General features: G+C 46.3%; 1 protein-coding gene and 1 long non-coding RNA gene across 4 annotated transcripts in view; one reads left to right on the top strand and one right to left on the bottom strand.

Moving 5' to 3' along the window:
* Positions 1–105,799: 105,799 nt before the first annotated feature.
* On the bottom strand, positions 105,800–106,388 carry LOC147111039 (uncharacterized). The gene is made up of 2 exons (XR_015080112.1): positions 106,291–106,388; positions 105,800–106,018 (listed from the first exon to the last, which is right to left on the bottom strand). It is a non-coding gene; the product is annotated as an uncharacterized LOC147111039 (long non-coding RNA).
* Positions 106,389–570,546: 464,158 nt separating this feature from the next.
* Positions 570,547–576,716, top strand: part of slc25a26 (solute carrier family 25 member 26) — a 321,325-nt gene continuing 315,155 nt past the window's right edge. Inside the window, exon 1 of one of the 3 annotated variants that reach the window (XM_086001483.1) lies at positions 570,547–570,846. In XM_086001483.1, the coding sequence (XP_085857609.1) occupies positions 570,811–570,846 (36 nt within the window). In that variant the 5' untranslated portion in view covers positions 570,547–570,810. The remainder of the gene's footprint in view (positions 570,847–576,716) is intronic. The other 2 variants (XM_086001482.1, XM_086001481.1) reach the window with 2 other exon arrangements.

Raw genomic sequence — 576,716 nt, 5'->3', positions numbered from 1 at the left:
TTTATATGTCCTCTCCTTGGATCTTATGCTATCCCTAATTTCCCTTGTTAGCCACGGTTGAGTCACCTTTTTTGTTTTATTTTTATGCCAAACTGGGATGAACAAATTCTGTAGTTCATCCATATGGTCTTTGAATGTTTGCCATTGCCTATCCACCGTCAACCCTTTGAGTGACATTCCCCAATCAATCCTACCCAACTCGCGCCTCAGACCATCATAGTTTCCTTTATTTAAATTCAGGACCCTAGTCTCTGAGTCAACGACTTCATTCTCCATCTTAATGAAGAATTCGATCATATTATGATCACTCTGACCCAAGGGGCCTCGTACAACAAGATTGCTAATTAATCCTTTCTCCTTACATACTACCCAGTCTAAGATGGCCTGATCTCTGGTTGGTTCCTCAACATATTGGTCCAGGAAACCATCCCGTAAACACTCCAGGAATTCCTCCTCCACAGTATTGTTACTAATTTGGTTAGCCCAATCTATATGTAGATTAAAGTCACCCATGATGACTGCTGTGCCCTTATTGCACGCTTCTCTAATTTCCCTTTTAATGCCATCCCCAACCTCCGCATTACTGTTTGGAGGTCTATATACCACTCCCACCAACGTTTTCTGCCCCTTGGTATTTCTCAGTTCTACCCACACAGATTCCACATCATCAGAGCTAATATCCTTCCTTACAATTGTGTTAATCCCTTCTTTAAGCAGCAATGCTACCCCACCTCCCTTTCCTTTTTGCCTCTCTTTCCTGAATATTGAATACCCCTGGATGTTGAGTTCCCAGCCTTGGCCACACCTGGAGCCATGTTTCCGTAATCCCAATCAAATCACATTCATTTACCTCTATTTGCGCAGCTAATTCATCCACCTTATTACGAATGCTCCTCGCATTAAGACACAAAGCCTTCAGGCTTGTTTTTTTAATGCTCTTAGACCTATTAGAATTGTTATTTACTGTGGCCATGTTTGATTTAAACCGTTAATTTCTTTGACTGCCACTTTTGTTTTTCTCCTTCCTATCTTTTGCTTTTATCCTTGTTTCCCTTTCCTCTGTCCCCCTGCTCAGGTTCCCAATCCCCTGCCGTTTTAGTTTAAACCCAAATTGATGGATTGTGAAATTAACAGTGCAGATAATGAGATGGATGTGCAAATTAGAGTGGGTGAATTCAACGTCAAATCAGGTATAAAAAGAGAAACAAAGAGAGAGAAAGAAAGATTGGATTAAGAGTGAGAAAAAAGAGAAAGGAAAAGTGGGATGCATCCTCCTTAAATGCTGCTTGACTTTCTTAGCTCCATCTTGTGCTGCTCCTCTCATCCTCCATGATAATGGAATACGTGGGTAAGCCAATAGAAAATACCCTACCTGCCCCTGAGAAGACCGCACTGCAGGTGGGGTCAGGGGGTGGGGCTGAAAATCTATCGGTGGTCTGACCTTGCCATAAGCAGGTCCAGGTGTGACAGCAGAAATTGGGGGGAATAAATCACTGCAAAAATTGTTTCTCAGCTGTAGAAATCATTGGTCAAACTCTCCAGACTGTTCCATGTCAGAAATACCTCATTTCCACTTGTCTCAACTGATCAGGGCATTAGCTGCACCCTATTGTCTAAGTTACCCTGAGGGCATTGTAAATGTAAAGCAGGAAACTCACACCTGCAATACCATTGGTCCGAATGACCATATATTTAAATGAGGGCACTTGGGACTGAGTGGGTGGATAACGGGAAGGGCCAAAAAGCATGAGACAACTTGGGGAAGCGATTTAATTGTGGAAAACGGCTTCAACCCCAGTTGTTCCATAAGCTCAGTTGGTAAATGAGCTGTGGAACTGAACCATACTGACCAGGAAAATCTCAGCTTGCGCCAGTTTAGCTTGTCTTAGCTGAAGCACTGCAACAGACCTCAGAAACCATAGGTTATGGAAGGGAAGAATCACACACCAAACTACAAAAGAACAGTAAACACAAACTGGATCCAAAGAGTGAAATACAACCCTCTGAAAATTGCACGGGAAGAAACAAGGATGTGCAAATTCTTTAGCAAAATACTGCAGATGCTGGAAATCTTTCTGTTCTTTAGAAAGGAAAGCAATGACATATGGACCGGATACATTGCATTTCAACTGGCAAATTTTGGACAGGAAGATTAAAATTTGAGCTCAAGCATTCCCGATCCCTCAAATTGGTAATGGCAATGTCTAGCATAACACTAAGCCATACAGTGCAGAACTTGCTGAGTTTAATTCTGTGTTGAGTTAGCTGACCTCAGCTGGGGAAGTAGTTGGGGTCCTACAATTAGCCTCAGAGCTCCGGGGTAGAGAGTGGAAAATATCCACCAGAGTTCCGTCTCCTGATGGTTATCCAGTGGCTCATTTTAGAAATATATTTGGATGCTGAGTGAGGACAGGATTGGGCTTGGCTATGATGCTCTCCTAAGATAAATAACTAGCCTAAGCTCGCAGATCAGTATAACTAAAAGTGTTGTTTCTTCTGCATATCCCAGTCAAAAGCAGCATATCTGGAAGTATTACCCTTCAGGGCATTACTACTGAGATTGTTACAGCTCTGCAGGACAAAAATGATGATTGGCACAATACGGATTTATCTGTTCAGTCACCAATCAAATATCCAATTGACTGAATGTAAATTAATCAAAAGCAGCTAGTTTCAGTCAACATGTACTAATGAGGAATGAGCAGAAAACTGACGAGTTAAATCATTCCATTTTTTTCACAGCTATCAATGCCAAACTGGCAATCAAATCTCAAAAATAATTTAGCAAAGTTGGTTGGAACCACCATCTTTAATTTTTCATCTATCTGAAAATTCGCTGGTAAAAGTAGCTTTCATAACTTAAGAAACCCATAAAAAATGAAATAAAAGAAAGAATTGCATTTATATAGCGCCTTTCACGACCACCGGATGTCTCAAAGCGCTTTACAGCCAATGAAATATTTTTGAAGTGTAGTCGCTGTTGCAATGTGGGAAACGTGGCAGCCAATTTGCGCACAGCAAGCTCCCACAAACAGCAATGTGATAATGACCAGATAAACTGCTTCTGTTATGTTGATTGAGGGATAAATATTGGCCAGGACACCGGGGATAACTCCCCTACTCTTCTAAGAAATAGTGCTGTGGGATCTTTTACGCCCACCTGAGAGAGCAGACGGGGCCTCGGTTTAACGTCTCATCTGAAAGACGGCACCTCCGACAGTGCAGCGCTCCCTCAGCACTGTACTGAAGCATCAGCCTAGATTTTTGTGCTCAAGTCCCTGGAGTGGGACTTGAACCCACAACCTTCTAACTCAGAGGCGAGTGTGCTACCAACTGAGCCACAGCAAAATAATTCAGAATAAAATGTTTATTCTCATTCGGAATTGACTATATAATATTGTAAATCTTTGGGAAGCGTTTTCTCAGAGAGGCCAACTCTTATGTCAGGAGCCTGGCTGGATTAGAGCTACAGTTATTGGGTTGAGCTTTGTCCCCCATTTTTTTTAGGCAAATGCCTTGGACTCCTCCTGCTCGGAGAGGGCATTAGGGGAGATAGGACAGAGACTCAGAGACTGAAGAAAGATATAGGCTCAGGGCTAGGAGCAGGTGGGGAGAACTGGGGAGTGGGGGGAAGTTTTGGGGGGCGGAGTTAGTGAGCAAGAGGAAAGGGGGAAGCAGCAGAAGCAGCTGAATGGATGGTCTCAATCTGAGTGACAAAGAAGTCTATGAGCTCCTCACACTTGTTGGAGGTGAAGTTGGAGGGGGCAGGAGAGAGGGGTTTAAGGAGATGGTTGGTAGCGGAGAAAAGAAGCTGGGGTTATCTTTACTCTCCAGGATGATCCTGCAATAGTGTGTGATTTTAGCAGAGGAGAGGAGGCCCGATAGTGCTTGATGTGGTTCAGCGAGACCTGGTGATGCATGACTGAACCATTTGTGCATCAGATATGTTCAAGTCTCCACCCCTTGGACCTGTGGAAGCAAAATTGGGGACAATACCAGGGGATCAACAGGGATGGGAGAGAGTAAAGGGCATCAAAGCAGAATGTGAGGAAGTGGCCTTGTTTGCTCGTAAAGAGACATTCTGTAGGGAAATATGGAGAGGGCCAGTAATTGATGGTCCAGCGACAGAGTTCAATATGGCAGTGGTGGGTGGGACAGGAAGGAGATTGGTGAGGTTAGCCCCTAGAAAGTACACTGTGTGGGAAAGTCAGCAAAAAAGGAGGATAGGAGTGTTGGGGTTGCTGCTCGTAAGAAGGTAATGACTGGTGCCTCGATGGGCCCGTCAAAGAATACAGCAAAAGGCACACAGCATTGCTGTGAGCTTAGCCAAGGGAAAATCAAGCCTGAATGGCCGCAGGAGAGTTAGAAGGGAGAGGGAATTCAGAAGAAACTTCTTTACCCAGAGAGCGGTGAGAATGTGGAACTTGCTACCACAGGGAGTGGTTGAGGCGAATAGTATAGAAGGGAAAGCTAGATAAGCAAACAAAGGAGAATGGAATTGAGGCTTATGCTGATAGAGTTAGATGAGGAAGAATGGGAGGAGGCTCGAGTGGAGCATAAATGCTGTCAAGGACTGGTGGGCTGAATGGTCTGTTTCTGTAATGATACATTATACATCTGCCATTATAACATAACATTAAAAAAAACTTGTACTTATATCAATAATAACAATGAGCACTTTGGTGAAATACAGGATGGTTACCAAGAACTACAGAATGTGTTTGAACTTCAAATTCCTCTTTGGGTCTTCATTACATTTGATTGTTTCATAAATCTATATTTGTCCCATTGATAAATTGTCATTTTCAAAAAATACCAAATGTTTGTGAACATTGATGTAATAAATCTCTGCATTCAGAGAATTTGAGGTTGAATTCGCTGATATATAGTTACAGTAGATTTTTTAGTGGTCAATAGATGGCAGCACTCTAGCATTCTTGTTTCTATGGTAAATGTTTTTTGAAGGCTAGCAAATTCTGGTGGTTTGATGCAGGAAGTTGAAATACAATTTAACTGCTGCGTGTTAATCTTAGTACTGTAGTATTTCTTCCATCCGACGTATTCCATCAAGGCGTATTTTAATGAAAACTCGGAAAGAAATATAATACTGGAAAGATGCTACAACAGAACACTGCCTGGAGCCTGAATTTTCCATACACTGTTGCTTTGGCTGCTACATGGTCCCGACTGGAAAACAGATGAAACCAAAATTGACAGTGGTTTCTCAACAGTATCAGCGCGAGATGACATCAAGGTCTGATTTGCACCAAACTTTGTCAGTTAGTATGTTGGGGGATTTATAATGATGTATCTGACTCAGACTAATTATTTTTTTTCCTTGAGACGTCCTTGGGACATTTTACTGCACTAAAGGCACTATATAAATACAAGTTGTTGTTGTTGTTGATATTTGCTGCTTGGTTCGGAAAAACACAGCTTCACGTTTTTCAAAAGACAATGTGCAGCAAATTAACCTGAAGCCACGCTGAAGAAAACTTTGAAAAGAAATCGGTCACCAAAAAATTCAGTTGTAATTGTACTTACCCAACAGTGCTCATCCCAGTGTCAACAGCACTGGTTAGTACCAAAACTACTGTGGAAAAAAAGAGAGAACATGTCACAGCTCTTTTGTTTGATCAATTTTCTCCCGTTTTTCGGTCCTGCCGGTGTCAACATAAGCTGGGGCATGGCTCCACTGTCCTTTGGTACCTTACCCAAGTTGGCTCTCGTCATGGATGAGCAGGATGTAATGTGGGTTGGTGGGCTTTTTGGAAAAAGGGATTTCAGATTCAAGCCGAATGCAGCCCTCGCCCAATGTCCAACACATGCATTTTCGACAGCAGGAATCCAGGCCAATTTTCCCTTTCCTGATCCAGGGCACTGAGGCCAATTGTAGTATCCTAGTGCCACCCTGGCAAACATTAGATAGTTGTAATCTTCTGACTCACCTGCTCACTGCCTTCACCAACTGAGTCACTGGGGAACTCAACCACCTTCATTTTTATTTGTCCCATTCCTTTAGAGTTAATCGATTATTTTGAAAAAGTGAGCACAAACAGTGATTTTCTCTACTATGCAAGTTTTATTATGGTTAATAAAATCAGCCAGTGAATAGAAGACATTTAACCAAATGTAATTTAATGCTCCCTCGATGTTAGCCTGGCATTGTGTCTAAACCTAGATTTCCAAATAGTGCTCTTACTGGACCATGGTGAACTTTTCCTTTGATTTCAGACTACATCCATGGTCCTATGTACAAAAAGTCATCAGCTACTTTAACACAGGTATGAGAGGGTACTTATGTTGTAAATATATTTTTACTGATTGTGTCTTAATGGTGAGGAATGGCAGTGCAGGAGTTGGAGCACATTTCCACTTCAACACCAGTGCCAGCTTCAAGCGTTCCCAGATGCAGCATAGCAGGAGTCAGATGCAGAGTAAAGCTCCTTCTGCTCTGTTTCATTTATTCTGCTTAACCTGAATGTGAGGAAAGCACTCCCCGTGGTACCAATCTGAATTTTTCCACTTCTCCCACCAACCATCCTTATGGCTTCTCTGTGGGTGATTGTCAATTAGTGCTGAATTACAAACAGGTTTGTGGTGCACACCCATCTCTGAGAAAGTGGGTTGAGACAACCCAAACTCATTTTACATATATATTTTACAGCCACAAGAGAGCAGAGGCTAGCTCCTAACACATTGGTTTTACACTGCAAAAAGTTTTGCTAACTTGGTCTTCCTGACAGCCAATCTTACTTTGGGCTTCGCGAAGTATGCACAAGACCCCATCAATCAGGAACAATGACATAAGTACCCTCTAATGCCTGTGAAAACGCAGCTAATGACTTAACCGAGGATACCCCTCCACCATGGTTGACAGGGCCTTCGTCCGTTCCATTTCCCACATGTCTGCTCTCACCCCTTCCCCTCCCTCCCAGAACCATGATAGGGTTCCCCTTGTCCTCATCTTCCACCCCACCAGCCTCCACATTCAACAGATCATCCTCCGTCATTTCCACCACATCCAGCATGATATCATCACCAAAAACTTCTTGCCTTCCCCTCCCCTTTCAGCATTCCAAAGGGACTGTTCCCTCTGAAACACCCTGGTCCACTTTTCAATAACTCCCAACACCCCCTCCCCTTCCCACAGCACCTTCCTGTGCAAGCACAGGAGATGCAACTCCTGCCCTTTTACCTCCTCCCTTCCCACCGCCCAGGGCCCCAACACTCCTTCCAGGTGAAACAGCGATTCATTTGTACTTCTTTCAATTTAGTATACTGTATTCGCTGCTCACGATGCGGTCTCCTCTACACTGGGGAGACCAAGCGTAGATTGGGTGATCACTTTGTGGAACACCTCCATTTATTCCGCAAGCATGACCCTGAGCTTCCGGTCGCCTGTCATTTTAATTCTCCGCTCCACTCCCACTCTGACCTCTCTGCCCTTGGCCTCCAACACTGTTTTAATGAAGCTCAACGGAAGCTCGAGGAACAGCACCTCATATTTTAAATAGGCACTTTACAGCCTTCCAAACTCAACACTATGTTCAACAATTTCAGATCATAACCACCGCTCTCATTTTTACTGACAGCAGCTGTTGGTAATGATTGTGTTATTGCCATTTATACCTCTTCTAGGCACATCTTTTGTGGGTGGGACCCGGGAAAATCCAGCCCATTAACTTTGCTTCTCTCTCCACTGATGCTGCCTGACCTGTTGACTGAGTATTGCCAGCATTTTCTGTTTTAATTATAGCTAATGACTTTATGTATATAAGGCTATGGATGTAGTCTGGAATAAAAGGAAAAGCTCATCATGGTCCAATAAGAGCACTCTTTGGAAGTCTGGCTTTAGACAGAATGCCAGGCTAACATCGAGGGAGCACCCAATTTCATTTGGTTCAATGTCTTTCTAATCACTGACTGATTAATTCCAGCAAAGAAGTCCAAAGTCACGTTTTATTAACCAGTTACTTGCACAGGATACCACATGGATTGTGGTGCAGCACCAAGTTTATACTGGATACACTCCCCACTTCAGTCATTAAAAATGTATTCCCAGGCTGTGAGCTATGTTTAAATCTTTCATTCCATTATCATTGCTCAGTTCATATTGCTGCTTATTAACACCTGAAGAGTAATTCTTAGTGTAACTGGTTAGCACCTCAGCCGTAGAAATGTTATGCCAGGATTGGAGAACCATCATCAGCAAGAGACTGGTGGCATTGGCATGGGGCACATGTAATTTAAAAGCAGCTTACCGAAACTTATTTCACATAGGTTCTTTACAGCCAGGAGACTTTCACTCCATCAGACAGGGCTGCTTTAAAACCTAAGAATGATGATGCGTTGGCCCACTGCATCAGTCCCATTAACACTGAACTGAAATTCCACTTACTGTACTAGCCCATGACTAAAGAAAATTGATTTGCAGCTTCAGAAATTCCCACAGATGTAAATTTACTGTAAAAGTGGCCCAACAGATTGGCAAATGCAGATTCAGTTTAGCATGTGGTCACAAAGACTGCTTTCTAAGTTTAAGGAACCAGTCCTGTTGATTTTAATGGCACCTTTCAGCACATGTAGATTATTTAATATAAAAGCAAAATACTGCAAATGCTGGAAATCTGAAATAAAAACTGAAAGTGCTGGAAACACTCATCAGGTCCAGCAACATCTTTGGAGAAAGAAGCAAAGTTGATGTTTCAGGTCGATGACCTATCATCAGAACTGGAGAAAATGAGAGATGTAACAGGTTTTAAGCAAGTATAGAGGCAGGGAAAGCGGGGAGGTTACTTAATATACCAGGAGCCAGTGACAAAGTTCTAGAGGTTAGTTATTTATCTAGTTAGCTTTCTGATTGGTTCAGTGTAGGTTAATGTCCCAGTTTACTGACATTCCCCTGCAATGGCTTCTCTTCCCGCTCCTGCATCATTACCTCTGGTGTCCTCCAAGGATCTATCCTTGGCTCCCTCCTATTTCTCATTTACATGCTGCTCTTCGGCGACATTATCTAAAAACAGTGTAAGTTTCCACATGTCCGTTGACGACACCCAGCTCTACCTCACCACCACTTCTCTCGACCCCTCCACGGTCTCTAAATTGTCAGACTGCTTGTCCGACATCCAGTACTGGATGAGCAGAAATTTTCTCCATTTAAATATTGGGAAGCCATTGTTTTCGGTCCCCGCCACAAACTCCATTCCCTAGCCATCGGCTCCATCACTCTCCCTAACATCTGTCTGAGGCTGAATCACACTGTTCGCAAATTGGTGTCATATTTGACCCTGAAATGAGCTTCCGACCACATATCTGCAGTATAACTAAGAATGCCTATTTCCACCTCCGTAACATCGTCTGTTTCTGTCCCTGACTCAGCTCATCTGCTGCTGAAACCCTCATCCATGCCTTTGTTACCTCTAGACTTGACTATTCCAATGCACTCCTGGCTGGCCTCCCACATTCTACCCTACGTAAACTTGAGGTCATGCAAAATTTGGCTGCCTGTGTCCTACATAGAAACATAGAAGATAGGAGCAGGAGTAGGCCATTCGGCAGCTCGAGCCTGCTCCGCCATTTAATGAGATCATGGCTGATCATCCAAATTCAGTACCCTGTCCCTGCTTTCTCCCCATATCCCTTGATCCCTTTAGCCTTAAGAAATATATCCAATTTCTTTTTGAATATATTTAATGAATTGGCCTCAACTGCCTTTTGTGGTAGAGAATTCCACAGGTTCACCACTCTCTGGGTGAAGAAATTCCTCCTCATCTCTGTCCTAAATGGCTTACCCCTTATCTTTAGACTGTGACCCCTGGTTCTTGACTCCCCTGCCATCAGGAACATCCTTCCTGCATCTAGTCTGTCTAGTCCTGTTAGAATTTTATAAGTTTCAATGAGATCCCCTCTCATTCTTCTAAACTCCAGCAAATATAAGCCCAATCGACCCAATCTTTCCTCATACGTCATTCCTGACATCCCAGGTATCAGTCTGGTGAATCTTCGCTGCACTCCCTCCATGGCAAGAACATCCTTCCTCAGATAAGGCGACCAAAACTGCACACAATACTCAAGGTGTGGTCTCACCAAGGCCCTGTACAACTGCAGCAAGACATCTTTGTTCCTGTACTCGAATCCTCTCGCTATGAAGGCCAACATACCATTTGCCTTCTTAACCGCCTGCTGCACCTGCATGCTTACCTTCAGCGACTGGTGCACAAGGACACCCAGGTCTCGTTGCACTTCCCCTTCTCCCAATCTATTGCCATTCAGATAATAATCTGCCTTCCTGTTTTTGCCACCAAAGTGGATAACCTCACATTTATCCACATTATACTGCATCTGCCAAATCACCCAATCGGGCCAAATCATACTGGAGTTTCTCAGCATCTTCCTCACAGCACACACGCCCACCCAGCTTTGTGTTGTCTGAAAACTTGGAGATATTACATCTAGTTCCCTCGTCTAGATCATTAATATATATTGTGAATAGCTGGGGACTTGCACCGATCCCTGCAGTACCCCATTAGTTACTGTCTGCCACTCGGAAAAAGACCCGTTTATCCAAACTCTTTGCTTCCTGTCTGCCAAACAGTTCTCTATCCAATCAGTACCTTACCCCGAATCCCATGTGCTTTAACTTTACACGCTAATCTCTTATGCGGGACCTTATCAAAAGCCTTCTGAAAGTCCAAATACACCACATCCACCGGTTCGCCCTTATCTATTCTACCAGTTACATCCTCAAAAAATTCCAGTAGATTAGTCAAGCACGATTTACCTTTTGTAAATCCATGTTGACTTTGTCTGAAATAACAACAGAAAATGCTGGAAAAACTCAGCAAGTCAGGCAACATCCGTGGAGAGAAATTTGAGTTGACGACTTTGTCCGATCCTGTCACTGTTTTCCAAGTGCTTTGCTATTACATCTTTTAAAAATGGACTCTAGCATTTTCCCCACTACCGATGTCAGGCTTACCGGTCTGTAATTCCCCGTTTTCTCTCTACCACCTTTTTTTGAATAGTGGGGTTATATTAGCTACCCTCCAATCCATGGGAACTGTTCCAGAGTCTATAGAATTTTGGAAGATGACTAGCAAAGCATCTACTATTTCTAGGGCCACTTCCTTAAGTAACTTAGGATAACTTGCACCAAGTCCCGTTCTTCATCACCCCTGTGCACGCTGACCTACATTGGCTCGCGGTTAAGCAATGCCTCAATTTTAAAATTCTCATCCTTGTTTTGAAATCCCTCCATGGCCTCGCCTCTCCCTATCTCTGTAATCTCCTGCAGCCCCACAACCACCCCCCCACCCCGAGATGTCTGCGCTCCTCTAATTCTGCCCTCTTGAACATCCCTGATTATAATCGCACAATCAATGGTGGCCGTGCCTTCTGTTGCCTAGGCCCTAAGCTGTGGATTCCCTCCCTAAACCTCTCCGCCTCACTAACTCTCTTTCCTCCTTTAAGACCAAGCTTTCGGTCATCTGCCCTAATTTCTCCTTATGTGGCTCGGTGTCAATTTTTTTTGTCTTATAACACTCCTGTGAAGCGCCTTCGGACGTTTCACTACGTTAAAGGTGCTATGTAAATACAAGTTGTTGTTGGTTGTTCTTCACAGCAGAAATACTGAACCAATCAGATAATAATAGGATAAATGGTGAGCTCCTCCTTCTGATCAGTTGTTTTTAAGAACATGGGAACATAAGAATTAGAAGCAGGAGTAGGCCATATGCCCCCTTGAGCCTGCTCTGCCATTCAATAAGATCATTGCTGATCTTCGACCTCAACTCCACTTTCCTGCCCTATCCTCATATGTCTTGATTCCTCTGGAGTCCAAAAATCTACCTTTCTCAGCCTTGCATATACTCAACGACTGAGCATCCACAGCCCTCTGGGGCAGAGAATTCCAAAGATTCACAACCCTCTGAGTGAAGAAATTCCTCCTCATCTCAGTCTTAAATGGCCGACCCCTTATCCTGAGACTATGTCCCCTAGTTCTAGTCACTCCAGCCAGGGGAAACAATCTCTCAGCATCTACCCTGTTAATCCCCTTCAGAATCTTGTATGTTTCAATGAGATCACCTCTCATTATTCTAAACTCCAGAGAGTATAGGCTCATTCTACACAACCTTTCACCATAGGACAGCCCTCTCATCCCAGGAATCAATCTCGTGAACCTTCGTTGCACCACCTCCAAGGCAAGTATATCCTTCCTTAGATAAGGAGACCAAAACTGTGCACAGTACTCCAGGTGTGGTCTCAACAGAGCCCTGTATAATTTTAGCAAGACTTCCTTACCCTTGTACTCCAACCCTCTAGCAATAAATTCCAACATGCCATTTGCCTTCCTAATTGCTTGCTGTACCTGCATGTTAACTAGAATCATAGAATGGTTACAGCATAGAAGGAGGCCACTCAGCCCGTCGAGCCCGTGCCGGCTCTCTGCAAGAGCACTTCAGCTAGTTCCACTCCCCTGCCCTTTCCCCGTAGTCCTGCAGTTTTTTTCCTTCAGGTACTTATCCAATTCCCTTTTGAAAGCCACGATTGAGTCTGCCTCTACCATCGTTTCTGGCAGTGTATTCCAGATCCTAACCACTCGCTGCGTAAAAATGTTTTTCCTCATGTCGCCTGTGGTTCTTTTGCCAATCACCTTTAATCTGTGTCCTCTGGTTCTCGACCCTTCCGCCAACGGGAACAGCTTCCCTCTATCTACTCTGTCTAGACCCATCATGATTTTGAATACCTCTATCAAATCTCCTCTCAACGTTCTCTGCTCTCCAAGGAGAACAACCCCAGCTTCCTAGTCTATCCACATAACTGAAGTCCCTCATCCCTGAAAACATTCTCGTAAATCTTTTCTATATCCTCTCGAAGGTCTTTACATCCTTCCTAAAGTGAGGTGCCCAGAATTGGACACAATACTCCAGTTGAGGACGAACCAGTATTTTGTAAAGATTCATCATAATTTCCTTGCTTTTTTTCTGTAGGGGTGCGAGCTGGGAGTGGGTCAGCTGACTTGTGGGTTCTGATCCCACCCCCAACAACGCCCGATGCACAGATGCTATTTTGCGACAACTGGCCTTGTTAAGCCCGCCCTGCAGGCTTGCCGGCCAATTAAGAGAAAACCGGTGTCAGGTGACGTCAGTTGATGACGCATCATCTGCCGGTTTTCTTAAAGGGGACATGCTCATTTTTTTTTGACAGATGATATTTCAGTGTTTGACAGCATTGAGGTGCTGCAAACACTGCCAATCACTGGAGAGCCTGGATGCAAGGGCTCACCTTTGTACAGTGACTCCCTCTTTAGGATAAAACAGATGGCAGCTGCAGGTGAGGTTGCAGAAGCGATCTGTCACTGGTGAGAGAGGTTCTCCCAATGAGGTGGGACTACATAAACATTACAAGCCTTATTACCTACAGAAAAGTCTAAATACATTAAAAATGATTTTCCTAACATTTCTTACCTCTGAAACTCACCAGTGCACCATTGGATCCTTCACACCACTTCTGCGAGTGAGGCAGGTATGGGGATCCAGGAGGTAGTATTGCAGGAGCCTCAGTCCCTGCACTGTCCAATAGATTTGAGGTTCTTGTAACCCTTGTGGACCAGTACAGGGACTGCGGGGAAGACAAGCAAACTGACCACGGCACCGTGGTGCAGGAAGCCGTTCAAGTGGGGGGAGTAAAAAGGAAGGTGGTTGTAGTAGGTGACAGTATAGTTAGGGGGATAGACACTGTTCTCAGCAGCCAGGAGCATGAGTCCAGAAGGCTATGTTGCCTACACGGTGCCAGGGTAAAGGACATCTCCTCCAGGCTGGAGAAGAACTTGGAGTGGGAGGGGGAGGATCTAGTTGTCGTGGTCCACGTAGGTACCAACGACATAGGTTGGACAAAGAAAGAGGTTCTGCTGAGAGAGTTTGAGCAGCTAGGGACTAAATTAAAAAGCAGAACCACAGAGGTCATAATCTCTGGATTATTATCAGAGCCACGAGCAAATTGGCATAGAGTCAATAGGATCAAGGAGAAGAATGCATGGCTCAAAGATTGGTGTGGGAGAAGTGGGTTTCGATTCGTGGGGCACTAACACCAGTACTGGGGAAAGAGAGAGCTGTTCCATTGGGACAGACTACACCTGAACCATGCTGGGACCAGAGTTCTAGCGAATCGCATAACTAAGGATGTAGATAGGGCTTTAAACTAAATAAGTGGGGTGGGGGTCCTGGTGGAGAGAAAGCTAGAATGCTAAAGAGAAAAGACAAGGAAGCAGTGCAGGAAAGTGATTGGGGTAAGGATAACCAGATTGTGTCAGGAAGGGACAGAGCGTACAAACAAAAGAGTGCACGAACAAATAGGGTCCAGGTAAGAAAAAATGGTAATAAGACAAATAGGGCCATAGTACCAAAAAATGTTAAGATGTCTAAAAATGTTAAAAAGACAAATCTAAAGGCACTGTATCTGAATGCATGAAGCATTCGTAATAAGGTAGATGAATTAACAGCATAAATAGATGTAAATGGATACAATATAATTGCGATTACGGAGGCATGGCTGCAGGGTGACCAAGGCTGGGAGCCGAATATCCAAGGATATTTGATATTTAGGAAGGACAGGTGAAAAGGAAAAGGAGGTGGGATGGCCTTGTTTGTAAAGGATGAAGTCAGAGCAATAGTGAGAAAGGATATTGGCTCAGAAAATCAAGATGTAGAATTAATCTGGGTGGAGCTAAGAAGCACCAAGGGGCAGAAAACATTGGTGGGAGTTGTCTATAGGTCTCCAAACAGTAGTGGTAATGTAGGGGATGGCATCAAACAGGAAATTAGAGATGTAACAAGGGTACTACAGTAATCATGGGTTACTTTAATCTACATATAGACTGGCCAAACCAAATTAGCAATATTAATGTGGAGGATGAATTCCTGAAGTGTGTATGATTTGTTTTTTTTAGATCAGTACGTTGAGGAGCCAACTAGGGAACAGGCTATCCTAGATTGGGTATTAAACAATGAGAAGGGGTTAATTAATAATCTAGATGTGCGGGGTCCTTTAGGGAAGAGTGACCATAACATGATATAAATTCTTTATTAAAATGGAAAGTGAAGAAGTCCAATCCGAAATTAGGGTCCTAAATCTAAACAAAGGAAACTACAAAGGTATGAGGAGTGAGTTGGCTATGATAGATTGGGGAGCTTCATTTAAAGGCATGATGGTGGATAGGCAATGGCTATCATTTAAGGAATGAATGCATGAATTGCAACAGTTATACATTCATTTCTGGTGCAAAAACACAAAAGGAAAAGCGGCCCAACCATGGCTAACAAAAGAAATTAAGGATAGTATTAGATCCAAAGAGGAGTCATATAAAGTTGCCAGAAAAAGTAGCAAGTCTGAGGATTGGGAGCAGTTTAGAGTTCAGCAAAAAAGGACCAAGAGATTGATTAAGAGGGGAAAAACAGAGTATGACAGTAAACTTGCAAGGAACATAAAAGCAGATTGTAAAAGCTTCTACCACTACATAAAAAGAAAAAGATTAGTGAAGACAAATGTAGGTCCCTTACAGTCAGAAATGGGAGAATGTATAATGGGGAACAAGGAAATGGCTGAGCAATTAAACAAATACTTTGGTTCTGTCTTCACGAAAGAGGACACAAATAACTTCCCAGAAATGCTAGGGAACGAAGGGTCCAGTGAGAAGGAGGAATTAAAGGAAATTAGTATTCGTAGAAAAATAGTGCTGGAGAAATTAATGGGACTGAAAGCTGATAAATGCCCAGGGCCTGATAATCTGCATCCCAGAGTACTAAAAGAGGTAACCATGGAAATAATGGATGCATTGGTTCTCATCTTCCAAAATTCTATAGATTATGGAACAGTTCCTGCAGATTGGAGGGTGGCAAATGTAACCCCACTATTTATAAAAGGAGGGAGTGAGCAAACAGGGAATACGGACTGGCTAGCCTAACATCAGTAGTAGGGAAAATGCTAGGGTCTATTATAAAAGATATGAGAACAGGACACTTAGGAAATATCAACGGGATTAGACAAAGTCAACTTAAGGGGTAAGCCATTTAGGACTGAGATGAGGAGGAATTTCTTCACCCAGAGAGTGTTGAACCTGTGGAATTCTCTACCACAGAAGGCCGTTGAGGCCAATTCATTAAATATATTCAAGAAGGAGTTAGATACATTTCTTAAGGCTAAAGGGATCAATGGATATAGGGAGAAAGCAGGGACAGGGTACTGAATTTGGATGATCAGCCATGATCTCATTGAATGGCGGAGCAGGCTCGAGGGGCCGAATGGCCTACTCCTGCTCCTATCTTCTATGAAACATGGATTTATGAAAGGTAAATCGTGTTTGACAAACCTACTGGAGATTTTTGAGGATGTAACTGGTAGAATAGATAAGGGAGAACCAGTGGATGTGTTGTATTTGGATTTTCAGAAGGCCTTTGATAAAGTCCCACATAAGAGGTTAGTGTGCAAAATTAAACCACATGGGATTGGGGGAATATACTGGCATGGATTGAAAATTGGTTAACAGACAGGAAACAGAGAGTAGGAATAAATGGGTCTTTTTCGGGGTGGCAGGCGGTGACTGGTGGGGTACCGCAGGGATCAGTGCTTGGGCTCTAGCTATTCATAATATATATCAATGATTTGGATGAGGGAACCAAATGTAATACTTTCAAGTTTGCTGATGACACAAAACTAGGTGGGATTGTGAGTTGTGAGGAGGATACAAAGAGGCTTCAAGGCAATTTAGACAAGTTGAGTGAGTGGGCAAATACATAGCAGATGCAGTATAACGTGGATAAATGTGAAGTTATCCACTTCGGTAGGAAAAACAGAAAGGTAGAGTATTATTTATATGGTGCTAGATTGGGAAATGTTGATGTACAAAGGGACCTGGGTGCCCTTGTACACCAGTCACTGAAAGCAAACATGCAGGTGCAGCAAGCAATTAGGAAGGCAAATGGTATATTGGCCTTCATTGCAAGAGGATTTGAGTACAGGAGCAAGGATGTCTTACTACAGTTGTATAGGGCCTTGGTGAGACCACACCTGGAGTATTGTGTGCAGTTTTGGTCTCCTTACCTAAGAAAGGATATACTTGCCATAGAGGGAGTGCAGCGAAGATTCACCAGACTGATTCCTGGGAGGGCAGGACTGTCGTGTAAGGAGAAATCGGATCAACTAGGCCTATATTCACTAGCGTTTAGAAGAATGAGAGGGGATCTCATTGAAATGTATAAAATTCTAACAGGGCTAAACAGACTGGATGCAGGGAAGATGTTTCCCCTGGCTGGGGGGTCTAGAACGAGGGGTCACAGTCTCAGGATACGGGGTAGGACATTTAGGACGGAGAGGAGGAGAAATTTCTTCACCTCAGAGGGTTGTGAACCTGTGGAATTCTCTACCATAGACAGCTGTGGAGGCCAAGTCACTGAATATATTTAAGAAGGAGCTAGATAGAGTTCTAGACACAAAAGGCGTCAAAGGTTATGGGGTGAGAACGGGAATATGGTATTGAGATAGAAGATCGGCCATGATCATATTGAATGGCGGAGCAGGCTTGAAGGGCCAAATGGCCTACTGCTGCTCCTATTTTTCTATGTTTCTATGATTCTGCAGCTGTCATCAATGAAGAAACATTACAGTAGACCCACAGCACACCACACTTACCCTGGCGTGGTGTCTGGACGTCGGGAAGCCCACAGTCGACCTGGCAAAATTGAAAAAAGCCTCTTAACTGCCTATTAACTACCTGTTAACAGGCAGTTAAGTGCTTATAATCCTCTTCCCGCCGCTAGGTGTCGGGTCCCTGCGCAAATCAGGGACCTGACACTTGGGAAGATTGTATGGAGGCGGGTTGACAGCAGGTTCGGGACCCACTGTTAATCTTTGCAATTTTGCAAGGAGTTCCGCCTCCAAACCCACCCCCTGAGCGCTGGCAAAATTCCTCTCTGTGCCTCTATTTATGAAGCTCAGGATCCTGTATGCTTTTTTAACTGCTTTCTCAACCTGCACTGCCACCTTCAATGATTTGTGCACATATACCCCCAGGTCTCTCTGTTCATGCACCACCTTTAGAATTGTACCCTTTAGTTTATATTGCCTCTTCTCATTCTTCCTACCAAAGTGTATCACTTCGCACTTTTCTGCGTTAAATTTCATCTGTGTTTCTTGTATTAGGATACCTAAATCTCTCTGAACACCAACATTTAATAGTTTGTCACCATTTAAAAAATATTCTGTTTTTCTATTCTTACACCTCACATTTCCCCACATTATACTCCATCTGCCACCTTATTGCCCACTCACTTAACCTGTCTATATCCCTTTGCAGACTCTTTGCGTCCCCCTCACATCTTACTTTTCTACCTAGTTTTGTAGCATCAACAAACTTGGATACATTGTACTCGGTCCCTTCATATAAGTCAATGAGCCGTATTTTCCGACCCCCATGGGTGCGTACGAGGTGTGTACGCACCCATAGGGGCTGCACAAGTGCCGGTTTCAGGCATGCGAAGTGCATGCACTAAAACCCGGCACTTGCGAACTATCAAGAATCCTCTTGGCAGATCGCACGCATGCCCGGGAGAAGGGCCTCTGCGGGTGGAGTGTTCCGCTTTCTGCACAACATCCGCCCTGCTTTTACCAGCTTAAGAGTTTAAAAAAATGTAAAAATAGAATTTTTTCACTCATTTATAATTTAAAAATACTTTTAAAAAAGGTAAATTTATTTTTAGCCCCGTAAAAAACTTCAATAATTTTTTTCAAAACATTACATTTTTGTTTAAAAAAATTATGTTAATGTAATTTTAACTAATTTTAAATATGTGATTTTAAAAAGATTATTTAATGTTTAACTGTTTTTTAAGTGATCCCCATTCATACTTTTGACTGATCTGGGTGGAGAGACCTGTCAAAAGTGTGCAGGGGGTTTCCCTTCTTTGATTGGTTCCCCATGGCCCACATGATCCCAGGGACGCTTGCGAACTGTATGCGCCCCTGGGATACCTGGGCCTCTGCACATTTCGTAGAGCAGAGGCCCAGGATCGCAAGTCTCAGGACCTACGAAGCCAGCAGGTCAGTGCGTAGATTTTTCCCGATCGGAGGCATCCGCCTGCAGGAAGCCTCCAATCGGAAATTCAGGCCCATTAATATAAATTGTAAATAGCTGAGGCCCCAGCACTGATCCTTGCGGCACCCCACTAGTTACAGGCTGCCAGTCTGAAAAGGACCCGTTTATTCCTACTCTCTGTTTTCTCTCTGTTAACCAATCCTTTATCCATGATAATACACATTACCCCCAGCCCCATGTGCCCTTATCTTGCATAACAACCTTTTATGTGGCACCTTATCAAATGCATTTTGGAAATCCAAATATGTTACATCCACTGGTTCCCCTTTATCGACCTTGCTAGTTACATCCTCAGAAAGCTCTAATAATTTTGTCAAACATGATTTACCTTTCATAAAACCATGTTGACTCTGCCTAATCATATTATGATTTTCTAAGTGCCCTGTTACCACTTCTTCAATAATGGATTCCAGCATTTTCCCGCCAACTGATGTCAGGCTAACTGGCCTGTAGTTCACTGTTTTCTCTCTCCCTCCTTTCTTGAATTGCTACCTTCCAATCCACTGGGACTGTTCCTGAATATAGGGAATTTTGGAAGATGACAACCAAAGCATCCTCTATCTCTGCAGCCACCTCTTTTAGAACCCTAGAATGTAGGCCATCAGGTCCAGGGGATTTGTCGGCTTTTAGTCCCATTAGTTTCTCAAGTACTTTTTCTCTACTGATATTAATTAATTTAAGTTCCTCGCTCTCATTATCCCCTTGGTTCCCCGCTGTTTTTGGTATACTTTTTGTGTCTTCTACTGTGAAGACAGATACAGAGGACAATTCAAAATCTAGGGAAAAAATTTACCTCTATTTCTGATGTTATTATAGTTCACTGCTGAAATCTGGACAGTCAAACATAGAAAGATAAAGAGGCGAGTCAGAACTTAACTCGATAACAACTGCCCGCACATCTCCAACACATGAGTACCAGCATCTTTTGCTGCTCCCTCTCCAGGCATCTTTCACTTTCCTTACCGCTTGCTTCCTTGGCACACCCATCTCACGGGCCTTGTCCTTTGGCTGCAGAAAATACACTAATATATAATTTCCTTCTTACAGTGGATAACGATACCCTTTACAAAGCATTTTGCTTCTCTTCTTTGGATATTATGGGGGAGAAATTCGTGTTCACCAGGAAAGTTGCCGGTGGAGTTAACAGCCGCTGAAAATGGCTGCAACGCTAACAGGGCTAAATTCATCTGGGGGGCTGGAGGCTGGTGGCGCAGCGCTTACCTTCTATGCAATGCTGCCCTGGTGGCGTTAGTGGAGGCATCCGACCCGAAGTTCCTGTCCAGGTGCAGCTTTTGAACTTTGCACAAGGAATTGTGGACAATGAAAAGGGCTGTGAATTAAAGGGGCCATGCACTCAGAACTAATACAAAATAAAATGCAGTGAAACAGTGCAGTTTTCAGCCCTTTCTGCCTTTCAAGAAAAAATGTAACATTAAAAAAAGTGCCAAAAGTGAATATTCAGCTCTTAAAGCTGAATTCCCTTCCTAACCTCAAAAAATGGGAAATGGCTCAGCAAGCCAGTGAAGGGGGACCCAGGGTCTCGCATGCAGCACTCCAGCTTTGTGTAAGAGGTCAACACTGCAAGACAGGCACTCTACCCACAGGGGCCAGGAGGCCCTCCAGAAAGAAGGATGTGGGACCACATCACTGAGGCCATCACTGCCAGCAGTGTCACCACACTACCTGGCTCCAGTGCCCAAAGAAGCTTCATGACCTCAGACCACTGGTCAATGTCAGTGAATGCATCTTCAAAAGCCATCTCCTACCAACTGCACCACTAGTTAGATCCATCCATCCATCCTTTCTTTCCCAGTCAGTGGGTGACCAAGAAGAGGGAGAGGAGAGTGAAGAAGAACAAGAAGAAGATAATTGATTTCATACTCATTCGGCAATTGACGTCATCACGCCGCCATTTTTTCCAGCATGGCGCTGACAGTTACCAGCAGCGCAAATAAGGACCAAAATGGCAGCTGTCGCTGGAACCACCACCAGCTGGCGAAAGAGTGGCGGCCGGCGTTTTAGCGCCATTTCATAGTGCTATGGAGTGGCACTGAGGGGAGCAATTTCTAGCCCATAATTGTATTTTTACTTCCTCTAATGACTACCCTGCACTTCCCTAACACATACAACCATTTTGCCAGCCCATGAGAGGATTCTTGTCACACGTACCAGCTATAGGGCCTTTCAAGGAACCAATATTGCTGCCTGGTCCTTTAGTCCAACCAAGAGAAATCCTTTATCTGGCCTCGTACAGTCATTTAGAATCAGCAAAGTCAAAACTATCAGGATTTCTATGGGTGCTCAAAAGTGTTTCATAAAATTAAACATGCAAAAATCAACAATGTAAGTATTTCATTCTTATCATTAAAAGCATCCGGATGGAACTTAATTAACTTTAATTCTTGCCTCGTTGCAACACGACTGAGTCAGACTCGATGGTCTTTTTCTGTCCGTCTTTTTTGCATGTTAACATGATCTTAAATAGATAAGTGCAGGATTTGATAAACTGTAATAAAAACAAAAATGCATTCCTCTCCAGGGTGTAGTACAGTGCTGATAAGCTATCATCTAGTCTGGTGAGGCAAATGATTTGAGGTGCCGATTACAGTCTGTGAAATACTTAAGTTCTGACTTAAGTTGCATTGCAACCTCTGAGGCTTCTAATGACTGGCGCTCACTCGTTCTTGTGCTTGTCCTTTTCTGGGCAAAACCCGAATGGGCTTTGCTTCAGGTTTCATGGATTGTGTGACAGTCTGTTAGTAACATGTCAAAGTATTGTCATCTTTTATCAGCAAGCATATGACCATGCAAGTGGCTTAGTAAAAACAGATGTAGAAGCTGACTGTGACCCACAAGAAACCAGTTAGAGACTTTGTTATGAGCTGTTTTTCTTTGCAACCATAACACTGTGAAAGGATATAAATATTGTTCTGAAAATAGCTTTGTTTAGTGTGTCACTAGAAAATCCAACACAAACTTCCAACGGTAACAAACTTCACATACTTGAGGGTAAAGTTGTGGTGCTTAGATGTTTTCAACAATGAAAAAAATGTGATTTTTCAAATAGAAGCCTATCACTGGTGAAATGCTGGTCCATGGAATAAGATAATTTTTTTAAAGATGGGATGCAATTGCATGAAAAGTATTAATGGTAGGAAGTTGGGGTGGGGGGCAGGAGGGAGAGAGAGATGCCTCTTAACTTTCCAGCAGGATCTCTGGCTATCCTTCCTCTACACAGAAGGTATAATGCTGACTGGATTGAACTTACCACAAGATGATTTTGAAATTTATTTGCATACATTAGAAGAAATGAATATTACATTTGATTTTGCATCACAAATGCACTCATGATGCATCCTGCATCCTCGTTCAAAATACTATTGTTTTTTTTATCAACAACAACAACAACTTGTATTTATATAGCGCCTTTACCGTAGTAAAACGTCCCAAGGCGCTTCACAGGAGCGTTATCAAACAAAATTTGACACCGAGCCACATAAGAAGATATTAGGGCAGCTGACCAAACACTTGGTCAAAGAGGTAGGTTTTAAGGAGCGTCTTAAAGAAGGAAAGAGAGGTAGAGAGGCGGAGAGATTTAGGGAGCGAGTTCCAGAACTTAGGGCCTTGGCAGCTGAAGGCACGGCCGCCAATAGTGGAGCGATTAAAATCGGGGATGCTCAACAGGACTTAAATCTGCCATTCTTTATTTTGAAAAAATTGCTATATTTTGTTAAACATTTTGTAAATAAATGACCTCAGATGGTCTGCAGGGACAATACATGAAAGATACAGTACAGGAGTACTAGTTAAGGCTGAAGTCATTCTGTGACCATCAGTGAAACAAATTCTGATCAGCAATAGCTGTTAGACATCGACCATTGAAGAACAAAGGCAGTAGATACCATAGGAAAAGCAACTCTTCCGGGGAAGACCATGATGCCACCCCAGGACACACGAAACACCCAAAAGCTAGGAATATGACAGTTTAGGCTCGGTGTCAATTTCCCCAATGTGTTTTAAAAGATTCCCCAAATTTAAGTAACTGGCATCTTTGACTGAAATGATTTGATCTAAGTGTTGATAAAGTCTCATTCGAATCCATCATGACCAACAAAAGCTTACTGTTTTAATTCTGGTAAATTAGGTCATCCTAACTATTTAATTACTGGATGTCCTTTTTAACTATAAAAGATAAAGATATATTAATTCAAATGGGTCACTGGATAAATGCACTGCATGTTGTGACACTGAGCTACACAAACTAAGAAGGTCTTGGGTTTGACCTGAGTCTATGCTCAATTTCTGATTTCAGCCACAGAGACAGCAGGGTGCTGCAGTAGATCTGGAATAGGGAGAAGAAAAACAAACCACTATTCCTGCTCCTGATGTCTGTTGCAAAGTGTGCACAAGTGGACAGTGGATGAGGAGATCAGGTTTCGCTGTGATGCCCCATTTACAAGTACACTACTGACATGAAGGCCTGGATTCTCCTCCCATTGGTAGGTTTGCAACAGGGTGGTCCAAGCACTTGCTAAGGTGAAACCACTGCTAACTCATTGCTATTTCCTCCCAGAACTGTCTTTAGCCATGCAGTGGGGTTAGGAGGCCAGAAATCTGCCCATCGTTGGCTTACTGCCTCAGAGAGGGAGGGAAATCGAGTTCTGGTGCAGCCCTTAGAAGGCTGCAGCCAGTTAAAGGGAACCCTTGCATTTGTAGCTTCAGACACTAAGATGGATAAGGGAGATGCAGCAACAAAGCCTCCAAGATTTTCAGAGTGTCTGTGGAGGTGGTGCTGGCAGAAGTGAGGGCAAGGAGGGACTGTCTCAGGAAGTCCCATAAGAGAGTAGTACAGGCTATCTAGAGGGAGATGGCAGAGGCAATCAATGCAATCTCCACTACGCCAAGAACCGCATAGTGCTGAAAAACGTTTAATGGCCTCACAAGGGTGGCTAAAGTAAGTCAACCATGAATGGCAACACCCATCCTCTAACTTTCAAACTCCTTGGCCTAGAAATTCAGTATCGCCACGTTTGGGGCGATACAGCCGGGCGTTCGCTAAACTTAGCGCCCGGCGCAACTTAGCGCCACCTTCGCCGAAATTGAGTTGCATCGCCCCAAGAGGTTGCTGCTGCGCTAAAGCAGGCGATGCACGACTATCATAAGGCGCTAAGACGGCGAGCCGAGGCGCTAACACCGAGGGCGGGTGCAGCGCAGGTGCGGCGAGTTGCTGATTGAAGGCAGACACGCTGGTGCCAGTCAGTTCTTAAAGGGGGAGGGTGGACTTGTTTGGCTGCCACGCCCTGCACACTGCAGCCCTGAAGCAAGGCCTGACCATTGCTGGATCATCATTTCTACGCCCAGGACCATGCAGAAGGCTAGGGAGCAAGCGGAGCACTTCAGCGAGGGTGCCCTGAGGCTACTGGTTGGCGCAGTAGAGCGCAGGCGACCTGTCCTCTTCCCTGACAGTGGGAGGAGGCCGCTTCCCAGCGAATACCGAAAAGCCTGGAGGGAGGTGGCAAACAGGGTGACCACCAACAGCATGGTTGCCAGGACTCCACTTCAATGCAGGAAAAAGTTCAACGACCTCACTCGGGTTGTCAGGGTGAGTACCCTTTCCACTATCCTGTTCATCCCTGCATGTGCACCTCAGTTTCTGGCCAAAGGGACCTGAAAGCCCCAATGCCCAGCCCTCATCCAAGAGTTATAGGACTCTCATGAAAACCACTTGCACATTCAGCACTTTACACACTGTCAGGGCTATTCCACCATGGGAGGCAGTGCAGACAAGATGAGGGCTTGACACTGTCAGGGCTATTTCACCATGGGAGGCAGTGCAGGCAAGATGAGGGCTTGACACTGTCAGGGCTATTCCACCATGGGAGGCAGTGCAGGCAAGATGAGGGCTTGACACTGTCAGGGCTATTCCACCATGGGAGGCAGTGCAGGCAAGATGAGGGCTTGACACTGTCAGGGCTATTGCACCATGGGAGGCAGTGCAGGCAAGATGAGGGCTTGACACTGTACTTAGAGGCCGTCCTTTCTCTTGCAGGGCAAGCTGGCCCACAATCGCAGGCAACAGCGATGGACCGGGGGAGGCCGTCCTGACCTCAAAGAGCTCAGCGACCTGGAGCAGCGTGTGGAGCGCATTATGGCAGGCCGGCTGATTGGCCCTGTCGCCAGTGGAGATGCCGACCCTGTTCTGGACAGCAATGGTAAGGTCATCACCTTTTTGACCTCTCTCTTTCCACTTGTGCCTCACACCAGCATCCTTTGCCACTATCGAACCAATGCAGTGCACAGCAGCACTCATGCCTCCCTCGCTGCCGCCCTGTCGTCACTCTAAAGCAAATCTTGTGCCTCCCTGCTTTCAGATGCCGATTTGCCAGGTGAGGAGGCGGGTCCTCAAGCTGCCACTGTCAGTGATTCTGAATTCGAGGAGGAGGAAGAGGAAGCTGGCCCATCAGTGTCACCCTCAGCCGAGGCAGCCCATGGCCATGATGGGGACATGTCTTCCCTGGAGGGGAGCAGGGGGGAAGGGTCTGAGGAGAGTGAAGCTCCAGGGCCCAGCGGGCTGCAGCAATGCGGGAGGGGTGGGGAAGCTCGGCGGCCTTCGCCCTGGAGGGTGAGTGCGGCCTCCAGTCCTGCTACGGCGAGCGCAGACGAGGTGCGGCTCCTTGGTGAAATGGGCACCCAGGCTGAGCGCAGGCACACTGAGCTCATGGCTGCAGTGGCAAGGATGCCTGACTCCATAGAGTCACTGGCAAGGAGTGCTCAGGAATTCAGGGCAGCACAGGCCAGGAGTCTGCAAGAATTCAGTGCAGCACAGGCAAGGAGTCTGCAGGACTTCGCGGCAGCACAGGCGACTTCCAGCCAAGTGTTCAGTCATGCCGTGCATTCACTGGCTGGTCTGATGCAGACACAGATCAGGGCCACACGGGCACTAACTACTGCCACCCTTGCTGGATCGGCCAGGCATCGCCGGAGCCCTCGCCGCGCCGCAGCAGCCCAGCAGTCTGTGCTTCAGCAGATTGCTGCGCATGCTGCAGTGCTGGCCCGTGCGAGTGCCAGTGTATCAGCCGACCAGGGAGTGCCTGTGCTCTGTCAGGTTGGCAGCATTCCTGCAGCCAACACTGTCAGTCCACCACTGCAGCTGCCACCACCTGTAGGACAGACTGCTGCCGCCCAAGCAGAGTTGGAGCAGTCAGCAGCCGGGCCCTCCAGGCCCAGAGCTGGTCCAGGCCATCCCCCAAGGGCATCTGACGTCTCACCATCTGACCCTCAGCAGCCTTCCCCCAGCCTTGCTGCAGCCACTGGGGTCCCATTGAGGAGGAGCTGCAGGGCGGGAAGGGGCCATTCATGGAAGCGAGGCGGATCACCCTCACAGGGGATAAAGTAGAAGGTGTGGCCAAATGTTGTGTTTATATATGAAGGCCGAGAATGTTTTTTTTATATATGAAGGCCGAGACTGTTGTGTTTGTTTTTTATATGAAGGCCGAGGATCATGGTCATTTTTGTTTAACTGTTTTTTTCATTTTCTGAAGGTTGTGAGAGCCAGTTATGTCTCTGACTGTTTTTTGGGGGTTTATCTGAATTAGTTTGTCATGCGGGCAGGGTACAGAGTTTGCACAGTAAAAATTTTTCTTTAATCACGTTGTCCATGTTTACACTTGGAACTATTTGTTGCCTTGACCGGCTGAGGGCTTGCGGAGCGGCTCCATTCATGTTCTTTCATTGGCACAAGCCATTCCCCGAGAGGGGGCCTAGAACCGAGTTGCAATAAGCCGCCGACGGACGGCCCTTGCACTTTGTGCCTCCCTCCCATCTTGGTGCTCCCCCTCCTCCTCCTCCTCCTCTGGTGGTCCTCCAATGTCTGCTGGCAGTGGCTGAGTCCTGAGGATAGCCAGGTTGTGCAGCATGCAGCACACGACAACGAAATGCGAGACTCGCTCAGGCGAGTACTGTAGGGCTCCTCTGGAACGGTCCAGACAGCAGAACCGTTGCTTGAGTACGCCAATTGTGTGCTCAATGATGTTCCTGGTAGCTTGATGGCTGTCATTGTGTCACTCTTCAGCAGGGGTGCTGGGCGCACGGAGCGGGGTCATCAGCCAGGTGCACAAAGGATAGCCTTTGTCCCCGAGAAGCCATCCTCGTGGGTGAGCCTGGGCTTCGAAAATGTCTGCCACAGAAGTCTGGCGCAGGATGAGGCATCGTGGCTGCTGCCTGGAAAGCGGGCATTGACAGCTAGTATGAGCTGCCTGTGGTCACCCACCAACTGGATGTTGAGTGAATGGTAGCCCTTCCGGTTGCGGTAATTCTCGGCATTCTCTAGAGGTGCCCGGAAAGCCACATGCGTGCAGTCAATGGCGCCTGGACCATGGGGAAGCCCGATATTCCTGCAAATCCCATTGCACGCTCTTGCTGCTTGTCGAGGGTCATGGGGAAGGAGATGTACTGATGTCTCCTTCTGAAAAGGGCATTGGTCACCTGGCGGATGCAGCAATGTACCGCGAACTGGGAGATGTTGGCAATGTCCCCAGTAGCGGATTGGAAGGAGCCAGTGGCACAGCAGTTGAGAGCCACCGTCACCTTCACTGCCACCGACAGAGACGTCCTGCTCCTCAGCTGTGGCTGCAGATCTCTGCGAAGCAGGTGGCAGATCTCAGTGACCACCTCCCTCTGAATCGCAGCCTCCAAACACACTGCTCCTCAGGCATGTTCAGATATGAGAACTGCTGGCGGTATATCCTGGGTGGGTAAGGCCTCCTGTGCCGACGCCTGTTGACCCTTCTCCGTCTGGCCATGTATGTTAATGTATTACAAGCCAAATGTATGTTGAATGTTTAAATGTCTTAATCTAAATGTACACTCTCGGGAGCCGCAAGCCTACATTTCGTTGTACTGCACTTGTGCACTAACAATGACAATAAAAGTTGATTTGATTTGATTTGATTTGATTTGACTGGCACTCTCACGGCATCTCTGAGCCCTTTGAATGCAATGCAGTAAGCCAACATTTCCACCCATTGCAGCCCCCATTATATGTGGTGACTCAAGGCGATGGCACTGAAAGTTAAATCCAAGTGCAAAGCTCTGGCCTGAAGCCAGAAGTACCTGTGCGAGCGCTGAGTCAAAGCAGATAGCTCTCTCCCTTTGTCTCTCTCCAAATATCCGTCTCTCACACAGAAGGATTGCCACAAAATGGCTGCCACTTATAATGCAGGAGGAGTCCCCTTTAAATAGCATCCCCCGCGCCTCTACCAGTCGCTGGGGGTGCCAGGCGCACAGAAGGGCGGCGCCACTGAAGTTCCGGTTCGGGGCGCACCAAGGGCGTTGCACCATGAAATGACGTCAGGATCTGCGCGCGCAGCTGAGCGGGCGCTGCGGTTTTGCGCCGCCGTTAAATCTTGAGTGAAGTTCGCGAGAGGCGCAGATTGCGCCGTGCCCGGGTGCTAGCCGCTTAGCGCCCCACTTCTCCTCCTCCTAAGGCGCTTGCGGCTGGCGCTAACAACTGAATTTCTAGGCCCGTCTCTTTCAGCACGTGGGTATGAGGGGAACTCACTAATACAAAGAGCAACTTCTACAAAAACTCAACCAACTTCTACACTTCCCAGCCACTCTCTTGACTCACTTTTCTTGTTACAAGGCTGCTGCTAACAAGCAGTATTTAAGGATGCTTTATTTAAAGGGAAAATGCACCTCCAATTCTCATCACCATGGGAGCATGCAGTCATACAGAAGAAAGTGTCTATAAACATGCACAGAGCTGTAACATTGCCTTCTCCTCTGGATAGGAGAAGCTGGCCTATAACCAGCACCAGGGAAATACCACTGGACGATGGAAGATCCTGAGTTTGCAGGAAAAGAAAGCTCTTTAAATTCTAGGCAATTGCTCAGGAGAGGCTCTAGAACAGAGCAACATTGGAGGCAAGTTGGCAGCAGAAGGTTGGTGTAGCTATGCAAAGCTCAGAATTCCTCTCAGTGGTTTCATGAGGTTCCATGTGCTTTCTCAAAGTATTGCTATGTTTTTAACTCAGCAACCTATTCTTTAAGGAGAAATGTCACTGCACAGCTAAACAAGCTTCTCTGTCTTTCAATTCTTAGGTGGTGCCATTCAGCAATAGGCCAGCCACTCTGATGACTACCCAAGCACTTCCAGAGATGCAGCTGCTGTCACTCCCAGATCGGTCATTCTTGTCACTTCCTTAACAACTCCTAACATCTTACCTGCACAAGCACCAGCACAGAGACACCCACTCACAAGGAATTACTTTGTGAGTCAGAAGGGTTGGCACCGGGTGAAGCACTGAGCATTAGTGAGAACGAGGGTCAGGCAGTGCAAGAAAGGAAGAGCGCTGTTCTACCACAGAAAGGGAAAGAGAAGACCGTCCTTGGCTAAGGAGTCAGGGGAGTCAGATCTTCAAAAGGTCAATGAATAGACTGGTGGAGACAGTTCCCACACACATGGTTAAGATGATGTATAAGTGGGAGGAGTCTACTACCCACATCTGCAACACATTGCGGGAAGTGTCTCATGACCTAAAGAAAACCCTGCAGATAATGAGAGAATGATAGCCTGAGACATTGTTGTAACATCAAGGGCTCGATTTTACCAGGCCCGAGGAGGCGGGTTTGGAGGCGTGTGAGTTGTAAAAATAGCAACAAATGGCGGGCGGATCCGATCTCACCTCCAGCCCATCTGAGCAATTTTCCCACATTCGGGGTTTCAGACCCCGTTTCCATCCCGCCTCCAAGAGGCGGGATAGGTCCTTAAGGCCCTTAACAACCAGTCAATTGCCTCTATAATCCCATTTTGAGAGGCCTTTCTGAATTTAACACATTTCCCCCGTGCTGCACGTCTCCTCTGGAGCACGTCAGTTAATCCTGACGGCCTCACAAGTGGATTGCTTAGTAACAACTGCAACTCCACCACTAAAAAGGAGTTTTCACCAATGATCATTTGCAGGTGGCAGAACTTTGTTGTCTCAGGTCTGGGGAAGCTTTTAGCAGGCATACCCATTGTTGTGGAAGTTTGGAGCCTGACACCCATCTCCAGTGTGACCTCCTGGGAAACCCCTCTCCCCACCTTGACTGAGCGCTTCCTCAACTGAGGTATATACCAGAAGCATGAGAACCATTTATTTCTTTTCCTCCTGGACATCAGATTCGGATGAAGACCAGACATGCCAGCAACAGAACCCTGAACAACAGCAGCACCAACAGCAGGAGCAACAACAGGAGCGCCAAGCTGTTGCTCACCCACCTGAAACTGCACAGGCCAGAAGGCACCAGAGCATGGAAGCACGTCGGCGCAGGAGATACTCCCAAAACAGGGTCTACAGACAGAGGATGAGCTACCTCAACATGACTGAGCAGCAGTGCCAAAGGAGGCTCAGACTTTTGCGAGAGGTAGTGGGTGACATCTGCGCCATGTTGCAGCAAGAGCTGGAGCCCAGAGGAGCAGGTGGACACCCCTTACCAGTGGCCGTCAAAGTCACCACCGCACTCAATTTTTTGCTTCAGGCTCATTCCATGGATCAGCAGCAGACATCAGCGGTGTCTCCCAGGCGGCCGCATACACTTGCATCACGCAGGTAACCGATGCCCTCTTTGCTATCGCGCACAATTACATCAACTTCTCCAAGGATCAAGCAAGTGTAACAGCGCGTGCCATTGGGTTTGCTAATCTGGCAGGCTTTCCGAGGGTGCAGGGTGTCGTTGACTGCACACATGTGGCCCTTAAGGCACCCCATCACAATCCAGGTATTTTTGTCAACCGCAAGGGCTTCCACTCCCTCAACGTACAGCTGGTGCGTGACCACAAGAAGGAAATTTTGCATGTTTGCGCCATGTACCCTGGCAGTTGCCATGATTCCTTCAGCCTGCGCCAGTCTACTGTGCCTCCGCTCTTCAGTCTGTCAGACCAACTTTTCGGATGGCTACTTGGAGACAAGGGCTATCCCCTGAAGACGTGGCTAATGATGCCATTGAGGAGATTATCCAACGAAGCTGAGGAGCGCTACAACTCCAGCCACATTTCCACCAGATCCATAATCGAGCAAACCATCAGCTTGCTGAAGATGCGATTCAGATGCTTTGATAGATCAGGTGGAGCCCTGAAGTAGTCAGTAGCCAGCGTCTCCAGAATCGTCATGGTCTGCTGTGCACTTCACAACATGGCACAGCATCGTGGCTTGCAGCTGCCTGAGGTACAAGTGACTGATTGCATAGCCTCCTCAGATGATGATGATGATGATAATGATGACGATGATGACAATGAGGAGGAGACCGACAACGAACAGGTTGCGGAGGTGCATCAACCAACGGCACCAGCACGCGAGCACATTGCTGGCTGGGAGGGAAGGCACGCACTCATCTTGGGCAGATTTGCTTAGCCTGCACAATCAAACACTTTTGCCTCGCACCTTCCTACCAGAGCATTGACAATGTACAATATCACTCTGACCACCATACTGACAATTATAAATTGCCCTAAGCCCTCAATGTGGAAGTCCCATTTGCGAAATGACACAGGCCACAACTTCAACGGTTTGCCATCAAATTTGTTTATCATCACAATTCACGGATGGCTTTTCAAAAATAAACACAACAGAACACTCAAGTGACTACCCTTGTGACTACTTGTGTTTTATCTTCCTCTTACGTGTGCTCCTACGTGGTGCTTCCCCTGTGGCTTCAGCTGATGTGGAGGCCCCTTGCTCACTTTCTTGCTGCTCTTGTCTCAACACCTTTGGCAGGCGTCCTCTGGGGTTGCGAGCCTGTGAGGGCTTGGCAACAGTCTGCTGCTCCTGTGGCTGTGCAGGGGCTGAGACGCCCATCTCAGTTGGGTGAGGACTCTGGTGGGGCTCTGACCAAGGGCTTTGCAGTGGCATGGTCGTGTGAGCGCTTGGAGAGGAGCCCCCACTTCCTTGTTGTCTGCCACCAACATCCCTCTCATGGGTCAGCCCCACTTCAGAGCTAGCAAGTGGCTTGACAGCACCTTGCTGCACTTCAGGGGGGCCATGAAGACCCGTTTCTGCACTGGAAGTCCTACTCCAGAGGACTTCCATGAAGGTCTGGTTTCTATGCTCAATAGTTGACCATCACTCCTCAAGAGATGTCATTCTATTCTGAGCAATTACCATGTTTTCAATACCCTGGCGACTAAGCTCCTCCATGGCCGTAGCCATCCTCTCCTCTACGGGAGCCAGCCTTACCACAGAGGTAGCCATCCTTTCCATGGAGCTTGCCATCCTTTCCGTGGTGATGCGTTCTTGCGCCAATGCCTCCACAAAGGCTCTGCTCATGTTCGCGATGGACTCCTCCATTCGCTCCACATTCGCAGCGACCCTGGAGACAAAACCTGCCAGAGACTCCTGCACCTGTTCCTGGAGGTCTAGCACCGCTCTCCTTCGGGATGGACCCGGCGGCACAGGGTCGACATGCAGCTGAGCCGAGCTGGCAGAGTCCTGCGCCCTCCGACGAGGACTCTCCACTGCTGTCCCTGTCTCTACCATCTGCTGATGCTCACTTGTGATCTGTGATACACCAGGTGACAACACTACTCTATCTCGCGAAGGTCCCACCGAGGTGTGAGTTTCTGCACTGGTGCTGGGAGCGCTGAATTCTGCTGACGCTGCACCCTCAGGGGTTGCAGCTTCCTCTGAGGAGTCTTCAGGCTCAGGCTGTTCCTCCTGGACAGTGGGGACGGGGGCTCTTGATGGTCCTGTGGGGGAGGAAAGGAAAGAGTTAGAGATGTGAGGCCAAGGTTACATGCACATTGAATTGTGCAGATGATCATAAGTCAATCTGTTGGAGCATCAGAATCATTATCAGTCACTCATGCAATGTCAATGAGAGAGATGCAAAACTATTCTGTCACCAGCTTGCTGTGATACGCCCGTCTGTCCGTCCCCCACTTACGCATCCTTCTCCACTCCCACGATCTTCAGGTCCGCCTCCTCTGCAGTGGTGAGCTGGGCTATTGAGGGTGGCCCTCCTCCTGTCCTCGCTCTTTCCCTCTTATTGTGGGCTCTCTTTTGCTGCAATGAGGGGCACAAGTGGAGTTTGAGTGAGAATGAAGGAGTGAGTGTAGAGAATCCATAGCATAGATGCTTAGAAGGAGACAAAGATGGAGTGAGGTGCCAAGACCAAGGGCCCTCCCTGTGTGTTGTAAGTTGTTGTCATTGCATCACAGTGATCGGGAGTGTGAGGGCTGCATAGTTGAATAGTTCAGTGAATGTGAACATAGAGAGAGAGGGAATGGGTAATGGTGCAGGGATGTAAGGGTGAAGTGGAATGTGCAGGAGGAGCTTGACAAAGCAGAGTGCTGGTGATGAGAGGCAATGGGGATCAGATTAAGGGTGAAGGGAATGTAATATTCATTTTTCCTGTGCAGAGAAGGTCATGAAACCTCTTTCTGCACTGCAACCAGGTTCTGCTGCACATAAAAATAGCATTGACCTCCAGTGCCACTTGTAGCCACACAGCTTTAGTCTGTTGTGGAGGCTTTTTCCTCCTTGAGGAAGGGAAGAGCATCTCCTTATTTTCTCTTGCTCCCTCTGTAGTGTCCGCGCCTTAATAATACACGGACTGTAGGAGAACAATAAAACAGGTATTTACTGAACGGAGGGTACTCTTTTATTTGGACCCAAAAAAAACCCAATTGGACTGTAAATAAACAAAAGTTCAACTAAAACTTAACAAATCAAATTAAAATTTGGTTTTCCGGGTTGATAATGCACTCCAGTCCCCGCGGCGCCCACCGGTCGCGGAAATACTCAAGCGCGCCGGCGGACACCGCGTGCTCCATCTCCAGGGCCACCTGGGCGCGAACATGGCCGCGGAAGAGAGGCAGGCAATCTGGCTGGACGACCCCCTCGACCGCCCGCTGCCTGGACCAATTGATGGCTCGTTTAGCCAGGCCCAGGAGCAGGCCCACAAGGAGGTCCTCCAACCTGTCCGCTCCCCTCCGCACCGGGTGACCGTAGATCAAGAGCGTGGGACTGAAGTGCAACCAAAAATCGAGGAGCAGCCCCTTCAAGTAGTGAAAGAGGGGCTGCAACCTCTCACACTCCATATAAACGTGAAACACGGTCTCCTCCAGGCCTGAACAGAAGGTAACTTAAGACTGACGTACAGAAGCCTGCTATGGCTTTATATACAGGGGTGGTCACTGCCGGTACTGCAGTATAGAATCAGTTCTTCTCTTAAAGGTACATACACAACAATTCCTCCCCTTTTAGATAAACAGTACATAACATTCATTTAATAGCTAAATAATAACTAATTACAATTACAATTTTCTCTGTACTATATACATCAACTGAAATAATCATTTATAAGTTCAGTCTTTGAGGAGGCTTCCTGATCCTGACTGGATAACGCCTTTCTCGAGTATCCTGTTCTTGCGGCGGAGTTGATTCTGGCTCATTGTCATTGGTTGGTTCGTCAGCTTCCAATACCACTGCTTCTGAGGTAGACGCAATCTGTACTTCGGGTTGATTACCAGGTGCACCTGCTCATGGTATGGGTTTGGCTTGTTCCTGTGACTCTAGAATCTGGTCAGCATGGCGTCTCACGATGCTCTCTCCAACGTCCACTGTGTACATTAGTGGTCCCTGCTGTGTGCATATCGTTCCTGGCTGCCATTTTTCTGTTCGGTAGTCGCGGGCCAAGACTGGTTGCCCTATCTTGAAGCTCCTGGTTGGCTTCTCATTTATGTGCTGGAATTGCTTATCCTCAACATCTCGTCTTATGTTTGGTTTGAGCAAATCCAGGCGACATCTTAGCCTTCGGTTGAAGAACATTATGGCTGGAGTTTGGTTGGTGACTGCATGTGTCGCATTCCGGTAAGCAAACAAGAAATTATCCACCTTGTGTTGTAGTGGTATGTCGTCATTATGCATTGCCTTTATTGCCTTTTTAAAGGTCTGAACAAACCTCTCAGCCAATCCATTTGTGGCTGGATGATATGGGGCCGATGTGTAATGTTTCACCCCATTATTCCTCAGAAACCTCCGGAAATCCTCGGACACAAACTGTGGCCCATTGTCGAAGCAAATCTGTTCTGGCAAGCCATTCCTGGCGAAGATGGTCCGTAGGACTGCAATAGTTTCTCCGTGGTGGTGGAGGACATTTTGATGAACTCTGGCCATTTTGAATGGGCGTCCACAGCGATTAGGAACATTGAGTCCATAAATGGACCAGCAAAATCAATGTGTACATGTTGCCATGGAGATGAGGGCCACTCCCATGGATGTAGCGGGGCCTGTGGTAGAGCGTTTTGGACCTTCTGGCATCCTGTGCATCTCTTGGTCATATCCTCGATTTCTTTATCGGTTCCCGGCCACCACACAAACGCCCTGGCTAGGCTTTTCATTTTTACCCCTCCCAGATGACCCTCATGAAGTTCATTGGGCACTCTATCTCTCAACTTGGGTGGAATTACCACTCGGGATCCACACATCAAGGTCCCCCGGCACACTGACAGCTGTTCTCTCCTTGGCGAGAATGCTGGCAACAGTGAGTCGCCATGTGCTGGCCATCCCTTCACCGTCAAATCATAGACCCGAGAGAGTGTTGGGTCATTTCGGGTTTCCTTCTCTATACTTGAGTTTGTAACAGGTAGACATTCGACTATGGTCGCATGGAATATCTCAACAGGGTCCACTGCAGGTGCTTCCTCTACTGTAGGCAACGGTAGGCGCGACAGCCCATCAGCGTTTCCATGCTGTTTCGTACCCTTGTACTCTATGTCGTACTGATGTGCCCCTGGAAAAAGTGACCATCTTTGCAGCCGTTGCGCCGTCATCACCGGAACACCCTTCTTTGGGTTAAAAATGGAGACCAGGGGCTGATGATCAGTCAGTAGGGTGAATTTCTGCCCGTGCAAATAGTGATTGAACTTCTTCACCCCCCCACACCAGGCTGAGGGCCTCCCTGTCAATCTGGGCGTAGTTATGCTCGGCTGAGGTTAACGAGCACGACGCAAAGGCTATTGGCCTCTCTGAACCGTCAAGGAATTTGTGTGACAGCACCGCTCCGATGCCGTAGGGAGACGCATCACATGCTAACCAAATCGGTAGTGTTGGATTGTAGTGGGCCAATACTTCTTTTGAAGTGATTAGGCATTTACATTTCTGAAAGGCACGCTTACACTCATCACTCCATTTCCATGTTACTCCAGTTTGCAGTAGGGCGTTCAGTGGGTGCAGAATTGTAGATAAATTCGGCAAGAACTTATGGTAGTAGTTCACCAACCCGAGGAACGACCTCAGTTGCGACACATTTTCTGGTGCTGGAGCCTTGGCTACAGCCTCAATCTTGTCCGGCGACTTATGCAACCCTTCCTCATCAATCATGTGGCCACAATATGAGATTTGTCTCCTGAAGAACTCGCATTTGGGGCGGTTGGCTCGTAGCCCATATTCCTGTAATCTCGTGAGCACCTGCTCCAGGTTGGCAAGGTGTTCACTGTCATTTTCGCCCGTAACCAGGATGTCGACCAAATAACACTGGGTCCCCGGGATCCCTTGCAGGACATGTTCCATCGCCCTCTGCCAAATAGCCGGGGCTGATGCTACCCTGAATACCAGTCGATTGTACTGGTAAAGGCCTTTGTGAGTGTTTATCGTGAGGTATTTCCTAGATGCTTCTTCCACCTCCATTTGTAGATACGCTTGGGCCAGATCAATCTTTGTAAAGCGTTTCCCTCCAGATAGTGAGGCGAAAATATCTTCTCTCCGTGGAAGTGGATATTGTACTGTGTGCAGGACTGGGTTCACAGTTACCTTGAAGTCCCCACAGATGCGAACCTTCTTCGGCTCCCCAGGCGTGCTGCTCAATGATTTCTTCATTACAGGAACGATGGGTGTGGCCCACTCGCTCCAGTCCACCTTGGACAGCACACCCGAATGCTCCAGACTCTCCAGCCCTGCTTCAATGGCTGGGCAGACCGCGTAAGGTACCGGTCTGGCCTCAAAAAATTTTGGGTTTGCGTTATCTTCGATTTTTATCGTTGCCGTTACTCCTTTTAGAGTCCCAAGTCCTTGTTGGAACACCTCTTTCACGTCAGTTAGAAGTTTTGACAATCGTCCAGGTGTGACGTCATCATCCTTTTTATCAGTCACAGTTAGTGCCTGAATGGAATGCCAATCCAATTGTATTTTTCGGATCCATTCACGTCCCAATAGTGGTGGTCCTCCATCCGGTAGTATATATAGATACAGTTTCTGTGTTTCCTTGCTGTTGTATTCAACTGGCACCCTTATTTTTCCTCTGGGGTAGACTTTTTGCCCCGTGTATGTCTTCAATACAATGGACGTGTCCTTCAAGGGTATGTGTGAGAATAGCCGCTCATAGTCTCGTCGATTCATGACAGTTACGGCTGATCCTGTGTCCAATTCCATCTTTACTGGGGACCCTGCTATCATGAGGGTGACCCAAATGGTTCAGTGATCCTCCTTTGCGATCACGTTGTGTAACTTTAGACAACTTAGTCTCCAGCTCCCGGAGTCTTTATCACTCTCCTGATCTTCCGAACTACTGTCTGTCAATTTCTTTTCTTTCTTGTACTTGTCCTTAGTAGTTCTTGTAGTGTTGGTTTTCTTTCCCGACCTGCAGACTCTTGCTATGTGTCCCATTTTCCCACATTGCCTGCATACTTTGTCCTTAAACCAGCAGTCCTTCTGATCATGGGTTGTTCTGCCGCAGCGATAGCACTTTTCTGCTCCATACGCCATTTCGTTAGCGCTGTATTCCTGTGGTTTCTGTTGTATTTCCGCAGCTCCCCGTGCTGCTGCTTCGTAGGATACTGCCACGCTGAAAGCCTGTTCTAGCGTCAGGTCCTTTTCCGAAAGTAGTCGTTTCTGGGTTCCTTCACTCTGGAGCCCGCAGACAAACTTATCCCGTAAGGTGTCTGCCAGTCCTGCTCCGAACTGGCAGTGCTTCAATAACTTGCGTAGTTCCGTAAGATAGTCAGCATTGCTCTCATCTTTGTGCTGGTTTCTTTTATGGAACTTGAATCTTTCTGCAATCAGCAGCGGTGTAGGGTTTAGGTGTTCCTGTAAGGTATTAACAATCTCTTCAAAACTTTTCTCCATTGGTTTAGCTGGGGTAACTAAATTCCGCAATAGGCCGTACGTTCTCGCGTCCATCAAATTTAATAATACCGACGCCTTCTTTCCATTGGCCACCTCATTTGCCTTGCAGTACACTTCAATTCTTTCCACATACGTGGTCCAGTCTTCTACCTTGTTGTCGAAAGCAGTGATACTGCCACTTTTCGGCATCTTGGGTGATTTAAAATGGTGCCTCCCGCGCTTTTTCTTCTTCACCAATGGATTAAAATGGCGCCTCCCGCGCTTTTCCTTCTTCCCCAATGGAATAAAATGGCGCCTCCCACGCTTTTCCTTCTTCCCCTTGCTGCCACGCTGCTCCTAGCGTTCTGCAGGGTAATGGCGGCGACCCGCGGCTTCGGCGCGTCTCACTTTTCCTTCCCCTTGTTTTATTTTCGCTACGCTGCCTGGCTCTTGAGCACCGACCGCGCCCTGTGCGCTCCACCCTCTCTCTCTCTCTTTTCCTCCTGACGACGCTGCGCGGCCCCTTTGCAGAGCCGTTCGATCGAGCTCGAGCCCGCCGCAGTCCGGAAGGGTCAGGGCACTACCTGCTACCAGCACGATTTGCTGGAACACCTTGACTGGGGAGCCAAGCCCAGCTCTCTACAGCCTCTCCTGCAACTCTCCGAACTCCGATGGATCCTTGGGCAGTTGCCCGCGGTCGACGCCTGTTATTCTGACTTCGACCTCCAAAAGCTTCTTCTCAGGGAAAGATCCCCGTTAGGTGATGCAGTACTGCAGGTGAGTTCGAACCTGCTCGTCGCCACTGTAGTGTCCGTGCCTTAATAATACACGGACTACAGGAGAACAATAAAACAGGTATTTACTGAACGGAGTGTAACTTAAGACTGAAGTACAGAAGCCTGCTATGGCTTTATATACAGGGGTGGTCACTGCCGGTACTGCAGTATAGAATCAGTTCTTCTCTTAAAGGTACATACACAACACCCTCCACCAGAGCTTGGAGGGAGGCCTCATCAAATCTAGGTGCACACTTTGGTCTAGAGCTGGACATATTTGCAGAAGGAATCATTCAGAACAATGGTCACAAAGTTGAAAAGCTGAAAAAGAAGCAAGGCTGCTTGCAGGCCTTAAATCCAGCTGCATAGATGACATCATCGGAGGCGAGCTTCTGTATGAAAAGACTCATTGGGCCAGGGGTTCCCACACGCTGGAAATCAATTGCCCAATTAAGGCAAAAATCGCACTTTTGTCCCGCCTCACATTGGAGGTGGGGTCCTGACACATCGACCACCTGACACGCCCCCAGCCCGCCCCCAATAACAAAATCCAGCCCCAAGATTCCACAAAGAGCTTCCAAGAACTTTGGTGGCTTTTGGCGTGGCAGGTACAATGGTTTCCATAGATACTTGCTGCAGGATAATTTCAAAGGACTTGAAAGAGCTGATTGGGACCATTCGGTCTGTATTGACAGCACCTCTGAGCCTGCGCCCTGCATTGGTCTGCAAGGAGTGGGAGCAAATGTCTCTGTCTCTCACGAGTGCAGCACTAAGCCTGCTTCCTTAAGGTCCCCTCCAATGCCTTCACATAAGGGAGATCCAGACATTGCCCTGGCACCTTGCTATAGTGATATAGCTCCTAAATGAATTATTTTGGCTAATGCAGAACTGAATGAAGATGAAATATTGGCACGTTAAAAATGCCTATTTATAGTCCCACCTGAGGGTATGGAATATGTCAGAATTATATTATCTTTGAACTCATTGCAGAATTGATCCTGTGGCTAAGTGTTAAAGTTTTAAACTGACACAGATTACATCTGAAGAAAAAATAAATAACCCAGTATCATAAATAAAACATACTCAGCCATTCAATATGTATCTCCAGTGGTTCAAATTACGATATCACTGAAAGTGAGCCATTTACATTTGTGTTCTTAAGTGGTTTAGAACAATGAGCAAGTCTGAAGGAGATACATTTGTTGGTACATTGCACATCCTTGGAGACGAACAAGGTTGATTCCAACAAATTACAAAAAAGGAAAAGGGTGTTACTATGCCTTTCAATTTCTAGTCCTTAACGATAAATCAATTTTTATCTTTATTGGATGAATATAAATCACATAAAATCAATTTTAAAAATGACATTCTGAAACTGAAATAGATATTGTAGTGCAGTTCACTGCAGAGATTTACGCAGTACTAGGATAATATGAACCAGGTTCTAGTGTCATGAGCCACTGGACCAGATTGAAAATGAATAGACAAATGTAAAAGTCAAGAGAAAGAGTGGTTGTCATAGGAAAGAGAATCAAATATTGGGAGGATCTGTTTCAGTTCAATCATAAGACCCATTGTGCAAGTAAATCAGTTTGAATAGGTCTGCTCTCATCTGAATCCAACCAAGGAATCGATATTTTAAGTTGAATGTAATTTTTTGTGAGAATGCTGTCTTTTCACCTCAGTATTAGGGTGAACTATATGGGTAGATTCACTAAACAGTAAAGTACTGTACATAGGTTAATGCCTATGTACAAAAATATTGATAGCTTATTAAGTATTCAAATGTGAACTTTGCCAATCAAAAGATTTACCCTATGATGTCCTCCACAGTTGAGCGGCCTGTCAATACTCACTGCCTTCATTCATGCAAAAAAAACAACCACTTGGGCAATATGCGAGAGGGATGGTATCACCCATGGATTAGTAGCTCCAAGCGAGATGGGAAATGAAACTGATGTTAAAATGATTAAAAAATGTCTGAAGACGTAATAGATTTACCCAGGGAGTTATTTCAAATATATGTCAATTGAGTTACAGTGATATCTCATAGAGGAGAAATCATTTCAAGTTGAATTGTGGGCTAGACAATACAGTCCAAGGTACAGAAAATACTTCTATTATGCTCTGCTGTACTAGCGAGCGGTAAAACTTTTTGCGACTAGAGTCTTTTTTTGGCAATTTAATTAACGCAGTCTTCATTAGCTTAAAGCAGTTGGAGAATAGGGTCCCTTTGACAGTTAGTTTTTCTATCTTTCTGCAGCGCTACCATTCCAGGGAGGACAGAATCCTAAGCTCCATACAAATCTGTGGGAAATTTCACAATTCGCAGGGAACTTTTATGAATTCTTATGGCTTTAGGGCAATCAAAACAATTAAGATGATTGGCAGACATAACAAAACTTTAGTTTCGCTCTCCAATGTTTGAAAATTCTAAGATGATAATTTTGACTTATTTCCTTTAACTTCTACTCCATTTTTTTCAAGTTCTTTTTTTTCTCCCATCTTAGTCTAACCAGTGCGCCAAATGCCACTCCCTGACTGAAACATAGAAATATAGAAGATAGGAGCAGGAGTAGGCCATTCGGCCCCTCGAGCCTGCTCCGCCATTCAATGAGATCATGGCTGATCATCCAAATTCAGTACCCTGTCCCTGCCTTCTCCCCATATCCCTTGATCCCTTTAGCCTTAAGAAATATATCCAACTCCTTCTTGAATATATTTAATGAACTGGCCTCCACCGCCCTCTGTGGCAGAGAATTCCACAGGTTCACCACTCTCTGGGTGAAGAAATTCCTCCTCATCTCAGTCCTAAATGGCTTACCCCTTATCCTTAGACTATGACCCCTAGTTCTGGACCCCCCGGCCATTGGGAACATCCTTCCTGCATCTAGTCTGTCCAGGCCTGACAGAATTTTATAGGTTTCGATGAGATCCCCTCTCAATCTTCTAAACTCCAGTGAGTACAAGCCCAATCGACACAATCTCTCCTCATACGTCATTCCTGCCATCCCAGGTATCAGCCTGGTGAATCTTCGCTGCACTCCTTCCATGGCAAGAACATCCTTCTTCAGAGAAGGCGACCAAAACTGCACACAATACTCAAGGTGCGGTCTCACCAAGGCCCTGTACAACTGCAGCAAGACATCCTTGTTCCTGTACTCGAACCTTCTTGCTACGAAGGCCAACATACCATTTGCCTTCTTAACCGCCTGCTGCACCTGCATGCTTACATTCAGCGACTGGTGCACAAGAACACCCAGGGCTCTTTGCACTTCCCCTTCTCCCAATCTATTGCCATTCAAATAATAATCTACCTTCCTGTTTTTGCCACCAAAGTGAATAACCTCACATTTAACCCCATTATAGTGCATTTGCCATGTTTCTGCCCAATCACCCAACCTGTCCAAATAGTACTGGAGTTTCACGACATCCTCCTCACAGCATACCCTCCCACCCAGCTTTGTGTCGTCTGCAAATTTGGAGATACTACATCCAATTCCCTCGTCCAGATCATTAATATATATTGTGAACAGCTGGAGGTAGGCACATGACTATTTCTCTGGCCACAATCATTTGCAATCTGTAGACAGCTATCAGCAGCTGCAGTGGCAGCAGCCCGAGTGACTTCTCTGACTTAGATATGATGTATCCTGGTATTGGCATCCTTCTTTCTGTTATGTACATATGGGGTTAAAAACCAGGTTCACTTACAGAAAATGACCCAGCTTCTTTGATACATAATAGCCCCATAACAGGTATTGGCCAGAATTTAGCTTTGCGATCCCACCGAAAATTGGCTGGCATTGCGCTGGAGAATGATGGAAAATGCAAATGGTGAGGCCTTCATCGCCCTGACTGGAATTTACATCCCTCTATGCTGGGATCAATGGTGGCCACTCCTCCCCCACCTGGCACATGTAACTGGCAGTGGGAATACAGGGCCCAGGCCCCCAGCATATTTCCCTTCTTTCCACACCAATTACAGCCTGTAGTTCCCTTTACCTTGCCTCCTCTTTCCCTGTTTTCAGAAATCTCCTCAAAAATCTTCTCTGAGGCCATCATGGGGGAGGCGATGGTAGGTTCCAGGAAGTTGCAGTAATGACCCTGGGTTCTTCAATGGAAAAAGCGAGACTTGTAGCAACCTCTTCTGCCTCCATACTACCCTCACTGATCTTCTTGGTCGAGGTTCTGGCAGTGACAGAGGGATGGGTGGAAATCCCGACCTACCCTGCCAGAGCACTGCCACTGGGAGGACAATCCCAGCCATTATGTCTGTTCCAGTTATCCAAGGGAGAGGCATTGAATTCAAATACAAGCATTTTATGCATTTTTTGACGATATGTTTCATTGGCAGCATTTTTCGGCTCTGTGATACCTATATGGGACACATATTTAAATTTCCACGTTTGAGTCAAATTTTTTAAAGTATTTCTCAATTTGTCTTGGTTCACTCGAGCAGTCATTCTGAAGCCATCAGAGACAGATAGATAGATGGATGAACGGACGGACTGACAGACAGACTCCATAGACAGTCAGTAAGAAACCAACATGAAACATTAATATTCATGTTTACTTTGCACTTTAGTGCATCAGATGCATCTGTTTGTTATTTTCTATCTTCTGAAGAAGGAAAATTAAGCCTGTAACTACTGCGAATCTACAGAGTACCTTTGTTACTAGTCACATATCCATTTACGGTTTAATGAATCTGTTTGGCAGTTTATAGTCTTAAGTCACAGTATTTTACTGTCTTCTGACGTCAAGGAAGAGCATGAGGGCACATGATTGAAACAGTAAGTTGAAATAAAGTGATGAGCGTTTTTGTTCCATCACAGCAGTTCACCTGAGAGCTCACCGATGGGAATGGTCTGAGCTGCTAAACTCAAGAAAATTATCTAGACTAAAAAATGTGAAGGAATAAGCCATCGAACCTATTCAGAAAAATACACTATCTTGTGAAAGAATTCTAGCTTTATTAAAACATGACAAACTGGGTTTGGAAATTTAGAAACCTAACTATGTAATCGCTGTGAAAGTATTCTGGCTATTGAGATAAGACAGTTGTTGACCCTGAATAAATAACCTTATTGAAACAGAGGGTGCATGGCTCCGACAGGCTGACCTTTTGGGAACAAAACAACGGTTCACCCTGGATAAGGTGTTCTAATTTAAACTTTGTAAAGATGGCACATAAGATAAGGAACATCTGCCCTCGTAAAGATGACATAAAATAAGGAACACCTGCCCGTCACACCGTTTTTATATGGTGATCCTAGAACACCTGGAGATGAGACAAGATTCTGGCTGATGTAGCAGTAAGAATTGCAGAGATCGGCAGAAAAATGACTAGGGATAATTAACTTGCATCAGCAGAAAACCTTAAAGGAAATAGCACTGGAAAAGGATTAAATATTGAACTCTCAAATGGGATATCAGACTTGCTTTAATTGGGCAAAGCGATTCTCGGTTTCAGAGGCGGCTCTGTAGTCTACCACTCTTTGTACCTCGGGGATCAAAGGTATTTGATATTGATAGATATCCTGTTTAAAAAACCTTTAAGAACTGTAATACCGTAGCGAAGTTAAGATTTAAAAGTAAGATTCTCTGTTAAAAAGATTGCATGTTTTCTCATTTTAGAACAGTTAAAGTTGCGATTGACTGATTCACCAATTGTAAATTGCAAGTCGTTCTTTAATAAATCTCTATACAGGAAACTCTCTTTTTACCGGCACCTAAATAACCGGAAATCTCTCTTAACCAGCAAAATTCAGGAGTAGTTTCAGGTAAGTTTTATTTCATATTAGTGGCCGTGTAACCGGGGTTCCAGGATCTGTGGCCATGTAACCGGGGTTCCTGCACCTGTTGCCATGCAACAGGGACTCCTGGATCTGTGGTCGTGTAACCGGGGTTCCTGCACCTGTTGCCATGCAACAGGGACTCCTGGATCTGTGGTCGTGTACAGGGCTCTCGTACCTTAGTAAGTATACCTCTCTGTAATCCGGACTTTTTGATCAACCAGCACCACGCCGGTCCCGTCAGTGCCGGATAAAAAAGAGTTTCCTGTATATTTTTAGAATTGTCTCACATAAGACTTCTGTATCAAAAACTCGCGAACTCAATCTCTGTACACTCTTTGGTGGAGAGTTACAGAATTCTGAGGGAGTTTTCCGGACCCTCATAATATCCGGGACGTTACAGTCCAGCTAAACTTATTAAAAGCGCGATCTGGAGGACGGTAACATTCTCGGGTTGTTCCTTTCCTTTAGAGAGAGATAGCCCAGACCTTTAGACCCAATTAAGGATTCGGCTACCTCAAACTTTAGTTGAAAGTGAACGTCTGAGAAATACACCTGATCCGGGGTAGCCCTAAAGAGGCTGGGACTCGTAAATACCCCTTCAAAAAGACCCAAAAAGGTATCACCAGATTCCTATTGCCGTTGGGCACAGCATATCAGTGCACTGATGTACTGTATCACTGAGCCATCATGTGCTTGAAATGTGTTTATTACTTGGGACCAGGGAAATTCCACTGAGAGAACTGCAATAATCAATTTTCATGGGATTCTGTTGACCCTGCAGACCATAGCCCTCTAATTCGCTCCTCAATATTGGTTTAATCATTTTGAAAGTCCTTATTCAAGGTTTCAATTATATTTATTAGCAGACGGATTAATTAAATCAAGCAACCAAATTGGTATGCTTGATTTAAGCATTAATGTGCTTTAAAAGCCTGCATTCCTTAAACAGCCTTCAGCTGCTGTGTGACACCACCTCCATTACACACAACTGCAGTGATTGCAGTTACTGCCCAGATACCTCATTGGACAATCAACAGAGAATACTGTAATATCTCGAGGCAGTCGTTTACAAAAGTATTCTTTCCTAGTAGCTTCAATGATTCTCAAGCTTTAAACATTCCTCAGCTCCCTGTGCCAGTGTAATCTTATTGAAATGTTCATTATTTTCACGCTATAACAAAATTGAGTCCAGCATAAGATTCTGATTCGCTGGCCAGCAGGCATTAATTTCACAGGAAGACATTTGGATTGCAGAACCAATTCTTAAATTCTAAACGGAGAGCAGAACAAAAATGTTACATCCTAGGAATAAATTCTAAATTCCTAACTGTCATCTGAAAGAAACATAACAAAAAAATAACAGTTTAAATTTAAACTCAAAATTCATAACTGTCAACAGAGGAAAAAATGTAGTAGAAAAATGTGTACCCAATATAGTTATAAAATAGTTGTCACTGGCCTTGTGTTAGTGGCTGGAGTCAAATTTCCACTGGATTCTCTCACTCATCCACCGAAACTTTGACAGAGGAGCTGCAAAAACCCCAGGATAATGGCATCAATGGTGCTTGTGCTGTTTTACTGGGGTTTCTGCAGCTCTGACACCAAAGTTACGGCAGATGAGCAGGAGGACCCCAGCAGAAATGAGATAGTATTACATAGAATCTACAGCACAGAAACAGGCCATTTGGCCCAACTGGTCTATGCTGGTGTTTATGCTCCACGTAAGCCTCCTCCCACTCTCCTTTATCCAACCCTATCAACATATCTTTATATTCCTTTCTCCCTCATGTACTTATCCAGCTTGCCTAACAAGTAAATGGTATGATAGCTTTTGTATTGGCGAGGGAACTTCAAATAAATTGAAATACACAGCAATTATTCTTTACTTTAAAATGTTCTCTGCCCTTTGTACCAACATAATATGGTTGGATTATTATTACTATTCATTACTACTAGTTCATTGTACATGATAAGTTGGAGAATGTGGTCACTGCCTTACCCGTTTCTACTGTCTTCTTGTTGCTGTTTCTCTCTGTGTCTCTACTTTTCTGCTTCTGTCTCTCTTTCTCTTCTGCTTAACTCTCCTCAACTCTTTTTGCTGCACTGGCTGTCTTTTTCTACTTTTCTGCCTTTCTTCTTTCCATTCAGTTGGGAAGTGGTGGTGTGGCAAGGAAATGGCTGCAGTTCCATTTGGTGTGGGGTTGCAGGGAAATGCATATTACTACATCACAAGGAGAGATACAGCAATTAATAAATTGGTTGCTCAAATAATCATTTAAATATAGGCAGATAAGCGTTCCTCTCCACTTGTCCTGGTGGAGTAGGCTCTGAAAGGTTTTGAGGCTACAGATTTTAGATTTCAGTTTTCAAAACTAGAATGCACACCACAGTAAATTTACAAGAATTGGAACTGATTTATTGGTTACCAGAGTATTGAAAAGACAACAGAAAGTAAATAATTGCTGTTATTTATTTTATTTCCTGAGTGTTTTCCATCTACATTTTACTATACATGCACCAGAGTAGAAATACACAAACAAAAGCATTGGCATAGTGAATTTTTAAACTACTTCGATATTTGCTAAGGATATAGCATTCATAACTTAATATTCTGTTTCTCAAAAAGAAAAATGGGGCCTTTCTAAATACCGACACAGAGCACAGAGATTTTTGAGACATAGAATAGTGACAGATAACACATAGAAGATACCCAAAAGGTTAATCTATCTTTTCTATTTACAGATACCAATGGACCTGCTGTGTATTTCCAGCATTTGCAGTATTCCTCTTTTTACTTATAGAGTTTAAATATCATCAGTCAATCAAGCTACGATATAACTTCAGCAATCATGCTATTTTTAGAGTTCTGCAGAGATGCAGAATGGTAGAGTTTCCAATCAGGCAAAAGCCCAGTTGGAACTGGGCCAGTGTGGAAATCACACCCAACTTATACGTACTGCGCCGAGGCCAGCCTCATTTTAATACAGTGGTGGAGGTACAGGCGGGCAAAATGTCTTTGATTTAGAGCTTAACTGATGAGCAGGGACTTATGTGCTGCTGTAGAATTAAATTCAAATTTGGAAGATCACCAGTTTGTAAACAAAAATCAGGCCTGAAGGACTGCAAGAAGGCAGAAAGCATCCCATTTCTATGATGGGGACATAATAATTGTGCTGGAGGAAGTGAGGCAGTCCAAGATGAATGGAAGCAGCTGAATGCTGTCTCCAATGTCCTTGAAAAAATGCAACATCCCTACCGACACCTGGGAATCTCTGGCCCAAGACCGCACAAAGTGGAGGAAAAGCATCCGGGAAGGCGCCGAACACCGTGAGTCTCCTCGCCGGGAGCAAGTGGAAGCCAAGCGCAAACAGCGGAAAGAGCGCACGTCAACCCAAGCACCCCACGCACCCACCCCTTCAACCACCGTCTGCCCCACCTGTGACGGAGACTGTGGGCTGGATTTTCTCAATGGAGATGAGTTGGAGGCGGGACTGCTGTTTGTAGTGTCAATGTCCCACCTCCATCCTCGTCTGACCAACCAGAGGGATTTCCCCGATTGACCTTGTTAAGCCCGCCCTGCGGGCTCAACAAGCCAATTAGGGAGGAAATCACTGACAGAGCACGTCAAGGTCAGACGTGCTATCTGTCAAGACTTCTTGAAAGAAGAAATGTCAGCGTTTGACAACTCTGTGAAGCTATCAAACACTGACATTCTCTGTAGTTTGATGAGCCCTTGTGTTCAGGATTCATCAAACCTTTCAACTTTGTCTATTTCAGATGGCTGTTGGTTCGGAGGATCCAACAGCCAGTCTGTGAAATCAACAATGAGGATGTTGGGTCTCCCGATCCAGAGAGGATGAAGGCTGTAGGAAGAAAACAAGATAAGTGAACATTTTTTTACACTTATCACTCACCTTACATACTTACTACTCCACACTTGCACCCATCACTCACCTCTACAACTTACTTCCAGGTGCCTCCGACCACTGCAGACCTCCTTCACGTCTCCTCCAACCCGGCGGGGTTCTCCAAGGTTGGGAAGCCTTCACCTGTGAAGGTAAAATGGCACTAATCCTTTTCTCTGCCTGTTAACTACCTGTTAACAGGCAGTTAAAAGTATTTAATGCCTTTCCCGCCTCCAGGAGACGGGACCCGAAGCAGCACATCTTCCCGCCTCCTGGAAAAAGGGCACGGAGACGGGATGGGGGAGGGTTTGCCATCCGCCCCCACTTTCTTCTACTTTACCAGCAGTCCTGCCTCCGTGCCCGCCTCCTCGGGGCTTGGAAAATCCAGCCCTGTAGGTCCCACATTGGACTCATCAGTCACCTGAGAACACATTTTTAGTGTGGAAGCAAGTCATCCTCAGTTCCGAGGGACTGCCCAAGAAGAAGATGAAGAGAAGGTAAAGCACCTGGAAGTAGAGCCAGAAGAGCTTTAATAACCTTGTAATAACCTTAACCTTCCTTTGATTTTGCTCTGTTGTTACCCCAGCTACACCCCAAAACAGGTAGCCAACTGAAGGAAAATCCAGACCCAGCTCTTAGCTATGCCACCTCCAGAGAGGTTGGGATGGACAAAATCTTAGCTGGGGACGAAAAAGTTTGTATGTGTTTTGAAGATTATAATGAGAAGGAGTGCATGCTAGAGGACATCTGAAACCAGGCTGTGAGCTTGTTTGACATGGCGGGGGAGTTCAATTGTGAATGAGACGTAGAGTGCAAATGATCTTGTGCTGCCTATATCAAAGATATGAATATGCTAATAAAAATTTCATTAAAATGAATTGCATCTAATAGAAAGCAGTTTACTGTTGTATCTATGCTTTAATGTGTTCAATCAAGCATGTAGATACGTCGAATTAAATCAGAGTCAGGCAGACAGGCTTATAACTGTGATCTTTACTTTATTGGTAAAATGGCTGACTGCTGCTTTCCCGGGTAATTCCCATAATGCAATGCACATTACATTACCGTATTAACTGGTGTCAAACTCGCACATTACATTACCGTATTGACTGGTGTCAAACTCGCAATTAATACACGACATCCCCCTTTTCCTTGGAAACAAACTTGCAATTTACAAACAGTTGCTTACAATAACACTGCATAACCGATTTGGTTTATAAACTTTTACAAACTTGTGTCTTACCACACAACTAAATAATTCCCAGGTTTAAACATTTAACATCACCCATGCAGTTCTCGCACAGTTTATGTTGTGACATAATCAGACAGTCTTTGGGGTTTTCTTTGAACCCTTTGCAGTCTGGCTGTATTGGGTATGTCTGACATGTTGGTGTCAGTGGGTATTGCCTGTGTCACAGTGGTATGTGTGTCAGGGTCTACTATACTGTCCTCAGTCCCTTGTGTTTCCTCCTGCTCATGGAGTGTCTCCTTTGGTCCATTGGTTCTGTATTTCTTCACAAACGTAGTGTTTCTCGAGTAGCGTGCTCCGTCTGGAGATTCTACAACTACTTAGCTCCCTGTTTTACTCAAAACTTTGTGGGGTGTGGCATTAAAAGGAGTGGTGAACTTGTCCACTTTGCCCTGCCGTACCAGCACCGTGTCGCCAACTTCCACCTCTGAGTATTGTGTTCTCCGCTGTTCATCTGCGTACAGTTTGGACTTGCCTTTTTGTTCTGCGTCCCGATCACATACTTCCATGTCTGCGCACGACTCTGTGATGTCTGGCAGCTTTCCTCTCATTTTTCGTCTAAAGAGCAGCTCTGCCGGGCTCTTTACGGTCGTGGCATGGTCAATGCTCCTGTACACAGTCACATATTTTCTAAGTTCACGTTTCCAATCTAGTCCTTCTGACTGAGCAATTCTGATTCTCTTCATCAGCGATGCATTCTGGTGCTCGACTTCTCCGTTAGCCTGAGCCCATTTTGCTGTCGGTTTCAGGTGTTTGATCCCATTGTTTTCACAGTATTCTTTGAATAATTCAGATCTGAATTGGGGACCATTATCAGATTTGCAGGTGATTGGCAAACCATGACGGCTGAAGATTGACTCTAAACTATCAATAACCTTCTCCGTTGTTGTGGAGGTCATGATGTCGTATTCATAGTAGCAACTATAATAATCAACTACCACAAGAATGGAGTGGTTGGATGGCAAGGGTCCCAGTAAGTCTATAGCTACATCCTGCCAGGGGCCCTCCGGTAATGGTGTTGGTCTCAACGGTTCGGGTGGGTCGGGTCTGGCTACTGAAACTATCTGACAGCCGTGGCACGCTTTACAGTGTTTTTCAGCTGCCTTGTCCATGCCAGGCCACCAAATCTTGGTTCTGAGATGTTGCTTTGTTCCAACTATTCCCGAGTGTCCTTCATGTGCTAACACCAGGGCTCGTGCGTGTAACACTGTGGGTAGCACGATGCGTGTTCCCCGAAGAACTAGGTACCCCACTACGCACAGCTCATTTGCAATTGCTGCATAAGCTTTACAGTTCTCAAAATGTCCGTTTGTGATTGCCTTCCGTACCTCAATCAGCTCTGGGTCGGTAGCAGAGGCTTCCTCCACCTCTCTAGTAGTGAGTGCTTTTGGTGTCGCACTCACAGCTACAAATCTCACATATTCATCTGAGCCATGAGAATGTCTCTCCTGTTTTGCTGTCTCCCCCAGCAATCATGACAGTGAGTCTGCAATGTTTTGCTTGCCTGGAATGTGCATCACCTTAAAATCGTACGGCTGTAATCTAAGTACCCATCTCTCTATATGGGCACAGGGTTTAGAGTGTGGGCCGTATATCACTTGTAATGACTTGTAATGGTCAGTTACCAAGTTAAATTTTCGGCCATACACATATGGATGCAGCCTCTCACAAGCCCATACAAGAGCTAAGGCCTCTCTCTCTGATTGAGAGTATTTCCTCTCACAGTCTGTTAAACTACGACTTACATAGCATATTGGCACCTCTTGTCCCTGTTGGTCCTGAACTAGTACTGCGCCTAAACCTACAGGACTGGCATCTGCTATCACCTTGGTTGGTGCGTCCTTATCAAAATATGCTAAAGTGCCGGCTCTGGCCAACTCTTCCTTGAGTGCACTGAATGACTGTCTCTGTTGTGATCCAAATTTAAATGGTGTGTCTTTTCTCGTCAGGCGTCGCAGTGGCTCTGATAGCGTTGCAAACTGCGGGATGAATCTGCTACTGTACCCGAGTCCCAAGAAACTCCTCACCTCTGTAGCATTCTCTGGTTCCCAAGCTTCTGCCACCGCTCGCACTCTCTCTGCTGTTGGTCCGATGCCCTTTTCAGACAACAGGATTCCCATGAAAATCAATCGGTCCATGTTGAATTGGCACTTTTCTGATTTTAGCGTCAGTCCACTTTCCATTAGTCTGGTCATGACAGCGTGCAGGCGTCTGTAATGCGTTTCCTGGTCGTGTGCATGCACGATAATGTCGTCTGAGATGTTTTCAACACCCTCTATTCCAGCTAAGGCATTAGCTATCTCGTGCTGATATTGCTCACTAGCTGAAGATACACCGAATATCAGCCTCTTGTACCTGTATACTCCGTTATGTACTGCAAACGTTGTGATTTCTCATGACTCAGGGGTCAGTTCTAGCTGGTGATAACCCCATTTCAGGTCTAGCTTACTAAACACTGTCGAGCCGTTCGTACCTTGGAGTATCTCATCAACGGTGGGGATTGGATATCGTTCCCTCACTATTGCCTGGTTTGCTTGTCTCATATCTAGGCATAACCTTACACCCTTATCCGCTTTTGGTACAATAACCACAGGATTTACCCATGGGGTGGGACCAGTTACTGGTTCGATAATATCCATGTCCCTCAATTGTTTTATTTTGGCTTCTACTGCCCCCTTAAGTTGAATGGTATACGCCTGAATGGCTGGGCCACAGGCTTCACTTGTGGGTCGATATACAAACTGATCTGTTTTTTGTTCAGCCTTCCTACTCCCTGGAACACCTTTGGATACCGCTGTTCTAGTAGCTGTCTTACATCTACGACAGCTGAGACATCTGCACCTATTTTTAAAACTCCCAGTTTCATGGCTGTCTCCCCAGCAACGGCACTCCATGGCCTTTAACCACAATGAACTCCGCCTGCTCAGTTCTCTTACCTATTGTAATCCCACATGTGAATACACCTTTAACTGACAGTGGTCGGCTAGAAGCAGAAGAGAATAACTTTCTCTCTGTCTTAGGGACATGTGACTGACACTTAATGTGTTCTGGCTTTAATCCTTCCCATGTATTCTCATCTATCACATTATTAGTTGCACCCGAATCAATTAACATTCTCAGGTTTACTCCCCTGACACAAAAGGTAAGTCTCTCTGTTACGTTATTTCCAGTAACAGCAAATGCACAGTTATTTTGTTCCTCTACATTGTTCACACTGTGTTTCTTTGTACCCTTTGTGTGGCATACTTTGGAGAAATGATCCTTTCCCTTGCACTTATGACACATTTGTCCGTGTGCTGGGCATTTCGGATCTCTGCCCATGTGGTCTGTGTGTCCACATCTGTAACATTTCCTTTCGTTCCTATCGCCATTTCCCTTTGGTTTCTCTGTCGAGCTTTTCGCAAAATACCCTCTTTTCTGTGTAACACGATGAACAGTATCTGTTTCCGCCTTCTCTGTACATGACATGGCTGACATCTACTCCTCGACGTTTTCACATTGTGAGGCCAATTGTAACGTGCGGGCGAGCGTTAGATCATGCCCTTCCTCTAGCAATTTCCTCCGCACATAGGCTGACGTGCACCTACTCAGGATAGCGTCTCTTATTTGATTATCCGCATCTCCCCCAAAAGCACAGTCTTTAGCAGTCTGCCGCAAGCGAGTAGCAAATTGTTGCACAGTCTCACCTGCCTTCTGGGACAACTTATGAAAAGTCTGTCTAGCAAATGCTGCGTTGACCTGGGGCACGAAGTAATGATTCAAAGCACTAACCGCCGCCATGTAGTCTGCTGGCTCTCCTGTGTCCGGTAGAGTCGAAAAGATATCCTGGACATCTGGTCCTGCTAGGTGCAGAAGTAGAGCTCTTCTCCTCTGCTTTGTGGCAGCTGTAGAGGTATCATCGATAATGAATCCTTTGCCGTCGGCATAAAGCTCAAAAGACATTAACCACCTTGTCCATCTTGGACCCAACGTGGCTGGCTCGGCGAAGCATGCAAAATTTTGAATGCCGGTCTTCTCCATCCTAGCTAACTAAAACTTGGGCAACTACCTTTTTAAAAAGATTCTGTCCGTTATCCTCATCGCCAATGTTGTATCTATGCTTTAATGCATTCAATCAAGCATGTAGATACGTCGAATTAAATCAGAGTTAGGCAGACAGGCTTAGAACTGTGATCTTTACTTTATTGGTAAAATGGCTGACTGCTGCTTTCCCGGGTAATTCCCATAATGCAATGCACATTACATTACCGTATTGACTGGTGTCAAACTCGCACATTACATTACCGTATTGACTGGTGTCAAACTCGCACATTACATTACCGTATTGACTGGTGTCAAACTCGCACATTACATTACCGTATTGACTGGTGTCAAACTCGCACGTTACATTACCGTATTGACTGGTGTCAAACTCGCACATTACATTACCGTATTGACTGGTGTCAAACTCGCACATTACATTACCGTATTGACTGGTGTCAAACTCGCACATTACATTACCGTATTGACTGGTGTCAAACTCGCAATCAATACACGACATTCACCAGTTTGTACTTTTATGACAAAACATACAGGATACTCAACAAAACATTCTTGGGAAGCAGCCAAATAGTACTTTATTAGGAGATATGTACTGCGTAAAGTTACATTTATAAATTTACTGCTTATCTCTGCATCTCCCAATTTGCTTGTTCCAGGCTAAATTTGTGCACTTTATTACTCCTTGTTTGTAATTATATGAGGCTGCATTCTGAAATAGTGCTTAAACAGCAAAGTTATGGCAATTTCTACTGAATCTTAAACCCTTAACCATCTCCTATTGCTCCTAAACTAGTATGCTCTGTTAAGTAGTGATGTATATTGGTAACATTGTAATAATATGACTCAGAAACAACTATTATATTGTTTACTTAGTTGCCACTATATTGTACTTAAAACAGTTCCTTAATGGTATAACAACAGAAAATGCTGGAAACACTCAGCAGGCCAGGCAGCATCCATGGAGAGAGAAACAGAGTTAACGTTTCAGGTGTTGTGTCCGTGTATAATAAGACACAGACTGCAGGAGAACGGTACAACAGGTGTTTACTCAACGTGGCTCAGACTGCAACTGATCTGTACAGATTACTACTCAGTGCTATATACAGGTGTGGTCACTGCCGGTACTGCAGTATACATGAGCTGTAAAAGATAGTTCCCCCCTTAAAGGTACATACATTACAATTCCTCCCCTTTTAGATTAACAGTACCATAACACTCATTTAACAATTAAATATCAAACTAATTACAATTAACACTTTTAACATGCAACATTAGCTGAAAATAGTCTATTTATATATTCAGTCTTTGGGGAGGCTTCCTGATCCTTTCTGGATAGCGCCTTTCCCGAGTGTCTTGCTCTTGGTGCGGTGGCGATTCTGGCCCCCTGTCGTCGGTTGGTTCATCAGCTTCCGATGCTACTGTTTCTGGGGTAGATGCTACCTGTACGTTGGGTTCATCACTAGGTATGTATGGGTGAGGCATGGGGTTGACTTGTTCCTGTGACTCTAGGATCTGGTCAGCATGGCGTCTCACGATGCTCTCCCCAACGTCCACTGTGTACATTAGTGGGCCCTGCCGTGTACATATCGTTGCTGGCTGCCATTTTTCTGTTCGGTAGTCGCGGGCCAAGACTGGTTGCCCTACATTGAAGCTCCTTGTTGGCTTCTCATGGGTGTGCTGGAATTGCTTACTCTCAACATCTCTTCGTACGTTTGGTCTGAGCAAATCCAGGCGAGATCTTAACCTTCGGTTAAAGAACATCATGGCTGGGGCCTGGTTGGTGACTGCATGTGTTGCATTCCGGTAGGCGAACAGGAAATTGTCCACCTTGTGCTGCAGCGGAATGTTGTCATTGTACATAGCCTTTATTGCCTTCTTAAAGGTTTGTACGAACCTCTCAGCCAATCCATTTGTGTCTGGATGATACGGGGCGGATGTGTAATGCCTTACCCCATTCTTTTTCAAGAACCTCCGGAATTCTTCGGACACAAACTGTGGTCCGTTGTCGGAGCAAATCTGTTGTGGCAAGCCATTCCTGGCAAAAATGGTCCGTAGGACTGCAATAGTTTTCTCCGTGGTGGTGGAGGACATTTTGATGGCCTCAGGCCATTTCGAGTGCGCATCCACGGCTATTAAAAACATTGAGTCCATGAATGGACCAGCAAAATCAATATGCACCCGTTGCCATGGAGATGAGGGCCACTCCCATGGGTGTAGAGGGGCCTGTGGTGGTGCACTTTGGACTTTCTGGCATCCTGAGCAGCTCTTGGTCAGGTCCTCGATTTGTTTATCGATTCCCGGCCACCACACAAGCCCTGGCTAGGCTTTTCATTTTTACCCCTCCCAGATGACCCTCATGAAGCTCATTGAGCACTCTATCCCTTAACTTGGGTGGAATTACCACTCTGGATCCACACATCAAGGTCCCCCGGCACACTGACAGCTCTTCGCTCCTTGTCGAGAATGCTGGCAACAGTGAGTCGCCATGTGCTGGCCATCCCTTCACCGTCAATTCATATACCCGAGACAGTGTCGGGTCATTTCGGGTTTCCTTTTCGATACAAGCGTTAGTTACCAGTAGGTATTCAACTATAGTCGAATGGAATATTTCGACAGGATCCACTGCTGGTGCTTCCTCCGCAGTAGGCAGTGCAGGCGTGATAGCCCATCAGCATTTCCATGGTGTTTCATGCCCTTATATTTAATCTCATAGTGGTGCGCCCCTAGAAAAAGTGACCATCTTTGTAGTCGTTGCGCAGTCATCACCGGAACGCCCTTCTTCGGATTAAAAATGGAGACAAGAGGCTGGTGATCAGTCAGCAAGGTGAATTTCTGCCCGTGCAGATAGTGATTGAACTTTTTCACTCCCCACACTAGGCTGAGGGCCTCCCTGTCAATCTGGGCGTAGTTACGCTCGGCTGAGGTTAGTGATCATGACGCAAAGGCTATTGGCCTCTCTGAGCCATCCGAGAATTTGTGCGACAGCACCGCTCCAATGCCGTAGGGTGACGCATCACATGCCAACCGAATTGGTAATGCTGGGTTCTAATGGGCCAATACCTCTTTCGATGTGATTAGTGTTTTGCTCTTCTGGAAAGCTCGTCTACATTCGTCACTGCACTTCCATGGCACCCCAGTTTGCAGTAGCGTGTTCAGTGGGTGTAGTATTGTAGACAAATTTGGCAAGAACTTATGGTAGTAGTTTACCAGCCCGAGGAACGAACTCAGTTGTGACACATTTTCTGGTGCTGGAGCCTTGACTACTGCCTCAATCTTCTCTGGGGACTTATGTAACCCCTCTTTTTCGATAACGTGGCCACAATACGAGATCTGTTTTCTAATAAACTCGCATTTGGGGCGGTTAGCTCGGAGCCCATATTCCTGCAATCTCGTGAGCACCTGCTCCAGGTTGGCAAGGTGATCACTGTCATTTTCGCCTGTGACCAGGATGTCGTCCAAATAGCACTGGGTCCCTGGGACCCCTTGCAAGACTTGTTCCATTGCCCTCTGCCAAATAGCCGGAGCTGATGCTACCCCGAATACCAGCTGGTTGTATTGGTAGAGACCTTTATGGGTGTTGATTGTGAGGTATTTTTTTGATGCTTCTTCTACTTCCATTTGCAGATACGCCTGGGCCAGATCAATCTTAGTGAAGCGTTTCCGTCCAGATAGCGAGGCGAAAATATCTTCAATCCGCGGAAGTGGATATTGTACGATGTGAAGGACCAGGTTCACTGTTACCTTAAAGTCCCCACAGATGCAAACTTTCCTTGGTTCCTCAGGCATCTGATGACTTTTTCATCACAGGGACGATGGGTGTAGCCCACTCACTCCAGTCTACCTTGGACAGTACACCTGAACATTCCAGCTCTGCTTCGACGGCTGGGCGGATCGCAGAAGGTACCGGTCTGGCCTTAAAAAATGTTGGGCTTGCGTTTTCTTCAATTTTAATCGTCGCTGTCATGCCTTTTAGTGTTCCGAGTCCTTGCTGGAACACTTCTTTCGCGTCAGTTAGGATCTTTGACAGTCGCCCAGGTGTGACGTCGTCATCCTTTTTGTCAGCCACAGTCAGTGCCTGTATGGAATGCCAATCCAGTTGTATTTTCCGGATCCATTCACGTCCCAGTAATGGTGGTCCTCCATCTTGCAATACATACAGGTCTAGTTTTGGTATTTCCTTACCGTTATATATAACGGTCACCCTTATTTTTCCTTTGGGGCAGACTTTTTGCCCCGTGTACGTCTTCAAAATAATTTTTGTGTCTCTCAAGGGTATGTGTGAGAATAGCCGCTCATAGTCCCGTCGGTTTATGACTGTTAGGGCTGATCCTGTGTCCAATTCCATCTTTACCTGGACTCCTGCTATCTTGAGAGTGACCCAAATGGTTCGGTGATCCTCCATTGTGATCACATTATGTAGTTTCAGACAACTCAGTTCCCTGCTTTCAGAGTCGTTATCACTCTTTTGTTCGTCTGAACTATTCTCCGTCATCTTATGTACCTTCTTGTACTTTTCTTTGGTAGGTTTCTTATTGCTGGTTTTCTTTCCCGACCTGCAGACTCGTGCTATGTGTCCTACTTTTCCACACTGTCTGCACACTTTGTCTTTGAACCAGCAATCATTCTGGTCATGTGTTGTTCTGCCGCAGCGATAGCACTTCTCTGTTCCATATGACATTTTGTTTGTGCCATATTCTTGCGGTCTCTGTTGTATCTCTGCAGCGCCCCGTGCTGCTGCTTCATATGATACCGCAATGCTGAAAGCCTTTTCCAGCGTAAGGTCCTTTTCAGATAAAAGCCGTTTCTGGGTTCCTTCACTTTGAAGCCCACACACAAACTTGTCCGTTAAGGTATCTGCCAGTCCCGCTCCAAACTGGCAGTGTTTCGATAGTTTGCGCAGTTCTGTTAAATAATCAGCATTGCTTTCATCCTTATGCTGGTTCCGTTTGTGAAACTTGAATCTTTCTACTATCAGCAGCGGTGTGGGGTTTAAATGTTCCTGTAGTATCGTTACTATGTCTTCAAAACTCTTTTCCATTGGTTTCGTTGGGGTTACTAGATTTCATAATAAACCATACGTCTTTGCACCCATTAAATTTAACAATACCGACGCTTTCTTGTCATGTGACACCTCATTTGCCTTGCAGTATACCTCTATTCGTTCGACATATGTAGTCCAATCTTCGACTTCATTGTCAAATGCGGTGATACTGCCACTCTTCGGCATTTTGGGTGTGGTTTAAAATGGCGTCTCCCAATGGCTTAAAATGGCATCTCCCGTGCTTTCCTTCCTCCCCCGCTGCTGCCAACGCCGCTCCCGGCGGTTCTCGTGGCAATGGCGGTGCCCTGTAGGTTTCGCGCGCTTCTCCTGCGCTGCTGCCAACGCCGCTCTCGGTGGTCCTCGTGGCAATGGCGGCACCTCGCAGGTTTGTGTGCGTCTCTCTCTCCCTCTCTTCAATGCTGCTCGGCCCCTGAACACCGGCTGCGCCCTGTGCGCTCTGCCCTCTCTCTCTCTCCCCCGTCGACGCTGCTCGGCCCTTTGCTGTGCCACTCGGTCGGGCTCTAGCCCGCCGCTGTCCGGGAAGGGTCTGCACACTACCTGTTGCCAGACCGTTTCGCTGGACCACCTTGACTGGAAAGCCAAGCCTGGCTCTCGACAGCCTCCCCCGCAATTCTCGAGTCTCTGCTGGATGACTGGGCGGTTGCCCGTGGTCGACGCCTGAGTCTCTGGCCTTGACCTCCAATCCACTGATCTCCAGGAACGAATCCCCGGGAGGTGATGCAGAGTTGCAGGTAGGTTCGAACTTGCCTTGTCGCCAATGTTGTGTCCGTGTATAATAAGACACAGACTGCAGGAGAACGGTACAACAGGTGTGTACTCAACGTGGCTCACACTGGAACTGATCTGTACAGATTACTACTCAGTGCCATATACAGGTGTGGTCACTGCCGGTACTGCGGTATACATGAGCTGTAAAAGATAGTTCCCCCCTTAAAGGTATATACATTACATCAGGTCTGGGGCCCTTCATCAGAACTGGAAAAAGCTGGAGATGTAACAGATATTAAGCAGGTGTAGAGACAGGGAGGGGGGGTGGGGGGGCAGGCGTGGGAGGGGAGGAAGGAATTGAAGGAATATACTGTGCTAAGGTAAGAGGCAGGAAAGAGAAAATGTTGCAAATGGGGATGGCAAAATCATACAGCATGAAAAATGGGAGCAGGGGTATCGTTTGAAATTGTTGAACTCTATGTTGAGTCTGGCAGGCTGTAAAGTGCCTAATCGAAAGATGAGGTGCTGTTCCTCGAGTTTACATTGAGCTTCATTGGAACAATGTAAGAGGCCGAGGACAGAGAGGTGAGAGTGGGAGTGGGGCGGAGAATTAAAGTGACAGGTGACCGGAAGCTCAGGGTCACCCTTACGGACTGAACGGAGGTGTTCCGCAAAGCGGTCGCCTAATCTACGTTTGGTCTCCCCAATGTAGAGGAGACCGCATCGTGAGCAGCAAATACAGTATACTAAATTGCAAGAAGTACAAGTAAATCGCTGTTTCACCTGGAAGTTCCTTAATGGTCTTTGTCTTAGCAAATCTGGTAAGTTTACTCTATGGTTGCCACCAGCTGTTTAAAGCCTATGTTTTCAGGAGTCGGCAGCCCGAGGATTCCATTAAAGTCAATATACAAACAGCTTAAGATTTCTTTCCTAGCGCTGCTGCTGAAGATAGACCCAAAAATTGTGGGCACTGAACATGAAGGGGAAATGGAAAATGGAGAGCATTAGGCTGAGAAACTGAAGGAACCTTGAAGACAAGAGTTTTGAGGAGATTTCTGAAAACAAGTAAGGAAGTAAAAGGAACTACAGGGAAAATTTCAAGGGGTAGGGGCATAGCCAGTAAATGAGCAGCCAAAAATGATGGAGTGGAGGGCGAGGGGACAACAAAAAAGCCCAATGTTGCAGAAGTGGAAGGTGTGCATGGAGTGTAAGGCAGGAGATCACTAAAGTAGAGTGGGGAAAGACCACTTTGCAAGGGAAGATGAGAATTTGGAAATCAATTTGCTGAGGCATGGGGAGTCAGTGGAGCTTAGAGCTGATGGGAGTGTGGAACTTAGTGTGAGTGTGAAGATGAGCTACAACTTGCCAAGGGTTAAGGTCGGCTCGGAAAATGTTAGAGAAATTGAGCCTTGAGGTGATGAAGGCATGCACTCATTGGATGGATCCAGGCAATGTTGCAGAGGTGAAAGGTAGTTGTCTTGGTAATATAGCAGATGAGTGAGGGGACAAATTTGAGCTTTGGGTTGAGCAGAACACCAATGTTCCACAGCTCCTGACTGAGTTTGAGATAGCAGCTGGGAGTTTGACAGAGCCAAGACAAGACACATTGGTGCTGGTCAGATCCAAAGAGGTTGGTTTGATTTTACTGACATTAAACTTAAAGAAATTGTGGCTTATTCAGGATTGGCAGTTGGAGGGTATAACAACAGACTTGGGATTGATGAGAAAGTAAGAGTTGGGTGTCATTAGATTAGATGTGGTACTGACCCGATTCTTTTGGAAAGACAAAATAGAAAATGGCAAAACAAACAAAACTAACAAAAAGAAAATCAAAATTGTTTATGAATTAAATTATTCTCTCTTTCATATATGGTCAATCACTTCAATTGCTGCAGAGAGGTTGAGTAGATCAATAAGGCATAAAGCACCACAACCACAGTCACAAAGGATGTTCAGGATTTTGGTGACGACCCTTTCAATACTGTGAGAAATGTTGAAGCCAGATTGGAGGGGTTTGGAATTATGGGATAGATGGGCATCGAGGTGGTGACATGTTCAAGGATCTTAGAGAAGAATGGAAGTTTGGAGATGGCCAGTAGTTGGTGATGACAGAAGATTTGAGTTTCTTTTTGAGGAGCGGGTGCTGACAGCTGTTCTGAAGGGAATAGGGGAAGTGCGTGAGCAGAGGGGACCATTGAAAATGTCAGCTAGCATTGGAGCCAGGAAGCGAAGCTGAGTTGTCAGTTAAGTAGGAAGAGGATTGAACAGGAGGTGGGTCTCACAAATGAGATTAGCTTGGAGAGGGCAAGGAGGGAAAGGGGCAGAAGCTGCAGACAGATGGAGGATCAGGGCTAGACTGGGTGGGGAAACTGGAGGGGGCTGAAGGCAAGGCAAAGGGAGGACACAACAGAGGCAGCTGCACAGATGCCTTTGATCTTAATGATAAAAGAAATCCATGAGCACTTCACACCTAAATAGTAACTGTGTTTGTCTCAGAAGTGTCATGCTGACATCATATGCAAGTGGGGCAATGATATTTACTTTTACATGAAACCTAATAACAAATAATGAAAGAAGCAATAATGTTGTTAGGCTACTGATGGGCATTAGACTGAATGTACCTTTTAATCTCAAACAAAAAACAAAATAATGTGGAACTTTCAACAAAGGGTTCTGTTTTACCAGACAGTTGTACTACACAGACATGAGTACAGTATCATTTTATCTACTGTCAATCTTTCTTCAGTAGTAGAGTTCATTGACTGTAGCACCCCCCCCCCGCCCCCCCGATACTATATGAATGTTCCAACATCTCATCAAAGCCACTTAGGAACTGAGACCCTGAAATTGCAAGGTCCCTGCTCCAACACTGGAAGTGCATCACAGCAGGTCTCCAGACTGCTGGCAGCCAATGCTGTGGACTGAATCCCAAATCCTGGGGACAGTGTTATTTAAATAGTTGGGAGGGCAGCCTGTGCCTGTAAAGTGTCCGCCCCACTGACATGAGGAAAATTAAAACAGTACCCTGCCACTCCATTGGGTGATGGCAGACGACCTTGATGGGCCGAAGATAATTGAAAACATTTTGTAGCATTTCCCCAAAGGGACATGGCAGTCTTCAGTCTAAGGCAATCAATTCCCTTTGGGATAGATTACCTTTGCCATTGGCCCTTTGCAGGCCTTTGGAAGGACAAGTGTGTGACCTATATCAGTTCCCAGCTGGGATAGATCCTGCTGTGCCTAGGAACAGTGTAATGGGTAGAATTCCTGGGGTAACCCAGGACCTCCTCCAGATATTCCTTTAGACAGAGGAGGGGTAGGCAGGAGACTTGTATATCCTCATCTCCCACCTCCCCACCCCCATCTGAAATTGGGCTGGATCTTACATGGGGTGAAAAGCAAGCAGCTCTGGGTTTTCTCCCCAGAAATCCACCCGCTCCCCCGCCACCCCCCAAAATGGGCAATTTGCTTCACTTCCACTCTCCTACCCCAATGGAAATTAAGGTCCCAAATGTTTCTCCACCTGAAGAGTAAAATGATTGTGCAGGTTACTAATGCTCCCTTATTGAAATAAATTTTCAAGATAAACCCTTTTTTCTGGAATTAGTAAACCAAACTGCAGGATTCCCTGCAATCAATTGAGTTCCCAGTTGGATTGTTGATCTGGGAACGGTAGCATAGTGGTTATGTTACTGGGCTAATAATCCCGAGGCCAGGACTAATGATCTGAAAATGTGAGTTCAAATCCCACCACGACAGCTGGGGAATTTAAATTCAGTTAATTAAATAAATGTGGAATTAAAAAAAAAAGCTGGTATCAGTAATGAAACTATCGGATCATTGTAATAAACCCATCTGGTTCACTAATGTCCTCTCGGGAAGTAAATCTACCATCCTTACCTGGTCTGGTCTATATGTGACTCCAGACCCAAAGCAATGTGGTTGACTCTTAACTGCCTCTGAAACTCAGTTGTAAAAAACTGCTATGAAAAACAATAAGAATAAAACTGGACGGACCACCTGGCATCGACCTTGGCACCGGCTATGGAAATGATAATGGCACACCCAGTGCAGTCGATCCTGCAAAGTCCTCCTCACCAACATCTTGTGCCAAAATAGTCATACTCACAGAATCATACCTTTCAGCCAATGTCCCAAACTCCTCCATCACCATTCCTGGGTATGTCCTGTCCCACCGGCAGGACAGACCTGTTGGATCCGTGGTTCAGTGGATATGCTATTATTAAATAATCACACGGATGCTGTACATTAACAAATAACAGGTCTTTACTGGAGGAGGGTAGTCTGTAGACTGGGGGTACAGAGGCATGCGCAAAGCTTATATACCGATGTGGTCACTGCCGGTACTACAATATACAGGAGCTGTAAAAGTAGTTCTGACTTAAAGGCACATACACTACAATTCCTCCCCTTTTAGATTAGTAATACCCCCAATATTCAAATAACAATTAACATTTCAACATGTACATTAAACAACAAAAGTCCATTTATAGATTCAGTCTTTGGGGCGGCTTCCTGACCCTTTCGGGATAGCGCCTTTCCAGAGGTTCTTGTTCTTGGTGCAGAGGCGATTCTGACCCCTTCTCATCGGGTAGTTCATCGGGTTCCACTGCTACTGGGTCTGAAGTAGATGCTACCGGTATGTCGGGTTCATCCCCAGGTACTCAAGACATGGGGTTGACGCGTTCCTGTGACGCTAAGATCTGATCGACGTGGCATCTCACAATGTTCTCCCCAACATCCACTGTGTACACTAATGGCCCCTGCCTTGTACATATCATTCCAGGTTGTCACTTCTCTGTTCGATAGTCACGGGCCAAGACTGGTTGCCCTACATTGAAGCTCCTTGTCGGCTTCTCATTGATGTGCTGGAATTGTTTGTCCTCAACATTTCTTCGCACATTTGGTCTGAGCAAGTCCAGACGAGTACTCAACCTTCGGTTAAAGAACATCATGGCCGGGGTCTGGTTGGTAACTGCATGTGTCGCGTTTCGGTAAGCTAATAAGAAATTGTCCATCTTATGCTGTAGTGGAATTTCCTCGTCGCACATGGCCTTTATCGCCTTCTTAAAGGTTTGTACGAACCTCTCAGCCAATCCATTTGTGGCTGGATGATACGGGGCGGATGTGTAATGCCTTACCCCATTCCTTTTCATAAATTTTTGGAACTCGTCGGACACAAACTATGGTCCATTATCAGAGCAAATTTGCTCTGGCAAACCATTTCTGGCAAATATGGTCCGTAGGACTGCAATCGTTTTCTCTGTAGTGGTTGAAGACATTTTTATCACCTCAGGCCACTTTGAATGAGCATCCACTGCTATTTAGAACATTGAGCCCATGAATGACCAGCGAAATCAATATGCACCCATTGCCATGGAGAGGAGGGCCACTCCCATGGGTGTCGAGGGGCATGTAATGGTGCATTTTGGACCTTCTGGTATCCTAAGCAGCTCTTAGTTAGGTCTTCGATTTGTTGATCGATTCCCGGCCACCACATATAAGCCCGAGCAAGGCTTTTCATTTTCACTCCCCCCAGATGACCTTCATGTAGCTCATTTAGCACTCTCTCCCTTAACTTGGGTGGAATCACCACTCTGGATCCACACATCACTGTCCCCTGGCATACTGACAGCTGTTCTCTTCTGGATGAGAATGCTGGCAACAGTGAGTCGCCATGTGTTGGCCATCCCCTCACCGTCAATTCATATACTCGCGACAGCGTCGGATCATTTCGGGTGTCCTTCTCTATATCCGCGTTTGTTACTGGCAACCGTTCAATTATTGACGAATAAAATATCTCGATAGGGTCCACTGCTGGTGCTTCCTCCATAGTAGGCAGTGGCAGGCACGATAGCCCATCAGCGTTCCCATGCTGTTTCGTGCCTTTATATTCTATTTCATATTGATTCGCCCCTAGAAACAGGGACCATTTTTGTAACCGCTGTGCAGTCATCACTGGAACGCCCTTCTTAGGATTAAAGATGGAGACAAGTGGTTGGTGGTCAGTCAGCAAGGTGAACTTCTGCCCATGCAGATAGTGGTTGAATTTTTTTACTCCCCATACTAGGCTGAGGGCCTCCCTGTCAATCTGGGCGTAGTTGCGCTCGGCTCAGGTTAGTGACCGAGACGCAAAGTCTACTGGCCTCTCCAACCCGTCTGGGAATTTGTGCGACAGCACCGCTCCAATACCACAGGGTGATGCATCACATGCCAAACGAATTGGTAGTGCTGGGTTGAAATGGGCCAACACCTCTTTTGATGTGATCAATTCTTTACACTTCTGGAAAGCTCGTCTACGTTCGTCATCCCACTTCCATGGTAACCCTGTTTGCAGTAGGGTGTTCAGCGGGTGTAATACCGTAGAAAAATTTGGTAAGAGCTTGTGGTAGTAGTTTACCAGCCCGAGGAACGACCTCAGTTGTGACACATTTTCCGGTGCTGGAGCCTTGACTGCTGCCTCAATCTTGTCAGTGGACTTATGTAACCCCTCTTCATCGATGACGCGGCCACAATACGAGATCTGTTTCTGGAAAAACTCGCACTTGTGGCGATTAGCTCGTAGCCCATACTCCTTTAATCTGGTGAGCACCTTCTCCAAGTTGGCGAGGTGATCACCGTCATTTTCGCCCATGACCAAGGTGTCGTCCAAATAACACTGGGTCCCTGGAATCCCTTGCAGGACCTGATCCATCGCCCTTTGCCAGATAGCCAGAGCCGAGGCTACTCCAAACACCAGCCGGTTGTATTGATAGAGACCTTTTATGAGTGTTGATCGTAAGGTAATGTTTCAAAGCTTCTTCTACCTCCATTTGCAAGTACGCCTGGGCTAGATCAATTTTGGTGAAGCGTTTACCTCCAGATAGCGAGGCGAAAATATCCTCAATTCGTGGAAGCGGATATTGCACCGTGTGAAGGACTGGGTTCACTGTCACCTTAAAATCCCCACAGATGCGGACCTTCTTTGGTTCCCCAGGCGTATTACCCAACGACCTCTTCATTACAGGAACGATGGGTGTAGCCCACTCGCTCCAGTCCACTTTGGACAGTACTCCTGAATGTTCCAACCCTTCCAGCTCTGCTTCAACAGCTGGTCTGATCGCATAAGGCACTGGTCTGGCCTTCAGAAACTTTGGGCTTGCATTTTCCTGTATTTTAATTGTTGCTGTTATTCCTTTTAGTGTTCCTAGTCCCTCCTGGAACACTTCTTTTGCGTCAGTTAGCATTTTTTACAGTCGTCCAGGTGTGACGTCGTCATCCTTTTTGGCCTCAACCTTCAGTGCCTGTATGGAATGCCAATCTAATTGTATCTTCCGGATCCATTCACATCCTAGCAGTGGTGGTCCTCCATTTGGCAATACATATATATCCATTTTAGGTATTTCCTGGCCTTTATATGTCACTTTCACCCTTATTTTTCCTTTGGGGTAGACTTTTTGCCCCGTATACGTCTTCAAGACAATCTCTGTAGCTTTCAAGGGTATGTGTGAAAATAGCCACTTGTAGTCTCTTTGATTTATGACTGTTAGAGCTGACCCTGTGTCCAATTCCATTTTCACTTGGACTCCGTCTATCTTGAGTGTAACCCAGATAGTCTGGTGATCCTCAATTTCTGTTCCGTTATGTAGTTTCAGACAACCCAGCTCCTTGCTTCCGGAGTCTGTGTCACTTTTCTGTTCGTCTGAACCACTGTCCATCACCTGGTGTACCTTTTTGTACTTCTCCTGTGGAGATTTCTTACTGTTGGTTTTCTTCCCAGACCTGCAGACTCTTGCTATGTGTCCTGCTTTCCCACACTGTCTGCACACTTGGTCCTTGAACCAACAATCTTTCTGGTCATGTGTTGTTCTGCCGCAGCGATAGCACTTCCCTGTTCCATAGGACATTTCATTGGTGCCATATTCTTACGGTCTCCGTTGTATCTCTGCAGCGCCCCTTGCGGCTGCTTCGTGTGATACTGCCGTACTGAAAGCTTTGTCCAGCGTAAGGTCCTTTTCTGATAGAAGCCGTTTCTGGGTTCCTTCACTTTGTAGCCTACACACAAACTTGTCCCTTAACGTATCTGCTAGTCCCGTTCCAAACTGGCAGTGTTTCGATAGCTTGCGCAGTTCCGTTAGGTACTCAGCATTGCTTTCGTCTTTGTGTTGGTTCCTTTTATGGAACTTAAATCGTTCTGCTATCAGCAATGGTGTGGGGTTTAAGTGGTCCTGTAGGATTTCTACTATGCTTTCAAAGTTCTTGTTTACCGGCTTCTCTGGGGTTATTAGATTTCACAGAACCCCATAAGTTTTTGCACCCATGGAATTTAACAGAACCAGTGCTTTATTAGCATCTGGCACTTCATGCGCCCTGCAGTACACCTCAATACGTTCCACATATGTCGCCCAATCTTCGACTTCATTGTCGAACGTAGAGATACTGCCACTCTTCGGCATCCTTGGGAGTGAGTTAACTGTCACAAATGGTGCCTCCCGCGCTTCCCCTTCTTCTCCGCTGGCACAAAATGGCATCGCCCGCGCTTTCCTTCCTTCCCGCGCTCGCCCTTCTTCTCCGCTGCTGCTTCTAAAAATGGCGCCTCCCGCGCTCTTCCTTCTTCTCCGCGGCTCAATGGCGTCTCCCCTTTCTTCACCCCGCGGACCCTGTTCAGCCCGTGAGCCCTGGCTGTGCTCTGCGCGTTCTACTTTTTATATTTTTCGATGCCACTCAGTCTAGAACCCGGCTGTTTCTTTACCCTCTCTCTCTCCGGTTTGTTTTCTTTTTCTCGACGCTGCTCGGTGTTCAACCCCCGGCTGCGCCCTGCGCTCTTCACCCTCTGTCTTACCCCGTCGACGCTGCTCGGCTTTCTCTCCGCCGTTGGTCAGCTCCAGCCACCGCTGCTCGGGAAGGGTCTGCGCTGGACCTGTCGTCGGTCTATTACTGCTCGTCATGGCTGGGCAACCAAGCCCGGCTCTCCACAGCCTCCCCAGCGAAGTTGAATCTCTGCCTGACTGCTGGGCGGTTGCTCGTGGTCGACGCCCATGTTCCTGGCCTCGACAATTTTAATTTTTTTTATATGTTGCAGGTAGATTCAAATCGACACTCGTCGCCACTGTTGGATCCGTGGTTCAGTGGATATGCTATTATTAAATAATCACACGGATGCTGTACATTAACAAATAACAGGTCTTTACTGGAGGAGGGTAGTCTCTAGACTGGGGGTACAGAGGCATGCGCAAAGCTTATATACCGGTGTGGTCACTGCCGTTACTACAGTATACAGGAGCTGTAAAAGTAGTTCTGACTTAAAGGCACATACACTACAAGACCCACCAGGGGTGGCGGCACAGTGGTATACAGTCAGGACCCTATGAAGTCTCTCGGCTTCAGGTCAAGCATGGGCAAGGAAACTTCCTGCTGATTACCACCTACCGCCCTCCCTCAGCTGATGAATCAGTACTGCATGTTGAACACCACTTGGAAGAAGCACTGAGAGTAGCAAGGGCACAGAATGTACTGTGGGTGGGGCACTTCAATGTCCATTACCAAGAGTGGTTTGGTAGCACCACTACTGACTGAGCTGGCCGCGTCCTGAAGAACATAACTGCCAGACTGGGCCTGCGACAGGTGGCGAGAGAACCAACATGAGGGAAAAACCTACTTGACCTCATCCTCACCAATCTACCTGTTGCTGATGCATCTGTCCATGACAGCATTGGTAGCAGTGACCACCACACAGTCATTGTGGAGACGAAGTCCTGTCTTCACACTGAGGACACCCTCCATCATGTTGTGTGGCACTACCACTGTGCTAAATGGGATAGATTCAGAACAGATCTAGCAGCTCAAAACTGGGCATCCATGAGGCGCTGTGGGCTATCAGCAGCAGCAGAATTGTATTCCACCACAATCTGTAACCTCATGGCCCGGCATATCCCTCACTCTACCATTACCATCAAGCCAGGGGACCAACCCTGGTTCAATAAGGAGTGTAGAAGAGCATGCCAGGAGCAGCACCAGGTGTACCTAAAAATGAGGTGCCAACCTGGGGAAGCTGCAACACAGGACTACATGCATGCTAAACAGCGGAAGCAGCATGCTATAGACAGAGGTAAGCGATCCCACAATCAATGGATCAGGTCAAAGTTCTGCAGTCCTGCCACATCCAGTCGTGAATGGTGGGGGACCATTAAACAACTAACGGGAGGTTGAGGCTCCATGAATATCCCCATCCTCAATGATGGTGGAGCCCAGCACACGAGTGCAAAGGACAAAGCTGAAGCGTTTGCAACCATCTTCAGCCAGAAGTGCCGAGTGGATGATTCATATCAGCCTTCTTCTAAGGTCCCCACCACCACAGAAACCAGTCTTCAGCCAATTCGATTCACTCCACATGATATCAGGAAATGACTGAGCGCACTGGATACAGCAAAGGCTGGGTCAAAATCCTGGAACTCCCTCCCTAACAGCACTGTGGGAGTACCTTCACCACACGGACTGCAGCAGTTCAAGATGGCGGCTCAGCACCACCTTCTCAAGGGCAACTAGGGATGGCCAATAAATGCTGGCCTTGCCAGTGACGCCCACATCCCATGAATGAATAAAAAAAATCCAGGATGAATATTCCAAACCCACATAATATTTGCAGGCATGTTAATTATTTGTAAGCTTTTCTCATATCAGCTGTGACTTTGTGGGTAGCACTCTCGCTTCTGAGCCAGAAGGTTGTGGGTTCAAATCCCACTCCAGGGACTTGAGCACAAAAATCTAGGCTGACACTCCACTGCAGTGCTGAGGGAGTGCTGCACCGTCGGAGGTGCTGTCTTTTGGATGAGACATTAAACCAAGGTCCCATCTGCTCTCTCAGGTGGCTGTAGTAGATCCCATGACACTATTTCAAAGTGTGTCCTGGCCAATATTTATCCCTCAACCAACATAACAAAAACAGTTTATCAGGTCATCATCACATTGCTGTTTGTGGGACCTTGCTGTACACAAATTGGCTGCTGCGTTTCCCACATTACAACAGTGACTACTCTTCATAAGTATTTCATTGGCTGTAAAGCACTTTGAGACGTCCGGTGGTCATGAAAGGTACTATATAAATGCAAGTCTTTATTTCTTTTCTTTTTCATCTATACTACAAGATGTTTCTATTGTTAAAGTATCCTTTAGTCCTTATTATTGTGGCTGTCTCTCAGCATAGAAGTGAGGCCTACTCACAGAGGACATAGATTGACCAGGCAGTCATGAAACGAAGGCCACCTCAGTCTCAAGAGGCTTTTGTTCCAATTGAGCAGCCAACCACTTATCACAACACTGGCCCTCAGGTGACGGTAGGTCATAGGATAGCACATCTAGGCACCTAGGGGAACCACAAAGATAATAAGTAGGGCATTGTATTGAAGTACAACTGTATATTAGAATAATAAATCAGAAGTTGCTATTTGAATCAGCTCTGTTATTCAATGAGCTCATTCGGTCTCAGGAGGTTTGGTTGGGATGCAGTAGTATATTTGTTTAGGAAGTCGCAAAGCCATCTGTGTTGTCATAGAAGAATTGGAGTAGACATGAAGGCTAGGGAGACGAAGTGATGGAAGTTTAGTCAGGGAATGTGTTAATCCGAAAAGAATGTATTACTAATAATCTTTCTACAAATTTCCTTGGCAGATGGGGCAGCAGCCTTCTTTGAGTCAGGATCCTCATGATGTTGAGTTCCAAGTTCCTCAGCCTCCACAACAGTGGAGCCATCCTCCCCCATAGATTCCATTTCCATTTCTTTCTCATTCATGCTGGCCTCATCCATGCTCAATGCTGCCTCACTCTCTTTTTTTTGTTCTCCACACCTTTCGCCATTTAGATTATAAACTGAGAAATCCCCATAGTGAGAACCCATGCTGCTGCTGCAAACCCTTTACTGTGGGTGGGGGCTGGAAACTCTCAGGTGAGCAAATTTGTGCAGGACACAGCAAGCAACCTCAATGCGAGAGACCTGTTCTGGAGCACACTGCAATGCCCCAACCTGATCTATTAAGGCAGCAAATCCTTCCTCTCAGAATCTTAATCGTCTTCTCAATGACCACTCTAGTTGGTGAATGTGTTTCACTATACTAATGTTAGCTGGTGAAGATGGCACTTGAAGTGGCGTAATGAGCCATGGATGCAAGGGGTATGCTTTGTCACTCAGTAGCCATCCTGACACTTCTCTGAATAGATCTGGGAGGCTAAACTGTTTCTAATCAGGAAATTAAATGGGTTCACATGGTGCAATGTGGGTGCCATTGATTGCTCTATGAACTTTGGGGAAGCCAGTAACATGACAGAACTGAATGGCTCTATTGTGCTGCTGCTTTGGAGCCACCCAAAGGTTGATGCATTCTCCAGCTCTTGTAACGATAGCATTGATGACCTGGCAAATGTAGGACCAGATGGCAACCTTACAGAAGTGCCTATTGCAGCCTGGAAAGATCCAGTGACATAGAAGTTTAGAGGAGTACTGGCTTTAACAGAAGCTGGCCAAGCTGGTTAGCAGTTGTTCTGGGCTTCAAGTCGATGTGTGGAAGCTGGAACAAGTCATTCAGGACTTCCTTTGTGAATCAAAGTTTGCAAAGACTCACTCAATCCCTCGTAAGATATCCTGGCCCTATCGAAGCACAGTTGAAGTGGTTCTGGGCTGACCCCATCCATGCTCAATGCTGTCACACTCTCCTTTGCTCTTTGTTGTTTCAACCTGAAACATTAACTGTTTCTTTCTCTACAGATGCTGCCTGACCTGCTGAGTATTTCCAGCATCTTCTGTTTTTAGTTCAGAAATTATGGGAATTTGGATGTATGATATCATCCCACTATTTCCATAAGATTTGCCAGCTGTGGCTCACTGGTAGCACTCTCACCTCTGAATCAGAAGGCTGTGGGTTCAAGCTCCACTCCAGGACTTGAGCACATTATCTCGGCTGACATTCCAGCACCGTGCTAAGGGAATGCTACACAGTTGGAGGTGTAATCTTTCAGATAGAAACATAGAAGATAGGAGCAGGAGTAGGCCATTTGGCCCCTCGAGCCTGTTCCGCCATTTAATGAGATCATGGCTGATCATCCAAATTCAGTACCCTGTCCCTGTTTTCTCCCCATATCACTTGATCCCTTTAGCCTTAAGAAATATATCTAACTCCTTCTTGAATATATTTAATGAATTGGCCTCAACTGCCTTCTGTGATAAAGAATTTCACAAGTTCACCACTCTCTGGGTGAAGAAATTCATCCTCATCTCTGTCCTAAATGGCTTACCCCTTATCCTTAGACTGTGACCCCTGGTTCTGGACTCCCCCACCATCGGGAACATCCTTCCTGCATCTAGTCTGTCTAGTTCTGTTAGAATTTTATAAGTTTCAATGAGATCCCCTCTCATTCTTCTAAACTCTAGCGAATACAAGCCCAATCGACCCAATTTCTCTTCATATGTCATTCCTGCCATCCCAGGTATCAGTCTGGTGAATCTTTGCTGCCCTCCCTCCATGGCAAGAACATCCTTCCTCAGATAAGGCGACCAAAACTGCACACAATACTCAAGGTGTGGTCTCACCAAGGCCCTGTACAACTGCAGCAAGACATCCTTGCTCCTGTACTCGAATCCTCTCGCTATGAAGGCCAACGTACCATTTGTCTTCTTAACCGCCTGCTGCACCTGCATGCTTACCTTCAGCGACTGGTGCACAAGGAAACCCAAGTCTCGTTGCACTTCCCCTTTTCCCAATCTATTGCCGTTCAGATAATAATCTGCCTTCCTATTTTTGCCACCAAAGTGGATAACCTCACATTTATTCACATTATACTGCATCTGCCATGCGTCTGCCCAATCACCCAACCTGTCCAAATCATACTGGAGTTTCTCTGCATCTTCCTCACAGCACACATGTCCACCCAGCTTTGTGTCGTCTGCAAACTTGGAGATATTACATCTAGTCCCCTCATCTAGATCATTTATATATATTGTGAATAACTGGGATCTTAGCACCGATCCCTGTGGTACCCCACTAGTCACTGCTTGCCACTCAGAAAAAGACCCGTTTATTCCAACTCTTTGCTTCCTGTCTGCCAACCAGTTCTCTATCCAAGTCAGTACCTTACCCCCAATCGCAAGTGCTTTAACTTTGCACGCTAATTTCTTATGCGGGACCTTATCGAAAGCCTTCTGAACGTCCAAATACACCACATCCACTGGTTCTCCCTTATCTATTCTACCAGTTACATCCTCAAAAAATTCCAGTAGATTAGTCAAGCATGATTTACCTTTTGTAAATCCATGTTGACTTTGTCCGATCCTGTCACTGTTTTCCAAGTGCTGTGCTATGACATCTTTTATAATGGACTCCAGCATTTTCCCCACTACCGATGTCAGACTTTCCGGTCTATAATTCCCCATTTTCTCTCTACCACTTTTTTTAAATAGTGGGGTTACGTTAGCTACCCTCCAATCCATGGGAACTGTTCCAGAGTCTATAGAATTTTGGAAGATGACCAGCAATGCATCTACTATTTCTCAGGCCACTTCCTTACGTACGCTAGGATATAGATTATCAGGCCCTGGGGATTTATCGGCCTGCAATCCCGTCAATTTCCCTACCACCATTACCCAACAAATACTGATTTCATTCAGTTCCTCCCTCTCATTAGATCCTATGTTCCCCAACATCTCTGGGAGGTTATTTGTGTCCTCCGTTGTGAAGACAGAACCAAAGTATATATTTAATTGGTCTGCCATTTCTTTGTTCCCCATTATAAATTCCCCTGATTCTGACTGCAAGGGACCTATCCTTGACTTCACCAATCTTTTTCTCTTCACATATCTATAGAAGCTTTTACAGTCAGTTTTTATGTTCCTCGCAAGCTTACTCTCATACTCTATTTCTCCCCTCTTAATTAATCCCCTTGTCCTCCTTTGCTGAATCCTAAACCGCTCCCAATCCTCAGGTTTGCTGCTTTTTCTGGCCAATTTATATGTCCTCTCTGCATTACTGTTTAGGGGTCTGTATACAACTCCCACTAACGTTTTTCTGTCCCTTGGTATTTCTCAGCTCTACCCATACAGATTCCACATCATCAGAGCTAATATCCTTCCTTACTATTGTGTTAATCTCCTCTTTAAACAACAATGCTACCCCACCTCCTTTTCCTTTTTGCCTGTCTTTCCTGAATATTGAATACCCCTGGATGTTGAATTCCAAGCCTTGGTCACCCTGGAGCCATGTCTCCGTAAGACCAATTATATCATATCTGTTTACATCTATTTGCACAGCTAATTCATCCACCTTATTACGAATGCTCCTCGCATTAAGACACAAAGCCTTCAGGCTTGTTTTTTTAACACTCTTAGACCTTTTAGAATTATTATTTACTGTGGCCATGTTTGATTTACACCCTTGATTTCTCTGACTGCCACTTTTGCTTTTCTCCTTCCTGTCTTTTGCTTCTATCCTTGCTTCCCTTTCCTCTCTCTCCCTGCACAGGTTCCCAACCCCTTGCCATTTTAGTTTAAACCCTCCCCAACAGCACTAGCAAACACTCCCCCTAGGACATTGGCCCCAGTCCTGCTCAGGTGCAAACCATCCAGTTTGTACTGGTCCCACCTCCCCCAGAACCGGTTCCAATGTCCCAGGAATTTGAATCCCTCCCCCTTGCACCATTCCTCTAGCCATGTATTCATCTGAAATATCCTTCTATTTCTACTCTGACTAGCATGTGGCACTTGTAGCAATCCTGAGATTACTACCTTTGAGGTCCTATTTTTTAATTTACCTCCTAACACCCTATATTCAGCTTTTATGACCTCATCCCAGTTTTGACCTATATCGTTGGTACCTATATGCACCACGACAACTGGCTGTTCACCCTCCCCCTCCAGAATGCCCTGCAGCTGCTCCGAAACATCCTTGACCCTTGCACCAGGGAGGCAACATACCATCCTGGAGTCTCGTTTGCGGCCGCAGAAACACCTATCTATTCCCCTTACAATAGAATCCCCTATCACTATAGCTCTCCCGCTCTTTTTCCTCCCGTCCTGTGCAGCAGGACCACCGATGGTGCCAGGAATTTGGCTGCTGCTGCTTTCCCCCGATAAGCCATCTCCCTCAACAATATCCAAAGCGGTATATCTGTTTGAGAGGGGGATGGCCATGGGGGACCCCTACACTACCTGCCTGCACTTACTACTCTGCCTGGCGGTCACCCATTCCCTTCCTGCCTGTGCAGCCTTTACCTGCGGTGTGACCAACTGATCAATCGTGCTATCCACGACGTCCTCAGCATCATGAATGTGCCAGTATGTATCCATGCACAGCTCCAGTGCCACAATGCGGTCTGCCAGTAGCTGCAGCTGGATACACTTCCTGCACAGATGGTCGTCAGAGACATAGGAAGTGTCCCTGATTTCCCACATAGTGCAGGAGGAGCATGCCACAGGGCCAAGCTGTGCTGCCATAACTTACCCTTTAATTAATTTAAATTAAATTAAATCAACTCAAAGCCACTAATTACACTACAATTAAATGATACACTCAAGGGCCCTTGTTTACTAGCACTCCTCACTACACAACAGAGACCTTTGAAGGTATAACCACAAAAATTAAGACCTTCTAAACTTTATAAACTATTAACCTTAAAAGTCAAACTATAGAGTAGTATAAATGCTCACCTGGCCGTACTCACCCAATCAGCTGCTTCCTCTTGCCCGCGTCACTTTGAATCCTGATGTGGCTCTGGAACACCGCCGCCAGTCTGTGAGACTGGTAAGCCTCTGAAAAAACCCGCAAAAGTGAGTTTAAATACTCACTGTACACTCCTGCTGCTCCCGACACTGGCCTCTTCCTACAGGGTCAAAAGTTAGGAAAAACAAAGTGGAAGCAAGGGAGCTCCTCCTTCCACTCCTCACCTAAGTCCGACTCACCCAACTCGCAGCACTCTGTTGAAACCGCACTTCAAAGCCTGTTTTATAGGCCCTGAAACAAAGGAGATTTGCTGAGCCCAGCTACCGGAGAACCAACTTAATCTATTTTCCCTAATTAACTGCCTTCAGCTGCTCTGAATTGTAGGCCTTGTATATCCCTTTATAACCCTGCCTAAAGCTGGGAAATTTAGATTTTAAACAGTAGATAGTGATGTAAGAAAACTACTAAGCACTTGGTTTGAGTATAAAACAAGGCTTTAATCAACTATTTCACAACCATGAGCTCTAGTTGCAAAAACATCCTGAGCAAGCTGGGCCCACGCCTGAGTATTGATACTTTCCTTGGATGGCGCCACCAGCTGGCTGCCCAGTGTTATCTCATGAGTCATTTCAACATGAATGGTAAGATTCATGACCTTCTTCCCACCTGAAAGATTTGGAAGTCCGACGACTTCCTTCTAGCGGATATAACGGACCACGAAGAGCCACAGTCGTTTCCATTTCTGTTTGTGGCCGGAAGGCACGACTCCTCGGACCGTGTCTTGGTCCCTGGGTCGCTTGGTTTGTACAGGTAGGTTGACAGGGCCTGTGTCGCCTTGATCGACCTGAGGGGGACTGGGGAGATCATGACTCCGGGTCCCCACAGGCACAGAGCTGGCTTCATCTTGCTTGGTAGCTGGTGATTGTCCGGCGTCCTGGCTTCGGGTGGCCATCCCGTGGGGAGCGCTCTGCTCCCTGAGTTGATTCGGCGGAGTAGCCGGCAGATCCCTTGATGTCCCGGGTAGGGCGTCATCCTCAAAGGAGCACAGAGTATGGATCCCTCTATCGGTGGGGTCCGTGGAACTGATTGGACAGGGAGCCAGATCTCGGAGTGAAACGGTGGACTCCCGGCCATCAGGGTACCGCACGTGTGCATATGTGGGATTAATGTCTGTTAGTTCCAGCTCGTCGACGAGGGGATAATTCTTGGAAGATCGAACGAATCTTCGGAGCAGCACGGGGCCGGGAGCTGCCAACCATGGGATGTCCCATGAGTGGAGCGACGCTGGAACCCGAAGAATCGTTCGTGAGGAGTAACGTTGCTGGACATAGAAATAAGAGACCTGATGGAATGCAACACGTCAGGTAGCACAGTTTCCCACTGCTGGTCTGGTAGGGCGTGACCTCAGCGCAAGATGACCAGCGTTCCAAATGATAGTGTTGTATCTCTCAACCTGTCTGCTACCGATGGGATGATACGGTGTTGTTTTACTTGTGGCGATTCCCCGTTGGGAAAGATAACTTTTGAGTTCGCTTGACATGAAGGAGGGACCCCGATCAGAGTGGATGAAATTGGCTGTACCGCAAAGGGAAAAGACCTGATCGAGGCATTTGATCACTGTGGAAGTAAGCATATTGGGACAGGGGAAAGCAAAGGAAAAGCGTGAATAATCGTCCACCATAGTAAGCAAGTAGCTGTTTCACGTTGATGAAGGCAATGGCCCTTAAAATCAATGCTGAGTGGCTGCATAGGCTGTATAGCATGCATGAGCGAGCCATCTGACAGACGGAAGAATTGCAGTTTTAATTCCGCACAAATTCTATAAGTGGAGCATGTTCTTTTCACGTCTTCCGTAGAAAATGGGAGATTTTTAGATTGCACAAAGTGCAACATACGGGTAACGCCAGGATGGCATAAGTCAGTATGAAGATCCGCAAGAGTCGAAGTTGACATAGAAGAGCAGAATGCACACGTGAGGGCATCCGGGGCCACATTCTCTTTGCCGGGTCGATAATGTATGGTGAAGCCAAAGGCGGCCAAGTCCATCCTCCAGAGCTGTATTTTGTTATTCTTGATCTTAGTGCATTTCCAGTTATCCAGCATAAAGGCCACGGAGCGCTGATAAGCGTGAAATGGCGACGAGCGAGAAAATGACTCCATATACGTACTGCTGCGATGATAGCCGTAGCTTCCTTCTTGACAGGAGGATAATGGACCGCGCCACCCTGCAAAGTTCTGGACAGAAATGCAACGGGTTGACCACCTTGATTCAAGGTAGCCGAGATTGCCACCTCCGATACATGCACTCGACCACGAAAGGGAGATTTTCATCGATGGAACGAAGCGTGGCTTTTTCCAGTTGTCGCTTGAGGAGGTTGAAAGCTGAAATAGACGTTGCCTCCAACGGAAATGACTTTGCGTGAAGCAGGGGCTGGATCTTGTCGGAGAAGTGGGGTATCCACTTCGCATAATAGGCGAACATGCCGAGTGCCCGACGAAGAGAGCCGAGATTCGTAGCGGGAGGGAGCTCCTGAACAGACGAAGTCGCTCAGGATCCGGTTTGATGACACCATTGCCCACCCAGTAGCCAAAGATGTTGACTGATGGTACTGATTTCACAGATTTGGACTCATTTAAGGCTAAGTTGCAACGATGGAGAACGTCAAAAAATTTCTGGAGGTTGGCATCATGCTCCTTCTGGTCATGACCAGCAATGGTGATATTATCCAGATATGGAAAAATGTCCGTTACGTTCTCCTGTTTGACTAGGCTATCCATTGCCCGTTGAAAGACGGCCGCCCCATTGGTGACCCCAAACGGAAGGCGACAAAACTGGTAAAGCCGACCATTGGCCTCAAAGGCCATATACTTTTTGTCAGAGTCTGTTAACGGTACTTGATGGTGTAAAGTCTGTGGGTTGTTTAGTTAATTAATGCACAGACTCCAAGAGTAACTTAAAACAGGACTTTACTATTCGAAGGTCAGGGCGAATCTGCCCAATAACTCCTGACACAGCACTTATATACCGGTGTGGTCACCGTCGGTATTACAGTATACAGAAGCCAACAAAGTAGTGCAACACCTAAAGTAGTTCTCTTAAAGGTGGACGGTTACATACAATAGTTCTCTTAAAGGTAGACGGGTACATACACTACAGATGGTATGCGCTCTTTAAGTCAAAAGTTGAAAATACCTTGTAGTTGGCAAGGTTATTGACCATGTCATCGATGCGTGGTAGTGGGTAGGCATCCAGGTCGATATACTGGTTAATAGTTTGCGAGTAATCGATGCAAAGACATTTCTTGTGTTGCTTCAGAGGATTTTTAACAATGACGACTTGAGCCTGCCAGGGAGATGATCATGGCTCAATGATACCATCAGCTAGAAAGCGAGAGATCTCTGCCTCAATAAAGGATAGATCATCTCGGCTGAAACGTTGTGATTTAGTGACTATGGACATACATCGGGGGGAAAGATTGGCAAACAAGGAGGGCTCATCGAGTGAAGCCGCCGAAAGCGCACAAAACGGTACTTTGGAAATAGTAAGCTCCGGCTTTGACCCTCCAAACTCGAAAGTGAGTCTTTTGTGTTGTTTCTGGAAATCCTGTCACAGGAGCACATCACTGCATAAGTTTTTGAGCACCCTGAGCCGGGTGGAGAAATAAGTGCGGCCAGTGAGAATAAGGTCGACAAGACAAAAGCTGGAAGAGTTGGTGGTCAGTGTCGTCAGAGCCATTGCAATTTCCCTGTCCGAGGGGTAAATATGCAGTTTAAACTTACTGACAGCCCGCTCACTAATGAAGTTGTCAGAGCTGCATGAGTCGATTAGTGCACTCAAAATGTGTCCATTTACCGAAACCTTCGTGGCTGCATGGGACAGACTTTGGGGGAAAACAGCTGTGATGGGAGGAGGAGCAGTTTTACCCTTGACAGCTGTAACCTTAGTAGTGGCTCTTGGGGGAGGAGCAGTTTTATAGATAGTAGCTGCAAAACTAACAGGGGCTCTCGACCGGTATACCTTAGAAAAGTGGCCTTTCTTACTAACAGGGGCTCTTGACTGGCATACCTTAGAAAAGTGACCTTTCTTACTGCAATGATTGCAGGTTGCGTTACGAGCAGGACAAAATTTCCTATAGTGGGATGCACCTCTACAGAAGAAACACTTTCTTCCAGATTGCCAAGATGCCGCTAGGGCAGGGTCATCATCAGTGAAGGCTTCTAGGGTAGGGTTGTCATCAGCTAGGTTAGAGTCGTCATCATCAGTGAGGGCTTCCGCCCGAGGCCTATCGAAGGAGTCACTAAAAGTGATAGCAGCAGCCCGTGCACGTGGTAAAAGATAGGTATCTGCATTCCTCTTTGCTAAGTCCAGAGAACATGCCTGGTCATAGGCAGCCTGTAGCTCGAGGGTTTTATTCTCCAACAGGCGCTGAGGTATGAAGGGAGACATAATCCCATTAATAAAGGAATCACGAATTAACTCCTCCTGGTACTGCTCAGCTGTGACAGCTTTAAAATTACAATCCTTGCTGAGCCTGCGAAGCTTTTGAAGGAATTTGTCAAGTGATTCCCCAGGTTGTTGTTGAGTTGTGGCCAGTAGATGCCGAGCAAAAATTTTGTTTGGGGCCTTAACATATAGTCGCTGTAATATTAGGATAGCGGAGTCATAGTCTACACAGTCTTCGATATAGTCAAACACATGAGGAGATACATAATTGGCAAGTATCTCTAATTTATCAGGAACATTTTCACCACTCCCCCTGAGGAAGTTGCTGAAGGTACGATACCAGTGTTTCCATACCTTAGCAGTTGTAGGTGAATTCGGGTCCAGGTCAAGACGGGCGTGTCTGAGTAGTTTGTCCATGATGGATTGATTACTACGTCAGAGTTCCCTTCTACAGTTGAAGTCGCAGCTGGCTGTTCCCGAAATCACTCAGAGCGTGGAGCCGATACACAGTTGATTAAATTGACGTAAGAAAACTACTAAGCACTTGGTTTGAGTATAAACCAAAGCTTTAATCAACTGTTTCACAACCATGAGTTCTAATTACATTACTAGTTCCTGGTTGCAAAAACATCCTGAGCAAGCTGGGCCCACACCCGAGTACTTATACTTTCCTTGGACGGTGCCACCAGCTGGCCACCCAGTGTTATCTCATGAGTCATTTCTACATGAATGGTAAGATTCATGACAGACAGTAACAGTAAATGTGAAACAAACAAAAGTTTGATTTTAGGAACCAGTTAAGCCTCCCTGACTCACCCAACTCGCAGCACTCTGAGATGTTAAAATTGACATCCTGTCTGCCCTCTTAGGTAGATGTAAAAGATTGTATCGCACGATTTGAAGAAGAGCGGGGGAGTTGTCCAGGCCAACATTTATCCATCAAGCAACAGCGCTGAAACAGTTTAATTAGTTATTTATCTCATTGCTGTTTGTGGGACCGTGATTTGTGGAAATATCTCCTTACATTAAACAGTGACTATATTTCAAAAAGTACTTCATTGGCTGTTAAGCGCTGTGGGACATCCTGAGGTCATGAAAGATGCTAAATAAATGCAAGTTCTTTCTTCTTTTCAGTCTGACAATGGGGTAGAAATCCGGTGGAAACAGGTTCCGCTCCAATTTGTGCCATGTTTGTGAGTTCCCTGCTGCCAGTAAGCCCCAATTATGCCAGAAAACCCAAATATATTCCAGGGCAATACATTTTTAATGATGTTGAATATTACGTGTAATAATAAAGTGACTAAAAATCACACATCCTAACTGTGTGTTTGATTCTTTTCCTATTGCCATAGTTACCTCGGATCTTGGAGTTATCTTTGAAGGCTATTTGAGGTCTGACTCAAAATAAAAATACCAGCGACAGTCAATACGGCTTCATGCCAAAGAAAGCATTGACTACAGCAAAAATCACTTACGCTGCACTGTTGTGACTCGTAAATGATTGCCAAAGCTTTGTGGGCCTATTATTGAATTTAAATTACCCTTTGAAATAGCAGAATGCGACACAAAATATATTTACTACTTAATCGCCAAAGGAAACTGCTTGGGTTTTTGAAAGCATCATTTACTATAAAATGCTTCAAGTTATCTCCTTCACACAATTTCATTAGAATGCTTTTTGGGTAAATTAATTGACTATCCATTCAGACAGGATAAGTATATCCTCATTTGTACCTCAACTGCAAATTTGGGAATTTTGAAAATTTGTTGTTGTCTTTCAGTTTATTATTTCTAGTGTAAATGCTACATTTATTTACATTGACCTTACTTCAGATGTAAATCTGCTCCATGCCATCATCATGGGATATACAGCAGGCAGGTATAAATACCTGATGTAATCTTCTGTTGCCTCCTGCACAGAAAGGCAATGCATATATTTACTAATACTTTAACACTATCTGATGGATGATGTGAATCAGCAGGGATCTTCTTCTTCTTAGGCAGTCTCTCGGAACCAAGGATGACTTGCTTCCACATTAAAAAATCAGTTTGTAGGTGACTAATTAGTCCAATGCGGGACCTATAGTCTCTGTCACAGGTGGGGCAGACGGTGGTTGAAGGGACGGGTGGGTGGGGTGCTTGGGTTGACGTGCGCTTCTTGCGCTGCCTGCGCTTGGCTTCCGCTTGCTCCCGGCGAAGAGACTCGAAGTGTTCGGCGCCTTCTCGGATGCTTCTCCACCACTTTGTGCGGTCTTGCGCCAGGGATTCCCAGGTGTCGGTGAGGATGTTACACTTTTTCAAGGAGGCTTTGAGGGTGTCCTTGAAGCGTTTCCTCTGCCCACCTGGGGCTCTCTTGCCGTGCCGGAGCTCCGAGTAGAGTGCTTGTTTTGGGAGTCTCGTATCGAGCATGCGGACAATGTGACCCATCCATCGGAGCTGATTGAGCGTGGTCAAAGCTTCGATGCTGTGGATGTTGGCCTGAGCAAGAACACTAACATTGGTGCGCCTATCCTACCAATGGATTTGCAGGATCTTGCGGAGGCAGCACTGGTGGTACCTCTCCAGTGCTTTGAGGTGCCTGCTGTACATGGTCCATGTCTCTGAGGCATACAGCAGGGCGGGTATCACTGCTGCCTTGTAGACCATGAGCTTAGTGCCGGGTTTGAGGTCCTGGTCTTCAAACACTCTCTTCCTCAGGCGACCGAAGGCTGCACTGGCACACTGAAGGCAGTGTTGGACTTTGTCGTCAACATCTGCCCTTGTTGACAGTAGGCTCCCGAGGTATGGAAAGTGGTCCACGTTGTCCAAGGCCTTGTCGTGGATTTTGATAATCGGGGGGCAGCACTGTGTGGCGGGGGCAGGTTGGTAGAGGGCCTTTGTCTTACGGATGTTTAGTGTAAGGCCCATGCTCTCGTACGCTTCGGTGAAGGTGTTGACAATGGTTTGGAGTTCGACCTCCGAGTGAGTGCAGATGCAAGCATCGTCTGCATATTGTAATTTGACGACAGAGGATGGGACAACCTTGGATTTGGACTGGAGGCAACGGAGGTTGAACAGTTTCCCATTTGTTCTGTAAATTAGCTCCACTCCAGTGGGGAGCTTACTGAGGGTGAGATGGAGCATTGCAGCAAGGAAGATTGAGAAAATCGTTGGTGCGATGACACAGCCTTGCTTGACCCTGGTTCGTATGTGAATTGGGTCTGTGGTGGAACCGTTGGTCAGGATCACGGCTTGCATGTCGTCGTGAAGCAGGCGGAGGATAGTGACAAACTTTTGAGGGCAGCCGAATTTGAGGAGGACACTCCATAATCCCTCATAGTTGACAGTGTCGAAGGCCTTTGTGAGATCAAAGAAGGCCATGTACAGTGATTGGTGCTGTTCCCTGCATTTCTCTTATAATTGACGTGCGGTGACGATCATGTCCATTGTGCCCCTTAGTGGGCGGAATCCGCATTGCGACTCTGGGAGGAGCTCTTCGGCCAGTGGGAGAAGGCGATTGAGGAGGATTCTTGCGATGACTTTCCCTGTGGCAGACAGCAGGGAAACTCCTCTGTAATTACCGCAATCGGACTTGTCACCTTTCTTGAAGATGGTCACAATTACGGCATCTCTGAGATCCCCTGGCGAGCTCTCCTCCTTCCAGATAAGAGAAATGAGTTCATGAATTCACGCCAGTAGTGCTTCTCCGTCACGCTTTAGTGCCTCGGCGGGGATTCCATCTGCTCCTGAGGCCTTGTTGTTCTTCAGTTGTCGGATGGCCTTTTCAACCTCATGCCGGGCTGGGGTTGTGCTGAGATGGTGGCGGGTAGCATGCTGTGGGATGGAGTTGAGGACACTCGTGTCGAAGACAGAGTCGTGGTTAAGGAGATCTTCGAAGTGCTCCTTCCAGCGGGCACTGATTGCTTCCCTGTCCTTGATGAGTACCTCTCCGTTCTTGGCCCGCAGTGGGGAAGGGCCTTGGGTGCTTGGGCCATAGATGGTCTTAACTGCACTAAAGAATCCACGCTCGTCGTGGTTGTCGGCTAGCTGCTGGATCTCCTGCGCTTTCTCCACCCACCATCTGTTCTTTAGGTCGCGAGTTTTTTGTTGGACCTCGGCCTTCAGGCTTCTGTAGAGCTGCTTTCTTGCACTCGAGTTCTGTTGCTGTTTCCAGATCAGAAATGCCTTGCACTTGCGACTTATTAGCTCCTGGATCTCCTGGTCATTCTCGTCGAACCAGTCTTGGTGTTTCCTGTTCGAGTGACCGAGCGTCTCTTCACAGGTGCTGATTATGGAGGCCTTGAGTGCAGACCAGACGCAATGGGCACTCTGTGTCTCTGCAACACTGGAAGTCGTCAGGTTGTTTGTGAGGCACAGGCTGAATAGGGCTTTCTTAGTGGGGTCTTCGAGTGCTCCAGTGTTAATTTTCCTGCGGCATTGTTTCTGTTGCCGCCGCTGTTTTGGGGCTACATTGATGGAGATGACAGAGCAGATTAGGCGGTGGTCTGTCCAGCAGTCATCAGCTCCTGTCATGGCGCGGGTGATGCGGACATCCTTGCGGTCCCTCGCTCGGACGATGACGTAGTCCAGCAGATGCCACTGCTTGGAACGAGGGTGCTGCCATGAAGCCTTGTACTTGTCTCTCTGACGGAACAAGATGTTGGTTATGGCCATGTTCTAAGCATTTCGACAGGAGGAGGGTACCGTTGGAGTTGGCTTTCCCTACCCCCTCTCTGCCGTTCACACCTCTCCAGAGGTCTGTGTCCTTTCCAACTCTGGCGTTGAAGTCGCCAAGGAGGATCAGCTTGTCGCCCGTTGGGACTCGGGATAGGGATTGTTTGAGGCTGGAGTAGAATGCCTCTTTGGTCTCGTCTGTGGCTTCCAGTGTTGGGGCGTATGCACTGATGACCGTAGCGCACTGGTTCCGGGCTAGGATGAGTCGAATAGTCATGAGGCGCTCATTTACACCGCTAGGGGAATCTCTGAGATGCCCGACCAGTTCATTTTTTATGGCGAAGCCTACCCCATGGAGGCGGCGTTCTTCTTCAAGTTTGCCTTTCCAGAAGAAGGTGTAACCACCGCCTTGCTCCTTGAGCTGGCCTTCCCCTGCCCGTCGGGTCTCACTTAGGGCAGCGATGTCTATGTCGAAACGTCTGAGCTCCCGGGCAACAATAACAGTACGGCGTTCCGGTCTGTCGCTGTTGGGGTTGTCCATGAGAGTCCTGATTTTCCAGGTCCCGAACTTCACTTTAAAGGGTGGAAGATGCCTGTGCGTGAATTCTTTTAACGTGGGGTGGCCGTTGCACACCAGCTACCACATGGGCTTGACAGAGCAAGGTCTTGGTCCAATGGCAAGGGGATCCAAGACGATTGGAGACCAGGCTCTGCTACAATGGCCTAGCACACACACACAAACATACTGCTACTGTCCTCCTCCCTCCTTCCTGCAGGTCCTCTCTGCTTGGGTTTCGTAGGATGCATTGTGGTCCTCCTGACCTCGCTGTTGGCCTGTGCCGCACCTTCCCTGGGCCCCAACCCCGCTGCTGGTCCACGCTGCGCCACTCCTGGGCCTTGACCTCGCTGCTGGGCTCATCCTCGTTCCTGGGTCCCGGTCTCGGACATGAATGATGTTGTCTCTCACAGGATCAAATTAGCACTGATATTCTCGCAATCCCTGGTCGCGAGCTCCACTCGCGATCCACTAGTCACTAGATCACTAGTCTAGTGGAGAAGCATAGTCTTGACGGCGGAGAGGTCTGGGAATTTGGGAGCTACATTTAAGTGAAGAGCCAGTGCTCACTGAGAACAAAGAACAGGCATGGTTGGGGGATGGGCAGTTGGCTCAGGTAACTTTAACCTTGCAGCTTGAACTTGCAGTTAGGGATAAAAATGCACCCACTATTAGAGCCAGGGGAACTTAAACAGCAGAAGAGAGGAGACTGGGGGGAAAGAGAGCAAAGGATGGCAATAGATTGTCAAGGATGGCAAAGTATTTACTAATATTTTAACACTACCTGATGGATGACGTGAATCAGCAGGGGTGTATGACCTGAGAGTGGCCAGTCTGATCTCAACTGAAAGAATACAATCCTATGTGGAAATAAAGCTGTTTACAATTTTGCTATTAAGGTCGGTTTAAGGAGTAGTGGAACAAAATGAATCCCCTGCTCCCTAGTTCATCTTCATGTAATTTCTGTGTGGCAAATCTCTTTATTTTTCCCCCAGTCCCTCAGTACAATGTTGGGTGGGAATGTAAGTGGTGAGGAGGATGCAAGAAGGCTTCAAGGGGATATAGACAGGCTAAGCGAGTGGGCAAAAACATGGCAAATGGAATATAATGTGGAAAAATGTGAATTTATCCACTTTTTAAATGGTGAGAGATTGGGAAATGTTGGTGTTCAGAGGGACCTGGGTGTCCTTGTACATGAATCACTGAAAGTTAACATGCAGGTACAGCAAGCAATTAGGAAAGCAAATGGTATGTTGGCCTTTATTACAAGAGGATTTGAGTACAGGTTGAGCATCCCAAATCCGGAGTTCCAGAATCCAGAATGTTCTGGAATCCAGACTCCGGGACAATTGGTGGCAGGGGCCCGGAATCCATAAAATGTTCCGGAATCCGGACACCCTGAGGGAGGCTTACCAAAAACCGGAACCTGGGCCCAGGCATTTCCGGACTCGGCACATGTTTCTGATGTCCGAAGTCCGGAAATATCGCAACCTGAGCTCCGGCGTTTACGGACTTCGGACATCAGAAACACGTTCCTAAGTCTGGAAAAACTCGTAAACCGGCTCGGCCTCGGTCCTGAGGTTGCCAGATTCGGGACGTTCTACCTGTATAAGAGTAAAGACAATTTACTGCAATTTTATATAGTGCCCTGGTGAGACCACGCCTGGAGTATTGTGTACAGTTTTGGTCTCCTTACCTAAGGAAGGATATACAGTACTTGCCATAGAGAGAGTGCAACAAAGGTTCACCAGACTGATTCCTGGGATGGGGGATTGCCCTATGAGGAGAGATTGAGTAGATTAGGCCTATATTCTCTAGAGTTTAGAAGAATGAGAGGTGATCTCATTGAAACATACAAAATTCTTACAGGGCTTGACAGGGTAGAAGCAGGGAGGATGTTTCCCCTGACTGGGGAGTCTAGAACCAGGGGCACAGTCTCAGAATAAGGGGTTGGCCATTTAGGACTGAGATGAAGAGAAATTTCTTCACTCAGAGGGAGGTGAATCTTTGGAATTTTCTACCCCAGAGGCTCAGTTGTTGAGTATATTCAAGACAGAGATCGATAGATTTTTGAATATTAAGGGAATCAAGGGATATGGAGATAGTGCAGGAAAGTGGAGATGAGGTAGAAGAGAAGCCATGCTCTTGTTGAATGGCAGAGCAGGCTCGAAGGGCCAAATGGCCTACTCCGGCTCCTATTTCTTATGTTCCCTAGAACATTACATTGTCTGAGGATAGGAGAACTGAGGCATGTAAGGAAATCCCAGTTGAGCCTTTATTTTACTGTTACTCTAAAACAGTAGAATTGTGCTGTAGGATTCATATGTATCTTGTTTAACATATAATATAGTTATATGTGTGTTAATTTGTAAAATGTTGCTTGTGATATGTCTTAATTATAAATTATACTCAACACTTACACCCACAGTTACATTTGGTTACTTCATACATGACAGGGCATAACAGGATCTTAAGTACAATAGCAAGAATGTAGGATTGTTAGACTGTCTGGAAGCAAAAGATTTCAGTTATGAGCAACTACTATAAATTGAATTCATCAGAAATTGTGTCACTCCCATGGGAAGTTGTGTCAGCCCCATGGGAAGTTGTGTCAGCCCCATGGGATAAAAATCCAATGTAAACTTTTCAACTCTGGAACTTCTTACCTTCCTCAGTCTTGGCTTTTAAAATCAAAACTTGATTTATCTTCTCTTTTCCTCTATTCTTTCCAACCTTGATGGTGTTCAACATTATGGTCTTGGATCTTCACCTTGGTTTCTCAATAAAAAAAAAAAATTCCTAAACCATGTAATTTGTACATGAGTGCATGGAGGAGCATTTAAAGGATATATAACTCTGACCCTGGTAGCATGTGGTTACATTCCAAATCTGTCATTGCATGCTTATTTCACAGTGCTTCCAGACACCCAACTCCAACATTCATAATCTGTCCGTTCATTTAGCAAGGAGAAAATTCAGATGCCGGTGGGGGGGAAGGGAAATTAGACCAATTCATCTTGCCAATAATAAGAAGCTCTGCAATACTCCAAAAAAACAGATATGACAAAAATACACACATAGACATGCCTATATGGGCATTTTATGCATATATGTGATTCTTATATATGTTTCGTATTTGTCAAATGGTGCAATGATATTGCAGAATTGCTTCAGAATGGTTCAGTAGGGCTGACTCGTGCTCTGGCTTCTGTCGGACCTGCTTCATGAATATGTAGCACTGGATCCACACATAGTTTGCCTGCAGAGTTGTTTTGAGATCACGGATTGCAGCTTTTTGCTGGGGCCTGTTACCTTCATCATTGGCTAGAGAAGCTTCATGCAGGCTTGAGCGAGTGAAACTTCTGCCCTGGCCTAGATGTGCTTAAATGCTCCAATCGCTCACTGCACTCAGCCAAAAAACATGGCTGCCTTCACCGGCAAACATGCATGTTGTTTTCAAATGTGGCACTGATGTTGGAGGTGTGGGCCAACAGCACCTCCATTATAGTGGGCATCACCTCCAATGTCAGAGACACCAACTCATTTGCTATGGGGTTGCCGTCTGCAGCAAAGTGGCAATGTAAACAAGTGATAAGTGTTTGGATTTCTCCAAAGAGATGGTGGGATAATATATAGAGCAGCACAAGTCAATTCCCTGCGCTATAAACAGAAAGTGCTAGAAATACGCAGCAGCAATGTTCTCCCCAAGGCGAGCGGCCCTCACCAGCTGCTGCCGCTGGAAGATATCGCGCTGCAAATTTAAAGGGACTGCGCACAAAAAAATTAGAGGGAACATTGCTCAGCAGGTCAGGCAGCATCTGTGGAGAAAGAATGGCAACAGCTTCTCTAGACCCATCTAATGTTTCTTTACTTGTCCTATTACCATCCCTTTTGTCATTTAAATCACTCCTGCCTTCCACCCTATCACAGACCTTCCCTCTTGTTCCTTCCTTCCCTCCCCCCACTTTCCCTGGTCTTTGCTTGCTTAAACCTCTTATATCTGTAACATTTTCCAATTCTGACGAAAGGTCACAGATCTGAAATGTTAACTCTCTTTCTCTTTCCGTAGACACTGCCTGATCTGCTGAGTAGTTCCAGCATTTTCTGTTTATATTTCATATTTCCAGCATTCTCAGTATTTTGCCTTTTGTACTATTTCCTGTGTTACTACCTCGAATGCTTTAGGACATACGAACATAAGAAATAGGAGCAGGAGTCGGCCATTTGGCCCCTCGAGCCTGCTCCGCCATTCAATAAGATCATGGCTGATCTTCGACCTCATCTCCACTTTCCTGCACTATCCCCATATCCCTTGATTCGCTTAATATCCAAAAATCTATCGATCTCTGTCTTGAATATACTCAACGACTGAGCCTCCACAGCTCTCTGGGGTAGAGAATTCCAAAGATTCACCACTCTCTGAGTGAAGAAATTTCTCCTCATCTCAGTCCTAAATGGCCGACCCCTTATTCTGAGACTGTGACCCCAGGTTCTAGACTCCCCAGCCAGGGGAAACATCCTAACATCCTCCCTTGCATCTACCATGTCAAGCCCTGTAAGAATTTAGTAATGAGTTTCTTCTGAATATTTGGAGGTAATGTATTTAGAAAATATACAAGAAGGGCTCAAAATTAGCTCCACCTGCTTCATGGTTGCCATCAGCCGCCCCCGCACCCCCCCCCCCGCCCCCGGCCACACACACACAGCTTTCCTTCAGTCAGCGTAACATTTTTCTACATTGGAACCCTGGACAGCCCTCCATTATTCAAGCTACAGCATAGCTTTGGTCATGTAATTTATCACCGAGGAAAGAGCACCTATTTTTAAAAGGCAGTATTTTCTCGGGCTGTAGCATTATTGCTGGTGAACAAAAGCAGTCTTTGCTGACAAGTCCGAATGGCTACTTACCACATATAGTGATTGATGCAGAACATATCAGTTTCTCATTGGAAAGAAATGATGCCATAAAATCAATCAATGCAATAAATGCTGTCTATATGCTTGCGATTACATGGGATGAAACTACGAGCTCAATCAGCCTCTTCTAATATACTTTTGTCACAGAAAGGATCAGTGAAGTTGTGGAGACAAATTAAGCAATTCAGTCTGAGCTCGAACTGTCAATAAATTATTTAACTAACAGAGGTAAAACACTGCTTTAAAATGTACATAAATGAATTTAATGCCATACCAACCTACAGTGTTGATGAGATTCTTGTCTTTTTTTTCTAGAATAAAACAGAATCATCTAATTCATCTGAATTTCTTAACAGCAATGAGCCTCCAAGAATCTAATCCTTCAAGAGACTCTGCCACCAGTTGACAGTAGAGTCACTGGACACTTTTACTGCAAAGTGAACTCAACAGAATTCTTACAGTTACTAGAAGCACACAACAAAGGGTAGACATACCGTTTTAAGTCAGAAATCCACCTTTATATTATTTGGCTGTATGTACTTTATTTATTACCTCTAGAAATGTAGCCCAGTTGGCCATTCAGACATTGCAATCTATTCAACCTTGTAGGGGCTCGAGGACAAAGCCTAATCATATCCTTGCCTGAGGACCACACATTCAGCATACATGAAGTTTCCAGCTAAAGCACTGATCAGGAACAGGAACCCTGGCTGATCATTTTCTCCTCCCTGGGTCAGTGACACTGAGGTTAATTGCAATAGTCCTGCTAATTCAGTAAAGACCAGGGACTGAACTTGGTATTTACCTGGAATATGTGGCTCAGCTACTCACTGGATAAACTTGCTGAACCATTGCAGGAGCAGACATAGTTGAAGGAAAATCAATAACAGCCAAAACATGTGTCGGGCAATAATTCTCCAATCTCTGCCATTCTGTAACTGAATTATGTTCAGCACTGATGGGTTCAGTGGCATGGGGTAAGTGTTTTATTGTTATATACTACCATCAATATCTTGAACTTAGAGCAATACACTTATGAAACATGAAATATCCCCAAGTATGGAGGTAATCTTTGAATAACCATGTACAATGATGAGATTGATAAATCAAGAGTCAGGGAGCCAACTTAGGCACAATTTTTTTCATTAGCTCAGAGGAATTCTAAACCAACTCCAAATCTGTCAAATACAATAACTGCAGCCAAGATCATTTTTGCTTCATAGCCTCCGTCACTCAGCAGCCTCATTCCGATTTTTCTAATACTTCGCTCCTTCATTACGAGTCAAATAAAAACGACAGAAGCATGGTAATTGATAGTGAAAATATTCAATTCTAAGTTGCATCAATCAAAATCTGGATCTTCATTCAGTGCAGGAAAAGGTCAGCCATCCCACAGCAAAATACTTTACAGCTTAACAGTAAATGCTGAATAATTCATTTTGTAGTCAAAGTTGGTGAAAACTTCTGTCTTCTCATAAAAATTGCTATGGCAAATCAGACTCGTGGCGCAGTCATGCATTCATTTGCTGCACGGCCCGTGGGGTGGTCGCTTTTGTAATGTATATACCTTTAAGGGGGGGAACTACTTTTTACAGCTCATGTATACTGTAGTACTGGCAGTGACCACACCTGTATATAGCACTGAGTAGTAATCTGTACAGTTCAGTTCCAGAGTGAGCCACGTTGAGTAAACACCTGTTGTACCGTTCTCCTGCAGTCTGTGTCTTACTACTGATGGACACAACATTGGCGACGAGACAAATTCGATCCTACCTGCAACTCTGCATCACCTCCCAGGGATTCATTTCTGGAGACCAGTAGATTGGAGGTCAAGGCCAGAGACACGGGCGTCGACCACGGACAACCACCCAGTCATCCAGCAGAGACTCGAGAATTGCAGGGGAGGCTGTTGAGAGCCAGGCTTGGCTTTCCAGTCGCGGTGGTCCAGCGAAACGGGCTGGCAACAGGTAGTGCGCAGACCCTTCCCGGACAGCGGCGGGCTAGAGCCCGACCGAGCGGCACAGCAAAGGGCCGAGCAGCATCGACGGGAGAGAGAGAGAGAGGGCAGAGCGCACAGGGCGCAGCCGGTGTTCAGGGGCCGAGCAGCGTCGAGGAGAGGGAGAGAAACGCGCAGAAACCCGCGAGGCACTGCCATTGCCACGAGGACCGCCGAGAGCGGCGGTGGCAGCAGCACAGGAGAAGCGCGCGAAACCTACAGGGTGCCGCCATTGCCACGAGGACCGCCGAGAGCGGCGTTGGCAGCAGCGGGGGAGGAAGGAAAGCGCAGGAGATGCCATTTTAAGCCATTTTTAATCACACCCAAAATGCCGAAGAGTGGCAGTATCACTGCATTTGACAATGAAGTCGAAGATTGGATGACATATGTCGAATGAATAGAGGTATACTGCAAGGCAAATGAGGTGTCAGATGACAAGAAAGCGCCGGAATTGTTAAATTTAATGGGTGCAAAGACATATGGCTTATTACGAAATCTAGTAACCCCAGCAAAGCCAGTGGAAAAGAGTTTTGGAGACATAGTGACGATACTACAGGAACATTTAAACCCCACACAGCTGCTGAAAGCAGAAAGATTCAAGTTTCACAAACGGAACCAGCAATGCTGAATATTTAACAGAACTGCGCAAACTATCAAAACACTGCCAGTTTGGAACGGGACTGGCAGATACCTTAAGGGACAAGTTTGTGTGTGGGCTGCAAAGTGAAGGAACCCAGAAACGGCTTTTATCTGAAAAGGACCTTACGCTGGACAAGGCTTTCAGCATTGCGATATCATATGACGCAGCAGCACGGGGCGCTGCAGAGATACAACAGAGACCACAAGAATATGGCACAAACGAAATGTCATACAGAACAGAGAAGTGCTATCGCTGTGGCAGAACAACACACGACCACAATGATTGCTGGTTCAAAGACAAAGTGTGCAGACAGTGTGGAAAAGTAGGACACATAGCATGAGTCTGCAGGTCGGGAAAGAAAACCAGCAATAAGAAATCTCCAAAAGAAAAGTACAAGAAGGTACATAAGGTGACGGAGAATAGTTCAGACGAACAAAAGAGTGATTCCGACTCCGAAAGCAGGGAGCTGAGTTGTCTGAAACTACATAATGTGATCAAAACGGAGGATCACCAAACCATTTGGGTCACCCTCAAGATAGCAGGAGTCCAGGTAAAAATGGAATTGGACACAGGATCAGCCCTAACAGTCATAAACCGACGGGACTATGAGCGGCTATTCTCACACATACCGTTGAGAGACACAAAAATTATTTTGAAGACGTACACGGGGCAAAAAGTCTACCCCAAAGGAAGAATAAGGGTGACCGTTATATATAACGGTAAGGAAACACCAAAACTAGACCTGTATGTATTGCAAGATGGAGGACCACCATTACTGGGACATGAATGGATCCGGAAAATACAGCTGGATTGGCATTCCATACAAGCACTGACTGTAGATGCCAAAAAGGATGACGACGTCACACCTGGGCGACTGTCAAAGATCCTAACCGACGCGCAAGAAGTGTTCCAGCAAGGACTCGGAACACTAAAAGGCATGACAGCAACAATTAAAATTGAAGAAAACGCAAGCCCAAAATTTTTTAAGGCCAGACCGGTACCTTATGCGATCCGCCCAGCCATTGAAGCAGAGCTGGAGAGTTTGGAATGTTCAGGAGTACTGTCCAAGGTAGACTGGAGCGAGTGGGCTACACCCATCGTCCCTGTGATGAAAAAGTCGTTGAGCAGCACGCCTGGGGAACCAAGGAAGGTTCGCATCTGTGGGGACTTTAAGGTAACAGTGAACCCAGTCCTTCACACTGTGCAATATCCACTTCCGCGGATTGAAGATATTTTCGCCTCGCTATCTGGAGGGAAACGCTTCACTAAGATTGATCTGGCCCAGGCGTATCTGCAAATGGAGGTAGAAGAAGCATCAAAAAAATACCTCACAATCAACACCCATAAAGGTCTCTACCAATACAACTGACTGGTATTCGGGGTAGCATCAGCTCCGGCTATTGGCAAAGGGCAATGGAACAAGTCCTGCAAGGGATCCCAGGGACCCAGTGTTATTTGGACGACATCCTGGGCACGGGCGAAAATGACAGTGATCACCTCGCCAACCTGGAGCAGGTGCTCACTAGATTGAAGGAATATGGGCTCCAAGCTAACTGCCCCAAATGCGAGTTTTTTAAAAAACAGATCGCGTATTGTGGCCACGTTATCGATAAAGAGGGGTTACATAAGTCCCCAGAGAAGATTGAGGCAGTAGTCAAGGCTCCAGCACCGGAAAACGTGTCACAACTGAGGTCGTTCCTCGGGCTGGTAAACTACTATCATAAGTTCTTGCCGAATTTGTCTACAGTACTACACCCACTGAACATCCTACAGCAAACTGGAGTGCCATGGAAGTGGAGTGATGAATGTAAACGAGCTTTCCAGAAGAGCAATACACTCATCACATCGAAAGAGGTATTGGCCCATTTCAACCCAGCACTACCAATTCGGTTGGCGTGTGATGCGTCACCCTACGGCATTGGAGCGGTGCTGTCGCACAAATTCTCGGACGGCTCAGAGAGGCCAATAGCCTTTGCGTCACGATCACTAACCTCAGCCGAGTGTAACTATGCCCAGATTGACAGGGAGGCCCTCAGCCTAGTGTGGGGAGTGAAAAAGTTCAATCACTATCTGCACGGGCAGAAATTCACCTTGCTGACTGACCACCAGCCTCTTGTCTCCATTTTTAATCCAAAGAAGGGCGTTCCGGTGATGACTGCGCAACGACTACAAAGATGGTCACTCTTTCTAGGGGCGCACCATGAGATTGAATATAAGGGCACGAAACAGCATGGAAATGCTGATGGGCTATCACGCCTGCCACTGCCTATTGCGGAGGAAGCACCAGCAGTGGATCCTGTTGAAATATTTCATTCGACTATAGTTGAATACCTACCGGTAACTAACACTCGTATAGAAAAGGAGACCCGAAATGACCCGACACTGTCTCGGGTATATGATTTGACGGTGAAGGGATGGCCAGCACATGGCGACTCACTGTTGCCAGCATTCTCGACAAGAAGAGAACAGCTGTCAGTGTGCCGGGGGACCTTGATGTGTGGATCCCGAGTGGTAATTCCACCCAAGTTAAGGGATAGAGTGCTCAATGAGCTTCATGAGGGTCATCTGGGAGGGGTAAAAATGAAAAGCGTTGCCAGGGCTTATGTGTGGTGGCCGGGAATTGATAAACAAATCAAGGACCTGACCAAGAGCTGCTCAGGATGCCAGAAAGTCCAAAATGCACCACCACATGCCCCTCTACACCCATGTGAGTGGCCCTCATCTCCATGGCAATGGGTGCATATTGATTTTGCTGGTCCATTCATGGGCTCAATGTTTTTAATAGCCATGGATGCACACTCGAAATGGCCCGAGGTGATCAAAATGTCCTCCACCACCACGGAGAAAACTATTGCAGTCCTACGGACCATTTTTGCCAGGAACAGCTTGCCAGAACAGTTTTGCTCCAATAACGGACCACAGTTTGTGTCCGAAGAATTCCGGAGGTTTATGAAGAAGAATGGGGTAAGGCATTACACATCCGCCCCGTATCATCCAGCCACAAATGGATTGGCTGAGAGGTTCGTACAAACCTTTAAGAAGGCAATAAAGGCTATGTACAATGACAACATACTGCTGCAGCATAAGGTGGACAATTTCCTGTTCGCCTACCGGAATGCGACACATGCAGTCACCAACCAGGCCCCGGCCATGATGTTCTTTAACCGAAGGTTAAGATCTCACCTGGATTTGCTCAGACCAAACGTACAAAGAGATGTTGAGAGTAAGCAATTCCAGCACATCCATGAGAAGCCAACAAGGAGCTTCAATGTAGGGCAACCAGTCTTGGACCGCGACAACCGAACAGAAAAATGGCAGCCAGGAACGATATGCACACGGCAGGGGCCACTAATGTACACAGTGGACGTTGGGGAGAACATCGTGAGACGCTATGCTGACCAGATCCTAGAGTCACAGGAACAAGTCAACCCCATGCCTCGCCCATACGTACCTGATGAGGAACCCGACGTACAGGTCGCATCTACGCCAGAAACAGTAGCATCGGAAGCTGATGACCCAACCGACGACAGGGTGCCAGAATCGCCTCCGCACCAAGAGCGAGACACTCGGGAAAGGCACTATCCAGAAAGGATCAGGAAGCCTCCCCAAAGACTGAATATATAAATGGTCTATTTTCAGCTAGCGTTGTATGTTAAAAGTGTTAATTGTAATTAGTTTGATATTTAATTGTTAAATGAGTGTTATGGTACTGTTAATCTAAAAGGGGAGGAATTGTAATGTATATACCTTTAAGGGGGGAACTACTTTTTACAGCTCATGTATACTGTAGTACCGGCAGTGACCACACCTGTATATAGCACTGAGTAGTAATCTGTACAGTTCAGTTCCAGAGTGAGCCACGTTGAGTAAACACCTGTTGTACCGTTCTCCTGCAGTCTGTGTCTTACTACTGACGGACACAACAGCTTTGGCTGCCTGCCTCTCTTCCGCGGTCTTCTCTGCACCCAGGTGGCCCGAGGGAAGGAGTACGCTTGAGGCCTTCTGCGACCGGTGAGCACTGCAGGGATTGGAGGGCATTGTGGATATTGGCAACAAGATTATTATTTAATTTTACAAGTTTCCTTGGTTTCATGGTTTAGTTCCTTATTAGTTGTGTTCCTCTAAAATGGGGGCATTTTTGTTTGATGACACTGGGCTCCTTATAGGTTCATTTGAAAAGGCATCTATTTGATGCCGATGAAGTGCATGCTGGGGGCAGAGCTTGTCCCAGTCATGAAATATGCCCGTGATTACCACTGTGGCCGGGCTCTGCACCAGAGGCAGGGCCGCATCAAATCGGCCAAATCGACTGGCTTCAAATATGCCCTAACCTGCAAAAATGAAATCATTTCAAATACGTCATAACAAAAGTGCTGCCAATACAGTGAGAAAACAGTTTCTTTATTGAATTAGGGTGTCCTCCATGTTGTTAGTACAAGAACTGGTGTACGGCAAACCGTGCAACCTTCATGCCAACAGTGACTTTTTCTTATTGATCATCTCCGTGGCAGCAAGACCACATCTCCCCGTTATTACAGAGTGCACCGTCAGTCGGTTGGTGTAACATCAAATTGGAACTAGAAAGGATGTATGTTAATGTGCCACATAATTGAGACACACCTGCAACTGTCATGAATCTTCAGTGAGCCGTATAAAAGATAAAATGAAGCAGAGACAAGAAGCTGCATTTATATTAAATTGTTGCTGGTAGCAACCCTGATTTTGATGGCAGTTTTTATAATATAAATCAGGTGCTGCAAGTGTCTCTGGCTGTGGAATACCTCAAGAGATTCCCCTCCCCCGCCCCCTGTGCGAGCAAAGGCACAGCACTGACAGCAGTCAATATGAACAGTTGCCTTTAGCAATACTAAACATCACACCCTGCCTCTTTTCCCCGGCTATGGCTGATCCTGCCTGCACATAATCTGCATTATTGAATCCTTAAAAGTTTCATTCTACAAAAGAACTTTCATTGCCTAAACGACCACATAAACTATCACGTTTCATAAACTGGTTGATCTTCTGCAGTTTTGTTCATGATTAGTCTGGCGGGGCTTGTAACGGGCGCCCGATTCTTTAGATTGCTCGAATTGCACTCTTTAGCTGTGGAGAGGTGGGCTAAATAGGTCCTGAGATCAATTTAAGGCTAATTCTTGTTTTTGTTGGAAGTTTCTCTGAATTGGTACCAGCTTAGAATCTATGCTCGGGAAAAGGCTACACTATTGCAGTCAGGAAAAAAACAGCAGGGAATGATTGAGTTTCCTTCTGTTTTGAATACTTTCTTTTAAAGGTTGTTCAGTTGAAACGTGCTAGTGTTTTATATAAAATGTGATGGCCGGCGAGTGATGGACGTTTTCAAGACACCCCAAAGCACTTTACAATTTATGGAAAAGCAAAATACTGTGGATGCTGGAAATCTGAAATAAAAACAGAAAATGCTGGAAATACTCAGCAGGTCAGGCAACATCTGTGGAGAGAGAAACAGAGTTAACGTTTCAGGTTAACTCTGTTTCTCTCTCTACAGGTGCTGCCTGACCTGCTGAGTATTTCCAGCATTTTCTGTTTTTATTACAATTTATGGACTCCTTTAGAAGTGCAGTCACTGTTGTTGTGGAGACAAAGATTTAACCATCTATCGCTGTAATTTATATTTTTTAACGAGCTAATTATCCAGCTTTTTTGCTGATTTTCTTCTTCCTCAATTCCCAAAGGAGCTGACTTCTGATGGGATAGAGCTCCACAGATTCCAGGCACCCTCTAGCACCTCACCCATGTCGCTAATCTTCATGTATGAGCTTTAACATTGAGTGTTGGCAGACTACTTAACTGTAGGGAGGAACATCACTGCTGACCCCAATCATGTCTTCATCCAACATCCACATGAGTGCATCTTTCACCATGGACCACTGGAGAGCAATCAGGCAACACAAAAGCAAAGTACTGCGGAAGCTGGAAATCTGAAATGAAAACAGAAAATGCTGGAAATACTCAGCAGGTCAGGCACCATCTGTGGAGAGAGAAACAGAGTTAACGTTTCAGGTTGATGATCTTTCATCAGAGAGCAATCAAAATTTGATCTGGAACAAGGTCCCAGGACCTTCACTGATTTTCTATCCCATAGCTCAACTGTAAGGGCAATATCCAAGTCCAATTTTGTTCATCCATGTCATCTAAACATGTGCACTTTAGACAAAAACTTGCATTTATATCGTATCTTCAATGTACAAAAACTTCCCAAGACGCTTCACAGAGGCGTAATCATAGAAAATGGACACGAGCCAACAGAGTTATTAGGAAGGGTGAGATAGAATGTCCACTCAGCCACAATACAGTCAATCATCAGATTTCTAAAATGCCAAGCTCTCTCTAAACATGCAATAATTCAGAACATCTGTTGCCTTATTTAGAACTGAACTCTTTATATTTACACCATTCAGTGGGCAGTATCTATGACAATCCTCTTGATAGGCAGCAATATTGAGGAGCATGTGCTTTGGAGCTGAGCTGTCCAATCAGGGCGAGGCAAATTGTGCAGATGAGATTGACAACAACTGCCATCCCAGAGAGAGGTCTGTAGCGGGGGCGGCCAAACCCGCCCATTGGCATTGCCCCGAACTGGTACAGTGACAACAGTGGCAAGTGACATAAGTTTGATTGGGCTTTAAATTAAAAGGTCAAAATCAGGATCATATTCTTAATATTTTAAGATTTAAAAATTTTCACTGCTGTGCGCTGAGCCCTTCAGGTGGCCTAAAAGCTCTGAGATGGCTGAGGTGCTGCCCTAAGTAACACACAAGAAGCCCAGAACCAGGCAATTGATAAACATAGAACACTGTAGATACTGGAACCCTGAAACAAAGACAGAAAATGCGAGGAACATTCAGCAAGTTAGGCAGCAGTTGTAAAGAAAGGGAACTGTTGATGTTTTAGGCATGGCCACATCAATCTGTTTCCAGCATTTTCTATTTTCGCAACCACAATTATCTCATTCTGCCCCTCTCCTCATTAGTTGCCTTTCCTACTGCCTGTAATTATAGCAAGGAGTGTTTTTATATTCGATTTTCACAGAACAAGAAAATAAAAAGAATTGGCCATCATCACCACTCTCCTCAAAAAACCTTGCAAACAACCGCCCCATCTCCAATCTCCCTTTCCTCTCAAGTTCTTGCACATGCTGTCACCTCCCAAATCCATGCCCATCTTTCCTGGCACTCCATGTTTGAATCCCTCCAATCAGATTTCCGCCCCTACCATAGTACTGAAACAACCCTTATCAAAATCACAAATGACATCCTTTGTGACTGTGGCCATAGTAAACTATCCCTCTTCGTCCTTCTCAACCTGTTTGCAGTCTTTGACATGGTTGACCACACCATTCTCCACCAACACCTTTCCTCCATTGTCCGGCTGGGTGGGATTGCCCTCACCTGATGGCATTAATATCTATCCAGTCGTCGCCAGAGAATCACCTGCAAGGGCTTCTCTTCCCACTCCTGCACCATTACCTCTGGTATCCCCCAAGGATCTATCCTTGGCTCCCTCCTATTTCTCATCTACATGCTGCCCCTCTGCAACATCATCCAAAGACACAACATCAGGTTCCACTGTACGCTGACAACACGTGACTCTACCTCACCACCATCTATCTCGATCACACCACTGTCTCTAATTTGTCACACTGCTTATCCGACATCCAGTACTGGATGAGCAGAAATTTCCTCCAGCTAAATACTGGGAAGAACAAAGACATTGGCTGGAATTTTGCCGGCACTCAGGGGGCAGGTTTGGAGGTGGGACATCCAGCAAAATCGCAAAGATTGACAGCAGGTCGGAAACCCGCTGTCAACCTGCCTCCAATCAATCTTCCCAAGTGTCGGGTCCCCGATTTGCGCATGGACCCAACACCTAGCAGCGGGAAAAGGATTATAGCCACTTAACTGCCTGTTAAAGGTTGTTAACAGGCAGTTAACAGGCTCTTTTGCAATTTTGACACTTCTACTTCGGGCTTCCCGATGTCTGGACACCACGCCAGGTAAGTGTGGTGTGTTGTGAGTCTGCTGTAATGTTTCTGCATTGATGACAGCTGCAGAAGTGGTGTGAAGGATCCAATGGTGCACTGGTGAGTTCCAGAGGTAAGGAAATGTTGGGAAATTCATTTTTAATGCATTTAGACTTTTCTGTAGGTAACAAATTTTGAATTGTATGTGTAGTCCCACCTCATTGGGAGAACCTCTCTCACCAGTGACAGATCGCTTCTGTAACCTCATCTGCAGCTGCCATTTGTTCTAGCCTAAGGAGGGAGTCACTGGAGAGCCTGGGTGCAAGAATTCACATGTGAACAGTCATTGTCAGTGTTTGCAGCACCTCAATGCTGTCAAACACTGAGAAATGTACTGTCAAAGAAAAAATGTGCGTGATCCCTTTAAGAAAACTGGCAGAGGACGTGTCATCAAATGACGTCATCTGACCGGCTTCTTCTTAATTGGCCAGCAAGCCCGGAGGGCGGGCGTAACAAGGCCAATTGACGTAAAATCAGGTCCGTGGAACGGATGAAGTTGGGGGTGGGACTGGAAACCTGGAAACCAGCTGACCCGCTCCCAAGTCACATCGATCGATAAAATCGTGGCCATTGTCTTTGGTCCCCGCCACAAACTCCATTCCCTCGCCACTGACTCCATCCCTCTCCCTGGCAACTGTCTGAGGCTGAACCAGACTATTTGCAATCTTGGTGTCACATTTGACCCCAAGACGAGCTTCCGACCACATATCTACTCCAACACCAAGACCGCCTACTTCCATCTCCATAACATTGCCCGACTCCGCCCCTGCCTCAGCTCATCTGCTGCTGAAACCCTCATCCATGCCTTTGTTACCTCTAGACTTGACTATTTCAATCTCCTCCTAGCCTGCCTCCCACGTTCTACCCTCCGTAAACTTCTCCTGATCCAAAACTCTGCTGCCTGTATCCCAAATTGCACCTTCACCTTCATCCCTGTGCTCGCTGACCTACATTGGATCCCAGTCCGGCAACACCTCAGTTTTAAAATTCTCATCATTGTTTTCAAATTCATCCAATTCCTCACTCTTCCCTATCTCTGAGATCTCTGCGCCCCTCCAATTCTGGCTTCTTGTGTATCCCTGATTTTAATCGCTTCACAATTGGGGGCCATGCCTTCAGCTGCCTAGGCCCCAAGCTCTGGAATTCCCTGCCTAAAACTATCCACCTCTCTACCTCTCTCTCCTCCTTTAAGATGCTCCTTAATACCTACCTCTTTGACCAAGCTTTTGATCATCTGTCCTAATATTTCCTTATGTGGCTCGGTGTCAAATGTTGTTTGACGCTCCTGTGAAGCACCTTGGGACATTTTACTCTGTTAAAGGTGCTATATAAATGCAAGTTGTTGTTGTGTTGGTAAACACGAGACAGTTCCTTGATGAGGAGTTAAGGTAAAGCGTTAAGAATTCATCTGGAGCCCTGAATCAATGCTTTTTCAGGGTATTGATCCCAATTTCTTTACAACCCTAAAGCGTGCAGTTCCCAGTTTACTCTTAATTGTGCCAACAACTTCAACATGCCATTGTATTTTCCTGACAATCTTGTGTAACAAAACTGCACGATGATTTTACAAGATCTTTTGAATTAATAAAAAATATTTTGAAAGTTCGATGTTTTGGCACCCCAAGATCTCTCTGTATAGTCTTCCCATTTAGGTTTCCTTTCACTGTTCTTCTTCCTGAAATGTGCTACTGCACATTTCTCTGCTTTGAACTATATCTGTCACATATCTACCCATTATGCTAACCTGCCTGTGATTTTATCAACACTGAATTTTTTTTAATCATTGTCTTGGGTCAGTGGAAACATCCAAAGGTCTCTTTTAATCTATATGTTTTCATGGACTAAAAAGCAGAACTGGCTGATCCAAAAGCTACAAAGGGATAGTAAATGAGCCCCGAGACGTGTGAGCAGATTTGGAATATTTCCCAGTCAAGTTGCAAATGAAACTCAAACACGGAGGCTTCATAAATAAGTATTCTCTAAAGAAAAAGAAATGTGTAGCTGCCAGTACCACCTGTAAATCCATGCGCTGAAACCTGCATTTTGTTTTCCAGTTAATGGTGACTGTTCGTGTTGACTGCGATCTTTCCTCAAATCGCGATAACAGATGAGAAACAAACTGAATTGCCTCCCATTACATGTAATTGTGTTTATTTCTCAGCAGTGTGAAAGATATGTTTCCATCTGCTTTTCAAGAGTAATCTTTACCCAAGGGAACACTATGTGTAGTAATTATGCAAACGGTTACCGCTTCTCCTCAGGAATACCACAAAGCAAAACTACCCTTGGGCTAGAGTGGTTCCTAGGTGAGTAGCACCAGGCATGTGGCCTCAGTTCTATTCTCTGAGGTGTGCAGTGCTTGCTATATTAGCAACGGATTTTTATCGCACAAAATAACAATTTTTCAAGCTGAATGTTATTCTGGAATATTTTGTTCAAGCAGATATCCTTCATGGACAAGGGAAGAGGAATGGGAAGAGGTGTGCGGGAGGGGGCAGGGGAAAAAGGAGAGGATGAGGAGAGGAGGGGATGGGGAGGGGAGAGAGGAGGGAAAAGGAGAGGGAGAGAGGCGAGGGTGGAGAGAGGAGAAGAAGAACAGTAGGGCAGGCACAAAAGAGTAAGAAGGGGGAGCAGAAGGGAGAGGATATCGGGGAGAGGAAGAGGAGTAGGGCAGACACAGGAGTAGGAAGGGGAGAGAGGAAAAGAGAGATGAGGTGAGGGAGAAAGTGTAGAAATGGGGGAAGATTAGAAAGGGGGAGAGGGGAGGGGAGGATGCTGCCATGGAAACTGTCAGCAGAGGCTCTATCATGGTGAGTGCCACTGTGTTGTTGATGGAGCTGACAACTCGTTCCATGTAGGACAGAAGCGTCTCCATGCTCTGCGTGAAGCCTTGAGACAAGTTGGAGCTAGACTCTTCCATGCTCCGCGATGCTGTGCATAAGCATGCTGGCAGGCTGCCTAGTGCATCTAGCATTTCCTGGTATATGCAAACCAGCTTTCTTGGGTAACCTGGGCCCTTGAAGTTAGCATGAGTCCTCTGCAGCAGAACTAGTAAACAACCTCGTTCTCTGGTTAGCTGGCAGGTGTGGCCTTCTATCTCACTGCCCTAGCTCCTGCACACTTGTGCCTGGTGAGTCACCACGTGTAGACATTTTCTCTAACCTAGCCTTTAAAGTACACGTAGTGTCAGTATCTGAGCTGGTGCTTGCTCGAGTGATGGTGCATCTTCAGGAAGGTCGCCTCCTCTTCCTCCACTGGCACTGGGGCTTTCAAATTTTCAACACCTGGTTTAAGGGGATAGCAGAGAGAGCGAAGTGGTGGTGAAAACATCTGCAGCTTGTCATCCAGAGTGTGTGGGGTGAGATAGAAGTCAGAAGGGACAAAGAGGAGTAGGTATTAAGAAACCTTGCGCGGTGTCTCCCCCAGTGTTGCCAGTTGACACAGCTTCGACTCTGTCCATGATGGCCAGCATGCTTTCTTTGAGGGAGAAGATGATGTGCTGCTGGATGGATGAACCCCACATCCTGGGAGTACCGGGATGAGTGAATTAATTTCCAATGCTAGTTTAGTTAAAAAATGATAATGTGACAGCATTAGTGTGACAAGTTGGGAGGTAATAGGCCCTAATTCAAATCTGACTTAAATGGGCCATAATTACCATCAGCAAAAATAGACTAATTCCAGTCTTACCTATTAAAATAATTTTTACTTGAATTAATATTTTGGAATGGCAGTCTTCAGTTGAAGTGATATTTAATATTCATTTGTGGAGTGACAGTAGTGATATTTTGCCACCAGTAGTAATGAACCCCAATCAGCATTAATAGGCAATAGTTTTACTGCATGTAAGACAATCCAGGTCAATAGGTCTTCAGCATTTTTACTCTGATAGCTTAAAAATCATACAGAATGAAAGGGAGGGGAATATCATTACTACCTTCGCGTTGTGTTAAAATGAACTTTAAATATAGTGCAAATCCCAAAATATTTTATCACATTAATCTATTATTATATGGCTTACATTGGTAAAAGCAATATTATAACAGCAAGAAAATCCACAACATTTTTAAGTCAGTACCATTCCTGCAGCTCAATTTGGGAGTGCAATGTTTTATTATTTACAGCTTTGTTATGAGGCATGTGACTAATGGCTTCATCCACCGAGAATGCCTGGTTGCTTCAACATCCAGCCAGTAAACAAGGTCATATTTCCTTTGCAAATGTCTCCACACTTCAATCATTGCAGTGATCCCAGTGACATTCACATCCATTATTCCGAGAGCTAAATCAAATGAAAATGTTCACACGTGGTAGTGGAGTGACTATTACAGACCAGCACAACTAATTAAACTATCAATAGGTTACTGATGACAGGGGTTGAACAATAAATATCTTCAGCCAGCTCTCAAAGTTACCCTTGACAGCATATTTGGGAGAAATAATTTGTGTTCGCTAGCAAAGTTGCCGGTCGTTAACGGCCGCTGGAAATGGCCGCAACGCTAAGCGAGTGAAATTGGCCTGGGGGGGCATGGAGCTAGGTGGCGCAGCGCTCACCTTCTGTGCAACGCTGTCCTGGTGGCGTTGCTGAAGGGATCTGTGTCGAAGTTTCGGTCCAGGTCCAGTGTTGCAGCTTCCCACAGCCTCTGTGAGCAAAGCTGTGATGCTCGCAAGGAATTGTGGGTAATGAAGTGATCTGAGATTTAAAGGGGCCACGCACACTGAAGCAATGCAAAATAAAATGCAGTGGCCTAGAAATTCAGTCGCGCCACTTTTGGGGCGCTAAAGTCGGGCGGTCGCTAAAGTTAGTGCCCGCCGGAAAGTGTAGGCCACTTCGCCGAAATTCAGTAGATTTGGCCAAGGAGTTTGGGCGAGCGCTGAAACTGGCGTTGCACTCCTATCTTTAGGCGCTAAGCCAGCGGTGCGGACTGATAACGCCGAGGCCGGGCGCAGCGCAGGTGCGGTCATGTTTTGATTGACAGCAGACACCCTGACGCCGGCCAGCTCTTAAAGGGGGAAGGGTCGACTTTGCCTGCTGCCACGCCCTGGATAGTGGAGCCCTGCAGCTAGGCCTCAACACTGCTGGTGGACCCAAATAGCGCCTGAAGCCATGCAGAAGGCCCGTGAACGAGCGCAGCGCTTCTCAGAGCCTGCTTTGTGGGTGCTGCTTAAGGGTTTGGAAAAGAGAAGAGAGATCTTGTGCCCGGACAGTGGCAAGAAGGCTCCCAGGAGGCAGTTCAGGAGAGCCTGGAGGGAAATCGCCCACAGGGTGTCAGCCACCAGCGATGTCCCCAGGACTGGTGACCAATGCCGCAAGAAGTACAACGACCTCACTCGGTTGGTCAAGGTGAGTAGCCTTTCCAGTGTCCTCCTCATCCTTGCATGTGCACCTCACATTATGGGCAAAGGGACCTCAAAGGCCTAATGGCCATCCCTCCTCCCGCAGCTATGGCACTGGCATGATCATCAATAGCACTTTCTGCACTTTACACACTGGCCAAGCTATTCGACCATGGGAGGCAGTGCACACAACAACAGGGCACCACACTGGCCAAGCTATTCCACCATGGGAGGCAGTGCACACAACAACAGGGCACCACACTGTACTTAAAGGCCGTCCTTTCTCTTGCAGGCCAAGCTGGCCCAGAATATGAAGAGCCGGAATGTCACCGGGGAAGGCCGTGCCCAGTTCCAGGAGCTCAGTGAGCTGGAGGAGCGCGTGGCTCGACTCATGCGTGGCCGGGTGGTTGGCCCCATTGCTATTGGTGATGCGGACCCTGTGCTGGGCCCCAATGGTAAGGACATGACCGTTTGGACCTCTCTCGTTCCCCTTGCGCTTCAGATCTACATCCTTTGCCACTGTCCGACCAATGCGCATAATGCCACCACTCATGCCTCCCTCGCTGACGCCCTGTCCTCACTCTAAAGCTACTCTTGTGCCTTCCTGCTTTCAGCTGGTGAGGAGGAGGTCCATGAAGCTGAGAGTGCCAGTCCCTCGGAAGAGGAGGATGACGAGGACCAAGAGGAAGGCGGCACATCGGGGGAACCCTCATCCGCGCCAGGGGATGGCAATGGAGGGGAGACGTCTTGCCTGGAGGAGAGCCAGGGGGAAGTGTTGCAGGGGGGTGTAGCTCCTGGGCCCAGTGGCGTCCAGGCACGCGGGAAGGGTCGGGCAGCACGGCTGGCTTCTCCCCAGAGTGGGGAAGTGTTGCAGGGGAGGGCAGTTGCTGGGCCCAGTGGCGTCCAGGCACGCGGGAAGGGTTGGGCAGCACGGCTGCCTTCTCCCCAGAGGGGGGAAGTGTTGCAGGGGAGGGCAGTTGCTGGGCCCAGTGGCGTCCAGGCACGCGGGAAGGGTCGGGCAGCTCGGCGGCCTTCTCCCCAGAGGGAGAGTCTGCCCTCCAGTCCGGAGACGGTCCTCGCCCAGGAGGTGCGCCTCCTTGATGAAATGTCCGCGGCCTCGGAGCGGCGCCACAACGAGTTCATGGGGGTTGTGGGACAGATGCCTCAGGCCATTGAGTCCCTGGCTCATAGTGTGGCCGCTTTCGGGGACTCACAGGCCAGGGGTGTCGACCAACTCGCGGCAGCACAGGCCAGGGGTGTCGACCAACTCGCGGCAGCACAGGACGCGAGTCGCGAGTTCATGAGTGGTGCCGTGCAGACACTGGCTGATCTGATGCGGGCACAGACCAGGGCAGTTCGGGCACTCACTTCTGCCACACTCGCGGTGTCACGGAAGCATCGCCAGGGCACCCGCCGCCCTGCTGCAGCACAGCGGTCTGGCCTCCACCAGATTGCTGCGCTTGCTGCAGTGCCAGCCCGGCCGAGTGCCAGTGTCTCTGGCGACCAGCGAGCGCCTGGCATCAGCCAGCTTGCCCCCATTGCTGCAGCCGCCACTGCCACTCCCCCAGCCAAGGTGCGACGAGCTGATGCAGAGACTGATGCTGCCCAGCCACAGCTGCAACAGTCAGCAGCCGGCCCCTCCAGGGCCGGACCTCGTCTAGGCCGACCCCCAAGGGCATCTGCCGTCACACAGTGTGCCCCTCAGGAGCCTTCCCCCAGCCTTGCCACACCCACAGGGCCCAGGTTGAGGCGGAGCAACAGGTCGGGCAGGGGCCGGAGAAGCCTGCACAAGGACTCGCCCTCTCGGCACACCAAGTAGAGTGTGTTGCCAACTGTTTTTTTAATATGGGGGTGTTTGTGTTCTGGGGGGGGGGAGCTTATTTTGGGAAGGCCGAAGATGAAGGCAAATGTTTTTTTATATGGGGGTGGTTGTGTTCTGGAGGGGGGGGGGGGGCTTATTTTGGGAAGGCTGAGGATGAAGGCAAATGTTATTGACAAGTTTTGTTATTCCTCCCCAGGTTGTGGGAGTGAGATATGTTTTTGACTGTTTTTTGGGGGTCTTGTCTGTTTCTCTGTTTCATGTGGGAAGGGCCCTGAGTTTGTTAAATAAAGCTTTTTATTTATTCAGCTTGTCCAGGTGTCATGTTTCAAGTGGTTGTTGCGTTAACCGGCTGAGGGCTTGCGGAGCGGCTGCATTCAGGTGCGTTCATTGCCACAAGCCATTCCCTGACAGGGGGCCTAGAAGTGCCGTTCAATAAGCTGCCGGCGGACGGCCCTTGGACCTTGTGGCTCCCTCCTGGGCTGGTACTCCTCCTCCTCCTCCTCATGGTCCTCCTGCTCGTCCTCCTGAGGTGGTGGTCCAACGTGAGGTGGCAGTGCCTGAGTCCTGCGGATAGCCAGGTTGTGCAGCATGCAGCAAACGACGACGAACTGGGAGACTCTATCCGGCGAATACTGTAGAGATCCGCCGGAACGATCCAGGCAGCGGAACCGTTGCTTGAGGACGCCAATCGTTTGCTCTCTGATGTTCCTTGTGGCTTGATGGCTTTCGTTGTATGCCTCCTCCGCAGGGGTCCTGGGCGCGCGGAGCGGGGTCATGAGCCATGTACACAAAGGGTAGCCCTTGTCCCCAATAAGCCATCCCCTTGGTGGAGGCTGTGCCTCGAACATGTCAGCCACAGTAGTCTGGCGCAGGATAAATGCATCGTGGCTGCTTCCTGGAAAGCGGGCATTGACAGCTAGGATGCGCTGCCTGTGGTCACACACCAGCTATACATTGAGGGAATGGTAGCCCTTCCGGTTGCGGTAATCCTCGGCATTGTCGATAGGTGCCCGCATAGCCACATGCGTGCAGTCAATGGCGCCCTGCACCATGGGGAAGTCGGCGATCCTGGCAAATCCGACTGCACGCTGCTCCTGCCTCTCTAGGGTCATGGGGAAGGAGATGAATTGGTGTCTCCTTGCGAAAAGGGCATCGGTGACCTGCCGGATGCAGCGATGCACGGCGAACTGGGAAATGTTCGTTATGTCCCCAGCAGCGGCTTGGAATGATCCGCTTGCATAAAAGTTCAGAGCCACCGTGACCTTCACTTCCACCGACAGAGACGTCCTGCACATCAGCTGTGGACGCAGATCTCTGTGAAGCAGCTGGCAGATCTCTGCAACCACCTCCCTTCTGAAGCGCAGCCTCTTAACACAATGCGCGGCAGTCATGGTGAGATAGGACACCTGCTGCCGGTATTCCCTGAGTGGGTAAGGCCTACGTTGCCGACGCCTGATGGCCCCTCTGCGTCTAGGCATGGCTGGCCCTCTCATACAGCGTCTGCGAGCCCTTCGCACATAATGCTGGAACTGAGGGTTGGAACCCCATGCAGCCCCCATAATAAACTTGCAAACAGTGAAATCACAATGAGTGAAAGTCCCAAGCTCTGGCCAGAAGCCAAAAATACCTCTCCTATGTTGTCCCAAATCAGGAAGGTCTGTTCCTTGGTCTCTGTCCAGAAATCCAAAGCACTAAAGTCATTGCAGAAAAATGGCTGGCCTTTATAGTTCAGTGTAAGTGCCCTTTAATTAGCGCTCCCCGAGGCCCGCAGGGCCTCTGCTGCATTCCACTTCACAGTTCTTAACAGCGCCACGCCCACATTGGGCGGGCGCCACTGAATTTCCGGTTTGGGGCGCACAAACAGCGTTGCACGACGAAATGACGTCATAAGCTGCGCGCGCAGCTGAGCGGGCGCAAACACTTTGCGCCGGCGCTAAATGTCAACTGAAGTTGGGCGTAGGCGCAGATCGGCCTGCGCCCGGGCGCTAAGTGCCTAGCGCTGGAAATCTACCCCTCTTATGGCGCTAACGGCTGGCAGACGCAACTGAATTTCTAGGCCAGTGAATCAATACATTTTTCAGCTCTTTCAGCCTTTTAAAAAATATTCAACATTTAAAAGAAGTTCCAAATGTGAATATTCAGCTGTTAAAGCTGAATTACCTTCTTAACCTCAACAAATGGGAAAACTGCCTCAGCACGAACACAAATGGCTCAGCAATCCAGAGAAGGGGCACCGAGGGTCTCACACGCAGCACTGCAACTTTGTGCAGGGGGTCAACACTGCAAGAGAGGCCCTCTACCCACAGGGGCCAGGAGGCCCTCCAGAAAGAACAACGTGAGAGTACATCACTAAGGTCGTCACTGCCAGCAGTGTCGCCCCCACCATCTGGCTCCAGTGCCCAAAGAAGCTTCATGTCCACAGACCACTGGTCAAGGTCAGTAAGTGCTTCTTCAAAAGAAATCTCCTACCAACTGCACTACTAACCTCACACACTGCTCAATGCACGACCCCCAATCACTCACCTACCAACAATCTGCACCAATGACAAGGCACATCTCCCATTCCTAGCCTCACCTCACTCCCTTGGAGGAGACGGTGGAGGCCATTCTTGGCAGGGCCATGGTTGAGCCCTTGGCCAGCAGCGGGGTTGAAAGGATACAAATGTAGGTATCCTCGTACGTTATCCTCCTTCTGGCATGCACCTCTTCTTTTCCCGCCCTCCCGTCAGCACAACTCCACCCTTGTGCCTTCCTCATTTCACACACCCAAGAAATTCAGCCTGCCCAGCCTGTGGGTCAACAAGAAGAGGCAGCCTGCCCAGCCAGTGGGACCACAGGTGGATGATTCCATCCCGGGTATCCTGGCCACAAAGGGACTGTCAAGGATGCATCCTTCCATCTGATTCTGCTTCTTCGGCTTCCTCCTCTTCTGCGTCTTCCCCATCCCTCTGCAAGTGGATGTTGTAAATGTGAAATGACAGCATAAATGCTGAAAATACTCAGTTGGTCAGGCAGCATGTCGACCTGAGACGTGAACTCTGTTTTTCTCTCCATGGATGTTGCGTGACCTGCTGAATATTCTCAGCATGTTTTGTCTGCGCAAAGGCCTTCATTTACCATCTGAGCCCTTGCAAGCATCCAGCAACACTCCCTACACACTTAAAAAACTTTTTACATCAATTGCAGCAAGCCACCACTTCAATAAAATCAAAAAAAAAGTCCAAACCCTTAAATTCAAACTTACCTGAATGATGTGTGTGTCCCTTTAAGAACTGCAGACATCGCCACTGTCAGCCTGCTTGCACAATCTGGCATGCTTAGGACCCAGCGCTGAATTCAGCACTAGGGTCAAAGTTGGCATTGGTGACTTTAAGTTGGCGTTGCATTCCGATTGATGTCACCACGCCGGCATTTTTTTTGCAGGGTGCTGCCAGTTATTGTCAGCGCAAAGGGGAAGAGGAATATGGCGGCCGCCACAGGACCCACCACCAGCTGGTGAAAAAGCGGCGGCCACCGTTTTATCGTCATTTCATGGCGCTACGGAGTGGCGGTGAGTACATGACTTTCTAGCCCTTGGTGTTTAAAAATACAATTTTAGGAGACAAATTAAAAACCAGGAGCAAATGCATATGGACTGTTGTAGATGAATAGGCATGTAACAGCTTTTGGCCAATCTGAAAATTTTAAATCTACTCTTAAATAAAATGATAACACAGTTGAGGCCTTTTCATACAGTTCTCCACTGTGTCAAAAAGCAGTTCTCTATTGTGTCAAAAAGCAGAGTTATAGTGCTGCAGGAAACACGTTGAGCTGAAGGGCCACTTATTAAAGCAGCTTGCCATTGTCAATAACTGGCATACCAAACCTATGATTTTTTTCAGCCCAGTCATTCAATCCAGCATTGTAAAAAGTATCTATCATTCAGCATCGTCATCTGTCGTCCAAACAAGAATGTCAAGAACAACAGATAGTTCTTGGAAGTTTAAGCTCAAGGCCAATTCAAACTTGATACAGAGATAGCTGCTAATTTTCACTTTTGAAAAATCACTGTTGATTAGTGGCAAGGATTGGTACCTGTCCCCGGATTGCTCGGCCTTTATCTCTATATACAGATGAATGTTCCTGTAAAATACAGAAATCCCTATCAATAAAGAAGGTATGCATGGTGCTGAGCACTTTACATCCAAGACATGACATAATAGTAATATCTAATATACTAAAACATAGTGGAATCCCATCTGTTGCATATTTTAAATCCTACATAGTTGGTATTGCTTTTTTAAATATTTGTTCTTAAGATATGGACGATGCTGGGAGGCTGCATTTATCGGCCATCCCTAGCTGCCATGAGAAGGTTGTGATGGGGCATCCCCTTGCACCAGCACAGTCCTTGTGGTGATGGTGCTTTCACAATGATGTTAGGTAGGGAATTCCAATATATTGACCCAGTAGCAATGAAAGAAGGGAGCTCTATGTCTAAGTCATAGGAGGAGAACTTGGAGGAAATGGTGTTCCCACGACATTGCTGTTCTCGTCCTCAGGTGTAGAAGTCACAGGGGGAAAGAGGCGCTGTCAAAATAACCTTGGTGGGTTGCTGCAGTGCATCCTGTAGATCATACATACCACAGTCACAGTGTGCCAGTGATGGACAGAATTGATATTGAGTCTGGTGACAACTGGTTACAAAGATGATTTGGGAAGTGTAAATCACTTGGTTATAGCTTCTGGTCACCAAGGTTGTTCTGTTGTTATTCCCCTGGAAGTAATCAACACTTTAAGTAAGGTTGGTTTACAGAAATACACATTTCAAATGAACGTGATATAAAAGTAAGGTAGTACAAGTGAGAAGAGCAGGGTTATGAAAATCACATTATACAGGCATTGATGAAAAAGAACGTACTGCAGGAAGGAATTTCCTTGGGCCAAATCACCCTGGCTCAATCTCTACTGCTCTTATATTTAACACCAAATTCCATGGATGCAGCATTCCTTATGTTCAGGAAGACGTCTGTGAGCAGTTTACAATAAGGAGGAAAGGGATACAATGGACACTGGATATTGGAAAAAGGGTGGGGATGAAAGGGCTATAAACAAACAAACAGTTAACTGAGAGGGAATACAAAATGTTACACGGCCAGAGACAATTGTTACCTTTCAAAGAGAGTGAACTAATTACGTTAATTCAGAATGGTGTGTTTGGTCTGGTATTTGGTACCAAAAGCCAATCTAATGAGTGCTGATGGTGGTTTTCTTGTGTAAAAAATAAACTAGCACAGATTTCTCATATGACAGGCTGTGCAGATCAAGTGGTATGCAGTACACGAATCATATAATCTATGATTTACACAGTATGTTGTATTAATATGTTCTAACATACTAATCGTGCATAATTATATAATAATGCATGTGATAGCAAAACAGTGTCTAAGTGGATAGGTGTGCTTATGTACTCAGTATTGATAATGTCCCACAGAGTAAGGAAAAATGATTTCCAAGACGCACATGAAGAGTGCCACTGATTAGTGTATCAACCTTCATCACTCACCTTTGATTCAGATAACAGCACAGATACATACAGTCGGGAAGATCTTATTAAAATTGAGAAGAAAAAGCACAAATTGGTTGTAATGTTTTCCTGGATAACAACAGTGGCTAAGCTTCAAAACTACTTAATTGGCTGTACAGTGTTTTGGGACATCCTGAAAAAATGAAAGACGTTATATAAATGCAAGTTCTTTCATTCTTTGAAATAACATCCTTTTTTGCATGCTGTGATAATATATGTGCTGTCAAATCCTACACAAATTCTGATGGGTGGAAAAACTGGTGGAGACCTAGTTTAACTGAGTTCTGCCCCTGTCCATACAGTGTCTGATGTTTTTATGTTGACATCAGCACAGAAATTCAGCCCCATGTAATCCTCTACAAAAAATAAATGGTTAAGTAAAAAGTTATCGTGCCCAAGAGAGCTCAATGATAAATCCTGAGCAATGAGTCCCTCATATGCCTGTTGGCTGTGGTGCACTATTATCATACTGCTTTTACAAGGCTTGCAGCTGCTTATCATCCAAGTCCATAGTCCATGTCACTCGCTGTATTTGATCTCTGCTGTACTACAGGGTTATGCAGAGATGTCAGCAGTCAAGGCTGCAGTACACAGCCCATATCTCCTAGAAGCCATCTATCCTTCCTTCCTTCTCATTCCAAGAGCTACAGTACACTTGATTGTCTCAGAAAGTGCAGCTTAGTCAGCCTGAGGCTATTTTTGTACTGCTTCTCTGTCAGGCCCAGGTAGCTTACTTATCCAACTAAAATTAGTCAGGAGAGGCTATTTTCATTCAGCACTTCAACTCTCTTAATGAAGATAATTTTTTTTTGTCAACGAGCAAACTAGCAGCCTTCTTCATCAGCAATGGTGTCGGTGCAGGCTCGATGGGCCGAAATGGCCTCTATCTGCACTGTGGGGTTTCTGTGATTCTGTGAATGGCAGTATTTCAGTTATTTTAATGTGACAGTTAAGCTATTGAATTTCTAACTGGTACATGGGAAACTACCATACTCCCAGGAGCTGGTAGAATGATACGTGATATTTAGCTATTTTGCCACTTGCTGTTTTGTTTCATTTTTAGTTTTTGAAATCCTTGCTCTGACACTGCTGTGCTTAGAATCATGTCTGAGGAGGTGGTCTTTGAAGTAAAATGCAAAATCCCTGTGTAATGACGTGTGATGCAACACATTAGTCAATCCCTGTCACATTAAATTATGAGACTTCAGATTTTATCAGTCACTCACTGAATATATTTTCAGGTTAATAAACTACTATTGGCCAACCTGAAAATTCTCATAATCTCCCAACTTCTAGAACAAAATATAATACTGTGATAAAAACAGACAATGCTGGAGAAACTCAGCAGGTCAGGCAGCATCTGTGAAGAGAGAAACAGAGTTAATGTTTCAGGTCGATGACCTTTTGTCAGAAGCTGAAGTTCTGATGAAGTGTGATAAAGGGCAGTTAGAAAGATTACCTGTAATCATCTGGCAGTTTTCTCTGACTATATATACTGTGCCTGTATGCTTCTCTTCACTTCACCTGACGAAGGAGCAGCGCTCCGAAAGCTTGTGATTTCAAATAAAGCTGTTGGACTATAACCTGGTGTTGTGTGACTTCCTACATCTCTTTTCACAGATGCTGTCTGACCTGCTGAGTTTCTCCAGCATTTTCTGTTTTTATTTCAGATTTCCAGCATCTGCAGTATTTTCTTTTTGTATATAATACTGTGAGCTGCTATAAGGGAAACAATATCTGGTGTTCACGTCCATCTTCATCAATGCATCTGTAACCTCAGAAATCAGATTTATAAAGACGTCATGTACCATTATAAATGGCCTGGTGGCATGTGAGAGTGAAAAGAATTCTCCATTGTTGCGTGAGCTGTAAATGATATTACTGCTCTCATTATAAATAATGAAACAATGCAGAGCTACTCACTATTTTTTTTGGCAAAGGGCACGACCACAATGTATTTCTGTTTCCCTTTTTTTTCTCTCTTCTGTCACCTGGCTGTAAATCGAATTGAAGAGACACCTGTATCAGCAGTCTGATGAGGGCATTGGGGAGAGGGCCCGGGGGTGTGGGGCAGGTGGGGTACTTTGCAAGGAGGCCATTTTAAGTCATTGATCAGGCCATTTATAATGATTTGTAAAACTCAAAACAAAGGCAGACACAGTCATCTTCTGCTGCATGAGGTGAGACTTTTTTCACCATATCCTGAAACAATAAGAGCAGATTAGTCTCATTACCTGCTTAGTGTTGTCAGTGTGAACTGAATCTAAAACAGTAACTTGCACTTATGAGCCATAGAGGTGAGATTGTCACGGAGATTAAAGGATCGAACATTTCAAAAGCCGTAGACAGATAAACAAGGATACGAATATCCAAGTTTTTAAATTATTCAGCTTTTTCATCCCTTTGCACATGGCCATTTGTTGAAATTTATCTAAACTGTTTTATTACACTTCTTTACAACTGTGTTCTACATCAACGCTTGTACATGACTGTGGTATGTGTGATATTTAAATTCTCAACTTGGTGTTGATTAAACTGGCTTCACCACTGTTACAGCATGTGACATCATACATCTGCCATAATGGTACTTAATTGAACTTCCCCACTTATCAGTGTATTGAGGGGATTGTGAAATATTCAGCTGTGGTTCAGGATCTTTAAAATTTTGGCAATACTGTGAAATACACTGATGCCAAATATGTCACTGTCTGTCAGGTACCCAATTCCTATTTGTTTTTTATGCTTCATTACAGCAACAGCAATTAAGAATTATACAGCAGGAGAATATCTCAAGGCACAATGTGGGAGGTGGAGGGGAGAAATTGAACACTCAGCAGCAATTGGGAGAAGAGTTAAGGAAGGTGACTGAAGGAGAAGGTTTTGAGAATCTTTTAAAGGTGGGGAAGGGATGAAGTATGGTGAAGGGTTTAGGAAGGGAATTCAAGAGAGCAGGCTGTAATGTTTCAAGGGTTCACCACTACTAATGGTGGAGCAGAAGGGAGAGTGGTTGCACATTAATCTAAATGCAGTTTAAAACTGGGATATGGGGTGGAGAAGGTTGCAGTGGTAAGGTGGAGGGAAGCATGGAGCAATTTGGAAATTAGAATGAGGATTTTGAATTCAATCTGTTGGGTGATGTGCAGCTAGTGGAGCTCAGCAAAGACAGGAGTAATAGATGAGCATCATAAAACACAAGCGGCAGCGTTCTAGATGAGTTGGAGTTTTTTTTTATTCGCTTATGGGATGTGGTCATCATTGGCAAGGCCAGCATTTATTGCCCATCTCTAATTGCCCTTGGGAAGGTGGTGGTGAGCCGCCTTCTTGAACCGCTGCAGTCCGTGTGGTGAAGGTACTCCCACAGTGCTGGTCCAGTTAAGTCTCTGGTCAATGGTGACCCCCCCAGGATGTTGATGGTGAGGGATTCAGCGATGGTAATGCCATTGAGTGTCAAGGGGCGATGGTTAGACTCTCGCTTATTGGAGATAGTCATTGCCTGGCACTTCGGTGGCGCGAATGTTACCTGCCACTTATCAGCCCAAGCCTAAACGTCGTCCAGGTCTTGTTGCATGCGGGCATGGACTGCTTCATTATCTGAGGAGTTGTGAATGGAACTGAACACGATGCAGTCATCAGCAAACATCCCCATTTCTGACCTTATGTTGGAGGGAAGGTCATTGATGAAGCAGCTGAAGATGGTTGGGCCTGGGACACTGCCCTGAGGAACTCCTGCAGCAATGTCCTGGGGCTGTGATGATTGACCTTCAAACACCACAACTACCTTCCTTTGTGCTGGGTATGACTCCAGCCAGAGGAGAGTTTTCCCCACGATTCCCATTGACTTCAGTTTTACTAGGGCTCCTTGATGCCACACTCGGTCAAATGCTGCCTTGATGTCAAGGGCAGTCACTGTCACCTCACCTCTGGAATTCAGCTCCTTCGTCCATGTTTGGACCAAGGCTGTAATGAGGTCGGGAGCCGAGTGTTCTTGGCGGAACCCAAACTGGGCATCAGTGAGCAGGTTATTGGTGAGGAAGTGCTGCTTGATAGCACTGTCAATGACACCTTCCATCACTTTGCTGATGATTGAGAGTAGACTGCTGGGGTGGTAATTGGCTGGATTGGATTTGTCCTGCTTTTTGTGGACAGGACATATCTGAGCAGTTTTCCACATTGTCGGATAGCTGCCAGTGTTGTAGCTGTACTGGACCAGCTTGGCTAGAGGCGTGGCTAGTTCTGGAGCACAAGTCTTCAGCACGACAGCCGGGATGTTGTCAGGGCCCATAGCCTTTGCTGTATCCAGTGTGCTCAGCCGTTTCTTGATATCACGTGGAGTGAATCGAATTGGCTGAAGACTGGCTTCTGTGATGGTGGGTACCTCAGGAGTAGGCCAATATGGATCATCCACTCAGCACTTCTGGTTGAAGATGGTTACAAACACTTCAGCCTTGTCTTTTGTACTCACGTGCTGGGCTCCACTATCATTGAGGATGGGGATATTCATGGAGCCTCCTCCTCCCATTAGTTGTTTAATGGTTCACCACCATTCATGACTGGATGTGGCAGGACTGCAGAGCTTTGATCTGATCCGTTGATTGTGGGATCACTATGCCCTGTCTATAGCATGCTGCTTCTGCTTTTTAGCATGCACGTAGTCCTATGTTGCAACTTCCCCAGGTTGGCAACTACTGGCATGCTCTTTTACACTCCTTATTGAACCAGGGTTGGTCCCCTGGCTTGATGGTAATGGTAGAGTGAGGGATATGCCAGGCCATGAGGTTACAGATTGTGGTGGAATACAATTCTGCTGCTGCTGATGGCTCACAGTTTTGAGCTGCTAGTTCTGTTCTGAATCTATCCCATTTAGCATGGTGGTAGTGCCACACAACACGGTGGGTGTCCTCAGTGTGAAGACGGGACTTCGTCTCCACAATGACTGTGCGGTGGTCACTGCTACCAATACTGTCATGGACAGATGTATCTGCGACAGGTAGATTGGTGAGGACGAGGACAATTAGGTTTTTCCCTCATGTTGGTTCTCTCACCACCTGCCGCAGGCCCAGACTGACAGCTATGTCCTTCAGGACTCGGCTTGCTCGGTCAGTAGTGGTGTCTTGCCCATGCTTGACCTGAAGCCATGAGACTTCATGGGGTCCGGAGTCAATGGCCCAGGGCCAATCCTTCCCGACTGTATACCACTGTGTCGCCACCCCTGGTGGGTCTGTCCTGCCGGTGGGACAGGACATACCCAGGGATGGTGATGGAGGAGTTTGGGGCATTGACTGTAAGGTATGATTCTGTGAGTATGACTATGTCAGGCTGTTGCTTGACTAGTCTGTGGGACAACTCTCCCAATTTTGTCACAAGTCCCCAGATGTTGGTGAGGAGGACTTTGCAAGGTCGAGTGGGCTGGGTGTGCCTTTGCCGTGTCCGTAGCCGGTGCCGAGTTCGATGCCGGGTGGTCCATCCGGTTTCGTTCTTATTATTGTGTATCATAGCAGTTTGTTACAACTGAGTGGCTTACGAGGCCATTTCAGAGGGCAGTTAAGAGTGAACCACATTGCTGTGGGTCTGGTGTCATATATAGGCCAGACCAGGTAAGGACGGCAGATTTCCGTCCCTAAAGGACATTAGTGAACCAGATGGGTTTTTACGGCAATCTGATATTTGTGTAGGGTGGTACTTGGGAAGTTGGCAAAAAAGCACAGGCAACATTAAGCCTGTTGGTGACACAAGTATCAGTGAGCGTTTCAGCAACATTGGGGATGAGATAGGGGCAGATGTGGACAATATTACAAAAATGGAACTAAGTGGTCATAGTAATGGACTTGGTCTTGGTTTCAAAGCCCAACTTTGGGCAGGATATTAAAGCTGTGTACTTTTGTGTAGTTAGCCTGAGTGAGCCTCCAGGGAAGGAGATGTAATCAGGAGCTACGGTGCAACGTTTTTGGCAAGAACAAAATAGGATGGCTTCAGTGACTATAATTACTTGGAAAAAGCTCTAGGTTGTCTACAATTTGAACAGGCGGTTCAAGAAAGAAAATTCTAGAGAAGTTAGATTTGCTCCCTGGTCTGTGCTAAGTTATCTGATCTCAGATGGAATGGCAGGAGGTGAGTTACAGTTGACTTTAGCACCTCTGAGTTTTGGAGGAGTAAAGTCAGCTGGGGTTCCTGCTCTCGATTGCTTTCCAGTAAATTCTGCTGGGAAGTGTGTAGATGTTGGGTGAGGAGGACAAGATCTATCATGGGTGTAATACCCTCAAGTAGCCTACTGATAATCAATATCTAAGTTGAAGAATGGCCACTTGGGCAAGGTTCTCGAAGCTGACAGCATGGAACAACACCATAGCAAGCGTCTACCTTCAGGAGACATGGGGAGAAAAACTGGGAGACAAAATAGAAAACAACATGTATTTCTCAGCAATAAAAATTCTTCTTCTGTCTTCAATTGCACCTCAGAGTTAAAGAGTTAAAAACAGAAAATGCTGGAAACACTCAGCAGGTCAGGCAGCGTCTGTGAAGAGAGAAACAGAGTTAACGTTTCAGGTCGATGAGCTTTCATCAGAACTTTTGTATTAGAGTTAGAGTTGGAGGTGTCACCGGCAACTGCAGTTAACGGCCACTGGAAATGGCCGCAACGCTAAGCGAGTGAAATTCGTCTGGGGGGCATGGAGATAGGTGGTGCAGCACTCACTTTCTGTGCAACGCTGTCCTGGTGGCATTGCTGGAGGGATCCGGGACGAAGTTTCTGTCCAGGTCCAGTGTTGCAGCTTCCCACAGCCTCTGAGTGAAGCTGTGGAGCTCGCAAGGAATTGTGGGTAATGAAGAGATCTGAGATTTAAAGGGGCCATGCACACTGAAGCAACATAAAATAAAATGCAGTGAATCAATACATTTTTCAGCTCTTCCTGCCTTTTAAAAAATATTCAACATTTAAAAGAAGTTCCAAATTTGAATATTCAGCTGTTAAAGCTGGATTGTCTACCTAACCTCGACAAATTAACACAAATGACTCAGCAATCCAGAGAAGGGGCACCAAGGGTCTCACACACAACACTCCAGCTTTGTGCAGGAGGTTAACACTGCATGAGAGGTCCTCTACCCACAGGGGCCAGGAGGCCCTCCAGATAGAACAATGTGGGAGCACATCACTAAGGCCATCACTGCCAGCAGTGTGGCCCCCACCACCTGGCTCCAGTGCACAAAGAAGCTTCATGAGCACAGACCATTGGTCAAGGTCAGTGAATGCATCTTCAAAAGTCATCTCCTACCAACTGCACCACTAGCGTCACATGCTGCTCAATGCACGACCCCCAATCACTCACCTACCAACAATCTGCACCAATGATGAGGCACATCTCCCATTCTTAGACTCACCTCACCCCCTTGGAGGAGACGGTGGAGGCCATTCTTGGCAGGGCCATGGTTGAGCACTTGGCTGTATTGATTTCTTTGTGGGTTCAATGATGAGACATTTATGAAAGAGAATGAGTTTTAATCTAAAGTCTGTTCAACTCTTTATACAGCATTCAGGAGACACCATTATGCTAGTGATGCATCTAGAACGAAACTGAAACTAAACTCAACTGCCTTGCTTGTCTCGGTCACATGACCTCTGCTGGTCAGGCACAAGCAATCAATACCTGCAATCATGCTGCTAAGGCATCATAATCGAACAGGCAAATACCATCTCTATTTGCTGATATCATTACATCTCCTTTCCTTAAAACAAAAGTATTTTACTTTTAACTAACAACATGTTTTCTTTGTATTAATCTGCATTTTAACTGTAACACTTAATGAACTTACATTATCATTATCATGATCAAGGTTTTTTAACCTTGCTTTGTGTGTTCACATGAAATATGTCAATACACTAGAACTTGAAGAAAGAATAAGATAACATTACTTCCTTCTATAACAATAGTCCTTAAATTTGCTCAATGAGTCTCTCAGGAGGCTTCACGTGTCTTGAGGATTTTCTGATTGATTGTCCTTGAATCTGAGTTGTTGCCTCAGATGATTGGTTCTCAGCTGTGTGATCAGGTTGTTCAACAGTATCAGTCTCTTGACCTGCTGTGGCTGGTCCCATGAGAAGATCTCGACGATTTCTTCTCAGAACAGCACCCTCATCTGTCTGAATGGTGTATGATCTTGGTTGAACTTCACTCAGGACAGTTCCCTTCTGAGTCCATGTGTTTGTTTTGTCTTTCAACCTTACTTGGTCACCAGTGTGGAGTTCAGGTAGGTTTTGTGTTCCTCTGTCATAGTAATACTTTTGCTTTTCTTTCTGTTGTTCTTTGAACTTCCTCACTTTCTCCCCCTCTTTTGTTTTCAGGAGGTTCTCCAGGATGGGTAGGTTTGACCTTAGCCGACGTCCCATCAGGAGTTGGGCTGGTGACATACCACACTCGAGCGGCGTTGTGCGGTATACAAGCATGCTCTGGTAGAAGTCAGTTCCACTGTCTTTTGCCTTGTACTTCAGTCTTTTCACTGTGTTTGTGAGCTCTCCTGGGTCAACAGCTCTGGACAACGTGTCTGCTGTATACATCAGCTTACCCGGTGTGTACGCAACATTCAGTTCATCATAGACTGTCTCTCCTTCGCTTTCCACAACGAGGACTCTCTTTATCAGGTTCAGTCTCTCACAGGCTTTTAAACCTAGTATGGCTTGCACATCCTTTGGCACCACGATTAATGCTAGCGTGTGCTCTCTGTCCTTGTGTGTTACTTTGACAATGCATCTTCCTTTCACTGGTATATCAGTACCTGTGTATCCTGTCACTTTCACTTTTATTCCATGTATCTTTGGTCTGGGTCTAATTTTCTTAAAATCAGCCTCTGATATCACATTAACTTGTGCTCCAGTATCCAATTTAAATGGAATGTGTATGTCATTCACTTTTAGTGTCAACATCCAGTCTCTTTCTTCTTCTTTGTTTTCAGACACAACATCTACATTGAACTCCTCTATGTCGCTTTCATCTACTGCATGGACCTTGCTTTGTTGCGCTTGGTTCTTGCAGCAACGGGCATAATGGTTGTTTTTGTTGCAACTATTGCATTTTTTACCATATGCTGGACACTTTTTTGGTGTATGCTGTGTACCGCATCGACTACATGACTTTCGATTGTCCCTTTCATTTTCGTTCGCTGGCCATGCCTCTTTTTTCACATTGGCGCTCTTTTTGTTAAACGGTTTGTGTCCATTCTTACTCACTGCATCCACGTTGCAGCTATTGTCACTGAACAGCTCCTTTGCCTGCAACTTCACAGTCTCTGTAGCCCTACACAGTGCTATGGCTTTTCCCAGGTCTAGATTTTGCTCTCTTAGCAGTCTTTCCCTTAGACCATTATCTGGAATACCACACACCAGTCTGTCTTTTATCAGCGAGTCTGTCAGTCCCCCAAATTCACACGATTTGCTTCTGTTTCTCAGTTCAGTCACATACTGATCAATAGTCTCACCCGTTTTCTGAACACATGTGAAAAACCTGTGCCTCTCAAACATCACGTTACATTTAGGTATGCAGTAGGCCTCAAACTGTTCCATTATTTTATCTAGTTTCATTTTGCCTCCATTAGCAACGAATGTGAAGTTATTATACACCTCCAGCGCTTCATCACCCACGACATGTAAGAACAGTGGCGCTTTTATTTTATCACCTTTCTCGTCAGCTCCGATTGCTGATAAATACAACTCTAAACGTTGTTTGAATCTCCTCCAATTTTCAGCCACATTACCTGTCATCTGAAGCATCGCCGGTGGGTGTAAACCTTCCATTTTTTCACTTCGTTAGCTATTCTCCAATGGTAAGCAACGATGTTCTCTTTTGGCTTGCTAATTTGTGGAGAGCTGAATTAACTTCAGATTTTTTCTCTTCATTTCTTTCAGCCACTTCTGACACCATGTATTGATTTCTTTGTGGGTTCAATGATGAGACATTTATGAAAGAGAATGAGTTTTAATCTAAAGTCTGTTCAACTCTTTATACAGCATTCAGGAGACACCATTATGCTAGTGATGCATCTAGAACAAAACTGAAACTAAACTCAACTGCCTTGCTTGTCTTGGTCACATGACCTCTGCTGGTCAGGCACAAGCAATCAATACCTGCAATCATGCTGCTAAGGCATCATAATCGAACAGGCAAATACCATCTCTATTTGCTGATATCATTACATTGGCCAGCGGCAGGGCTGAAAGGATACAGGATGCAGGTATCCTCGTACGTTATCCTCCTTCTGGCATGCACCTCTTGCTTTCCCGCCCTCCCGTCAGCACAACTCCACCCTTGTGCCTTCCTCATTTCACACACCCAAGAAATGCAGCTGGCCCAGCCAGTGGGTCAACAAGAAGAGGCAGCCTGCCTAGCCAGTGGGACCGCAGGTGGATGATTCCATCCCAGGGATCCCGGCCACAAAGGAGTTGTCAGGGATGCATCCTTCCATCTGATTGCTCCTCTTCGGCTTCCTCCTCTTTTGCGTCTTCCTCTCCCCTCTGCAAGTGGATGCTGTAAATGTGAAATGACAGCATAAATGCTGGAAATACTCAGTTGGTCAGGCAGCATGTCAATCTGAGAAGTGAACTCTGTTTTCCTCTCCACAAATGTTGCGTGACCTGCTGAATATTCGCAGCATGTTCTTTCTTCTCAAAGGCCTTCATTTACCATCTGAGCCCTTGCAAGCATCCAGCAACACTCCCTACACACTTAAAAAACTTCTCCCATCTATTGCAGCAAGCCACCACTTCAATAAAATCAACAAAACCCATGTCCAAACCCATAAATTCAAACTTACCTGAATGATGGGTGCGTCCCTTTAAGAGCTGCAGACATCGCCACTGTTAGCCTGCTTGCATGACCTGGCATGCTTAAGACTGGGCGCTGAGGGTTGAAGTTTGCATTGGTGATGTTAAGCCGGCATTGCAGGCCGATTGGTGTCACCACGCCGCCATTTTTTTTGCAGGGCGCTGCCAGGTATCGTCAGCGCAAAGGGGAAGAGGAATATGGCGACCGCTGCGTGAACCACCACCAGCTGGCAAAAGAGCGGCGGCCGCCATTTTATCGCCTTTTCATGGCGGTACAGAGTGGCGGTGATTACATCAATTTCTAGCCCAAAGAGTTTCTGAGTTCATAGAATCATAGAATGGTTACAGCATAGATGTAGGCCATTCGGCCCTCTGCAAGAGCACCTCAGGTAGTCCTACTCCCCTGGCCTTTCCCCTCAGTTGAGAAAAAGTACAGTTTTGAGATGTTCCAGTGGAGATGTATATGTTATTTCTCATTTATTCGCCTCTAAGGAGACCAAGCAAGAGCAACCCCAAGCAGAACTGCAGTGTCTGATATCTTATTTTCACAGCTATTAAAATCAATATGTTAGCATCTCTGGTTCACTCTGGGGTGATGGAAGGTACTGTAATTGCTCACACTACCTCCTGAATATAGTTTTAATCAACCTATTTTGAGACATAGAAACATAGAAACATAGAAGATAGGAGCAGGAGTAGGCCATTCGGCCCTTCGAGCCTGCTCCGCCATTCAATGAGATCATGGCTGATCATCCAAATTCAGTATCCTGTCCCTGCCTTCTCCCCATATCCCTTGATCCCTTTAGCCTTAAGAAATATATCCAACTCCTTCTTGAATATATTTAATGAACTGGCCTCCACCGCCCTCTGTGGTAGAGAATTCCACAGGTTCACCACTCTCTGGGTGAAGAAATTCCTCCTCATTTCAGTCCTAAATGGCTTACCCCTTATCCTTAGACTATGACCCCTGGTTCTGGACTCCCCAGCCATCGGAAACATCCTTCCTGCATCTAGTCTGTCCAGGCCTGACAGAATTTTATAGGTTTCGATGAGATCCCCTCTCAATCTTCTAAACTCCAGTGAGTATAAGTCCAATCGACCCAATCTCTCCTCATACGTCATTCCTGCCATCCCAGGTATCAGCCTGATGAATCTTCGCTGCACTCCTTCCATGGCAAGAACATCCTTCCTCAGACAAGGCGACCAAAACTGCACACAATACTCAAGGTGCGGTCTCACCAAGGCCCTGTACAACTGCAGCAAGACATCCTTGTTCCTGTACTCGAACCCTCTTGCTACGAAGGCCAACATACCATTTGCCTTCTTAACCACCTGCTGCACCTGCATGCTTACCTTCAGCAACTGGTGCACAAGAACACCCAGGTCTCTTTGCACTTCCCCTTCTCCCAATCTGTTGCCATTCAAATAATAATCTGCCTTCCTGTTTTTGCCACCAAAGTGGATAACCTCACATTTATCCATATTATACAGGAAACTTTAGTTTAAATGGAGGTTAAATCTCCGGAATGCTCTATCCACCGGCAAAATTCAGGAGTCGGTTCAGATAACTTTTTTTACTTTTGGTTGCTTTTTTTCTCCATTCCTGGCTCTGCAAGCATCTAGCTGAAGCTGTTGCTTAGCTACAGAGACGCTTGCAAGCTGCGCCGACTGTTTTGAAGCTGTTGCTAAGCAATAGGGTTTGTTGCTAGATACGGAGCTCAGAAGCTCCGTATGTTTTAACATTAGCGCTGGTTTCTCCGGCAGTGTTGATCGACCGGCACCAGCTCGGTCCCGTCAGTGCCGGATACCAGAAAGTTTCCTGTACTGCATTTGCCATGTTTCTGCCCAATCACCCAACCTGTCCAAATCGTACTGGAGTTTCACGACATCCTCCTCACAGCATACCCTCCCACCCAGCTTTGTGTCGTCTGCAAATTTGGAGATAAGCTGAGACAATAAGGACTCCTGAAAGAAACTCCTCGTCATTGACACCAGAGCACCATCATGCTGAGAATTAAAGCATTGCACCTCCATGAAACTCCATTAAATGGTAATGCTGAACTGATTATTGTTTCTGAGAGATGAGAGACGTTTTGTGAAGAGTTTTGTGTAATTTGTATACAAAACGCAACTAGAAAAAATTAAGATATCAAAGGGCTAACCAAAATGTAACCTGATATTCCTAAAGTTCATTAGGAAAAAGTTGACTCATGCCTAAACTATTCAGACCAAAGTTCTAGTGATTTCACAGTGTCTGGATTTATAATTCTGTACATAGCACACAGGAAGAACCTAGATGTATGGTCATTTGTGGCAGCTCACTATAAAAGTGTGCATGGCAACTCACGACGTAAGTATACATACCAACCTAAAAATGAGCAAAAGGTGACCAACAACCTGAAAAGAACCTGATTCAGCCCCAAGAAAGCTGAAAGCTGAAAATCCATCCTAAATAGAAAATCAGGAGAAACTCGAACCACTGAAGCTCCACCAATGGCGATGCAATTTCATGAGCCATGTCGAAATTACCTAGTAATGGATTTAGACATTTCTGAGGGGTGATGCAAGTATGACATTGTTTAGAAAAAAATGCTGCAAATTCTGGAAATCTGGGGGGAAAAAACCCCACAGAAAATGCTGGAAACAGGGGAGTCTGCAAAGAGAGGAAAATATTAATGTTTCAAACAGAACCCTTCATCAGAATCTGAAGATATTACAGACACACAGCTTATCAGAAGGAACAGAGCGACAAAGAGGGGGAAGAGAAAAATAACATGAAAGGAGAAAGAATGAACTGTAAAGTGGGTGGGTGGAGAACAGGAGATGGTTAACTGACAGAAGTGATAATAGCGCGAGACAAAAGGAGGCACAATGAGAGAAATTCAGGAAATAAAAGATATGTAAATAAAACAAAAGATCCAGAGAATGTATGAATAGTTAAAACAGATTAGCTAATTGGAGGAACGAGCATGAACTGCTGGGCTCTAATGGCCCAGGAGTCTAGTGGAAGAAAAACAAAGTGATTATCTGCACCAACATTTTTGTGTCCTTCTGCACATGCGCGTGGTCAATCCCGCCCCTTTTTGCCCTGTCTGGTCCAAGTGAGCTCTGATCTGTCTGGAGTTGGCTTGAATTACACTTTGCAAAGTCACTGATTACGTAGACAGGTAGGGTCTAATTACACATTCCAGAGAAACTGCTGGGTATCTGATCCTCCAAGGGGACCAATCAGCAATCAGGACTTGTCATCAAGGGGGCCCAATCAGAGCTTTAGGTGTTGCAAATTAACACGTTCAATAAGCCAAGTTAACACCAGGGGTGCAGACCACCTCACCGGTGGTGTACCGATGGGCGGTCCCCATCCCAAGCACCTGGGCAGTGTGTATAGTGGGCGGCTGATTCACAGGCCATTGATTCATGACCGCCTCTTTTATGCCCTCCGATGAAGTTGAATTTCATCCCTAATGAGTGCAATCTGTTCCTACTATCTTGGAGATTTATTAGCTTCCTGCATCCCCAAGCCTGTTTTGCAACTTCTTGAAGGATGCAGTAGGGTTTGGCTGAGATTTTTAACACTGCTGCTGATTATTACTATGTTTATACAGAGATTCTTTTTTCTAATTCCATGATGATTTGCAGGCAAATTCCTTTGCAGAGCACTCCAAAGGCTGAGGTCTCCGGTTCTCTATGAGTTGTCATTGAATCACTGGTGAAGGAATCTTGTCATAAGTAGAACTCAATTTTGGAAACACTGGTAGTGAATTTTAACTTCAGCAGGTTGAAGTCAATAGAAAGGAAATTTGGGTGGTGTGTATTTTGGGTGGCCAATTCGCATCTTGTGCCCCCCAGAAGTTAAACATTATCTCCACTATCCCACCTGCCGTTTGTCCCCTAATTCAATGGTTCACAAACTTTGAAGGACCCCTTTTCAAATCGATTAGTAATCAGGAGCCCCTCATGTAAATTATAATACTATATAATTTGCATAATATGTAGGTGGGGCCCCCTCCCTTGTTATAAAAGTTTCACAGACCCCCTGTAATACAACACAAGTATTTTTTCTGTATAAAAATTAGTTATACAATTAAACATATTGTAGGAACGGAGGTTCCTATCTGAATAAGGTATTCGACTCGATGAATCAAATCAACAGGTTTTAATGAACAATGAAGTTAACAGGGAAACTACAGGAGAAACGGTACACAGGTCTAATCAGCTTGCTGGGCACTCGACGACTACTGGAAGATTCTGGAAGCTGACGTCATGATGTCATCGCGTTCTTCGCGCCACTGGTGGCCACGCGATCGGCGTCATGACGTCATCACGTGGAGTGCAGGAAAACACAATACAGTACAGTTAACAGGCAGTTTAAAGGTGCAGTCCGCGGCTGCACTACACTGTAGTTAAAGGGATTATTACTAATTGTTCTGAGACCCTTGGTGGCTCCGCCACAGGCGCCCCCCCCAGAATCCACTTTAACAGACATTGTCAACCGAGTAGGAGGTTTAATGGTCCTGGCCGAACGGCGACGAAACTCAGGCAGCGGAAACGGGGCGTTAGTAGACGAACCAGTGCCGAATTGCGGCAGAAGCGGCGTCTCGGGCGAGGCAGAAATGGTAGTCAGAGGTGCAGGCGCGTCTGAGGCCGAATCGGGCTGTTCGACGGTGGGCTGGTGCACGGCTGGTCTGGCGGCCAATGGTGGTCGGCCGCGGCGAGGCGGTTGGGCGGCCACGACAGGCTCACTCCGATCTAGGTGGGCTGGTTTGAGCCGGTCGATAGAGATGGTATCGGACTTTCCACCGACTTCGACTGTGAAAAACTTTTCACCTGATGAGATGACACGAAAAGGTCCGGTATACGGCGGCTTGAGCGGGTCTCTGTGACTGTCCTGTCTAATAAAGACATAGTCTGAACTCATGAGCTCTGGCGGGACGTGAGGCCTCTGCGGGTCATGCTGCGAGGTTGGGATGGGCAGGAAATTCCTAGCCGCCTCCTGATGTAGCAGGAGCTGTTGAGCTGCAGACCATGGTTCGGTGTGTGGAGGGAGAAAGTCACCTGGCACTCTGAGTGTCTGGCCATAAACCAGCTCAGCCGATGAAGACTGAAGATCCTCCTTTGGGGCTGTCCGGAGGCCCAGCATCACCCATGGGAGCCTGTCCACCCAGTTGGGTCCCCTCAAGCTGGCACGGAGGGACGCTTTGAGAGACCGATGGAACCTTTCGCACAGACCATTCGCCTGCGGATGGTACGCGGTGGTATGGTGCAGCTTGGTACCCAGGCCTTGTGCCACTGCGTTCCACAGCTCTGATGTGAATTGCGGACCGCGGTCCGAGGAGATGTCCGATGGCACCCCGAACTGAGCCACCCACGACGAAAGAAACGCCCTGGCGACGTCTGCTGCGGTGGGAGCGGCCAAGGGAATCGCCTCTGGCCACCTGGTGGTCCGGTCTACCACCGTCAGGAGGTGTGTGAATCCACGTGACCCGGGAAGGGGACCTACTAAATCCATGTGAACGTGGTCGAAACGGCGCTCAGGCACCGGGAAGTTGGCCACCGGAGCCTTGACGCGACGGTGAACTTTGGATTTTTGACAATCGACGCAATTGTTTGTCCAGTCCCGGGCGTCCAAATGCATGCCTTTCCAAACAAATTTGCGGGACATTAGCCGTTGAGAAGCCCGCATCCCCGGGTGAGATAACCCGTGGATTGCCTGGAATACTTTCTTGCGCCATTCGACCGGCACAATGGGCCGGGGCACCCCCATGGATGTGTCGCACAAGAGCATGGTTCCTGCCGCTTGAAACGGCATGTCTGCCACCTGCCAACTGGAAGGCGTGATCCTAAACGCTTGTACCTCTGGGTCTGCCAGTTGATCCTCTGCCAGTCCGACGAAATCGATGCCCAGGTGGACTGCCTGGACTGGAACCCGGGAAAGGCAATCTGCCACGAGATTATCCTTGCCTGACACGTGCCGCAAATCCGTTGTGAATTCGGATATAAACGTGAGGTGGCGCTGCTGCCGAGCTGACCAAGGTTCCGCCGTTTTGGCCATGGCGAAGGTGAGCGACTTGTGGTCCACGAATGCAGAGAATGGACGGCCTTCTAGAAGGAAACGGAAATGCCGGATGGCCAAAAACAGGGCCAGCAACTCTCTGTCAAACGTGCTATACTTTCGCTCATTCTTGCGCAGTTGGCGGCTGAAAAAGGCTAACGGCTGCCAACCCCCGTCGACCCACTGCTCTTGAACTGCTCTGATGGCGTAGTCGGAGGCATCCGTAGTGAGGGCAACAGTCGCGCCCGGGAGTGGGTGTGCGAGCATAGTTGCATCCGCCAACGCTGCCTTGGTATCGCGGAATGCCTGGTCCATTTGCGGTGTCCAAGTGAGAACATCCTTGCCCGACTTTCCTTTTAGTGCTTTGTACAGAGGTTGCATTAACCGGGTCGCCTTGGGGACGAAATGATGATAAAAATTTACCATCCCCAAGAACTCTTGCAGGGGTTTGACTGTGTGAGGCCGCGGGAATGCGGTAACTGCCTCTACCTTGGTGGCTAGCGGGACGGCGCCTTCTGGGGTAATCCTGTGTCCCAGGAAATCAATACTGGATACTCCAAACGTGCATTTGGCCGGATTGACAATAAGGCCGTGTTGGCTGAGCCGGGCGAAAAGTGTACGTAAATGGGCCATGTGAGCTGTCGTATCCTTGCTGGCTATTAGGATGTCGTCCAAATATACAAAAATGAAGGGCAGGTCCCGTAAGACAGAGTCCATCAACCGCTGGAATGCTTGAGCTGCGTTTTTCAGACCGAATGGCATGCGGAGGAACTCAAAAAGGCCGAACGGAGTGATGACTGCCGTTTTGGGGACGTCTGGAGGGTGCACCGGAACTTGGTGATATCCACGAACGAGATCCACTTTAGAAAATATAGAGTTGCCAGCCAGATGTGCCAAAAAATCTTGGATGTAGGGAATAGGATACCTGTCCGGTGTCGTGGCGTCGTTTAAGCGTCTGTAATCCCCGCAAGGTCGCCATCCGCCGCCTGGTTTGGGTACTATATGCAGTGGGGAGGACCAAGGGCTGTCCGAACGCCGGATGATCCCGAGGCACTCCATGGTCTGGAACTCAGCCTTTACGGCTGCCAGCTTGCCGGCTTCTAATCGCCGCGCCCGAGCGTAAACGGGTGCTCCGGTCATGGAGATATGGTGCTCCACCCCGTGCCGTGTGCCTGCAGCCGAAAAAGTAGGCCTGGTGAGCTCTGGGAATTCACCGAGCAGGCGCGTAAACCCGTCTTGCGACGGAACCGCACAGGCCACCGACTAGGACACGGCGGTGCTGCGGTGGCAGGGCACTGCGTGGAAAGTGGACGCATTAATGAGTCGGCAGTGTTGGACGTCGACCAGCAGACCGTTGGCACAGAAAAAATCAGCCCCCAGGATGGCCTGTGAGGCCTTAGCTGTAATAAAGTCGCAGACAAAACGCTGACCAGCGAAGGTTAAGTTTACCGTCCGTTTACCGAACGTACGCATGGCCGCGCCGTTTATTGCCACGAGGGAAGGCCCCTGGCCGCCGGATAGTAGGTCCAGCTTTGAAGCTGGCAGGATGCTGCACTGTGAACCAGTGTCGCACAGGAATCGTCGGCCCGTAACGGAATCCGTAACATAAATGAGTTTGCCCGCAGAGCCCGCCGCCATAGCTAACTTGCTGTGCTTTTCAGACCTTGTCGTCCGTCCGGGAGGACGCGGGCTTGTTGAAGTTTTTTTTTCTTGAGGGAAACTGCAAGGAGGCCGGCAGCATCGAGCTTTGGCGCCAAAACGGGCGTGGTACGCGTACCATCCTGCTGGGGGAGGGCTGGGCTTCGCTCGCGTGGGGGAAAGGCGCCTCGTGGCTGCACAACATTGCTGAGTAACAGTAAATATCTTGTCTGCCTCTGCAGCGAGTTCAGCACCATCTGTGATGGCAGTGTTGGCCAAGGCTGCCTGAACCGGTTCGGGTAGCTGGCAGAGGAAAAGCTCACGGAATAAAAAACATTGGGGTTCCGCGCCCAACAGTGTGAGCATTTGACTCATCAGCTCTGACGGTTTTGAGTCCCTGAGGCCGGGCATGGAAATAAGCTTGCGTGCCCGCTCCGACTTATTAAGATCAAATACCTATAGCAAACGGGCTTTAAGCGCTTCGTACTTGCCCTCCTCCGGTGGGCTGCCAAGGATGCTGACGACCCGCGAGGCCGTGGCACTGTCGAGAGCGGCAACCACATAATAATAACGGGTCGCATCCGCTGTGATCTCCCGGAGAGCGAACTGTGCTTCTGCCTGGAAAAACCATGTTGCTGGCTGCTGTTCCCAGAACTGCGGCAGTTTAAGGGCGACGGCGTTCGTGTTCATCCTCGACGAAAGTTGTCCGACGAGATCGGGGTCACCAATGTAGGAACGGAGGTTCCTATCTGAATAAGGTATTCGACTTGATGAATCAAATCAACAGGTTTTAATGAACAATGAAGTTAACAGGGAAACTACAGGAGAAACAGTACACAGGTCTAATCAGCTTGCTGGGCACTCAACGACTACTGGAAGATTCTGGAAGCTGACGTCATGACGTCATGGCGATCTTCGCGCCACTGGTGGCCACGTGATTGGCGTCATGACATCATCACGTGGAGTGCAGGAAAACACAATACAGTACAGTTAACAGGCAGTTTAAAGGTGCAGTCCACGGCTGCACTACACTGTAGTTAAAGGGATTATTACTAATTGTTCTGAGACCCTTGGTGGCTCCGCCACAATATATTTATTATTATATTTTTTTCACTTACACCCCGGACCATCCCCTGTATTATGACCCGGTTCAGTACATTCCCCGGAATCATAGAATCATTGAAATTTACAGCACAGAAGGAGGCCATCGTGTCTGTACCGGCTGAAAAAGAGCTATCCAGACTAATCCCACTTTCGAGCTCTTGGTTCGTAGCCTTGTAGGTTACGGCACTTCAAGTGCATATCCAAGTACTTTTTAAGTGTGATGAGGGTTTGTGCCTCTACCACCCTTTCAGGCAGTGAGTTCCAGACACCCACCACCCTCTGGGTTTTAAAAAATTTGTTTATGGGATGTGGGCGTCGCTGGCAAGGCCAGCATATATTGTGCATCGCTAATTGCCCTTGAGAAGGTAGTGGTGAGCCGCGTTCTTGAACTGCTGCAGTATGTGTGGTGAAGGTACTCCCACAGTGCTGTTAGGGAGGGAGTTCCAGGATTTTGACCCAGCAACGATGAAGGATCAGCGATATACTTCTAAGTCAGGATGGTGTGTGACTTGGAGGGGAACTTGGAGGTGACGGTGTTCCCATGCGTCTGCTGCTCTTGTCCTTCTAGGTGGAAGAGGTCGTGGGTTTGGGAGGTGCTGCCGAAGAAGCCTTGGCGAGTTGCTGTGGTGCATCTTGTAGATGGTACACACTGCAGCCACAGTGCGCCGGTGGTGGAGGGAGTGAATGTTTAAGGTGGTGGATGGGGTGCCAATCAAGCAGGCTGCTTTGCCCTGGATGGTGTTGAGCTTCTTGAGTGTTGTTGGAGCTGCACTCCTCCAGGCAAGTGGAGAGTATTCCATTACACTCCTTACTTGTGTCTTGTAGATGGGTGAAAAAGTTCTCCTCAGCTCCCCTCTAATCCTTCTGCCAATTACTTTAAATCTATGTCACCTGGTTATTGACCTCTCTGCTGAAGGAAATAGGTCCTTCCTATCCAATCTATCTAGGCCCCTCATAATTTTATACACCTCAATTGAGTCTCTCCTCAGCCTCCTCTGTTCCAAACAAAACAACCCCAGCCTATCCAATCTTTCCTCATAGCTAATTCTCCAATCCTGGCAACATCCTCGTAAATCTCCTCTGTGCCCACTCTAGTACAATCACCTTTCCTGTAACGTGGTGACCAGACTGTACGCAGTACAGTATTCTAGCTGTGGCCTAACTAGTGTTTTATACAGTTCAAGCATAACCTCCTTGCTCTTATATTCTATGCCTCAGCTAATAAAAGAAAGTATCTCGTATGCCTTCTTAACCATCTTATCTACTCGTCCTACTACCTTCAGGGATCTGTGGACATGCAGTCCAAGGTCATTCTGTTCTTCTGTGCTTCTCAGTGTACTACCATTTATTGTGTATTCCTTTGCCTTGTTTGCCCTCCCCAAATGCATTACCTCACACTTCTCCGGATTGAATTCTATTTGCCACTTTTCTGCCCACCTGACCAGTCCATTGTTATCTTGCTGCAGTCTACAGCTTTCTTCCTCACTATCAACCATACAACCCATTTTTGTATCACCTGCAAACTTCTTAATCATGCATCCTACATTGAAGTCTAAATCATTGATGTATACCACAAAAAGCAAAGGACCTAGTACTGAGCCCTGTGGAACCCCACTGGAAACAGCCTTCCAGTCACAAAAACACCCATCAACCATTACCATTTTCTTCTTGCCGCAGAGTCAATTTTGGATCCAACTTGCCACTTTCCCTTGGATCCCATGGGCTTTTACTTTTCTGACCAGTCTTCCATGTGGAAGCCTTGTCAAAAGCCTTGGTAAAATCCATGTAGACTACATCAAACGTGCTACCCTCATCGATCCTCCTTGTTACCTCCTCAAAAAATTCAATCAAGTTAGTCAGACACGACCTTCCATGCTGACTGTCCTTGATTAATCCATGCCTTTCTAAATGAAAATTAATACTGTCCCTCAGAATTTTTTCCAATAATTTGCCCACCACCAAGGTTAGGCAGACTGGCCTGTAATTACTTGGTCTATCCCTTTCTCCCTTTTTAAACTGTACTGGCCGCGCTAGACGTGCTCCTATCTAGTTATCCAGCAAGTTAAACACTTATTCAAAAATAATTCTTCTGAAGCCGGTTGCTGTTTTGAAGCTTTACTTGAACAAATTTGTGAAACTGTAAACAAAGACAAAGTATGTTTTGTACATAACTGAGTACTATACATTCGATATTACATAAGATATAAGCATATTTACAACAGTAGAATAGACTAATTGTATAACTAACTAACATTTGGACTAACTTCTATAACTATCAAATATTAACCTTTTATAAACATAGTATTATCAAAATATTACTCTGACAACGTTGCTATTATGCTAAGGAACAAAGATACTCACAGATATTGCGCTTGGCCTAACATATGAAATCAGATTACATTGGATTGTGAATGGAACCACTCATGGCAGATTCTCCATTACTCAAGTCAGGTTCTTCCTAGCAAAACTGCTTCCTGGGGTCAACAGGAAGAAAGGTAGGAAGGTCAAATGGCCTCTCACAGGAAGAAAGGAACAAAGGTCAAATGACCTCACACAGGAAGAAAGATCAGATGACCTTTCCAGCATACAAACTGTTAACACAATAACCACCACCAGAGGGTGCTATCTGCACACATAAAATGTTCATTGGTCCAGAACATAAACAATGGTACACCATTAGCAGTCCTGCAGTCTTCTAGCACCACACCTGTAGCCAGAGAGGATTGGAAAATGATGGTCAGAGCCTGTGCTATTTCCTCCCTTGCTTCTCTTAAGAGCCTGGGATATATTTCACCCACGCCTGGCGATTTATCTACTTTCAAAGATGCGAAACCCATCAATACTTCCTCTCCCACTATGTTTATCTCATCTATTATTTCACACTCCTCCTCCTTAACTACAATGTCTGCATCGTCCCTCCCTTTTGTGAAGACAGTCGCAAAGTATTCATTTAGAACCATACCCACGTCTTCTGCCTCCACACAGAGGTCACCTTTTTGGTCTGCAATAGGCCTTACCCTTTCCTTAGTTATCCTAAGGGGATCTGATGCTGACAGTAATCTGCCCTCCATGTTTCTATCGATCCCGGTTTAATAAACTAAACGGCCTGCTGTGAAAATGAAAGTATTTGATTGTAGGGCCTGGAACAGGAGCACAGATGGTAAAATAGGGCTGGTCAGGCAGCATCTGTAGAGAGAGAAACAGAGTTAACATTTCAGGTTGATGTCCCTGCATCAGTTCTGACTAAGGGTCATCGACCTGAAACGTTAACTCTGTTTCTCTCTCTACAGATGCTGCCTGACTTGCTGAGTATTTCCAGCATTTTCTGTTTTTATTTCAGATTTCCAGCATCCACAGTATTTTGCTTTTGTAAAATAGGGCTGATGAGTGAACATTAAATGGACAGACTGCTGTAATCTCTGCCCTGCTGAGTTACAAACCATTACTATTGCTTTAAAGTCACTTCCTGTTAGATATAAAATATTAGAGCTGAACACCACGCTGTCAGAGCTGTGTCCTGAGTAGAGCAGAGTTCACTCAGTAACAGAGCGCGACCCCTGTAACCCGGGGAACGATCCTGTTTCTTACCGTCACTCACAGATGGGCCCGCGCCGCCTGTCACAAGAGGCAAACTGACCCGCCACTTGGAATCTCCGGGTTAACGGCAGGGAGCAACACTGCTGTGCGTGCTTTCATCTAAGATTTATTTCGGCGGACCCCCGGTTGAGAACCCGTGATTGGAAGGAACCTGAACATGAACACGCTGGTCCTGCCTCCTCCCCGATCCTCACTGGCTCATTTTTACAGTCAGCAACTTTTCAGAGACCTCCCAGGGCGCCTAAAAAAAATGGGAACTGCAATTTTGGCAGTGGGACTAATAGACTGTCCCACTGCTAAATTGATATGCTTTGCAGCTCATAGACACCCCAAAATCGGGCGCAACGCATACAAATTTCTATCTCTGTACTGTGATATGTGGGCATCTAGGCAACACGTTGATTCAGTTTGAGCGGCCTATATTCCGGTGTGCATTAACGCCTTAGAAGTAACGGCCACACATTCACAATGAGCACATTTACACTCAGTATCTTCTTCTTCTTCTTCTTAGGCAGTCCCTCGGAACCGAGGATGACTTGCTTCCACATTAAAAATGAATTTGCAGGTGACTGATGAGTCCAATGCGGGACCTACGGTCTCTGTCACAGGTGGGGCAGACGGTGGTTGAAGGGGCGGGTGGGTGGGGTGCTTGGGTTGACGTGCGCTCCTTGCGCTGCCTGCGCTTGGCTTCCGCTTGCTCCTGGCGAAGAGACTCGAGGTGTTCGGCGCCTTCCCGGATGCTTCTCCTCCACTTTGTGCGGTCTTGGGCCAGGGATTCCCAGGTGTCGGTGGGGATGTTACACTTTTTCAAGGAGGTTTTGAGGGTGTCCTTGAAGCGTTTCCTCTGCCCACCTGGGGCTCTCTTGCCTTGCCGGAGCTCTGAATAGAGCACTTGTTTTGGGAGTCTCATATCGGGCATGCGGACAATGTGACCCATCCACCAGAGCTGATTGAGCGTGGTCAGAGCTTCGATGCTGGAGATGTTGGTCTGAGCAAGAACACTGACGTTGGTGCGCCTATCCTGCCAATGGATTTGCAGGATCTTGCGGAGGTAGCGTTGGTGGTACCTCTCCAGTGCTTTGAGGTGCCTGCTGTACATGGTCCATGTCTCTGAGGCATACAGCAGGGCAGGTATCACTGCTGCCCTGTAGACCATGAGCTTAGTGCCGGGTTTGAGGTCCTGGTCTTCACACACTCTCTTCCTCAGGCGACCGAAGGCTGCACTGGCACACTGAAGGCGGTGTTGGACTTCGTCGTCGACGTCTGCCCTTGTTGACAGTATAAGCTGTCATCAGTACATGGGGGCCAGCGCACTGACCCAATTTATGCAAATACTATTCATGCAGAAATGTGTGACATAGAGGAGACAGCTTGCAGTATGGAATCTCCACAATAGCAAATAATAAGGACTATAGTGATCTGGGTTGTTATGGTTGGGGTTGTCCACCAGGTGGTGCTGTAGCCAATGCTGCTGCTAAGGTCAGGGGTTTTACTTCCTGTTAAGGTCAGCAAAGGTCGAATGCCAGGATGCAGGCCTGATGTATGTGTTTCCCAGTTGTTAATAAAGTACTCGTGTTAATTCTACGATATCGCCTCTTTGAGTCCTTGTTCCACTTAATGGATTTATCACATTTGGCGACGAGGTAACTAAAGGACCCTGAATAACGAAGATAAGTCTGCCGGGACATTTAAACAACAAAATTACAAGCTACGGTTAGCTACCAGTTGGAAGAGAGCATGGCTGCCACGGTAGGAACGGTCTCCGCTTTTGATATTCAAGCACAAACTTGGGAGGAATACTGTGAAGTGTTGGGTTATTTTTTCAAAGCAAATGAAATAAATGATGCCGGAAAAAGGAAAGCCATTCTGCTTAGTTCAGTGGGAAGCCAAACCTACAGTTTGATGAAGAATCTGCTCAGTCCTGAAAAGCCTGGAGACAAATCATTTGTTGAATTAGTGGCCTTGCTAAAAGAACATTTCAACCCTAAGCCTAGTGAGATTGTACAGCGGTTCAAGTTTAATTCAAGGAACAGGAAAGAGGAAGAGAATGTAATGGACTATGTAGCGGTGTTGCATAAATTAGCACAAGATTGCAATTATGGGAACAACCTGAAGGAAATGCTGTGGGATAAGCTAGTTTGCGGAATTATGGATGACCGAATGCAGCGTAGATTATTATCCGAGACTGGGCTTACTTATGAAAAAGCATTGGAACTTGCTCAAGCCATAGAGACAGCGAACCGAGATGTAAAAGAAATACAGGGTTCAGACAGGGCTAATGCTATGCAAGTTGTAGGTCAGGTTGTTGTGCACAAGTTGGACATGCGTCAGAAACCACAACGTAAGCATGTGAAGGCATGTTATAGATGCAAGGGCGATCACCTGGCGAGTGAATGCCGGTTTCTGGAGGAAAAGTGCTACAAGTGTGGGAAACAAGGACACATAAAATGAGCTTGCAGGGCAAAATCACCTGTGGAGGAATCCAAAACCAAAAGGGTGAGGACAGCAAAACCAAGGGAGAGAAGTGAAAAAACATGGAGCACACCACATCAGCGGGGAAGCTGAGGAAGAAGAAGACATGTTCATAATGTATAGAATGTTAGAGAACATTCCAAAAGTGGCTCCTATCACATTGCAACTGACAGTAAATGACTCTAAGGTGAACAGGGTGCGGCGTGACCATAATGAACAGGACAGAGTACTCAAAATTGTGGAACCGTGCAAAAGTTCCAGAGTTAAAGCCTTGCTCCCTGCATCTTAAAACATATACAGGTGAACGAGTAGCAATATTAGGTACAGCTAAGGTAACTGTGCAACACAGGGACACAGTGGAACAGCTACCTGTAGTTATAGTATCAGGTACCGGACCAAACCTGTTAGGTCGGGGCTGGATAAAAGTACTTAAATTAGACTGGGGAGCAGTACATCAAATAGCTGCGGGCAAACAGTTCACTTTGCAAGAAGTGTTGAGTGAACATGAGAATGTGTTCAAGGAGGAACTTGGCACATTTAATGGCCCCCAAGCTAAGATTTATGTAGACAAGGAGGCCCCGCCAAGGTTTTTTAAACAACGACCTGTGCCTTATGCCATGAAGCCAAAGGTAGAGGCTGAGCTTGACCGTCTATTGAGAGAGAACATACTGGAGCCAGTGAAATGTTCGGAATGGGCAGCTCCCATAGTACCTGTTTTAAAACCAGACAATTTGGTAAGATTCTGTGGAGACTATAAATTGACTGTCAATCGGGTGTCCAAACTAGAGCAGTATCCTATTCCCAAAACAGAGGATTTCTTTGCAAACCTGGCTGGAGGAAAGAAATTCACAAAGTTGGATATGAGTCATGCCTACTTGCAGATTACACTGGATGACGAATCAAAGAAGTATGTCACCATAAATACACACAAGGGCTTGTTTACATATAATCGCTTACCGTTTGGTGTCTCATCTAGTCCAGCTATCTTCCAGAGGACAATCGAAGGTGTACTGCAAGGGATTCCACATGTTTCCATCTATCTGGATGATATTCTGGTGACGGGAAGAACCGACCAGGAGCATCTGAGTACTCTGAGAGATGTACTACAGAGATTGGAGAGGGCAGGGTTCTGGCTCAAGAGGAGTAAGTGCACTTTCCTGGGGAATGAGGCAGTGTTCCTGGGACACAGAGTGGACGCCACCGGGCTCCATCCACTCAAGGAGAAGGTACAAGCACTGCAGGACGCCCCTGCTCCTACAAATGTGGCTGAGTTAAAAGCTTACCTGGGACTGCTGAACTATTAGAACAGGTTTTTACCAAACTTGTCAACTGTGTTAGCACCTCTTCACAAACTACTGCGCAAGGAGACACAGTGGCAGTGGGGAGAGGAGCAGGGGGTTTCATTTGAACAGTCCAAGAAACTGATGCTGTCGTCGGATGTGCTGGTTCACTACAATGCAGAGAAAGACACCATTCTCTCTTGTGACGCTTCACCTTACGGGGTGGGGGCAGTTCTTTCACACTGCATGGAAGATGGAACTGAAAGACCAATAGGGTTTATGTCCCGAACTCTAACACCAGCGGAAAAAAACTATACCCAGTTAGACAAAGAGGGGTTAGCAGTAATGTTTGGGTTACAGAGGTTCCACAAGTACATATATGGCAGGAAGTTCACCATATGTACCGATCATAAACCTCTTCTCTCTCTTTTCAATGCAATGAAAGCAGTTCCACAGATGGTGTCACCCCGGATCCAGAGGTGGGCCGTGACGTTGAGGGCATATGAGTATGTCATCATCTACAAGGCGGGCGAGTACCATGGGAACGCAGATGCCTTGAGCCGTCTTCCACTGCCAGGCACACCTATCCGTGCAGCTCCAGAGGACAGAGTGTTGATGTTGGAGGACACTGACACGGCACTTGTGACTGTAGAGCAAGTAAGAACATGGACAGGTAAAGATCCAGTACTGTCTAGAGTTCACGAATATGTGGTGAGGGGATGGCCACAGCATCCGGAAGCGGCTGACTTCACACCCTACAGTGTCAGGAAAACAGAGCTGAGTGTGCAGGATGGTTGCTTGTTGTGGGGAGCACGAGTGATTATTCCACAGCCAGCACGACCGTCTATCCTAGGGCAACTACTTCAGTGTCATCCTGGGGTCTCGCGAATGAAAGCCTTGGCTAGGAGTTACTTGTGGTGGCCAAAGCTAGATGAGGAGATAGAAAATCTGGTCAAGACATGCAGCACTTGTCAGGAACACCGGAAGGCACCAGCAGCGGCTCTTCTCCACCCCTGGGAGTGGCCGGATAAACCATGGAGAAGATTGCACTTAGATTATGCGGGTCCATTCATGGGGAAGATGTTCCTCATAATCATTGATGCACATTCCAAATGGATGGATGTTTATCCTGTAAATTCTGCTTCCGCCACTACTACTATAGACTGCCTGCATTGGAGCTTCAGTAATCAAGGGCTACCGGAGATCGTGGTAAGTGACAATGCCACTTGTTTTGTGAGTACAGAAACAAAAGAGTTCTTGAGGAAAAATGGCATAGTGCAGGTGACCTCAGCTCCATATCATCCGTCCTCAAATGGACTTGCGGAGAGAGCCATACAAACATTTAAAGAGATGATGAAAAAAAGTGCAGAAGGGAGTTTAGCAGCCAAAGTGTCACGGGTTCTGTTCAGCTACAGAATAACACCTCAATCCACCACAGGACTCTCTCCTGCTGAGATGTTATTAGGTTGTAGACTACACTCCACTCTTGACCTTGTCCACCCAGACCTAAAAAGGAAAATGGAAAACAGACAAAACAAACAAAAAGAGAACCATGACAAAAGAACAAAGAGCCGAAGTTTTTGAGAAGGAGATGCGGTCCTGACCAAGAATTTCAGTTATGGACCGAAGTGGATTCCTGACTTCATAGATTCAATGATAGGTCCAGTATCATACAAGGTCATGTTGGGAGATGGTAGGGTAGTGCGCAGACATGTAGATCAGATACTTCCCAGACAAGGGGAAATTGAAATGAAGGTTCCAGATGCAATGACTGAAGACAGGGTTGCCCCCAGTTATCCAAGTGCATCTGTGGTGCCACCCCCAGGGACAGAGACAATTCCACAGGAACCTATTCGTCAAGAGGAAACCATCATTGCAGAGTCAGCAAAGGTCGAATGCCAGGATGCAGGCCTGATGTATGTGTTTCCCAGTTGTTAATAAAGTACTTGTGTTAATTCTACGATATCGCCTCTTTGAGTCCTTGTTCCACTTAATGGATTTATCACAAGGACCATACGGTATAGCATTATATCAAACATTGACCCTGTCTTTGGTCAATGTACGTTTATGAGTTGAAGTTATGAGAGGGTGGATTGACGGGTTGGCTAGAAAATCTTGGAGTGAGGCACATTGGCCCAGATATTCCAATCCCTACGGGTGGGTACGCGCTGTGTACCCACCTGTAGGGACATCGGAAATGCCAGTTTCAGGCATGCACAGCGCATGCGCTGGAAACCGGCATTTCCGATCTGTCAAGAATGGTCTTGACAGATCCTCCAGCTGCCCTGAAGAAGGGTTTCTGTGGGCGGATAGTTCCGCGTTTTGGAGACCCTCCGCCCGCAGAAAACCCTTATAATTCTTATGCCTGGTAAAAGCAGGAGTAAGGCCTGCTTTTACCAGGATAGGAGTTGAAAAAAAGTTTTTTAAAAAATTCACTGATTTATCATTTAAAAATACTTTAAAAAAAGGTAAGTTTATTTTTAGCCCTGTAAAAAACTTTAATTATTTTTTTCAAAAAATTAAATTTTTATTTAAAATATTAAATTTATTGTAATTTTAAGTCATTTTAAAAATGTGATTAAAAAAAAAAATTATTTAAAGTTTTACTATGTTTTTGGGGGTGATCTCCATTCATATATTTGACAGGTCTTCCTGTCAAGTGTATGAAGGGAGATTCCCTTCTTTGATTGGCTCCCCATGGCCCACGTGATCCCAGGGACGCTGCGAACTGCCTGCGCCCCTGGGATATGTGGGCCCTGCGTACTTGGAGTTTGGAGAGGCCCAGGATCGGAAGTGTGTGCGTCCCGGGAGCCCTCGGGTAAGAGTGTAGATTTTTTCTAGATCGCAGGCCTCCACACGCGGGAGGCCTGCAATCGGAAAATACGGGCCATTATGCTTGGTGTCGATGTGTCTGGCATAGAAAGATGTCTGCAGGGGTCATAGATTTTTCACTGTCTTTGAAGCCATAGGCAAGGCTAGGCTGAAATGCCTGTGGTAACAAAAGGTCTACAATAGTCAACTATCAGCATGTATCTGGTTAGTCTCACAGTCACAATGGTCATGAATATTCAGTTGCAGCACAGCTTCTTAACAAACTTTCATGATTTAGAGCCAGTTTTTTCTAAACCTACAGAAAATGCAGGAAACTCACAGCAGAACTGAGGAGTTTGCACTTGAAACGATACTTATTGGTTCTGCCCAGAAATGCCGTCTGGCCTGCTGTGTGTTTCCAGCATTTTCTATCTTTGCTTCAGATTTCCAACATCTGAATTATTTTGCTTTTTACAATCATTTTGAAAAATTGTAAGAGCGAATCATATGATACCTGCCTCCAAAAACATTCTTACCATATTCCTGATGTCATTGGAACATAGATCAAGAACACTGAATCAATATCTGTGTCCATGTCACACTAGGTCTAGCATATGTTATGATTCTTTGTGAGTACAGCGCAATTTAAGTTATCATCTCATTAATAAAACAACATCCCGATGAGCAATTAGATTAGAGGAAACAAATATATTGCATTTATATTTAGTGGATGTGAAATGCTGTGCCATGCGTCTTTCCCATTTGAGGGAACAAGTTGAGGTTTATTCCCAGGATTCAATTGATGTTACACTACAAGCTGCCAGTAGAATGTGTATGTGAATAACATAGGATGACCAGCCCTTCAATTTTTCATCTCATGCTTTCAGGGAATTGACTGGGCTTCATTTGAAATGTCTCAAAGAAAAGCTAAGATCGGAGAAGTTACCATGTGGGGAATCAGACTCCAACACAACCTCTCAAAAAGTGTATGTAAAAAAACAGCACAGGTGCCATCTAGTGGCTGTAGCCTGCTTGCTGTTTAATTTTCTGTATTGCGATGTCACACTTGATGGATTGATAAATCAGTTTGAACTGATGCATAGAGACATAGAGATGCTAGGTCTGGATTTACACATTCATGTTACTGATGGGGCTTTTGCTTTGCCCTATACACATTGCTATTGAATATTCAACAACATGATTGTGAAGAATGTGCACTTGGGTGAGATACCAGCACCCATGAAACCCTGTCCCAGCAAAATCAGCACCTTCACTAAAGCAGGTAAAGATTGGAAGAAAAAACAATTAATGCTGAGGTACATCTCTGGCCTTTAACACAGTTAGCACCATGACACTGGAAATAAGTCTTGTTCAAGGTGGTGTGGGTTGAATGCAACCTTTCAGTGTAACAATTGTAGGGTGAGGAAAAGCCACGTAGAGATCTGTAGACAAGGACAAGGTGTTTCCACTTGTGGGGGAGACCAGAATTAGGGGCCATAAATATAAGATAGTCACTAATAAATCCAATAGGGAATTCAGGAGAAACTTCTTCACTCAGAGAGTGATGAGAATGTGGAACTCACTGTCACATGGAATAGTTGAGGCAAATACCATAGATGCATTTAAGGGAAGCTAGCTAAGTGCATGAGGGAGAAAGGAATAGAAGGTTATGCTGATCGGATGAGATGAAGAGGGGTGGGAGGAGGCTTGTGTGGAGCATAAACACCGCCATAGACCAGTTGGGCTCAATGGACTGTTTCTGTGCTGTACATTCTATATAATTCTATATAACATCTCCAACCGTCAGTTCAACTTTGCTAACTCCCCATTCTGTCATCATGTCATGCATGTCATGCATATGTGCTTACATCTGCTCAGCAATCTGATGACAACCAACCAGAGTGTGATATTTTTACAAGATATTACACTACCGTAAAGATAGATTTCTGCCTATTATAGTGTCAGGGATCAAATGGACATACTCCTGTCACAAGCCTGCAAGATATTCAGCATCTTCTAGATGACAGTGTCAAGCACCAACACCTGAAGTCTCTTGGTCCTGAATCAATCTCCTTATTAAGAGTATCAAGGATCAAATACATGAAAATCTACCTCATCAAGTGTGGCAGACTGGGCCTGCGGCAGATGGTGAGGGAAAAATCTACTTGACCTCGACCTCACCAATCTACTTGTCGCAGATGCATCTGTCCATGACAGTATTGCTAGCAGTGATCACTTCACAGTCATTGTGGAGACGAAGTCCCGTCTTCACACTGAGATCACCCTCCATCGTGTTGTGTGGCACTACCACTGTGCTGATTCGGATAGATTCAGAAAAGATCTAGCAGCTCAAAACTGGGCATCCATGAGGCGCTGTGGGCCATCAGCAGCGGCAGAATTGTATTCCATCACAATCTGTAACCTCATGGCCCGGCATATCCCTCACTCTCCCATTACTTTCAAGCCAGGGGACCAGCCCTGTTTCAATAAGGAGTGTAGAAGAGCATGCCAGGAGCAGCACCAGGCGTACCTAAAAATGAGGTGCCAACCTGGGGAAGCTGCAACACAGGACTACATGCATGCTAAACAGTGGCTGCAGCATGCTATAGACAGGGCTCAGCGATCCCACAATCAACAGATCAGATCAAAGCTCTATGGTCCTGCCACGTCCAGTTATTAATGGTGGTGGACCATTAAACAACTAACGGGAGGAGGAGGCTCCATGAATATCCCCATCCTCAATGATGGCGGAGCCCAGCACATGAGTTCAAAAGACAAGGCTGAAGTGTTTGCAACCATCTTCAGCCAGAAGTGCCGAGTGGATGATCCATATCGACCTCCTTCTGAGGTCCCCATCATCACAGAAGCCAGTCTTCAGCCAATTCGATTCACTCCACGTGTTATCAAGAAATGGCTGAGCACACTGGATTCAGCAAAGGCTATATGGGCCCTGACAAAATCCGGCTGTCGTGCTGAAGACTTGTGCTCCAGAACTAGCTGCGCCTCTAGCCAAGCTGTTCCAGTACAGCTACAACACTGGCATCTATCCGACAATGTGGAAAACTGCCCAGGTATGTCCTGTCCACAAAAAGCAGGACAAATCAAATCCGTCCAGTTACCACCCCATCAATCTACTCTCAATCATCAGCAAAGTGATGGAAGGTGTCGTTGACAGTGCTATCAAGCGACACTTACTCACCAATAACCTGCTCACTGATGCTCAGTTTGGGTTCCGCCAGGACCATTCAGCTCCAGACCTCATTACAGCCTTGGTACAAACATGGTCAAAAGAGCTGAATTCCAGATGTGAGGTGAGAGTGACTGCCCTTGACATAAAGGCAGCACTTGACCAAGTGTGGCATCAAGGAGCCCTAGTAAAACTGAAGTCAATGTGAATCAGGGGGAAAACTCTCCATTGGCTGGAGTCGTACCTAGCACAAAGGAAGGTGGTTGTGGTTGTTGGAGGTCAATCATCACAGCCCCAGGACGTCGCTGCAGGAGTTCCTCAGGGCAGTGTCCTAGGCCCAACCATCTTCAGCTGCTTCATCAATGACCTTCCCTCCAGAAGTGGAGATGTTCGCTGATGACTGCACAGTGTTCAGTGTCATTCGCAACTCCTCAGATATTGTAACAGTCCATGCCTGCATGCAGCAAGACCTGGACAACATTCAGTCTTGGGCTGATAAGTGGCAAGTAACATTTGCACCACACAAATGGCAGGCAATGAATATCTTCAACAAATGAGAGTCTAACCACCACCCCTTGACATTCAACGGCATTACCATCGCTGAATCCCCCACCATCAATATCCTGGGGGTCACCATTGACCAGAAACTTAACTGGAACAGTCACATAAATACTGTGGCCACGAGAGCAGGCCAGAGGCTGGGTATTCTGCGGCGAGTGTTTCACCTCCTGACCCCCCAAAGCCTTTCCACCATCTACAAGGCACAAGTAAGGAGTGTGATGGAATACTCTCCACTTGCCTGGATGAGTGCAGCTCCAACAACACTCAAGAATCTCGACACCATCCAGGACAAAGCAGCCCGTTTGATTGGGACCCCATCCACCACCTTAAACATTCACTCCTTCCACCACCGGCGCACTGTGGCTGCAGTGTGTACCATCTACAAGATGCACTGCAGCAACTCGCCAAGGCTTCTTCGGCAGCACCTCCCAAACCCGCGACCTCTACCACCTAGAAGGACAAGGGCAGCAGGCACATGGGAACACCACCACCTCCAAGTTCCCATCCAAGTCACACACCATCCTGACTTGGAAGTATATCGCCGTTCCTTCATCGTCGCTGGGTCAAAATCCTGGAACTCCCTCCCTAACAGCACTGTGGGAGTACCTTCACCACACGGACTGCAGCGGTTCAAGAAGGCAGCTCACCACCACCTTCTCAAGGGCAACTAGGGATGGGCAATAAATGCTGACCTTGTCAGCGACGCCCACATCTCGTGAACGAATAAATTAAATGCAGTGCACAGTGCGGAACTTAGTCACACAGCCGCAAAAATTCCAGTTTCAATCCCTGGACTGTGTTGAGTTAATTCATTTCAACTTGGACAGCAGTAGGGCCACTACATTTGAGCTAAGCTCATGTAGGCCAGAGCGATGAAAAATTAGCCAGGGTTCCTACTCCTGACTTGGCAAGTGTGAATGTGTGGATGTAGGACGAGGACAATGTTGGGCTCTGCTTGACTATAATGCCTACATAATTGAACAGCCCTCTAACACTCATGGTATAGGCTCAGACTTGAAGCCTTAACCAATTGGGTGACACACCAGAGGGCAGCTGATGATTGAGTAATCATACCCCTGTATGAGTCAGTGTCTTCAATTAAAGAAGGCAGTAAACTGGAAAAAATATTTTAATATGCTTCAAATTATATTAAACTAGAACAATTCAATTGATAATGAAATGTAGCCTATTTTGTTGCTCATTTCTTTGATACAGTGATGTTGTGGAGGTGCTCATAGTAACATCATGTAGATTCACATTTACAGATGTGATAAATTGCTTGTAAGACATCTGATTAACAACATCCCTTCCATTCTGATTTAGTGCTAACCTTGTCAATGATAATTCGAGTCATTTGCACCTGTAAACTGCAGTAGAAAACTCTGTTAATAAGCTTTATTCATAGCTGTGATTTTGAAAACATTATGGCCTAGAAAGTCGGATGAGCCAATTTGTCGGCGTGACAGTGCAGGGATCTGAATAATGAGGCATGAGGTGCAGAATAACAACATTGAAAGGTACATTATCAACAAAAATTCTGTTACGTGGAACAAATATCCCTACACATGAAAAAAAGTCTGTGAAGGTGAAACTCAGCTTTGGTAGGAGCACAAGACAAGCGATGGTGAATCGTCCCCCGCCCCTTACACATCTAGCCTAATTTTCCTTTCCATTGAATTCATCAGTCTACTTGCCCACAGATAGCTAGTCATCCTGTAGGAGTGCCTGGCACCTCGAGATGAGGCATCTCTAAAGATGAGATTGCACTAGAGAGGGTACAGAGGATATTTACGAGGATGTTGTCAGGACTGGAGAATTTTAGCTATGAGGAAATATTGGATAGGCTGGGGCTGTTTTGTTTGGGATAGAGGATGCTGAGGGGAGACTAACTTGATGTGTATTGAATTATGAGGGGCCTAGATAGAGTGGATAGGAAGTACCTATTTCTCTTAGCAGAGAGGTCAATAACCGGGGGGCATAGATTTAAAGTACAGTAAACTCTTCCTTATCCGGCACCTATGGGACCAGGATGGTGCCGGTTGATGAAAAATTCTGGATAACAGAGAGATATACCTACCAAGGCAATTTTTAACACAAACAAAAATAAAAACCACTGACTAACTCAGCCACCGCGGGAGATTCAGACTCGGCAAAACGAGTGCTGGATGGATTTGGCAAGATTACCGGTTATCTATTTTGCCGGTTATTAAAAGTATTCCGGATGATTAAGTGCCGTTTAAACAAGAGTTTACTGTAATTGGTAGAAGGGTTAGAGGGGAGTTGAGGAGAACATTTTTCACTTAAAGGGTGGTAGGGGTCTGGAACTCACTGCCTGAAAGGATGGCAGAAACCGTCATCACATTTAAAAAGTACTTGGATATGCACTTGAAGTGCCGTAGCCTAGAGGGCTACGGACCAAGAACTGGAAAGTGGGATTAGGCTGGAAATCTTTTTCGGCAGGCACTGTCACAATGGGCCAAATGGCCTCCTTCTGTGCTGTAAACTTCTACAATTTCTATCTCTCTTTCAGGGTGGTCACACATCTGTCTGATCCAGCCTGCTCCCTCAAAGGATTGATCAAGTGCCAGTTAGCCAACAGATGCCGGCAACCAGTGCCTCCTCAAACATGACCACAGCTGCAGCAATGTCATCTCCTGACCCTGTACCCAGAAGCACAACAGCACCTCCATCCCCTGAGGCCCTCAGTTAACAACAGCAGGCTGCCAGCGCACCTACTCCTCCCACTCAGCACCAGAATGTGAAGTCGGAGGAGCAGACCTAATATCGTCACCAAGAGGAAGCACAATGGTAGCATTCAAAAGCACTGTGTGATGTAAATATAACATAAATTTGGAGCACTTTATTTCTCGTAGGTGTGGGCAGAGATTTTTGAGAAGGGACATATTAGAGCTGATGGTAGTGAGATGACAATAAGCTATAGTTTAAAAAAATTCATTCTTGGAATTATTATGTCCGTGTATAATTGAGACACGGACAGCAGGAGTTGATTATAACAAGTCTTTACTGAATGGAGACAATCGGGAAACTGAAACTACAGAAGATTGCTAGCGCCTTTTATACAGGTGTGGTCACTGCCGGTACTGCAGTCTGAGACCAGTTATTCCCTTAAAGGTACATACACAACAATTCCTCCCCTTTTAGATAAACAGTACATAACATTCATTTAACAACTAAATGATAACTAATTACAATCACAATTACGGTTGCTAGATACATTGGTTGAGGTTAAGCAATTATAAGTTCAGTCTTTGATGAGGCTTCCTGATTCTGTCTGGATAACACCTCTTTGGGGTATCAGGTTCTTCTGGCAAGGTTGAGTCTGGATCAATGTCGTTGTTTGGTTCATCTGCTTCCAATATCACCGATTCTGCGGTAGCTGCAATTGGTACGTCGGTTTCATCGCCAGGTGTATCAGATCGTGGTGTGGAGTTGACGTTTTCCAGTGACTCTAGAATCTGGTCAGCATGGCACCTTACAATGCTCTCTCCAACGTCCATGGTATACATGAGAGGTCCTTGCCGTGTACAAATCGTTCCTGGCTGCCATTTCTCTGTGCGGTAGTCCCGGGCCAAAACTGGTTGACCTATCTTAAAACTCCTGGTCGGCCTTTCATTCATATTCTGAAACTGCCTGTTCTCCACATCTCTTCGGACGTTTGGCTTAACCAAATCCAAGCGGCATTGTAGTCTTCGATTGAAGAACATCATGGCTGGAGTTTGGTTGGTAACCGCATGTGTCGCATTCCGGTAGGCAAACAAGACGTTGTCCACCTTGTGTTGTAGGGGTGTCTCTTCATTACACATTGCCTTGATAGCCTTCTTGAATGTTTGAACAAACCTCTCGGCCAATCCATTAGTGGCTGGATGATATGGGGCAGATGTGTAATGCTTAACACCATTGTTCTTTAAGAACCTCCGGAACTCTTCAGACACAAACTGTGGTCCATTGTCAGAGCAAATCTGCTCAGGCAGCCCATTCCTGGTGAATATGGTTCGTAAGACTGTGACAGTTTTTTCTGTGGTGGTTGAGGACATTTTTATTACCTCTGGCCACTTTGAATGTGCATCCACCGCAATTAAAAACATCGAGTCCATGAAGGGACCAGCAAAATCAATGTGCACCCTTTGCCATGGAGATGAGGGCCACTCCCATGGATGTAGAGGGGCTTGTGGTGGGGCGTTTTGGACCTTCTGGCATCCTGTACAGCTCTTGGTCATCTCTTCGATTTCTCTATCGATTCCCAGCCACCACACAAACGCTCTGGCTAAGTTCTTCATTTTTACCCCTCCCAGATGACCCTCATGAAGCTCATTGAGCACTCTATCCTTCAATTTGGGTGGAATTACTACTCTGGATCCACACATCAAGGTTCCTCTGCACACTGACAGCTGTTCTCTTCTCGGCGAGAATGCTGGCAGCAGTGGTTCGCCATGTGCTGGCCATCCCTTCACCGTTAAATCATAGACCCGGGATAGTGTCGGGTCATTTCGTGTTTCCTTTTCTATGTTTGCATTCGTCACAGGGAGACATTCGACTATGGTCGAGTGGAATATCTCCATTGGATCCACTGCAAGTTCTTCTTCCACCATCGGCAACGGTAGGCGCGACAATCCATCAGCATTCCCATGCTGTTTAGTTCCTTTGTACTCGATGTCATATTGGTGTGCCCCTAGGAAAAGGGACCACCTCTGTAGCCGTTGTGCTGTCATTATCGGTACACCCTTCTGAGGGTTGAAAATGGAGACAAGAGGTTGATGATCAGTTAGTAGAGTAAATTTTTGACCGTGCAGGTAGTGATTGAACTTCTTCACCCCCCACACTAGGCTGAGGGCCTCTCTGTCAATCTGGGCGTAGTTACGCTCGGCTGAAGTTAACGAGCGTGACGCAAAAGCTTTCGGCCTCTCTAAACCATCAAGGAATTTATGTGACAGTACCGCCCCAATGCCGTAGGGAGACGCATCACATGTCAGCCTTATTGGTAATGATGGGTTGTAGTGAGCCAATACTTCTCTTGAAGTGATTAAGTCCTTACTCTTCTGAAAGGCCCGCTTACAGTCATTGCTCCATTTCCATGCTACTCCCGTTCGTAGTAGGGCGTTCAGTGGGTGCAGAATTGTGGACAAATTCGGTAAAAACTTACGGTAGTCATTCACCAATCCGAGGAATGACCTCAGTTGCGACACATTTTCAGGCGCTGGGGGCTTAACAACCGCTTCAATTTTGTCAGGGGACTTATGTAACCCCTCTTCATCAATCACGTGGCCACAATACGATATCTGTTTCTTAAAAAACTCGCACTTGGGGTGGTTGGCTCATAGCCCATGTTCCCGTAGTCTAGTGAGCATCTGTTCTAGGTTGTTAAGGTGTTCACTGTCATCTTCACCTGTCACTAGGATGTCGTCCAAGTAACACTGAGTCCCCGGAATCCCTTGCAGGACTTGTTCCATCGCTCTTTGCCATATCGCCGGAGCTGATGCTACTCCGAATACCAATCGATGATACTGGTAAAGACCTTTGTGAGTGTTTATCGTGAGATACTTCCAAGAGGATTCTTCAACCTCCATCTGCAAATACGCTTGTGCTAGGTCAATTTTTGTAAAACGCTTCCCTCCAGATAGTGAGGCGAAGATGTCTTCTATCCTTGGAATAGGATATTGTACTGTGTGAAGAACTGGGTTCACCATCACCTTGAAGTCCCCACAGATGTGAACCTTCCTTGGCTCCTCAGACTTATTGCTTAACGTTTTCTTCATGACAGGAACGATGGGTGTCGCCCACTCGCTCCAGTCTACCTTAGACAACACGCCTGCATTCTCCAGATTCTCCAGCTCTGCCTCGATGGCTGGGCGAATTGCATATGGTACCGGTCTTGCTTTGAAAAACTTGGGAATTGCATTCTCTTCTATTTTTATCGAGGTGGTTACGCCTTTACGAGTGCCCAGTTCTTGTTGAAATACCTCTTTGGCATTAGCTAAGATTGTTGACAATCGGCCAGGAGTGACGTCGTCATCTTTTTTACCATCCACCGTCATTGCATGAATGGAGTGCCAATCTAAGCTTATCTTTCTGATCCATTCACTTCCCAATAACAGTGGTCCACCATCTTGCAGTATGTAGAGATACAATTTCTGTATTTTCTTGCCGTTGTATTCGACAGGCACTCTTATTTTTCCTCTGGGGTATACTTTTTGCCCCGTATACATCGTCAAGATGATGGATGTCTCTCTCAAGGGTATGTGTGAGAATAGCCGCTCGTAGTCTCGTCGATTCATAACGGTTAGCGCTGATCCTGTATCCTATTCCATTTTAACTTGGGACCCTGCTATCATGAGGGTGACCCAAATGGTTCGGTGATCCTCTTTTGCGATTATATTGTGAAGTTTGAGACAGCTTAGTCTCTTGTTCCCAGATTCACTATCGCTCATCTGGTCTTCGGAACTACTGTCCATCATCTTTTGTACTTTCTTGTATGGTTCCTTAGTAGCCTTTTTGTTGTCGCTGGTCTTCTTCCCAGACCTGCAAACTCGTGCAATGTGTCCCATCTTTCCGCATTGCCTGCATATTTTGTCCTTGGACCAGCAGTCCTTCTGGTCATGGTTAGTTCTGCCGCAGCGATAACATTTTGCAAATCCCCGTGTCATTTCGTGGGTGCCGTATTCCTATGGCTTTTGTTGTATTTCCGCAGCTCCCCTGGCTGCTGCTTCGTACGATACTGCCATGCGGAAAGCCTTATCTAACATCAGCTCTTTCTCTGAGAGTAACTTCTTCTGTGTTCCTTCACTCAGGAGTCCACAGACAAATTTGTCCCGTAGGTTATCTGCCAGTCCTGCTCCGAACTGGCAGTGCTTTGATAGCTTGCGTAGTTCCGTAAGGTACTCAGCATTGCTCTCATCTTTATGCTGAGTTCTCCTGTGGAATTTAAATCTTTCTGCTATCAGCAGCGGTGCAGGGTTTAGGTGTTCCTGTAGGATAGCAACAATTTCATTAAAACTCTTCGCCTTCGGTTTGGCTGGAGTAATCAGGTCCCACAATAGGCCGTACGTTCTAGCGCCCATTAAGTTTAGCAATACCAATGCCTTTTTCTCATCGGCTATTTTGTTTGCCTCGCAATATACCTCGACTCTTTCCACATACGTGGTCCAGTCCTCTATTGCATTATCAATGGCAGTGATACAGCCAGTCTTCGGCATCTTGAAAATCTAAAATGGCGCCTCCCGCGCTTTGCCTTCTTCCCCGATTTAACAAAATGGTGCCTCCCGTGCTTTGCCTTCTTCCCCGCTGATTAAGATGGCACCTCCTGCGCTTTGCTTTCTTCCCCGCTGGATTAAGATGGCACCTCCCACGCTTTGCCTTCTTCCCCGCTGTTGCTAGCACTGCTTTCCGCAGTTTCCGTTGCAACCTGCAGCTCCTCGCGGTTTTCTGCGCGTTTAATATTTCTTTTTTAAAATTTTTAAATTTTATTATTTTCCCGTCGTGGAACAACCCTGTGGGACTCTTGCCTCCCTCTTCTCAGGTCCGTACGCTGCCTGGCTTCGTAGCACCGGCCACGCCCTGTGTGCTCCACCCTCTCTCTCTCTCCTCTTCCCGACAACGCTGCTCGGCCCCGTTGCAAGCCACCCGCTCGAGTTCTCGACCGCCGCAGCCCAGGAAGGATCAGTGTACTACCTGCCACCAGCCCGATTAGCTGAAGCACCGTCGACAGGAACCATGCCCCGCTCTCGACAGCTTCTGCTGTAATCTTCAACTCTGCTGACTCAGGGGCGGATGCCCACGGTCGACGCCCGTTTCTACTGCTTCTTTCTTCCTTCTGGCCTCGACCTCTGCTCACTTCGCTTCAGGAATGGATCCCATGAGGTGGTGCAGACTGTAGGTAAGTTCGTATCTGCTCGTCGCCAATATTATGTCCGTGTATAATTGAGACATGGACAGCAGGAGTTGATTATAACAAGTCTTTACTGAATGGAGACAATCGGGAAACTGAAACTACAGAAGATTGCTAGCGCCTTTTATACAGGGGTGGTCACTGCCGGTACTGCAGTCTGAGACCAGTTATTCCCTTAAAGGCACATACACAACAGGAATATGGGCTTCCCTTGAGAAGGTGGTGGTGGGCCGCTTTCTTGAACCGCTGCAGTCCGTGTGGTGAAGATACTCCCACATTGATGTTAGATAGGGAGTTCCAGGACTTTGACCCAGCGACGATGAAGGAACAGCTGGTGAGTTACATGGAGGGGGGCCTAGAGGTGATGGTGTCCACATGCACCTGCTGCCCTTGTCCTTCTAGTAGATGGAAATGTACAGCTCATTTTTACTGAGTGCACTGTGTCATGTTTCATTAGTCAGGGATATCCATGCAGAGTCAGATATGGCAAATGCCAGAAGCAGATATCAATCACTGACTGCCACACCAAGCTTCCCAGCTGCACATTTGCTTCTTCCATTTCCTGCATTTCTACCTCATCTTCCTTTTCTACTGCAACATGGCCCTCATCGTCATCATTCTCATTCCTCTTCATATTGCAAAGTTAAGCAGTAGAAACATAGAAAAATAGGAGCAGGAGTAGGCCATACGGCCCTTCGAGCCTACTCGCCATTCAATATGATCATGGCTGATCCTCTATCTCAATACCATATCCCCCCTCTCTCCCCATACCCCTTGATGCCTTTTGTGTCTAGACTAAGTAGAGTAGACTAAGATTATCTTGGAGTCCTTTAGCATATGGAGAAGTACTCTGCCTGAGAGGTGCAATCTTTGTTTCAGCATGCCTATGGTGTGTTCTACTGTAATTCTGGTTGAAGCATTTACCTCATTATATTTCCATTCTACCATTGTTCCGGGTTATCTAAGTGGGGTCAGATGCCATGATGGCAGAGGATAGCCCTTGTTTCCCTACAACCATCCACTCAGTATTTGTGAGCCTTCAGATAATGTAGGCACTGTGGCATGCTGCATAATAAAGGCATCACAGCAGTTTCCTGGATAATGGGCATTCACATGCACAAAGATGTTTCTTTGGTCCGACACCATCTGAACATTGATTGGAATACCTCGGTTTATGTAGATCATGGAGTTGGTATGAGGAGCTCTGATGCCCACAGAATATCATCTATAATGCCAACTAGTGCAAATGATGTATGCATGTCAAGCTGATGCCTTCTTTCCACAGGACAAGTGGTTGAAGGTATTGCTCCTTGCAAACATTGCATCTGTCCCTTGCTTGAGATATGCATGTACTGGAAATTGCCTAATGTGGCAGATGTCTCTTGTGGTGGCTTGGAAGCTTAATGCTGTGGTAACCTTAATTGCTATGGGAGGAGTCATCACTGTTTTAAATGTGAGCAGCAGATGGCATAACCCTGTCCTGTGAAGTGGAAGTAACAAATATAGGTCTCGTCTGACATATCCAAATAAGTGTGATGGGCACTGTAAATTCTGTTCCTGGGGTAGTGATGGCTGCAGAAAAAATGCCTCAAGTTTTGTTGCACCTACATTTATTGTCCCCTTGTGAAATCGTCTTTCTCATCTAGATCATGTAGCACCTTTGCAACCACCAAAGGGATTCCCCTTCTCACCACTTTATTTTCTGCACGTTGACTAATGGCAGCAAGCAACAATACTGAAGGAAAGTATAAAAGAAAAAAGAAAGACTTGCATTTATATAGCACCTTTCATGACCTCAGGACATCTCAAAGCGCTTTACAGCCAATGAAGTACTTTTGAAGTGTAGTCACTGTCGTAATGTAGGAAATTACAAGAATATTGCCAACAGAAAGTAATGAAGCAAAAATGTTGCACTCCTCAGCAGCAAAAAACTAATGCAGGGAACAAAATACAACAAATATCAAGACAAAAGAAGAAAAGAAGCTGTGGCCAAGTTTTCTCACAGTAACCATGCTTTAACAATTCAACTGTAGCAGGCCAGAGACAAATGATTTGTCATGTGCCCATTTTAGATGAGCGAGCTTAGCGTGAGGGTGAAGCAAAGCTGAAATACCTGAAATCCAATGAGGGATTAATTTGCATAATTTTCAAACCTCTAATGAGGCTTTGCCTAGCCTCCTGTAACATCTGAAATTTCTTTGCTGCAAAATGCCTCAGGCTTATGTGCCTGCTGGCACAATTTTACAAACCCATCATGCCCATAGTGAGTCTTTGTACCGGGAGAAGAGACTTGCAAAATTGGCCCCGCATGTACAGATACTATGCATTATAGACAGTGAAATATCACTTTAATTAAATGACGGTGAATGATCTGTAAGTTTCACAAGCCTTTGTTGCTCATTTTGTTATGTTATCTGTACCCATCTAATTTGCTTTATAAAGCTAACCAGTTATAAAAAGAAGCATCCAATGTAATGTGCTGGTACTGTGTGCTTTACCAGCACACTGTGCCACAGAATTGTCGGATATCGTTCAACTTCTTCAATTCCTCACATGATAAATTCCCATTCTTGGCATGAATTGATAAGAGCAAATTAAATAGATAACTCAGGGAGGCACTATCAGCAAATGAGCCACTCCTCTTTCACTGTCCTGCGTGACAAGTTCACGTGCAGCTATGACATGCTTGGGAGTTGGTTACCTCGCCATCTTCTCAGATAGGGAATGGTTCACGGGTTCTGGAGATCAAAATGGGGGAATGAACAATAACATTAAAATAAGAAAACCTTAAAAGATATACACATATATTATATTAAGAGCGAGAAAGACAATGAGGGAGTGATAGATAGGTAGGTAGATAGATAGATAGATAGATAGATAGATCAATAGATAGACAGACAAATAGATAGATAGATAGATAGATAGATCAATAGATAGACAGACAAATAGATAGATAGATAGATAGATCGATAGATAGATAGATAGATAGATAGATAGATCAATAGATAGACAGACAAATAGATAGATAGATAGATAGATAGATGCTGCTCCTTGGTGACATCATCTGAAAACACAGCGTCAGTTTCCACATGTACGCTGATGACAACATGATCTACTTCAACACCACTTCTCTCGACCCCTCCACGGTCTCTAAATTGTCAGACTGCTTGTTCGACATCCAGTACTGGATGAGCAGAAATTTTCTCCAATTAAATATTGGGAAGATTGAAGCCATTGTCTTCAGTCCCCTCCACCAACTCCATTCCCTAGCCACTGACTCCATCCCTCTCCCTAGCATCTGTCTGAGGCTGAACCAGACTGTTCGCAACCTTGGTGTCATATTTGACCCTGAAATGAGCTCCCGACCACATATCCGCGGTATAACCAAGACCGCCTATTTCCACTTCCATAACATCAACCGTCTCTGCCCTGCCTGAGCTCATCTGCTGCTGAAACCCTCATCCATGCCTTTGTTACCTCTAGACTTGACTATTCCAACGCACTCCTGGCTGGCCGCCCAGGTTCCACCTTACATAAACTTGAGGTCATCCAAAACTCGGCTGCCTGTGTCCTAACTCGCATCGAGTCCCGTTCACCCATCGCCCCTGTGTTTGTTGACCTACATTGGCTCGTGGTTAAGCAATGCCTCAACTTTAAAATTCTCATCCTTGTTTTCAAATCCCTCCATGGCCTCGCCCCTCCCTATCTCTTTAATCTCTTCCAGCTCCACAACCCCCGAGATATCTGCGCTCCTCTAATTATGGCCTCTTCAGCATCCCTGATTATAATCGCTCAACCATGCCTTCAGCTGCCTAGGCCCTAAGCTCTAGAATTCCCTCCTTAAACCTTTCCGCCTCTCTACCTCTCTTTTGTCATTTAAGACGCTCCTTATAACCTACCTCTTTCACCAATCCTTTCATCATCTGCCCGAATTTCTCCTTACAATAGCAAGATACTGCAGATGCTGGAAATCCGAAATAACAACAGAAAACACGGGAAAAACTCAGCAGGCCAGGGCAGCATCCGTGGAGAGAGAAACAGAGTTAACGTTTCAGGTCGATGACCTTTCGTCAGAACTGGAAAAAAGCAGGAAAAGGAATAGATTTTAAAGCAAGTTAGGGGCGGGGAAACCTAACTTGCTTTAAAATCTATTCCTTTTCCTGCTTTTTTCCAGTTCTGACGAAAGGTCATCGACCTGAAACGTTAACTCTGTTTCTCTCTCCACAGATGCTGCCCTGGCGTGCTGAGTTTTTCCAGCGTTTTCTGTTGTTATTTCTAATTTCTCCTTATGTGGATTGGTGTTTAACACTCCTGTAAAGTGCCTTGGGATGTTTTACTACCTTAAAGGCGCTATATAAATACAAGTTGTTATTGTTGGAATGGATGGATGGAGGGATGGAGGGATGGATGGATGGAGGGATGGATGGATGGATGGAGACTGGAGGGATGGAGGGATGGATGGAGGGATGGATGGATGGATGGATGGATGGACGGATGGACGGATGGATCTCCACATTCCAGATGAGATTTACCGCAGCCCTCCAAAGCCTATTTAAAGTGCAAATACACCTCTTAAAGGGCATTCACTGCTGCCAGAGTGGTCTATGATTCTGCTGGAAAGTGGATATTCTCAGTAATGAGTCACAAAGCAGCCTCCAGGCTCTCTGATGCTTCCCTGGAGGTCTTAGTGGAAGAGGTGAGGGCAAAGAGTGATGTTCTGTTTCCCAGCAATGGGAAGAAGAATGCCAAGACTTGCATACACCAAGCCTAGAGAGAGGTGGCACAGATAATCAGTTCCAGGAGCATCGCCCCCAGGAACTGGATTCAATGTAGGAAATGTTTAAATGACCTAACAAGAGCAGTAAGGGTGAGAACAGCTCTCTATTTCTCCACCTCTCTTAATAACAATTGGCAACAGTCCTTCCCCGCTCCCCCCCAGACCTTTGAACAATTCGCTCTCTTACATCAGATCCTTCACCACCAATCAAATGGGCACTTTATACCACCTCTCATTCTTATTCCAAACACACACTCACCTCTTGCTCGTTGCCTTCACCGCAGCCAGTAACAGCACTCTGTTATCACGTGGTGGCAATTGCAGAGCCAGGAACTCCTCTTGTGACTCCTTCCTCACTTCACACTCCAACCACTTGCTTTCCATTCAACACCTGCCCACCCTGCTTGCATCTTGCTTTCCCCCCCCCCCGTCAGTTTGTGGCCTTAATGCAGAAGGCCCACATGTTCACTTTCATTTGTGGTAGCCACTCACTCTCTCACTCTCTTTTTCTGTCGGACAAAACAGCACAAAACACAAAGAGGAGTAAGACAGTGGGAGGAACATCCAGCATCATGATCCTCACCCAGGTGGAGTAGGAAACTCTGGAAATCTGTGGCTCTTCCAGAATAAAGCGTATTGTAGATGGCGAGACTGATGGCTTACCTGAACAGGATCTTTGCCTATCACTTCCTGTACCTTTTTTAAAAAATTGCACATTTACCCAGTTTGACAGCTTCAAGTTACATTTTGAAGCCTGCCCTCTGCTACTGTGCCTTTCCTTTTATTCATTCCTGTAGGTCTTTCTCAGCAGCGAGACCCTGAAGAAGACATCTCGGAGGAGGACAATCGTCCTGAGGATGAATTGTCATGCGCTCCATCCTTCTCAAGCACCAACACAGATATTGGCACACAGGGTGGGTTGGAGAGTGAGTTAAGAGGGTGAAGCAACCAGTATGAGCGAGCAGGAGCAGGCCATGGTGGCATGGGCAGCCAAGGAAATGGCTTACCAAAGGGCAAGGCATCTCCCAACTCTGCTGAGCAGGATAGAGATGCGGACTTAAGGGGCCCAAACTTGAAAAGAAAACTGCTTGACTCACACAGCAAATTTACAAAGTGTTGAAATGCATCCTCACGACTTTCAGCACCATGACTGAAAATATGGATAATTCTGCTTCCACCTTGTGTGGTGTCCTGTTGTATGACTGTGCATTCTACCTCGGAGTATGTGGCTACCTCCATGGACTGCTGCAGCCAGGCCCTCATACCAGCAGTCTGTGTTACCAGCCTTTGTAGCCTTGATGGAAGCTCAAATGGCCGCCACCCAGACTCAGGGCTCTAACATATGCGCCAGCTTGGTGAGACTGGTGGACCACGTGGATAGGGGCTTTCAAGGTGTTATGCATTTCCTGCAGTTTGCTCTCCTGCAGGTTGTTGTGTATGTAACCTGTTCCACCTTAAGAGAGCTTAAGCCTGTTCCACCTTAAGAGATGTACTACTTTCTCAGGCTGCTGTAGACGTAATACCGGGGGTGAACACACCGGTATATAAGCACTGTGCAGTAATCTTGTATTCAGTGTAGTCCCTACCTCCAACCAGTAAAGACCTGTTTTATTGTTACTGATTAAGTCTGAGTATTAATTACTTGAACAATTCACAGACTTAACACTGGCGACGAGTCAGGTTCTTACCCTGCGGCAGTTATTCCACGGCGGCTTCGTCCACAGACAGGACGTTGAAGAGAGGTTTCAAATCTCACCACCCCACTGGAAGCGACAGGCATTAGGACCCTGAAGCCTCCATCAGCGACTGAAAACTGGAGGACAGAAGACATCCTGCAGCTTCTTTTTCAACCTCGGTGGTGGGTAAGCCGAGCAGCGTTGGCTGCAAAGACAGGGCTGGGGGAAGTCGGAGGAACAAGGGCGATCGCAATCGGAGATAAGGGCCATCGATCGCAATCGCTGATAAGGGCCGCACTCGGGCTGAAAGGCGCAGCGTCGGCAGACACTGAAGGCGCGAGAGCCGCGGTGAAAAGCGCGGGCCATCGATCGCGGCGGAGATAAGGGCCGCACTCGGGGCTGAAGGGAGACAGCGTCGGGGGACGGGTGAAGACCGCCAAGCGCGGGAAAACCGCCATTTTGTGGGCAGAGGACGATGGCAAGAGCGGGAAGCCGCCATCTTGGATAGCAGTAAAAAAAAAAAATCTGAGAAATTGCAAATCTGATAAAGTACTACAATGCCTAAACACGGGAATATTAGCAACTTTGATAGTGACATCGAAGATTGGGCCATATATGTTGAACGAGTTAAAAATTATTGTAAGGCCAATAAAATTCGTGAGGCTGATAAAGCACTAACATTATTAAATTTAATGGGTGCGAAGACATACGGGCAATTGAAACACCTGTTATCACCAGATGAACCGGCGGATAAGACGTTCGATGAGATTGTTACTGTCCTGAAAGATCATCTAAACCCCACGCCGCTGATGCTAGCGGAACGATTTAAATTTTATGACAGAAGGCAGCTACAGCATGAAAGCAATGCTGAATATTTGCTGGAATTGCGTAAATTAGCGAAATATTGCCAGTTTGGAACGGGACTGACAGATGCACTACGAGACAAATTTGTGTGTGGTTTATTTAAACAGGATACACAAAAGCGACTGCTCGAGGAGAATGAGCTGACGCTTGAGAAGGCGGTCACTATGGCAGCAGCACACGAAGCCACAGCGAGAGGCACGGCAGTAATGCAGCTACGGTCACCGGAGCTCAGTGCACACAAATTGGGTGTGAGTTCTGGCAAATGTTATCGTTGTGGAAAGACAACGCATGATCAGAACCAGTGTTGGTTTAAAAACCAAGAATGTAGAACTTGTGGTAGGCTTGGACATATAGCTAGAGTATGCAGGTCAGGGAAAAAGACCAGCAACAAGAAGTCACCGCAAGGAAAATACGCAAAGGTACACAAGGTGGCCGAACAGGAGTCCGATTCAGACGCTAGCAGTAATGAACTGGCTGGCTTAAGCAGTATTGAACTGGCTAGCTTAAGGGTACTCAACGTTGGTAAGGGTGCAGACCTCCAGACAATTTGGGTTACTCTTCAGATAGAAGGAGTCCAAGTAAAAATGGAATTGGACACTGGATCGGCATTGTCGGTCATGAATAAGAAAGATCACAGAAGGTTATTCCAACATATTCCCCTACAGGATACGGAGATTATATTGACAACCTACACGGGGCAGAGAGTGTACCCCATCGGGACAATAAAGGTTGCAGTGGCCAACAAGGGCGAAGGAAGTCAAATAATGGACTTATATGTGCTACCGGAGGGAGGTCCACCACTACTAGGCCGGGAGTGGTTTAGAAACATAAACATGGACTGGCATTCGCTAAAAGCCATAAAGAGTGAGAACTCGGTGCAGATAATCAGCCCAGACTCTAGAACTGATGATGGTAAGACCAACCCATGTGCAAAAGACAAAGTTTCAGCACAGAATTCCACTGAGCAACAACAACATAGTTTAACAGAGAATTCTGAGTCTGTCAAGTCTACTGATATGCACATTTTTGAGGGACACTGGGCTCGAACTCAACTCCATTTCAAACTACAACAGCAATTAGAACAAATGATTCGCCGTTTTGAGCAAGAGATGAATGAAATAAAAAAGTTCTTTGTTACAGAGTGGGAGAATCTGGAAAGGCAACAGAAGCAACTGATGGAGAAAATGGAGCAGGAGCACACCAACCATCTGCGCGAGGAGGCCGAACGAATCAAAGCTGATTCAGGTTCTGAAGGTGCGTGCCATAATCTGGTGTCAGAAGAGTTAACGGTCAGCCAACTCCTTCATATGCTGAGGGACAAGACTCTGAAATGGGAAAAACTTGAACACGAGCTGCGATCTTCAAAGGAAAAGGGTTCGGAGCTCTCAAAAGTCATTGAGATGGCTGATGTGATGACACAGACTGAAACGACTGCAACAGAGCAGCCATTGGATGCCAAAAGTACGCTGACTCACGTCAATGTAGAACAACAGACCGCTGAAACAGCTGCTCCGGTAGAGGGATTGCATAGTCCGATCAATCAATCTCCAAAGGAAGTTGAAGTATTAAAATCACAAATGAGGTCACTAGTAAACGACTTGCTGAAAGCCCAGAAAAAGCTGGATGCAGAGGTACACATGAAGAAGTCTCTTCAGGAAAGATGTCTGGATTTGGAACAAGAGCTGGCTAACGTCCAGCTGGGTATGGAGGAAATAGACGACCCTCTCACTGGTCTAGCTCAGGACGACACCGAATATTACCATGACCTGGTGGACGACACCGAATATTACGATGTCCTGTCCTGCCCAGCTTGTAACTTCGACTCCCAAAGTGCAGAAATCATGGAGGAGCACCAAAAGTCTATGGAACATCGGGAGAAGCTGGCTCTACGACGGAAACAGGAGGAAGAGAAGGAGGAACTGCGCATGCAGCTGGCAGCTGTGGCAGCTGACAATGGAGCCCAGACAGTCTCCAAGAAGCAGAAAAGGAAAAGTAAAAACAGAAGATGACCCATCTGAACCATTATCACCTCTACCAGATCACACACGTGGTCCCTCCGAACGGAGCCAAATCAGTTTGGAAGTTCAAGCTGTTAAATCCATGAAAGGACTATTGAATGAGTAACGTGAACCGACTACACCACAGAGATTGAATCTGTGAACTGTTTTCCGCAGAGACTGAATCTGTGATATGTTACGTTAAACATGAAGTTATATATGTATATATGTTATTACGTTATGTTAAATGGGAGGATGACTATAAAGCTAAGAAGGGAGGAGTGTTGTGTATGTAACCTGTTCCACCTTAAGAGAGCTTAAGCCTGTTCCACCTTAAGAGATGTACTACTTTCTCAGGCTGCTGTAGACGTAATACCGGGGGTGAACACACCGGTATATAAGCACTGTGCAGTAATCTTGTATTCAGTGTAGTCCCTCCCTCCAACCAGTAAAGACCTGTTTTATTGTTACTGATTAAGTCTGAGTATTAATTACTTGAACAACTCACAGACTTAACACAGGTCAGTGGAATTCATGAGCTGCAGGAGATCGGACCAGGAGAGCACCGGGGCCAAGTATAAAAGGAGGAGCGAGGCGAGGCCCGACCAGATCGGACCAGGAGAGCACCGGGGCCGGGTATAAAAGGAGGAGCGAGGCGAGGCCCGACCAGATCGGACCAGGAGAGTGTAATGTCCGTGTGTAATTGAGACACGGACTGCAGAAGTTGGTTATAACAGGTGTTTACTGAATGGAGACAAAACTGGAACTACTATACAAAGTTACTCAACAGGCTTATATACAGGGGTGGTCACTACTGGTACTGCAGTATACAGGGGCTGCTGAATATAGTTCCTTCTTCAAGGTACATCCACTACAATTCCTCCCCTTTTAGCTAAACAGTACATAACATTCGATTAATAATTAAATAACATATTTACAATTACAATTGTTGCTGTATACATTAGCTGAAGTTAATCAATTATAAATTCAGTCTTTGAGGAGGCTTCCTGATTCTGTCCGGATAACGCCTCTTTGGGGTATCAGGTTCTTCTGGCAAAGTTGATTCGGGATCAACGTCGTTGTTTGGTTCGTCTGCTTCCAATATCACCGATTCTGAGGTAGATGCAATTGGTACTTCGGTTTCATCACCAGGTGTATAGGATCGTGGTGTAGATTTGACGTTTTCCAGTGACTCTAGAATCTGGTCAGCATGGCGTCTTACAATGCTCTCTCCAACGTCCACGGTATACATTAGAGGTCCTTGCCATGTGCAGATCATTCCTGGCTGCCATTTCTCTGTGCGGTAGTCCCGGGCCAAAACTGGTTGACCTATCTTGAAACTCCTGGTTGGCCTTTCATTCATATTCTGAAACTGGCTGTTCTCCACATCTCTTCTGATGTTTGGCTTAACCAAATCCAAGCGGCATCTTAGTCTTCGATTGAAGAACATCATGGCTGGAGTTTGGTTGGTAACCGCATGTGTCGCATTCCGGTAGGCAAACAAGAAGTTATCCACCTTGTGCTGAAGGGGTATGTCTTCATTACACATTGCCTTGATAGCCTTCTTGAATGTTTGAACGAACCTCTCAGCCAATCCATTGGTGGCTGGATGATATGAGGCGGATGTGTAATGCTTAACACCATTGTTCTTTAAGAAGCTCCGGAACTCTTCAGACACAAACTGTGGTCCATTGTCGGAGCAAATCTGTTCAGGCAGCCCATTTCTGGCGAATATGGTTCGTAAGACTGTGATAGTTTTTTCTGTGGTGGTCGAGGACATTTTTATTACCTCTGGCCACTTTGAATGTGCATCCACCGCAATTAAAAACATCGAGTCCATAAATGGACCAGCAAAATCAATGTGTACCCTTTGCCATGGAGATGAGGGCCACTCCCATGGATGTAGAGGGGCTTGTGGTGGGGCGTTTTGGACCTTCTGGCATCCTGTACAGCTCTTGGTCATCTCTTCGATTTCTCTATCGATTCCCGGCCACCACCCAAACGCTCTGGCTAAGTTCTTCATTTTTACCCCTCCCAGATGACCCTCATGAAGCTCATTGAGCACTCTATCCTTCAATTTGGGTGGAATTACTACTCTGGATCCACACATCAAGGTTCCTCGGCACACTGACAGCTGTTCTCTTCTCGGCGAGAATGCTGGCAACAGTGGTTCGCCATGTGCTGGCCATCCCTTCACGGTTAAATCATAGACCCTGGAGAGTGTCGGGTCATTTCGTGTTTCCTTTTCTATGTTTGCATTCGTCACAGGTAGACATTCGACTATGGTCGAGTGGAATATCTCCACAGGATCCACTGCAGGTGCTTCTTCCACCGTCGGCAACGGTAGGCGTGACAATCCATCAGCATTCCCATGCTGTTTAGTTCCTTTGTACTTGATGTCATATTGGTGTGCCCCTAGGAAAAGGGACCACCTCTGTAGCCGTTGTGCTGTCAATATCGGGACGCCATTCTTAGGGTTGAAAATGGAGACAAGAGGTTGATGATCAGTTAGTAGAGTAAATTTCTGTCCGTGCAGGTAGTGATTGAACTTCTTCACCCCCCACACCAGGCTGAGGGCCTCTCTGTCAATCTGGGCGTAGTTACGCTCGGCTGCAGTTAACGAGCGTGACGCAAAAGCTATCGGCCTCTCTGAACCATCAAGGGATTTATGTGACAGTACCGCTCCAACGCCGTAGGGAGACGCATCACACGCCAGTCTTATCGGTCGTGATGGGTTGTAGTGAGCCAATACTTCTCTTGAAGTGATCAGGCCTTTACACTTCTGAAAGGCCCGCTTACATTCATCGCTCCATTTCCATGCTACTCCAGTTTGTAGCAGGGCGTTCAGTGGGTGCAGAATTGTGGACAAATTCGGCAAAAACTTATGGTAGTAATTCACCAATCTGAGGAATGACCTCAGTTGCAACACATTTTCAGGCGCTGGAGCCTTAACTACCGCTTCAATTTTGTCAGGGGACTTATGTAACCCCACTTCTTCAATCACGTGGCCACAATACGATATTTGTTTCTTAAAAAACTCGCACTTGGGGCGATTGGCTCGTAGCCCATGTTCTCTTAGTCTAGTGAGCACCTGCTCTAGGTTGGCAAGGTGTTCACTGTCATTTTCACCTGTCACTAGGATGTCGTCCAAGTAACACTGAGTCCCCGGAATCCCTTGCAGGACTTGTTCCATCGCTCTTTGCCATATAGCCGGAGCTGATGCTACTCCGAATACCAGTCGATTATACTGGTAAAGACCTTTGTGCATGTTTATCGTGAGATATTTCCAAGAGGATTCTTCAACCTCCATCTGCAAATATGCTTGCGCTAGGTCAATTTTTGTGAAACGTTTCCCTCCAGATAGTGAGGCGAAAATATCTTCTATCCTCGGAAGAGGATACTGTACTGTGTGAAGGACTGGGTTTACAGTCACCTTGAAGTCCCCACAGATGTGAACCTTCCTTGGCTCCTCAGACTTATTGTTTAACGTTTTCTTCATGACAGGAATGATGGGTGTCGCCCACTCGCTCCAGTCTACCTTAGATAACACGCCTGCATTCTCCAGATTCTCCAGCTCTGCCTCGACGGCTCGGCGAATTGCATACGGTACCGGTCTTGCTTTGAAAAACTTGGGAATTGCATTCTCTTCTATTTTTATTGAGGCGGTTACACCTTTAAGAGTTCCCAGTCCTTGTTGAAATACCTCTTTGGCGTTAGCTAAGATTTTTGACAATCGTCCAGGTGTGATGTCGTCATCCTTTTTACCAGCCAGTCAGTGCCTGAATGGAGTGCCAGTCTAAACTTATCTTTCTGATCCATTCACGTCCCAATAACGGTGGTCCACCATCTTGCAGTATGTACAGATACAATTTCTGTATTTCCTTGCCATTGTATTCGACAGGCACCCTTATTTTCCCTCTGGGGTATACTTTCTGCCCCGTATATGTCTTCAAGACAATGGATGTGTCTTTCAAGGGTATGTATGAGAATAGCCGCTCGTAGTCTCGTCGATTAATGACGGTCAGGGCTGATCCTGTATCCAATTCCATTTTGACTTGGGACCCTGCTATCGTGAGGGTGACCCAAATGGTTCGGTGATCCTCTTTTGCGATTACGTTGTGTAGTTTGAGACAGCTTAGTCTCTTGTTCCCGGATTCACTATCGCTCTTCTGGTCTTCGGAACTACTGTCTGTCATCTTTTGTACTTTGCTGTACTGTTCCTTAGTAGTCTTTTTGTTGTCGTTAGTCTTCTTCCCGGACCTGCAAACTCATGCAATGTGTCCCATCTTTCCGCATTGCCTGCATATTTTGTCCTTGGACCAGCAGTCCTTCTGGTCATGGGTTGTTCTGCCGCAGTGATAACATTTTAAAAATCCCCGTGTCATTTCATGGGTGCCGTATTCCTGTGGCTTTTGCTGTATTTCCGCAGCTCCCCTTGCTGCTGCTTCGTACGATACTGCCACGCTGAAAGCCTTATCCAGCGTCAGCTCTTTCTCTGAGAGTAACCTCTTCTGGGTTCCTTCACTCAGGAGTCCACAGACAAATTTGTCCCGTAGGTTATCTGCCAGTCCTGCTCCGAACTGGCAGTGCTTTGATAGCTTGCGTAGTTCCGTAAGGTAATCAGCATTGCTCTCATCTTTATGCTGATTTCTCTTGTGGAATTTAAATCTTTCTGCTATCAGCAGCGGTGTAGGATTTAGGTGTTCCTGTAGGATATCAACAATTTCGTTAAAACTCTTCGCCATCGGTTTGACTGGAGTGATCAGGTTCCGCAATAGGCTGTACGTTCTTGCGCCCATTAAGTTTAGTAGTACCGATGCCTTTTTCTCATCGGCTACTTCATTTGCCTTGCAATATACTTCGACTCTTTCCACATACGTGGTCCAGTCTTCTATTGCATTATCGAAGGCAGTGATATTGCCAGTCTTCGGAATCTTGGAGATCTAAGATGGCGCCTCCCGCGCTTTGCCTTCTTCCCCGATTGAAGAAAATGGCGCCTCCCACACTTTGCCTTCTTCCCCGCTGGATTAAGATGGCGCCTCCCGCGCTTTCTGCCTTTTCCGCTGCTGCCAGCGCTGTTGCTGGCATTTTTATGCCTTGATGGCGACGCCCTATGGTCTTCGCGCGCTTCCCCCCACGTTGCTGCCAACGCCGCTCTCCGCAGTCCCCGTGGCAAACTGCAGCTCCTTGCGGCTTTCTGCGCTTCTAATTTCTTTTTCTTTTCTTTTAATTAGTGTTCCCGCCGTCAGAGCAGACCCTATGGGACACTTCCCTCCCTCTTCTCGGGTCTGTACGCTGCCCGGCTTCGTAGAACCGGCCGCGCCCTGTGTGCTCCACCCTCTCTCTCTCTCTCTCCTCTTCCTGACAATGCTGCTCGGCCCCGTTGAAAAGCCACCCGATCGAGCTCTAGCCCGCCGCAGCCCAGGAAGGATCAGTGTACTACCTGCCACCAGCCCGATTAGCTGGAACACCATAGACTGGATAACCAAGCCCAGCTCTCGACAGCCTCTCCTGCAAATCTTCGAATTCGATGAATCAGAGGGCGGTTGCCCACGGTCGACGCCCGTTTCTTCTGTTTGTTTTTTTTTCTTTTTGGATTTCTTCCTTCTGGCTTCGACCTCGAATAACTTCGCTTCAGGGATGGATCCCCGTGAGGTGGTGCAGAACTGTAGGTAAGTTCGGATCTGTTCGTCGCCAATGTGATGTCCGTGTGTAATTGAGACACGGACTGCAGTAGTTGGTTATAACAGGTGTTTACTGAATGGAGACAAAACTGGAACTACTATACAAAGTTACTGCACAGGCTTACATACAGGTGTGGTCACTACTGGTACTGCAGTATACAGGGGCTGCAGAATATAGTTCCTTCTTCAAGGTACATACGCTACAGAGAGCACCGAGGCGGCAGTTAAAAGGAGGAGCGAGGCGAGACCCGACCAGATCGGACCAGGAGAGCACCAAGGCGGCAGTTAAAAGGAGGAGCGAGGCGAGGCCCGACCAGATCGGACCAGGAGAGCACCGATGCCGGGGATAAAAGGAGGAGCGAGGCGAGGCCCGACCAGATCGGACCAGGAGAGCACCGAGGCTGGGTATAAAAGGAGGAGCGAGGCGAGGCGAGGCCCGACCAACTCAGCAGCGGGGAGAGAGGTAAAAAGTAATTAGAGTGTCACATCACCAGGGAGCAGGTAAGTGATTGGTTGGTGAGGATTTCTCTATTTTTAAACTTTAACTCTGTGGTTTATAGTTGCTAAGGTCTATTCTGGTGTAGCAGGGACTGTTGGTAAACCATACAAGCGCCTTAGAGTTTATCTTTAATTGGTGATCGTGAATTAATTTAAATTAATTAAAGGGTAAGTCATGCCAGGAGAGCCCAGCCCCGTGTTATGCTCCTCTTGCTCTATGTGGGAATTCAGGGACACTGCCGGTGTCCCTGATGACCACGTGTGCCAGAAATGCATCCAGCTGCGGCTACTAGCAGACCGCATTGCGGCACTGGAGCTGCGGATGGATGGGCTTTGGAGCATTCACGATGCTGAGAGGGTCATGGATAACACGTTTGATGAGGTGGTCACACTGCAGGTAAGGTCTGCACAGGCAGAAGGGAAATGGGTGACCGTCAGGCAGAGCAGTAGAGGCAGGCAGGTAGTGCAGGGGAACCCCTGTGGCCATCCCCCTCTCAAACAGGTATACCGATTTGGATACTGTTGAGGGGGATGACTTACCAGAGGAAGGCAGCAGCAGCCAACTTCCCGGCACCAGGGGTGCTTCTGCTGCTCAGGAAGGGAGGAAAAAGAGTGGGAGAGCAATAGTGGTGGGGGATTCTATCGTAAGGGGTACAGATAGGCATTTCTGTGGCCGTAGACGTGACTCCAGGATGGTTTGTTGCCTCCCTGGTGCCAGGGTCAAGGATGTCACTGAACGGCTGCAGGGCATTCTGAAGGGGGAGGGTGAACAGTCAGAGGTCGTGGTTCACATTGGGACCAATGACATGGGTAGGAAGAGGGATGAAGTCCTGCAGCAAGAATTTAGGGAGCTAGGTAGCAGATTAAAGAGCAGGACCTCAAAGGTTGTAATCTCTGGATTACTCCCGGTGCCACGTGCTAGTGAGTATAGGAATAGGAGGATAGAGCAGATGAATGCGTGGCTAAAGAGTTGGTGCAGGAGGGAGGGCTTTAGTTTCCTGGATCACTGGGCCTGCTTCTGGGGAAGGTGGGACTTGTACAAGTCGGACGGGTTGCACCTGAACCAGAGCGGGACAAATATCCTTGTGGGGAGGTTTGCTAGCACTGTTCGGGGGGGTTTAAACTAAAATGGCAGGGGGTTGGGAACCTGAGCAGGGAGACAGAGGAAAGGGAAACAGGGATAAAAGCAAAAGATAGGAAGGAGAAAAACAAAAGTGGTAGTTAGAGAAATCAACGGTTTAAATCAAACGTGGCCACAGTAAATAATAATTCTAATAGGTCTAAGAGCGTTAAAAAAAACAAGCCTGAAGGCTTTGTGTCTTAATGCGAGGAGCATTTGTAATAAGGTGGACGAATTGGCTGCGCAAATAGAGGTAAACGAATATGATTTGGTTGGGATTACGGAAACGTGGCTCAAGGATGGCCAAGACTGGGAACTCAACATCCAGGGGTATTCGATATTCAGGAAAGAAAGGCAAAAAGGAAAGGGAGGTGGGGTAGCATTACTGGTTAAAGAAGTGATTAATACAATTGTAATGAAGGATATTAGCTCTGATGATGTGGAATCTGTATGGGTAGAATTGAGAAATACTAAGGGGAAAAAAACATTAGTGGGAGTGGTATAAAGACCTCCCAACAGTAAGGCGGAGGTTGGGGATGGCGTTAAAAGGGAAATTAAAGAAGCGTGCAATAAGGGCACAGCAGTCATCATGGGTGACTTTAATCTACATATAGATTGGGCCAACCAAATTAGTAATAATACTGTGGAGGAGGAATTCCTGGAGTGTTTACGGGATGGTTTCCTGGACCAATATGTCGAGGAACCAACCAGAGATCAGGCCATCTTTGACTGGGTATTATGTAACGAGAAAGGATTAATTAGCAATCTTGTTGTACGAGGCCCCTTGGGTCTGAGCGATCATAATATGATCGAATTCTTCATTAAGATGGAGAATGAAATAGTTGACTCAGAGACTAGGGTCCTCAATTTAAATAAAGGAAACTACGATGGTCTGAGGAGCGAGTTGGGTAGGATTGATTGGGGAATGGCACTCAAAGGGTTGACGGTGGATAGGCAATGGCAAACATTCAAAGACCGAATGGATGAGCTACAGAATTTGTTCATCCCAGATTGTCATAAAAATAAAACAAAAAAGGTGACTCAACCGTGGCTAACAAGGGAAATTAGGGATAGCATAAGATCCAAGGAGACGACATATAAATTGGCCAGAAAAAGCAATAATCCTGAGGATTGGGAGCAGTTTAGGATTCAACAAAGGAGGACAAAGGGATTAATTAAGAAAGGGAAAATAGAATATGAGAGTAAGCTAGCAGGGAACATAAAAACTGACTGTAAAAGCTTTTATAGATATGTGAAGAGAAAAAGATTGGTGAAGTCAAGCGTAGGTCCCTTACAGTCAGAATCAGGGGAATTTATAATGGGAAACAAAGAAATGGCAGACCAACTAAATTCATACTTTTGTTCTGTCTTCACAAAGGAGGACACAAATAACCTCCCAGAGATGCCGGGGAACATAGGGCCTGATGAAAGGGTGGAACTGAAAGAAATCAGTATTTGTAGGGAAATGGTGTTAGGAAAATTGATGGGACTGAAGGCCGATAAATCCCCAGGGCCAGATAATCTACATCCCAGGGTACTTAAGGAAGTGGCCCTAGAAATAGTAGATGCATTGCTGGTCATCTTCCAGAACTCGATAGACTCTGGAACAGTACCCATGGATTGGAGGGTAGCTAATTTTACCCCACTATTCAAAAAAGGTGGTCGAGAAAAAGTGGGGAATTATAGACAGGTAAGCCTGACATCGGTAGTGGGGAAAATGCTAGAATCTATTATAAAAGATGTAATAGCAGAGCACTTGGTAAGCAGTGACAGGATCGGACAAAGTCAACATGGATTTACAAAATGTAAATCATGCTTGACTAATCTACTGGAATTTTTTGAGGATGTAACTGGTAAAATAGAAAGGGAGAACCAGTGGATGTGGTGTATTTGGACTTTCAGAAGGCTTTCGATAAGGTCCCACATAAGAGATTAGCGTGCAAAATTAAGGCACATGGGATTGGGGGCAAGGTATTGACTTGGATAGATAACTGGTTGGCGGACAGAAAGCAAAGAGTTGGAATAAACGGGTCATTTTCCGAGTGGCAGGCAGTGACTAGTGGGGTACCGCAAGGATCGGTCCTAGGACCCCAGCTGTTCACAATATATATTAATGATCTGGACGAGGGAATTGGATGTAATATCTCCAAATTTGCAGACGACACAAAGCTGGGTGGGAGGGTAAGCTGTGAGGAGGATGTCGTGAAACTCCAGTACGATTTGGACAGATTCGGTGATTGGGCAGAAACATGGCAAATGCACTATAATGTGGATAAATGTGAGGTTATCCACTTTGGTGGCAAAAACAGGAAGGCAGATTATTATTTGAATGGCAATAGATTGGGAGAAGGGGAAGTGCAAAGAGACCTGGGTGTTCTTGTGCACCAGTCGCTGAAGGTAAGCATGCAGGTGTAGCAGGCGGTTAAGAAGGCAAATGGTATGTTGGCCTTCGTAGCAAGAGGGTTCGAGTACAGGAACAAGGATGTCTTGCTACAGTTGTACAGGGCCTTGGTGAGACTGCACCTTGAGTATTGTGTGCAGTTTTGGTCGCCTTACCTGAGGAAGGACGTACTTGCCATGGAAGGAGTGCAGCGAAGATTCACCAGGCTGATACCTGGGATGGCAGGAATGACGTATGAGGAGAGATTGTGTCGATTGGGCTTATACTCACTGGAGTTTAGAAGATTGAGAGGAGATCTCGTCGAAACCTATAAAATTCTGTCAGGCCTGGACAGACTAGATGCAGGAAGGATGTTTATGATGGCTGGGGAGTCCAGAACTAGGGGTCATAGTCTAAGGATAAGGGGTAAGCCATTTAGGACTGAAATGAGGAGGAATTTCTTCACCCAGAGACTGGTGAACCTGTGGAATTCTCTGCCACAGAGGGCGGTGGAGGCCAGTTCATTAAATATATTCAAAAAAGAGTTGGATATATTTCTTAAGGCTAAAGGGATCAAGGGATATGGGGAGAAGGCAGGGACAGGGTACTGAATTTGGATGATCAGCCATGATCTCATTGAATGACGGAGCGGGCTTGAGGGGCCGAATGGCCTACTCCTGCTCCTATCTTCTATGTTTCTATGTTTCTATGACTTAGTATCAGGGCACCTGGGGAATCACAATGTGATTAGGCAGCGTCAACATGCTTTTAGGAAAGGGCAATCGTGTTTGAGAAGTCTATTAGAATTTTTTTCTGGGTGTAACTAGCAGTATAGATAAGGAGCAGTCAGTGGATGTAGTATACCTGGATTTTCAGAAGGCATTCGATAAGGTGCCACACAATAGGTTGTTACAAAAGATTAGGGCTCACGGGATTGTGGGTAATATATCAGCACGGATTGAGAATTGATTGATGGACAGAAAATAAAGAGTAGAATGAAACTGGTATTTTCAGGTTGGCAGGGTGTAACTAGTGGATTGCCGCATGGATCAATGCTTGGGCCTCAGCTTTTAGAATCTATATCAATGCCTAGGATGAAGGGACCGAGTGTAATATATTCAAGTTTGCTGACGATTCAAAAATAGGTGGGAAAAGAACCCGTGAGGATGACGTAAAGAGGCTGAAAATGGATATCGAGCGGTTTAATGAATTGGCAAGATGTTGGAAGATGAAGGATTATTTGAGAAAGTGTGACATTACCCTCTTTGGTAGGAAGAATAGAAAAGCACAATATTTTTTTAAAGGTGAGAAATAATTACATTTTGGGATTCAAATGGATTTGTGTGCCCTTGCACAAATCATCAAAAGTTAACATTCAGTTACAGCAAGCAATTAGGAAGTCAAATTGCATCCAGCCTTTATGCAAGGAGCTTGTAATTTAAGAGTAAGGAAGTCTTGCTGTAATTATATAGATCTTTGGTGAGACCACACCTGGAGTACTGTGTACAGTATTTGTCTTCTTACCTTAGGAAGGATGTATTTGCCTTTGAGGGGGTGCAACAAAAGTTCACGAGATTGATTGCTGGGGTCAGAGGGCTTTCCTCTGAGGGAAGATGGAGTAGAATGAGACTACATTCTCTGGATGTTTGGAAGATTGAGAGGTGATCTTATTGAAATGTATCAAAATCAAGGAGATATTGACAGCGGAGATGCTGAGAGTCTAGAAATTGGGATCACAGACTCACGATAAGGAGTCGGCATTTAGGAATGAGATGTAGGGAAATTTCTTCACTCAGAGTGTTGGGAAACTTTGAAATTATCTACCACAGAGGGATGTGGATGCTCAGTCGTTGAATATATTCAAGACTGAGATCGATAGTGTTAAGTTTGTGTGTTATAGTGATAATTACTACACAGACTACAAGAGTAAATTGAACAGGTCTTTACTGGTTGGAGGTAGGGACTATACTGAATACAATATTACTACACAGTGCTTATATACCGGTGTGGTCACCACCGGTATTACGTATACAGCAGCCAGAGAAAGTAGTACATCTCTTAAGGTGGAACAGGCTTAAGTTCTCTTAAGGTGGAACAGGTTACATACACCACAATCCTCCCTTTTTAGCTTAACAGTCATATCCCCATTTAACATAACATAATAACATATATACATATATATAACTTCAGGTATAACAGTTCAAAGGTTCAGTCTCTCAGGAGGCTTTCTGATGCGGCTTGGATAACGCCTCTCAGTAGTCTCTGATTCTTGTTGTTGAGGTGCCTCCTCTATTTGGTTTCCAATGTATTGGGTGTCATCATCATCAAGTACATTCCCTGCCGAGGTAGATGCTTCAGGTTCATTAACGTCTTCCACAGTTGTCTCTGTCACAACCATGGGTTCGACCCTTGCTCTCGACTCTACCAGTTGATCCGCATGACGCCTTATCACATTATGACCAATATCTACTGTGTACATCAGAGGTCCTTGTCTGGCCCGAATTGTTCCGGACTGCCATTTTTCGTTTCCATAGCCCCTTGCCAACACTGGTTGTCCTACGTCGAAAGTTCGAGTGGTCTTGTTGTTAATATGCCGAAACTGTTTGTTTTCCACTTCCCTCCGCACATTTGGTTTTAACAAGTCCAACTTGGACCGCAACCTCCTGTTATAAAACATCATGGCAGGACTTTGGTTAGTCACTGCATGATCGGCGTTTCGATATGACATCAGGAACTTGTCGACCTTGTGTTGCAGCGGAATCTGATCATCGTTCATGGCCTTAATTGCCTTTTTGAATGTCTGGACAAATCTTTCAGCCAACCCGTTTGTCGCCGGATGATATGGGGCAGAGGTATAATGTTTTACTCCATTCTTCTTTAAGAATTGTCGGAATTCTTCCAATACAAACTGTGGTCCGTTGTCCGAACAGATCTGTTCTGGCAATCCGTTCCTTGCGAATATTGTTCTTAACACCGCAATTGTCTTTTCTGAAGTAGTGGTATTCATCTTGATGACTTCTGGCCATTTGGAATGTGCGTCCACCACGATTAGGAACATGGAGTCCATGAATGGACCAGCAAAGTCAATGTGTACGCATTGCCATGGGGCTGAAGGCCATTCCCATGGGTGTAGCGGTGCTAACGGAGGTGCATTTTGCACTTTTTGGCACCCAGCGCAGCTTTTCGTTAACTCCTCAATCTGTTGGTCAATACCCGGCCACCATACATAAGCCCTAGCAAGACTTTTCATTTTAACTCCCCCCAGATGACCTTCATGCAGTTCGTTTAAAACTCTTTCCCTTAACTTGGGAGGAATAATCACTCTTGTCCCGTACATCAAGGTACCATGGCAGACGGACAGCTGGCCTCGCCTTGCCGAAAATGCCGGTAACAGAGGATCACCCCGTGTTGGCCATCCTTTCACTGTCACCTCGTAGACTCTGGACAGTGTTGGGTCGTTCCTGGTTTCTCTTTCAATACTTGCATTGGTGACTGGTAAACACTCGATGATGGTCGAATGAAATAACTCAACAGGGTCAACTTTCATCGTGTCTTCTTCTTCAGGTAGTGGCAGGCACGACAGCCCATCAGCATTGCCATGCTGTTTCGTACCTTTGAATTCTATTTGATATTGATGTGCCCCTAGGAAAAGAGACCATCTCTGGAGACGCTGCGCTGGCATCACCGAAACACCCTTCTTAGGGTTAAAAATGGATACCAACGGTTGATGGTCTGTCAGAAGTGTGAATTTTTGGCCCTGCAGGTAATGATTAAACTTCTTCACTCCCCATACAAGGCTAAGAGCCTCCCTATCGATCTGCGCATAGTTGCGCTCAGCGGAGGTCAATGATCTGGATGCAAACGCGACTGGCCTTTCCGTGCCATTTTGCAACTTGTGTGAGAGTACTGCCCCAATACCATATGGAGAAGCATCACAAGCCAACCGAATAGGCAGTGTTGGGTTGAAGTGAGCCAACACTTCCTCTGAGGTGATCAATTCTTTGCTTTTGCGAAATGCCTTCTTACAGTTTTCGCCCCATTCCCATGGTACCCCTTTCTGTAAAAGAGCGTTTAACGGGTGCAGTACCGTGGATAGATTTGGCAGAAATTTATGGTAATAGTTAATTAATCCTAGAAACGACCTCAACTGAGAGACATTATCCGGAGCGGGAGCCTTTACAACTGCCTCAATCTTGTCAGGAGACTTATGAAGCCCCTCCCGGTCAATGACATGGCCACAGTACGAGATCCGCTTCTGGAAGAACTCACATTTCTGCCGATTTACTCTAAGTCCATACTCTTTCAGTCTGTTGAGCACCAGTTCCAAGTTTGCGAGATGTTGTTCATCACCATCACCTGTGATCAGAATATCGTCCAGGTAACATTGTGTGCCTGGAATTCCCTGTAATACCTGCTCCATGGCCCTCTGCCAAATTGCTGGAGCTGATGCCACTCCAAAAACCAGCCTATTGTACCGGTACAACCCTCGATGCGTGTTGATCGTGAGGTATTGGCGTGACTCTTCCTCAACCTCCATCTGCAAGTACGCCTGCGCCAGGTCTATCTTGGTGAAGTGTTTCCCACCAGACAATGAAGCGAAAATATCCTCAATCCGTGGAAGCGGATACTGCACTGTGTGAAGCACCGGATTAACGGTGATTTTGAAATCTCCACAGATGCGAACCTTCCCTGGATCTCCTGGCTTGTTGCTCGCAGGACGTTTCATAACGGGAACAATGGGCGTAGCCCACTCACTCCAATCTACCTTAGACAGTACACCTGAACGTTCTAGTGCTTCCAGTTCCACTTCAACAGTAGGTCGTATTGCATAGGGTACCGGTCTGGCTTAAAAAAAATTTGGTTGTGCATGTTCATCAATCTTGATGTTTGCCGTAATTCCTCTCAGTGTTCCCAGTCCCTGCTGGAACACCTCTTTAGCATCATCCAATATTCTGGACAATCGTTTAGGTTTGACATCTGTCTCCCCGGAATCTACCGTTAGTGCCTTCAAGGAGTGCCAGTCCATATTCATTTTCCTAATCCACTCCCATCCTAGTAGTGGTGGACCTCCTTCAGGTAGCACATATAAGTCCATTACTTGGCTTTCTTCGCCCTTGTGGACCACTTCTACCTCTATTTTTCCGATGGGGTACACTCTTTGCCCCGTGTATGTTTTCAATATAATCTCCGTATCCTGTAGGGGAATATGTTGGAATAACCTTCTGTAATCTTTCTTATTCATGACCGTCAATGCCGATCCAGTGTCCAATTCCATTTTTACTTGGACTCCTGCTATCTGAAGAGTGACCCAAATTGTCTGGAGATCTGCATCCTTACCAACGTTGTGTACTCTTAAGCTATCCAGTTCATTACTGCTGGCGTCTGAATCTGACTTCTGTTCGGTCAAACTGTTCTTTGTCACCTTGTGTACCTTTGCGTATTTTCCTTGCGGTGACTTTTTGTTGCTGGTCGTCTTTCCTGACCGGCATACTTTAGCTATGTGGCCAAGCCTGCCACACGTTCTGCATTCTTGGTTTTTAAACCAACACTGGTTCTGATCGTGCGTTGTCTTTCCACAACGATAATATTTGACAGAACTCAAACCCAATTTGTTTGTACCGAGTTCCGGTGACCGTAGCTGCATTACTGCCGTGCCTCTCGCTGCGGCTTCGTGTGCTGCTGCCATAGTGACCGCCTTCTCAAGCGTCAGCTCATTCTCCTCGAGCAGTCGCTTTTGTATATCCTGTTTAAATAAACCACACACAAATTTATCTCGTAGTGCCTCTGTCAGTCCCGTTCCAAACTGACAATATTTTGCTAGCTTACGTAATTCCATGAAATATTCAGCATTGCTTTCATTCTGCAGCTGCCTTCTGTCGTAAAATTTAAATCGTTCCGCTAGCATCAGCGGCGTGGGGTTTAGATGATTTTTCAGGACAGTAACAATCTCCTCGAACGTCTTATCCGCCGGTTCATCTGGTGATACAAGGTGTTTCAATTGCCCGTATGTCTTCGCACCCATTAAATTTAATAATGTTAGTGCTTTATCTGCATCAGGAATTTTATTTGCCTTACAATAATTTTGTATGCGTTCTACATATATGGCCCAATCTTCGATGTCACTATCAAAGGTATTAATGTTCCCATGTTTAGGCATCGTTGCAATTTATTGTATTTTTATGTTATCCAAGATGGCGGCTTCTCGCTCTCGTCGTCGTCCTCCGCCCACAAAATGGCGGTTTTCCCACGCTTGGCGGTCTTCAACCGTCCCCCGACGCTGTCTCCACTTCACCGCGGCTCTCGCGCCTTCAGTTTCCCCAGACGCTGCGCCTTTTAGCCCGAATGCGGCCCTTATCTCCGGTCGTGATCGATGTCCCCGCGCTGCGCCTCTCGCTCGAAAGCGGCCCGGCCCTTATCTCCGGTCGCGATCGATCTCACCGCCCTTATTCCTCCGTCTTCCCAGCCCCGTCTGTACAGCCAACACGGTTGACTTTCTGTCGCGTCGCTGCCTGGCTTACCCACCACCGAGGTAGAGAGAAGAAGCTGACAGTCGCTGATGGAGGCTTCGAGGTCAGGATGTCTTCTGCACTCCGGTTTCTCGATGCCTGCTGCTCGACGTGTCTTCCAGTAGGGTGATGAGGGTGGAAACCTCTCTTCGACGTCCTGTCTGTGGACGAAGCCACCGTGGAAATAACTGCCGCAGGGTAAGAATCGGACTCGTCGCCACTGTTAAGTCTGTGTGTTATAGTGATAATTACTACACAGACTACAAGAGTAAATTGAACAGGTCTTTACTGGTTGGAGGTAGGGACTATACTGAATACAATATTACTACACAGTGCTTATATACCGGTGTGGTCACCACCGGTATTACGTATACAGCAGCCAGAGAAAGTCGTACATCTCTTAAGGTGGAACAGGCTTAAGTTCTCTTAAGGTGGAACAGGTTACATACACCACAGATAGATTGAGCGATATTAAGGGATTCAAGGGATATGTCGATTGGGCTTCTACTCACTGGAGTTTAGAAGATTGAGAGGGGATCGCATCAAAACCTATAAAATTCTGTCAGGCCTGGACAGACTAGATGCAGGAAGGATGTTTCTGATGGCCGGGGAGTCCAGAACCAGGGGTCATAGTCTAAGGATAAGGGGTAAGCCATTGAGGACTGAAATGAGGAGGAATTTCTTCACCCAGCGAGTGGTGAACCTGTGGAATCCTCTGCCACAGAGGACGGTGGAGGCCAGTTCATTAAATATATTCAAGAAAGAGTTGGATATATTTCTTAAGGCTACAGGGATCAAGAGATATGGGGAGAAGGCAGGGACAGGGTACTGAAATTGGATGATCAGCCATGATCTCATTGAATGGTGGAGCAGGCTCGAAGGGCCGAATGGCCTGCTCCTGTTCCTATCTTCTATGTTTCTAAGTTCATAGGTGTGGCAGTGGCACAACAGGAGTGGCGCATGTCGCCCGCTCTCTGGATATCAGCATGTGTGCTCCCTCAACCAATACCCACCATAGAACCAGAAAGCCAGCTGGGCCAGAGCACCCTGGCAGCAGCCAAAGTACAGCAGTCTGTAGCCAGGCCTCATATGCTTGAGCTCCCAGGAGACACTGGCCATGAGCATCTCAAGGGTCCCAATAAGAGCGACGACAGCCTTCCACCAGCTTTGCTGAAGCCACTGGGGAGCATTTTGCAGGAGTAGTCGAGTTTGTAAACCTTTTACGAAAGGATTGGCAATTGGGTGAGAAATGAATCCAAGGCAATTATTGTGCTTGGCATTAAATTAATCACCGTTATCATTTTTGGCCCTTTGGTCTTCAGTGTCTATTCAATGCAGCTTATGAGTCAACAGTGGTGGTACAGCGTATGTCATTCATATAAAAGTTGGCTGAATGGTTTGAATGTTCTTTAATGCAGAATTCTTCTTCTTCTTAGGCAGTCCCTCGGGACTGAGGATGACTTGCTTCCACATTAAAAATGAGTACTCAGGTGACTGATGAGTCCAATGTGGGACCTACAGTCTGTCACAGGTGGGGCAGACGGTGGTTGAAGGGGTTGGTGGGTGGAGTGCTTGGGTTGACGTGCGCTCCTTGCGCTGCTTGCGCTTGGCTTCCGCTTACTCCCGGCGAAGAGACTCGAGGCATTCGGCGCCTTCTCGGATGCTTCTTCTCCACTTTGTGCGGTCTTGGGCATGGTGGGCTTGTTAACCATGTGTGGAGGGGGTAGCCCTTGTACCAAAGAAGCCATCCTTCAATATTCCTGGAAGGGTGGGATAGTTGGGGGATTGTTGACAGTCGCAGGATAAAGGCATTGTGGCAGCTGCCTGCGAAACTGGCACAGACTTGCATGATCCTTTTGCGATGATCATAGAGCAGCTGGGCTGTCGGGTGCCTCGACCACCTAAACAAACGTGCTTAAAGCAGCAGTGGGCGAGAAGCGGATGGTGACGGTGAGGTCAGCCCGAATCCTATGATGTACGTGGAATAAAACTTTATTATATCTCCGAAGGGCTTTGTGTACACAAAATATGCCCTGAAGCCAGTCTTGTCGGAACAAGAGATGATTGAAAGACAACAATATGCCTCTCTTTACAACATACAGCACTATATGGTAAGTCAGAGAAGCACTGTTCTTCTTTAAGAATGTGGTAGCTCTTTGTTTAATGTGTAGGATCTATTTTCAAAATTGCTTTCTGTATTGCCAGAACATTTTTTTTATTCTTCAGCTTTGCTGGAGATAACTCTCAAATCAAATTAGTTCATAGCTATGTCCATACTTACATTGAGCAAAATGAATTTTAAGCATTAGCTGTCAGATGCATTGTGCTCAGTAAAATGTTAGTGGTTAATAATTTACCAGTCTCAGCCACATGAATCTAACAGAAGTTGTTCAATATAATGGGAAAGATCTGGAGGAGCAAATTTGCAGAGAAATTACAGAGAGGTGCAAGTAATAATGGGCAACTTCAACTATCCTAATATAGACTGGGATTGTAATAGTGTAAAGGGCAGAGAAGGAGAAGAATTTCTGAAGTGTGCTCAGGAGAACTTTCTTGATCAGTATGTTTCCAGCCTGATGAAGGAGGAGGCATTGCTGGATCTGGTTCTAGGGAATGAGGTAGGCCAAGTGGATCAAGTGTCAGTAGTTGAACTTTTAGGGAACAGTGATCATAGTATTATAAGGTTTAGATTGCCAAGGAAAAGGACAGGGAGCAATTTAGAGTAAGAATGTTTAACTGGGGGAAAGCCAATTTCAGTGGGATGAGAACGGATCTGGCCCGGGTAAATTGGAATTAACGGTTGGCAGGAAAAACTGTAGTGGAACAATGGGCTGCCTTTAAAGGGGAAATAGTTCGGGTACAGTTGAAGTACATTCCCACAAGGCGGAAAGGTAGGGCAACTAAAATCACAGCTCCCTGGATGAAGAAACAGAAAGCCAATATGATGAAGCAGAAAAAGAGAACGTATGACAGATGTCAGGTTGCAAATACATTTGAGAATCAGGCTATATACAGAAAGGTCAGAGGAGAAGTGAAATAGAAAATAAGAGGGGCAAAGAGAGGGTATGAGAATAGAATGGCAGCCAACATAAAAGGTAATCCAAACGCCTTCTATAGGCATATAAATAGTAAAAGGATAGTAAGAGGAGGGTTTGGGCTGATTAGGGACCAAAAAGGAGACCTATGCATGGAGGCAGAGGGTATGGCTGAGATACTAAATGAGTACTTTGCATCCGTCTTCACCAAGGAAGAGGATACATAGTGAAGGAGAAGGTAGTGGAGACACTGGATAGTATAAAAATTGATAAAGAAGAGGTATTAGAAAGGCTGGCTCTACTTAAAGTAGATAAGTCACCAGGAATGGATGGGATGCATCCTAGGATGCTGAGGTTATTGAGGGTGGAAATCGCAGAGGTACTGGCCATAATACTCCAATCCTCCATAGATACGGGGGTGGTGCCAGAGGACTGGAGAATTGCAAATTTTACACCATTGTTCAAAAAAAGGTGTAACGATAAACCTAGCAACTATAGGCCAGTCAGTTTAACTTCGGTAGTGGGGAAGCTTTTAGAAACAGTAATCAGGGACAAAATTAACAGTCACTTGGATAGGTGTGGATTAATTAAGGAAAACCAGCACAGATTTGTTAAAGGCAAATTGTGTTTAACCAACTTGATCGAGTTTTTTGATGAGGTAACAGAGAGGGTTGATGTGGGTAATGCGGTTGACGTAGTGTACATGGATTTCCAAAAGGCATTCGACAAAGTGCCACATAATAGGCTCACCAGCAAAGTTAAAGTCCATGGACTAAAAGGGACAGTGGCAGCATGGATACGGAATTGGCAGGAAAGAGAGAGTAGTGGTGAATGGTTGTTTTTCGAACTGGAGGAAGGTACACAGTGGTGTTCCCCAGGGGTCGGTACTAGGACCACTGCTTTTCTTGATATATATATACAACTTGGACGTGGGCGTACAGGGCACAATTTCAAAATTTGCAGATGACACAAAACTTGGAAGGATAGTGAACAGTGAGGAGGAGAGTGATAGACTTCAGGAAGACATAGACAGGCTGGTGAAATGGGCGGACACGTGGCAGATGAAATTTAACGCAGAAAAGTGTGAAGGGATACATTTTGGTAGAAGGAATGAGGAGAGGACATATAAATTAAATGGTACAATCCTAAAGCGGGTGCACAAACAGAGGGACCTGGGGGTATATGTGCACAAATCATTGAAGGTGGCAGGACAGGTTGAGAAAGCAGTTAAAAAGGCTTACGGGATCCTGGGCTTCATAAATAGAGGTATAGAGTACAAAAGTGTGGAAATTATGATGAACCTGTATAAAATACTGGTTCGGCCCCAACTGGAGTACTGTGTCCAATTCTAGGCACCACGCTTTAGGAAGGATATGAAGGCTTTAGAGAAGGTGCAGAAAAGATTTATGAGAATGATTCCAGGGATGAGGTACTTCAGTTACATTGATAGACTGGAGAAGCTGGGGTTGTTCTACTTGGAGCAGAGAAGTTTGAGAGGAGGTTTGATAAAGGTATTCAAAATCATGAGGGGTCTGGACAGAGTAGATAGAGAGAAACTGTTCCCATTGGCAGAAGGGTCGAGAACCAGAGGATACAGATTTAAGGCAATTGGCAGAAGAACCAAAGGTGACGTAAGAAAAAACTTTTTTATGCAGCGAGTGGTTAAGATCTGGAATGCACTGCTTGAAAGGATGGTGGAGGCAGATTCAATCTTATCTTTCAAAAGGGAGTTGGGTAACTATCTGAAGGAAAAGAAACTGCAGGGCGACGGGGAAAGGGCAGGGAAGTGGGACTAGCTGAGAGTCGGCACGGGCTCGACGGGCCGAATGGCCTTCTTCCGTGCTGTAACCATTCTGTGATTCTATGATTCTATGTATATGTTTTACAAAGCAGCTGTCTAGTATAAAGGGCAGAGCTTCCTTGTACAGGATGCTAACATAAAGAATTTGCAGAAATACAAAGGGACAGCAGATATGTAACATTATTGTGCAACATATATACATTTTAGATAGTAAAAATAACTGAAGTTAAATAATGCCCACCTTAAACCATACACTACAAAATTAAATATAAAACACAACAGGTTATTTGTAATTACTTTTCCATTAATGTCTTTCTGCCTTGATCCAGCAGAACTCATCTTGGATTCCTATCATTTTGAATGGCATTCTTGAATTGAAAAGGTTAAAGTTAGGACCAAATTCTTACAAATGAGTCACTTATGTCTCTGGTGTTAAGGCAGATTTGTTCATATTTGGCTGTGTCTGCAGCCAAGTCAGTCCACCCATCCAGAGAACGCTAGCCTGAGGTATGCCAACATTTGAGTACAAGCTGCTTTGCAAGTATCATCAGCAGGCAAAATCTCTCTATAAATATTCTTTGAAAATATAAAGGACTTCAGACTCATCTCTGAAACTTAAATCATTATAAGTCATAGATCGGTCTGGCACATTGGAAATATTTTTCCAATACTTGTAAACAGGCTAACATTGGGTTACATTGTTTTGTCAACATAAATTGACTCTAAACCAGTTCTGTAATTGTACTGGTGTCCATTAATACCTGTGCAAATGTTTAGATTGGATTGTCTCGACGCAGCCTTTTCCCCACGTCCTCAACTCTGTTCTTAAGAATGACTGTATTAATGCAATTTCCTCAGATAGGCTCTTCAGTCAGGAATGTAAGTGGGAGTGCCAGACAAGCCATTTGTATCCCTGTTGAAACTAAATGTAGTAAATTCTGGTAAGGAACCTGCCCCCATTGCCTTTGTTTTGTTTATGGTTAAGGGGAGGGCGCATCTTGTTGGAACCTTGGTGGCGCTTGGGAGAATCCAGAGGAGGAATGTTTTTTCCAAAAGGAAGGGGCAAAAAAAACTAAGGGGGAGAAATTCAACTCACGGCCATCCATATTGCACCTGAAAAACGGGCGGCCACAATTTGAAAATTGCTGGGGTACCTTAGCCGGTCCATTGACACCCAAGGCTCACCTGATACCAACAGGCCTGTAAATAGGCAAGCAGTTCACGAGCTTGAAACAGCCGTAAGGGTGCTTTACTATGCAAATCAGGGTCCTAGCAAGAGTGCTCCTCCTGGCTTCACAAAAATTCTGTGGGCCGCTGCTTGTCCCCCTCCACTTCATGTCCTCCCTTGGACCTACCTGCGGGCCTGCTCAGCATTAGGGCTGGCCAGAATCATCAGCCCCCGACTGGCGAGCGCCCGCAGCTCGTGCTTCCATTCAAATGAGGCCCGATGTTTTATTTGTCTTGGGCCTCAAACCTGCCGGCGCAAGGGACACGTGCTTCACCGATGAGCCGCCTGTTGTTACGCACAAGTGGTATTTCTCTCCCTTAATTATTTTCAGTGCAGTACAATGAGAAAAAACAGTCTTAAAGTGGCCTATATACCCATGGGACTCCATGCTTGCCTTAATACAGAAAAATCAAATTTCCCATGCTGCAGGGAGCTGCCCCATCAGTTTCCCATAACCAGAACACAATTTCCCATAACCAGAAATTCGAATCTCTGATTTAACTAACTGCAAATGCAAGCAATCAGCTCCAAGTTGGCCCCCACAAGGCAAAGAAATTATTTCAGATTGGTAGTAATTGCATAATCATAGAAGAATCATAGAATGATAGAATGATACAACACAGAAGGAGGCCATTCAGTTCATTGTGCCTGTGCTGACTCTCTCGTAGAGCTTTCCAATGAATCACACTCCCCTGCTCTTTCCCCATAGTCCTGTAATTTCTTTCCCTTTAAGTATTTATCCAATTCTCTTTTGAATGTTACTATTTGAATTTACCTCCACCACCCTTTTAAGTAGTGCATTCCAGATCACAACAACTCGCTGTGTAAAAAAATGTTTCCTCATGTTGTCTCTGGTCATTTGACAATCACCTTAAATCTGTGCCCTCTGGTTACTAAACCTTCAGCCACTGGAAACAGTTTCTCCTTATTTACTCTGTCAAAACCATTCATGATTTTGAACACCTCTATCAAATCTCCTCTTAACTATCTCTGCTCTAAGGAGAACATCCCCAGCTTTGCCAGTCTTGTCACATAACCAAAGTCCCTCATTCCTGGTACCATTCTAGTAAATCTCTTCTGCACCCTCTGCAAGGCTTTGACATCCTTCCTAAAGTGTGGTGCCCAGAATTGAATGCAATGGCCCAGAAATTCAGGTCGGGGGCTTCCCGCGGGTGCAAGCCCCCGACTTGCACTTTAAATTTTTTTTTTTTTTTTATCAGCACGGATAGAGGCCCTTCGACCCATCGTGTCCGCACTGGCCATCAAGCCCTGTCTGATCTAATCCCATATTCCAGCATTTGGTCCGTAGCCTTGTATGCTATGGCATTTCAAGTGCTCATCCAAATGCTTCTTAAATGTTGTGAGGGTTCCTGCCTCCACAACCCTTTCAGGCAGTGAGTTCCAGACTCCAACCACCCTCTGGGTGAAAAAGTTCTTTCTCAAATCCCCTCTAAACCTCCCGCCCTTTACCTTGAATCTATGCCCCCTAGTTATTGACCCCTCTACTAAGGGAAAAAGCTCCTCAGCATCCATCCTATCTATGCCCCTCATAATTTTGTACACCTCAATCATGTCCCCCCTCAGCCTCCTCTGCTCCAAGGAAAACAAACCCAATCTGCCCAGTCTCTCTTCATAGCTGAAGTGCTCCAGCCCCGGTAACATCCTGGTGAACCTCCTCTGCACCCTCTCCAACGCGATCACATCCTTCCTGTAGTGTGGCGACCAGAACTGCACACAGTATTCCAGCTGTGGCCTAACCAGTGTTTTATACAGTTCCATCATAACCTCCTTGCTCTTATATTCAATGCCTCGGCTAATGAAGGCAAGTATCCCATATGCCTTTTTTACCACCTTATCCACCTGTTCCGCCGCCTTCAGGGATCTGTGTACTTGCACACCCAGATCCCTCTGACCCTCCGTCTTGCCTAGGGTCTTACCATTCATTGTGTATTCCCTTGCCTTGTTAGTCCCCCCAAAGTGCATCACCTCGCACTTTTCTGGGTTAAATTCCATTTGCCACTGTTCCGCCCATCTGACCAACCCATCTATATCGTCCTGCAGACTGAGGCTACCCTCCTCGCTATTTACCACCCTACCAATTTTTGTATCATCCGTGAACTTACTGATCATACATTTTACATTCATATCCAAGTCATTAATGTAGACCACAAACAGCAAGGGACCCAGCACCGATCCCTGTGGTACCCCACTGGCCACAGGCTTCCAGTCACAAAAACAACCTTCGACCATCACCCTCTGCCTTCTGTCACAAAGCCAGTTTTGTATCCAATGTGCCAAGGCACCCTGGATTCCATGGGCTCTTACCTTCTTGACCAGTCTCCTGTGCGGGACTTTATCGAAGGCCTTACTGAAATCCATATATACCACATCCACTGCATTACCCTCATCCACACACCTAGTCACCCCCTCAAAAAATTCAATCAAATTAGTCAGACATGATCTTCCCTTGACAAAGCCATGTTGACTATCCCTGATTAATCCTTGCCTCTCCAAGTGGAGACAAATTTTGTCCCTCAGAATTTTTTCCAATAATTTTCCTACCACTGATGTTAGGCTCACTGGCCTGTAGTTCCCCGGTTTTTCCCTACTTCCCTTCTTGAATAATGGTACTACATTAGCGGTTCTCCAGTCCTCTGGCACATCCCCTGTGGCCAGAGAGGTCCTGAATATATGTGTTAGAGCCCCCGCAATCTCTTCCTTTGCCTCACACAGCAGCCTGGGATACATTTCATCCGGGCCTGGGGATTTATCCATTTTTAGGCCAGCTAAAACCGCCAATACCTCCTCCCTCTCGATGTGAATATGTTCAAGCATATCACAGTCCCCCCGCCCTATTTCTATGTCTACATCGTCCTTCTCCATAGTGAAAACAGATGCAAAAAATTCATTTAGAACCCCTCCTACATCTTCCGGCTCCACACACAGATTGCCACTTTTGTCCCTAATGGGCCCTATTTTTTCCCTAGTTATCCTCTTACCCTTAATATACTTATAAAACATCTTCGGATTTTCCTTTATTTTGCTCGCCAGTGTTATTTCATGGCCCCTCCTTGATCTCCTAATTTCTTTTTTAAGTATCCCCCTGCACTTTTTGTACTCCTCTAGGGCTTCCTCCGTCTTTATCCTTTTGTATCTGCCAAAAGCCCTCCTTTTTTTCCTAATCCATTCTCGTATATCCCCTGACATCCAAGGTTCCCTGTGGTTTTTGGAACCACCCTTGACCTTTACGGGAACATGTTGCCATTGTATGATCTCAATCTCCCTTCTGAAAGCCTCCCATTGCTCTGATGCGGATTTTCCTACAAGTAGCTGATCCCAGTCCATTTTGGCCAGATCCTGCCTTATCCTATTAAAATCGGCCTTCCCCCAATTTAGAACCTTTATTTCCGGCCCATCCCTGTCCTTTTCCATGACCACCTTAAATCTTACCATATTATGGTCACTGTCACCAAAGTGCTCACCTACTAGCACTTTTTCCACTTGGCCGGCCACATTCCCTAGAATTAGGTCCAGTACCGCCCCCTCTCTTGTAGGACTTTCTACATGCTGGCTCAAAAAGCTCTCCTGGATGCACTTTAAGAATTCTACACCCTCTGAGCCTTTCACACTCTGACTATCCCAGTTAATATTGGGGAAGTTGAAATCCCCCATTATTATTACCCTATTATTTGCACATTTCTCTGAGATTTGCCTACATATCTGTTCCTCTATCTCCCTCTGACTGTTTGGAGGCCTATAGTACACTCCCATCAAAGTGCTTGCCCCCTTTTTGTTTTTAAGCTCCACCCATATGGCCTCATTAGAGGGACCTGCTAATATATCATCCCTCCTTACTGCAGTAATTGACTCCTTAATTAATATTGCGACACCCCCTCCTCTTATACCTCCCCCTCTGTCTCGCCTGAAGATTCTGTACCCCGGAATATTGAGCTGCCAGTCCTGCCCCTCCCTCAACCACGTCTCCGTGATAGCAACAATATCGTACTCCCATGTGTTTATCAACACCTTCAGTTCATCCACCTTATTTGCAAGACTCCTTGCATTAAAATAGGTGCCATCCAGCCTTGCCCTTATATATTTGCCCTGTCTACCAAGCTGACTTGTTTTTTTCTCTATAATTGGCAGCACATCACCCCCTATTTCAGCTCCCCTCTGTATCCCATCCCCCTGCCAAGTTAGTTTAAACCCCCCCCAACAGTGCTAGCAAACCTCCCCGCAAGGATATTTGTCCCGCTCTGGTTCAGGTGCAACCCGTCCGACTTGTACAAGTCCCACCTTTCCCAGAAGCAGGCCCAGTGATCCAGGAAAGTAAAACCCTCCCCCCTACACCAACTCTTTAGCCACGCATTCATCTGCTCTATCCTCCCATTCCTATACTCACTAGCACGTGGCACTGGGAGTAATCCAGAGATTACAACCTTTGAGGTCCTGCTCTTTAATCTGTTACCTAGCTCCCTAAATTCTTGATGCAGGACCTCATCCCCCTTCCTACCTATGTCGTTGGTCCCAATGTGGACCACTTATCTTGCGCGCCGGCCGTTGAGCTGTGGGCCCCCGTGGAATTCCGATCCGGGGCCTGGTCCAGCTGCCGGCATGCAGTGCTTGCATATCCCAGGGGCGCAGTTAGTTCGAAGCGTCCCCTGGGATCACGTGGGCCATGGGGAGCCAATCAGAGCAGGGAATGCTCCATTCATAATTCTGACAGGAAGTGCTGTCAAACGTAGAAATACTACGGGCCCCTTCTTCTTACAAAACATCACTAAATCTTCAAATAAATTTTTAAAAAACATCACATTTTTAAAATCTATATATATAAAAGGATATGTCTCTCTGTCTGTCTCTCTGTCCGGCTATACAATCAAAAGTTATACAGCGTACCTACACATATGTTAAATATCAAAAGAAAGCTCATCATTAGGGGACTCTTGTAGGTGTATTTACTTCTTGTTCAGACAAAAATTGTGCCGACGGTCGGACAAAAATTGTGCCAACGGTATCCAAAAAACGTTCAAAATTCCGCTCATTATCCGTTCATTTGCATCGAGTGGGGGTGGGTTCATTGTGTGTGAGGGCGGGCCATCCTACAGTTGAGTGACGTGATGATTGACCAATCCTACAGTTCAGTGACCTGACGGTTGACCAATCGGTGTGTGTGTGGGCGGACCTTATCATTCTGAACCGAGGTGAGTGGCCGCCATCTTGATTCCAAACTGTTCATTTCTTTTTCCCACTTTCTGCGTGTTTCTTTTCAAATCTACATTTCCAGCAAAAAAATAAGTTGCTTTTAAAACACAAATTGTTTTAAAAAAAAGTTAATTAATTTGTAAATCTTTTCTCTAACATCTAGAATTTTCCTACCTTTCACCGTTTTTCCAGGCCTGTAAGCCTGGGCCAAATTAGTTTAAACCCTCCCCCACAGCACTAGTTAACCTTCCCGCGAGGAGTTTGGACCCAGCTCTGTTAAGATGCAACCCGTCCACCTTGAACATTTCCCTCCTGCCCAGAACTGGTCCCAATGCCCCAGGAATCTGAAGTTCTCCCTCCTGCAGCATTTCTTCAGCCACGCATTAACCTGTTTTATCCTGCTATTTCTATACCTCACTAGCGCGTGGCACTGGGAGTTATCCAGAGATTATTAACTTTGAGGTCTTGCTTCTTGACTTCCTCCCTGGCTCCTGAAACTCTGAATGCAGGACCTCAACCGTTTTCCTTCCTGTGTCATTGGTTTCCACATGTACCACGACATCTGGCTATTCCCCCTCCCCACCCTCCCCAAAATGTTCTGCACCTGCTCAGTGATGTTCTTTACCCTGGCACCAGGGAAGCAACACACCATGCAGGACTCTTGTCGGCAGCTGCAGAAACACCTCTCTATCCCTGTGACTATCGAATCCCCCCAAAACACTCTATTTCTACACTTTGCTGTGCCCCCCGTGCAGTCACTTGCCCCACAGTGCTCTGGATGTGCTCTAGACTGCACTCCCCCGAGGTGTTGTCACCCTCACTTTTATTCAGTGCTTAAAACCAGTTTGAGAGTGCCACACTCCCGGAGGATTCCCACCCTGCCGGATGGCCACCTACTTATTATTCTCTTGAAACCTCTGTAGCTGCAGAGTGACCAACTCCTGGAACATGCGCTCCAGGAAATTCTCAGCCTCCTGTATGCCGTGCAGTGACTCCAGCCGTTCCTCCAGCTCAGAAACCCTGAGCTCGTGTTCGAACAACTGGGGGTGTTTCCTGCACACATGGTTATTCAAGACACATTAAGCGTCCTGAAGTTCCCACATGGCACTTGAATTGTAGGCAATGGGTCTCAGCTGTCCCATCATTTTGCTTAAAAAAAATCCCTTTAGACCTAATTAATTACTCTGATTATTTATACATTTACTGTTGCCCCTTGGTTTAAAGCACTCCACACCTCCTTCTCTCTCTGCACCGAATTCCCACTCTCACCAAATTCCCGTTTAGTCATTCTGTTTAGCAAGCCTTTCCATTTAGTAGACTCACCCAGCTCTGTGCACACAGCTCTGATATTGGGGGAGCAACATTAACAATATTATATTTGGGGGAACAATTGGTCCTCCCAACGCAGGGTCCATGGATGCCAGTCTGCAAAAGGGTGGGATTTGTACTAAATTAAACCGAGGAGAAAATAAAGCCGCCAGGGTTTCTATTCCTGATTACTGTTCACTGAATACTAAATCTTCCTTGAAAGATGAATGGATCAATTGTTCAGTTTATAAGTGAAATATCCAGAGTACAGACAAAGCACAGATACAGAGAAGCATGATTAACACATTACTCTATTCATATCAGTGAACACTTCTTTTTGTCATATAGGCCACAACATTTGTAGGTGCATGAATCTATTATTTAATTTTTTTTTTTAATTGCAACATTTTCCTTAGAAAATTTGAGTTGTTTGTATTGAAGTCTGAATATTTTGCTGGAGGGTATGTATTGTTTGTTAGCGATCCCTATTGAAGCTGAAAGCAATCTGAGCTGCATTATCAGGATGGACAGCCTGCAGGAATCTCTGTAGTGTGTAATGAATTGGTTTCAGTATGTGACCTTAACCTTTTCAATATTTAATTGCGTCAGTTTGCACTAAAACTGGTCTTCACTGAATAATAATCTTCAATAATGTCACACCAGCAGTAGTACTGCTGAGATACAGGAATGGAATATGCCCATCCATTTCCACCCTTCTGAAAATAAGCAAGAACATCTCATTTTGTTGCATTCAAACACAGCAGCCAAGCTCTGGGCTTGTTAATTGTCAGAGTAAGGAGCTGTTTACCAATTCAGAGCAATGTTGATGCCTTTACATCAATATATAGAACAATAAAAGCATGTAATGGAGCACAATTTCAAGTGGTGGGGAGGTGGCAGGGTGGTTGGAGGTCGGGGCAGGCGGGCGGGGGGGTTAATATAGAGCAGCTCAAATCTTTTCCCCCTTAGTTTTCTTCCCTTCTATCCTGAACATGCTTAGCCATGAAGAGGCATGATTCCAAGGCAAGCAACCACACCAGTGCCTTAGTCAAGTGCCCATTCTTTATGTATGATCGTAGACAGTGATCGCTAATGGGCTGTTTAACCACAGGGACATCATTAACACGCCTGATACTGTTCTCATCTGACATCTGTATGTGCACTTTCCAGCAGGGAACAGTGGCTAAGCAATCAGGAGTTGGAATGTTGGGTGATTTATTTTGCTCCCTTGCTCCAGACTGAAGTCAGTTTTGGTGTGCTCAGCTAAATCAGCACACAGCACTGAAAATACAGGTTACTGTATGTTACACTGTTATATCTGAGTAGTAAGGTCCAATTCATTGATATAAGTGAGACTTCAGGAACTCAAAACTTTACTTTTAATTTACACTGAATAAGGAGAGAACAGAGCTCTCACAAGCTACAGGCATGCACTTCTAATTCTACTGCACGATGCATCCAAGATGGATGATCCTATGAGTCATTCTACCCATAATGCAATTTTACCTTAAGACTAGTAATTATAATCCCTTTGCATTTGTCTCCCTCTGGTGGATAACTTAAGCATTACATCCCAGATTACTATATCCCCCCCCTCTTAAGTTACAACAATTCTTAACAACATTCTTAAAAAGTCCATAAGGAAACTCCTTTAACAATAGTCCATCCTGAATGAATTTAACAGGTCGTGATCAATCGCTCTGGTGGCTTGTGAGACCTTGTTGAATGTCTTACAGTCAAGTCTCTGCTTGGTTGTGGTAAAGCCACCTGCTGCTCCTGAGCAGTACTCAGAGTATCTGACTCTGCTACGATGGTTTCCTCTTGATTAAGGGGTCCAGGTATAACTGTCTCTGTTCATGATGGTGGGACCACCAATGCAGTTGGATAACTGGGGACCAACTTGTCCTTCAACCTTTCCTCTGGAACCTCCAGTTCGATCTCCCTTTTTTTGGCAGTATCAGATCCACATGTCTGCATACTACCTGACCAGTTCCCAACATGACCCTATATGAAACTGGACCAGTCATTGAATCTATGACACCAGGAATCCATTTTGGACCATAACTGAAATTTCTGGTAAGGACCGCATCTCCAACTCCAAACCTGCGGCTCTTTGTCCTTCTGTCATGGTTCTCCTTTTGTTTGAACTGTCGGTTTTCCACCTTCCTTTTTAGATCTGGGTGAACCAGGTCAAGAGTGGAGCGTAGTCGACATCCTAACAATAACTCAGCAGGAGAGAGTCCTGTGGTAGATTGAGGTGTTATTCTGTAGCTGAACAGAACTCGTGACACTTTTGCTGTCAAACTCCTTTCCGCACTTTTTTTCATCATCTCCTTAAATGTTTGTATGGCTCTCTCCGCAAGTCCATTTGAAGACGGATGACATGGAGCTGAAGTCACGTGTACTATGCCATTGTTTCTCATGAACTCTTTTGTTTCTGTACTCTCAAAACACGTGGCATTGTCACTTACTATGATCTCCGGTATCCCTTGATTACTAAAACTCCTACACAGGCAGTCTATAGTAACAGTAGATGAAGCAGAATTTACAGGATACACATCCATCCATTTGGAATTGGAATGTGCATCAATGATTATGAGGAACATCTTTCCCATGAATGGACCCGCATAATCTACATGTAATCTCCTCCATGGTTTATCCAGCCACTCCCAGGGGTGGAGTGGAGCCGCTGCCGGTGCCTTCCTGTGTTCTTGACAAGTGCTGCATGTCTTGACAAGATTTTCTATCTCCTCATCTAGCTTTGGCCACCACAAGTAACTCCTTGCCAAGGCTTTCATGCGCGAAACTCCAGGATGACACTGATGTAGTTGCACTAGGATAGACTGTCGTGCTGGCTGTGGAATAATCACTCGAGCTCCCCACAACACGCAACCATCCTGCATACTCAGCTCTGTCTTCCTGACACTGTAAGGTATGAAATCAGTCCCTTCTGGATGTTGTGGCCAACCCCTCATTACATATTCTCGGACTCTAGACAGTACTGGATCCTTACCAGTCCAAGTCCTTACTTGTTCTGCGGTCACAATTGCCGTGTCCGTGTCCTCCAACATCAAAACTCTGTCCTCTGGAGCTGCACGGATAGGTGTACCTGGTAGTGGAAGACGGCTCAAGGCATCTGCGTTCCCATGGTACTTGCCTGCCTTGTAAACGATGCCATACTCATACGCTCTCAACATCACTGTCCATCTCTGGATTCGGGGTGACACCATCTGTGGTACTGCTTTCATCTCATTAAAAAGAGATAGAAGAGGCTTGTGATCGGTGCATATGGTGAATTTCCTGCCATATATGTGATACGCTTATCAATTACTCCATAAAAGACGATGAATCAGGAAGGTGATGAAAAGGCTTTTATTAACTAGAGAACAGAGCATGCCTCTCGTGGGTGGCTGGTTCCAAGAAGGAAGTGAGTCGGCGAAACCCCCACCTTTATACCTGGTCATGTGGGCGGAGTCAGCTGAGGCATGCCTTGGTACACAGCGCCACCCAGAGGTAACAATATACAATAACAGTGGTTTACCACAATATGTACTTGTGAAACCTCTGTAACCCAAACATTACTGCTAATCCCTCTTTATCTAACTGGGAATAGTTTTTTTCCGCTGGGGTCAGAGTTCGAGACATAAACCCGATCGGTCTTTCAGTTCCATCTTCCATACAGTGTGAAAGAACTGCCCCCACCCCGTAAGGTGAAGCATCACAAGAGAGAATGATGTCTTTCTCTGCATTGTAGTGAACCAGCACATCCGAGGACAGCATCAGTTTCTTGGATTGTTCAAATGAAACCCTCTGTTCCTCCTCCCACTGCCAATGTGTCTCCTTGCGCAGTAGTTTGTGAAGAGGTGCTAACACTGTTGACAAGTTTGGCAAAAACCTGTTATAATAGTTTAGCAGTCCCAGGTAAGCTTTTAACTCAGTCACATTTGTCGGATCTGGGGCCTCCTGCAGTGCTTGTACCTTCTCCTTGAGTGGCTGGAGCCCTGTGGTGTCCACTCTGTGTCCCAGGAACACGGCCTCATTCCCCATGAAAGTACACTTACTTCTCTTAAGCCGTAACCCAGCCTTATCCATTCTTAGTAGTACCTCTCTCAGAGTGCTCAGATGCTCCTGGTCGGTTCTTCCCGTCACCAGAATGTCATCCAGATAGATTGAAACATGTGGAATCCCTTACAGTACACCCTCGATAGTCCTCTGGAAGATAGCTGGACTAGACGAGACACCAAATGGTAAGCGGTTATAGGTAAACAAACCCTTGTGTGTGTTTATGGTTACATACTTCTTGGATTCCTCATCTAGTGTAATCTGCAAGTATGCATGACTCATATCCACCTTCGTGAATTTCTTCCCTCCAGCCAGGTTTGCAAAAAGATCCTCAGTTTTAGGAATAGGATACTGTTCTAGTTTAGACACCCTATTTACAGTCAATTTATAATCTCCACAGATTCTGACCGAATTGTACGGTTTTAAAACAGGTACAATTGGAGCTGCCCATTCTGAACATTTCACGGGTTCCAGAATGTTCTCCCGCAAAAGACGATCAAGCTCAGCCTCTACCTTCGGTTTCATGGCATAAGGCACAGGTCGTTGTTTAAAAAATCTTGGCAGTGCCTCCTTGTCGACATAAATCTTAGCTGGGGGACCATTAAATGTTCCAAGTTCTTCCTTGAACACGTTCTCATGTTCAATCAACACTTCTTGCAAAGACAACTGTTTGCCTCTCTCCATTTGATTTATTGCTCCCCAATCCAATTTAAGTTCTTGTATCCAGCCCCGACCTAACAAATTTGGTCCAGAACCTGATACTACAACTACAGGTAGCTGTTCCACGGTGTCCCTGTGTTTCACAGTTACAATAGCTGTACCCAAGGTTGTCACTCGTTCACCGGTATATGTTTTAAGCTTCATAGAGCAAGACTTTAACTCTGGAACTTTTGCACGGTTCCACAATTTTGAATACTCTTCCCTGTTCATTATGGTTACGCCACATCCAGTATCCACCTCAAAGTTGACCTTAGTGTCATTTACTCTCAGTTGCAAAGTGATAGGATCCACTTTTGGAATGTCCTCTACCATACTATGCATTATGAACACGTCATCTTCTTTCTCAGCTTCTACACTGATGTGATGTGCTCCCTGTTTTTTCACTTCTATTCCCAGGTTTTGCTTTTCTTCCCCTTTAGGTTTGTATACCTCCAGGGTAGCTTTTGCTCTACATGCACGTTTTATATGTCCTTTTTTCCCACACTTGTGGCACTTTTCCTCCAGAAACCTTCATTCCCTTACCAGGTGATCTCCACTGCATCTATAACATGCCTTTAAATGCGCACGTTGTGGTGTATGACTCATATTTAACTTGTGCACCAGCGTCTGACCTGCAACTTGCTTTGTAGTAGACCAGTCGCAACCTTGTATTTCTTTTACATCTCAGTTCGCTGTCTCTATTAATTGAGCAAGTTCCAACGCTTTTTCATACGTAAGCCCAGTCTCGGACAATAATCTCCTCTGCATTCGAGCATCCATTATCCTGCAAACCAGCCTATCTCTCAGCATGTCCTTCAAGCTGTTCCCGTAATTGCAATCATGTGCCAGTTTTCTCAACACCGCTACATAATCCAACACAGTTTCTCCCGGTATCCTGTTCCGTGAATTAAATTTGAACCACTGTACAATCTCACTCGGTCTGGGATTGAAATGTTCCTTTAGCAAGTCCACTAATTCAGTAAATGATTTATCTCCAGGCTTTGCAGGACTGCATAAGTTTCTCAGTAAACTAGATGACAGACTTCCCACCGAAGTTAGCAAAATAGCTCTCCTTTTTCCAACACCAACTATTTCATTTGCTACAAAGAAATGCTCCAATAACTCACAGTACTCTATCCAAGTTTGATTTTGAACATCAAAAGCAGAAATCTCTCCAACTCGAGTAGCCATGATTCAGATGCAGTGTTCTTGTATTTTCCCTTCTTCAAGTTGAAACAGTTAATCCTCGTCGCCAAATGTTATATCCGAGTAGTAAGGTCCAATTAATTGATATAAGTGAGACTTCAGGAACTCAAAACTTTACTTTTAATTTACACAGAATAAGGAGAGAACAGAGCTCTTACAAGCTACAGGCATGCACTTCTAATTCTACTGCACGATGCATCCAAGATGGATGATCCTATGAGTCATTCTACCCATAATGCAATTTTACCTTAAGACTAGTAATTATAATCCCTTTGCATTTGTCTCCCTCTGGTGGATAACTTAAGCATTACATCCGAGATTACTATATCCACAAAACTTTTGGCCTTCAATCAGTCATAATAACCTGGATTGAAAACAGAAAATGCTGGAAATACTCAGCAGGTCAGGCAGCATCTGTGGCGAGAGAAACAGAGTTAATGTTTCAGGTCAATGACCCTTCATCAGAACTGGAAAAAGTTGGAGATGGAACAGGTTTTTAAGCAATGCAGGGGCAGGGAAAGGGGGGAGGGGAGGAAAGAACAAAAGGGAAGGTCTGTGCTGGGATGGAAGGCAGGAGAGATTAAAAGACAAAAGGGATGATGGTGCAAGGTAAAAGGAGATGCTAATGGGACAAGTTAAGAAACAAAAGATGAAGTGTAAATGGCAATGGCAGAATAACCGACAGCTGCCATGTGAGAGAGAAAAAAAATGAAAAAAAAGGATAGGGGCAGAGGTTATGGTCTGAAATTGTTGAACTCGATGTTGAGTCCAGAAGGCTGTAAAGTGCCTAATCGAAAGATGAGGTGCTGTTCCTCGAGCTTACGTTGAGCTTCATTGGAACAGTGTAAGAGGCTGAGGACAGAGAGGTTAGAGTGGGAGTGGAGCGGTGAATTAAAGTGACAGGCGACCGGAAGTTCGGGGTCACCGTTGCGGACTGAACGAAGGTGTTCCGCAAAGCGGTCACCCAATCTCCGTTTGGTCTCCCCAATGTAGAGGAGACCGCATCATGAGCAGCGAATACAGTATACTAAATTGCAAGAAGTACAAGTAAATCGCTGTTTCACCTGGAAGGAGTGTTTGGGGCCCTGGACAGTGGGAAGGGAGGAGGTAAAAGGGCACGTGTTGCATCTCCTGCGCTTGCACGGGAAGGTGCCGGGCGAAGGGGAAGGGGTGCTGGGGGTGATAGAGGTGATAATGAGCCGGATATTGTGGTCAGCGGCGACTGAACGGTGTTAACCGTTCATTACACTTACACTTGCCCACAGACTTTCTGTAGACTTTTGCACTAAGAACTTGTAGTTATTAGTGAGCCAAAACAGCGCGGCACCTTCTATAGGGGATCTGGGACATTTGGAAACAGGGCAAGCAACTGTGTGTCTCCTTAACCAATCAGGTTGAAGAATACTAACTGAGACATGCAGCAACTAAACCAGGAAGTGTAAGTTAGAATAGTTAATTCAATGCCAAATCACGTGCAGAAAGCAAAATAAAGAGAGGGAAAGAAAGATGAGATTAAGAGAGGGAGATAAAAGAGTCAGAAAGAAAAAGTAAAAAAATACATTTTTAATTTAAATGTTTTAATTTTTTAAAATCTCCAACAATAATTAAAGTCTGAAGGAATGAGACTCCACACTTGTAAAAGCTAATTTTCAGTGCCAGAGAAATTGTTTGGCAGTAATTAAGACTTATCACGCCGTTAAAAATTCACTTACACGTGAATGGACAAGCCTTAACCTTTTCTGGCATGGTTAATGGGTATCTAGTAGATAAGTATCACAACTTCACGCATTCCATATGCTTCAGTGCCGAATCTCTCTGCAAGACACTGTTATAGCGATGCTTCTGGAGGAGCAGAGCAACTCGGACAGCAACGTCGTGATTTCCAAGTTTAACTGCGCATGTTCGATCGCCAGAACTTGCTGTCCAATTTACACTTTAATAATGGTGAGCGCCGATCACCTCTTTGTTATTTCTACTGCAAAATCCGGGCCGGTATTTGTACATCACAGCTGTTGAGTTGTGTACAGCAATGTGCAATTTTGTAGCAAAATGTGTTAATGCACTGAAAATAGTACTTTTTGGAAGTCCACAAACATCCCAGCACAGGAAACAAAGAAGTCCTGAAATAAGTCTTGAAAGGAAAAAACAGTTTGCTGATTGTGTCAAGCCTGAATCCATGCCCATACCAGCACCTAGCACAGAGATCATTTAGTATGTATTTTGGTGTCACTGTATTTTGTTACATTTTGTGTCACAGCTGATTATGTGCATCAGAGTTCTCCAATGCTGTTAGCACTTAAACACATCGAAATGTTATAAGCCAATTGAAAGACACTAAAAGCTTGCCACCCGGACCTTTAATAATGGTGCAATTTTCATTCAGTAAAGCAGCAAATAAAACCCAACAACCACAGAAGCTACTTCAAATCCAAAGCCGTCTACAATATTTTCAAATATTTATAGTAAAAATAATTATAGTGAAAGGCTGGTTTGTCACTTACTGGTTTGATGGAAAAGATATTTGGACATTACTTTTCAGCAAATTATGGCCTGTCGATGCCATGGAAGGTTACCCTCATTGCATTTCCATTTATGCCAATGGCAGCTTTCAGATCTAAGCCAGTGTTAGCTCCTAGAAAAATACATTTCTTTGTTCCAGATGCCTTAACCAGGAAGGTGCAGTATTTTCTCAACTTTCCAGTAATATCCCAGCAGTAAACCCCTCCAAGTCACACACCATCCTGACTTGGGAGTATATCGCCGTTCCTTCATCGTCGCTGGGTCAAAATCCTGGAACTCCCTCCCTAACAGCACTGTGGGAGTACCTTCACCACACGGACTGCAGCGGTTCAAGGCGGCGGCTCACCACCACCTTCTCAAGGGCAATTAGGGATGGACAATAAATGCTGACCTTGCCAGCAATGCCCACATCCCAGGAACGAATAAGAAAAAAACGGAAACTATAAAGGACATCTTTATAACCATTAGTTCTGTTTCCTGATTGTGGTCATCCACATATCTGTACTGAACACAAACATTTGTATGAACGATAGATTTTCTACTCAATGAACATTAAAGTGGTGCGTGACCAATGAATTTCTTTGCAGATATGTAGCCAACTATCCCAGCTTTAGTGGATATTCCATATTGCACAATTTAGACTGGCCAGTGTATATGAAAGTGGAGAGCCAATTGGGCAGACAGCTGCTCGATAAATATAGTCCATTTATTTATCATGAACTGCACCACTTATGTCTTTTTATTAATACTTTGTTCTGCTGCACTGACACATCGGCCCAGATTTTGCTGTCAAAGTAAAAGTGAGGCTAATGGCGCTCGCTGTTGTTTAAGTGCAAATGGTACAACAACTTCAGGCGAGGGGCAGATGCGCGGTTAAACGTGAATATCCAAAAGTTGCTGTCTGAGTTGCACCGCCCTGCCATTAGCTTTGCAAAAACGGCAGCTTGTTGTCTGCCTCAAAATTGAAATGCGTTGAACAGCGTGATGTTGCTGTATTTACGCAGTAGATACAAACTAAACTCACCACAACAAGCTAAGTCTTAGCCATTTCAGTCTAAGTACCCTTTTAACAACATAAGTGTTAATTACTGCCAATCAACCTCACCACCACTGAAAATTAACTATGGCATGTGTGAAGTCTTTTTCCATCAAGTTTTAATTGTTTGATATTTTAAACATATAAAATTATAATTTAATTTTTTTTTCTTTTCCTTTCTGTCTCTTTTTTTCCTCTCTCTCTTAATCCAGTCTTTATTTCCCTCTCTTTATTTCTCTTTCTGTACCTGATTTGACATTAAATTCACTTGCCCTTGCACTGTTAATTTCACAATCCTTCAATCTGATTGGTTAAGGAGATACGCAGTTGCTTTCCCTGTTCACTCCAGTCCCAGATGCCCTGTTGCCCTCGCTGCGCTGTTATCAGCTCACACTTCCAGTAGTTTGCCACGCAAATTTTTTTTTAAACCTAACTGTGCAAGGGCAAGTCTAACTAACAGCAGATGCTGTTAGATGCCCTGCTTCAGCAAATTATGGCCCATACTACTGTACTAAATCCTCACTCAGTGAGGAAGACCAAACTACCTTATTAAAGAGGAAAGTTTGGTTCTTCATTCTTACAAGCCATGAATACAACAACCGTTGCTGCCCATGTACATCCTCATTATTCTTGTCTGTTCTTAAAACTATCGCAACCTTCTCCAAAAAAATCTGAGTAATGACTTTTTAACTCTAATTTTGTTTCTCTCCTTGTGTTTGTTATATTTCTTTCTGTTTTCTTATTGTGCTGTACTGCAGATTCATCCTGCTGCCCCTACTTGAAAAGTAGGGCTGCCACTGAAATTACTTCATGAAATTATTGGCCAATAATGTACAGTATAATCTGCAGTTTGTTGTGTCTCCTGCCTGCTCCATTGTAGCCACAGGTGTTTCCAGACCAATGCTCCCGCCTAATCTCCACACTGAAGTGAGAGACAAGGAAAAAGAGAAAAAAGCAAATAGTAGGAAACCAGATAAGAGTGAGAGAAAAGCCAACAAAGCGAGCATGAGAAAGTAAGAACACCAAATATTCCCAGACCTCCACCAATGGTGCGCCATGATTCCCCAGGAGTTGTGGCTGTCTTATATCGCAATATTATCCCCGTCTTTTTGGGGATGTACCTTTCACTTGCTTGGGGTATTCCCAGATGGTCTATGTGCGATCTGGAGCTCACAAGGGCAACCCTCAAAGGAAAGTGATGTTTTTCTAATCCTTGGAGTATATCAGCATGCAGTGGTATTAAAGTTTATTTGCGGTTCAGCCCAACTCAAAACAGATAGTCAATTTGAGGTAAGGTGAGGCTGGTGGGGACACATCTATGCATTCATTTGCAGTTGCTCTGTAGTGTAATTAGATAACAGCCCGTAATTTACGGTAAGTGGCAAAGCAAAGGCTTCCCACAAAGATCTCATGATTTCTTGTGGCGAGCAGTTTGGCTTTTTCGACGTTCAATTGAGATCAGTGCAGTATAGTGGGGAATTCCTAGCGTGAGCTGCTGTGACATCAACAAGCTGTCTAAGCAGCCAATCACAATGCAGAATTCTCACAGACAGGGAACCAGGAAGTGGAGAAGCTCCTTTTTTTTCTGACTTTTTAAAAATGTTATCGAGAGCAAAACAAAGATTGGGGCTCTCACATAGGGAAAAGGTAAACCTGAAATAGATAGGAACAAACTTAAAAAAAATAATTTTTAAAGTTTCTTAAAAATTGTAATTTTTTATTAAAATGGAGAAATTTGATCATTCACAAAAATAAAATTAGTTTTTTAGGGCCATGTCATTTGTTTAGCAGTCAAAACGCTGTTAAAACCCAGGTTGCACCTAATCCAGCAAGGTCTAACTTATAATGGGGCATGTGACAGTGATAATACCGTGGAAAAGTTTTCGTCAGTTCCACTGGTTTCACTGATTACACTGATTGCTGGCTATGGGGGGTGGCAGTGGGTGGTGGGTGGTGGGGGTCACAGCACAGCCAGTGTCGGAGCAGTGAATGACTGACCGCAACTTCAAGATTTCTGCATTACAATGCGCATGCGCTACATCCTGAAGTTGCGGTCAGTTTCAAAGGCTGTTCGTTCATTTTTATTACCCACCGCAAATTCCCAAATTCCAGGCCATTGCTGACATCTAGATAGAATACAAGTGCAATTAAGCACCATCATTGTGAATGTTAAAATTGTGCTTTGTTTAATCAAAGTCCACAATTGCAACAGTTATTAATGACTAGAAGGTATAAATTCATTCAACTATGAGTTCACATTCCTGACTATCATGGATTTGTTCAAGTGGCTTAGACAGATATGGTGTGGAGATGCCGGAGTTGGACTGGGGTGGACAAATGTAAGAAGTCACACAACACCAGGTTATAGTCCAACAGCTTTATTTGAAATCACAAGCTTTCGGAGCGCTGCTCCTTCTTCAGGTGAAGTGGAGAAATGCATTTCTCCACTTCACCTGAAGAAGGAGCAGCGCTCCGAAAGCTTGTGATTTCAAATAAAGCTGTTGGACTATAACCTGGTGTTGTGTGACTTCTTACATTAGACAGATATGAGCAGGGTTAGGTGCAACAAAATAGTCTTTCAAAAGGTGGCCCAAACATTGCTGTGGTGGGCCAATGAATGGAGCCCGCTATTAGTTAGACTTGCCCTTGCCTGTTTAATGTCGATGATATTTTGTGTGGCGAGTTGCTGGAAGTGCGAGCTGGAAACGCCCTCTACTGGTCATCTGGGATGTGAAGAGGGAAAGCAACAATGTATCTCCTTAACCAATCAGATTGAAGGACTGTGAAATTAACAGCGCAAGGACTGAGAACCAAGTGTCGATAAGAGTGGGTGAATTCAATGTCAAATCTTTCACGCAAAATACTGTCGGCATTAAACCGGTAAGGGCAAGTCTAACTAACAGCAGGTGCCATTTGTTGCTCTGCCACAGGAAATTTGGGGGCCGTTATTTTTCACATTTGCAGAATGCTCTTTAACTCTTTGATTTCTTCACTGCTTTTTAATGTCAAACTGCCCTTGCTTTTTCAGCTCCTAGTTCAGCTTTTAGATAAATGTAAAATATCAGCAATCTGTATGTTTTTTTCTGTTCCAGAAATCAAATAAAGAAAGTAATTTAGCTTTCTTAAAATCTGATCAATCTTTAAAAACATTTCTGCAACTTCTCATTATTTCTGCCTAGCAAGTGCTGATGCATAAAAGCTGTATGGAGCAGGTATGAGTGAGTGTGGACAGATTGAAATTGATTTAGATGTCACAAAGCTGCTATCCTGGCTAAAACGTTACAAAAGTTGAAAGATTTCATAGCACATATTAAAGAAAAAAGGCTCAAGAAGCAAATGTACATTTTTAAAAAATGCTTTCTATGAGATTGTTAACCCCTATTTGCCAGGTTACTATTTGGCTACATTTCTGTCACAGTTTCTTCCCCCCCCCCCCCCCCTCTGATGAAGACACTAACTCATGCTGGAATATGGTACCACGCCCAAGAGATCATTCTTCCTCTGTGATTCCAGAGAGCAAATATTGCCATCCTGTTTGCACAATAAGCCCAACCCTGACCACACCCAAAGATCTATGCTTACTGCAGTGTAAGTGGAACCTGATACAGCCTGAAGATGTTTTAAAAAAAATGTCAAGTGCTCTGTTTTGTTCAATAGGCCAGTTTCCAAATAACATTTCCCTCACTATAATGTTGTCATAAATATGCCTGCCCATTTGTGGATGGCCATATTATGTGAATGCCTCAATTTCATCATCTTGCTATCCTCCTTCATCTGTGGCATTGGATGATTAGTTTGCAGAGTTGTTTGCAGTGAGCATCACTGCCACCACATTACCAGCTGATTCAGTAACTTTGAAGGAGACCTTAGCTGTTTTAATTTTGAAATTGGATTTTACATCCTTAACCCTTCAAACCATAAATTTTACTGCCTGCAGTCTCCCTTGTTCCCAAACACATTTGCAGTAAACTACTGACTGCTGGGCGGTAGAATGTCAGACATTGTATTATGGGGCCAATGCGACATTTGTGGGTAGGACTAAGCAATTTGCATTTGAAAATAAACTACGTGTCATACAGTGTTATCTTGATTGTATTAATGAAGTAACACATTGCTATATGGATCCCATTTGTAATGTTCTTTATTGCCTGAGAGATTGAAAAGCCAACTAACCGCTAATCAGAATTACACTGGCAGCTAATCACAGAATCACAGAATCACAGAAACCCCACAGTGCAGATAGAGGCCATTTCGGCCCATCGAGCCTGCACCGACACATATCCCACCCTATCCCCATAACCCCACGTATTTAATCCCCCTAACACTAAGGGTTAATTTATCATAGCCAATCAACCTAACCCGCACATCTTTGGACTGTGGGAGGAAACCGGAGCACCCGGAGGAAACCCACGCAGACACAGGGAGAATGTGCAAACTCCACACAGACAGTCACCCTAGGCTGGATTCGAACCCGGGTCCCTGGCGCTGTGAGGCAACAGTGCTAACCACTATGCCACCGTGCTGGTGGAAACATTGCTTACCAACACGGCATGAAATTTGTGTGTTATGTTGATGCCTTCTCAACATGGGGCACAAATGCTGAAACTGGAGAATTAATATTGATGAAATCAGATTTTACAAATACTATACAGTTAACAAAACAAATGCTTTGACAAGTATAACCAAACTATTAGCCAAGCATCATTAAAGCTTATACAGTACGAGGCTACTTTAGATCTTACTGTACTGCTCTTGCATTAGTAATCACAGGGCCATAGAGTATTCCTTTTTAGTATTACTGTTTATTTTAAGTGGATTAATATTTCACCTAAAATGGCAGGCAAAAGACTATTAGATGAGTGCATTAAGTGTTTGTATGCTAATATCACCAACAGATTTTTAGCCAAAGACAGTTCAGCCCTATAAATACTTTAATACCTAGGCAACTGGAACTTGTCTAATGAATTCAAAGTAGCAATAAAAATGGGAAAGCATTTCTTACTGCAGCAGTAGATGAGTGTAAAACTTGTGGGAGGTGGTTTCTAGTGCACAGCATAGGGACTTACGCTTGGAAGGATGGCACAGACTGCAGTCCAGTACAAAGGCACCAGATTTAGCCAGGTTCCAGTGAGTGTGAGTTGCTGTGACCTGTCTTTTTACAATCTTACTGGAGGCTGACTTTGTGAAGGAATTTGGTCCAGTCGATAGATTGAAAGACATGTGGGATGAAATTACTTCATAAACATACTCCAAGCAGATATTTGCATTACTGAATGACAGGCAGTTGTCACAGGAGGTGAAAGCATGAGGTCCAGGTTCCATTAATGTTTAAAATGCTGATTCTGCATCAAAAGAAAGAAAATAATCACAACATGCCAAGTTAAATGAAAACATAGAAACATAGAAAAATAGAAGATAGGAGCAGGAGTAGGCCATTCAGCCCCTCGAGCCCACTCCGCCATTTAATGAGATCATGGCTGATCATCCAAATTCAGTACCCTGTCCCTGCTTTCTCCCCATATCCCTTGAGCCCTTTAGCCTCAAGAAATATATCCATATCCTTCTTGAATATATTTAATGAATTGGCCTCAACTGCCCTGTGTGGTAGAGAATTCCACAGGTTCACCACTCTCTGGGTGAAGAAATTCCTCCTCATCTCAGTCCTAAATGGCTTACCCCTTATCTTTAGACTGTGACCCCTGGTTCTGGACTCCCCCGCCATCTGGAACAGTCTTCCTGCATCTAGACTGTCAAGTCCTATTAGAATTTTATAAGTTTCAATGAGATCCCCTCTCATTCTTCTAAACTCTAGCGAATATAAGCCTAAAATATCTGGGACTCCATGCTGGGCAGAGGTGTGGATAGTGGTCGAAAGTTAATGAAATCATGAGTATAGCAGTCCAGACAATTATTTTATATCCAACAAAGTTCCGACAATGTAAGAAAGGTTCTAGTTTACTTGTTTGGTTTTCACATATAAACTGAATCTGAATTTAAAGTAACCCTTATTCTTTGAGTTCAGATTACATTCATCTCAAAGATTTACAGAAAACTCAAACTGATCTGTTCTGCATTTATATTTCTTTTTAACTCTTTGGTTTATAATTGTGAATACTTGGAGACTGTAGACAATCCAATTTTGTTGAAGTTGAGGATAACAGGAAATACCTCATCATATTGGCTTAATTAATGCTCTGCAATATAATTAGGTTTCCACTTTATCTTATAAATACAAGATAGTCACTAATAAATCCAATAGGGATTTTGGGAGAAACTTCTTTACTCAGGGAGTGGTGAGAATGTGGAACTCACTCCCACATGGAGTAGTTGAGGCGAATAGCATCGATACATTTAAAGGGAAGCTAGAGAAGTCCATGAGGGAGAAAGGAACAGAAGGTTTGCTGATAGGGTGAGATGAAGAGGGGTGGGAGGAGGCTCGTGTGGAGCATAAACACTGCCATGGACCAGTTGGGCTGAATAGCCTGTCTGTGCTGTACATTCTATGTAATTCTATGTCATTCTATGAATATAGGCCAAACTTAATGCTGCATTCCACATCTCAACCTACATGCATTATTCAGATGATTTCATACAGCAACCATTTCACAAATGGAGAAACACTGTGACCTCCAGAAAGTAAATTGGTCACTTACTCGAGCAGTCAATGAAGATTTTAGGATCATTCTATTTTATTTCTTTTTTTTAGAGCTTGACATTCTGCTCTTGCACACTACTTAATATTAAAATATTCCACTAAACTGGGAGGGCAGGGTTCTACACTTCCCCATTACTGTCACCCAGACAACTCCACAATTGGCAAACAGAGATAGTTTTCAATTAAACTGTGACAGGCAGTGTCTTTCCCTCTCTCAGCTTGTTTCCTTAAAGAGTTCAATCAAATAGCTTGGCTGAGAAGAACTGACAAAAGCCTCTAACTAGTACATAGATTTGTACTCTTGCTATCAAACTCATAACCCTCTGGTCATGAGGCAATCACTTTGCAATCTGCACTGCATGCTGCCCCTCAGCTAACTAGTTCTCCAAGCTGCTTTTGCCATGTCTTTTCTCAATATCGACAATAATGTAGTTGCTTTATAATGTAGATCAATTGAAGCCCACACCATGACCTTTTCTAAACAGAATTAGCTCAGCCAGAAGAAGCATGTGGAGCCTCATGCTACATGACAATATTGATGTTCAGTGTCATTCTGTGCATAAAGTCATAGGAAGCATAATGGTGGAGCAGTCTCAGATAGTGTGACAAACTAGGGAGGATCTGCATAATATTTTTATGTAACTTTTAGGCAGACAGGGTAAATATGCTATTAAAAATTAGCTTCAGCCAGCAGTATTTCAGGTAAAGCTAATTGTTTCCATGCCAAGGTGAACTAATTTGCAGAATTGGCTGCAGAATCAAACCATGGCTATGGGAGATCTCTGGAACTCCCTCCCCAAACCCCTCTGCCACTTCGCTTCTCTCTACACCTTTAAAAGCTTTCTTTTCAAACAAGTGTTTGGTCAGCTATTGTAATTTCTCGCTCAATGTCATGGAACATATTCCCTTACCCTCTGTAAAGCACCGTAGAACATTTTCTACAATAAATACACAATATAAACGCAAGTTGTGATTGAACGATTCCCTTCGTGTCAACATACCTGGTCAAAAATTAAGTCAAAGGAAATAAAAACATAAAAAGCAGGAAATACACAACACAACAGACAGCGGCCTAGAAATTGAGTTGGCGCCGCGCCAGGGCTTTAGCGCCGGAAATTTAGCGCCGGCGCTAAGTCCCCCTGCGCGCGCCAAAAATTCAGTAGCGCCGCGCCCAGACGGCTGCCGGCGCTACTGGAGGGTGTCAGCGCCTCGCAATGGGTGCTGACTGCCGCATTGCGGCGCTAATCCGCCGCTGCGGCACCCGATGCGGTGCGGCAGGCTGGGGAAGTGCAGGCCTCCTCCTTCCGTTAAGGAGGAGCTGCCTGCACCCGACTGCTGGCCGTTGATCTGTGGAGAAAAATGAGCCCGGCACCTCGGAGAAGTGCTGGGCTCGCGGCCCACACGCATCTGTGCCGCGGGGGGGTGTTGGAGGAGTCCGGGGAGGGAGGTGCGGGCAGGCGGCCGCCGGGAAAGCGGCCGGCCGCAGCGCGACCTTAATGCGCCGGCGCTAAGACCCGTAGCGAACTTTTGAAAAATCGTTGGTTGCGGCTGCCACGGGCGAGGCGGCCGCAACTCAATTTCGGCGTTCGGGCGCGTTGCCACGGCAACCGGGACGCTGCGCACACCGATGACGTCATCGGTGCCGGCGCAGCGCAACCGGCTAACGCCGATGGCAGCGCCCAAGTGAATTTCTCAATCGGCTGTACTTGCGGCGCTAGGCCCTCTAGCGCCTCAAAATGGGCGCTAACCCCACTCAATTTCTAGGCCAGCATCTCTGAAGTGAAAAGAGGTTAACATTTTGGCTGTGTACCCTTCATTCTGATGAACAGTTACGTGCCTGAAATGTCACAACGCGGTCTAGAAATTTGATCGTGCCGCACCTGTTTTTCAGGCACGAAATGGGTGGCTAAGGGTCCAATATGGCGGGCAGCGCGTATGCCTGTCCTGCACCGGAATTGCGGCGCATATGGCGCCCCATAGGCAATGTTCCCTCTAATTTTTTTCTAGTTGCGCGGACCATTCAAAATTCCACGCATGCGCACTTTTTAAATTTAAAAACCAACTCACCGGCTGTGCGGGATCTACAGAGCGCTGCGAGGCTGCGTGCCCACGCAGCTTAAAGGGAACATTGCCACAGGTATCCAGGGCGTTTGACGGAAGCATGCAAAAGCTCCATTGTGAAATTTAAATAAGGGAAGTACGCTGATTGTAGGAGCCTTTTGTGAAATTGGTCTGCCCCAGTACCTGGCTCACCATCTGAACACTCGCCCAGCAACTCAATAACGCTAACAGTCCAGATGGACTCTTCAGGAGTGCTATGTCCCTGCTGGTTTGCCCTGTTAGGTTGCTACTCAACATCTCGGTCCGATTTTGGCAATTTTCTCCATTGCACAATTAAATGGTGAGTTCTGGGAAGAACTGTTTGCTGGTGCTGGATGGCTTGTCTGCTTGTAAATATTTTATTTCCCTCATGGGTGCTGTTAGGTCTGTTCTTTGGGGCTGGTGGAGTGGGAGTAGCAAAGAAGACTGAGTGAGCAGGAGCAGGTGAGAGAAAGGAGAAGAGGAGGAGGGCCATGCACAGAAGGTCCGACCCACAGAGGGTCTTCAGGCATTACTGTTCATGCCTCAGCTTGACAGCGGAGCAACGTGTGAGACACCTGCGCTTCACCAGGGAGGCTGTAACGGAGCTCTGTCACTTGCTGCAGCCACAACTGCAGCTCTGAACCAGAGCACGGACAGTATTGCCTACGGCTGTGATGGTCACTGTGGCCCTGAATTTCTATACCACAGGGTTGTTCCAGGCTGCAGCGGGTGACATCAGCGATATCTCAGAAGCCGCTGTACACTGCTTCATCACGGCCCCGCCCCCTGCACAACTGTTTTCAGGCTCAATCGAACATCTGGGCTCCTGTCTTTTCTCTTTACAGATGCTGACTGACCTACTGTGTATTTCCAGCTTTTTCTGGTTTTTTTTCAAATTTCCAGCATCGGCAGTGTTTTCTTTTTGCTTCAAAGGTTGCTCGTTGGCTAGGACTCACTGTTTGATCTGTTAACATATGAACAAACATTACTCCAAAGGCTGAACCATTAAAAGGAAATGTTTGCTGGAAGGGAATATTAACACCTTTCCCCACAGGGTGCGAGCTGTGTTGTGCTCTCAGGCTGCCTGTGGACTTTAAAAGCATGGCTATAGCTTGAAAGATTTCCCATGGCATAAAAATACAGCTTTTGTAGTTCAGCTTTAGTTTTAAGTAGAAAACGTCAAGGTAGATTTCCAGACATGGAACAGGTGGGCAGCGGGCGGAATGCCTGTCTGTTCCTACCAGCAGGATGCCCAGTCTATTTTGAAGACCTCACTACCATACCACTGGCGAACTGCATGCCCTGAACAGGCATCCCGCTGGAGCTCACCGGCCCTGGGCTAGCCCAATATCCGGCGGCCTGAATGCGCGCCAGCCAGCAGGCAGGTAGTTTCGGGGTGGAGCTCAAGGCAACAATGGCCCACAGTCTTCTTGTGGAACACGCAGGAGCATCTGCTCCTCCTGGCCCCTCAAAAATAATTCTGTACTTGCCTTTTGGGGCCTTTTCTGTTTCACTGCCCAGTACAACTGAATGGAGAATGCACAGTGCACACTTGTCCCTCAAAAGTGCATTGGGGTCTTGTGTAGGTCAGAGGAGTTTATTTTGTACATAGTAATGAGGTTTCCGCCTGATTCAGGTGGGTGGTCGAGTCGCCCAGCGGAGTGGGAATGGAGCAGGAAGTGTAGAACAGCTATTTTAGAGTCACTATCACCCCATTTCCGTTAGGTGGATCAATTAAAATCGCCCCTCTGAAATTTGTGGATTGCAACTTTGCACCATTTATATTATTTTTATTCATTCACGGGATGTCGGCATCACTGGCAAGGCCAGCATTTATTGCCCATCCCTAACTGCCCTTGAGAAGGTGGTGGTGAGCTGCCTTCTTGAACCGCTGCAGTCCATGTGGTGAAGGTACTCCCACAGTGCTGTTAGGTAGGGAGTTCCAGGATTTTGACCCAGCGACAATGAAGGAACAGCGATACATTTCCAAGTCAGGATGGTGTGTGACTTGGAGGGGAACTTGCAGGTGATGGTGTTCCCATGCACCTGCTGCCCTTGTCCTTCTAGATGGTAAAGGTTGCAGGTTTGGGAGCTGCTGTTGAAGAAGCCTTGGCGAGTTGCTGCAGTGCATCCTGTAGATGGTACACGCTGCAGACACGTTGTGCTAGTGGTGGAGGGAATGTATGTTTAAGGTGGTGGAAGGGGGAGCTTCTTGAGTGTTGTTGGAGCTGCACTCATCCAGGCAAGTGGAGAGTATTCCATCACACTCCTGACTTGTGCCTTGTAGATGGTGGAAAGGCTTTGGGTAGTCATGAGGTGGGTCACTCACCGCAGAATTCCCAGCCTCTGACCTGAAAGAGTCTTTCATCTACAGTGTTGTTGCTTACGAAGCTGTGTAAATAACACATTCTTATAAGCGTATTTTAACCCATTGTGGATGGATTCTATCTTTATTGTTTTAGGTAGTTTAGAACATAGGAACATAAAAAAATAGGAGCAGGAGTAGGCCATTCAGCTCTTCGAGCCTGCTCTGCCATTCAATATGATCATGGCTGATCCTCTATCTCAATACCATATTCCCGTTCTCTCCCCATACATCTTGATGCCTTTTGCATCTAGAAACCTATCTATCTCCTTCTTAAATATATTCAGTGACTTGGCTTCCACAGCCTTCTGTGGTAGACTATTCCATAGGTTCACCACCCTCTGAGTGAAGAAATTTCTCCTCATCTCAGTCCTAAAATGTCCTACCCCATATCCTGAGACTGTGACCCCTCGTTCTAGAGTCCTCAGCCAGGGGAAACATCCTCCCTGCATCCAGTCTGTCTAGCCCTGTCAGAATTGTATACGTTTCAATGAGATCCCCTCTCATTCTTCTAAACTCTGGTGAATACAAGCCTAGTTGACCCAATCTCTCCTCATACAACGGTCCTGCCATCCCAGGAATCAGTCTGGTGAACCTTTGCTGCACTCTTTCTATGGCAAGTATATCCCTTCTTAGGTAAGGAGACCAAAACTGCACACAATACTCCAGGTGTGGTCGCACCAAGGCCCTGTATAACTGTAGTAAGACATCCTTGCTCCTATACTCAAATCCTCTTGCAATGAAGGCCAACATACCATTTGCCTTCCTAACTGCTTGCTGCACCTGCATGCTTGCTTTCAGTGATTGGTGTACAAGGACACCCAGGACCCTTTGTACATCAACATTTCCCAATCTATCACCATTTAAATAATACTCTGCCTTTCTGTTTTTCCTACTGAAGTGGATAACTTCACATTTATCCACGTTATACTGCATCTGCCATGTATTTGCCCATTCACTCAACTTGTCTAAATCGCCTTGCAGCCTCTTTGCATCCTCCTCACAACTCACAATCCCACCTAGTTTCATGTCATCAGCAAACTTGGAAAGATTACATTTGGTTCCCTCATCCAAATCATTGATATATATTGTGAATAGCTGGGGCCCAAGCACTGATCCCTGTGGTACCCCACTAGTCACTGCCTGCCACCCCGAAAAAGACCCATTTATTCCTACTCTCTGTTTCCTGTCTGTTAACCAATTTGCAATCCATTTTGGAATATTACCCCCAATCCCATGTGCTTTACTTTTGCACACTAACCTCTTATGTGGGACTTTATCAAAGGCCTTCTGAAAATCCAAATACACCACATCCACTGGTTCTCCCTTATCTATTCTACCAGTTACATCCTCAAAAAACTCCAGTAGGTTTGTCAAACATGATTTCCCTTTCATAAATCCATGTTGACTTTGTCTAATTTTACTTTAAGCGTATCTTACTGCTATGTATACTCTGTAAATAAATCTAAAATTCGCTTATATGTTAGATTAGCTCAGTTGGTAACTCGTTCCTAAATCTAGAAGTTCAAACCCCACTCTATAACTTGAACACATAATCTGAGTTGACACCATGGTGCAGTACTGATGGAGTGCTGCGTTGTCAGAGGTTCTTGCTTTTCAGGTGTGATATTAAACTTAGGTTCCTTCAGGTGGATATACATAAAAGATGCCCTGGCACTATTTGAAGAAGAGCAGAAGAACTTTCCCAGTGTCCTGGCCAACATTTATCTCTCAACAACACCACCAAAACAGTTTGCCTGATCATTTACCTTATTTGCTATTTGTGGAGCCTTGCTGTGCGCAAATTGGCTACCACATTTGCCGACAGAACAACAATGACAACACTTCAAAGGTAATTAATTAGCTGTGAAGTGCTTTGGAAATTCTGAACACACAAAAGATGTTCTTGGCCTGGTACCATAGTATTTTCTGCCTTTCGAAGGACGTAAGGATAACCTGGTGGGTGTAATGATATCAGCAAATAGTGATGATATTTGCCTGTTTGATTATGATGCCTTACCAGCATGTTTGCATGTATTGATTGCTTGTGCCTGACCAGCAGAGGGCATGTGACAGAGACAAGCAAGGCAGTTTAGTTTGGTTTCAGTTTCGTTCTAGATGCATCACGAGCATGGTGTCTCCTGTAATGCTGTTAAAAAGAATTGAACAGACATTAGATTAAAAGACATTCTCTTTCATAAATGTCTCGTCATTGAACCCACAAAGTAATCAATACATGGTGTCAGAAGTGATTGAAAGAGATGAAGAGAAAAAATCTGAAGTTAAATCAACTCTCCACAAATTAGCAAGCCAAAAGAGAACATCGTTGCTTCCCATTGGAGAATAGCTAACGAAGTGAAAAAATGGAAGGTTTACACCCACCAGCGACGCTTCAGTTGACAGGTAATGTGGCTGAAAATTGGAGGAGGTTCAAACAACGTTTGGGGTTGTATTTATCAGCAATCGGAGCTGACGAGAAAGGTGATAAAATGAAAGCGTCACTGTTCTTACATGTCGTGGGTGATGAAGCGCTGGAGGTGTATAATAACTTCACATTCGCTGCTGATGGAGACAAAATGAAGCTAGATAAAATAATGGAACAGTTTGAGGCCTACTGCATACCTAAACATAACGTGACGTTTGAGAGGCATAGATTTTTCACATGTGTACAGAAAACGGGAGAGACTATTGATCAGTATGTGACTGAACTGAGAAACAGAAGCAAAACATGTGAATTTGGGGGACTGGCAGACTCGCTGATATAAGACAGACTGGTGTGTGGTATTCCAGATAATGGTCTAAGGGAAAGACTGCTAAGAGAGCAAGATCTAGACCTGGGAAAAGCCATAGCACTGTGTAGGGCTACAGAGACTGTGAAGTCGCAGGCAAAGGAGCTGTTCAGTTACAATAGCTGCAACGTGGATGCAGTGAGAAAGAACGGATACAAACCGTTTAACAAAACGAGCGCCAATGTGAAAAAAGAGGCGTGGCCAGCGAACGAAAATGAAAGGGACAATCGAAAGTCATGTAGCCGATGCGGTACACAGCATCCACCAAGAAAGTGTCCAGCATATGGTAAAACATGCAATAGTTGCAACAAGAACAACCATTATGCCCGTTGCTGTAAGAACCAAGCGCAACAAAGCAAGGTCCATGCAGTAGATGAAAGCGGGATAGAGGAGTTCAATGTGGATGTTGTGTCTGAAAACAAAAAAGAAGAAAGAGACTGGATGTTGACACTAAAAGTGAATGACATACACATTCCATTTAAATTGGATACTGGAGCACAAGTTAAGGTGATATCAGAGACTGATTTTAAGAAAATTAGACCCAGACCAAAGATACATGGAATAAAAGTGAAAGTGACAGGATACTCAGGTACTGATATACCAGTGAAAGGAAGACGCATTGTCAAAGTAACACACAAGGACAGAGAGCACACGCTAGCATTAATCGTGGTGCCAAAGGATGTGCAAGCCATATTAGGTTTAAAAGCCTGTGAGAGACTGAACCTGGTAAAGAGAGTCCTCGTTGTGGAAAGCGAAGGAGAGACAGTCTATGATGAACTCATGAAAGAGTACAACGACCTATTTAAGGGTCTAGGCTGCATTCCAGGAGAACACGCGATCAGAGTAGATAAAAGTATGCCAACGGTCATACATCCATGCAGAAAAGTTCCGTTTGCTCTTCAAAAGCAACTGAAGGCAGAGTTGGACAGGATGGAAAGCCTGAACGTGATTCAGAAGATAGATGAGCCAACTGAGTGGCTGAGTTCACTTGTCATTGTGGACAAAAAGAATGGAAAGCTCAGAATTTGCCTGGATCCAAGAGATCTAAACAGAGCAATAAAGAGAGAGCACTTCAAGCTTCCTACACGTGAGGAAATCATGGCACAGTTTGCAAATGCAAAGTATTTCAGCAAGTTTGATGCATCATCAGGATTTTGGCAGATGAAATTGGACGAAGCAAGTTCAAGACTGTGCACGTTCAACAGTCCATTTGGCAGATACAGATTCCTAAGGTTACCATTTGGCATTGCCCCAGCTCCTGAAGTGTATCACAAAACTATCCATATGATCTATGAGCACCTGGAGGGAGTTGATACATCAATGGATGACATCATAGTATGGGGAACCACGAGAACTGAGCATGACGAGAGACTGAAAAAAGTGCTGGAAGCAACAAGGAAAACAAACCTGAAGCTGAATAGAGAGAAATGCCAGCTCGGGGTGACAGAACTGACATTTGTGGGAGATATCCTTAGCGGTGAGGGCATCAGACCAGATCCCAGAAAGGTGTCCGCCATTGAGAATATGCCAAAGCCACAATGCAAAAAGGACGTGCAGAGGTTTAATGGAATGATCAACTACATGGGTAAATTCATATCCAACCTCTCAGAAAAGATGGCGCCACTGAGAAGACTAACTGAAAAGAACATAGAATGGGAATGGAATCATGAGCATGAGAAGTCATGGAGCAATCTAAAGAAACTGCTCACAGAGGAACCAGTTCTGAGGTTTTATGACCCAGCGAGACCCATCAAGATATCATCAGATGCATCACAGAGTGGGCTCGGTGCCGTTCTTCTGCAAAAATATGACTACTGGCAACCTATTGCATATGCATCACGCTCAATGACAGACGCGGAGACGCGATATGCTCAAATAGAAAAGGAGCTGCTCAGCATCACATACGCCTGTGAAAGATTTCACCAGTTTGTGGCAGGACAAGCAATCAGTGTAGAGACTGACCATAAGCCCTTGATTGCATTGTTCCAAAAGCCACTAAATAGCTGTCCGCTTAGAATACAAAGAATGATGATCAGGCTGCAACGCTATACACTGAATGTTGCGTACACACCGGGTAAGCTGATGTATACAGCAGACACGTTGTCCAGAGCTGTTGACCCAAGTGAGCCCGCAAACACCAAAATGGATGAAAAAGTGAACGCCTACGTGGACATGATCACAAGTGCACTGCCCATAGCAGATGCAAAAATGGAGCTCATAAAGACTGAGACAAACAAAGATGAAACAATGAGACGACTGAGGAAAAGCATCTTGGATGGATGGCCCAACATGAAGCAAGACTGCTCACCTGACATGGCAGAGTACTGGAACTGCAGGGCGGAACTATCAGTGGTCGAAGACATCATCTACAAAGGAAGTAAAATAGTTATCCCAAAGAATCTGAGAAAAGAGATGCTAAAAAGGATCCATGGAGGACATCTGGGAATTGAAAAGTGTAAGAAAAGAGCACGAGAGGTGATGTACTGGCCACGAATCAACCAAGATGTGACAAATGAGGTGTCAAACTGTACAATATGCCTGAAATATCGAGCAAGTAATCCGGTAGAACCACTAAAGCCACACCCAGTGCCAGACAGACCTTACCAGAAGGTAGGCGCTGACCTATTCGTATGTCAAGGGAAGGACTATCTTGTAGTAACAGACTATTACTCCCTGTATCCAGAGGTTTGTAGACTGTGCACCACCACTGCAGATGCTGTGATAACATGTATGAAAGCCATATTCTCCAGACATGGCGTGGCAAGCGAGGTCTTCACAGACAACGGACCCCAGTTTTACAATGCAAGTTTCCGACACTTTGCCAAAGAGTGGGACTTTGCCCACACAACGTCAAGTCCTCACTATCCACAGTCCAATGGACTAGTGGAAAAATCGGTCCAGACAGTGAAAAGACTGATGTACAAGGCAAAAGACAGTAGAACTGACTTCTACCAGAGCATGCTTGTATACCGCACAACGCCGCTCGAGTGTGGTATGTCACCAGCCCAACTCCTTATGGGACGTCGGCTAAGGTCAAACCTACCCATCCCGGAGAACCTCCTGAAAACAAAAGAGGGGGAGAAAGTGAGGAAGTTCAAAGAACAACAGAAAGAAAAGCAAAAGTACTACTATGACAGAGGAACACAAAACCTACCTGAACTCCACACTGGTGACCAAGTAAGGTTCAAAGACAAAACAAACAGATGGACTCAGAAGGGAACTGTCCTGAGTGAAGTTCAACCAAGATCATACACCATTCAGACGGATGAGGGTGCTGTTCTGAGAAGAAATCGTCGAGATCTTCTCATGGGACCAGCCACAGCAAGTCAAAAGACTGATACTGTTGAACAACCTGATCACACAGCAGGTCAAAAGACTGATACTGTTGAACAACCTGATCACACAGCTGAGAAACCATCATCAGAGGCAACAACTCAGATTCAAGGACAATCAATCAGAAAATCCTCAAGACGCGTGAAGCCTCCTGAGAGACTCATTGAGCAAATTTAAGGACTATTGTTATAGAAGGAAGTAATGTTATCTTATTCTTTCTTCAAGTTCTCGTGTATTTACATATTTCATGTGAACACACAAAGCAAGGTTAAAAAACCTTGATAATGATAATGTTAATGTAAGTTCATTAAGTGTTACAGTTAAAATGCAGATTAATACAAAGAAAACATGTTGTTAGTTAAAAGTAAAATACTTTTGTTTTAAGAAAGGGAGATATAATGATATCAGCAAATAGTGATGATATTTGCCTGTTTGATTATGATGCCTTACCAGCATGTTTGCATGTATTGATTGCTTGTGCCTGACCAGCAGAGGGCATGTGACAGAGACAAGCAATGCAGTTTAGTTTGGTTTCAGTTTCGTTCTAGATGCATCACTAGCATGGTGTCTCCTGTAATGCTGTTAAAAAGAGTTGAACAGACTTTAGATTAAAAGACATTGGGCTAGATTTTCAGTATAGACAGTTTTGGGGCGCTAACCTTAGCACCCGCCGGAAGTTAGCGGCCGCCCCAAAGTAGCGCCCCGTTGCCGGAAATTCAGTGGCTTCGCCCTAAGAGGCTGGTGGAGCGCTAAAAGAGGCGTTCCACTACTATCTTTAGGCGCTAAGCCGGCGGTGCAGAGCGCAACACCCGAGCTCGGGCGCAGCGCACGGCAGACACTCTGGTGCCAGTGAGCTCTTAAAGGGGAAGGGTGCATGTGTGTTTTGCAAAGGCAGAGTCTGGGGGGGGGGCGGGGAGAAAGACGACGACGACGACGACGAGGAGGAGGAGGAGGAGGAGGAGGAGGAGGAGGAGGAGGAGGAGGAGGACGGAAACATAAATACACCGTTCACAACAACACACTGGATCCTTCCACACAACACATGCAGACTGCCGTTTATAGTGCAGGAGGAGTGCCCTTTAATTTGCGCTCCCCAGGGTGTGTTGCGTTCCATTTTACAAACGCTCTGGACGCCAGCCGCACAATGGGGCGGTCCGACTGAAGTTTGGATTCGGGGCGGCCAAAGGGCGTTGCACGAGGATGTGACGTCATTTTCTGCGCGCGCATCCGGGCGGCCGCTAAACTTTGCGCCGGCGCTAACGGGCAACTTAATTTGGGGCGGGGCGCAAACTGCGCTGCGCCCGGGCGCTACACGCATAGCGCCCGAAAATCACTTCTCTTAAGGCGCTAACTGCTGGCGCAAGCAACTGAAAATCTAGCCCATTCTCTTTCATAAATGTCTCGTCATTGAACCCACAAAGAAATCAATACAACAGGAATCCGACATGGTCTCCAATAGTTGATATCACAATAAAGAGTTCATTGTTAATCCTGGGCACATTGTCTTAGACAGGGCATCTATAAGGGTATAGATTTTAGGCTACAGGAGACTTAGGGGGAGAAATTTGGTTGGTTAGTGCCTCCAGTTAGCACCTCCGGGGGGGCGCTAATGACTTGCTGCCCGGGTGTGGCGATGTTAGCGCCGCCGGCGAAATTCACCTGGCGGTTTGCGGTGGCGCTAACCACTACCGCCACGATCTCCTGCGCCTGAAGATCATGACGTCATCCAGCCGCGCATCGCCCCAGACCAGAAATTCATTCTCGCCCCCTGCCTCAGCACCTGCCGTTAGGAACAACAGGTAGAGGAGGCGGTTTGCAGTCGGCTGGGAGCTGCAGGAGCACTTTTTAAAGGCATGCGCTTCCTGCTTTTTTTTTGTTGGCAAACAATGTTGCCTTGTCACTTTGACAGATGCAGACAGGCGTTTTGCCCCATTTGAGGCCTCCCTGCAATAAGGAGTTTTGCTCCTGACAAAAATTTATAAGGTTCATTTGTCTTACTTTTGATACTGCAACATTTCCAACACTTAATGGGGGTTGTACTGGCATGGGACCTCGCTCTCCAGCTTCACCATCGGAGGCAGCAGAGGCAGAGAGAAAGATTGGAAAACGTGGCCAGAAGGAGGAGGGCCAACAGGGCTCTCAACAGGAGACCTTACCCTCCTAGGGTATTGCGGGAGCAGTTCTCCTACATTCATCTGTCAGAGGAGCAGTGTTTTAGAAGGCTCCGCTTCAGCAGAGAGGTGGTCACAGAGCTCTGCCACCTCCTGCAGCCAGAGCTCCAGCCTCAGCTCAGGACCAGGACATCTCTCTCAGTGGCAGTGAAGGTCATAGTCGCTCTCAAATTCTACGCCAGTAGCTGCTTCCAAGCTTCAACAGGGGATATTGCAAACATTTCACAGCTCGCTGTCCATTGCTGCATCCGGGAGGTGACAGATGCTCTGTAGAGAAGGAGAAGGGGGTACATCTCATTCCCCATGACCAGAGACAAACAGCATGAATGCTCATGTGACTTTGCAAGGATAGCTGGCTTCCCCATGGTTCAGGGTGCCATTGACTGCACCCACGTGGCATTGCGGGCACCTCATCACAATGCAGAAGTGTTCCGCAACCGCAAAGGCTACCACTCTCTGAACGTGCAGTTGGTGTGCGACCACAGACAGTGCATCCTCGCCGTAAATGCCCGCTATCCTGGCAGCAGCCACGATGCATTCATCCTGCGACAGACTGGTATCCCAGCACTGTTCCACCCACCACATGAAGCTCGGGGCTGGCTGCTCGGAGACAAGGGTTATCCACTCGCCACCTGGCTGATGACACCCCTCCGCAACCCCAATACTCCTGCTCAGCTCGCATACAATGACAGCCATAGTGCCACCAGGAACCTGATTGAACAGACTATCGGCGTGCTGAAGCAATGGTTCCGCTGCCTTGACCAGTCTGAAGTTGCCCTGCAGTACTCCCCTGATCGAGTCTCCCTTTTCATTGTTGTGTGCTGCATGCTGCACAACCTGGCCATTCTGAGGGCCCAGCCATTGCCACCAGGGATTGCAGGACCACCTCAGGAGGAGGAAAAGGGACAGGAGGAGGAGGAGGCGGAGGAGGAGGATGAAGAGGAGGAGGAGGAGCACCAACGTAGGAGGGAGGTACTCGATGTTGCTTCTGCAAGGGCTGTGCCTGAGCACCTCATTACACAGCACTTCCAATAAATGAGATAGCACATGGTCTTTGCGCAGAACAACCATATTATTACAGCCAGCTCGCAGCTCCTATAGAAACATAGAAACATAGAAGATAGGAGCAGGAGTAGGCCATTCGGCCCCTCGAGCCCGCTCCGCCATTCAATGAGATCATGGCTGATCATCCAAATTCAGTACCCTGTCCCTGCCTTCTCCCCATATCCCTTGATCCCTTTAGCCTTAAGAAATATATCTAACTCCTTTTTGAATATGTTTAATGAATTGGCCTCAACTGCCTTCTGTGGTAGAGAATTCCACAGGTTCACCACTCTCTGGGTGAAGAAATTCCTCCTCATCTGTGTCCTAAATGGTTTATCCCTTATCCTTAGACTGTGACCCCTGGTTCTGGACTCCCCGGCCATCGGGAACATCCTTCCTGCATTTAGTCTGTCTAGTCCTGTCAGAATTTTATAAGTTTCAATGAGATCCCCTCTCATTCTTCTAAACTCCAGCAAATATAAGCCCAATCGACCCAATCTCTCCTCATACGTCATTACTGCCATCCCAGGTATCAGTCTGGTGAATCTTCGGTGCATTCCCTCCATGGCAAGAACATCCTTCCTCAGATAAGGTGACCAAAACTGCACACAATACTCAAGATGTGGTCTCACCAAGGCCCTGTACAACTGCAGCAAGACATCCTTGTTCCTGTACTCGAACCCTCTCGCTACGAAGGCCAACATACCATTTGCCTTCTTAACCGCCTGCTGCACCTGCATGCTTACCTTCAGCGACTGGTGCACAAGGACACCCAGGTCTCGTTGCACTTCCCCTTCTCCCAATCTTTCACCTGTCATGTTTTGCACAGTTTGTACAAAATTAATAAATTGCAGGACAACGGAGTATTACAGTTTAAACTCTTTTAATGAAGCATCAGGTCTGTAAGCTTTCTCAATCAATACAGCACTATGTGGACAAGGAGTCAGGACCCCTGGGTCTTCTAAACAATAGCAGTCCTTACGGATGCCTGCAGGCCAATGATAAATCAATATGCAAATGTAAATCCCCTTTCTTTTAAAAGGAAAATGTTATGCATTACTTTTGAACCATTCTTCTACATAATGTTCTCAGCAGCATCAACATATAAGTAAACTCAACATTTACCTAGCACTGAAAACATCTCAACGTTTCAATAACGATGTACAGTTTTTTTTTAGGGCAGCGATCCGCCTACACCCTTTGACAGTTCACAAGTTAAGGATAACTCTAGGCTTGACCTCTCGTCGGAATGACGGTGTTGTTCCTTGGTGTTCAGGAGGTGCCTGCGATTGCGGCGGTACACCTGTCCTTCTGGGGTGCGGATGTGATACGATCGCTCAGTGTCAGCTGGCTGGATGACGACTGCTGGCTTCCAGTAGTCATGCTCCTGGATTCTGATGGATTCTCCATTGTGCAGCGGCGGCAGTAGTCTAGCTGACCTGTCATAGTACCTCTTTTGGTGTTGCTGTCTCTGTACACGTTTTGCATGCACTTGCTTGCAGCTGACGACCTGCCAGGGCCTGTCTGGGATATGGTGAGGTATCATGGGCTCTTTGACATTTGATGGGCGGCGTTCTAGACAAATGGAACATTTTCCGACAATGTCCTCAATGTGTTTGCACATTCCGGGCCAAAACATAATGTCACGTGCTCTTTGTTTGCATTTGTCCATGCCCATATGTCCAGCATGAATTTTTGACAACATCTCTTCTCTGAGATTGGTAGGAATGATGATTTTCTCCCCTTTGAAGATGATTCCGTTGATTTGTGACAGTTCGTCTCTGTGGTTCCAGAATTCAGATATGCTCTGAGGGCATTTCCTCCTTTCCTCAGGCCATCCTTCATGTATGACTTTGCTCAGCAGTGTGAGTTGTGCATCTTTCTCTGTTCCTGCTTGGATCTCCTTCAGTTTTGAGTCACTCACAGGTAAGCTGTTGTACACCATGTGCACCTGCACATCCATGCCTTCACTGAGGCTGCTGTCCTGGTAGCTAAGAGACTTTCTGGAGAGCATGTCTGCGACAGGAATGTCTTTGCCTGGACGGTGAATGATTGTGAAGTCATACTTCTGTAGCTGAAGGATCATTCTCTGTAGCCTTGGTGGGGCTGCGGCTAGTGGTTTCCTCATGATTGACTCGAGGGGCTTGTGGTCGGATTCCACAATGACTTGTCGGCCATAGACGTACTGGTGGAAACGCTTACATCTGAACAGAATTGCATATAGCTCTTTCTCAATTTGAGCATAGTTGATTTCAGTGCCTGAGAGAGATCTGGAAGCGTAGCCGATGGGCTTTCCTTCTTGCAGTAATACTGCGCTTAGTCCGTACTTTGACGCGTCCACTTGTAGTCTGAGCTCTTTGTTGGGGTCGAAGTAGACAAGAACTGGTCCTGGTTCTCTGGTGATTAGGTCTTTCATTTTCTGAAATGCTGTGTCATGTTGTTTGTCCCACAGGAACTCATTGGATTGTTTGAGCAACTGACGCATGGGTGCGTTGATTTCGGAGAGGCTCGGGGCAAACTTGGCTAAGTAGTTAACCATGCCTAGTACTGTCCCTAGCTCTGCGTGGTTCTTCAGCGGCTCCATCTTTTTGATGGCGGAGATTTTCTCTGGATCTGGCTTAATGCCATCAGTTGAGAGGCGATGACCGAAATAACTGATCTCGGTGGATCCGATTATGCTTTTCTCGGGGTTGAGCCGGATACCTTTCTCCCGTGATCTTTGTAGCATCGCACGGAGGTTCCTGTCATGTTCCTCTCTATTCCTGTCATAGATGAGGATGGCGTCTACGATTGTGACTACTCTGTCGAGGCCTTCATAGGTTTTGTCGATCTTCCGCTGGAATTCATCCTGAGCTGAGATAAGACCAAATGGTAAACGAAGAAATCAGTAGCGTCCAAATGGTGTGTTGAACGTTGTTAGCTTAGATGACTCTTCCGCGAGCTTGATATTCCAGTATCCTGATCGTGCGTCCATTACACTGAATTAACATGCTCCCACTAGCTTGGGTGTGATGTCACCTAGTGTTGGTAGAGGGTAGTGAGGGCGTTTGATAGCCTTGTTCAAATCTCTGGGGTCGAGACAGACTCTGAGCTTGCCTGTATGTGGTTTCTCAACCACTACTAACGCGTTGACCCACTCTGTCGGTTCTGTTTCCCGGACGATGATTTCTGTATTCTCCATGCTCTGCAGCTCCTCCTTCAGGCAACTATGTAGAGCAAGGGGTCTCCTTCTCGGTGGGCAAACCACAGGGGTTGCTGCTGGGTCAAGGTGAATAGTGCATTCACCTGGGAATAGTCCGATTCCTTTGAAAATGTCAGCAAATTCCTCCGTGACTGTCTGCTTCTCAACTGGTGCTGTCAATGATAGCACTAGCTTGACGAGGTCCATGTCTAAACATGCCTTTAGACCTAGCACTGGAGGTGCTCGAGTGTCAACAATGTAAAAGTCCAGCATCATGTCGCTTTCTTTGTACTTGCATTTCATCATGCATGTGCCTTTTACAATGAGCTGCTCACCCCCATAGCCGGTCAGTCTGCGTGAGGTGGGCTGTAGCTCACATTCATTCTTCAAGCTGTGATACTCACTCAGAGGAATTACATTAACCTGAGATCCAGTGTCTAGTTTAAGCTTAAGCTCTTTGCCCTGTTTTCCTATCTCAATATCGGCAAAAGCTTGCTCAGTCTCTGAAATCTGTTTTTTCTGTGACACAGAATCAATAAACAGTTCCTCTGCATTTGGCTCTCTATCGGGCATTTGGCTGTCACTCACTGTGTGTACTTTTTTTCCAAAAACAGTCCTGCAAACTTTAGCAAAGTGGTTCCGTTTACCACATTTAGTACATTGTCTTCCTTTGGCAGGGCAGTACTCCTTTTCTCCACGCCAGTTGTTTCCACAATATCCACAGTTTTTGAAGCGTTTTATGTCAGTGTCACCCATTTTTCAAACTCTCTCTGTTCTTTCTGTTCTGAAACACGCTCTCTGGGCAGTGTTCTTTGGTGTGTGTCTATTAACGGCGTGCACTGTCTGTTCACTCGAGCTGCTCGTGGTGCTGGTTATGGTTTTCAACTGTGCTTGGGCTATCTCTTGTGATCTAGCTATGTCCATAGCTTTGTCCAGCATTAGCCCGGACCCAACATTCAAAAGTTTCTCTCTCACTTTAGCTGAATGTATTCCAAACACGATGCGGTCTCTGACCATCTCATCTTTATCTGCATATACACAGTCTTTTACCAGCAGTTTTAACTCAGTCACGAACTGTTCAAACGACTCACTAGCTCCTTGTACTTTCTTCTGAAACTTGTACCTAGCGAATATCGTATTTGTCTTGGGCATCACATATGCTTCAAAATCGTCAAAATAACTTTTCAGTACCTTTGCTTCATCCGCGGTGAGAGACCATGTGTTAAAAATGTCTCTCCCTTTTTCTTCGATCCACAGGAGTAGGTAGCTGCATCTTTCTTCCTCTCCTTTTCTTTTCAACGGACCCGCGAACATTAATTCCATGTGTTGCTTGAACTTGCACCATTCTCTATGTAAGTTCAAGGATTCCCAATTCATTCGAGGTAAGGGAGCTCCAACGATGTCCATTTCAAATCCCTGTTCTGACACCATGTCTTGTTTTGCACACTTTATACAAAAATAATAAATTGCAGGACAACGGAGTATTACAGTTTAAACTCTTTTAATGAAGCATCAGGTCTGTAAGCTTTCTCAATCAATACAGCACCGTGTGGACAAGATGGAGTCAGGATCCCTGGGTCTTCTAAACAATAGCAGTCCTTACAGATGCCTGCAGGCCAATGACAACTCAGCACGTGATCACATGTGAATATAATAGGTATTCCTTACAGATGCCTGCAGGCCAATGATAAATCAATATGCAAATATTACATCACCGAGCAAAGCTCAAATGAGAAACTTCACAAAATTTGCCATGTCGAAATAAACATTTATCATTCTGCACAACTCTCCCTTATCAAACACCACAATCAATAATAAACAATGACAACAATTTATGAACAAACACAACTGGTTCTTATCAAACTGAACAATATATTTACAAACAGATCAACTTTTGTACACACACTCCCCCCATTTTCTCTTAACATTTTAGTTACTGGGACTTCCTCAATGATTTCCCTCCCCTTTGCAATTCCCCCCTCCCAACCCTACTGCTCCTCCGTAATGTGGCCCCAGTGGCTGTGGCAAAGCTACTGGAAGGCTGCTGAGTCTGGGAACCAGAGACTTCAGATGGCCTTGCAGGACGCACTCGACCAGCTCTGGGCCTGGAAGGCCCGGCTGCAGACTGCAGCAGCTCAGCATAGGCGGCAGCAGCCTGGGATGGCTGGGTTACAGGCTGCGGCAAGTGCAATGGCGGAGTGGCAGTGGTGGGAGCAGGAATGCTGTCATCCTGAGAGAAGACAGCACCTTCCTGCTCAACCAACACACTGCCACTCCCCCGGGGCAGAATCTCAGCAGCTGGAGCAATCTACTCGAGCACAGATTGCTGGCCTGCTGCGGCACCGTGAGATCCCTGGTGGACAGTGGCCGATCCAGCGACCCAGAAAGCAGTCTGAGATTGGATACCACCAACCCCACTGACTCCATTACAGCACTAAGCCATTGTGTTGCCTCAGCCTGTGCTGCAATAGCTGCTGCCACCTCACCCATGACACACGGCATGAGGTCTGGATCCCCACGGTCTCTCTGTGAGTCAACCATCCTCTGCAAAGTGCCAAGGATGGGCTCGATGGTTTGCACAGAGATGAGAGCAATGCTGGAGGCGTACTCCTCCACGCTCCTAGCCAGTGCATCCATGCTCTCGGGCACCCTTGCCATTGCATCCATGAGCTCAGTATGCATGCTTATCTCCTGTGTGGTCATCACCTCGACATCGATCCTCGTCTGAGTCCTATGCAGCAGAACTTGTGCGTGCACTCACCCTCCGGGGAGATGGCCCCCGAGATGCCCTTTCCCCGTAGGCAGTGAGGCGCCGGCTTGGTGTCCCTCCTCCTCTCCCGCTGCCACTGGGAGGCTGAATGACAGGCTGGTCAGATGGTGGCTGATGATCTGAAAGCATTAAGACAAAAGTGTGGGTTTAACGTCAGGGGAGGGGGGCAGGAAGGGAGCAAGGAATGGAAACAGTATACTTAGATGGAAAGTGGGAAGGGCTTGTGTTGTGAGGGGGAAGTGGTATGAGAGAAGAGGGTGAAGTGATGAACAGACCACTGTCGTTCCCAAGGGGGTTGACCTCTCCGACTGCCACAGTGCCCACGGCCTGGGCTGCGATGATGCTGCGCACTCACTCCAGCTGTGTAAGGGGGTGCAGCTGCGCCTGACCTCCTCCTGTGCATTGCTGCTCCCTCCTGTTATGAGCAAGCTTGGCCTGCAAGAAAAAGGACAGCGCGTGAGTGAGCGTGCAGCCATGTGTTTGGCAGATGTGCCTACCATAGTTGAATAGCTGTTAATGTATGCAAGGCGTGAGATAGGGATGTGACTTTTAGTAGATGGTCATAGTTGGTGGGTGAGTGTTGGGGATTTGGCAGTTTATACCATCTGTGCACAAAATGAGGTTGAGATGGTGGGATGTAGAGTTTTTGAAGCATGTACTCAGCCTGACCACCCAAGTGAGGTCATTGAACTTCTTCCGGCACTGGGTGAGAGTTCTGTGGACCACGCTTCTGGTCAAGATGTACTGGGCCACTTCCCTCCACATCCTTCAGAACTCCTGTGGCAATAGCCTCCTGCCAGTGACTGGGAACAGTACTGCCAGTCGGTGTTCCACAGCCACGACCAGAGCCTCCAATGCCTGGTCACTGAACCGGCAAGCGCTCTCCCTGGGCCTCTGACCAGCCATGAGATTTGTGGTTGATGAATTGCAGCTCCTTGCAGGCCCAGGTCATAAGCAGCAATGATCAGGGTGAGGCTGTGCAGCATGGTTGACCCTCTCCTTTAAGAACTGGAAGGCGCTAGTCTGTCTGAGTACTTGTAATTGACAGCGCCTGAACTTGAGTAGCGCGCCGCGGTAGCGCCCTGCTCCCCGATGTTAGCGCCCTAATAGAAGTGTGTAGCGCTTGATTTAGTGCTCTACTTCCCTCTTGGGGGCACTAAAACTGAATTTTGCGGTCACCGGCGCTAATTAGCGCCGGGCACTAAAGTTCGTGCCCGGGCGATGTTAGCGCCCCAAAATAGTCGATACCGAATTTTTCCCCCTTAGCCTGGGAGGGGAACTTGGAGGTGGTGGGTTTCCCACCGCCTGCTGCCCTTGTCGTGGTAGAGGTTGTGCGTTTGAGAGGTAGTGTCGAAGAATCCTTGGTGAGTTGCTGCAGGACCTCTTGTAGACGGTACAAACTGCAGCCATGGTGCGCAGGTGGTGGTGGGAGTGAATGTATAAGGTGGTGGATGGGGTGCCAATCAAGCGGGCTGCTTTGTCCTGGATGGTGTTGAGCTTCTTGAGTGTTGTTGGAATTGCATTCATCCAGGCAACTGGAGAGTATTCCATCACAATCCTGACTTGCGCCTTGGGGGTGGTGGAAGGCTTTGGAGAGTCAGGAGGTGAGACACTCACCACAGAATATCCAGCTTCTGACCTGCTCTTGTAGCCACAGTATTTATGGTCCAGTTACGTTTCTAGTCAATGGTGAATCCCACGAGGTTGTTGGTGGGGGATTTGACAATGGTAATGCCATTGAATGTCAAAGGGAGGTGATTAGACACGCTCTTGTTGTAAATGGTCATTGCCTGGCACTTGTGTGGCACGAATGTTACTTGCCACTTATCAGCTTAAGTCTGAATGTCGTCCAGGTCTTGCTGCATGCGGGCGCAGATTGCTTCATTATCTGAGGAATTGCGAATGGAACTGAACAATGTGCAATCATCAGCAAACATCCCCACTTCTAACCTTATGACAGAGGGAAGGTTATTGATGAAGCAACTGAAGATGGTTGGCCCTAGGACATTGCCCTGAGGAATTCCTGTCGCGATGTCCTGGGGCTGAGATGATTGGCCTCCAACAACCACAACCATTTTCCTTTGTGCTATTACTCCAACCAGTCAAGAGTTTTCTCCCCGATCCCCATTGACTTCAGTTTTACAAGGGCTCCTTGATGCCACACTCGGTCAAATGCTGCCTTGATGTCAAGGGCAATCACACTCACCTCACCTCTGGAATTCAGCTCTTTTGTCCGTGTTTGGACCAAGGCTATAATAAGGTCTGGAGCCAAGTGTTGCTGGCGGAACTCAAACTGAGCTTCAGTGAACAGGTTATTGATGAGTAAGTGCCGCTTGATAGCACTGCTGACAACACCTTCCATCACTTTGTTGATAATTGAGAGTAGGCCAATGGAACGGTAATTGGCTGGATGGATTTATCCTGCTTTTTGTGGACAGGATATACCTGTATTAAGGTCAACTTCCTTGGTGCATACACACTCAATACAGAGGCAAAGCAATTTCCTCACAGCAATGTACAGATTTGCAAGCAACATGTTAAAAGGAAAATATCACCCATTATACTTGTCTTTTTTTTTAATTGACAATGTTTGAGAGTATTTATAATTCAGCCAATGAATTTGATGTTTTACTTTTTAAAAGCAGAAAATGAACCAATGGCAATTGTATTGAAATTGCAAACTGAAGTGAAAATCCAAAGTAAATAATCGCTGTATTTTCATTAAGATTCAAATGACCTGACTGTACAATGGGATGTAACAGTTGGATGGGAGGGGGTAATGCAGCACCCAGAAATTCTGTTAATGCTGATAATTTTGGAGCCTGAAGAATGATTCAAACATACAACTATTAACTGATGAATTCATCAGAGCTGTATGAAGAGAGATTAGTTCAAGATACAATCATTTCAGTTTGTTTTGTTTAGGGAAGTGGTGAATTCTAATAGAAACATCGCAGTTCTATCCTAACATTTAGTAGTTGAGCACTTCTCTGCCAATTGTCAGAGGCTAATGTAATTAATTATCAAAACTATCTGAACTGGTCCAATCTTGAGGATACGTTCTGCTGGACCATGCAAGAAATTAAATCATTGGACCAACATCTCACCGCAGACAGGCCACATCCAAAACTAAGCTGAACTCACCTGGAAAAATGTAGGCGAGCTTGGAAATTATACGAAGAGTAGGCAAATTCCCTGAAACAAGGTTAGGGAATAACATTGGGAAAGATGCAAATCAATTAAAGATTATGCACGTCACCTCAGAGCCACACCTCATCAGGGGAAAAGTTCAAATTCTCTGTTAGGCTTCGCTATTTCGACCTAGTAGAGAAACTGCAGATTCCATTAGCCAACTTACTTATTTAGGGGTTCCTAACAGTAACTATAGGTAGTCAATGGAAGAGTGGAAAGTACAGGTTACCCTTGCCAAGCTATTCGGATTCATTCGGGATTTCTATTTATCGTTGATGTGTAGGAAACCAAGAAGGTTTGCATTAAGTCCATTGGTCAGTGTACATATTCAGACAAAGCGTCATCAAGCTACTCCGCAAACACCATGATTGGTGTTTAACAAAACACGAACAACAGCAATAAAACAGTTGTTTATGGGCAGCTTGCTGTTTGGGAGGGCAAGAAATCTGGTGGGGCCGACCACTTCCCAAAGCCAGGCTGCACATCTTGAAGGGGAGGTGGAGTTTCATTGGTAGTGTGTGAAAAGCGCCTTTCTGTAGCAAAAGGAATGAAATTGACCAGGGTACCCTAATTTTCAGATACTTCTACGGAGTTGCTTATTCAACAATTCAGGGTGAGGAAGGAGATCCTTTTTATTTCAAATGGCAGCCTGGTACGATGCCAAATAAGTCAGCAGTCATGGAAAAATGGACGGCAAGCAGACAAAGATCAGCTCCTTTGAATTCTGTCACTCTATTTTCACTTTATAAACTGCTCCTCTATTCTGTGCTGAATTACCATGCCCATGTGGACCTCCTACATGAGATATAGGCCGGAATTTGTTGGGGTCCGTGCGGACGTAATCGGAGGCAGGTCGGGTGGGAAATTTGCAATATCTTGGAGTGGGTCAGGAACCCGCTGTCATCCCGCCCCCCCCAACCATGCGCCTTTCCCTCGGGCATGTTTGCCGGCGCGGCAGCGACTTGAACAGCAGAGGCAAGCGAGCTAATTTAAATCATTATTAGGTACTTGTCAGACCCTTAAGAGTCTTTTTAACCCTACCTTTCAAATTTCCCTGGCTGACCATGGGATTCACGCAGTGCAGGAACCACGTCTGTCAACCTGAGGTGGAAGTTGAGTGGCCATTGATCCAGCTGATTAGTGCACAGCATGGAAAGTACAATTAAAACTCCCACCTCACAGCTGATCACTTTCCTCAGGCTGAGGCTGTTGCTGACTGCATTGCCAACACAGATTTAGCTTTCTACAGTCTGCAAGTGTTTCCAGCAACGTCGCCATCCAGTGCCACCTCATTGTTAGAACCTATCACATTATTGACAGATCACTTCTGTCATCTCTACTTGACCTGCCATCTATTATATCAGCATGGGTGCCATCTATACTGTCTCACCTTGGTCCTCAGAATCGGACCACAATGAGCTCCAACACCAGCAGCACCAGGCACACCAGCAGTACAAAGAATCTTCTTCTCAACCACCTGATGCTGCACAGGACAGGGGGCATCAGCACAGGGCTGCACCGTGCAAGAGGTGATGCCCCCAACACAGGGTATGCAGGCAGAGGATGATCTGCCGCAACATGACTGAGCAGCAGTGCCAAAGGAGGCTCAAGCTTTCGTGCCAGGTTGTCGCAGATATTTGCACATTGCTGGAACAAGACCTGCAGCCCAGAGCAGCGGGTGGACACACCCTACCAGTGGCTGTCAAAGTCACCAGCGTCCTCAACTTCTTCACCTCAGGCTTCTTCCAGGGACCTGCAGCAGACATTTGCGGCATCTCGCAGTCGGCTGCCCACAGATGCATCACACAGGTCACTGATGCCCTGTTTGACAAGTCAGCCAATTATCTCTTCGTCTTATGTAAGAAGTCACACAACACCAGGTTATAGTCCAACAGTTTTATTTGAAATCACAAGCTTTCGGAGCGCTGTTCCTTCGTCAGGTGAAGTGGAGAGATGCATAAAGACACAGCTTATATAGTCAGAGAATAATGCCAGATGATTACAGGTAATCTTTCTAACTGCCATTTATCACACCTCGGCAGAGAGATAATCACAGCAATCAAAGGTGTGAATGGTGTCCAAGTAGGTTAGTCAGGAAAACATTACATCAAAGAACAATGAGGTGGAGTCACAAGGGGTCAAATGTTGCAGATGCTGGGGCCTGTATGAAAAACAAAAAACAGACAAAAAAACAATTTTTTTGCTGGAAATCACAGCAGGTCCGGCCGCATCTGTGTAGAGAGAACAAGCCAATGACGACTCGAGTCTGGATGACCCTACGTCAGGTGGGGTTACATGTAGTGTGACATGAACCCAAGATCCCGGTTGAGGCCGTCCTCATAAGTGCGGAACTTGGCTATCAGTTTCTGCTCTATGATTTTGCGTTGTCGTGTGTCTCGAAGGCTGCCTTGGAGAATGCTTACACGAAGATCGGAGGCTGAATGTCCTTGACTGCTGAAGTGTTCCCTGACTGGGAGGGAACACTCCTGCCTGGCGATTGTTGTGCGGTGTCCGTTCATCCGTTGTCGCAGTGTCTGCATGGTCTCGCCGATGTACCATGCTCCGGGGCATCTTTCCTGCAACGTATGAGGTAGACAACGTTGGCCGAGTCACATGAGTATGTACCATGTACCTGGTGGGTGGTGTCCTCATGTGTGATGATGGTATCTGTGTTGATGATCTGGCATGTCTTGCAGAGGTTTCCGTGGCAGGGTTGTGTGGTGTCGTGGTCGCTGTTCTCCTGAAAGCTGGGTAATTTGCTGCAAACGATGGTCTGTTTGAGGTTAGGCGGCTGTTTGAAGGCGAGTAGTGGAGGCGTGGGGATGGCCTTAGCGAGGTGTTCATCATCATCGATGACATGTTGAAGGCTGCAAAGAACATGGCGTAGTTTCTCCGCTCCGGGGAAGTACTGGACGACGAAGGGTACTCTGTTGGTTGTGTCCCGTGTTTGTCTTATGAGGAGGTCTATGTGATTTTTCGCTGTGGCCCGTCGGAACTGTCGATCAACGAGTCGAGCATCATATCCCGTTCTTACGAGGGCATCTTTCAGCGTCTGTAGGTGTCCATCGCGTTCCTCCTCGTCTGAGCAGATCCTGTGTATTCGCAGGGCTTGTCCATAGGGGATGGCTTCTTTAACGTGGTTAGGATGGAAGTTGGAGAAGTGGAGCATGCTGAGCTTGTCCGTGGGCTTGCGGTAGAGTGAAGTGCTGAGGTGTCCGTCTTTGATGGAGATTCGTTTGTCCAAGAATGAAACCGATTCTGAGGAGTAGTCCACGGTGAGTTTGATGGTGGGATGGAACTTGTTGATGTTATCATGTAGTCTTTTCAATGATTCTTCGCCGTGGGTCCATAGGAAGAAAATGTCGTCGATGTATCTGGTGTATAGCATTGGTTGGAGGTCCTGTGCAGCGAAGAAGTCTTGCTCGAACTTGTGCATGAAGATGTTGGCGTATTGGGGTGCGAATTTGGTCCCCATGGCTGTCCCGTGTGTTTGGGTAAAGAACTGGTTGTCGAAGGTGAAGACATTGTGGTCAAGGATGAAGCGGATGAGTTGTAGGATGGCGTCTGGAGATTGGCTGTTGTTGGTGTTGAGTACTGAGGCTGTCGCAGTGATGCTGTCATTGTGGGGGATACTGGTGTAGAGTGCCGAGACGTCCATCGTGGCGAGGAGTGTTCCTGGTTCAACTGGTCCGTGGGTGCTGAGTTTCTGTAAGAAGTCTGTAGTGTCGCGACAGAAGCTGGGGGTTCCCTGTACAATGGGTTTCAGGATGCCCTCGACGTATCCAGAGAGGTTCTCACACAGGGTTCCGTTGCCTGATACGATAGGACGTCTGGGTGTGTTGGCTTTGTGTATCTTTGGGAGGCAGTAGAAGTCTCCCACGCGGGGAGTACGTGGGATGAGTGCACGTAGGATGCTTTGAAGGTCTGGATCGAAGGTCTTGATCAGTCTGTTGAGTTGACGGGTGTGTTCTTTGGTTGGATCTGCGGGTAACTGTCTGTAGTGTTCCTGGTTGTCCAGTTGTCGGTATGCTTCTTTGCAATAGTCCGTTCTGTTCTGTATGACGATGGCTCCTCCTTTGTCTCCTGGTTTGATGACGATGTTGCGGTTGGTCTTGAGAGCGTGGATGGCGTTACGTTGTGCTCGGGTGACATTCTGGACTGTCTTGTGAGTGCGGCTGATGAATCTGGCGTTGATGCATCTCCTGACAGCTTGAGCATACATGTCAAGCTTAGGGCAGCGACCCTCCGGAGGGGTCCAATTTGACTCTTTCTTCTTCGGTTGCTGCACTGCAGATGACTCTCCGGAGGAGGAGGAGCATCTGCTAGAAACCGAGGAGGAGGAGGAGCAGGAGGAAACTGTAGGCCAGGTCCCACCAGTACCTGAGCACATTGCTGCCTGGGAGGCCAATCATGGCCAGATTTACTTAACTTTATGCTGTACACCCATATGGCTGCCACATGCTATGCCAGGTTGGCACCACCCACAGCAACACCATAAAGCATCCCTACAATGACCAAGCCATTCCTTTCACACTGACCACCATTGCTGGAGGTAACATTATGTCTCACCAGTCACTCCAACTCACTAAGCCACTTCCAAAGGTGCACACAAATTTGTCCAAGACCGGAAAGCAGTGAATATAAAGATTTTTATGTGTGACATCACACTAATGTAAACTTTACAGAAACATTGAATAAAACACACAAGTGGCTACCCTTGTGAATCTACTTGTGTGTCATCTTTCTCTTACGCGTGCTTCTACGAGGTGCTACCCCTGTGGCTTCAGCAGAGGTAGAGGCAGGCTGCTCACTTCCCTGCTGCAACTACTTTTAGACATTCTTGGCGGACGTCCTCTCGGTTCTGGAGCCTCTGATGGCCCCGCCAAAGTCTGCTCCTCCTGCGACTGTGCAGGGGTAGACTCAGCCTTCGCGATCCGAGGAGGCATCTGGGGCTCTGACTGAGGGGGTGGCAATGGGGGAGAAATGTGAGCGCTTTGAGAGGAGCCCCCACTTCCATGTCCCCTCTCACCATCATCCCTCTCATGGGCCACCAGCACTTCCCTGCTAGCAAGGAGCTGGAGAGCACCTTGCTGCACATCAGTGGGGCCATGAGGACCCAAGTCTACATTGACATTCCTCCTGGAGAGGTGGTCTATGAGCCTCTGCCATCTATTCTCTGTAGATAGCCATCTATTCTCCATATAGACCATGTGTTCCTGTGAGTGGCGCATTAGCTGCTCCATGCAGGTGGCCATCCTATCCATGGAAGAGCCTACAGTCGCCATCACCTGCGACACGGTGGTGTTCATGTTGGAGATGGACTCCTCCATTCTCTGCACATTTGCAGACATAGCGCTCGCAAAACCTGTCAGAGCCTCCTGCACTTCCTGCTACATCTCCAGGAACGTCCTCTTTCTGGATGGCCCCCGAGGCTTAGTGTTTGTATGCAGCTGAGCAGAGCTGGGCGCATCCTGTGCCCTCCGGTGAGGAGTCTCCACTGCTGTCCCTGTCTCCACCATCTGCTCTTGCTCACTTGTGAGTTGTGAGACACCAGGTGACAACACTACTCTATCTCTCCTGGCATCCACTGAGGTATGCGTATTTGCGCTGGTGCTGGGTGCGCTTATGTCTGGTGCACCCTCAGAGGCTGGAGGCTCCTCTGAGGAGTCATCTTCCTCTTCCTCCTGGACAGTGGGGGAGTGCAGGGGGACTCTTGATGGAATTGTGGGAGAGTAAAAGATAAGTTAGATATGTCATATGAAGAATGAGCACAGATACTGACATGAATCTTGTCATTCATGTGGAAATGACTTATGAAGTAATACTGGGCGGCCTACTGGTGGCGCTGTCCAAGGAGAGTATAAATGCTCGGGCATGGGCCCAGCTTGCTCAGGACATTCTTTAACAGGAACTAGTGAAGGACACAACTAGATCTCCATGTTGAAAAACAGTTGATTAAAGCCTTGTTTAATACTTAGACCAAGTGCCTAGTAGTTTTCTTACATCAGATACCATTATGTATATGATGCCCATTCACTGGCTGCTGAAATCAGTCCCCATATGAGTGACTAATGTATGCCATGTGGCTGTATGATATATAATTCTGTCACTGGGTTGCTGAGATATCCCCCTCTCTCTGTCTCTCACCGCCAGCTGCTCGGCAACTCCAGAAACTTCCAAGGCAGCCTCCTCTGCTGATGTTAGAGTCGCCAATGGCGTCCACCTCCGGTTCTCTCCCTCTCCCTCTCCCTCTTATTGTGGGCTCTCCTGCAAGGAGGGAAAGGGAAGAGAGTGATGGAATGAGTGTAAGGAATGGATGGGTTAGATCTTTTTGATGGATGGGGTGCCAAAGCCAAGTGGCCTCCTTGTGTGTTGTTAGTTGGTATGATTGCATTAGGATGAGGGTGAGTGTGAGGGGTGGTTGGTCAGATGGTGATGTGAGTATGTAGATAGAGAGAGAGGGGTGGGTGGACATGCAAGGTATGTTGGTGTGAGTAATGATGTGCAGGAGCAGGGTAGGGAAGGCAGAATGATGGGAATGTGATGAGAGACGCAGCAGGATGAAGTTGAGTGTGGCTTTGTTGAGAGTTGAGAGTAGACCTTTCCAGATCTAATGAGATCATTGAAACATTTCCAGCACTGCACTCAGGTCCTCCTCACAACATCCATGCTGTTTCCCTCCTCAGCTATTTGGAGCCAGGCTCGTTTGGTCTCCTGGGGAGCTCTCTTCTGCTCATTAGAAGGGAAGAGGACCTCCCTGCATGATCTGACTCCCTCCACAAGCACATGGAGGGAGGGAGTCATCGGACTGGGTGCAGCCCTCTGCCTCTGTGCAATCGCCTCTGGAAATGTTTGCAACACTCCAATGGTGCAGTGTGGTGCCTGCACACTCCTAGATGAACCTTCAAATGCAATGTGGCCAAGGTTCCTTTAAATATCTCGGCTGAAAACGCGTCATTAATTCTGTCATCAGATCCACACCATTTAATAGGACCGGGTAACGCGCAGGGGAGGCTTAATAGGCCCTATTAACGCAAAGTCGATTTTAGGAATGGGATGGAATCAACAACGGGGTTGTGACTTGCCATAGCGACCGCCTGTACCCGACCCACCCAGGTAAACAAAATTCTGCCCATAGAGACAGGACCTGGCACACATTTCTTGGCCTTCATCATTCTCACTCCAAATTATCTGGCATGCTTTGTGGGCTGGAATAGGACTCCCTGGTGATTTGTCAGCATTTGTACTTAGTGTCGGCATCTCCTATTAGCACTGTTTACACAATTGGAGTTCATCCAGACTGATTCCAAATTCCCTGCTGATCTCAATTAAAGCCTGCCCATCTGACTTTAGAGTTGAACCAATTTCATTGGAATTCAGTCCATGTAGATGGAACACATGTATTGAAACAAATGTAAGAGACTCACACTATGCTTGATAATTAACTGGATGTAGCAAGATTGCATCTCGATCAATGTCCACATTTCAGAACAAAAAGAACATGGATGGAGAGCTATGAACTACGTTGAAAAAGCCTTGACGTGTAAAAAAATAAAGTGATTTTCTTTAAATTGTGCTAGTTCATTGAACAGATATAAGTATAAGAAAGATGTGTTTGTTGATTTGTAAAACTCTGTTCTGGAGTTGAAGATTAAAATATATTGGTTGGTCTGTTCTACCCAGCAGCTTCACGGTACTAATGTACTATATCAATAAACTATAAATAAACCATAAGGCTTTATTTATTTGAAATTAAAGGCTCTGTCATTCAGGCATATGAGAAAATATTGACCTGTAACTCTCTTCAAGGAATATAAAATAGAATAGAGCAACCCATTGAAGTGATCTCACTACCATTCTTAGAGTAAATCAGGCCAGTCCACAGCATATGGATTATTTTCACACTCATGTATATCAACGAGACCTTCTCTGAATCCAACATTTCTTTTGAGTTTCTCTGCATGATATCTAGCTTCACTAATTTCTCAAAATTGTTATGCAAGAGGCGTACTTTTGGAATGGGGCAAGACGTCGTGCTACTTTTCTTCTTGTGATATCCGAGTGGTAAGGTCAGAAACTGAGAGAAGCGAGATATTGGGCCAAAAATTCGGGTCGGGGGCTTCCCGCGGGTGCAAGCCCCCGATCTGCACTCACCCTGCGCGCTGACATCTGAAGCCCGGGCCTGCTTGCATTTCCTGTCACAGGCCCGGTTCAGATGTCAGCGCGCAGTGCTTACCTGATCCAGCGGCGTAGTTAGTGCGATGTGCCGGCTGGGATCAGGTGAGCACTGTACAACCAATCAGGGGAGGGGAAGGTTCATTCATGAGTTTGAGAGTAAGAACTGTCAAACTCATGAAAACTACGGGGGCCCAAAACACTATTTAAACTTTAAATAAAAATTTAAAAAACATCCCAATCATTAAATTAAGTATAAATAAGTTAAAAAAAATAATTTAAACATTTTTTTTTTGAAAAAAATTAATTTTTAATAAAAAGGGTCTACAACTAAACTTACCTTATTGTAGATTCTTTAAAATAATAAACCTGTGGGAAAAAAAATTCTAAATTACACTAAAACACCACTTACCTGTAAAAATAAATACTTACGTGTGCTTTTTACAAGCGTAAAGACCGGAGGCCTTTAGACATGCGCAAATCCCCCAAAACAGAGGAAATCCAAGATGCACGCGCTGCCCCCTACAGCGCATGCACTAGTCTCTTCACCTCTTGGGTTGGAGGAGAGGAAATGCCGGTTTTCAGCGCATGCGCTGTGCATGCTGAAAACCAGCATTTCCTCTGGCCAGACGCGTGAGTACCCCTTCCGTACTCACGCATTTGGGGAGGAATTTCTGCCCCATTAGGAACAAAACCCAACTGTTTAATTACCCGGTGTAGCAGAGAAACATCTCTTACAGGCTGCAAGCAAAACACACACTTTCTAACTGCACGATGGCAAGATGGAGGGTTCACCTCTGAGTCATACCCATAATGCAATGCCACATTACCTTAATAACTGGTGTACCAGGACATTGACTACATGACCCATTACCTTAAACACTGGTGAATGTGATCCCTTAATATTTGGCTCCATCTGGTGGATAACTTAAACATTACATCCCAGATTACTATATCCCTCCCCTCTTAAGATGAACATTAATTTCTTAACAACATTCTTAAAAAGTCCCATAAGGAAACTCCTTTAATGATAGTCCATACTGAACGAATCTAGCAGGTCGTTATCAATCTCTCTGGTGGCTTGTGAGCCCTTGGTGAACGTCTTACAGTCAAGTCCCTGCTTGGTTGTGGTAGAGCCACCTGCTGCTCCTGAGCAGTACTCAGAGTATCTGACTCTGCTACGATGGTTTCCTCTTGACTAAGGGGTCCAGGTGGAACTGGCTCTGTTCGTGGTGGTGGTACCACCGATGCATTTGGATAACTGGGGGCCAACTTGTCCTCTGACATCTCCTCTGGAACCTCCATTTTGATTTCCCCTTGTCTGGTCAGTATCTGATCTGCATGTCTGCGCACTACCTGACCAGTTCCCACCATGACCGTATATGATACTGGACCGGTCATTGAGTCTATGACGCCAGGAATCCATTTTGGACCATAACTGAAATTCCTGGTAAGGACCGCATCTCCTTCTCCAAAACTGCGGCTCTTTGTCCTTCTGTCATGGTTCTCCTTTTGTTTGATTTGTCGGTTTTCCACCTTCCTTTTTAGATCTGGGTGAACCAGGTCAAGAGTAGAGCGTAGTCGACGTCCTAACAACAGCTCAGCAGGAGAGAGTCCTGTGGTAGATTGAGGTGTTATTCTGCAGCTGAACAGAACTCGTGACACCTTGGTTGCCAAACTCCCTTCCGCACTTTTTTTCATCATCTCCTTAAATGTTTGTACGGCTCTCTCCGCAAGTCCATTTGAAGACGGATGATATGGAGCTGAGGTCACGTGCATTATGCCATTGTTTCTCATGAACTCTTTTGTTTCGGTACTCACAAAACACGTGGCATTGTCACTTACTACGATCTCCAGTAGCCCTTGATTACCAAAACTCCGATGCAGGCAGTCTATAGTAACAGTAGATGAAGCAGAATTTACAGGATAAACATCCATCCATTTGGAATGTGCATCAATGATTATGAGGAACATCTTTCCCATGAATGGACCCGCATAACCTACATGTAATCTTCTCCATGGTTTATCCGGCCACTCCCAGGGGTGGAGAGGAACCGCTGCTGGTGCCTTCCTGTGTACTTGACAAGTGCTGCATGTCTTGACTAGATTTTCTATCTCCTCATCTAGCTTTGGCCACCACAAGTAACTCCTTGCCAAGGCTTTCATATGCGAAACTCCAGGATGACACTGATGTAGTTGCACTAGGATAGACTGTCGTGCTGGCTGTGGAATAATCACTCGTGCTCCCTGTAATGTATGTACCTTTAAGGGGAGAACTACTTTTTACAGCTCCTGTATACTGTAGTACCGGCAGTGACCACACCTGTATATAAACCCTGAGTAGGGATCTGTATAGTTAGTTCTAGAGTAACCCTCATTCAGTAAACACCTGTTGATCGTTCCCTGCAGTCTTTTGTCTAATTATTGAAGAACACAACATCAAGATACACAGATCTAACATTGGCGACGAGCAGATTCAAACCTACCTGCAACTCTGCATCACCTCCCAGGGATTCACTCCTGGAGAACAGTGGAAGAAGGCTGAGTCCAGAAGCACGGGCGTCGACCACGGGAAACCCCCCAGTCATCCAGCGAAGATTTGAGCATTGCAGTGGAGGCTGTCGAGAGCCAGGCTTGGTTTTCCAGTCACGGTGGTCCAGCGAAACAGGCTGGCAACAGGTACTGCGCAGACCCTTCCCAGACAGCGGCGGCTAGAGCTGACCGTGGGCACAGAAAAAGGCCGAGCAGCGTCGACAAGGGAGAGAGAGAGGGTAGAGCGCACAGGGCGCAGCCGGTGTTCAGGACCGAGCGGCGTCAATGGGGGAGAGAGGCAAGAGAGAGCAGAGCACAGCCGGTGTTCAAGGGCCGAGCAGCATCAACGGGGGAGAGAGGCGTGCAGGAAAACGCGCAGAGCGCAGCCGGTGTTCAAGGGCTGAGCAGAGTCAGCGGGGAAGAAAGGAAAGCGCGGGAGATGCCATTTTAAGCCAGTCTAGCCACACTCAAAAATGCCGAAGAGTGGCAGTATCACAGCGTTCGACAATGAAGTCGAAGATTGGACGACATATGTCGAACGCATAGAAGTATACTGCAAGGCGAATGAAGTGCCAGATGATGTGATGTGCTCCCTGTTTTTTCACTTCTCTTCCAAGGTTTTGCTTTCCTCCCCCTTTTGGTTTGGATTCCTCCATGATTGCTTTTGCCCTGCATGCACATTTTATGTGTCCCTTTTTCCCACACTTGTGGCACTTTTCCTCCAGAAACCTGCATTCCCTCACCAGGTGACCGCCATTGCATCTATAACATGCCTTTACATGCTCACGTTGTGGTTTCTGACGCATATTTAACTTGTGCACAACAACCTGACCTCCAACTTGCTTTGTAGCAGCCCATTCGGAACCTTGTATTCCTTTTACATCTCGGTTCGCTGTCTCTATGGCTTGAGCAAGTTCCAATGCTTTTTCATACGTAAGCCCAGTCTCGGACAATAATCTCTGCTGCATTCGATAATCCATTATCCCGCAAACTAGCCTATCTCTCAGCATGTCTTTCAGGTTGTTGCCGTAATTGCAATCATGTGCCAATTTTCTCAACACCGCTACATAATCCAATACAGTCTCTCCCGGTTTTCTGTTCCGTGAATTAAATTTGAAACGCTGTACAATCTCACTCGGTCTGGGATTGAAATGGTCCTTCAGCAAGGCCACTAAGTTAGCAAATGTTATGTCTCCAGGCTTTTTAGGACTGCATAAGTTTCTCATTAAACTATACGTCTGACTTCCCACAGAAGTGAGCAAAATAGCTCTCCTTTTTCCGACATCCTCTATATCATTTGCTTCAAAGAAATGCATCAGCAACTCGCAGTATTCATCCCAGGCCTGCGTCTGAACATCAAAAGCAGAGATCTTTCCTACCGTAGCAGCCATGATCCTCTATTCAGTGCTCTTTTTTGTTTCTGCTTCAAGATGTGATCTGTTGAACCTCATCGCCAATATGTGATATCCGAGTGGTAAGGTCAGAAACTGAGAGAAGCAAGATATTAGGAACAAAACCCAACTGTTTAATTACCCGGTGTAGCAGAGAAACATCTCTTGCAGGCTGCAAGCAAAACACACACTTTCTAACTGCACGATGGCAAGATGGAGGATTCACCTCTGAGTCATACCCATAATGCAATGCCACATTACCTTAATAACTGGTGTACCAGGACATTGACTACATGACCCATTACCTTAAACACTGGTGAATGTGATCCCTTAATATTTGGCTCCATCTGGTGGATAACTTAAACATTACATCCCAGATTACTATACTTCTTCACCTCTCTTCTTCAAGTTGGGACACTTATGTCAGGTGCCTTCCAGCAGCCTAAAAGCAGACCATAAAAAATATCTGGGATTCAAAGACAAGATCCTCTGATTCATGAGTGAGGCTCTCTCCTGTTACAGCTACCAGGTTACTGCAAGTCTTTTAACAGAAAACATCTCTCCTTTAATCTATCTTTTTAAAAAGAAATGTAGTCTGTAAACTGCCGGATGGGAATAAGCCATGGGGTCATAGATGCTTCCAACACCAGGCCAATCTTACTTCACTGATGTTCCATTATAAATTTGAAATTGAATGGCCCGGAATTTGCGGTCGGAATGACAGCGAACTGGCAGTGTTTGCTGACATTCCGCCTTTGAGGCTGACCGCAACTTCGGGAGTTGGAGCATGTACAGGCGCATGCAAAAATCCTGAAGTTGCGGTCTGTCATTGACAGCTCCAAAACTGGCTGCGCTGTGCCCCCCCGGCCCCCACAGAGCTGGCAATCTGTGTAATCACCCAAATCAGGGAAACTGACAAAAACTTCGGTCCTTCCGCAGTTAAATTCCCCATTAAAAGTTAGACCCAAAGGGATTAGGTGTAACTGGGCTTTTAACAGCGTTATTACTGATAAACACATGTTAAGAGCCTGGAGAACTAATTTTAATTTTGTGCAGTGCGAAATTTGTCCATTTGAATAAAAAATAAACATTTTAAGAAACTTTTCAAAAAAAAGTTTCCATTTTTTTCCAAGTTTCTCCATCTTTATTTCAGGGTTGCCTTTTCCCCATGTGAGAGCCCCAATCTTTCTTTTGCTGTCTCTAACGTCTATAAAAAGTTAGAATTTTAAGAGCTCGCTGTCTATGAGACTTCTGCCTTTTGATTGGCTGCTTAGACAGCCTGTTGATGTCACAGCAGTTTGCACAAGGGATCCTCATTAACTTCCGTTGATTTGAATTGAAGATCGGAAAATCCGAAGTTCTCAACACAGGGATCATGAGATCCTTGTGCGAAGCGTACGTCGGGGCGAGCAGCACTTCGCTGCTGACCGCACATTCTGGGCCAATATTTCCTGTAATACAATGGAGTAAACATTTTCTTGCACTAATTTGGCATGTTGCAGAGACAGATGAGGAGTTGATACTGGTCATGGTGTTTGAAGGATCTTTTTTTTTGGCAGTGTCACTGCCATTGAGACTCCAAAGTAGCAATGCAAAAGGAGAGGTCACCTGATTTTCTTCTTGTTTTCCAACATAAATACCAATGATAGTGTTGTATATCGATAGTTGAGAATAATGCAACATCCGAATACTTAAACTTGAAATTTTTTGTCTTGCTGTGATTTTGGGCTCGATTTTGCCAGTGTGGGTGGGCTGGGGCGTGTCAGGTGGCATTCGTGTCAGGACCCCGACTCCTAAGTGAAGTGGGGAAAAAGTGCGATTTTCCCCAAACTGGGCACTTGATTTCCAGCGTGTGGAAACCCCTGGCCCATTGAGTCTTTTCATACAGAAAGTCGCCTCCGATGACATCATCAATGCTGCTGGATTTAAGGCCTGCAAGCAGCCTTGCTTCTTCTGGAGACTGCAAACTTTATGGTGATTGTCGTAAGGAATTCATTGATTGGCTATGTCCACCAGCAGGCAAAAGTGTGCTTCACACTTCGATGAGCCCTCCCTCCAAGCTCTGGTGGAGGGAGCAAGATCAAATAAGGAGGTGTTCTTCCCTTCCTCAGGGAGAAAAAAGTCACCCCAGCCGACTAAAGCTGTGTGGCTGCAAGTGGCCCAGGAGGTCAACTCCATATCGATGAGCCGCAGAACCTGGCTGCAATGCAGGAAGAGGCTTCATGACCTTCTCCGCACAGGAAAAGTGAGTATGACTTTCCCAGCTCCCTCAATCTGATCCCCATCGCCTCTCCTCACCAGCACTCTGCTTTGCTAACCTCTTCCTCCACATTTCACTTGACACTTACATCCCTGCACCCTCACTCATTGCCTCTCTCTCTATGGTCACATTCACTTAACTATTTGACCATGTAGCACTGTGATGCAACAACAACAACAACTTACAACAGTCAGGGAGGGCCCTTTGTCTCCTTCTCAGATTCTATGCTATGTATTCTCTACACTCACTCCTTCATTCTCACTCAAACTCCACTTGTGTCCCTCATTGCAGGAAAAGAGAGCCCACAATAAGAGGGAAAGAGCCATGACAGGAGGAGGGCCACCCTCAGTAGCCCAGCTCACCGCCTGGGAGGAGGCGGCCCTGGAAATTGCCGGGATCGAGGAGGATATCCAAGTGGGTGACGGACAGATGGGCGCATCACAGCAAGCTGGTGACAGAATAGTTTGGCATCTCTCTCATTGACATTGCATGAGCCACTGATAATGAATCTGATGCTCTAACAGATTGACTTATGATCATCTGCACTATTCAATGTGCATGTAACCTTTACCTCACATCTCTAACTCTTTCCTTTAATCCCCCACAGGGCCATCGTAAGCCCCAGTCCCCACTGTCCAGGAGGAAGAGCCTGAGCTTCCAGACTCCTCAGAGGAAGCTGCAACCTCTGAGGGTGCAGTGTCAGCAGAATTCAGCGCACCCAGCACCAGTGCAGACACTCACACCTCGGTGGGACCGTCACGGGATAAAGTAGTGTTGGCACGTGGTGTATCACAGCTCAGAAATGAGCATCAGCACATGGTGGAGACAGGGACAGCAGTGGAGAGTCCTTGTCGGAGGGTGCAGGACTCTGCCAGCTCGGCTCAGCTGCATGTCGACCCTGTGCCTCTGATTCCATCCAGAAGGAGAGCGGTGCTGGAACTCCAGGCACAGATGCAGGATGCAGGTTTTGTCTCCTGGGTCACTGCGAGTGTGGAGCGAATGGAGGAGTCCATCGTGAACATGAGCAGAGCCTTTGTGGAGGCATTGGCACATGAACACATTACCACGGAAAGGATGGCAACCTCCGTGGAAAGGATTGCTAACTCCATGGTAAGGCTGGCTACTGTAGAGGAGAGGATGGCTACGGTAGAGGAGAGGATGGCTACGGCCATGGAGGAGCTTAGTCGCCAGGGTCTTGAAAACATGATAATTGTTCAGAATAGAATGACATCTCTTGAGGAGCGATTGTCAGCTATTGAGCATAGAAACCAGACCTTCATGGAAGTCCTCTGGAGTAGGACTTCCAGTGCAGAAACGGGTCCTCATGGCCCCCCTGAAGTGCAGCAAGGTGCTGTCAAGCCACTTGCTAGCTCTGAAGTGGGGCTGACCCATGAGGGGGATGTTGGTGGCAGACAACAAGAAAGTGGGGGGTGCTCTCCAAGCGCTCACACGACCATGCCTCAGCAAAGCCCTCGGTCAGAGCGCCACCAGAGTCCTCACCCAACTGAGATGGGCGTCTCAGCCCCTGCACAGCCGCAGGAGCAGCAGACTGTTGCCGAGCCCTCACAGGTTTGCAACCCCAGGGGATGCCCGCCAAAGGTGTCGAGACAGGAGCAGCAAGAAAGTGAGCAAAGGGCCTCCACATCTGCTGAAGCTACAGGGGAAAGCACCACGTAGGAGCACGCGTAAGAGGAAGATAATGCACAAGTAGTCACAAGTGTAATGTATGTACCTTTAAGGGGGAGAACTACTTTTTACAGCTCATGTATACTGTAGTACCGGCAGTGACCACACCTGTATATAACGTTGAGTAGTAATCTGTACAGATCAGTTGCAGTCTGAGCCACGTTGAGTAAACACCTATTGTACCGTTCTCCGCAGTCTGTGTCTCATTATACACGGACGTAACATTGGCGACGAGGCAGGTTCGAACCTACCTGCAACTCTGCATCACCTCCCGGGGAATCGTTCCTGGAGATCAGTGGATTGGAGGTCAAGGCCAGAGACTCGGGCGTCGACCACGGGCAACCGCCCAGTCATCCAGCAGAGACTCGAGAATTGCGGGGGAGGCTGTCGAGAGCCAGGCTTGGCTTGCCAGTTGAGGTGGTCCAGCGAAACGGGCTGGCAACAGGTAGTGCGCAGACCCTTCCCGGACAGCGGCGGGCTAGAGCCCGACCGAGCGGCACAGCAAAGGGCCGAGCAGCGTCGACGGGGGAGAGAGAGAGAGGGCAGAGCGCACAGGGCGCAGCCGGTGTTCAGGGGCCGAGCAGCGTCGGAGAGATGGAGAGAGAGATGCGCAGAAACCCGCGAGGCGCCGCCATTGCCACGAGGACCGCCGAGAGCGGCGTTGGCAGCAGCGCAGGAGAAGCACGCAAAACCTACAGGGCGCCACCATTGCCGGGAGCGGCGTCGGCAGCAGTGGGGGAGGAAGGAAAGCACGGGAGATGCCATTTTAAGCCATTGGGAGATGCCATTTTAAACCACACCCAAAATGCCGAAGAGTGGCAGTATTACCGCATTTGACAATGAAGTCGAAGATTGGACTACATATGTCGAACGAATAGAGGTGTACTGCAAGGCAAATGAGGTGTCAGATGACAAGAAAGCGTCGGTATTGTTGAATTTAATGGGTGCAACGACGTATGGTTTATTGCAAAATCTAGTAACCCCAACGAAGCCAATGGAAAAGAGTTTTGAAGACACAGTAACGATACTAAAGGAACATTTAAACCCCACACCGCTGCTGATAGTAGAAAGATTCAAGTTTCACAAACGGAACCAGCATAAGGATGAAAGCAATGCTGATTATTTAACAGAACTGCGCAAACTATCGAAACACTGCCAGTTTGGAGCGGGACTGGCAGATACCTTAAGGGACAAGTTTGTGTGTGGGCTTCAAAGTGAAGGAACCCAGAAACGGCTTTTATCTGAAAAGGACCTTACGCTGGAAAAGGCTTTCAGCATTGCGGTATCATATGAAGCAGCAGCACGGGGCGCCGCAGAGATACAACAGAGACCGCAAGAATATGGCACAAACGAAATGTCATATGGAACAGAGAAGTGCTATCGCTGCGGCAGAACAACACACGACCAGAATGATTGCTGGTTCAAAGACAAAGTGTGCAGACAGTGTGGAAAAGTAGGACACATAGCACGAGTCTGCAGGTCGGGAAAGAAAACCAGCAATAAGAAATCTACCAAAGGATAGTACCAGAAGGTACATAAGATGACGGAGAATAGTTCAGACGAACAAAAGAGTGATAACGACTCCGAAAGCAGGGAACTGAGTTGTCTGAAACTACATAATGTGATCACAACGGAGGATCACCGAACCATTTGGGTCACTCTCAAGATAGCAGGAGTCCAGGTAAAGATGGAATTGGACACAGGATCAGCCCTAACAGTCATAAACTGACGGGCCTATGAGTGGCTATTCTCACGCATACCCTTGAGAGACACAAAAATTATTTTGAAGACGTACACGGGGCAAAAAGTCTACCCCAAAGGAAAAATAAGGGTGACCGTTATATATAACGGTAAGGAAACACCAAAACTAGACCTGTATGTATTGCAAGATGGAGGACCACCATTACTGGGACGTGAATGGATCTGGAAAATACAACTGGATTGGCATTCCATACAGGCACTGACTGTGGCTGACAAAAAGGATGACGACGTCACACCTGGGCGACTGTCAAAGATCCTAACTGACGCGAAAGAAGTGTTCCAGCAAGGACTCGGAACACTAAAAGGCATGACAGCGATGATTAAAATTAAAGAAAACGCAAGCCCAAAATTTTTTAAGGCCAGACCGGTACCTTATGCGATCCGCCCAGCCGTCGAAGCAGAGCTGGAGAGTCTGGAATGTTCAGGTGTACTGTCCAAGGTAGACTGGAGCGAGTGGGCTACACCCATCGTCCCTGTGATGAAAAAGTCGTTGAACAGCACGCCTCGGGAACCAAAGAAGGTTTGCATCTGTGGGGACTTTAAGGTAACAATGAACCCGGTCCATCACACCGTACAATATCCACTTCCGCGGATTGAAGATATTTTCGCCTCGCTATCTGGAGGGAAACGCTTCACTAAGATTGATCTGGCCCAGGCGTATCTGCAAATGGAGGTAGAAGAAGCATCAAAAAAAATACCTCACAATCAACACCCATAAAGGTCTCTACCAATACAACCGGCTGGTATTCGGGGTAGCATCAGCTCTGGCTATTTGGCAGAGGGCAATGGAACAAGTCCTGCAAGGGATCCCAGGGACCCAGTGTTATTTGGACGACATCCTGGTCACGGGCGAAAATGACAGTGATCACCTTGCCAACCTGGAGCAGGTGCTCACTAGATTGCAGGAATATGGGCTCCGAGCTAACCGCCCCAAATGCGAGTTTTTTAGAAAACAAATCTCGTATTGTGGCCACGTTATCGATAAAGAGGGGTTACATAAGTCCCCAGAGAAGATTGAGGCAGTAGTCAAGGCTCCAGCACTGGAAAATGTGTCACAACTGAGGTCGTTCCTCAGGCTGGTAAACTACTACCATAAGTTCTTGCCAAATTTGTCTACAATACTACACCCACTGAACACCCTACTGCAAACTGGGGTGCCATGGAAGTGGAGTGACAAATGTAGACGAGCTTTCCAGAAGAGCAAAACACTAATCACATCGAAAGAGGTATTGGCCCATTACAACCCAGCATTACCAATTCGGTTGGCATGTGATGCGTCACCGTACGGCATTGGAGCGGTGCTGTCGCACAAATTCTCGGACGGCTCAGAGAGGCAAATAGCCTTTGCATCACGATCATTAACCTCAGCCGAGCGTAACTGCGCCCAGATTGACAGGGAGGCCCTCAGCCTAGTGTGGGGAGTGAAAAAGTTCAATCACTTTCTGCACGGGCAGAAATTCACCTTGCTGACTGATCACCAGCCTCTTGTCTCCATTTTTAATCCGAAGAAGGGTGTTTCGGTGATGACTGCGCAACGACTACAAAGATGGTCACTTTTTCTAGGGGCGCACCACTATGAGATTGAATATAAGGGCACGAAACAGCATGGAAATGCTGATGGGCTATCACGCCTGCCACTGCCTACTGCGGAGGAAGCACCAGCAGTGGATCCTGTCAAAATATTCCATTCGACTATAGTTGAATACCTACCGGTAACTAACGCTTGTATCGAAAAGGAAACCCAAAATGACCCGACACTGTCTCGGGTATATGATTTGACGGTGAAGGGATGGCCAGCACATGGCGACTCACTGTTGCCAGCATTCTCGACAAGGACAGAACAGCTGTCAGTGTGCCGGGGGACCTTGATGTGTGGATCCCGAGTGGTAATTCCACCCAAGTTAAGGGATAGAGTGCTCAATGAGCTTCATGAGGGTCATCTGGGAGGGGTAAAAATGAAAAGCCTAGCCAGGGCTTATGTGTGGTGGCTGGGAATCGATAAACAAATCGAGGACCTGACCAAGAGCTGCTCAGGATGCCAGAAAGTTCAAAATGCACCACCACAGGCCCCTCTACACCCATGGGAGTGGCCCTCATCTCCATGGCAACGGGTGCATATTGATTTTGCTGGTCCATTCATGGACTCAATGTTTTTAATAGCCGTGGATGCGCACTCGAAATGGCCTGAGGTGATCAAAATGTCCTCCACCACCACGGAGAAAACTGTTGCAGTCCTACGGACCATTTTTGCCAGGAATGGCTTGCCAGAACAGATTTGCTCCGACAACGGACCACAGATTGTGTCCGAAGAGTTCCAGAGGTTCTTGAAAAAGAATGGGGTAAGGCATTACACACCCGCCCCGTATCATCCAGCCACAAATGGATTGGCTGAGAGGTTCGTACAAAGCTTTAAGAAGGCAATAAAGGCTATGTACAATGACAACATTCCGCTGCAGCACAAGGTGGACAATTTCCTGTTCGCCTACCGGAATGCGATACATGCAGTCACCAACCAGGCCCCAGCCATGATGTTCTTTAACCGAAGGTTAAGATCTCGCCTGGATTTGCTCAGACCAAATGTATGAAGAGATGTTGAGAGTAAGCAATTCCAGCACATCCATGAGAAGCCAACAAGGAGCTTCAATGTAGGGCAACCAGTCTTGGCCCGCGACTACCGAACAGAAAAATGGCAGCCAGGAACGATATGCACACGGCAGGGCCCACTAATGTACACAGTGGACGTTGGTGAGAGCATCGTGAGATGCCATGCTGACCAGATCCTAGAGTCACAGGAACAAGTCAACCCCATGCCTCGCCCATACATACCTGGTGATGAACCCGATGTACAGGTAGCATCTACCCCAGAAACAGTAGCATCGGAAGCTGATGAACCAACCGACGACAGGGGGCCAGAATCGCCACCGCACCAAGAGCAAGACACTCGGGAAAGGCGCTATCCAGAAAGGATCAGGAAGCCTCCCCAAAGACTGAATTTATAAATAGACTATTTTCAGCTAATGTTGCATGTTAAAAGTGTTAATTGTAATTAGTTTGATATTTAATTGTTAAATGAGTGTTATGGTACTGTTAATCTAAAAGGAGAGGAATTGTAATGTATGTACCTTTAAGTGGGGGAACTACTTTTTACAGCTCATGTATACTGTAGTACCGGCAGTGACCACACCTGTATATAACGCTGAGTAGTAATCTGTACAGATCAGTTGCAGACTGAGCCATGTTGAGTAAACACCTATTGTACCGTTCTCCGCAGTCTGTGTCTCATTATACACGGACGTAACAACAAGGGTAGTCACTTGGGTACTGTGATGTATTGTATTTGGACCAGCCATCCTTGTCATGGTATCATAAACAGATTTGATGGCAAACTGTAGAAAGTTGTGGCCTGTGTCATTTTGCAAATGGGACTTTCACATTGAGGGCTAAGGGTGACTTGTAATTGTCAGTATGGTTGTCAGAGTGATAGGAATCCTCTGGTTCTTGTCCACTGTCGATACTCTGGTAAGAAAGTGCGAGAAAAAAGTGTTTGATTGTGCAGGCTAAGCAAACCTGGCCAACATGAGTGTGTCCCTAGCATCCCGGGCAGCAATGTGGTTGCGCTCTGGCGCCTTCTGGCCTGTGCAGTTTCAGGTGGGTGAGCAGCAGCTAGGTGCTCCTGTTGTTGCTCCTGCTGTTGGTGCTGCTGTTGTTTAGGGTTCTGCTGCTGCCGCGGCTGGTCTTCGTCCGAATCTGATGTCCAGGAGGAAAGGAAATAAATGGTTCCCATTCTTCTGGTATATACCTCAGTTGTGGAAGCGCTCAGTCAAGGTGGAGAGAGGGGTTTCCCAGGAGGTCACACTGGAGATGGATCTCAGGTTCCAAACTTCCACAACAATGAGTAGGCCTGCTAAAAGTTCCCCCAGACCTGAGACAACAAAGTTCTGCCACCTGCAAATGATGATTGCTGAAAACTCCTTTTTAATGGTGGAGCTGCAGCTGTTAGTAAGCAATCCACTTGTGAGGCCACCAGGATTACCTGGCATGTTCCAGAGGAGGCGTGTAGAATGGGGGAAATGTCTAAAAATCAGAAAGGCCTCTCAAAATTGGATTATAGAGGCAATTAAGTGGTTGTTAAGGGCCTTAAGGGCCTATCCTGCCTCTTGGAGGCGGCTTGGAACCGGGGTCTAAAACCTCAATTCTAGGAAAATTGCTCAGAGGCGGGATGAAGGTGGGATCGGGCCCGCATGCCATTTTTTGCAATTTTAACACCTCACACGCCTCCAATCCCGCCTCCTCGGGCCTAGTAAAATCGAGCCCTTTGTGTTTCGCAAAGAAAGGGAGATCAATGCTAGAAAATGAATACTGCCCTCCCTCACCCCAAGTTTTAGGTACTCAGTATCAAAATCAAATATGTCCAGGTCAGATGTAGCATTTTTTCTTACTCATTCATGGGATGTGGGTGTCACTGGCTCGGCCAGCATTTGTTGCACATCACTAATTGCCCTTGAGATGGTAGTGGTGAACCGTTGCAGTCTGATGATGCAGCTGAAGATGGTTGGGCCTAGGTCACTGCCCTGAGGAACTCCTGCAACGATGTCCTGGGGTTGAGATGATTGGCCTCCAACAACCACAACCATCTTCCTTTGTGCTAGATATGACTCCAGCCAGTGGAGCGTTTTCCCCCCGATTCCCATTGACTTCAGTTTTACTCGGGCTCCTTGATGTCACACTCAGCTGCCTTGATGTCAAGGGCAGTCACTCTCACCTCACCTCTGGAATTCAGCTCTTTTGTCCATGCTTGGACCAAGGCCGAGTGGTCCTGGCGAAATCCAAACTGAGCATCGGTGAGCAGATTTTGGTGAGTAAGTGCCATTTAATAGCACTGTCAAAGACACCTTCCATCACTTGAGTGTAGGCTGATGGGGTGGTAATTGGCCAGACTGGAATTGTCCTGATTGTTGTGGGCAGGATATACCTGGGCAATTTTCCACTTTGTTGGGTAGATGCCAGTGCTGTAGCTGTACTGGAACAGCTTGGCTAGAGGCATGGCTAGTTCTGGAGCACAAGTCTTCAGCACTACAGCTGGCATGTTGTCGGGGCCCATAGCCTTTGCTGTATCCAGTGCATTCAGCCGTTTCTTGATATCACAATGTCAGTTGAATTGGCTGAAGATTAGCTTCTGTGATGGTGGGACCTCAGGAGGAGGCCGATATGGATCATCCACTTGGCACTTCTGGCTGAAGATGGTTGCAAGCGCTTCAGCCTTGTCTTTTGCACTCGTGCTGGGCTCTGCCATTATTGAGGATGGGGATGTTCATGGAGCCTCCTCCTCCCATTCGTTGTTTAAATGCCCACCACCATTCACGACTGGATGTGGCAGGACTGCAGTGCTTTGATCTGATCCGTTGATTGTGGGATCACTTGGCTCTCTCTATAGCAAGCTGCTTCCACTGTTTAGCATGCATGTAGTCCAGTGTTGTAGCTTCACAACTTCATAAATCCAAGATTGAACCTCTTTTCTTATGTTGCAGTTCTAAATATAGAGGGTTATCATTTTTTTCAATCCAATGTGTTAACTTTGTGTTACTATATAAAGTTAACGTTATCTGATTTATATGGAACAGTTGTGGAAGCAGTAAAGAAAGAAACTCTTGCATTTATATAGTGCCTTTCACAGCCAATGAATTACTTTTGGAGTGTAGTCACTGTTGTATTGTGGGAAACGCAGCAGCAAGCTCCCACAAACCAGCAATGTGGTAATGACCAGACAATCTGTTTTTGTGATGTTGATTGAGGGATAAATATTGGCCAGGACACTGGGGATAACGCCCCTGCTCTTCTTCGAAATAGCACCACGGGATCTTTTACGTCCACCTGAGAGAGCAAACAGGGCCTCGGTTTAATGTCTCATCTGAAAGCCGACACCGCCGACATTGCAGCTCTCCACTGGAGTGTCAGCCTGAAATTCTTTGTGCGTAAGTCTCCTGGAGTGGGATTTGAACTCAGACCCTGCTGACTCAGCAATAAACATGCAACCCACTGAGCCACAGCTGACACAGAATCTTTTCAAAAGGAAGTGGATCAATATTTGAAAATAAAATCTTAAAAGGTTATGGCGAAAGGGTAGGAGGATGAGAAAAGGTGGACAGGTCAGCTTAAATAAGCAGAATGGCCTTGTTGTTGCTGTCTAGAATCTATGATTCTAGTTTATGATTCTAAGATCCAACTTTTTAATCTTGTGAAAGGAGTTAATAGAACTGATGTCAAGAAGTACTTTGTTTGAAAAAAATCGGGGTTCAAAAATATAAGGTAAGGGAACATATATGTCATCCTTAGAGCTGACCTATAAGGGGCAATTATCCAGCTTCATGTTAGTGGTGAGCTTTGTTTGCCAGCAGCACATATTGGAAATTTGGGCACACAATTTTCCAATGGTTATCTTAAATGGTGTGCACCTGTATTTCTCTGAAGTGCTCCTGGCAGGGAAGAGTCCTGACTGGAAGTGTGAAGTTAGTGGATTACCCCTATAGAATACATGATTGTAGTAAACATACACTTTGTAGCACTATTCAAAAGAAAGGTGGATAAATTGCGAATCCAATAGGGAATACAGAGATATGTGGTTAGTGGCTAAGGTCTAAGGACGTGAAAATGGTTTGTGTGGATCAGGAATATCTACAATGGGGATAAACAGGATGGCCAAATATCCTTTCTTTTCCCACCCACTTTAATAAGTGCTAATAAAAAACAAATTGTAAAAATGTCTGCCTACTACTATGAATATACAATAAACTTTCTGTGCATCTGCAAATAAAAAGCTGAAATGATGCAAGAGTCAGAAGCCTTATTTATCTCAAAATCTGCTTTTGAAATGATTATGTTGGGTACAGATCAAAACAATTTAGTTTTTAGGACACAATTTGTGCCAGAAATTTTCAGCTGCATTTTCCAGACTGAATGATAGTCATTTCTCCTGGAAAAGAAAGTCGTGTCTTCAGTATAAGAGCTCCTTCTACAGGCCTTATTGCAGCTTTGTACCCTACACCCAAAGAATAACTGGTAATATGTCGCATATAAAGGCAAGCAACACTGTAACAAAAAAAATCTCATTGATAATTATTTGTCAGTTGTAATCAGAACCATTGGCTTGTGGTGACTGAAAAAAAAATTGAGTTTTTTTTAAAGATAAGTCCAGCGTGGATTAATGCCCGTAAATCCAAGCATTAAACTTGTCTTGTTTGACTGAAGGGCTACAGATAAACCAATTGGAAATTACGTGGCCTATTGTCCTGTCCAGTGCACCCACCAGAAGTTTCCTGCAAATTTGATGATGCCAGTGAATTTTGAACAAATTTACAAGAAACAGTATGAAATAAATAACATAATGTTAACTTAATATAGTAACACTAAGTTAACACATTGGATTGAAAAAAATGATAATTCTGTATATTTAGAACTGCAACATAGGAAAGGAGGTTCAATCTTGGATTTATCTTTGGCCCATCATATTTCTCATCTACATGCTGTCCCTCGGCGACATGAACCAAAAACACAACATCAGGTTCCACATGTACGCTGACGACACCCAGCTCTCCCTCACCACCACCTCTCTCGAACCTGTCCACTGCCTTTGATTTATCACGCTGCTTCTCCGTATTGGATGAGCAGAGATTTGTCTTCAGTCCCCACCACAAACTGTGTGCCCTAGCCAATGACTCCATCCCTTTCCCTGGCCACTGTCTGAGGCTGAACCAGACTGTTTGCAACCTTGGTGTATTATTTAACCCTGAAATGAGCTTCCGATCCCATAGCCTCGCCATCACCAAGGCTGCCTACTTCCACCACTGTAACATCACCTGTCTCCACCTCTTCCTCAGGTCTTTTGCTGCTGAAACCCTCATCCATGCCTTTGTTATCTCTAGACTCGACTATTCCAATGCTCTTCTGGCCAGCCTCCCATCTTGCACCCTCCGTAAACATGAACTCATCCAAAGATCTGCTGTCCGTATCCTAACAAGTCCCATTCATCCATCACCCATGTGCTCTCTGACCAACATTGGCTCCTGGTCCAGCAACGCTTTCAGTTTAAAATTCTCATCCTTGTTTTCAAATCCCTCCCTGGCCTCGCCCCTCCCTATCTCTGTAACCTCCTCCAACCCCATCGAGTTATCTGCACTCCTCCAATTTTGGCCTCTTGCGCATCCCTGATTTTCATTGTGCCACCATTGGTGGCTGTGCCTTCAGCTGTGTAGGCCCTAAGCGCTGGAATTCCCTCCGTAAACCTCTCTGCCTCTCTACCTCTCTCTTCTCCTTTAAGACGCTCCTTAATATCTACCGCTTTGACCAAGCTAATATTTCCTTATGTGGCTGGTTGTCAAATTTTTTTTGATAATGCTCCTGAAACGACTTCGTACATTTTACTATCTTAAAAACGCTATATAAATGCAAGTTGTTGTTGTTCGAGTACCCTAAATAAGACAAAGATTAATATGTTCAATTTAGTTACATCTCCTCCAATAGCTTGGATGGTAAAAGGTAACATATGACTGAGCCATACAGACCAGAAGGTCCAAGGTTCAGTTCCTTGTTTGTGCTGAGTTGGCTGCTCTCAGTAGGAGGACAACAACTGGTCCCAGTGGCTCAGGGTTAGCGAACAGGGAAAAATAATCAGCCAGGGTCTCTACTCATGATGGCTAGCCAACTATATCAGATGGAAGTGTGTGGGTGTCAGGTGAGCACAGTATTAGGCTTGAATTCATCTTCAGCTCCGAGGGACTGCCTAAGAAGAAGAAGAGGCTTGAATGTAATACTCTTCTCCCATGGGTGAGTAATTTGTATACACTTGCCATCTCATGTCACATGTAAAGAACGATCACTTGGGCAAGGTGTCAGAGGGTGACTGTACCCCAGCAGGAGTCAGCACATTGAGGGGAGGGGAGAATATTGCAAGGGTAAAAATTATCTGACAGGTCAAGAACATGTGCTGATTAGGCTCAATAAGCTTGTTTAAAGTAGGAGACTTGCTATCTGTTACAAAATCCTTTGTTTTCTTATTTCTATTTTTTTTAAATTGAACTTTTTTATTTCAATTGTGTCATCAATGCTACTGGCTTGGAAGAGTTACTGCGTCGGACAGTATGAGAGAGCTAAACAAACATTAGTAGGTAGTGTACTGTTATTAAGCTAGAGAGTTTCAAAGCACATGTCATTTCAATTGCATGTTAGTTTGGCTGCCTCACACGGTTAGGCTCACTAACTCTTCAAATCAGTTTCACCAGGATTTACAGTTTAAAGGGGAGCCATGTTGCAAGAGTCACTTTACCCATTTGTAAACAGACTGTGCAATGGCATCCCACTCATGTGGAGTAGAACTTGAGCAACATTTGCAGCTTATCACAGTTCCATGCACATAACCAAAGTAAGGAGCAGCACCTTAAATAATCAGTGGAACACTGAATATTTTAAATTGATGCACTTAAAGCAAATATACTATTTAACTTAATTACAATACACAAGGAAACACTCGAGTATTTAAAAAGGAGTAGACTTTGGACAAAGTGTTTGAGTCATGCCCTCTGGTTGCCAAGTGGTCTACTAAGAATGGCTTGGACGCTCTGATCTATATTTCTAACATACTTTACAAGCACAGCTGTTTGCTTAACCAAGCATAGTATCGGAGAAAGATGGGGCCGTGGATCAGAAGCTTTGCCCTTGTCCAGCTCAGCTCCAAGGCCATGTGACTGATGAAATTTTACAACCCGAATGTTTTATTCAGTGGTCGATACTTTGGATGAAGAAGTTAAATAATGCATCGTGCTTGCAAAATGGCAGTTAGCAATCTTTTCATGAACCAGCAGAGTGATGAACGATTGACAGTAGTGAAAATACAACAGTAATACAGGTGTGAGTTATTACTTGATAGTGCACTCTGGAATCAAGCTGAAGGCCACCTACGTTTCCAGTAATTGTCCTCTCCTAGAAAATAAAGAGAATACCTCAGCAGTGACAGTGATGTCTAAGCTTTATTTCACTCATGCAAAAGGCTATCATAAATCACTTGCGCCTGAGGCACTTGTGAGTTATGAGTCTTCCTCACTTGTGAAACAAGACTAGTTGGTAGCAGACTCTTGTAAGTGGTTTTTGATCCTAGCCCAATTGCTAGACGGACGGTTCAAATCGCCCCTGCCTTACGAAAGTTCTATACCCGGGAATTATTATTCAGAGTGTAAATGGAATAAGTCACGGACAGGAATGCTTCGGTGAAAAATCAAACTTATGTTTATTTGGTCTAACATACACTGGCTAAAACATGCACTACTAAATGAAATCACTGTCTCTGTGGAGAATAAAATCCAGGTTACAAACAACATACATACAGTACACAACTGGGGACTATAACAAGCAGTAATTCCCTTGTTGCTATGGGGGACTCTAATTCCACCCCTACCAACGAATTACCCAGTCGCATAAGCCCCTTCGCCTGGCTGAACCAAACGAAGCTCCGACCCTCGGAATAGCCCAAAAACTTCACTTCTGAGGAAAACCCTGAGCTCCTTACACCTCACCCAGCTTACCTGGGATATCTGGTTACCGGCTTGGGACACTCGAGACTATGCTTACCACCACACACAGTCGGTTTTGATCACTCCGCTCGGCAGCTTCTTCCTCTGGTACTTCCTGTTAGGTCGATCTTGTTGGAGCGGGAGCGAGAGAGGGAGAGAGAATGGTGGAAAAGAATCTATCTTTATAGGAGTCTGGCTACCCCTATCTTTCCCGCCAATCTTTACAATCCTTCTGTTTCTAAGCACTCTGGTGCTTAATCAGTGATGAGTCATCATTGGACCCATGAGTATTCCATGATTGGATTAATGGCCCTAAGTCTGGGACATATCTTTTGGTCTTTGTGTTGGGAAAAACTGGCTCCTTTTTGGCTGACTGAGGCTAGTGGGTTCATTGTTCTGCTTCTCTTCTGAGATGGAGGCGAGAAGTGCTTTTGCATATTAGAGTGGCTTTCTAATAAGTTCAAGTTCAATGGCTCCCTTCCTTTTTCCAGGACTGGCGGGCGAACCCATACATTCTGGATGACTGACAGTTCTTTTGTCACAGCCAACTGCCATGCGTTCTCTGGAGTTTTAACAAACCAGTCCCCCACGCATCTGCACAGGGCGATCCCACCACAGGGAAAACACCCTCAGCCCATAAAGTCCACAAAAATACTCTCGACTGAGTCCATTCTTCAAACAGAGACTTTGCGATCTCTTCACTCTCACCAGTGAAATGGTTCTGCGTTCATATCCTTTTAGTGCATTTACAACTAGAATTTGAAACCGTTTTTTTATGGCTTAGCTGGTGGATAACCATATTCTTAACCAAACAGAGCTGGAGTAACCTTTCCAGCTGTCAACATTTGAAGGAACTTTTTTAACATTAGAAAGTCAATAGTGACAACAGCCAATGATAATGTCGGCTTTCTTTCTGCCTCAACCCCACAGCATTTCAGTCTCACTCCGCTAGCTATCCAGAGAGCAACTTGTTCTATTGATTTCCATTCAGATGACTTTGCCAGTAAGGAACAGAGCACACTGCACACAACTGAATGAGAGAGAAATAAGTCAAAGATTGGGAAAATGAGAATGTCTGAAGGTAGAAGAGAGGGTAATAATAGTGGGGGATTTCAACTTCCCCAATATAAATTGGGATAGTCAGAGTGTGAAAGGCTTAGAGGGTGCAGAATTCTTAAAGTGCATCCAGGAGAGCTTTTTGAGCCAACATGTAGAAAGTCCTACAAGAGAGGGGGCGGTACTGGACCTAATTCTGGGGAATGTAGCCGGGCAAGTGGTGGAAGTATCAGTAGGAGGGCATTTTGGCGACAGTGACCATAATTCGGTGAAATTTAAGGTGGTCATGGAAAAAGACAAAGACGGCCCGGAAATAAGGGTTCTAAATTGGGGGAAGGCCGATTTTAATATGATAAGGCAGGATCTGGCCAAAGTGGACTGGGAGCAGCTACTTATAGGAAAATCCACATCAAAACAGTGGGAGACTTTCAGAAGGGAAATAGAGAGAGTACAGCGCCAACATGTTCCTGTAAAGGTCAAGGGTGGGACCAACAAGCAAAGGGAACCTTGGATGACAAGGGAGATACAAAAATGCATTAGAAATAAAAGGGGGGCTTTTGGCAGTTACAAAAGACTAAAGACGGAAGAAGCCCGAGAGGAGTATAAAAAGTGCAGGGGCATATTAAAAAAGAAATTAGGAGGGCGAGGAGGGGCCATGAAATAACACTGGTGAGCAAAATAAAGGAAAATCCTAAGATGTTTTATAAGTATATTAAGGGCAAGAGGATAACCAGGGAAAGGGTAGGGTCCATTAGGGACCAAAGTGGCAATCTGTGTGTAGAACCAGATGATGTAGGCGGGGTTTTAAATGAATTTTTTGCATCTGTGTTCACTATGGAGAAAGACGATGCAGACATAGAAATCGGGCAAGGGGATTGTGACATACTTGAACATATTAGCATCGAGAGGGAGGAGGTGCTAGCGGTTTTAGCAGGCCAAAAAGTGGATAAATCCCCAGGCCCGGACGAGATGTATCCCAGGCTGCTGTGGGAGGCAAAGGAGGAGATTGCAGGGGCTCTGACACAAATTTTCAGAACCTCTCTGGCCACAGGGGATGTACCAGAGGACTGGAGAACAGCTAATGTAGTACCATTATACAAGAAGGGTAGCAGGGATAAACCAGGGAATTACAGGCCAGTGAGCCTAACATCTGTGGTAGGGAAATTATTGGAAAAAATTCTGAGGGACAAAATTAGTCTCCACTTGGAGAGGCAAGGATTAATCGGGGATAGTCAGCGTGGCTTTGTCAAGGGTAAATCATGTCTGACAAATCTGATTGAATTTTTCGAGGGGGTGACTAGGGAGGTGGATGAGGGAAATGCTGTGGATGTGGTTTACATGGACTTCAGTAAAGCTTTTGACAAAGTTCCGCATAGGAGACTGGTCAAGAAGGTAAGAGCCCATGGGATCCAGGGTGCCTTGGCGCGTTGGATCCTAAACTGGCTGAGTGGCAGGAGGCAGAGGGTGATGGTCAAAGGTTGCTTTTGTGACTGGAAGCCTGTGTCCAGTGGGGTACCTCAGGGGTCGGTGCTGGGTCCCTTGTTGTTTGTGATCTACATAAATGATTTGGATGAGAATGTAAAAGGGATGATCAGTAAGTTTGCAGATGACACGAAAATTGGTGGGGTGGTAAATTGCAAGGGGGAAAGCCTCAGGCTACAGGACGATATAGACGGGTTGGTCAGATGGGCGGAAAAGTGGCAAATGGAATTTAACCCTGAAAAGTGCGAGGTGATGCATTTTGGACAGACAAATAAGGCAAGGGAATACACAATGAGTGGTAGGACCCTAGGAAGTACAGAGGGTCAGAGGGACCTCGGTGTACATGTACATAGATCTCTGAAGGCAGCGGAACAAGTAGATAAGGTGGTTAAAAAGGCATATGGGATACTTGCCTTCATTAGCCGAGGCATAGAATATAAGAGCAGGGAGGTTATGATGGAGCTGTACAAAACGCTGGTGAGGCCACAGCTGGAGTACTGTGTGCAGTTCTGGTCGCCTCACTATAGGAAGGATGTGATTGCTTTGGAGAGGGTGCAGAGAAGATTCACCAGGATGTTACCTGGGATGGAGCGCCTCAGCTATGAAGAAAGACTAAACAGGCTGGGGTTGTTTTCCTTGGAGCAAAGAAGGCTGAGGGGGGACCTGATTGGGGTGTACAAAATGATGAGGGGCATAGATAGGGTAGACAAAGAGGAACTTTTCCCCTTAGTAGGGGGGTCAATAACAAGGGGGCATAGATTCAGGGTAAGGGGCAGGAGATTTAGAGGGGATTTGAGGAGGAACTTTTTCACCCAGAGGGTGGTTGGAATGTGGAACTCAATGCCTAAAAGGGTGGTAGAGGCAGGAACCCTCACAACATTCAAGAAGCATTTGGATGAGCACTTGAAATGCCATTGCATACAAGGCTATGGACCAAATGCTGGAAAATGGGATTAGACTGGACAGGGATGGATGGGCGGCGCAGACACGATGGGCCGAAGGGCCTCTTTCTGTGCTGTAAAACTCTATGACTCTATGATGGGCTCTATTTTCCTTTTACAAGCATTGTGCCGGTGAGGTGGTTCTTTGTCAAATGTTATAAAACTGCTCTGGTCAATGTTTTACCATTTTTTAAAGTCATGCAATGTTGTGTCAGATTAATCAGGTGGGTGATGCAAATTATATTTCAGTGGCACAATGTGTTATTTGAAACCAAAATAATTGCATAGCACTGAAAATGTTTTTAGTATGTATTCATAGAACAAATTGGGGACAAAGAAGGATTTAAAGGGACTTATGTTCCCTGTAACTTATTGGGCCCTGCGCAGCCACTTTAAGGGGCTGTGCGAGCCATTCAAAATACACGCATGCACGGTTTTTACATTGAAATACCGGCAAGCCAGCTGCGAGGGTTTCTTGGAGCAGTGCGCGGTCGTGCACTTTACGGAAAATACTGAATAGACTTGTTAGCAAAACTGATGGCCATGGAATTAAAGGGACAGTAGCAATGTTGATACGAAATTGGCTAAGGGACAGAAAGCAGAGAGCAATGGTGAACAGTTATTTTTCTGACTGGAGAGAGGGATACTTTGGTGTTCTCCAGGGGTTGCTATTCGGACCACTGCTCTTTTTGGTATATATTAATGACCTGGACTTGGGGATACAGGGCATAATTTCAATGTTATGCATGATAATATTATAACATGAAACTCAGAAATTTAGTAAACAATGAGGAGGATAGTAATTGATTTCAAGAGGACATAGACAGATTGGTGAAATGGGCAGACACATGGCAGATGAAATTTAACGCAGAGAAGCATGAAGTGATACATTTTAGTAGGAAGAATGAGGAGAGGCAAGATAAACTGAAGGGTACAATTTTAAAGGGGGTGCAGGAACAGTGAGAACTGGGGTGTATGTACACAAATCTTTGAAGGGGACAAGTTGAGAAAGCTGTTAAAAAAACATACAGGATACTTGGCTTTATAAATAGAGGCATGGGGGAAAAATTCAGTTGGTTTGCACCTCCCGTTAGCGCCTTAAGAGGGCGCTAATGGGGCGCAAAGCAACTAGTGCCCGGGCGCGGCGATGTTTGCGCCGCTCATGAAATTAACCAGACATTTTGCGGCGGCGGTAAACACTACCGCCACGATCTCCTGCGCCCGCAGATCGTGACATGTTGAGCATGCAACGCCCCGGTAGCGCCCTGGACCGGATATTGAGTGGCGCCCCCTGCCTTACCGCCTGCTGCTAGCAACGACAGGTTGAGGGGAGCGTTTTGCAGTCGGGAAGGGACTGGGGGAGCGTTATTTAAAGGCGACCGCTTCCTGCCTTATTTTGTTGTCGACATTTTTGCACCACGCATTCTGAGTGAGAGGGAGAGACTTCTGGAGATATTCAACGCTGTGTTAAGAAGTTTTGGGTACTGAGCAGCACTTTGCAGGTTCATTTTGATTTGATCTTCCTTGCATCGATTTAGAAGAGACTATGGGGGCTGCACTCTGAGCTCTTTCCCTGCATCTCTCCATTGTTCTTTCCAGCAGATTTGATGAACAGGTCTCTCCAGGCTGAGATTCAAGGCTGCATTGAACAGGATGTGGATGGAGAGCAAGATCGACCCTCCCCTTTAAGAACTGGCCGGCGCCAGTGTGTCTGTGTTCCATTGCTAACTGACATCACATGAGCTTCACCAGCGCTCTGAGGTAGCACCTCGCTCCTCGGCGTTAGTGCCTTAAGAGAGGTGTGTAGCGCCTGATTTAGCGCTTCAATCACCTCCAGGGGCGATAGAAGCCAAGTTTGCAGTCGGAGGTGATAATTAGCGGCAGGTGCTAAACTTTGCGCCCGGCCGATAATTGCGCCCCAAATGGGGTGACACCGAATTTCTCCCCCATAGGCCGCGATTTTCCGAGTGGAGGCGGGTTGGAGTCGGGTTCGATTTCGGCGGGTTCCAGTCCCACTGCCGGTTTAATCCACTCTGAAATAACGATTTTGGCTTAAGTGGGCTGATTAAGCCCATCACGCGCACTACCCGGTCCAATCAGTGGGTTCGGGTCTGCTGCTCGCCTCTGCTGACGTCTGTCAGCCAGCTGCATTTAAGGGGACCATGCAGCCTTGTGATTTTTCATTCCTATTCTTCTGCTTCTTGGTGTGGCACATATCAAAATGACTGCTTCAAGACCAAAGGCATCTCCAAGATTCGATGATGACCCCCTCCATGCTCCTGTGGAGGGAGTGAGAGGGCGCCAAGAGGTACTGTTCCCCTCAAATGGACGGAGGAAGCCTCCTCAGGAAACCAAGGCAGCCTGGCTGCAAATTGCTGAGGAGGTGTGCGCCAGGTCTTTGTGTTCACACACCTGGGTTCAGTGCAGGAAAAGGTTCAATGGCCTGCTACGCACAGCAAAAGTGAGTATAACATCACACTTACCTTCAATCTGCTCCCCATCTTCTCTCATCATCAGCACTCTGCATTGTCAACCTACTCCTGCACATCCCACTTTACCCTTACATCCCTTGCACCCTTAACCATCCCTCTCTCTCTATGTACAGAATCACTTCACCATTCTACTATGCACACCTCACACTCGCTATCACTGTTATGGCAATGACAACAACTAACAACGTACAGGGAGGGCCCTTGGTATGGACACTTCACTCCATCTTTGTCTCCCTCTTAGCATCTATGCTATGGATTCTCTACACTCACTCCAACATTCTCACTCAAACTCCACTTGTGTCCCTCACTGCAGGAAAAGAGAGCCCACCTGTGTGGGAGCAGTGAGGAGCGGCGGAGCTTAAAACCGGCAGCGAGACCCGACCAGAGCATCGGACCTGTGTGGGAGCAGTGAGGAGCGGCAGAGCTTAAAACCGGCAGCGAGGCCCGACCAGAGCATCGGACCTGTGTGGGAGCAGTGAGGAGCGGCGGAGCTTAAAACCAGCAGTGAGGCCCGACCAGAGCATCGGACCTGTGTGGGAGCAGTGAGGAGCGGCGGAGCTTAAAACCGGCAGCGAGGCCCGACCAGAGCATCGGACCTGTGTGGGAGCAGTGAGGAGCGGCGGAGCTTAAAACCGGCAGCGAGGCCCGACCAGAGCATCGGACCTGTGTGGGAGCAGTGAGGAGCGGCGGAGCTTAAAACCGGCAGCGAGGCCCGACCAGAGCATCGGACCTGTGTGGGAGCAGTGAGGAGCGGCGGAGCTTAAAACCGGCAGCGAGGCCCGACCAGAGCATCGGACCTGTGTGGGAGCAGTGAGGAGCGGCGGAGCTTAAAACCGGCAGCGAGGCCCGACCAGAGCATCGGACCTGTGTGGGAGCAGGGAGGAGCGGCGGAGCTTAAAACCGGCAGCGAGGCCCAACCAGAGCATCGGACCTGTGTGGGAGCAGTGAGGAGCGGCGGAGCTTAAAACCGGCAGCGAGGCCCGACCAGAGCATCGGACCTGTGTGGGAGCAGTGAGGAGCGGCGGAGCTTAAAACCGGCAGCGAGGCCCGACCAGAGCATCGGACCTGTGTGGGAGCAGTGAGGAGCGAGGTATACCAATTCAACAGTGGGGAGAGAGGTAAAAAGTAATCAAAGTGTGACGTCACCAGGAAGCAGGTAAGTGATTGTTGGTGAGTATTTCTCTCGTTTTTTAAACTTTAACTCTGTGGTTTATAGTTTCTAAGGTCTCTCTGGTGCAGCGGGGACTGTTGGTAAACCAATTAACTGTAGTGTAATTAGTGGGATTGATTTAATTTAAATTCAATTAATTAAAGGGTAAGTCATGGCAGGACAGCCCGGCCCCGTGGTATGCTCCTCCTGCGCTATGTGGGAACTCAGGGACACTTCCTGTGTCCCTGACAACTACGTGTGCAGGAAGTGCATCCAGCTGCAGCTACTGACAGACCGCATTGTGGCACTGGAGCTGCGATTGCATGCATACTGGAGCGTTCACGATGCTCAGGACATCGTGAATATCACGTTTATGGAGTTGGACACACCGCAGGTAGAGGTTGGACAGGAAGAAAGGGAACGGGTGACCAACAGGCAGAGTACTAGGTGCAGGCAGGTAGTGCAGGGGTCTCCTGTGGCCATCCCCCTCTCCAACAGATACACCACTTTGAGTACTGTTGGGGGGGATGGCTTATCAGAGGAAGGCAGCAGCAGCCAACTTCCTGGTACCAGGGGTGGCTCTGCTGCACAGAATGGGAGGAAAAAGAGGGGTAGAGCTATAGTAATAGGGGATTCAATTGTAACGGGAATAGATAGGCGTTTCTGCGGCCGCAAACGAAACTCCAGGATGATGTGTTGCCTCCCTGGTGCAAGGGTCCAGGATGTCTCTGAGCGGCTGCAGAACATCTTGGAAGGGGAGGGTGAACAGCCAGTTGTCGTGGTGCATATAGGCACCAACGATATAGGTAAAAAGCGGGATGAGGTCCTAAAAGCGGAATATAGGGAGTTAGGAGATAAATTAAAAAACAGGACCTCAAAGGTAGTAATCTCAGGATTGCTACCAGTGCCACGTGCTAGTCAGAGTAGAAATAGAAGGATACTTCAAATGAATACGTGGCTAGAGGAATGGTGCCAGGGGGAGGGATTCAAGTTCCTGGGACATTGGAACCGGTTCTCGGAGAGGTGGGACCAGTTCAAACCGGACGGTCTGCATCTGGGCAGGGCTGGAACCGATGTCCTCGGTGGAGTGTTTGCTAGTGCTGTGGGGGGGGGTTTAAACTAAAATGGCAGGGGGTTGGGAACCTGAGCAGGGAGACAGAGGAAAGGGAAACAAGGATAAAAGCAAAAGATAGGAAGGAGAAAAACAAAAGTGGCAGTCAGAGAAATCAACGGTTTAAATCAAACGTGGCCACAGTAAATAATAATTCTAATAGGTCTAAGAGTGTTAAAAAACAAGCCTGAAGGCTTTGTGTCTTAATGCGAGGAGCATTTGTAATAAGGTGGATGAATTGGCTGCACAAATAGAGGTAAACGAATATGATTTGGTTGGGATTACAGAAACGTGGCTCAAGGATGGCCAAGACTGGGAACTCAACATCCAGGGGTATTCGATATTCAGGAAAGATAGGCAAAAAGGAAAGGGAGGTGGGGTAGCTTTACTGGTTAAAGAAGGGATTAACACAATTGTAATGAAGGATATTAGCTCTGATGATGTGGAATCTGTATGGGTAGAATTGAGAAATACTAAGGGGAAAAAAACGTTAGTGGGGGTGGTATATAGACATCCAAACAGTAAGGCGGAGGTTGGGGATGGCATTAAAGGGAAATTAAAGAAGCGTGCAATAAGGGCACAGCAGTCATCATGGGTGACTTTAATCTACATATAGATTGGGCCAACCAAATTAGTAACAATACTGTGGAGGAGGAATTCCTGGAGTGTTTACGGGATGGTTTCCTGGACCAATATGTCGAGGAACCAACCAGAGATCAGGCCATCTTAGACTGGGTATTATGTAACGAGAAAGGATTAATTAGCAATCTTGTTGTATGAGGCCCCTTGGGTCTGAGCGATCATAATATGATCGAATTCTTCATTAAGATGGAGAATGAAGTAGTTGACTCAGAGACTAAGGTCCTCAATTTAAATAAAGGAAAGTACGATGGTCTGAGGAGCGAGTTGGGTAGGATTGATTGGGGAATGGCACTCAAAGGGTTGACGGTGGATAGGCAATGGCAAACATTCAAAGACCGAATGGATGAGCTACAGAATTTGTTCATCCCAGTTTGGCATAAAAATAAAACAAAAAAGGTGACACAACCGTGGCTAACAAGGGAAATTAGGGATAGCATAAGATCCAAGGAGAGGACATATAAATTGGCCAGAAAAAGCAATAATCCTGAGGATTGGGAGCAGTTTAGGATTCAATAAAGGAGGACAAAGGGATCAATTAAGAAAGGGAAAATAGAATATGAGAGTAAGCTATCAGGGAACATAAAAACTGACTGTAAAAGCTTTTATAGATATGTGAAGAGAAAAAGGTCGGTGAAGTCAAGCGTAGGTCCCTTGCAGTCAGAATCAGGGGAATTTATAATGGGGAACAAAGAAATGGCAGACCAACTAAATACATATTTTGGTTCTGTCTTCACAAAGGAGGACACAAATAACGTCCCAGAGATGCCGGGGAACATAGGGTCTGATAAAAGGGTGGAACTGAAAGAAATCAGTATTTGTAGGGAAATTGTATTAGGAAAATTGATGGGACTGAAGGCCGATAAATCCCCAGGGCCTGATAATCTACATCCCAGGGTACTTAAGGAAGTGGCCCTAGAAATAGTAGATGCATTGCTGGTCATCTTACAGAACTCGATAGACTCTGGAACAGTACCGATGGATTGGAAGGTAGCTAATGTTACCCCACGATTCAAAAAAGGTGGTAGAGAAAAAGCGGGGAATTTTAGACCGGTAAGCCTGACATCGGTAGTGGGGAAAATGCTAGAGTCCATTATAAAAGATGTAATAGCAGAGCACTTGGAAAGCAGTGACAGGATCGGACAAAGTCAACATGGATTTACAAAAGGTAAATCATGCTTGACTAATCTATTGGAATTTTTTGAGGATGTAACTGGTAAAATAGATAAGGGAGAACCAGTGGATGAGGTGTATTTGGACTTTCAGAAGGCTTTCGATAAGGTCCCGCATAAGTGATTAGCGTGCAAAATTAAGACACATGGGATTGGGGGCAAGGTATTGACTTGGATAGAGAACTGGTTGGCGGACAGAAAGCAAAGAGTTGGAATGAACGGGTCGTTTTCCGAGTGGCAGGCAGTGACTAGTGGGGTACAGCAAGGATCGGTCCTAGGACCCCAGCTATTCACAATATATATTAATGATCTGGACGAGGGAATTGGATGTAATATCTCCAAATTTGCAGACGACACAAAGCTGGGTGGGAGGGTATGCTGTGAGGAGGATGTCGTGAAACTCCAGTACGATTTGGACAGGTTGAGTGATTGGGCAGAAACATGGCAAATGCACTGTAATGTGGATAAATATGAGGTTATCCACTTTGGTGGCAAAAACAGGAAGGCAGATTATTATTTGAATGGCAATAGATTGGGAGAAGGGGCAGTGCAAAGAGACTTGGGTGTTCTTGTGCACCAGTCGCTGAAGGTAAGCATGTAGGTGCAGCAGGTGGTTAAGAAGGCAAATGGTATGTTGGCCTTCGTAGCAAGAGGGTTCGAGTACAGGAACAAGGATGTCTTGCTACAGTTGTACAGGGCCTTGGTGAGACCGCACCTTGAATATTGTGTGCAGTTTTGGTCGCCTTACCTGAGGAAGGACGTACTTGCCATGGAAGGAGTGCAGCGAAGATACACCAGGCTGATACCTGGGATGGCAGGAATGACGTATGAGGAGAGATTGTGTCGATTGGGGTTATACTCACTGGAGTTTAGAAGATTGAGAGGGGATCTCATCGAAACCTATAAAATTCTGTCAGGCCTGGACAGACTAGATGCAGGAAGGATGTTTCTGATGGCCGGGGAGTCCAGAACCAGGGGTCATAGTCTAAGGATAAGGGATAAGCCATTTAGGACTGAAATGAGGAGGAATTTCTTCACCCAGAGAGTGGTGAACCTGTGGAATTCTCTGCCACAGAGGGCGGTGGAGGCCAGTTCATTAAATATATTCAGGAAAGAGTTGGATATATTTCTTAAGGCTAAAGGGATCAAGGGATACGGGGAGAAGGCAGGGACAGGGTACTGAATTTGGATGATCAGCCATGATCTCATTGAATGGCGGAGCAGGCTCGAAGGGCCGAATGGCCTACTCCTGCTCCTATCTTCTATGTTTCTATGTTTCTAAGTGTGAGAGGGGCAGGACAGGAGGAGGCCCACCTTCGATTGCCCACTTGACCACCGCTGAGGAGGCTGCTCTCGACATCGTCGGAGGTGCTGAGGAGCTGGAAGTGGGGGACGGTCAGACGGGTGCTGTAGAGCAAGCTGGTGACAGAATAGATTTGCAACCCTCTCATTTAGATTGCATGAGTGACTGATATGGCATTCGATGTTCATACAGATTGAGTTCTGATCATCTGCGCAGTTTGATGTGTCTGCTACATTAATATCATATGTCTAACCCATGCCTTTACTCCCCCACAGGACTATCGAGAACCCCCCTCCCACTGTCCAGGAGGAAGAGCTGGAAGACTCCTCAGAGGAGCCTGCATCCTCTGAGGGAGCAGAGTCAACAGGAATGAGCGCACCCAGCAGCAGCGTAGAGACGCACACCTCGGTGGGTCATTTGCGAGATAGATTAGTGTTGTCACCTGGTGTGTCACAGCTCACAAGTGAGCATCAGCAGATGGTGGAGACAGGGACAGCAGTGGAGAGTCGTTGTTGGAGGCCGCAGGGCGCTCCCAGCTCTGCTCAGCTGCATGTGGACCCTGTGCCTCTGGGGCAATCCAGAAAGAGAGTGGTGCTGGAACTTCAACAACAAGTGCAGGAGTCTCTGACAGGTTTTGCATCCACAGTAACTGCGAGTTTGCAGAGAGGGAGGAGTCCATCTCAAACATAAGCAATGCCATGGTGGGGGCAATGGTGCATGAACATGCCACCATGGAGAGGTTGGCAACCTTCTTGGAGGACATAAGTCACCAGACTCAACAGAGCATGGTGACTCTTCTAAATAGATGGTCTGCTACGGAGGATAGATGGGCAGCTATTGAGGAGAAACACCAGAGGTACATGGACATCCCCATTATGAGGACTGTCAGTACAGAGACGGGTCCTCATGGCCCCACTGATGTGCAGCAAGGTGCTCGCCAGCTACTTGCTAGCAGTGAAGTGGGGGCGACCCATGAGAGGGATGTTGGTGGTCGACAAGAAGGAAGTGTGGGCTCCTCTCCAAGTGTTCACACTCCCATGCCACTGAGGAGCCCTCGGTCAGAGCCCCAGATTCCTCACCCAACTGAGATGGCTGTCTCAGCCCCTGCACAGCCACAGGAGGAGCAGACTGTTGCCGAGCCCTCCCAGGCTCCCAAACCCAGAGGAGGCCCACCAAAGGTGTCGAAGCATGAGCAGCATGAAAGTGAGCAAGGTGCCTCCCCATCTGCTGAAACCACAGGGGAAGCACCACATAAAAGCACGCGTAAGAGAAAGTTAACACACAAATAGTCACAAGGGTAGTCACTTGGGTGTTTTGATGTAATACAAATTGAAAATGATCATTGTCATTTCAATTGGAATAAAGAAATGCGATGGCAAACAGTCAACGAGTTGGCCTATTTGTGGCCAGAAATGGACGAGTCACAGGGAGGTGTCAGGGCGCCTTTCATCTGTAATGATGGTGGTGAGAGTGATAGGAACCCACAGTTTATTGTACAGATGGTGTATGGTGAGCTAAGAAGGTGGCAGCCACATATGCTTGCTTCGCAATGCGCTCACGTGCTGGTGGAACTGGCACATCCGCCTCCGCAAGGTCTTCCTCCTCTGAGGAGGAGGAGGCTGTGCGCTGAGCCACTTGTTCCTCAGGCAGCGTTAAGCCACGCTGCTGTGCGATGTTGTGCAGTGCACAGCAGACCACAATGATTCTGGAGACCCTGGCTGGTGTGTACTGTAGGGCTCCACCTGATCTGTCGAGGCACCTGAATCGCATTTTGAGCAAGTCGATGTGAAGAGATCACAAAGTCTCTGCTTGAAGAATGGTCTCATCGAGAATATTTTGTGGACTTTATGGGATTTTTCTGAGGGCATTTTCCCTGTGGTGGGATCGCCCTGTGCAGATGCGTGAGGGACTGATTTGTTAAAACTCTAGAGAATGCATGGCAGTTGGCTGTGGCAAAAGAACTGTCAGTCATCCAGAATGTATGGGTTCGCCCGACGGTCCTGGAAAAAGGAAGGGGGCCATTAAACTTGAACTTATTAGAAAGCCTCTCTAATATGCAAAACCACTTCTCACCTCCATCTCAGAAAAGAAGCAGAACAATGAATCCACTAGCCTCAGCCAGCTGAAAAGGAGCCAGTCTTTCCCAACACAAAGACCGAAAGATATGTCCCAGACTTAGGGCCATTAATCCAATCACGGAATACTCATAAGTCCAATGATGACCCATCACTTAGAAACAAAAGGATTTTAAAGATTGGCGGGAAAGATAGGGGTAGCCAGACTCTTATAAAGATAGATTCTTTTCCACCATTCTTTCTCTCTCTCTCTCGTTCTCTCGCTCCACCAAGATCGACCTAACAAGAAGTACCAGAGGAAGAAGCCGCTGAGCGAAGCGATCGAGACCGACTGTGTGGTGGTAAGCATAGTCTTGAGTGTCCCAAGCCGGTAACCAGATATCCCAGGCAAGCTGGGTGAGGTGCAAGGGGCTCAGGGTTTTCCTCAGAAGTGAAGTTTTTGGGCTATTCTGGGGTGGGAGCTTCATTTGGTTCAGCCAGGCGAAGGGGTTAATGCGACTGGGTAATTCGTTGGTCGGGGTGGAATTAGAGTCCACCATAGCAACAAGGGAATTACTGCTTGTTATAGTCCCCAGTTTTGTACTGTTGTTTGTAACCTGGATTTTATTCTCCACAGAGACAGTGATTTCGTTTAGTAGTGCATTGTTGTGTATGTACCTTTAAGGGAATAACTGGTCTTAGGCTGCAGTACCGGCAGTGACCACCCCTGTATAAAAGGCCCTAGCAGGCTTCTGTAGTTTCAGTTTCAAGCTGCCTCTTGTTCAGTAAAGTACCTGTTAAACTGTTCTCCCGAAGTCCGTGTACTATTGAGGCGCGGACTTTACAGTGGCGACGAGTAAGTTCGAACTCACCTGCAGTGTGGCATCATCTCACAGGGATCTCGCCTGAAAGGAAGGTCCTGGAAGGTCGTAGTCTGAGCAACGGGCGTCGACCGAGGGCAACCGCCCAAAGAATCCATCGGTGTTTGGAGAATTGCGGGAGAGACTGTGGTTCCAGCGAATCGTGCTGGTAGCAGGTAGCGCGCTGACCCTTCCGGACTGCGGCGGGCTCAAGCTCGATCGCGCGGCTCTACAAATTGGGCCACGCAGCGTCACCGGGAAAAGAAAACAAGAGAGAGAGGGTGGAGCGCACAAGGCGCGGTCGGTGCTCGAGAACAGGACAGCGGAGAGAAACAAAACGGGGGGGAAGGAAAGCGAGACTCGCCGAAGCTGCGGGTCGCTGCCATTACCCCGTAGAATGCTAGGAGCAGCGTGGCAGTAAGGGGAAGAAGCAAAAGCGCGGGAGGCGCCATTTTATCCCATTGGGGAAGAAGCAAAAGCGCGGGAGGCGCCATTTTATTCCATTGGGGAAGAAGCAAAAGCGCGGGAGGCACCATTTTAAATCGCCCAAGATGCCGAAAAGTGGCAGTATCACTGCTTTCGACAACGAGGTAGAAGACTGGACCACGTATGTGGAAAGAATTGAAGTGTACTGCAAGGCAAATGAGGTGGCTGATGGAAAGAGGGCGTCGGTATTATTAAATCTGATGGGCTCGAGTACGTACGGTCTATTGCGGAATTTAATTACCCCAGCTAAACCAATGGAGAAAAGTTTTGAGGAGATTGTTCATATCTTACAGGAACACCTAAGCCCTACACCACTGCTGATAGCAGAAAGATTCAAGTTCCATAAAAGAAACCAGCACAAAGATGAGAGCAATGCTGACTATCTTACGGAACTACGCAAGTTATCGAAGCACTGCCAGTTCGGAGCAGGACTGGCAGACATCTTACGGGATAAGTTTGTCTGCGGGCTCCAGAGTGAAGGAACCCAGAAACGACTACTTTCAAAAAAGGACCTGACGCTAGAACAGGCTTTCAGCATGGCAGTATCCTACGAAGCAGCAGCACGGGGAGCTGCGGAAATACAACAGAAACCACAAGAATACAGCGCTAACGAAATGGCGTATGGAGCCGAAAAGTGCTATCGCTGTGGCAGAACAACCCATGAGCAGAAGGACTGCTGGTTTAAAGACAAAATATGCAGGCAATGCGGGAAAATGGGACATATAGCAAGAGTCTGCAGGTCGGGAAAGAAGACCAACACGACAAGAACTACTAAGGAACAGTACAGGAAAGTAAAGAAACTGACAGATAGTAGTTCAGAAGATCAGGAGAGTGATAAGGACTCCGGGAGCAGGCGACTAAGTTGTTTAAAGTTACACAACGTGATCGCAAAAGAAGATCACCGAACCATTTGGGCCACCCTCATGATAGCAGGGTCCCCAGTGAAGATGGAATTGGACACAGGATCAGCCCTAACTGTCATGAATCGATGAGACTGTGAGCGGCTATTCTCACACACACCCTTAAAGGACACGTCCATTGTATTGAAGGCATACACGGGGCAAAAGGTCTACCCCAGAGGAAAAATAAGGGTGCCAGTTGAATATAACGGAAAGGAAACACAGAAACTATACATGTATATACTACGAGATGGAGGACCACCATTATTGGGACGTGAATGGATCCGAAGGCTACAATTGGATTGGCACTCCATTCTGGCACTATCTGTGACTGACAAAAAAGATGATGACGTCGCACCTGAACGTCTGTCACAAATTCTATCTGACGCGGAAGAGGTGTTCCAACAAGGGCTTCGGACTCCAAAAGGAGTAAAGGCAACCATAAAGATTGAGGATAACGCAACCCCAAAATTTTTCAAGGCCAGACCGGTGCCATACGCGATACGCCCAGCTGTGGAAGCTGAACTGGAGAGTCTGGAGCGTTCGGGGGTGCTGTCTAAGGTGGACTGGAGTGAGTGGGCCACACCCATCGTTCCTGTAATGAAGAAAGCATTGAGCAGCACGCCTGGGGAGCCAAGGAAGGTTCGCATCTGTGGGGACTTCAAGGTGACTGTGAATCCAGTCCTGCACACAGTACAGTATCCGCTTCCGCGGATAGAAGATATTTTCGCCTCACTATCTGGAGGGAAACGTTTTACAAAGATTGACCTGGCTCAAGCGTATCTACAAATGGAGGTGGAAGAAGCATCTGGGAAATACCTCACGATAAACACTCACAAAGGCCTTTACCAGTACAATCGACTGGTATTTGGGGTAGCATCGGCCCCGGCTATGTGGCAGAGGGCAATGGAACAAATCCTGCAAGGGATCCCGGGGACCCAGTGTTATTTGGACGACATCCTGGTTACGGGCGAAAATGACAATGAACACCTTGCCAACCTGGAACAGGTGCTCACGAGATTGCAGGAATATGGGCTACGAGCCAACCGTCCCAAATGCGAGTTCTTCAGGAGACAAATCTCGTATTGTGGCCACATGATTGATGAGGAAGGGTTGCATAAGTCGCCGGACGAGATTGAGGCTGTAGTCAAGGCTCCAGCACCAGAAAATGTGTCGCAACTGAGGTCGTTCCTCGGGTTGGTGAACTACTACCATAAGTTCTTGCCGAATTTATCTACAATTCTGCACCCACTGAACACCCTCCTTCAAACTGGTGTAACATGGAAATGGAGTGATGAGTGTAAGCGTGCCTTTCAGGAATGTAAATGCCAAATCACTTCAAAAGAAGTATTGGCCCACTACAACCCAACACTACCGATTCGGTTGGCATGTGATGCGTCACCTTACGGCATTGGAGCGGTGCTGTCACACAAATTCCGTGATGGTTCAGAGAGGCCAATAGCCTTTGCATCACGCTCGCTAGCCTCAGCCGAGCGTAACTACGCCCAGATTGACAGGGAGGCCCTCAGCCTGGTGTGGGGGGTGAAGAAGTTCAATCACTATCTGCACGGGCAGAAATTCACCCTACTGACTGATCATCAACCCCTGGTCTCAATTTTTAACCCAAAGAAGGGCGTTCCGGTGATGACGGCGCAACGGCTGCAAAGATGGTCACTTTTTCTAGGGGCACATCAGTATGACATAGAGTACAAAGGTACGAAACAACATGGAAACGCTGATGGGCTGTCGCGCCTACCGTTGCCTACGGCGGTAGAAGCACCTGCAGTGGACCCTGTGGAGATATTCCATGCGACCATACTCGAATGTTTGCCTGTTACAAACGCAAGTATTGAGAAGGAAACCCGAAATGACCCGACACTCTCTCGGGTCTATGATTTGACGGTGAAGGGATGGCCAGCATATGGCGACTCACTGTTGCCAGCATTCTCGCCAAGGAGGGAACAGCTGTCAGTGTGCCGGGGAACCTTGATGTGTGGATCCCGAGTGGTAATTCCACCCAAGTTGAGAGATAGAGTACTCAATGAGCTTCACGAGGGTCATCTGGGAGGGGTAAAAATGAAGAGCCTAGCCAGGGCGTTTGTGTGGTGGCCGGGAACCGATAAAGAAATCGAGGATATGACCAAGAGATGCACAGGATGCCAGAAGGTCCAAAACGCTCCACCACAGGCCCCGCTACACCCATGGGAGTTGCCCTCATCTCCATGGCAATGGGTACACATTGATTTCGCTGGTCCATTTATGGACTCAATGTTTCTAATCGCTGTGGACGCCCATTCGAAATGGCCAGAGGTCATTAAAATGTCCTCCACCACTACGGAGAAAACTATTGCAGCCCTAAGGACCATCTTCGCCAGGAATGGGTTGCCAGAACAGATCTGTTCCGACAATGGCCCACAGTTTGTGTCTGAGGATTTCCGGAGGTTCCTGAAGAATAATGGGGTGAAACATTACACATCTGCCCCATATCATCCAGCCACAAATGGATTGGCTGAGAGGTTTGTTCAGACCTTTAAAAAGGCCATAAAGGCAATGTATAATGACGACATACCACTGCAACACAAGGTGGATAACTTCCTGTTTGCTTACCGGAATGCGACACATGCAGTAACCAACCAAACTCCAGCCGTACTGTTTTTGAACCGGAGACTAAGATGTCGCTTGGATTTGCTCAAACCAAACATAAGACGAGATGTTGAGGATAAGCAGTTCCAGCACATAAATGAGAAGCCAACCAGGAGCTTCAAGATAGGGCAACCAGTCTTGGCCCGTGACTACCGAACAGAAAAATGGCAGCCAGGCACGATATGCACACAGCAGGGACCACTAATGTACACAGTGGACGTTGGAGAGAGCATCGTGAGACGCCATGCTGACCAGATTCTAGAGTCACAGGAACAAGCCAAACCTATACCACAAGCACGTGCACCTGGTAATGAGCCCGAAGTACAGATTGCGTCTACCTCAGAAGCAGGGGTATTAGAAGCTGACGAACCAACCAATGACAATGAGCCAGAATTGACTACACCGCCAGAACAGGATACTCGAGAAAGGCGCTATCCAGTCCGGATCAGGAAGCCTCCTCAAAGACTGAACTTATAAATGACTATTTCAGTTGATGTATATATTACTGAGAAAATTGTAATTGCAATTAGTTATTATTTAGTTGTTAAATGAATGTTATGTACTGTTTATCTAAAAGGGGAGGAATTGTTGTGTATGTACCTTTAAGGGAATAACTGGTCTTAGGCTGCAGTACCAGCAGTGACCACCCCTGTATAAAAGGCCCTAGCAGGCTTCTGTAGTTTCAGTTTCAAGCTGCCTCTTGTTCAGTAAAGTACCTGTTAAACTGTTCTCCCGAAGTCCGTGTATTATTGAGGCGCGGACTTTACATGCATGTTTTAGCCAGTGTATGTTAGGCCAAATAAATATAAGTTTGATTTTTCACCGAAGCATTCCTGTCCGTGACTTATTTCATTTACACTCTGAATAATAATTCCCAGGTATAGAACTTTCGTAAGGCGGGGGCGATTCGTACCGTCCGTCTAGCAATTGGGCTAGGATCAAAAACCGCTTACATCTCTTGGCGACCAGCGGCAGGACCTGGGTTAAAGGAGTGTAAATCAGTCATCGGCAGCGCTTCTGGCGAAAGATCCCAAATGGAGGAAAGGATTTCTTCATATGTGTTTAAGAAGATTAATGTCACTAAGAAGTGGGTGCTAGGCTTGTTGCGTGCTGAGCATCCGGTGGACGCAGCGGCAGAATGGATGGAGGGCAAGGAACATAGACGCAGCATTGAAAAGGCGATATGGCTCGTCTGTCTACAAAGACAAGTCCAACTGCTAGATAAGCAGGTGGCTAAGTTAGAGGCAGAGCTCAGGGAGTCTGAGGCACAGTCAGATGCAAGGGCTGTAGTAGGGAGCAGGTTATGCACAGAGCTAAGGGATGAGAAGCAGGGAAGATTAAGCCAGGAGGAAACCTTCCGTAAACATAAGGGCCTAGAAATTCAGTTGGGCGCGCCAGCCGTTAGCGCCTTAGGGGGAGTAGATCTCGAGCGCTAGGCGCTTATCGCCCGGGCGCAGCGCGATCTGCGCCTCTCCCCAACTTCAGGACACATTTAGCGCCGGCGCAAAGTCTTAGCGCGCGCCCTGCTGCGCGCGCAGATCATGACGTCATTTAATAGTGCAACGCCCTTTGTGCGCCCCAAACCGGAACTTCACTCGCGCCGGCCCATTGTGCGCCGGGCGTCCCGAGCGACTGTGAAGTGGAACGGTACACAGGCCAGCCGGGCCGGGGGGAGCGCTAATTAAAGGGCACTTACCCAGCAGTATAAAGGCCAGCCATTTTGCAGCATTCACTCTTGTGCAACGGTTTTTTGGACAGAGACCAAGGAGGAGAGTTTACTGGTTTGGACCAACACTTGGACAGGTATTTTTGGCTCAGGCCAAAGCTTACCAATTATCTTTGCCTTCATTCAGAGCTCAGTGTTTGCCAGCATATAATGGGGGCTGCATTGGGTGGCAACGCTGAATTTCAGCCTTATGCCAGAAGGGCTTACAGACGCCGTGAGAGAGTGGCAGCCCTGGCTAGACGCAGAGGGGGCAACAGGCGTCGCCAACTGAGGCCTTACCCACGCAGGGCATACCGCCAGCAGACCTTCTATCTGACCATGTCTGCCGCGATGTGTGTTAGGAGGCTGCGATTCCGAAGGGAGGTGGTTGCAGACATCTGCCGGCTGCTTCAGAGAGATCTGCAGCCACAGCTGATGCGCAGGACGTCTCTGTCGGTGGCAGTGAAGGTGACGGTGGCTCTCAACTTCTATGCCTCCGGCTCCTTCCAATCCGCTACTGGGGACATCGCTAACATCTCCCAGTTCGCCGTGCATTGCTGCATCCGCCAGGTGACCGAAGCCCTTTTCAGAAGGAGACATCAATTCATCTCCTTCCCCATGACCCTGGACAAGCAGCAGCAGCGTGCAGTGGGGTTTGCAAGAATAGCGGGCTTCCCCATGGTGCAGGGCGCCATTGACTGCACGCATGTGGCTTTGCGGGCACCTCTTGAGCATGCCGAGGAGTACCGCAACCGGAAGGGCTACCATTCCCTCAATGTACAGCTGGTGTGTGACCACAGGCAGCGCATCCTAGCTGTCAATGCCCGCTTTCCAGGCAGCAGCCATGATGCCTTTATCCTGCGACAGACAACTGTGGCTGACATGTTCCAGGCACAGCCTCCCCCAAGAGGATGGCTTATCGGGGACAAAGGCTATCCTTTGTGCACCTGGCTCATGACCCCGCTCCGCGCGCCCACGACCCCTGCTGAAGAGGCATACAACGAGAGCCATCAAGCGACGAGGAACCTCATAGAACAAACAATCGGCGTGCTCAAGCAACGGTTCCGCTGTCTCGACCGCTCCGGGGGAGCCCTCCAGTATTCGCAGGATCGAGTCTCCCAATTCGTCGTCGTTTGCTGCATGCTGCACAACCTGGCTATCCGCAGGACTCAGGCACTGCCACCTCACGTTGGACCACCACCTCAGGAGGAGGAGCAGGAGGAGCATGAGGACGACGAGGACGAGGAGTACCAGCCCAGGAGGGACGCACAAGGTTCAAGGGCCGCCCGTCGTCGGCTTATTGAACGTCACTTCTAGGCCCCCTGTCAGGGAATGGCTTGTGCCAATGATAGAACATGATTGCAGCCGCTCCGCAAGCCCTCAGCCGGTTAAGGCAACAAACACTTCAAAGATCAAACATGGACAATGTGAATAAATAAAATGCTTTATTGTACAAACTCTGGGCCCTTCCCACATGAAAACCAAAAACAGATGAAACCCCCAAAAAACACTCAAACACATTACTCGCTCCCACAACCTGGGGAGGATTAACAAAATAGGGCAACTAAAATGGCCGTCATTCTCGGCCTTCGTCCAAAACAAACATCACATCATCGGCCTTCAAAAAACAAACATCCAATTCTCGGCCTCAAGAAACAAACACAAATGGCCACACATTCGACTATTTGGCCCGCTAGGGCGATGCCTTGGCCATCTTTGGGTGGCCCCTGCCCGCCCTGCTGCTCCGCCTCAAAGTAAGGCCATTGGCTGCTGCAAGGCTGGGGGCAGGCTTCTGAGGGGCACATGTCATGATGGCAGATGCCCTTGGGGGTCGGCCTAGTCAAGGTCTGGCCGTCGAGCGGCCGGCTGTTGATTGCTGCAGCTGTGGCTGGCCAGCATCAGTCGCTGCAGCAGCTCCTGGCAGCTCCACTGGGGGAGTGGCAGTGGCGGCTGGAGGAATGGCGGCAAGCTGGCGGATGGCAGGCGCTCGCTGGTCGCCTGAGACACTGGCACTCGCCCGGGCCAGCACTGCAGCATGCGCACCAATCTGCCGAGGGACAGACCGATGTGCTGCTGCAGCACGCCGGGTGCCCTGGCGATGCCTGACTGACACAGCGAGTGTGGCAGCAGTGAGTGCCCGTGTTGACCTGTTCACTGACCGCAGCAGAGCAGCCAGTGACTGGACGGCACCATTAATCACCTGGCCAGTCGCTGACAGATCTGCCCGGTATTCCGCCCGACTGGTGGCCTCTAAGGGCCCGAACTCGGCCACACTCCGAGAGAGGGAATCAATGGACTCAGGCAACCGTGCCACTGCCGCCATGAGCTCCGTGTGCCGGCGCTCCGAGTCCACGGACAAGTCTTCGAGGCGTTCCATCTCCTCGGCGAAGAGCATCTCCTGACTGGAGGCCGGACTCTCCCTCTGGGGAGAAGGCCGCCGAGCTGGCCGACCCTTCCTGCGTTGCTGGAGGCCGCTAGGCCCAGCAATTGGACTCCCCTCCGACGCATCCCCCCTCTGGGGAGAAGGCCACCGAGCTTCCACCCGCCTCCCGCCTTTCTGCAGCACGCAGGTCCCAGGAGCTCCCCTCCCCTTCGACACTTCCGCCACGCTGCCCTCCAGGGAAGACGTGTCCCCTACATTGGCCTGGGTGGCCACGGCTGAGGGTTCCCCTGATGGGCCGCCTTCCTCTTGCTCCTCCTCCTGCTCCTCCTCGGAGGGTCTGTCACTGGCAAGTTGAGGGACCTCCTCTTGACCATCTGAAAGCAGGAAGGCACAAGAGTAGCTTTAGAGTGAGGAGAGGGCATCAGTGCGGGATGCATGAGTGGTGGCATTCAGCGCATTGGTCGGACAGTGGCAAAGGATGTAGATCTGATGCGCAAGTGGGACGAGAGAGGTGCAAAAGGTGATGTCCTTACCATTGCTTCCCAGAACAGGGTCGGCATCTCCACATGCAACGGGCCCAATCACCCGGCCACCCATGAGGCGCTCCACGCGATGTTGCAGGTCAGTGAGTGGCTGGATATGGGGTCGTCCTCCCCCGGTCGCAGTCCGGCTCTTGCGATTATTCGCCAGCTTGGCCTGCAAGGGAAAGGACGGCCTCTAAGTACAGTGTGTCGCCGTGATCTTGTGTGCACTGCCTCCCATGGTGGAATAGCCTGGCCATTGTGTCGCCATGATCTGGTGTGCAATGCCTCCCATGGTGGAATAGCCTGGCCAGGGTGTCGCCATGATCTGGTGTGCACTGCCTCCCATGGTGGAATAGCCTGGCCAGTGTGTCGCCATGATCTGGTGTGCAATGCCTCCCATGGTGGAATAGCTTGGCCAGTGTGTTAAGTGCAGAATGTGCAATTGATGCTCATGCCTGTGCCATAGCTGCTGGATGACGGCTGGCCATTAGAGCTTTCAGGTCCCTTTGCCCATAATGTGAGGTGCACATGCAAGGATGAGGAGGTCATTGGAAAGGGTACTCACCCTGACAATGCGTGTGAGGTCATTTAACTTTTTGCGGCATTGGGCACCGGTCCTGGGGACGTCGCTGTTGGCTGACAGCTTGCTGGCGACATGCCTCCAGGCTCTCCTGTAGACGCGGACCGTCGCCTTCTTGCCATTGTCCGGGTACAAAACATGGCGCCTCTTCTCCACAGCAGCAAGCAGCACACTCAGATCACGCTCTGAGAAGCGCTGCGCACATTCACGGGCCTTCTCCATGTCCTCAGGTGCTATTTGGGTCCAGCAGCAGTGTTCAGGCCTAGCTGGAGGGCTCCACTATCCAGGGCGTGGCAGCAGACACAGTCGACCCTTCCCCCTTAAGAGCTGGCCGGCGCCAGGGTGCCTGCTGTCAATCACGAGATGGCCGCACCTGCGCTGTGCCCGGCCTCGGCGCTATCGATCACCACCTCCGGCTTAGCGCCCAAATAGAGGCGTCCAGCAGCAGTTTTAGCGCTCGCCCGAACTAGTAGGGCGAAGCTAATGAATATCGGAGAAGTGACCTAGATTTGGCGGCGGCCGCAAACTTTAGCGGACGCCCCACTTTAGCGCCCCAAAAGTGGCGTCAATGAATTTCTAGGCCAAGGAGTTCCTGCAACGTCAGGTAACTGAGGCAAAGAGGAATGAGAGGGTGGTTAGGGAGGAGAACGCTCGCTTGCTGAGTGAGGTAAAGGTGCTGGGAGAGCAGTTGAAGGATATTCAGGTGGCATACAGAGTTGCCAGCACTGGAGGGTTTGATAAGGGTAATCATGGTCCTTGCCAGGAGCAGATCCAGAATATGACCGATGCTCTATGTAAGGCCAAAGGGATGGTCTGCTTGGTAGCTCCGGGAGTGGCCCGGGTAGATGAGGAAGAGCAGGAGGGAGATAAGGAGGACTGTGAGGCAGAGGAGGATGCTCGACCACCGCCCGAAGTGCCGGGACCAGGGCCCATGTGCCCTGTCCGGCAGCGGAAATACGGTGCACCCGTAGATGGTCAAGAGCAAGGAGCACTGCAGAGTGACTTCGTGGTCCCGTATACAAACCCCCCAGCCGCAGGCAATGGTCTCTAACCTGACCAAACTGACCAGCACAGGGGACCCATCTGTCCATTTTACGGATGTGGAGCAGGTGGGGTGGATCAATAATTGTAACGAAGCTGAGACAGCCAAATTACTTTTATTTTCCCTGGATAGTAGGTTGTACCAGTCGCTCTCAGCGGGTAGCAAGAGGGGACAGGATACGTTAGAGGGGATAAAGGATGACATCCTAGAGGCTATGGGCCTCAATGATGGAAGTCCCTTCTCCTGAGTGGAAAGGACACTGCAGTCAGCTGGGGAGGCACCGCAGGCTTTCGCGGACAGGCTTTGGCCCGTCTACCGGAGTGCCTGTGCGGGGGTGCCCGACCGGGCGCAGCTGTAGGGGGAGCCTAGGGCTCATTGGCTGAGGACCCTGGTGGCGAACAGCCTGCCCAGGATCAAGCCCAAAGCAGAAGGGTGGTTCGATTCCAGGGATCCCCAGACCACAGAAGAGAGTGTGATCCAGCAGTTAACTCTCTCTTTTAAGAATGGTAGGGGTGAGGATGATAAATCAAAGGGCAGAGTACACGAGTTAAAGCCTAGTGGGGGCAAAGTTAGAAGAGAGTGATGCCAGGAAGGGGGTAGCTCAGAGAAGAAGCAGGGTTATTATGGGTGCAGGAGTAAAGGGTACAGGAGGAAAGACTGCCCAGTCTCTGACAAAAGGAGTGGGAAAGGGGATCCTCCAGCGCCTCTGCAGAAAGCTGCAGCTGTGGCAGGAAGCAGCACTGATCTGTTTGCGGTATTAGTGGCTGCTCTCCGCGCAGTCTTTCCGGCAGGGCAGGGTAGGGTGGACGCAGCAGCGGGCAGCGTACTCCCATCCACCCCGAACAATCCCGACCCATGACTAGGGGCTTCTCAGCCTGTTTACCTGTGCCCACTAAGTTATGATGCTTGGAAGAGACCGTGCGTGAAGATGGGGGTGGAGAAGGTGCAAGGGACCTATCTGCTGGACACTGGAGCTTCAACATAGAAACATAGAAACATAGAAGATAGGAGCAGGAGTAGGCCATTCGGCCCTTCGAGCCTGCTCTGCCATTCAATGAGATCATGGCTGATCATCCAAATTCAGTACCCTGTCCCTGCCTTCTCCCCATATCCCTTGACCCCTTTAGCCTCAACAAATATATCCAACTCTTTCTTGAATATATTTAATGAACTGGCTTCCACCGCCCTCTGTGGCAGAGAATTCCACAGGTTCACCACTCTCTGGGTGAAGAAGTTCCTCCTCATTTCAGTCCTAAATGGCCTACCCCTTATCCTTAGACTATGACCCCTGGTTCTGGACTCCCCGGCCATCAGAAACATCCTTCCTGCATCTAGTCTGTCCAGACCTGACAGAATTTTATAGGTTTCGATGAGATCCCCTCTCAATCTTCTGAACTCCAGTGAGTATAAGCCCAATCGACACAATCTCTCCTCATACGTCATTCCTGCCATCCCAGGTATCAGCCTGGTGAATCTTCGTTGCACTCCCTCCATGGCAAGAACGTCCTTCCTCAGGTAAGGTGACCAAAACTGCACACAATACTCAAGGTGCGGTCTCACCAAGGCCCTGTACAACTGTAGCAAGACATCCTTGTTCCTGTACTCGAACCCTCTTGCTACGAAGGCCAACATACCATTTGCCTTCTTAACCGCCTGCTGCACCTGCATGCTTACCTTCAGCGACTGGTGCACAATCACACCCAGGTCTCTTTGCACTTCCCCTTCTCCCAATCTATTGCCATTCAAATAATAATCTGCCTTCCTGTTTTTGCCACCAAAGTGGATAACCTCACATTTATCCACATTATAGTGCATTTGCCATGTTTCTGCCCAATCACCCAACCTGTCCAAATCGTACTGGAGTTTCACGACATCCTCCTCACAGCTTACCCTCCCACCCAGCTTTGTGTCGTCTGCAAATTTGGAGATATTACATCCAATTCCCTCGTCCAGATCATTAACATATATTGTGAACAGCTGGGGTCCTAGGACCGATCCTTGCGGTACCCCACTAGTCACTGCCTGCCACTCGGAAAATGACCCGTTTATTCCAACTCTTTGCTTTCTGTCCGCCAACCAGTTATCTATCCAAGTCAATACCTTGTCCCCAATCCAATGTGCCTTAATTTTGCACGCTAATCTCTTATGTGGGACCTTATCGAAAGCCTTCTGAAAGTCCAAATACACCACATCCACTGGTTCTCCCTTATCTATTTTACCAGTTACATCCTCAAAAAATTCCAGGAGATTAGTCAAGCATGATTTACCTTTTGTAAATCCATGTTGACTTTGTCCGATCCTGTCACTGCTTTTCAAGTGCTCTGCTATTACATCTTTTATAATAGACTCCAGCATTTTCCCCACTACCGATGTCAGGCTTACCGGTCTATAATTCCCCGCTTTTTCTCTACCACCTTTTTTGAATATTGGGGTAACATTAGCTACCCTCCAATCCATGGGTACCGTTCCAGAGTCTATCGAGTTCTGGAAGATGACCAGCAATGCATCTACTATCTCTAGGGCCACTTCCTTAAGTACCCTGGGATATAGACCATCAGGCCCTGGGGATTTATCGGCCTTCAGTCCCATCAATTTTCCTAACACCATTTCCCTACAAATACTGATTTCTTTCAGTTCCTCCCTTTCATCAGACCCTATGTTCCCCGACATCTCTGGGAGGTTATTTGTGTCCTCCTTTGTGAAGACAGAACCAAAGTATGTACTTAGTTGGTCTGCCATTTCCTTGTTTCCCATTATAAATTCCCCTGATTCTGACTGTAAGGGACCTATGCTTGACTTCACCAATCTTTTTCTCTTCACATATCTATAAAAGCTTTTACAGTCAGTTTTTATGTTCCCTGCAAGCTTACTCTCATATTCTATTTTCCCTTTCTTTATTAATCACTTTGTCCTCCTTTGTTGACTCCTAAACTGCTCCCAATCCTCAGGATTATTGCTTTTTCTAGCCAATTTATATGTCCTCTCCTTGGACCTTATGCTATCCCTAATTTCCCTTGTTAGCCACGGTTGAGTCACCTTTTTTGTTTTATTTTTATCCCAAACTGGGATGAACAAATTCTGTAGCTCATCCATTCGGTCTTTGAATGTTTGCCATTGCCTATCCACTGTCAACCCTTTGAGTGCCATTCCCCAATCAATCCTACCCAACTCGCTCCTCAGACCATCGTAGTTTCCTTTATTTAAATTGAGGACCCTTGTCTCTGAGTGAACTACTTCATTCTCCATCTTAATGAAGAATTCGATCATATTATGATCGCTCTGACCCAAGGGGCCTCGTACAACAAGATTGCTAATTAATCCTTTCTCGTTACATAATACCCAGTCTAAGATGGCCTGATCTCTGGTTGGTTCCTCGACATATTGGTCCAGGAAACCATCCCGTAAACACTCCAGGAATTCCTCCTTCACAGTATTGTTACTAATTTGGTTGGCCCAACCTATATGTAGATTAAAGTCACCCATGATGACTGCTGTGCCCTTATTGCACGCTTCTTTAATTTCCCTTTTAATGCCATCCCCAACCTCCGCCTTACTGTTTGGAGGTCTATATACCACTCCCACTAATGTTTTTTTCCCCTTAGTATTTCTCAATTCTACCCATACAGATTCCACGTCATCAGAGCTAATATCCTTCATTACAATTGTATTAATCCCTTCCTTAACCAGTAATGCTACCCCACCTCCCTTTCCTCTTTGCCTATCTTTCCTGAATATTGAATACCCCTGGATGTTGAGTTCCCAGTCTTGGCCATCCTTGAGCCACGTTTCCGTAATCCCAACCAAATCATATCCGTTTACCTCTATTTGCGCAGCCAATTCATCCACCTTATTACAAATGCTCCTCGCATTAAGACACAAAGCCTTCAGGCTTGTTTTTTAACACCCTTAGACCTATTAGGATTATTATTTACTGTGGCCACGTTTGATTTAAACCGTTGATTTCTCTGACTGCCACTTCTGTTTTTCTCCTTCCTATCTTTTGCTTTTATCCCTGTTTCCCTTTCCTCTGTCTCCCTGCTCAGGTTCCCAACCCCCTGCCATTTTAGTTTAAACCACCCCGAACAACACTAGCAAACACTCCCCCTAGGACATCGGTCCCGGCCCTGCCCAGGTGCAAACCGTCCCGTTTGTACTGGTCCCACCTCTCCCAGAACCGGTTCCAATGTCCAAGGAATTTGAATCCCTCCTCCTTGCACCATTCCTCTAGCCACGTATTCATTTGAAATATCCTCCTATTTCTACTCTGACTTGCACGTGGCACTGGTAGCAATCCTGAGATTACTACCTTTGAGGTCCTATTTTTAAATTTACCCCCTAACTCCCTATATTCTGCTTTTAGGACCTCATCCGTTTTTTACCTATATCATTGGTGCCTATGTGCACCACGACAACTGGCTGTTCACCCTCCTCCTCCAAAATGTTCTGCAGCCGCTCGGAGACATCCTTGACCATTGCACCAGGGAGGCAACACACCATCCTGGAGTCTCGATTGCGGCCGCAAAAACGCCTATCTATTCCCCTTACAATTGAGTCCCCTATCACTATAGCTCTTCCACTCTTTTTCCTCCCAGCCTGTGCAGCAGAGCCACCCATGGTGCCAGGAAGTTGGCTGCTGCTGCCTTCCCCTGATGAGTCATCCCCCCAACAGTATTCAAAGTGGTATATCTGTTGGAGAGGGGGATGGCCACAGGGGATTCCTGCACTACCTGCCTACGCCTCTTACTCTGCCTGCTGGTCACCCATTCCCTTCCTGCCTGTATACCCTTTACCTGCGGTGTGACCAACTCGCTATATGTGATATTCACAACGTCCTCAGCATCGCGAATGCTCCAAAATGAATCCATCCGCAGCTCCAGTGCCGCAATGCGGTCTGTCAGTAGCTGCAGCTGGACACACTTCCCGCACACATGGTCATTAGGGACGCAGGAAGCATCCCTGATTTCCCACATGGAGCAGGAGGAGCACACTACGGGGCTGGGCTGTCCTGCCATGCCTTACCCTTTAACTAGTTAATTAAAATTAGTGCTTCAAGCACCATTGTCTATGCGGATAACCCAACCACATCAACTCTATCGAGCGGGGTCCCATATAACATAGTAGGGTTCACTGGGAACGAACAGGCTGGGTCTTTCTCCATCCCACTAGCCATCGATCTGGGTACACTCCATATGGAGTGGAAATGTGTCCTGATGTGGTGGGAGCGGGAGGGAATAGGCATTTTGGGAGCAGACTTCATACTGGCCCACAAGATATTGGTGGATTTACGGAATCACTGTCTTTGGGGGGCAGTATGCATGGGAAAGGAAAAGGAGGTGGTAGTTATACCAGGGAAGCAAGGCAAGGGAACCGTGTGTACGATGAAGCCCAATGGTAGTTATGACCTTGAACTTTTGGTCACTTCTACCCCGGCGGAGTACATAGCAGATATGCGAGCCAACCTCGCGGCATTCGCTACACACAAGCATGACTGTGGGAGGGTAATAGGGGTGGAGGTCAGAGTAGAAAGAGACCTCATGGCCCGACCACAGAAACAGTAAAACTTCCCCAAAGAGGCAGAGGCGGATTTAGACACGGCATTTCGATCACTGGTTGAGCAGGGTGTGTTGAGACCCATAGCGACCCATGTGAACGCTCCGATTTGGCCGGTTAGGAAACCGGACAATTCGTGGGGAGCCACTGTGGACTATCGGGTTCTTAACAAGAACATCCCAGCCTGTGCCCCCACCGTCGCAGCCGTAGCCAACCTGATCGGGAGTATCCCAGCATCCGCGAAAACATTCACGGTGCTGGACATTTCAAACGGATTCTGGTCTATCCCTCTCAAAAGGGAGGACCAGTATAAGTTTACATTCACTTTCAAGGGTCAGCAGTACACATGAAACTGCCTTCCCCAAGGATTTCATAACAGTCCTTCTATTTTCCACCAATGTATGGCCAACTGTTTAAAAGGGTTCAGCAGACCGCAGCGGCTTGTGCAGTACGTGGATGACTTGCTTTTGTTCTCCAACGAGGGGGTGGAGCATGGCCCCCCTGCTGGCTGAACTGCTGAGTCTGTTAAAGGAAGCTGGATTTAAGGTTAATCCAAGAAAGCACAGATCGGCCAGCAGGAAGTAAAATTCCTCAGGCTGACCATGCGTGCTGGGGAGAGGGCCATCGATGAGGCAAGGAGGAAGGTGGTACAGTAGCTAACTGCCCTGACCACGGTAACGGGGGGAAGACCCTTCCTGGGACTCACAGGGCACTGCAGGGATTTCATAGAGGACTATGCCGCTACGGCAGCTCCTCTACTCCGGCTCCTCCACAAGGGAGTGGGCTGGGAGTGGGATGAGGACTGCATGGCAGCTTTTAGTCATCTGAAGAGAGATCTGCAGACCACACTGGCTTTAGGAGCGATTGATGAGGGAAATTAGTTCTTTTTGGAGGTAGCTGCCACAGGGGACAGTTTGAGCACAGTGCTGCTCCAGGAGCGGCATGGCAAGCTGAGGCCTGTGGTATACTCATCAAGAATCCTCACAGATGTAGAGAGGGGGCACTCCAATTGTGAGAGGCACCTGCTTGCCACACATTGGGCCGTGAGGAGATCACAAATCTTCATGGGGGCATCCCCGGTAACTCTCTTAACCCATCATACACCCACTCAGATGCTTCTGGATGGGAGGATAAAGGAGGGCACAGTGAGCAGTGCACACATTGCTCGCTGGACTTTATTGCTCTCTCAGATGAATTTGAGTGTGAAAGGCCTCTGTGAGCCCAAGCTCGCTGCAAATTTGATCTACCCAGGGGTGGCCCACAAATGTTCTGTTGAAGGGGTATGGGACGTAGACATAGGGTTTTGGGCTGGGATCTATCCCACGGGCCGCAAGATCTATGTCGATGGGTCCAGTGCAGTGGTGGCCGGGGAGCGACTCACTGGATGCGGGATTTTTGACTCAAAGGCAGGCATTGCCAAGGCCAGTAAACTCCCGAGCACCATGAGCACCCAGCATGCTGAACTGTTGGCGGTGGTGTATGTGGTTACCCACCCCGAAGAGATCCTTACACCCTACACGATTTGCTCGGACAGCATGTTCACTTGCAATTTGTGTGCAGAATATTTAGCCATTTGGTCTCATCGCGGGTTCACATCTGCAGACGGGAAACCCCGAGCAACCAGGCCATTGTTGCGGCAGATCATAACATCAATAGGAACCCAGGGGGATGTCTATATCGACAAAGTCAAGGCCCATTCCAAGATAGAACCCCGTGCGGAGGGCATTCAGCAGGCCGACGTGCTGGCCAAAGAGGGTGCTTGAACGGGCACTGTGATATCCGAGTGGTAAGGTCAGAAACTGAGAGAAGCGAGACATTAGGAACAAAACCCAACTGTTTATTTACACGGTGTAGCAGAGAGACATAGCTCTTACAAGCTGGAGGCCAGGCACACAATTCTTACTGCACGAGCCAAGATGGAGGATCAACCTCTGAGTCATACCCACAATGCAATGCCACATTACTGTATAAACTGGTGTACAGGACATTGAATACATGACCCATTACCTTAAATACTGGTGAATGTGAACCATTAATATTTGGCTCCATCTGGTGGATAACTTAAACATTACATCCCAGATTACTATATCCCTCCCCTCTTAAGTTGAACATTAATTTCTTAACAACATTCTTAAAAAGTCCCATAAGGAAACTCCTTTAATGATAGTCCATACTGAACGAATCTAGCAGGTCGTTATCAATCTCTCTGGTGGCTTGTGAGGCCTTGGTGAACCTCTTACAGTCAAGTCCCTGCTTGGTTGTGGTAGAGCCACCTGCTGCTCCTGAGCAGTACTCAGAGTATCTGACTCTGCTACGATGGTTTCCTCTTGATGAAGGGGTCCAGGTGGAACTGGCTCTGTTCGTGGTGGTGGTACCACCGATGCATTTGGATAACTGGGGGCCAACTTGTCCTCCAACATCTCCTCTGGAACCTCCATTTCGATTTTCCCTTGTCTGGTCAGTATCTGATCTACATGTCTGCGTACTACCTGACCAGTTCCCACTATGACCGTATATGATACTGGACCGGTCATTGAGTCTATGACGCCAGGAATCCATTTTGGACCATAACTGAAATTCCTGGTAAGGACCGCATCTCCTTCTCCAAAACTGTGGCTCTTTGTCCTTCTGTCATGGTTCTCCTTTTGTTTGATTTGTCGGTTTTCCACCTTCCTTTTTAGATCTGGGTGAACCAGGTCAAGAGTGGAGCGTAGTCGACGTCCTAACAACAGCTCAGCAGGAGAGAGTCCTGTGGTAGATTAAGGTGTTATTCTGTAGCTGAACAGAACTCATGACACCTTGGCTGCCAAACTCCCTTCCGCACTTTTTTTTCATCATCTCCTTAAATGTTTGTACGGCTCTCTCCGCAAGTCCATTTGAAGACGGATGATATGGAGCTGAGGTCACGTGCACTATGCCATTGTTTCTCATGAACTCTTTTGTTTCGGTACTCACAAAACACGTGGCATTGTCACTTACTATGATCTCCGGTAGCCCTTGATTACTAAAACTCCTACGCAGGCAGTCTACAGGATAAACATCCATCCATTTGGAATGGGCATCAATGAATGGGCCAGAAATTCCAGGCCAGAAGCGTGAGTACGGTCGGCTTACTCACGCTTCTGGCCGTTGGAAATGCCGGCGTTCAGCATGAACAGCGCATGCGGGGAACGCCGGCATTTCCAGACCTCGAGCGCGTGCGACTGCACAGGCAGCGCTTGCGCAGTGAACTTCGTGGATTTCATTCATGAAATCCGTGAGGGTAAGTCCTTAGAAGTTACACGTGAAAAAAGGAAGTGTAAAGTTGTTCATTGGCTGCGGAGGAAGATATATTTTATCGTGGAGCTTTTGAAATGCAATATTTTTGTTTGGGAAAGGGAGGGAAGTTATTTTAAGAAATTTTAAGTAAGTTTTAAAGTTTAAATTTTTTTTTTAAAAGGGTTTTCAGAACGGTAGGTAGAAGGAGCAATTGTGGCTGTGTGAATGGAATGTGAGAATGAGTTATGTATGTATGTCCACATATATTCCTTTACATATATGTATGTATGTTTTATATTCCTTTACTAATGTGTATGAATGCATGTTTTTAATTATGATTTTCCAATAAGTTACTTTCTCTGAAAGTCATAATTAAATAATACATTCATACACATAAATAAAGGAATATATACATAACACGCAAAGGAATATATACAGACATACACACTTTCAGAAGCTCCACGATAAGAAATATCTTCCTCCGCAGCCTGTGGAGCAACTGTACCCATGCTTTTTTCATGTGTAAGTTGTAATGACTGGACCTCACTGAAAGCATTAATGAAAGCGGCGAATTATACTGCGCACGCGCTGCCTGTGCAGTCGCACGCGTTCTGCCTCTGAACCCCTTCGTTCAGAGGACAGGAAATGACGGTTTTCCCCACATGCACTGTGAATGCTGAAATCCGGCATTTCATCCGGCCAGATGCGTAAGTACCCCGACCGTACTAGCGCATTTGGAAGGGAATTACTGGGCCAACATTTTACATGTCAATAAAACAAAAAATTTAACAATTGCACGACTTGCCCCCTCGCATCTGCGACTGAGGGCCCAAGGAGGTGCATTGCGCAAGAGGTCATCATCGTACGTATCCTCACACTGTTCCCTTTGGGGAACTGTATGAAGTGGTGGAAGGATTTATGGCTGTGATTAACGCTCATTCCGTGACCGTAACCATCTTTGAACCAGCCATTAGGGTGGTTAGTCCTATGGCGGGAGGGTTTTACGGGCTCCCACAACCCATCTGAGGGGGGGGGGCCACCAACACCCACGGACGCAAGTATCCCGCTAGATGTCCACCCAGAATTTAAAGTTGGAGCTCCGACTCCACTTGCCGGGACTGTCTGGAGTGGGGTTCAAAACCCTACTCCTTCTGGCCCAGCGGCGGGGATGCTTACTGCTACGCAAAAGGCCCACTCCGCACAAAAGGTGACACCCATACATTTCCTGCGCCTTTTCCCTCCCCGTGACTGGAGCCCTATGCTGCCATTTCACGTTGCTAATTGGATTGGGCCTTTGTCATAGCGGTAGGATCCCCGCCGCTGGGCCAGATCAGGGTAGGGTTTCAAACCCCGCTCCAGACAGTCCCGGCAAGTGGAGTCGGAGCTGCGGCTCTAAATTCTGGGTTGACATCCAGTGGGATATTTGCGTCCGTGGGTGTGGGTGGCCCCCCCTCCTTGTATAGCTTGTGGGAGCCCGTAAAACCCTCCCGCCATAGGACTAACCGCCCTAATGGCTGGTTCAAAGATGGTTACGGTCACGGAATGAGCGTTAATCATGGCCATAAATCCTTCCACCACTTCATACAGTTCCCCAAAGGGAACAGTGTGAAGACACGTATGACGACGACATTGCTAAATAAATAAATGGAATTTAAAAAATTCTTTTAGGGCTTTTAAAAGTCTTTAAATTGCTTTAATTCTCTTTAAAACTACTTCAGATTACTCAAAATAATGTAAACATTTTAAAAAGTTTATAAAAGTTACCAAAATCTTCAAAAAACTTCCAAAAACCTATTTAAACTGCTGCTTTGCATGTAAAAATCCTTAGCAGCTTGACAGAAACATTGGGGGCGTGTCCAGTGAAACTGAGACCTCAAGGGGCGTGTCTCACTTACACTGCACGCTCCTGGCTTCGCGCTGGCTGCACTCCTGGGCGGCATGACGTCATACGCTGCCCGGGAATGTGCTTTCTATTTCTGCAAGTTCAGGCGTCCCAGAAGCTGATCGGCACGAGCGCGGGGTAAGTGCAAATACGGGGCTTGCACGCGCTGCAAGCCCCGTTCTGGAATTTCTGGGCCATTATGAGGAACATCTTTCCCATGAATGGACCCGCATAATCTACATGTAATCTTCTCCATGGTTTATCCGGCCACTCCCAGGGGTGGAGAGGAGCTGCTGCTGGTGCCTTCCTGTGTACTTGACAAGTGCTGCATGTCTTGACTAGATTTTCTATCTCCTCATCTAGCTTTGGCCACCACAAGTAACTCCTTGCCAAGGCTTTCATACGCGAAACTCCAGGATGACACTGATGTAGTTGCCCTAGGATAGACTGTCGTACTGGCTGTGGAATAATCACTCGTGCTCCCCACAACACGCAACCATCCTGCACACCCAGCTCTGTCTTCCTGACACTGTAAGGTATGAAATCAGTCCCTTCCGGATGCTGTGGCCATCCCCTCATCACATACTCTTGGACTCTAGACAGTACTGGATCTTTACCGGTTCATGTCCTTACTTGTTCAGCGGTCACAATTGCCGTGTCCGTGTCCTCCAACATCAAAACTCTGTCCTCTGGAGCTGCATGGATAGGTGTACCTGGTAGTGGAAGACGGCTCAAGGCATTTACGTTCCCATGGTACTTGCCCGCCTTGTAAACGATGACATACTCATATGCCCTCAATGTCACTGCCCACCTCTGGATCCGGGGTGACACCATCTGTGGTACTGCTTTCATTTCATTAAACAGAGATAGAAGAGGTTCATGATCAGTGCATATGATGAATTTCCTGCCATATATGTACTTGTGAAACCTCTGTAACCCAAACATTACTGCTAACCCCTCTTTAGCTAACTGGGAATAGTTTTTTTCCGCCGGTGTCAGAGTTCGAGACATAAACCCTATTGGTCTTTCTGTTCCATCTTCCAAGCTGTGTGAAAGAACCGCCCCCACCCCGTAAGGTGAAGCATCACAAGAGAGAATTATGTCTTTCTCTGCATTGTAGTGAACCAGCACATTCGAGGACAGCATCAGTTTCTTGGACTGTTCAAATGAAACCCTCTATTCCTCTTCCCACTGCCACTGTGTCTCCTTGCGCAGAAGTTTGTGAAGAGGTGCTAACACTGTTGCCAAGTTTGGTAAAAATCTGTTATAATAGTACAGCAGTCCCAGGTAAGCTTTTAACTCAGTCACATTGGTAGGAGCTGGGGCCTCCTGCAGTGCTTGTACCTTCTCCTTGATTGGATGGAGCCCGATGGCGTCCACTCTGTGTCCCAGGAACACGGCCTTATTCCCCAGGAAAGTGCACTTATTCCTCTTGAGCCGTAACCCAGCCTTATCCAATCTTTGTAGTACCTCTCTCAGAGTGCTCAGATGCTCCTGGTCGGTTCTTCCCGTCACCAGAATGTCATCCAGATAGATTGAAACATGTGGGATCCCTTGCATTACACCCTCGATAGTCCTCTGGAAAATAGCTGGACAAGGTGAGACACCGAATGGTAAGTGGTTATAGGTAAACAAACCCTTGTGTGTATTTATGGTGACATACTTCTTGGATTCCTCATCTAGTGTAATCTGCAAGTATGCATGACTCATATCCAGCTTCGTGAATTTCTTCCCTCCAGCCAGGTTTGCAAAGAGATCCTCTGTTTTGGGAATAGGATACTGTTCTAGTTTAGACACCCTATTTACTGTCAATTTATAATCTCCACAGAGTCTTACCGAATTGTCCGGTTTTAAAACAGGTACAATGGGAGCTGCCCATTCTGAACATTTCACGGGTTCCAGAATGTTCTCTCTCAAAAGACGGTCAAGCTCAACCTCTACCTTCGGTTTCATGGCATACGGCACAGGTCGTTGTGTAAAAAACCTTGGCAGTGCCTCCTTGTCTACATAAATCTTAGCTGGGGGGCCATTAAATGTGCCAATTTCTTCCTTGAACATGTTCTCATGTTCAATCAACACTTCTTGCAAAGACAACTGTTTGCCTCCCTCTATTTGATTTATTGCTCCCCAATCTAATTTAAGTTCTTGTATCCAGCCCCGACCTAAGATGTTTGGTCCAGAACCCAATACTACAACTACAGGTAGCTGTTCCACGATGTCCCTGTGTTGCAGTTACAGTAGCTGTACCCAATGTCGCCACTCATTCACCGGTATATGTTTTAAGCTACATAGAGCAAGACTTTAACTCTGGAACTTTTGCACGGTTCCACAATTTTGAGTACTCCTCCCTGTTCATTATGGTTACGCCGCATCCTGTATCCACTTCAAAGTTGACCTTAGAGTCATTTACTGTCAGTTGCAAAGTGATAGGGTCCACTTTTGGAATGTTCTCTACCATACTATGCATTATGAACATGTCGTCTTCTTTCTCAGCTTCTCCGCTGATGTGATGTGCTCCCTGTTTTTTCACTTCTCTTCCTAGGTTTTGCTTTCCTCCCCCTTTTGGTTTGTATTCCTCCACGATTGCTTTTGCCCTGCATGCACGGTTTATATGTCCTTTTTTCCCACACTTGTGGCACTTTTCCTCCAGAAACCTGCATTCCCTCACCAGGTGATCGCCATTGCATCTATAACATGCCTTTACATGCTCACGTGGTTTCTGACGCATGTTTAACTTGTGCACAATAACCTGACCTGCAACTTGCTTTGTAGTAGCCCAGTCTGAACCTTGTATTTCTTTTACATCTTGGTTCGCTGTCTCTATGGCTTGAGCAAGTTCCAATGCTTTTTCATACGTAAGCCCAGTCTCGGACAATAATCTCCGCTGCATTCGATCATCCATTATCCCGCAAACTAGCCTATCTCTCAGCATGTCTTTCAGGTTGTTGCTGTAATTGCAATCATGTGCCAATTTCCTCAACACCACTACATAATCCAATACAGTCTCTCCTGGTTTTCTGTTCCATGAATTAAATTTGAAACGCTGTACAATCTCACTCGGTCTGAGATTGAAATGGTCCTTCAGCAAGGCCACTAAATCAGCAAATGATCTGTCTCCAGGCTTTTCAGGACTGCATAAGTTTCTCATTAAACTATACGTCTGACTTCCCACGGAAGTGAGCAAAATTGCTCTCCTTTTTCCGACATCAATTATATCATTTGCTTCAAAGAAATGCATCAACACCTCGCAGTATTCATCCCAGGTCTGCGTCTGAACATCAAAAGCAGAGACCCTTCCTACCGAAGCAGCCATGATCCATTATTCAGTGTTCCTTTTCTTTTTTTTCTTCGTCAAATCGTGATCTGTTTATCCTCATCACCAATATGTGATATCCGAGTGGTAAGGTCAGAAATTGAGAGAAGCGAGACATTAGGAACAAAACCCAACTGTTTATTTACACGGTGTAGCAGAGAGACATAGCTCTTACAAGCTGGAGGCCAGGCACACAATTCTTACTGCACGAGCCAAGATGGAGGATCAACCTCTGAGTCATACCCACAATGCAATGTCACATTACCGTATAAACTGGTGTACCAGGACATTGAATACATGACCCATTACCTTAAATACTGGTGAATGTGAACCCTTAATATTTGGCTCCATCTGGTGGATAACTTAAACATTACATCCCAGATTACTATAGGCACGTTTTGGGATCCAAATGGGTCGAGTCTAGTAGCAGCGATCAGAGACAGGTGCAACCCAAGGGAGAGCACGGGTAGCATTGGCCCCGGACCTAAAGATGGTCCAGGCATGGGATCCCGCCCTAAAGATTGTTCTGGAGATGCTGGCTAAGGGAGTTAAGGTAGATGGTCCATACGGAGTGGCAGGTATTACGGTAAAGGAAGAAGCCTTCCCATGCCGAACAGCCACAGCTTTGGGGGCTGCAAGGACTCTAGTGAGAGAAGTGTTCTCCAGGTGGGGGCTACCACAGTACGTGGAGTCCGATCAGGGGAGTCACTTCACAGAGGCAGTCATGCAGGCGACTCTGAAGATGCTAGGTGTAGAGGGTAAATGGCACGTCGCACACAACCCGCAGTCATCGGGGATTGTGGAGCGGATGAATAGGACCATCAAGGAAATGTTACGGAAGGAGACGGGAGACTCGCCTAGAAAATGGGCGGAGGTCTTGCCGTTAGTTCTGATGGGGGTCTGAGCCAGCCCGTCTAGAAGTACATGGTATTCCCCACATGAGCTCGTGACTGGCAGGGTCATGAGAACGCCCAGCCATTTACTGGCCCCAGTTCTCATGGAAAGTCAGTTGAGAGAGGTGAACCGGGACAGGTTTGTTAAGAATTTGCTTGAGCATCTCAGACAGATCCATTGGCAGGCTGCCAGCAACATGGGGAAGCAACATCGTAGAAATCGTTTATTGCTTGAGCCTCAGAGGCACCACAAGTGGAAGGTCGGAGATCAAGTAATGGTTAGAAACTTCGTCAGGGTAGGGACTTTTGAACCGCTATACATGGGACCGTACAGTATCGTGGATAGGGTGAGTCCGATGGTATATGCGGTAAAAATGCCCCGACGCACTAAGTGGTTCCATATCAATCAATGCAAGCTTTTCAACCCTGGGGAAAGAGTTGATAAGAGGAGGAAACAGCAGGGAGTGGTGAGCTGCGCTACAGGTGTGGGTCTCCAGCCCATAATCTGGGACTGTGAGGAGCCCACAGAGGGACCAGTCGTTCCGCCTGTGGGGGCAGGAGTGAGAAGGAGTGCCAGGATCCCATGGCCGAGGGTGCCGTGAACGCCTCCTTACACACTGGTGTAGGGGGTTTTGCACAGGCGTGTTCGGGTCAGTCAGCTTTGCCTCTGACTACCTTCCTTGAGCGGTTCGAATTGCTTGCCCCAAGGGTTCTAGACACCGGACTTAGATACAGGCAGCGATACAGAGAGGACTCGAGTAGACAGGTGCTTGGATGCAAACAAAACCAAGATTTTACTGAAGAGGAAAACTTGATACAATCTTATGGAAAATCATTGATGTACACTTCTACAGGCAAAAATTACAAGAGAGTCATAATAACACTATACTTATACAGGGAATGGGGAACATACGGCACATCGAGGGAAAACAACTATCTTAACAATCCCCTTATACTTATCCCACCCCCTATACCTAACTAGGTTAAATCTATGAGGGGTCAGAATTCATGCTCACCAATAAAAGGGTTTGTTAGACTCAAAACAGCGGTTGGGTTTGGGGTTCGCTCTTGGTGCTCTCTGGAGCCTGCCGTCGTCACGTGGGCTCCGGGTGCTGCAAGGGCGTTGTCCAGGTTCGAGTACCCCAAAGTTACAGTCTCTGCTTGGGTACTTTACTTTGCAGGGATGATTCTTCGCCGACAGCTTGAGTTTGCATGAAGATACTCGCAGGTCGGCTGAGGCTGAAGGCCCGATAATTCGAAGCCTACCCTCAGTTGGCCTTCCCCGGGTGGTCTTCCTCCTCCTCCCCTCGTCGCGTCCCGCTTCGCCTGGCCTGAATTGCCCGTGTTCGCCCGACCCGGTGTCGGGGCGAGTCTAGATGGAGTTAGAGAGGGCACGGGCAAAGGCCAGGAGGTAAGTGCGGGACGGGGGAAAGGGCGGCAGCCATGAGGGCGAGGGGCCAAAGGACCGGGGAGCGGTGATACTGACAGCAGTCGAGCAGCAGTCTTCTTCTTCTTCTTCCAACGACTACCCCCAGTTGCTACCTGGGGGCCTTCAATTATACCTTTGTCAAAAAACCTTATCTGCCCGCCAAATCAGGTTAGTTCTTTATTTTATTTTTTGGTGGGCTAGTTAAAATAATGGTAGCAATCTATACTGATGGGTTTTTAGATGGCCGGTAATTGCTTCTACCTGCCCGATAATGGACTCGTATTTGTCTGGGTCCCAAATCACAAAGTGCTGTTCACAGGAAACCTGCAGCCTTAGTTTCGATTTACCTCAAACAGCCTGGGTTGCAGAATCCATTTTGGAGACCCGCAGGCTTTCTGCCACGAGGCACGGACGCCATTTTGGGCACCCTTTTTAATTTCAAAGAAATGCCCACGAAGGGTCCATTTTATCAATAATAACCTTCAGGGAAATGCACAAATTTTGCGAATCTTACACTCCCCCATGTGATACTAAAACTTGCTTGAAGTATCATATTTTTCCAAAGTAAGCAAAATTTTTCTGACCCTCCATAGTCAGCCTTCCCCTGTAATTATCTATCTAATATACCCATGACACATGCACTTCCCATTCCGCAAAAATGTAGTGTACATCAGCATACAAAGAGTAAAATTACAGGCATTACACACACATCCAAGCATGGAGGGGATCCTACACCCCTGCACCACTTGGTACACATATCTTTATTAAACCGCATCGCAAAAGAAAACAGCAAAAGAAAAACCTTTAATTGAAAATAACAAACACAAAGAAACCACAATTCTTTAGTCGAAATACAGGGAAAAACTTAAACCGGCGCATCTTCCTCCACCTTTACATAATGTTCTTTCCAAAAGCTCTGGTTTCGGAATTCTGACCACCGACCTTTTCCCTTACACTGGATGCAAACTAAATACAACACTATTCCTAACTGGCAGACCACAAGAATGTGAGAAGCCAGTCTGATCCACGAAGGGACCTCTAAATTATTGAAAAGGTTCCACCAGGGTGGAGTCACAATATCTTAGTCCCTATCTACTGTTTTCTGCTCGAGAGTGTAAAAATGTTTCTGTGAAACTATAACGGCTTTTAGAATTTTGGTCAAATGTTCAGGGAGAGGGGGAATTTCATAGCCAAAGTGCGCTACGTACTTCTGCAAGTTCGTAAAATCCTCCTTCACAGTGAGGTGAACAGTGGCGGGTTCAGGGATGGGGACAATTTGCTCCTGGGCCACTCGAACTTCTGCCTTGGGTTTAAAACAGGAACTGCTGTCACTAACCGGGCACCAGCTGTTCTGTCCGTGCTGGTAGTGGGACGCGCCGGTGGAGACACAGTATGTCCCACCCCCTATATGTGCTGCCTGCGAGGGAACATGGCCTTGTGCCATTGCCTCCATGGTGCAATTTATAGGCTTCGCGTCAGCAGCTCTGAACCCACACTGTGGTCTTGAGAAGGCATTCAAGTGTGTTGCTAATCCAGGAGGGGACCAAACCTTGTTTTAAATCCTCCAGGTTACTGCGGCCCTCGCCCAGTAACCACGCCCCGTATAACACACACACCTCATTCTGCGCAGCTTGGTCAGAGGCATTTCTGTCCTCCCTTATGAGAGCATTCACCGTCTTTGCGTGCTTTTCCAACTCAGCTATGATCTCTTTTAAATGGACCGTCATGGCCTGGTCCTCGTGCAACTCCGAGCCCACTACCTTGTTCTCATCCAGTAATATCCTTTTTAACTGTGTTTTTAAACCGTTTATCTGTGTCTGCAGCTCTATGTCATCCAAGCTGTTGATGACAGAGGACCCAGTATTAAATGCAGTAAAAACATCATTCCATACACCCCTTCTTTGTCTCCCTGGGTTACCCAAAAATTCCCGGCGTGTGGTGTAGAGTTCGGTCTTGTCCACGTGGGCAAAAGCGAACTCGTAAAATTTCCTGAACATGTCCTTTAATAGGGCCTGGTATAACTGTTGTTTCTTTGGGGCACCACTCCGGCAAATGTACCTCGGTGAGATTTAAAATCACGGAGGCTACCACGTAGTGTACCCCCTGGTACAGCATCTGATCGGTGGGGACTAGTACCAATCCATTCCCTGGTCCCTTGGTGGTGGTGGGGCAATCTTCCCTGGATAACCTCGCCGTCTGCGCAGTGGGCGGGGGCTTACGGGGGCGGGTTACCAGCTCAGTGGCATTGACTGGGATTGGGGATAGCGGGACTGCGCACGCCTCCAGGCTGGTGTCCCACCTTATCCCCTCCCCGGCGTCTTGCCACTGCCGGTGGAAAACAATGAATATGCCTGCGGGGCAGACCTTCTCTGACCCCCACATACAGATGTAAATCCCTTGGTCCGGTTCCCACCACTTGTCCCAGCACAAACTCAATCCTCCATGAGTCCCGGTAATTGTCCGATGGGTGTTATTCCCCAGGCGCTCCCATTCGAATTCGGGGTTCCTCATGTCCTTGCTCAACTTACGGAGCCACCACCATCGGTCCAGTGGAATGTGTCCTTTGTATGTTAAACATATTCGTTTTCCAACGGTGACACTGACCCTCGAGGAAACGACTCGTACTCGGGGGCACAGGAGGGAAGCTTCCCCGTACGTGAATCCGGTTTGGCTGGAGTACTGAGAGGAATTGGACCCCAACCATCCTGGCCACCTTCCCTCGTGGAAGTAGGCAGCGGTCTCCTCCGCATCCCGTTCGCCGCTCCCATCGATCGCCAGGGGCGCCTTGTCTCCCGAACACCCATAGATGTGGGAGTCTTGGACATCTCCCCTCCTCTCCTCGCTCATCCCGATTAGGGCGAATAGGACCACGATCCAGTCCATCCCGAACATCTTTCTGCAAAAAGATGTAAAAACATGCAGCCAGGTCCCAAAGAGATTCTCTGGCTTGGTGAGGCATGGTCGGGTCCCGCGACCTCAACCCAAATATATACACTCTCGGCAGATTTCTTATTCGAACTACCCATCACCTTATTTAACCTAAGCTAAACACCCAAACTTAAGCTAAATAATTACACCTACTTAAACTTAAACTTAAACTATACTATATACATCCGCCGCCCGTCTCCGGGCGGCCAGGCTAATCCCTGGTTGGACTGCGGCTCGCCGCTACCCCCGGCGTGACCGCACCATCCATCACGGTTGGTCCCTCGCAGCCCGAGGCTGCTGGCTGAGGACCTTTGTCCTGGGACTTCTCCCTGGCTCGAGGGGCGGCCCTTGGGAACTGGAGGGCTGGTGACCATGGCTTTCTCGGCTGGGGCGTCCGTGGGGACTTTCTGGGGGCTTTGGCGGGTGGGGCTTTCTTGGCAGCTGGGCCTTTTACCCGAACCGTTGCTCCCCCAGGCTTGACCCCTCTCGAACCTGGGCTGGGAGTAGGTAACTTTTCGCAGCCTGCTGCTGCGAGCTGAGGGTCTCCGCCCCCAGGTCCCATTGCTGGGTCCGGGGCGGGGTTTTCGACCTCAGGTCCCTCCCTCTCTACACCTGGGTTAGGGGCGGGGTTTTTGCCCTCAAGTCCCTCCCTCTCGTCTGGATCCCAGAAGAGTGGGGGCGTGTCCCAATCGACTGGCATGATGGCCCCTCCCTTCAAATAAGCCACAGCGCCTGCCTGTGTGGTCTGTGAACTTGCTCGTGCTGCAGGCTGAGGATCTTTATCCTCAGACCTTACCCCAACTGGCTGTTTTCCCCTTTCAGACTGAAACAGTTTGCACTGGTTGATGTAACCAGCGGCCTGTTTTAAAACCTGTGTGGAGGGCTCGCCCGCTGCCCCGAGCGGACCCTCCAAGGGTTGTCTTCTCTCTTTTCTCACCGAGGCGGTCTTGCAGACGGGATCTCGGATCCGGACCCGCTTTGGGTCCGGGGCCAAAACTACCCCCCGTGTGCCTCCCTTGTCCCGGACTGCGGCTTCTGGGCCTGCCCGATAGGGGTCCCGGGATTCTCCTTCCCCAGCCCTATCTATGGCCCTTTCTCCAGCGCGCACGGCCAGACCAAGGAATTTCACCCCCTGCTGGCCGATTTGCGCCTTCTTGGGATTCACCTTGAAACCCTTCTGTTCTAACAGCTCCAGCAGTTCGGCCAATAGCGGGCCATGCTCCTCTTTCGAATCAGTGAACAGGAGCAGGTCATCCACATATTGTATCAACTGTCCGGGCTGGCTAAAATCCTTTTAACTGTCTGCCATGCACTGATGGAAGATGCTGGGGCTGTTATGGAAGCCCTGAGGCAAGCAGTTCCACGTGTACTGTTGCCCTTTAAACGTAAAGGCAAACTTGTGCTGATCCTCCGTCCTTACAAGGATGGACCAAAACCCATTGGAAATATCCAGCACTGTGAAAGTGGTCGCGGATGCTGGGATACTCCCGATCAGGTCGGCAACTGCTGCCACTGTGAGTGCACAGGCTGGGATGTTACTATTGAGCACCCGATAGTCCACCGTGGCCCTCCAGGAATTGTCCAGTTTTCTGACCGGCCACAACGGAGAGTTTACATGGGTGGCTATCGGCCTCAGAACTCCCTGCTGCACTAACGAGGACATGGCTGCTTCCATGTCCGGCTTTGCTTCCCTGGGGAAGTAATACTGTTTCTGTGGTCGAGCCATGGGGTCCCCGTCTACTCTGACCTCAAACCCTGTGACCCTCCCGCAGTCGTGTTTGTGAGTGGCAAATGCGGCCAGGTGGGCCTGCACAAATGCCTGGAACTCTGGTGGGGTGTTGTTGACCATGAGCCCGAAGTTGTAATCCTCTTTGGGCTTCATGGTGCAGAGGGTCCCCTTCCCTTCCTTACCTGGGATAACTACAATCTCACCATTCTTTACCTTTCCTGCCCCCCAGAGGCAGTGATTCCTTAAATCCACCAGGATCCCGTGACCTACGATAAAGTCGGCCCTCAGGACCCCTCTTCCACCCTCCACTTCCCAATTCATCAGGCCACACGTCCATGTGGAGCGGAGTGGTCCTATCTGAATGGCGAGCGGGATGGAAACCGAGCCAGCCTGTTCCTTACCCGTGAACCCCGATAGACTGTATGGGACTCCGCTAGAGAGAGGCGAGGTGGTGGGGTTAGCTGAGTAGATCACATTATGTGATGCCCCCGTGTCCAACAGATAGGTCCCCGCTACCTTTTCCACCTCCATCTCCATTATGGGTCTCCTCCACTCATCATATCGGAGCGAGCACAGATACACAGGCTGCGCCGGCTCTAGTCACTGTTGTGGGTGGGATGGGGCTGACGGCGTGATAGCACCGGTGGCGGCTGCTACACTTCCCTGGCCAGTCAGTAAGGACCTCATGGCGTCCAAAAGTGACTCAACCTCTGCGGAAGGGGTCCCTACCCCCGCCTTTTGGGCCGGGGCTGTGGGATGCTTTCCCCTTGTTATCCTTCCCAGGGTTCTTAAACCCCTTCTGCCAGTGACCATCCTTCCCACAGCCGTAACAATTGGTCTTTGTGTTGGGGCGGTTACTCCCTTCCTGGTGCCACTCTTTCCTACCCGGTCCGGGTTTTACCTCATGCAGCTTACCCTTGGGTGGGTGTGCATCGGCTCCCCTACCGTTTTTATAGGCCAGAGTGAGCTGCCTAATTACCATGATCTCTGTGGTCTGGGGATCTTTGGGGTCGAACCAGGCTTCTGCCTTGGCCCGGATCTGTGGCAAGCTGTTCGACACTAGACAACGGAGCAAATGCGTCAGAGAATCCCCGTTCAGGAATCCCCGGTCCCGCGTCCCCGGGCAGGCTTTCCGGTATACCGGCCACAACCGGTCCGCAAAAGCCTGCGGGGTCTCCCCTGAGAGCTGTACCGTCTTCTCCACACGGGAGAAAGGACTTCCCTCATCCATCCCCATGGCCTCTAGAACCGTGTCTCTAAGCTCCTCGTACCCACTCTGTCCCCTCTTACACTCTTCAGAGAGGGATTGGAGGAGATTACTCTCCAGGGAGAATAGCAGCATCTTGGCCTTTTCAGCGTCATCGCAGTCGTTGACGCTGGCGGCCTGCTCTATTTCCCTGAAGTGGATCGAGGGGTCTCCCTTGGCGGAAAGCTTTGTGATATGGTTGACCATAACCCTAAGCTGTTGGGTGTTAAAGGGTAATACGAACTGGTTTTGGAGGGGTCCCTCATCTTTGGCGGGTGGGCCGAACCTCCGATGCCATGCTGGGCACATTGGCTCTGGTTCCGGCCTTTCGGGCGGGGGTTGCTCTACCTCTGCCTCCACCTCTGGCTCCACTCTGGGCTCCACCCCCCACCTTGCTGCCAAACCTCGCTGAAACTTGGCGCTATGGGTGGTGGTCGTGAGGTCTCCTCTCTTTCAACCGGTTCATCCCTGGACACTACCGGTGGCACTGGAACTGTTCTCCCCTCATTCCCCATAAAATCTGTCTGACCTGCCTTTGGGCTTATGAGGCATACCATGCCTTTTGCCTTCTGGAAGGCCCGGCTCAGATTTTCTATTTTCTCTTGGCAGGGGCCGTGGTCTGCCTCCTCAAACCCCTGTTCATTCGCATACTTGTAAGCGGCTTTTATCTCCTGTACTTTCTCTTCCTGTTCCCTAACCTGCCTTGCCATGCGGGTGGTTTTCTCCCGCAACCTTGACTCATTTCCCTTGGCCTCGGTGACTTGACACCATAGGTATTCTAACTGGGCCTTGTGTTCCCTTACTAGATGTACTCTTTCTTGGTTCAAAGCCTGCAGAGCTACTAACAACTTTTCCCCCGCGAGAGCCTTATCCTGGATCTCCAGGGCTGACTCCCTTAACTCGATTGCCTGTGCGGCAACGAGCCCGTCCAGAAGCTGGATCTGCTTTTTAAAGCACATCAGCCAGACTGCTTTCTCTAAGGACTTCTTGTGTTTCTTTCCCTCTGTCCATTTGGCTGCTGCATCTACCGGACACCCAGCCTTCAACAGAGTGGTGATCCACTTCTTAGTGATATTCACCTTACTAAACACATAATCGGAAATCCTTTCCTCCATCATGGTTCGCTCATCCGAACCACTGTCTACCATATCGCAACCTTGTTGCCGGTGGCCTGCCGCGGTCGCCATTTCTGTAGGGGGTTTTGCACAGGCATGTTCGGGTCAGTCAGCTTTGGCTCTGACTACCTTCCTTGAGCGGTTCGAATCGCTTGCCCCCTGGGTTCTAGAAACCGGACTTAGATACAGGCAGCGATACAGAGAGGACTCGAGTAGACAGGTGCTTGGATGCAAACAAAACCAAGATTTTATTGAAGAGGAAAACTTGATACAATCTTATGGAAAATCATTGATGTACACTTCTACAGGCAAAAATTAAAAGAGAGTCATAATAACACTATACTTATACAGGGAATGGGGAACACACGGCACATCGAGGGAAAACAACTATCTTAACAATCCCCTTATCCTTATCCCACCCCCTATACCTAACTAGGTTAATCTATGAGGAGTCAGAATTCATGCTCACCAATAAAAGGGTTTGCTAGACTCAAAACAGCGGTTGGGTTCGGGGTTCGCTCTTGGTGCTCTCTGGAGCCTGTCGTCGTCACGTGGGCTCCGGATGCTGCAAGGGCATTGTCCAGGTTCGAGTACCCCAAAGTTACAGACTCTGCTTGGGTACTTTACTTTGCAGGGATGATTCTTTGCCGACAGCTTGAGTTTGCATGAAGATACTCGCAGGTCGGCTGAGGCTGAAGGCCTGATAATTCGAAGCCTACCCTCAGTTGGCCTTCCCCGGGTGGTCTTCCTCCTCCTCCCCTCGTCGCGTCCCGCTTCGCCTGGCCTGAATTGCCCGTGTTCGCCCGACCCGGTGTCGGGGCGAGTCTAGATGGAGTTAGAGAGGGCACAGGCAAAGGCCAGGGGGTAAGTGCGGGACGGGGGAATGGGCGGCAGCCACGAGGGCGAGGGGCCGAAGGACCGGGGAGCGGTGATACCGACAGCAGTCGAACAGCGACTACCCCCAATTGCTACCTGGGGGCCTTCAATTATACCTTCGTCGAAAAACCTTATCTGCCCGCCAAATCAGGTTAGTTCTTTGTTTTAATTTTTTGGCGGGCTAGTTAAAATAATGGTAGCAATCTATATTGACGGGTTTTTAGATGGCCGGTAATTGCTTCTACCGGCCCGATAATGGACTCGTGTTGTCCTGAAAGTCCTTGATGGGCTTGTCCAGCCTCGATGGATGTGTTTAATCTGTTTCCGATTATGTATGCAGACTGTTTGATGGCTTTAACTGTAGGCCTCATTGTATTCAGATCTGCCTCTGATTCGGCCTAATACATAATTCACAGTTTGTCTGGGTCCCAAATCACAAAGTGCTGTTCACAGGAAACCTGCAGCCTTAGTTTCGATTTACCTCAAACAGCCTGGGTTGCAGAATCCATTTTGGAGACCCGCAGGCTTTCTGCCACGAGGCACGGACGCCATTTTGGGCACCCTTTTTAATTTCAAAGAAATGCCCACGAAGGGTCCATTTTATCGATAATAACCTTCAGGGAAATGCACAAATTTTGCGAATCTTACACCGGTGAACGGAGGAAGCCAGAGTCGTAAGAGGCCCAGGGTCGCGGAGAGCTAGTGTGGCCACCCAGAGATGGGTGGCGCCGTACATAACTTATTTTTCTCCTGTCTGTTGCCTTAGCTTGTCTGTATAGTTTGGATTTACATGTATGCTGTGGATACCAAATGTAATCGTGTGTAGCTGCGTCTGGAAAGGTGAGGCATCACCCAAGGACAACGTTGCATTCTGTGTGTTTTCAGGGAATGCCTAAGAACAAGATGAAGTCAGCCATGGTAGTCCTGATCGTCATGATTGAAGCCAGCATGAGTCACGGGGCGACACCGAGGAATCGGTTGTCTTCGGCTGCACCGGCGAAGACGGACCGATCGTGACCGCTGGAGGTGGCTCAAAGGATGGGGCGAGGGTCTATCTCCACGAGGGAAGATGGCCTGGATGGCTGGGGTCGAATTCCACCCGGTATTCCAGACATGACAAGTTCACCTATGGTGAAGCGTCCATCCCATGCCCGAGAATAGGGGTTACCACCTCCTGGGTTAGGGTAACAGAGGATAAACGGGTGTGCCTTAGCTGTAGGGGACACATTCCACTGGGAAGGTGGTGGTGGCTGAGGAAACTGAGTGCGGATACAGGGGACCAGACAGCTGACTGGGAAAGTCTGAGTAATGACACGTACTGGATGATCACGGGTTCTCAGGGAGGTGTGAATGTGTGTTGGGATAAGTGGTGGGAATCCGAGGAAGGGATTTATGTGTGTATGTGGGGGTCGGAAAAGATCTGCCCAGTGGGTGTGTCGATCGCGTTTAGCAGACGATGGCAGGACGCCGGGGGTGGGATTGGTTGGGATCGGAGTGTGGACTCCTCTGTAATCCCAAAACCCCCGAACACCATCAATGCCACAGAGCTCATCTCATACACCAGGAAGCCCCCGTCCAGAGCCCCGATGGTACAGACGACTAGATGGGTGTCCCGCCACCATCAGGGGTCCGGGGAATGGGTTGGTGTTAATCCCTACTGACAAAGTGTTGTTTCAGAATGTGCACTGCACCGTGGCATCCGTGATCCTGAACCTGACTGAAGTCCATCTGCCTGTGTGGTGTTCAAGGAAGGCGGAGAAGCTTTATGAAGCTCTGTTAAAAGCGATGTTTCAGGAATTTTATGAACTGGACTATGGAAATGTAGAGAAAGAACAGCTTTATAATCTGAATGTTGGGGATAGTGTGGGGTCCGGGAGGCAGAGAAGAGGGACCTGGAACGATGTAGTCACAGCGTTCAGTACAGGAACGGGTATTGTTAATAGTATGGATGATGCACAACTCCAGATGCAGATCACTGGGTTAAAGAACCAACTGCGTAAGATTCTAGGGGAAGAGAATACAATGGTGGGTTCAGAGCTTCATGGGGACCAGGCAATGACCGTTCATTTAAAGGAGGTCATTGCAGAGCTGGATAGGCATGCAAAAAACTGTTAATGATTTGATACGGGAGGACAGGAACGCCTCGGAGCAGGCTGCACGGAATGAGGTGTGTGTGTTGTATGGAGCATGGTTGCTGGGCGAGGGCCGCAGTAACCTGGAGGACCTGAGGCAAGGTCGCGTCCCTTCATGGTTAAGCAACAAGCATCTCGCCGCACTGCACCCATATAGCAATTCGTTGAGCCCGTGCCAGCTTCGTTTAGTATCTGAAGCCTACCCTGTCCCTGTAGATTGCGGGCGGTCCAACCATACAGTGATAGGAATTGTAGTGAGGGTGCCGGTAATGGGCGGGTCATCCCAGCCAGCACCGGTATACAGGGTAGAGAATATCAGGGTCATTCATGGAGGAGTGCATGTTAGTTTTAAACCGGTCCTGCCGTATGTCATAAAGTGGGAGCATGCTATGACAGGCACTGACCTCTCCGGATGCCAGAGCTGGGGTGCACACGTAATACTGTGTCCCCAGCACTTGAATGCTTTTGCGCGACCAGAATGTGGGTTTGTTTCTGCAGGCGCGGAACCTATCAATTGCACCATGGAATTGATGGCACCAGATCACGTACCTACACAGGTAGCATACGTCGGAAGTGGGACATACTGTGTCACCACAAGTGCGCTCCGCTACCGGTACAGCCAGGACATGTGGTGTCCGGTGAGCGAGAACAGTTTTTGCTTCAAACCCAAGGCCGAGGTTCAAGTGGCACAAGAGCGAATTACTCCCATCCCTGAACCCTCGACCATTCACCTCACTGTGAACAACACCTTCGCGCGTCTCCAGGACTATGTGGAGCATTTCAGGTACCCGATTCCTTTTCTGCCAGAACACCTCACTGAGTTAATAAAGACCGTTGAGCTCTCCCAGAAACATTTTTACACTTTAGCGCAAAAGACATTACAAGTGGGGGAGGACATCATGGGGATTGTCTCGCCACCATGGTGGGACATTGGTCTGAGTATAGAGATTCCTCCCTGGATCCACGTCTGTTCCCATGCATTAGTTATCACACAATTATTGCTTGTAAGCTACTTGTTTTACACCAGCTGCAGGCGACGGAGTCAGATGCTCCAAGCGCGGTGGCAAGGGGTGTAAGATCGATCCAGAAAGGTGTAATTCGATTTGTGTTGATGATGGTTTTCTCCCTGTCAAAACTTGTAATGTACCAAAGTTCTGTAAGCAAGTGCATTGTATTCTGGTTATAGTTTTCCACTCTGTATTGCGCGATGTGCGCTGTTGCATTTTTGGAATGTGTTACCACCTGTCATTGCTGTACTGTGTGATGTGCACGGTGACTTTTTGGTAACGTCCTGTGGATCTTATTAATGTTCTGTATTTTGACTTGAAGTTTGTCGGTGGGAATTGGAACCCAGCTGTTTGAATGTGTTAAGAAGCCGTTTTGCTGATGTTTTGACTCGGTAGAAGGGAACTATGACACGCAGTAAGGGGTACAGTTCTGGGGTTTAAAACATAAAAACAGGGAAACAGCTTCACTTGTGGGAGACTTTGGCCTTTGCTCTCTCGTCGAGTGATGCTTTGTGGAAAGAAAAGCATCAAACAGGGGACTGACTGAAGAGATCGCAAAGTCTCTGTTTGAAGAATGGACTCAGTCGAGAATATTTTGTGGACTTTATGTGATTTTTCTGAGGGCAATTTCCCTGTGGTGGAATCGCCCTTTGCAGCTGCGTGGGGGACTGGTTTGTTAAAACTCCAGAGAACGCAAGGCAGTTGGCTGTGACAAAAGAACTGTTAGTCATCCAGAATGTATGGGTTCGCCCGACAGTCCTGGAAAAAGGAAGGGGGCCATTGAACTTGAACTTATTAGAAATGTAAGATTTGCAAAATTTGTGCATCTCCCCGAAGGTTATTATTGATAAAAGGGACCCTGCGTGGACATTTTGAAATTAAAAAGGGTACCCAAGATGGCGTCCGTGCCTCGTGGCAGAAAGCCTACTGGTCTCCAAAATGGATTCTGCAGCACAGACAGTTTGGGGGCAATCGAAACTAAGGCTGCAGGTTTCCTGTGAAAAGAACTTTGTGTTTTGGGACCCAGACAGAACTGTGAATTATGTATTAGACCGAATTGGAGACAGATCTAAATTCAATGAGGCCTACAGTTAAAGCCATCAAACAGTCTGCATACATAATCGGAAACAGATTAAGCACATCCATCGAGGCTGGACAAGCCCATCAAGGACTTTCAGGACAATACGAGTCAATTATCGGGCCGGTAGATGCAATTACCGGCCATCTAAAAACAGTCAGTATAGATTGCTACTATTATTTTAACTAGCCTGCCAAAATTAAAACAAAGAACTAACCTGATTTGGCGTGCAGATAAGGGTTTTTTGACGAAGGTATAATTGAAGGCCCCCAGGTAGCAATCGGAAGAAAAAGGAACTCCTGCTCTGCCGCTCTGCTGCTGTCGGTACTGCCGCTCCCCGGCTCTTCGGCCCCTCGCCCTCGTGGCTGCCTCTCTTCCCCCATCCCGCGCTTACCCCCTGGCCTTTGCCTGTGCCCTCTCCCACTCTATCTGGACTCGCCCCGACACCGGGTCGGGCGAACATGGGCAATTCAGGCCAGGCGAAGCGGGACGCGACGAGGGGAGGAGGAGGGAAGACCACCCGGGGAAGGCCAACTGAGGGTAGGCTTCAAATCATTGGGCCTTCAGTCTCAGCCGACCTGCGACTATCTTCATGCAAACTCAAGCTGGCGGCGAAGAACCATCCCTGCAAGGTAAAGTACCCAAGCAGAGACTGTAACTTTGGGGTACTCAAACATGGACAACGCCCTTGCAGCACCCGGAGCCCACGTGATGACGGCAGGCTCCAGAGAGCACCAAGAGCGAACCCCGAACCCAACCGCTGTTTTGAGTCTAACAAACCCTTTTGATTGGTGAGCATGAATTCTGACCCCTCATAGCTTAACCTAGTAAGGTATAGGGGGTGGGATAAGGATAAGGGGATTGTTAAGGTAGTTGTTTTCCCTCGATGTTCCATGTGTTCCCCATTCCCTGTATAAGTATAGTATTATTATGACTCTCTTGTAATTTTTGCCTGTAGAAGTGTACACTAATAATTTTCCATAAGATTGTATCAAGTTTTCCTCTTCAATAAAATCTTGGTTTTGTTTGCATCCAACCACCTGTCTACTCGAGTCTTCTCTGTATCGCTGCCTGTATCTAAGTCCGGTGTCCAGAACCCAGGGGGCGAGCGATTCGAACCGCTCAATGAAGGTAGTCAGAGGCAAAGCTGACTGACCTGAACATGCCTGTGCAAAACCCCCTACAGAAAGCCACTCTAATATGCAAAAACACTTCTCACCTCCATCTCAGAAGAAAAGCATACCCACTAGCCTCAGCCAGCCGAAGAGGAGCCAGTTTTTCCCAACACAAAGACTGAAAGATATGTTGTATCCGTGTGTTAATAGAGACACGGAAGGCAGGAGTTGGTTTCACAGGTGTTTACTGAACAAAGTCTGGAGGTGAACTAACAAATACAAGACAATATACAGGCTTATATAGCCCGAGTGGCCATTACCGGCATTACAGTACACAGGGGGCTCTTAAAGGCACATACACCACAATTCCTCCCCTTTTAGACAACCAGTACATAATGGCCCAGTAATTCCGTTCCAAACGCGTGAGTACGGTCGGGGTACTCACGCATCTGGCTGGAGGAAATGCCGGTTTTCAGCATGCACAGCACATGCGGGGAAAACCGGCATTTCCTGTCCTCTGAACAAAGGGGTTCAGAGGCACAGCACGTGCGACTGCACAGGCAGCGCGTGCGCAGTGAACTTCGTCGATTTCATTCATGGATTCAGTGAGGTTAAGTCCTTACAACTTACACATGAAAAAAGCATGTGTAAAGTTGCTCCAGAGGCTGCGGAGGAAGATATATTTTATCGTGGAGCTTCTGAAAGGCAATATTTTTGTTTGGGAAAGGGAGGAAAGTTATTTTAAGAAATGATGAGGTAAGTTTTAAAGTTTAATTTTTTTTTAAACGGGTTTTCAGTACTGTAGGTAGAAGGAGCAATTGTGGCTGTGTGAATTGAATTTGCTGTGTTTATTAAAGGTGAAAATGACTGTTCTAAAATGAGTAATGTAACATTTCCAACATTTTTAAGAAAGAAACTTTTCATCAGTAATATATTCTTTTAAGTAATTATGTATGTATGTCCGTATATATTCCTTTACGTATATGTATATATTCCTTTACTTATGTGTATGAATGTATGTATTTAATTATGATTTTCCAATAAGTTACTTTCTCTGAAAGTCATAATTAAATACATACATTCATACACATAAGTAAAGGAATATATACATACATATACGCAAAGGAATATATACAGACATACATACATAATTACTTAAAAGAATATATTACTGATGAAAAGTTTCTTTCTTAAAAATGTTGGAGTCATTTTCACATGAGGGTGCATTGTGCAAGAGGTCATCGTCGTACGTATCCTCACACTGTTCCCTTTCGGGAACTGTATGAAGTGGTGGAAGGATTTCTGGCCACGTTAACGCTCCTTCCGTGACCATAACCATCTTCATACCAGCCATTAGGGTGGTTAGTCCTATGGCGTGAGGGTTTTACGGGCTCCCACAACCCATCTGAGGGGGGGGGGCACCCACACCCACGGACGCAAGAATCCCACTGGATGTCCACCCAGAATTTATAGTTGGAGCTCCGACTCCACTTGCCGGGACTGTCCGGAGCGGGGTTCGAAACCCTACTCCTTCTGGCCCAGCGGCGGGGATGCTTACCGCTACGCAAAAGGCCCACTCCGCGCAAAAGGGTTCACCCATATGTTTCCTGCGCCTTTTCCCTCCCCGTGACTGGAGCCCTATGCTGCCACTTGAAAGACCAAGCTATCATCTGTCCTTTTTGCGGCGCCTTTGACTTCTCATTACCAATGATGAGCAGGCGCTGCGCCTCCACCTCGTTGAGGAGATTGCTGAGGTCATCATCAGTTCAATTGTGAGTTCTTTGAATGCCGTGAATTGTGCTCATTCCAGCCATTTCACGTTGCTAATCGGATTGGGCCTTTGGCGTAGCGGTAGGATCCCCGCCGCTGGGCCAGACGGGGTAGGGTTTCGAACCCCGCTCCAGACAGTCCCGGCAAGTGGAGTCGGAGCTCCGGCTCTAAATTCTGGGTTGACATCCAGTGGGATATTTGCGTCCGTGGGTGTGGGTGGCCCCCCCTCCTCGTATAGCTTGTGGGAGCCCGTAAAACCCTCCCGCCATAGGACTAACCACCCTAATGGCTGGTTCAAAGATGGTTACGGTCACGGAATGAGCGTTAATCACGGCCATAAATCCTTCCACCACTTCATACAGTTCCCCAAAGGGAACAGTGTGAAGACACGTATGATGACGACGGTGCTAAATAAATAAATGGAATGAAAAAAATTATTTCAGGGCTTTTAAAAGTCTTTAAATTGCTTTAATTCTGTTTAAAACTACTTCAGATTCTTCAAAATAATGTAAACGTTTATAAAAGTTTATAAAAGTTACCAAAAGCTTCATAAAAATACCAAAAACCTATTTCAAATGCTGCTCTGCATGTAAAAATGCTTTTCAGCTTGTGAGAAACATTGGGGGCGTGTCCTATTAAACTGAGACCTCAAGGGATGTGTCTCAGTTGCACAGCGCGCTACAGGCTTCGCGCTGGCTGCACTCCTGGGCGGCGTGACGTCAGACGCTGCCCGGGATTCTTCTGTTTCAAAAAGGAATTCCAGGCGTCCCTGGAGGTGAACGGCAGGCGCATCGGGTAAGTGCAGATCGGGGGCTTCCACGCGCGGCAAGCCCCCGACCCGAATTTCTGCCCCAATATTTTAAGTAATCATTAATTAACATGTTACAAGAACAATAATCTACACATTGCTGCAGTTAATCAATTATAAGTCAGTCTCTCTGGAGGCTTCCTGACTCGGTCCGGATAACACCTCGGTGGTATAGTAGTTTCTGGTGGTGTAATAGGTTCTTTTGGCAAGGCTGATTTGGCTTGAATGCCAGTGTCGGGTTCATCTGGTTCCAGTATCACCGGATCGGAGGTAGATACTATGGGTATCTCTACTTCATCATTAGGCGTATAGAGTTGTGGTGTAGGTTGTCCCTTTTCGGATGACTCTATGATCTGGTCAGCATGGCGCCTTATTATGCGTTCTCCAATGTCCACGGTATACATCAGCGGTCCTAGTCGTGTGCAAATAGCTCCAGGCTGCCATTTCTCGGTACGGTAGTCCCGGGCCAAAACTTGTTGACCTATCTGGAAGGTTCTAGTTGGCCTTTCATTCATGCCTTGAAATTGCCGGTTCTCCATGTCCCTTCTGATGTTTGGCTTGATCAAATCCAGCCGGCATCTTAGGCTTCTATTGAAGAACATCATGGCGGGAGTTTGGTTTGTAACCACATGTGTTGCATTCCTGTATGCAAACAAGAAGTTATCTACCTTATGCTGAAGTTTTATGTCTTCATTACCCATGGCCTTTATGGCCTTCTTGAAGGTCTGGACAAACCTTTCAGCCAATCCATTGGTGGCGGGATGGTATGGGGCGGACGTGTAGTGCTTAACCCCATTGTTTTTTAAGAACTTCCTGAATTCTTCGGACACAAATTGCGGTCCATTATCAGAACAGATCTGTTCAGGTAGCCCATTCCTGGCAAATATGGTCCTTAATACTGTGATGGTTTTTTCCGTGGTGGTGGAGGACATCTTTATTACCTCCGGCCACTTGGAGTGTGCATCAACCGCGATTAAGAACATTGAGTCCATAAATGGACCAGCAAAGTCGATGTGTACCCTTTGCCATGGAGATGAGGGCCACTCCCATGGATGTAGAGGGGCTTGTGGTGGGGCGTTTTGGACCTTCTGGCATCCTAGGCAGCTCTTGGTCATTTCTTCGATGTCTCCATCGATACCTGGCCACCACACAAACGCTCTGGCTAGGTTCTTCATTTTCACTCCACCCAGATGCCCCTCGTGAAGCTCCTTTAGCACTTTATCCTGGAGTTTGGGTGGAATCACCACTCTGGATCCACACATCAAGGTTCCTCGGCACACTGACAGCTGTTCTCTTCTTTGCGAAAATGCTGGCAACAGTGGTTCGCCATGTGCTGGCCATCCCTTCACCATTAAATCGTAGACTCGTGAGAGAGTCAGGTCATTTCTCGTTTCCTTTTCAATGGCAGAATTTGTTACTGGTAGACATTCTACTATGGTTGAGTGGAACATCTCCACTGGGTCTACTGTAGGTGCCTCTTCTACCGTTGGCAACGGTAGGCGCGATAACCCGTCAGCATTCCCATGCTGTTTTGATCCTTTGTATTCTATGTCATATTGGTGTGCCCCTAGGAAAAGGGACCACCTCTGTAGCCTTTGCGCTGTCATAATGGGAACACCCTTTTTAGGGTTGAATATGGAGATGAGGGGTTGATGATCAGTCAACAAGGTAAATTTTTGTCCGTGTAGGTAATGGTTGAATTTCTTCACTCCCCATACCAGGCTGAGTGCTTCCCTGTCGATCTGGGCATAGTTATGCTCAGCTGAGTTCAATGAGCGTGACGCAAAAGCTATCGGCCGCTCCGAGCCATCAGGGAATCTATGCGATAATACCGCTCCTACGCCGTAAGGGGATGCATCGCACGCCAGACTAATTGGCAGTGATGGGTTGTAATGAGCCAAAACTTCCTTGGACGTGATCAAGCCTTTGCATTTATGGAAGGCACGTTTACAGTCTTCGCTCCATTTCCAAATTACTCCCGTTTGTAGCAGTTTGTTAAGAGGGTGCAGAAGAGTTGACAAGTTCGGTAAAAATTTATGATAGTAATTTATCAATCCCAGGAACGACCTTAATTGTGAGACATTTTCAGGTGCTGGGGCTTTTATGACCGCTTCAATTTTTTCAGGTGACTTATGCAACCCTTCCTCGTTAATTATGTGGCCACAATATGATATTTGTTTCTGGAAAAATTCGCACTTGGGGCGATTTGCTCGTAGGCCCCGTTCTCTCAGCCTAGTGAACACCTGCTCCAAATTGGCGAGGTGCTCGTTGTCGTTTTCTCCTGTTACAAGGATGTCGTCTAGGTAGCATTGAGTCCCCGGAATCCCTTGGAGGACTTGCTCCATAGCTCTTTGCCAGATAGCTGGAGCTGATGCTACTCCGAAAACCAGTCGATTGTACTGGTACAGGCCTTTGTGTGTATTTATCGTGAGATACTTTCTAGAGGCCTCTTCAACCTCCATCTGTAGATATGCCTGTGCCAAGTCAATTTTGGTGAAACGTTTCCCTCCGGATAGTGAGGCGAAAATATCTTCTATCCTCGGAAGAGGATACTGTACCATGTGACGGACCGGGTTTACAGTCACCTTGAAGTCCCCACAGATGCGAATTTTTCTCTGTTCTTCAGATTTATCATTATTCAACGTTTTCTTCATGACCGGGACGATGGGTGTTGCCCACTCGCTCCAATCTATCTTGGATAATACGCCTGCCTTTTCCAAATTCTCCAGCTCTGCCTCGACTGCTGGACGAATTGCGTATGGCACCGGCCTTGCCTTAAAAAACTTGGGAATTGCCGCATCTTCCACTTTTATTGAGGCGGTGACGCCTTTCAAGGTTCCTAGTTTCTGTTGAAACACTTCCTTGGCGTTGGTCAAGATGTCTTTTAATCGTTCAGGTATGACGTCATCATCATTTTTTTTCTTACTGGTCACCGTCAGTGCCTGAATGGAGTGCCAGTCTAAACGTATCTTCCTGATCCATTCACGTCCCAACAGCGGTGGACCACCATCTTGCAGAACGTATAAATACAACTTCTGTATTTCCTTGCCGTTGTATACAACAGGCACCCTTATTTTCCCTTTGGGGTATACTTTCTGCCCCGTATATGTTTTCAAGATAATGGATGTGTCTTTCAAAGGTATATGCGGAAATAGCCGCTCGTAATCCCGTCGACTTATGACGGTCAGAGCTGATCCTGTATCTAGCTCCATTTTAACTGGGGACCCCGCTATCGTGAGGGTAACCCAAATGGTCTGGTAATCTTCTTTGGCAATTACATTATGTAATTTGAGACAGCTTAGTCTCTTGTTTCCGGAGTCGCTATCGCTCTTCTGGTCTTCGGAGCTACTGTCCGTCATCATTTGTACCTTCCTGTACGTTTCCTTATTGATTTTTTTCCTGTCCGTGGATTTTTTGTGTCCAGATCGGCATACACGTGCAATGTGTCCAAACTTTCCGCATTGCCTGCATGCTTTGTCCTTGAACCAGCAGTCCCTCAGGTCATGGGTGGATCTGCCGCAGCGATAACATCTCTCGAAACCCTGTGATATTTCATGGGTGCCGAAGTCCTGTGTCTTTTGCTGTATCTCTGCAGCTCCTCTTGCGGCTGCTTCGTATGATACAGCCATACTGAAAGCCTTGTCCAGTGTCAAATCTTTCTCAGAAAGTAGCCTTTTCTGTGTTCCTTCACTTAGGAGACCGTAGACGAATTTGTCTCGAAGAGAATCTGCCAGTCCTGCCCCGAATTGGCAGTGCTTTGATAGCTTCCTTAATTTGGTGAGGTAATCAGCATTACTTTCATTCTTGTGCTGATTCCTCTTGAAGAATTTGAATCGTTCCGCTATCAGCAGCGGTGTTGGGTTTAAGTGCTCCTGTAGGGTATCAACAATCTCCTTAAAATTCTTGTCCTTTGGTTTGGCTGGAGTGATTAAGTTTCGTAACAGCCCGTATGTCCTTGCGCCCATTAGATTTAGAAGTACTGATGCCTTTTTATCATTTTCTATTCCATTTGCTGTGCAATATACCTCCACTCTTTCCACATATGTGGTCCAATCCTCTATATCATTATCAAAAGCATTAATATTGCCAGCCTTAGGCATCCTGAAAAAAAATGGCGCTTCCCGCGCTTTCCTTTCTTCCCTGCAGAAAAAAATGGCGCTTCCCGCGCTTTCCCGCCGCTGCTGCTGCTGACAACGCTGTTTTCCGCGGTTTTTATTTACAGGTGGAGACTCGTTCCCGCCGGACTCTCTGGGACTTTTCACCCCTCTGCTTGGTCCGAACGCCGACCTGCTTTGCAGCGCCGGCCGTCTCCCGAGTGCTCCCCCTCTCTGTCTCTGTTTGCCTCCACCTTTGCTGCTCGGCCCCGCTGCAGAGCCAGCCGATGGAGCCCCAGCCCGCCGCCCAGGAAGGTTTATTGCAGTACCTGCCACCAGCTTGGCTAGCTGGTGAAACCACAGTTTTTTTTTTTTTTTTCCTTTCTTGCTTTTCTTCGACTTTCGTCTGAGGAATCGATCTCCTTGAGGTGCTGCCGAATTGCAGGTAAGTCCGTTTCCAATTCGTCGCCACTGTTGTATCCGTGTGTTAATAGAGACATGGAAGGCAGGAGTTGGTTTCACAGGTGTTTACTGAACAAAGTCAGATACAAGACAATATACAGGCTTTTATAGCCCGAGTGGCCATTACCGGCATTACAGTGCACAGGGGGCTCTTAAAGGCACATACACCACAATATGTCCCAGACTTAGGGCCATTAATCCAATCACGGAATACTCATGGGTCCGATGATGACCCATCACTGATTAAGCACCGGAGTGCTTAGAAACAAAAGGATTTTAAATATTGACGAGAAAGATAGGGGTAGCCAGACTGCTATTAAGATAGATTCTTTCCCACCATTCTTTCTCTCTCTCTCGCGCTCTCGCTCCGCCAAGATCGACCTAACAAGAAGTACCAGAGGAAGAAGCCGCTGAGCGAAGCGATCGAGACCGACTGTGTGGTGGTAAGCATAGTCTCGAGTGTCCCAAGCCGGTAACCAGATATCCCAGGCAAGCTGAGTGAGGTGTAATGGGCTCAGGGTTTTCCTCAGAAGTGAAGTTTTTGGGCTATTCTGGGGTGGGAGCTTCGTTTGGTTCAGCCAGGCGAAGGAGTTTATGCGACTGGGTAATTCGTTGGTAGGGGTGGAATTAGAGTCCCCCATAGCAACAAGGGAATTACTGCTTGTTATAGTCCCCAGTTGTGTACTGTATGTATGTTGTTTGTAACCTGGATTTTATTCTCCACAGAGACAGTGATTTTGTTTAGTAGTGCATGTTTTAGCCAGTGTAAGTTAGACCAAATAAATATAAGTTTGATTTTTCACCGAAGCATGCCTGTCCGTGACTTATTCCATTTACACTCTGAATAATAATTCCTGGGTGTAGAACTTCCGTAAGGCGGGGGCGATTCGAACCGTCCATCTAGCAATTGGGCTAGGATCAAAAACTGCTTACAAATGGTTTGCTCGATGATGCCTCTGGTGGAAATGTGGCTCACATTGTCGAGCTCCTCAGCTTCGTTAGATGGCCTCCTCATCGGTGTTATTAGCCACATCTTCAGGGGATAGCGCGTGTCTCCAAGTAGCCATCCGGAAAGTTGGGTTGGCGGATTGAACAGCTGAGGCACAGTAGACTGCCGCAGGATGAACGAATCATGACAACTGCCAGGGAACTTGGCGCAAACATGCATAATGTTCTCCCTGTGGTTACACACCCTAATAGCCACATGTGTGCAGTCTATGATGCCCTGCACCCTTGGTAAGCCTGCCATATTTGCAAAGCCAACCGTGTGAGGGAATAAGCCATGTTTCAGAAAAATACACCATAATATGAACAGAATACTGGATTAAAAAATCTAAAGCCTTGGAGACACAGTCTGCAAACAGAATACAGGCTCCTGAGATAAAGGTCAGTTGAATACAAAGTTGTAAACAAGCTTTGAAATGGGAATTAGTTAAATATACTAAAACAATGAAAGATTGAAGCAAACCATTGGTGCTTCCGAAAGGTCTACGGTTTGCAACCAACACAATGAAAATGCCCAGTTTAAAGTGTTAAGAACTAACACGTAAAACAGAAACACAAACATTAAAAGAGGCATGTGCCTTTGAAAGAATAACATCAAGTAAAAGAAACACCTGCTGGTCAAATAGTTTTTATGTTAAACTTGGAAGACTGGAAACACGATTAAATATGCAACCAATTGAGATAGCTAGAAATGCATGAACCACTCTGGTCAAAGTGTCTTTAATTTATAGACATAGTAAATATGATACCAACAAGGACACTGAAGATATAATTTCAATAGAGACACCAAGCCATTACATTGGCCCAGAAATTCGGGTCCCAACGCGTGAGTACGGACGGAGTACTCATGTGTGGACCCGATGGAAGTGCCGGAATCTTGCATGCACTACGCATGCGCGGGAAACCGGCATTTCCGATCCTCTGAACCAAGGGGTTCAGAGGTCGAACGCGTGCACGCAGGAGTCTGCGCGTGTGCGTTGAACTTCCTTTTTTTTTCCAGGTTTGCCCGTGCGTGAAGGCCTCCACTATTTACACTTGAAAAAAGCAGACGTGAGGACTTAATTTTAAAAGGTAAGTGGTCTAATAATTAGAATTAGAATTTTTTTTCCACAGGTTTATTATTTTTAAAGACTTTACAGTAAGGCAAGTGTATTTTTAGCCCCGATTTTTTATAAAATTATTTTTTTCAAAAATGTAATTTATTGTTTAAAACAGTTATTTAAAGTTATTTATAGTTCATTTAAATAGTGTGATGTTTTAAAAAAATTTATTTCAAGTTTAAGTACTGTTTTGGGCGCCCGGAGTTTTCATGAGTTTGACAGTTCTTACTGTCAAACTCATGAATGAACTTTTCATCCTTCGATTGGTTGCCCAGTGCTCACGTGATCCCAGCTGACGCATCGCACTAAGTACGCCGCTGGGTCATGCAAGCACAGCGCGCCGGGAGCTGAACCAGGCCACAGGCAGGAAATCCACACAGGCCCAGGCTTCAACTGTCGGCACGCCAGGTAAGTGTAGGTCGGGGGCTTGCACCCGCGGGAAGCCCCTGACACGAATTTCTGGGCCATTGTGTTTGTATTGAACTTGGAGCAGTAAGGGGAGTCACAATTGTAGTGTATGTACCTTTAAGGGGAGAACTACTTTTTACAGCTCCTGTATACTGTAGTACCGGCAGTGACCACACCTGTATATAACCCTGAGTAGGGATCTGTACTGCTTAGTTTTGGAGCAACCCTCATCCAGTAAACACCTGTTGATTGTTATCTGCAGCCTCTGTCAATTATTTGAAGGACACACTACCTAAAGGTATCCAGATTTAACATTGGCGACGAGTCGTTTCGAACCTACCTGCAACTCTGAAGAAGAAGGCCGATTCCACCAGTGCGGGCGTCGACCATCCAGGGAGAACTTGAGCATCGCAGAGGAGGCTGTAGAGAGCTGGGCTTGGTTCTCCAGCCGCGACAATCCAGCGCAGTGGGCTGGCAGCAGGTACGGCGCAGACCCTTCCCGGACAGCGCCGGCGGGAGCTGACCGACGGCACAGAAAAAGGCCGAGCAGCGTCGACGGGTAAGAGAGAGGGTAAAACGCACAGGGCGCAGCCGGGGTTGAAGACCGAGCGGCGTCAACGGGAGAGGGGAAAACGCGCAGAGCGCGGCCGGTGTTCAAAGGCTGAGCAGCGTCCGCGGGGAAAGAAAAGAAGGGAGAGCGCGGGAAGACGCCATTTTGAGCCAGTGGAGAAGAAGGGAGAGCGCGGGAAGAAAGGAAAGCGCGGGAGACGCCATTTTTAGCCAGTCTAACCACACCCAGGGATGCCGAAGAGTGGTAGTGTCACAGCATTCGACAATGAAGTCGAAGATTGGGCAACATATATAGAGCGCATAGAGGTGTACTGCAAGGCGAATGAGGTGCCAGATGCCAGGAAAGCACTGGTATTGTTGAATTCCATGGGTGCAAAAACGTACGGCTTACTGCGAAACCTAGTAACCCCAGAGAAGCCAGTGGAAAAGGATTTTGAAAGCATAGTGGCAATCCTACAGGACCACTTAAACCCCACACCGCTGCTGATAACAGAAAGATTTAAGTTCCACAAAAGGAACCAGCATAAAGATGAAAGTAATGCTGAGTGTTTAATGGAACTGTGCAAGCTATCGAAAAACTGCCAGTTTGGAACGGGACAAGCAGATACTTTAAGGGAAAAATTTGTGTGTGGGCTTCAAAGTGAAGGAACCCAGAAACGGCTTCTATAAGAAAAGGATCTTACGCTGGACAAGGCTTTCAGCATTGCAGTATCACACGAAGCAGCAGCACGGGGTGTGGCTGAGATACAACGGAGACCGCAAGAATATGGCACAAATGAAATGTCATATGGAACAGGGAATTGTTATCGCTGCGGCAGAACAACACGCGACCATAAGGATTGTTGGTTTAAGGACCAAGTGTGCAGACAGTGTGGAGAAGTAGGACACATAGCAAGAGTCTGCAGGTCGGGAAAGAAAACCAGCAGCAAGAAATCTCCACAGGAGAAGTACAAAAAGGTACATAAGGTGACGGAGAGTAGTTCAGACGAACAGAAAAGTGATACAGACTCCGGAAGCAAGGAGCTGGGTTGTCTGAAACTAAATAATGTAATCAAAATGGAGGATCACCAAACTATCTGGGTCATGCTCAAGATAGACGGAGTCCAAGTGAAAATGGAATTGGACACAGGATCAGCCCTAACATTCATAAACCGAAGGGACTACAAGCGGCTATTCTCACATATACCCTTGAGAGATACAGAGATTGTCTTGAAGACGTACACGGGGCAAAAAGTCTACCCCAAAGGAAAAATCAGGGTGAACGTGATATACAACGGCAAGGAAACACCAAAAATGGACCTATCTGTATTGCCAGATGGAGGACCACCACTGCTAGGACGTGAATGGATCCGGAAGATACAGTTAGATTGGCATGCCATACAAGCACTGACGGTAGATGCCAAAAAGGATGACGACGTCACACCTGGACGACTGTCAAAAATGCTAACTGACGCACAAGTGTTCCAGGAGGGACTCGGAACACTAAAAGGCATAACAGCGACGATCAAAATAGAGGAAAATGCAAGCCCAAAGTTTTTTAAGGCCAGACCGGTGCCTTATGCGATCCGCCCAGCCATCGAAGCAGAGCTGGAAGGTTTGGAACGTTCTGGAGTACTGTCCAAAGTGGACTGGAGTGAGTGAGCTACACCCATCGTTCCCGTAATGAAGAGGTCGTTGAGTAATACGCCTGGGGAACCAAAGAAGATTCACATCTGTGGGGACTTTAAGGTGACAGTGAACCCAGTCCTTCACACGGTACAATATCCGCTTCCGCGGATTGAAGATATTTTCGCCTCGCTATCTGGAGGGAAACGCTTCACTAAGATTGATCTGGCCCAGGCGTACCTGCAAATGGAGGTAGACGAAGCCTCGAAACAGTACCTCACGATCAACACTCATAAAGGTCTCTACCAATACAATCGGCTGGTGTTCGGGGTAGCATCAGCTCCGGCTATTTGGCAAAGGGCAATGGATCAAGTCCTGCAAGGGATTCCAGGGACCCAGTGTTATTTGGATGACATCCTGGTCACGGGCAAAAATGACAGTGATCACCGCGCCAACCTGGAGCAGGTGCTCATTAGATTGAAGGAATATGGGCTCCGAGCTAATCACCACAAATGCGAGTTTTTCCAGAAGCAGATCTCGTATTGTGGCCACGTTATTGATGAAGAGGGGTTACATAAGTCCCCTGAAAAGATTGAGGCAGTAGTCAAGGCTCCAACACCGGAAAATGTGTCACAACGGAGGTCGTTCCTCGGGCTGGTGAACTACTACCATAAGTTCTTGCCGAATTTGTCTACAGTACTACACCCACTGAACACCCTACTGCAAACGGGGGTACCATGGAAGTGGAATGACGAATGTAAACGAGCTTTCCAGAAGTACAAAGAATTGATCACATCAAAAGAGGTGTTGGCTCATTTCAACCCAGCACTACAAATTCGGTTGGCGTGTGATGCATCACCCTACGGTATTGGAGCGGTGCTGTCGCACTAATTCCCGGACGGCTTGGAGAGGCCAGTAGCCTTTGCGTCTCGGTCACTAACCTCAGCCGAGCGTAACTACGCCCAGATTGACGGGGAGGCCCTCAGCCTATTGTGGGGAGTGAAAAAGTTCAACCACTATCTGCACGGGCAGAAGTTCACCTTGCTGACTGACCACCAACCACTGGTCTCCATCTTTAATCCAAAGAAGGGCATTCCGGTGATGACTGCGCAACGGCTACAAAGATGGACCCTTTTTCTAGGGGCAAACCAATATGAAATAGAGTATAAGGGCACGAAACAGCATGGAAACGCTGATGGGCTATCACGCCTGCCACTGCCTACTGCGGAGGAAGCACCAGCAGTGGACCCTGTCGAAATATTTTATTCGTCTATAATTGAACGCTTGCTAGTAACTAACGCGGATATAGAGAAGGAGACCCGAAATGACCCGACACTGTCTCAGGTATATGATTTGACGGTGAAGGGATGGCCAACACATGGCGACTCACTGTTGCCAGCATTCTCATCCAGAAGAGAACAGCTGTCAGTATGCCAGGGGACCTTGATGTGTGGATCCCGAGTGGTAATTCCACCCAAGTTAAGGGAGAGAGTGCTCAATGAGCTTCACGAAGGCCATCTGGGAGGGGTGAAAATGAAAAGCCGGGGATCGATCAGCAAATCGAGGACCTGACAAAGAGCTGCTCAGGATGCCAGAAGGTCCAAAATGCACCACCACATGCCCCTCTACACCCATGGGAGTGGCCCTCCTCTCCATGGCAATGGGTGCATATTGATTTTGCTGGTCCATTCATGGACTCAATGTTTTTAATAGCCGTGGATGCGCACTCGAAATGGCCTCAGGTGATCAAAATGTCCTCCACCACCACGGAGAAAACGATTGCAGTCCTACGGACCATATTTGCCAGGAACGGCTTGCCAGAGCAGATTTGCTCTGATAACGGACCACAGTTTGTGTCCGAAGAGTTTCGGAAATTTATGAAAAGGAATGGGGTAAGGCATTACACATCCGCCCCGTATCATCCAGCCACAAATGGATTGGCTGAGAGGTTCGTACAAAGCTTTAAAAAGGCAGTAAGGGCCATGTGCGATGATGAAATTCCACTGCAGCATAAGGTGGACAATTTCCTGTTAGCCTACAGAAATGTAACACATGCAGTTACCAACCAGACCCCGGCCATGATGTTCTTTAACCGAAGGTTGAGATCTCGTCTGGATTTGCTCAGACCAAATGTACGAAGAAATGTTGAGAATAAGCAATTCCAGCACATCAATGAGAAGCCGACAAGGAGCTTCAATGTAGGGCAACCAGTCTTGGCCCACGACTACCGAACAGAGAAATGGCAACAAGGAACGATATGCACACGGCAGGGGCCACTAATGTACACAGTGGATGTTGGGGAGAACATTGTGAGACGCCATGTCGACCAGATCCTAGCGTCACAGGAATGAGTCAACCCCATGTCTCGCGTACCTGGTAATGAACCTGACATACATGTAGCATCTACCCCAGAAACAGTAGTATCGGAAGCTGATGAACCAACCGACGACAGGGGGCCAGAATCGCCTCCGTACCAAGAGCAAGACACTCAGGAAAGGCGCTATCCAGAAAGGATCAGGAAGCCGCCCCAAAGGCTGAATTTATAAATGGACTATTTTCAGCTAATGTTGCATGTTAAAAGTGTTAATTGTTAAATGAATGTTATGGTACTGTTAATCTAAAAGGGGAGGAATTGTAGTGTATGTACCTTTAAGGGGAGAACTACTTTTTACAGCTCCTGTATACTGTAGTACCGGCAGTGACCACACCTGTATATAACCCTGAGTAGGGATCTGTATTGCTTAGTTTTGGAGCAACCCTCATCCAGTAAACACCTGTTGATTGTTATCTGCAGCCTCTGCCGATTATTTGAAGGACACACTACCTAAAGGTATCCAGATTTAACAACAATGTCTGCTAAAAACCAGTAAAGCCAATATTAAGAATTGAATGAAGAATCTTCGATAAGAATGGCATCAAACAGAAACCATTGCTGTCATTGTTTTTATGATGGTTTTTGGAACACTTAAAGGTAGAGAAATAATTATGCATGCAATAGTTGAAATGATAGTAAGCTAGAAAGCATTCAAACAGAGGTATCAATAAAGACAATTAGCTGACATCAGCAGAGAACATCAAAGAAGAAACCACTGCCAAAAGGGTATAAAAATAAGACCTTTTCAACAGAAAGACAGAACTCGCTGAATGGGCAAAGCATTTCTCAACTCTTCAGAGGCATCTCTGTAAGTCTTTAACTATGAGTCTCGGAAAGTCAAAGTAATTGATTTTGGTGGATGGTCTGGATTTAGAAATAAGTATGAAATAAGAAATGTAAGCTAATTGTATTTTGAATTGTTAATGTAGCGACTGATTCAACAGCTGTTAACTGAAAGTCAGCTCTTAAATAAAACTAAATATTTTTAGAATTGCCTCAAAGAGTAAATCTGTATAAACTCGCAAACCCACATTTCTGAACACTCTTTTGTAAGGAGTTGCAGAATTCTGGGGGGTATTCAGGACTCTCATAATATCCGGAAGGTTATAGCCTAGTTCAACTTATTAAAAGTACTATCTGGAGGATGGTAACATCTTCAGTCATTCCTTTCCTTTAGGGAGAGATAGTCTGAACCTTTAGACCCATTTAAGCATCTTATAGAATTCAGCTATCTCTAACTTAAGTTGAGGGTGAACGTCTGGGGAATACGCCTGATTTGGGATAGCCCAAAAGGGCTAGGACTTGTAATTATCCCTTCAACCGCACGCACGGTTACACTTGCTTCATCCGTGGAGAAGTGGATGTAATTGTGCGCCTTTGCAAAGAAGGCATCGGTAACCTGCATGATGCAAGTGTGTGCAGCCGACTGGGAGATGCCGCTGATGTCTGCTGATGATCCCTAGAAGGAGCCTGAAGCAAATAAATTGAGGGTGGTGGTGACTTTGACAGCCACTGGTAAGGAGTGTCCACCCACTCCTCTGGGCTCCAGGTGTTGGTGCAGCATTGTGCAGATGTCAGCAACTACCTCTCGCGAAAGTCTCAGCCTCCTTTGGCACTGCTGCTCAGACATGTTGAGGAAGTTCATCCTCTGCCTGTAAACACTGTGTTGGGGGTATCTCCTGTGGTGAGATGCAGTCCTGCACTGATGCCCTCTGCCCTGTGCAGCATCAGGTGGGTGAAGAGGAGGTTGGCGCTCCTGTTCTTGCTGCTGCTGTTGTGCCTGGTTCTGCTGCTGCCACTGCTGCTCTTCCCCCGATTCTGAAGACCAGGATAAGAGGGTATAAATGGTTCCCATTCCGTTGGTATATATGTCAGTTGAGGAATAGATGTTATAAGCGCTCAGTCAATGTGGGGAGAGGGTTTTCCAAGGAGGTCACAGTGCATATGGATCTCAGCTTAACCACTTACAAGCTCAATAGACCTGAAAAATGTGTCCCAACACCTCAAAAAACAAAGTTCTGCCCTCTGAAATTGAGCCATGTTACAGGTCCGCTCTTATGTTGCAGGCGCAGCTGTCAAGAATTCAGGTAGTTGCTGAACCCGGCACAATCAGCTGGCGTGTTTTGCGAACGGTGTGGAACATGCAGAAAATGTCGTATAATGGGAAGACCCTGGTAAAATGGGATTATGTAGGCAGTCAACAAGCTGTTAACTGCCTTAAGTGCCTCTCCCACCACTTGGTGTCTGGTCTAATCGGGACTCCCAGACCCGACACTTTGCAAAGTTGCGTGGAGGCAGGTTGACGGCGGGTTCAGAACCCGCCGTCAATCAAAACAAATTTAAGCTCTGACCCGCCTCCAAACTCGCCCTCTGAACACCGGCAAAATCGCAGCCTATTGGTGTCCAATTCTGGGCACTGCACTTTAGGAAGGATGTCAAGGGCTTAGAGAGGGTTCAGAAAAGATTTACTAGAATGGTACCAGGGATGAGGAGCTTCAGTTACGTGGAGAGACTGGTGAAGCTAGGTGACATATATCATGCCATTCATGCAGAAATGACGTATGAAATATACTGGGCGGCCTGCTGGTGGCGCTGTCCAGGGAGAGTATAAATACTCGGGCACGGGCCCAGCTTGCTCAGGGACATTTTGTAAACAGGAACTAGTGAAGGATAACTAGACTTCCATGTTGTGAAACAGTCGATTAAAGCCTTGTTTAATACACTGACCAAGTGCCTAGTAGTTTTTTTACGTCACTGGGGTTGTTCTCCTTAGAGCAGAGAAGGTTAAGAGGAGGTTTGATAGAGGTGTTCAAAATCATGAATGGTTTTTGATAGAGTAAATAAGGAGAAACTGTTTCCAGTGGCAGGATGGTCAGTAACCAGAGGACACAGATTTAAGGTAGTTGGCAAAAGAACCAAAGGCGACATGAGGAAAAAAATTGTTAGGATAAATACTTGAAGGTGAAAATTTTCTAGGGCTATGAGGAAAGAGCAGAGGAGTGGGACTAATTGGATAGCTCTTCCAAAGAGCCATCACAGGAACGATGGGCCAAGTGGCCTCCTTCTGTGCTGTATCATTCTATGATTCCATTAATCAGGAAGTTTTGCACAAAAATAAAATAAAATGGATCTCAATTGCAACATGCAAATGATAATAGTTAAAAAACCCTTAAGGATTGTTCTGTTTCCTGAAATATAAACATGAGATACTATTTTTAAATTATCATTTCAAAAATTTGCTCAAGATTTTTCTTAAGTATATCTTTTGCACTGAAATGATACTGAAGTTTGCTGTGTTAATAACTGGATCGCCTGGTGTTGTTTTAGCTCCCTTGCACTGTTGGGTTGAGCAACTTCCCCAAGCCTGTTGGTGCAAACAAAAACTATTTTTAAAAAATCATCATTTTTTATAACTGTTTGGTATTTTATAACTGGAATACTAATGGATAACTTGATTTCGAATGAATTTCTCTCCTTAATTTCTGCCTTTCAGTGTCCCAGGCCTTATACCCTGAGAGTCTAGGTGGGCAAGTACAGATGTTTCTCGCAGTCCATGCTTCCCCATAACCAGGCAGTAAAAAGTGGTGAATTACAAATTGAAATAGAACCTTTGCAGAGTGCCTCTCCCCAGGACATCAGCAAGCTCTTCCTTGTAACTGATACCCTAGCTGACAGCTCAAGGGTGAGGATTTGAAACCACATCATTCAGTATGTAGGATAAAGGATCTCACCGTCACATTACCATTAAGAAACATTTCCAAAATAAACCAAACTGAGATATTTTCTACAATTTACAGTTTAGTCTTATTATACATGTTAATGGATAATTACCCTGCATCGTTTCTAATTTCCCTTGAAACTACATTAATTGCTTTTAAATTATGGTTTAATGAGAGACCATTAGTATATTAAAGAGTCATTGTCATCCTACTGAAGGGATGAGAAAATTGAATGATTATAGTAACAGTTTAGAAGAAACTACAGTTGCCAGTAACAACAGGGAATCAAACATTGATTGGATTAGGCCAGACTTAATTTTATCCACATTCTATTATTTTTATGCTAATAAATAAAATGGCCCGGATTTTGCAGCTGTAATGACAGCGAAACTGTCAGCGCGCGCCATCATTACTGTGTAAAACTGACAGTAACTTCTGGTGTCCGCACATGCACAGTTAAACGCGGAAAATACAGAAGTAGCTGTCAGTGTCACTCATATGATGACTGATGTCAGTAGCCAGTGAATTTTCCTCATGAGCCCAACGGCAACGTAATCCATTCTTAATATAACAGTTCTAAATCATCTCTTTACTCTCCCACAGGTCCATCAAGTACCCCCCCTCACTGTCCAGCCGGAGGAGGAAGACAGCTCCTCAGTGGAAGCTCCAGCCTCTGAGGGTGTAGCATTGGTAGACCCAAGCACACCCAGCATCAGCACAGATACGCACACCTTGGAGGGTCCTGTGTGAGATAGAGTAGTGTTGTCACCTGGTGTCTCACACTTCACAAGTGAGCAAGAGCAAATGGTGTTGACAGGGACAGCAGTGGAGACTCCTCGCCAGAGGGCACAGGACACTCCAAGCTCGGCTGAGCTGCATGCAGACACTGGGCCTCGGGGGTCATCGAGAAAGAGGGTGATCCAGGAGGGGCAGCAATAATTGCAGGAGGCTCTGGCAGCTTTTGCAGCTGTGATGTCTGTAAATGTGCAGAGAATGGAGGAGTCCATCTCCAACATGAGCACCACCATGTCGCAGGCGATGGCGACAATGTGCTGTTCCATGGATAGGATGGCCACCTGCATGGAACAGCAAATGCGCCACTCACAGGAGCACCTGCTTGCTGTGGACAATAGATGGCAGAGGTTCATAGACTTTATCTCGAGGAGGGATATAAACATAGACTTGGGTGTTCCTTGCCCCACTGATGTGCAGCAAGGTGCTCTCCAGCTCCTTGCTAGCAGGGAAGGGCGGATGGCCCATGAGAGGGATGATGGTGAGAGGGGACATGGAAGTGGGGGCTCTTCTGAAAGCATTCCCACTTCTCCCCCGTTGCCTCCCCCTCAGTCAGAGCCCCACATGCTTCCTTGGATCCCGATAGCCGAGTCTGCCCCTGCACAGTTGTAGCAGGTGCAGACTTTGGCAGGGCCCTCACAGGCTCCAAAACCCAGAGGACGTCCGCCAAAAGTGTATAAGCAGTCGCAGCAGGGAAGTGAGCAGCCTGCCTCTACCGCTGCTGAAACCACGGGGGATGCACCTTGCATTTGGAAAAGAAAAAAGACACAAAAGTAGATGCACAAGGGTATGCACATGGATGTATGAACAAATGTAAGTGTTACGTTTCAGTTATTTTAATGACAGATAATTTTTTTTCTTTGCACCACTTTCTGGTCTTGTCCATTTTTGCCTGCTACCTTGGAAGTGGCTTTGTCCCTTGGAGTGAATGGTGAGACATTACTTAACCGCGAGCACTGGGGGTTTGGGTGAGAGGAATGGCTTGGTCATTGCAGGGATGCTTTATGGTGTTGTTGGTGGGTGTGTGGAGGAACTTAGTACAGCATGTGGCAGCCATATGGGTGCATTGGAGCAAGTTAAGTAAATCTGGCCATGATGAGGCCATCCAGGGCCTCCCGGGCAGCAATGTGCGCCGCTGCTGATACTATCTCCACCTCAGGTTCCTCCTCCTCCACCTCGTGTTCCATCACCTCTTCCTCCTCCTCCTCTGAAGAGGCTGTGCGCTCTGCGACTTGCTCCTCCTGCAGCTCCAGTTCTCGTTGCTGTGCTATGTTGTGCAGCACACAGCAGATGATGATTATTCTGGAGACCCTGGCTGGTGCATACTGAAGGGCTCCTCCAGATCTGTCAAGGCATCTGAAGTGCACCTTCAGCATGCCTATTGCTTGCTCTATGACACATCTGGTGGACATGTGGCTCTCATTATAATGCTCCTTGGCCTCAGTACTTGGCGTCCTCAAGGGTGTCATGAGCCACGTCTTCAGTGGATAGCCGTTATCTCAAAGCAGCCAGCCGGTAAGTCTGTTTGGAAGTGTAAAGTGCTGAGGGAGGGTGGACTGGCGCAGCACAAAAGAATCATGACAGCTGCCAGGGAATCTGGCACACACATACATGGTTATCTTTTTATGGTTGCAGACGAGCTGCACATTGAGGGAGTGGAATCCCTTGCGGTTCACAAACACTCCTGGGTGACGAGGGGTCCCTTCATGGCCACATGTGTGCAGTCGATGATGTCCTGCACCTGTGGGAAACCAGCCAGAGCTGCAAAGCCAAGTGCCCGCTCAGTAACACTCGCTTCATCAGTGGCAGAGTTGACATAATTGGCTGACTTGTCAAACATGGCAGAGATAATGGATGTGTTGGTTTTAATCTGCCAAATCTACCAAAATTCCCTGGATTCTGGAGTGGTCCCAGCGGATTGTAAAACTTTTTGTGTCGAGTTTAGTTCGTATCTACCGTGCAAATACAGCAACTTCACGCCATTCAATGCATTTCAATGGTGAGGCAGACATCGAGTTGCCGTTTTCGCAAAGCTAATGGTGGAGCGGCACAACTCAGACTGCAACCTTTGGTTATTGGAGTATAACCATGCAACTGCCCCTCGCCTGAAGTTGCTGTATCATTTACACATAAATAACGGCAACGCCATTAGCCTCACCAGCATTTTATCTGGACCAACTTTAATAAACTTTGGAGTCTCCAACTGCTGTCTCTTGTCACCTGATTGTCTCGACAGCCATCAGTTCTCCTCTCCTGCAAAATGTGGCTCCTCCCACAGGGAAACACTGGAACACTTTGCTGCTGCAGTGCCCCATTTTGTAGTTAAGTCGAGAACTGTTACTGGTCACCCAGTGAAGTCAAACGAATTCAAATGTCAAGGAATGCCTGGGATTTGAACTTGTAATCCAATAGTTAGAGATACCATTTTTTTTTTTGGGGGGGGCCCACAACTTTAGGACAGTGAATGATCTTTAAAAAAGTAATTCTGATGCAGAGGGACTTGATTTATTTTCAAAGACTGTAATGTGGTAACATTTGTTGGAGGAGCAAGCAGTATTTATTGCATAATTGCACATAACAAAGATTACAAACAGACAAGAGAAATAAAGGTCTGATTTTCAAAAGCTTGTTTTCTAAATCCACATATCTCCTGTATCGCGAGATGCAATGTGGGAAAAATCCATTCTTTTGCTCCATTGCAGTTGTTAGCAGCATACATATGGGGAACATAGTTTAGCAGGGGTGACTCATTTGGCTGTAAACAAACAAACAGTATAAAAAGACCAGTGCTAGTGCGAGCAAGTACTGAGTGCGAGTCAGCAGAGAGTGCTGTGAGTTTGGGTAAGTGTGAGTTAGGGTAAGTGAGGTGTTAGGTGCTCTTTTCAAACTTTAACTCTGTGGGTTGTAGCTAATAAGGCCTTTCTGGTGCAGAGTGACTGTTGGTAAACCATTTAACTGGTGTAATTAGAGGGATTGATTTAATTTAAATTCAATTAATTAAAGGGGACACTAGCATCTATAATCGGGCAGAGAGTGTCCATAACTAACAATAAAAAAATTAATTAATTGCATAGAATGGAGCAGGTGATGTGTTACTGTTGCGAGATGTGGGAGCCGGTGGACCCCATTGAGGCTCACGGTGATTACATCTGTGACAAGTGTCTGCTGCTACAGGAACTCCAGCTCCATGTTGATGAGCTGGAGTCTGAGCTTCAGACACTGCGACACATCAGGGAGGGGGAGAAGTACCTGGACTTTGTGTTTCAGGAGGTGGTCACACCTATGAAGTTAATTAATTCAAATGTAGCCCATGGTCAGGGACAGGACAGTGTGACTACGAGTGAGGCAGGTACAGGGATCCAGGATGTAGTGTTGGAGGAGCCGCAGCCCTTGCTCTTGTCCAACAGGTTCGAGGTTCTTACTCCCTGTGGGGACAGGAGCAGCGACTACAGGGAGGATGAGCAACCTGGCCACAGCACCGTGGAACGGGGGGCCATTCAAGAGGGGGGAGTAAATAGAAATGTTGTAGTGGTAGGGGATAGTATTATTAGGGGGATAGATAGAGTTCTCTGCAGCCGAGAGCGAGAGTCCCGTAGGCTGTGTTGCCTACCCGGTGCCAGGGTTAAGGACATCTCCTCTGGGATGGAAAGAAACTTGCAGTGGGAGGGGGTGGATCCAGTTGTCGTGGTCCATGTTGGTACAAACGACGTAGATAGGACTAGGAAGCCGGTTCTGTTAAAGGAGTATGAGCAGCTAGGGGTCAAATTAAAAAACAGAACCTCAAGGGTAATAATCTCTGGATTATTACCTGAGCCATGAGCGAATTTGGCTAGGACAAATAAAATTAGAGAGTTAAATGCGTGGCTCAAAGACTGGTGTGGGAGAAATGGGTTTTGCTTCCTGGGACACTGGCACCAGTACTGGGGCAGGAGGGAGCTGTTCCGTTGGGACGGGCTTCACTTGGCCAGTGCTGGGACTAGAGTCCTGGCGGATCATTTAACTAGGGCTGTAGAGAGGGCTTTAAACTAACTAGTGGGGGGGAGGTTCCTAGAGAGCAAATAATAAAAATGACAACAGAGGTCATAGACTTAGGTAGCAGTGGGGTAATTAAAAACCAGAGCGTGTCAGGAAGGGGCAGAAGGTATGGAGAAAAAGGTAAAGTAATAAAAAGGGCAAAAGCAGGAACTAAGTGTCACAAAACATCTTTGAAAGTTCTCTATCTGAATGCACGTAGCATTCTGGTAGGGGTCTGGAACTCACTGCCTGAAAGGGTGGTAGAGGTGGAAACCCTCAGCGCAGTTAAAAAGTACTTGGATATGCAATTGAAGTGCTGTAACCTTCAAGGCTACGGACCAAGAGAAGGAAAGTGGGACTAGGTTGGATAGCTCTTTTTCGGCCAGCGCAGACACGATGGGCAGAATGGCCTCCTTCTGTGCCGTACATGTCTATGTCTATGATTCGTAACAAAATAGACGAGTTAATGGCACAAATAACTACATATGGGTATGATCTTGTGGCCATTACAGAAACATGGCTGCAGGGTGACAATGCCTGGGAATTAAACATACCAGGTTATTTAACGATCAGGAAGGACAGGCAGGAAGGAAGGGGTGGTGGGGTGGCTATGTTAATAAAGGAAGGAATCACTGTAATACAGAGAAATGATATTGGGTCAACAGATCAGGACAATGAAACAGTTTGGGTGGAGGTAAGGAATAATAAGGGGAAAAAACCACTAGTGGGCGTAGTCTGTAGGCCTCCGAACAGTTGCAACTCTGTTGGACGGAGTATCAATCAGGAAATAGTTGAGGCTTGTAATAAGGGAACATCTATAATTATGGGGGATTTTAACTATCATATTAATTGGACAAATCAAATTGGGCAGGGCTGCCTTGAGGATGAGTTCATTGAGTGTATTAGGGATGGGTTTCTTGAGCAGTATGTAACTGAACCGACCAGGGGGCAAGCAACCTTAGATCTGGTCCTGTGTAACGAGACAGGATTAATTAAAAATGTCCTAGTAAAGGATCCCCTTGGAATGAGCGACCATAACATGGTTGAATTCCATATTCAATTAAAGTTGAGAAGGTTGGATCTCAAACAAGCGTGCTAAGCTTGAATAAAGGAGACTATGAAGGTATGAGAGCGGAATTGAGTAGAGTGGATTGGGAAAATAGATTAAAGGGTAAGACGATGCATGATCAGTGGTGTACATTTAAGGAGTTATTTTACAACTTCCAAAAAATATATATTCCACTGAGAAGAAAAGGGTGTAAAAAAAAAGACAGCCATCCGTGGCTAAGTAAAGAAATTAAGGATAGTATTCGACTAAAAACAAGGGCATATAAGGTAGCCAAATCTAGTGGGAGGATAGAGGATTGGGAAAACTTTAAAAGACAGCAAAAAATAACAAAAAGATTGATTAAGAAAGGGAAGACAGATTACGAAAGTAAATCAGCAAAAAATATAAAAACAGATAGTAAGAGTTTTTATCGTTATATAAAAAGAAAAAGGGTGGCTAAAGTAAATATGTTGGTCCCTTAGAGGATGAGACCGGGAAATTAATGGTGGGAAATATGGAGATGGCAAAAACACTGAATGAATATTTTGTATCAGTCTTTACAGTAGAGGACACTAAGAATATCCCAACACTGGACAAACAGGGGGCTACAGGGGGGGAGGAGCTAAACAGGATCAAAATCACTAAGGAAGTGGTACTCGGTAAAATAATGGGACTCAAGGCGGATAAATCACCTGGACCTGATGGCTTACATCCTAGGGTCTTGAGGGAAGTGACGGTAGGAATTGTGGATGCATTAGTAATAATTTTCCAAAACTCCCTGGACTCAGCAAAGGTCCCGGCAGACTGGAAAACTGCTAATGTAACACCCTTATTTAAAAAGGGCAGTAGACAGAAGGCTGGAAACTATAGACTGGTTAGCCTAACATCTGTGGTAGGTAAAATTTTGGAGTCCATTATTAAGGAGACAGTAACAGGACATTTGAATAATCATAATTTATTAGCACAAAGTCAGCATGGTTTTATGAAGGGGAAGTCATGTTTGACAAATTTGCTGGAGTTCTTTGAGGAAGTAACATATAGGGTGGATAAAGGGGAACCAGTGGACGTAGTGTATTTAGACTTCCAAAAGGCATTTGACAAGGTGCCACACAAAAGATTATTGCTTAAGATAAAAAATCACGGGATTGGGGGTAATATTCTGGCATAGATAGAGGATTGACTATCGAACAGAAGGCAGAGAGTTGGGATAAATGGTTCATTCTCAGACTGGCAATCAGTAACTAGTGGTGTTCCGCAGAGGTCAGTGCTGGGTCCCCAACTCTTTACAATCTATATTAACGATTTGGAGGAGGGGACCGAGTGTAACATATCAAGGTTTGCAGATGATACTAAGATGGGAGGGAAAGTAGTGAGTGAGGAGGACATAAAAAACTTGCAAGAGGACATAGACAGGCTAAGTAAGTGGGCAGAGATTTGGCAGATGGAATACAATACTGGAAAGTGTGAGGTTATGCACTTTGGCAGGAAAAATTGTAGAGCAAGTTATTATCTTAATGGCAAGAAACTGGAAAGTACTGAAGTACAAAGGGATCTGGGGGTCCTGGTGCACGAAACTCAAAAGGTTAGTATGCAGGTGCAGCAAGTGATTAAGAAGGCCAATGGAATGTTGGCTTTCATTGCTAGGGAGATAGAATATAAAAATAGGGAGGTATTGCTTCAGTTGTACAAGGTATTGGTGAGACCGCACCTGGAATACTGCGTACAGTTTTGGTATCCATACTTAAGAAAGGACATACTTGCTCTCGAGTCAGTACAAAGAAGGTTCACTTGGTTAATCCTGGGGATGAGGGGATGGACATATGAGGAGAGGTTGAGTAGATTGGGACTCTACTCATTGGAGTTCAGAAGAATGAGAGGCGATCTTATTGAAACATATAAGATTGTGAAGGGGTTGGATCGGGTGGATGTGGGGAGGATGTTCCCGATGATGGGTGAAACTAGAACTAGGGGGCATAGTCTTAGAATAAGGGGCTGCTTTTTCAAAACTGAGATGAGGAGGAACTACTTCACTCAGAGGGTGGTAGGTCCATGGAATATGCTGCCCCAAAAAGCTGTAGAAGCTACATCATTACATAAATTTAAAACAGAAATAGACAGTTTCCTAGAAGTAAAGGGAATTAAGGGTTACGGGAAGCGGGCAGGAATTTTGACATGAGTCTAGGTTCGGATCGGTCATGGCCCTGTGGGTAGCGGAGCGGGCCCAGGGGCCGTGTAGCCTGATCCTGCTCCTATTTCGTGTGTCTAATTCTGTTAGATTCAGGAGATGGTTCTGTGATAGTAGATTGGCGGTTAGGATCAGATCAGCCATGATCTTATTGAATGGGGGAGCAGGCTCGAGGGGCCGATTGGCCTACTCCTGCTCCTATTTCTTATGTTCTTATGTTCTTGTATGAGATAGAGGATGAGAAAGGGAAAGGGAAGCTAAGGTGCAGATTGAAGTCACATAGAATCAGAAGTTTCTCAGCGCAGAACCTGAGGGAGGAAATCACAGGGAGAAACTCAGCTTGGGGCTTGCCAGGGCAGTACCCAATGAAGATTGTAAAGGACAGCTGAGAGGATGGAACAGAGTGAGGAACTTGAAACATAGAAACATAGAAGCTAGGAGCAGGAGTAGGCCATTCGGCCCTTCGAGCCTGCTCCGCCATTCAATGAGATCATGGCTGATCATCCAAATTCAGTACCCTGTTCCTGCCTTCTCCCCACATCCCTTGATCCCTTTAGCCTTAAGAAATATATCCAACTCCTTCTTGAATATATTTAATGAACTGGCCTCCACCGCCCTCTGTGGCAGAGAATTCCACAGGTTCACCACTCTCTGGGTGAAGAAATTCCTCCTCATCTCAGTCCTAAATGGCTTACCCCTTATCCTTAGACTATGACCCCTGGTTCTGGACTCCCCGGCAATCAGAAAAATCCTTCCTGCATCTAGTCTGTCCAGGCCTGACAGAATTTTATAGGTTTCGATGAGATCCCCTTTCAATCTTCTAAACTCCAGTGAGTATAAGCCCAATCGACACAATCTCTCCTCATACTTCATTCCTGCCATCCCAGGTATCAGCCTGGTGAATCTTCGCTGCACTCCTTCCATGGCAAGAATGTCCTTCCTCAGATAAGGCGACCAAAACTGCACACAATACTCAAGGTGCGGTCTCACCAAGGCTCTGTACAACTGTAGCAAGACATCCTTGTTCCTGTACTCGAACCCTCTTGCTACGAAGGCCAACATACCATTTGCCTTCTTAACCGCCTGCTGCACCTGCATGCTTACCTTCAGCGACTGGTGCACAAGAACACCCAGGTCTCTTTGCACTGCCCCTTCTCCCAATCTATTGCCATTCAAATAATAATCTGACTTCCTGTTTTTGCCACCAAAGTGGATAACCTCACATTTATCCACATTATCGTGCATTTGCCATGTTTCTGCCCAATCACCCAACCTGTCCAAATCGTATTGGAGTTTCACGACATCCTCCTCACAGCATACCCTCCCACCCAGCTTTGTGTCGTCTGCAAATTTGGAGATATTACATCCAATTCCCTCGTCCAGATCATTAATATATATTGCGAACAGCTGGGGTCCTAGGACCGATCCTTGCGGTACCCCACTAGTCAATGCCTGCCACTCGGAAAACGACCCGTTTATTCCAACTCTTTTCTTTCTGTCCGCCAACCAGTTCTCTATCCAAGTCAATACCTTGCCCCCAATCCCATGTGCCTTAATTTTGCATGCTAATTTCTTATGCGGGACCTTATCGAAAGCCTTCTGAAAGTCCAAATACACCACATCCACTGGTTCTCCCTTTCTATTTTACCAGCTACATCCTCAAAAAATTCCAGTAGATTAGTCAAGCATGATTTACCTTTTGTAAACCCATGTTGACTATGTCCGATCCTGTCACTGCTTTCCAAGTGCTCTGCTATTACATCTTTTATAATGGACTCTAGCATTTTCCCCACTACCGATGTCAGGCTTACCGGTCTATAATTCCCCGCTTTTTCTCTACCACCTTTTTTGAATAGTGGGGTAACATTTGCTACACTCCAATCCATGGGTACTGTTCCAGAGTCTATCGAGTTCTGGAAGATGACCAGCAATGCATCCACTATTTCTAGAGCCACTTCCTTAAGTACCCTGGGATGTAGATTATCAGGCCCTGGGGATTTATCGGCCTTCAGTCCCATCAATTTTCCTAACACCATTTCCCTACAAATACTGATTTCTTTCCGTTCCACCCTTTCATCAGACCCTATGTTTCCCGGCATCTCTGGGAGGTTATTTGTGTCCTCCTTTGTGAAGACAGAACCAAAATATGTATTTAGTTGGTCTGCCATTTCTTTGATCCCCATTATAAATTCCCCTGATTCTGACTGCAAGGGACCTACACTTGACGTCACCAACCTTTTTCTCTTCACATATCTATAAAAGGTTTTACAGTCAGTTTTTATGTTCCTTGCAAGCTTACTCTCACATTCTATTTTCCCTTTCTTAATTAATCCCTTTGTCCTCCTTTGTTGAATCCTAAACTGCTCCCAATCCTCAGGATTATTGCTTTTTCTGGCCAATTTATATGTCCTCTCCTTGGATCTTATGCTATCTCTAATTTCCCTTGTTAGCCACGGTTGCGTCACCTTTTTTGTTTTATTTTTATGCCAAACTGGGATGAACAAATTCTGTAGTTCATCCATTCGGTCTTTGAATGTTTGCCATTGCCTATCCACCGTCAACCCTTTGAGTGACATTCCCCAATCAATCCTACCCAACTCGCTCCTCAGACCATCGTAGTTTCCTTTATTTAAATTGAGGACCCTAGTCTCTGAGTCAACTACTTCATTCTCCATCTTAATGAAGAATTCGATCATATTATGATCGCTCCGACCCAAGGGGCCTCGTACAACAAGATTGCTAATTAATCCTTTCTCATTACATAATGCCCAGTCTAAGATGGCCTGATCTCTGGTTGGTTCCTCGACATATTGGTCCAGGAAACCATCTCGTAAACACTCCAGGAATTCCTCCTCCACAGTATTGTTACTAATTTGGTTAGCCCAATCTATATGTAGATTAAAGTCACCCATGATGACTGCTGTGCCCTTATTGCACGCTTCTTTAATTTCCCTTTTAATGCCATCCCCAACCTCGGCCTTACTGTTTGGAGGTCTATATACCACTCCCACTAACGTTTTCTTCCCCTTAGTATTTCTCAATTCTACCCATGCAGATTCCACATCATCAGAGCTAATATCCTTCATTACAATTGTGTTAATCCCTTCTTTAACCTGTAATGCTGCCCCACCTCCCTTTCCTTTTTGCCTATCTTTCCTGAATATCGAATACCCCTGGATGTTGAGTTCCCAGTCTTGGCCATCCTTGAGCCACGTTTCTGTAATCCCAACCAAATCATATTCGTTTACCTCTATTTGCGCAGACAATTCATCCACCTTATTACGAATGCTCCTCGCATTACGACACAAAGCCTTCAGGCTTGTTTTTTTAACGCTCTTAGACCTATTAGAATTATTACTTACTGTGGCCACGTTTGATTTAAACCGTTGATTTCTCTGACTGCCACTTTTGTTTTTCTCCTTCCTATCGTTTGCTGTTATCCTTGTTTCCCTTTCCTCTGTCTCCCTGCTCAGGTTCCCAACCCCCTGCCATTTTAGTTTACACCCTCCCCCAGAGCACTAGCAAACACTCCCCCTAGGATATCAGTTCCAGCCCTGCCCAGGTGCAAACCGTCCGGTTTGAACTGGTCCCACCTCCCCCAGAACCGGTTCCAATGTCCCAGGAACTTGAATCCCTCCCCCTGGCACCATTCCTCTAGCCACGTAGTCAGCTGAAATATCCTTCTATTTCTACTCTGACTAGCACGTGGCACTGGTAGCAATCCTGAGACTACTACCTTTGAGGTCCTATTTTTTAATTTACCTCCTAACTCCCTATATTCTGCTTTTAGGACCTCATCCCGCTTTTTACCTATATCGTTGGCGCCTATATGCACCACAACAACTGGCTGTTCACCCTCCCCTTCCAAGATGTTCTGCAGCCGCTCGGAGACATCCTTGACCCTTGCACCAGGGAGGCAACACACCATCCTGGAGTCTCGTTTGCGGCCGCAGAAATGCCTATCTATTCCCTTACAATATAATCCCCTATTACTATAGCTCTACCCCTCTTTTTCCTCCTGTTCTGTGCAGCAGAGGCACCCCTGGTGCCAGGAAGTTGGCTGCTGCTGCCTTCCTCTGATAAGCCATCCCCCCCAACAGTACTCAAAGTGGTGTATCTGTTTGAGAGGGGGATGGCCACAGGGGACCCCTGCACTACCTGCCTGCGCCCAGTACTCTGCCTGGTGGTCACCCATTCCCTTTCTTCCTGTCCAACCTCTACCTGTGGTGTGTCCAACTCCGTAAACGTGCTATTCACAATGTCCTGTGCATCGCGAACGCTCCAGTATGCATCCAATCGCAGCTCCAGTGCCTTAATGCGGTCTGTCAGTAGCTGCAGCTGGATGCACTTCCTGCACATGTAGTTGTCAGGGACACAGGAAGTGTCCCTGAGTTCCCACATATCGCAGGAGGAGCATACCACGTGGCTGGGTTGTCCTGCCATGACTTACCCTTTAATTAATTGAATTTAAATTAAATCAATCAATCCCACGAATTACACTACAGTTAAATGGTTTACCAACAGTCCCCGCTACACCAGAGAGACCTTAGAAACTATAAACCAGAGTTAAAGTTTAAAAAAAGAGAGAAATACTCACCAACCAATCACTTACCTGCTTCCTGGTGACGTCACACTTTGATTACTTTTTACCTCTCTCCCCCGCTGCTGAGTTGGTATGCCTCGCCTCGCTGCTCCTTTTAAACCCGCCGCTCCTCGCTGCTCACCCAGGTCCGTCGCTCTGGTCGGGCCTCGCCTCGCTGCTCCTTTTAAACCCGCCGCTCCTCGCTGCTCACCCAGGTCCGTCGCTCTGGTCGGGCCTCGCCTCACTGCTCCTTTTAAACCCGCCGCTCCTCGCTCCTCACCCAGGTCCGTTGCTCTGCTCGGGCCTCACCTCGCTGCCGCCGCTTTTAAACTGCCGCCGCTCCTCGCTCCTCACCCAGGTCCGTTGCTCTGGTCGGGCCTCACCTCGCTGCCGCCGCTTTTAAACTGCCGCCGCTCCTTGCTCCTCACCCAGGTCCATCGCTCTGGTTGGGCCTCACCTCGCTGCCGCCGCTTTTAAACTGCCTGAAGGAGGACAAGGTGCCAACGGAGTTGGGGGAAAGGGCAAGGTCTGACTTGCTGATAAGGGTTACATTACGCCTGCGTTGCTTTGGCCAGAGTAGGTAGTGGGAGGTACAGCCAGGTGTTACAAAGCAAATTAAAATGTCACGCGAGCTAGAAACAGCATCAATAAATAACAAAAGGGAAGAAAATTAGGTTAGGCATCATTTATACAATACCCAGGGGTAATATGCAGTATCGGTGCATTGATCCTTGGATCAATACATTAAAACTACAAGAATGGATACACATAAATGATGAATATCACACCGAAGGATGCCGATACCCTCCGCCATTTTTGACAGGCAGTACTGATGAATTGCATAGATATGCAGACAGACGGAAATAAAAGTTGCTGTGAATTTCAACAAGAGGAAATTGTGAGTGACGTAATAAAACTCATTACGCACTTGGTTTGAGCATAAAGCAAGGCTTTAATCAACTTGTTTCAGAACATGGAGGTCTAGTTGTATCCACTAGCTCCTTGTCTTTACAAAATGTCCCTGGCAAGCTGGGGCCAACGCCCGAGTATTTATACTCCTTGGACGGCGCCACCAGCTGGCCGTCCAGTGTTATTTCATAGGTAGTTTCTCGATGATGAGATTTACGACATTCTTCCTGCCTAAAAGATTTGGAAGTCCGACGACTTCCTCTTAACGGATAAGGCGGACCACGAATAGCCGCAGTCTTTTAGATTTTTGTTTATGGCCAGAAGGCACATCTCCCCAGGCCGTGTCTTGGTCCCTGGGCCGCTTGATCCATGCCGGTGGATCGACAGGGCTCGTGTTGCTCTGATCAACCCGAGGGAGGCTGGGGAGATCATGACTCTGGGTGCGGGTCCCCACAGGTGCAGAACTGGCTTCATCCCGTTGGTTAGCCAGAGATTGACAGGCGTCCTGGCCCGGGGTGGCCATCCCATGGGGAGCACTCGGCTCCCCGAGCGGATCTGCCAGGGCAGCTGGCAGATCCCTCTATGTCCCAGGTAGGACGTCATCCTCGGGGGCGCGCAGAGTGTCGGCCTCATCCCCGCGGGCCCCTCCATCAGTCGGGTCTGCGGAACCGGCCGGACAGGGAGCCAGGTCCCAGAGCAAAACGGTGGACTCCCGGCCATCCGGGTACCGCACGTGGGCATACGTGGGGTTGACAACTGTATGTTCTACCTCGTCGACTAGAGGATCGGTTTTTGACGATCGGACGAATCTTCGGAGCAGCACAGGGCCAGGAGCTGCCAACCATGACAGTAGAGACGTCCCATGGATGGAGCGACGCTGGAAGCTGAAGAATCGCTCGTGAGGTGTGACATTGGTAGAAGTAGAAAGGAGAGACCTGATGGAATGCAACGCGTCAGGGAGCATAGTTTCCCACTGCTGGTCTGGTAGATTGCGTGACCTCAGCGCAAGACGAACAGCGTTCCAAATGATAACGTTGTATCTCTCACCTGTCCGTTACCGATGGGATGGTATGGTGTCGTTTTACTTGTGGCGATTCCCCGTTGGGAGAGATACCTTTTGAGTTTGCTTGACATGAACGAGGGGCCCCGATCAGAGTGGATGAAATTGGCCGTACCGCAAAGGGAAAAGACTTGATCAAGGCATTTGATCACTGTGGAAGTAAGCATATTGGGTCAGGGGAAAGCAAAGGAAAAGTGTGAATATTCGTCCACCATAGTCAGTAAGTAGGTGTTCCGCGTTGAGGAAGGCAATGGCCCTTTAAAGTCAATGCTGAGTCGCTGCATAGGCTGCATAGCATGTATGAGCGAGCCATCCGATGGACGGAAGAATTGCGGTTTTAACTCCGCACAAATTTTACAGGAGGAGCATGTTCTTTTCACATCTTCTGTAGAAAATGGGAGATTTTTAGATCGCACAAAGTGCAACATACGGGTAACGCCAGGATGGCATAAGTCAGTATGAAGATCCGCCAGAGTCGAAGTTGACATAGAAGAGCAGAATGCACACGTGAGGGTATCTGGGGCCACGTTCTCTTTGCCGGGTCGATAATGTATGGTGTATCCAAAGGCAGCCAATTCCATCCTCTAGAGTTGTATTTTATTCTTGATCTTAGTGCGTTTCCGGTTATCCAGCATAAAGGCCACGGAGCGCTGATCAGTTATAAGTGTGAAATGGCGACGAGCGAGAAAATGACTTCATTTATGTACCGCTTCGATGATGGCCGTAGCCTCCTTCTTGACAGGAGGATAATGGAGCTCGCTACCCTGCAAAGTTCTGGACAGAAATGCAATGGGTCGACCACCTTGATTCAAGGTAGCAGAGATCGCCACATCCGATGCATCGCACTCGACCATGAAAGGAAGATTTTCATCAATGGAACGAAGCGTGGCTTTTTCCAGTTGTTACTTGAGGAGGTCGAAAGCTGAAATAGCCGTTGCCTCCAATGGAAATGACTTTGCGTGAAGCAGGGGCTGGATCTTGTCGGAGAAGTGGGGTATCCATTTCGCATAATAGGCGAACATGCCGAGTGCCCGACGAAGAGAGCCGAGATTCGTAGGGGGAGGGAGCTCCTGAAGCGGATGAATTCGCTCCGGATCCGGTTTGATGACACCGTTGCCCACCCAGTAGCAAAGGATGTTGACTGATGGTACTGATTTCACAGATTTGGACTCATTTAAGGTTAAGTGGCGATGACGGAGAGCGTCAAAAAATTTCTGGAGATTGGCATCAAGCTCCTTCTGGTTATGACCAGCAATGGTGATATTATCTAGATATGGAAAAGTGTCCGTTAAGTTCTCCTGTTTGACTAGGCTATCCATTGCCCGTTGAAAGACAGCCACCCCATTGGTGACCCCAAATGGAAGGCGACAAAACTGGTAAAGCCGACCATTGGCCTCAAAGGCCGTATACTTTTTGTCAGAGTCCTTTAACGGTACTTGATGATATACGCTCTTTAAATCAAAAGTTGAAAATACCTTGTAGTTGGCAAGGTTATTGACCATGTCATCGATGCGTGGTAGTGGGTAGGCAACCAGGTCGGTATACTGGTTAATAGTTTGCGAGTAATCGATGCAAAGACATTTCTTGTGTTGCTTCAGAGGATTTTTAACAATGACGACTTGAGCCCGCCAGGAAGATGAATATGGCTCAATGATAGCGTCAGCTAGAAGGCGAGAAATTTCTGCCTCGATAAAGGCTCGATCATCTCGGCTGAAACGTCGTGATTTAGTGACTATGGGCTTACATTGGGGGGAAAGATTGGCAAATGAGGAGGGCTCGTCGAGCGAAGCCGCCGAAAGCGCACAAAACGGTACTTTGGAAATAGTAAGCTCCGGCTTTGACCCTCCAAACTCGAAAGTGAGTCTTTTGTGTTGTTTCTGGAAATCCTGTCCCAGGAGCACATCACTGCATAGGTTCTTGAGCACCCCGAGCCAGGTGGAGAAATAAGTGTGGCCATTGAGAATAAGGTCAACAAGACAAAAGCCGGAAGAATTGGTGGTTAGTGTCGTCAGAGCCATTGCAATTTCCCTGTCCGAGGGGTAAATACGCAGTTTTAACTTACTGACAGCCCGCTCACTAATGAAGCTGTCAGAGCTGCATGAGTCGATTAGTGCACACAAAATATGTCCATTTATCGAAACCTTCGTGGCTGCATGGGACAAACTTTGGGGAAAAACAGCTGTGATGGGAGGAGGGGCAGTTTTACCCTTGACAGCTGTAACCCTTAGTTGTGGTTCTTGGGGGAGGAGCAGTTTTATAGATTGCAGCTGTAACCTTAGTAGTGGCTCTTGGGGGAGGAGCAGTTTTATAGATAGTAGCTGCAAAACTAACAGGAGCTCTCGACCGGTATACCTTAGAAAAGTGGCCTTTCTTACTAACAGCGGCTCTTGACGGGCATACCTTAGAAAAGTGACCTTTCTTGCTGCAATGATTGCAGGTCGCGTTACGAGCAGGACAAAATTTCCGATAATGGAATGCTCCTCTACAGAAGAAACACTTCCTTCCAGATTGCCAAGATGCCACTAGGGCGGGGTCGTCATCAGTGTAGGTTTCTAGGGTAGGGTTGTCATCAGCCGGGTTGGAGTCATCATCCGTGAAGGCTTCCACCCAAGGCCTATTGAAAGAGTCACTAAAAGAGATAGCAGCAGCCCGTGCATGTGGTAAAAGATAGGTGTCTGCATTCCTCTTTGCTAAGTCCAGAGAACATGCCTGGTCATAGGCAGCCTGTAACTTGAGGGTTTTATTCTCCAACAGATGCTGATGTATGAAGGGAGACGCAATCCCATTAATAAAGGAATCACGAATTAACTCCTCCTGGTACTGCTCAGCTGTAACAGCTTTAAGATTACAATCCTTGCTGAGCCTGTGAAGTTTCTGAAGGAATTCGTCAAATGATTCCCTGGGTTGTTGTCGAGTTGTGGGCAGCAGATGCCGAGCAAAAATTTCATTTGGGGATTTGACATATAGCTGCTGTAGTATTTGGATAGCAGCATCATAGTCTACACAGTCTTCAATATAATCAAACACATGAGGGGATACGTAATTAGCAAGTATTTCTAATTTATCAGGAACATTTTCACCACACACCCTGAGGAAGTTGCTGAAAGTACGATACCAGTGTTTCCATACCTTAGCAGCTGTAACTGAATTCGGGTCCAGGTCAAGACGGGCGGGGCTGAGTAGTTTCTCCATGATGGATCGATTACTTGTCTGAGTTCCCTTCTATGGTTTGAGTCGTAGCTGGCTGTTCCCGAAATCACCCAAAGCGTGGAGTCGATATCAAGTTGATTAAATTGACGTAATAAAACTCACTACGCACTTGGTTTGAGCATAAAGCAAGGCTTTAATCAACTTGTTTCAGAACATGGAGGTCTAGTTGTATCCACTAGCTCCTTGCCTTTCAAAATGTCCCTGGCAAGCTGGGGCCAACACCCGAGTATTTATACTCCTTGGACGGCGCCACCAGCTGGCCATGCAGTGTTATTTCATAGGTAGTTTCTCGATGATGAGATTTATGACAGTGAGTGTTAAGTTCGTGAATGATTGAGACACGGACCAGCAGGAGTGAAAACAAACAAGTCTTTACTGGTGGAAGTCAATAGTGAAACTAAACAACAGAGGCTCTCTAGCACCTTTATACAGGGGTGGTCACTGCCGGTACTGCAGTCTGAGACCAGTTATTCTCTTAAAGGTACATACACAACAATTCCTCCCCTTTTAGATAAACAGTACATAACATTCATTTAACAACTAAATGATAACTAATTACAATCACAATTACTGTTACTAGATACACTGGTTAAGTTTAAGCAATTATAAGTTCAGTCTTTGAGGAGGCTTCCTGATTCTGTCTGGATAATGCCTCTTTGGGGTATCAGGTTCTTCTGGCAATGTTGCGTCGGGATCAATGTCTTTGTTTGGTTCATCTGCTTCCAATATTACCGGTTCTGCGGTAGCTGCAATTGGAACGTCAATTTCATTACCAGGTGTATCAGATCGTGGTGTGGAGTTGATGTTTTCCAGTGACTCTAGAATCTGGTCAGCATGGCGTCTTACAATGCTCTCCCCAACGTCCACGGTATACATGAGAGGTCCTTGTCGTGTACAAATCGTTCCTGGCTGCCATTTCTCAGTGCGGTAGTCCCGGGCCAAAACTGGTTGACCTATCTTAAAACTCCTGGTCGGCCTTTCATTCATATTCTGAAACTGCCTGTTCTCCACATCTCTGTGGTGTATGTAACCGTTCCACCTTTAAGAGAACTATTTTAAGAGATGCACTACTTTATCTTGGCTGCTGTATACTGTAATACCGGTGGTGACCACACCGGTATATAAGTGCTGTGTAATGATTTATTGGGCAGTTCAGCCTGACCTTCGACTAGTAAAGACCTGTTGAATTTATTCTTGTGGTCTTTGTGCAGTGCTTCTTATTAACAATAACTAGAACACACAGACTTAACAGTGGCGACGATGACGATCATACCCTACGGCAGAGATATATCTAAGGCAGTTTAACGGGCGTCGAGAAGAGGCATCCGCCCTCATCATCCTGCTGAGAAAAGACTCGGGTCTGAAGAGCAAGGAAGAATCCTGACACGAAGCCTTCCATCAGCAACAGGCAGTGATCATCCCTTCTATCACGGTGGTGGGTAAGCCGATCAGCGACGAGCAGCAAGTCGGCCACATTGGCTGTGAAGTAGGGGAGGGAAAAACGGAGGATATAAGGGCGGGGAACTTGACCACGGCCGGGGAAAAGAGCCAGACAGAAGTCGGGGCCAGAGGCACTGAGACTGGGGCAGCGTAAGGCACGGGAGCCGCGGTGAATGCAAACGCAGCCGGTGTAAAAGACCGGGCTGCAAGCGGGCTGGGAGACGCAACAGCGTCGAGAGAGAGCTCGACCGCGACCGGGGAAAAAGGCCGGGCAGCTACCGAGGCCGCGAGGCGCGGGAGAAAATAAAAATAATTTTTAAAAACCACAGCGAACTCAGCCGCAGCCGGGGGAAAGGACCGGACTGCTAGAGGGGCTGGGAGGCACAATTTGAGAACCGCTGGGGAGGGCGAACGCAGCAATATGGCAATCGCCATTACAGCCAGCGGGGGAGAAAGGCAAACGCGGGAAGCCGCCATTTTCGTAGGCGGGGGAAGAAGACAAGCGCGGGAAACCGCCATTTTGAAAAAAAAAAAGAAAAGAAAAATTTCTTTTTGTTTCTCAAGAAGATTGCGAGGATGCCTAAGCGTGGTAACATCAACAATTTCGATGCCGATGTTGAAGATTGGGCCACGTATGTAGAACGCATAGAGATTTATTGTAAGGCAAATAAAATATCAGATGAAGATAAAGCACTAACCTTACTAAACTCAATGGGTGCGAAGACATACAGGCTATTGAAGCATCTTCTATCACCAGCTAAACCGGCGGATCAGGCTTTCGCTAATATTGTTGCTGTCCTGAGAAATCATTTGAACCCCACACCGCTGATGTTAGCGGAACGATTTAAATTTTATGCGAGAACGCAACTGAAAGAGGAAAGCAACGCGGAGTACTTAATTGAACTGCGTAAGCTAGCGAAATACTGTCAGTTTGGGGAAAGACTGACAGAGGCACTGAGAGACAAATTCGTGTGTGGATTGTCGAAAGAAGGAACACAAAAGCGGCTGCTTGAAGAGAATGATCTTACACTTGATAAGGCTGTCACTATTGCAGCATCGCATGAAGCCGCAGCGAGAGGCACTGCAGAAATGCAGCTGAAGGCAGCGGTACTCAGCGTAGATCAAATAGCTTTGGGTACAGCGAAATGTTATCGTTGTGGAAAGACAACACACGATCAGAACCAATGCTGGTTTAAAAATCAGGAATGTAGAAAATGTGGCAAGCTTGGTCACATAGCTAAAGTATGCCGGTCAGGAAAGAAGACCAGCAACAAAAAGTCACCGCAGGAAAAGTGCAGAAAGGTACATAAGGTGGCTGAGAAGAGTTCGGATGAACAGAATTCGGATTCAGACTCCAACAGCAAGGAACTGGGTAGTCTGAGAATTCACAATGTGAGTAAGGAAGCTGACCTACAAACTATCTGGGTCACACTTCAGATAGCAGGAGTCCAAGTGAAGATGGAATTGGACACCGGATCGGCGTTGACGGTCATGAATAAGCAAGATTACAAAAGGTTATTCACACATATTCCCCTACGGGATACGGAGATAGTATTGCAGACATACACGGGGCAAAGAGTATACCCCATCGGAAAGATAAAAGTCAAGGTGGTACACAAGGGCAAAGAACACCAAGGAATGGACTTATATGTACTACCTGAGGGAGGTCCACCACTTCTGGGACGGGAGTGGATCAGGAAAATAAATATGGACTGGCACTCCCTAAAAGCAATAACGGTAGATTCCGGAAAAAAAGATGTCAAACCTGAACGATTGTCCAGAATATTGGATGAGGCTAAAGAGGTGTTCCAACAGGGACTGGGAACACTGAGAGGAATTACGGCAAAAATCAAGATTGCAGAACATGCAATTTGGCAGAGGGCCATGGAGCAGGTATTACAGGGAATTCCAAGCACTCAATGTTACTTGGATGATATCCTGATTACAGGAGATGACGATGAGGAACACCTTGCAAATTTGAAACTGGTGCTCACCAGATTGAAGGAATATGGACTTCGAGTTAATCGCCAGAAATGAGAGTTCTTTCAGAAACGGATCTCGTACTGTGGTCATGTCATTGACCAGGAGGGGCTGCACAAGTCACCTGACAAGATCGAAGCTGTTGTGAAGGCTCCCGCTCCGGAAAATGTATCCCAGTTGAGGTCGTTCCTAGGGTTGATTAACTATTACCATAAGTTTCTGCCAAATCTATCCACGGTGCTGCACCCGCTGAACGCTCTTTTGCAGAAAGAAGTACCATGGAAGTGGAGCGAGGACTGTAAGAAGGCCTTTCGCAAAAGCAAGGCATTGATCACCTCAGAGGAAGTGTTGGCTCACTTCAACCCAACACTACCTATTCGTTTAGCTTGTGATGCTTCTCCTTATGGTATTGGAGCAGTACTCTCACACAAGTTGCCAAATGGCTTGGAAAGGCCAGTCGCATTTGCATCCAGATCATTGACCTCCGCTGAGCGCAACTATGCTCAGATAGATAGGGAGGCTCTCAGCCTTGTGTGGGGAGTTAAGAAGTTTAATCATTACCTGCAGAGCCAGAAGTTTACACTGCTGACAGACCACCAGCTGTTGGTATCCATTTTTAACCCTAAGAAGGGTGTTTCGGTGATGACAGCACAGAGGCTCCAGAGATGGTCCCTTTTCCTAGGGGCACATCAATATCAGATAGAATTCAAAGGTACAAAGCAGCATGGTAATGCTGATGGGCTGTCGCGCCTGCCACTACCTACTGAGGAGGAGGCACCGACGGTTGACCCGGTGGAGTTATTTCACTCGACCATCATCAAATGTTTACCTGTCACCAATGCAAATATTGAAAGGGAGACTAGGAATGACCCGACACTGTCCCGGGTCTACGAATTGACAGTAAAGGGATGGCCAGCCCATGGTGATCCACTGTTACCGGCATTCTCAGCAAGACGAGAACAGCTGTCCATCTGTCAGGGAACATTGATGTATGGAACAAGGGTGATTATCCCTCCTAAGTTAAGAGAGAAAGTTCTAAAAGAACTACATGAAGGTCATCTGGGGGGAGTCAAGATGAAAAGCCTTGCTAGGGCTTATGTGTGGTGGCCGGGTATCGACCAACAGATAGAGGATCTGACGAAAAGCTGCTCAGGGTGCCAAAAAGTCCAAAATGCACCTCCAATTGCACCGCTGCATCCATGGGAATGGCCTTCAACCCCATGGCAACGTGTACATATTGACTTTGCTGGTCCATTCATGGACTCCATGTTTTTAATTGCGGTGGACGCACATTCTAAATGGCCAGAAGTGATTAAAATGACTACCACTACCTCGGAGAAGACGATCGCGGTGCTAAGAATGATATTTGCAAGAAATGGATTGCCAGAGCAAATATGTTCAGACAACGGACCACAGTTCGTGTCAGAGGAATTCCAGAAATTCCTGAAGAAGAATGGGGTGAAACATTATACCTCTGCCCCATATCATCCAGCTACGAATGGGCTGGCCGAGAGGTTTGTACAGACGTTCAAAAAGGCAATAAAGGCCATGAGCGAAGATCAGATTCCACTGCAACACAAGGTGGACAATTTCCTACTGGCATATCGAAACGCCACCCATGCAACAACAAACCAAAGTCCTGCCATGATGTTCTATAACAGGAGGTTGCGGTCCAGGTTGGACTTGTTAAAACCAAATGTGCGGAGGGAAGTCGTAAACAAACAGTTCCAGCATATCAATAACAAGCCCACTCGGAGTTTTGAAATAGGACAACCGGTGTTAGCCAGGGACTATAAAAACGAGAAATGGCAATCTGGAACAATTCGGGCCAGACAAGGACCCCTGATGTACACGGTAGATGTTGGTGAAAACGTAATGCGACGTCATGCTGACCAACTGGTGGGATCGAGAACAAGGGTCGAGCCCATGGTTACGACAGAGACAACCGTGGAGGAAGTTAGTGAACCTGAAGCATCTACCTCAGAAGTGAATATACCTGATGATGATGTCCTATCCATAGGGGATCAACTAGATGAGTCACCCCAGCAACGAGAACCAGAGACCCCTGAAAGGCGTTATCCGTCTCGGATCAGGAGGCCTCCTCAGAGACTGAATCTGTGAACTGTTTTTACATGAAGTTGTGTATATATGTTATTATGTTATGTTAAATGGGGAATATATACTGTTAAGCTAAAAAGGGAGGATTGTGGTGTATGTAACCGTTCCACCTTTAAGAGAACTATTTTAAGAGATGCACTACTTTATCTTGGCTGCTGTATACTGTAATACCGGTGGTGACCACACCGGTATATAAGTGCTGTGCAATGATTTATTGGGCAGTTCAGCCTGACCTTCGACTAGTAAAGACCTGTTGAATTTATTCTTGTGGTCTGTGTGCAGTGATTCTTATTAACAATAACTAGAACACACAGACTTAACAATCTCTTCGGACGTTTGGCTTAACCAAATCCAAGCGGCATCGTAGTCTTCGATTGAAGAACATCATGGCTGGAGTTTGGTTGGTAACCGCATGTGTCGCATTCCGGTAGGCAAACAAGAAGTTGTCCACCTTGTGTTGTAGGGGTATATCTTCATTACACATTGCCTTGATAGCCTTCTTGAATGTTTGGACAAACCTCTCGGCCAATCCATTAGTGGCTGGATGATATGGGGCAGATGTGTAATGCTTAACACCATTGTTCTTTAAGAACCTCCGGAACTCTTCAGACACAAACTGTGGTCCATTGTCAGAGCAAATCTGTTCAGGCAGCCCATTCCTGGCGAATATGGTTCGTAAAACTGCGATAGTTTTTTCCGTGGTGGTTGAGGACATTTTTATTACCTCTGGCCACTTTGAATGTGCATCCAGCGCAATTAAAAACATCGAGTCCATGAAGGGACCAGCAAAATCAATGTGCACCCTTTGCCATGGAGATGAGGGCCACTCCCATGGATGCAGAGGAGCTTGTGGTGGGGCATTTTGGACCTTCTGGCATCCTGCACAGCTCTTGGTCATCTCTTCGATTTCTCTATCGATTCCCGGCCACCACACAAACGCTCTGGCTAAGCTCTTCATTTTTACCCCACCCAGATGACCCTCATGAAGCTCATTGAGCACTCTATCCGTCAACTTAGGTGGAATTACTACTCTGGATCCACACATCAAGGTTCCTCTGCACACTGACAGCTGTTCTCTTCTTGGCGAAAATGCTGGCAGCAGTGGTTCGCCATGTGCTGGCCATCCCTTCACCGTTAAATCATAGACCCGTGATAGTGTCGGGTCATTCCGTGTTTCCTTTTCTATGTTTGCATTCGTCACAGGGAGACATTCGACTATGGTCGAGTGGAATAACTCCATTGGATCCATTGCAAGGTCTTCTTCTTCCACCGTCGGCAACGGTAGACGTGACAATCCATCAGCATTTCCATGCTGTTTAGTTCCCCTGTACTCGATGTCATATTGGTGTGCCCCTAGGAAAAGGGACCATCTCTGCAGCCGTTGTGCTGTCATTATCGGTACGCCCTTCTGAGGGTTGAAAATGGAGACAAGAGGTTGATGATCAGTTAGTAGAGTAAATTTTTGACCGTGCAGATAGTGATTGAACTTCTTCACCCCCCACACTAGGCTGAGGGCCTCTCTGTCAATCTGGGCGTAGTTACGCTCGGCAGGAGTTAACGAGCGTGACGCAAAAGCTATCGGCCTCTCCAAACCATCAAGGAATTTATGTGACAGTACCGCCCCAATGCCGTAGGGAGACGCATCACACGCCAGCCTGATTGGCAGTGCTGGGTTGTAGTGAGCCAATACTTCCTTCGAAGTGATTAAGTCCTTACTCTTCTGGAAAGCACGTTTACAATCATCGCTCCATTTCCATGCTACCCCCGTTCGTAGCAGGGCGTTCAGTGGATGCAGAATTGTCGACAAATTCGGCAAAAACTTATGATAGTAATTCACCAACCCGAGGAATGACCTCAGCTGCGACACATTTTCAGGCGCTGGGGCCTTAACAACCGCTTCAATTTTGTCAGGGGACTTATGTAACCCCTCTTCATCAATCACGTGGCCACAATACGATATCTGTTTCTTTAAAAATTCGCACTTGGGGCGGTTGGCTCGCAGCCCATGTTCCCGTAGTCTAGTGAGCACCTGTTCTAGGTTGTTAAGGTGTTCACTGTCATCTTCAGCTGTTACAAGGATGTCGTCCAAGTAACACTGAGTCCCCGGAATCCCTTGCAGGACTTGTTCCATCGCTCTTTGCCATATCGCCGGAGCCGATGCTACTCCGAATACCAATCGATGATACTGGTAAAGACCTTTGTGAGTGTTTATCGTGAGATACTTCCTAGAGGACTCTTCAACCTCCATCTGCAAATATGCTTGTGCTAGGTCAATTTTTGTAAAACGCTTCCCTCCAGACAGTGAGGCGAAGATGTCTTCTATCCTTGGAAGAGGATATTGTACTGTGTGAAGGACAGGGTTCACCGTCACCTTGAAATCCCCACAGATGCGAATCTTCCTTGGCTCTCCGGACTTATTGCTTAACATTTTCTTCATGACAGGAACGATGGGTGTCGCCCACTCGCTCCAGTCGACCTTAGACAACACGCCCGCCTTCTCCAGATTCTCCAGCTCTGCCTCGACGGCTGGGCGAATTGCATATGGTACCGGTCTTGCTTTGAAAAACTTGGGAACTGCATTCTCTTCTATTTCTATCAAGGCGGTTACGCCTTTAAGCGTGCCCAGTTCTTGTTGAAATACCTCTTTGGCGTTAGCTAAGATTGTTGTCAATCGTCCAGGAGTGACGTCTTCATCTTTTTTACCGTCCACCGTCATTGCATGAATGGAATGCCAATCTAAGTTTGTCTTCCTGATCCATTCCCGTCCCAATAATGGTGGTCCACCATTTGGCAGTATGTAGAGATACAATTTCCGTATTTTCTTGCCATTGTATTCGACAGGCACCCTTATTTTTCCTCTGGGGTATACTTTTTGCCCCGTATATGTCGTCAAGATGATGGATGTCTCTCTCAAGGGTATGTGTGAAAATAGCCGCTCATAGTCTCGTCGATTCATGACGGTTAGCGCTGATCCTGTATCCAATTCCATTTTAACTTGGGACCCTGCTATTGTGAGAGTGACCCAAATGGTTCGGTGATCCTCTTTTGCGATTACATTGTGAAGTTTGAGACAGCTTAGTCTCCTGTTCCCAGATTCACTATCGCTCATCTGGTCTTCGGAACTACTGTCCGTCATCTTTTGTACTTTCTTGTACAGTTCCTTAGTAGCCTTTTTGTTGTCGCTGGTCTTCTTCCCAGACCAGCAAACTCGTGCAATATGTCCAATCTTCCCACATTGTCTGCATATTTTGTCTTTGGACCAGCAGTCCTTCTGGTCATGGTTAGTTCTGCCGCAGCGATAACATTTTGCAAATCCCCGTGTCATTTCGTGGGTGCCGTATTCCTGTGGTTTTTGTTGAATTTCTGCAGCTCCCCTGGCTGCTGCTTCATACGATACTGCCACGCTGAAAGCCTTATCTAGCGTCAGCTCTTTTTCTGAGAGTAACTTCTTCTGTGTTCCTTCACTCAGGAGTCCACAGACAAATTTGTCCCGTAGGGTATCTGCCAGTCCTGCTCCGAACTGGCAGTGCTTTGATTGCTTGTGTAGTTCCGTAAGATACTCAGCATTGCTCTCATCTTTGTGCTGAGTTCTCCTGTGGAATTTAAATCTTTCTGCTATCAGCAGCGGTGTAGGATTTAGGTGTTCCTGTAGGATAGCAACAATTTCGTTAAAACTCTTCGCCTTCGGTTTGGCTGGAGTAATCAGGTCCCGCAATAGGCCGTATGTTCTAGTGCCCATTAAGTTTAGCAATATCGATGCCTTTTTCCCCTCCGCTATTTCGTTTGCCTCGAAGTATACCTCGACTCTTTCCACATACGTGGTCCAGTCCTCTAATGTATTATCAAAAGCAGTGATACAGCCAGTCTTCGGCATCTTGCAAATCTAAAATGGCGCCTCCCGCGCTTTGCCTTCTTCCCCGATTTAACAAAATGGCGCCTCCCGCGCTGTGTCTTCTTCCCCGCTGTTGTTAGCGCTGCTTTCCACGGTTTCTTGCGCGTTAAATATTGATTCTTTTTCTTTTATTATTTTCCCGTCGTGGAGCGGACCCTCTGGGACACTTCCCTCCCTCTTCTTAGGTCCGAACGCTGCCCGGCTTCGAAGCACTGGCCGCGCCCTGTGTGCTCCACCCTCTCTCTCTCTCTTTGCTTCCCGACTCGCTGCCCGGCCCCGTTGAAAAGCCACCCGATCGAGCTTCAGCCCGCCGCAGCCCAGGAAGGATCAGAGCACTACTTGCCACCAGCCCGATTAGCTGGGAAACCACAGACCGAGGAACCCAGCCTGGCTCTGGACAGTCTCTCCTGCAAGTTTTTAAACCGATGATTGACGGTCAACGCCCGTTTCTCGAGTTTCAATGGACTCTATTTTTTTTTTTCTTTCTTCTGGCTCCGACCTTCAACAACGTCGTCTGAGGTGCTGCCGAGTTGCAGGTAAGTTCGTTTCTTACTCGTCGCCAGTGTTAAGTCCGTGAATGATTGAGACACGGACCAGCAGGAGTGAAAACAAACAAGTCTTTACTGGTGGAAGTCAGTAGTGAAACTAAACAACAGAGGCCCTCTAGCGCCTTTTATACAGGGGTGGTCACTGCTGGTACTGCAGTCTGAGACCAGTTATTCTCTTAAAGGTACATACACAACAGTGAGTACATCAGAAACAGTAAGCAGATCACTTGAGCAAGTGTGTATAACGCAACTAACAAATGTAATGAAAATTGACTAATGTATTAAAAAGGTGACCAAATAAACACAATACCACTGTTGGACAGTTTTATTGCATTGTGATACATGCACTGTTGTGTTGCATTCATGCACAAAATCATCAACATAAGTAACATTTTTGTTAGCTGCAGTGTTGCAATCAAATCATTGCACATGACATTGAGGCATCTTATCATTAATAATGAAGCAGTTACAGTATATGATTTTTCCGTGGGGCCAGGAATTCTAGCTGTATGCTGCAATCCTGCTACTGTGACATTGCAACAGACACTAAAAGGAGCTTGCTTTTATATTACACGTTAACAGGCCTCTCGGGACATCCCAAAATGCTTCTTGAAGTGCCATCGCTGTTAATGTGCATAAATACAGCAGCTGATTTACACATAGCAAGGTCTCGTGAACAGCAATAGGTGAATGAACAGTTGCTCTGTCTTTTTGATGGTGTTGGTTGATGGACGATTGTTGGCCAGAACACATTGAGGCCTCCCTGCTTTTCTTTGAAGAGTGCCGATGGACCTTTTACATTCACCTGAATCACCAGAATAGGCAGACATCTCATCTGAAGGGTGAAACCTCGAACACTGCAACACTCCCTCAGTGAAATGTCCCAGGAGAAAATGGAAGAAATTGCCAAATCTGCTCCAAACAACAGGAACATTGCAAGCCATATTGCAGGGGATGATTCTCAGCATGAATACAAATATTTCATGACCTATGAATATTATAAATTATAAAATGGCATTACTTAATTTCCATTCTGTTGTCCCTCCCCTTCTATTTTATTCCCTCTTTTCCTGAAGGTGGTGATTCATGTGGGATATCACTACCCATCATTACTCCTCATTCTTCCATCTGTTGCAGGCTTGAATCCTGCTTGAACAAACCCATGGCTATTCCTTGAGCATTCTGCAACGGACACATCATGGCACCGGTTCACTAATCTCACCAATCTCTTTTCCATCCCACTCACCCTACCCGGCACTACCCTCCAAACTCTGCCATCCAATTAACAATTTCTGGTGGATTAACAATCAATCACCTTTTCCACAGTTCCCTCCAGAATGTCCGTTCACTCGCGGACAAGGCCCTTGCCTTTCATGACTTCCTTTTGGACGATTGTGTGAACATTATAGCTTTGACTGAAATGTGATTCCTGGGTGACGACAACACTTTGCCCCTTACCAAAGCCTCCCCACCTGACTGTACCTCCCACTACCTACTCTGACCAAAGCACCACAGACGTAATGTGGCCCTTATCAGCAAGTCAGACCTTGCCCTTGCTCCCGACTCCTTTGGCACCTTGTCCTCCTTCAAGCAACTCACTCTGTTCCATCCTCTCAGCTGTCCTTTACAATCTTCATTGGGTACTGCCCTGGCAAGCCTCAAGCTGAGGTTCTCCCTGTGATTTCCTCCCTCAGGTTCTGCGCTGAGAAACTTCTCATTCTATGTGACTTCAATCTGCACCTTAGCTTCCCTTTCCCTTTCTCATCCTCTATCTCATATAAACTATGTTCCGCCCCTCCCCCCTCATACGCATGCTGCTAGCAACCTCAATATGGTATTTTATACAGCAAAACAAGAGGATTAGGCCGCTAATTAACATGCATCATGAAAATTTGCATACACTTCAGTCATACAATCACCTGATTCTTTTTCTTCAACCAAAATTGCATCAGGTGTTACAAAGCAAAATAAAATGTCACCTGAGCTAGAAATAGCATCAATAAATAACAAAAGGGAAGGAAATTAGGTTAAGCATAATTTGTACTGTGCCCAGGGGTAATATGCAGTGTAGATGCATTGCTACACCTGAAAATATAATCAAATTAGGTAGCAGAGTTTCAAGCACAACATTCACACATGACAACAATGAACAAGAACTTGGTGAGAAAGATAAGCTTGTCAATTTAAATATTAAGAGTGTGTGCTCTGGATACAATATGAAATATTTCATGTTCAACTTAATTTATTATATGTATTTTCTTATCAAGATAGTGTTTAACCTGAATCAAATCTGAATCACAAAAATGACATGCATATTGTTACAGATTATATATACCTGTATTGTTATTTTTGGTAGGGTAGGACTAGGTGCAACGAATGACAAAACAATAAAAGTTGCTGGTCTGATGACAGAAAAATTAGAGCTTTGGCCAAACTGAAACTGAATTGTTACTGCCATCTACTGTCTAGATTGTGCATTAACAACTTTATGCAGCTTGATTTACAATGCCAAATATGTTAATAGTCTACGAAAAAGGCATATTGTTTTCAGGCAGTTTGTCCAATATTCTTAAACAAAAGTGTCTATCTGGCTGTTGCTTCTGTATAATCTAATTGGTCTGTCAGATGAAGCCAGCGTTGCAGTGGGGGATCTAACTTGAGCTGCAAAGTGCTGAGAAAAAAAATCAAAGTCACAACTTGCCTCAGCCCAACATTATTTATTTATTCATTTCTCAGCTTGCTGCAGATCCAGCTCAATCGCTGGCATTACTTGATTATATAAACTCGAGTAGGTGTTCAATGTTCACACCCTACATGGCAATGCTCGAACATTTTAGAGCAATTGATCATCAAAAAAAGATGTATCAGAAGTCTGCTACAATCTACTGTCAAGCTCCATCCAGCCTGTGCCTGTGCTGTCTGCCATATTTTAGCCACAAAAGCTTTTGTGTCTCTGCTGCCACCAATCCTGCGAATTCAAAGAGATGAAGAGGGAACCCAAGTTACTCAGCCTGATTGGAGGTGGTTGAATGGGTAGGCGATGAATCAGCTCTTTTTTCACTCTCTATTTTGAACATGATCTCCTGAGACCATTGAATACAGTTGCTCAAAAATGTTCGAGCATTCCTAGGATGTGAACATTGAACAGCTACTCAGGCTTATATAATCAAGTAATGTCACGAGACTGAGCTGGATCCCAGTGCCCCAAGGAATCGACACAGCAGAGACAAAACTCTTTCCTGGAGCTCTAATTATTATAGTGTGATGGGTTTAATTTAATATATATTAAGGGACCGGTAGCATAGTGGTAACGTCACTGGGCTAGTAATCCAGAGGCCTGGACTAATGATCCAGAGATGTGAGTTCAAATCCCACCACGGCAGCTGGGGAATTTAAATTCAGTTAATTAAATAAATCTGGAATAAAAAGCTGGTAACCATGAAGCTGTCAGATTGCCGTAAAAACCCATCTGGTTCACTGAAGGAAATCTGCCATCCTATATATTGACTCTTAACTGCCCACTCAAATGGCCAAGAATAAGAATAAAACCGAATGAACCACCTGGCATCAACCTCGGCACCAGCTATGGACATGGCAACGGCACACCCAGCCCAGTCAACTCTGCAAAGCTCTGCTCACCAGCATCGGGGAACTTGTGCCAAAATTGGGAGAGCTGTCAAGCAACAGCCTAACAGAATCATGCCTTTCAGCCAATGTCCCAACTCCTTCATCACCATCAGGACAGACCCACCAGTGGTATACAGTCGGAAAGGAGTGGTCCTGGAAGTCCTCAACATTGACTCTGGACCCCATCAAGTCTCATGGCTTCAAGCATGGGCAAGGAAACCTCCTGATGATTACCGCCTACCGTCCTCCCTCAGCTGATGAATCAGTACTCCTCCATGTTGAACACCACTTGGAAGAAGCACAGAGAGTACCAAGGGCACAGAATGTACTCTGGGTGGGGGATGTGCTAAATGGGATAGATTCAGAACAGATCTAGCAGTTCAAAACTGGGCATCCATGAGGCGCTGTGGGGCAGCAGCAGAATTGTATTCCACCACAATCTGTAACCACATGGCCCGGCATATCCCTCACTCTACCATTACCATCAAGCCAGGGGACCAACACTGGTTCAATAAGAAGTGTAGAAGAGCATGCCAGGAGCAGCACCAGGTGTATCTAAAAATGAGGTGCCAACCTGGGGAAGCTGCAACACAGGACTACATGCATGCTAAACAGCGGAAGCAGCATGCTATAGACAGGGCTAAGTGATTCCACAATCAACGGATCAGATCAAAGCACTGCAGTCCTGCCACATCCAGTCAAGTCACTGAATATATTTAAGAAGGAGATAGATAGATTTCTAGACACAAAAGGCATCAAGCGGTATGGGGAGAGAGCAGGAATATGGTATTGAGATAGAGGATCAGCCACAATCATATTGAATGGCGGAACAGGCTCGAATGGCCTACTTATGCTCCTATTTTTCTATGTTTCTAAACAACTAACGGGAGGAGGAGGCTCCATGAATATCCCCATCTTCAATGATTGTGCAGCCCAGCACGTGAGTGCAAAAGACAAGGCTGAAGCGTTTGCAACCATCTTCAGCCAGACGTGCCAAGTGGATGATCCATATCGGCCTCCTCCTGAGGTCCCCACCATCACAGAAGCCAGTCTTCAGCCAATTCAATTCACTCCACATGATATCAAGAAATGGCTGAGTGCACTGGATACAGCAAAGGCTGTGGGCCCCGACAACACCCCGGCTGTCATAAGAACATAAGAACATAAGAAATAGGAGCAGGAGTAGGCCAATCAGCCCCTCGAGCCTGCTCCACCATTCAATAAGATCATGGCTGATTTGATACTAACCTGAATTATACTAACACTCTCCATCCCACCTGAACCCATGTGATCTCCTGGGAGAGGTGAAAAACCAGATTTAAAAAAAACCAATGGCCAATTTGGGAGAAAAAATCTGGGAAATTCCTCTCCGACCCATCTAGGCGATCGAAACTCGTCCAGGAGATCACTCTGTCCCTCTATTTTCTACAGTACTTACCTTCTGTAAAGGCGATCTCCACACCAGCCAGGAACAGCAATAAAACCATCTCCTGAAATCTAACAGAATTAGAACACAAGAAGTAGGAGCAGAACCAGGCTACACGGCCCCTGGGCCCGCTCCACGACCCACAGGGCCATGACCATTCCAAACCTAGACTCATGTCCAAATTCCTGCCCGCTCCCCGTAACCCTTAATTCCCTTTACTTCTAGGAAACTATCTATTTCTGTTTGAAAGTTATTTAATGATGTACCTTCCACAGCTTTCTGGGGCAGCAAATTCCACAAACCTACCACCCTCTGAGTGAAGAAGTTTCTCCTCATCTCAGTTTTGAAGGAGCAGCCCCTTATTCTAAGATTATGCCCCCTAGTTCTAGTTTCACCCATCATTGGGAACATCCTCACCGCATCCACCCGATCAAGTCCCTTCACAATCTTGTATGTTTCAATAAGATCGCCTCTCATTCTTCTGAACTCCAATGAGTAGAGTCCCAATCTACTCAACCTCTCATCATATGTCCACCCCCTCATCCCCGGAATTAACCGAGTGAACCTTCTTTGTACTGACTCGAGTTTTCTTAAGTATGGACACCAAAACTGTATGCAGTATTCCAGGTGCGGTCTCACCAATACCTTGTACAACTGCAGCAACATCTCTCTGTTTTTATATTCTATCCCCCTAGCAATAAAAGCCAACATTCCATTGGCCTTCTTGATCACTTGCTGCACCTGCATACTAACTTTTTGAGTTTCGTGCACCAGGACCCCCAGGTCCCTTTGTACTACAGTACTTTCCAGTTTCTTGCCATTAAGATAATAACTTGCTCTATGATTTTTCCTGCCAAAGTGCATAACCTCACACTTTCCAGTATTGTATTCCATCGGCCAAATCTCTGCCCATTTACTTAGCCTGTCTATGTCCCTTTGCAGGTTTTTTATGTCCTCCTCACTCACTACTTTCCCTCCCATCTTTGTATCATCTGCAAACTTTGATATGTTACACTCGGTCCCCTCCTCCAAATCGTTAATATAGATTGTAAAGAGTTGGGGACCCAGCACTGACCCCTGCGGAACACCACCAGTTACTGATTGCCAGTCTGAGAATGAACTATTTATCCCAACTCTCTGCTTTCTGTTAGAGAGCCAATCCTCCACCCACGCCAGAATATTACCCCCAATCCCGTGATTTTTTATCTTGAGCAATAATCTTTTGTGTGGCACCTTGTCAAATGCCTTTTGGAAGTCTAAATACACTACGTCCATTGGTTCCCCTTTATCCACCCTGTATGTTACTTCCTCAAGGAACTCAAGCAAATTTGTCAAACATGACTTCCCCTTCATGAAACCATGCTGAGTTTCTCCTATTAAATTATGTTTATCCAAATGTCCCGTTACTGTCTCCTTAATAATGGACTCTAAAATTTTACCAACCACTGATGTTAGGCTAACAGGTCTATAGTTTCCAGCCTTCTGCCTACTACCCTTTTTAAATAAGAGTGTTACATTAGCAGTTTTCCAATCTGCCGGGACCTTTGCTGAGTCCAGTGAGTTTTGGAAAATTATTACCAATGCATCCACAATCTCTACCGCCACTTCCCTCAAGACCCTAGGATGTAAGCCATCAGGTCCAGGGGATTTATCCGCCTTGAGTCCCGTTATTTTACCAAGTACCACTTCCTTAGTGATTTTAATCGTATTTAGCTCCTCCCCCCCTAGAGCCCCCTGTTTGTCCAGTGTTGGGATATTCTTAGTATCCTCTACCGTAAAGACTGATACAAAATATTTGTTCAGCGTTTTTGCCATCTCCATGTTTCCCACCATTAATTTCCCGGTCTCATCCTCTAAGGGACCAACATTTACTTTAGCCACCCTTTTTCTTTTTATATAACTATAGAAACTTTTGCTATCTGTTTTATATTTTTTGCTAATTTACTTTCATAATCTATCTTCCCTTTCTTAATCAATCTTTCAGTTATTTTTTGCTGTCTTTTAAAGACTTCCCAATCTTCTATCCTCCCACTAGATTTGGCTACCTTATATGCCCTTGTTTTTAGTCAGATACTATCCTTAATTACTTTACTTAGCCACGGATGGCTATCGTTTCTTTTACACCCTTTTTTCCTCAGTGGAATATTTTTTTTTGGAAGTTGTAAAATAACTCCTTAAATGTACACCACTGATCATGTACCGTCTTACCCTTTAATCTATTTTTCCAGTCCACTCTAATCAATTCCGCTCTCATACCTTCATAGTCTCCTTTATTCAAGCTCAGCACGCTTGTTTGAGATCCAATCTTCTCACCCTCTAATTGAATATGGAATTCAACCATGTTATGGTCACTCATTCCAAGGGGATCCTTTACTAGGACATTTTTTATTAATCCTGTCTCATTACACAGGACCAAATCTAAGGTTCCTTGCCCCCTGGTCGGTTTAGTTACATACTGCTCAAGAAACCCATCCCTAATACACTCAATGAACTCATCCTCAAGGCTGCCCTGCCCAATTTGATTTGTCCAGTTAATATGATAGTTAAAATCCCCCATAATTATAGCTGTTCCCTTATTAGAAGCCTCAACTATTTCCTGATTAATACTTCATCCAACAGAGTTGCAACTGTTCGGAGGCCTCTATAGACTACGCCCGCCAGTGTTTTTTTCCCCTTATTATTCCTTATCTCCACCCAAACTGTTTCACTATCCTGCTCCTTTGACCCAATATCATTTCTCTGTATTATAGTGATTCCTTCCTTTATTAACATAGCCACCCCATCTCCCCTTCCTTCCTGCCTGTCCTTCCTGATTGTTAAATAACCTGGTATGTTTAATTCCCAGTTATGGTCACCCTGCAGCCATGTTTCTGTAATGGCCACAAGATCATACCCATATGTAGTTATTTGTGCCGTTAACTCATCCATTTTGTTACGAATGCTACGTGCATTCAGATAAAGAACTTTCAAATATGTTTTGTGACACTTAGTTCCTGTTTTTTCCCCTTTTACTACTTTACCTTTTGCTCCATACCTTCTGTCCCTTCCTGACACATTCTGTTTTTTAATTCCCCCACTGCTACCTAAGTCTATGACCTTCTCCGTTGTCATTTTTATTATTTGCTCTCTAGAAACCTCCCCCCCACTAATTAGTTTAAAGCCCTCTCTACAGCCCTAGTTATATGATTCACCAGGACTCTAGTCCCAGCACTGGCCAAGTGAAGTTCGTCCCAACGGAACAGTTCCCTCCTGTTCCAGTACTGGTGCCAGTGTCCCAAGAAGCAAAACCCACTTTTCCCACACCAGTCTTTGAGCCACGCATTTAATTCTTTAATTTTATTTATCCTAGCCAAATTCGCTCGTGGCTCAGGTAATAATCCAGAGATTATTACCCTTGAGGTTCTGTTTTTTAATTTGACCCCTAGCTGCTCATACTCCTTTAACAGTGCCTTCTTCCTTGTCCTATCTACGTTGTTTGTACCAACATGGACCATGACAACTGGATCCTCCCCCTCCCACTCCAAGTTTCTTTCCAGCCCAGAAGAGATGTCCTTAACCCTGGCACCGGGCAGGCAACACAGCCTTCGGGACTCCCGCTCTTGACTGCAGAGAACCCTATCTATCCCCCTAATGATACTATCCCCTACCACTACAACATTTCATTTTACTCCATCCACTTGAATGGCCCCTTGTTCCACGGTGCTGTGGCCAGGTTGCTCATCCTCCCTGCAGTCCTCGCTCCCACCTTCACAGGGAGTAAGAACCTCGAACCTGCTTGACAAGAGCAAGGGCTGCGTCTCCGTCAACACTGCCTCCTGGATCCCTGTACCTGCCTCACTCGTAGTCACACTGTCCTGTCCCTGACCACGGACTACATCTGCATTAATTAATTTCATAGGTGTGACTACCTCCTGAAACATAGAGTCCAGGAACTTCTCCCCCTCCCTGATGTGTCGCAGTGTCTGAAGCTCGGTCTCAAGCTCTTTAACATGGAGCCTGAGTTCCTCTAGCAGCAAACACTTATCGCAAATGTAATCACCGTGAGCCTCAATGGGGTCCACCAGCTCCCACATTTCGCAATAGTAACAAATCACCTGTTCACCCATAACTATGTAATTAATTAAATTTCTTATTATTAGTTATGAAGGCCCTCTGCCCCGAAATAGGTGATAATATTACACCACTATTTAATAAGACTTACCAACTTAAAGGTATAGAAGAGAAGGAAAAGGACCTACCAACCAGCTGATTACCAACCTCCCTTTTGAATGCTGTCTGTGAGGCCTGTCCAGTTGAATTGTCTCGCTGCTCTGCTTCCGCAATGCTGGATTAGCCTGAGAGTGGGAAGCAAAACAGAGCAAAAACACCCCCTCACCTCCCACTTGCCCGAACTCTCCCACTTACCAAACTCTGCTTACACTCAATGCACCGCACTCACTGTGCTGCCTCACTAAGCCCGCCCCTTTTTATACCCGGATTCTACTTCCGGTTTAAACTCCCCAACAGCTTAATTTACTCTAAAAAATTAAACTTACTTCAAATAATTAACTTTTTCACACACTAAAATTCAGTAAATACACTTAAATGACTTTTTCTCCCACTTACCAAACTCTGCTTACACTCAATGCACCGTACTCACTCATGCTGAAGACTTGTGCTCCAGAACTAGCCGTGCCTCTAGCCAAGCTGTTCTAGTACAGCTACAACACTGGCATCTATCCGACAATGTGGAAAACTGCCCAGGTATCTCCTGTCCACAAAAAGCAGGACAAATTCAATCCGGCCAATTACCTCCCCATCAGTCTACTGTCAATCATCAGCAAAGTGATGGAAGGTGTCATCGACAGTGCTATCAAGCAGCACTTACTCACCAATAACCTGCTTACTGATGCCCAGTTTGGGTTCCGCCAAGACTACTCGGCTCCTGACCTCATTACTGCCTTGGTCCAAACATGGACAAAGGAGCTAAATTCTAGAGGTGAGGTGAGAGTGACTGCACTTGACATCAAGGCAGCATTTGACCGAGTGTGATATCTGAAGTCAATGGGAATCAGGGGGGGAAACACTCCACTGGCTGGTGTCATACCTAACACAAAGGAAGATGGTTGTGATGGTTGCAGGTCAATGAGCTCAGCCCCAGGACATCGCTGCAAGAGTTCCTCAGGGCAGTGTCCTGGGCCCAACCATCTTCAGCTGCTTCATCAATGACCTTACCTCCAACCTAAGGTCAGAAATGGGGATGTTCGCTGATGACTGCATAGTGTTCAGCGCCATTCACAACTCCTCAGATAATGAAGCAGTCCATGCCCGCATGCAACAAGACATGGACGACGTTCAGGCTTGGGCTGATAAGTGGCAAGTAACATTCACACCACCCAAGTGCCAGGCAATGACTATCTCCAACAAGCAAGCATCTAATCACCGCCCCTTGACATTCAATATCCTGGGGGTCACCATTGACCAGAAACTTAACTGGACCAGCCACATAAATACTGTGGCAACAAGAGCAGGTCAGAGGCTAGGTATTCTGCAGTGAGTATCTCACCTCCTGACTCCCCAAAGCCTTTCCACCATCTACAAGGCACAAGTAAGGAGTGTGATGGAATACTCTCCACTTGCCTGGATGAGTGCAGCTCCAACAATACTCAAGATGCTCAACACCATCCAAGACAAAGCAGCCCGCTTGATTGGCATCCCATCCACCACCTTAAACATTCACTCCCTCCACCACCGGCGTACCGTGGCTGCAGTGTGTACCATCTACAAGATGCACTGCAGCAACTCGCCAAGGCTTCTTCGGCAGCACCTCTCAAATCCACGACCTCTTCCACTTAGAAGGACAAGGGCAGCAGACGCATGGGAACACCACCACCTCCATGTTCCTCTCCAAATCACACACCATCCTGACTTAGAAGTATATCGCTGATCTTTCATCGTCGCTGGGTCAAAATCCTGGAACTCCCTACCTAACAGCACTGTGGGAGTACCTTCACCACATGGACTACAGGGGTTCAAGAAGACGGCTCACCACCACCTTCCCAAGGGCAATTAGGGATGAACAATAAATGCTGGCCTTGCCAGCGACGCCCACATTCCGAATAAAAATAAATATTGGCCTAAAATTTGCTGGAGCCCTTCAGCTCAAACATGTTTTGCCCTGTAACTTGCTGGAAATGCAGGGCAACGGGGCATCTGGGACCTTGGTGAATGACAGGACAGTGTATCTCCTTAACCACTTTAAGAATTGAGAAATAAACAGAGCAACGACAGAAAAGGAGGGTGAATTAGAGTGCATGAATTCAATGGCAAATCAGGTACAGATAACGAAATAAAGAGAGGGAAAGAAAGATTGGACTAAGAGAGAGAGAGAAAAGGCAGAAAGGAAAAGTAAGAAAAACAATTTAAAAATTTTAAATTTGTCATTTTTAACATCTCCAACAAAAATTCACTACCTGAAGGAATGAGAGTACATGCTTTTAATTGTTCGCTTTCTGGGCCAAAGAGTCTGAATGGCAGTCAGTAACAATTATCATGTCATTAAAAGGGTACTTACTGTCATAAATCGCAACTTCTACAAGGAAGTACTACTGAACGGCCAGCTAAGGGTGCCGCCCGAGGAGTATAAATACTAGGGCGTGGGCCCAGCTTGGCCAGAGACAGTCTGGAAACAGGAAGCTAGTGGCTACTAACTAGACCTCCATGTTTTGTTACAAGTCGATTAAAGCCTTGCTTTATGTACAACCAAGTGCGTAGTGAGTCTTTATTATGTCACTTACGCTGATAACTACTAGACTTAACTTTCTGTGGCGAGTTTAACAGATAATTAATGAGCAAATGCAGCAATTTCTGAAACTCACAAGGAAGTTAAGTGCGTGATACCATTTTCGGGAAGCTAATGGTGGTATGGTGCAAATCTGCCAGCAAATTGTGGTGATTCTCAATTCACGGGGTAACTTTTCTTCGCCACAAGTTGCTGGCCGATTTGCGCATCAGTAACAGTGTGCGTTGTTCATACGCTGTTATTTTTTCAGCTAATGCTGGCCCATTATAATCAGTGGTGTAGGGGAAGTGTTTTTTCATTCTAGGTTCAAGTTATTTCTTGCTTTATTACTAAACTGTTTGAGTGTCAAAGTGAATCACTTACAAATGCCTCCTTATGCATTCTGAGATGATAAACCAGGTATAATTGAAACCAAATCCACCTTGTTCTTTTCTCTAAAGATCTAGCATTATTTATGTAGTGCCAAATCAGTTCAAAGACAAAGAATAAATGCATGATTAAATATAGTACATGGTATAAATATAATATAAATAGCATCGATTATGAGCATAATCTGGAATTAAAAGGGCATTACCGGGTTTAGCCAGTTTGTTTGACAAGATCTTGTTCTTTCAGCAATTAACAGGCAGATTCTACCTCACTCAGCAGCTACGGTAGTATCGTGGTTGTTATAAATCTCATCATTCATCAAGAAACTACTCATGAAATAACGCTGGACGACCAGCTGGTGGCGCCGTCCAAGGAGTATAAATACTCGGGCGTGGGCCCAGCTTGCCGGGGACATTTTGTAAGACAAGGAACTAGTGAAGTACAACTGGACCTCCATGTTCTGAAACAAGTTGATTAAAGCCTTGCTTTATGCTCAAACCAAGTGCGTAGTGAGTTTTATTATGTCAGTGGTTATGTTACTAGACGAGTAATCCAAAGGCCTGGACTAATGATCCAGCGACGTGAGTTTAAATCCCACCACGGCAGCTGGGGAATTTAAGTTCAATTAAATAAATCTGGAATAAAAATCAAGTGAAACTATCAGATTGTTGCAAAAAACATCTGATTCACTGATGCCCTTTAGGGAAGGAAATCTACCGTCCTTACCTGGTCTGGTCTTCATGTGACTTCACAGCAATGTGGTTGACTCTTAACTGCCCTCCGAAATAGTCTCAGCCACTCAGTTGTACCAAACCACCTCCTTCTCAAGGGATGGGCAATAAATGCTGTCCTTGTCAGCGACACCTGCATCCTGCGAACGAATAAAGAAAGAATCACACATTGCCCAGGAGCTTCACAAACTTCAGCCAGAGCCAGCCCCTCCAGAGTTACTCAATCGTGGTCCCCAGGATACCTGTAAACATATCTAGTCCTATACACTATCTCATCTCCACAGTGACAGAATCAAGAGAATGTTTAAAAGGAGCATGAATGTGAGTTCTCATCACAAAATAGCCGAAGAATGGAGGAAAATCTGGCAACAAACCAATCAGACACAGGGAATGTACCCTGAAGCATCGCAAACCCAAAAATGGCGTGCCACATTTCCAAGATCAGAACACATTAACATAACATGAAAGACAACTTAAGCCCAATTTGATCAGCCACCCACCACAGATGGAACAACCCATTATTCCTTTACTAGACATCGGGAATCAGAAACACAGCCAGAGCTGATCAGAGAGAATCAGCATGGATTTGTGATGGGTAAGTCATGTCTGAGTAATCTAGTTGAACTTTTTTGAGGAGGCCACTCGCAAGATGGATAAGGGCATATTTATGCACGTTGTCTATATGGACTTCCAGAAGGCATTTGATAAGGTTCCACACGTAGATTATTAGCAAAACTGAAAGTGCACGAATTGGAGACAACCTTGCAACTTGAGTTGGAAATTGGTTGGGAGGTAGGAGACAGAAAGTAGGGATAAAGGGTATATACTCCGATTTGGGGGATATGACAAGTAGTGGTCTCCAGGGATCTATACTGGTGCCTCAGCTTTTCACCATATTTATCAATGACTTGGATGAAGGAATACAGAGTTGTACATGCAAGTTAGCAGCTATCACTAGGCTGGGAGGCACAGTAAATTGTGCAGATGGGAAATTACAAAGCAACATAAACAGATTAATGGGGTAGATGGAATTCAATGTGGGAAGTGTGAGGTCACCCACTTTGAATCCAAGAAAGATAAATCAGAGTATTTTCTAAATGATGAAAAACTAGGAACGGTGGAGCAGCAAAGAGTATCCATGTACACAAATCACTAAAAACTAATGGATAGGTACAAAAAAATAATCAAAAGGCTAATGGAATGTTGGCTAATGGAAATTTGGCCTTTATCTCAAGAGGGCTGGATTGCAAAGGGGAGGAAGTTATGCTTCAGTTTTATAGAGCCTTGGTCAGGCTCCAACAGGAGCAGTGCGTTCAGTTCTGGGCACCGCAACTTAGGAAGCATATCGTGGCCTTGGAGGGTGTACAACGCAGATTCACCAGAATGATACCAACGCTTAAAGGCTTAAATTATGAGGACAGGTAGTATAAACTTGGCTTGGATTCCCTTGAGGATAGAAGATTGAGGGGTGATCTAATCGAGGTGTTTAAAATTACAAAAGGATTCAATAGAGCAGGTACAGAGAAACTATTTCCTCTGGTGGAGGAATCAAGAACGAAGGGAAATAATCTTAAAATTTAGAGCTAGGACATTCAGAAGTAAAATTAGGAAGCACTTCACACAAAGGGTAGTAGATACCTGGAACTCTCTTCCCCCAAGGCTGTGGATGCTGGGTCACTTGAAGCTTTTAAGACTGAGATCGATAGAATTTTGTTCAGTAAGGACATCAAGGGATATTTGACAGCAAATTTTGGGCCAGTAGGAGAGGTGACCAAAAGCATGGTCAAAGAGGTAGGTTTTAAGGAGTGTCTTAAAGTAGGAGAGAGAGGTAGCAATGAGGAGAGGCTTAGGAAGTGAATTCCAGAACCTAGGAATGGCTGCCAATGGTGGAACGATGGAAATCGGGATGCACAAGAAGCCAGAATTGGAGGAGTGCCGAGATCTCATAGGGTTGTAGGGCTGGAGGAGGTTACAGACATTGGGAAGGTGGAGTCCATGGAGGGATTTGAAAACAAGGATGAGAATTTTAAAATCGAGGCATTGCCGGACTGGGAGCTAATATAGGTCAGTGAGCAGAGGGTTGATGAGTGAACGGGACTTGGTGCGAGTTAGGATACGGGCAACAGAGTTTTGGATGAGCTCAAATTTACGGAGGGTGTAAGGTGGGAGGCTGGCCAGAAGAGCATTGGAATAGTCAGGTCGATGTTGATGTAAGGAAAGCCTAACTGCACCGGGATTTTCATATAGATTGCAACTCGCTGCCTGGTAGAGGAAGAAATAACACTGATCTGTATCTGGTATTAAAGAGCGCAGCAAAGATGTGAAAGCATTTATAAATGATTATGTCTTCATTTTATTGCAAATATAATTTGTTTTCATCTTGTCCATCTACGGGACAATGTTTTGTAAATAGAATGCAAAGCTAAAGCAGCCTTTTACAGGTAATGAAAAATATGACTGAACCTGACAGTACTTTTGTGTTCTGTTTGTATAAAACATGTATATAACATACGACTATTTAAATGAGAGTCATCAGTTTAATACATTGTAGTGAAAATTACATGACAACCTTTAGCAGTAAGCAGACTCCTTTCCAGTAAACTTCAACTTAATAAAAATACAATGAAGAAATCTATAATTCATTAGTTACAAGAATTCATTTCCATCATCCATAGCCATCTACAGTAATGACATTGGTTTCCCAGAATCTAAATTAAGAGCCTGATTTTACCTCGGGGCAGGAGTTGTGCAGGTGCCGTGAAGGTGGTCGGGGAGGGGGAAGGAGCTGGACAGTAAACCGGCAGAATTTTGGCAGCAAGAGATTTTAATTCCTGGGCCTCAACTGCATAGGCCAGTCAGGTTTACCGCCTGATACCGGCAAGAAGCAGCAAGATACACGAAGCAGCCGGACGCCACCACTGGGGTCCGAAGGAACGGTCCCCAGCACTCAGGCAACTTTCTGGGAGGGATGTTTGGGAGGGATTTGTAATCAGGTGAGGAGGATTTGGGGAGCCTAAGGCAGGAGAGGCCTAAACATTCCCTGTGGAGCCCAGAGGAAAGTCAAATAAAGCAAAAAAATAACTTAACTACTTCGGCCCCCTCTGGCCCCAGCTCCTCTTCTCAGAATGACTTCCCCTCGCAGGCCTCTGGTTTAAATAGCAGTTGGGCCCTGATAAGGTCAGCAGAGTCTGATCTGCTTGTTTCCGGTGGGGGGTCAAAGAATCATAGAATCTTACAGCCCGTTGTGCCTGTGCCCAGCTCTTTCAGAGCTGTCCAATTTAAAGAGGTGTCCTTCTCATCAGAAGAGCAGGTTAAGATCAGAACCTGCGGAAAGAGAGCGGGACCTCGGCTGCTAAGTCCCACAGGCGATTAACTGTCCACCCACTCAGTTTCCATCGAGCAGCAGGGTTAAAATCCCCCCCTTAGATTTCCAGAAATAAAGAAGCTGAATGAACAACCCTCAGGGTAGTGTTTTTGCCTGTTGCAGATTATATCAGGCCACTAGATGGTAGTCTGAGATTGGATAATGGGTCAGAATTCAAGGAACTTGTCAGATTTCCCCACAGTTTTTGGTTGTGCAATTAAAAAAAATTGTTCTCAGGATGTGGTTGTATTGGTGAAAAATGCCAGGTGTTATTTGTGTTGTCTGGGATGATCCTGAAGTAGTGGGCAGTTTTAACAGAGGAGAGTGAGGCCAGATAGGACTTGAGGTGCTCCAGCCATATCTGGTGATGAATTGCGAAATCAGCTTTGCACCAAATACGCTCAAACAATGTTCCTGTTAAGCTGTGTGGTCGCGCAGCACTCTAGAGGTCCCACACAGGCCGCTTCCCGGCTTCACAATGGAAAAACGCGCATGCGCGGAAATTTGAGTGGGGCACACATCCCGTTAAAGGGGTCGCACAGCCTCCCCAAAAAAAAATTAGAGGGAACATTGCACTCAAGTCTGCACCCCTTAGACTTGAGGGAGTGAAAATAGAGCTCAAACCTCGGGGAACAACCAGGATGGGAGAGAATAAAGGTTTTACCAGAGACAAGGGTATCAAATGTAGAGGTAAGAGAGGGGGTTAGTAGATCAACATCTGCAGAACTATTGGCCTCAATTTTCACAGGGAGAAGGGAAGGGTGCAGGGAGCCTGGTAGTGGGCGATGACCCCGGCAATGCCGGCCAAGTGGAGGCCCCGCCAATCTTAAAGGCAGGACCTCATTTAAATAAATCTATGCAGTGTTCTGCCCGACTACCAAGCTGGCGGGCAGGTGTGTGCATCTATTGGCAGGTGGCCACAGCTGGGGACCCGTGTGAACGGTCCCTGGCAGTCGATGGGGATGGAAGGCTTTGGCCAGGGATCGGGAGCAGGGCGGGGGGAAGGCTGTCAGCCGGGATCTGTAAAGGGGGAAGGCTGTTGGCAGGGAACGGGGGTCGGGGGGGTGGGGAGGAGGAGCCTTTGGCCAGCATCGGGATAGGGGAAGGATCTGTCAAAGATCGGGAACGGGGGAGCCGGCACAAGGGAGGCCTAGAGGAGCACTCCTGCCCCTCCTGGACCACAAGGAAGTTTAAAGGAAAACTTTAAAATTACCTTCTGGGCCATGATCCCTTTCCTGACAGCCTGGTCTGGTGGAGAAGCCGACACTGCCCCCCACCCCGCAGCTCAGGCCTCAGGTTGCCGATCAGGTCTTGATGACATCATCGGGCACGATCTGCATATTTAAAGTAGGACCCATATCCTTCCTGCGTGTATCCTGCTCGCCTGCTCAAAAGACCAGGTTAATATCGGGACACGGCAGGAAGGGAGCGGGATCGGAGGGGGTAAGTGACTCGCATTACTTTAAATGCCCCCCTGCCCGGTTTCCGCCAGGTGGGGACAGTTAAAATCGGGGCCATTATGACAAATGAAAGGCCAAAGGCTAAGCAGTTGGGAGTTTGAAAGTGCAGTTGTGACTTGGGGAGAGTTTTTTCCGGGGCAGAGACAGATGGAAGTGGGATTGGAAGGGATGGAATGGTGACGGATACAAGGATCTGGTCCAAATGACCTTGTCTGTGATGGAGACCATGGGAGCAGAGAGGCCATGGTGGCTTTAGGTAGGTGTCCTTGCCAGTTGTTCCTCTTAATATTAGGTCGGCCTGGCTCTGTGGCTTCCCGCTCAGGCTGCTGAGTTAAAATTGCAGATGGGGCCCGATAATGTAATCGGCACCTGACATGCACGTGTAACAAAACACTCCGCTGGCCTTGGGTGGGTGTCCTTGCCACCTGCTCAGTTGAGCAAATTAAAATCGGGAACTGTCAGCTCCCAGCAGCTCCAAGGTGGGTAAGTAACCTGGGTGATTTTAACTGCCCACCAGTCCGGTTTCCGCCGGGCGAGTAGAGTTAAATCACCCACTAGGTGTTAGAAATCACTTTTACCTTTTAACAGCCATCACAAAGAGACAGAATGGGCTGGATTTGGCTTCAACAGTGATACATGAAATCCTGCTGGTCAATTGTCAACATCCAGGGTGCGAGGCAACAGGTGGAACATTTACTAAAGAGCCCCTTCCCATCAGTCACAGTACAAGCATTTCTATTCCACAAGGGAAATAAAGTTGAAGGATTCACAATTTGTAAAGGAAGATTACATATAGACCAAGCATATTTCTGAAAGATAATTTTATAGTATCCACTTTTGACAGAAATCAAGGATTTGGCAAACATTTCTAATTATAATAAGTGCTATCAACATTTAGACCAGTTTCAATTGTAGGTTCCAAGAGACGGAGAATCAGGAGTTCTTTCCTCCTGGTGCTAACACTGTAAATGTGGACAAGACGTCAGTTTTCTTTCCTTTAAAGGTACATGTGGAATTGTACTTAGATACTTACAACTGTATGCACTGCATTAAAGTTTGGTTCTTTTCCCTGGATTGAGACAAATGCAGTTACTAACTGCACATCCTAGCACAATTACACTTTCTTAATGCACTTTCCCCTAACTATTTTGCCTCGAGGAACCTTCTCTTGGGCAATCTCATTCTGCTGCTACATTGCAATAAGCCAGAAAGGGAACTGCCTTACTTCACGGCTAAACATATCATGCTAAGTTTTCTCCTCTCCCACCCCTGGGTTTCAGATTATCTTTCTTATTCAAGAACCAGCGATAGTGATTGCAAAATGCAGGCGGAACCTAGGATTGATCTTGAACTTGTGACAACATCCTAATGGACAGGAATCCCAGCAGATTCCTTGAGAGAGGTTGGCTATCAGTTTATGACTGCATTGCTACTGAAGCAGTTGATGGGAGCCACCTGAAGGTGCTGTTAGAGGAAGGGTTCTTATTTATAATTTATTCCTCAAATCAATAAGGTTCTAAACATTGAAAATCAGGTGTCACATATTTATAAAGTATACAATACATGTATAAAGTATTTGAACATACATTTAAAAGGGATACTTATGATAAAACCATGCTGGTTTAGTTGAGGGACTCAAAACGTGATACACTCCTGAACTTAATATCTTAGGCCTTTATGAATCTAAATATGTATTACAAACAGCCAATTTTTATATATTTCTCTTACTCCCTCCACACTACAATCCGCACAAATCTGCATTACATAATTATATAATTGTTAAAATTACAACTCCATATAAGAAGAATTAGGGGGAAAAATTGGGTTGCTTTGCACCTCCCTAGCGTCCGGGCGCCGCTAATGCCTCCCGCGAAATTCAGCGGGAATTTAGCGGCGGTGATAGCCGGTAGCGGCGCTGCGCCTCCGGCGATGACATCATCTCCATGCACAGCGACCTGCTCGCAAACTTGGCTCCCGCCCCCTGATCTACCGCCGGACACGATGTTCGACAGGGTTAGGGTGGCATGTTTGTGGCCGGGGCGGTGTAAATTAAAGGGCAGGTGCTGGGTGGCCTTTTTTTTGGGCCACCTGCCAGCACCTGCCCCCTCTCGCCTCCTCTTGCAGGGTGCCGGCCGCGATCGGGCAGCCCGGCACTCAAGAGGAGTGCCGGGCTCTTTTGCCGGCACCCCGCTCCCCGGTGGCCCAGCGTGGCCCCGGTGCACGTTGCGCTAGGCCCCGCCCCTTTAATCAGGGGAGGGAGGCCTGCAGTACCGCGGCGCTACGTGCCAACGTGCGTGGCGCTGCTGCATGTAGCGCTGCGATATTGAATGGTAGTGCCCCAGGAAGATGGGGGAACGTTTCCAGTAGCGCCCCGCCTCCTGCTTGGGGCGTTATCATTCAATTTCGGGTGTGGGTGTGCTAACTTTTTCGAGGCACTAAAAGTAGCGCCCTGGCGAAGTTACTGCCCCAAAGGGGGCGCAAGCCAATTTTTTGCCCCTTAGTAACTTATCCCTTATAAATAACTTTCATTTTTCTTACTTAACAAGCTCTTTTTTTCCCTACACCGGTACAACTCACTTACTTTGTAATCTTATCAATAGTTTCACGCCTGTTACATATAATTGCTATTCCACCAAGTGAAACTTTAACTATAAGTCTGTCTTTGATTCAATACCATTCCGTACCAGTCAATATCCTGCTTCTACATAAACCTCAATTCAAAAGAATGACGTAAAAAGTCACACAACACCAGGTTATAGTCCAACAGCTTTATTTGAAATCACAAGCTTTCGGAGCGCTGCTCCTTCTTCAGGAGGAGCAGCGCTCCGAAAGCTTGTGATTTCAAATAAAGCTGTTGGACTATAACCTGGTGTTGTGTGGCTTTTTACATTTGTCCACCCCAGTCCAACTCCGGCATCTCCACACCAAAAGAATGATGTATACCCAGATGTTTTCCTTTGCAGAACTATTTTCCTGCTCTTGTTATCAACTGATTACATTTCTCTGAAATACATAAGTCAGTATGCACTGGCATGTCTTTTAATTACATTTACTGAAGTGACTAAACTGATCATTGGTTTATGGTCAGCCGTGGCTCAATAGCCCAGTGGCACTTAAAGTTCCCTGCTTAATAGATTAAAGGTTACTATTGCTACAATATAAAGAGAAATCAATAGCAGTATAACATTAGCAGACATCAGGACAGTTTGAATAACCTTTTCCTTACAGTAGCTTCAACTATCTTTGTTATTTTCAGCTGGACCACTACCATGATGGAAAAATGAATTTTGTAACAGGTCTCTCATATGTTTCCATTGACCAAGAAAGGGAGTACATGGGCATTCAGCCTTGCTCCTCGCAGGATGATATTTTATGTGCAGTCATGCTTTTAGGTAGAGAAGAAGGTACTGTCTTTACAATCATCTGATCTATATAAACAGGTCTTCGGTCTAGAACACATTCAACACACTTCACATACCAAACTTTAAAATGTCAAAAGTATAAAAAGTGAGAAAGTCAGTCATTTCCTATTTTTATTTACCTTGATAACAAGGCTTCACCGTAGGAGCAAGAGCGACAGATTTACAAGCAACTGTCAATCTACAGAACCTTTAAAAGAAGAAAGGAGAAGGAACTTGCAATGTTAATTGCGCATTTCATGACCTTAGGATGTCCTAAAGCACTTCACAGCTAATGAAGTACTTTTGAAGTGGTTACTGTTGTAATATAGGGAAAGACGGGAGCCAGTTCGCACAAATCAAGGTCCCACAAACAGCGATGAGATAAATGACCAATTAACCTCTGATGGTGGTGTTCGTTGAGGGAAAAGTTTTGACCATGAACACTGGGAGAACTTCCCTGCTCTTTTTTGAATAGTGTCTTGGGATATTTTATGTCCAACTGAGAGAGCAGATGGGACCTCGGTTTGATGTCTCATCCGAAAGCCGGCACTTCCAACAGTGCAGCACTCCCTCAGTACTGCACTGGAGTGTCAGCCGAGATTATGTGCTCAAGTCCTGGAGTGGGGCTTGAACTCACAGCCTTCTGATTTAACAATTTACTTGTTTGTACCACTTTGCACAAGGAATAGCTGACCAGTAGTATTAAAGGGACAGGACAAGCTAAAAATGGCTCCATCCTCAGCAGCTAAATGTCACAACTGTGCTGCAGGTCCCAGACAACCCATGAAAAACAGCACGAGAATCAACTAGGAAAATAACTGAAACTGTTCCTGGTTCTAAAGAAGAAACAAATCAACTAAATCAAAATCTAACTGCAGAATCAGGCCTAGTGAGCAGACTGGGTGCTGCAGCAACAACTGAGACTAGCATAAGAGATATCAAACCAATGCAAATATGAATCCCCATTGCAGGCATATGATCTTTCATGAAAGTGCGATCTATAAATCTGATATTACGGTACTAGAATCTGTATTATTGAAATATGATTGGCCAAGGAGATGCTCAGTCCTACTACAGGCTGCCCTGGGTTGCAAAGTTAGGTATCATTCTATAATATGTAATCATCCATCTCTTCCAAAACAAGGCCACCTCTCCTGAACTGAGTATGCAGCATGAATTTGTGATCAAAGAGGAGCCCAAGCCTTCAGCTGAAACTGAATGTGGTTCTGCTAATAGGAGAAAGAATGAAATATATTCAAACATTGAAAAATTTCAAAAAGCAAAAAGGTGGTAGTAGTCTGGAGTGTGTCATGTCGCTGAGAATTAGCCATTGTTGTTTCAAAAACTGAATGTCCCTATGAACGATATTAAAAACATTGCCAGCATGAAGCTCTTGTGAAAGGAATGAAACTGGGCAGCTATTGTCTTCAAATCTGACATGAAACGGATGAACAGACACTGAATACCAAGTAAATAATTTGTCCAGGAAAATGTTCCTGTTCCCAATTGCTAATAGGTCGTCATTGCTCTCAACAGCGTAACATAAAAGAGCATGGAATAAGGTTATAATAAACTGTATTTGTTTATCTTGACAGCTGCACTTCATTTCCATGCAAGCTGTTGCCCAACAGCACAGACAATGTTGTCATTGTTGCATTTTGCAATCAAGCCTGTAATTATAATCAATTTTCATTCTGCACATTGGTTGAATACAATTTTAATTACTGTACATCAAATAAGCATTGCCTTATACATGAGCACATTATTCAGTGTTACTGGGAGAAAGACATATCTATGGTAATTCTGCACAATATCGGAACTGTGCAGTGTTTTCATCTATGTTGGCTGCCCATTTCTTATTCATGATCAGGTTGCGAGCTGCAGGAGTAAAAGAGGCAATAAGAAATAGAGGTCCCTGTTGTATACAGCTTTGGTATAGTGGGCAGACTGGTGGAAAAGTCACATCTGAGGTCAGCAAAAATGCAATTCTGCTGGTGCACTTGTCAACGTTCAGATTTACAGACCATAAAATAAATCATGGAGCTGCAACCTGTGGATCTGATATTATCATCTCAAAACAGCAGGGCGTATTTTAAAAATTTATTGGACCAAGTTGGAATTGCAGCACTCAGTCCTGAAGCCCTCAATCTACCCTTGGTTGCAAATGACATCTCATTCCACTCTCTAATGTAGTGAGTACAGTTAGCTGTAAGCATCTCAATACAATTCCACATGTACCTTTAAAGGAAAGAAAACTGACATCCTGTCCACATTTAGAGTCAGTGTTCCCCGTAGGCCGCACTATGTTCTGCGCGGCCTGTTTCTTTCGATGCGCGGTCCCCTTAAATTTCGGCGCGATCGCAGTATTTCCAATGTAAAAGCTTGTGAGCGGCCTGAGCAGGATCTTGCAGATTACTACATGGCCGCGCACGTGCGCAGCTTAGAGGGAACATTGTTCACAGTGTTTGCACCAGGAGAAAAGATCTCATGGTTCTCTGTCTCTCGGAACCTTACGGTTCTCAATTTTAATTCGCTCAACTGAGCAGGTGGCAAGGACACCCACACAAAGCCAACAGAGCGTTTTTTTAACATATGCATATCAAGTGCCGATGACATAATCGGGACCCAACTGCAATTTTAACTCGGTGGCCTGAGCGGGAAGCCACAGAGAGTTTCCCGCCAGGCCAACTTAGCAGGGAAGAGGATCGTGACCAGAAGCCCAAAAAGGTGAGTTTTTAAAAAGCTATTTTTTAACTTTCCTTTTGAGACTAGGAGGAGCAGGGCTCCGAGCCCCACAAGGAAAGCCTAGGCCTCCCCTGCCACGGAATTGCCACCCCTTCCTGATCACGAGACCCCCGTAAGGCAGTCCTGGCAGTCCACCCTTCCATCTTACCTGGTCCCAGCCAGAATGTATGCAAAGTTGGCCAGTGGGGCCTGGTGGCTAAAATACAGGGGGCTTTATTTCTGGAGCATCGGGTGTGTTTCTAACTCAAACGGCCACTCACTAGCCAAAACTGGCCCAGAGTTAAAATCGGGCTTCTAGCTCTTGGTCACAGAAAATCTAAGTCCACAGCACAGCTCTCTGTCTCACTCGAATGAGCACAAAAGCAAACGTAAGGAAAACAAATCAACAATTCAAATGCACCTATGACTATTCCCAAGTCAGTGTCTAAGGATAGAGATCTGCAGTAGTACAGAGATCCTTCTTGTCCTCTCTGCAGCCTTTGACATGGTTGCCTACACCAAGCTTTTTCCAACACCGGTCCTCCATTGTTCGGCTGAGTGGGACTGTACTCATTTGATTCCACACGTACCTATCCAGTCACAACCAGAGAATCACCTGGAATGGCTTCCCCGCCTTGCACTGTTACCTCTGGAGACCCTCAAGGATCACCTATTATCTCTCATCTATAAGCTGCCCCTCGGTGGCATCATCCAAAGACATGTCAGGTTCCACATATTCTACCCCACACTATGTCCCGATCACCCATCACCCCGCACTCATTGACCTATATTGGCTCAATTTTAAAGTTCTCATTCTCATGTACAAATCCCTCCATGACATCACCCTTCTCTATCTCTGTAACCTCCTCCAGCCCTACAATCCTCCAAGAACTCAGTCTTCCTCCAACTTTGGATTCTTATGAATCCCCCACTCCCTTTGCCTCACCACTGGCGGCCGTGCCTTCAGCTGCCTAAGCTAGGAGCGCTGCAAATCTCTCGTTAAACCTCTCTGTCTCTCCACCTCTTTCTGCTCCTTTAAGATCCTCCTTAAATCTTACTTTTTTGACCATGCTTTTAGTCATCTGTCCTAACACCTCCTCCTTTGGCTGAGTGTCAATTTTTGTCTTATTACACTACTGTGAAACGTCTTGGGATGAAAGAATTTGCATTTATCTTGTGCCTTTCATGACCTCAGGACGTCCCAAAGCATTTGACAGCGAATGAAGGAGTTATGAAATGCAGTCACTGCTGTAATGTAGGAAACGTGGCAGCCGACTTGTACACAGCAAGCTCTCACAAACAGCAATGAAATAAATGACCAGATAATCTGCTTTTTTTAGGTGTTGGTTGAGTGATATATACTGGACAGAACATTGGGGAAAACACCTCTGCTCTTCTTCAAAAGAGTGCTGTGCAACCTTTTATGTCCACCTGAGAGAGCAGGCGTGATTTAACGTCTTAACTGAAAGCCATAACCTCCAACAGTGCAGCACTGTAGGATAGAGTGTACCTATAGGATTTAGTAAACATTGTTAAGATTTTGTAACCATTATTAAATAACTATAATATGTGAAATTGAATGTTAAAAACCTAAAAAGCCTGTATAAAATGGCGAATGGCTAAGAAGTAAAGCATGATGGTAAAACCTAATATCCCTTATCGGTGAAGTTTCAGACCAGGCTAGATAATGGGCTATGTGAAAGGCAAAAGATCTCTGTCATAATTCATGGGAATGTAAAAGTTCTCAGAGAAAAGCTCACAGCAGAAAAAGGGAGGAAATCATAGACCATACTTGTGAAGGTCAGAATGGCGAGATAGCCCAAGCAGCTGCAAATTGCTATGTATTTTGAAATGAAAAAAAGGAATAAAGGAACAGCTATTGAACACTGAAAGCAGCGCGAAACCAGAGAATAAGAAGCTTCAGTCAACAGAACACAGCAAGAGAATAAAGAGACCACGCCACAGATACTCAGAAGGAACGCCGGGGTTCAATGAACAAACTGTATAACTTCTTTGTACTGGATTTTTCTAATGCTTAATAAACCTGTTTTTCTTATACACAATATACCTGTACCCAGGGTGGTTTGTGTAGTTACAGACAAATTATTTTAAAGAGCTTTTGAAAGCTACAGCACTCCTTCAGTACCGCACTCAAGTGTCAGCCTAGGTTATGTGCTCAAGTCCGTGGACGAGGACTTGCACCAACAACCTTCTGACTCAGAGGTGACAGTGCTGCCACTGAGCCAAGGCTGGCACTTGACTACTGCATTAAAGGCACTATATAAATGTAAGTTGCTGTTGTTTAGAACATGTTTTGGGATATAATAGTGTTTTGAGATTCGTTTGAACAATATTTGCCTTATATTCAGTACTAAATAGCTTTCTTATGAACAGTACTACACCACTGTAAAAAAAAACAAAGGTGCAAAGTTCAGGACAATTAAACTATAAATGTGTTTTTTTACAAATTTACTATCTAGGGATTTTATTTATTTATATTTATTTTTGTGTTTGAAGTTATTGCTTCACGAGATGAAAATGAAATAAAAGTACTAAGTTTTGGATATGGTGAACAGGCTATGCACATGTATTGATTTGTATACATAAGCTGCACAGAATTACAAGAATCTTCAAGAGTATAAAAGCTCAGCACCGACCAATACAGAATGACATTTCGGAGACTGATCTTTAGCTGATGAAAATAAATAGCATCAAAATAGGATCTCAGTTGTAATTTTTATCTAATATTGCCTTGGTTCTATAAACCTTTCTGAATGTCATCTAATGCATCATTACTGACTGATGGAACACATGTAGAATAAATGAGAGCCAGACATGGCAAGGATGGTGCTGTTATAGTTTTGGAAGGAAGTTATTCGGTAGAGGTAGAATTTTACTGCAAACTGAAGAAGTGCTATTTTATTTAAAAACACGCGTTACAAATCCCAGGTCTGCCATAGATATTTTGCTGGTTTCAGCAGTGCTGGTCACTCCTGTAAGCATTCCCTGTTCAGGAGTGTGACCAAACGGCCCAATACCTAAGCATATGATATCGTAACCAGGGTGGGTATAACAATAGTACCCCCTTGTGGCCATTGGGATAGTGGATGCATTGGTTGTCATCTTCCAAAATTCTGTAGATTCTGGAATGGTTCCTGCAGATTGGAGGATAGCAAATGCAACCCGGCTATTTAAGAAAGGAGGGAGAGAGAAAACAGGGAACTACAGACCTGTTAGCCTCACGTCAGTAGTTGGGAAAATGCTGGAATCTATTATAAAGGATGCAATAACTGGGCACTTAGAAACTAATAGTAAGATTGGGCAGAGTCAACATGGATTTATAAAAGGGAAATCCTGTTTGACAAACCTACTGGAATTCTTTGAGGATGTAACTAGTGGAGTAGACAAAGGGGAACTGGTAGATGTGGTGTATCTGGATTTTCAGAAGGCCTTCGATAAGGTCCCACACAAGAGGTTGGTGAACAAAATTAGGGCACATGAAATTGGGGGTAATATACTAGCATGGATTGATAATTGGTTAACAGACAGAAACCAAAGAGTAGGGATAAACGGGTCTTTTTCAGGATGGCAGGCTGTGACTAGTGGGGTACCGCAAGGATCGGTGCTTGGGCCCCAGCTATTCACAATCTATATCAATGATTTGGATGAGAGGACTAAAGGTAACATTTCCAAATTTGCTGATGATACAAAGCTAGGTGGCAGTGTCAGTTGCGAAGAGGCTCCCAGGGGATCTCGACAGGCTCAGTGAGTGGGCGAGAACATGGCAGATGGAATATAATGTGGATAAATGTGAAGTTATCCACTTTGGTAGAAAAAACAGAAAGGCAGTGTATTTCCTAAATGGTGAAAGATTGGGGAATGCAGATGCTCAAAGGGACCTGGGTGTCCTTGTACATGAGTCACTGAAAGTGAATGTACAGGTGCAAATGATATGCTGGCCTTCATTACAAGAGGATTTGAGTATAGGAGTAAAGAAGGCTTACTCCAATTATATAGGGCCTTGGTGAGACCACACCTGGAGTACTGTGTACAATTTTGGTCTCCTTACCTAAGGAAGGGTATACTTGACATAGAGGGAGTGCAACGAAGGTTCTCGAGATTGATTCCTGGGATGGCGGGATTGTCGTATGAGAAGAGATTGAGTAAACTAGGCCTGTATTCTCTTGCATTCAGAAGAATGAGCGGGGATCTCATTGAAGCATACAAAATTATTACAGGGCTTGATAGGATGGATGCTGGGAGAATGTTTCCCTTGGCTGGGGAGTCTAGAACCAGGGGCCACAGCCTCAGAATAAAGGGTAGGCCATTCAGGACTGAGATGAGAAGAAATTTCTTCACACAGAGGGTGGTGAATATTTGGAATTCTCTACCCCAAAGGGCTGTGGAGGCTCAGTCATGGGGTATATTCAAAACAGAAGTCGTTAGATTTCTGACTAGTAAGGGCATCAAGCGATAGGGCCAGTGAATGGAGTTGAGGCAGAAGATCAGCCATGATCTCATTGAATGGCAGAGCAGGCTCGAAGGGCCAAATGGCCTACTCCTGCTCCTGCTCCTATTTCTTATGTTCTTGTGATTGGAACAGGACATCATGGGGCTGCTTTGAACTTTGGGTGGACATCAAATGGGAGGCAGGCAGTACGGTCACTCCATTTGTCTCATGTCCTCGCTGAGAGTCAGCTGTGGCTCAAGTGGTAGCACTTTTGGCTCTGAGTCAGAAGGTTGTGAGTTCAAGTCCTGCTCCAGAAACCTGAGCACATAATTCAGGCTAACACTTCAGTGCAGTGAGGGACTGCTGCCCTATCAGTAGTGCTGTCCTTCAGATTGTTAATCTGCCCTCACAGGTAGATGTAAAAGACCCCACTGCACTATTCTAGCCCCTCCCTATCTCTGTAACCTCCTGAAACACCGCCTCCCAGAATTCGCTGTTCCTCCGAATCGAACCTCTTGTGTAACCCTTGTTGGGTCCGTGGTTCAGTGGATATGCTATTATTAAATAATCACACGGATGCTGTACATTAACAAGTAACAGGTCTTCACTGGAGGAGGGTAGTCTCAAGACTGGGGGTACAGAGGCATGCGCAAAGCTTATATACCGGTGTGGTCACTGCCGGTACTACAGTATACAGGAGCTGTAAAAGTAGTTCTGACTTAAAGGCACATACACTACAATTCCTCCCCTTTTAGATTAGTAATACCCCTAATATTCAAATAACAATTAACATTTCAACATGTACATTAAGCAACAAAAGTCCATTAATAGATTCAGTCTTTGGGGCGGCTTCCTGACCCTTTCGGGATAGCGCCTTTCCAGAGGTTCTTGTTCTTGGTGCAGAGGCGATTCTGACCCCTTTTCATCGGGTAGTTCATCGGGTTCCACTGCTACTGGGTCTGAAGTAAATGCTACCGGTATGTCGGGTTCATCCCCAGGTACTCGAGACATGGGGCTGACGCGCTCCTGTGACGCTAAGATCTGATCGACGTGGCGTCTCACAATGTTCTCCCCGACATCCACTGTGTACATTAATGGCCCCTGCCTTGTACATATCATTCCGGGTTGCCACTTCTCTGTTCGATAGTCACGGGCCAAGACTGGTTGCCCTACATTGAAACTCCTTGTCGGCTTCTCATTGATGTGCTGGAATTGTTTGTCCTCAACATTTCTTCACACATTTGGTCTGAGCAAGTCCAGACGAGATCTCAACCTTCGGTTAAAGAACATCATGGCCAGGATCTGGTTGGTAACTGCATGTGTCGCGTTTTGGTAGGCGAATAAGAAATTGTCCATCTTATGCTGTAGTGGAATTTCCTCGTCGCACATGGCCTTTATCGCCTTCTTAAAGGTTTGTACGAACCTCTCAGCCAATCCATTTGTGGCTGGATGATACGGGGCGGATGTGTAATGCCTTACCCCATTCCTTTTCATGAATTTTTGGAACTCGTCAGACACAAACTGTGGTCCATTATCAGAGCAAATCTGCTCTGGCAAACCGTTTTCTCTGTAGTGGTTGAAGACATTTTTATCACCTCAGGCCACTTTGAATGAGCATCCACTGCTATTAAGAACATTGAGTCCATGAATGGACCAGCGAAATCAATATGCACCCGTTGCCATGGAGAGGAGGGCCACTCCCATGGGTGTAGAGGGGCATGTGGTGGTGCATTTTGGACCTTCTGGAATCCTAAGCAGCTCTTAGTTAGGTCTTCAATTTGTTGATCGATTCCCGGCCACCACACATAAGCCCTAGCAAGGCTTTTCATTTTCACTCCCCCCAGATGACCTTCATGTAGCTCATTTAGCACTCTCTCCCTTAACTTGGGTGGAATCACCACTCTGGATCCACACATCACTGTCCCCTGGCATACTGACAGCTGTTCTCTTCTGGATGAGAATGCTGGCAACAGTGAGTCGCCATGTGTTGGCCATCCCCTCACCGTCAATTCATATACCCGTGACAGCATCGGATCATTGCGGGTCTCCTTCGCTATATCCGCGTTTGTTACTGGCAATCGTTCAATTATTGACGAATAAATATCTCGATAGGGTCCACTGCTGGTGCTTCCTCCACAGTAGGCAGTGGCAGGCGCGATAGCCCATCAGCATTCCCATGCTGTTTCGTGCCTTTATATTCTATTTCATATTGATTCGCCCCTAGAAACAGGGACCATCTTTGTAACTGCTGTGCAGTCATCACTGGAACGCCCTTCTTAGGATTAAAGATGGAGACAAGTGGTTGGTGGTCAGTCAGCAAGGTGAACTTCTGCCCATGCAGATAGTGGTTGAATTTTTTTACTCCCCATAAAAGGCTGAGGGCCTCCCTGTCAATCTGGGCGTAGTTGCGCTCGGCTGAGGTTAGTGACCAAGACGCAAAGGCTACTGGCCTCTCCAACCCATCTGGGAATTTGTGCGACAGCACCACTCCAATACTGTAGGGTGATGCATCACATGCCAAACGAATTGGTAGTGCTGGGTTGAAGTGGGCCAACACCTCTTTTGATGTGATCAATTCTTTACACTTCTGGAAAGCTCGTCTACGTTCGTCATCCCACTTCCATGGTACCCCTGTTTGCAGTAGGGTGTTCAGCGGGTGTAATACCGTAGACAAATTTGGTAAGAACTTGTGGTAGTAGTTTACCAGCCCGAGGAACAACCTCAGTTGTGACACATTTTGCGGTGCTGGAGCCTTGACTACTGCCTCAATCTTGCCAGGGGACTTATGTAACCCCTCTTCATCGATGACGTGGCCACAATACGAGATCTGTTTCTGGAAAAACTCACACTTGTGGCGATTAGCTCGTAGCCCATACTTCTTTAATCTGGTGAGCACCTTCTCCAAGTTGGCGAGGTGATCACCGTCATTTTCGCCCGTGACCAAGATGTCGTCCAAATAACACTGGGTCCCTGGAATCCCTTGCAGGACCTGATCCATCGCCCTTTGCCAGATAGCCGGAGCCGAGGCTGCTCCAAACACCGGCCGGTTGTATTGATAGAGACCTTTATGAGTGTTGATCGTAAGGTAATGTTTCGAAGCTTCTTCTACCTCCATTTGCAAGTACGCCTGGGCTAGATCAATTTTGGTGAAGTGTTTACCTCCAGATAGCGAGGCAAAAATATCCTCAATTCGTGGAAGCGGATATTGCACCGTGTGAAGGACTGGGTTCACTGTCACCTTAAAATCCCCACAGATGCGGACCTTCTTTGGTTCCCCAGGCATATTACTCAACGACCTCTTCATTACAGGGACGATGGGTGTAGCCCACTCGCTCCAGTCCACTTTGGACAGTACTCCTGAACGTTCCAACCCTTCCAGCTCTGCTTCAACAGCTGGTCTGATCGCATAAGGCACTGGTCTGGCCTTCAGAAACTTTGGGCTTGCATTTTCCTCTATTTTAATCATTGCTGTTATTCCTTTTAGTGTTCCTAGTCCCTCCTGGAACACTTCTTTTGCGTCAGTTAGCATTTTTGACAGTCGTCCAGGTATGACGTCATCATCCTTTTTGGCCTCAACCTTCAGTGCCTGTATGGAATGCCAATCTAATTGTATCTTCCGGATCCATTCACGTCCTAGCAGTGGTGGTCCTCCATTTGGCAATACATATATATCCATTTTAGGTATTTCCTGGCCTTTATATGTCACTTTCACCCTTATTTTTCCTTTGGGGTAGACTTTTTGCCCCGTATACATCTTCAAGACAATCTCTGTAGCTTTCAAGGGTATGTGTGAAAATAGCCGTTTGTAGTCTCTTTGATTTGCGACTGTTAGAGCTGACCCTGTGTCCAATTCCATTTCCACTTGGACTCCGTCTATCTTGAGTATAACCCAGATAGTCTGGTGATCCTCCATTCCGGTTACCTTATGTAGTTTCAGACAACCCAGCTCCTTGCTTCCGGAGTCTGTGTCACTTTTCTGTTCGTCTGAACCACTGTCCATCACTTGGTGTACCTTTTTGTACTTCTCCTGTGGAGATTTCTTACTGTTGGTTTTCTTCCCAGACCTGCAGACTCTTGCTATGTGTCCTGCTTTCCCACACTGTCTGCACACTTGGTCCTTGAACCAACAATCTTTCTGGTCATGTGTTGTTCTGCCGCAGCGATAGCACTTCCCTGTTCCATAGGACATTTCATTGGTGCCATATTCTTGCGGTCTCCGTTGTATCTCTGCAGCGCCCCTTGCGGCTGCTTTGTGTGATACTGCCATACTGAAAGCTTTGTCCAGCGTAAGGTCCTTTTCTGATAGAAGCCGTTTCTGGGTTCCTTCACTTTGTAGCCCACACACAAACTTGTCCCTTAACATGTCTGCTAGTCCCGCTCCAAACTGGCAGTGTTTCGATAGCTTGCGCAGTTCCGTTAGGTACTCAGCATCGCTTTCGTCTTTGTGTTGGTTCCTTTTATGGAACTTAAATTGTTCTGCTATCAGCAGCGGTGTGGGGTTTAAGTGGTCCTGTAGGATTTCTACTATGCTTTCAAAATTCTTGTTTACCGGCTTCTCTGGGGTTATTAGAGTTCGCAGTAACCTATAAGTTTTTGCACCCATGGAATTTAACAGAACCAGTGCTTTATTAGCATCTGGCATTTCATTCGCCCTACAGTACACCTCAATACGTTCCACATATGTCGCCCAATCTTCGACTTCATTGTCGAACGTAGAGATACTGCCACTCTTCGGCATCCTTGGGTGTGAGTTAACTAGCACAAATGGTGCCTCCCGCGCTTCCCCTTCTTCTCCGCTGGCACAAAATGGCGTCTCCCGCGCTTTCCTTCCTTCCCGCGCTCGCCCTTCTTCTCCGCTGCGGTTTCTAAAAATGGCGCCTCCCACGCTCTTCCTTCTTCTCCGCGGCTCAATGGCGTCTCCCCTTTCTTCGCCCCGCGGACCCTGTTCAGCCCGTGAGCCCTGGCTGTGCTCTGCGCGTTCTTCTTTTTATATTTTTCGATGCCGCTCAGTCTAGAACCCGGCTGTTTCTTACCCTCTCTCTCTCCGGTTTGTTTTATTTTTCTCGACGCCGCTCGGTGTTCAACCTCCAGCTGCGCCCTGCGCTCTTCACCCTCTGTCTTACCCCGTCGACGCTGCTCGGCTTTCTCTCCACCGTCGGTCGGCTCCAGCCGCCGCTGCTCGGGAAGGGTCTGCGCTGGACCTGTCGTCGGTCTCTTACTGCTCGTTGTGGCTGGGGAACCAAGCCCGGCTCTCCACAGCCTCCCCTGCGAAGTTGGATCTCTGCCTGACTGCTGGGCGGTTGCTCGTGGTCGACACCCGTATTCCTGGCCTCGACTATTTTTATTTTTTATTTTTTATGTTGCAGGTAGATTCGAATCGACCCTCGTCGCCACTGTTGGATCCGTGGTTCAGTGGATATGCTATTATTAAATAATCACACGGATGCTGTATATTAACAAATAACAGGTCTTTACTGGAGGAGGGTAGTCTCTAGACTGGGGGCACAGAGGCATGCGCAAAGCTTATATACCGGTGTGGTCACTGCCGGTACTACAGTATACAGGAGCTGTAAAAGTAGTTCTGGCTTAAAGGCACATACACTACAACCCTCCCTCCCATTGCTACTCTTTCAGCCGTTTAAACCCCATGCTCTGGAATTCATAGAAACATAGAAGATAGGAGTAGGCCATTCAGCCCCTCGAGCCTGCTCCACATTCAATGCGATCATGGCTGATCATCCAAATTCAGCACCCTGTCCCTGCTTTCTCCACATATCCCTTGATCCTGTTAGCCTTAAGAAATATATCTAACTCCTTCTTGAATATATTTAATGAATTGGCCTCAACTGTCTTCTGTGGTAGAGAATTCCACAGGTTCACCACTCTCTGGGTGAAGAAATTCCTCCTCATCTCAGTCCTAAACGGCTTACCCCTTATCCTTAGACTGTGACACCTGGTTCTGGACTCCCCCGCATCGGGAACAGCCTTCCTGCATCTAGTCTGTCTAGTCCTGTTAGAATTTTATAAGTTTCAATGAGATCCCCTCTCATTCTTCTAAACTCTAGCGAATATAAGCCTAATCGACCCAATCTCTCTTCATACGTCATTCCTGCCATCCCAGGTATCTGTCTGGTGAATCTTCGCTGCACTCCCTCCATGGCAAGAACATCCTTCCTCAGATAAGGCGATCAAAACTGCACACAATACTCAAGATGTGGTCTCACCAAGGCACTGTACAACTGCAGCAAGACATCCTTGCTCCTGTACTCGAATCCTCTCGCTATGAAGGTCAGCATACCATTTGCCTTCTTAACCGCCTGCTGCACCTGCATGCTTACCTTCAGCGACTGCTGCACAAGGGCACCCAGGTCTCGTTGCACTTCCCCTTTTCCCAATCTATTGCCATTCAGATAATAATCTGCATTCCTGTTTTTGCCACCAAAGTGGATAACCTCGCATTTATCCATATTATACTGCATCTGCCATGCATCTGCCCAATCGCCCAACCTATCCAAATCGTACTGGAGTTTCTCTGCATCCTCCTCACAGCACACATGCCCACCCAGCTTTGTGTCATCTGCAAACTTGGAGATATTACATCTAGTTCCCTTGTCTAGATCATTAATATATATTGTGAATAACTGGGGTCCTAGCACCGATCCCTGCAGTACCTCACTAGTCACTGCCTGCCACTCGGAAAAAGTCCCATTTATTCCAACTCTTTGCTTCCTGTCTGCCAACCAGTTCTCTATCCAAGTCAGTACCTTACCCCCAATCCCATGTGCTTTAACTTTGCACGCTAGTATCTTATGCAGGACCTTATGAAAGCCTTTTGAAAGTCCAAATACACCACATCCACTGGTTCTCCTTTATCTATTCTACCAGTTACATCCTCAAAAAATTCCAGTAGATTAGTGAAGCATGATTTACCTTTTGTAAATCCATGTTGACTTTGTCCAATCCTGTCACTGTTTTCCAAGTGCTCTGCTATTACATCTTTTATAATGGACTCTAGCATTTTCCCCACTACCGATGTCAGGCTTACCGGTCTATAATTCCCCGTTTTTTCTCTACCACCTTTTTTGAATAGTGGGGTTACATTAGCTACCCTCCAATCCATGGGAACTATTCCAGAGTCTATAGAATTTTGGAAGATGACCAGCAATGCATCTATTATTTCTATGGCCACTTCCTTAAGTACCCTAGGATGTAGATTATCAGGCCCTGGGGATTTATCGGCCTTCAATCCCATCAATTTCCCTAACACCATTTCCCTACAAATACTGATTCCCTTCCTCAACCTCTCCGCTGCCCCTCCTTAAAACCCACCTCTATGACCAAGCTTTTGGTCAGCCCTTGTAGTAGCTCTTTCTTTGGCTCAGTACCCATTTTTATCTGATTACACTTCTACTGGAAGATTACTGGGCTCCTCACGTTTTCAATGACACAATAGATGAAGGGTTATTCACGGTAGATCCATTTCAGTATCATATGCAAAACATTTGGCTGCTGTGAGCCTTATTGTGATATAGTTGGGATACATGCTTTAAAAGATCATGACCTGAAATTTCTGAACCAGGAGTTTCCCAGCTCAAATGTTTACAGAAACAGAGATAACTGACAATGAAAGTGCCAGTGAAATAGATAAAAAAAATAACAATAAAGCCAAGAGACCTAAACAGTTCGAAATGAGTATCACCACTTTGATAACAGTTGCAGCAGTGGAACCAATATTAGGTGTGAAGGAATAATGGAAGGGAGTCACCTTTGTGGCTGAGGTAAATACAATTCACTTTCAGATTACAAGCAAAGGAATCTGGGTCATTACAATTGCAGTACAGATCAGAACCGCTGAATGACTTACAGTCACAGCAATTCATGTCACATTGGCTGGAACATTCTTATGACTTCAGATGGGCAGCAGCTAATGAGCCATTTTGCTGCACAATGCCAGTCAAATTATATTCATGTTTGTTAACACAAAGGGGTCCTGACATTTTTTACAATTTATTCTTCTTGCTCCCTCTCCTCTGAGTTCACTGCCCTCCTTTCCCCCCTTAATCTCTTCCTTCATGTCAACTCCCCACCCATATACATGGCCACTCCCTCGATTTTATCATCTCACATGGCCTCGCAGTCCCCTCCGTATTAATCACTGATAAGGCAATCTCCGACCATTTCCTTATATCACACTCTACCCATATTCCCCTTCCCCCTCCTAAACTCACTTCTTTTCGTATCTGCCCCTGGAACAAACTCTCCCTCAAGTCCCTTACCACTGCACTTTCTAATTCCCAACTACCTTGTCTTCCACCTACTATTCTTCATGATATCTCTGTAGCTACTGACTTACTAAATTACACCTTCTCGACCACCTTTGATGCCCTTGCCCTCTTTAAAATTACACTCTCTCACCTTAGTCATTCTCCCGGTATACTCCTCATCTCCACTCACTTAAGCCCAAGGGGCGAAGACTTGAACGTCTTTGGTGGACAACTGGTCTAATCACCCATCACCAGATTTGGCTAGATCATATAAAGCTCTCCATCACTAAAACCACCCACTATTCTAAGATCATCCAGGATGGCAAAAATAACACCAGGCTTCTCTTCTCCACCACTAAGCACCTTCTCAAACCACCTTCCCCTGCCTTCGCCTCCCTCACCTCCAACAATAAATGTGAGGAGCTCATGGACTTCTTTGTTAAAAAGATCCACAACATCCGTTCAACTGCTTCTGCTTTCAATTGTCTCCCTTCCCCTAGCCCATCGGACCTTACTTCCTCTCCGTTTCCCTCCTGCGCTAACCCTAAATTTGCTTATTTCTCTATTTTCTCTCCTATCTCCCCACTTGCCCTTTTAAAGCTCATCTTGTCAATGGGACTGACCTCCTGCTCTCTCGACCCTGTTCCTACTAAATTGCTGACCACCCAACTTTCCTTCCTGGCTCCCATGTTAGCTGATATTGTTAACGGTTCTCTCTCCTCAGTTATTGTCCCCCTTTCCTTCAAACCTGCAGTCATCACCCCTCTCCTCAAAAAAACCTTGATCCCTCCGTCCTTGCAAACTATCGCCCCATCTCCAACTTCCCTTTCCTCTCCAAAGTTCTTGAATGTGTAGTCGCCTCCCAAATCCATGCTGATATTTCCCAGAACTCCTTGCTTGAATCCCTCTAATCAGGCTTCCGTCCCTGCTGAAACTGCTCTTACCAAGGTCACAAATGACATCCTAATTGGCTGCGACAAAGTTAATCTTATCCCTTCTCGTCCTTCTGGACCTGTCTGCAGCCTTTGACACAGTTGACCACAAAATTCTGCTCCAACGTCTCTCCACCATCATCCAGCTGGCTGGGACTGCACTCACCTGGTTTCATTCCTATCTTTCTAGCCCTTACCATAGAATCCCCTGCAATGGCTTCTCTTCCCGATCGCAATGTCACCTCTGGTGTTCCCCAAGGATCTATCCTTGGCCCCCTCCTATTTCTCATCTACATGCAGCCTCTCGGTGGCATCATCTGGCAACACGACATGAGTTTTCACATGTACGCTGATGATACCCAGCTCTACATCTCCTCCACCGTCTCTATATTATCAGAGTGCTTGTCCGACATCCAGCACTGGATGAGTAGAAATTTCCTCCAATTAAATATCGGGAAGACCGAAGCCATTGTCTTTGGTTCACGCCACAAACTCCATTCCCTTTCCACTGATTCGATCTCTCTCCCCGGCAGCTGTCTAAGGCTGACCAAGTCTGTTCGCAACCTTGATATCATATTTGATCACGAATTGAGCTTCCTACCTCATATCCAGTCTATCACTAAGACCGCCCACGTCCACCTTTGGCACATCTCTGCCCTTACCTTAACTTACCTGCTGCTGAAACCCTCATCCATGCCTTTATCACCTCTAGGCTTAACTATTCCACTGTACTCCTGACTGGCCTCCCTAGTTCTACCCTCCATAAACTTGAGGTCATCCAAAACTCTGTGCCCGTGTGCTAACTCGCACCAAGTTACGCTCACCCATCTCCCCTGTGCTTGCTGACCTACATTGGCTCCCAGTTAAGCAAAGCCTTGATTTTAAAATTCTCATCCTTGTTTACAAATCCCTCTATGGCCTTGGCCTTGCCCCTCCCTATCTCTGTAATCTCCTCCAGCCCTATAATCCCCCTAGATCTCTGCGCTCCGCCTATTCTGGCCTTTTGAACAACCCTGATTTTAAATGCTCCATCATTGGTGGTCGTGCCTTCAGCTGCCTAGGTCCTAAGCTCTGGAATTCCCTCCCTAAATCTCTCCACCTCTCCACTTCTCTTTCCTCCTTTAAGACGCTCCTTAAAACCTACCTCTTTGACCAAGCTTTTGGTCATCTGCCCTAACATCTCCTTATATGGCTCAGTGTCAAATTTTGTTTTATTTTGATAACACTCATGTGAAGCGCCTTGGGATGTTTTATTACTTTAAAGGCACTATATAAATATAAGATGTTGTTGTTGTCAGAAGAATATCAAGTATCATGGCACCAGGCACTGTGCTGACAGACTGGGCTCGATTTTAACTCCAGGGCAGGAATGCGGCCTAGCGAGCAGCCGTCTCATCCGGGAGTGGTAGCAGGGAGGTTCTGTGGATTTTAACGGCCAGGCCTCATTAACATGGCACTTGCCAATTTCCCAACCAAAACAGCTGGGAAGTCAGTGGGAAATGGCAACGTAGGGGAACGGTCCCCAATATAAGGTCAGTACTCCAAAAGTAGGTGGGAGAAGCTAAGGGCAGGGGAGGCCCAAGGTTTCTTTGTGGAACCTGGAGGAGCAAAACAAAATGTAAACATTTACCTTACTGCATCTCCTCTGGTCCCGGCTCCTGTTCCCAGTAGGTTTTGCCTGGCTGGGAAGCCAACACTGCTCCCCCACTCAGGCCTCAAGTTAAAATGGCAGACCGGGCCCCAATTACATCATCGGAGGGTGATCTGCATATTTAAAATGGGCCCTACCGGCTTGGGGCGGGTGTTCTTGTCGCCTGCAATTTAAAGTTGAAGTCGGTCTCACCAGGGTGGGACCTGCTTGGTTTGCTTTTTTTGCAGTTAAAAATTGACCCCAGTGATTCATGCTACAGGGTCAGTGTCATTGAAGATATAATTGTTAACATGGCAAGCTGCTTCAGCTTTGGTGTTGCTTGCCACATAAAATTGTTGGAATACTTCCTTTGAGGGACAGCTTGTTTGTTTAATCATTATAGTTAAGCCCTGACAAATAAAATGTTCTCCATTGTTTCAATAATGGCTCCAAAAATTGTTATCAATCAAGGATTGGTAAATTCCAACTTCTGACTACCCTGGGCAAACTGCTTTTAAACTTTGATAAGCTGAAAGCCAAAGTAAGTTACTAATTTAGCAACAATGTTGGACATTATTCAGTACTAAATGATTTGAATTTGATGCCCTTGTGACTTCCGGTTTCTGTTGTGTTTAAGACTTTATAATGTAGCTGCATATGTATCCAGGAGAGGGAGTTAGTCATGGGGGGTAAGGCGGTCATTTATTGGATATCCTCCTGGTTTTCCAGATATAGGCAACCAGCAAGTTGAAAATGTGCTTCTAAGTGACAGAGACAATGATCCTGTAAAAGTTTGTTCAGAGCCCAGTCTGCAGGCAGCAGCTTCATTAATTGGTGGTTATACTGCAAGATGTCGTTGAAGTCAGCTGGTAGAGAAAACATGGCGGCTGACTCCCTTCCTCATTGCTTCCCCATTGTGGCGAGTTGACACTTTCTGAGCAGTATTGATTTTGTTTCGCTGTTTCAGGGAGACTGGCTGAAGAGGTTTATAAAAGAAAGGATTACATTTCTTTTAAAAACTCACGACAGGCAGCTGTACATGGAAGCAGAGTGCTCATGCAGTGCATTGATTTTTTTGAAATGTTTTTTAAACTTGTTTTTCGAACTTAGGTTTCCTCAGCAACTGATTGTGCAGTGGGCAACAGCAGCTGAATATGGGAGGGAACAAGCAGGAAAAGGGACAACCATTATTTTGGTGCTTGAGAGCCCAGTGAGCATGCTCCATGCTTATGTCAAATTTCATGTGAGCTCAGCTACCCAAGAGTTATAAACACGTTTAACTTGTATAAAATTATCATAAAATGAGCTTCTCCCCTGTAATATCTTCTTCATTCACAGTAAACCGTTAAAATGCAAACATGCACAGTACTCTGAAACTTTCGACTTTTTGCGGTAACAATGTTACAGTAAACTCTTTCGTATCCGGCACCTACGGGACCGGGATGGTGCCGGTTGATTAAAAATTCCGGATAACGGAGAGGTACACCTACCGAGGCGAGTTATGTATCGGCCGACCTCAGACCAGAAGGTGGTAATTCTGTGGGGGTGTTCCGAGCTCAGGAGGGGAGGTGGGACATGGAGTGGCAATGACCCAAGCTGGTTTTGTAAAAGACGAAGGAGCGCACCTGCTTATTCTGGCCCCACAAATATATAGTCAATCTTACCTTTGGGTTCCTCTTTGGGCTGGACAGCCAGCTGATACTGTGCGGGGAAGATTGCAGTGCCCACAGCGACGGTGGGAACAAGTGGTAAGTCATTCCCCACCATTTTCGAGACACTACTGCCCCGTTCCTTCTGGGGCGGAAGCTTCAAAACCTACTCCTGAATTTTGCCGGTTATTAAAGAATTCCGGATGATTAAGTGCCATTTAAACAAGAGTTTACTGTAGTTTGCAAGGTCCACCTGAAGTTATCTGTGATGAGACACAGCGAGGAACTTCACTTTATACTTGCCCCCACGCTTTAACTAAAACTGGAGAACAAAGGGATATATATCTCTGTTTGCTGTGCATGCCTCAATAAACCTTTAGCAGGATGCAATGTAACTTTTAAAGTATTTGTGACAGTAAAAATTATTCATACACATGCCTGAAGATTTCTAATATTATTGCTAATTCCTTGCAACTTTCATTGTCATTCATGATCTTTATATTAATTAGATAAATAGCAAATTGAATCTTATTATTTCTAAAGCTGAACATACAATTTTTAAAAAATATAATTGAAAATAACATTCTAATTACATGACCTAAATAATTTTAGAAGTGAGTTCCCCTGAAGCCATAGTGGTTAAGTGCACCATCATTGTGGTATGAAGCCATACAAACTACATCCAAGTTCGGTGCTTGATCAGTGCTTATTTAGTTGATCTCAGCTCTGGCATTTGTTTGGGCGTTACAATTGCCCTTAGTACCACTGACTAGGGAGATTCAAGGATCATAGTGTGTGAACATTGGGCGAAGGCAGGATTGGGCTCAGCTGTGATGCTCTTCGTAGTTGAATAGGCTATTGGTGCTCACTGTCTAGGATCACACATAAAAAATGGCTATTTGGATGAGGTGCTGGAGGGCTATTAGTGCCCTTGAATTCTACCCTAACAAGAATCAGTGCCTTCAAAAGAGAAGGGGAAAAAATTGGTTTCAAAAGTGACTGGAATCTTATTACACGACAGGAAACTTTCTGGTATCCGGCACTGACGGGACCGAGCTGTTGCCATCCCATCAAAACTGCCGCAGAAACCAGCGCCAATGTTAAAACACACGGAGCAAACACTGTTGCTTAGCAACAGCTTCAAAACAGTCGGCTGCAGCTGCAAGCGTCTCTGTAGCTAAGCAACAGCTTCAGCTAGACCTTGCAGAGCCTGACTGGAGAAAAAAAGCAACGAAAAGAAAAAAAAATTATCTGAACCGACTCCTGAATTTTGCCGGTGGATAGAGCTTTCCGGACATTTAACCTCCGGATAAACAAAAGTTTCCTGTATTATCAGAATATGTAAAGTATCTTTTTTCAACTGCCTTTTTTGTTGAAGAAAACAAAATGATTGAGGGCTTACTTTTCGTTCCAACTTACTTGTGTAATTTTGTGGCTAGTATTGCATACCTTTACCAACAGCATCCATTACATTTTCCTTCGTTGGTCTTTTGCAGTGAAGACTGAAAAAGTGAAGCTATTCTGAAATTGTGAGAAGAATTCCATTTCTTAAATAACCACCCATTTTCTTTCATGTTGTAGAATTTATTGAAGTACAACGGCAATGCAAACACTGTTTCTACCGAGAATATCAAATATGTGCCAAACTTTATTTGAAGCGTTCAAAAAATCTGTCATGATTTCACTTTACAAAAAGCCAAATCTGGTCAGACTTTAATTCAAGGCTGTAATTTGAAAAACAGCTGAGGCATGTAATTGAGTTTGTTAGCATAATTGTATTTCTGAATAGATAGGACTTTTAAATCCAGTGAGCCCTGTATTTAAGGCTCTGATTAATTCTGTTAGCGAAGCTAATTAAAAAGATTGAGATGGTGGTGTAGATCAGATACAATTCATTTTAAGTATAACTCCCTTGTTAGATTACCTTGTGTATGAACAGTACAAAGAAGTGGCAGTGGAGCATCTCAGGAGCTTGGTTAAAATAGATAAAAAACACTGCTTTGGAAGACACACAAATGAAAATTATGAATATAATCTAAATTACACGAAGCTCCTTTGAGATGTCTATCAGACTGAAGGCAGCAGTACCTGCAATCCTCAAGGCAAATAAAATGCATTGGACTTTATTCAGCATGTTTCATTTAATAAAATGTTCCCAAAGTTGTGTTCGTTGAATTTTGTGCTTTTTTTGTATGGCAGTCTGCATAAAAATACAGCTTTGGACTGACCTTGACTCTCACTGCTTCAGCCCAAGAGGGGATAGCTGTTGAGAGCCTAAACCTGGATATATGATAATACACCTGAACCTTGATAAAAGCATCATGAGCTTGCCCAGATAAGTTATGCTTAGATTATGCATGAAAACTGCAGATAAAAATTGCCAATTTGCAAACATTTAACCATTCATTCAGCAATTCAATATATAGAGAACTAGCAGAAAATACTTTAAATATATACAGATAAGGTAAAATTGATTCGCTTGTGAAAATTCTGCTGTTATTATAGCAAACGTAATAGTAAATTGGCTTTATTTAGTGTATGGAGCATAAACCAAAATTGTGGAACATTTTTTGCTTGGTCAGAATTTTGTATTTAACAGTTATGCTTGGATCGGGAAATCTGCACATTATGAGTGAATAGCAGGTGGTCTGGTTGGATACATTGGATTTCTAAGCTTTGATAAGAATTCTGCTTGGATCCGGTGTATATATATGGGCCAGTACAAATGGACATGGAGTTTTCATACTTTATACATCATTTTCATAATATGAGGACGAAAAGTATTAATACTTTGTACCTTCCTACATTTTTGTCCACTATATTCCTATACAGGAGCATGTTGTGTATGTGCAGAGTCTGATCTATCAATTTGATTTAGTGGATGCTTTGCAGTTACTCCTTCAATTGCCAGAGTTTGTAGTCGAGGGAATTACTGGGCATTCTTTTCACCTTTTTTCCAAAGCTTTACAGGAGTTTAGCTTGAATTCTGCTGTCCTTGACTCACTTTATATTTTATACACTTTATTTTTGGGTTTAATACCAGAAAATGTAATATGTACAGATAAGAAAGGCCACAGTTCATCTGACAGACCCCACAGTCCCCTCCCCCATCATGCATTCCAACTGTTTCTTAACTTATTCCAGGGTTTTGTCTCCACAGCCCTGCCCAGCAGATTGCTCCATGTGTTAATCACTGACTGTGTGAAGAAAGACCTCCTGATATCAGTCCTAAATTTGCCTTTGAGAAGTCTCATTGTCCGATTGTCTTGGTTAAGTATGAAGTTATGTTCCAGACCTAACTTTTCTACACCACTTACTATCTTATAAATTTTGAATTCATTCTAATTCATTTTGAGGTTCCCAAGCTGCCTCGTCAAATTCAACTGCCATTCCAAGTTTGCTCTCATTTGAAAATTTGGTCAGCTTGATTGAGCCTCTTAATCAAGTTTGTAATGTAAACTAAAAACAGTAGGGGTCCACTGCTTCCTACTTTTGAATTAATTTCTTATCTAGTTCCAGGTCTTACTCTGAATCCCCATTGCTTTAATTTTAATTAGTAGCCTTTCATGTGGAACTTTGTTAAATGCTTTGCAGAAGTCAAGGTGCACCACATCATGAGACATTCCACAATACCCCTGGGATGTTACTTTCTCTAAAAAGTCAAGGAGGTTGGTCATGAATCCATGTCGGGGGTTGCTCTTTACTAAATTATAATTAGGTAGTCTTCAAATTTACTCCTGAAAATTTATTCCATTGTTTTATTGTAAATTCTGTAGGGGGGTGACATGTGCACCCAGTCAGCTTCACCTCTGACTGTCCCTTGAGTGGTTCGAATCGCTCCCACACCCCTGGGTTCTAGACACCGGACTTAGGTACAGGCGACGATACAGAAAATCGAGTAGACAAGTGGTTTGGTGTAAGAAAACCAAAATTTTATTATAAGCAGAATACTTATTATGAAAATTACTGGTATGAAAATACAGGCATAAAACAATTATACTTATATGGGAATGGGGAACACACGGCACATCGAGGGAAAACAACTACATTAACAATCCCCTTATCTTTATCCCACCCCCTATACCTAACTAGATTAAGCTATGAGGGGCCAGGAATTCATGCTTACCAATCCAAAACCTGTTGCTTTAACGGTTGTGATTTTTGAGGTCCGTTCTCCCTGTCCTTTGGGGTACCCCGTCGCTACGCGGTCTCAGAGCGCGGCGCTGAAGTTGTTGATGCAAAACACCCTCCCTTTCCTCAGCTACCGTCGTCATCTCGTCACGATGGGTTTTCTTCTTCTTCTCCCTCGGGTGGTCATCGGCGGTCTTTACCGTCTGAATGATTTCACTATCCAAGCTTCGAACGCCAGTTTATTCATCACGGGCGCTGCCACCCACTCTTCGAATGCCAGCTTTTTCGCACTGTCCATGCATGCAATGCCAACTTATTCACCAAACGCCAGCTTATAACTAGGCGTTTGGTTTTTCCTAATGCATCTTTCGCTGCCCTTCTCTGCTTTTATCGGTTTACCTTCTTCCTCGTCTTGTCTCGTCTCATCTCGTCTGCCCGTTTGTGGCCTGTGTGTCCTGTGTGGTTTTGAACTCGGGTCTCGTTCTCCTCCCGCGTTTGGCCCCGGTGTAATGGGCGTCCTTGGTTGTTGAGCGGTGTGGGGAGCGAGAAGAGAGCCCGCCACGAGGCCAGGGCATGAGAACGAGCGGCACCAGGCCAAAAGCTAAACGATGAGAGGCCAGAGCAAGAGAGCGAGCGATAAGAGAGCGGTTGCTACTGATGGGCCTACAATTATACCCATGCTTCAACTCCTTATCTGTGTGCCAAATCAGGTCAGTCCATTGTTTAACTTTTGGCGGGCTTGTTTAAATGATTACAGCCATTTATTTTAACGACTTGTGGAGTGGTTGTCTCCGGGTCTAATGGCCCCGATGTCCTAGTTGTTTGTCATGGATAAGACTTAATTGTCCCCATCCTGACTTGATGGCTACTGTGAGCTGTTACCGATTAAATATGCAGAAACCTAATGGCCTCGATTCTAGGCCCATTCTGGCGTGATTTATTTCACGTCGAATGAATGCGTATTCTGTGTTTACTTTGTCTGGCTGGCTCCAGAGAATCCTTTTCACAGATTCCTGCATTTTAAGTTTCGTCTCCGGACCTGCCTGTTTGCAGAGCCCTGTTTTAAGAAAAATCCTGTCGGTTTTGGTCACGAGGTTACAGAAGCCATTTTGGGTACCCTGGTTTTAATAACTTGTCCAAACAGGGTCCCTTGATCCATAATTTGGGGAGTGCGGGAATTCTGAGAACCCTGCAACTTACAATTCTCTTGACTTCCCATTTTTTCTTTACTGCTGAGCACTGATTCTAAAATGAGGCAGCTCATTGATTTATCCCTAACAGAACAATTACTTGGCTGCATAATGTAAGAAAAGTGATTGCACTTCAAAAGTAATCCATTGGTTATAAAGAACTTTGGAAAGTACTGAGTACGGGTATGGTAGCATAGTAGTTATGTCACTGGACTAGTAATCCAGAGACCTAGACTAATGAGCCAGAGACATGGGTTCAAGAGGCCACCCTGGCAGCTGGGGAATTTAAATTCAGTTAATATATAAATTTGGAATAAAAAGCTAGTATCAGTAATGGTGACCATGAAACTAGCAAATTGTTGTAAAATCCCATCTGGTTCACTAATGTCCTTTAGGGAAGGAAATCTGCTGTCTTTACCCAGTCTGGCCTATATGCAACTCCAGACCCACAGCAATGTGGTTGACTCTTAACTGCCCACTGAAATGGACTAGCAAATCATTCAGTTGTATAAGGCAGCTCACTACCACCTTCTCTAGGGCAATTAGGAATGGACAATAACTGCAGGCGATGCCCACATCCTATAAATGAATTTTAAAAAATGATAAGGTGGTACATAATATTTTCTTATTAAAATTAAAACTGAATAAACACTGTATCTGTCGGTTTTTGCTGGAAATTATAATTTTGTTATTTTTAACAACAAACACAGATTTGAATAGTTTGGCGAACTGACCTCTACCTTGCGGAGGCTGAACGCCAACTCTGACAACTGCCCCTATCTCCCCCTGGATCATGACCCCACTACCGAACTTCAAGCCATCATTTCCAAGACTGTCACTGACCTCATCTCCTCTGGAGCTCTTCCCTCCATGGCCTCCAACCTCATAGTCCCCCCAACCCCACACTGCCCGTTTCTATATCCTTCCCAAGATCCACAAACAGGACTGTCATGGTAGACCCATCAGTTCAGCCTGTTCTTGCTCCAAGGAACTGATTTCTTCCTATCTCGACTCTTTTTTCTCCCCTTGTCTGGTCTCTTCCCACCTACATCCGCAACTCTTCCGATGCTCTCCGCCACTTCAACAGTTTCCAGTTTCCTGGCCCCAATCGTCTCCATGGCCACATGGGTCCTAGCTACGCCTGCCTTTTAATGGGATATGTGGAACTTTCTTTGTTCCAGTCGTACTCTGGTCCCCTCCTTCACCTCGTTTTCTGGTACATTGATGATGATATTGGTGCCGTTTCCTGCCCTTGCCCTGAACTGGAAAATTTCATTCACTTTGCTTCCAATTTCCACCCTTCCCTCGCCTTCACATGGTCCATCTCTGACTCTTCCCTTCCCTTTCTCAACTTCTCTGTCTCCATTTCTGGGGATAGGCTATGTCCCCTCTACATTGGGGAGACCAAGCTCAAATTGGGTGACCGCTTTGCAGAACACCTCCATTCAGTCCGTAAGCGTGACCCCAAGCTTCTGGTCGCCTGTCACTTTAATTCTCCGGTCCACTTCCACTCTGACTTCTCCGTCTTCGGCCTCCTACACTGTTCTAATGAAGCTCAATGGAAACTCGAGGAACAGCACTTCATCTTCCAATTAGGCACTTTACAGCCTTCTGGACTCAACACTGAGTTCAACAATTTAAGGTCATAACATCTGCCCCCATTTTTTCGGATGATAGCTGTTGATTCTGCTATTCCCATTTATGCCTCCTCTAGACCCATCTTTTATTTCTTTACTTGTCCCAATACCATCTCCTTTTGCCATCATCCCTTTTGTCATTTAATCACTCCTGCCTTCCACCCTATCACAGACCTTTTCTTTTATTCTTTCCTCCCCTCCCTGCTTTCCCTGCCTCTGCACTTGCTTAAAACCTATTGGCCTAGAAATTCAGTTGGGCGCGCCAGCCGTTAGCGCCTTAGGAGGAGTAGATCTCGAGCGCTAGGCGCTTATCGCCCAGGCGCAGCGCGATCTTCGCCTCTCCCCAACTTCAGGACACATTTAGCGCCGGCGCAAAGTCTTAGCGCGCGTCCTGCTGCGCGCGCAGATCATGACGTCATTTAATAGTGCAACGCCCTTTGTGCGCCCCAAACCGGAACTTCACTCGCGCCGGCCCATTGTGCGCCGGGCGGCCCGAGCGACTGTGAAGTGGAACGGTACACAGCCCAGCCGGGCCGCGGGGAGCGCAAATTAAAGGGCACTTACCCAGCAGTATAAAGGCCAGCCATTTTGCAGCATTCACTCTGTGCAACGGTTTTTTGGACAGAGACCAAGGAGGAGAGTTTACTGGTTTGGACCAACACTTGGACAGGTATTTTTGGCTCAGGCCAGAGCTTACCAATTATCTTTGCCTTCATTCAGAGCTCAGTGTTTGCCAGCATATAATGGGGGCTGCATTGGGTGGCAACGCTGAATTTCAGCCTTATGCCAGAAGGGCTTACAGACGCCGTGAGAGAGTGGCAGCCCTGGCTAGACGCAGAGGGGGCAACAGGCGTCGCCAACTGAGGCCTTACCCACGCAGGGTATACCGCCAGCAGACCTCCTATCTGACCATGTCTGCCGCGATGTGTGTTAGGAGGCTGCGATTCCGAAGGGAGGTGGTTGCAGACATCTGCCGGCTGCTTCAGAGAGATCTGCAGCCACGGCTGATGCGCAGGACGTCTCTGTCGGTGGCAGTGAAGGTGACGGTGGCTCTCAACTTCTATGCCTCCGGCTCCTTCCAATCAGCTACTGGGGACATCGCTAACATCTCCCAGTTCGCCGTGCATTGCTGCATCCGCCAGGTGACCGAAGCCCTTTTCAGAAGGAGACATCAATTCATCTCCTTCCCCATGACCCTGGACAAGCAGCAGCAGCGTGCATTGGGGTTTGTAAGAATAGCGGGCTTCCCCATGGTGCAGGGCGCCATTGACTGCACGCATGTGGCTTTGCGGGCACCTCTTGAGCATGCCGAGGATTACCGCAACTGGAAGGGCTACCATTCCCTCAATGTACAGCTGGTGTGTGACCACAGGCAGCGCATCCTAGCTGTCAATGCCCGCTTTCCAGGCAGCAGCCACGATGCCTTTATCCTGCGACAGATAACTGTGGCTGACATGTTCCAGGCACAGCCTCCCCCAAGAGGATGGCTTATCGGGGACAAAGGCTATCCTTTGTGTACCTGGCTCATGACCCCGCTCCGCGCGCCCACGACCCCTGCTGAAGAGGCATACAACGAGAGCCATCAAGCGACGAGGAACCTCATAGAACAAACAATCGGCGTGCTCAAGCAACGGTTCCGCTGTCTCGATCGCTCCGGGGGAGCCCTCCAGTATTCGCAGGATCGAGTCTCCCAATTCGTCGTCGTTTGCTGCATGCTGCACAACCTGGCTATCCGCAGGACTCAGGCACTGCCACCTCACGTTGGACCACCACCTCAGGAGGAGGAGCAGGAGGAGCATGAGGACGACGAGGATGAGGAGTACCAGCCCAGGAGGGACGCACAAGATCCAAGGGCCGCCCGTCGGCGGCTTATTGAACGTCACTTCTAGGCCCCCTGTCAGGGAATGGCTTGTGCCAATGATAGAACATGATTGCATCCGCTCCGCAAGCCCTCAGCCGGTTAAGGCAACAAACACTTCAAAGATCAAACATGGACAATGTGAATAAATAAAATGCTTTATTGTACAAACACTGGGCCCTTCCCACATGAAAACCAAAAACTGACGAAACCCCCAAAAAACACTCAAACACATTACTCGCTCCCACAACCAGGTGAGGATTAACAAAATAGGGCAACTAAAATGGCCGTCATTCTCGGCCTTCGTCCAAAACAAACATCACATCATCGGCCTTCAAAAAACAAACATCCAATTCTCGGCCTCAAGAAACAAACACAAATGGCCACACATTCGAATATTTGGCCCGCTAGGGCGATGCCTTGGCCATCTTTGGGTGGCCCCTGCCCGCGCTGCTGCTCCGCCTCAAAGTAAGGCCATTGGCTGCTGCAAGGCTGGGGGAAGGCTCCTGAGGGGCACATGTCGTGACGGCAGATGCCCTTGGGGGTCGGCCTAGTCGAGGTCTGGCCGTCGAGCGGGCGGCTGTTGATTGCTGCAGCTGTGGCTGGCCAGCATCAGTCGCTGCAGCAGCTCCTGGCAGCTCCACTGGGGGAGTGGCAGTGGCAGCTGGAGGAATGGCGGCAAGATGGCGGATGGCAGGCGCTCGCTGGTCGCCTGAGACGCTGGCACTCGCCCGGGCCAGCACTGCAGCATGCGCACCAATCTGCCGAGGGACAGACCGCTGTGCTGCTGCAGCGCGCCGGGTGCCCTGGCGATGCCTGGCTGACACAGCGAGTGTGGCAGCAGTGAGTGCCCGTGTTGACCTGTTCACTGACCGCATCAGAGCAGCCAGTGACTGGACGGCACCACTGATCACCTGGCCAGTCGCTGACAGAGCTGCCCCGAATTCCGCCCGACTCGCTGCCTGATCTGCCCGGTATTCCGCCCGACTGGTGGCCTCTGAGGGCCCGAACTCGGCCACACTCCGAGAGAGGGAATCGATGGACTCATGCAACCGTGCCACTGCCGCCATGAGCTCCGTGTGCCGGCGCTCCGAGTCCGCGGACAAGTCTTCGAGGCGTTCCATCTCCTCGGCGAAGAGCATCTCCTGACTGGAGGCCGGACTCTCCCTCTGGGGAGAAGGCCGCCGAGCTGGCTGACCCTTCCTGCGTTGCTGGAGGCCGCTGGGCCCAGCAATTGGACTCCCCTCCGACGCATCCCCCCTCTGGGGAGAAGGCCGCCGAGCTTCCACCCCCCTCCCGCCTTTCTGCAGCCCGCAGGTCCCAGGAGCTCCCCTCCCCTTCGACACTTCCGCCACGCTGCCCTCCAGGGAAGACGTGTCCCCTACATTGGCCTGGGTGGCCGCGGCTGAGGGTTCCCCTGATGGGCCGCCTTCCTCTTGCTCCTCCTCCTGCTCCTCTTCAGAGGGTCTGTCACTGGCAAGTTGAGGGACCTCCTCTTGACCATCTGAAAGCAGGAAGGCACAAGAGTAGCTTTAGAGTGAGGAGAGGGCGTCAGTGCGGGATGCATGAGTGGTGGCATTCAGCGCATTGGTCGGACAGTGGCAAAGGATGTAGATCTGATGCGCAAGTGGGACGAGAGAGGTGCAAAAGGTGATGTCCTTACCATTGCTGCCCAGAACAGGGTCGGCATCTCCACATGCAACGGGCCCAATCACCCGGCCACCCATGAGGCGCTCCACGCGATGTTGCAGGTCGGTGAGTGGCTGGATATGGGGTCGGCCTCCCCCGGTCGCAGTCCGGCTCTTGCGATTATTCGCCAGCTTGGCCTGCAAGAGAAAGGACGGCCTCTAAGTACAGTGTGTCGCCGTGATCTTGTGTGCACTGCCTCCCATGGTGGAATAGCTTGGCCAGTGTGTCGCCATGATCTGGTGTGCACTGCCTCCCATGGTGGAATAGCCTGGCCAGTGTGTCGCCATGATCTGGTGTGCAATGCCTCCCATGGTGGAATAGCTTGGCCAGTGTGTTAAGTGTAGAATGTGCAATTGATGCTCATGCCTGTCCCATAGCTGCTGGATGAAGGCTGGCCATTAGAGCTTTCAGGTCCCTTTGCCCATAATGTGAGGTGCACATGCAAGGATGAGGAGGTCACTGGAAAGGGTACTCACCCTGACAATGCGTGTGAGGTCATTTAACTTTTTGCGGCATTGGGCACCGGTCCTGGGGACGTCGCTGTTGGCTGACAGCTTGCTGGCGACATGCCTCCAGGCTCTCCTGTAGACGCGGACCGTCGCCTTCTTGCCATTGTCCGGGTACAAAACATGGCGCCTCTTCTGCACAGCAGCAAGCAGCACACTCAGATCACGCTCTGAGAAGCGCTGCGCACGTTCACGGGCCTTCTCCATGTCTTCAGGCGCAATTTGGGTCCAGCAGCAGTGTTCAGGCCTAGCTGGAGGGCTCCACTATCCAGGGCGTGGCAGCAGACACAGTCGACCCTTCCCCCTTAAGTGCTGGCCGGCGCCAGGGTGTCTGCTGTCAATCACGAGATGGCCGCACCTGCGCTGCGCCCGGCCTCGGCGCTATCGATCACCACCTCCGGCTTAGCGCCCAAAGAGAGGCGTCCAGCAGCAGTTTTAGCGCTCGCCCGAACTCCTAGGGCGAAGCTAATGAATATCGGAGAAATGGCATCGATTTGGCGGCGGCCGCAAACTTTAGCGGACGCCCCACTTTAGCGCCCCAAAAGTGGCGTCAATGAATTTCTAGGCCATTATATCTCTAACTTTTTTCAGTTCTGACGAAAAGGTCATCGACCTGAAACATTAACTGTTTCTCTCTCCACAGATGCTGCCAGACCCGCTGAGTATTCCCAGCATTTTCTGTTTTTATTTCAGATTTCCAGCATCCGCAGTATGTTGCTTTTGTGTTTGAGTAGTTCATGCTCTTAGCTCTTTATAGGTTGTGAATTGAGTAATTAAATCATTTATTTCAATTCCTGGACAAGATCATTTCGAGGATGACGATAAAGAATCTGATGGGAGAGTCTAGACTTTCCTTAATGGATAAACTAGAATTGGTTGAATGGCCCTGCTCATCCATATCTGGCATGTGGTCTTGTGAAATACAATCTTCAGTTTTACACCAGCACCAGCAGAAATGCCACAGGATTTTGACTGTAGATTTTTTTTCATCTTAAATTTTTTTTAGCTGCCAAATGTCTCCACTTCTTTCCTGAAGGTGCTGACCCTTGCTGGGATGTGGATCTGCAGGCATCAGCAGTGGGCTCAATCCCAGCAAGAGTACCTCACCAAAATAGCCACTTTCTGGGGGAGAAATTCGGTATCGCCCTGGTTGGGGCGCTAAATTTTGAAATTGTGAAAAATTAGTGCCAGGCGCTAATGAGTCTGAGGTTTCCCTAAATTGGCTGTCAGCGCTCCTGGAAAGAACTAGAGCGCTAATTCAAGCGCTAATGACCTAAGCAGGGTGCTACAGGGATGCTACCAGCAGAGCGATAATGAATTTCAGGTGCAATGCAATCGGGAATCAGCCTTCACACTGGCCCCTTCCAGCTCTTAAAGGGGAGGTTGGCTATGAAGGCGACCTGCTAACAACTCAATCCCCTGATCGTGATGGCTGAACCTAACTCCCAGGGAGAGAGCCCAACGTTTCATGGACGAGGCATTGGAAGCACTGGTTGCGGGAATGGAGCAAAGGAAGGCAGTGCTATTCCTGGACTCTGGAAGGAGGCCATTGCCCCAGGTCTTCAGGGCAATGTGGAGGGAAGTGGCCCAGAGGGTCTCAGCCAGTAGTGTGGTCGTACACAGCCTGACACAGTGCCGGAAGAAATTCAATGACCTCATTCAGGTGATCAAGGTGAGTACATGCTTCAACAGGTCCTACATACCAGCATCTGAACCTCAGTTTGTACACACTGCACAATGCATCACACCCCTACCACTCACCCACCAAGCATCTGCACCTACTCAAACTCACATCCATATCTCACGCCTTGCCTACAATCATAGCTATTCAACTACGGCAGGCATATCTCCCGAACACATAGCTGAGACTCTGACTCTCACACATTTGTTTCTCTTGCAGGCTAAGATGGCTCACAATAAGAACATAAGAACATAAGAAATAAGAGCAGGAGTAGGCCATATGGCCCCTCGAGCCTGCTCCGCCATTCAATAAGATCATGGCCGACCATCGACCTCAACTCCACTTTTCGGTCTGATCTCTATATCCCTTGATTCCCCTAGAGTCCAAAAATCTATCTATCACAGCCTTGAATATACTCAAAGACTCAGCACTCACAGCCCTCTGGGGCAGAGAATTCCAGAGATTCACAACCCTCTGAGTGAAGAAATTTCTCCTCATCTCAGTCTTAAATGACCTATCCCTTACCCTGAGACTGTGCCGCCTAGTTCTAGACACTCCAGCCAGGGGAAACAACCTCTCAGCATCTACCCTGTCAATCCCCTTCAGAATCTTGTATGTTTCAATGAGATCACCTCTTATTCTTCTAAACTCCTGAGAGTATAGGCCCATTCTACACAATCTCTCATCATAGGACAGCCCTCTCATCCCAGGAATCAAGCTAGTGAACCTTTGTTGCACCACCCCCAAGGCAAGTACAGGAAACTTTGGTTTATCCGGAAGTTGAATGTTTGGAAACCTCGATCTAACGGCAGAAATCAGCAGCCGTTTTGGTTAGGTTTTTTTTCTTCTCCTAGCATTTTTTTAACAGTCAGGCTTTGGAAAGCGTCTCTGTAGCTTAGCAACAGCTTCAGAGACGCTTCCAAGGTACGGGCCGAGTGTTTACAAGCTGTTGCTAAGCAACAGTGTTTGCTGTCAGATACGGAGATGAAAACCTCCGTGTCCTTCAACATTAGCGCTGGTCTATCCGGAAGTTTTGATAGATCGGCAGCAGCTCAGTCCCATCGGTGCCGGATATCGTGAAGTTTCCTGTATATCCTTCCTTAGATAAGGAGACCAAAACTGTGCACAGTACTCCAGGTGTGGTCTCACCAAGGCCCTGTACAATTGTAGCAAGACCTCCTTACTCTTATACTCCAACCCCCTTGCAATAAAGGCCAACATGCCATTTGCCTTCCTTATTGCTTGCTGTACCTGCATGCTAGCTTTCTGTGTTTCTTACATGAGGACACCCAAATCTCTCTGAACACCAACATTTGAAAGTTTCTCACCATTTCAAAAATATTCTGTTTTTCTTTTCTTCCTACCAAAGTGAATAACCTCACATTTCCCTACATTATGCTCCATCTGCCACCTTACTGCCCACTCACTTCGTCTATCTATATCCCTTTGCAGACTCTTAGGGCGCGATCTTGCCAGTCCTGGGGAGGCGGGTATGGAGGCGGGACTGCCGGGAAAATGGCAGAATTTGAGGGCGGGTGCCCATCCCGCCCCCAACCTGCCTCCCTGCCATCTTGCCAGAAGGCTGGTAGCCGACCCGCGCCGGGTCCCATCTCCTGGAGGCGGGAAGGGGATTGCAGCCACTTAACTGCCTGTAAACAAGTAGTTAACAGGCAGTTAATAGGATTATCCCCATTTTTCCAACATCGGGAAATCCTGCCAGGGTCACCAAGGCGAGCAGTGGGTCTGTGGGGGATGGAGGGGTGCAAAAGTGCGCTGTGAAGGTAAGTGATGGGTGCAAGTGTGGAGAGGTAAGTATGTGAGGTGAGTGGAAAGTGATAGAAAATGTTTACTTACCTTTGTTTCTTCCTGCAGGCTTCAACAGTTGGGGATGCGGAGAGTCTCGCATCTCACCGGCAGAGATGACAGATGGCTGCTGCATTCTACGATGCAACAACCATCTAATTTCTGCTCACAAAAGAGGTTTGATGAGTCTTGAATACAAGGACTCATCAAACAACATAGAATGTCAGTGTTTGACAGCTTCACAGAGCTGGCAAACGATGGCAAATCATCTGTCAAATATTTTTGACAGATGAAAAGTCATACGCTGACATTCTCTGTAACCGGCTTCCCCTTAATTGGCCTGCTAAACCTGCTGGGCGAGCTTAATAAGGTCAATCAAGAGAAAATAACATGGGTTGGTCACAAGTCGATGGAGGTGGGATAACGACCCGACAAGCAGCAGTCCCACCTCCAGCGCACCCCCATTGGCAAAATTGCCCCCTTTGTGTTCTCCTCACAGCTTACTGTCCCACCTAGCTTTGTATCATCAGAAAACTTGGATACATTACACTCGATCCCTTCCTCTAGGTCATTAATATAGATTGTAAATAGCTGAGGCCCCAACACTGATCCTTGCGGCACCCCACTAGTTACAGCCTACCAACCTGAAAAAGATCTGTTTACCCCTACTCTCTGTTTTCTGTCCGTTAACCAATAGGAGGGAGCAGCAGAGAACAGGCAGGGGTGATGCGCAGCTCCAGCAGCTTTCAGCCCTGGAGTAGCGAGTGCTGCGACTCATTCGGCAGCAGGTGGTGGATGGCGTGGCTGTCGGCAACGTCGACCCCCTTGGGGGCAACGACGGTATGTTCATCCCCTCCCCTTCTCTCATCTTACATCCCCTCACACCACAAGCCTTTCCCAATTTCCAGCTCCTGATACTGTCTGCATTCCTTGCTCCCTTCCTGCCCCCTTCCCTCACCTTAATGCGAGTCTTGTGCCTTCATGCTTTCAGGGAATCAGCAACCAGATGACCAGCCTGCTCCTGAACCTCCCACTGAGAGTGAGGAAGGAGAAGAGGAGGAGCAAAGCACCGCATATCTCACCCACAGGCACCACCTCAGATACTGGCACTATGCGATCTTTAGAGGCAAGTTTAGTAAAGGGGTCTGCACTGGGTGATATACCAGGGATGAGCCAGCTGCAGGGGGAAAGGGTAGCTCAGGAGCCAGCTCCCCAGAGGGAGAGTTCGCGCATGAGTTATACTGCACAGGATTAAGATGAGGATCTCGATGGGGAGGCGTTCACAAGAAGGGTGATGGCCATGCACTCCGAGATGATAGGTGCATTGGCAAGGGTGCCCGAGAGTCTCTCGGCAATGGTAAGGAGCATGGAGGAGTCCGCCTCCAACATTACACAGAGCTCTGTGCACACCATGAAGCCCATCATTTCCACTCTGCAAGAGGATGGTGGACTCCCGGAGAGACCGTGCGGATCCAACATCATGACACGTGTCATGGGCGACTTCCATTGCAGCACAAGGCGGAAGCGACGCAATGTCTTAATGCTGTAATGCAGGCAATGGTTGGTAGCATCGAGTCTCAGACTGCTCTCATGCAGTCTCAGCTTGATGCCACGCAAGCTCTGACTGCTGCCATCGTCACAGTCCACTGGGGATCTCACGGTGTCGCAGCAGGCCAGCAATCTGTGCTCCAGCAGATTGGTAGGGATGCTGAGGTGCTGCCCCGGGGGAGTAGCAGTGTGTCAATAGAGCAGGAACCTGCTGTCCTCTCTCAGGATGACAGCATTCCTGATCACACCACTGCCACTCCGCCATTGCACTTGTCACTGCCTGACATCTAGCCAGCCCAGACTGCCGCCGCCCATCCTGAGGTGGCGCAGTGTACAGCTGGTCCTTCCAGGCTCAGAGCTGGTTGAGGGCATCATGCAAGGCCATCTGTAGTCTCCTTCACGGATGCTCAGCAGCCTTCCACCAGCCCTGCTGCAGCCACTGTGGAGACACTACATTGGAGCAGTGGATTAAGGAAAGGCACAAGGGTGATTGTTGCTGTATATATGTGGTTGCTGAATTTGGATAAATTTATTATTGGGATGTTGCAGATTTGTGGCTGTATCTCATTTCATCTTTGGGGTGTGGTATGGAATGAGAAATTAATGCAATGATGGGGATGTGCTGAGCAGCCGGGAAGTGGCCTCCAATTCATTGGAACCGAAATCTGATGAGGCACTCATGGATCGCCCTTCCACAAGACCAAATGAATGGCGGCCCCCTCCGTCGCTGATGTTCGTGGTCCTGTTCCTCATCCTCCTCCTCCTCCTCTCCTCCACCTGAGGTGGTGCGGCTATGCCTGGTGGCAATGGCTGGGCCCTCATGGCCAAGTTGTGCAGCATGCAGCAGACGATGACAAAAAGGGACACCCACTCAGCCAAGTACTGGAGGGCTCCTCCCGAATGGTCAAGGCAGCGGAACCGTTGCTTGAGCACTCCGATGGTCTGCTCAGTGATGTTACTGGTGGCAGCATGTCTCTCATTATAAGAGTGCTGGCCAGGAGTGTTGGGGGTGCGGAGGGAAGTCATGAGCTGGGTGGAGAGCGGATAGCCCTTGTCTTCCAGCAGCCATCCACTAGCTTGATGTGGTGGCTTGAATAGAGCTGGCACACCGGTCTGGCACAGGATGAAGGCGTCGTGGCTGCTGCCAGGATAGCGGGCATTGACAGTGAGGATGCGCTGTGTATGGTCGCACATCAACTGCACATTAAGTGAGTGGTAGCCTTTGCGGTTACGGAATACCTCAGCATTGTCATGAGATGCCCACAAAGCGACGTGGGTGCAGTCAATGATGCCCTGTGTAAAGTCTGTGGGTTGTTTAGTTAATTAATGCACAGACTCCAAGAGTAACTTAAAACAGGACTTTACTATTTGAAGGTCAGGGCGAATCTGCCCAATAACTCCTGACACAGCACTTATATACCGGTGTGGTCACCATTGGTATTACAGTATACAGAAGCCAACAAAGTAGTGCAACACCTAAAGTAGTTCTCTTAAAGGTGGACGGTTACATACAATAGTTCTCTTAAAGGTAGACGGGTACATACACTACAATCCTCCCTTTTTAGCTTACAACATACTGATTCCCCATTAAACATACATTATAACATATATACAACTTGATGCAAGACAGTTCACAGATTCAGTCTCTCTGGAGGTTTCCGGACTCTGTCCGGATAACGCCTCGGTGGTGTCGTAACACCCGGCGGGGTAGCAGGTGCTTCTGGCAAGGTTGATTCGGCTTGAAGGACAGTGTCAGGTTCATCTGATTCCAGTATTACCAGATCGGCGGTAGGTGTTCTGGGTATCTCTGTCTCAACATTAACCGTGTAAGGTGGTGGAGTAGGTTGGCCATTTGTGGCTGGCCCTATGATCTGGTCAACATGGCGCCTTATTATACTGTCCCCAATGTCCACCGTATACATCAACGGCCCTAGCCTTTTTCCAATAGTTCCAGGCTGCCATTTCTCGGTACGGTAGTCCCGGGCCAAAACTTGTTGACCTATCTGAAAAGATCTAGTTGGCCTTTCATTCATGCCCTGGAATTGCCGGTTCTCTACGTCCCTTCTGACGTTTGGCTTAAGCAAATCCAGCCGGCATCTTAGTCGTCTATTAAAAAACATCATGGCGGGAGTTTGATTTGTGACCGCATGTGTTGCATTCCTGTACGCCAACAAGAAGCTATCCACCTTATGTTGTAAGTTAATGGCTTCATTACCCATGGCCTTTATGGCCTTCTTGAAGGTCTGGACAAACCTTTCAGCCAATCCATTGGCAGCGGGATGGTATGGGGCTGACGTGTAGTGCTTAACCCCATTGCTCTTTAAGAATTTCTTGAATTCTTCGGACACAAATTGCGGTCCATTATCAGAACAGATCTGTTCCGGCAGCCCATTCCTAGCAAACATGGTCCTTAACACTGTGATGGTTTTTTCCGTGGTGGTGGTGGACATCTTTATTACCTCCGGCCACTTGGAGTGTGCATCCACCGCTATTAGAAACATTGAGTCCATAAATGGACCAGCAAAGTTGATGTGTACCCTTTGCCAAGGAGGTGAGGGCCACTCCCATGGGTGCAGAGGAGCCTGTGGTGGCGCGTTTTGGACGTTCTGGCATCCTAGACAGCTCTTAGTGATTTCTTCGATGTCCCCATCAATGCCTGGCCACCACACAAACGCTCTTGCTAGGTTCTTCATTTTCACTCCACCCAGATGTCCCTCGTGCAGCTCCTTTAACACCTTCTGTTGAAGTTTGGGTGGAATCACCACTCTAGATCCACACATCAGGGTTCCTCGACACACTGACAGCTGTTCTTTTCTCTGCAAAAATGCTGGCAGTGTTGGTTCGCCCTGTGCTGGCCATCTCTCCACCGTTAAATCATAGACTCGTGAGAGAGTCGGGTCATTTCTGGTTTCGTTTTCGATCATCGAATTTGTTACTGGTAGACATTCCACTATGGATGAGTGGAACATCTCTACCGGGTCCACTGTAGTCGCTTCTTCTACTATCGGCAATGGCAAGCGCGATAACCCATCAGCATTTCCATGCTGTTTGGACCTTTTGTATTCGATGTCATATTGGTGTGCCCCAAGTAACACGGACCACCTCTGTAACCTTTGCGCTGTCATGGTGGAAACGGCCTTGTTAGGGTTGAATATGGACACCAACGGCTGGTGGTCTGTCAGTAATGTGAACTTCTTGCCCTGCAGGTAATGATTGAATTTCTTTACGCCCCACACAAGGCTGAGGGCCTCCCTATCTATTTGAGCGTAATTTCGCTCCGCGGAGGTCAATGATCGGGACGCGAATGCCACTGGCCTTTCCGAGCCATTTGGTAACTTATGTGAAAGTACTGCTCCAATTCCATAGGGGGAAGCATCACAAGCTAGACGAAGAGGTAACGTTAGGTTGAAATGAGCCAACACTTATTCAGAGGTAATCAACGCCTTGCTTCTGCGAAAGGCCTTTTTACATTCCTCACTCCACTTCCATGGTACTTCTTTCCGCAACAGAGCATTCAGCGGATGCAGCACCGTGGATAGATTCGGCAGAAATTTGTGATAATAATTAATCAACCCCAAGAATGATCTTAACTGTGATACGTTTTCCGGAGCGGGGGCCTTCACGACAGCTTCTATCTTGTCAGGTGACTTGTGCAGCCCCTCTCGGTCAATGACATGACCGCAGTACGAGATCCGTTTTTGGAAGAACTCACATTTCTTGCGATTAACTCGAAGGCCATATTCCTTCAACCTAGTGAGCACCAGTTTCAAATTTGTGAGGTGTTCTTCCTCATCTTCTCCCGTAATCAGGATATCGTCTAAGTAACACTGCGTGCTTGGAATTCCTTGTAATACCTGCTCCATGGCCCTCTGCCAAATTGCTGGAGCTGAAGCTACCCCAAAAACCAGTCTATTATAACGATACAAGCCTCTGTGTGTGTTGATGGTGAGGTACTGACGCGACTCTTCCTCGACTTCCATTTGTAAGTATGCCTGTGCCAGGTCTATCTTGGTGAAGTGTTTCCCTCCAGCCAACGAAGCAAAGATATCTTCAATCCGCGGAAGCGGGTATTGTACCGTGTGAAGCACCGGATTCACTGTGATCTTGAAGTCTCCGCAGATGCGGATCTTCCCCGGTCCCCCTGGCTTGTCACTTGGTGAAGACTTCATGACGGGAACAATGGGCGTGGCCCACTCACTCCAGTCCACTTTTGACAGTACCCCTGATCGTTCAAGTTCTTCCAGTTCTGCCTCCACAGCAGGTCGTATCGCGTAAGGTACCAATCTGGCTTTGAAAAATTTTGGGCTTGCATGTTCTGCAATCTTAACCTTTGCTTTAATTCCTCGCAGTGTTCCCAGTCCTTGCTGGAATACCTCTTTAGCTTCGTCTAATATTCTGGACAACCGTTCAGGTTTGACATCTTCCTTTCCGGAATCTACCGTCATGGTGTTTAGTGAATGCCAGTCTATCTTTATTTTCCTGATCCACTCCCGTCCCAGAAGTGGTGGACCTCCCTCAGGCAACACATACAGGTCCATCCTTTGGTGCTCTTTGTCCTTGTATCTCACCTTGACTTCTATCTTTCCGATGGGGTATACTTTGTGCCCCGTGTATGTCTTCAATACTAGCTCCGTATCCCGTAGGGGAATATGCTTGAATAACTTTTTATAATCATGCTTATTCATGACCGTCAACGCCGATCCGGTGTCCACTTCCATTTTCACTTGGACTTTTGCAATCTGTAGTGTGATCCAGATAGCTTGTCGGTCAGCTTCATTACTCACATTGTGAATTCTCAGACTATCCAGTTCCTTGCAGTTGGAGTGTGAGTCCGAATTCTGTTCTTCCGGACTCCTCCTAGTCACCTCATGTACCTTTCTGTACCTCTTTTGTGGTGACTCATTATTGTTGGTCTTCTTTCCTGACCGGCATACCTTAGCTATGTGACCGAGCTTGCCACATTTCCTACATTCCTGGTTTTTAAACCAGCATTGGTTTTGGTCGTGTGTTGTCTTCCCACAACGATAGCATTTCGTTGTACCCGAAGTAATTTGCTGCACCCTGAGTGCCGCTGCCTTTAGCTGCATTTCCGCCGTTCCTTTCGCTGCGGCTTCGTTCGATGCAGCAATAAGGACAGCCTTCTCAAGTGTAAGATCGTTCTCTTCGAGTAGTCGCTTTTGCGTTCCTTCCTTTGACAACCCGCACACGAACTTGTCTCGCAATGCCTCTGTCAGATTCCCTCCAAACTGGCAGTGTTTCGCTAGTCTACGCAGTTCGACCAAGTATTCTGCGTTGCTTTCATCTTTCCTTTGCGTTCTCGCATAGAATTTGGATCGTTCCACTAACATCAGTGGTGCGGGGTTAAAATGATCCTTCAGGACAGCAACAATATCATCGAAAGTCTGATCCGCCGGTTTAGCTGGTGCTAGTAGATGCTTCAAGAGCCCGTATGTCTTCGCGCCCATCGAGTTTAGCAAGGTTATAGCTTTGTCATCTTCTTCTATTTTATTGGCCTCACCATAGATCTCAATGCGTTCCACATACGTGGCCCAGTCTTCTACCTCGGAGTTAAAATCGTTGATGTTACCACGCTTAGGCATCTTCCTCTCTTCCTGATAACACCACGGATTATTTCTTTAAATTTTCTTTTTTTTTCAAGATGGCGGTTCCCGCGAAAATGGCGGTTTCCCGCGCTTATCTTCTCTCCCCGCCCACTTCAATGGCGGTTCCCCGCTTCTGTCTTCTTCTCCGCCTAATGGCGGTTTCCCGCGTTTCTTCCCCTGGTGGGAGGGGTACACTTTCCCCACGGGCGACGGCCGCTGGCTTTCAGGTTCACAGCCTGCGCGTCGGCTTCAGTGCTTTCCCTTTTCTCGGCAGGGCAACTGGCGCTGGGTACACCCCATTGACGGCGAACAGTTTCAGCCGCTGGGCTGGCTGTCGCTCAGTTCCCCTTGCTCGGGCTCTGTCTCTCTCCCGCTCGCTCGGCTCTACCGGCGCTGGGTACACCCCGTTGACGGAGAACAGTTTCAGCCGCTGGACTGGCTCTCGCTCAGTCTCCCTTGCTCGGGCTCTGTCTCTCTCCTGCTCGCTCGGCTCTACCGGCACTGGGTACACCCCGTTGACGGAGAACAGTTTCAGCCGCTGGACTGGCTCTCGCTCAGTCTCCCTTGGTCGGCTCTGCCTCTCCCGCTCGCTCGGCTCCCAATCGCACCTCCCAGCCCTCTCGCAGCCCGGTGCTTCCCTCCCCGGCTGCGGCTGAGTTTATCTCTTCCCGCGCCTACGTTCCCGGTCGCAGCGCTTCGTGGCTTCGGTCGCAGCCCGGCCTTTTTCGCCGGTCGCGGTCTAGCTGTCTCACGACACCGTTGCGTCCCCAGCCTGTCTGCACCGCGGCTTCCTTGCTCCACGCTGCCCCAGTCTCAGCGCCTCTGGACCCGACTTCTGTCCGGCTCCCTTCCCCCTCGACCGTGGTCGAGTGCACCGCCCTTATCCTCCGGTTATTCTTTTTACTTTCCCTTACTCACAGCCATCGTGGCCGCCTTGCTTCTCGTGCTGATCGGCTCACTCCTCACCGTGGCAGAAGGGACAGTCAGTGCCTGTTGCTGATGGAAGTCTTTGTCTCTAAATTCTTCCTCCTTTCCAGCTCTGCAGACTCGAGTTTTCTCCCAGCAGAATGACGAGGGCGGTTGCCTCTTCTCGACGCTCGTTAACTGCTTCGGAATTATTGTTGCCGCAGGGTACGATCGGACTCGTCGCCACTGTAAAGTCTGTGGGTTGTTTAGTTAATTAATGCACAGACTCCAAGAGTAACTTAAAACAGGACTTTACTATTCGAAGGTCAGGGCGAATCTGCCCAATAACTCCTGACACAGCACTTATATACCGGTGTGGTCACCGTCGGTATTACAGTATACAGAAGCCAACAAAGTAGTGCAACACCTAAAGTAGTTCTCTTAAAGGTGGACGGTTACATACAATAGTTCTCTTAAAGGTAGACGGGTACATACACTACACCCTGCACCATGGGGAAACCCGTTATCCTGGCAAAGCCACGTGCACGCTCACGCTGCTTCTCATGGGGAAGGAAATGTAGTCCCTTCTGCTTCTGTACAGAGCATCTGTGACCTCACGGATGCAGCAATGAAAGCCGAACTGCAATATGTTAGATATGTCTCCTGTTGCACACTGGAAGGATCCGCTGGTGTAGAAATTGAGGGCGACGGTGACCTTGACTGCCACTGAGAGAGCCGTGGTGCTCCTGATGTGAGGCTCGAGGTCTGGCTGCAGGATGTGGCAGAGCTCTGTGACCACCTCCTTGGTGAAGCGGAGCCTTCTAATACACTGCTCCTCAGTGAGATTGATGTAGGAGAAATGCTGACGGAATACCCTGGGAGGGTAAGGCCCCCTGATGAGAGCCCTGTTGGCCCTCCTCCCTCGGGCCACATTTTGCAATCTTTCTCTCTGCCTCCGCTGCCTCCGACAGTGGCGCTGGAGGGCGAGGTCCAGTGCCAGTACAGCCCCCATTAAATGATGAAATGTTGCACTATCAGATGTAACCCAAATGAAAGTGATAATTTTTTCTCAGCTAGAATACTCCTTCAAGTTGAGAATGCTCAAATCGCTCAAAACACCTGTTTGCTTTGGTCAAACTGACAAGGCAGCATTCTTTGCCGACAAAAAAACCCCGAAGTTAACGCCTTTATATAGCGCTCCTCCAGCGCTCATCTGACTGCAGACCGCCTCCTCGACCTGTTGTTGCTAACGGCAGGCGCTCAGGCAGGGGGCGAGAGTGAATCTCAGAGCCAGGGAGCTGCACACCCGGATGATGTCACGATCTCCGGTCGCAGGAGAGCGTGGCGCCAGTGGTTACCGCTGCCTCAAACCTCCACTTCAGTTTCGTGGGCGTCGGTACTATCGCCGTGCCCGGTCGCAAAGCCGCTAGCGCCCCATCAGCCTAATTATGATCAGATAATGAGCACATTCTAGGGACTGAACTTGGGAAGTTCTTGAATTTTTGATGCTTGTTATTTTTGTTTAATTCTACCACAAAAATATCCCTACGGTCTGAAAGCAGAAAGGTGTAACTTTGACAAAATGACTCTGAAGGCCTGATTTTATGAAACTGCTCTTTTGGCAGGTGAGAAAAGCACTCATAAATATCAGCTTTGGGAAATATTCACAACCTCTTTGATCTCAGGGTCTGGGATGAATCTCTGTGGAGGTTAACAGTGTGAAAGGTTCAGTGGACACAGCCAATAAAATGGCCATAATTAAATTGTTGGTCCGATGGAGCTTCCAGCCTAGCCTTCAGGAAGGAACCACTTGCAATCTGCTTTTCTGCACAATTACAAGGTGAATTGAGGGCCAGATTGTTATATTTTCAAAGGTGGTTTTCAGGACAAGGAGAGGAAAGAAAAAAAATAATTGGTGGTTCAAAACCCCTAGTGGAGCGATTAACTAAAAGCAGCTTTACTTTCTAGCTTTGGAAGGAAAGATGCTATGGGACAGGGCCAGGAGAAGGTTGGTTTTATGGTGATGTGTAACACTGTTCCAACCAAGAGCTGGCCTTTAAGTTAGGGAACACTATGGAGTTGTGAGCAGGAGGGAAGTGAACAAATGGAATTATGCAATAGTTTAATCTCTAAAAAATGAATTAAATGCGAATGAATCTCACATGGTGCTGCTTGGGTAAGTCGGAGTTGTTTTATAAGGACAGGAACATTATGCCAAGCAATATAGAATGTAGGTAACCGTCCCTTTAAAACTAGAATGTGTAATTGCTGTGGCTTTATGAAATGAATGCTACGATCAGTTGCCGGTCAGACTGCAGATCATAACCCTGGGTTGGTTTGATTGACAGGTCAATTACGAAGTCAGGAGACACTGGTATCTTCTTGGAGAGAGGGAGCTGAAACCTAGTGTGATGGATTTTTACACCCGGGCAGGAAGCTGGTGGGTGTCTAGTGGCCTTCCTGCCCAGAAATTTTGGTGATTTTAATGCCCGGGCCTCATTTACATCCTGCCTGCCAGCTGCCCACTCAACGGGCAGAAAGGGTCAGCTGGTCAGCTTCAGGCAGGTCAAAATCATGGGTCCCGGAGGCTGCCCACCGGAATCAAGATACGTGACGAAAGGGGATGGATCAGGACCGTTTTGCAGGTCGGTAGAAGGTGGAGCCCGGGGCAGCAGAGGGCCTGACTTTCCCTGTGGGATCCAAAGGAGCATTCCTGCACCTCCAGGCCCAACGAAGGAAAGTTTCTAACATAGCTTAGAGCACCTTCTCTTCTTCCTCACTGAAATGCTGTAGGGGTCCTGAGGATGTCACAGGACTGACATGACCAAGATTGGGAATTAAACTTATGGAAGAATGACTTAGTTAGGTGTGGCAGAGTAAATGTGCCTAATACATTTTTACTGTGATTAAACGTGACTGAGGAGCATTACAGAGAAGTGTTACAGTAGGTTTTACATTGTGATGGCATTCTGAACACATGGGCCCTGAAATTTTAATGGGCCCACTCTGCTGGTGGAAATGTAGCAAAGTGGACTGTTGGTCCACCAAAATCTGGAACCCCAGACCCTTCCCAGATTACAGGGACAGCGTATTTTGCATGCTTGGGAAGGACGACCAGCACCTGTAAGGGCACATCAGCGGCGATAAAAGGAGAGCCCGAGGCGCAGGTAGGCCCCACAGCAGCAGCAGCGGCAGCAGCAGTGCGGACCTGGGGGGAGCGGTGAGGCGGCAGCGGCGGCAGCGGTACCAACTCAGCACTGGCAGAATTTCCAAAGAGTGAAATCAGAAGACAAAAGTGACGTCGGCACAAGGGGAGGGAGCTGATTGAGGCCAGTGTCGGGAGCGGAGAGAGTGGCGGTACAAGGCTCACCAATCTCACAGACCGGCAGCGGCATTCCGGAGCCACGTCATGATTCAAAAAGTGACGCGGGCAAGAGGAAGCAGCTGATTGGGTGAGTACGGCTAGGTGAGTACTTATACTACTCTATAGTTTGACAGTTAAGATTAATAGTTTATAAAATTTAGAAGGTGTTAATTTTTGTGGTTATAGTTTCTAAGGTCCCTGTTGTGTATCGGGGAGTGCTAGTAACCAAGGGCCCATGAGTATATCATTTAATTGTAGTGTAATTAGTGGTATTGATTTGATTTAAATTAATTTAAATGAATTAAAGGGTAAGTCATGGCAGGACAGCTTGGCCCTGTGGCATGCTCCTCCTGCGCTATGTGGGAAATCAGTGACACTTGCTGTGTCCCTGACGACCATGTGGGCGGGAAGTGTATCCAGCTGCAGCTACTGACAGATCGCATTGTGGCGCTGGAGCTGCGAATCGATACATACTGGAGCATTCGCGATGCTGAGGATATCGTGGATATCACGTTTAATCAGTTGGTCACACCGCAGGTAAAGGCTTCACAGGCAGGAAGGGAATGGGTGACCGCCAGGCAGAGTAGTAGGCGCAGGCAGGTAGTGCAGGGGTCCCCTGTGGCCATCCCCCTCTCAAACAGATATACCGCTTTGGATATTGTTGGGGGAGATGGCTTATCAGGGGAAGGCAGCAGCAGCCAACTTCCTGGCACCATGGGTGGTTCTGCTGCACAGGACAGGAGGAAAAAGAGTGGGGAGCTATAGTGATAGGGGATTCTGTTGTAAGGGGAATAGATAGGCGTTTCTGCGGCCGCAAACGAGACTCCAGGATGGTATGTTGCCTCCCTGGTGCAAGGGTCAAGGATGTCTCAGAGCAGCTGCAGGGCATTCTAGAGGGGGAGGGTGAATAGCCAGTTGTCGTGGTGCATATAGGTACCAACGATATAGGTAAAAACCGGGATGAGGTCCTAAAAGCTGAATATAGGGAGTTAGGAGGTAAATTAAAAAATAGGACCTCAAAGGTAGTAATCTCAGGATTGCTATCAGTGCATGCTAGTCAGAGTAGAAATAGAAGGATATTTCAGATGAATACGTGGCTAGAGGAATGGTGCAAGGGGGAGGGATTCAAATTCCTGGGACATTGGAACCGGTTCTGGGGGAGGTGGGACCAGTACAAACTGGATGGTTTGCACCTGGGCAGGACCGGGACTGATGTCCTAGGGGGAGTGTTTGCTAGTGCTGTTGGGGAGGGTTTAAACTAAAATGGCAGGGGGTTGGGAACCTGTGCAGGGAGACAGAGGAAAGTGAAGCAAGGATAGAAACAAAAGACAGGAAGGAGAAAAGCAAAAGTGGCAGTCAAAGAAATCAAGGGTTTCAATCAAACATGGCCTAAAAGGTCTAAGAATGTTAAAAAAAACAAGCCTGAAGGCTTTGTGTCTTAATGCGAGGAGCATTCGTAATAAGGTGGATGAATTAGCTGCGCAAATAGATGTAAACGGATATGATATAATTGGGATTACGGAGACATTGCTCCAGGGTGACCAAGGCTGGGAATTCAACATCCAGGGGTATTCAATATTCAGGAAAGACAGGCAAAAAGGAAAAGGAGGTGGGGTAGCATTGCTAGTTAAAGAGATTAACACAATAGTAAGGAAGGATATTAGCTCTGATGATGTGGAATCTGTATGGGTAGAGCTGAGAAATACCAAGGGGCAGAAAATGTTGGTGGGAGTTGTATACAGACCCCCAAACACTAATGCTGATGTTGGGGATGGCATTAAATGGGAAATTAGAGACGCGTGCAATAAGGGCACAGCAGTTATCATGGGTGACTTTAATCTACATATCGATTGGGCTAACCAAATTAGTAACAATACTGTGGAGGAAGAATTCCTGGAGTGTATTAGGGATGGTTTCTTGGACCAATATGTCAAGGAACCAACTAGAGATCAGGCCATCTTAGACTGGGTATTATGTAATGAGAAAGGATTAATTAGCAATCTTGTTGTGCGAGGCCCCTTGAGGCAGAGCGATCATAATATGATAGAATTCTTCATTAATATGGAGAGTGAAGTATTTGACTCAGAGACTAGGGTCCTGAATTTAAATAAAGGAAACTATGATGGTATGAGGCGCGAGTTGGCTAGGATGGATTGGGGAACGTTACTTAAAGGGTTGACAGTGGATAGGCAATGGCAAACATTTAAAGATCACATGGATAAACTACAGAATTTGTTCAACCCTGTTTGGCATAAAAATAAAACAAAGAATGTGATTCAACCGTGACTAACAAGGGAAATTAGGGATAGCATAAGATCCAAGGAAAGGACATATAAATTGGCCAGAAAAAGCAGCAAACCTGAGAATTGGGAGCAGTTTAGGATTCAGCAAAGGAGGACAAAGGGATTAAGTAAGAGGGGGAAAATACAGTATGAGAGTAAGCTTGCAGGGAACATAAAAACTGACTGTAAAAGCTTTTATAGATATATAAAGAGAAAAAGATTGGTGACGTCAAGCGTAGATCCCTTGCAGTCAGAATCAGGGGAATTTATAATGGGGAACAAAGAAATGGCAGACCAATTAAATACATACTTTGGTTCTGTCTTCACAAAGGAGGACACAAGTAACCTCGCAGAGATGTCGGGGAACATAGGGTCTAATGAGAGGGAGGAACTGAATGAAATCAATATTTGTAGGGAAATGGTGTTAGGGAAATTGACGGGATTGAAGGCCGATAAATCCCCAGGGACTGATAATCTACATCCTGGGGTACTTAAGGAAGTGGCCCTAGAAATAGTAGATACATTGCTGGTCATCTTCAAAAAGTCTATATACTCTGGAACAGTTTCCATGGATTAGAGGGTAGCTAATGTAACCCCACTATTCAAAAAAGGTGGTGGAGAGAAAATGGGGAATTATAGATCGGTAAGCCTGACATTGGTAGTGGGGAAAATGCTAGAGTCCATTATAAAAGATGTAATAGCAGAACACTTGGAAAACAGTGATAGGATCGGACAAAGTCAACATGGATTTACAAAAGGTAAATCGTGCTTGACTAATCTACTGGAATTTTTTGAGGATGTAACTGATAGAATAGATAAGGGAGAACCAGTGGATGTGGTGAATTTGGACTTTCAGAAGGCTTTCGATAAGGTCCCGCATAAGAGATTGGCGTGCAAAGTTAAAGCACATGGGATTGGGGGTAAGGTACTGACTTGGATAGAGAACTGGTTGGCAGAGAGGAAGCAAAGAGTTGGAATAAATGGGACTTTTTCCGAGTGGCAGGCAGTGACTAGTGGGGTACCGCAGGGATCGGTCCTTGGACCCCAGCTATTCACAATATATATTAATGATCTAGACGAGGGAACTAGGTGTAATATCTCCAAGTTTGCAGACGACACAAAGCTGGGTGGGCGTGTGTGCTGTGAGGAGGATGCCGAGAAACTCCAGTATGATTTGAACAGTTTGGGTGATTGGGCAGATGCATGGCAGATGCAGTATAATGTGGATAAATGCGAGGTTATCCACTTTGGTGGCAAAAACAGGAAGGCAGATTATTATCTGAACGGCAATAGATTGGGAGAAGGGGAATTGCAACGAGACCTGGGTGTCCTTGTGCACCAGTCGCTGAAGGTAAGCATGCAGGTGCAGCAGGCGGTTAAGAAGGCAAATGGTATGTTGGCCTTCATAGCGAGAGGATTCAAGTGCAGGAGCAAGGATGTCTTGCTGCAGTTGTACAGGGCCTTGGTGAGACCACACCTTGAGTATTGTGTGCAGGTTTGGTCACCTTATCTGAGGAAGGATGTTCTTGCCATGGAGGGAGTGCAGCGAAGATTCACCAGACTGATACCTGGGATGGCAGGAATGACGTATGAGGAGAGATTGGGTCTATTGGACTTATATTCGCTGGAGTTTAGAAGAATGAGGGGATCTCATTGAAACTTATAAAATTCTAACAGGACTAGACAGACTTGATGCAGGAAGGATATTCCTGATGGCGGGGGAGTCCAGAACCAGGGGTCATAGTCTAAGGAAAAGGGGTAAGCCATTTAGGACAGAGATGAGGAGGAATTTCTTCACCCAGAGAGTGGTGAACCTGTGGAATTCTCTACCACAAAAGGCAGTTGAGGCCAATTCATTAAATATATTCAAGAAGGAGTTATATATATTTCTTAAGGCTAAAGGGATCAAGGGATATGGGGAGAAAGCAGGGACAGGGTACTGGATTTGAATGATCAGCCATGATCTCATTAAATGGCAGAGCAGGCTCGAGGGGCCGAATGGCCTACTCCTGCTCCTATCTTCTATGTTTCTATGGCACCTGCTCTGCACTGCCTGCAGCAATATCTCAACAGTGACAAGCTGGTCTCATGGTAGAAAAGAGGCCTGGGAAAGGCACGATGAAAATGTAAGCTTTTAATTCTGCAGGTTCCCCAGGAGCTATTGGGTTTATTACCTTTGGCATCAAGACTTTTCTGGAGCCTCAGTGAGAATCTCACCAGCTTTCAGCAGTTCAAAAAAATATCAATTCTCAGGATGTGAGTGTAGCAGGCAAGGCCAGCATTTATTGCCCATCCCTAGTTGCCCTGAGAAGGTGATGGTGGGCTTCCTTCTCGAACTGTAGTCCTTGTGGTGAAGATACTCCCACAATGCTGTTGGGTAGGGAGTTCCAGAATTTTGACCCAGCAACGTTGAAAGAACGGTGATATATGCCGAAGTCATTGTGTATGACTTGGAAGGGAACTTGATGGTTTTCTCAGGTATCTACTGCTCTTGTCCTAAGTCGTGGAGGTCGGAGGTTTGGGAAGTGCTGCTAGTGAAGGCTTTATGACTTGCTGCAGTGCATCCTGTAGATAGTACACAGTGCAACCATGGTATGCCCGTAGTGGAGTGGGTGGATGTTTCAGCTAATCAATGAGATACCAATCAAGCAGACAGCTTTGTCTTGGATGGTGCTGAACTTCTTGATTGTTATTGCAGCTGCACCCAACCAGGCCAATGGGGAGTATTCCATCACACTCCTGACTTGCGCCTTGTAGGTGGTGGAAGACACTTGCTGAGTCAGAAGGTGAGCCACTCACACCAGAATATCCAGCCTCTGACCTACTCTAGTAGCCAAGTATTTATGTGGCTAATCAAATTGAGTTTCTGGTCAATGGTGACTCTCAGGAAGTTGTTAATGGGGATCTTTGTAATGGTAATGTCATTGAATGTCAAGGGGACGTGCTTATGCTCTGTCTTGTTAGAGATGTTCATTACCTGCCACTTATTAGTTCAAGCCTGGATGCTGTCCTGGGGCTGAGATGATTGGCCTGAAACAACCACAACCATCTTCCTTTGTGCCAGATGTGACCCAGCCACAGGAGAGTTTTCCCCATGATAAGAACTTAAGAACAGGAGTGAGCCATTCAGCTCCTCATGCCTTTATCCCCATTTAATTAGATCATGGCTGATCTGTACCTCAACTCCATTTGCATGTCTTTGATCTAAATGCTTGATAGACTTACCTAATAAAACTCTGTCGATTGCAGTCTTGAAAATTTTAATTGACCCAACATCCACAGCTTTTGCGGAGAGAATTCCAGAGTTCTACTGGACTTTGTTTGAAAATAGTGTTTCTTGATTTCCCTCCTGAATGATCTAACTCTAATTTTAATATTGTGATTCTCATTGGCTTCAGTTTTACAAGAGTTCCTTAGTGTCACGCTCGATGAATGCTGGCGTGATGTCAAGGGCAGTCATTTACATCTCACCTCTGGAATTAAGCTCTTGTGTCCATGTTAGGACAAGACTATAATGAGACCTGGAGCTCAATGGTTCTGGCAGTACCCAAACTGAGTAGCAGTGAGCAGGTTATTGGTGAGTTAGTGCTGCTGGATAGCATTGTTGATGACTCCTTCCAACACTTTGCTGATGATTGAGAGTAGGCTGATGGTGTGGTAATTAGTTGGGTTGGATTTATCTTGCTTTTCGTGGACAGGACATACATGGGCAATTTCCCACATTATCGGGTAGATGCCAGTGTTGTAGCTGTATTGGCATAAATTCTTCTGAGGCCTGCCGAGGGAGCAGAATTCCTCGGATACCCCGGGAACTCCCCCTAAACACACTCACTTAATGTAAGGTGCGAGGGCAGGAGAATCACTTTTCTGTCCAAACAGGAAATTTGCTCTAGAGTGCAAACAGAGTGGAATCTTCACAGAACTGAGTTCCGCCCCATTTTCCAGTCTGCTAATGGGTATCCCACCTTATTTCTACCCAACAACAACAACAACTTGTATTTATTTTGCGCCTTTAATGTAGTAAAACATCCCAAGCTTCACAGGAGTATTAAAAGACAAAAAAATTGACATCAGGGTCCAATTGGAATTTCAAGCCCAAAACTTTTACTGTATTATTTAGATAGATATATGATAATGAAACCAAAGCAATAACAACACATTGAGTGCTAGGAGAAATTATCCAGTTACTTGGTTTAGGGTATGGGCTCATGGGGTGCAGAGACTGTGGAATCACTCAGTTTATGGTTGTCTAAATTTGACCTCAGACAAGTTCACAGACTCCTAGGATTCCTATTTTTGAGAGTTTTATTCAAATAATTGTTCAATTTAATGCATGGTGCAGGAGAGAGTTCAAAATTTGTGCAGCAGTTAGAAAGCCCAGAAAACAAAATCATTAAAATTAATATTATTTTGTTGCTACTGCAGGGCTCATGACCACTTTAGTGCCCAAGGAAATTAGATATTTTACCTCTATACTTAAGTGTAGCAAAGCAACATGCTTAAAGTACTGAAGTGGAAAGGCATTGGGAAAGAACGCTGTGTATATGTGTGTGGATGTGCTTGTATATATTAATATATATGATAGGATCTTAAAGGTTGATGTTTTTTCAATGAGACAGAAATTCCGATCCCTACAGGTGAGTATGCGCTGTGCACTTACCCATAGGGACATAGGAAATGCCAGTTTCAGGCATGCACTTCCTGTCAAATCTACGAATGGAGATTCCCTGCTCTAATTGGCTCCCCATGGCCCACGTGATCCCAGGGACGCTGCAAACTACCTGCGCCCCTGGGATATGCGTGCCCTGCACACCGGCAGTTTGAAGAGGCACAGCAACGGAACTCTGCGCCTCCTGGGAGCCCTCCGGTCCAGGCGCAGATTTTTCCAAATCGCAGCCCTCCGCCCGCGGGAGGGCTGTGAACGGAATTTCTGGGCCAATATGTCTAGCTGACAATTCACAGCCTCATTAGTCTTTTCGCTGCTGTATCAGTCTTGCTTTACACTTGCTGCTGGCAGTAGATCTGGTTAGCTTTCAAATTTGACCATGTAGCTTTCACTTTGTCTGCAGTAGCAAGCCCATGAGTAATTGTATGACAGGATAAAGATTCCTGATGTTAAAAATAGAATCATTAAAAGAAAACTATAATCTTCCAAAGTTCTCTTGATTCAGGAACCATTCCTTTAGATTGGAAAATTGCACATGTTACTCCACTATTTAAAAATGGCGAGAGAGAGAAATCAGGGAATTATAGACCAGTTAGCCTAACATCTGTTGCTGGGAAATTGCTAGAGTCTATCCTTAAGGATAGGGTGACTGAACGTCTCGCAAATTTTCAGTTGATCAGAGAGAGCCAGCATAGATTTTTGAAAGGTAGGTCATGCCTGACCAACCTGATTGAATTTTTTGGAGGAGGTGACTGAAGTAGTGGACAGGGGAATTTCTATGGATGTTATTTATACGGACTTCCAGACGGCATTTGATAAAGTCCCACATAAGAGTCTGTTAACTAAGGTAGAAGCCCATGGAATTGAGGGCAAATTATTGCCCTGGTTAGGAAATTGGCTGAGCGGCAGGAGGCAGGCAGTAGGAATAATGGGTAGGTACTCAAATTGGCAGGGAGTGACTAGTGGTGTCCCACAGGGATCTGTGTTGGGGCCTCAACTATTCACAATATTTATTAATGACTTAGATGATGGCCTAGAAAGCCATATATCCAAATTTGCCAATGGCACAAAGATAGGCGGCATTGCAGGCAGTGTGGATGAAAACATAAAATTACAAAGGGATATCGACAGATTAAGTGAATGGGCAAACTGGCAAATGGATTTCAATGTAAGCAAATGAGAGGTCATCCATTTTGGAAATAAAAAGGATAGAACAGGGTACTTTCTAAATGGTGAAAGCTGAAAACAGTGGATGTCCAAAGAGACTTGGGGGTCCAGGTACATAGATCATTAAAATGTCATGAACAGGTACAGAAAATAATCAAAAAGGCTAATAGGATGCTGGCCTTTATATCTAGAGGACTAGTATACAAGGGGGTAGAGGTTATGTTGCAACTATACAAAGCCCCACACCTTTGGCCTTGGAGGGAGTGCAGCGTAGGTTTACCAGAATGATACCCGGACTCCAAGGGTTAAATTACGAGAAGAGATTACACAAATTAGGGTTGTATTCCCTAGATTTTAGAAGGTTAAGGGGTGATCTGATCAAAGTTTTCAAGATATTAAGGGTAGATAGAGAGAAACTATTTCCACTGGTTGGGGATTCTAGGACTAGGAAGGCACAGTCTAAAAATTAAACCTTTCAGGAGTGAAATTGGGAAACACTTCTGCACACAAAGGGTGGTAGAAGTTTGGAACTCTCTTCCACAAACAGCAATCGATGCTAGATCAATTGTTCATTTTAAATTGGAGATCGATAGCTTTCTGTTAACCAAAGGTTTTGAGGGATATGGTCCAAAGGCAGGTATATGGAGTTAGGTTGCAGATCAGCCATAATCTCATTGAATGGTGGAGCAGGCTCGAGGGGCTGAATGGTCTACTCCTGTTCCTATGTTCCTATGAAATGGTAAAATGTGAAGACTGTCAAATTCTGAAATCAGCCCTCTAGAGTAATAGTTTTATTCGTGCTTCCTTTTTGTTATTGGCTTTCCTTACACACACCCATACACTACACACTCATACCACAATGTAATTTTGAATCCAGTAATAAATTTGACCTTTTTCCATACATCAAAGAGTTAAAGCATGGCCTGATTTTCATCCATTAGAAAACTGCCCTTGTGTAAGCAGTCACAGTTTGTGAACTATACTCAGTGGATTGGCTTTAGCCAATCAATACATGCCAGCACTGGTAGTGATGAGCTTCGCTCAGCACAAACCTCAGCCACAGAAATTTATCAAAAGCTAAAGAAATGCATCATTACAATCGATGCTGGGCAGTGTTACAATGGCATAGATATACAAGGCCTATCTGAAGCATTATTCTTTCCAGCATGATATATCTATATTTAGGCAGGTATGAGGCACAGAATCAATATGCTCACGGCAACTAGTATTTCATTTGGTGCCTGTGTTGTGTGCTCTGGTCTTGTTTAATAACTTGTCATACATTACTCAATCTTATTTCCTAGATGGCAGATGAAACCTGGTGCAGATCTGTGGGGATAATGACCTATTTCACAGGTGGAGTTAAAATGAGAGAAAGAGCACGAGGGCAAAGAGACACAGAGAAGCTCAGATGAAAAGGTAAAAAGGTACCAAAATAACAAAGGGAATAATAGAGGTGACAGAGAAAACAAACCTGATTTTTTTTAATTATTAAAGAGGAAGTGAAAATAAGATGAAAGACACAAATGTGAGAAAGGGTCCTAACTAATATCTGGATTATTACCTGAGCCACGAGCGAATTTGGCTAGGACAAATAAAATTAAAGAGTTAAATGCGTGGCTCAAAGACTGGTGTGGGAGAAATGGGTTTTGCTTCCTGGGACACTGGCACCAGTACTGGGGCAGGAGGGAGCTGTTCCGTTGGGACGGGCTTCACTTGGCCAGTGCTGGGACGAGAGTCCTGGCGGATCATATAACTAGGGCTGTAGAGAGGGCTTTAAACTAACTAGTGGGGGGGAGGTTCCTAGAGAGCAAATAATAAAAATGACAACAGAGAAGGTCATAGACTTAGGTAGCAGTGGGGAAATTAAAAACCAGAGCGTGTCAGGAAGGGGCAGAAAGGGCAGCATGGTGGCATAGTGGTTAGCACTGTTGCCTCACAGCGCCAGGGACCCGGGTTCGAATCCAGCCTCGGGCGACTGTCTGTGTGGAGGTTGCACATTCTCCCCGTGTTTGCGTGGGTTTCCTCCGGGTGCTCCGGTTTCCTCCCATAGTCCAAAGATGTGTGAGTTAGGTTGATTGGCTGTGATAAATTGACCCTTAGTGTTAGGGGGATTAAATACGTGGGGTTACGGGGATAGGGTGGGATATGTGTTGGTGTTGGTGTAGGGGTTACGGGGATCGGGTGGGATATGTGTCGGTGCAGGCTCAATGGGCCGAAATGGCCTCTATCTGCGGTGTGGTGTTTCTGTGATTCTGTGATTCTGTGAAGGTATGGAGTAAAAGGTAAAGTAATAAAAAGGGCAAAAGCAGGAACTAAGTGTCACAAAACATATTTGAAAGTTCTCTATCTGAATGCACGTAGCATTCGTAACAAAATAGACGAGTTAATGGCACAAATAACTACATATGGGTATGATCTTGTGGCCATTACAGAAACATGGCTGCAGGGTGACAATGCCTGGGAATTAAACATACCAGGTTATTTAACGATCAGGAAGGACAGGCAGGAAGGAAGGGGAGGTGGGGTGGCTATGTTAATAAAGGAAGGAATCACTGTAATACAGAGAAATGATATTGGGTCAAAAGATCAGGATAATGAAACAGTTTGGGTGGAGGTAAGGAATAATAAGGGGAAAAAAACACTAGTGGGCGTAGTCTATAGGCCTCCGAACAGTTGCAACTCTGTTGGACGGAGTATCAATCAGGAAATAGTTGAGGCTTGTAATAAGGGAACATCTATAATTATGGGGGATTTTAACTATCATATTAATTGGACAAATCAAATTGGGCAGGGCTGCCTTGAGGATGAGTTCATTGAGTGTATTAGGGATGGGTTTCTTGAGCAGTATGTAACTGAACCGACCAGGGGGCAAGCAACCTTAGATCTGGTCCTGTGTAACGAGACAGGATTAATTAAAAATGTCCTAGTAAAGGATCCCCTTGGAATGAGTGACCATAACATGGTTGAATTCCATATTCAATTAGAGGGTGAGAAGGTTGGATCTCAAACAAGCGTGCTAAGCATGAACAAAGGAGACTATGAAGGTATGAGAGTGGAATTGAGTAGAGTGGATTGGGAAAATAGATTAAAGGGTAAGACGATACATGATCAGTGGTGTACATTTAAGGAGTTATTTTACAACTTCCAAAAAATATATATTCCACTGAGAAGAAAAGGGTGTAAAAGAAAAGACAGCCATCCGTGGCTAAGTAAAGAAATTAAGGATAGTATTCGACTAAAAACAAGGGCATATAAGGTAGCCAAATCTAGTGGGAGGATAGAGGATTGGGAAAACTTTAAAAGACAGCAAAAAATAACAAAAAGATTGATTAAGAAAGGGAAGATAGATTATGAAAGTAAATTAGCAAAAAATATAAAAACAGATAGTAAGAGTTTTTATAGTTATATAAAAAGAAAAAGGGTGGCTAAAGTAAATGTTGGTCCCTTAGAGGGTGAGACCGGGAAATTAATGGTGGGAAATATGGAGATGGCAAAAACACTGAATGAATATTTTACATCAGTCTTTACAGTAGAAGACACTAAGAATATCCCAACACTCGACAAACAGGGGGCTAAAGGGGGGGAGGAGCTAAACACGATCAAAATCACTAAGGAAGTGGTACTCGGTAAAATAATGGGACTCAAGGCGAATAAATCACCTGGACCTGATGGCTTACATCCTAGGGTCTTGAGGGAAGTGGCGGTAGGGATTGTGGATGCATTGGTAATAATTTTCCAAAACTCCCTGGACTCGGCAAAGGTCCCGGCAGACTGGAAAACTGCTAATGTAACACCCTTATTTAAAAAGGGCAGTAGACAGAAGGCTGGAAACTATAGACCGGTTAGCCTAACATCTGTGGTAGGTAAAATTTTGGAGTCCATTATTAAGGAGACAGTAACAGGACATTTGGATAATCATAATTTAATAGGACAAAGTCAGCATGGTTTTATGAAGGGGAAGTCATGTTTGACAAATTTGCTGGAGTTCTTTGAGGAAGTAACGTATAGGGTGGATAAAGGGGAACCAGTGGACGTAGTGTATTTAGACTTCCAAAAGGCATTTGACAAGGTGCCACACAAAAGATTATTGCTTAAGATAAAAAATCACGGGATTGGGGGTAATATTCTGGCATGGATAGAGGATTGGCTATCTAACAGAAGGCAGAGAGTTGGGATAAATGGTTCATTCTCAGACTGGCAATCAGTAACTAGTGGTGTTCTGCAGGGGTCAGTGCTGGGTCCCCAACTCTTTACAATCTATATTAATGATTTGGAGGAGGGGACCGAGTGTAACATATCAAAGTTTGCAGATGACACTAAGATGGGAGGGAAAGTAGTGAGTGAGGAGGACATAAAAAACCTGCAAGGGTACATCGACAGGCTAAGTAAGTGGGCAGAGATTTGGCAGATGGAATACAATACTGGAAAGTGTGAGGTTATGCACTTTGGCAGGAAAAATAGTTGAGCAAGTTATTATCTTAATGGCAAGAAACTGGAATGTACTGAAGTACAAAGGGATCTGGGGGTCCTGGTGCACAAAACTCAAAAGGTTAGTATGCAGGTGCAGCAAGTGATTAAGAAGGCCAATGGAATGTTGGCTTTCATTGCTAGGGGGATAGAATATAAAAATAGGGAGGTATTGCTTCAGTTGTACAAGGTATTGGTGAGACCGCACCTGGAATACTGCGTACAGTTTTGGTGTCCATATTTAAGAAAGGAACTTGCTCTCGAGTCAGTACAAAGAAGGTTCACTCGGTTAATCCCGGGGATGAGGGGATGGACATATGAGGAGAGGTTGAGTAGATTGGGACTCTACTCATTGGAGTTCAGAAGAATGAGAGGCGATCTTATTGAAACATATAAGATTGTGAAGGGGTTGGATCAGGTGGATGCGGGGAAGATGTTCCCGATGATGGGTGAAACTAGAACTAGAGGGCATAGTCTTAGAATAAGGGGCTGCTCTTTCAAAACTGAGATGAGGAGGAACTACTTCACTCAGAGGGTGGTAGGTCCATGGAATATGCTGCCCCAAAAAGCTGTAGAAGCTACATCATTACATAAATTTAAAACAGAAATAGACAGTTTCCTAGAAGTAAAGGGAATTAAGGGTTACGGGGAGCGGGCAGGAATTTGGACATGAGTCTAGGTTCGGATCGGTCATGGCCCTGTGGGTAGCGGAGCGGGCCAGGGGCCGTGTAGCCTGATCCTGCTCCTATTTCGTGTGTCTAATTCTGTTAGATTCAGGAGATGGTTCGGTGATAGTGGATTGGCGGTTAGGATCAGATCAGCCATGATCTTATTGAATGGCGGAGCAGGCTCGAGGGGCCGATTGGCCTACTCCTGCCCCTATTTCTTATGTTCTTATGTAAAGGAGAGAGCAACAAAAATATGGTAGATAATTACTGAAAATGAGAAAAAAATGCCACTGGGGTCCATTGCATGAGCGGATGGTAAAATAGTGTAGAGCGATTTAATAAAAAATAAATGAAAACATAATGTCCAAGATGTCACAACAAAACTACTTGATTATCCAGAATCTAGATTTGTCTGTATATTTTAATATAGCATTGTGGATTTTAATTAATGGCAATTGTTTTATTCCTAATGGCTCTGTAGGCATAGAACATTTTAACAGGTTAAGTATATTAGGTTTCATAGCATTGCCCACTCCCTGCCTGTGTCTAAGTGTTAGATCCACGACAGTCGGCTGACTGTATCTGTACATCACAATCTTGTATGGGTCATAAAGAGAGAGATAGTTCTAATTACTCTGAGCACTTTATGTCAGTAATTATAAATATTCTGCTTAAGTGAAAAATGTATCAAATAAATATGAAGTCAGAGGAAGCAAGCTTTTAAAAGAAAATTATTCAGGTTTTAATGATCAGCCATGTTTGCTTTGATAGCTGTATATCATAAACCATATATTAATAATATTCTCTGTAAAATGTTTCTGCGTATAAATCTTTTCGATGCTTATGTTAACCCTTTGCCCGCATCAGAAAGCCATCTTCCCATTTATGGCATAGGTTTAATAATAATGTGGGAAGTATTTGCCTTTTGTCAATTTTCATTCCCATGGCTCCTTCTTCAACTCAAAGGTGACCTAAATGAATTCCCCTCCCAATGCAGTGGGGAGATTGCGAGGCTAAACTCAATGGCCCAGAAATTGCTGGAGTGGCTGATCTCGCAGTGAATTGGATTATTTTCCTCATCTTTCAGGTCGTTTTATTTTGGCACCGCAAATTGCTGGAAGTGTGAACGCAACAGGGCATCTGGGACATCTTGAGCATCCAGTCTATCTCCTTAACCAATTAAATTTAAGTATAGAGAAAGAAACAGAGCGAATGACGGAGAAGGAAATAAGGTGAATTAGAGTCAAATTAGATGCAGAAAGATAAATAAAGAGAGGGAAAGAAATATTGGATTGAGAGAGAGAAAAGAGACACCACGAAAAAGTAAGAATAACATTTTCAATTTTAAAAAATCTCTTGGAACAATTTACTACCTGCAGGAGAGAGACACCACAGTTTCAATTGTTCCTTTCTGGTCTTCCAAGGTTGAGATTCACGTCAGGATCACAAATCACATCGTTAACAGAATCCTTACGACGTGAAATAGCAGTGCTAATTATCTGCGGCGAGAGTCATTTGTATTTACGGTGCAAATCCAACAATTTTTTGGCACTCATGGTTGATGGCACGCTCCCATTTTTGCTAAGCTAACGGTCCAGCAATTTGTGGCGAATTGCAACTCATGACGTATCTCTTCCTCGACACAAATTGTTGGGTTTTTTATGCACTAATAATGGCGGGCACCATGAACTCGCTATTATTTTCCCAGCAATTTCTGGGCCAAAGATGGAGCAAATTTGTGTAGCAGTGTTCTGAATACTGTGAGCTGTCTATGCTTCACTTTTGCCATGCCACGATTCACCTCTGGTGCCCCACATCTTGACGCAGAAATCACATCACTGAACCACTCAAAGCATGATCTGACTTGTAATTGCAATAACTTTGTACTATTAAGATGAAACTTTTGAACCTAACAATTGGTACTGGATAATTATCATTTTTACTTTCCAGATTGACCCAGTATTTATAATACCAAAATACTGGACTTGTTGTAAGAGTCTTGAGTACAGATCACACTCAACTGACATCCACATTCATTCTACCATGGGACCTGGTTTCTTTGCTGGACCATCTATGGAAGAGTGAGAAAATTGATAGAATACTGTTTTTTATACATCTCAAGTGACCTGGTGAGCCAATGAATAAGTATCGCTAATGACATCTGTGGGTATCTGTATGTTTCTGAACATAAGAACATATGGAATAAGGTAAGACCAGTCAGCTCAACAAGCTCACTCCTTCCACAGCCCACTTACAATCTCAACTGTTGGGGGCTCTATCCAACCTATTGAATAACTTAAGTGAAATTTCTTGATACCCAGATGAAACTCCAAAATATCCATACCAATATCTTCACTGTTTAACCATGATTGCCTGGTCCCCAAGGCAACACCTTGTACCCCTTCCTGAACTAATACCAGACATCTCCAGTAAAGAAACCACTGTATTTTGTGTCTTATTCAATCATTTTAGTTTACAACCTTCAATCAATTCCCAACCAGATATTTATCCAGTTCCTTTCTTAATTGACACAGCATCATTTGCTTTTACTGGGAGTTTGTTCCACATATCCATTGGTCATTGGGATTTAAAAAAATTAATCTCTAGGTTTGCTTGAGACTTGTTAACTTTGAATCTGTGCCCTCTGGTTCTTTGCTCACAGTCCAAGTAAAATGCTTGTACGTATACCTCAACATTTTAAAGACTGGATCAATGTCTCCCCTCATTGTTCATTTGCCAGCTCAGTTCCATCTCTCCTTATAACTTGGACCTATAAGTCTCATCCTTGCTACTTTTCTCTGAGTCCTCCCCAATGCGTCGATATTCTTTTGAAGAGTTTGACCCGAAACGTTGACTCTATTTTCTCTCCACGGATGTTGCCTGGCCTGCTGAGTTTTTTCAGCATTTTCTGTTGTTATATCGGATTTCCAACATCTGCAGTATTTTGCTATCGTTCTTTTGAAGGTAATGTGCGTAAAAAGCGACTTCACCAGTGATCAGTACAAGGTGATAATAACTTGTTTCTGCTTATGGTCAAATGCTCTTTTTATCCATCCTAGTATTTGATTAGCTGTATTACTTTGCAGCTTTATGCTGTCTGGAAACTTTCAGTGAAAGATCAGTTTGCACACCCAAATCCTTCACTTTTTTCACCTCTACCAATGGGGGGTGTAGCTTAATTTGGAGTGAAGCAAACAAGCACCAAAATGTACATCATTAATTTAGTTTATTAATAAAGCTGCAGACTTTGAGCCTGCAGTAGTGTTGTAACAGCTGGTAAATGCATTATTTAAATAGCTATTTATTTTTAACTATTTGTTACTTTGGATAACAGCTATGGGCATTCCACCTTCTCTGCAGGGGCACTGTATGGCTGCAGGGGTCCCCTTTCAGAGTGTTTTTGTGCTGATTATAACCTCCGAGATTTCCTGGCACCTGCCACTGCCGTACTCTCTGGGAACCAATCAAGATAGACTTTAAATAACAGCACACCCAAATAATCCATTCCGCATGCCCTCCAGTGGGAAGAGCCCTCGAGTCTCTAATTGAAAGTGTATAGGCTTTGCAACGTGATCTTTCTCTGGAAGGTTCCAAAAGTGTTCAGCAGTTCAGATTAGACATTGGCCCAGAAATTAGGTTCGGGGGCTTGCCGCGCGTGCAAGCCCCCGATGTGCACTCACCCGGCGCGCCGACATCTGAAGCCTGGGCCTGCTTGGAATTCCTGTCACTAGCCCGGTTCAGATGTCGGCGCGCTGTGCTTGCCTGATCCAGCGGCGTAGTTAGTGTGATGTGCCGGCTGGGATCAGGTGAGCACTGTGCAGCCAATCAGGGGAGGGGAAACTTCATTCATGAGTTTGATAGTAAGAACTGTCAAACTCATGAAAAGTACGGGCGCCCAAAAGACTAGTTTAATTTTAAATAAAATTTTAAAAAAACATCCCAATAATTAAATAAACTATAAATAACTTTAAAAAACTATTTTAAACAATTAATCAAATTTTTGAAAAAAATAATTTTTTTAAAAATCGGGTCTAAAACTACACTTACCTTACTATAAAGTCCTTAAAAACAATAAAGCTGTGGAAAAAATGTTATAATTTTAAGTAATAGACCACTTACCTTAAAGAATGAAGTCCTTACGTCTCCTTTTTACATTTGTAAAAAGGAGAGGCCCTTACACATGCGCAAACCTGTGGAAAAAAAGGAATTTCAGCGCGCACGCGCAGACTCCTGCGCGCACGCATTTGTCCTCTGAACCCCTTGGTTCAGAGGACAGGAAATGCCGGTTTCCCGCGAATGCGCTGTGCATGCTGAAATCCGGCACTTCCAACAGGCCCACGCGTGAGTACCCCGTCCGTACTCATGCGTTGGGACTGGAATTACTGGCCCATTATGTATCTTTGCTAACTTAAATGTAAATGTTGTTATTTTCTGTGAAAAAAATTATTGTAATCTATTCTTATTTTCCAGATAAATCAAGATCATGTAAAACACTTAGAAAATCACATTCTGCTTGAAATTAGCAGGTGAATGCTAAATAAGCTTGTATTGGATGCATTACACTTGACACTTATTTTAAACAGTTTATCAGCAACATTAATTTCTCACCTATAGGCAAGGGGGGGGAAATTGGGTTGATTTGTGCCTCTCGCAGGGTGCAAATCCCCTAGCGCCCGGGCGCAGTGCCGCTATCGCCTCCCGCGAAATTCAGTGGGAGGTTAGCGGTGGCGGTAGCGTTTCACGTCACTGTGGTGCCGGCGATAACATCATCACCGTGCGCAGCGCAGCGCCCCGCTTGCACTCCGCTTGCGCCCCAGCCACAAACTTCCCTTGCACCCCCTGACCTATCGCCGCACAATATGTGCGACAGGTTCAGGGGGTGGTTTGGCAGCGGCGGCAGTGCAAGTTAAAGGGCAGGTGTCGGGCGGCCATTTTTATTTTAGCCGACTGTCAGCACCTGCCCCCCTTTCACTTTTGTATGCGGGGTGCCGGCCACGATCGCTCAGTTTTCGCAGCTCCCCGCTCCCCGGTGGTCCGGGAAGGAGGCCTGCAATGATGCGGCGCCGCTGCACGTAGCTCCGCAAAATTCAGTAGTAGCGCCCCAAGCTGGAGGTGGAGCACTTTACAGTAGCTGAAGTTACGGCGGAGGGGCGCAAACTTTAGCGCCCCGGCGACGTTAGCGCCCCAAAATGGGCGTCACCCAATTCTTCCCCCAAGGTGTCAGTATATATATATATCAAGGCAAAATACTGCGAATGCTGGAAATCTGAAATAGAAAATGCTGGAAATACTCAGCAGGTCAGGCAGCATCTGAAACGTTAACTCTGTTTCTCTCTACATGTGGCGGCCAATGTATTCAAATCATAGGCGAAATAAAGGAAAAATATCTTCTGGCACCATTTGTACTTTAGCAAATCAGGCATGAGAAGTGCCATTGCATTCTTGGTATCCTAGTGCTGCTAAGGCAGCGGAGGAGGGGCGGCTGTCATACCTGATGCTGCAGCGGACACCACAGTGCCTTTTCTCTCTCGGTCTCCTGAGGTGGGCCACCTAGTGGCAGCACAAATACCACCAGGAGCTGACCACAAAAATGTAATTGAACCTGAACTCAGACGATCCACCAAGGTCTACACTCAGGAGAACAAGTGAGCACAGAGCTACCAAATAGTCCAAAATCCTTTAAATTCAGATTTGTCAGTTATCCCTGATTAAAGACAAAATCTGCCAACTATTGCACAGGATGCTGATGAGAAGGCGCTCATACTTTGTCTGATTACTGAGGGCCTGTTGATGCTTTTGTCGTTAATAACTTTAGACCTAGAACAAAGCTCCTATACCCTGACTAATTTCCAGATCAATAAATCAGACCTGTTCTCACAAACAATTCTCCCCAAGCATCCATTTTGAAATTGAGTAAACCGCTTCCATTGGTAACTTGAATAATGTATGAAATAAAGATAAATGATTTCCCTGTTTCATTATAGTTTGTATTTTGTCCTTTGTGTCATTTATCCAAGTCGCTTCTCTAAATTAGAAAAAGCCTTCTTACTTTTGAAATGCAGGTTTATTGTTTGATTTAAATGAAAATTGTAGAGCAATTACAGTAAATGTGTACATATGGCCAGATGACTTGAAAATAATTATGTACTTTCTCTTCCAACAAATATACTGAGTGAAATCCTATATGGCTGATATCCTCTGTTAGCACATGGATTAGGATAGATGGCTAAATTGTAACGATACGGGTAGTACATTTTAAAATTCTATTACTGAATTACTGTTCTGTGGTCTTGGGAGAATCTTATTCTCTCAGTGACACTTACAAAAGCTGTACATGATCGAAGCATTTCCAAGCGTCAGGAGAGCCATCCCATGAAATTAATATTGGGCACAAATATAATACATAGCTTTTAAAGATTTTATTTAACAAATTAACAATATGGGTTCTGAGGACAAACCTTTGCTGATTCAAGGAAACGGTCATCACTTAGCACAAGACAAGGAATCATTAATGCATGTCCCCAATAGATGGTTTTCAAAAGCCCCTAAATTGTCTGTTTGTCTAAATAACAAGCGAGAAAATGAAAATGGGAAACAATAAAAATGAAGCTGATAAGTAGCTTAATTCGGTTAGTTAAGGAAAATTATTAGATATAATATAATACTGTCTCCTGTCTGGGTTTGTGCCTAGTGGAGACAAGGTACACATTAACTATGATTACTTGCAAATGAAGACAGATTAACAGAGCTGTCTTGGAGATCCTGCAAAATTCAAAGCTTTGTACTTCTTTTAATGAGACAGAATAAAAACTGTTTAATAAAATGCAAAATGGCATGTAATCGATGATGAGCTTTATTATATATTAACTAGTTTATAGTTGAAGGGCACAATTTAAAAAAGCGGGCAGTATATAAACCTGACAAGGTATACTCCCTTTTGTTAAGTGGATGTATATGGAGATGAGCACATTGTCCTTGGAGGGCGTAAGTGAGCTTTATAGATACAATAATTACTAGTGGGATGTTGCAGCTTTCTTATTATGATGTGCAGTTTACCAGCCAGATTCATGATATTAAGCAGGTTTATTGAAACAAGTCACAAAAAACAGGCAAGTGAAATGAAATAAAATTAAATCAATCAAAATATAGGACAAGGTGAGTATATTGGGATGGAATTTCCTTAGAGGCGCAATGAGGAAGTAACACCCGGAATTCCACTCTTTTGTGTGCTCATTTTGCCAATGTCTATTTCCACCCAAATTTTCTGCCCATCTTATTAACATAACATACGACAGAATGTTAAAATAGGCGTAAACAAATGGAAATCAGCTTTAAACAATCGGGACTTGAGGAAAGCGGCAAACTCACACCATATATTCCTTCTTTAAAAATGAAAAATAAAGTTTCAAACCAGCTAACTATCATTCATGCACATTAGGCACAATATGTTTACAGATATACAATTGTGGAAGCTTTTCAATTTTTAGTGAGACGTGTCCTGATACCCTAAAAATGCATTGAAAGAAATAGAAACCACAGTGCATGTCTCAGTGAGGATAAATTTTAAAGATTGCTCCAAAAAAAATCGCAATAAAACACGAGGAAAATGATTTCATTTCCTACTGCGCCTAAAATTCTGGGATCAATTTAACACCTATCTTGGGCCAGCGTAATTGCAGTTTGCTGAGTGTACGGCTCTTTAGCCTGGGGGCGGAGCCAATATACTGAGCTGAGATGTGTTCAGGCGCAGGGATCGATCACTGGGCCTAAGTAAGCGAGGAAATTCGGGTGTAATGTAATTTTGTGGGTAACGCACTTGCACCCGAGTTTCCTCAGTCTTTTACGCCGGGTACTTACACCCCAATTACACGTGTCTCTGGAAACTCTATTCCATTGCATTGAGGCAAAATACAGAAATGAGAAGAAGAGGCTTGCAGTACTTCAGGCTCTTTGCCAAGGAGTGGTATATAGGTATGTCAATGGTAAAATACAGCAGAGCTAACTTAGTCATCTGCTGCCTGTTGCCAATTCTTCTGAAGTTACAATGCTCTGTCTTATCTCCATTCATTTTCCCTCTGATAATGTTACCTTTCCATCACCAATTCCCACCTCTTGTCACATTCTTATACATATTAGTCAAGAAGTAATGTTTTATTTTCTTGCCACTTTAGGTTAATTAAATAGTGAGAGACAGAAAACAGATGTTTTGAAAGGGAGCATAATTCCCCCAAATTGCTTATTCTGGTTATAATGCACAGTCATCGCATTTTACTGCCTGCTTTTGAGATCTGCCAGGATCATGAAAAAACAAGGATTTAAATTGAAAAGACGTGAAGTATGCATCACCTGATAATGCAATACATTTAAACTAAGAGCATGTTTTAGAACTTCTTCCAAAAGGGCAGGGCAAGCAAAAATCTCCAAATTGCAGAAGCATCTGGTAGCAAAAATGAATGGGCTGTTTCATGGTGATTTTGTGACAAAGCAGTCCACTGAGGGAAGTAAAATCATGTTGGATCTTGTTACAATAAGGTTTCGGCCAACAAAATTGGACGTGAAAATTAATTTCCTTTACTATTAGGGGGCAATTTTCGTGTTGGGACACTGGCAGGAAGGCAGAGATCCGGAAATCTGGCAGAGATCCCGTTAGTTTAAGGCCCTGCTAGATCTTTGGTTCAGGCCTAGGGTTGTGAATAAAGTTCATGCACGAAGCAGGTAAGAGCGTCATTATTGTTTCTAATAGGGAGCAGGGAAGGGCAACGCACCATTTTCTAGGTCACTGGTTTGTTGGATGCCGCGTCTCCAGAATACCTAGTGAAACCTGGCACAAACAAGGCCTGCAGGTGAGAGGGCAATTAAAAGGTCCACACACTTTAAGGCTAAGTACATTAGGCACTTTAAAGGGTCTGCCATCTGCTGCAAGGACACCAGTAGTTACCAGGTATCATAGAGCTTGCACATGTGCAGGGACAGTAACAGTCAGCTGTGGCCTGAAACATGTCTGCATCCTCTGGCAGGCATGCTGCAGTAGTCCTCTGGGATGGTGTGGTAGAGTGGCACAGATGAAAACCCTCCTTGCAAGCACCTCAACTTAAGCAGCCAGCAAAGAAGAGGCCAAGTGTAGGTTGTGCCAGCACTTGTCTACAGACACATGCTTGCACATAAGAGTTCCTTTCCCTTCATCCTGGCCTCCTGCTACTTAATCAACTGCCCCTTCAGCCTTGACAAAGTTTGCTGATGGGTTGAAATGTCTTTTAATGCTCTCCAGAAGCTTTCTAAATTTTTGTGTCCCCATCCCTTTAAATTTCACTTATGTGCAAGTTCTCAGTATCTTTTTACCAATAGAACTTTCATACTACAGCCATACTTTGAAGATGGTATTGTTAAAAGGTATCAATTTACCTTCACATTCCAATCAATAGTAAATGAAGTGATACTAAGCTATTGCAATTATAAGATATTTCCAGCTTCCTATAATCAGAATGAATAAATAATTAATAAATGGCTGACAATGATTATTAAGCTCCCTCAGTGGGCTTGTGGGTAAAGACATGAAGCTCAAAATCCCAGCCACTGCTGTACCCATCACTGATCCCATCCCAAATCCCTGTCGACAGGGTCATTTAAATATTTGGGGTGTGCGCCTGTGCCTGTAGTGAAACAGGGGGACCTGTTCCACTGAGGAGGTGGAATTGAGAGCAGAACCTTGCTGATCCAAGGGAGGAGCGGGGGGGGGGGGGGCGGGGGGGTGGTGAGTGGTGGAGGAGGTAGCACCCAAGGTCTGGATCAGGCTGAAGAAAGATGGCCCAGAAAAGGCTTTACTTCCCCTGAGGTAACCAGAGGGGCAACTTAGTTAAGATAATTGATCCCTTACTGTTGTTATCGACTTTGGGACCTCTGCCTGCTCTCAGCCAATGTGGACCCCGGGGCCACATAGGAGGAATTCCTGGAGAAGCCATGGAATGCCCCTGATACACCCCCAAAATTAGTTTTCAATATCATAGCAGTGATCAAAAGCAGCTCTGGCCACGTTGGAGCACAATTTCTCATGGAACTTTAGAGGGGCAGAAACCTTGTGGATCTGAGTTCCACCTCAATGTATAGCGCCCCCTGTCTGGATTGGGCCTCAACTGCACCTGCCCGCCCCATTGGAGAATTTTGACCGTGTTTTATTTTGCAGTGCACCACTAAGCCAGGATGGTCCCAGATTCACACCTTGACCTGTGTTGAGTTTGTTTACCTCAGCCTGATCCACAGCATCAGACTTAGCAAGAGGAAAAAAATAAATCAAGCCAGAATTTCTGCTCCTCATTTTTATTCAGTGATTTTTCCTGGAAAGTGCATCATTGTGAATTCATTTTTGACTTGGCTGTGATACAGTCCATAGTTAGATAAGCTGTTGATATATGCTGTCTAGACACACACATAAAAATCGGCCGCTTGGTGAAGTACGAAAAGTGATGAAATATTTCCATTCATCACTGCCTGTGACTGAGATCGGTTTCAGTGTCATTTCCCTTCCCCCAGACCTCATTGTATTGTGTACTGGAATGTGCTGTATTGTATACTGGAATGTGCTGTGTGTAGGGCTCCGCCCATACCTGGCCCCGTTTGTAAGCTAGCTTCAGTCTAGCCACAGTCTCCAGAAGGACGACATCTCTCTCGCTTACGTGTTTCGTTCTAAGTTAATAAAAGCCTTGTTTTGTTCTGCTACCTTCGAGTCTCGGAATTATTGAGGCACATCACGAAACATCTGCAGTTCGAACCCTCCACCAGCAAGGGAGAAACAGGGAGAAAACTAAAGGTAATCATTCAATTCCGATGTTGTTATTAACTATGATACTGGGAGCTTGAGTGGCTTATAGCTGTCAACAGAACTTAAACATTTTTTGATTGTCTGAAATTCGTGGTCAGCTTTTAGTTATTTTAATAACTTTTTAATGTTAAAAAAATTAAGTTTTGACTTTTCTTACTTTTGTGAGCAAATGAGTGAACATATGAGTTATACACAATTGTGGCAAGGACCACTTGTAGCTTGTGCAAGAGCATAGTGGATAGTTGCATAGAACTAAAAGTAGAAGGGATCAATGACTGGTAGCGTAGCATTACTGGATGTTTCCAACAGTCACGTGTTGAGAAATAAACTGTACACATTGGGGGAAAAATTCAGTTGGTTTGCGCCTCCCGTTAGCGCCTTAAGAGGGTGCGAATGGGACGCAAAGCAACTAGCGCCTGTGCGCGGCAATGTTTGCGCCGCTCGCAAAATTAACTAGACATTTTGGGCCGGCGCTAAACACTACCACCACGATATCCTGCGCTGGCAGATTGTGATGTCAGTTGAGTGTGCAACGCCCCGGTAGCGCCCCGGACCAGATAGTGAGTGGCGCCCCCTGCCTTACTATAGTGTATGTACCTTTAAGAGGAGAACTACTTTTACAGCTCCTGTATACTGTAGTACCGGCAGTGACCACACCTGTATATAAACCCTGAGTAGGGATCTGTACTGTTAGTTTTTAGAATACCCTCATCCAGTAAACACCTGTTGATTGTTCATCTGCATTCTCCGTCTATTCATTGAAGAACACCATACCTCAAGATTCACGGATTTAACAGTGGCGACGAGGCAGATTCGAACCTACCTGCAACTCTGCATTTCCTCCCAGGGATTCGCTCCTGGAGGACAGTGGAAGAAAGTCGAGGCCAGAAGCACGGGCGTCGACCACGAGCAACCGCCCAGTCATCCAGCAGAGATTGAGCATCGCAGGGGAGGCTGTTGAGAGCTGGGCTTGGTTCTCCAGTCACGACAATCCAGCGCAACAGGCTGGCAACAGGTACGGCGCAGACCCTTCCCGGACAGCGGCGGCTGGAGCCGACCGACAGCACAGAAAAGGCCGAGCAGCGTCGACGGGGTAAGAGAGAGGGTAAAGTGCACAGGGCGCAGCCGGGGGTTGAAGACCGAGCCGGGTCGACGGAAAACAAAAAGAGAGAGAGGGTAAAGCACAGCTGGGGTTCAGGACCGAGCGGCGTCAACGAGAGAGGCGCGCAGGAAAACACGCAGAGCGCAGCCAGTGCTCAAGGGCTGAGCAGCATCCACGGGGGAAGAAAGGAAGCACGGGAGACGCCATTTTTGAAGCTGCAGCGGAGAAGAAGGGCGAGCGTGGGAAGAAAGGGAAGAAAGGGAGATGCCATTTTGAGCCAGCGGAGAAGAAGGGATAGCGCAGGAGACGCCATTTTTAGCCAGTCTAACCACACCCAGGGATACCAAAGAGTGGCAGTGTCACAGCGTTCGACAATGAAGTCGAAGATTGGGCGACATATGCAGAAAGCATTGAAGTGTACTGCAAGGCGAATGAAGTGCTAGATGCCAGGAAAGCACTGGTATTGTTGAATTCCATGGGTGAAAAAAGGTATGGCTTACTGCGAAACCTAGTAGCCCCAGAGAAGCCAGTTGATAAGGATTTTGAAAGCATAGTGGCAATCCTACAGGACCACTTAAACCCCACACCGCTGCTGATAGCAGAAAGATTTAAGTTTTACAAAAGGAACCAGCATAAAGACGAAAGTAATGCTGAGTATTTAACAGAACTGCGCAAGCTATCGAAACACTGCCAGTTTGGAATGGGACTAGCAGATACGTTAAGGGACAAGTTTGTGTGTGGGCTTCAAAGTGAAGGAACCCAGAAACGGCTTCTATCAGAAAAGGATCTTACGCTGGACAAGGCTTTCAGCATGGCAGTATCACGCGCAGTATCACAGTATTACCCTAGCCCCTAAAATTACACTTTATCAGAAGACAAACTATGCATTCCTCTTACTACACTCCAAAGCCATCCTGTTTATATTGGAAAACCTGTTGCTCCAAAATACAAAGAAGTTCGACTGTGAACCCTTAACTTTCCAGGATGTCCAACATGTTTAGAAATTGAAAATTGGACTGGAAAATGTGAAGTTTTACAATTATTATTGCTTACTAGGGATGAGGAAACCATCCTGGTGTATTAGTGGAATGCTATAGAGTCCAGAGAATGCACAGATGCACCAGCAGTTGAATATAGCAATGAAGCTGGAAAGAGGCACTGCAAAAAGAGGCTACGGGCACCAAGATGGAACAAACAAGATCTCTTGCTTCCCTCCAGCCCATGCTGGCACTCTGCCTCCCACCTGCCTCCCACCTGCCTGTCTATGTTAACATTATGTCCTTCTCCCTCTCCTTGCCTCCACTTTTCCTCCCCACACTCACACTGTTCCTTTCCTCCCATGCTCTTTGTTTCTCCCCATGCTGTCTCTTTATCCCTCCTCCTATGCTGTCATTGCATCCTTTCCCTGCAAGTTGCACTGTATCCCTTGCCCCCCATGTTGGCATTTTGCCCCCATTCCTCCCCCAGTGATGCACCTGAATTATTCCCCGCTCTCTTTCTAAATCCTACCTGAATCCCATTAGCTCCTGGAGTCTGACCTGTCCTGGCCCCTAGCTGACTTCTAATGAATTCTATTGCTGTTAAAATGGAAATGAACAAATTGGACTACTCACTGGAGTCCCTGCAGTGGATTGACGAGCATATGTTGCTCATCAGCAAAGCTTTAGTGTAGGCATACACTGTAAACCCATGTATACCTTCCACTGCACTCATGTCTGCTATGTGTTTAAAATTGCAGTAACAATTTTCTGCCAGTAGATCAAAAATCCCCAATTGGGGTCGTTAGTGGGTAAATAGGTAATAAATTACCTCTGCAGTACATTCTGCAGTAGTAAAAGTGTGCATGGTGAGTACTCATGACTTGGTGATTGAGTAACTGTGTACCTGTGTTATTACCTGGGGTAATGGCAGTGTTCATGCAGCTTCTTATGCATGAAATGGTATTTTCTGTACTCCAGACAGTGTAAGATCATTTGTGGAGTAAACAAAGCTGCACTTTAGTCAGATGTCACAAAGGATTACTGATGTGTAGAGATCAAAACCAGGATAATGCTGTACATAATGGCACAGATTTTGCGGAGAGTGGCGAACAAACGACGCTAGCCATTCATTACATTTTCTCTTACACTTGCACACAGACTGTCTATGGGCTTTTGCACTGGAATTTGCAGTGATTAGAAATCAAAAACAGCACGGCACCCCCTAGAAGGAATCTGGGGCTTGTGTGAACAGGGAAAGCAACAGTGTGCCTCCTTAACCAGTCAGATTGAAAGGTCCTTACTGAGGCACGCAAATTCTAAACCAGGAAGTGTAAGTTAGAATAATTAATTCATTGCCAAATCATGTACTGAAAACAAAATAAAGAACGGGAAAGAAAGATGGGATTAAGAGAGAAAGATAAAAGAGACAGAAAGAAAACAGGGGAAAAAATTACATTTTTTAATTTTAAAAAATCTTCAACAATAATTAAAATATGAAAGAATGAGACTCCACACTTATAAAATTTAATTTTCAGTACCAGAGAGGATGTTTGGCAGTAATTAAGATTTATCACACCATTAAAAATTCACTTACACTTGAATGGACGCGCTCTAAATTTTTCTGCCGTGTTTCGTGGGTTTATTACCGCAACTTTTCACGTTCCATGTATTTCAATGTCGAGTCTCTCGGTGAGATACTGTTTGAGCAAAGCTTCTGGAGGAGCAGGGCAACTCGGACAGCAACTTCCTGATTTCTGTGTTTAACTGCGCATGTGCGGATGCCGGAGGTTTCTGTCGAATTTACTCCTTAATAACGGTGAGCACTGACAGCATCACCATTATCTCTACCGCAAAACCCGGGCCATTAATATTACCAGCTAAGTTTCACAGAAGCAAATCAGATGCGGAATTCAGAAATCACACAGGTTGGCAACTTCACCAACTTTCAAGTGAAAAATAGGTAAAAATTTGTAAACATTGGGGATGTAAGGGTTAAAAAGTGGAACTGGGGAACATTAATCCTTAAACATAACACTTTGGCAATCGCCACAGTGAAACAGGCTTAATGAAAATGATTTCTCATTTAGCTATAAAAAAGCTCAAAAATATGTCAAAAACAGAGCACTGAAATTAGGCACTTGGACTTGATTTTCCAAAATCTACAGTACTGCATCTGCTAATTCTGCAAAAACGCAGTGTTATTTTCCCCTCTGTGTGTAATAAACCATGAATCATAATAGAAGAGTAATATAAAACAAATCAACACTATAATGGCAAATGTCTAGTACCCTGTTAGAGATAAAAGAACATGCCAGGTGTAATCTGGACTCTGAAATTAGGTGCTTCATCACAAGCAAATTGGGCCAAAAAATCCTAATGCTTCAGTTGAGTCTCAAAACATTCAATTATTTGATTTTAAGTATGGCAGAAAATGTCTTTATTCCTTTGTGTAACCTTGCAGTTCACAAAGATGGTTCTTTCTGTGGAAACCTAGTAGTGTGTGAAGATTTGCAGTGTTCTCCATCCAGCGCTGCCCTTGTTGCTGTGCCCTGAAGGGGGATTTGGTTTGTCGGGATTGTGTTATCTGCTATCATTATAGCAGACATACTTAATGTACTATATATTTATTCTGACAATCTGTAACTGGTATATGAATTGAATACATATATACCAACAAGACTTTTCAATCACATTTGCTGACAATTTAAGCTATTGCTATCTGTCCAGCATCTTTGCATTTGTGTCTGAACAAAGCATTGTATATAAATCACTCAACCTCCACCCCAGCTCTTGGCTAAGAATTTAGATATTACTGTTGTTGGCAATTTTGACACAGAAAAATATACAAATGCAATTTATTTTTGGATGGTGGTGAAAGGAGCCACCTGGTCATCAAATTTCATATCGCTGATATAAATTTCAGGTCTGCCTCAGAAATTCTCTTGGTCCCTCCAGTAAGTGATCCACATGTCTCACGTTCAGGAACGTGCCTGTATTGCCAATATCTTAAATCATATGGTAGTGTAACCCAGGGGTGTTTTTTTTAATTCTTTCACAGGATGTGGGCATCGCTGGCAAGGCCAACATTTATTGCCCATCCCTAATTGCCCTAAGAGTGAACCACATTGCTGGGGGTCTGGAGCCACATGTAGGCCAGACCAGGTAAAGATGGCAGATTTCCTTCCCTAAAGGACATTAGTGAACCAGGTGGGTTGTAATGACAATCCGGTGGTTTCATGGTCACCATTACTGATACTAGCTTTTTATTCCAGATTTATTTAATAACTGAATTTAAATTCCCCAGCTGCCGTGGTGGGATTATGAACTCATGTCTCTTGGATCATTAGTCCAGGGCTCTCGATTACTAGCCCAGTGACATAACCACCATGCTACCAGGGGTGTAACAATAATACTCCCATGTGATATGAACTGCATATCGTATGTTTAACACTTCTCGAATCTTTCAGTAGGCGGACTGAAACTACTTCAGTGAGAAAAGGCCAAATATGAATTGTTACACTGCTTTATTTTACAGACAGTTTACAAAGTGGCAGATTTCATTTGAAAAAATCATTAACTTCAGTTATTTTCAAACCTCTCCTTGTGAATAAGAAAAATAATAAATCAGGCAGCCCTGTCCCAGTTCATGGGCTAAATACATTTGCTTTTTGCCTATCTTAGCATTGAAACTGACCAAAGGTTTTCAGGTAAATTCATAGATTTTTTCCAGATTGGAGGCATCCGCATGCAGGAAGCCTCCGATTGGGAAATCTGGGCCATTGTGTCAGCAAGCCAGACTTTCTCAAACCATTGAAGTTGCATTTCTTATGTATTTATGTTCTGGGGCAAGAGGGGGGCCATTAACTCATTTCAAACTCCCAGCAAATGTCTATGCCTAATGTTTGGGATGATCCTATTAATTTGAGCTCAGCAGAGGTCAGTTGGTAGGATAGTCTGGTGAGAATCCACTTTTGGGAAGGAGGATAGCCAGTTTAATTGACAAGCCTTCCACCAAACCTCTGGTTTGGAGAAAAGCCGTGCCCAGGTTTTCAGCACTAGTCTTACAATAAACTGCCGAGGCTTCCCTTGCCTTTTTTTCAGCAGGCCAGTTAAACTGACGCAACTTCCAGCAATGTTCCTTTGTCATTTTTTCCTCTGTACGTTCACTGTAGGTGGGGCGAGTGTGGGCACGGCTTGAGGATTCCTCCAATCTGGAAAAAATCTATGAACTTACCTGCTGGCTCCATAGGTCCCGACACTTCCGCTCCTGGGCCTCTCCTAGTGCACACGCAGAGGCCCAGGTATCCCAGGAGTGCAGGCAGTTCGCAAGCGTCCCTGGGATCACATGGGCCATGGGAAACCAATCAAAGAAGGGAATCCCCCTTCATACTTTTGACAGGTCTCTCTGCATAGACCCGTTTGAAGTATGAATAGGGTTCACTCAAAAAACACACTAAAACATTAAATAATTTTTTTTTAAATCAGGCATTTAAAATTAGTTAAAAGGACATTAAATTAAATATTTTAAACAAAAATTTAATTTTTTGAAAAAAATAATTAAAGTTTTTTACGGGGCTAAAAATAAACTTACCTTTTTTAAAAGCATTTTTAAATTATAAATGAGTGAAAAATTTTTATTTTTTAAATTTTACCAGGCATAAGATTTTTAAAGGTTTTTAGCGGGCGGAGGTTGTGCAGAAAGCAGAACTCTCTGCCCGCAGAGGCCCTCCTCCAGGGTAGGCGGAGGATCTGTCAAGAGAATTCTTGACAGATCGGAAGTGCCGGTTTTCAGCGCATGCGCTTGGCATGCCTGAAACCGGCACTTGCGAGGCCCCTACGTGTGTGTACACAGCGCACCCATAGGGATTGGAAAATACGGGCCAATACCTTCCTAAAAATCTGAGCTACAAGCAAAACTCTAACCCTTTGTGGATTCACTACACTTTAATATAACTCATTTTCAAGTTTTTTCTATGGAATAATGGTAAAAGATTGAGAAATGTGACAACACTACTAAAATGTTTGTACCCTGACATGTCTGACCAGAACCAAATCTTCTGTTCTTTGTGGCAAGTCACCTAATGCCAATATCACTTTTAAATGAGCAAAATGGGCATTTGGACTGCCACAGTGCATTCATATGGTAATGCATTCTTCCATTCAATGGTAGGACCTGCTCAGGGCTCCCCAAAGCGTTTCCAGTTTACATTGTGCTATCAATAGGAGGTGCTGAACAGAACGTTAGAGATTAGGGGTGCTTAAAAACTTATATGGTTATGCGAATGAAACTGTGACACGAATAATACTGTGCTTAAGTGACTGTATTAGTGCTTGAGACAAGTAAGGGGTTAATGTATAAATTATGTTTTACTGGGACTGCATAAGCTTCAGTTTCCTGGAGAAGCTTGTATTAGAATTTGAGACACAAGTTTTTAGCTAGTTAGATTAGATGATGTATAACATCCCACACAGGAGCCCAAAGCATGGCCTTGACCTGCCAGGCTAGCTGTCTGTTGTTTGTAAGTTAGGGTTTTGACTTTGTTAATGTATCTTTAATTTGGTCAATGAAGGCCCAACCTATGTTTCTTCCATTATTACTAATAACCATATTATAATGCTAAGGTAGGAATTGGAGTTTATTCAATAGAATTGCTTGCTAAGATATGTAAGGTAACCAGTGTGTAAGAATAGAATTTAATGATTCATTTCATGGTACAACAGTCTGATAATGAATTGAAATAGTTAGGTTGTATGGCTGGCTGCCTGCGTGGACAGCTTTGAACATAAACAACTGACAGTAAGCAGTTACGAACAATGAGGCCTCTGACTGAAGGCGTCTGAAGGCCAAGCTTGGTGTGTATGGGCTACTGACTCCAGACCAGGGAGGACAAGACACAATGAGACACAATGAAGGAAAGGGCCGGACGAGATAAGACGGATCCAACCGGATTGGCCTTTAAAACGTATAAACAAGAAAGCATGTGTAGAAACATAGAAACATAGAAAAATAGGAGCAGGAGTAGGCCATTTGGCCCTTCGAGCCTGCTCCGCCATTCAATATGATCATGGCTGATCCTCTACCTCATTACCATGCACGGTGGCAGAGTGGTTAGCACTGTTGCCTCACAGCGCCAGGGACCCGGGTTCAAATCCGGCCTCGGGTGACTGTCTGTGTGGAGTTTGCACATTCTCCCCGTGTTTGCGTGGGTTTCCTCCGGGTGCTCCGGTTTCCTCCCACAGTCCAAAGATGTGCGGGTTAGGTTGATTGGCCATGATAAAAAATTGGCCCTTAGTGTTGGGGGGATTAAATATGTGGGGTTACGGGGATAGGGCTTGGGTGGGATGGCTGTCGGTGTAGGGACCGGGTGCTAGGGTTTGGATGATCAGCCATGATCTCGTTGAATGGCGGAGCAGGCTCGAAGGGCCGAATGGCCTACTCCTGCTCCTAGTTTCTATGTTTCTATGTTTCTATTCCCCATCTCTCCCCATGCCCCTTGATGCCTTTTGTGTCTAGAAATCTATCTTTTCTCCTTCTTAAATATATTCAGTGACTTGGCCTCTACAGCTGTCTGTGGTAGAGAATTCCACAGGTTCACCATCCTCTGAGTGAAGAAATTTCTCCTAAGCTCAGTCCAAAATGTCCTACCCCGTATCCTGAGACTGTGACCCCTCGTTCTAGACCCCCCAGCCAGGGGAAACCTCCTCCCTGCATCCAGTCTGTCTAGCCCTGTCAGAATTTTATACGGTTCCATGAGATCCCCTCTCATCCTTCTAAACTCTAGTGAATACAGGCCTAGTCAACCCAATCTCTCCTCATACGACAATCCTGCCATCCCAGGAATCAGTCTGGTGAACCTTCGCTGCACTCCCTCTATGGCAAGTATATCCTTTCTTAGGTAAGGAGACCAAAGCTGCACACAATACTCCAGGTGTGGTCTCACCAAGGCCCTGTACAACTGTAGTAAGACATCCTTGCTCCTGTACTCAAATCCTCTTGCAATGAAGGTCAACATACCATTTGCCTTCCTAACTACTTGCTGCACCTGCATGTTTGCTTTCAGTGACTGGTGTACAAGGACACCCAGGTCCCTTTGTACATCAACATTTCCCAATCTATCACCATTTAAATAATATTCTGCCTTTCTGTTTTTCCTACCAAAGTGGATAACTTCCCATTTATCCATGTTATACTGCATTTGCCATGTATTTGCCCACTCACTCAACTTGTCTAAATCGCCTTGAAGCCTCTTTGCATTCTCCTCACAACTCACAATCCCACCTGGTTTTGTGTCATCAGCAAAATTGGAAATATTACATTTGGTTCCCTCATCCAAATCATTGATATATATTGTGAATAGCTGGGACCCAAGCACTGATTCCTACGGTACCCCACTAGTCACCGCCTGCCACCCCGAAAAAGACCCATTTATTCCTACTCTTTGTTTGCTGTCTGTTAACCAATTTTCAATCCATGCCAGTATATTACCCCCAATCTCATGTGCTTTACTTTTGCACACTAACCTCTTATGTGGGACTTTATCAAAGGCCTTCTGAAAATCCAAATACACCACATCCATTGGTTCTCCCTTGTCTATTCTTCCAGTTACATCCTCAAAAAACTCCAGTAGGCTTGTCAAACACGATTTCCCTTTCATAAATCCATGTTGACTTTGTCTAATCCCGTTGATATTTTCTAAGTGTCCTGTTATCACATCCTTTATAATAGACTCTAGCATTTTCCCTACTACTGATGTTAGGCTAACCGGTCTGTAGTTCCCTGTTTTCTCTCTCCCTCCTTTTTTAAATAGTGGGGTTACATTTGCCACCTTCCAATCTGCAGGAACTGTTCCATAACCTATAGAATTTTGGAAGATGACAACCAATGCATCCATTATTTCCATGGCTACCTCTTTTACTACTCTGGGATGCAGATTATCAGGTCCTGGGGATTTATTGGCTTTCAGTCCCATTAATTTCTCCAGCACTATCTTTTTACTAATACTAATTTCCTTTAATTCCTCCTTCTCACTAGACCCTTGGTTTCTTAGCATTTCTGGGAATTTATTTGTGTCCTCTTCCGTGAAGACAGAACCAAAGTATTTGTTTAATTGCTTGTTCCCCATTATAAATTCTCCCGTTTCTGACTGTAAGGGACCTACATTTGTCTTCACTAATCTTTTTCTTTTTACATACTTGTAGAAGTTTTTACAATCCGCTTTTATGTTCCTTGCAAGTTTACTCTCATACTCTATTTTTCCCCTCTTAATCAATCTCTTCATCCTTTTTTGCTGAACTCTACACTGCTCCCAATCCTCAGGCTTGCTACTTTTTCTAGCAACTTTATATGACTCTTTCGATCTAATACTATCCTTAATTTCTTTTGTTAGCCATGGTTGGGCCGCTTTTCCTTTTGTGTTTTTGCGCCAGAAAGGAATGAATGGCTGTTGCAATTCATGCATTCATTCCTTAAATGTTAGCCATTGCCTATCCACCATCATGCCTTTTAATGAAGCTCCCCAATCTATCATAGCCAACTCACTCCTCATACCTTCATAGTTTCCTTTGTTTAGATTTAGGACTGTAGTTTCAGATTGGACTTCTTCACTTTCCATCTTAATGAAGAATTTTATCATGTTATGGTCACTCTTCCCTAAAGGACCCTGCACAACAAGATTATTAATTAACCCCTTCTCATTGCACAATATCCAATCTAGGATAGCCTGTTGCCTAGTTGGCTCCTCAAAGTAGTGGTCTAAAAAAAATCTCGTACACACTCCAGGAATTCATCCTCCACAGTATTATTGCTAATTTGATTTGGTCAGTGTAGGAGAAAATATAGGGTTAAGATTAGAAATAGACATTACAGTAGTAAGAAAACGTAGGATAGAAATACATCTGTCAAAAGATCACCACCCTAGACCATGTAGGCTGTTAGCAAGATAAGGGATAATAAGATTACTCAGCATGAGGGAGCAGGGGTCAGCAGGTTGCGATGATTAGGTCACCAATGATTAAGTCATAATAGACCAGGTTAACATTAAGTACGACACCAAGTCAGCATTGTGTGAGACAATCAACGGAACGGTTATGGGGACGTAAGATGAAATTAGACTGTGAGCCCACGTGATCAGGGACCGCCCCTCATTATGTAGGACAGGGAATTTAAAGGGTATCCAAATTTGTATTAATCAGAGTTGTCTGCCCTGAGCGGTCGGGAAGAGACTCTCCTGGTATATGCTCGAATAAAGCTTTATGAAATGCAACTTCAGTCTCCATGTCAAGTATTTGGTATTACTCCACAACAATTGGCATAGTCGGCAGGATATTCACGTCAGACCCTGACTGGACACTGCAAACGGGTGAGTACATTAAAATACCACCCAGTAGTTAGGTTGTGGATGGTTGGATTTGGTCCCTATGAGTATCTAGAACAAAAACAGGTGGAGACTGAAGCAGTGTTTGGGGGCCCGGGGGAAAGTGTAAAACCGCACTGGTAGGAGCCGTGCAGGCAGGATAGAAGCCGCGCCAGGCAAAGGGTAGAAGTCGCACAGGCGGGAGAAGACGCTGCGCTAGACACTACGATATAAACCGTGCCAGGATAACCCTAGATATAATGGCCAGTAAGAAGGACAAAGACAGCCCGAAATGCGGACCAGAGAGTTCAATGATGCAGTATATAATGGGGAAGAATAAGAAACTGATAGAGAAGATGGAAAAGGAGGGCTGGGACCCAGAGAGTTCTCCAGAAACCCAGAAAGGATGGTGGACAGGTCAGAAAAATGACAAAACTGATAAAGCAACTGTCATAGTGACCAACTTATACCTAGGACTTAGTGAAAGAGTGCACGAATATGTGGGAAAAGGACGAGACAGACTAGTGGTGGCTACGGTCCCTCCACTAGAGTACAATAGTAGAGTCTCAGATGAAGATGAGAAGGGTGGACATCCACCCTATGAATCGGCGGCTGAGGGGGATGCAAAAACAGCCCCGATGGTGACTACTCGGGCCCGACGGACAGGACAGAGTAATACCCAAAGTGAGGCAGATTCCACAGACAGGGACGGGAACGGAAAGAACAATGGAGATAATAAGGGGATGGAGGAGGTAACAGAAAAAATGAAACATATCCCCTTTACACCAGGAGAAAAACAACTCCTTCTAAAGGACTTAGCCAGGTTAAAACCCAGAAGTGCCAATGCTGCCTTCTGGGAAGCCTTACATGAAATGCAGGACTTCCATGCCATGCACCCAAAGGATACATATATCCTGGTCAAGGCCAAGTGCCCCCAAGGGCAATGGGCAGACCTGGTACCACGATATTGAAATGGTATGTTCATCGATGAACAGGGACTGACCCCAAAACAGGTGCATGGCACCTTCGAGGAGGCAGTTAAGATTGTCCTGGGTCAGCCGAGAGTAACTGCGGGGCTATAACAGGGGTTACCCAGAAGAAAGGGGACCCTGTCATGGATTACGCAGAAAGTAAATATCAGGCATACTGTGCATATTCGGGACAGGGTCGCACGGGGCAATACGTTGAAATCTTTCTAAAGATGTTAAAGGATGGAATAGGCCCAGCCCACCAACGGGTTTTGGGGATGGGATTACCGGTGGGAGGAGATTTTACAAACATCATGCAATGGGCCTGTGAGGTGGAAAGCCACCAGGGGCAGATGGCCAAGGTGGGAGCCGTGGGAAATGCCGAATCGCAGGATAAAAATTGTTATGCTTGTGGTAAGCCTGGCCACTTAAACGGGAATGTAAGGCCTCCAAAGTTAACGGCCCGGTTTGCTCAAACTGTCGGAAAAATGGACATAAACGGGCAGACTGTTGGGCACCTGGGGGAGGGAAAGCAGGACAGGGGCCCCGGCAACAGGGAGGTGGTAGTAAAACAGACTCGGGAATGACCCTAGAGGATATCCGCAAAATGATTAAGTTCGCCTCCCAGAACCAGAAATGGGTAGCGCCAGCCCCCGGCGGAGAGGGAAGGGACCCCCGAATGTTTATCAATGCGTTGTTAGGGGACCGGCAATGCAAAATGTTGATAGACACCAGAGCATCCGTATTCATAACTGACATTCCTCTCCCTACAACGAGACATAGTGTAAGCATACTTGGAGTTGGGGGGGAAAGCATAAAAGCGTATCAAAGTGAAATGACTCTGCTAGAAATAGCAGGTATAATCATACCCACCCAGATGTGGGTATGTAAGACCACCGAGGGAACAGTGTTAGGAATAGATATAATGAGAGAATTAGGAGCCATAATTGACCCCAAAAGGGACCAAGTGATCTGGCCAAAGGGGGGCTGACAGGGAGGGGTCCATGGCTACCCCCAGAGAACAACCGCCCATGTAGATGCTGCTAAACTTATAGAAGTAGATTGGAAACAAAAAGGGGTCTGGGGCACCATATGCCAACAGATCCCTGAGGTATGGGCCAAAGACAAATAGGATTGCGGGTTAGTGACTATATCCCCAGTCGTAGTCAAGGGCCCACACCATAAACCACATAAACAGTATCCGATAAAACCTGAAGCAAGGAAAGTGGTAGAAGAAATAGTAAAGGATTTGGAAGGAAAGGGAATCATCAGGCCGGTAGTGTCAGCTACAAATTCCCCGCTCTGGCCGGTTCAGAAGCCAGACGGATCATACCGTATGACAATTGATTATACGGCTCTGAACGATGTCACCCCAAAGGAGTATCCCATCGTGGCCAGCCCAGCAACTATATTTAATGGACTGAAGCCAGAACATAGGATTTTTACGGTATTGGACATCGCAAATGGGTTTTGGTCAATACCATTGGCAGAAGAGTCACAGAAAAAATTTGCATTCACTGTAGGAAACAAGCAGTACACCTTGGACGAGGGTAGCCCAAGAGTTTCATAATAGCCCTGGGATATTCCACAGAGCCATGAGTAAGTCATTAGAGGGGTTAGACTTAACACCTTACGGCAGTACTATTTTACAATATGTAGACAACCTCCTCATAGCATCCACCAGTCCGGGAGGACATGCGGGAGCGTTAGTGACAGTGTTGGAGCAATTAGCAAACGCAGGATTTAAAGTTAGTCCCAAGAAGGCACAAGTAGGCCAGACACAGGTACAATACATAGGTTATGACATCCAACAAGGAAAACGAGCGATGCCCATGGACAGAAAGAAAGCTATTAGAAAGATGCCGCGCCACTACCATGTGAGAGGGGTCCAAAAGGTCTTGGGCCTCTTTAACTCCTGTAGGAATTTTATTGAAGGCTATTCACAGCTCGCCGCACCCATACAAGATTTGGTCAAAGGAGGAAAGGCAGCATTCGACACAGTGGAATGGGGGATAGAGCAGGATCAAGCATTCAGTTGCCTTAAAGAGGCCCTCATATCTGCACCCACTCTGGGACTGCCCGATATGAGAAAACCCTTCCACATATACGCCCACAATGAGAACGGTCATTATAGCGCTACAGTGACCCAGGAACATGGGGACTGAATGAGACCAGTCGCCTACTTCTCGACCCGAGGAGAACCGGTGGTAGTTGGGCAGTAAGGGTCAGTGAACCGGTAATAATGACCGGAGAAGTTGTGCTACATACTAGACACACTATAGTAGAACGACTAATACAGATAGATTAAAAACAGTATCGGCCAGCCGACGGGCAGGATGGGAAGCTATCCTGTTGCCCAAAGATAAATCAGTACGTATTGTAAGGGATATGGGACCCAACCCCGCAGAGGGAATGGCAGTGGAAGGAGAACCACATGAATGTCAGGAAAGGATAGAATCCGAGGACCCCAACCAGCTAAAAGAAGAGCCAATAGACATCGTGGATGTTATCTTATACATAGACGGGCCCAGACAGTACATAGACGGGATGCCCCATACGGGATGGGCGGTAGTCAATGATGCAGGAGAAACTGTAGCAGGGGGGCGCCTCTCGGGAGGAGTGTCAGCACAGGTGGTGGAACTCACAGCACTCACGGAGGCCCTGAAGTTAGCAAGAGATCAAAGAGTAAATATATATACCGATAGCCGGTACGCTTTTGGGGTAGTACATGATTACATGACAGCATGGAGTAGCAGAGGGTATGTGACGTCAAGCGGCGGCCACATACAACATGAAGAGTTAGTGAAGCAACTGGTAGAAGCCGCAAAGCTGCCACAACACACAGCAGTAATAAAGATAAAAGCACATCATAAGTTAGAATGTAAGGAGCAAAAGGGAAACCAATGGGCAGATGAGGCAGCCAAATTAGCGGCCAGGACAGGAACTCTAACACCGGTGGCAGCTAACTCAATGGTTACAGAGGAAATAGACTTACAACAAGTGTTCCGAGGAGTGGAGGCAAAGGACAAGGACCTCTGGGGCTGCCTGGGAGCAACAGTGGGTAATGATGGGATATGGAGATATGACGGGCGGGTAGTGGCCCAGGAATGCCTACGGCAGAATCTGTTGGAGATATTTCATGTAAACCAACAACCAAGGGAGAAACGCGACCCAAGCCTGCTTAGGGAGATGCTGGTGGTGGCCGGGAACGGGAAGAGATGTAGCGAAACATTGCCAGAGGTGCATCGTTTGCTCCCAACATAATCCAGGCAAAGCGGTAAAGATTAGATTGGGACACCAACCCAGACCAAAGGGACCTTGGGAGCAACTCCAGATTGATTTCACTGGGCCCCTGACACCTAGTAAAGGAAGCTATAGTGTCTCATGATCGTAGATCAGTTCACTAGATGGGTAGAAGCATTTAAGACGTGCGACTGCTCAACAGGGATGGTAGCAAAGCTATTAGCAGAGGAGGTGATCCCCAGGTGGGGAGACCCTCTACAGATAGACTCCGATAGAGGAACACACTTCACTGGGAGAGTCATGAAACAGGTTTCTGCATTATTGGGAATAAAGCAAAAATTTCGCATCTCGTACCATCCCCAAAGCTCAGGACTAGTTGAAAGGATGAACTGAACTCTAAAGGCAGCACTGGGCAAAGCAATAGCCGAAACTGGGAAAGGTTGGGCAGATTTGCTATCCAGTATCCTAATGAGACTCCGGGCAACTCCCGGAAGGATGACGGGACTAACCCCATTTGAGCTAATGGCCGGACGGGCTATGAGACTACCGGAAGGGACCATCACTGGTAGCGAGGATATAGGACCAGCCCGAGACCGAGTCCAGTGGTTTGTTGAAGAATTACGCACACAACTGCATGACTTAAGGAAAGAAGTAAGGGACCGACAAATCATCAGAAACTTGGATGGGGAAGACGATGAAGCCTTACCAGAGGTAGGTAGTAAAGAATGGAAAGGATGCTCCCAGTAAGGGCGGGACTCGCCCCCAGGTGGCAGGGACCCTATGAGATAATAATGGCGAGCGACACATGCGCATGCATAGAAATGCAGGGAAAAGGAAGGTGGAAACATTGGGCACAACTAAAACCATACCAAGACAATAAGAAAGGTGGAATTAATTAATCCGGTGACGACCAGAATTTATGTTTATCCCACAGGTAAAGAATGTGGAGACTTTGGGCATGCCTCACGCTCGTCAGAGTCCAGGTGGCAAGTACCTGGACGGCTGCATCCCGGTACAACCCATCCAATAGTGCCGTAGGAAGCCTGGGTAGGTTGTTAACATATGAACCCAACTTTGGAATCAACTGCACAAAGAATGGAACCAGGAGACCCGTACTGCAAGTACCATGGGGGCTGGGACACAGGTTCCAGTGTGGAGGGGACTTCACCGTCCTGACACGGATGTACGATATGAGTCGTGAGTGCCCGAAGGAAGCACCACAGGGGATACACATGGGCTTTTGGGCAGATACTGGCGAGGAAGAGAGGTCCTCAAGTAATGGGTTTACTATAATGTGGAGAAACATGAGCCACTGGGAAAAACACGATAAGTTAGAAGGTTACAACAAGACCGTTGAAGGAACTAATGCGACTGTAGAATGTCGATCTTTTCCAGGGTCGGAAAATGGTAACAATGCTGGGAAAGAGGGTGGCACTGGCAAGTGCTACTCCACCAGTGGGAATTTTATGTTCATGGTGGTGGAGAAACCACCCACAACAACCGTGCCACCCACTACTATCCCAACCACAACTCTGAAGAGTACAACACCGACACCCCTGACATGTCCCCCGGTCACGGATGGACCAGCGAGTGGGCTGGTATTACATAACACAGACAAGCACTTGTATGCTAACGTCCCCTACTGTACGGTAAAACTGATGATATAACTAAACTGAAACTACCCTACTGGTGTCTAGAAGACACCAGGAACACGTACAAGGAAATGAAAAAACAGGCCCTGCTGACAGCAAGTAGAAACGCAAGGAGGACTAGAGTTAGGAGAGGGATTATTAGCGAGGTACTGACTGGGTACGACACTGGAATGTCCACCGTCAACTCGTTCAGTATAGAAGAGGTTCAGCGAAGTCTGAATGAGCTCAGAAGGAAGCTGCGAGGTCTATGAGCCCAGAATACTGAGGTAGGACTGGAAGCAGCCAGGGCCGGTCAAGAGGTAGGAGGGTTGCTAGGAGATGAAATAGACATATTGGAAGCACACACAAGGATGGTGAACGCGGTAATAGATCAAGCCAAGAATATGTCCAACCAAGCGCACCGAGCCACGGTTTGTACCATGTACGCCACATGGCTAGTAGGGGAAATTAGGACAAATTACTCATGGGGAGGTACTAAATTGGGTGACCGACCAGACCCTCACAACCTGGGGAAATCGGGAACAAAAGGAAAATGGAACTGAAGCATGTGTGATAAGTGTGATGAAATATATGTCTTCATCAGCCCCTGTGTTTTACCTGCATTGTATTGTGTGTACCGCCCCCTTTTCCCCTATTGTGTGTATTGGCTCCGCCCCTGTCTTTTGTCATATAAAGGTCTCAAGAGCTGTATGAGTCATTCTGCCAGACGAATCCGATGTGGAATGACGTGCAATGTTCTTAGCGATTAAAAGCCTACAGTTGAATCCTTTAACTTCTTGTCCTTGAGTTATTGATGGCACATCAATTTTAATCGCTAAAACACCAAGATGGATCGACTCCTGAAACCAGAGCGCTTGGATTTGGACCCCCATGCCACAGACGCAGCCACACAGTTCGGACACTGGTTCCAATGCTTCGAATTTTTCATTGAAACCTCAGCCACCGCCATAGCAGCCGCGACCGCCACCGGAGACGTGAAACTGGGAATCCTGCGAAACCGGGTGAGTCATCGGGTCTCCCCTCTCATCCAAGATGCCACCAGCTATGAGGATGCCTGCACCATTCTGAAGGCCCACTACGTGCGGCCAATAAACGAGGTGTACGCCAGGCATCTCCTGACTACTCGCACGCAGCGGCATGGTGAGTCACTAGAGGACTTCATGCTAAGCCTAAAAGTACTGGGCAGAGACTGTAACTGTAAGGCCGTGTCTGCCACCGTGTACACGGAGGAGCTGATCCGAGACTCCTTTATTGCGGGCCTCAGTTCAAATTACATTCGGCAGAAACTGTTTGAAAAGGAGGGACTGGACTTAAAACAGGCTATGGGCATAGCGCGATCGCTGGATATGGCCCAGAGGAACTCTGAATCCTGTTCCTCAGGCCACGCGGCCCACTCCGCCTCGTGCGCACTGTGGGGGCTGCCATCTTGGAAGCCATCTTCACCTCCCAGGTCTCAGGCCAGCCCAGCACCGTCGGAGCCCCAGCCTCCACCCAGGAGCCCCACTACTGCCGCGATGCATCGGGGCCCGAAATGCTACTTCTGCGGCCAGGACAAATACTCCAGGCATTTGTGCCCAGCGAAGGGCACCACCTGTTTTAAATGCGGGAAGAAAGGACATTTCAGTAAAGTCTGCAGAGGGAACCCCGCCTCCAACTTCGCCACCGCCGCGTGCGCGCCGTGGGGGGCGGCCATCTTGGACGCCATCTTGTCCACCCTCATGGAGTCCACCATCTTGTCCCGACTGCACGGACCCCCAGGACCCACTGGTGGCCTCAATCACAGTGGATCAATCCAGGCCGCATCCGTTGTCTAGATCGATGATGGACATAGAGGTAAACGGGAACAAGGTTAAATGCTTGATTGACTGCGGGAGCACCGAAAGCTTTATTCATCCTAGCCTGGTGAAACGACTTTCACTAACGATAGTCCCTACACAGGGCAAAATCGCCATGGCTGATAAGACTCATACCTCAAAAATTACAGGTTTCTGCGCGGTTATGTTGTTGGTAAAAGGCACTGATTACAGAGATTTTAAACTGTTGATAATGCCAGATCTCTGTGTGAGCGTGATCTTGGGTCTGGACTTCCAGTGCCACCACCAAAGTATCACGCTTACCTACGGTGGGTCCCAGCCGCCCCTCACAGTGTGCGGTCTGGCTACCCTGAAGGTCAAGCCACCCTCTCTGTTCACCAACCTCGCACCCAACTGTCGACCCATAGCAACCAAGAGTAGGCGGTACAGCTGGGAGGACAGACGGTTCATTGCGTCTGAAGTAGAAAGACTCAAGCGGGAGGGTATCATCGAATGCAGTACCAGCCCGTGGCGCGCCCAGGTAGTAGTAGTTAATGGTAGCGAAAAGAAGCGGATGGTGATAGATTATAGCCAGACGGTTAATCTATACACCCAGCTAGACGCCTACCCTCTGCCCCGCATAGCGGATATGGTTAACCAAATTGCGCAATACCGGGTGTTTTCCACCATCGACCTAAAATCGGCATACCACCAGCTCCCCATTAGGCCGGAGGACCGTCCATACACCGCCTTCGAGGCGAACGGACGCCTCTACCACTTCCTCAGAGTCCCCTTTGGGGTAACGAATGGGGTCTCGGTCTTCCAGCGGGAGATGGACCGCATGGTCGATGAGAACCAGTTAACAGCCACCTATCCATACCTAGACAACATCACCATCTGCGGCCATGACCAGCAAGACCACGACTCGAACCTCGCGAGATTTCTGAAAACCGCCCTCAGACTCAATCTCACCTACAACGAGGATAAGTGTGTCTTTAGCACCACACGCCTCTGTATCCTGGACTGTGTGGTGGAAAACGGGGGAATCGGTCCGGACCCCGACCAATTGCGCCCCCTACGGGAGCTACCCCTACCAAACACTCCCAAGGCCCTGAAAAGGTGCCTGGGGTTTTTCTCCTATTACGCCCAATGGGTCCCCAATTATTCCGACAAGGCCCGTCCCCTCCTGAAATCAACGTCCTTCCCGCTCACGGCCGAGGCCCACGCCGCCTTCAACAGCATTAAACACGACATTGAGAAGGCCGCGCTGCGGGCAGTGGACGAAAACATCCCTTTCCAGGTCGAAAGCGATGCGTCCGACTTCGCCTTAGCAGCCACCCTCAACCAGGATGGGCGGCCCGTAGCCTTTTTCTCAAGAACCCTCCAAGGGCCCGAGATCAGGCACTCCTCGGTAGAGAAGGAGGCCCAGGCCATAGTGGAGGCAGTGCGGCACTGGAGGCACTACCGAGCCGGCAAACGCTTCACCCTGCTTACCGACCAGCGGTCGGTAGCCTTCATGTTTAACAACAAACAGAGGGGGAAGATCAAGAACGACAAAATTCTCAGGTGGCGGATCGAACTCTCCATGTTTGAGTACGACATAATATATAGGCCGGGGGCCCTCAACGAATCCCCCGACGCCCTATCACGAGGGATGTGTGCCAGCATCCAGGGGGACAGGCTACAGGGCCTCCACAATGGCCTCTGCCACCCGGGGGTCACCCGGCTATTTCATTTTATAAAATCCCGTAACCTGCCCTATTCCATTGAGGAGGTCCGGTCTATGACCAGGGACTGCCGCACCTGTGCGGAATGCAAGCCCCGTTTTTACAGGCCCGACCGAGCCCACCTGATCAAAGTTACATGGCCATTCAAGCGCCTGAGCTTAGATTTCAAGGGACCACTCCCCTCCACCGACCGCAATGTGTACTTTCTCAACATTGTGGACGAGTACTCCCGCTTCCCATTCGCCTACCCCTGCCCAGACATGACCAGTGCCACGGTCATCAAGTGCCTCGGCAGCCTGTTTTGCACGTTCGGCATGCCGAACTACATCCACACTGACAGGGGGGCGTCGTTCATGAGCGACGAACTGCGCCAATACCTGCTGTCGAAGGGGATAGCCACGAGTTGGACCACTAGTTATAACCCCCGGGGTAATGGGCAAGTGGAGAGGGAGAACGTGACGGTGTGGAAGGCGGTCACCTTAGCACTAAGGTCTAAAGGCCTCCCTACCTCCCGTTGGCAAGAGGTCCTCCCAGACGTACTCCACTCGATAAGGTCGCTACTGTGTACTGCTACTAACGCCACTCCTCACGAGAAGATGTTTGTTTTTCCCCGCAAATCAACCTCGGGAGTGTCCCTACCTTCGTGGCTCTCCACCCCAGGGACAGTCCTATTACGGAAGCATGTGAGGGGCCACAAAACGGATCCCCTCGTGGAGGCAGTACACCTACTCCACGCAAACCCACAGTACGCGTACGTCAAGCACGCCGACGGGCGTGAGGACACCGTGTCCATAAAGGACTTCGCCTCGGCAGGAAGCGACGACGACCCATCCTCACCACCCCCAGAAGAACCTCCACCATCCCCAGAGGTATCCTCACCACCCCCAGAAGTACCTGCAACACCCCCAGCACATGGGCATGCCCAGGAGGGCACCACGGACTCCCGGTCGGAACCCGAGGTACTGTTGCGACGTTCAGGAAGGACTATCACACCCCCGGACAGACTAAATCTGTAGAAGGGGTGAATGTGATGAAATATATGTCTTCATCAGCCCCTGTGTTTTACCTGCATTGTATTGTGTGTACCGCCCCCTTTCCCCCTATTGTGTGTATTGGCTCCGCCCCTGTCTTTTGTCATATAAAGGTCTCAAGAGCTGTATGAGTCATTCTGCCAGGCGAATCCGATGTGGAATGACGTGCAATGTTCTTAGCGATTAAAAGCCTACAGTTGAATCCTTTAACTTCTTGTCCTTGAGTTATTGATGGCACATCAATAAGGGCCGCTACTATGGCCTTTAATGAAAAGGAGACATGTAAACACCCAGAGGCGGGGGTGATAGGGTTGGTCCTGGCTGTACCGCAACTCGATGGACAACACCCCATGCCTCTATGGGAAGTAGAGAATATAGGGGTGACCAGAGAGGACTACGTGGTGAAATATGTCCAACCCCATGAGTATGCAACCAGGATGAACAATAGTGTAGTAGGAGTATCCCTGAATCATTGCAAGGCCAGCGGCACAGCAATCATATGTCCCCATCCAGTGGGAATTGGAAATAAGGATAGATGTGGCTTCACCCAGACAATCAATTGTACAGTAAAAATCTGGAAATTGTCACATCATGAAACCCTGGTGGCATCCCAGGAAGAAGGGATATACTGTGTTACCACCAGAGAAACAGCATACTTGTATAAGAATCTGATATGCCCTATTGAAAACTCAAGCTTTTGTCTTAAGCCCCATTACCCGACAGTGATCGGGGAACAACATATCGTCAAGGTTTGGACAGCACTTAATGTGACTGTACACACGGACAGAGGGCTGGGTGACATAAGCAGATTCATCCTGCCAGAAACAGCACCAATCCCTCACCTGGAGGAGCACCTCCGTCAACTGAGGGAAAAAGCACAATCCATCGTCACTCAGTATCACATTATCAAGGAAGAGGTCAAGGACCTAGGAAAGATGGCGGATGAGGACCTCCAAGGGAGCACTTGGTGGGACAACATATTGAACTTCGGACTCAATGTTGAAATTCATCCTTGGTGTCAGATTATCTCCCATGTATTAGTGATTGTACAATTAATACTTGTAATAGGATTATTGATCGACCGATGTCGGGCTTGTAAAAGGCATCAGAGTCAGGCAGTGGCAAAATGGATTAAGAAAGATAAATGGAGAGTATGAATCTCTGTTGAAATAAATACAGATGGAGTATGGAGTCCTAGGTAGGGAAAGATGAGGAAAGGGAAAGACGAGGAAAAGAAGATAAATGAAAATAAAGGTTCTGCTGTGGCTTCTCCCCGTTCAGACCACATGATTGGCCAACAGAGCAGGTGTCTGAAAGGAGGACGAACCCAGCCAGCACATTTAATAGGGGAACAGTGGCCCAGTGGGCAGGTAGCCAAGGGCCAAAAGGGGGGAGTTGTAGGGGAAAATATAGGGTTAAGATTAGAAGTACATATTAGTAAGAAAACGTAGGATAGAAATACATCTGTCAAAAGATCACCACCCTAGACCATGTAGGCTGTTAGCAAGATAAGGGATAATAAGATTACTCAGCATGAGGGAGCAGGGGTCAGCAGGTGGCGATGATTAGGTCACCAATGATTAGGTCATAATAGACCAGGTTAACATTAAGTAAGACACCAAGTCAGCATTGTGTGAGACATCAAGGCAGCATTTGGCCGAGTGTGGCATCAAGGAGCCCTAGTAATATTGAAGTCAATGTGAATTAGAAGGAAACATCCCCACTGGCTGGAGTCATACCGAGCACAAAGGAAGATGGTTGTGGTTGTTGGAGATCAATCATCGCAGCCCCAGGACATCACTGCAGGAGTTCCTCAGGGAACTGTCCTTGGCCCAACCATCTTCAGCTGCTTCAACAATGACCTTCCCTGCATCATATGGTGAGAAGTGAGAATGTTCGCTGATGATTGCACAGTGTTCAGTTACATTCTCAACTCCTCAGATAATGAAGCAGTAGGGATGGGTAAAAAATGCTGGCCTTGCCAGTGATGCCCACAGCCCAGGAACGAATTAAAAATTTTTTTAACTTGTTGCCATCGATGCCCTTTACTCAGGAGTGCCCATGTTGCTATATTTAGGAATCACACGTATAATAGCAGCAAATAAAGTAAGATAAATATCGCCTGCAGATCAAGCACGCTGTTCAATGCTAAATTAAAGGATCAGAACCACACAGCAGTGAGTAAGAGTTCAGGAAAACTTGGACAAAGCTAGAATTGATTTGTCTGGCAGTGGAGGAAAAGGAGAATGATCCTGTATACGTCATAAACACAAGCACAAGGGAGCTCAGTGTAAGTATGATCAGGATCAGTACAAACACAAGGCTGAAGAAAAAGAGCATTTGTGGAAATCCAAGTCTGAAGTGGAATGTCAACAGGTGGAAAAGGAGAAATAGCACCAACATGCACTTGAACTGGCAGGGAGGGGTTTAATAATTACGAAGCCAGTGTTTGGGGATCTAATTTATTCAATCCATAACTCTGTGCAGAATAACCTTATTAAATCTAATGCTATTCCATATTTTAATACAAGAGGTGAAATAGAAGTGTAGATTGTCACTGCGAGCAGTTCTCCGGCAGGCAGGGCAATCGGGCTGCCCGCTCGATGCCAACGGGAGATCTGAACCATTTTGATGGTCAGGCCTCATTTGCATTTCATTGGCGAACTTCCCATGCATTTCCAGTGGTGACGAGCAGCCCACGTAATTGGATGATGGAATACCTGGTGCCCATTTAAAGAATGAATGCACCTTTTTAAACTGAGGTGTCATTCAAATAAGTGTAAAGCCGTGCTTTATGAGAAGGTTTTATGGTGAGCAGCATGTTGCAAGCAAGAGCACCTGGATTCTCTGACACACGGTGGAGGTGCTCGTTGAGCATGTGAGGGCACGCAGGCAGGTCCTGTCCCCCTCAGATGGCAGGAGGGTGCCCAAGCAGACACCGCAGCAGGTCTGGAGAGAGATGGCAGGAAATGTCAATGCCTGCAGCATCACCAATAGGGCCACTATCTATTGCTCTTACATTTTCTCTTTCCTCAAGTGATCGCATGTGGCTGCATGGCAACTTGGTGCTGCATAGTGCTGCCAATTATCTGCTACTGGATAACCATTCTGTCTTAGGATGACCCTTATCCCTCTTCCCTTTCTCTAGTCCATCTGAAGATCTGGACCCTGCAGAACATGACTCAGAGAGGGACAATATTTCTGAAGAAGCGCTGGCACTCGCTTCATCCTTCCCAAGCACCAGCACAGTAATTGGCACCACAGGGTGGGGTAGATAGCAAGTGTTTTAAAAATTCATTCTGGGATGTGGGTGTCGCTGGCATGGCCAGCATTTATTGCCCATCCCTAATTGCCCTTGAGAAGGTGGTGGTGAGCGGCTTGCATGAAGCGCTGCAGTCCGTGTGGTGAAGGTACTCCCACAGTGCTGTTAGGGAGGGAGTTCCAGGATTTTGGCCCAGCAATGATGAAGGAACACGATATCTTTCCAAGTCAGGATGCAGTGTAATTTGGAAAGAACTTGCAGGTGATGACGTTCACATGTGCCTGTTGCCCTTGTCCTTCTAGGTGGTAGAGGTTGCGGGTTTGGGAGGTGCTGTCGAAGAAGCCTTGGCGAGTTGCTGCAGTGCATCTTGTAGATGGTACACACTGCAGACACGTTGAGCTGTTAGTGTGTAGAGTGAATATTTAAGCTGGTGGAACGGGTGCCAATCAAGCGGGCTGCTTTGTCCTGGCTGATATCGAGCTTCTTGAGTGTTGTTGGAGCTGCACTCATCCTGGTAAGTGGAGTATATTCCATCAGACTCCTGACTTATGCCTTATAGATGGTGGAAAGGCTTTGGGAAGTCAGGAGGTGAGACACTCGCTGCAGAATACCCAGCCTCTGACCTACTCTTGTTGCCACATTATTTATGTGGCTGGTCCAGTTAAGTTTCTGGTCAATGGTGACCCCCAGGATGTTGATAGTGGGTGATTCGGTGATGGTAATGCCATTGAATGTCAAGGGGAGGTGGTTAGACTCTCAATTGTTGGAGATAGTCATTGCCTGGCACTTGTGTGGCGCGAATGTAACTTGCCACTTATCAGCCCAAGCCTGAACGTCGTCCAGGTCTTGCTGCATGCTTCATTTTCTGAGGAGTTGCGAATGGAACTGAACACTGCAATCATGAGCGAACATCTCCACTTCTGACCTTATGATGGAAGGAAGGTCATTGATGAAGCAGCTGAAGATGGTTACGCCGAGGTCACTGCCCTGAGGAACTCCTGCGGCGATGTCCTGGAGCTGAGATGATTGACCTCCAACAACCTCAACCATCTTCCTTTGTGCTAGGTATGACTCCAGCCAGTGGAGACTTTTTTCCCTGATTCCCATTGACTTCAATTTTGCTTGGGCTCCTTGATGCCACACTCAGTCAAATGCTGCCTGATGACAAGGGCAGTCACTCTCACCTCACCTCTGGAATTCAGCTCTTTTGTCCATGTCACAGAGTTATAGAGTCATAGGGCAGGGTTTTCAGGAGGCGGGATTGGAGGCGTGTAGGGGGTTACATTCCTGAAATCGGGGGGCACGAACCCATCCCGCACCCAACCCACCTCCATGCCAGTTTCAAAGGAGGCGGGTACCCGCCCTGCACCGGGACCCGCCTCCCCGAGACGGGAAGGGGATTAGTGCCCATTAACTGCCTGTTAACAGGTAGTTAACAGGCAGTTTTTAGCCTAATACCTATTTCTAATGTTGAAGTGTGGGATTCCCGACGGCTCCAAACCACGCCAAGTTAGTGAAGGCGGACCATCGGGATGAAGGGCTTGGAGGGGTTGAGATGTCCGGTGTTCAGGTGAGTGATGGGTGCATGAGTGCAAAGGTAAGTGTGTTTGGTGTGTGTAAAGTGTTTAAAGAAGTTTTACATAACTTTATTTACCTTTACAGCCTTCCTTCCTTCAGGTCTCAGGAGTCCCTCATCTCACCGGCACAGAAAGCAGAATGGCTGCGAGCTGCCAAAAATTGCAGCATTCAGCTTTCTGTTCCGGGGAGATCTCTAAATCAGCCTGAGAGGAAGGAATTAACCTGGAGTACAGATTATCAGTGTTTGACAGCTTCAAACAGCTGTGAAACGCTGATATTTCATCTGTCAAAAGGTCTTGACAGATGAAATATCAATCAGTGATGTCACCTGTTGCTGGGTAGGCTCTACAAGGTCAATCAAGTCAAAATCGCGTGGGTTGACTAGAACTCGATGGAGGTGGGACTACAACCCCGAAAGTTGTAGTCCCGCTTCCTACCCGACTCCTCAATGAAAATCCAGCCCATAGACTCATAACGGCACAGAAGAGTCCATGCCAGCTCTCTGTAGAGCAATCTAGTCAGTCCCATTCCCCCGCTCTATCCCCGTAGTCCTGCAAGTTTATTTCCCTCAAGTGTCTATCCAGTCTACCCTTGAAAACATTGAGTGTCTCCGCTTCCACCACTTCCATCGGCAGCGAGTTCCAGGTCCTCACCACTCCCTGCGTAAATAAGTTTTTCCTCACATCCCCCCTGTATCTCTTGCACAAAACCTTAAATCAGTGTCCCCTAGTCCTTGTACCATCAACTAGTGGGAACAGCCTTTCCCCGTCTAGCCTATCCAAGCCCGTCATAATTTTGTACACCTTTATCAAATGATCCCGCAAACACCTTTGCTCTAATGAAAACAAATCCAGCTTTTCCAACCTGTCCTTGTAGCTAAGAACCCCCATCCCCGGAACCATTCTGGTAAAACTCCTCTGCACCCTCTCAAGTGCCTTCACATCCTTCCTAAAGTGTGGTGACCAGAACTGGATGCAATACTCCAGTTGTGAGCTAACCAGCACTTTATAAAGGTTCAGCATAACTTCTCTACTTTTGTACTCAATACCTCTATTTATGAAGCCCAAGATCGCATATGCTTTGCTAACCACTCTCTCAATATGTCCCACCACCTTCAGGGACTAAAGGACATTAACTCCCAGGTCCCTCTGTCCCTGCACACTCTAAAACTGTGCCATTAAAGTGTATATTGCCTCTCCCTGTTTCTTCTGCCAAAATGCATCATCTCACACTTCTCTGTATTAAATTCCATCTGCCACTTGTCTGTCCATTCTGCTAGCCTTTCTATGTCCTGTTGCAGTCGATTGGTATCATCCTCACTGTTTGCCATACCCCCAAGTTTGGTATCATTGGCAAATTTAGAAATTCTACTCTGTATTCCAATATCCAGATCATTTATATATATCAAAAAAAGCAGTGGCCCCAGCACTGACCCTTGGGGAACACCACTGTCGACCAACCTCCAGTCTGAAAAACAGCCATTTACCACAATGCACTGTTTTCTGTCCTTAAGCCAATTCCTTATCCAAGCTGCCACTGACCCACCTATTCCATGAGCCTCAATTTTGTTAACCAGCCTTCTATGTGGTACTTTGTCAAACACCTTCCAAAAATCCATGTAGACAACATCCAGTGCATTCCCTTCATCAATCTTCCCTGTTACTTCATCAAAAAATTCAATTAGATTCGTCAAACATGATCTGCCTTTTACAAATCCGTGTTGGCTCTCCTTAATTAGCTTAAACCTCTCCAGGTGCCCGTTAATTTTTTCCTTGATTATTGTTTCTAAAACTTTACCCACCACTGATGTTAAACTGACCGGCCTATAGTTACTAAGATTGTCCTTACACCTTTCTTGAACAATGGTGTCATATTTGCCACTTTCCAATCGTCAGGCACCTCCGCCGCAACTAGGGAAGATTGGAAAATTATGGCAGGCCCTTCCACTATCTCCTCCCGCAATTCCCTTAGCAACCTGGGATGCAAGCCATCTGGACCAGGTGACTTATCCACTCTAAGCATACCCAGCCTTTCTAGTACATCCTGTCTATCAATTTTCACCTCTTCCATTGCTTCTGCCTTTTCCACTTCTACCGTGGCAGGACATATTCTCTCAATATGTCCTGCCACCTTCAGGGACCTATGCACATTAACTCCCAGGTCCCTCTGTCCCTGCACACTCTTTAAAACTGTGCCATTCAGTGTATATTGCCTCTCCCTGTTCTTTCTGCCAAAATGCATCACCTCACACTTCTCTGTATTAAATTCCATCTGCCAATTGTCTGCCCATTCTGCTAGCCTTTCTATGGCCTGTTGCAGTTGATTGGTATCAACCTCATTGTTTGCCATACCCCCAAATTTGGTGTCATCGGCAAATTTAGAAATTCTACTCTGTATTCCAATATCCAGGTCATTTATATATATCAAAAAAGTAGTGCCCTGTTTCAGGATGACAGCATGTCTGCTGTCTCAGCAACTCCTTAACCAATGCTTGCTATGGTATTAGAAAGCCAGCTGGGCCAGACTACCTCAGCAGTAACCTCTCAGGCCCAAGCTCTTAGAGGTCACTGACCACAAGCATCTCATCTGCGCATCAGTAGCCTTCCACCACCCATGTTGAAGCTACTGGAGAGCTTTTACTGCCACAGGCAATGTATAACCAGCTTGGAGAGTGAGTTGCAGGTCTTCAGGCTGAACTGGTCCTCGTAAAAATGGAAGTAAGTGACCCTGAGCCTGTAGACCATAGGGGCAGGTAATGGAAGTCTGCAAGCTGCCTTCTTCCTTTCTGGTCTCCACAGACCACCAACTGCAGCTTCCTGAGGTTCCCCCAGCCTGCTGCTGCTCCTGTTGCTCATCTTCCTCCAAGCAGAGTGGAGTAGCCAGGTGACTCCCATGTTGAGCACTGTGAAGTTCCTCCCTGGGCATCTTAAAGGATGTTAAGCAGAATAAAGCAGAAATACAGTGATCGCTAAGGCAAAAGTATGTTTTTTTAAATGACATCCAGGTAAATTACAAAAGATTCCAATGAGTCGAGTACTTGCAAATGAGTTTTCCTTTAAATAGCGCTTCCAAATGACATTTCCAGTCTGTCATACTGGGTGGGCCCAGCACTATGCACTACAGTACTTCCATTTTTTCTACTGAAAATGGCATCAGGGTCCTACTGATATCGTAGGACCCCAAATTTAAAACTTTATTGAGGCTCCCACCTAATTCAGGCGGATGCCTGGGCTGCCCTAATGAAGGCCCCAAGCAAAATGGTGGTGGGCAAGAACCAAGCCAGAACGGGGCGGTTAAGTACAGCACTGCAATTTTTAGGCCACTACCGCCCCATTCCTGCTGGATAGAGTGAAGTAAAATCGGCCCTAGAGAGCTTCTTAAGAGCTATGAATTGTTAGGAAACCACCATAAGTGGGATACAGAAGTATCTGCAGGAAAAGATGAGTGTGTGGCGGTACCACCGGTTGTCCCTTACACTGAGATACATAATTCCCTTTAACTTACCTTACTGTATGTGTCTGTTACTATACTCAGGCTTCTCTCCTGTACTCTGACGTCATGACGTCAGAGCTCGGAACCTTCCAACAGTTGAGCTTGGAACCTGCTGGCAGTTGAGCTCGGAACCTGCTGGCAGTTGAGCTCGGAACCTGCTGGCAGTTGAGCTGGGAAGCTTCTAGTTAGTCCTCGTGGAGTCCCCGCTGGGACAAGACCTATACCATGGTGCTCCTACAGTCAGTCATCTTACCTGCCATCTTACCTGATGTAATGAGTCTGTTACTGTAAATAAACAACTTGTTAATAGTTCGTCGAAGTCAAACTCTCTTATTTAGTGGCGATCTACACGAACCGCTACATTGGTGACCCAACGACGTGAGTACTGGAGCTCATCAATTCCAACGCTACATTGGTGACCCAACGACATGAGTACGGGAGCTCATCAATTCCAACACTACAATTGATGACCCCGTATCCGTGAACGATTTTCACGGTAGCAACGCGTAGCCTGAATCTCGTCTTCCCACAAGACGACCGACGCACAACCGACGAACAACCACGGAACAGCAACCGCCTAACACCGATTCCTCCAAAGGCGACCCCGTCTTTGCGAACGTATTCGCAAGGTAAGCGCAGCCTGGAGCAGATCCCGTTTGACACGGACAAAACTCAACCGGACCCCGTTTTTTTTTTTGTGAACAATTTTCACAAAAGAAGCACGCCATGGAAGCACCAGCCGTTTTGCTGTCGCTACCGCAATCCAGGGAGCCACAGTCTCCCTCGTGCTTTATAAAGGTAGAAGCCCCGTTCGACGAGAACATCGATGCGGCCCCGACCACGCACTTGCTTACGGTCCCCGTACTCGTTTTTCCTACCGTCACACGGATCGTCCGCCTCTACGTCCAAAGCAACAGCAAGTATACATCTCTCCAAGCGCAGGGTACAGCATGTTCGGGCCCACAAAATCGGAGCGTACCCTGCGGGGATACCACAAGGACTCACCCCCGCGAACCACGAGGACCCATCCCTCGCGAACCACGAGGATCCATCCCTCGCGAACCACGAGGACCCTGCCCTCATGAAACACGAAGACTCGTTCCCCGCCGACGACACACCAGCCCGTCAGCCTGCTGGTTGTGTTACCTACTACACGTTTCAGCGTGAACGAAAAGCGTTGCCGCCCTCACGGCTGTTTTCTCCTAAATCTACAACAACTACAAGTGTTGCCGCCCTCCAGGCAGAGTTTACCCCTCCCGAAAGCAACAACAACCTGGACCGTTGCCGCCCTTTCTCCAGTTTTCCCTTTAACAAATGCAAACGTCTACTGAAGCTGCACACATCGAGGACGGGCCCAACGGGCATTCTGCGGCCGCGATCAACACGTGGAAGTTGCTCTGATCACAGATCAACACAGCAACTCTTCACCCTCCGTTCTGTTAATGTCGTAGCATTATGGCACGCACTGTTCCGTGCGTTCCAGCCTCCTGAATGTTTCGCTCACCAGTCAACGGAGACATCGCCCGCGTCCGCCCAATCTGCCCGTCACTCTGATAAGGCCTGCTGTTTCGCATGTCTCTATGGTCCTTCGCCTGACGGATACGTTTTATTCGCCACGACGCGCGTAAGGATCCGCTCACGAGCAGCATCTTCAGACCTCGCCTACCAAGTCGAGACAGCACGACCGCCGTGACCACCAGCTCGTCAGACCATCTCATCCTTGGACTTTCGTTAAAGTGAATTCTGGGGGGGCCTATGTGGCGGTACCACCGGTTGTCCCTTACACTGAGATACATAATTCCCTTTAACTTACCTTACTGTATGTGTCTGTTACTATACTCAGGCTTCTCTCCTGTACTCTGATTCATGACATCAGAGCTTGGAACATTCCAACAGTTGAGCTTGGAACCTGCTGGCAGTTGAGCTCGGAACCTGCTGGCAGTTGAGCTCGGAACCTGCTGGCAGTTGAGCTGGGAAGCTTCTAGTTAGTCCTCGTGGAGTCCCCGCTGGGACAAGACCTATACCATGGTGCTCCAACAGTCAGTCATCTTACCTGCCATCTTACCTGATGTAATGAGTCTGTTACTGTAAATAAACAACTTGTTAATAGTTCGTCGAAGTCAAACTCTCTTATTTAGTGGCGAGCTACACGAACCGCTACAAGTGCATATTATGATGTTGTAAAATGAATGGTTCTTACTGGTTTTGACTTAACACTATAAGCATATTGGCATAAATCTGAAATGTTATGAAACCCTCAGGACCATAGTTACAGAGAAGTGATATTATAAATGGAAAAATGCACTTGGGATGCTCTAACCTGCAGGGCTACGGACCAAGAGCTGGGAAGTGGGATTAGGCTGGATAGCTCTTTGTTGGCTGGGGCGGACACGATGGGCCGAAATGGCCTCCTTCCATGCTGTAAATTTCTATGATTCTATGAAAAGTATTGGTAATATGCTCCGCCGCATGTCAGATGGCACACTGCTACACTGCACCTGGCCTGAGTGCAGCTGGGCATGAATGAATTTCCAGGTTCAGCTAATGAGCAGGTCCTGCCATTTTTCAAGAAGCAGAACTGTCCCTGGGAGTAAAGCGATGTCCTAGATCGGGGAGGGAACCTGTTCACTGCTGCAGGCTGGTGAAGTGGGCATGCTGCGATATGAACTGGGTGCCATGTTCAGCACCCCCCAAGATGGCACCTCTGAGAAGGGTGGCCGTCAGTCCGACAAAATGTGTTCTTCCTCTCCCTGCCTCCTTGCAGTCGGACTTGCAGCATTTGGTTTCCCTCATGTATGAATTGACTTGAAAAGGAAATATTTGCAAGGCTATGGGGCAAGAGCGGGGTGAGTGGGATTAATCAGATAGCTCTTTCAAATGGTCCACTTCTGTGCAGTATCATTCCATGATTCAATTTGTAATGGCCCATTCTAGTATGATTTTACTCAGCATGTCTTTCTAGGTCAGTTGTTTAAGTACCTCCTAATTACAGTCTATGAGTGTAAGAAGTCACACAACACCAGGTTATAGTCCAACAGCTTTATTTGAAATCACAAGCTTTCGGAGCGCTGCTCCTTCTTCAGGTGAAGTGGAGAAATGCATAAAGACACAGCTTATATAGTCAGAGAATCATGTCAGATGTTTACAGGTAACCTTTCCAACTGCCATTTATCGCACCTCGGCAGAGAGATAATCACAGCAGTCAAAGGTGTGAATGGTGTCCAAACAGGTCAGTCAGGGAATTTGATGTAATGTTTCCCTGACTGACCTGTTTGGACACCATTCACACCTTTGACTGCTGTGATTATCTCTCTGCCGAGGTGCGATAAATGGCAGTTGGAAAGGTTACCTGTAAACATCTGACATGATTCTCTGACTATATAAGCTGTGTCTTTATGCATTTCTCCACTTCACCTGAAGAAGGAGCAGCGCTCCGAAAGCTTGTGATTTCAAATAAAGCTGTTGGACTATAACCTGGTGTTGTGTGACTTCTTACATTTGTCCACCCCAGTCCAACTCCGGCATCTCCACACCACAGTCTATGAGGATCAGTTTTTCTTCCTTTTCAGATGAGACATTAAACCGAGGCCCCGTCTGCTCTCTCAGGTGGACGTAAAAGATCCCATGGCACGATTTCGAAGGAGAGCAGGGGGAGTTTTCCCCGGTGTCCTGGCCAATATTTATCCCTTAATCAACATAACAAAAACAGATTATCTGGTCATTATCACATTGCTGTTTGTGGGAGCTTGCTGTGCACAAATTGGCTGCCGTGTTTCCTACATTACAACAGTGACTACACTCCAAAAGTACTTCATTGGCTGTAAAGCACTTTGAGACGTCCAGTGGTCGTGAAAGGCGCTATATAAATGCAAGTCTTTCTTTCAAGTCTTTCTTTTTCATTGGCTGGCCTGCTATGTGGCAGTAATAGTTGACAGTTTAGCCTACACACTGAAGACAGTAAAGTCAAGTGTTAATCAATAGTTTTTGTAGCCCATAAAAGAAAAAAATAGTTCACCAACAGCAATTTCCAGGTTGTAGTCTAACAAACCATTTTAGTTTGACATGCAATCATGCCTATGTTAGATTCTGGAAACAGAAAACAGTTGTTTTAGAGTGGGACCGAAAATAACAGGAGGCAAAACCTGATCGATGTGATGGTTTTAATTTTAACTGCTGTGTCCAACTCATGCATATTACTGCTGCAAAACACAGGAATGATTATAGAGGTGATGATGTGGAGATGCCGGAGTTGGACTGGGGTGGACAAATGTAAGAAGTCACACAACACCAGGTTATAGTCCAACAGCTTTATTTGAAGTCACAAGCTTTCGGAGCGCTGCTCCTTCATCAGGTGAAGTGGAGAGATGCATAAAGACACAGCTTATATAGTCAGAGAATAATGTCAGATGTTTACAGGTAATCTTTCTAACTGCCATTTATCACACCTCGGCAGAGAGATAATCACAGCAATCAACGGTGTGAATGGTGTCCAAACAGGTCAGTCAGGAAAACATTACATCAAAGAACAATGAGGTGGGGTCACAAGGGGTCAAATGTTGCAGATGCTAGGGTCTGTGTGAAAAACAAAAAAACAGACAAAAACATTTTCTTTGCTGGAAATCACAGCAGGTCCGGCCGCATCTGTGTAGAGAGAACAAGCCAACGACGACTCGAGTCTGGATGACCCTACGTCAGGTGGGGTTACATGTAGCATGACATGAACCCAAGATCCCGGTTCAGGCCGTCCTCATGGGTGCGGAACTTGGCTATCAGTTTCTGCTCGACGATTTTGCGTTGTCGTGTGTCTCGAAGGCCGCCTTGGAGAATGCTTACCCGAAGATCGGAGGCTGAATGTCCTTGACTGCTGAAGTGTTCCCCGACTGGGAGGGAACACTCCTGCCTGGCGATTGTTGCGCGGTGTCCGTTCATCCGTTGTCGCAGTGTCTGCATGGTCTTGCCGATGTACCATGCTCCGGGGCATCCTTTCCTGCAACGTATGAGGTAGACAACGTTGGCCGAGTCACATGAGTATGTACCATGTACCTGGTGGGTGGTGTCCTCACGTGTGATGATGGTATCTGTGTTGATGATCTGGCATGTCTTGCAGAGGTTGCTGTGGCAGGGTTGTGTGGTGTCGTGGTCGCTGTTCTCCTGAAAGCTGGGTAATTTGCTGCGAACGATAGTCTGTTTGAGGTTAGGCGGCTGTTTGAAGGCGAGTAGTGGAGGCGTGGGGATGGCCTTAGCGAGGTGTTCGTCGTCATCGATGACATGTTGAAGGCTGCGAAGAACATGGCGTAGTTTCTCTGCTCCAGGGAAGTACTGGACGACGAAGGGTACTCTGTTGGTTGTGTCCCGTGTTTGTCTTCTGAGGAGGTCTATACGATTTTTCGCTGTGGCCCGTCGGAACTGTCGATTGACGAGTCGAGCGTCATATCCCGTTCTTACGAGGGCGTCTTTCAGCGTCTGTAGGTGTCCATCGCGTTCCTCCTCGTCTGAGCAGATCCTGTGTATTCGCAGGGCTTGTCCATAGGGGATGGCTTCTTTAACATGGTTAGGGTGGAAGCTGGAGAAGTGGAGCATCGTGAGGTTGTCCGTGGGCTTGCGGTAGAGTGAAGTGCTGAGGTGTCCGTCTTTGATGGAGATTCGTGTGTCCAAGAATGAAACCGATTCTGAGGAGTAGTCCATGGTGAGTTTGATGGTGGGATGGAACTTGTTGATGTTATCGTGTAGTCTTTTCAGTGATTCTTCGCCATGGGTCCTCTCCACTTCACCTGACGAAGGAGCAGCGCTCCGAAAGCTTGTGACTTCAAATAAAGCTGTTGGACTATAACCCGATTATAGAGGTGAAAGTGTTGGATGGCTGCTTGAGATTTGAAACAAGGCAAAATTTGGACTGACACAAGCTATGTTGTGATAACAAGTACATCGCCAACATTTGATGAAGGAATTATGATGAGAACAATAAGGAAATACTCAAGGGATTGTTGACAGTCAGCTAGGAAGAGGAGACCGTGTGTGCTACAAATCATACAGCTCCTCACCCGCTAAACTATTCATATTTGATTGTCTTCTAGCTGTTCAGCCTTTTATACCTTTACTGGGCATGTTTCATTCCAGTGCAAGTTAATTAACCTTTTAATACTTTAAGATAATCCTCTTAAACCCTCTTCCCCCCGCCCCCCCTTTCATCTCCATCTAGTCTGGGGTACATTTCACATGAAACAGAGGTTAAGTAACAGAACGCCTATTTTGACCTTTGAGGTAATCTTATTGATCTGTTGTTTCTTATCTCCTTGTGTGTAATATAATCTGTCAGTTTCCAACAGCTGTGTCATGCATTCGATCCCAGTTCTAAGGCTACTTGTAGAAGCTGGAATTTCACTTCCTGTTGGATTTATTGTGGCTGTAGATTCACCTTCCCAGCACCTGAAGGTAACTTATTTCATTGTCAGCCTGGTGAGTCCTTTCCTCCTGTTGACAACATTGGTAATATTTGGTTACTGACCATATTTTGTGCTCTAAAACACACTTGGATGCGGGTATTTTAATTTCCCTACCATTGTAAATTACTTCACCTGTTGATTATGGCCTGTAATTTCTGATAGGAGGCTTCCTGCATGCGGATGTCTCCTATTGGAAAAAAATCTATGCACCCGAGCTCCCGAGGTCCGGACACTTCCGATCCTGGGCCTGTCCACAGAGAAATGCGCAGGCCCCACGTATCCCAGGGGCACAGGCGGTTCGCAAGCATCCCTGGGATCACGTGGGCCAGGTGAGCCAATGGGAGAAGGGTATCTCCCTTCATACTTTTGACAGGTAGACCTGTCAAAAGTATGAATGGGGATCACTTAAAAAAGACACTAAAACATTAAATAATTTTTTTTAAACCATCACGTTTTTAAAGAGAGTTAAAATTACATTAAATTTAATATTTTAAACAAAAATTTAATTTTTTGAAAAAAATAATTAAGGTTTTTTATGGGGCTAAAAATAAACTTAACTTTTTTTTAAGTATTTTTAAATTATAAATGAGTGAAAAAATATATTTTTTTACTTTTTTAAACTCTTATGCTGGTAAAAGCAGGCCTTATGCCTTTTACCAGGCATAAGATTTCTAAGGGTGAAAAAAAAGGGCGCTAATGGGGCGCAAAGCAACTAGCGCCCAGGCACGGCGCCGCAACGCCTCCCACAAAATTCAGCGGGAGGTCAGCGGCGGCGCTAACCGTTAGCGCCCCGCAGCACTGCGCCACCGGCGATGATGTCATCGCCCCACTCGAGTCCCGGCCGCGATCTTCGGGAGCGCCCCCTGACATACCGCTGGACGCTATGGCCGACGGGGTCAGGGGGGCCTACCTGCAGCCGGGGCGGCGCTATTTAAAGGTGAGGTGCCGGGCGGCCATTTTTGTTGCTGGCCGCCTGCCAGCACTTGCCTCCGCTCCCATCCTCGGCCTCCTTACCCGCCCCTTCACCCCCCCGCAGAGTGCTGGCTGCGCTCCAAGAGCCCGGCACATCTCTTGAGTGGCAGGCTCTTTTGCCGGCACTCCCGATCCTCGGGGGCCCAGCTGGGCCCCGGTCACGCTGCGCAAGGCCCCTCCCCTTTAAGAAGGGGAGGAAGGCCTGCAATACCGTGGCATGTAGCGGCGTGATATTCCCTCGGAGCACCCCAGGAGGCGGGGTGCTTCCAGTATAGCCCCGCTTCCCTCTTGTGGCGCAACCACTCACTTTCGGTCATGGGGGCGCTAATTTTTCCAGGGCGGCGAAGTTAGCACCCCGAAGGGGGTGAAACTCAATTTTTTTCCCTAAGTGTTTTCAGCGGGCGGAGGTTCTGCAGAAAGCGGGACTCTCCACCTGCAGAAGCCATTCTCCAGGGCAGGCGTCCAATCTGTCAAGGGGATTCTTGACAGATCGGAAATGCTGATTTTCAGCGCATGCACTCCGCACGCCTGAAACCGGCATTTCCGATGTCCCTACGGGTGTGTACACAGCTCGTACCCACCCGTAGGCATTGGAAAATATGAGCCTATATGTTTTTTCATGTACCAAAATGTTATTCTGGGATTTTATCCAACTGGTATTTAACCCTCTTTCACTTTTACCGTTCGAATTTTTTTTAAGCTCCAATTGGATGTGTTCAGACAGTTTGGTCTGTTGCGCACATAGAAAACACGGATTGATTGTTTTGGAAAATCTTGGGGGCAATTTTCGCCAGCACCTTTCGGCGCTAAAGAGCCTCCGAGGTGGCCAAGATTGAGTCTTGAGCTGAAACACCGGTTTAGCCCGTGTTTAGCGCAAAACAGCATCTTGGTAATGCTATTGAAGCTTGTGCTGGGAATGGCCACCCGGAGGACTGGTAAGGGGCTGATTGCCACTTAAATTGCCTGCTAACACTCATTAATGAGGCTGCATGGTATTTTGGTGGCTAGTGCTTGACCTGACGCCCTCTCCTAACAGCAACCAGCTGATTGGGAATAAGCTGGTCGTTGCAGAGAATTTTGAGCACTATTTAAAGGATTATCATCTTTTACTGTTCGCTTGCTGCTGGAGGTTTGAAGAGGACTTTTGAAACACATTGGGAGAGTTTCTGGGACAATTTGTCACGATTTCACCAACACTCTATCAACATTAATTCTGGAAATTCTCTGAGGACTTCATCTAAAAAGAGTAAGTGCTGTGCTACTCTGCCTTATTGGACACCTTATAGGAGTCACCTCAAGAAAGGGAGTGCTTGGACATGGGCATCTTGCTAGGGCTCCCCCTTGGTCTGCAGGAGGAATGGGAGGAGGACATGAGGTCAGACAGAGCAGCACCAGCTGCTGCAGGAGAGAGGGACAGAAGGGCGAGGTGGATTCCTTCCCCCTTATGGGTACAGGACATCCCAAATCCTCTGGACCTCCTCCTCCAGGACCTCCAGTGCCGCGTCCGAGAATCTGTGTGCCCTCTCCCTCGGTCCCTGAGCCATCTTAAAACCTGCCGCTGTGTGTCAGTCAGCGTACTGCACACACCTTTGTAGTGTATGTAACCGTCTACCTTTAAGAGAACTATTGTATGTAACCGTCCACCTTTAAGAGAACTATTTTAGGTGTTGCACCACTTTATTTTGGCTGCTGTATACTGTAATACCGGTGGTGACCACACCGGTATATAAATGCTGTGTCAGGATTTATTGGGCAGATTCGCCCTGACCTTCGAATAGTAAAGTCCTGTTAAAGTTACTTTTGTAGTCTGTGTATTAATTCAACATAATACCCACAGACTTTACAGTGGCGACGAGTTCGATCTTACCCTGCGGCAACGATACATCCGAAGCAGTTTACGAGCGTCGAGAAGAGGCACCCGCCCTCGTCGTTCTGCTGAGAGAAAACTCGAGTCTGCAGAGCAAGGAAGAAGGAAGAATTCAGACACGAAGCCTTCCATCAGCAACAGGCACAGATTGTCCCTTCTGCCACGGTGGTGAGTGAGCCGATCAGCCAAGAGAAGCAAGTCGGCCACGTGGACTGGAAGGGGAAAAATAAAAGAATAAACGGAGGATAAGGGCGGTGAACTCGACCACGGTCGGGGGAAAGGAGCCGGACAGAAGTCGGGCCCAGAGGCGCTGAGACTGGGGCAGCGTGGAGCACGGAAGCCGCGGTACAAGCGGGAACGCAGCCGGGGTGAGAGACCGGGCTACAAGTGGGCTGGGAGACGCAACAGCATCGTGAGACAGCTCAACCGCAACCGGCGAAAAAGGCCGGGCAGCTACCGAGGCCGCGAGGCGCTGCGACCGGGATCGTAAGGCGCGGGAAGAAATAAAAATAAATAAACCGCGGAGAACTCAGCCGCAGCCGGGGGAGGAAAGGACCGGACTGCGGGAGGTCTGGGAGAGGCGTTTAAAGCTGCTGAGGGACAGCCGCGCGAGCGGGAGAGACAGAGCCCGAGAGAGAGTGAGCGAGAGCCGAGCGAGCGGGAGAGACAGAGCCCGAGAGAGAGCGAGCGAGAGCCGAGCGAGCGGGAGAGACAGAGCCCGAGCGAGCGGGAAAGACAGAGCCCGAGCGAGGGAGACTGAGCGAGATCCAGCCAGCGGCTGGAACTGTTTGCCATCAACGGGTTGTCCCCAGCGCCGGTTGCCCTGCCGAGAAAAGGGAACAAAGAACGCACTGAAGCCGACGCGCAGGCTGCGAACCCCGAAAGCCAGCGGTCGTCGCCCGAGGGAAAAAGCTTACACTCCCGCCAGGAGAAGACAAGCGCAGGAAACCGCCATTTTGCCAGTAGGCGGGGAAGAAGACAAGCGCGGGAAACCGCCATTTTGCCAGTAGGCGGGGAAGAAGACAAGCGCGGGAAACCGCCATTTTTGGAAAAAAAAGTTAACAAACAAATTCGTTGTTGTTTCGCAGAAAGATAGTGAGAGATAGTGAAGATGCCTAAGCATGGTAACATCAACAACTTTGATTCCGAGGTGGAAGATTGGGCCATGTACGTAGAACGTATTGAGATATATTGTGAGGCCAATAAAATAGCAGATGATGATAAAGCTCTCACCTTATTAAACGCAATGGGGGCAAAGACATACGGGCTATTGAGGCATCTTCTATCACCAGCTAAACCGGCAGATCAGGCTTTCGCTAATATTGTTACTGCCCTGAAGGATCATTTGAACCCCACACCACTGATGTTGGCGGAACGATTCAAATTCTATGCGAGAACACAACGGAAAGAGGAAAGCAATGCGGAATACTTGGTCGAACTGCGTAGACTAGCGAAATACTGCCAGTTTGGGGAAAATCTGACAGAGGCATTGAGAGACAAGTTCGTGTGCGGGTTGTCGAAGGAAGGAACACAAAAGCGTCTGCTCGAAGAGAACGATCTTACACTTGATAGGGCTGTCCTTATTGCAGCATCGCATGAAGCCGCAGCGAGAGGCACAGCGGAAATGCAGCTAAAGGCAGCGGTACTCAGTGTGGATCAAATTACTTTGGGTACATCGAAATGTTATCGTTGTGGGAAGACAACACACGACCAGAACCAATGCTGGTTTAAAAACCAGGAATGTAGAAAATGTGGCAAGCTTGGTCACATAGCTAAGGTATGCCGGTCAGGGAAGAAGACCAACAACAACAAAAAAAAGTCACCACAGGAAAAGTACAACAAGGTACCCAAGGTGGCTGAGAAGAGTTCAGATGAACAGAATTCGGATTCAGACCCAAACGGCCAGGAACTGGGTAGTCTGAGAATTCACAATGTGAGTAAAGAAACTGACCTACAAACTATATGGGTCATGCTAAAAATAGCCGGAGTCCGAGTGAAAATGGAATTGGACACAGGATCAGCCCTATCAGTCATAAATCAAAAGGATTACAACCGGCTATTCTCACATATACCCTTGAGAGATACTAAGTTCGTATTGCAGACATACACGGGGCATAAAGTATACCCCATGGGAAAGATAAGTCAAGGTGAGAGACAGGGGCAAAGAACACCCAGGAATGGATTTATATGTACTACCTGAGGGAGGACCACCACTTCTAGGACGGGAGTGGATCAAGAAAATAAACATGGAAGGGCACTACCTGAAAGCAATAACGAGTGAGGACTCGGTGCAGACAATCAGCTCAGACTCTGAAACGGATGACGATAAGACCAGCCCAAGTACGAAAGACAAGTCTAAAATGGACTTGCTGACTAAGGTTGGAAAAACGAAGGCGTGCATAAATGCTTATGCTCCAGAGGAGAACAAAGTTTCAGAACAGAATTCCACTGAACAACAACAACATAGTTTGACAGCGAATTCTGAGTCTGTCCAGGTTACAGACATATACATTACTGAGGAACACCGAGCTCGAACTCAACTCCATTTCAAATTACGACAGCAATTAGAACAATTGAGTTGCCGTCTCGAGCAAGAGATGAAAGCAATGCAAAAGTTCTTTGACACCGAATGGGAGAATCTGGAAAGACAACAGAAGCAGCTGAGGGAGAAAAGGGAGCAGGAGGAGCACACAAACCGTCTGCGCGAGGAGGCCAAACGAATCAAAGCTGATTCGGGTTCTGAAGGTGCGTGCTCTAATCTGGTGGAACATGATGTTCAGTAACTAAAGGCGCTTGTTAGCAGGTTGCAGGCAGAAAAGGCTGAGTTGGTCGACGTGACTTCCGAGCTCCTACTGAAGTTGGGTGCAACATCACCGGACGATTCAATTGTGGAAATTCGAATGGTGGAGGCTGCAGATGATGGCGAAGTAGAAGCAGCAAAGGAGCCCCAGGGCAAGGTTATAAACAGCCCTGCAGCTAATGGGAAACGGGTGATGGCAGAAGAATTAACAGTCAGCCAACTCCTTCATATGCTGAGGGACAAGACTCTAAAATGGAAAAAACTTGAACACGAGCCTCAATCTTCAAAGAAAAGGGGTTCGGAGCTCTCAAAAGTTATTGAAATAGCTGAGGTGGCAACACAGACTGAGAAGACTGCAGCAGAGCAGCCCTTGGATGCCAAAAGTACGCTGACTCGCGTCAATGTAGAACAACGGAATGCTGAAACAGCTACTTCAGTAGAAGGATTGAATAGTCCGATCAATCAATCTCCGAATGAAGTTGAAGTATTGAAATCACAAATGAGGTCATTAGTAAAAGACTTGCAGGAAGCCCAGAAAAAGCGGGATGAAGCTGAACGCATGAAGAAGTCTCTTCAGGAAAGATGTCTGGATTTGGAACAAAAGTTGGCTAACGTCCAGCTGGGTAAGGAGGAAATAGAAGACCCTCTCGCTGGTCTAGCTCAGGACGACACCGAATATTACCATGACCTGTTGAGCGACACTGACTATTACGATGACCTGGTCTGCCCAGCTTGTGCTGAAAACTCCCAAAGTGCCGAAACCATGATGAATCACCTAAAGTCTAAGGAACATCGGGAGATGGTGGCGCTACTACGGAAAAAGGAGGATGAGAGGGAGGAACTGTGCATGCAGCTGGCAGCTGACAGTGGAGCCCAGAGAGTCTCCAGGAAGCAGAAAAGGAAAAGACGAAGCAGAAGACGATGACCATCTGAACCATTATCACCTTTACCAGATCATGCACGTGGCCCCTCCGAACGGAGCCAAATCAGTTGGGAAGTAAAGAAACTTCCCAAGGCAATCTAGCTGTTTGTAAAAGTCAGCAATGCTGGCTCAGAAGTGACGGAAGTTCAAGCTGTTAAGTTAGGGAAGGACTATTGGATGAGTCACTCCAGCAACGTGAACCGACTACACCACAAGGAACTGCTACACCACGGAGGCGTTGTCCTGACCGAGTCAAGAAGCACAGGAGACGCCTCCACAGAGACTGAATCTGTGAACTGTTTCCCGCAGAGACTGAATCTGTGAACTGTTTCCGCAGAGACTAAATCTGTGAACTGTTTTCCGCAGAGACTATATCTGTGAACTGTTTTTACATGAAGTTGAATATATGTTATGTTTAATGGGGAATAAGTATATTGTAAGCTAAAAAGGGAGGATTGTAGTGTATGTAACCGTCCACCTTTAAGAGAACTATTTTAGGTGTTGCACTACTTTATTTTGGCTGCTGTATACTGTAATACCGGTGGTGACCACACCGGTATATAAATGCTGTGTCAGGATTTATTGGGCAGATTCGCCCTGACCTTCGAATAGTAAAGTCCTGTTAAAGTTACTTTTGTAGTCTGTGTATTAATTCAACATAATACCCACAGACTTTACAACCTTCAGTGGAAGTGTGTGTGTGGAGCCCACATATACTGCTCCACGAAAATTGCTTCTAATTAGCGCTTGAGTGCTAATCCTGCAGGTGTCTGCTTTCGCACCTCCAGGCAAGTTCAAATTATGGTCATCAGCAATTAGGCCCAAAAACTTTCAAACAGGCGTGTCTTATTAGCACAGCACCCGTTTAGTGCCTGGTTTCACCCTTTCACCAAAATAACCCCTTCAATCTTTTCACCTTGGTTACTTTGTTAGAATTTAATACCCATTGCTAAAATAATAGTACATCTCAAAATAGTTGTCCATCGTGAAATTCACAGACACCCAGTAAACCTGGGCTACTTAACTATCATTTAGGCTATTAAATTTCAAATGTTAGAAATCAGATTGCTCACTCAGTTTTATAATTTTGTAGGAAAACCAGCAGCAACCCTGTTACTATGGGGTGAACTTCTCCATAAATATTTTGGTACAACTGAACCTTTGATCAAACTTTTGACTCAGGGGGGACTCTGATAAGCAAAGATTCAAGCAGGTAAAAAATCCTTCTTTAGATGTTCCTTTTTTTAAATTTGCTTATGGGATCTGGGCGTCGCTGGCAAAACCAGCATTTAATGCCCATCCCTAGTTGCTCTTGAGAAGGTGGTGGTGAGCCGCCTTCTTGAACCGCTGCAGTCCGTGTGGTGAAGGTACTCCACAGTGCTGTGAGGGAGGGAATTCCAGGATTTTGACCCAGCGACAATGAAGGATCGGCGATATACTTCTAAGTCAGGATGGTGTGTGACTTGTAGGGGAACTTGGAGGTGGTGGTGTTCCCATGCACCTGCTGCCCTTGTCCTTCTAGGTGGAAGAGGTTGCGGGTTTGGGAGGTGCTGCCGAAGAAGCCTTGGCAAGTTGCTGCAGTGCATCTTGTAGATGGTACACACTGCAGCCACGGTACGCCGGTTGTGGTGGGAGTGAATGTTTAAGGTGGTGGATGGGGTGCCAATCAAACGGGCTGCTTTGTCCTGGATGGTGTCGAGCTTTTTGAGTGTTGTTGCAGCTGCGCTCATCCAGGCAAGTGGAGAGTATACCATCATACTCCTTACTTGTGCCTTGTAGATGGTGGAAAGGCTTTGGGGAGTCAGGAGGTGAGACACTCACTGCAGGATACCCAGCCTCTGACCTGCTCTTGTTGCCACAGTATTTATGTGGCTGGTCCAGTTCGGTTTCTGGTCAATGGTGACCCCCAGGATGTTGATGGTGGGGGATTCGGTGATGGTAATGCCGTTGAATGTCAAGGGGAGGTGGTTAGACTCTCGCTTGTTTGAGTTAGTCATTGCCTGGCACTTCTGTGGCGCGAATGTTACCTGCCACTTATCAACCCAAGCCTGAATGTCGTCCAGCATAAATTCTGTAGCCAGGTTTGTTGATACTGACGCAGGGCTCACTTTCAATGCTATTTGGTTAAGTTATTTAGACAAATGTGTTTGTATAATTTTAGTTGAAACTCCAACGGCAATGAAGAATAAGTGATGAATCAGTTGTCTGAAGCCATGGCTTAATCTTAATAATCTAAAAAGAGAAGTCGAATGGCCTCCTCCTTTGCTGTATGAATCTGATTCTATGAGGAGGTTTTTTGCCCTAGGTTTTAGTTTTCAGAAGTTTCTTGGCTGAAGTAGGAGGAATTTTGAAAAAGAAATAAAAATCAGTTCATCCAAGCTGTAGCATTTAATGAATATCCAGGCTGTAACGCAATACACATATTATTAGTTGTGCAAAATGACAAGTCCTGTTCAGGCCTTGATGTCTTTGACAAAAAATAATGGCTCCATGTAATTGTGTCAGTTTATGCAGGACAATTCAAGGGCCAAATTAGGTATTACATATAAACATTCCACAAACAACCCACCAATTTCAATGTATTTATTTCCCTTATTTTAGGAAATAATCATCAAATATTTTCAGGGCAGCTACAAGTATTGATTTTTCTTATTTGCTCAGCTTTGGCTGATAGGATTTTGGAATCCTGCTAATTATTCATACTATTATATTATATTAAGGATATTCAAATAACACGTTCAAAAAAGAGACTGACAGAGGCTATTGCATTGGGTTCTATTTGTTTCATCTCCTGTAAATGGTGATCTTCCAAGGCAAGTAGTAATTAAGGAACAAAGGAATCACATGGCTGTTAGACTGTGACATCAGCATGGGTATTTTTCACATTTGATGTTTCTAAACCGATCAGTGAGAAGAAAGCTAAATGTCAAGCTAAGGCCCAATGAATCTTCACTGTGACAAATTTAGCATATGACCCTGAAAACTCAATTGAATGGCCAGGAAATTTTCTACAAATTCAAAGTAATCTATAATAAGTAATAACAGAGGCAGCACACGTCATACCTAGTTTTGAAAGTAGCTTTGAAGTAGCCTTGTTCAGATTTGAAATTTCAGGTTTAGTAAAACCTCTGGATTGTAATTCAACAGGGCACTAATCCCAATGGGATGAGAGCTCGATGCACCACAGAATTGCTCCTATAATATTATATAATCCTGTCTCCGACCTGCATTCACTTATGGCTCCACGGCAGGAATACACTCTCACAAAATGACCGCTGTGCGTTATTTTCTCCCTGCTTAACTTGCCGCATCCATGTGCCAGACGGACAAGACTCGTCTGCAGAGAGACCTCTGCAGCTGCATTCCATGGTGCAGCTGATTAGTACATCAGCACTCCTTATCACTCTTTAAAAGATTTTGGGTTCTGGCAAAGAAATGAGTGAAAACCTAGCCAGAAGTGTAGTGTGTAAAAACTGAAAACATAATAGTTTCTTTTACTTTCAAAAATGTAAGATTTTCTTTTGTGATGTACCATACTGTAGTGTGCTGAAGCTCCAGCAGTCTACACCATGGAATGGTAGAATGTGGGTTCCTGATCTTCGCTGCGCCAAGCAGGAAGGACACTGAACGAAAGGAAGATACTTCACCACAGCTAGAGAGGAAATCAGAGGGAGAAATACTGTAGATTGCTGTTGTGTACCTCCTACTGCTATTGGCAGAGGTCTTCGACCAGGATACCATGTGATGTAAAAAGACTACTGAGCACTTGGTTTGAGTATAAAACAAGGCTCAGTAGTCTTTTTACATCAATTTAATCAACTGTTTCACAACCATGAGATTCTAGTTACATCACTATTTCCTGGTTAGAAAAACGTCCTCAACAAGCTGGGCCCACGCCCGAGTATTTATACTCCTTGGACAGTGCCACCAGCTGGCCGCCCAGTGTTATTTCATGAGTCAATTCATCATGAATGATAAGATTCATGACACCATGCAAGGAAATAATAAACAAAATTAAATACATAACAAAATTAAAAGAAGCCGTCATCCCTTCTTCTGAAGAGGATAGGAAAGGTTCCTTTAGCCTTCCACTATTGAAACATACAGAGAAGCCGAGGCTCGGAGAGGGATGAGAAAATGGATAGTGAGTCACCCATTGGATTAGAGTTTGTCCTATTCTATTCCATAGCATTTACTTCCAAAGTACAAACACCCACACAGTCTAGTAGCCCAAGCAGTAGACCATTTACCTCCCAGCTATGAAGTGAGTTTTATCCATTTGTAGCTAGTTGATAGATGGAAGAATACAAGCAAGCAGTAAAAACAATTGTACTCTCTTGAACTGTGCCATTTGCTGGCTGACATGGTTTGTCATTAAAGGTAGACATGGAGGAACAACTTGGTATTTTAATGTCTGAATTGATGATAAATGGTACGGTCAGTGTGGAAAAACAAACATTCAGAAAACCTGAGAATGCTGATAATTATTTAGGCTATCAAATAGTTTAGTAAGAAACATACAGCAGTTTTTAGAGAATCAAATTATGCAAAGATTGCTGCTGGAATGCAAAAATATTAATGTATTAAACAAAAGCTTGATGAGATGAAGCCTTCTTGTACAATTGGAAAACAAACAGCAAACATAAAACATTATTAGATTGTTCCTTGCACCAGAACAATACAGTTGAATACCTGGATAATTATTTTTGTGTCCTTTAAGTAAACTATAAAACAAATGTGTGTTTATTCCAAATGCTTTGACTATACAGCAGAATTAGGACACCAAACAAATTAGCAGAATTAACTCTGAAATTTTAAGATGCTTCAAATTGGTAAGGATTGATCATTATCAATGACAATACACTGAGTGCACAATAAGAACAGCAATGGGTGTCAATTGGGTTTAAGTATTGGTCCCTTTTAAGGCCATACTTTTGCAGACCTTTGTTAGGTTCAAATGGAATTACTGTTGACTACAAAGATGCTGGAAAGGATGCATGAATCATATTTATTTGCGTTGTCTATGGCAGGAGGTTGAACGTGATTTGGATGTACTCATCAGAATGGATGGTAACAATACTGGAGCTCATGTCAATTAGCAACTGGATTAGAAGTACCCAAACTCGTGTCATGGTAGAGAAAGAATCTTCATCCCATCTGTCTTGGTTCTATTTAAACCCAGTTTCCAGCAATGGAAGGTTAATTACACAAACACAAAGTGCCACCTGCCCCTTTTGAATCAGCTTTGTAAGTATACCATGTAATTTAAAAAAAGAAAATGTTTTTGTGTTCTTGGCATTTAATGGCTCTGACTTTTGAATAGAACAGATCAATGTTTACTTTATTACTGGCACTCATTATGTTGGTTATTAATATAGGGTACAGTGTAGTCCAAAGGTGACATATTGTTCTTTGTTAGAAAGATGTAATGATTCCTGCTACACAAGCTCTGAACCTTGATTATTTTCCTTGGGTGATTACACTTTAACTCATGTAGTAATAACATCAGATTTCACAGAGTACCACGTCCTTTTAGAATTAATTCTGAAATGCTTCCAGAATCTATTCAAATTAACCATTCAGTCAACTGGTCTTTTTCTGACAAACTTAGTTGCTTAATATCATGTGACTGTATGATTTTATTGGGACACTGTTGTAGCTCAGTTCTTTATGTGTAATTTAAAATAGCTTCTATGCGCAATTTAACTGCAGTAGTTAATGTGCTCATATCAAATTCCACCGTGCACTTCAGGAAGTTATTAACTTATGAGTTAAAGGCTTCTTTAAATGAGTGCATGCAGGAATTTAATGGAATTTAAAGTGTAGAAAAAATAAAGGTCAGATTAGGAAAAAAAATAAAGTTATAGAAGTAAAACCAGGAGAATGGGAAAGAATAAAGAACAATGGGAAAAGACAGATAATATACAGGTACACAGATAATAGTTTTGTCATATTAATGAATTTGATAAACAGCTTAAAAGAAAAAGATTAGTGAAGACAAATGTAGGTCCCTAACAGTCAGAAACGGGAGAATTTATACTGGGGAACAGGAAATGGCAGAGCAATTTAACAAATACATTGGGCTGGGTTTTCCAAGCCCCGAGGAGGTGGGCACAGAGGCGGGACTGCTGGTAAAGTAGCAGAAAGTGGGGGTGGATGGCAAACCGGCCCTCATCCCGCCTCCATGCCCTTTTGTCAGGAGGCGGGAAGATGTGCTGCTTCGGGTCCCGTCTCCTGGAGGCGGGAAAGGCATTTAATCCTTTTAACTGCCTGTTAACAGGTAGTTAACAGGCAGATAAAAGGATTAGTGCCATTTTACCTTCACAGGTGAAGGCTTCCTGACCTCGGAGAAACCTGCCGGGTTGGAGGAGACGTGAAGAAGGTCTGCGGCGGTTGGAAGCACCTGAAAGTAAGATGTAGAGGTGAGTGATGGGTGCAAGTGCAGAGTGGTAAGTATGGAAGGTGAGTGCTAAGTGTTAAAAAATGTTCACTTACCTTGTTTTCCTCCTATAGCCTTCAGCCGTGTTCGATTGGGAGACCCGACATCCTCCTTGTTAATTTCACAGACTGGCTGTTGGATCCTCCGAACCAACAGCCATGTGAAATCGACAAAGTTGAAAGGTTTGATGAGTCCTGAACACAAGGGCTCATCAAACTATGGAGAATGTCAGTGTTTGACAGCTTCATAGAGCTGTCAAACGCTGACATTTCTTCTTGCATGAAGTCTTGACAGATAGCACGTCTGACTTTGATAAGCTCTGTCAGTGACTTCTCCACTAATTGGCCTGCTGGGTCCGCAGGGTCCGCAGGGCAGGCTTAACAACATCAATCAGGGGATAATCCCTCTGGTTGGTCAGAAGGGGATGGAGGCGGGACCTTGATACGACAAGCAGGAGACCCGCCTCCAATTTATCTCCATTCACAAAATACAGCCCTTTGGTTCTGTCTTCATGGAAGAGGACACAAATAACTTTCCAGAAATGTTAGGGAACCAAGGGTCTTGTGAGAAGGAGGAATTAAAGGAAATTAGTATTAGTAAAAAAATAGTGCTGGAGAAATTAATGGGACTGAAAGCCGAGAAAACCCCAGAATCTGATAATCTGCATCCCAGAGTATTAAAAGAGGTAGGCATGGAAATAGTGGATGCATTAGTTGTCATCTTCCAAAATTCTATAGATTATGGAACAGTTCCTGCAGATTGGAAGGTGGCAAATGTAAATGTAAAAAAGGAGGGAGAGAGAAAACAGGAAACTACACACCCGTTAGCCTAACATCAGTAGTAGGGAAAAGGCTAGAGTCTATTATAAAGGATGTGGTAACAGGACACTTAGAAAATATCAACGGGATTAGACAAAGTCAACATGGATTTATGAAAGGGAAATCGTGTTTGACAAACCTACTGGAGTTTTTTGAGGATGTAACTGGTAGAATAGACAAGGGAGAACAGGTGGATGTGGTGTATTTGGATTTTCAGAAGACCTTTGATAAAGTCCCACATAAGAGGTTACTGTGCAAAATTAAAGCACATGGGATAGTGGGTAATATACTGGTATGGATTGAAAATTAGTTAACAGACAGGAAACAGAGAGTTGGAATAAATGGGTCTTTTTTGGGGTGGCAGGCGGTGACTAGTGGGGTACCACAGGGATCACTGCTTGAGCCCCAGCTGTTCGCAATATACATCAATGATTTGGATGAGGGAACCAAATGTAATATTTCCAAGTTTGCTGACGACACAAAACTAGTTGGGATTGTGAGTTGTGAGGAGGATGCAAATTGGCTTCAAGGCGATTTAGACAAGTTGAGTGAGTGGGCAAATACATGACAGATGCAGTATAACGTGGATAAATGGGAAGTTATCCACTTCGGTAGGAAAAACAGAAAGGCAGAATATTATTTAAATGGTGATAGATTGGGAAATGTTGATGTACAAAGGGACCTGGGTGTCCTTGTACACCAGTCACTGAAAGCAAACATGCAGGTGCAGCAAGCAGTTAGGAAGGCAAATGGTATGTTGGCCTTCATTGCAAGAGAATTTGAGTACAGGAGCAAGGATGTCTTACTACAGTTGTATAGGGCCTTGGTGAGACCACACCTGGAGTACTGTGTGCGATTTTGGTCTCCTTACCTAAGAGAGGATATACTTGCCATAGAGGGAGTGCAGTGAAGGTTCAGCAGACTGATTCCTGGGATGGCAGACCTGTCATATGAGGAGAGATTGGGTTGACTAGGCCTGTATTCACTAGAGTTTAGAAGAATGAGAGGGGATCTCATTGAAACATATAAAATTCTGACAGGGCTAGACAGACTGGATGCAGGGAGGATGTTTCCCCTGGCTGGGGGTTCTAGAACGAGGGGTCACAGTCTCAGGATACAGGGTAGGACATTTAGGACTGAGATGAGGAGATATTTCTTCACTCAGAGGGTGGTGAACCTGTGGAATTCTCTACCACAGAAAGCTGTGGAGGCCAAGTCACTGAATATATTTATAAAGGAGACAGATAGATTTCTAGACACAAAAGGCATGAAGGGGTATGGGGAGAGAGCGGGAATATGGTATTGTGTAAGATTCGCAAAATTCCCACATTCCCCCAAGGTTATTAATAAAAGGGACCCTGCATTGACATTTTAAAAAGGGTACCCGAAAGATGGCGTCCGCACCTCGTGACCAAAAGCCTGCAAGATTTTAAAAGCTTGGACTCTGTAGCAGCACAAGCAGCTTTGGGGAAATCGAAACTTAAAATGCACTTTCTGTGAAAAAGGACTTTGTGTTTGAAAGCCAGACAGCAAACATTGAATATGCATTACGCCAGATCGTAGACAGATCAAAACCAGTTAGGCCTATACTTGAGGCCATTGAGTTGTCCGCATAAATAATCGGGAACAGCTTATGGGAGCCATCAAGGCTGGACAAGCCGATTTAGAATGCATTAATGACAATACAGCCCGGACATCAGGCCATTAGGTGCGATAAACGGCCATCTAAAATCCAGTTAACTTAGATTGCTATAATCATTTAAAACAGCCCGCCAAAATTGAAACAATGAACTAACCTGATTTGGTGTGCAGATAAGGGGCTATCGAAAGGAGTATAACTGCAGGCCCCGGGTAGCAAACACTCTCTTGCGCTCTTGCCCTTGCTCCTGCTCTCGAGGCTCCGGCCTCTTGGGCTGCCGCCGCCCGTACTCGTGCGCTGGCTTCATGGCGGGCTCATTCCTCACTCCCCGTAGCAGAGTTTCAACAGCTAAGGATGCCATACCAATTGCAGGGGAGGGGAACGAGACCTGAGTCCATAGTCATCCAGGACGCCTAGGCCGCAAAAAGGGGGCAAGACGAAACTGAGTGGGCAGCCCAGGACTTGTATAGTAACCGAACGAGACGAGACGAAAGGAGACAAAGAAGAAGGTAACAACTCGATAAGAGCAGAGCAGGGCAGCGAAAAACATATTGATGAGGCCAAGCGTCTAGCTATAAGTTGGCGCTTGGTGAGACGAACATCTTGTTGAGCACTGCGAAAACGCAGGTGTCCACGCCACAACGAATATACTGACGTTTTAACACTTGGGTAGGAAAATCTAGGCAGTTAAGACTGCCAACTGCCCTATAGGCACAACGTTACCGCTGACGACCGCCCGAGGGAGAAGAAGACGACGACGGTAGCGGAGGAGAAGAAAGATGTGTCGCAGCAGCAGCTCCAGCACCGCGCCCCTGAGACCACGTGGCGACGGATACCTAAAAGGACAGAAGCCCAAACCTCAAAAACCTGCATCCGTTAAAACAGTTGGCTTTGCTTTGGATTGGTGAGCATGAATTCTGGCCCCTCATAGCTTAATCTAGTTAGGTATAGGGGGTGGGATAAGGATAAGGGGATTGTTAATGTAGTTTGTTTTCCCTCGATGTGCCGTGTGTTCCCCATTCCCTGTATAAGTATAGTTATTTTGTATTTGACTGTATTTTATACTAGTGACTTCTCATAAGACTGTTTTATTTTCTGTTTTAATAAAATCTTGGTTTTCTTACATCCAAGCCACTTGTCTACTCGAGTTTTCTGTATCGCCGTCTGTACCTAAGTCCGGTGTCTAGAACCCAGGGGCGTGGGAGCGATTCGAACCGCTCACCAACAGTCAGGGGCATAACTGACTGGGCGCACGCGCCACACCCGCCACCCCCTACAATTGAGATAAAGGATCAGCCGTGATCATATTGAATGGCGGAGCAGGCTCGAAGAGCCGAATGGCCTACTCCTGCTCCTATTTTTATATGTTTCTAAACTTTTGCTTTATAAGTTTACAGTGTGGCAACGCTCCTTTGCGAGTTTAAATATTAAAATGGAAGCTAAGTACAAGATGACCTCTTTACCATTTATTAGTTGCAACAAGACCTGGACAACATTCAGGCTTGGCCTGATAAGTGGCAAGTAACATTCGCGCCACACAATTGCCAAGAGAGAATCTAACAATCTCCCCTTCACATTCAATGGCATTACCATCATTGAATCCCCACCATCAATGTCCTGGGGGGTCACCATTGACCAGAAATTTAACTGGACCAGCCACATAAATACCGTGGCTACAAGAGCAGGTCAGATGTTGGGTATTCTGCAGCAAGTGACTCAACTCCTGACTCCCCAAAGCCTTTCCGCCATCTACAAGGCACAAGTCAGGAGTGTGATGGAAAACTCTCCACTTGCCTGGATGAGTGGATCTCCAACAACACTCAAAATGTTCGACACCATCCAGGACAAAGCAGCTCGCTTGATTGGCACCCCATCCATCACTTTAAACATTCACTCCCTCCACCACCTTGGCTGCAGTGTGTACCATCTACAAGATGCACTGCAGAAACTCGCCAAGGCTTCTTCGACAGCATCTCCCAAACCCACAACCTCTACCACCTAGATGGACAATGGCACCAGGCACATGGGAACACCGCCACCTCCAAGTTCCCCATAAAGTTACATATCATCCTGACTTGGAAATGTATCGCCGTTCCTTCATCGTCACTGGGTCAAAATCCTGGAACTCCCTCCCTAACAGCACTGTGGGAGTACCTTCACCACACGGACTGCAGCAGTTCAAGAAGGCGGCTCACCACCACCTTCTCAAGGGCAACTAGGGATGGACAATAAATGCTGGCCTTGTCAGCGACGCCCATAAATTAATTTAAAAAAATTAAAGCAAGTAAATGACTTACAAGGCTAGTTCTTAACAAGACAAAGCAGCTATTTTCATACTTTCTGTTCCCCAGTGTTCTGCCAGAGTTTGAACAACAACAAACTAGTGCTGACCAGAGATTTTTGTCATGCCATTGCCTGCCACAAAACCTCTACAGTGGTAGATGGTTTCAGAAAATAAAATCAAACAGAGAAAAATGCCCTTTCCAATAGTTGAACAGATCAATTTAAATTAAAGATAGGGCTATAGTAATCTCTGGAAAATGGATAGTACCTATTGACCTTCATACAATATTAATTCCTTATGTGAGATGAAGCATACCTCTGTAATCATCTCTAGTTCATAAACAGAGATTATGCATCTAAATTTAAAATGTCCCGTAGATCAATTTGTCAGGTAAATCCTTAGTCCTTATTGATTGTGAAGTGAAGGGTAGTATGGATCTTGGATACTTTGTAGAGGTTTCTTATCAAAGACATCTGCTTTCAGTGAAATGACAGTGTAGGTCAGCAGACTATTCACACATGCCAGTCATCATAGCTGGGCCTGATCCTGTCTTCACGTGATATCCACATATGCACACAGGGTAGCAATCAAGACCAGGAGCCCTGTCTGATATTTAAACATTCCCTAGCTCCGAGGCAGTGAGGCTTAGCTTTTCTTTATTCATTCACGGGATGTGGGCATTGCTGGCAAGGTCTGCATTTATTGCCCATCCCTAATTGCCCTTGAGAAGGTGGTGGTAAGCTGCCTTCTTGAATCGCTGCAGTCCATGTGGTGAAGATACTCCCATAGTGCTGTCAGGTAGGGAGTTCCAGCATTTTGACCCAGCAACGATGAAGGAACGGCAATATATTTTCAAGTCAGGATGATGTGTGACTTGGAGGGGAGCTTGGAGGTGGTGGTGTTCCCATGTGCTTGCTGCCCTTGTCCTTCTAGGTGGTAGGGGTTGCGGGTTTGGGAGGTGCTGTTGAAGAAGCCTTGGCGAGTTGCTGCAGTGCATCTTGTAGATGATACACACTGCAGGCACAGTGCGCCGGTGGTGGAGGGAGTGAATGTTTAAGATGGTGGATGGGGTGCCAATCAAGCGGGCTGCTTTGTCCTGGATGGTGTCGAGCTTCTTGAGTGTTGTTGGAGCTGTACTGATCCAAGCGAGTGGAGAGTATTCCATCACACTCCTGACTTGTGCAATGTAGATGGTGGAAAGGCTTTGGGGAATCAGGAGATGAGTCACTCGCTGCAGAATACCCAGCCTCTGACCTGCTCTTGTAGCCACAGTATTTATGTGGGTGGTCCAGTTAAGTTTAAGTTAAGATAAGCTGTGATGACCTTCTGATATCACTGGGTGCTCATGAGTGCTCCAGGCTTATTCAGAATTGTACACTAGCATAAGTGACTACCTTTCTATGTTGAAATGAGAAGAAATATTGATGCAGAATGTAAGATTAGCATTGGCGCTCATGCCTACTATAAATGTGCAGAAATTCAGACTGATTTCTCTCATGTATTTGTACACATTATGGAACAGAAATGTAAGTATCTTATCTACATTTCAGCTCACATTGGGGCATTATTCTTTATGTTAGATGGTGAAGAATACACTGCTACTGACTAGCCACTGAGTATCTTCTACTATTTCATTTAGGCCAAATCTGTAAGCCTGACAATTGGAGGGCTGGAGCTGTGCCATGGAATGATGCAGCACTGGCTTCATCTCTTATTCACTGAGTTCCTGATCTCAGCCTGGCGTGGTGGGGAAATACTCGGCCAAGTTCAGGCTCATCCTGGGGGAAGAAAGGAAAATTAATGAGAAAGTAGTCCTCAGGCATTCTCATGAGTCCCCTTGCAACTGCTTTAGAATGGCATTGGTGGAGGCTTGGGAACGGTTGATTCAGGAAGATCAATGGGGGAGAAAATAGAGTTAAGCATGAAATAATTAAAAATTATATAATTGAATCTGCCTGTGAATCTTTTAATCCCCAACTTCTACGTAGCCAGCTAAATTTGAAGATGCTGAGCATGTTAATATTTGTGTTACAGTTAGATGCCCAGCACTGACTTTAAATTAGAAAAGTGGATAAGAGAAAGACTTAGCAAGATAGGGTTGATTGCAAAAGGACCTTGGTGCTTGTCCTTGGAATGTGATGCATCTACTGTCATAAGAAGCCATTGTTAAAGTGATACTGTTGAGAAAATCTCAACAAGGTCACAGATTGTAAAAGGCAGACAGTTCACTTCACATGTTTATGTTCTGATGGGCTGAATTGGGTGCCAAAGGTGTTGACAACCTTATGCTACAGCTTCTGTGTATTTAACAAAATAAGCATCACAGTCCAGTGGGCACAATGTAAGGTGTGAATAACAGGAAGAGGAACTGAAAGAAAACTAGCGAAAGATGTTTTCATTGACAGAACAGTTGACGAAAGGCAAGATTTAAGAACTTTAGAAAAATGACTATTCAGGTCAGCAGTAAATCTTTTGTGTTGTTGTGCGGCTTTTTATTGACTGAGCCAAAACAACTGCTTCTTCAAGCTTCTTAATTAGTGAGTGGAAGTTGGAGGATTTTGCATCTGTTGAATATTCTGTGGGAAGAGAATTTACATTTTGCTAAATGGTAATAACATATGTCATCTGAGAGTTGAGTACAGACAATAATTGGAAATGAATGCACATATTGAGGCTTGTGAATTTGTGTCTGCAATTCTCCACACACTAATTTCCCATTCTGGCCATTCTGATGGAGGAGTGGTGCTGAGTGGAGGCCAGACACTCTCCCACAGGGTATGAGGGGATTTGGAGTGTCGGGCTGCTGATGTGGGGAGGATATCATAGACAGAGGGTGGAGAGCAGGTGACCTCCCTGCCCCTTTTTCCTCCCCCTCCCCACCCGCCAGACAAGAAAGAACTTCAAAGTTACAGGAACTTTAGAAGCACAATGCAACCTTTGTATTCAAATCAATAGGTAAGTAAAAGAGTTTATGACTCAGACATCAAACTATATTGGAAAGACAAAAAACAGCAGTTGCTGGAAATCCGAAACAAAAACAGAAAATTCTGGAAACACTTAACAAGTCAGTCAGAAATTGTGGAGAGAACAGAGAAGTTAACATTTCAGGTGAGAACCCTTCGTCAGTATTGGAGAGAAATGTAATACCATTTGTACCTACTTCTGAGACAATTACAGACACAATGCAGGAGATTTGTACTTGAACACACCTGCAAAATGAAGCTGATGTTGTAAAGTGTAATGTTTATACAGTGTACAGAGCAATGGGTACCTGGGAATGATTACAAGACAGGGACCTAATCGGGGTGGTCAGATGATGATGTAATCCATTGACAGTGAAGTTCGAATATATGTCCCCTGATTGAGACAGCCACCCGGGGCACCTAGAAATGGGCCCGATGGATTTAATAGTGGGTCCAACGCCTGCACAGAATGAGTGCAGGCAACGCATCCCAATTTCTACCACGCTATGTTCATTCATGAGGTATTAAACAAGAAGTGACCCAGAATGAATCAGTTTTAGTTAATTCACTGAATACTTGAACAATTAAGAGTAAGGATTGATTGTTACTTTTAACAAAGCACACACATGCACAACCCCATTTTCTTTATTATTCTATAAATTCCCCCACTATTATGATCCATGAAGAAAGACTCATGAAATTACACTGGACGGCCAGCTGGTTGCGCCGTCCAAGGAGTATAAATACTCGGGCGTGGGCCCAGCTTTCCCAGGACATTGTGTAAACAGGAACTAGTGAAAGATAACTAGACCTCCATGTTTTGAAACAACTTGATTAAAGCCTTGCTTTATACTCGAACCAAGTGCGTAGTGAGTTTTATTACATCAGTGGGTGGTAATTCAGCTGGTTTCCATTGATGGAAGGATGATAGTAACAAAAAGTTTTTTGTTTTACTTCCTTTTCTGTTCTTGTCTCCAGAAGATGCTGTCTGATGCTGGGGTCCAGTTCCATGAGCCCCAGTACCCCTGCAAAGCCTTGCCTTAGTAGCCATTCTCCAGGTGGAAGGTATCTGTGCCCATTCTGATCCTGTTGTCCCCAGACAGCCACACAAGCACACTTTCCAGCAGGGGTACAGATAATGGCCAGGATTGGATGCCCTGGTTAATTTCCTCTCCGTGAAAGCTGAGACCAATTCTAGTGGCCTTTATCACTACACTGGCTGAGAGTAAGAATTTCTTTCATTCATTTACTTCAGTTAGAAAAATTCGCAACTGGAAGCTGTCTGCCTAATGGGACTTCTTCTGGTTCGTGGAGGCCATTCAGTTCTTGGTGGCACTGGCAGAATATACAGCCAGTCCCTTTTTTACTTTCGTAACTCTCTCTTTGTCCCTAGTCATCTAATGGAAAGATGAGTGTAGATGTCATCGACCTGAGACGTTAACTCTGTTTCTTTCTCCATGGATGCTGCCCTGGCCTGCTGAGTTTTTCCAGCATTTTCTGTTGTTATTGCGGATTTCCAGCATTCTCAGTATTTTGCTATCGCATCTGAATCCAATGATGGTCTGAATTCTATTTGTCTAGTCAGGCTTTGTGGTACTCATGCGTACTAATCCTGGATGTAAGTAATGACTGTTGTATTCCAGATCCTTGAAAATGTGTGTACAGGTGTGAGAAGAGAACCTTCATTACATTCTTTACTCTTGCAGTAAGGAATGTTATTTGAATCTAATGCAAAAAAGATAACACAGCCATTTTTGTTTTAGGGCAATAGCGAAAGTTACTTGATACAAATGGGGAGAAATAAAAAAGTAACAAGGAGGATACAGTGATATCTTCACAGGGAAAAGTTGAGCCTTTTCATGTAAAAAATATTTAAATTGCCTGCAACTTCTAATATTGAGAGGTTTTAGTGGTCTTAAAGGTTTAAAATTATTTTTTTTATCTTTCAGTAATTTGTTATATGGTATGACTAGTGCTGTATATTATGTGGTGGGTACAATTTGCATGGATATTGAAAAGTACAGTACAACATTATGAATTGTAACATGTTATTATAGGAAGCCTTGTTTTGTATCGCAGCAATCATATTATTTATGCATTAGATATTTTAGATAACTTCAGGGATAGTGATATAAGACAAAAGATGAAGGTGAGGAGGATTCCTCACTGCATTCTTGCTGGCTCTCCTTGGATTTTTGTGTCCTGGTTCTGGTTTGCATATATATTGAGATATACTGCACTGTGTTAGAGTTTCTCCTAATAGTTTTCAATAATACTGTTATCAAGCAGCATATTTTTGCGAAGTCATTATATTATTCATGTCCTGGATATGTTAGTTGGCATCAAATAGAGAATTACTATGGGAGAAGCATGTGTGAACTCTTGAGTTGTTCCATTTCTGCAAGGAGCCAAATAAAGGAATGGAGATAATAGCAATGGTTATTGAAGAACATTTGAAAAGATCTCAATTTACTCTACTTCGTTTCATTGACTGTACCAATGAAGACCATCAAAAAGCGATTGTTCTAATAAAAAGTCCACTAAATAGACAAAGACAAACTTGAAGAGGTGTAGGGTTACAAAGCATTGGGAAAAGATCATCAAGTGCTTTTTCTAAACTTATTTAGATATTAACTATATTTCTGCTTGTCTGTTCAATAATAGGTTAGCCACCCAATTTACATTGGATTGATATAATCTCAAAGACTGGACTGATTTTTTTTTGTCCGTGATGGTGTTTATTGGCCCAGAAATTCGGGCCGGGGGCTTCCCGCGGGTGCAAGCCTCCGACCTGCACTTACCTAGCGCGCCGGCCGTTGTGCTGTGGGCCCACGTGGGATTCTGATCCTGGGCCTCCTCCAACTGCCGGCGCGCAGTGCTTGCGTATCCCAGGGGCGCAGTTAGTTCGATGCGTCCCCTGGGATCACGTGGACCATGGAGAGCCAATGGTAGCAGGGAAATGCCCATTAATAAAATTGACAGGAAGAGCTGTTAAAACCATAAATACTATAAGCCCCAAAACATCACTAAAACTTCAAATAAATTTTTTAAAAACATCACATTTTTAAAATAACTATAAATTATATAAAATAACTATTTTAAACAATAATTTAAATTTTTGAAAATATTAATTACATTTTCTAATGGGGCTAAAAATAAACTTACATTTCTCTAAAGTATTTAAAAATAATAAACCTGTGGAAAAAATGTTTTAATTTTAATTAATTCACCACTTACCTTGTTGAAAGCAGGCCTTTTGCCTGCTTTTTGTATGTGTAACTCCTGGAGACTTAGCCTCCTGGAAAAACCTGGGAAAAAAACGTAAGTTCAATGCACACGCGCTGCCTCTCCGGCGCACATGTTCCACCTCTGAACCCCTTCTTTCAAGGGAACGGAAGTTCCGGTTTCCCGCGCATGTGCAGTGCATGCACAAAACCGGCACTTCCATTGGGCCTACGGGTGAGTACCCCGTGCGTACTCACCCGTGGAGACCCGAATTTCTGGGCCATTGTGTTATTGTGAAATTTACATCTTCAAGTTCTGATCAATAACAAGAAAAGATAAGCCATCAGCCTGTCACAACATGCTTCCCTCCTTATTTTATTTGTAATTTCTCTCTCTCCTCTCTTCAGAGCAGAATTATAATAAGGACAAAAATATAATGGTCAAACAATAATTCTAGAAAGAAATGATTCCTTTAGCATGGAGTCTTGTCAGAATCTTTACAAAGTTTCTTTATGTGAGGTTTTATAGCCTCTACATGTAGTGCTGTAAATATTGAATGGTACATAATGATATGTTTATGTCTTAACACTGCACCAAAATCAATCATTTTAAGGAAGTGGCCTTGACTCATTGATATGTACATCCTCTCAGTCACTTAATCTCAAGGTTGAAGAGTACAAAGGGCATATTTTCAACTGCCAGCCACCTGTCTCTGGGTGACCAGCAGAGGAAGGTCTGGTGGGCCACTGGAGATCCTGATTCAATTTTCAGGCAGGCCTTTAAATGGGCACTCAGCATTCTCAGCCAAAACAGGCAGGAGGCTGTTTAAATGCACACATTGGTGTCCTACATCAGTTGTAAAATGCTGATTGCAATTTTAATCTACAGATGATTGCCACATGCATTCCTGCTTGCTAATCCCAGTTGTATCGGGCGATGATCACCCAAACCAGTGGTACTTAAAGGGACCGCTGCAGGCCGCTGAGGAAGTAGTGAGTTTTTGAGTTTGTTATAGTTTTGTTGGACCACTGCCAACCCATTCTCGCCCCCCGCCGGATCTGTGCCCACCCCCTCCACCAAAAGAGCCTATTTGCCGGCCAACAAAATCGCTATCTGCACCTTTCAGTGGCAACCATTGCTCCATTTTTATGCTTTGATTTTACAAAGTGTACAGATTCGTTTTGCATTTTGAACTATATCCTTGCAACAGTACAGTGACAGTATTTCTAAAAGAAAAATTCTGTTCATTAAAGTGAGGGATGTTCATGGTGGGGAATGGACATTTTTCATTTCGGGTACCCAGTGTCACCACCGAGCACTCCCAGGTCAGGTGAATTACAGTTAGTTGCAGGGTAATTACCCTCTCCCCTGCCCCAACAATGTGTATTAGCCCCAGCACCAGGGTGATACTTTTAATTTTCTGCACTCGGCATCCTTTGGCCTCTTTGAGCAAGAGTGCCAATTTTAGGGTCAATCAGTGCTCAGTTGATGGCAGCGTTCTTTTGTAGGCCAATGGCCTGCAGGAGCTGGATTGAAACTGCCCAAACTAATTTTATATGGGACACTTACAGCCAGCAGACAGAGGAAACATATTGCCTCAGTCTAAGGGCTGGATTTCAACCCAAATACATGAGTTATTTGGGCGTGTAGTTTTATTTTCCTGCTAAAAGACATATTTGGGTCTATTTTGACTTTTGGAGCGCACTGGTTGGCTGCCCATTCTGGCAGTAAAGAGGCCCACGATTTTGAGGCCCTGGCCTCATTTGAATCTGGTAGGCATGCTGCACGGTGCCAATAGATGTCCTGGTGCAGTTCGCTGGATTGAGGCAGCAGGATCAGGCCAGGGCGGTGTCAGCAAGGTAAGTTGCAGGGGATTGTATGGCGGTGGGGGGGGCGGGGGGTGCAATCACGAAGCGTGGGGATCCACAAAAATGATTTGCCACTTGCCTTTGCCGGGCCTCTTCGGTTCCATCGCACTGCACAGGCTCTGGCCAGTTTCGACCTAAAATGGCAATCGAGGTCCTATTTACGTCAAAGGACCCCAATTTCCTTGTTAAAAGGGGCCTATCGCCTGAAACAGGCCCCTTTCAAAATGGAGCTGACCGCATCGCCGGTGTTAATGGTGCAGTAAGGCTCCGACTCCATTTTGAGGCTGTTAATGACAGGTAAAGGCGGTGTAAATCGGCCCCAGCTTTTCATAAGTCTTTTAAAAATGATAAACTTGTATTTGTTTTCTTTCAAAAATTGTAAAGGTTTTGAGCTGAGCTGGTTCAAGGGGGGGTCGACCATGCAAATTTCAGCATTAAGAACCTTGACTATCAATTCATATTTTTAGTGGCCATGACAGTTCTGTTGTCCTGTGAGTTACATATGACTGCAATGTTACATAGATACATAGATACATAGAAGATAGGAGCAGGAGTAGGCCATTCGGCCCTTCGTGCCTGCTCCGCCATTCGATGTATCCCGTCCCCGCCTTCTCTCCGTAACCCTTAACCCCTTTTGCCCGTAGAAATATATCTAATTCCCTCTTAAATATATTTAATGAGCTGGCGTACACTGCCCTCTGTGGCAATGAGTTCCACAGGTTCACCACTCTCTGAGTGAAGAAATTCCCCCTCATCTCTGTCCTAAATGGTTTAGCCCTTATCCTTAAATTATGTCCTCTAGTTCTGTTCTCACCCGCCAAGGGAAACATTCCTTCTGCATCCAGTCTGTCTAGACCTGTCAGAATTTTATACACTTCTATGAGGTCCCCTCTCAATCTTCTAAACTCCAGTGTGTACATCCCTAAACTACATAGTCTCTCCTCATAGGTCATTCCCGCCATTCCTGGTATCAGCCTGGTGAATCGCCGCTGCACCCCCTCCATGGCAAGAACATCCTTCCTCAGATGAGGCGACCAAAACTGTACACAGTACTCGAGGTGTGGTCTCACCAGTGCCCTGTACAGCTGCAGCAAGGTATCCCTGTTCCTGTATTCTAACCCTTTTGCTATGAAGGCCAGCATACCGTTTGCCTTCTTGACCGCCTGTTGCACCTGCATGCTCGCCTTCAGTGACTGGTGTACAAGAACACCCAGGTCTCTCTGTACTTCCCCCTCTCCCAATCTATTGCCATTTAAATAATAATTTGCCCTCCCGTTCCTGCACCCAAGGTGGATAACTTCGCACTTGTCCACATTATAGTGCATCTGCCATTTATCCGCCCAATCGCCCAGTCTGTCCAAATCGCTCTGGAGCTTCCTGGTCTCTTCCTCTGAGCCCACCCCCCCTCCTAGTTTAGTGTCGTCTGCAAATTTGGAAATGCTGCATCCGACTCCCTGATCCAGGTCATTAATGTTGGTGGCACGGTGAACAAAAATAATCTAGACTCAATAGACTTGTTCTGTTAAAAACCACAAAAGTATTGCATTGCACTTATCTCCACAGTGATGATGGAACAAGGCCCTTAAGTGTGTTTTCAATTCACAAAGTACCAGAACATGACTTTCCAAGATTGCCGATCTTCGCGAATAACTGACGTTTGCGGCAGACTGAAATTCCAATTTATGTAAAATGAATTACGTGACATGACTGAATAAAAGAAGCAGCTTCGATCATTAATTGATTTCTATCAGTTCTTCGACAATGACCAGTTTTGATCTTATGTTATTGCGACATGGCTTTTGCCACGATCAGTCAATGATGACTTCTCTCAGTGTCTCTACAAATTTCACACTGCTGAAGGCATGTCCACAAGTCAGTGTTATTTGAATATAGACATTGTGCATAGCTTCTGATTAACTGTACCAGTAGTTCTCTGTTTAGTCATCATGTTAATACACCTTTTACAGATCAGCAAATAACAAACAGGCATTCTGCTGAGACATCCCTAATATTATAGAATCCCTTTTGTATGTTAAACTGGCAGATATCAAGTAGGTGTCAAATTTAAAGACCTGGTAAATGGAATGTCACCATAGCAACCTGCAACAAGCAATTATACCTATGTTATGTAATATATGTAAAAAATTATATAGAGCCATTAAATGGCCATCGATGGGATTGATATGTAAACACCATGTGCTCAGAGCAGAATGCTGGCATTTGAATAAAACTTGAGACATGCTGCAGATAGTTTATTTAGGTCAGAAACCTTTACGCATGAGATCTGTAAGTTGCAGGTCAAAAAATAGCCTTCAACTTTTTCAGCACATATTAAGAGGATGGACAAAAAATCCTGCTGCCAGGCCTCTATCGATGTCACTTTTGAACCAGCTGAAAGAGATGCAGGAAAGCAGTTATTGTTAATATTGCTTCATCATTACTTCTCTTGACAGAACAACAAAGATAGAAAACCTGACATTTGGCAAAGACCAAGGTTGAGCCCATGTCTTGCTTTTTATTGAATTAATTAGTCTGTACAACGTCAGGCTGAGTAATAAATCTACCCATAATTAGATTGTTGAATGGGATGAACCATGTTGAAGCCTAATGTTGAGCAGAAGGGCACAGGTCACAGAAATCTAGAGGATGCACTGACTTGGCTTAAAAAGGTGAGATCCAAGTTGGTCACAGAAAATTCTTTCATACACAATTCTGCTGTACTATCGCTCCCTGACTGTTCAGAAATAGAAGAGATGGCATTTGTTCAGTGCAGTGACGTAAACATGTTTTAATGGAGAGACTCGAAAGGTTAGGAAGTTTCATTAAGCTGCCTTGGTGTAGAAGGAAAAACTCTGCTTGCCATTTCAAAGGTGATCATTTATGTCCAGCAGCAAATGAGTTTTCCTATTAGCTTTACCTTTAAAAAATGGATGAAATGGAAATTATTCGGTTATTGCACTGGCCTGTGTAATGTAATTAATTAAGTTGTCCATCAACATAATGACATTAAAACAAAAGCAGAATACAGTGCATACTGGAAATCTGAAATAAAAACAGAAAATGCTGGAAACACTCAGCAGGACAGGCAGCACTACATACATAGGATCACATAGGATATACGGCACAGAAACAGGCCATTCGGCCCAATCAGTCTATGCAGTCATTTGTGCTGCACACGAGCCTCTTCCCATCTTTCCTCATCTAAATCTATCAGCATAACCCTCTATTCCCTTTTCCCTCACATGCTTGTCTAGCCTCCCCTTAAATGCATCTATACTATTCGCTTCAACCGCTCCCTGTGGTAGCGAGTTCCACGTTCTCACCACTCTTTGGGTAAAGAAGTTTCTTCTGAATTCCCTATTTGATTTCTTGGTGGCTATCTTATATTGATGGCTTCTAGTTGTGCTCTTCCCTACAAGTGGAAACACTGGGCTGAATTTTGCCAGCGCTCAGAGGTCAGGTTCGGAGGCGGGTCCGCTGTCAAAATAGGGAACCCGCTGTCAACCCACCTCCACGCGAGTCTTCCAGGTGTTGGGTCTGTCAGCGCTGAACAGGCCCAACACCAAGCGGCGGGGGAGGCAATTCACATCATTAAATGGGTTGTTAACATCCAATTAACTGTTATTTTAAGCCTACATTTCAATTTTACGTTCCCCCCCATGGGTTACCCGTTGCTTGGGGGCCACGTCATCCATGAGTGGATTCAGCATTGAATTATCTCATGGCCTGACAGCTGCCAAAGTTGTATAAAAGATCCCATGTTATAGCTGTTCACTTTCAAAGCTCAGAAACTGTTGGTTACTGCATTTGCAAGACATATTGAGCTTTCTGCAGCTTGCAAGTGTTTGGAGCCAACTCTCTATCCAATGCCACCTCATTGGAACAACCTCTCTCACCATTGACAGATAGGGCTTCAGTAGGCAGCAGACTGGGACCGCAACACCGACCCTGGCTGCCCCGGACCCGCCTCAGTTGGCGAAATCGCTGCCACTCTCTCTGTATCCACACTATCAAAATTTTTCATAACTTTAAAGACCTCTGTTAGGTCATATAATATGGTGACCAAAACTGTACGCAGTGTTCTAAGTGTGGTCTAACCAAGGTTCGCTACAGGTTTAGCATAACTTCCCTACTTTTCTATTCTATACCTCTGGAAATAAACCCTAGTGCTTGGTTTGCTTTTTTTATGGCCATGCTAACCTATGTCGCTACTTTTAGTGATTTATGTATTTGTACTCCGAGATCCCTTTGTTCCTCTACCCCCACCTAGACTCGCACCCTCCAAGTGATAAGTGACCTCCCTATTCTTCCTTCCAAAATGTAATACCTCACATTTATCTGTGTTGAACTTCATTTGCCAATTATATGCCCATTCTGCAAGTTTGTTAATGTCCTCCTGTAATTTGTTGCAGTCCTCCTCAGTCTTGACTATTCTCCCCCAGTTTGGTGTCATCTGCAAATTTAGAATTTAGCATCTGTGGAGAGAGAAAGGTTGTTGACCTTTCATCAGAACATTTTCTCCTTTTATTATAATAATAACATTAGCTGTTCATTGCACAGTTAATTTCTGCTCTCAGTTTACTTCGCTCATTCCATATCAAGTTCTCACTATTCTCTGAATGAAGTCGGTTCTTTTGTGGGCCAACTGACTGACCAGTAACTGATAAAAGTTCCTCTTATTTTCACACCTGGTCTTCTTGGTTTCAGAGGAGAGTGTGTTAAAACTGTGTTCTCTCTGTGGCACCTGCATTAAGTTGCACAGACCCAGTCACTCTCTTGGGATTTAATGAAAAATTCCCCCTGAGCGACATATCACAAAGATGGATGTTGGGCCGGTAGCATGAAAAAGAGCTTGTTCATTCAGAACAGAACAGCAGCTTAGATGAAAAGAAAGGTTATGACCTTCCTAATGCAGAAATTGTACCTCTCTGACAGAGGGTGATAAATAAAGGAGGCACAGGTTGAGGAGCATATTTCGAAGGGAAATAAAGGGATGTGCTGTGCAAAATGAAAAAAATGGCTGATCAGGCTGGAAGAGCCATCACTAGCAGGGAATGTCAAAAATTCATGAAAAACAACAGTTCATACTCTTTTAAGATCGGAGTCTGCAAAGCATGTTTTCTGATGTTTTTGGTACTTAAGATGCAAATATATATAGGCTGCTAAGTAAAATACCTTGTAGGTAAATATCAATTTAATTCAGGGAACAAATGAGTTCTGTGCATTTTCAGCTGGAGTTATTGTTCATAAAAGACTTCAAAAATGTTCAATTACAAAATGATTTATTTCCCTTTTTTAAAAATAAACTGGTTTTGTGTGTCTTTCTTAATTCATGAATACTGACTCATTCTGTGCAGTGGCTGCATAGTTGCAGTTCTAAGTCAATTTTAAACAATGTAATATTCATCTGGTGAGATTTTGTCCTTTAGAGATAGACTCAAATAAAATGTATTTCCTTATTTTATACCTAAACGTAAATAGTACCAGCAGAACACCTTAGTCTAAATTTTGCTTTTGTAAATTTTTTTTAGCAATGACAAAAAAGCATAAATAGCTTACAGTGCTACCTGCATCAAACCCTGTCAACTGTCAATTTTACCACTTATGTTGCTGAAATCAGTTAACTCATCTGGGAACTGAACCTGGGAGTTTCCTAGTTCAGCGTTTCTGTGATTCTGTGATATAATTGAGCCATTTGAGGCAGTATAATTGGTAATTTCTTTCAGTGCCAGCTCTAAATAGGGGGCAAACTCTCCAGTGGCTGGAGTCATACTTCACACAAAAGAAGATAGTTGTGGTTGTTGGAGGCAAATAATCTTAGCCCCAGTACATTGCTGCAGGAATCCTAGACCCAACTATCTTCAGCTGCTTCCTTACTACCATCATAAAGTAAAGAGTGGAGCAGTTCCCTGAGGATTGCACAATATTCGGTTCCATTCACAATTCCTCAGATAATGAAGTAAGTAGTCCATGCCCGCATGCAGAAAGACCTGGAGAACATCCAAGCTTTGACTGATGAGTGGCAAGTAACATTCACGCCACACAAGTGCCAGGCAATGACCATCTCCAACAAAGGGGAGTAATCACCTCCCCATGACATTCAATGGCATTACTATAGAAACCTGGGATGTTATGATTAAGGTTATCCACCAGGTGGTGCTGTAGCCAATGCTGCTACTAAGGTCAGAGGTTTGCTTCCTGTTAAGGTCAGAGGTTTGCTTCCTGTATAGGTCAGCACAAGGTGGAATGCCAGGATACTGATGCAGGCTGTCTGTAAACGTGTTTCCCAGTTGTTAATAAAGTACTCGTGTTAATTCTAACATCTAGCCTCTTTGAGTTCCTTGTTCCACTTTCTGGATTTATCACATTTGGTGACGAGGCAACTGAAAGACCCTGCATAAAGAAGAAAAGTCTACCGGGACGTTTAAACAACAAAATCACGAGCTAAAGTTAGCTACAAGCTGGAAGAGAGCATAGCTGCCATGGTAGGAACGGTTTCCGCTTTTGATATTCAAGCACAAACCTGGGAAGAATACGGTGAAGTGTTGGGTTATTTTTTCGAAGCAAATGAAATAAATGATGCCGGAAAAAGGAAAGCCATTCTGCTTAGTTCAGTGGGAAGCCAAACCTACAGTTTGATGAAAAATCTGCTCAGTCCTGAAAAGCCTGGAGACAAATCATTTGTTGAATTAGTGGCTTTGCTAAAAGAACATTTCAACCCTAAGCCTAGTGAGATTGTACAGCGGTTCAAGTTTAATTCAAGGAACAGGAAAGAGGAAGAGAGCGTAATGGACTATGTAGCGGTGTTGCGTAAATTAGCACAAGATTGCAATTATGGGAACAACCTGAAGGAAATGCTGCAAGATAGGCTAGTTTGCAGAATTATGGACAACTGAATGCAGCGTAGATTATTATCCGAGACTGGGCTTACTTATGAAAAAGCATTGGAACTTGCTCAAGCCATAGAGACAGCGAACCGAGATGTAAAAGAAATACAGGGTTCAGACAGGGCTAATGCTACGCAAGTTGTAGGTCAGGTTGTTGTGCACAAGTTGAACATGCATCAGAAACCACAACGTGAGCATGTGAAGGCATGTTATAGATGCAAAGGCGATCACCTGGCGAGTGAATGCCGGTTTCTGGAGGAAAAGTGCTACAAGTGTGGGAAACAAGGACACATAAAACAAGCTTGCAGGGCGAAATCACCTGTGGAGGATTCCAAACAAAAGGGGGAGGACAGCAAAACCAAGGGAGAGAAGTGAAAAAACATGGAGCACACCACATCAGCGGGGAAGCTGAGGAAGAAGAGGACATGTTCATAATGTATAGCATGTTAGAGAACATTCCAAAAGTGGCTCCTATCACATTGCAACTGACAGTAAATGACTCTAAGGTGAACTTTGAAGTGGATACAGGGTGCAGCGTGACCATAATGAACAAGGCAGAGTACTCAAAATTGTGGAACCGTGCAAAAGTTCCAGAGTTAAAACATATACAGGTGAACGAGTAGCGACATTAGGTACAGCTAAGGTAACTGTGCAACACAGGGACACAGTGGAACAGCTACCTGTAGTTATAGTATCGGGTACCAGACCAAACCTGTTAGGTCGGGGCTGGATAAAAGAACTTAAATTAGACTGGGGAGCAGTACATCAAATAGATGCGGGCAAACAGTTGACTTTGCAAGAAGTGTTGAGTGAACATGAGAGTGTGTTCAAGGAGGAACTTGGCACATTTAATGGCCCCCCAGCTAAGACTTATGTAGACAAGGAGGCACCGCCAAGGTTTTTTAAACAACGACCTGTGCCTTATGCCATGAAGCCAAAGGTAGAGGCTGAGCTTGACTGTCTATTGAGGGAGAACATACTGGAGCCGGTGAAATGTTCGGAATGGGCAGCTCCCATAGTACCTGTTTTAAAACCGGACAATTCGGTAAGACTCTGTGGAGACTATAAATTGACTGTCAATCGGGTGTCCAAACTAGAGCAGTATCCTATTCCCAAAACAGAGGATCTCTTTGCAAACCTGGCTGGAGGAAAGAAATTCACAAAGTTGGATATGAGTCATGCCTACTTGCAGATTACACTGGATGACGAATCAAAGAAGTATGTCACCATAAATACACACAAGGGCTTGTTTACATATAACCGCTTACCGTTTGGTGTCTCATCTAGTCCAGCTATCTTCCAGAGGACAATCGAAGGTGTACTGCAAGGGATTCCACATGTTTCCATCTATCTGGATGACATTCTGGTGACGGGAAGAACCGACCAGGAGCATCTGAGCACTCTGAGAGAGGTACTACAGAGATTGGCGAGGGCAGGGTTCCAGCTCAAGAGGAATAAGTGCACTTTCCTGGGGAATGAGGCAGTGTTCCCGGGACACAGAGTGGACGCCACCAGGCTCCATCCACTCAAGGAGAAGGTACAAGCACTGCAGGATGCCCCTGCTCCTACAAATGTGGCTGAGTTAAAAGCTTACCTGGGACTGCTGAACTATTATAACAGGTTTTTACCAAACTTGTCAACTGTGTTAGCACCTCATCACAAACTACTGCGCAAGGAGACACAGTGGCAGTGGGGAGAGGAGCAGGGGGTTTCATTTGAACAGTCCAAGAAACTGATGCTGTCGTTGGTTGTGCTGGTTCACTACAATGCAGCGAAAGACATCATTCTCTCTTGTGACGCTTCACCTTACGGGGTGGGGGCAGTTCTTTCACACTGCATGGAAGATGGAACTGAAAGACCAATAGGGTTTATGTCCTGAACTCTAACACCAGCGGAAAAAAACTATTCCCAGTTAGACAAAGAGGGGTTAGCAGTAATGTTTGGGTTACAGAGGTTCCACAAGTACATATATGGCAGGAAGTTCACCATATGCACCGATCATAAACCTCTTCTCGCTCTTTTCAACGAAATGAAAGCAGTTCCACAGATGGTGTCACCTCGGATCCAGAGGTGGGCAGTGACGTTGAGGGCATATGAGTATGTCATCGTCTACAAGGCGGGCAAGTACCATGGGAACGCAGATGCCTTGAGCCATCTTCCACTGCCAGGCACACCTATCCGTGCAGCTCCAGAGGATAGAGTTTTGATGTTGGAGGACACTGACATGGCACTTGTGACTGCAGAGCAAGTAAGAACATGGGCAGGTAAAGATCCAGTACTGTCTAGAGTTCGAGAATGTGTGGTGAGGGGATGGCCACAGCATCCGGAAGGGGCTGACTTCACACCCTACAGTGTCAGGAAAACAGAGCTGAGTGTGCAGGATGGTTGCGTGTTGTGGGGAGCATGAGTGATTATTCCACAGCCAGCACGACAGTCTATCCTAGGGCAACTACATCAGTGTCATCCTGGGGTCTCGCGTATGAAAGCCTTGGCTAGGAGTTACTTGTGGTGGCCAAAGCTAGATGAGGAGATAGAAAATCTAGTCAAGACATGCAGCACTTGTCAGGAACACCAGAAGGCACCAGCAGCGCCTCCTCTCCACCCCTGGGAGTGGCCGGATAAACTATGGAGAAGATTGCACTTAGATTATGCGGGTCCATTCATGGGGAAGATGTTCCTCATAATCATTGATGCACATTCCAAATGGATGGATGTTTATCCTGTAAATTCTGCTTCCGCCACTACTACTATAGACTGCCTGCGTCAGAGCTTCAGTAATCAAGGGCTACCGGAGATCATGGTGAGTGACAATGCCACTTGTTTTGTGAGTACAGAGACAAAAGAGTTCTTGAGAAAAAATGGCATAGTGCAGGTGACCTCGGCTCCATATCATCCGTCCTCGAATGGACTTGCGGAGAGTACGCAATCATGTAGATCAGATACTTCCCAGACAAGGGGAAATTGAAATGAAGGTTCCAGATGCAATGACTGAAGACAGGGTTGCCCCCAGTTATCCAAGTGCATCTGTGGTGCCACCACCAGGGACAGAGATAATTCCACAGGAACCTATCCGTCAAGAGGAAACCATCTTTGCAGAGTCAGATACTCTGAGCACTGCTCAGGAGCAGCTGGTGGCTTCACCACAAACAAGCAGGGACTTTACTGTTAGATGTTCACAAAGGCCTCGCAAGCCACCAGAGAGATTGATACTGAACTGTTAGATTCGTCAAGTATGGAACATGATGAATGAAGACTCCTTATGTGACCCTCAGGAATGGTTGTTTGTTAAGAAATTCATACTGAAATCTTAAGGGGGGAGGGATATAGTAATCTGGATGTTATGATTAAGGTTATCCACCAGGTGGTGCTGTAGCCAATGCTGCTACTAAGGTCAGAGGTTTGCTTCCTGTTTAGGTCAGAGGTTTGCTTCCTGTATAGGTCAGCACAAGGTGGAATGCCAGGATGCTGATGCAGGCTGTCTGTAAACGTGTTTCCCAGTTGTTAATAAAGTACTCGTGTTAAATCTAACATCTAGCCTCTTTGAGTTCCTTGTTCCACTTTCTGGATTTATCACAAATACCATCACCGCATCCCCCACCATCAACATCCTGGGGGTCACCATTGACCAGAAATTCAACTGGACCACCGACATAAATACTGAAGCTACTAGAGTAGGTCAGAGGCTGGGTATTCTATGGCGAGTGTCTCACCTCACGACTTCCCAAAGCATCTCCACCATCTACAAAGCATAAGTCAAGAGTGAATTAGAATACTCTCCACTTGCCTGGATGAGTGCAGCTGCAACATCAGGAAGCTCAATACCATCCAGGATGAAGACCGTTTGATTAGCACCCCATCCACCACTTTAAACATCCACTCCTTCCACCACCGGCACATCTTGGCTGCAGTGTGTACTATTTACAGAATGTACTGCAGCACCTCACCAAAGCTTTTTCGACAGCACCTCCCAAACCCGCGACCTCCAGCGCCTAGAAGAAGAGCAGCAGGTGCATGGGAATGCCGTCACCTCCAAGTTCCCCTCCAAGTTACACACCATCCTGAATAGGACATATATCATTCTTCCTTCATCGTCGCTGGGTCAAAATCCTGGAACTCCCTCCCTAATAGTATTGTGGGTGTACCTTCACCACACGGACTGCAACGGTTTCACCACTACCTTCTCAAGGAAAATTAGGGATGGGCAATAAATACTGACCTTTTTTAGCAATGCCCATGTCCCAATAATAAATTCAAATAAACTAAATATTTATGATATTATCCCTTGCTGCAAAAGCAATTTGGTGTCAGTGTGAACAATTGAAATTCAGGCACTGGGTCAATTTCACTTTGGTTTCTTTAGAAATCTGGTATAAACAGCTGTGGAAAAATACATTTTCTTGCAAGTCTCCAATACTAGCCGTGATCATAGGCTTTTCATTCTGAAACATGGGGTAGAAATTCTAATTACGTGAAATGGGCAGTGCAATGAGAACAGCACCCATAGATGTCGGACTGAGGCCAGATCAAAATTGAGCCTTTGAACCTCATTTAGATTAAATTGGTTAGCTGTGGGCACCAATTAGGCAGCCAGCACGCTTCCAGGGCAGATCGAGAGCAGGAGATTGTGATCTGAAGTCAGTCCCCCATGTTGATTTTACGCCCCAAAAATGTGCAATATATGTTGAATTTCTCTCCCATAGAGCAAATTTACCCCATTTATTTACAAGAAAGGTCAACATTATAAAGGTGTTATATTCGATCAGAATGGTCTGTTTTAGATTCGCGGCTGAGCATACAATTGTTATACTCATTAAACCTCATACAATAATCAACTACAAAGTGAAAACCAACTAATTCTTCTTGGAATGTTATTGGAATACTGTATATCAAGAATGGGTTGTGTCATTAAAGAAGTTAAAATGCTCTGACAGTAGCGAATTGATTAATGCTGTTTTTAGACTAATTTAGTTCATTCATGCCTAAAAGTCACCCTTACAGGAGACTGCAGTTCACCTACGCTGCTGTTCATCTCTATGGGCGATGATGAACAATTGTATTCTGGGATGGATTATGAGAATTATATAGTCACACGGGATAATGGATCATTGAGTTGTTGTCTCATGGTACATGATATGTGACTGAACATAGCCCTCCAGCACTAATCATTAGAGGCAAATGCCATTAATTACACAGACCATCAGGTCACTGTAAAATCATCCTCTTCAATAATACAAAGTTACTGTTCTCCAAACTGCAAATACAAATAAACTGCAGCTGCCCAGCTAAAAATATCACAGGTACCTTAGGAAACAGTGAAATGTAGAAAATAAATACTGGAATAATACTTAAAGGCTCAGATTTTGAGGTTATAATAACTGAGGCTGTCAGTGCTCACCGTTATTAAGGAGTAAATTGGACAGAAACTTGCATGCACATGCACATTTAAACGAGGAAATCAGGAAGTTACTGTCCGATTTGCCCAGCTCCTCCACAAGCTGCACTATACTAGTACAGCAGGACCTCGCCAAGAGACTTAACATTGAAATCCAGGAAGGATGAGGAGTTGGGGTACACACCCACTAGTTACCTATTAAACATGCCAGAAAAAGTTAAGGCTTGTCCATTCAACTGCAAGTGAATTTTTAACGGCGTGATAAATAAGTCTTAATTACTACCAAACAACCTCTCTGGCACTGAAAATTTACTTTTACAAGTGTGGAGTTCCATTCCTTCAGATTTTAATTATTGTTGGAGATTTTAAAAAGTTAAAAAAAAACTTTTTCTTTTACTTTTTTTTTCTGTCTCTTTTATCTCTCTCCAATCCCATCTTTCTTTCCATCTATTTACATTGAATTAAATATTCTAACTGACACTTCCTGGTTCAGACTCTGCGTGCCTCAGTAAGGCTTCTTCAATCTTACTGGTTGAAGAGACACGCTGTTGCTTGCTCTGTTCACACAGGTCCCAGATCCCTGTAGAGGGCGGCGCACAGTATCAGACTCCTGATTACCGGAAGTTGGCACGCAAAAGCCCACAAAAACTCCTTGGGCAGCTGTAAGCGGGGTGAACGGCTAGTGCCATTCGTTCGCTGCTGACTACTAAATCCGGGCCAATATTGTTCTTGTGGGGGAGTTTTAACTCCCAGGCAGTCAGTCAGCAGATCGCATGGGTCGACCACTGGGCTTTAACTTCAGGGACAAAGGAGGCTTTGGAGCGTTCCCCCTTTCATTTCATTCCCTGAAGCCTGTTTCTACAATTTTGACCATTTCGTCGGGAGGTGGTGCATGAGTCTATTTTTCCACTCAATGGGAAAAAATTAAATCTACCCCTCTGTGCGAATTAACTAAACCAAGCTACAGAAAATATAGTCGTTTATGGATCCTATTGTATTGTTCTTCTCTCCCTTATAATGCGCTATCAATATTCTTTTATTCTTCAATGCATATCACAATTATTGTACCAAACTATTTAACATTTTTAAGTGCGCTTAAATATTTTACTGAAGCTAAGGTCAAAACTGGATAATCCCCCATTTCTTCTTTTTAATTCAAATATGTAATTACATAATAGACAATTTATAGATATCAAAATGAAGCGAACCCCACAGCACCTTGTTTCTGTTTCCCTCAGGACCAATAAGGATGTTAAGTGGCTCCCTATTGTTGTAATACTTTCAATGTGGTTTGTTGCGATTAAACTGGAAAGATTGCGTACCAAGAATGTCATAACACATTAACCATTATAACAAATTAATTAGAAACATGTTTTGCTGATGATAGCTTTCATACTTGCTTTCCTTCTATAATTACTGATATGCAGAATGAAGCATATGTTTCCTTTTAATTACACTTATTGTGATATGCTTTTCCATTGCCTCCAGTGTGAGTAAATCTGTTTGGAGAATTCGGTAAACAGAAAGCAGCAGTCAATAAAAACAATGACCATTGCACGGTTTTCATAGGTACAGCTTCACTTCGTCAGTATTCAACTTATTGGGCCGTATTTTCCGATCAGAGGCTTCCTGCGTGCGGAGGCCTCCGAGCTGGAAAAAATCTATGCACTTACCTGAGGGCTCCCGAGGTGCATATACTTCTGCTCCTGGGCCTCTCCAACTCCAAGTGCGCAGGGCCTACGTATTCCAGAGGCCTATGCGGTTCGCAAGCGTCCCTGGGATCACGAAGGCCATGGGGAGCCAAAAGGAGAAGTGAATCTCCCTTCATACACTTGACAGATAGACCTGTCAAATATATGAATGGAGATCACCCCAAAAACACTTTAAAACATTAAATACATTTTTTTTAAATCACATTTTTAAAATTAGTTGAAATTACAATAAATTAAATATTTTAAACAAAAATTTAATTTTTTGAAAAAGATAATTAAAGTTTTTTATGGGGCTAACAATAAACTTAGCTTTTTTTAAAAGTATTTTTTAATGATAAATGAGTGAAAAAAATTTTTTTTTAACTTTTTTCAACTCTTATCCTGGTAAAAGCAGGCCTTATGCCTGCATTACCAGGCATAAGAATTCTAAGGGTTTTCTGCAGGCGGAGGGTCTCCAGAAAGCGGAACTATCTGCCCGCAGAGGTCCTTCCCCAGGGCAGGTGTCCGATCTGTCAAGACCATTCTTGACAGATCGGAAATGCCGGTTTTCAGCGCATGCGCTGTGCATGCCTGAAACTGGCATTTCCAATGTCCCTGTGGGTGGGTACACAACGCGTACACACCCGTAGGGATTGGAATATCTGGGCCATTGACTTGCAGATTTGGAGCATGCAAACTTTCAATTGCATGTTACTTTGTGAAAGATAAAATATATTTTACTGATTGGTGTGTTGGAAAGCAGTGTATTTCAATGCTGAATTAAGATTCAATTTTTAATGTGTTAGAGAGTACCTTTCCTGAGTATTTATAATGAAAACACAGCTTTACATGATTTGAAATGATGCATTAAAGTATTTCAAATTTATTCTATCCTCCTTAGAGCCATCATGTACCAAGGTCAATGCCAATATGGTCAATAAACCGTAAATGCCTCTTTTTTTTGTTAATTATCACCATATGATTTCAATGCTTGATCAACTGCAGTCGAGCATCACCATAATGAACGCCCTTGGGGCTGGCTGCAAAGATCGTTATATCAGTGTGCTCACCCGAGTAGGGTTTGCTGATTAAAGGACCCGATCACCGCCGCACCCAACCTCTGATCCTCCATCCACCCCCCCTAGCCCCGACCCCCGATAGTGGGCCCCCCGGTGCCGACTTCCAATCGCAGCCGCCAAGCCGCCCAACCCCCAGTCGTGGAATCCCGATCCGACCTGACCCACATTGTCTCGCCTCCTCATCCCTGACCTGACCCCATGCACTCGAGGGCCACTGCAAGGCAAGCAGTGGCCCAATTTTTCTTTCCACTTCCTCCCATCTTCGCCGGCACTGGCTCTATGACAGTGAGGCCTGAGGCCTAATATCACAGGAACCTTGGAGCTCACCATTTTGGTACTTAACCTACACACTCCCTCGCTCCCCCTGAGCGCCTACATTTCTAGGCCAATTTCTTCCCAATACCCCATTTAAATCATTATCACAAGACAGTCCCGGGCTACCTTTGTGGCGAAGCCACTGAATGACTCTGGGCAACTGTATATAATTCCCTTTAACGATGTTCTAACACCAGCCTAAGCCTGTACCATGGTGTTAGACATTACTTTGTTTTGTATATAGTGTTTTGTATGTATGGGGCGAGGCCCCTTTAAGAGCGCGGGAAAACGCGGGTAAACGCGATGGCGTCACGTCGCAAACCACGTGACTGCCCAGGCAGTCCTCGTGGAATCTCCATCTTGTTAAGACCTGTTTTCGTGGTTCTCCTGTATCGATCTCAACAAACTGTTTGAACTCGTTTAGACCTGTTTGATTGATCTCCTGAGTCGACCTCAGTTATTAGTTAGGAATTCGTCAATTCCTACATTGGTGACCCCGTTTTTTGTAAACGTTATTTGCAAAAAGGACATAACATGGAGGCCAACACCGTTTCGCTGAAGATATCGCAGTTCTGGGAGCAGCAAGCGACCTCGTGGTTCATTCAGGTCGAGGCCCAGTTCGCCCTGAGGGACATCGTTGCACATCAGACGAAATATCTCTATGTGGTCTCCACACTCGACAGCTCTACCGCCTCACGGATCGTCAGCCTCCTCTAGAACCCTCCAACGGAGCACAAGTATGAAACCCTCAAGGCGCGGTTGCTGCAAGTTTTCGGGCTCACTAAATCGGAGCGCGCCTGTCGATTGCTCGCTATGCCCGGGCTCGGGGACACCAAGCCTTTGGAGTTAATGAGCCAAATGCTCACACTCCTTGGCTCAGAACTGGAATGCTTCCTATTCCGTGAACTATTCCTCAGCCAGCTGCCAGAACAGGTGCAAGCCGCCCTGGCCAGATCCGAAGTTGAGGACTGCGCAGCACTCGCGGCAGAGGCGGACAAAATTTTCGTGGTTACTCAGCAGTACTGCGCCGTCACGAGGCGCCCATCCCCCACAGACACCGCCCCAGCTCGTCAGCCTGCTGGGCTGTGTTTCTACCACGCGCAGTTCGGCGCGAAAGCGAGGTGTTGCCGCCCTCCCTGCAGCTTTCCCCCCCAAAAAAAACGACAACTACGACCACCAAGGAACGGGTCTAACGGGCGCCCCGCGGCCGCGATGGCGATCGGCAACGCAGGCAAGTTGCTATTTATCACCGATACTCTCTCCGGTCGTCGTTTTCTGTGCGACACCGGAGCGCAGTGCAGCATTTTACCCGCGTCCGCCCTCGATGTGCAGACCGGGATTCATAGCCTCGCCCTTGAAGCGGCCAATGGCGGAGCAATTCGGACCTTCGGCAGACGGTGAGTGCAGGTGTGTTTCGGGGGCCAACGTTTTCACTGGGAGTTTGTTACGGCTAAGGTTTCGCAACCCATTCTCGGCGCGGATTTCCTGTGCGCCAACAGCCCCCTGGTCGACGTGCGGAACCAACGGTTGATCAATGCGGCAACTTTTCATTCTATCCCTTGTTACCGCAGTAACACTACGTCACACACCGTCGCCTGTGCTTTTCCGACTCCGGATGAGTTCGCTCGCCTGCTCGGCGAATTCCCCGACCTGACAAGACCCATGTTCTCCTCCACGGCCACGAAACATGGTGTGGAACACCACATCACCACCAACAGCCCCCCGGTCTACGCGCGGGCCTGGCGCCTGGAACCTGGCAAGCTGGCGGTCGCAAAAGCGGAGTTCGTGACCATGGAACGGTTAGGGATTATTCGCCGGTCGAATAGTCCCTGGTCTTCACCCCTCCACATCGTCCCAAAGCCTGGCAGCGGCTGGCGGCCATGCGGCGACTATTGACGCCTAAACGACGCCACCACTCCTGATCGGTACCCGATCCCCCACATCCAGGATTTCTCCACCTATTTGGCAGGGAACATTGTCTTCTCGAAAGTCGACCTTGTCCGGGGATACCACCAGGTCCCAGTTCATCCCCAAGACGTCCAGAAGACCGCAGTCATCACCCCATTCGGCCTTTTCGAGTTTTTACGAATGCCGTTTGGGTTAAAGAACGCCGCCCAGGCTTTCCAACGCCTGATGGACTCCGTGCTGCGGGACCTCAAGTTCCTCTTCGTCTACCTGGATGATATTCTCATTGCCAGTCCCACTAAAGAAGAACATATCTGTCACCTACGCACCCTTTTTCGACGTCTCAGCCAACACGGCCTGATTATCAACCCGGCCAAGTGTCAGTTTGGCCTGCACCAAATTGATTTCCTGGGGCATCGCATCACTTCAGAGGGAACGGTTCCTTTACAAGCGAAGGTAGAGGCAGTGACATCCTTTCCACGCCCGCAAAACATTAAGGCCCTGCAGTGGGTAGTCAAAACTGCCCAACGCATTACCGGCACCCAGCTACCGACCATAGAGCACATATACCAGAAACGCTGTCTACGGAGGTCACGGTCCATCATCAAAGACCCTACCCACCCCAGCCACAGTCTGTTCGCCCTCCTGCCATCTGGGAGACGCTACAGATGCATTCGCACCCGTATGACCAGATTTAGGAACAGCTTCTTTCCCAGGGCTGTCATCCTACTGAACTCCACAAATAAACTCTAAAGCCTGCACATCTGCCAATGCACTTTATTATGGTTATGTTTATGTTAATATACTACAAGCCAAATGTATGTTGAATGTTTAAATGTCTTAATCCAAATGTACACTCTCGGGAGCCGCAAGCCTACATTTCGTTGTACTGCACTTGTGCACTAACAATGACAATAAAAGTTGATTTGATTTGATTTGATTTGAATTCCTAGGCATGGTAAACTTTTACCACCGTTTCGTGCCTAAGGCAGCACTACTCATGCAGCCCCTGTACGAGGCCCTCAGGAGCAAGACTGGCAAGAATACGGTAGACTGGATGGATGACATGGCCCGGGCGTTCGCCAACACCAAAAACGCCTTGGCCAACGCGACTATGCTGGCGCACCCCGCTGCCAGGAGCCACCATTGCCCTCACCACCGACGCATCAGACTACGCAATCGGCGCCGTGCAAGAGCAGTGGGTGAACGGGACGTGGCAGCTGTTGGCATTCTTCAGCCGTCAACTACGGTGGAACGAGAGAGCATATAGCACGTTCGACCGGGAGTTGCTCGCCCTTTTTCTGGCCATCTGCCATTTTCGCTTCCTCCTGGAAGGACGTCCCTTCACCGCTTTTGTGGACCATAAGCCACTTACCTTCACCATGACCAAGACCGCCGAACCGTGGTCATCCCGGCAGCAACGTCAACTGACCTACATATCCGAATTCACCACGGATATACAGCACGTGGCCGGTAAGGACAATCTGGTGGCCGACTGCCTCTCCCACGCGACCGTCAATACGGTTCATTTAGGCATCGATTATGCCCTCATGGCAGCGGATCAAGCCTCAGACCCAGAAGTCCAAGCCTACAGAATGACCGTCACTGGCCTCCAGTTGGCCGACGTCAAGTTCCATTCGGCAGGTACTACGCTCTTGTGTGACGTCTCCATACGGGACCCTCGCCCTGTCGTACCGGTCGTCTGGCGCCGCAAAGTGTTCGATGCCATACATGGGTTGTCACACCCAGGAATGAAGGCCTCTCAGAAGCTGATGTCAGCTAAATTCGTATGGCACGGCATGCACAAGGATTCCGCGACTGGACCAACACCTGCGTGGTCTGCCAAAAGGCCAAAGTACAGCCTATCATCCACTACTTCGGCGGACATGGCCAGGGCGTTCATTTCCACCTGGGTCGCCCGTTTCGGAGTGCCCGCAGATATTTCTTCAGACAGGGGACCGCAGTTTTCCTCCGAACTCTGGAATGCAGTGGCCCAAGGACTCGGTGTCAAATTACACCACACCACAGCCTACCACCCACAGGCGAATGGTCTCTGTGAACGTTTCCACCGGTCACTGAAATCCGCCCTGAGGGCCAGCCTCCAGGACGCTGGATGGGCAGACAAGCTACCGTGGGTCCTGTTGGGCCTTCGCACAGCCCCCAAAGAAGACCTTCACTCTTCATCAGCGGAGCTGGTGTACGGTCAACCGCTGCGAGTCCCAGGGGATTTCCTACCAGCATCGACGAAGCCTTGGTCCGTGTCTGACCAGCTTACTAGCCACCAGGAGGCGGCCAGATGTTTTGCGCCGGTGCCCACTTCGCACCACGGGCTGCCGAGTTCGCACGTTCCCACGGAGCTTCACAAGGCGGAATATGTCTTTATTCGCCATGATGCACATAGGGATCCACTCAAGGCCCCATACACTGGTCCCTTCCACGTGTTGGAGGCAGGGGACAAAACCTTCATGGTAGATGTCGATGGTAAACCAGACCACATTTCAGTCGATCGCTTAAAGCCGGCACATCTGGACCTCGACCGCCCCGTCGAGACAGCACAACCGCCGAAACGAGGTCGGCCACCCATCGCCGTTACAGCAGACCAAGTGCAACCGCCCGCCAGACCACCAGCCGCCCAACAGCCTCCACCTCAGGTGTACAGGAGTCGTTCCGATAGGCTCATCAGACCCCCTCACCGTTTGACTTTGTCCGTTAAAGCGAATTCTGGGGGGGCACATGTGGCGGAGCCACTGAATGACTCTGGGCAACTGTATATAATTCCCTTTAACGATGTTCTAACATCAGCCTAAGCCTGTACCATGGTGTTAGACATTACTTTGTTTTGTATATAGTGTTTTGTATGTACGGGGCGTGGCCCCTTTAAGAGCGCGGGAAAACGCGGGTAAACGCGATGACGTCACGTCGCAAACCACGTGACTGCCCAGGCAGTCCTCATGGAATCTCCATCTTGTTAAGACCTGTTTTCGTGGTTCTTCTGTATCGATCTCAACAAACTGATTGAACTCGTTTAGTCTTACATTAAAGACCTGTTTGATCTCCTGAGTCGACCTCAGTTATTAGTTAGGAATTCGTCAATTCCTACACCTTAATGTTTTTTTCTCCTTTTTGAACAATCTCTGCTCCCATTCCATAAATAGTAACTACACTTTCCTCCAATTTATTTGCATAACTCCATTATTAACTTCTTTCTTTTGGCCTTTAACAATCCCTAGTAATTTATGTCTTACACTTAATGTCACAGTTTTTTACCTAAATTAATTCAGGCCTCCCTTTGACTGAATTTACAGTAACTATTTTGGTAACTGCCAATTTCTTTTTTCTGTCGAAAGGTTTTGTAACATGTTGTTTAAAACATTCTTATCCTCTGCATTCAACCATGTCGCAGATGCATCTGTCCATGACAGTATTGGTAGCAGTGATCACCGCACAGTCATTGTGGAGACAAAGTCCCGTCTTCAAACTGAGGACACCCTCCATTGTGTTGTGTGGCACTACCACCGTGCTAAATGGGGTAGATTCAGAACAGATCTAGCAGCTCAGAACTGGGCATCCATGAGGCATTATAAGCCATCAGCAGCAGCAGAATTGTATTCCACCACAATCAGTAACCGGCATAGCCCTCACTCTACCGTTGCCATAAAGCCAGACGACCAAACCTGGCTCAATGAGGAGTGCAGAAGAGAATGCCAGGAGCAGCACCAGGTGTACCAGAAAATGAGGAGCCAACCTGGTGAAGCTGCAACACAGGACTACATGCATGCTAAACAGCGGAAGCAGCATGCTGTAGACAGAGCTAAGCGATCCCACAATCAACGGATCAGATCAAAGCTCTGCAGTTCTGCCACATCCAGTCATGAATGGTGGTGGACCATTAAACAACTAACAGGAGGAGGAGGCACCAAGAGCATCCCCATCCTCAATGATGGCGGAACCCAGCACAAGCAAATGACAAGGCTGAAGCATTTGCAATCATCTTCAGCCAGAAGTGCCAAGTGCATGATCCATCTCAACCTCCCCTGAGGTCCCTACCATCACAGATGCCAGTCTTCAACCAATTCAATTCACTCCACGTGATATCAAGAAATGGCTCCAGAACTAGCCACGCCTCTAGCCAAATTGCTTCTGTACAGCTATAACACTGGCACCTGTCCGACAATGTGGACAACTGCCCAGGTATGTTCTGTCCACAGAAAGCAGGACAAATCCAATCGGGCCAATTACCGCCCCATCAGCCTACTCGCAATCATCAGTAAAGTGATGTAAGGTATCCTCGACAGTGCTATCAAGGGGCACATAGTCACCAATAACCTGCTCACCAATGCTCAGTTTGGGTTCCGCCAGGACCACTCAGCTCTAGACCTCATTACAGCCTTGGTCCAAACATGGACAAAAGAGTTGAATTCCAGAGGTGACGTGAGAGTGACTGCCCATCAAGGCAGCATTTAACCGAGTGTGGCACCAAGGAGACCTAGTAAAGTTGAAGTCAATGCGGATTAGGAGGAAAACTCTCCACCGGCTGGAGTCATACCTGTAATGTATATACCTTTAAGGGGGGAACTACTTTTTACAGCTCATGTATACTGTAGTACCGGCAGTGACCACACCTGTATATAGCACTGAGTCGTAATCTGTACAGTTCAGTTCCAGAGTGAGCCACGTTGAGTAAACACCTGTTGTACCGTTCTCCTGCAGTCTTGTGTCTTACTACTGACGGACACAACAATACCTTGCACAAAGAAAGATGGTTGTGGTTGTTGGAGCCCAATCATCCCAGCCCCAGGACATCGCTGCAGGAGTTTCTCAGGGCCCAACCATATTCAGCTGCTTCTTCAAAGACTTTCCCACCATAATGTCAGAAGTGGGGGTGTTTGCTGATGATTGCACAGTGTTCAATTCCAGTCGCAATACCTCAGATAATGAAGCAGTCCATGCCCAAATGCAGCAAGACCTGGACAACATTCAGGCTTGGGCTGATAAGTGGCAAGTAATATTCACGCCACACAAGTGCCAGGCAATGTACACCTCCAACAAGAGAGAGTCTAACCAACACCCATTTGGTATTCAATGGCATTACCATCATTGAATCCCCCACCATCACCATTGACCAGAAACTTAACTGGACCAGCCACATAAATAATGTGGCAACAAGAGCAGCTCAGAGGCTGGGTATTCTGTGGTGAGTGTCTCACCTCCTGACTCCCCAAATTAAGTCAGGAGTATGATGGAATACTCTTCACTTGCCTGGATGAGTGCAGCTCCAACAACACTCAAGAAGCTCGACACCATTCAGGACAAAGCAGCCCACTTGATTGGCACCCCATCCACCACCTTAAACATCCACTCCCTCCACCACCAGCACAACAGAGCTACAGAGGTGCAGCAACTCGCCATGGCTTCTTCAGCAGCACCTCCCAAATCTGCGACCTTTACCACCTAGAAGGACAAGGCAGCAGGCGCATGGGAACAACACCACCTCCAATTTCCCCTCCAAGTCACACACCATCCTGACTTGGAAATATATTTCCGTTCCTTCATCGTCGCTGGCTCAAAATCCTGGAACTTCATACCTAACAGCACTGTGGGAGTATCTTCACCACACGGACTGTCATGCTTCAAGAAGGCGGCTCACCACCACCTTCTCAAGGAAAATTAGGGATGGACAATAAACGCTGGACTTGCCAGCGACACCCATATCCTGTCAATAAACAATTTTTTTTAAATGTCTCATTTGGAAATAACTATATTCATCTACACAGCTCTGAGCTTCATCAGTTTATTCCTTACTAGCTGGAGTGCCCGTCGGTGCCGAGGGTTTTTTGAGGGCATGTTGTTGTTGGAAGAGAGAGAGAGACTGGGGGGAGAAGAGAGAGACTGCGGGGGGAGAGAGCGACTGGGGGGAAGGGGGGGAGAGAGCGACTGGGGGGAAGAGAGAGAGAGACTGGGGGGGGAGAGAGAGACTGGGGGGAGAGAGCGACTGGGGGGAAGAGAGAGAGAGAGAGACTGGGGGGAGAGAGCGAGAGGGAAAGAGAGAGGGGGAGGGGAGAGAGAGAGAGAGAGAGAGAGACTGGGGGGGAGAAGAGAGAGATGGGGGGAAGAGAGAGAGATGGACGTCTGGATTTAGTTCAGAATTAGCCTGGAGAGAGAGGGGGGGAAGGAACGCCTCAGGCCTGGCCCGATGGACCCCTGCGAAGGAAGGAAGGAAGGAAGAAGGCGAGCTCTCCCTCCCTCTCCCAACCCCTCACTCTTTCCCTCCCTCACCCTCTCTCCCTCCCCCCTGTCTCTCCCTGCTTTACTCTCTCTCCCTCCCTCCCCTCTCCTCTCCCTCCCTGCCCCTCTCCTCTCCCTCCCTCCCCCTCTCCTCACCCTCCCTCCCCATCTCCTCACCCTCCCTCTCTCCCCCCTCCCCCTCTCCTCCCCCTCCCTCCCCCTCTCCTCACCCTCCCTCTCTCCTCACCCTCCCCCTCTCCTCCCCCTCCCTCCCCCTCTCCTCTCCCTCCCTCCCCCTCTCCTCTCCCTCCCTCCCCCTCTCCTCACCCTCCCTCCCCCTCTCCTCTCCCTCCCTCCCCCTCTCCTCTCCCTCCCTCCCCCTCTCCTCTCCCTCCCTCCCCCTCTCTCTCCCCCTCCCTCCCTCTCCCTCCCCCTCCCTCCCCCTCTCTCTCCCTCCCCCTCTCCCTCCTCCCTCCCTCCCCTTCTCTCTCCCTCCCCCTCTCTCTCCCTCCCCGCTCTCTCTCACTCTCCCCCGCTCGTCTCCCTCCCTCCTCTCACTCCTCTCCCTCCTTCCCTCCCTCCTCTCTTCTCCCTCCTTCCCTCCCTCCCTCCTCTCCCTCCCCCTCTCTCCTCCCCCTCCCTCCCCCTCTCCTCACCCTCCCTCCCCTCTCCTCTCCCTCCCCTCTCCTCTCCCTCCATTCCCCTCTCCTCTCCCTCCCTCCCCCTCTCCTCTCTCTCCCTCCCCCTCTCCTCTCCCTCCCGTCGTCTCCCTCCCCCTGTCTCTCCCTGATTTCCTCTCTTTCCCTCCCTCCCCCTCTCTCTCTCCCTCCCTCCCCCTCTCTCTCTCCCTCCCTCCCTCTCTCTCTCTCTCTCCCTCCCCCTCTCTCTCTCCCTTTCTTCCGAGCCCGGACGCGGTGAGCAGAAGCCCCCGTGTGCGAATCAGCACCTCAGGGCCGGCCGGTGCGCGGCCGAGCGCGTGAGGCCCAGTCCGACTCTCAGGTCCCGCTCCGGGCCACCGCTGACGTTCACAGCGCTCGCTGTCTCCCGCCCTGCCAGCCTTTACCAAGATGGCGGTGATCGCGGGCCGCTGGTTTGGAATCAGGCTCAGCAGGACAGGCGGTGCCTAGCTCGGGCGTGGCTGGCGAGGAGAGGCCGAGGCTTCGAGGCCTAAGGCCTGCAGGCAGCTCATCCACTGCCGAGGGGGGGAAAGCCCGAGTCCCCTTTGCAAAACTATTTTTTTTTTCTTTTAAACCAACTTTTTTTTGCTGGAAATCTATATTTCAAAATAAACACACAGAAAGTGGGAAAAATAAATCAATAGTTAGGAATCAAGATGGCAGCCACTCACCTCAGCTCAGAAGGATTAGGCCCACCCACACATGCAATGAAACCCCCCCGTGACGCACCGATTGGTCAACCATCAGGTCACTCAACTGTAGGATTGGTCAACCATCATGTCACTCAACGCTATTCCCTGTAGGATGGCCCGCCCACACACACAATGAACCCCCCCCCCGTGATGCACCGATTGGTCAACCATCACATCACTCAATGCTATCCCCTGTACGATTGGTGAACCATCACGTCACTCAACACTATCCCCTGTACGATTGGTCAACCGTCACGTCACTCAACGCTAATGAGCGGAATTTTGCCATTTTTTGAACCTTTTTTGTATACTGTCCGAACAATTTTTGTCTGACCAAAAAGTAAATATGCCTATTAGACTCCCCTAATGATAAGCTTTCTTTTGATATAACATATGTGTAGGTACGCTCTATAATTTTTGATTGTATAGCCGGACAGACAGACAAACAGACGGACAGACAGACAAACAGACAAACAGACAAACTCTTTTATATAAATAGATAATTGTTGATAGCATAGTATCCCAAATATAAAGTATTAATTTGTTAATTTTTTTCCTGATTGCTTAATGCCTCAGGTTGCTCCTTATGACTAATTTATCCTTTATTTGATTTTGTTATTCCTCATTTAATGGTTCTCCTCTCCACCACCCACTTTCATTTTAAATGTTTAACTGCTTTAAAAAGCTCTAGCCCAGTTTTGTAGTCTCTGCTATATCATCTCTTTCAAGCAATCCATGCCTTCCCACAAATCTGTCCAATTTTTAGCAAACTTAATTCTATCTTTATTATACAATCTCTCCAGCTACGATCAGAACCACCTTTGCAGTTTGGTGTTACCAGTGCTGGAAGTAGCTCAGAATGAACTTTTGCACTTCTACTAAGTAAGCTCATAACCACACCATGTTCTTTTTTAGGACCATCGATTGCTTGTGGATTGTATGATTACTTCTAATATATGAGCAGCTATTTAAAATGTTCGGCTCCAAAATGGAAGTCAAAGCCTGAAAAAAATATTATTGTCTTTGATGAACTTATGGAAGCCGTTAAGGCTCTCGGCTCTCACGCGACTGAAGAAAAAAATGAGTACCAGACCTGCTTCTAGCTTTCTCTGACAGGAGCTAATGATCCCTTTAAATAGCGCTGTATACTGCTGCCTGCCTGTGGTTGAGGAAGCAGTGGTGGCAGCTCTGAATGACATGAAAATGTTGTTGTGGGGGATTGTCCTGACAATGTCAGCTGACCCCTATTTGAATATCTTAATGAACAGGCCTGTTTCCAATGGGAATGCTGGCCGCCTCAATCAAAGTGTGCTGAGGAACTGGAACTGGAACGGAGGAGGGGGAGGGGGGCCTCCAGCACTAATGCAGCGGATTTTCTTTTTCCTGATTTTCATCCCGCTACTGCTCCATTAACATGTGCAAACGGGGTGGTAGCGAGACAAATCAATCCCAATGAGGAGCACCACAGCTGAGCCCAGTTCTGTCCTCACCTGATGAGCACAAACATGCATTTTCCAGCAAATAAGAACCTAAACCATGGCTGACCTTTGCTCCGCCCTACCCCAGTTGGTACCCTACTCATACCCGAATGACGATCAGGTAATTTAGCACAGACCAGGGATCAGACATGGTGGCCTAGAAATTCGGTGGGCTGCGCCACCAGTTAGCGCCTAAAGAGGGCACTCAGTAGCTTTAGCGCCACTGGCCACGCCTCCCGCGATATTTAGCTGGGGCGCTAATGGCAGCGTTAGCCTGTTGCGCTGCGCCGCCACCGATGACGTCATCAGTGTGCGCAGCGCCCCGCTACCGCCCCAATCTCGATATTCGGTAGCGTCCGCCTCTGTAGCACTGTTCGCAACTCGCGCCCCGTTCACGGGGCCTACCTGTGGCGGCAGTGGCGCAAATTAAGGTGGAGGTGCGGGGCGGCCGTTTTTTCAGTGGCCGCCTGCCAGCACCTCCGTCCCCGGCCTCCTTATCTCCCCCCGCGGCAGTGCCGGCTGTTTTCCGAGAGCCCAGCACTTCTCCTCGGTGCCGGGCTCTTTTGCCGGCACTCGCGATCTCCGATCGCGCTGGTGCAGGCCCCTCCCCCTTAAGAATGGGAGGAAGGCCTGCAGTACCGCAGCATGCCATGCCGCAGCGTGTGGCGCTGCGGCACGTTACGCTGCGAAATTCAGTTTCAGCGCCCTAAGAGGGACGCGGAGCGCCTCGAGCCTCGCCCCGTGTCCCTCTTGGGGCGTTCAAGCTGAATTTCCGGCGGTCGCAACTGCTCCGATCGCTGCGCTAATTCCGGTGCCCAGGTGAGCTTGCCGCCCCGTTTGCAGCTCCACCGAATTTCTCCCCCAGTATCTTTCTGGTCTGTGTGCCTAAGATTCATATTGAGAAGTGAATATATATTTTCTTAACAATAAAAATGGTGTAAATACTTCATTCAGAATCTTTCAGAAAGCCTAATAGGTGGCAACTATCATTCAGTATTTTTTATATTTGATATTTTTTTAGCAGTCTCAGGAAGGAGTACCCCTTTAACAAGGAAGAGCAACCACATTTCTTACCATATATCTACTATTTAATTATGTTTTCCCAATGCAAGTGATGAGTTATTGTCAGAATCATCACAACCATTTTTGAATGGAAAAAAATATAACTGCAACTTTTTCCAAGTAAGTTTTGCTGCCAAATAGGTTTATCCCCATGAAGTATTCACCTTGTAAAGGAATAGTAACATGAAGCATTTGTATAATAATCTTGGGTATCACACTGGCTTCTCAGCTTTTGGTCTTGTGCTTGAATCAACCCCAGGCTGATGGGGTGAAACTTTCCCTCTGTATGTTAGCTGTAATGGCCCTATGTGAAATTAATTTGAGCAGCCTCAACCCTGTTTCCAATAGCCATAGATCTAAAGCACAGAACTGGCACTATATATGACAATCATACTCAAAGGGGCCAAATAATGACTGGTGTGGGGAATGAAAACTATCAAACTGATGTCGTGTAGATCTTCTGAGGTTGGGACTTGTTGGAATGGAGTTGGGGGAGGTTTATTCTGAATGGAAGTATTTCTTACTGATACTCGGTGACTGAAATCTGAAAATATTCCATTTCCAGAACTAATATCCTTAATCTTAATGAGCACAAAATTTACTGGAAAACAAAAAGTTAAAAAGGAGAAGTGATTCCAAAGGAAGAAGAACAGCTGACCTGCTTGAGAAACTGGATCATCTTGGATATGTTAAACATATTTTGATGATTTTGGCAGCCAATTTAATACCACAATGGTTGAACTAAAAATAGTTTACACCATCAATAAAAACAACTTGCGGAGCAAGTAAAACTTGAGCAATCCAAACTGAACTTCTGCAGAGCACAAGAATAACTTCACAAACACAACCATCTAGAAATGGGTAAAGATTAGAAAAGGCCTACTTGTGGACAAATGCAGAAAACGGTTTGGTGACCTGGTGCAATTGCTGAGGTGCTATCTACTCCAGACAGACAGATCAAATAACATAGACCAGAATGGCAGTTCTATTACTCACAAAAGTCACTTCTCATAGCTGCTTCTGTCAGACATGTGTCACACAGGAGCCCTGTAATTATCTTTCCCTGCACCACAAGTGAGAAGTAATCAGCGACTACATATGTGTCACAATGTGAGGACCGGTGTGACAGAAAGCCAAGGAGCAGGACAGAGACTGCAATCAGGATATGGGCTGTCCACAGATTAGGTATCCACCCTTTCGAGTAACACCATGAAAATTTATTTCAAATGACAGCATAATGAAAAGTATAGTTTATTGAGCACTGGGAGTAGTGGTCTTTAAAGGAATGGTTATAATGTACAACAGGGTGAATCGGTTAATTTTGAGTTCTGATGAAGAGTCCCATCTGAAACATTAACTGATCTTTCCCTTTCAGATGCTGGCTGACTTACATATTCAAGATTTTCTGTTGTAATTTTAGATTTCCAGCATTTGCTTTTTTTCTTATTATCTCTACCAATGGATTGTCTTGGTGATAAGGACAGGGAACATGGCCCCAGCTTTTAAAAAGCTGAATACCACAATATCATCCGACTTGTAAAAAGCAAATAAGTTAAATTTTATTCATCAATTACTGCATAACCTGGAAATGCAAGTTAGCAATAATTCAGAATGTTCATCATCCCCTGCTGTTTGTTGCTTTTTTTCAAATTTCTGTCACCTTGAGTATGATATTGCTAAGATGACTCGTGCTCCCATTTCATCAAGTAGCAGTAAGTGTTCAGTGACCACTAGTGATGCTCTAAAATCTTAAACTTTTCACAGAGTCTACTTTAAAAAGATGTTTGGTTTTAAGATAAAAACAGATGTAAAGCTTTAAAATATTGCACATTTTTGGGAAAATATGCTAGCTAAGAAATTCGTCTTGGGCCATGGCCCAAAGCGGGCGGTATCGGCTCGGCCGCCCGTTATAAGCAGCGCCTGATATTCAGTTCTACTGCAGTCAATGTAACTGAATGTCGGGCGCGGCGTATAACGGGCGGCCAATCCAATACCGCCCATTTATCGCCATCGCCCGAGATGAATTTCTAGCGCACTAGGTTCTAAAGTTACATTTATACTCAAGTTAAATTCACGATAGAAAGTGTCCAGGCAATCTGAAGCTGTAATCAGTAAAACTCATCAAATACTCAAGTACATTTTATTGGTATTTGACTATAAGTCAAACAGGTTGTTTAACTCTTACAGTTTCAGGATTTTAGTACTCTCTTCTCTCTCAAGCAGCTCCTGTAAGTGGATCTTTGCTTGTAAGGATGCAGAAACTGTACCATTTCTCTATTTTGCCCTCGCAAGTGTGTACCTGAGAGCCTAACAGTTACCCCAACTGCAGTAATCTGCTTACTCGATTTAACATCATTTTATAGTATGCTGCCTAATTCTGTTAGCAACTGTGGAGGTTTAGAGATTAAAGCCACAAATAACTTTATTTTCAAACAAATAAAAAAAGTGAAATGCAATAATTGGCAAATACTAATGGTACAATATATGTATAGCTCAAAGGCAATGTCTGTAATGAGTTAATTGTTAGCTTGGTTCAGTACCAACACACTCAGGTGGTTGACAATTCAAGTCCCACTCCAGGACCTAAGCATATAATCGACGCTAACACTTCAGTGCAGTACTGTGGGAGTGGGGCATTGTTAGAGGTGCCATCTTTCAGATGAGAAGTTAAATCGAGGCCCTGATTACCTTTTCAGGCGGATTAAAAGATCTGAAGAAGAGCAGGGAGATTTCCTAGTGTCTTGGCCAACGTTCAGTCCTCAACCAACAACATCAAAACCAGATTAACTGGTCATTCATTTGATTTGCTGTACATAAATTGACTGCTCCAATTACCCACAAAACAACAGTGACTACACTTCAAAATTAACTAATTGGCAGTGAAACACTTGGAGACATCGCAACCATGTGAAAGGTACGATATAAATGTGTTTGTCTTTTTATTATTATAGTAGATACAGCTTCTAATTTGGTTAAAATTTGGTTACAAAGGACGCGATCTTGCTAGCACTGGGGAGGCGGGTATGGAGGCAGGACTGCCGGGAAAATGGCAGAATTTGGGAGCGGGTGCCCAATCCTCTCCCAACCCGCCTGCGTGCCATCTTGCCAGGAGGCGGGTAGCCGACCCGCGCCGGGTCCCATCTCCTTTGAGGCACGAAGGGATTACAGCCACTGAACTGCCTGTTAACAGGTAGTTAACAGGCAGAAAATAGGCTTATCACCGTTTTGCCCACACAAGTGCGGGCTTCCAGAAGGCTCCGAATCCTGCCAGGGTCATCGAGGCGAGTCGTGGGTCTGCGGGGGTCGGAGGGGTCCAAAGGTGTGCTGTGGAGGTAAGTGATGGGTGCAAGTTTGGAGAGGTGAGTATCTGAGGTAAGTACCTTTGTTTCTTCCTGCAGGCTTCAATCAGTGGGTATGCGGAGAGTCTTGCACCTCCTTGGCAGAGATGACAGATGGCCGTTGCATTCTCCAATGCAACAACCATCTCATTTCTGCAAAAGAAAGAGGTTTGGTGAGGTCACTACAGAGAATGTCAGTGTTTGACACAGAGCTGTCAAATGATGACAATTCATCTGTCAAAAAATTTTGACAGATGAAACGTCATACGTTGATGTTCTCTGCAACCAGCTTTCCCTTAATTGGCCTGCTAAGCCCGCTGGGCGGGCTTAACAAGGTCAATCAAGGGAAAATAGCATGGGTTGGCCAGAAGTTGATGGAGGCGGGACTAAAACCTGACAAGTGGGAGTCCCGCCTCCAAAAGCTCCCCATTGGCAAAATCACCCCCTATGCTTTAATTTCATCCTCCTTTCAACCGCCAGTTTTATGCTTCATTTCCCCCACATAGGGTTTGTTGATGAAAACTCCTGCACCTTTTCACATCTGACACCTCTTGCTTTTTAACCACTTCTGAGTAGAAAACAATGGCCCAGTAATTCCTCTCCCAACGCGTGAGTACGGACGGGGTACTCATGCGTGTGCCCGGAGGAATTGCCGGTTTTCAGCATGCACAGCGCATGCGGGGAAAACTGGCATTTCCTCTCCTCTGACCCAAGGGGTTAAGAGGCTGAACACATGCGCGCAGGAGTCTGCGCGTGCGACTTGGATTTCCTTTATTTTTAGAGAGTTGCGCATGTGTAAAGGCCTCCGGTTTTTACGCATTGAAAAACCACACGTAAGTACTTAGTTTTACAGGTAAGTGGTCTATTAATACAATTTATAAAAAATTTTTCCACAGGTTTATTATTTTTAAAGAATTTACAGCAAGGTAAGTTTAGTTTTAGCCCCGATTTTTTATATAATAATTTTTTCAAATTTTAAAATTATTGTTTAAAATAGTTTTTTACAGTTATTTATGGTTCGTTTAAGTAGTGCAATTTTTTTTAAATTTTCTTTCAAATTTAAGTAGTGTTTTGGGGCCAGGAGTTTTCATGAGTTTGACACCTCTTACTGTCAAACTCATGAATGAACTTTTGCAACCTCCCATTGGTTGCCCTGTGCTCACGTGATCCCAGCCGGCTCATCGCACTAAGTACGCCGCTGGGTCACGCACACACAGCGCGGCAGGACCTCAAGCGGGCCAGTGAGAGGAAATGCAATGCGGGCCACGATTCAAATGTCAGCGCGCCGGGTAAGTGCACATCGGGGGCTTGCACGCGCAGCAAGCTCCTGATCCTAATTTCAGGGCCAATATTTCTGGAATTCTCAGACAAGCCAATGTTTTATGCATTTTGAAATTAACATAGGCGATTGTTGAAGTGATTTCCTGAACAAATTAAATATCTGTCATGCATAAGTTCAACTAAAGACAGTACACAGCTTGTTATAATATGTGAGACTGTCCAGTGAATTACGTCAATTTTTAGCGTGTCAGGCAAGGTATGCTAGTTTACTGCCCCAGTGTCTTTAATAAACAATTGAATGAACCAGCCCTGAATTTCACATGATCCCTTCTAATTAACTCAATGAGGCCGTCTGCTATTTAGTTCACAGACACCATTTCAATGTTACAGTTAAGGAGACAAACAATTCAGACTCTATCACACACAAACCATTAGCTATGATTTTGTGGAGTACGTCCCCCACAAATCCACAACTGAAGAAATAAAAAAGCAAAGGGGCTAATTTTGACAATGGTGTAAAAAGGGCGATCTCAGATTGGAAAGGAAAATTGAGTGGGTTGTTTAATGGGCAACTGATCTAATAGGGCCTGTTTACACCATCTCCGAAAGTTAAAATTAACCCCAAAGTATCAGTCTTAATTCTATTGATATGCCATATACTCACTGCAGTCATGAATAATGTCTGAGCTAAGAAACTAATCTAGATTCAGATAAAATACATGGTGAATAGCAAATTGTTTGAGGGAATGGGAGGAGAACAATTGTTCGACAAATCTTGTTCTCCCAGCCTCATCGCCAACATTAAAACAACCAAAGGCACAACACGTTTACAATACCTTCTTATCATGTAAGTTTGATGAATGTCAACAGAACTAAAATTGTAATACATTCATCAGTCATATCTGCAGTCACCTTTCTGCATATTTCATATGAATTATTATTTCAGTTTACAATATGAATTATAATAACTGCTTCCAGGCAATACTGACACAGTAAAGTGCCTGTCTGACAGGAAGCTACAAGCCTGATGCAATGTTGGCATTCTGGAAATTATTGTAGTGTTCAGAAAATGACCTTATAAATCATCGTTATTATACTACTCAGGGTATGTGACATTAAGAACTATACCTATAAACTTTCGATCTTCCGTTCTCTAGTTTAAAAAAAATATTTTATGTAGTGGTGTCCTAGCGATAGAAATACTGTGCTTTGTAATTTTACATTTCACATATAATTCTATAAATTCAAGTACATTGTAAGATGCAGCTCTGCATTTCAAAACTGTATTAAATACCAAAGCTTCAGAAAAGCTATTATTTATAAAACTCAAGAGATCAGATAAACCTAGCTTCATCTATTTTCACACGTCCTTTGGTATTAAAGTCAAGGAGATCTCAGAATAGGCTTACTTGTACACTGTGTGATTTACAGATGATTGTTCATTGCATTACTGCCGTTCTGCTTTCTTAAAGCATGCAGAAGCAATACATATCTTGTTCTGGACATTTCTCACAAGTAATACTTGGAATGGCTTTACTATAGATGTATTTCCCCAGAGATCTTCAACTGTGACATGAAATAAAACCTAAAGCCTTTTTCACAGTTGAAAAAATAGGGGGGCGGGGGGGAAATAACACTGTATTTTCTTTACAGCTCTGCCAGATATCAGCACTATTTGCTGTAAAGCTTCTGAATTCAGGCCAAACGTCAAGGTTACCTCAGAGAGAGGGAAAATTCCATTTTAAGATGCCCGACGCCAATACATGGGAAGTTTGTTGAACAAATGATTCAGACTAATTTAATGATCTTCAGGTATAGTTGCATAATTATTCATCAAAGCTACAATGCTCTGAAGAAAATAACTCATATAAACATGAACAGATTCATTAATAGTAATCAAATTTAGCTTTCGAAGAAACAGAATTTATGAAGAAGTCACTGTCTGGGACTGTATCGTCCGGTTGTACCACAACTGATGGAGATAAACAGCCACTCTAGAGAGCAAAGAGAAAGGGGCTACCAAAGAAAATCTTGTGATGTTGAAAAAAGTAGCCCTCTATCTAGTTGAAAAGTTCAATTCTGTTACACATCCAAAATATTTTTTTTAATTTTAGCATTTCTTACATAATCCTCCTTCAGCCAATATGGTCTAAAGTCTGAACTCTCTACCGTACTGTCAATGGACTGTAGATAAGCCAAAGGTAAACATAATGGAGTCCAGAAAGCCTGTGTAAATTCTAGGAAATTACACAAGAATAAGCTGAGGTGGGCATGGAGTCTGGGCTTCATGCCTTCTATTATGTCCGTGTATAATTGAGACACGGACTGCAGGAGTTGATTATAACAAGTCTTTACTGAATGGAGACAACCTGGACACTGAAACTACAGAAGCCTGCTAGGGCCTTTTATACAGGGGTGGTCACTGCCGGTACTGCAGTCTGAGACCAGTTATTCCCTTAAAGGTACATACACAACAATTCCTCCCCTTTTAGATAAACAGTACATAACAGTCATTTAACAACTAAATAATGGTACAATATAATAACTAATTACAATTACAATTACGGTTGCTAGATACATTGGTTGAAGTTAAGCAATTATAAGTTCAGTCTTTGAGGAGGCTTCCTGATTCTGCCTGGATAACGCCTCTTTGGGATATCAGGTTCTTCTGGCAAGGTTGAGTCAGGATCAATGTCGTTGTTTGGTTCGTCTGCTTCCAATATCACCGATTCTGCGGTAGATGCAATTGGTACTTCGGTTTCATCGCCAGGTGTATCAGATCGTGGTGTGGAGTTGACGTTTTCCAGTGACTCTAGAATCTGGTCAGCATGGTGTCTCTGTGCGGTAGTCCCGGGCCAAAACTGGTTGACCTATCTTAAAACTCCTGGTCGGCCTTTCATTCATATTCCGAAACTGCCTGTTCTCCACACCTCTTCTGATGTTTGGCTTAACCAAATCCAAGCGGCATCGTAGTCTTCGATTGAAGAACATCATGGCTGGAGTTTGGTTGGTAACCGCATGTGTCGCATTCCAGTAGGCAAACAAGAAGTTATCCACCTTGTGTTGTAGGGGTATATCTTCATTACACATTGCCTTGATAGCCTTCTTGAATGTTTGAACAAACCTCTCGGCCAATCCATTAGTGGCTGGATGATATGGGGCGGATGTGTAATGCTTAACACCATTGTTCTTTAAGAACCTCCGGAACTCTTCAGACACAAACTGTGGTCCATTGTCAGAGCAAATCTGTTCAGGCAGCCCATTCCTGGCGAATATGGTTCATAAGACTGTGATAGTTTTTTCTGTGGTGGTAAAGGACATTTTTATTACCTCTGGCCACTTTGAATGTGCATCCACCGCAATTAAAAACATCGAGTCCATAAAGGGACCAGCAAAATCAATGTGCACCCTTTGCCATGGAGATGAGGGCCACTCCCATGGATGTAGAGGGGCTTGTGGTGGGGCGTTTTGGACCTTCTGGCACCCTGTACAGCTCTTGGTCATCTCTTCGATTTCTCTATCGATTCCCAGCCACCACACAAACGCTCTGGCTAAGTTCTTCATTTTTACCCCTCCCAGATGACCCTCATGAAGCTCATTGAGCACTCTATCCTTCAATTTGGGTGGAATTACTACTATGGATCCACACATCAAGGTTCCTCTGCACACTGACAGCTGTTCTCTTCTCGGCGAGAATGCTGGCAGCAGTGGTTCGCCATGTGCTGGCCATCCCTTCACCGTTAAATCATAGACCCAGGAGAGTGTCGGGTCATTTCGTGTTTCCTTTTCTATGTTTGCATTCGTCACAGGGAGACATTCGACTATAGTCGAGTGCAATAACTCCACTGGATCCACTGCCAGTTCTTCTTCCACCATCGGCAACGGTAGGTGCGACAATCCATCAGCATTCCCATGCTGTTTAGTTCCTTTATACTTGATGTCATATTGGTGAGCCCCTAGGAAAAGGGACCACCTCTGTAGCCGTTGTGCCGTCATTATCGGTACGCCCTTCTGAGGGTTGAAAATGGAGACGAGAGGTTGATGATCAGTTAGTAGAGTAAATTTCTGACCGTGCAGGTAGTGATTGAACTTCTTCACCCCCCACACCAGGCTGAGGGCCTCTCTGTCAATCTGGGCGTAGTTATGCTCGGCTGAAGTTAACGAGCGTGACGCCAACGCTATCGGCCTCTCTGAACCATCAAGGAATTTATGTGACAGTACCGCCCCAATGCCGTAGGGAGACGCATCACACACCAGTCCTATCGGTAGTGATGGGTTGTAGTGAGCCAATACTTCTCTTGAAGTGATTAGGTCCTTACTCTTCTGAAAGGCCCGCTTGCATTCATCGCTCCATTTCCATGCTACTCCCGTTCGTAGTTAGGGCATTCAGTGGATGCAGAATTGTGGACAAATTCGGCAAAAACTTATGGTAGTAATTCACCAATCCGAGGAATGACCTCAGTTGCGACACATTTTCAGACGCTGGAGCCTTAACTACCGCTTCAATTTTGTCAGGGGACTTATGCAACCCCTCTTCATCAATCACGTGGCCACAATACGATATCTGTTTCTTAAAAAACTTGTACTTGGGGCGATTGGCTCGTAGCCCATGTTCACGTAGTCTAGTGAGCACCTGCTCTAGGTTGGCCAGGTGTTCACTGTCATCTTCACCTGTCACTAGGATGTCGTCCAAGTAACACTGAGTCCCCGGAATCCCTTGCAGGACTTGTTCCATCACTCTTTGCCATATCGCCGGAGCTGATGCTACTCCGAATACCAGTCGATTATACTGGTAAAGACCTTTGTGAGTGTTTATCGTGAGATACTTCCTAGAGGATTCTTCAACCTCCATCTGCAAATATGCTTGTGCTAGGTCAATTTTTGTAAAACGCTTCCCTCCAGATAGTGAGGCGAAGATATCTTCTATCCTTGGAAGAGGATATTGTACTGTGTGAAGGACTGGGTTCACTGTCACCTTGAAGTCCCCACAGATGCGAACCTTCCTTGGCTCCTCAGACTTATTGTTTAACGTTTTTTTCATGACAGGAACAATGGGTGTCGCCCACTCGCTCCAGTCTACCTTAGATAACATGCCTGCAATCTCCAGATTGTCCAGCTCTGCCTCGAAGGCTGGGCGAATTGCATATGGTACCGGTCTTGCTTTGAAAAACTTGGGAATTGCATTCTCCTCTATTTTTATCGAGGCGGTTACGCCTTTAAGAGTGCCCAGTTCTTGTTGAAATACCTCTTTTGGCGTCAGCTAAGATTGTTGACAATCATCCAGGAGTGATGTCGTCATCCTTTTTACCAGCCACCGTCAGTGCCTGAATGGAGTGCCAGTCTAAACTTATCTTTCTGATCCATTCACGTCCCAATAACAGTGGTCCACCATCTTGCAGAATGTAGAGATACAATTTCCGTATTTTCTTGCCGTTGTATTCGACAGGCACCCTTATTTTTCCTCTGGGGTATACTTTTTGCCCCATATACGTCCTCAAGACAATGGATGTCTCGCTCAAGGGTATGTCTCGTCGATTCATGATGGTCAGAGCTGATCCTGTATCCAATTCCATTTTGACTTGGGACCCTGCTATCATGAGGGTGACCCAAATGGTTCAGTGATCCTCTTTTGCGATTACGTTGTGAAGTTTGAGACAGCTTAGTCTCTTGTTCTCGGATTCACTGTCGCTCATCTGGTCTTCGGAACTACTGTCCGTCATCTTTTGTACTTTCCTGTACAGTTCCTTAGTAGCCTTTTTGTTGTTGTTGGTCTTCCTCCCAGACCTGCAAACTCGTGCAATGTGTCCCATCTTTCCGTATTGCTTGCATATTTTGTCCTTGGACCAGCAGTCCTTCTGGTCATGGTTTGTTCTGCCGCAGCGATAACATTTTGCAAATCCCCGTGTCATTTTGTGGGTGCCGTATTCCTGTGGCTTTTGTTGTATTTCCGCAGCTCCCCTTGCTGCTGCTTCATACGATACTGCCACACTGAAAGCCTTATCTAGCGTCAGCTCTTTCTCTGAGAGTAACCTCTTCTGGGTTCCTTCACTCAGGAGTCCACAGACAAATTTGTCCCGTAAGGTATCTGCCAGTCCTGCTCCGAACTGGCAGTGCTTTGATAGCTTGCGTAGTTCCGTAAGGTAATCAGCAATGCTCTCATTTTTATGCTGATTTCTCCTGTGGAATTTAAATCTTTCTGCTATCAGCAGCGGTGTAGGATTTAGGTGTTGCTGTAGGATAGCAACAATTTTGTTAAAACTCTTCGCCTTCGGTTTGGCTGGAGTAATCAGGTCCCGCAATAGGCCGTACGTTCTTGCGCCCATTAAATTTAGCAATACCGATGCCTTTTTCTCATCGGCTATTTCGTTTGCCTCGCAATATACCTCGACTCTTTCCACATACGTGGTCCAGTCTTCTATTGCATTATCGAAGGCAGTGATATCGCCAGTCTTTGGCATCTTGAAAATCTAAGATGGCGCCTCCCGCGCTTTTCCTTCTTCCCCGCCAAGTTAAGATGGCACCTCCCGCGCTTTCCCGCCGCTGCCAACACTTTTGCTGGCGATTATATTTATTTTTCTATCGCGCTTCAATATTTGCTCCGTTAATTGAAGAACCGTTCCCGTCGTGGAGCGGACCCTCTGGGACACTTCCCTCCCTCTTCTTAGGTCCGAACGCTGCCCGGCTTCGAAGCACCGGCCGCGCCCTGTGTGCTCCTCCCTCTCTCTCTCTCTTTGCTTCCCGACTCACTGCCCGGCCCCGTTGCAGAGCCACCCGATCGAGCTCTAGCCCGCCGCAGCCCAGGAAGGATCAGTGCACTACCTGCCATCAGCCCGATTAGCTGGGAAACCACAGACTGGAGAACCAAGCCTGGCTCTTGACAATCTCTCCTGCAACTTTTCAATTCGATGATTTGGAGGGCGGTTGCCCACGGTCGACGCCCGTTTCTCGAGTTTCTTTGTATTATTTTTTTTTTCTTTCTTCTGGCTCCGACCTTCAATAACGTTGTCTGAGGTGCTGCCGAGTTGCAGGTAAGTTCGTTTCTTACTCGTCGCCAGTATTATGTCCGCGTATAATTGAGACACGGACTGCAGGAGTTGATTATAACAAGTCTTTACTGAATGGAGACAACCTGGATACTGAAACTACAGAAGCCTGCTAGGGCCTTTTATACAGGGGTGGTCACTGCCGGTACTGCAGTCTGAGACCAGTTATTCCCTTAAAGGTACATACACAACACCTTCCATCTGCAACAGGTTGAGGGAGGGAGAAAGCAAAATTTGCCACCCCATATAAATCTGTAAATGGACTGAACCTGTCAGATGAGTGCAGGGAGTATTGCAGCCATAAGAGTACAACTTAGCACATATTCTGGATTTACCCTACCTTCAGCCATTTTGGAAGAGGTCCTGGAGGTCACAAAGCCATAACCTGCTCTGCAATGTTGCTAAACTTGAACCCATGCCAACTTGGCCAACTGCATATCAGGCAAGCAATTCATACTTACAGGCTTTTCCACCTCTCATTCTTAGCAGCAAGCTAGTCCACCCTCAGCTCTGGTGTAACACGACACCCTCACCACAAATTTATGGACAACGAACCTGAAGGACATCTGCCAAACAACGCAACTGATGCACAGACGTGATGTGCACTCCCTTCCTGCAGGCTCCAAAATCCCACAGCTGAAGAGGTCTCCTAAACTGCCCTTGGAATAGACAGATCCCTGCTCCCACCTAATCCCTCATCTCTACCAGACTCCAGCCAACACTCCAACCTGGTGCCCAACAAGACCCTCCTTCCTGTAAGGGTTTGGGGGCTTCTTTAAACTGGTTTAAAGTAATTTTCCTGGTCTTGCAGGACCAATTCCAATAAAACCAATTTTATTACAGTGGTTACGAATCGCTACCCCTCCTTTAGTTCTGAGTGGAGGAACTTATAATTAATGATATTAAAACGGAACAAGTGGTTTGGATGAGAGGAAAAAATCAAGTTTTATTACCTAAATAAACTACAATCAAAATATCAAACTATCCCACACGCACACAGTAATTACAGTAAAACTATATAACAGGGGGTTGCAGATGGTGAAAACGAGGGATACAATGGCTACAATGTTATTTAAACAATCTTAGCAATTCCCTTAAATCACCACCCCTTAACTCCTGCTAGGTTGCCTTGTTGAGGAGTCAGAACACCCAGCTCACCTGTGGTCCAGCGAAGTAAGAGAGAGAGATAGCTTCTCAGCCGCTATCTTTATACCTGGTGAGGCCCCTGCCATTCTGCCTTGCAAGGGCTGTGTGCAAAATTCCCCACCCAAAGAGTCCAATACACAAGAGAAAGCTGTGATTGGCTAACTCAAAGTGGTTAGACTGGGTTAATGTGTCTTCCGGAGCTCCCTGGGCTGAAACAAAAGAATGCAACAGCCCTATTGTCCAGTGCTGGGTGATTTAAAACCCATTCAATTGTTAAACGTTTCCCATTCAAGGTACAAAAGTCTCTTCTGCAGTTTAGATGTATCCACTCGATATACAAACAAATGCTAATAGCATTCAATTGCTTTGTAAACAAAGCATTGTCCTTTGTCTTCATTGAACCTTACTTCCAGACACAGAAAACTGCATTCCAAGCCTCTTTTGTCTTCGGCCATGTGGTGTGACAGCCATTTTTATCCCATGAAATTTAAAAGCACATCGCCCAGGGATTCTTTAATCAAAAAAATTGATCTTCAGAACTGTAAATTATTGCGAATTCTTACATTCCTGTCCTCACAACCTGGCCCTGCAAACTAGTAACTATACCCAGTGGGAAGAACTGTGGAATAGCATAGGGCCTTCGACATGTCTACTTGCAAATACTGTATAACCTACGAAGCAGCACGTACTATTATTCTGTATTCTATCATGATTTGAGAAAGCATGTCATTCTTAAGCGACTCGATAATAACAATGAAGCAAAAAAAAATCTTGTGAAAATGCAAAACTGAACAACAAACCCTGAGTGGAGCAACCCTTTAAATGTCTGTGTTGCTTCAATTAAAATTGCACTACCTTAATTGTGTCACTTTTTAATAATTGTACCTTAATGATACCTTCCTAAAACCATGCTTTTTTAAAGCATACAGTATTTTACAGTTATAGCACTAAATAAAATCAGTGGCAAATAATTAAAATGGTAAAAAAATGTATTCATTACACAGATACCAACTACAATTGGTGAATATAATGCATTTTGTGGTATATTAATTCTATATCTTCATACATATTTCGTGTAAAAATATAAAAAAACATATTTTGTATCATGGTTTTTAAGTATGTCCCTTGGCATTTGTACTACAAAGCATTAAATATATTTTTATCAATACCCTCAGGAGTCATTGCTGCTGAAGTATATTAATTAGGTAGTTACCAGTTGCTGTAAAACTGAAGAAATGTGGGAAAGAACATCAAACTAATTTGAGAGCAATGTCATTAGAGACCATTTGAGATCAACTAATTCTCTTAAAATGTTTTTTAAAGTTAAGGTATTCTTTTCCCTAAAGGGTATTTCCCTTGAATTTTCTTGAATTTAAATGTAACTCATTTTAATGACGTTCAGAGAGGTTTCTGGCGAGTCAGATTCAAATCTGTGTAATAGATGAGAATGAGAGCTTGAGAGAGAAACATTCTATCTAAATCTCAATATTATCTTTTATAACAATAGTCTTTAAACCATTTTAAAATAGCATCCAGTGCTTCCAAATAACTTTCAGAAAATTTAAATAAATCAGAGATAAGCTCATTATCATATAACTCACTCTGTCCATTGCACGACCATGTAATTCACTCTGTCCATTACCCAATCATAAAGATTACTCTATCCATTACACATCCATATAAATCTTACACTTTTCACTACAATATCTATGAGTATTGTAAGCTAGATTTACTTAAAATTGCATATAAACTAGATTACCATTGTTGCATTCTTCCTTGTTTATGTGGAGATACAAAGCTGCGATAATTGATCATTTTAAGGTGCCCTATAACAAGTGTCATTTTTAAATTTAACACCATCTGTTTTGATCGCAGAACCTCCAGAAGAGAAACAGGTAAATAAAAATGCAAAAGGATCTTTAAATAACTTTTATTTTAGGAATGATCAGAATGGAATATTTTCTCAAACTTTAAGTGGCAGCATTGCAAATTGTAAGTTAGGGAATAATAAATCATGTAGAAGAGTGGATATTTAAAATAATCCACCAGGCAATGTTACACCTTGAGCTGGAAGGATGAGTTATGCAGTATGCTTAAGAAGGTGATTGCTTTCTATATTCTACTGCTGCAAAGTCATTTACTATGTCTCTACATTTTGCATTTGTGTATAAATATGATAAAAAATGTTAGTTTTAATTGTAAACCATAAAATATTCAATTTTTTGATCTGTCACAGGTGCACATTTTTCCATCGCAGATGCCTTCTACCAATCATAAAAGAAGAAAATAGTGAATTATTCCAGCTGTGATGACACTGGAAAAGATTCAGATATTAAAATAAATCATTAATACTAATCCATTGGTTTCACCTTCAATGAACCTTCAATGAACAGCAGTAGAATAAATAATCTAACAGAGTTTAGAAGAATGAGAGGTGATCCCATTGAAACACACAAAATTCTTACAGGGCTTGACAGGGTAGATGCAGGGAGGATGTTTCCCCTGGCTGGGGAGTCTAGAACCAGGGGTCACAGTCTCAGAATAAGGGGTCGGCCATTTAGGACTGAGATGAGGAGAAATTTCTTCACTCAGAGGGTGGTGAATCTTTGGAATTCTCAACCCCAGAGGGCTGTGGAGGCTCAGTCATTGAGTATATTCAAGACAGAGATTGATAGATTATTGAATATTAAGGGAATCAATGGATATGGGGATAGTGCAGGAAAGTGGAGATGAGGTAGAAGATCAGCCATGATCTTATTGAATGGCGGAGCAGGCTCAAAGGGCCAAATGGCCTACTCCGGCTCCTATTTCTTATGTTCTTGTGTTAGAACAGTACTCCAAACCACTGACCATTCGCCATAGAATCTGCACTGATATTGAAGGATTCTGACTTTTTAAATCTTGTTCTCAGTAGATAGAATATCACAGTACAAAAGCTATTCTGAATTTGTTGAAACTGTGTTGTTGCTGCAGTAATGGGTTTAAAGTTACAGCAATATGAAGTTAATGTATGAGGTTACAGCAATATGAAATTAAACTGCATGGTTCCAACAATATTAAGTTAAAGTACAGTATGTGGTGAAATCAATATGAAGTTAAATTATGAGGTTGCAGCAATAGGAAGAGTATGTATGGGGTTACAACACTGTGAGGTGAAAGTATATGGTTAGACCAATATATTGTATTCATAGAATCATAGAATCTTACAGCACCATGACTTGAGAAAGTGTGTAATTTTCATGCACCGAAATAATATTTTGAAATATATATTGAAAGAAAGTATTGGCCCAAAACTTGCTGGGGCAGGGCTGTTAATTAGACTTGCCCTTGCCGTTTAATGTCCATGATCTTTTGCACTAGAAGTTGCTGTAAGTGCGAGATGGAAACAGCGTGGAGCCCTCTAAAGGGCATCTGCGATCTGAGTGAACAGGGAAAGCAACTGTGTATCTCCTTAACCAATCAGGTTGAAGTATTGTGAAATTAACAGCACAAGGACTGAGAAAGAAGTGTAAGTTACAATGGTGAATTCATTGTCCAATCAGATATAGGAAGAGAAACAAAGAGAAGGAAAGAAAGATTGGATTAAGGGAGAGGGAAAGAGACAAAAAGTAAAAGTTTAAAAAAAATCTCCAGCAACAATTAAAACCTGAAGGAATGAGGCTCCACACTTGTAATAGATAATTTTCACTGCCAAAAAGGTTGACTGGCAAAAATTAATACGTATCACGTCGTTAAAAGAGTACTTAGATTTGAAATGACTTGACTTAACTTTCTGTAGTGAGTTTACTTCATATCTACTGTGCAATTACAACAACTTGCATTTATATAGCGCCTGTAGTAAAACATTCCAAGGCGCTTCACAGGAGCGTTATCAAACAAAATAAGACACCGAGCCACATAAGGAGATATTAGAACAGGAAAGAGGTAGGTTTTAAGGAGCGTCTTAAAGGAGGAGAGGTAGAGAGGCAGAAAGGCTTAGGGAGGGAATTCCAGAGCCACCAATGGTGGAGCGATTAAAATTGGGGATGTGCAAGAGGCCAAAATTGGAGGAGTGCAGAGATCTCAGATCTCTGTAGGCCTGGAGGAGGTTACAGAAATAGGAAGGGGCAAGGCCATAGAGGAATTTGAAAACAAGGATGAGAATTTTAAAATTGACGCACCGTGGGACCGGGAACCAATGTAGGTCAATGAGCACAGGGGTGATGGTTGAACGGGAGTTATGATATGAATAGTCGAGTTTTGGATGTGTTCAAGTTTATGGAGGGTGGAAGATGGGAGGATGGCCAGGAGAGTATTGGGATAGTCAACTTTAGAGGTAACAAAGGCATGGATGAGGGTTTCAGCCCCAGGTGAGCTGAGGCAGGGGCAGAGACGGGCGATGTTACAGAGGTGGAAGTAGGCGGTCTTGGTGCTGTTGTCAGAAGCTGATCTCAGGGTCAAATGGGACACCAAGGTTGAAAACTGTCAGGTTCAGCCTCAGCCAGTGACCAGGGAGAGGAATGGAGTTGCTGGCTAGGGAATGGACCTTGTGGCGAGGACTGAAGACAAAGGCTTCAGTCTTCCGAATATTTAGTTGGAGGAAATTCCTGCTCATCTAATAGTGGATGGCGGACAAGCAATGTGACAAATCAGGAACAGTGAAGGGGTCGAGAGAGGAGGTGGTGAGGTAGAGCTAGGTGTCATCAGCGTACATGTGAAACCTCACGTGTTTTCAGATGATGTCGCTGAGGGGTGGCATATAGATGAGAAGTGCAGGAACTTCACGTTGCTCAGTGCATTTGAATGGGGAGACAGACAGCAAGATGCCAGTTTTGCGAAGCTAATGGCGGAGCGGTACATCTCTGACAGCAACTTTCCTATTTCCACAGTTAATCGCGCATCTGCCCTCACCTGAAGCTGCTGTGGCATTGGCACATAAATAACAGCAAACGCTATCAGCCTCACTGTTATTTTGACAGTAAATTTTGGCCCACTATCTTTTTAACAGTCTCAGTCAATATGGCAGGGTGAGATTATTTGTTTGATATTTCTAGCAATACTGTTAATGAGTTCTTCATATGCATGATTATAATTTCTCTACAAAAACTAAACAGAAAAATAAATCTTCATTGTGTTATTCAATATTGTCTGAAATAAACTACAGTGCCATCTGGTGCATATATAGAACTGAAAATGGTTGGAGCTTAGGCAGGGGAATGAATTTTCAAATAAATTTTCAGGTTAGAAACACATGGGCTGGAGCATGTTTTCACGTATCAATTTTGTTGAACATGTAGACGTTTATAAACTCAACAGCATTTGTTTTACAATTTTTGATACTGGTGGTAGTTGCATTGGGGTGTTATTAGCAATGGAATTGAGCAAGGAAACAGCATCTGACTTGTGGAAAGAAATGCTAGCCTCTGAGAGGAAAATGGTAGTAAATCCTGAGAGAAACACAGGTGAAGGGAAATTTGGACGGGACTAGGCATGAGTAAACTTGTTGGAAGGCACTATTGAGCCTGGACCAGTTAGGATCATCGATTTAACTAATTTCATTCAGTTGTAGGAACGGAGGCTCCTATCAAAAAGACTGAGTTCGACTCAGGCAATTAAAATAATTAACTTTAATGAAATCAAACGAGTTTAAACTGGAAACTGCTAGAACACATCAATAACAGGTCTACTCTCCTTGAGGGCTCCACGAGGACTGATCCCCTGGTCAGAAGACTGACGTCACGACGTCATCACGTTCTTCCCGCCATTGGGGCATCACGTGACTAACGGCATGATGTCATCACGTTGAAACCGTGCTGTAAAGGTAACTAGACATTGTACAGTCAAACAGTGTAATTAAAGGTACAGGCACAGACAGTAACTACATTGCTGTTAAAGGAATTATGTACAACCGCTCTGAGTCCTTTGGTGGCTCCGCCACACAGTAACCATTAGCTAATCTGTATTCCTGTGGTAAGATAATCTCAATTATATTGTAATACAGTAGGATATATGTTTACCTTTTCAAATACATATTTGATATACAAATGCATTTATTTCATATTGTGCTACACAAGTAAATTATGGCTCATCATTCATGACAATGGCCCAGAAATTCGGGTCTCCACGGGTGAGTACTCGCTGGGTACTCACCCGTAGGCCGAATGGAAGTGCCGGTTTCCTGCATGCACTGCGCATGCGCGGGAAACCAGCACTTCTGATCCTCTGAACGAAGGGGTTCAGAGGTCGAACGCGCATGCAGGAGAGGCTGCGCGTGCGCATCGAACTTAGGTTTTTTTTGCAGGTTTTCCCGGGATCGTAAGCCTGCAGGATTTAGAAATGTAAAAAGCAGGTGTAAGGCCTGCTTTTTACAAGGTAAGTGGTCAATTAATTAAAATTAAAACTTTTTTCCACAGGTTTATTATTTTTAAATACTTTAAAGCAAGGTAAGTTTATTTTTAGCCCCGTTAGAATATAAAATTATTTTTTTCAAAAATTTAAATTATTGTTTAAAATAGTTATTTAATGTAATTTATAGTTTATTTAAAAAGTGTGATTTAAAAAAAAAATTATTTGAATGTTTACTGCTATTTTGGGGCCGTAGTATTTATAAGTTTTGACAGGTCTTCCTGTCAATCTTATGAATGGGCTTTTCCCTCCTCCGATTGGCTGCCCATGGCCCACGTGATCCCAGGGGACGCATCGAACTAACTGCGCGCCGGCAGCTGGGCCAGGCCCCGGATCGGAATTCCATGGGGCCCACAGCACAACGGCTGATGCGCAAGGTAAGTGCAGGTCGGGGGCTTGCACCCGCGGGAAGCCCCCAACCCGAATTTCTGGGCCAATATTGCAAATACATTCATGACACTGAAAGGAATTGATAGGGTAGGTAGAGAGAAACTTTTTCCGCTGGTGGGGGAGTCTAGGACAAGGGAACATAACCTTAAAATCAGAGCCAGGCTGTTCAGGAGAGAAGTGTGGAAATCTCTCCCACTAAAAGCAGTAGATGCTAGCTCAATTAATCACTTTAAATCTGAGATTGATAGATGTTACAAAACAAAAATACTGCGGATGCTGGAAATCTGAAATAAAAACAGAAAATGCTGGAAATACTCAGCAGGTCAGGCAGCTTCTGTGGAGAGAAAAACGTAACTCTGTTTCTCTCTCCACAGATGCTGCCTGACCTGCTGTGTATTGATAGATTTTTGTTAGCCAAGGGTATAAAAGGATATGGAGCCAAGGCAGGTGGATGGAGTTAAGATACAGATCAGTCATGATCTCATTGAATGGTGGAATAGGCTCGAGGGGCTGAATGGCCTACTCCTGTTCCTATATTCAGGGTGAGCCCACCATTGTAACTAAACCATAACAGATATGGGCAAGATCAATAGTTTACTGGGCACAAATTGGATGATGCTCCGTTTTTTATTACTGGATACATAGAGGATAATTTTCAATCTCACTGCCTGGGTGATAATCTGGCAGAGTGGATTACCCAACCATTGTAGAACCCACCTAATTTTCACCCTATTGATTTCAATGGGATGACAATTGGATGGGTTCTACAATGGATGGGCAGTCAGCTCTGCCAGGTTATCGTAAATGTAATGAAATTGAAAATGATCCCCATTATCTTGATCACATAGAAATGGGATTGAATGATGGACAACCACTACAAAGGTCACTTGTACCATAAAAGTTCTAGTAGCATGCTGGAGACATGTACGTTTTGGTCATTTGGTTTAGACTGTACACCCCAGGGCACAAAACACAACATATGTGGAAAACAGTAATAAATAAGACCAACATATAGTTCGGTATTGTTGACTATGTGTCCATGGCAGGATCTTAATACGATTTATGTTAAAATGTTACATGTTAAATTTTTCTCTTGAGAGCTTATTCAAACCAAATGATCCAGTTTGTGGAAGGTTGCTTCTTGCTTAGTGTGATGAAATATGCCTTCATCAACCCATGTGTTTTACCTGCTTGTATTTTACCTGCTTGTATTTTACCTGCTTGTATTGTGAACCGCCCCCTTTTGTTCCTATTGTGTGTATTGGCTACGCCCCTGTCTTTTGCCATATAAAGGCCTCAGGAGCTGTATGAGTCATTTACTACCAGACGAACCCGATGTGGGAAGACGTTCTTCGTGATTAAAAGCCTTCAGTTGAATCCTTGTCTTTGAGTCATTGATGGCATATCAATTTTAATCACTAAAACACCAAGATGGATCGACTCCTGAAACCAGAGCGCTTGGATCTGGACCCCCATGCCTCAGACGCAGCCACACAGTTCGGACACTGGTTCCAATGCTTCGAATTTTTCATTGCAAACTCATCCACTGCCATAGCCGCAGCCGAAACCGCTACCGGAGACATGAAACTGGGAATCCTGCGAAACTGGGTGAGCCATCGGGTCTCCCCTCTCATCCAAGATGCCACCAGCTACGAGGAGGCCTGCACCACTACGCGCGGCCAATAAACGTGGTGTACGCCAGGCATCTTCTAACTACTCGCACGCAGCGGCATGGTGAGTCACTAGAGGACTTTATACTAAACCTAAAAGCACTGGGCCGAGACTGTAACTGTAAGGCCGTGTCTGCCATCGTGTACACAGAGGAGCTGATTCAAGACTCCCTTATTGCGGGCCTCAGTTCAAATTATATTCGGCAGAAACTGTTTGAAAAGGAGGGACTGGACTTAAAACAGGCTATAGATATAGCGCGATCGCTCGATATGGCCCAGAGGAACTCTGAATCCTGTTCCTCAGGCCACGCGGCCCACTCCGCCTCGTGCGCGCCGTGGGGGCCGCCATCTTGGAAGCCATCTTCACCTCCCAGGTCTCAGGCCAGCCCAGCACCATCGGAGCCCCAGCCCCCACCCAGGAGCCCCACTACTGCTGCGATGCATCGGGGCCCGAAATGCTACTTCTGCGGCCAGGACAAACACTCCAGGCATCTGTGCCCAGCGAAGGGCACCACCTGTTTTAAATGCGGGAAGAAAGGACATTTCAGCAAAGTCTGCAGAGGGAACCCCAACTCCAACTCCACCACCGCCACGTGCGCGCCGTGGGAGCGGCCATCTTGGAAGCCATCTTGTCCACCCTCATGGAGTCCACCATCTTGCCCCGACTACACAGACCTCCAGGACCCACTGGTGGCCTCGATCACAGTGGATCAATCCAGGCCACATCCGTTGTCTAAATCGATGGTGGACATAGAGGTAAACGGGAACAAGGTTAAATGCTTGATTGACTGTGGGAGCACCGAAAGCTTTATTCATCCTAGCCTGGTAAAACGACTTTCTCTAACGATAGTCCCCACACAGGGCAAAATCGCCATGGCCGATAAGACTCATACCTCAAAAATTACAGGTTTCTGCGCGGTTATGTTGTCGGTAAAAGGCAATGATTACAGAGATTTTAAACTATTGATAATGCCAGATCTCTGTGTGAGCGTGATCTTGGGTCTGGACTTCCAGTGCCACCACCAAAGTATCACGCTTACCTACGGTGGGTCCCAGCCGCCCCTCACAGTGTGCGGTCTGGCTACCCTGAAGGTCAAGCCGCCCTCTCTGTTCGCCAACCTCGCACCCAACTGTCGACCCATAGCGACCAAGAGTAGGCGGTACAGCTGGGAGGATAGACGGTTCATTGCGTCGGAAGTAGAAAGACTCAAGCGGGAGGGTATCATCGAATGCAGTACCAGCCCGTGGCGCGCCCAGGTAGTAGTAGTCAAGGGTAGCGAAAAGAAGCGGATGGTGATAGATTATAGCCAGACGGTTAATCTATACACCCAGCTAGACGCCTACCCTCTGCCCCGCATAGCGGATATCGTTAACCAAATCGCACAATACCGGGTGTTTTCCACCATCGACCTAAAATCGGCATACCACCAGCTCCCCATTAGGCCGGAGGACCGTCCATACACCGCCTTCGAGGCGAACGGACGTCTCTACCACTTCCTCAGAGTCCCCTTTGGGGTAACGAACGGGGTCTCGGTCTTCCAGCGGGAGATGGACCGCATGGTCGATGAGAACCAGTTAACAGCCACCTACCCATACCTAGACAACGTCACCATCTGCGGCCACGACCAGCAAGACCACGACTCGAACCTCGCGAGATTTCTGAAAACCGCCCTCAGACTCAATCTCACCTACAACGAGGATAAGTGTGTCTTTAGCACCACGCGCCTCTGCATCCTGGGCTGCGTGGTGGAAAACGGGGAAATCGGTCCGGACCCCGACCGATTGCGCCCCCTACGGGAGCTACCCCTACCAAACACTCCCAAGGCCCTGAAAAGGTGCCTGGGGTTTTTCTCCTATTACGCCCAATGGGTCCCCAATTATTCTGACAAGGCCCGTCCCCTCCTGAAATCAAGGTCCTTCCCGCTCACGGCCGAGGCCCACGCCGCCTTCAACAGCATTAAACACGACATTGAGAAGGCTGCGCTGCGGGCAGTGGACGAAAACATCCCTTTCCAGGTCGAAAGCGATGCGTCCAACTTCGCTTTAGCAGCCACCCTCAACCAGGTTGGGCGGCCCGTAGCCTTTTTCTCAAGAACCCTCCAAGGGCCCGAGATCAGGCACTCCTCGGTAGAGAAGGAGGCCCAGGCCATAGTGGAGGCAGTGCGGCACTGGAGGCACTACCTAGCCGGCAAACGCGTCACCCTGCTTACCGACCAGCGGTCGGTAGCCTTCATGTTTAACAACAAACAGAGGGGGAAGATCAAGAACGACAAAATTCTCAGGTGGCGGATCGAACTCTCCACGTTTGAGTACGACATAATATATAGGCCGGGGGCCCTCAACGAATCCCCCGACGCCCTATCACGAGGGATGTGTGCCAGCATCCAGGGGGACAGGCTACAGGGCCTCCACAATGGCCTCTGCCACCCGGGGGTCACCCGGCTATTCCACTTTATAAAATCCCGTAACCTGCCCTATTCCATCAAGGAGGTCCGGTCTATGACCAGGGACTACCGCACCTGTGCGGAATGCAAGCCCCGTTTTTTCAGACCCGACCGAGCCCACCTGATCAAAGCTACACGGCCATTCGAGCGCCTGAGCTTAGATTTCAAGGGACCACTCCCCTCCACCGACCGCAATGTGTACTTTCTCAACATTGTGGACGAGTGCTCCCGCTTCCCATTCGCCTACCCCTGCCCAGATATGACCAGTGCCACGGTCATCAAGTGCCTCGGCAACCTGTTTTGCACGTTCGGCATGCCTAACTACATCCACACTGACACAGGGGGGCGTCGTTCATGAGCGATGAACTGCGCCAATACCTGCTGTCGAAGGGGATAGCCACGAGTTGGACCACTGGTTATAACCCCCGGGGTAATGGGCAAGTGGAGAGGGAAAACGCGACAGTGTGGAAGGCGGTCACCTTAGCACTAAGGTCTAAAGGCCTCCCCACCTCCCGCTGGCAGGAGGTCCTCCCAGACGTACTCCACTCGATAAGGTCGCTACTGTGTACTGCTACTAACGCCACTCCTCACGAGAAGATGTTTGTTTTTCCCCGCAAATCAACCTCAGGAGTATCCCTACCCTCGTGGCTCTCCACCCCAGGGACAGTCCTGTTACGGAAGCATGTGAGGGGCCACAAAATGGACCCCCTCGTGGAGGCAGTACACCTACTCCACGCAAACCCACAGTACGCGTACGTCAAGCACGCCGACGGGCGTGAAGACACCGTGTCCATAAAGGAACTCGCCTCGGCAGGAAGCGACGACGACGACCCATCACCACCACCCCCAGAAGAACCTCCACCATCCCCAGAGGTATCCTCACCACCCCCTGAAGTACCTGCAACACCCCCAGCACATGGGTATGCCCAGGAGGGCACCACGGACTCCCGGTCGGAACCCGAGGTACTGTTGCGACGTTCAGGAAGGACTATCACACCCCCGGACAGACTAAATCTGTAGAAGGGGTGAATGTGATGAAATATGCCTTCATCAACCCATGTGTTTTACCTGCTTGTATTTTACCTGCTTGTATTTTACCTGCTTGTATTGTGAACCGCCCCCTTTTGTTCCTATTGTGTGTCTTGGCTACGCCCCTGTCTTTTGCCATATAAAGGCCTCAGGAGCTGTATGAGTCATTTACTACCAGACGAACCCGATGTGGGAAGACCTGCTATACTGCTATGTTCTTAGTGATTAAAAGCCTTCAGTTGAATCCTTGTCTTTGAGTCATTGATGGCATATCACTTAGTACTTCAACTCCAGACAGTGGACTGCATTCAGACCTTCCTGTGAGCCATCCAAACTCATTTTGTCAAGTTCTGATGGAAGGTCATCGACCTGAAACATTAACTCTTTTTCTCTCTCCACAGATGCTGCCTGACCTGCTGAATATTTCCAGCACTTTCTATTTTTATTTCAGATTCTCAGCAGCCACAGTATTTTGCTTTAGTCATTATGTAAAGATGGTCCTATTCATTTGAGAACAGCAGGAGATATTTTATAGGGATCCCCATGCCAAAGCAGGTAGCCGGTTTAACTGGCAAAGCTATTGACCAACCTCCGGACAGGAAGAGAATCCAAGGTCAAGCTGTTAGCTTTCTGTCCAGCAAGGAAAAGAGTTGGAAGGACATGGTCAACAGGGGGTTCTTGAAGTTCTGCAGAGAAAGAGACAGGAGGCAAGTAATTCCTAAGACAGAACTATATTGCTTGCTGGCTGTCAAATAAAGCAGCTTAAGAATTCGTATCTGGCCTCATCTCATTAAAGTTTGACTTCGCTTTTCAGAAGATTGGCAAAGTGGGACAACATCGCACATGAGCCACCCAGGAGCAGGCCATAGAGCTGCTGGGGAGACACTCTGCTGTATCTGTTGGGGACGGTGAGGTCCGTGGCACAGCAGCCAGCTCCAGATTAATGGATGCACTCCTACACAGAGACCATGGCATCCTTGTGAAGCAGCACAAGCCACAAGCAATCCCAAGAGGGTTATGCTCACCCATTCTTAGCTTGTACCCTCCTACCCTGAAGATCTACCACAAGAATGGGGGGGGGGGGCGGACAGACAATGAGGAAGAGGAGAAAGAAAATGCTGAGGTGGAGGAAGATGATGATGAGGGAGAGAATGTGAAGGTCAAACCCACCCATAAATTCCGGGATCAATATTGTGAATCGTGTTCCTCTGTAGCAACTTTCTCTTTCTCACCTGTTATGTCACTTCTTTTCTCAGCACACGCACCAGCTCAGATACTTTTACCCAGGGGGAATTAGTTCTGGCCCTGGTTGATTCACAGGGCACAAAGGAGCCGGAGGAGTCCAGAATGGGTGAGGATGATTGCAGCTTCCCAGTGGAGGCCAAGGAGAAAGCTACCCATGCCTCAGAGCTGTGGTAACCAGATCTCATAGGTACTTGCCTGAAGATTCTGAGGTTAATTTTTGAGGATGTGCATGAACTGACAGGTGTGACCTTAGAGTCTACAGTAATCATTGGCAGCAACATCAGGGAAGCTTTTTCTTCATTGCAGGCATCATTTGAATCTGCAGCATCCCCTCACCTAAGAACTGGCCAGAGAACACTCAGGGCCTCCTCCTCTACGGAAGCAAAGACTGTGGCTCTGGTGGCAATAGGGAAGAGATTAGATAGCACCCTGCGAACCAGCTTCCAGACACTGAGGGTTGGGATGCAGGTTACTATCTCTCAGAGCTTTCATTAGACCAGCCAGCCTGGTGATCAGCACGGACTCAGATCCAGGGCCTGGATGAATGATGGCCACTGGAGGTGACCTGCTTCAGTCTGCCATTTCTCATGTTGGCAGCACATGCCAGGCAAATGGCCTTCTTTCTCCTCAAAGAGTACCATGCCAGCGGCACATAGAACGTTACACCAGGCTTTCCAGGCACAAGATCCAGAGATGCAGATGGCAGCAGACGGCAGAGTTCCCTCTCAGGGGCACTATGCTATCAGAGGAGGGCCACTTTTGTTTAGCACAGGAACAGCCAACCATCTAGCCCTCGGCTAGTGGACACATTTTTGAAAAAGAAAAAAAGAAAAGAATCTGGGAAAATGTCAAGGGAGTGGATCTAAGTGGATCACTCTTTCAGAGAGCCAGCGTCATGGGCCGAATGGCCTCCTTCTGTGCTGTGAAATCTGATTCTATTGCACAAAATTGCACTTAGTGCACATCAGGTGAGGAATGTGTGAAGACATTTTCTTTCAATTTCGCAGCAATGTTCGTCTGTTCAGTGCTGGCACGTTCGCCCATGCAGACCTGTAAAACTCGGGAGCCTACTGTCAACAAGGGCAGACGTCAATGACGAAGTCCAACACCGCCTTCAGTGTGCCAGTGCAGCCATCGGTCGCCTGAGGAAGAGAGTGTTTGAAGACCAGGACCTCAAACCCGGCATCAAGCGTATGGTCTACAGAGCAGTAGTAATACCCACCCTGCTGTATGCCTCAGAGACATGGACTATATACAGCAGGCACCTCAAAGCACTGGAGAGGTACCACCAATGCTGCCTCCGCAAGATCCTGCAAATCCATTGGCAGGATAGGTGCACCAACGTCAGTGTTCTCGCCCAGGCCAACATCCCCAGCATCGAAGCTTTGACCATGCTCGATCAGCTCCGATGGATGGGTCACATCGTCTGCATGCCCGATACAGGACTCCCAAAACAAGTGCTCTACTCGGAGCTCCGACACGGCAGGAGAGCCCCAGGTGGGCAGAGGAAACGCTTCAAGGACACCCTCAAAGCCTCCTTGAAAAAGTGCAACATCCCCATTGACACCTGGGAATCCCTGGCCCAAAACGGAGGAGAAGCATCCGGGAAGGCGACAAAACCTCGAGTCTCTTCACCGGGAGCAAGCGGAAGCCAAGTGCAAAGAGCAGAAGTCGTGCATGTCAACCCAAGCACCCACCCTCCCGCCCCTACAACCACCGTCTGCCCCACCTGTGACAGAGACTGTAGGTCCCGCATTGGACTCATCAGTCACTTGAGAACTCATTTTTAATGTGGAAGCAAGTCATCCTCGGTTCCGAGGGACTGCCTAAGAAGAAGAGACCTGTAAAACAATCCTGGTATTTACATGGGTTTGCAATCTGTGTCACTTTTTCTGATCATTTCTAACATTTCCTCAGTGTTGACAGGTTTGGGTTAGGGTAGGGGTAGGCAGGTTAGGGCTGGAGTTAGGGTTGGGTTAGGGGTTGGTTAGGGATTGGGTGAGGGGTTCGGGTTGCCTGTTCAATCATGGCACCACTGGCCTTATGGATCAGCAATCAGTCCTGGTGTTTAAATGAGTTTGCAAGCCCTGTCCCTTTTCCTGATCATAAATTGTAATGTATTAGCACATGGTTTGTCACATGGTTTAGTATGAGCATGCTCAGTTCGCTCTGGCCTAGTAAACAAGCAAATGGACTAGCAACTCATCCTGTCTCTGTGCTTCATTTGTTCTACACACACATCAGCTGTGGCTCACTTGGTTGCACACTTGTCTCTGAGTCAGAAGGTTGTGGGTTTAAGTCCCTCTTCAGGAACTTCAGCACATAAAGCTAGGCTGACACTCCAATGCAGTGCTGAGGGAGTGCTGCACTGTCGGAGGTGCCGTCTTTCGAATGAGACGTTAAACTGAGGCCCCGTCTGCTCTCTCAGGTGGACGTTAAAGATCCCATGGCACTATTTTGAAGAACAGCAGAAGAATTCTCCCTGGTGATCCTGGCCAATATTTATCCCTCAACCAACATAACAAAAACAAATCATGTGGTCATTATCACATTGCTGTTTGTGGGACCTTGCTGTGTGCAAATTGGCTGCCGTGTTACCTACATTAAAACAGTGACTCCACTTCAAAAGTACTTCATTGGGTATAAAATGTTTTAAGACAGCTGGTGGTTGTGAAAGGTGCTATATAAATGCAAGTCTTTCTATCATATATTACATAAATAATGTCTAACATTTCCTCAGTGTTGACAGCTCTGCAAGAGGTAAGAAAAATCTTTGGAAATGGACAAGTTATGCCCAGTGGATGAGCACACAAGGCTGCTTTTGACTGCAGGTGATATTGTGCATTACGTTTAAGCGCTGGTGCCAAATGAACTCTGCCAGGTATTTGGTTTGTGGTGCAGTAACCGGAAATAGGTCTGGTATTTGACCCCGGAAGCGCTCTCTCGGGTGACGGCGAACATGGCGCCGCCCAGGAGGTGCGGACTCCTGATTACTGCTTTCAGCTGAGCGGAATTTATGAAGCGAAAGAGTCTGTGATGATGGACGGCAGACAGTTTATGGCATCTCTTGTGGTGAGTGTTTCTGTACAGGAATTGGCACTTCAGTTTAAACACTTGTCTGCAGAAAGTAAGAGAATCAGCGTGTGTTTGATTTTAAACGTTCAGCGCAGATTAATTGAGAAATTAAAATGGAACCATTAATAAAGAGCGTTTTAATGAGTTTTGTTAGTGTGTTTTAACAGGCGTTTTGTGTATTAATCCAATATTATACCGTAAGAAGCACTAAGGCACTTTTTTCAATAAAATCTTCCTTTAGAAACCAATGAATTACACGAACAGTTGAAGTAAAGCACTGTGCATACAGTGTCATCATTCCCGTTAATTTATATATGCTTTAAAAACTTGTAGGTACTTTTCACTGTCTTTGGAGCAGTGACAGTGAAGCCAGGTTTTTGTCTTGGTTTTTATCTTGTTAACCTGGCCAATGCCATTTTAATTTCCTACATTGCAACAGTAACTACACTTCAGAAGTACTTCATTGGCTGTTAATTGCTTTGGGACGCCTTGAGATTGTGAAAGGTGCTGTATAAATGCCAGTCTTTCTATCAAAAAAAATGCAAATGTTTGAAATTTGAAACAAAAACTGACCAAGTAGTTGGTATTGTTTTAAATAAGTAAAATAACAGCCCGCCTGGCGAGTCCAGGGGCTGGAGCACAACTTATGTCCATACTCAGCTCCTGGATCAACTCATCCAAACAGCTGTTGTCACTCCCTCATTTCTTGCGTCTGTGTTGATTTGTTAATATGCACGTTGGGAGTCATTGTTCCAGTTGTTCAGGAATGATTGTAACAAGTGGAAGTACTACAGATGATCAGGCAGATTACCAACACTCAGAGTGACTTGGACCTGTGCTTGTCTAACTATACAAAGTACACACTGTACAAAGTGAAGCTGAATTCAGGGCATTTTACCATGATTATGCATTTTAAAAAGTCAGAAATTTTAAAGGTGTGTATATATAATGGGGTGGGTGAGAAACTGGTTGTACGCCACAAAATTTTGTTGCATCAAAATGTCATTAGATCAGTCACTCAGCAATGTTGTCACCAAAATGGTTCTGGGATCCAGTGGAATGCAGTTCTTGGATCTGATTGGCTGAAGGGATGGTGGGCTTTGATTTTGCAATATAATGGGTGAAGGGAACAAAAGACAGAGGGACCTAGAATTTCCACATGGTGGGTTACCCTGCCTTTACTCCAGTGGAAGAAGATTTGTGCCTGACACTGTCCTGGAGAGGTATTTACATGTGAATTGTCTGACATCTCATTTGCATATCCATTGGAAGTGTCATTGCCGTAAATCATTAAAAAAAAAAAAAATGGGTGTAGAAATTAGAGTACAACTTTTAAAAAGACAGTTCTGGCTGAATGCTTCAGCCTAGGGGACAAGCGGGTACGTAAGGAACAGTGCTTGGCTCGCTCACCTGATTCTCAACTAACTTAACTGTGTGCCTCATGAATCTTTTTCTCCCCTTTTAAAAAAAATTGCCTGTTACAGGAGAAGTTTGGCACACGTAGTCAAACAAGACAGCAGGGCATAGAACACAAGCAGCGAAGGAGGTGCCACAACTTCACAGACTCTGATCTGCAAACCCTCCTCCAGGAAATTAACATCAGGGAACACAAACTGCTGGGTGTCCATGGCAGCAAACCTGTCACTCGTGCCACCTGTGTCACTCTCACCCCCAGGGCTGCAGATGAGTGTGGCAAAGTTTAATGACTTATAATGACTTGCTTGGCCACCCTGGGCACTAGTGCATTCTTCATGGTATAAAATAAACGCTTGTACAACTAACCCTTCACAATGCTCTGGATAAAGGCCCCACCCCTGCCCTGTGGAGTCTAACCTATTTTGCCTAACAGCAATTACATGCACAACCTTGAACGCCTCTTCCACATTTACCCCGTGGGGCCTAACCTATTTTGCTTAACAGCAATTACATGCACAACCCTGAACACACCTTCCACATTTACAGGCTGATAGTCCCACATCTCTTACTTCAGCTCTCCCATGCCACTCGGCAAACATTCCTTAACTGCACAGTCTTGCTGCAGGGAAAGTTGTTGTGCAATTACCATGGGAGGCAGGCCACTGGAAGGGGCAGCCCAAACTTCAAACAACTCGGGCCTTATGAGGAGAAGGCTATGGCGCTGGTAGGGAGACAATCTGCTCTTGAGGTAGGGGGCATTTTGCTGGTGCCAGGTTAGTAACTGAACACCAGCACTGTATCCTGGCAGCTCTGTGAAGTACCACACAGCCATAAGCTTGCACTCCCTTCTCTTTCCTTAATTCCAAGGGACTAATGCTTTCCCATTCTTAGCTTTAATCTCCTATCTGGCGGATCCACCACAATCCTCTTTAGATTTGTAAATTGTATAAGAGGGAATGGAAGCTAATCAATGTAACACCTCTGCTCAAGAATGGAGTAAAGAATAAACTGGTAATGATAGACCAATTAATTTAACATAATTTGTGGGCAAGCTCTTAGAATCTGTAATTTGAGAACATTAGTGAGCATTTAGAAATGCATAGGTTAATCAATTACAGCCAGCATGGATTATTAAAGGCAAGTTGTGTTTTGCAAATTTAAGAGCTTTTTTGAAGACCCAACCAATTGGATAGATAAAGAAAATGCAGTAGATGAGGTGTACATACAGAATTTCAGAAGGGATTTAATAAGGTGTCGTACAGGAGGCTTGTTAGAACAATATGGTATAGAAAATCAAGGGATAAGGTTAATGGGTGCTGTTCGGATTGGAAGTGGTGTACCCCAGGAGCCTGTGTTGAATCCATTTTTGTTTTTGAGATCTATTATACAAGAATCATACATAAAATAGTACAGCACAGAAGGAGGCCATTTGGCCCATCGAGTCTGTGCCGGCTCCTTTGAAGAGCAATTCAATTAGTCCCACTCCCCTGCTCTTTCCTTATATCCATGTCATTTTTTTCTCCTCCAAGTATTTATCCAATTTCCTTTGGAAGGCTAATATTGAATCTGTATCCACCACCCTATCGGGCAGTGCATTCCAAATCCGAACTACCCGTTGCGTGAAAAAGGTTTTCCTCATGTTGCCTCTGGTTCTTTTGCCAATCACCTTAATTTTGTGCCCTCTGGTTATTGAGCCCTCAGCTATTGGAAACAGTTTCTCTTTATTTACTCTGTCTAAATCCTTCATGATTTTGAACACCTCTATCAACTCTCCTCTTGACCTCCTCTGCTTCAAGGAGAACAACCCCAGCTTCTCCAGTCTATCCTGTAACTCTAATCAATCGGGTAATTACTGTTTTAATCTGTTTTTATCCTTGGAACCATTCTAGTAAATCTCTTCTGTGCCCTCTCCAAAGCCTTCACGGACCCCTCCCACACAGGCAGGAGGAGATGGAACTCGCACTCATTTCAGGGATCCTTCCTCTCAAATTAAAGGGGTGGGGTTCAGTGGTCATGGGGGGAGGGAATGAGAATGCTTCATCACACTGTACACAATAGGGAACATGACTTTGAAGTTTTCTGAATTTGAGGAGGACTTAAGTAGGACAGCCAAATTTGGCAGAATGGACAGACAGGTGGCAGTTGTCATTTAAGGTGGAGAAGTGTGAAGCAATAAATTTTGAGGTTAAAAACAGGCAGTGGGAGTATACACTCAGTAACCAGAAGAGAGACTCCTGGCTTTTATTCCCCACGGACTTGGGTACTCAAACTAACTGCTGCACTCGCTGAAATCAGCAAACTCAGCACAGAGAAGGAATCAAAACCTGGGACTTTCAGGGCTATGGGGAAAGAGCATGGGAGTGAAATTAATTGGATAGCTCTTTCAAAGAGCCGGCATAGGCACGATTTGCCAAATTACCACCACCTGTGCTCTGATTCTATGATCTGTATTCCTCAGTATTGCATCAGGTTGTGCCTTTAACCACGGCCTTTGGAGGGTTCTTTATTTTTACTTAATATATGATTAAATGTGTTTCTTTACAGCTATTTAGGCACATGTTAACTATGAACAATTTGAGGCTTTTTTGATTTTAAAAGACTCGCTACAGCAGTCGGTGTATGTGACCAGAATTGAAACCTGACAAAGCTATAATGTCACATCTAATTGATTATATTGTCCTTTTGAGGCCTCTTTTGACCACATTGAGCTCTTGTGCTTTTCAGAAAGATTTGCGAACAAGTCTCTCTCTTCTCGCTCGCTCCCTCCTCTCCATTTCCCATGTTCCAGGTACCATTCCTGAGTGTCATTAGCAGTTTTTAACATACATCTAGCATTCAGGTTGAAAAATCTGAATCGGCAAACAGTCAGCCAATATACCTAGTGGCTGTTTGGAATGCCACATCTTCACTGCTGCATACTATTTGGGCAAATCGCTCCATTAACTGCCTGCCTGTACTGTAATATTGGCAGTCCTGAATTGTGAGTGCTATACTATAGATGGTCTTGGCAGTATAATTGTTTCAAGTCTTGGCGTTGGATGGGGGGCAGGGGTGGAGGGGGACACGACAAGAGGGAAGAGAAGTGAGACTAAGTGGAGACCTGAAGTAAATAATGACATGCTTAATACTTGAGGGAATCGCTTTCAAAGTAGAATAAATGGAAGAATCCCAAAAAAGTAATTTGAAATTTTGGACAGCTAGATTAAAGCTGATCGACGTTTTCTTTTTCCAGCTTGACATGAATACTAATGTGATAAAAAAAATCAATGTATCCAAAAAATTTAAAAAACAGATTAAAACAGTAATTACCCTATTGATTAGTACCTGCAATCGGCATAAGCATTGGAGTGAAGCAGATGCAAAGTTTAGCACATTTAAGTGTCATCTGTTTCTTGTATAGTCTGTCGTATTCTGCATATTGTGAGCTCTTTCGATAAAACTTCAGAATATTGTCGTGTTGCATCGGTTAGTCATACTTACTCCATTTTTGAACCAATCGATGTTAACTGAATACTAAATTGAAATGCTGATTTAAAGTTTTGAATTGGACCTATTTAGCTTTAGATAGGAATGGCCACCCCCATTTATATTTGGGGGGCACAAAAGATGCTGATTTGTATATGTAGAAGGAGGATCCTTGGTTAACTTGCTAATGCTTAAAGAGTACTGGGGCTGAAACGGTTAAATTATGAGAGAGGTTGCAGAGACTCCGCTCGTATTCCCTTGATTATGGAAGATTAAGGGGTGATCTAATTAAAATGTTTATGATTAAAGGATTAGATAGGGAGGTACTTGTTCCTCTGGTGGGCAGTCCAGAACAAGGGGACATAACCTTAAAATTAGAGCTAGGCTCTTCCACAGTGATGTCGGAAAACACTTCTTCACACAAAGGGGAGTGGAAATCTGGAACTCTTTCTCCCCTCCCCCAATGAAAAAGAAGCTGTTAAGACTAAGTCAATTGAAAATTTCAAATCTGGGATTGATAGGTTTTTGTTGGGTAAGGGTATTTGGGGGTATGGAACCAAGGCGGGTCGATGGCATTAAGGTACAGATCAGCCATGATCTAATTGAATGGCGGAATAGGCTCGAGGGGTTGAATGGCCTATTCCTGCTCCTACGTCTTATGTTCTTATGTACAGTTAGATATTGGGTAGTACGGACACACCCAAGATGCTCAGGCAAGACCAAACTCGTATCCAACAATAGTAACAATAGAACCTCCGTGTGATCTGAGCTGGATGTTGTGTATTTTTTTGCATTCATTCTATGTCCACCAATCCATCTGTTTGAAGGTGGACGGAGAAAATACTTGATTGGATGAGGCCAGATGCAAACACAGCAAGTGAACGTACTGAGCAACAGTTATGTTTGAACTCACTTAATTCATTCAATAGAACTTGTCTTTGTGTGTGAATACCAAAAAATGAACACGCAACAGTTCCCCACATCAA

Source organism: Somniosus microcephalus, chromosome 11, assembly GCF_052327205.1.
Source record: "Somniosus microcephalus isolate GS21.2 chromosome 11, FLI_Smic_1.0, whole genome shotgun sequence".
NCBI classification, from domain to species: domain Eukaryota; kingdom Metazoa; phylum Chordata; class Chondrichthyes; order Squaliformes; family Somniosidae; genus Somniosus; species Somniosus microcephalus.
Note: the sequence above shows the minus strand (reverse complement) of the source record. Positions and strands in the feature narration are given on the sequence as shown.